Source organism: Molossus molossus, unplaced genomic scaffold (assembly GCF_014108415.1).
Source record: "Molossus molossus isolate mMolMol1 unplaced genomic scaffold, mMolMol1.p scaffold_m16_p_22, whole genome shotgun sequence".
Lineage (NCBI taxonomy): Eukaryota > Metazoa > Chordata > Mammalia > Chiroptera > Molossidae > Molossus > Molossus molossus.
In genome coordinates this window covers 17,449,867-17,960,018 of record NW_023425358.1, presented here as the reverse complement: position 1 = coordinate 17,960,018, position 510,152 = coordinate 17,449,867, and the positions used below count along the sequence as shown (strand labels likewise).

Below are 510,152 nucleotides of genomic sequence, written 5' to 3'. Positions count from 1 at the left end.
CAGACTTTCAGGGAAGGGCCTGGGACTGTGGGACATGTGAACAAAGGCCTGGATTGTTGTAGGTTAGACGGACTTTCCAGAGTCTGCTTAGAACAGCCTTGGTGGGTCTTTAGCCAGCCTGGGGCTCAGGGCACCCTGCAGGCCATGAAACTGAGTGGAATGGAAGGATCTAGACTAAGGGTCATGGAATGACAGGGTAGGAGGTCAAGCTGAGCTCTTGAGTCTCTCAGGACTAACATCCTCTCACAAGGATACTCTCAATCTCTGCTATGAAAACTCTAATGATAGGACCAATTTGGGCGGTGCCATTAAATGTACTGTGAGAGTGATCAAGGACAGACAGACTTCTGTTTGAGCAACATTATCATACCTTCTTAGAGAAGGTGCAGGAGACATAGATTTGGGGGAAAAACTGACCCTTTAGTAAACAATCTGTAAATCCCCAGGAAAAAAATATCAGGCCATAATGGATATCAGATGGACCCAAAAAAAGTTCAGCAATATGAGGTCATCTTCTGTGGGACAAACAGAGAGACACACAAAGACAATCCTGCTCAGAACACCTGAAAAAGGCAAAGCCAAAAGGGTGACAGTCAGATATCTGTGTGGATGAGGGGGTCCAATGGAAGATGATGACAGGTGTCCAGTCCCAGGCTTTCTCAGGAAAATGGAGAGTTGCTTTAGGATAATCACAATTGCCCTACATGGCATGAACTCTTCGACCCAGAGTGGTTTCTATCAGAGGGATCCTTACAGATTCATGACACTGTTCTAACATCAAGACCGAGGTCTGCAGCCTTCATGAGGCATACAGGTCCTCTGACCTCTTGTCCCTCTGCACCCCACAGGTCAGCCCAAGTCCGCACCCTCGGTCACTCTGTTCCCGCCATCCTCTGAGGAGCTGAGCAACAACAAGGCCACACTGGTGTGTCTCATCAGTGACTTCTACCCCGGCAGCGTGACGGTGGCCTGGAAGGCCAATGGCAACACCGTCACCCAGGGCGTGGAGACCACCAAGCCCTCGAAACAGACCAACAACAAGTACGCGGCCAGCAGCTACCTGAGCCTGACGCGTGATCAGTGGAGCTCCACCAGCAGATACAGCTGCCAGGTCACGCACGAGGGGAGCACCGTGGAGAAGACAGTGGTTCCTGCAGAGTGTTCTTAGGACCTGAGCCCCCACTTCTGGGACTCTCCTCAGTCAGACACTTCATTCCCCAGCTCCAAACTGTACCCCTAAGACTCCGGCCCTGGTCTGCTCAGACTGGGCAGGTCTTGCACCCTCCCCATTTCTACTTCCCTTTAATAAATTCCTAATCATTTATCATCTGACATTTCTCATGTGTGTTCTGTGTTCTGAATGGGTATCTAGGTTAAAAGGTCAGTAATACGTGGAAGGGCAGTAAAGACATCAAATGGATCTACCTATGGTCCATTCAAACCAAACTATCAGGGACCTGCATCAGCTCTGCCAGTGGGAGCCCTGACCCAGAGCAGGGACTTGTCCGGGGCGCAGTCCTTTCCAACAGGAAGGGACAAGGGCAGATTGAAAGATGTCCGGGTGTTCTGAGGAGTGATTGGGAAAATGAATGGATCCCAGGAGGTCAGCAGTGGGCATCAGATGAAAATGTTAGGAAAGAATTTTATTGAGCCAAGGCTGTGATCTTTAGCACCAAACATGGAAGTTCCCCGTTCCACCCAGGACTGCAAAGGGGAGAGCGAGTACCAGGTGTGTGTTGTGTGGATGGCCAAGCACCACCGAGGCATGGAAATTTTTGACAGTGCATTCCACAGTACATTTCTCGATCTTTAATAATGCACGTCAGCTAAGTAAAGACACTGACAAGTCCTGCAGGAGAGAAACACTTAATATCACACAGCCTAACCATTCCCCAATCAAGTTCACACTCCTTATCAACTCATTAACCTGGATCTCGGTTGAAGACATAGTGACTGGGAGTGGGGACATGAGGTTAGGTTGAGGCACAAGGAAGTTCAGTATATGTTCTGATGGCCCTGGGTCACCATCAGGCTCAAGGTGACCATAGCAGGGGCCTGGGACCTCCTCCATCATGAAGAGTCTCAAAACCTGCAGTTGGATCAAGGTCAAATTTTTGTGGAAGTTTATGGATAGAGCAGGTGATGTCAGTCCTCAGGGTCTGGAGGACAAAGGAGTTGAGCTTCATGAATAAGAAAGGATGCCATCCTCAGCACAGAATGGAAATCCAATGATATCCAAGGGAGGACATATCAACTGGAATTCAGGAGTCAAGTAAGGGCCGGTGAGACTAACTCACAGAAGGCTGAGAGTGGCCTCTGGATTTCAGCAAGGTCAGGCCTCCCAGCTGACACAGCACCCACACCACTCTACCCAGGTGAGGAATGGCAGGGGATACTCCCAACATCACACTAAAGGACAAGCTAGCATTTCCTACAGGAGCACGCTGACATCACCCAGTACAGTTCCATAGAGGCTGACACTAAGGAAGATAAGGAAGGTAAGCCTGAGCCTCTGATTTGATGGATTGGGACATAGGAAGCTACCAGTAGACTCTATACACAGGCCAACCAGCCTTTCCCTGAAAGGGGAGGGTGGGGGGGTAGGGAATACATCCTGCTCTCCCTCAAGCTCTCACCAAGGAACGAGGGTTGTTTGAACGTATGAGAGACGTGCATCCATGCCCATGGAACCTCACTCACAGTGACACCAATGCCTTCCACCCTCATCCAAATCCCTGGCAACAATAGGAGAAACAGCTAATCAGAAACCAAATTATTCTGGGTAAATTGCTTCCACCAGCCCTGTTGCTGTGCAACGCTCTGAGTCATCTCTCCTGCTATGTGCTGGGGTGGTGGGGGGACAGCATGTGCCCCTTGCAGAGCAGACACCAGCCTGGGGCAGTGGCCTGGCTTCCTCCACCACAGCTGCAGGAGGGGGGCTCAGGGGTGGGGCAGGCCCTCCCAGAGAGGTTTTTGTATGAGCCTGTGTCACTGTGTTGTGTTCGGCGGAGGGACCCAGCTGACCGTCCTAGGTGAGTCTCTCCTTCCCCCTCCTTCCTTGCTCTTCCATACTCTTTGAAAATTTTCCTGTTGTTTTTGCATTTTTGTGGGTCTTGTCTCCATTAGTGGCCCAGCTTTCACCCCGATCCCAGCCTTTGGGACACTCAGCTCTTCCTGTCCTGTTCTTACTGTCCTATTTGTCTTCATTTCTCACCACTAGCCATTCACCTCTGACTCCAGAGCCTGAGAAAAGGACAGGATGAGCTGTAGACTATTCTGTTCGCCTGCTGGGGTCAAGCTGGATTCTGGACAGACTCTGTTCTGTCTTCCCCGTATGGGCTCTTCTGGGACTAGATTTATTTCAGGGCTTCACTAGCAGCCCCTTTCCCAAGGGAAGACAGCATAAGAAGTACTTAGGGTCTAACTGGGGGAAAATTGTAGAGTGATCCAGAATCCTCTGGGCCAAAGCTACAAACACACAAGTCAGACTTTCAGGGAAGGTCCTCGGGCCTGTGGGACGTTTGAACAAAGGCTGGGACTGTTGTAGGTTGGAGAGACTCTGCAGAGTCTGCATAGAACAGCCTTGCTGGGTCCTGAGCCAGCCTGGGACCCAGGGAACCCTGCAGGGCAAGAGAACGGGGTGGAGGAGAAGGTTCTAGAGGAAGGGTCATGGAATGACAGGGTAGGAGGTCAACCTGAGCTCCTGAGTCTCTCAGGACAAACATCCTCTCACAAGGATACGCTCAATCTGTGCTATGAAAGCTCTAATGACAGGACCCATTTGGGCGGTGCCATTAAATGTATAGTGAGAGAGATCAAGGAGAGACAGACTTCTTTGTGAGCAACATTATCGTACCCTCTTTGGGAAGGTGCAGGAGACATAGATTTGGGGAAACAACTGACCCTTTAGTTCAAGAACCCTAAAGTCCACAGGAAAAAAGGATCGGGTCAGAATGGATCACAGATTGACCCAACAAGGTGTCAGAGAACTGAGGTTATCTTTTGTGGGGACACACAGACAAAGACATTCCTGGTCAGAATACCAGGAAAAGGCAGAGCCAAGAGGGTGACAGTCAGATGTCTGTGTGGCAGGAGGAGTTCCAATGGAAAGCTGATGACTTGTGTCCGGTCTCAAGGTTTCTCATGAAATTGGGAAGTTGCTTCAGGAACATCCCAATCTACCCTAAATGATATGGTTCCTCAGACCCAGAGTGGTCTGTGTCATAGGGGTCCTTACAGGTTCATGAAACTGTTCTCAACTCAAGACTGAGGTCAGGGCTCCCGGGATTTATGTTGAGCTTCTGACCTCCTGTCCCTCTGCACCCCACAGGTCAGCCCAAGTCCGCACCCTCGGTCACTCTGTTCCCGCCATCCTCTGAGGAGCTGAGCAGCAACAAGGCCACACTGGTGTGTCTCATCAGTGACTTCTACCCCGGCAGCATGACGGTGGCCTGGAAGGCCAATGGCAACACCGTCACCCAGGGCGTGGAGACCACCAAGCCCTCGAAACAGAGCAACAACAAGTACGCAGCCAGCAGCTACCTGAGCCTGACGCGTGATCAGTGGAGCTCCACCAGCAGATACAGCTGCCAGGTCACACACGAGGGGAGCACCGTGGAGAAGACAGTGGTCCCCGCAGAGTGTTCCTAGGACTCTGAGTCCTCTCACTCTCAGGGGCTAGAGCCTCAGGATCCCCAAGAAGATCTCCTTACCCCATCTTTCTTCTCCCTGCACCTAATCAACTCTCAATAAAATGTTCTTATTGTCAATCAGATGTCATACTGTCTGCTCACTTTTGTTAATGTATTTTGGTCTGAACTCAACTATCCCCTAAGTTGAATCTAATCCTTTGATTCTGGGAAAAGACCCAGTGAAAGAATTTTTATGTTTCCCTGGAGAGGTTTCGCTCTCATTCAGAATTGCCCAGAGAATGTTCCAGAACAGGGGAAAGGGCAGAACAGCTCAGGAGAGTGCACTTCCCACACCTTCCCTAATATTGCTTTTCTCTGTGGACCATGTCCACCCCCAAGGCCCACCCGCTTCATCCCCATGGACCCCAGGGTAGTGTCTGAGCCCCCTTCCACAAAATCCTGTCTTCCCACCCACATGGCTCCCTACCCCACCTGGAAGTTTCCATCCTCTCAGCCTAGAGCATTCCTCCTTCTTTAGAACCCCTTCCCCCTGCTCCTGCCTCATCACAAACACTACCATGTGCCCCGTCCCTGGACCCTAGCTGTTATACTCACCACAGAACCCTGTCTCTGGACCCAGGACACTCACCTCCACAATTTCCTCAGGACCACCTCTCCCACCTGTGTCACGGGGCTCCCATATGTAGTCAAGGCCCACGGGAGTTAGTGGCCAGCTCTGCTCTCTTTCAAACCCTGGGAGGCCAGCCCACCATGGACCCTACCACAAACACTAATGTCAGAGTAGCCATGGATGTTGGATGGGGCCACGAGTTTAAAGTCAAGAATATGATTCTGGGAATAAGCCATATACTTGTCTGTGAACTAACTCATCTTCTTGGCAACATTAAATGGGACCTGAGAACCCAGGAGATTAATTATTGTCCTAGAAACTGGCACAGGACGGGGATCTGAGAGATCATATGGACAGAACTGCACATGCATGTGCACATACCTAACATACACACATTCTCACTAACTGACCTCACATGCACACAACTGACACACACACGTTCTCGCTAACTGACCTCATATGCACACAACTGACATACACACACTCTTGCTAACTGACTTCACATGAACACAACTGACACACACACGTTCTTGCTAACTGACCTCACATGCACACAACTGACACACACACATTCTCACTAATTGACCTCACATACACACCTAGCACACACACACACATTCTCACCAATTGACCTCATATTAATACACTTAACACACACACATGTTCTAACTAACTGACTTCACATGCACACACCTAACACACACATGTTCTCACTAGCTGTCCTCACATGCACAGCTAACACACACACATTCTCACTAAATGACCTTACATGCACACCTAACAGACACACATGTTCTCACCAACTGACCTCATATGAACAGCACACTCACACAGTTGCCACTGCAAACAGGGTTTCATAGATCATGTGTCCAGACATGTGTGGCATCCAGAACCCTCCCGTGGGCTTCACGGCCTCCATCGTCTCTGGGTTGTAAACTGGACTTCTCACTTCTTCCACCTGACATTCCCCAAGGAGCCAGAGACACAGCTCCTTCCAGGACTGTGGGATATAACAGGCCCCTGGGATATAACAGGATGGATGGGAGGAAGGTCACCCGCCAAGGAAGTGAAGTTGCAGGTGGGGAGGGGTATGCCCTTCCTCACCCTCCCATCGGCCAGATCGGCCCCCTTGACAAGGAGGCTGGATTTTGGGCCTCGCGTGCAGCTGCAGGTGGGCCTGGGCAGGGGTGGTGGGGGTGGCAGGGGTTTGTGTTCAAGGCTGTGTCACTGTGTGCTGTGTTCAGCAGAGGAACCTATCTGACCACCTTAGGTGAGTCTCTTCCTTTCCCTCCTCCTTGGAATCAAGCAAAATTTGGGTCCGTTTTTCTCTTCTTTCCATCCAATGTGGGCCTGGGCTCTGACTCACTCTGGCATTCTGTATTCTTCACCTTCTTTGTCTGCCCATCTCAGCCCCTTGTACCCTGTTTGGCTCCTGGTGAGGACAAGACAAAAGGATGCCAGGGACCCCTTCCTGCCCCTGCTTACTGTGACTCCAAGCTTTTTCTCCATGGGACCCTCTTTTCTGGACTGTAGGTTTGAAGAAGTCTTCATTTTTCCTTGAGAGGGAGTTTATTCTCACCCAGAACTACCCAGAGAATAATGCAGAACAGAAGAGGACCCAGGATAGTTGTCCTGAGCCCCTTCTCTCTGATTACTATTCCTTTGTTTTATTCTTTTCTTTCGATTTTATTTTGTATTGGTTTTAAGCGTACAGCTTAGTGGTTAGACAATCATATGCTCTACCTTGTGTTCACTCACTATTTCCAGTACCCCAGCTGGCATCATACACAGTTATCACAATATTATTGACTATATTCTCTATGCTGTACTTTACATCCCATGACTATTCTGTGACTACCAATTTGTACTTCTTAATCCCTTCACCTCTTTCATCCAGTCTCCTAAACCCCTCCCCTCTGGCAACCACCAGTTGGCTTTCTGTGTCTATGAGTCTATTTCAATTTTGTTTCTTTGTTTCTTTAGATTCCTCATATAAGTGAATTCATATGGTTTTTGTCTTTCTCTGACTTATTTCACTGAGCATAACACCCTCTAGTTTTATCCATGCTGTTGCAAATGGTAAAATCTTATTCTTTTTTATGGCCAAGTAATATTCCATTGTATATATATGTACCACTGCTTTTTTATCCACTCATCTATTGATGGGACTTGGTTGTTTTCATATCTTGGCTATTGTAAATAACACTGCAATGAACATAGGGGTGCATCTATTCTTTTGAATTCGTGTTTTGGGTTTCTTCAGGTAAATCCCAGAAGTGGAATCTCTGGGTCATAAGGCAAATTCTTTTTTAATTTTTTGAGGACCCTCCATACTGTTTTTCATAATGGCTACACCAATCTGCATTCTCACCAACAGTGCACAAGAGTTCCCTTTTTCCACATCTTCACCAACACTTGTCATTTATGCGTTTATTGATGATAGCCATTCTGATAGGTGTGAGGTGATATCTCATTGTGGTTTTAATTTGCATTTCTCTGACGACTAATGATGTTGAGCATCTATTTGTATGTCTATTGGCTATCTGTATGTCCTCTTTGGAGAATTATCCATTCAGGTCCTTTGCCCATTTTAATTGGATTATTTGTTTTTTTTGGTGTTGAGTAGCATAAGTTCTTTATAAATTTTGAATGTTAAACCCCTTATCAGATGTGTCATTGTTAAATATGTTCTCCTATTTAGTAGGTTATCTCTTCATTGTGTTGATGGTTTCCTTTTCTGTGCAAAAACTTCTTATTCCCATTTCTTTATTATTTTGTTTCCCTTGCCCAAGGAGATATAGCAGAAAAAATATTGCTAAGATAAATGTCAGAGAGTTTACTGTCTACGTTTTCTTCTAGTATTTTAGTTGTTTTGAGTCTTACATTTAAGTCTTTAACCCATTTTGAGTTTATTCTTGCATAGGATGTAAGAAGATGGTTTGCTTTTATTTTTGTTTTTGTTTTTTTGCAAGTATCTGTCCAATTTTTCTAGCACCATTTATTAAATAGACCATCTTTACCTCATTGTATGTTCTTGCCTTCTTTGTCAAATATTAATTGACCATAAAGGCATGGATTGATTTCTGGGCTTTATGTTCTGTTCCATTGATCTATATGTCTATTTTTATGCCAGTACTAGGCTGTTTTGATTACTATGGCCTTGTAGTATAGTTTGATATCAGGTAGTATGATACCTCCAACCATGTTCTTCTTTCTCAATATTGTTAAGTTTATTTAGGGTTTTTTGTGGTTCCATATAAGTTTTTGGATTATTTGTTCTAGTTCTGCAAATTGTACCATTGGTACTTTGATAGAAATTGCATTGAATCTATAGATTGCTTTGCGTAGTATGGACATTTTAATGATGTTGATTTTTCTATCCATAAACACAGTACATTATTCCATTTATTTATATCTTCTTTGATGTCTTTCTTCAATGCCTTCTAATTTCCTGAATACCGGTCTTTTACCTCCTTGGTTAAATTTATCCCTAGGTATTTTTTAATGCAACTGTAAATTGGATTGTTTTCTTAGTTTCCCTATCTGATAGTTCATTATTGGTATATAAAAATGCAGCCAAGCCCTGACTGGGTGGCTCAGCTGGTTGGAGTCTCATCCCATACACCAAAAGGTTGCGGGTTGATTCTGGTAGGATCACATACTTCGGTTGTGTACGGGAGGCAACCAATCAATGTTCTCTCTCACGTTGATGTTTCTCTCTCTCTTTTCCTCTCTCTCTAAAATCAATAAACATATCCTTGAGTGAAGATAAAATTAATAAATAAATAAATAAATAAAAATGTAACTGTTTTCTGAATATTAATTTTGTATACTGCTACTTTACTAAATTCATTTATCAATTCCAGTAGTTGTTTTTGGTGGAGTCTTTAGGGTTCTCTATATACAGTATCATGCCATCTGTAAATAATGACAGTTTTACTTCTTCCTTTCCAATCTGGATGCCTTTTATTTCTTTTTCTTGTCTGATTGCTCTGGCTAGGACTTCTAGTATTATGTTGAATAAGAGTGGTGAAAGTGGACATCCCTGTCTTGTTCCTGATCTTAAAAAAAAACAATTTTAGTTTTTCCCCATTGAGTATAATCTTAGCTGTGAGTTTATCATATTTGGCCTTTATTATGTTGAGGTATGTTCTCTTTATTCCCACTTTGCTGAGAGTTTTTATCATAAATAGGTGCTTGATTTTGTCAAATATTTTCTCTGCATCTATTGATATGATCATGTGATTCTTTTTTATTGCTTTCCTTTTTTGGCCCATGTGCAAATCCCACTGCCTCCCAATGGCCTCCAGGTTAATGTTTGAGCTCCCTTCTCTGGAATCCTGGGGCCTCACTCTCTGGGACAATGGGCAAGACAGCTCCCCTCCTAATCCCCAGAAACTATTCCCTTATGTAGCAACAGGGATATTACAGATGTGATGGGGTGAAGGTCCTTGAGATAGACAGATCATTCTGGATTATCTGGGTGGCCCCATGTAGGATCTTTGTAAGGGAAAGAAGGAGGCAGGAGGGTGTGAGTGAGAGAAAGTGGTGTGGCCATGGATGCAGAGGTCAGTCAGAGAGAAAGGGAGAGAGGTGTGAAGGTGCTAGGAATGAGAGGCTTTGCCATTGGAGGGAGGGGCCATTGGCCAAGGGCTGTAGAAGAGTGGAGGTGGGGGAAGGGAGGACTCTAGAGGCAAGGGACCAATTCTCTCCTGGAGCCTCCAGAAGGAGTGTGTCCCTGCTGACACCCTGATTTTAGGCTGTAGGACTCATTTCAGACTTCCAATTTCCAGACCTGTAGGAGAGAAAATAAATGCGTGTTGTTTGAGCCACTTAGTTTTTGCCATAATTTTGTAATATCAGCCGCAGGAAACTAACACAGGAGCCAAGGGAGAGGCTTACCCAGGACTCAGCATGGTCTCTCCACGGTCACCTACCCATAGTGACACACACATGACCTGCTGCCACTGCCCCCGCCCCTTCTCAAAGTGTGGAGGAAAAGCCAGAGTCCAGAGACCCAGCCTGGAGGGCTGGGGTGACACCCTTCATTTTCAGAGGGACACCAGGAGCCTCAGAGCCTCACATCTCCTTACAGGACCTGGTTTTCTCCCTGACATCCAGGATCAGAAGGACATTGTTCCCAACAGTTAATGCCACCCACCCCACCCCCAGGAAATGGCAGGTGCCTTTCCAGGCCATACACCTGAGCGGATCCCACCTCACTTTGCTTCCATGGGGCAGAGCTGGGAGTGAGTGGGGGAGCAGCTCAGGGTCCTGGGACACCCAAGAGGGCATCAGGCAGTGGTGGGATGGCCTTGAGCATGTGGTGGGTGTGTGTTGTGATTTTGTGCCAAGGGACAGGAGCTTGCCACATTGTCCCACTCTGCCCAGCATGGGATTGCTTCCAGCCCTACTCAAGTGTTTCCTCACTTGCCTTGAGGACAGTGACCACAGCCAGTTGATCCTCGAAGGAAGTTCTGCATTGGTATGACATGCTTCATCTCCTGTGATCCCCAGACCACCCAAGAGCTAGGTGCTAACACCATTACAGGTGAGAACACTGTTTCCGGGACCTGAAGCAGCCTGCCCATGTCCCACAGCTGTACAGGGCCATACCTATGGTGACTACCCAGGCTTCCTATCCCAAGGCCACCCCATCTTTCCCAATGCCAAACTAAGGAGGCTGTGCCAATTAGGTCTTGCAAGTGCTCAGACCACACAGATGGTGGGCAACCAGGTTCCCCGACTGTGGTCATCCCCACTCCTGAGAAGGCCGTGCCTGTAACTGGACCAGGAGAATATGTTGAGTACATGGAAATCAGAGGCATCCTTAAGGTTGGGAGTGTTGGAGGGAACCTAGGTTCCTTGCTTTCTATGGACTTACTGAGGTCAGAGGCAGGCAGGAGAGGAGCCATAGACCCTCTGAATCCACAAAGCAGAGCAGGGTTAAGTATTGTATCCCCATTTCACAGATGAGACCACTGGGGTTATGACGGGGTAGGGGGGTTGCCCTGGATCACAAGGTGAGTTGGTGGCTGACCTCCTCAGCTTTGTGACATGTCATTCACTCAGTCACTCATTTGTTCATTCAACAAACCCTCAGTGAGCACTGCTGTGGGCCAGAGCTAGGTACAAAGAGATGGGGACAACCTGCCCTGAAGGAGCTCAGACCTAAAGACCATGGCTGACTCCCACCCCTGTCCTCAGGCCCCTGGGGTCAGCTCCCAGCCCAGGGAGCATCTGATGCAGCACAAGCTTCTCCCTGAACTTCTCCCTGCGCACGTAGAGCAAGGTCTCATCCATAAAAATGTCTGTGGGATGCCCTCCCAGCCCTATGTGGCAGATGCCCCCAGCTGCCATCACTGGGCACCTCTCCAAGCATGTCACAGTCTCTCATGGACCTTCACAGTCCCTGTTAGGACTGTCATTGCCCATTTCACAGGGGGGACACTGACATTCCCTGCTGAGTTCGAGCCTGGGCAGCCCATGGAAATGATGGCCCAAGGCACCAGGCAGGTCCATGCTGGGCAAGCCCCTCGTTGAACAGAGAAGAGTGGTAGGCTGGGGATGAGGGACTTGGCCTGGGCCCACCCTGCTTCTCTGTGCAACCTGGGCAGCCCCTCTCCCCTGGACCTCCCTGCTGGCCAGGACTGGGGAGGCATTGAGTCGAATGGGGGAGGGAATGTGGCTTCCTCCAAAGCCAGCTGAAAAACCAGAGCCTAGAGTAGTCTCTAGCAGAGGGACCGTGAGTGGGGGTTGGGAAGGTAGGAAGGAGAGGTGACAGCTCAGGGCCCTGGGGGAGGGTAGAAGGAGAGGTGACAGCTCAGGGCCCTGGGGGAAGGGAGGAGAGGAGACAGCTCAGGGCCCTGGGGAGGGGGAGGGAGGAGAGATGACAGCTCAGGGCCCTGGGGGAGGGGGAGGGAGGAGAGATGACAGCTCAGGGCCCTGGGGGAGGGGGAGGGAGGAGAGATGACTGTCGCTCAGGGCCCTGGGGGAAGGGGAGGGAGGAGAGATGACTGTCGCTCAGGGCCCTGGGGGAGGGGGAGGGAGGAGAGATGACAGCTCAGGGCCCTGGGGGAGGGGGAGGGAGGAGAGATGACAGCTCAGGGCCCTGGGGGAGGGGGAGGGAGGAGAGATGACAGCTCAGGGCCCTGGGGGAGGGGGAGGGAGGAGAGATGACAGCTCAGGGCCCTGGGGGAGGAGGAGGGAGGAGAGGTGACAGCTCAGGGCCCTAGGGAGGGGGAGGGAGGAGAGGTGACAGCTCAGGGCCCTGGAGAATGGGAGGGAAAGATCGGCTGGGGCCCTGGAGGAAGCCTGGGAGCTCCTACAGAGCAGAGCTGGGTGACTCTTCTGTCTACCAAGACCCCTGTGAGACCTCAAAGGCACCAAGAGAGTATTCACTGAGCCCAGCAGTGATGGGAAAGGGGTTCTGCCCTTTGTCTGTGTCTCCCAGAGACATACACTCACCAGAAAACAGACACACCAAACCCAAATGCCCCAAAACAAGGTAAGGCCCACTTCCCAACTCAAAGGTCTAAAACCCGGTTCCCAGCCACCTTGTAAATACGGCCTCCAGGGGTGTCCATGAAACAATCAACCATCCACTGCAGTCCTCGTTGGTTTAGTGACACATCACAGCACAAGGACAGTGACAGGTCTCAGAGTGGGCTCCCTTCCTCCCGACATGTCAACCTCTTGTGGGGGTCTTTGCCACCCCTGGCCAGGTTTGCCCCTCCCAGCACATCCGAGGTCAGATCACACATCCCCCTCCCAGCAGGAAGTGCGGGAAGAACAGGGCCGTGCACACAGGAGCATCTCAAACCAGCATCCACAGAGCCAGGGCGCTGGTTCTCCCCCAAAATACTGCTGCACAGGAGCCTCTGTGAGGACTGGCTTCCTCTGGAGATCTGGGATCACCTCTGTCCTGTGTGATCAGCTTGCAGATTGCAGACAGGCCTTCAGTAGTGGGATCGGGCAGGGCCAGTCTGGATCAGCTTTTCTGAAAAGCTCGTTGGTCACTTGGGGTCACATTCCCTGGAACACCAGGCCCAGGGCCAGCTCTGGGGGTGACCTGGTCCTGAATTTCCCTGGACATTCCCAGTTCATACCTGCATCCTGGTGCAATTTTTATTATTATTATTGACTTGAGAGAGAGAGAGGAAGGGAGAGGAAGAGAGAGAAACATCGATGGGAGAACATCGATTGGCTGCTTCCAGCATGTCCCCCACTGGGGATCCGGCCCACAACCTGGACATGTGCCCTGACCAGAAATTGAACTGGCAACCTCTTGGAGCATGGGTTGACGCTCCACCACTGAGCCACACTGGCCGGGCGTGATGTAATTATTAATAATGCCCCTTCTGCTCCTGGAAATGTCCAGTTTGAACGATACATTTTGGTTGTCCAAGCCAGAGTAGCTGATTGTTGAATGACTAAATAATGCAACTTGTAATGAGTTCAAATGGAGGGGGAGCCAAGGCCAGCCACTCAGGCCTGCAGTCGGAGCGCCAGGCACTGTCCAGCCTTGACAGAGGCACGAGGGGCGCCAGTGGCCTCACCGGGGCCACACTCGGGCAGTCACCATGGGCTCCTGGTCTCTGCAGGCCCTGCCTGTGTTCCTTGAGCTCACACCACCCCAGCCCACGAGAAACCCAAGTGTGACCCTGACGCCATTTCTCACCCAGTGACCGCACATTGGGGGGGGGGGGTTCCCAGCACAGAACTGGTCTTCTGGGCCGTCCTTGTCCCTGGGGAAATGGGCAGAAATCAGGGGAAATGTCTCAGGGCAACCAGGACAGTGGCCAGGGGAGGGCTGTGTAATTCTGTGGCCAGCATCACAGAGCTGGGGTCATCAGAGGAGCTGATGGGCACCATGACCCACCGGGTACCTGCCATGGGTCTGTTTCCACACAAGTTGCCCCTTTGTGGTGATACTCTCTTCCTGTGGCCACATCACAGCCCAGGTGCCTCCTGTTCCTCAGCATCTGACCTAGGGACACCTCGGGTCAGGGGTGATGTCCACAGAGCAGTCACTGTGCCCAGGGCTGTGCTGGGGACCGGAGCCCAGACCACCCACAGGTCCGCACTAGGATGGGCAGTCCATGCCCACTCAGGGCCCAGCTTCATGGGGAGATAGCGGGTCTCCTGACTGTCTTGGGACGAGAGAGGAACTGCAGCTAAACCCAGCCTGGCTCCCAAAAAGGACAGAAAGGCTTCAAGGGCTGGGTGGCCGAGAACAGTTCCCTGAGGGAAGGGGGCTGGCAGAACAGGCTGGAAAAAGTGGGACCCTCGAACAGCCAGGTGAGCCCCATTCTTGAGTGTCCCGTCAGAAACGGACTTCAGCTCAGTTCCAATGTAGACCAAGGCCCAACCAGCATGAATAAGGCCCAGTGTGGACACTATTCAGAGCAGAGTTACCCACTGGGCGCCTGCTCTGAGGGGTCACGGCCGGGGGTAGCACAGCTCCCCGAGCAGTCACGTTTGGGGAGCATGGGAACCAGCCCAATAGGTAAGTGAATGGTGTTCTGCAAAGACAGTCATGCAATGGAGAAAATAAAGTCGGGGGAGGGGTGACAGGGCCAGGGAGCCTCCAGTCGGGGTCTCACCAGGGCGATGTCTGAGCCACCAGAAGCAGCCCAGGGCCAGGAGAAGCCCTGACTCAGGGCCAGGTCCCTGCAGCTGGAGGTGGTGGCTTACGGCCTCAGTTTCCCCTCAGTGCAGCTGGGTTGCAAATAATGGAACCTCACTCCCTAGAGGGAAGGACAATCTCTGTGGTTGACTGTTGTTGTTATCGTTGGACTGTTCCAGTCCAACTGGCCTCAAGCCAGCACCCCCGGGCTCCCTCGGCCTGGCACCCTCACCCCAGTGCAGCTGGCCTGGCGAAACCAAGAGTCTCTGAGGCCCGAAATAGCTGGGAAACCCCGACTGGTCCCGGCCCTGGCTGCAGGTGCCCCCAACTTGCCGGGGGGGGGGGGCTCCAGCTCTGGAAGTTTCCACCAGCCCAGCTGGAAAAGAGGCCCACATCCCAGCACCAAGGCCTCCAAACACCCATGTCCAGGCCTGAGCAAGGCAAGGTCTCAAGATCATGGTCAATTCACAGTTAGGAGAATCATCTTCTGTTCCAGAGTCCTGTGTCTGTGCAGGTCATGCTGAGTCCTCCAGAACTTTTCTAAATGCCAGTCACTGGGCTGCAGCGACCGTGGGACACAGTCGGGCACTTGGAGTTCAGGGGGGCCCTGGGTGGACAGGGCTGGATGGGGGAACTGTGGGTCACACTGTACTGCTGCCCTGGGCTGGGGCCTCTTCAGGAGCGAGAGAGAAATACGGACCCTCACAATCACTACACTGGAAACCCACAGTCTGGGTTAATGATAAAGAACCCAGAAGCTCAGCTGTCTCCGACAAGGCCTCATAGGGTCCTCCCCCAGTGGACAGGATCTCAGATTGGTCAGCCACTTACTTCTCTGTCCATACATGTGTCTGTCCACCTGTCGATCCACCCACCCATCTACCCATCATCCACACTTCCACCCATCCATCCATCCACCAAGCCTCCCTGGGGCTGGGCACCTGGCCTGTGTGGAGCTCTCTGCTGCCATGTCCCCAGTCAAGGCCAAAGTGAGGTCCGGAATGTGCTTGCTTCCCCCTGGGAGGAGGGAGCACCAGACACTGCCCCAGGCTAGGTCTAGACACTGAAGGCAAAGCCAGGGTGGTGAGAGGTGTGATAAACGGGTCAGTGTGGTAAGGCCTGATGCCCCCTGCCCAGGAGGTAACCAGATTCCCCAATCACCCCAACTATAGGCTTCCCTGATCCAACCTTTAAGCTGACCCCTTCTCTCCTCTTCTCTGTGTTTTCCTCCAATCAGAGAGTTCCCAAGACATTCCGGAATTCCAAGGTCCTAATGGGAGTGGAGATGGGGGACCAAGTACCCAGCCACAGTTTCCTGGGTTCACCCCTAAAGATGACAAATCCCTTCCACCAGTGAGACCTCACCAGTTTGTTCATGGGGGACACTGCCAATAACTCCCCCAGCCCAGGGAAGCCAGGGCTGCTGGCCAGGGCCATAACCCCATGTTACCTAACACATGAGACGTGCATGTCCGGTGGGCAAGAGCCCCCACCCGCAAGCCTGGGGGAGTGTGCCCCCTCGGCCATAATCAACTGGCTCAGCACTGCTGTTCACTCCCACCACCTCTCTACTCCCCTACAACAGGCACACACATGCCCACCCAGGTCAGGTCTGGGGGTGAAGCCAGGTCAGGGAGACCCATCCCTGCTCAGCCCAGAGCTCAGGGTGCAGACAAGACCCTCCCCACCACAAACATCAGTGGAGAAGACAGCAGTGGGTTCACCGGGATCCTGGACAGTAAGCAAAGATGGTCTGGTGGCAGTAGCAACTTGAGCCACTTCAAAACAGGGCCTGGAAGTCAGACCTCCAGGGCTGAGGGACAGAGCCAGGAAGGGCATCCTGGGGGCTCATCATGAGCAAAGGCACACAGGGGACTCAGCACCCCTCAGCTGGTACACACGGGCCCTCAGTGAAGCCCCCTTACCCTCCCACCTCAATGACCCCAGACTCCTGTCTCCCATGCCACCTGACTCACCATCCTGCTCATCACCCAGAAAGCCCTTGTATCCCGTGGCCAGGCCCTGTCCTGGAGAAGAAGGAAAACTGGACATAGACAGCAATGCCAGGCAGAGAGGGGACATGCAGACCCAGGGTGAGACCCCAGGGGGTGCACAGGAGTTCTCTTGGGTGGACGAGTGAGGTGCAGGGACAGGACTCAGAGGAGGCAGGCCAAGGTTGGAGGCCCTGGAGGCCTCAGGATTGACCAGATCTGTGATTCCAAAACTTGCTGCAACCTGAGACACTATTGACTGACCTACTGACCCTGAACCATTTATAAAACAGGAATTGAGTTATCCAGCTGAGCCACTCATATATTCTGTGAGCTGACAGCCAGGATCATCATCCCATTTCACAAGTAGAAAAACTGAGACTCAAAATGATTAACATCCCAAAGAACAAGACAGAATCAGCTCCTGAGTGTCTCAATGCCCCATTTGGGTTCTCCCATCTGATAGATGGGGAAACTGAGGCCAACAGAGGCTGAGACCTGCCTGGGCTCACATAAGGGTGGCCCATGTGGAGTACTGGCCTCTGCCAGATGCCAGATGTGCTCACCTGGGGTGACCTTCCCACATCATTCCCCAGCCGTTGCCCCATTTTAGGGGTGCAGAAAAGGGGCTCAAGAGTGGACTGGGTAACCACCCCTTCACCAAACGACAGGGAGAAATGAAGGCTGGCAGGCAAAGTGCCTGAGGGAGACTCAGGAGTGGGAGCCCAGACCTCAGAGCAGACGGGGAGGGGGTCCCCACCCACACACAACCCTTCTCAGCCCTTGACCTTGGGCGATTTGCTTCCCCTCTGTGGGCCTCAGTTTCCTCCCCCACAGGATGGGTTTGAAGATTAAAGAAGATGCCTGTGACATGCCTGGCCCATGGTGACTCTCACCAATCCCCAGCCATTGCTGTCACCTCCTGGGTTCTTGCTGGGGCCTGACTCTGTCATGCTTTGTGACCCTGGGTAAGTACCTTCCCCTCTCTGGGGCCCCAGCCTTCCCCTCTGCTCAGGGAGGAGCTGGGTGAGGGGTCCTGAGGGCCAGAAACAATAGGAAAACTGTCGATTCCTGGGTGAAGGGGTCAGCAGGAAGGCCCCTGGGCCTGGAGGGTCAGTAAGGCCTGAGGTGGGAGCAGGTTGAGGGACGGTGGGGGCTAGGAGGGAGGTGGGGTGCTGGCCCAACCTGCAGCTGGCCACCTCTGGGAATCCCCAAGCTAAAGTTAACCCTGCGTTGGTTGAAACCAGAACTCAGGGTGACAAAAGGGGAGAAGTAAGGGGAAGAGAAACTGAGCCCATGGTCAGCAGGGCGTGGGACCAGCGACAAACAGGGCCAGCTGCGACCCGGATCGGATAGGGCAGTTTCAGAGCGGCAGCCGGATGTTTGTGCCACTTGCAGGTGGAGTAGCAGAGCGCTCCCCCCACACCCAGCCCCTCCCGGCCTGGCCTGGGCCTGGTGCTGCCCCCTGGCTGCCTCCCCGGTCCTCCCCCAGGTCCATCTGGGTCCTGGAATCGCGGAGGGCCCCATCTCTAAGGATATCCAAACCACCAGAGGTGGCCCTCATTGTCGGCAGGGTTCCAGGGAGGGGATGACCAGGGTCGCAGAGCGAGTGGACACAAGAGGGAGGGGCCCGGCTCTGGAGCCCCAGCCCCAGGCCCTTCCTGCAGCAGATGAGCCGCGGGTGAGCACAGGCTCCTGACCACCCAAGACCCTGTGATTCTAGGGGCCTCAGGGAGACACAGTCCAGCCTTTCAGGAGGGAATCTGTCCCCTGTGTCCACGGCCTGGGAAGGTGCTCCCCTTTGACCCCAGCAGTCTTGCTGGTAGAAATTCATCATGAAGACATCACGGGGCCAGTACATGAGGATGCCAAGGTGCCCTCTAAAGTGCCTGTCTTACCGATGGCCCAGTGCCCACAGCTCCAAACAGCTTTGGAGACGTGCCATGGGCAGATTCCAGAGTGGGGAGCAGTGGATTCAGGCAGGTAACAAGAGAGGGTCTCTCTGAACCCATCTTAGTGAAGAAGACACGAGTGGAAGGATCCAAGTCAACACCCTGACAGGGGTCCTCTCCAGCAGTGAAAGCTGACAGGCTGGGGAGATGCCTGTTTTATTTCTTTGCTTTATTTTATTCTTTATACTCTTCCCTGTCTGCTGATTGCTCAAAGAATATGTATTACTTTTGTAATCAGAAAAAAAAAATGAACTGATTTAAAATCAATGGTTTACAAAAATGATGTATTCAACTAGAATGACATCTGAAAGTCTTGATCATGTTATCCCAAAGAAGTCACAGGTGTGACAGGTGAGGTGTCTTTATACCCCTGTCCTTATCTCTATTCACATCCGTGTCCGCCACCTGGGGCTCCCAGTGGAACTAAAGGTAATGTTGATTTTTATTTTGCACAAGTGACTTTTATGATTTTTGCACAATGATTATGCATTTAATGTGTAATTATGAAAAGTAAGTAAGCATACTTATTCCAATTCACTTAACATCCAACAAATATTTATTGCATGCCTGCTACACTCATGACAGGCCGGGTACAGGGTCTGGGGTTGTGCTGACAACAAAGCCGGGGAACCGTCTCTCTTGGAACATGAAGGAAATGCATATGGAGAGAGAGCATTCAAGTACCAACATGGATTCTTACTCCTTAGCATTATCCTGTCCAAATGCGTGAGATTCTCTCACAGCTCCGGCTCCACAGAGGCAGGAAAGCAGAAGAAAAGTTTCTGGGCCCTTGAAACGAGCGAAGGTGTCTGGGGTAGTGAATACGCGACAGCAGGCATTTAGCAAAGAGGACTGGAGAAAAGCAACCCCGTTTAAATACATTAAATACAGTTCAAAACAGAAGAGTGAGCAACTGCAAACCAAGGTTTAGACAATTTCCGCAAACGGTAGGACAGACCCTCGTACAAATGAAGCAGGGACGAGTTTAGCCCAGGGCCGGCAGGAGTTGTGAAGGGAGAAGCACCATCTAATGCAGACCAGGGTAGTCTTCAAGGGTTTCACCAGTTCCCCCGACAGGGAGCATTGTGTGCAGGTCAGAGCATGGTGTGTGGAGACCTGGGCTGACAAACTTCTGCCACATAGGTGACAATTTACCTTGACGGCCTCTCTCCTCATGTTCCAATCCAGTGGATGATATAGTTGCTACATTGCATGTCCGTTATGGGGAGCATGAGAGAATGCACATAAATCCCTTAATACCTGGTTTAATGAATGATAGAAACAGTTAGGGACTATTACTGGAATCTTGCTCTACATTACCTAGTTTGTTCATTCTAATTACATTTATGTTGGCTATCTAGTCATTTGTATATGTGTTATTTCTTTTCCTATATTCATAAAATTGCTGTTTAAAGAAACTCTCCACTTAGGGTCATTGCCAGCATTCTGTTCTGTGTGACATGTGGACAGACCCATACCTCAGTGGTTCATTTCTCATATTCTCCCCAGAAAAAGACAGTTTTTAACACAGTTTAGGGAGTCTAGTGCTGTGCCCTAGAGCCCAGACTGGCAGGAACGTGGTCATCTCTCCAGTTTGTCTGCTTCCTGCCTCAGGTACCCCTTCCAGAACTCTCATTGACCAGGGAAAACCTATTGGCCCCAAGAGATGCAGCTCCTTCCCAGGTCTGCAGACTCTTCATCTCATCCCCAGCCCAGCACTTGGTAACTTCGAGGCTCTTAATAAACAGTTTGAATGAGGGAGAGAAGGAAGGAAGGAAGGAAGGAAGGAAGGAAGGAAGGAAGGAAGGAAGGAAGGAAGGAAGGAAGGAAGGAAGGAAGGAAGGAAGGAAAGGGAGGAAAAGATGGGTGGATGAATGGATGTGTGCATGGGCAAATAACTGATGGATGGATGAATGGATGAGTGGTCGGATAGATGGAAGAGTGAGTGGATTCGTGGGTGAATGGGTGGGTGGGTAGTTGTATGGGTGAATGGATAGATGAATAGTTGGGTGGGTAAAGGAATGGATGGGGAGATAAGTGTATTATTGATGGATGGGTAGGTGTGTGGACAGATGGATGGATGGATGACAAATAGATAGACGGTGAGTGGGTGGATTGGTGGGTACAAGAGTGTATGAGTAGTTGGGTAGCAAATGAATGGACAGATGTTTGGGTGGGTGGGTAGATCCTAATCATGAGAAACATAGAACTTTGGTGCCTGGCAGCTCTGTGGAGAGGTACTGAACCTAACACTTGGGTTCCAATCCCATATCTGATGCTGTCTTGAGTATGACCTTGGACCATTTCCTTAATGTCTCTAAACCTTGTCCTCTCATAGACAAAGAGGATGTTGGTCGCTGCCCTGCCCTCCTCACAAGCTGCTGGGAAGGATACTGAAGGACACACATCCATGAAGATGCTTTAGAAACTCTAGAGGGCTTGTCAGGCGCACTCTCGGTGTTGGAAGGACCTTGCAGATCATCACGCGGACGCCCCCCAGGGCTGGGTCACAGCCCGTGGTAAGACTCTGAGCTTGGGACCCAAACAGACATGAATTCTAGGCCTGGCCCCATCACTTTCCAAGTGTCCGACCTTGGTCTGGTGGCTGTCTTCTCGGTGTCCTCCTGGGTAATGTAGAGGCAATGATAGTGGCAACCATCCTTCAGGACTGTGTGAGAACACAAGGGGACAGTTCCAGAAAGCACTCAGTACCGCGCCAGGCAGGGGTGCAATGACGGATCTTTGGTCTGCCTTCTGGGGTCACAAAGAAGAAACCTGACCCCCTCTACCTGCAATAGAGTGCCCTGGAGGCCAGGAGGTGTTCTAGGACATCTAACGCAAGGGGTTGCAAAACTGAAATGTGTCTATATAAATGTGCATGGTGGAGAGAGCTCCAGGGCTTTGTGCAGAAAGAGGTCATGACCCAGAGAGGGTTAACCATCCTCATGTAATCCAAGACCCTCATTTAGGAGACTAAGACCTGAGGCCCACCCAAGAACACTCAGTAGGTCAGGAGACAGCAAAGCATGGGCACGCGTCCCAGTGGCAGACCCTCCCTGCCCAGGGACAGGGACTGCCTTGGAACACCTGGCAAAGATAGGATCACCACCACCTGGGAGAAGCATGCCCCAAGCAGAGCCTGCAAGTGTTGAGGGTCAGTAGGGGCCACCATATGGATCAAGCAGTAGGATGGTGGGGAGCATTTCAACTTTCTTTTCAAAATTGTCTTTCAAGTTTGTTACAAGAGGACTTTAACAATAAATTAAAGTTGAAGGAGAAAGAGGTAGTGACTGGTGGCAAAAATTCTCGACCTACACCCTCAAGGGACCTTCAGTTCTCTACTTCATCATCTTGTGCTAATAAAAATCACCCAAAGGCAAGGCCAAAACAAGGGCAAATCGAGTTTCTCAAACATGGAGTGGGCTGAAGGACCTGGAGCAGATAGTGCAGGAAGGACATAGCCAAGCCTAGAAGAGATTTCTCTCGTGTTTCAGGGCCCATCTGGTCAGAGAGGTTCAGGTGCCTCAGGGCCCTGAACTCCAGGCCCAGGTGCAAGCAACAGGGTGTAAATGACCTACAAGGACACAGGTGTCAGCTCAGAGTAAGGGAAATCACCTTGTTTGTTTTCTGAGTTCTTCTTAAAATAGAGTATTGGTCTTGGTCTTTAGTTTAAAAACAATAACTACTTACTGTAAACAACATGAAGAGTACAGAAAAACAAACAGGAGCAAAGAAATTCACCTCCATGCTTCACCCAGAAGAGCCACTGCTAATATTTTGAAGGATCTCCTATTTTCATTGTAAACTGTAATGAGCACAAGATAAATATTATTAAAAAGTAATAAACTGTAATGAGCACAAGATAAATATTATTAAAAAGTAATAATAATAGTGGTGATAGTTGCACAATGTTGTGAATGCACTAGGTGACCAAACTATTCATTTTAAAATGGTGACTTCTATGAGACGTGAACGTCCCATCAATTAGCATCCCAGACCCAGAATGTGGTCAGAATTCTATGTGATGTAAACTTCCCATCAGTTAGCACCCCAGATCCAGACCATGGTCAGAATTAGCACCCCAGACCCAGAATGTGGTCAGAATTCTATGTGATGTGAACTTCCCATCAGTTAGCACCCCAGACTCAGAACTGAGTCAGAATTATATGGGATGTGAATTTCCCATCAGTTAGCAGCCCAGACCCAGAACGTGGTCAGAATTCTTTGTGATGTGAATTTTCCATCAATTAGCACCCCACACCCAGAACATGGTCAGAACCTCAGGAGACCCCAAGTTCCTCACTTTTCCTTATACTTTTGCCTCCTCAGTGTGTGCCCTTAAACCAACTGTTTCTCAGCTTCACTGTTTTGAACATCACATAGGTTGTTAGCCTGCATGTGTTTTCTTCCTTTCCACTCTGCATCTCTGACACCCATTCATGCTGATGGAAGAACCACACCCTGTGGCCACACACTGGGCAGCTTCACCTGGGAGCGGGGTCCACCATCACCACCTGGAACTTGGAGGGAGGGTCTCTCCAAGGCCCTGTAGTTGTGCAATGCTTTGTTTCCCTTTGCTTTGCTTTTAAAAATGGAGACAGCTTAATTTTGTTTCTGGAGCATAGAAGCAGAAAAAAAAAGTGTAAAGAAGTTTCCAGCACAGCCTGGAGATCGTGTTGGTTATATCTGGTATGTGTCTTTCCAGACTTGACCTTGAACTGCACATAGACGAAGGTTAGATAGACAGACAGACAGATGACAGATAGACAGGAGAGGTTTTCCTCTGCGCTGAGCAGCACAGGCGTGGGGAACCTGGGCTTGCATCACGCTGTGAACATGCGGCTCTAACGACACTCAGGCTGCCTGTCCCCCGTCCTGCTGGACGACACTGCTCCACACAGGACACAGACAACGCCCTGCCTCCGTCCCTGGGTCCACCGCTGACTTCAGGCGAACCCTCCCAAACCCTCCCCACAGGAATCAAAGGTCGCCTGTCCAAGGCTTTGAAAGCATGATGCCCACGAACTTCCAGACCTTCCAGAAAGACAAGCATGTACCACCCCCCACACACCCCTCAGAGCCTGGGAAGACCCCCTGGGTCCTGAGGAAGGGACAGCACAGGCATGAACAGAGAGGAACCTGGGGACACTGCCCCCCACCTACCCCAACCACAGCTCTGCTCTGAGGCAGGGCCAGAGAGGGGCCCTGGGGCCTCTCCCCAGCTCCTCAGAGTCCCCCTCACCAGTGACCTGAACCAGGCCAGAACCCCCTTCCTCACGGAGGCCTCGGACCCCTCCCCACACCCAGTTGCTGTGTCTCCCTGGCAGCACCGACCCCCAGTGGGGGCAGAGGGCTGTGCGCGTGGCCTCGGGCTGCTCAGGGGGTGCCGCGAGGCTGTGAGTTCTGAGAGTGGAGGTCAGCAGGCTGTGGGCTGGGGTCTGTGGGGTCTGCCGTGTGGGCTGTGGGAGGGCCCTGCTGGTGGTTCCCACAGTGCGAGCCCAGGGAGGAGACTTGTCCCCCTGCTCCAGATAGCACATGTCCCCTCAGTTTCTGAGGCCAGAGACCCCAGTCTGGCCTTCGCAGCACAGCTGCCCTGGATGTGGGGGAAAGGGGGCCCCAGCACCTCCCGCAGCAAAGCCTAGTACCCCCATGCCCAGCCCAATCTCAGAGCCTGGGTGTCAGGCCCATCAAGGGTTCTGGTACCCAACCAGCTGCCCCAGAGGCCTGAGGAAAGCTGGGGGGATCACTGGGGAATCTGGAAGGGGCAGTAGAGAGGGGGTGCTACCCTCTAAGCTTACACAGGAGAAACAGGCCCCCGGGCGCAAAGGACGAAGGACTCGGGCCCATTGCTCTCCCCTACGTGGCCCCACACGCCCATGGCCCTGGGGGAGTCCCCTCTTGGCTGTGCTCTAGCCCCATGACCTGCACCCTAAGACTCAGCATTGGCCACTGTGAACTGAGGAGCCCTCAGGGTCCGTAGACCCCCTCCAGGCCTCCCGGCCCCAGCCCGCTTGGCTCGTGCAGGACCGGCACCTCCCTTCCCTGGGCCTTACACCCCTCTCAGCTTCCCACCCTGCACCCCAACCAAGGAGACCCAGGTTCAAGGGCAGCACCCGGCTGGAACAGGGAGCCCTGTGTGGCCTCCCTGTAAGTGGGTCTCAGTCCCACCCTGAGCAGAGGAGCACGAGAGGACACCAGAATGTCTTAATCGCTATGCATGTGATGTTTAAAGTCTGAGAGCAGAAGCTGTCTCCCCCTGCCACCCCTCCTGCCAGGCCTCAGGGAGCACAGTGACCCCACTGCCCCATACTCCACAATCACCCCACAGACCCAGGCCCCTTCTGGCGGGCCGGGCCCCACCCTGAGCTCTCCCCAAGCCCAAGGGGCTCAAGTCCACACCTGGGGAGAGGAGCTCGGGCCTGTCAGGAGCTGACCCAGGAGCAGGATTTCCAAATGATCAGGACCCAGCCAGGCAGTCAGCACATACCTCGCAGAAATGACACCCACAGAGGGATGTCACCACCCTCACCTGACTGTCCACAGAGGTGTCCCAGGTGTATTCCTGGTCAACACATCCCAAGTGTCCCTGTACAGTGCCCCTTACACACTCACATATACACTCACACACTCACATTCACACATGCACACACAGTTCACACTCTCAGGCACACGTGCACAGGTGCACGCCTGAACTGACAGTGCCCTCTGGTGGCCGCTGTTGTCATTTTTCTAATAGGTCTCAATCATCTAATACTTAATAATCCAAACGGTACTGTTCATCAGAGATCCCATTGCACAAGTTCATCAGAGATCCCATTCACAGAAAGGGATGTGACATGGCCAAGGTCACACAGGAGGTAGGTGGTGGAGTCCCGTCCCCGACTCCTACGCTAGTGCTCTCGCCCCCTCCCACTCCACTTGGCCTGGGTGCTCAGATTCCAGCTCCCAAGGCCCTGCCAGAGCCCAGAGGCTGACCTCTCCCAGGGGAGGGGCTGTGGCAGAGGAGCTTGGGGGGGAGGGCCTTGTACCCCCAACTTCCACATACACAGGGTGCACAGCCCCCTAGGAGGAAAGAAGGTACCTCAGGGGAGAGGAATTTTCAAACCAGAGAGTCCCTGAGATGGGGCTCCTCCATGCTGGATGGGAGGGTGTCAGCTGGGGACCGGGGTGGGCTTCCCGGAAACAAAAATGCCACAAACACTGACGCAGAGGTAACACACTGCACATGGAAGCAACGAATGCTGACATGGGGCCAAGTGCACAGACGCCTTTACAAAGAGAAGATCAACATCTGGTCATGCTGGACTCCCGTTGTCCCCTGCTCCCACCCCAGTTCCATGAGCTCCCTCCTCCCCCAGACAAAACAAGGGCCTTTCATTCCACATGTAGCTACTGAGCAGTGCCAGAGGATGCAGCAGTGGCCTCTACAACCAAGTCCTGGAGCAAAGTTCCAGTGGGTGACGGGCCAGAACAAAAACACATTATGGTATAATAGAGGGGAGAGAGTGGCCACTATTGGTTTAGATGGTGGTCAGGAGAGACTATTCCTAAACAAAGCCAGGGAAGTAGCCAGAGAGGTGCCTGGGAAGGAGTGCTCCTGGCAGCAGGAACAGCAAGTGCAAAGGCCCTGGGGTGGAACGGGCCTGACAAGTTGCAGGAGCGACAAGGAGGCCAGTGTGGCCAGATCCAAGAAAGGTGGGAAGGCAGGAAAGGGAGCCAGCAGGTCCCTGGGATCTTCAAGATCATGCTGAGCACCTTGCTTTTTTTTTTTTTTTCCAAGTTTTCAAATGTACCTGAAGGACATCATGCTGACAACTGTGCTTCTTCTTTCTACAAATACATCTCTGCGACTAGGGTCCAATCATGTCAAACAGAGAGAGCTAGATGGCTATGTGGGAATAGACAGCATGGTACTGGCCAGTCCCCAGTGGGTGGACTTGGGCAGTTTGGGTTCCTCTTTCACACTCAGGGCCCACGGACCCCCCTGCGCATCCCCCATGCACACACCAGCGGTTCTTGAGCCCACACAACAGACCAGGAACTTGGGGACACCAGGCATCTATGTTAGGGTTTCGTATGAGCTGCAGCCTGCTCCCCGGAGCAGCGAGATTAATTTACAGCCCAGGACAGGCCGCCTTCCCGTTCCCCAAGGCAGCCCTTCTCTGGGCTGTTGACGCTCAGACCTTGCGGTCCCCAACAGTGCGCATCCCGTGGCTTTAAGTGCGAACCCTGGTAAAGCCCACGGGTACAGCTCGGCATCCTGGTCCCCAGTCTGTCCCTGTCTCATGTTACCCTGGGCTCTGAGATTCAATGTCCCATGGCGGCCCTCAGAGGTCCCTGAGCGTCCTGCCTTCCTGATCCCCACTCCTCTGATCTGCGGGCGCTGTAGCACCTCCCTGCGCTTCTGGCGAGGGGACAGAGACCCCTAGCGGCCAGGGTTGTTGAGGCGGCCCCAGATCACCGGCCGTGATTGCCCGCGGTTAGAGGGGGACGGGGCGGGGCGCCCCCCGGAGAGTATGGGGATCCCCGCAGGCCCTCCCCGGCGCCCACACTCTGGGAAGAAGTTGGTCCACAGGTGTGACAATAGCAGGGACAGCTTCAGGTCGCCTCTCAGTTGGGGACAGGACAACCTGGCTTCTGGGTCCTCAAAGGACAGAGAGAGAGAAGTCTGAGTGGGTGACCTAGGGAAATAGGACCTTCTGGTCATTACCTTGAAGCTGGACAGATGACCAGGAAGGAGGAGAGTGCTCTTCTCCGTCAAGAGGACCTGACCTTCTTTAATTAGAATCAGCTCCTCGACTTCTACCCCCCTAAAACAAGGTACAGAAATTTTGCACCTTGAATCAGTTCTCAGGGGAATTTACCAATGTGGGAATAATTGACATCTTTACCACATTGAATCTTTCAATCTATGCCTATCCTCTCTCCCATTAGTAGGTTTTAGTGACTCTCAATGGAATTGTATGTAGAGTCCTCCCCATAAACAAATGGCTTAGACAGCTCTTTAGATTAATTTCCAGTCAACTGACATTTTTAGTGCAACTGTTCATTGTACCCTTCTTACATGTCATTTTCTACTCATTTGCTGATATATAGACATGTAGCAAATTTCTCTACTGGTAATTTGCCATATATTTAAATAGATTCTATTAATTTATCTGTACATTCTGTGGGACTTGCTACACACTTAAGTGTGCCATCTGTGAATAATGACAATTGGGTTGTGATCTTCTCGATGCCTATGCATTTCATTTCTTTTCCTTGCTTTGATCCCTGTGCTGGTGCTCTGGTGCCAGGTGCAGCACAGGGAGCATGACAGGCATTCTTGTCTTGTCACCAGGGGACGTTTTTCTCCTTTTCATTTTGAAACATGACCAGCCTGCTACAGTTTCCTTTAAAGATTCTCTTACTAGATTAAGGAAGTTCTCATATACTCCTTGTATGATAAGTGGGTTTTAAAATCATTTTTTGGATTTTATTCACTGCTTTTTCTGCATCTTTTGGTGTGATTTTTCTCTTTTAATGTTGCAAGTCGTGTAGTTTCCTAATGCTGAACCAAGCTTCCATTATTGGAATGCATGAGCCAGACTTGTCCATTATGTGTTAATCCTGCACTATAGCCGAATTCGGTGTCCTAATATTTTGTTCAGAATGTTGGTGTCTCTTCCTGAGTGAGATGGAGCTATAATTCTTCTTCCATTGCCCTTTTCAGATTTCTTAATCAAGGTTGTACTCACTTGATACAATAAGACAGTGTTTATTCTCTAAAAGAATCATTTCATTCTCTGGAGGAATTTGTGTAAGGTTGGAATTGCTTACCAGTGAAGCTCTCTGCTCCAGTTTTCTTTATGGAAAGATTTTTGACTACTGATTCAATGCCTTTAGAAGAATCAAGATTTTCAAGTTCTTCTTAAGTCAAATATATGTGTTTGATTAGGTTTTTCTAGCAAAGTCCTCATTTCATCTTCAATTATTGGCATGATGCTATTATAGTAGACTCTGATTATCCATTTTATATATTCCATGTTTGTAAAATGTCTCCCTTTTTATTCCTAATATGGGTAATTTTTGCCTTCTTTCTTTTGTTCTTGATAAATTCACTAAATCATTTCCATTTCAGATGTATCATAAAGGAACCAATTCTCTGTTTTTTTGTTTTGATGTCTCTGTTATTTGTTATCTAAATTTTTAGTATTTGTTCTTCCAGTTCTTATTTCCTTTATTCTATTTTTTTTTTTTTGAGATTGTGTTGTTTTCTAGCTCTCTGACATATATACTTACCTCACTACTTTTTCAGCTTTTTATTTTTTATACAATTTCTTAATACATTTTAAGGTTATCAATTTTCCTCTATGTACTACATTAGCTGCACCCCACAGGATTTTATGTAGTGATTTTATTATGTTCAGTTCAAAATGTTGTCAAATTTCCAAAATGTTATTTACTTCCCTAAATAATTAGGAGCATATTTCTTTATTTCCAAATATGTGAAGATGTCTAGTATCTCTATTATTGATTTCTAGTTTGTCATTGATGTCTAGTATTTTGCTTACAGAATATATGCTGGATGGTTTCAGTCATTTGAAAGTTGTTTAGGTTTGCCTTATGACTCAGTATATGGTCAGTTTTTGTCAATATTATTTTTCTACTTGGAAGGAATATACATACTGTATCTCTGGGTGTGTGTTCTAGATATAAATCCATTAGGTCAAGTCAATTAAGTCTTCCAATCTACTATTATCCTCTTGAAGTTATTTCAGGTAATGCTTCTTGGCCATAAGTTTTTTAATCTGATATCAATATAACCAAACCAGCTTTCTTTGGGGTAAGAATTTGATGGTATCTTTGTCTATCCATTTACTTTCAATGTGGCCCACTATTCCTAGAAAGGGAGCTGTTCTCCACATGACTTTCTTCATGCATCATTCATTTGTTAAATGTGTACCAAGCATTTACATTGTGCAAAGTCATGTCAGGGCCTCTTACATTTTCAATAGTTTGGTTGCCTTGGTAGGATGGAAATTCATCACACTAGCCTTTGAGGTTGGGGGCAAAATACCAGGCACCTCTCCATTCTTCCAGAGCATGTGTGCAGAACTACACTTAGTGTCTGTCAGTGATCCTGTGGGGCACACTAAAAAATTGCCTCGAACAAAGAAGAAATTATTGACCCATGTAATTAGGCCTCTAGACTTGGGGCACCCAGGGCCCCCTGAAACCCAGAGACCATGGCCCTGTTTCGCTATGATTATCCCTGCCGTGCTCCGATCACCACATTGGCTGGCTTTCCTTATGGAGGCAAAATGGCTCTGCACACGACCTAGGGGAGGAGGCATTGAGCCTGCTTTCCCGATGGGCCTGCATGACATGCTGCTACCTCCTGCAAGTGGCCAGCTGCAGCACTACAGCCCCACTCAGGACAGCAGCGAAGGACAGCTCTCCCAGGGACAAAAGACTGAAGGACATTGTAGATCTGCTTGACCTGGATTGAGCAATGACAAGAAATATGGATCTACAGTGATTCATAGGAGTTGCCAGTGGTTTGGATAGATAGTCCATGATATGGGCTAAATGTTTGTGCCCCCCCCCCCCAATTTATATGTTGAAGCCCTTATCACCAATATAATGGTATTTGAAGATGGGATCTTTGGGAGGTAATTAGGTTCAGATGAGGTCAGGAGGGGGCCCTTGTGATGGGATTAATGGCCTTATAAGAAGAAGAAGAGAAACAAATCAATTAACATCTCTATCTTTATCTAAGTCCATGCACAGAGGAAAGGCCAGGCAAGCACAGAATGAGAAGGTAGCCCTCTGCAAGCCAGGAAGCTGGCCCTCATCAGGAACCAATCTGCCAACACCTTGATCTAGAACATCCCAGCTTCCAGAGCTACCCACCTAGTATATGTTGTTTTTTTATTTTGGTTGCCCAAGCTGTCTAAAACAGTCAGGGACACAGAAGGATCAATAATCCGGTTTTGAAAATATACGACCCAGACGAGTGGAAAGAAGTATAGGATGGGCCTCTTGGAATGGACACTATGTAAGGATATTCATGTCCCATATCACTAAATGGCTTACGAACACTCTGCAAAGGAGGTCTCAGTAATCAGGTAGACAAAATGACACACTGCACGATGTCAGTCGACCTCACTCCCAGCCATGCCAGTGTTTGTCCAATGGGCTCTTGAACTAAGGGGCCATCGTGGCAGGCATTGGGGCTGGGCATGAGCTTATGGACATTGTCTCTCTCTTACCGAGGCCGATCTGGATGCTGCTGCCACCTAGTGGCTAATCGGCCAAGAGTGGAGAACAACAGGGAGCCCATAGTATAACACCATTCCCTAGGGGACCAGTTGGCCACCTGGTGGCAGGTTGATTCCATTGCACCGCTCCCAACGCCGAAGAAGTACACATTCTGGATATGGATTTGCTTTCCCTGACTGTAATGTTTCTTCCAGCACCACTATCCTTGGACTCTTGAGATGTCTTAGCCACCATTATGGCATTCCCCACAGCATTGCGTCAAATCAAGGAACTTATTCCACAACAAAGGAAGTACAACATGGAATTAACCGGTCGTAGCATATATACCCCATTGCCCAGGAGCAACTGACCCAATTAAAAGTGAAGTGGCTTACTGAAGACTCTGTTATGGCGCAAGTTGAGAGGTAACACCCTGAAATATATACTTCTGTCTTACAGAATACAATTTATGCTTTGCATCAAAGACCATTATATGATGCAGTCTCTCCAAGAGCCAAAAAAAACTTGAGTCTGAGAATCAAGAGATAGAAGTAGGAATGGCTTCTTTCACAATCCTAATAATTCACTCAAAGAATGTTTGCTTTCCTCCTGACAGGTATGAGATCTGCTGCTTTGGTGATCTTAGTTCCAAGAACTGCCTCCACCAGGGGGCACTACAATGGTTCCATTGAGTTGAAACCAACAGTCAGAAACCGGGGCTACTCTCCTGGTTGGACTAATTGATCCTGAATACTAAGGAGAAATCAGGTTGCTGCTGCACAAGGGGGCAGGAGGACTTTTTCCAGAACTCAGGGAACTAGGCGTCTTAGGACTTCTTAGTACTCAAAGCCCTAAAGAATGAAGGTTTAGATTCGCCACCACCACCAGGTAAAGATCCATGACCAGCTGAGGTTCTAGCTGAGAGCAAGAGAAATATTGAATCAGATGTCATAGATATTAACTATGACCTCATGACTAGGGTTGCCAGATTTAGCAAATAGAAATGCAGATGCCGTCTGGCCAATGTGGCTCAGTGGTTGAGTGTCGACCCATGCACCAAGAGGTCGCCAGTTGGATTCCCAGTCAGGGCACAAGCCCAGGTTGTGGGCTCCATCCCCAGTGGGGAGCATGCAGAAGGCGGACAATCAATGTTCTCTCTCATCCATGTTTCTCTCTCTCCCTCTCCCTTCCTCTCTAAGTCAATAAAGAAAAAATATTTTTTTAAAAAGAAATGCAGATGCCCAGTTAGACAAGAATTTCAGATAAACAATGAATGATCTTTGTAGTATAAGTATGTCACATGAAATATTTGGGACATACTTATACTAAAAAAAAGTATTTATTGCTTGAGTGTTCTGCATTTTATCTCACAGCTCTATTCATGACCGAGGCACAAAGGCAAACTGCAGTCACTTTGCACCTTTTTTCTTTGCTTGTTATATGTATGTACATATTTGTATTTATTAACCACTTTGTTATTTCCTCTCAGTGTTACTATATTTATATACAAGTTGTTGGAGATTAGCAGAATATTCAGCGGAACTGTGACTGAATTTGAGGAGAAATTAATATAGTTAGCTCTTCATACAATGACTCTTGAGAGCATGTGTCTCCTCATTTGACAGAGAGGGAGAGATTTTTGTAAAAAGGAGAGCTGCTACTTAGATGGACTGTTTTTTTGGCCAGCTGATGCAGTGCTAGGCTTTGCCAATAGAGGGTGCTAGAGGGACAATGCAAAGCCATAGAGGCAAGAAAGCCTCTTCTCTCACTCATTTTCCAGCTTTCTTTCCTTTTTATTGAGCACAAGAGCCAGTGGTTGGTGTGTGGATGGCCCAGTCTCACTTCAGCACCCTTGACTGACCAGTTCCAGCACTGCACTCAGACCCATTCCGTCCACCTGGCAGCCACTTCTGCAGCAAGTCCAGCCTCAGTCCACGCGGAAGGCCAGCTCCACCTCCCACACCTTCTGGCGTGGTTGGCCACTTCTGTGCACCAGCCCTGGCCCACCCTCTCTCGCAAGGGGCCAGATGACCTGCCAGCCAGATACAGACTCATGTTGCCTGAGGTCACATAATGTTACACAGCCTCCCCTCTCGGACCACATCTTTTCCTTTCTGCACCATTCATTCATTCATTCACTCATTCAGTCATCCAAGTATTCATCGATCACTTACTACATGCCAGGCGCTGTTCTAATAAACATCTGTGTACAAGTTTTTGTATAGACATGTGTTTTTTTCCTCTTGGGTGTACACCTAGGAGTGGCATGACTAGATCGCATGGTAGACAAAGTTAGCTGCCTAACTTTTTAAGCAACCAACAAACTGTTTTTCCAAAGTGGACGTACAATTCTCCTTTCCCGTGAACAGAGTAGGAACAGAAGTGGACACAAAAGGAAACACAACCAAGTTCTTGCCCTAAGTTTAAGAGAGGGAGAGAGACTATAAACAGACTTACGGACATCAAAGGTAACAACAGGCTGCATTAAACTGGGATGAGAATTTGAATTTGTTTCCAAGTTTTGAATTTGTACATATTATTTGGCTACATTTTGTCACTCAGCATTATGTTCTTGAGATCTGGTTGTGATCATATATAGAGATCTAGTTTGTTTATCCTGATTGCTGAAGAGTCCATCCCACATATGTACCACTATACATATCTATCTATACCTTCTATGTGTATGTATATATAGTTTACACATGTATGTACCTTTGTGAGGGCTTAAATAATGTCTTTATTATCATACCAGAGCAACATGAGGCAAGTGGTTCTCCAGTTTGGGTGACTTAGAGGTGGTAAAAATCTGTCACAGTATCACCCAAAACATATATATATATATATATATATATATATATATATATATATATGCTTTTGTGTATATACACACACACCACTATATGTGTGTGTGTATGAGTATCCCTAGGTATATATGCTATACTAGTATATGGAATATACTATATATGTGTGTAACGTATATACTAGACATTTAGTTTTCCAACTTTTTGCTACTACAAATAATGCAACTGTTAGCAAATAATAATATTCCTAATAACACCCAGAGGTGGGCCGCTCAGTCCGAAGGCACATGTCCCTGCTGTGGCTGTGGTAGTTTCCACCCCACCAGCCGTGTGGGGGTCCTAGTTCTGTAAGTCTCGCCAACACTTGATATCATCAGGTTTTTCCATTTTCACCCCCAGGCTCTTACTACAACCTCGCTTGTAGCTCTCGAATGATGCAGGCAAATCCCATGCATGTGTCAGATGCCAGGGGAGCCTCCGCGGCAATGAGCCAATGACATGTGGAGTCTCCATCTTCAGACTGGGCAGAGGAGAAGGGCCCCCTCACGTTGGTTTTCCCCACACCCAACACACAGTAGGGTTCTTTTCCAGTTCTGCCACAAATTCAATACACTCCCCAAGCCTCAGTTTCCCAGTTGGTGTCACTGAATGTCGCTATGCCCGATGGTTTGCTGGTAAATGTTGAACAACCAATCTGGAGGCTGGTGGCGGAGCCTTAATTTGTAGCATTTGCCAATTTCATTTCTGTGGTGTCAATACTCCCACCATGGCCAATTTCAAGCTGCTAAGGTGCACCACTGAACAAAGAGTCGGGAAGAGATGCGTTCAAGTCCAGTTCTCACGTGAGCTGGTGCAGCAGGCTCTGAACACCACCCACTAACGCCTTGCAGCTGCCCTGTTCCTTAATTCTCCTGTTTGGGCACAAGTCACCTCCTTGTGCTTCTGCACGAGTAGACAGCGACACCTGGTGGCAAAGCCAAGCAATTCTCAGTCCAAGTAGAGAAGGGCCTAGAACTGGGGAAAGAAGTAGGAAATCCCCACCCCCAATACCCCCACCTCCCCGAGGGTTTCTCTCCTCTCTCTTGTTCAATCCCAGGGTCCACCATCTCCAGGAAAGACTTAAAGCCTGAGGGGCACCCATAAGGGGGCCCCTTGCAGGTCACCCTCCAAGTTGGGGATGGGTTGGGGTAACTTTGCAAAGCAGTAAATCGCCACACCCTGTCAGTAGGTCACCCCTGCAGACCTCCAGCCTACCCCCTGACAGAGAATTACCAGAATAGCACCTCAACCCGAAGCAGTCACCCCGCACCCCTAGACAAGAGTCACTCAGCGAGCATACCCAGAATCATCTGTTCATGACGAGTCTTTTCTCCTGGGATCTGGAATCTGGCCCCCGTACCCCAGGGATTTTCTTTGGTCCCAGACTTCCCTCTGATTTTATGTGTAGCCCTTGCCTCCCAGACCTCAGAGCCCTACACCCCCACCTGCGGTAGGGTGGGTGAGGAGAAGAACATAGTCCCTTAACAGCAAAACCACGACACTTAGCTCTTGGGAAACCAATTTCCCTTCATCTTTGCCTCTCCCAAAGGTTTCAGATGGGGAGAGTGAGATTGTACCCACAGCCCTCTCTATTCAAAATTTTTTCTGTCTCCAAGTTTCATGGATGGGGAAGTCACCCTGTCACCTTTACACACCCTTAATGACATCTTAGAGTACAGAACTTCTGACTTTAGGGACAGCCTTAGACAGGATGGCCCCCACTGTCATGTTTTTTCAAAAGAAAGCATCCCTCAATCTGTGATAGGGCTTTTCATATGGGAAATCACATGGACGGTGGGAAGGTGGTGGAGGTTTGACCTGCAAGAATTAAAACCAACATTCCAAAACAAACTACCACCCAGGAGGTTGGATTTTGTTTTTTCCTAAATGATCCTTCACACGTAAGCTAAGGAACTAGAGCCCCTGGACTGCAGCCAATCAAATGGAGCACAGGCTGCATCTTAGAAGCACACAATCATAGCTTCTGACCGATCACATGGACAATAGCCCTCTCAACCTTGGAGTCACAAACTCAGGCATTTTCCTTGACAACCAATAGCAGGCTGAGTGGTGGGACGTTTGCAATGAGATCAATCCCAACTCACACCCTCTGTGCTGGAAGTAAATTGTCTGGTGGGAATAATTGGCACTAAATTATTAAAGTGAGATGAGGGGGAAAGGACCTGAGATAGGAAGAACCCTTAACAAAGAAGGAAGAAGTATACTTTATGTCCTTTGAAGGTCTGGGTATAAAAAAGTTCCGAACCAGCCTCTCTCCTCAACCTTTTCACTGCTGGCCAGCGAATCTGGAGGAGGACTGTACTGCCTCCATTATGTCCTTCCTAATTACCACAAATATCTGCTGAGGTAGGTGCACGCGTCCAAACCCGTGAAGACAACTCTGGACCCTGACCTGGGAGGAATAAAGACACGGGGAAGCACATGCCTTGAATGTCCTCCCGGTGAGCCCAAACCTGACCCATGCCAGGTGAAATGCCAGTCAACTGCCTGTGGACATAGATTTAGGTGGATTGCTCTGGCCCCTCAGCTAACAAGCCCCCAAATCTGCTGCCTTGTAAAAGGCGAACGTATTCACTGGGTCAAACATCACTTCATCACAAAGGTAATAAGATCCAACAATCGCAAAATGCCCGGCTGAGATGTTTCACCGCTGGAGGGTGCCAGAGACAACTAAATTTAATCCAGGCTCTAGGTGTCCTACATAAACGTTGCCACCAGATGGCGCGATCGCTAGGAGAGGACCGGCACGAACAACACTGCCCTGCGATGGGGTGGAGAGGATGAATCCAATCCTGGGCTAGCTAGGATATGAGTGCTCGGCCCTCAAAGGGCTCAGAAAATTAAAGTTCAAGGTAACAAGAGTTTTATTCCACAAATTAGTGTTCGGCCAGCAAAAATTTTTTTGTAATTAAAAGGGTAGATAGGGAGTTTGAATCACTGGGGCATCTATCCTCAAGCCTTCCTGTAGTGAGAGTTAATGTAAGCAACCAGCTGGGCATCCACACCCGGTTTCAAAGACCAACTGGGAGGTGGAGAATTCCACTTCCGGGAAGGCAATGCGAGAGCTCCACCCACTCCCAAAGAAACTGGTGGAATTATTTTTTAATATGTGTATTTATATACTTATAACTATACATTTTTATAGTCACATATAAACATATTTTGTTTATTTATTGTTAATCCTCACCCAAGGATGTTTCAATAATTATACATTTTTATAATCATATGTAATATATATTTGTTTATTTATTGTTAATCCTCACCCGAGGATGTTTCAATTAATTTTTTATTTTTTAGGGAGAGAGAGAGATATCAATTTGTTGTTCCACTTATTTATGCATTCATTGGTTGATTTTTGTATGTGCCCTGACCGATTCTAACTGAGCTACCCAGCCAGGGATAAATACACTTTAAATGTAAAAATTTCACAGCCACTATGGAAAACAAATGAAGATACCTCAAAAAATTAAAAACAGAGCTGCCGAGCAACCCAGAAATTCCACGTCTGGGTATTTGTTCAAAGAAAACAAAAACACTAATTCAAAAAATATATGTACCTCTACTTTCATTGCAGCATTACTCACAATAGTCAAGATATGGAAGCAACCTAAGTGTCCATCGATAGACCATTAGATAAGGAAGATGTGGTACATATGTACAGTGGAACGTTACTCAGCCATAAAGAATGAAATCTTGCCATTTGTGTCAACATGTTGGACCCAGAGGGTATTATAAGTGAAATGAGACAAAGAACGACCAATACCATATCATTTTACTTATATGTGGACTCTTTAAAAAAATAACAAACAACAACACAGAAACAGACCCATAGATATATAGAGAAAGCTGATCTTTGTCAAAGGGGAGGGGTGCGGGAAGATGGGTGAAATTAAACAGAGAAAAAGAGAAGGAGGGGAAGAAGGAAGGAAGAAAAGAAGGAAGGGATGGAGGGAAGGAAGAATAATAGATTTAAGAGCAAAGAACATTGCTAGGTACAAAAGCGGTCATTTCATAACAACAAAAGAATCTGTCCAGCTGGTGTGGCTCAGTGATGAGCGTTGACCCATGCACCAAGAGGTCACTGGTTCAATTCCCGGTCAGGGCACATGCCCAGGTTGTGGGCCTGATCCCTAGTGGGGGACATGCAGGAGACAGCCAATCAATGTTCTTCTCATTGATGTTTCTCTCTCTCTCTCTCCCTCTCCCTTTCTCTCTCTCTCTAAAGTCAATAAAAGGAAAAAAATAATTTTAAAAGAGAATCACTTCATCTAAAGAACAATGTCTATGTATAATGCTATGGTAGAACTATTTGTTGTGTATATAAAACAATTAAAGATAATTAACTGAACAATATTAAGAGAATTTTTCAACAACTATAGAGTGAGTTTGATTTCTTAAAAGTTGCTCTCAGTGGTAAAAAAAAAATTTCAAAATCAGTTGCGTGAAATCAGAAATAAATGTCAAAAAATTATAGTGATTTTTAACAGAATTTGAGTTTGTACTTTGGCCAGCTCTAAAACAGCTTGGATTCTTGCACACACACACATACAAAAAAAAAAAAAAATTTAGATGGAAAGATGACAAAAAGAATCAGCTACGGAAATTTGTTAGAAATTATGAGGAAATGCTACAAAAAGATATTTTACAAAAAGTGAAAGATATTTCTATTAAATCTCAAAACAATTGCCCACAGAATGCAAGGCCTTTCCAACAACATCAAAAACAGACTCAAAATTTGAAAATTGGCAAGTACCTTTCTTTAGCTTTAGTTGAGTCATGTGATATAAGACATTGCCCAAATGATATTTTGAATACATTTTGTCTCAAAGAACACCTAAATCTATGAGTATACATATTTAACCTTTTGCATTTATCAAAGAAGATTTTCAGCTTAACATGAAAAAAAAATTGTTTTTATCATGACAGTGTTCCAACTATGTTAGGTCAAAATTATATATATATAAGATGTTATATATTAATAAGTTCAGTTATAAGATGAATAAGTTCTAGAGACCTCATATACAACATGCTGACTGGAGTTAATATATTATATACCTAATATTTGCTAAGAGAGTAGATCTCACGTGTTCTCACCAAACACACACACACATTGGTAACTGCAGTCATCAATACGTTAATTAGCTTGATTACGGTAATTTTTCACAATATACACATATATCAAAACCATGTTGCACACCTTAAATATATAGAATTTTTATTGGTCAATTATATCTCAATAAAGCTGGAAAAAATCAAATAACATGTGATTCACATTTTATTTCTTCTGGACAGCACTGAACTAAACTAGGACTATAGAATTCTTCTGTTGAAGAGGCTGGGACCATAGACTGCTAACTGGCTGCAAGGACAAGCCTCCTTGCCCTTGTGGTCATAGACTCAGACTAATTGGTCATTGCGAGAATCAAATGGGTTAATCTATGCAAAGTGCATAGAAAGAGGTCTGGCACCTACCAAGAGCTATAAAAGTACTAGCTATTAAAGTTATTAGTATTATTGGCTAAGATTTCTAGAAACACAAGTTAGCAGAGAAACACACCAACGAGAGTAATTGCGTGGCCTAGACTGAAAATTCACACATCATCAATAAAAACCAAACTGCCAAAAGCTAAGACCCTCTGCGAGCAGCTGGCCCAGTGGGGCTATGACTGGGGTAGGAGAGTGAGGCACTGTCCTTGGGGCAAAATTCAAGGAGGCACCGAAAAACTCGAGACTCAAGACAGACAAGATTTTAATGTAATATTTTCATAAACTAAATTAATACCAAAAACCCACAATGAACAAAATATCAAACTTGGCAATAAAGACAGGAGCAGCATTCCTGTTTTCTCCTTTGGTCCCAAGGTCCCAAGGTCCCCTAATGCCTGGAAACAGTTACTGATCCTCCCGCTAGCCCCGGCCTGGCCCGCTGGGAGCCCAGGATAAAGCCACTGTGACCAACAGGGAGGGTGCTGTGCCTGGACTGGCCGTGAAGTGCTTTCGTCTTCTCGCTGCACGGAGCAACCCCTAAGCAGGAGCTATTCGCTGTTGGGCCAGGCCTGGGCCACGCAGGCCCTGAGCCGCCGGAGCTCCCAGGCTGCCCCGCGGCCGATCCCAGGCTGCCCCGCGGCCGCGGAGCCGAAGTCAGAGCCGTTGCTGCCCGCGAACAGCCAGCCCTGGCCCAGAAGCACGGCATGGACTACTCGCGGTACAGCATCTCCAATAACTGGAGCGCTGTGGAGTTCGCCGTCAACAATCCAGTGGACATCGTGGTGATGGTTTTTTACTTCCTGTTGGTCCTGAGCATCGGGCTGTGGGTACGTGGGGGCCCAGCGGGCAGGGCCGGGCCTGGACACCAGGCTGGGTTTGACCCCTCCCTGCCAGTCACCTGGTCCCCGCTCACCTCCCGCCCCACCTGCACCAGGAGCATCCCCGCCTGTGCGCCGAGTCACCCTCCGCCCTCCAGCCAAGAGTAAGCCCGAGTCCTCAGCAGCGCAGCTGTACTTGGCCACACCCGCCTCCCCTCCCCACCCCAAGCACACGCACGGGCCAGATTCCTCTGGTAGGCTGCCTGGAACCTAAGCAGTATTTAGTAAAAAGTCGTGAGCACCATGGTGATGGGGGTGATGACAGCCACTGGTGAGTAGGTCGTCAGTGTCACATCTTCACAACTGGAATGTGAACAACACACTATTTCCTCCCATTTCACAGGTGAGGAAACGGGTTCAAAGAGGGGAAGTAACGACCAGGAAATACGGAGTTCGGATTCGAACCTAAAGCTGCCTGATCTGACTCCGGAGCATAACCATTTTTGCCTTGCTCGCAAAACCTTAAAGGTCACACACATATCTAACTTAGGAATCCTACCCATTCTTTTCTCTTCTAGTACCAAGTTATCTTAATAAGGTAGAAACCGTGTCTCTTTTGATGTATTTACTCACTAAAGCTTAGCATGTAAGCATTCAAAAAGGTGTCCTTAAACATGCTACCCGGGGCCAGACCAAGGGGGAGCTGGCCCTTGTTTCCGTGAAAGGTCAGATTGGTGTGAAAGCTGGAGCTGATGTCATGGTGTGGTCCCACCGATATGCCGTTAACCATGAGGCCTCTGCCTATCCTGCTTCACCAAGCAAAAGCATCTGGTCACAATGCCACCATTCACTAACTAGTGGGAGAGCTGTCACTCGGGATGGTCCCTACCCAGCTGAAGCTTTCATGCACAAGTGACCTTTAACTTGGGCACTTCAACAGGTCACAAGCAGGACCTTGCTGTGCAGAATCCGGTGCTTCAAAGTACCATCATTAGACACTCTTTTGAGGGATTAGAATGAGTCATCATGCTGCTAGTGGGAAGATAGAGTAATGGAGACATGGTTTCCATCCTAGTAAGATAATTTTGTACCAGAAGAGAAAATACAGGCTCTTTATTCCAAATGCAAAAAAGATATGAGGTGTTTCTACGGATCATTTAAACAATTTTTTAAAACTAGCTTCAGTTATGAGAAACATCCTTCTAGGTGGCCTAGGCAGGGTCTCTGAGCAGTACTTGTTTGGGGAACTTCTCCCCAGGTTCTGTTACTGAATTAAGAAGCCCCAGGTTTCTTCTTGGTCCATCTCTCACCTAGGTCTGGCCAAGGTCAGAGTACTAGTAAGCCATCTGGTCACTTCCAAAGGAAACCTTCTGTTCTTTCTGTTCTTATTGGAGCCATAAAATATGCATGGTTATCCAGAATGCTTTGATCTTTTTTCTTCCTTATATTATTATCTTTCCTTTGGTTCTTTTTATAAATCCTATATTGTTTTTTGTTGTTGTTTTCCAAATCCTCACCTAAGGATATTTTTTCATTTATTTTCAGACAAAGTGGGAGGGAAAGAGAGAGGGTGAGAAACACATTGTTGCAAAAGAGACACATCAACTTGTTGCCTCCCACACAACCCTGACCAGGGCGGGGGACAGAACCACAACCGAGGTACATGCTCTTAACCAGAATCAAACCCAAGACTTTTCAGTCCATGGGCCGATGCTCTAACCGCTGAGCTAAACCCTCCAGGGTTAATATTTTATAGTTTTTTTATATTTAAATCTCTAAAACATCTGGGATTTATTTTTATACTTGAAGTGATGGAGAGAAGTCTAACTTTATTTACTTCCAGTAATTAAACCAACCACCCTTTTGTCAGTGAACAGAATTGCCCACATCGGCACATAAGGGACTCTTTCTGAAAGCATTCATCAGCTTCTGTCGGCTGAGTACCCACAGGAAACTGAGAAATCAGTCTTTGTTGTAGATGACTTGGCTGCTGGTACCTTGGCTCTTACATGATGTTAAAGGGTAAAAAACTTGTTTTTTCTTTTTCAATTACAGTTGACATTCAGTATCATTTTATATTAGTTTCAGGTGTACCACCGTAGTGGTTAGACATTTATCTAATTCACGAAGTGATGCCTTTGATAAGTCTGGACCCACCTTACATAATTATTACAATTTGTACTACCAAGTTGCACTTCTTAACCCCTTCACCTTCTTCACCCAGCCCTCCAACCCCCTCCCACCTGGCAACCATCAGTTTTTTCTCCATATGTGAGCCTGTTTCTGTTTTGTTTGTTTACTTTGTTCTTTAAATTCCACATGTAAATAATATGGTATTTGTCTGACTTATATCACTTAGCATAATACCCTCTAGGTCCATCCTTGTTGCAGATGGTAAGATTCTATTCTTTTTCATGGCTGAGTAACATTCCACTGTATATATGTACCACATCTTTCTCTAACGGCCTATCAGTATACACTTAAGTTACGTCTGTATCTTGGCTATTGTAATTAGTGTTCCAATAAACATAGGGATGCATATATCTTTTTAATTAGTGTTTTGGATTTCTTCAGATAATACCAAGAAGTAGAATAGCAGGGTCTTAAGGTAGTTTAGTTTTACATCAGGTAGTGTGATACTTCCAACTTTGTTCTTTCTCAAGATTGCTGTGCCAATTTGGGATCTTTTGGGTTCCATATATATTTTAGAATTATTTATTCCAGTTCTGTAAAAAATGCCATTGGTGCCCTGGGTGGTTTGGCTCAGCAGGTAGAGCATCAGCCCACTGACCAGAGAGTCCCAGGTTTGGTTCCCACTAAGGGCACGTACCTCGGTTGCAGTTTGTCCCCGGTCCCAGTTGGGGTCGTGTGGTTGGCAGCCACTTGATGTGTCTCTACTACATCGATGTTTCTCTCTCTCGCTTCCTCCCTCTCTCCCTCCTCGCTCTATCTGAAGACAAATGCAGGAATGTCCTCAGGTGAGGATAAAAAATATATATATATCATTGGTATTTTTACAGCAATTACATTAAATCTATAGATTGCTTTGGGTAGTGTGGACATTTTAATGTTAATTCTTGCTATCCATGAGCATGGTAAATTCTTCCATTTATATTATCTTCTTCAAATGCTTTTCATTTCCTGAGTAGAGGTCTTTTACCTCCTTAGTTACATTTATTTCTAGATATTTTCTTTTTTGATGCAATTTAAATGGGATGTTTTCTTCATTTCCCTTTGTAATAGTTTGTTATTGATGTATAAAAATGTTATTAATGAATATTAATTTTGTATCTTGCTACTTTACTGAATTCATTTATCAGTTCAATAGGTTTTTGGTGCAATCTGTAGGGTTCTCTATATAAAGTATTATGTCATCTACAGATAATGAGTTTTACTTCATCCTTTCCATTTTGGGTGTATTTTATTTCTTTTTCTTGTCTGATTGCTGTGGCTAGGACTTGCAATACCATGTTGAATAAAAGTGGTGTGAATGGACATACTTGTCTTGCTCCTGGTCTTAAGGAAAACACTATTAGCTTCTCTCTGTTGAATATGATTTAGCTGTGTGTTTGTCTATATGGACTTTATTATGCTGAGGTATGTTTCCTCTGTTCCCACTTTGCTGAGAGTTTTTATCATAAACGGGTGCTGGGTTTTGTGAAATGTTTTTTCTGTGTCTGTTTATATTATCACATGATTTTTTTATCCTTTATTTTGTTTGTGTGGTATATCATGTTAATTGATTTGCAAATATTGAATCAACCTTGCATCCCAGGAATAAATCCCATTTGATCATTATGTATAATCTTTTTCTGAATCAGTTTGCTAATATTTTGTTAAAGATTTTTGCATCTATGTTCAGCAGGATATTGGTCTATAATTTTTTTTTTTTTTTTTTTTTTGTAATATCTTTGTCCTGTTTTGGAATCAAGGTAATGCTAGCTTCATAAAGTGAGCTTGGGAGGCTTCCCTCCTCTTAAATTTTTTGGAATAGTTTGAGTAGGATAGGTGTTAATTCTTCTTTGAATGTTTGGTAAAATATTTCAGCTATAAAACCATCCAGTCCAGGACTGTTTTTGTTAGGAGTTGTTTTTTTTTGTTGTTTTTTTTAATTACTAATTCTATTTCATTAATAGTAATCAGTCTGTTCAGGTTTTCTGTCTCTTCTTGCTTCAGTCTTGGAAGAGTTTATGTTTTTAGGAATTCCTCCATTTCTTCCAGATTGTCCAGTTTATTGGCATATAATTGTTTGTGGTACATTCTTATAATCCTTTGTATTTCTGTGGTATCAGTTGTTACTTCTCCTCTTTCATTTCTGATTTTATTAATTTGGGTCCTCTTTTTTCATGATGAGACTAGGTAAAGGTTTAACAATTTTATTTATCTTTTCCAAGAACCAACTCTTGGTTTTATTGATCTTTTGTATTGTTTTCTTAGTGTCTATTTCATTTATTTCCACTCTTATCTTTATTATTTTCTTTCTTCTACTCACTTTGGGCTTTGTTATTCTTTTTCTAGTTCCTTTAGTTAGTTGTAAGATTAGATTTTTTTTTCTTTATTGATTTTAGAGAGAGAGGAAGTGAGAGGGAGAGAGAGATAGAAACATCAATGAGAGAGAACATTGATTGGCCTCCTCCTGCATGCCCCCCACTGGTGATTGGTCCCATAACCTGGGCATGTGTCCTGACCGGGAATCAAACTGGTGACCTCTTGGTGCATGGGTCAATGCTCAACCACTAAGCCATACTGGCCGGACAGGTTAGATTATTTATTTGAGATTTTTCTTGTTTCTTGAAGTAGACCTGTAATGCTATGAATTTCCCTCTTAGGATACTTTCACTGTGTCCCATAAATTTTGGGTTGTTATATTCCCATTTTTATTTGTCTCAAAGTATCTTTTGATTTTTTCCTTGATCTCATTGTTAACCCATTTATTGTTTAGTAGCATGTTATTTAGCCTCCATGTGTTCGTGTGTTTTTCAGGGTTTTTTGGTTTGTTTGTTTGTTTTTAGTTTTCAGAAATTTAAAGTTTTATTTGCAAAGCATCAGCCCACTCTGTACAGGTGCTCGGTATATCACGAAGTATTGAATACATTATTGCTTACTTCCTCTACCCTGCTTCTGTCTCCATCTCACTTAACCTCCTCTCTCTTCCCTTCTCCCCAATAAACCCCTTTCCCTACTCTGAGAAAATTAACAACCATCCTTGCACACCTTCTCACTGCTCTCTTAACTAGGTAAATATGTATGGATTTCCTCCTCATTGTTTTACCAAATAAAAGGAGGGTTATAAAATTCTCTGCATTTCCTTTCTTTTTAAAAAAAAAATTTATTAATTTATTTTTGTTACAGATGTTTCTCCTTTCATCCCCATTGATACCCTCCTCCTGACTCCCCACCTCCAACCCCCGCCCCATCCCCAGCATTGTTGTCTATGTCCATTGATTATGCATACATGCATATAAGGTCTATGGTTTATCTCCCCCAACCCCCCACTCCCTCTTCTGAGGTTTGTCAGTCTGTACCCTACTTCTATGTCTCTGGGTCTATTTTGTTCATCAGTTTGTTTTGTTCATTATATTCCACAAATAAGTGAGATCATGTGATATTTGTCTTTTTCTGATTGGCTTGTTTCACTTAGGATAATATTCTCCAGGTCCCTCCATGTCATCTCAAAGGTTTTTTGTTTGTTTTTTTCTTGTAATTGATTTCTAGTTTTATACAATTGTAGTTGGAGAATGTGCTTCATATGATTTTAATCTTTTTTAATTTATTAAGATTTGTTTTGTGGCTTAAAGTGGTATGTGCTGGAAAATGTTTTATGTGCAATTGAAAATAATGTATATTTTGCTGGGGTCAAATTCTCTAAAAATATCAATCAAATCCATCTGGTCTATCATGTAAGGCCACTGTTTCCTTGTTGATTTTCTTCTGGTAGGTCTATCTATTAATGACAATGGGGTATTAAACCTCCTACTATGACTGTATTACTGCCAGTCTCTCCCTTTATGTTCATCACTATTTGTTTTATGTACTTAGGTGCTCCTATGTTGGGTGCATAAATGTATATAAAGATTATATACTCTTGTTGGATTGATTCATTTATCATTATGAAATATCCTTCTTTATCTCTTATTATAGCCTTTGTTTTAAAGACTATTATGTCTGATATATGTATCACTACCCCAGCTTTTTGTTTGTTTCCATTTGCATGAAATAACTTTATCCATCCCTTTACTTTGAGTCGGTGTGTGTCTATAAATCTGAAATGGATCTCTTGTAGATGGCATATGTACACATCTTGTTTTCTTCCATTCAGCTACTATGTGTCTTTTGATTGGAGCATTTAAATCCATTTACAGTAAAAGTGATTATTGATAGGTAGTTATTGCCATTTTATTTATATTTTTGTTATTTTTTTCTTTCATCTTCTTAAAGAAGTCCCTTTATCTTTTCTTATAATATTGTTTTGGTGGGAATGAACTACTTTCACTTTTTCTTATCTGGGAAGCTCTTTATCTCTCCTTTAATTCTAAATGATAGCCTATCTGGGTAAAGTAGTTTTGATTGTAGGTCCTTGCTTTTCATCATTTTGAATATTTTGTGCCAGTCTCTTCTGGCCTGCAAAGTTTCTGTTGAAAAAATCAGCTGACAGTCTTATTGGAGCTCCCTTGTAGTTAATTAACTGCCTTTCTCTTGCTGCTTTTAACATTCTCTCTCTGTCTTTAACCTTTGCCATTTTAATTATGATGTGTCTTGGTGTGGGCCTGTTAGGGTTCATCTTGTTTGGGACTCTGTGCTTCCTGAATTTGTATATCAATTTCCTTCACCAGGTTACCAGGTTAGGGACATTTTCTGCCATTTAGGTTCTCAATCCCTTGCTCATTCTCCTCTCCTTTTGGTAGCTGTATGATACAAATGTTGTTATGCTTGATGTTGTCCCAGAGATCCTTTAAACTATCCTCATTTTTTTTTTTTTTTTTTGGTTGTTCCAATTGACTATTTTTCTGCTGCGTTGTCTTCCAAATCACTGATTCAATCCACTGCTTCTTCTAATCTGCTGTTTATTCATTCTACTGTATTCTTCATTTCAGTTATTGTTTTCTTCATTTCTGACTGGTTCTTTTTATGATTTCTGTCTCCTTTTTTAAGCTCACTATCTCTTTGTCAAAGTTCTCAGTAAGTTCCTTGAGCATCCTTATAACCTATATTTTGAACTCTATCTGGTAGATGACTTGCCTTCATTTCGCTTAGTTCTCCTTCTCGCATTTTCTCCTGTTCTTTCATTTAGAACATGTTTCTTTGTCTTCTCATTTTGGCTACCTCTCTCTGTCTGGCCTACCTCTCTCTGTTTGGCTTTATGTATTAGGTAGATCTGCTATGTCTCCCAGTCTTGACAGGGTGGGCTTAATGTATGTAATAGGTGTCCTGTAGGGCCCAGTGGTGCAGTCTCCCTGATCACCTGAGCCAGGCATTCCAGGAGTGTTCCTTGTGTAGGTTGTGTGTGCCCTCCTGTTGAGGCTTAACCTTGATTGCTGTTGGCACATCAGTGGGTTGAGTTGACCCTCAGGCTGACTGGCTGTGAGTATTGACCACAAACACAATGTATGAACTGCTATTTGGGGGGCTGACCAACCCCACAGAGCAGAATTCACCCCAATGAGCTCTTGGGCCTGCCAAGACCATCCTTTGGATGTGCCACTTATAGAGCTAATTGGGTGGTGCTTTGTTGTGGTCTGCGGTGGCCACAAGGTGTGCTGGTTCTGGGCCCCCCTCGGGAGGGGCCCCAGTGCAGATGAAGGTCAGCTGCTGCCTGTGACCAGCCTGGCACTACCTGTTAGAACCTACAAAGCAGTCAGTGGTTGGTACTACCTGTGCTGGTCCTGGAAGCACATGGGAGAGGTCATGCTGTGAACATAGGCTGGGTGCCACCAGTACCAGGTCTGGGGCCTCTCGGCAAAGACATAGGGCATCCTGAGGTCTATAGCCACTGCCTACCAGCTGCTCATAAGGCTCAGCCACTGATATATCCTTAGACAGTACCCGAGTTTGGTGAGGCAGGTTCTCAGAGTCACCAGGGTGGGGCGTGTGGTTTTCACCTGTTAATGCAGATTCAGATTTGGCCATAAGAGGAGAGGGCTCAACACAGGGACAGTGGCAGCTGTCCCTCCAGCCCTTGCCCTAAAGCCACACAACTCAGTTTCTCCCTGTTTGTTTCTGGTGCCCCCAAGCCACTGTTCCTTTGCCAGAGCCCAGGGTGAGTGCCTGCAAGTAAGCGAGTCCGTGTCTGGCCCTTTACAAGGACCCTGGGCTTCCAACAGCCTTTTATCTCACCCGGATAAACAGAACCCTTGCTGATTTCCACAGCCAGATGTTCTGGCACTGGTGCTCTGGGCTGAGGAGCCCCATCTGGGGCAGGGACTCCTAGCTCCTCGGGAGTTACCTCCGCAGCTGAGATATATCCCTCAATTCTCAACTGCCACAGATGGGTGTGGGGCCAGCCTGTTTCACATTTCTGTCCCTTCCATCAGTTTCAGCGTGGCTTTTTCTTAATATCCTTAGTTCTAGGACTTCTGTTCAGCTAGGCTTCAGATGGTTCTCCAGGTCGAATGTTCTATAATTTAGTTGTAATTTTGATGTGGTCATGGGAAGAGGTGAGCACAGCGTTTACCTTCTCTGCCATCTTGACCAGAACTCTAAAGGGGAATAACTTATACATTTGATTGTTTGTTTTCTTTTTTTATCAGTCTCTGCCTAGAGATTTGAGAAGGCGTTGGATGCATCTTCCACCCCACTAACCGGGCTGCCGTGTTTGTATTATTCCAGAAAGAGCAGGGAAGAGAAGAGGCAGAGACATGTGCTTAAGCCACCTTCTTCCCAGGATCTCCTCTTCTTTGTCTGGCTCTTCCTTTAATGGAAAGAGGAGATGATTTTATTCATCTTATAACATTTTGTAAATTCCTTTGAAAAGTTTTAATGTACTCCACCTACATACCACTGATACCTTCCTTAGGAATTTCGGTCAGTTCTGCACATAGTAGGTCCTTGATACATATTTAGTAAATGGTAGAAATGAGACTGACTTAATGTGTCTGATATAGAGTTGTTTCTTTGGTTTAAGGCTTTATGTTGTGAGGGACCCCATTTTAATGCAGGTACCTCAGATGATGATAATAAATTCATTCTTCCCACAGAAATACATTTCTGCCAGTCAGCTGTCATCCGTAGGTCGTGCTAGTCCTCAGCAATCCAGGAAATCCCCACCCAGTGTTGTCTTTTGACTGCACCAGGGTCTGAGAATCAGAGCTGGGGACCTTGAGTAGAGAGGACACCATAGTGATGGTGGCATGACTGCTCCCCTGGAAGAAGCCAGGCACATGTTCAGATTTGCCATTCCTGCTTGGTCCATACATTCACTAAACCACTTATCTCCGATACTGCCATAACTTTGGCACTAGTTAACTAGTTGGGAAAAAAATAAAGCAATATTATTTTCACAAGAGTGTAAAGAAATGGACATTCCCATGCAATATCAGAGCTTGGAAGAGACTATAGTCTGCAACTAGGCAGCCATGAGCCTTCTGCTAACTCAGGGGGTATGGGCTTCTATTCCTAAAAAGAAAGGAGTGAATTTGGGATCTCGCTAAAGTGATTTACCCCATAAGAGACTTGTGTCTTTGAAGCAGTTTTATTTCTTGTATTTCATTGTTTTCTGTTTGTTTGTTCTGTTTCTTAAGGCGATACTGTCAAGCAGCCGCGGGACTGTAGAAGACTTCTTCCTGGCTGGCCGAAATCTAGCATGGTGGCTGGTGAGTGTGGCAATGCACTTTGGGGGCTACATGTTAACTTGTTTATTACTTTAATTTAGATGTCTTATATTCAAAATAAATTGAAGCTTTTAAATCAGGAAAGCCATGTCATTGGTAGTTCCTTTAACTCTTGAGTAGTTTGTTACCTAACTATTTCCATTAACCCAGTTTTAGTTCAGTAACCATGTATTAGGTTACTGAAACATGTTTGGGACTCCCTACACTTACTTGTGTGTCTGTTTTCTTCACCAGGTTAGGGAAGTTCTCATGTCCCAATAAAACTAATATGTACAAGGAAATAGCCCTGCCCTCTGGAAGCACACAACCTAGAATGGGAATTAGACACGCATCCAATGAATTACACTGCATTGCAGTACAGTAGGTCTAATAGGAGGTGCACGGGCAGCTATGGATGAAAGGTAAACGCGGGCTTCCTGGGCAGAGGTAGTGCATGGCGCCAGACTGGGAGGGTCTGACAGAGCTGGGGTTGTTTGAGCAGGATTTGAAGGTGGAGTAGGTAATTCAGAGGTACAATGCTCTGAATAATTTCTGAATCTTCTTTTTTTCTGTAAACCTGATTTAGAAAGAAATTAAATATGGCAAAGGAAGTTTTGCAGTGGGCCTCCTACCTTAGTTTATTTTTCAGCAGAGGATTCTAGCAACACAATCTCTTTCTGAGCTGTGAGGTCCCCGGTCTTTTCCCTGAGTCACTCTTAGGCCTTGAAGTCCTATATTCTATACCCAGAAAAATGGCCGTCTGCTGCCGGTGTTATCTTGTATAACTGTGGCACTTGCAATGGTTTTCAAACAACATTAGCATGCTTTGGCCTCCCACTGTTTATACATAAGTTATGATTTATTAATTTTTTTACTTCTTTTTTCATTATTAGGATTATTGCTTAACAAAATATATTGTGGTATTATTAAAGGAAATTAAAATGAAAGAATAATTTTCCCATTCCAAATTTCTTTTATATTTTTATTCAATAATCAGATATTTGATAGATACCATTGCTCTTGTCAGGGTCCTCCACAGGGCTTATTTTTTTCTATTCCTCCCTTCCTGTCTTACCTCTTTCCTTCCTTTTATAATTGTACATGGCTTGCCTAGCTGGTGTGGCTCAGTGGTTGAGCATCGACCCATGCACCAAGAGGTCGCCAGTTCAATTCCCAGTCAGGGCACATGCCCAGGTTGTGGGCCAAATCCCCAGTGGGGGGCATGCAGGTGGAGGCCAGTTCATGTTCTCTCTTATCAATGTTTCTATCTCTCTCTTCCTTCCTCTATCTAAAATCAATAAAGAAAAAAAATTTTTAATTGTACACGGCTTGTTCTTACAGTCAGTTCCCAGTCCTCCTTTTACCTGGCCTGGCAGTGCTGAAACTCTGGAACTCTTCAGTCCTGCTTCCCACCGCGGCTCTGCTCCTTTCCTGCTGCTCCACCAGCCATCGTTCTGCCCCTTGTCTGCTTCTCTCCCATCTCCTTGGCTTCTTTTTTTTTTTTTTCCTTTATTTTACAGAGAGAGAAAGTGAGAGGGAGAGAAAGATAGAAGCATCGATAAGAGAGAACATCAACTGGCCGCCTCCTGCATGCCCCCCACAGGGATCAGGCCCACAACCTGGGCATGTGTCCCAACTGGGAATTGAACCCGCAACCTCCTTGTACATGTGTCAACGCTCAACCACTGAGCCACACCAGCCGGACCTCCTTGGCTTCTTAATGTTGGAGTTCTCCAGCGCCTGATCTCTCCTCTCCAGTTACACTCACACATGTGGCAACCTCCTCCAGTCTTATGGCATTAAATACCAATTACATGCTAACACATCCCAGATGTCTCCCTTGAACTTCAGACTTGTGTGTCCAGCTGCCTGTGTGATACCTGCACCTGGGAGGTCTGTCAGGTATCTCAAACTGAACAAGTCCAAAAGGAACTCTGGACTTTTCTCTACAAATCTGCTTCTCCGACCATGTTTCCTGTCTCCTGAAGAGCAACCCCATCCCTCTAGGGCATAGGTTGACAACATGGAGTCATATTAGACTTTATTCTCTCTCACACTCAACATCCAATCCATCAGGAAAAAATACATATTTGAAATCTGCCCACTTCTCATCAGCTCTGCCTCCAGGTCCATGCTGCCATTGTCTCTTCCCTGGGTTCATTGTAACAGCCTCTTTTCTGGGCTCCCACCTTAGCTCTTCTATAGCCAGTCTCAACAAAGCAGGGAGCCAGTTAAAACTTGCGTCAGACCATGTCGCTTTTATGCTTAAAATCCTCTGGGGGCTCCCCTGACACCCGGCATGAAAGCCCAGCTGTTTAGAATAGCTCGAATACCTCGAGTTAGGCCACAGATGATCTGCACTTCCTTACCTCTCCTACCTTGCCTCTCAGGACCCCTGTTACCAGTTCCAGCCAGGGCTCCTGCCTTTGCCCCTTTGCTGCTTCCTCCTGGCTTCTCCCCATATAGCTCATGGCTTCTCCCTCACCTCTTCTGGTGTCCCTCAGATCTCCTCCCACAGTCTACCCCGACCGCCCAATTGCTTGTTGCCATGCTAGAAAATAACCCCCTAATTTATTTTGTTTATTCTCTTCTTCCCAAAAGAATGTTATCTTCATGAGGTCAAGAATTTTTTTCTATTTTACTAATTAATTTATTCCTAGAACAGTGCCTGGCACATAGATGGCAAGGGACATTTATAATAGTTACTGAATTAATGAATGGTGACTTTTTAACCCACCTTTAATTTAATAATGTATTAATATCTTCCTGGGTCTAACTAAACATACATAGGTAGATACAGATACTTTAGATAGGATAAGGCAAAAGTAAGTTTACAGTTGTGAGTATGTGAAACACAGAATTTATTCTTGTATTATTATTTATTAATTATTGTATTATTTTTCATATGAACAACTGTAAAACTGCTTTTGCCCTACCTTGTATTTATATGCATTTGCATAGTATTATATCATATGAACATTCCACCTTTTATTTATCATATTATTGGGCAATTTAGGCTGTATATAATTTTGTAGTATTATAATAACTGTAGTGAACATTTCTAATAGTAAAAATAACTACCATTACTTGAGTACTTATTACGTGCCTCTTTTAAGATTATTTTGCTTTATATTAGTTGTTGCTAAAATGTTTGGTTCCTGTACCTTCTCAATTATGTCTTATTAGTGCATTTCATTTTTCATAGTTATAACAACAAACCTCTTTGTCTTGTTTAATGCTTTTTGTATTATATGCTATTTTATCTTATGTTAATGTTGTCGGTGCTGTTTTTATTTGTTTGCTTTTACTAAAAGGCTTTGTTATTTAAAGCCTCTCTTGATAATTTAGTTTTAAATGTGTCTCATGTCAACAGCATAATAGTTGGATTTTTGTTTTAATGGAGTGACTATCTGCACTCAGTTAAAAAGCTGTTATTGGGCGGGGGGGCAGGAGGGGGAAGTTGACCAAAGAACTTATATGCATAACCAATGGACACAGACAAATAGTTCAATGAATGCACCTGGTGGGGGGTAGGAGCAATGTAGAAGGGGTCAATGGGGGAAGTTGGGGGGGGACACCAGTAATATTCTCAAAAGTAAAGGTAATTTTAAAAAATGAAATAAAATAAAATATGCCTTGGCCAGTTTGGCTGAGCGGTAAGAGCCTCAGTCCATGGACCAAAGAGTCACGCATTCAATTCAGATCAAGGGCACAAACCTCGGTTGCGATTTGACCCCTGGCCCTGTGTGGGGTCCGGTGGGAGGCAACCAATCCATGTATCTCTCTCACACTGATGTCTCTCTCTCTCTCTCTCCCTCCCTCCCTCCCTCCCTCCCTCCCACTCTCTCTGAAAATCAATGGAAAAATATTCTCGGGTGAGGATTAAAAAACTAAAATAAAAGCTATTATTGGTTTAGAAGGGATTTTGTTGATTTTAAATGGGATTTTTTATTTTGAAAGTAACAGATGTTGGTTGCAAAAAAATTTTTTTAAGTTATAGTTTTTTCTCCCCATGCCATCTCTACATCCATAATTCCAGTCCTCAGAAGTATGTATATATATGCAAATCTCTCCCATGCATATATAAACATGTATGTGCACAAGTGTCATATACACACATAAAATTTTAATGAGATTATATTATAAATATTGTTTAGCTTAATTCTGTGACTTAATAGAGTTCCTGTATTCTTATTTTTCATGTATTTTAAATAGTCCCTTATAGATAATCAATTAAATTGTTAATATTTCAAAATCATTTTTAAATACTGATAGAATCACACTCCTGCTAATATGGTTGATTGGTGAGTTGCATGTAAGTCAGTGGAGCATGGGGAGGCTAGCAACATAAGAATGGCTGTTCTACCTTTCTCATGTCTCCCTCTGCACTTGGCTTCTAATTCATGATTAGGGTTTGTATAGATGACACACAAATGAGAATTATGCCCAGGAAATTATTCCTTTTTAAAAATGTAAAATTCGCCATGGCTGGTTTTGCTCAGTGGTTAGAGCGTCTGCCTGTGGACTAAAGAGTCCTGGGTTGGATTCCAGCCAAGGGCATGTACCTCGGTTGTGGTTTGTCCCCAGCCCCGGTTGGGGTCGTGCAGGTGGCAGCCAATCAATATGTCTCTCTCTCATCAATGTTTCTCTCTCTCTCTCCCTCCCTCCCACTCTGTCTGAAGATAAATGTAAAAATATCCTCAGGTGAGGATTAAAAAAAAAAAAGAAAAATGTAAAATTCAGTTTGAGTTTACATTTGTGAAATTAATTTTTGGACTTGGACTAACAGTGTTGATATGGAATTGTCTTTTGATTATCAGATAGGTACTTCTCTTTTTTCCTCAAGTACTGGCACTGCCAACTTCATGAACCTGGCTGGAACAGGAGCAGCGTCAGGGATTGCTATTGGGGCCTTCGAGTGGAATGTAAGTAATATGCTTTATAGCAACTAACCTGCATCTCTATTATTGTCCAAATAAAACTCATAAACATAAACCTTGTTTCTATCCTTGCGTAAATATTAAATACTTCTCGAGAAGTCATGGAAGAAGGGAACCAGGTCTTTAGTTCCTCCAAAAAAAACTGCATCGCCCTGGCCAGTTTGGCTCAGCGGTTACAGAGTGCCGGCCCACAGACCAGAGAGTCCCAGGTTCGGTTCCCGCTAAGGGCACATACTTTGGTTGCAGTTTGTTCCCAGCCCCGGTTGGGGTCATGTGAGTGGCAACCACTCCATGTGTCTCTGTCACATAGATGTTTCTCTTTCTCTTTTCCTCTCTCTCCCTCCCTCTCTATCTGAAGATAAATGCAAAAATGTCCTCGGGTGAGGATAAAAAAAAAAAACTGTGCTAATTTTTTCTTCTTGGTAAATTAATGAAGAGACAGAGAATATTTATATTCCAGAGGCCATAGGAATACAGTAAACAAAGAACTGTTTTAGAAGACTGGTCATAGAGAGAAAAGATTATATTAGCATTTGTCTCTATGTATATATGTATGTGTACATATATTTGTATGTATATATTTTCAGTATATATTGAGAATGGGCTCAACTGAATTCATTGAGATATTCAACTAGTTACTATAAAATTTCTAATTGATCTACTAAGAATATCAGGTTTTAACTATAAAACTTATAAACTGGATTATTTATTTTATCTGTTGTATATATTTATTGTAGGACATAGAATTGTTCAACTATAGGTGAACTTATAAGTCTGTGTTAATTAACTATCTTTATATAAATCATCTGACCTTTCTTTTGATAAATCAGAAGGCTCCCTACTTTTTGAGTCTCATCTTTCTTCACATAGAGAACAAAATTGAAGACTACTTCTAGCAGAGTCAATTCCATCCTAGAAATAAACCCTGCACTTTACAAGCATTTCCTCTCAAAATTTACTAGCATCTCCTTCCTATATTCAGTTTACTTTACCTCCTCTTCGTAATGAAAACCACACCCAGTTTTTTACTTAATTTCAATAACTTGTGTGAAATTTTGGTTTAGTTTCGCTCCCATTTCTCTGAATGGTTTCTTATTTTGCTTGCTTTCTTTCTTTTCTTTTTTAACCTTTTTTTTTTTTGGTACGTGCCCCTAGCGGAACCCAGCCTGGGACTCTCTGATCCTCAGGCCAATGCTCCAACCGCTGAGCCAAATCAGCCAGGGCTTTTTTATTTTTCTTTTTTAACTGACTTTTATATTTAATTATAAGTCACCTTCATTTCTATCTGGAAGTAGGCAAGCAATGAATAATAATAAATACCTTGAAAATTGGCTCAGTGAGCCCCCCACAATTAAGAATGCTCCCTTTTATAGGCAAAGATCAAGTGCCTATAAGTTAAGTCCGTTGGCCTGGGAAGTGTACGCTTGGGCTGTTGTTTGTCAGGTCCCCGGCGGTAATACCTTAGTAAGGCTCCAAACAGATAGTAAGTGAGCTTGCATCTCACTTAAGAGCTTGACCCATATGGGACCCTGATGTTTTTCTTTTTGGTTTCAGGCTCCATTTCTGCTCTGTGTTCTTGGTTGGATATTTTCTCCTATTTTCATTAAGGCTGAGGTGAGTGTCCATTATCAGTTACTCTATTTTCTACAATATTTTTTCTTACAAATATTGCATTTGTACATAAAAACATCCTGGAAGATAAGTTCACCTTCTCAGCCTTTTGATCCCTGTTCTGACTTCCCTAAATCCTGAGAAATGCCTTCAATAGCATCATTCTGCCCTTGAGTAAACCAGCACCAGTAACGGCCTGCTATTCCACTCTGGACCTTACTCAGAGTTACCTCTTAAGGATTTTATAGAAAACATTTTAAAACTTTATTAAAAAATAAGACCCAAATAAATGAAGAGAAAAATTATGTTAATGATTAGAATACAACATCCTAAAAATGTTGGTTCTCCCCAGATTGGTCTGCGCATGGCATGCAATTCCAAACAAAATCCAAACAGGATTTCTTAGGAACTGATGTGCTAATTCTAAGGGGACAAAGATATGCCTGCCTGAGAGAGGAGAACAAAGAGACCATCTAGGCTGTACATCCACAGGGACATGTTGATCTCATCAACATGGCAAAATAAGAGCTTTCTACCATCTTCCCCCAAAGAATACCAATTTAAATGGTCATCCAGAGACACGAGTGCCTTTATCGAAGTACATGAGTCCAGTGGAGAATTTGCAGCATACTGCTGGAGCAAAAAAAACAACTTTGGACACATTAAAGAGGGTAAGAGGAGCAGTTTCACTTTACCCTTGTCACCCCTCCCCCAAGGTGGCACAGCTTAGTGCTAAGAGAGAAATTCTCAGCCTGAGACGTTGTTCCCTCGGGGAAAGTGGGAGCATGTAAGTGCCTGGCTGCTCCAGCTGCTTTTTCATCTCACGCACTGAGGTGTGCTGCATGACTAGGGGTCAGGAAGTGGCTGATATCATCGCAGCCAGGGATCTCAGATGGCATCAAAGGAACATGGATTCTACTAATCGCTCTGTAGACCGTCAGGAAGCCTGCCAGTGACCTGCTGGTGACCCCAACATTCTCACATCTCACCTACATGTACTTCCACCCTGTGGCCAGGTCCCATTGAGTCCCCCTGACAGTGGCAAGGGGGAGCCTGTGCGTGAAGCTAGTGAGAACGTACAGAAAGCGGCCTGACTCCGGGACTGGAAGAAAGCACACAAACACAAGCACTCGGCACCTTGCGAGGGAAAGCAAGCAAACGAGAGGCTGGCAGCGCTCAGCCTGCTTTGCAGGACCAAGAGAAGACACCATTTTTGGAATTCCCGCGTATGAGGGATCAAGACGTGCAGAGCAGGTTTGTCCATAGAGAAGGTCTCAGAAAGCCTCAGAATCTCCAGCAGGGCTAACGGGAAATATTTCTCTCCAAAAGCCACTCAGTAAAGACTGGGGAAGGTGATTGTTTCCTCAGATGCAAAGACAGCAATGCAAGATTTTGAGGAAAGTGAAAAATCAAGGAAACATGACACCACAAGAGGAATTCTTCAAGCTTAAATGAAAGTACACTAATTAGTAATATGAAAACATACAACACACTGGTATAAGTAAGTATATAGTCAAATTCAGAGTACTCAAATACTATAGCATGGTGGTATGTTAATCACTTAACTCTAGTATAAAGGTTAAATGATAAACTATTAAAATAACTATATCTACATAATGTATACATAATATAAAAAAGGTAAATTATGATATCAAAAGCAAAATGTTGAATGAAGTGAGAGTAGTTTTGTATCAATCAAAGTTAACAACTTAAAAAGACTATTATATCTATGAAATTAAAAAAATTTTTTTTTAAATCCTCACCCAAGTATATTTTTTCTAATTATCTTCAGATAGAGTGAGAGGGAGGAAGGGAAGGAAGAAAGGAGGGGGAAGAGAGAGAGAAACATCAATATGTCGACATATCGGCCAGTTGCCTCCCCTGCGACCCCAACCAGTGCTGGGGACCGAACTGCAACCGAGGTACGTGCCCTTGACCAGAATCGAACCCGCAACTCTTTGGTCCATGGGCTGATGCTCTAACCGCTGAGCAAAACTGTCCAGGGCAAGAGATGTTAAGTAAGCCTCATGGTAATCACAATAGCAAAAGCCTCTAGTAGATACACAAAAGACAAAAAGGAGGTAATGAAAGCATAGCACTATAGAAAATCCTCAGTTCACAGAGGAAGACACAAGAGAGGAAGAAAAGTAACTTTTGAACTACAGTATAGCCATAAAACGACTAATAAGATGGCATTAGTTAAGTCCTTACCTATCAGTAATTACTTTAAATGTAAGTGAATTAAATTCTCCCATCAAAAGGTATGGATGGTTGAATGGATTTTTTAAAATAGCATGGTGACTAGAGTTAACAGTATTGTATAATATTCTTAAAAGTTGCTTACTGAGTAGACCTTAAATGTTCTCACCACAAAAGAAATGGTAATTATGTCAGGTGATGGAGATGTTAACTAATTTTACTGTGGTAATCATTTCTTAATATATACATGTATCAAATCTCATTGTACACCATAAACTTACATGATGTTATATGTCATATCTCAATAAAGCTGGAAAAATAAATAAAATGTATGTAGATGAGCAAAATTATATAAATAACAAAAATACTCCTATCGAAGAAAAATAAGAAGGACTTGCCCTACTGAACATAGCTTACTGGAGAGCTGTAGTACTTGAAACAGTGTGGTATTGACCCAAGGATAAACACATTGACAAGTGAAGGAGAGAGAAAGCCCAGACACATTCGTATATGGGCACTTTATGACATTGATGGCATAACAGGAAAGGAGGGTCAGTTGATTATCATATGAAAAAATAAAATTGGATCTCTATTCTACACGAAAATAGTTTTAGATTGATTAAAGACTTAAATAGGAAAGGCAAAATTTTTCAATTTTTACAAGAAGGTATAGAATATCTTTACGGCCTTGAGATAGATTGGAAAATAAGATACAAGAATCCCAGATTCCTGGCTGACCACCAAAGTGCACATGCATGTGTGAGATCCCAGGAAGCCCAGCCAAAACAAAAGAAACACAGAAACTAGAGGGATGTCTGTCCTACAAAGACTGAACTGCACCTGGTGAGATGTGTGTGTTTACTGTGCCTATGACTGAGTGTATTTCCCAGCCCACACAGTGTAGGCAGTGGGAGGCAGAAGTGTTTGCGGTGTCAGAGGGCAGAGCTGAGGGCTGACAAAGCAACAGGAAAACTAGGTAGGGAGCTCCAAAGCAAGGAAACCAATGAGAGAGAGAACCCCCCAAACTGAGTATAAATTCTGCCCAAATCCTTGACGGACTGTCAGACTACTCAGGTGCAGGGAAACCCTGCAGAGTTCCTGGCTAAATTAGCAATGCCTAGAAACAGGGGAAAAAAAAAAACACCACCACCACCACCAAAGGCATCAGCTTCTGAGACAATTAACTTACCTGGATTCAGACTGTAACACCTTTCATGCCACACTGCAGAGTGGGGATGGGGGCGGGGAGAGACATGAAATATGTTACAGTTTGAGTCCAGGTTAAGTCAGTTGCCTACTAAAACAAAAAAAAGCAATCCCCAGAAGAACAAAACAGATACTGGAGTGCTACATCATATCATCTATGATGGCCAGTCTTCAACCCAGAATAATTAGATATGAAAAGAAATGAGAAAATAAATATGACCCACAGTCAGGGAGAAAAAATAATAAATTAGAAACTGACTCTGAGCAGGCCCAGATGTTGATGTAACAAAGACTTTAAAACTGCTATTATAAATATGTTCTAGTAAAAGAAAACAAAATGTTCTAGTAAAAGAAAACAATATAGGGCCTCTCAACAGAGAAAATGAAACTATAGAAAAGAACCAAATGGAAATTCTAGAGTTTAGAAGCACAGTAGCTGAAGTGAAAAATTCACAAGAAGGGTTCAACAGCTCAGTTAAGATGAGAATCAGTGAATCAGTGAACTTGAAGATAAGAATTACCCGGGATAAAGAACAGAGGGAAAACTGAAGAAAAAGGAACAAAACCTCAGAGACCTGTGATACAATATCAAGCAGTCCAACATACATGTAATCGGTGTCCCGGATAGAGGAGGGAAAGAAAAAGGCAGAAACATTTTCAATTAGCTGGATTTCTTTCTGCTTTCTGAAGATTGCACCGGAAGCTAGATTCCAAGCTTCTTGAAGACAGCAGTGTTGCCTGTCCTTGGTCCTCTCATCTTCACAGTACCGGGGAGTACAAGGCCAGAGTCGGTGACCCTGTGTCTTGTCTTCCTGGACCACTCCCACCATCGGCTGCATCTCAGTGACAACCAGCAGGTTGTGAGCAAGGCCGTCCTTGTGGGCCTGCCTCTTCTGGCACTCTGTCTGACAGTGGCTTCTCTTGTTGCTCATGCAGGTGGTGACAATGCCAGAATATTTGAGGAAGAGGTTTGGTGGCTACCGGATCCAGTTCCTCCTTGCTATTCTGTACTTACTCCTATACATCTTCTATAATATTTCAGTAAGTTGTGCAAAAGCCAGCCCAAGAATGAAAATGAACAAAAATCAGTAGATGGGACTGTGCTCCATCTCTCCCAGCAGTTCCTCCGGGCCCCATAAGTTACTTATCGGCCTCTGCTGTTAGAGCTGGAGCAGAGAAAGAACCGCTTAATAGTAGTTCACAAAAATAAAAGGCAGAGGCATCTTTGCCTCCCAAGCCCAGCGTACAGGTTCCTTTTCTCTATTCCCAGAGAACCTTGGGCTTGCCTGGGTCATATCATTAGGTAATGTCACTCCCCTGTTTAAAACAATCCAGGCGGCCCTGGCCAGTTTGGCTCAGTGGTTGGAGCGTCGGCCCGTGGACCAGAGTCCTGGGTTCGGTTCCTGCTAGGGGCACGTACCAAAAAACAAACAAACAAATAATCCAGGCATTTCTACCGCCTTTGCCAGAAAACCTAAACCCCTTGTTATGACTGGTGACTGTTCTAGCCCCTGCCTCTCGGGCCTCTCCCCTCTCCTGGAGTCACTGGGCTGTAGCCACACTGTCTGCCTTACTGTTTCTCAAATCCAGAAAGTATATTCCCACTTGAAGCCCTTGACACCTGCTCTGTACTGTGTCCAGAATGTTCTTCCTCCATATTTTCCAACTATGTCCTTGGAAAGGCCTTCCATGGAAATGTTGGTCAGTCTCTACTCCATTACTCTGTCTTTATTTTCTGTGTAATACTTGTCACCGTACGAGAGGAATTTGTTTCCTTGCTTATTATCTACCTTCTTCTCCACTTCAGCGCAAACTTCTTGAGGCTCAGGGCCTTGCCTGGCTTGCCCACTGCATACCCCTGTGCTGAGAACATGTTTAGCACATAAAACACTCAAATTTTTTTTAACGATTGAGTGAGTGCCACTTATCACAGTACATGGAAATTGCCTATTTAGTGGTCTGTCTCCATCATTAAGTGTAAGCTACTTGAAGACAGTGACTGACTGTTGGTAACCCTGTGTCTCCAGAACCCTGCTAAATATCTGCTGCATGAATGGTGTTCTGTACACATTTGGTAAATAAATGGATAGATGAATGTTAGGAAAATCTCTGCCCATTGTATCCCTGGCTTTGGAGACCAGAATAATAAGCAAGAAGTTAGCTGGTTAAATGATGTGCAGATGCTTCAGAATCACTGTCATCTACGACAAAGATCAACAAATCCAGCCCATAGGCCAGTCCTCATAGTAGTCAACTTTGTACAGTCCTTAAGCTAAGAATGGTTTTTACAGTGCTAAGCATTGTAAAAAAGAAAAAAGAAAAAAAACAGTATTTACCATCTGGTCCTGTACAGAAAAAGTTTGCCAGTTCCTAACAAGCTGGTCCCTTTGCCTTTCCCAATGCAAAACTGCAGGAAAAGCTCACTCTGAGCACACTCCCCATCCTGAGGCCCCAGGGAGGAAGGGGATAAGTGTATGACATGGATTAACTGAGTTAACCTAAGCTCTCAAGGTGCTGACCTTGGCTGAACTCGTGGGGCACAATCCTTGTTGCCCAGCAGAACTTGGGGAGCCCTCACTCAGTGCCCACTAGTGATGTAGTGCTTGTCTAACTGCAGATGGCTTCTGAGGTCAGTGTCTCTGCGGGACTGCTGTCGATTGAGCCGAAGGAAAGTGCAGCCTGTTGTCTTGGATCATTGCAGGTGGAGATCTGCACTGGTGCCATGTTCGCGAGGCTGTTTTTGGGGTTGGATGTTTACCTGGCCACCATAGTCTTGCTGACAGTGACTGGCATTTATATTATCACAGGTGAGGTTGCTCTAACCACACAGGTATTTATATTAACACAAAAGCTCTACCTCTTAGTGGAGTCTTGGTAGACACTGAAGCAGGGGTCTGCAGCTTTTGCATTTTCCTAAGGCTGGAGAGCACATGGCTGAGGTCTGGGGGGAGGGGAGAACAGTGAAAATATTCGAGTTGGCAGTGATCCTGTTTTAGGTGGGGATGGGCCTGAGTGAGCAGGTTGCCAGGTAAAGAAATGGGACCACAGAAAGGGAAGGAGGGGGAGGCCGCCACTTCAGGCCATCCTGCTCACCTGGTAACCTGGTCAGGCCATCAGACAGGAACTTTTACGTAGGCAGTTCTGTCCTAGACGTCTCTGCCTAGGCTTTGAGAGGGAGGGTATGCATCATGTGTCTTCAAGCCACAGAGCAAGTCTTGGATGCTGGGAAGTATGCCGGGCAGTTCACCATGTCGAGTAGAGAGGATGAAATGCACGAAATCAATGGTTCTCAATGTGAGGGAGTGGGGATCGGGCTCTTCTTCCCAGGGGACATTTGCTAATGTCTGAAGACGTGATTGGTTGTCACAGCTGGAGAGTGCTACTGGCATCTAGCAGATAGAGGCCAGGGGTGTGCTAACTGTTGCTTCCAAACATATTTTTAAAAAACTAACAGGTTTCTTTCTTTAGGAAAACTGCCAGATTTTGATTTATCCAAAAAATGGGAAGTAAAGGGAAATTGAGACATAGAAGGGCAAGATAAGAATCCAGCAAAAAATCATGAAGGATATTAGGGAGAAAATAAGGTGTACCGAGACCAAGCACAAGTAGCTGTAAGGCCCACTGAATAAATGGACAAAAGGTGTGAGTGTGGAGATCTGGAGGAAACAAGTTTGCAGAATAGGATGCCAAAGCAACTTTCGACATTCAGAGCAAATGTGGCCTTTGTTCCTCTTTCTCTTGCCTATTCAGGTGGCATTGTAGCTGTGGTTTATACTGCTACCTTACATGCTGGCGTTATTATTCTGGGATCAGTCTTGCTAATGGGCTTTGGTAAGTAAATCTTGAGACGATCCAGCACCATGGTGGAATCTTTAAATCTGATTGCTGCCTGGGGCCATTTCAGCGTCTTCATCTTGAAGATGAGGAGAGACCCTCAGAACCCAACAGCATTGTTTAAGGGCATGCTGAAAATTGGGGAGGAAACCTGAGAAGCTAGGTGTCCAGGAATCAGAGAGGCAATGAGAGCAGTCAAGAGTGGTCCACCACTCTTATCCCCACCTCTGTGCTTCTGTCCATGCTCTTCCTCCCCACTTAGAAGCCCCTCTCCTTTTCAGTCACTCAGCCCACCTGTCAATGTCCTTGGAAGATCCTCCCCAAAGGGGTGATTCTAGGATTATTCCACCTGTACATCTTTCTTCTCTGGACTTGCATCACTGCCACACATCTTAACACACATTATTCATACCTCGGTTGTTCCTTGATTGTGTCACGTGAGTAAATTGTACTCCCCAGGTTCAAGACTTTTTAAGAACCAGAACCAATGTATCCCTCATACAGTGCAGTCTGAGGCACGTGGTAGGTTATTCATTCATCAAAAAAAAAGGAAACTGGGACAAAGAAGGGCAATGTAAGAATCCAACAAAGTATTAAGTAATAATGATGAAAATAACAGCTGATATGAATTGAATATCAGGTACCTTGTAGGCATTTTTCTGTATTGCCTCTTTAATCGCAATCTCCATGAAGCATAACTACTATTGTTATCCCCATTTTACAGATGAGGAAAGTAAGTTTCTGTTAAGTAATTTGCTTGCAAGCTACATCAAGCGTAGAGCTCATAGCTGGGTCTCTAACACCAAAGCCCGATATGTGAATGTATATATATTACAATACCTGTAATGGCAAGTACACTTACCTTAAAATGGACATTTCCTTCCACTAGCTAGGATAGGAGTATGACCTTAGTGAAGTTGCTGTTACCCACTGCTCCATGGGTAGGAGATTGGTCTTGCAGATACCTAGAAGGAAAAGTTATTGAAGTGTATAGAAAAAACAGTAAAGTGATATGTGACTACAGTTGAAGGGTTATGGTTCCATAGATCACGTTGCTGCCATGCACTCCTCTGTCTTACTATTCGGTAAGCATTAGTGTGCCATGAAGTATACTCAATATGGTGTTGCTGGGACACAGAATACATGTCAGGCATGATCCAAGGAATTTTTTAATGAGCTAAGAAGCAATGACTAATTTGAGTGACAAAACTATAAACTAAAACACACTAAGCCACTGTGTGCTTATAGTAAACATAAACATTTTTTTCTCTATTGATTTTTAGAGAGAGAGGAAAGGAGCGAGAGATACATCGATGAGAGAGAACATCGATTGGCCACCTCCTGCATGCTCCCCACTAGGGATTTGGCCCATAACCTGGGCATGTGCCCTGACCGGGAATCAGACTGGTGACCTCTTGGTGCACAGGTTGACGTTCAACCATTGAGCCACACCAGCCGGGCAAACATCAACATTTTTTAAACCTGCCAAGGCCACCCCAGTAGTTGAAAATGATATCCAATTAAACTTCAGGCGCTGGTGAAATATTCCATTTATATTAGCAATTATATTTCTAAATAATTATATTTATTTTTACTGTTATAGACAATATCTGTGTCTCTCCAAAATGTATATGTTAAAATCCCAATCCCCAATGTGATGGAATTAAAAGGTCCCCACCTTTGGGAGGCTCTGCCCTCGTGGATAGCATTAGTGCCCTTGTAAAAGAAACCCCAGAGAGCGCCTTCTCCCCTTCCACCATGTGAGGACCCAGTGAGAAGATGGCTATCTAAGAACCAGGAAGTAGGCCCTCACCAGACACCAGTTGGCCAGCACCTTGGTCTCGGACTTCCTAGCCTCCAGAAATGTTGGAGTAAATATTTGTTGTTTATAAGCCACCTAGTGTATATTTTATTATAGCAGCCTGAACAAACTGAGACATTTAATGGGATTTTTATTGAGGTATTCTTGTTAGTTCTTTCAATAAGTAAACTCTTACAAAGTAATTGAATAACTGTTTTCATTTAAAAATGTACAAGAACTTGTACATCCAAATGAGAGTTGTCCTTCAAAGTAGTCACCATGGAAACCCATGCACATACAATTTTATTTTTAAATAATATATACACAAGCTAAACAAAACAAAAAAGTACACAGTGAAATACTCATTATCCACAATTTCTTAAATCAGCTCCCCAGACAACCAGTACTATAAAGTTGGTGTATATCCTTCCAGAAGTATTTCTCATATATACTAACATTTTTTTATCATTGAGATATATTTTCAATATAATCAAACAAAATTTTGTATCTGTTTTCTACCACTGGTACTATATCATAGGCAAATTTCTGTATCAACAAATAAAGTCTCTGCATCTTTTTTGTTTTTATATTTGTAATAAACTTTTTATTGAAAAGTACACAAGTCAAATGTGTAGCTAGATGAAATATCAAAAAGTGAACACACTCTGGCAACCAGCACCCAAGTCAAGAAGCTATCTTTTTTTTCCTTCCTTTTCAAACTTTATACCTTTTGTTTCTTTTTCTTGCCTTATTACACTGGCTGTGACTTTCAGTGCAGTGAATAGAAGTAAAGACAGCAGACATTCTTGTCTCATTCCCATTAGAAGAAAAGCTTTGAATATTTCCCCATTATATAAAATATTTGTTGTCAATTTTTTGTAGATACACCTTTTGATACTAATGAAGTTAATTTACTAAGATTGTTTATCATAAATGGGTTTTAATTATATCAAGTGTTTTTTCCCATCTACTGAGATGATTCTATTACTTTTATCCTTTATTTTGTTAACACAATAAATTATATCAACTTGGTTTTGAATGTTAACTTGGCCTTGCATTACTGGAATAAACACAGCTTTATCAAGAGATACCCCAAATTCCTCTCCAAACTGGCTATAGAGTAGTTCCCCCTTATCCATTATTTCACTTCCCATGGTTTCAAGTTACCTGCAGTTAACCACAGTCCACAAATATTAAATAGAAATTTCCGAAATAATAATTTATAAGTTTGAAATTACACATCATTCTTAGTAGTGTGATGAAATACCACTTTATTTCATATGGGACATAAAGCATCCCTTTATCCAGCAAATCCACACTGTATACCCTGTCCACCAGTTAGTTATTTAGTAGCCATCTCAGCTATCAGATCAGCTGTCATAGTATTGCAGTGCTTGTATTTGTTACCCTTATTTCATTAACAGTGTCCCCAAAACTCAAGAGTAGTGATGCTGGCAATTTGGATATGCCAAAGAGAAGCCATAAAGTGCTTCCTTAAGTGAAAAGGTGAGGATGGTACAATAAGGTATTTTGAGAGAGAGCCCAGCCAGTGTGGCTCAGTGGTTGAGCATCATCCCATGGACTGAGAGACCCTGGTTCGATTCCTGGTCAGGGCATATGCCCAGGTTGTGGGCTCGATCCCCAGAGGGGGGCATGCAGGAGGCAGCTGATCAGTGTGTCTCTCTTACATTAATGTTTCTATCTCTCTCTCCCTTCCTTTGCTCTAAAAAAAAAAATCAATAAAAATATATTTTTTTTATTTATTTATTTTTTTTAATCCTCACCCGAGGATATTTTTCCATTTTTTGTACAGATAGAGTGGGAGGGAGAGAGAGAGAGAAACATCGACGTGAAGGGACACATCGAGTGGCTGCCACCCGCACGACCGACCAGGGCCGGGGACAAACTGCAACCGAGGTACGTGCCCTTAGCGGGAACCGAACCCGGGTCTCTCCAGACCACAGGCCGGCGCTCTAACCGCTGAGCCAAACTGGCCAGGGCAAAAATATATATTTTTTAAACAGATATTTTGAGTCCAGCTGGTGTGGCTCAGTGGTTGAGCATCAACCCATGCACCAAGAGGTCACTGGTTTGATTCCCGGTCAGAACACATGCCCAGGTTGTGGGCCAAATCCCCAGTGAAGGGCATGCAGGAGGAGGCCAATTGATGTTCTCTCTCACTGATGTTTCTCTCTCTCTCCCTCTCTCTCTAAAATCATTAAAAGAAAAAAAAAAGATTTTTTAAAAAAGATATTTTGAAAGAGACCGTATTCACACAACTTTTATTATAGTATATTGTTACAATTGTTCTATTTTAATATTATTATTTGTTGTTAATCTCTTACTGTGCTTAATTTATAAAGAAAAAACTTTATCATAGGTATGTATGTATAGGAAAAAAACATAGTATATATAGGGTTTGGTACTAGCAGCAGTTTCTGGCATCCACTTGGTGGTCCTGCAACATATCCCCTATCGGTAAGGGGGGACTACTGTATTAATTTATATTCTCAGCAATGTATGAGAATATGTCTTATAATCTCCCAGCTAACACTTAATGTTTTAAGGCTTTTAAAATATATGCCTAATTGGTGAAGAAAAAATGTATCTCATTTTAATTTTAATTCTAAGTTTCCAGACATCGGTGAGGTTGAGCATCTTTTCATATACTTAGTAGCCATGTGAATTTCCTCTTTTTGTGAAATATCTGTTCATATTCTTATATTTCTTTCTAGTAATTTTCTTTGGCTATTGATGTATAGAAGTTCTTTATACATGATGCAAATCTCTTCTTTCAGTCAAACAAAATTTTAAATTAAAAAAATTTTTATTGAACTTATTGGGGTGACATTGGTTAATAAAATTATATAGATTTCAGGTGTACGATGCTATAATACAGTATCTGTATATTGTATTATATGTTCACCACCCTAAGTCTCCTTCCATCACCATTTATTCCCCCTTTACAAAATTTTAATTTTATTTCAGTCATGTAAATTTTTATTTTGAAGTCAATTTCATCAACCTTCCTTTTCCTTTTAGTATCATGTTTAAGAATATATTCCCTAACTCAAGTTCATAAATATATTCTTTTTTCTTACAATAACTTTGTAGTTTGTATTTCACATTTTTTAATACAGTGAAGTATAGTCACTCAGTGTCCTTTAATTGACCAGTCTTGACTCCAAATGACTCTGAATCCATTTCAGAAACTCAGGTCTATATTAAAGGAACATGGTTTCATATGCCAAAATAAGAGTATTTTTTAGTTAAGTGGATGGAATTATGGGTATTTTAGTGCCTTTTAGAAAATAGTTTTCTTTAATGTTAAGATTTGTTAAAATTGATTTTTAGAGAGGGGGAGGGAGAGAGAGACACACACACACAGACACATCCATGTAAGAGCAGAACATCAACTTGCACTTTTCCGGGGATCAAGGCTACAACCTAGGCATGTGCCCTGACCAGGAATCAAACTGGCGACCTTCCGGTGCACAGGACGACACCCAACCCACTGAGCTGCACTGGCCCGGGTTTTAATGTTAAGATTTCACATCATTTATTGAGGGAGAAATGCCACAGGCTCGGAAGAAAATTTTAAGTATAAAGTTTCATAAATGTCTTGCAGACATTGCAGGAAAACAAATATTAATTTCTGTCTTATTCAAGATTATTTTGGTTACTTGTGATAGTACTTTAGTTTAAAACTAGTATAAGCAAACAGTACTTTCTTGGCTCACATAACTAAAAATCTCAGGGTCACATTACCGTCAGGCATGGCTAGATCCAGGGCTCTGCATGAACCAGGTAGACAGAAGAGCTTCAAACTGCTATACTAGCTGAGAACCCCAAAGGAAGAAAGCAGGCCTGTTTGGTTCCTTACACAGAAGAATGAATCCTGAGACAAATTCTGATTAGCCGAGTTTGAGTCTCAAATCCATTCTATCAGTCATTGCCCAGGGGATAGGGAGCCGGATTGGAATGGTAGACAGTTCGACAAGGCCCACCTAAGCCACATAGGGTGGAATGCAGCTCAAAAGAGGGGTTCTGCTACCAGAAGCAGGGACAGGAGTTGCTGGGCACACAGCCACCAGTGTCCACTGTACTCTCCTTTTTCTTTGAGAAAGATGGTATATTTTCTTAGAGGCACATATAGTTTTGTTTTGTTTTTAATTCAGCTTTAAAAAAATGTTTTTAAAGGACTTTCTTGATTTTAGAGGAAGTGAGAGAAACTGATGTGAGAGAGAACCATCTGTTGGCTGCCTCCTACACACACCCTGACTGGAGATTAAACCTGCAACCTGGGTATATGCCCTGATGGGGAATTGAACCTGCCACCTTATGGTGTATGGGATGGCACTCCAAGCAACTGAGCCACACCGGCCAGGGCTAGGCACATACAGTCTTTTTTGTTTGTTTGTTTAATATATTTTTATTAATTTTTTTTTTTTAGAGAGGGAATGAAAGGAAGGGAGAGGGGGGAGAGAGAGAAATATCCATGTGAGAGCAAAACATGGATCAACTGGCTCCTGCATGTCCCCTGCTGGTGATCAGCCTGCAACCTGGGCATGTGCTCTGACTGGGAATCGAATCAGCAAACTTTCAGTGCACAGGATGACAACCCACTGAGCCACACTGGCCAGGGCTAGGCACATACTGTCTTGACTATTTGTCAGTCCATTTCACTTTATATATTAGATACAGTTAATCAAACTGGGTCTTACTTTGTAATCTTGGTTCTTTAGATGTGTTATTGAACAATTTAAGGTGCTGATAAATTTTATGTTGTTTTTAAGCCTTTAAGGAAGTGGGAGGATACCAGGAGCTACTACATAAATATTTAAATGCTAAGCCAAGCATAATCCATGAAGGAAACTGGACTGCCAAGCCAGAATGCTACCTCCCTCGCCGGGATGCTTTTCATATCTTCCGAGATCCCATCACCGGAGACCTCCCCTGGCCTGGAATCGTCTTTGGCATCTCCATCATCTCCTTGTACTACTGGTGCACTGATCAGGTAATTGGACACATTGCAGCTGAAGTGACTGCCTTGGGGGCTGTTGGTCCTCGGTGGAGTCCAGGTTCCACCATAGTGGGCCTGTCTGCACTCAGAGGTCAAGTTTCCCTTCCAATCTTTATTTATTGCCTAAATAACTTTATATGAAGTTCTGTTTAAAAGTAATTTCTCCCACAGTGCCATCTATAGCACATCAACTATTTGCATTATTCTTCCCTATCATTATATAAAACACAGTTTTTTGGATGTGAAAAATAAGTCAGTTCTCCTCAATTGAGTTTATAAATTAAATGCAACCAATCAGTATTTCAGTTGGATTTTTAAGGACTTAAACTTATTCTAAAAATTATATGGCTCCTCTCAATGGTAGATCATTAAATAAATTGTGAGATATTCTTACAGTGAAAAGGAGATATAGAAATAAAAAGGAAGCTACACTCTGAAGGCTAGGTACTGTGTGATTATATTTGCGTAATGTTTAACACAACCATTGCTGTGTTGTTCATATATACAAATTAAGTGGCAAAAAAATTATAAAGGAAAGCAAGGAAGAAATATAATAGTCATGAAAGCAATTATTTCTGGAGCAAGGGACAGAGTTGAGGTTTCAAAGAGGCACACGTTGTAGCATTATTCACAATTGCCAAAAGGTGAAAGCAACCCAAATACCCACCAACAAATGAATGAATAAACAAAATGCATGTCCGTGCATTGGACTATCATTCAGCCATAAAAAGGAATGAGGTACTGATACATGCGACAACCTAGATGAATCTTGATAACATTATGCTAAGTGAAAGAAGCTGGACACAAAAAATCACCTGTTATACGATTCTTTTTATATGAAATATCCAGAATAGATAAATCCATAGAGACAGGAATTTGATTCATGCTTGCCAGGGGCTGAGGGGAGGAGGAATGGACAGTGACTATTGAATGTACATGGGCATTCTTCTGGGGTGTTGAAAAAGTATTGGAACCAGAGAGAGGCGGTAGTTGCTCAACAATGAGATGTGCTGGATGCTCCTAGACTGTTCACTTCAAAATGCTGAATGATGTGGTACGTGAATTCTGTGTCATTTCTTTAAAGGGTCCCAGGGAGGGTTCTGCGGTGTATCATCTCTGGACCTGGATGGCGGTTACACAATAAGCTCTGTCACATGCTACAATATACTTCCGTGTGTTATATCACAATTTTTTAAAAAGTTCAAACATTTTGTGGAAGAAGAAAATGCCACAAATAGCTAACCTAAGTGTGACAATGAAGAACAAAGGGGAAGAACTTGCCTGACCAGATATTTGAACATCTACAGAGTATTCGTAATAAAAACAGTTTGAATTTTCCAAGAATAGACACATAGACTAGTGGGAAATAATAAAGACCTCAGAAACAGACAATGTACTGATAGGAATTTAAGATATATTCAAGGAGGCTCCACTCATCATTGGGGGAGATACATACTCTTTGCTATTGTTAGAAAAACCAGCTTATATTTGGAGTAACAAAACTTCATCCCTACCTAACACTTATATGAGGTGGACCTCAGATGGATTAAAGACTTAAATGTGAAGTGTAAAACTATACAATTAAGGGAAGGTAATGTTAGAGAACATTTTTGAGACAGAGAGGGAAATATAAATCATATCAATGTGATCACATTACATATAAGGACTTTTTAACAATGAATACCATGGACAAAGTTGACATATGATAGATTAGAGAAGATTATTAGAAATGTAATGAACAAGAGAATAATGGAAAATCCACAAGAAAACAGCTCCAGTAAAATTGTGGGCAAAAGATGACAGGCAATTTATAGAAAAGGAAATTCAAACAAATGTAAATGCTAACAAACATAACACCCAGCGATACTGGGGAAGTGCGACTCAAAACCACAATGAGACTGACAAGAATTAGAAAGCTTGACAGTGGCAAGTGTTGGAGAAGATGCGTGTGCGTTCAGGAGCCCTCGTGCGTTCTGGTGGGAGTAGAGACTGGCCCAGTCTGTTCCGAAGGGTAGTCTGGCAGTGTTTAATAAGATTAAATACACTGTACTCTATGACCTAGCAACAGCGTTCCTCAGAATCTAAATTAAAAATCCTCATGCAGATTCATAAGGACATTGATCACAGAGCTGACTGTGCCAGTTACTATGAAGTGGATAGATGAAGTGGGGCCAGGGTAATACTGTGGCATACTCTGCACCAGTTAGAAGAATGGACTAGATGTACACGTAGCAACACTGATGGCTCTTCAAACTGTACTGAGTGGAGGGCCAAGAAACAAGATGAGATCTGGAGCACAGTACGTGGGTCTTCTCCACAATGTAGCTATAATTTTTTAATTTGTATTTTTCCCTTCTGTTTATTATTCTGTGTTTTAGTTATGCTACTTAACCTAGAAGATAAGAAAAATATTTCTGTGTTTTTCTTTTCAATTTCTTCTGTAACCATAACTTTAAAAGTTGCCCCAGGCCCAGTCGGTGTGGCTCCGTGGTTGAGCATCAATCCATGCACTAAGAGGTCGCTGGTTCAATTTCCAGTCAGGGCACATGCCCAGGTGTGGGCCAAGTCCCCAGTGGGAGGCATGCAGGAGGCGGCCAATCGATGCTCTCTCATCAGTGTTTCTACCTCTCTTTCCCTCTCCCTTCCTCTCTCTCTAAAATCAATAAAGGAAAAAAAAATTTTTAAGTTGCCCCAGACTTCTCCTTCTCACAATAGGTCACCTAGATTTCCTGAACTATCTCCCAGTACAAAACTCCTGGGAATGCTGGGTAAATATAACAGACATCTTTTTATATTCATAGAGGAGCTTGTAAGAAAGGAAGAAAATCCCAGAGGCCAAAAGCAAAGAGAGAATTGAGACGAGAGCTAAGCTGACACAGCGGTGCCTGACAGCATGTACCAAGCGTGGTCTCCAGGGCGTAGGTGTAAATGCCCAGGGGAGAGCAGGAGAAAGTCCTTGGGTGGATGGACGGTAAAGAGGTAAGCCTCCACGGAGAACTTGGGTTCTCGAAAGGCTGTAACCTCCGTGAAAAGGTAGACTAGGAAAAGAATCTGCCCTCCAGCAAGGAGAAACAGCGACAAAAAAAAGAACAAGAGCCTCAACCTGAATTCCAAGAGGAGGAAAAAAGTCTCATCTGAGAATTCGTAACAGCAGGCTTGCTTTCCTTATATGTTTGGGTTTTTCATTGATCTTGTATAGTCAGAGAAACCCCATGGGAAGAAATGCTCATGAACTAATCCAGAGTTACACACTGGCCTAGCAGAAGTAACAGCAAATTTCTCTCTGAAGGGATGCACCCTGACCACGGTTTACAGGATTCCCATAAATAAATGCCGCACAACATAAGCCTCCAAACCAACATTAGAAAACATGGAAGAATCAAAGCACCTTAAGCAAGAAGCAGAAGAATTAGTACCCCCGACCTTCAGAAATTTAAGTGTTAGATAACCAAATGCAAAATAAGTGTTTAAAGAAATCAACGTGCAACTGAAAACATTAATACAGTTCTACTAAAAGAAGATCAGATTTGAAAACTCAAACTCCTAGAAATGAAAAATATACTTATTGAAATGTAAAATTCAGTCACTATTAAAATAGCGGATTAAACATAGCTGAAGGGGAAAATGTAGTAATCTGAAAGAGAAAACGGAAGAAATTGCCCAGAAAGCACAAAAATGGAAAACGTGAAAGAGAAACAGTGACGTGGGGGAGAGAATGGAGATTAAAAGACATCTCGTTAGAGTTCCAGAAGAAAAGGAAAGAGAAAGTGCTAATTTTTACAGTTGTTGAAATAGCAGGAACCATCAAAATCAGGAAGCACAGTGAATCTCAAGCAGAAATAATTCAGACATTGACACAGTCACATCATAATAAAAGTTCAGAACTTCAAAGACAAGAAGGTTTTGAAAGCCTCCTGGGAGTAAAGGTTACCTGTACTTATAAAAGAAGACGGTTATACTGACAACAGACTTCTCAGGACCAACAGTATAGCCCAAAGATAGAAGAGTAAAAATGTTTGAAGTTCTAAGTAAATATCAAAACCAAAGGCAAAATAAAGATGTTACTGTTCTTAAAGACCGAAAGATGAACACAGAGAAAAGGGAAGTACTGGAGAGCAAGAAGGCATAGTTAGTAGAGATATTGACAGGCACGTGAGCCAATCTAAAGCATTGGCTTTTTTGATTTGAGCAAATCAGCATTGGCTGATTAGTACATAATAATTATGAATATAAGGGGTAAAACAGGACAAAACTAAAATATTGGGGCACAGTTTGGAGTCGCGGGGTATATGCTGTTGTTGCATCCTGCGTCTTTTTTTTTTTTTTTTTATCCTCACCTGAGGACATTTTTTAATTTATCTTCAGATAGAGCAGGAGGGAGAGAGGGAGGAAGAGAGAGAGAGAAACATCAACGTGAGAGAGACACAATGACTGGTTGCCACCCACACGGCCCTAGTGGAGGACAAACCACAACCGAGGTTCGTGCCCTCAGCGGGAACCAAACCCGGATCTCTATGGTCCGCGGGCCAATACTCCAACCGCTGAGCCAAACCGGCCAGGGCTGCATCCTGCGCCTTTTAGTTACCATCACACTGTGAGCATTTTTCACATTATTTAAATGTTCTTCAAGAACATAATTTTATTAGGTTGGGGAAGACAGGAGGGTGGTAGGAGCAAGGAGGAGAGGGGTCAATGGGGGGAAAAAGAGGAGACATCTATAATACTTTCAACAATAAAAAAAAGAACATGATTTTAGTGCATGCATAATACTGAATTAGTTTGAGGTACTGGACTGTGTCTTTGTATTCTGAAGTGTTTCTTCGCCTGCCAGCTAATCTAATCTTTCGGCCTGAGTGCACACTTCTTCTTAACAGCAGGAGCACCATGAAATGGCTCGTGAAACATCTTCTGGAGATTTTTGCATTTTGAAGGTTTATACTAGTTCATTTAAATTTAGATGAATGAAGCTGGTCCCAGTTCTGAACACTCATTTGTTACCAGGAACCCACCTTTGCTTTAATTGATGTCCCAGGGCTCTCTTCCTTCTACCCAGCAAAGACAGTCTGTAGCCTCTAGGAGGGAGTCTTGTCCTTGCCATGGGACAGATTGTAAGCACTGTACAGCCATGATTGGTGTGCAGTGCTAGCAATGAGGCCAAGGTCATGCATGCCATCCCTGTCCCCTCTGGCGGCTGTGCACTGAGCAAAACGCCCTTACCAGTCACACGCATTTCCTCTGGCCCTGGATGCCCTGGAGATGCCTGGGTGCTTAGGGTGGGCTGCTTAGCAGAAACCCACCAGAGGACACATCTGGTTGCCACAGTAGGTCACAATTATTCTATCTGTGCCAAAGCAGCCTGGGCATTATATGCTCTGATAAAGCGACCACCTCCCTCACCCATCTGTGTTTCCTTGGCAGATTTTTGTCCAGAGGTGCCTGGCAGGGAGGAGCATGTCTCACGTGAAGGGTGGCTGTGTCCTTTGTGGGTACCTGAAACTGCTGCCCATGTTCAGTTTAGTGATGCCTGGAATGATCAGCCGCGTTCTATACCCAGGTAAATTCTAGATTCTGATGTGCTCACCCCAGTCAACTCCTGTCATAGAGACATAGATAGCATTTGGGGTTATCAGGTCTCCTACAGTGTGCTGGTGTCAAGGTGCCCTGGACGGCTGCCTTGGGAGCTAATGTGTGTGGATTAGGGATGCAGCTGAGCAAATGACAGAGACCATGGAGGTAGGTGGCCAGAGAGAAGTCCCAGAGAGAGGAGTTCAGGCAGGGAAGAGCCAACCAATGCTCCCTGCAGCCGGCATCCAGTCTTGGCCAAGGCGGGAAGGCTGAGCTCCTCCCATTGCATCTGAGGCAGCATCCTGGTGGGCCTGTGTGCCAGGCGCTGTGTGGGGCTCTGACCGATGCTAGCCCTGCTCTCGGCCCAGAGAGGGCTTGTGTAGCCTCATTGCACAGATGAGGTATGCAGGAGGGGGAGCTCCATGTAGCCCCCAAAGTAGATCTCATTCTGAGGCCCACATTCTTTCTATTAAATGCTATGAAAATATCCTTTTTCCCCTCAATGAGCTATCATAAGGGGAACTAGCTCATCCCCTAGTTTTACTAGCTACACTGCCCCTCAGGGTCCCAGGTTTGTTTATTCATTCAGCCTTTCTGGAGCATGTACTCTGATAGGTGCAGCCAGTGGGACAGACATGGCAGCATCCACAAGTGTCTTCTGCTGCAATGCTGTGGCCAGGCCCAACAGGGTGTAACCATTTCTCATTGCTCAGTGACATGTGCAGTAGACATCTCTAACCCCAAGTCATCTTTCAGTCTGCCCCGAGACATGTCTTTTTTTCATCCTAATTCCTTTCCAGTTTTAACAGAAAGGAAAGCGTGTTCTGTTTCAGTATTTCCACATTTGGTCTTTGGCTGTCAGGCAGCACTCTTGGGTCTCAGAGGTGATACCTCTTCATTCAGTGGGTAATATTGGCCTCTGTGCTCTCTACAACCCAAGAGTCCCCTGGACTTCATGGCCTGCCTCCCAACCCCCACTCCATACTACAGACTACTCACTCACCAAAGAACAAGATTGGGCAGAATTGCATGTATTTTGGACTCTAAAAGCTGCTAAGGCCTGGGCTGGGGGGGGGGGGGGAGGGGGGCATAGCTCTTCCCTCTGGCTGGAATGGGCCTCAGGAAGCCAGACTCTCTCCAGCTTTCTGACCAAGAGGTGAATAGAGTTGATGGAATGCACCAGGGAGAGCCCTAGGGGTGGAAAAAGGCCCAGAGCCACTTGTTCCTAGTCCTCAGAAATGGCCCCATTCACAGATCCATTTATACATGCCAAGTGTAGAAAGCCAGAAAGCCATTAATCATGAAAGCTTGGCACCTGCCCAGGTTCCTGGAAGAATATGCATTTCTAGTAACCTGGACTGATTCTGGGTCTCTCCCCTGGCCAGACCTGGGGGCCAAACACTGCCAAGATATTGTCCTCTAAATTGGGTTTTCTGGGTAGGCTTCTGTATTACTTGGGCTTTTGTTTGAAAATGATGTGTGTTTTGGCCTCTTTTCTTCTGAGCTGGTGTCATCCTCAGGCCATCTGGTGGCAAGATTGTCACCAGCTGCACTAGGCTTCTATCCCACCAGCTCAACAACCCCCACAGAAAGTGTTTCTTTTCCAGTAGTTCCTGCCGAAATCCCAGATGAGCCCTGGTGAACTCACTAGGGTGATAGGGACCAGTCCTTGTGTCCAAGGAGAAGGGATATTCAGAATGGCCAGGCCTGCTCCTGGGCCCCCCCAAACCACGCCAAGTCAGACTGAGGTTGTGTTACCCACCCAGGGATAAAGGAGAGTGAGCAGATGAACAGATGTTCACTGTAGCCACCCCCTTGGGTTTTTACATTCCTTCTCCAGATAGCTGTCCCCAATAAAATAGCTTTCTTTACCCATAAACTTAGGCAATATCCCGCCTCCTCCTAGTCTATATTGATTTATTATGGGTGGGGGTTTCTCACATGGTAACTTAATATCTATTTAAGCTCCTGAAGGGTATGTCTCTTTCACTCCCTTTACTTTCCTTTATCCAAAATTTCTTCCCAAATATTCTAAAATAACACCCTATCAGGGCTAAGGGAGTAAGATTATGAGTTGTTCACACACTAGTATGTAGATGAATGATCCGTTTGCTTTCCTAATAAGTAGCTAGGATAATTAAAAGATTTGTAGAGGTCACAGGACTTGCTTAGGTTCAAGCAGTGAATTAATAGGTAGAAGCATCAATTCACTTGATTCCTCAGTGCATAACTCCTAGCTTTTGCCTCTACCCAAAGCTCCTCAGAGTGTATAGGATCATGAATTGGAGGACTCACTAGTAGACCAAGAATATGTCAAGTCAGGAACCTATGATTCCTATTTGTATCCCTTTCCCCTGGGCTCAGATTTTAGAGCTCCAAAGCCAACATGTTGGTGTGACTGTATCTCTCTTTGCAGACAAAGTAGCATGTGTCACCCCTTCTGAATGTGAAAAGCATTGTGGCATCAGAACTTCCTGCACCCCCATCGCCTACTCAGTGCTGATAGTAGGGCTGCTGCCCAAAGGTAAGAAATGCCATCTAAGGCCATAGAAACCCCCAGGATCTGTGTCCCCATTGGAGCCTGTGCCATCAGGCTGAGAGCTTCTCCACCAGTCAGCCCGTCCTTCTGGGTGAAGTAGGCTGTGGAGTGAGAGAGTTAGTTGCACAGAGGGAATCTCGTGCCTTGGGGGAAGGAGCTGGACCTCCTGCCCCTTCATCCTGACACACTCACACTCGTAGTGCACATGCCGTCAGGGCACGACCTGTGCTCGAGGTCTGCTTGTTCCCTTCCTCAGCTTGGCTCGCGCCTTCGCTCCTTCACTCCACAGATGGGCTGCACGCTGCCCTAGACTTTGGTCTCATCTACGAGAATGCAGAGATGACAGAAACCTAGTCCTGCTCCCACAGAGCTCCAATCCAATGAGATGGGCAAGGAGACGGGCAGTTCACCCACAGTGCGAGATGACAGTCCACCGGCGCGGTCATCACGCCTGCTTCCCGAAACCCCGTGGAGACAGCCCGATGGGTAGCACAATTTAACAAAAAATTCCGCATTAGCTCTGGAGGTCAATAGCCTGGAAAAGTTGAGACTTTTCCGTAAAACACAATAGAGATGGAATCTGACTAAGGGAAATACTAACCATCCCACAGTTCAGGAGGGGAATGGTCCAGATTTTCCGGCTGAGCCGTCCTGGAACACCCAGGGCCCTGAGTGAGAGTGGGCTGCACGGCCCCTGGCCGAAGGCAAATCCAGGGACGCTAGGGTTTGCCTGTCCCGAGCAGCCCAGCAAATACCACGGGGGCCTGGCTGCAGAGGGTTCAGTTCAGGAACCAGTTACCCTCAGGCTCACCCAGCAGAGCCAGGTCCCTGCCACGCGGCGGCCTTTCCGGTAACACAACGAGGTCGTCATGTGAAAGCTGACATTTGTTGAGTGCTTGCTCTATATTGGGAATCGTGTTGACCCATCTACTTAATTTGTCTTAATCTTAACAACAGCCTGTGATGAGTACTTTTATGCCCAGTTCACAGATGAAGACACTGAGGCAAAAGGAATAGCATCACTTGACTACAGTCTGAACCTCCTCTGAACCTCTCTCTCCTCCTCTGTAAAGTGGGGGAGGTGGCAGTGGTGTCCATCGCACAGGGTGGGACAGAGCTCGGCTCCAGCAGGCTAATGCCTAAAGAAATGTTCTGGCACAGACTAACACTCAGAAGACATTAGCTCCCATTATTATGTAAGGATATAGCCAGAAACTAGTAAGTCTCCTCACAAAGCAAGGACAAATGTAATGTTAATCTATCTTAGATGGAATTTCACTCCAAATAAAATGTGCATATTTTGTAGGAGAAAATTTGCCATGTAGAAAAGTTTCTTAGGAGCCCTAAGGCATCTCCTGACATGGAATGCGAGAGCTGGAGGTCCAGGAAATGTCCCTTCTCTTCCAGGTGCCCGAGGCTTGATGCTGTCCGCACTATGGGCTTCTCTCTTGTCCACCCTGACTTCTATTCTCAACAGCGCCAGCACCCTCTTCACAGTGGACATCTACACCCAGATACGGCCTATGGCCACTGAAAAGGAACTCATGGTAACAGGAAGGTGAAGGAGTCCTCTAATCCATTAGCTACTGTTGTCAATGAAACAATGGCCACAATGTTATTATGTGAAAAATTTAGACTATAATATATGTATGGAATCATCCTGTTTATATACAGTATGAGTATATATATTTTTGTTGCCATTTTGCAATGAAGAAGTACTGCCTTTATAATCACATAGAAAATTATTTTTATTTGAGGGAAAAAATTAAGTAATTACAGTGATAAAAATGAGCATAGTTTACCATACCCACAAAATAGTCCTTGTGAGGAAATTTACATGCAGTATCTCATCATCTCATTTAGTCATCACATTAAAGGTAAGTTTATTGTTCTTATTTTCTTTGGGGAAATGGGGAGAGAGTAGCTGAGAGAAGGGAATTGCTCTATCTAAGGTCACACAGTAAGTAGGAGAATTTGTCTATCTTCGAGCCATGGTGTTACTTATGATGCCACACAGCACCATGCTAAGCCTGGAGTGGGGGATACAAACATGTAAAACATGGTCTCTGTTTTTATTCTATAGGGTTTCACATTGGCTGTTCTTAGACCACATCCGGCCTGTACACATTTAAATCCTCACCAGAGGACATGCTGAGAGAGAGAGAAACATAGATCCCTTGCCTTCCATATAGTCCCCTACTGGGTATTAAAGCCACAACCCAGGTATGTGCCCTGACCAGGAATCAAACCAGCAACCTTTCAGTGTACAGGCTGATGCTCAACCAGGTGAGCCACTCTGGCCAGGCAGCCTGCATGCATTTGATGTGGCCTACATTATGTCTGTATGCTTCCTTTATGTTGCATCAAGAAGCATGTTGCTCATCTATTTTCTCTCTCTAATCCCTGCTTTTGAAGTTGTCTTTACATTTTGAATCGCAATCTGTAGTTTAAAAGCATTTTTCTGAGAAATTTTAAACAGGTACTGCTTTTATTTAACTTGTTATAGAACATAAGAAAAAGGAAGACTTAAATTCTTTATATGAAACTCAAGATATTGATGCCAAAACCCAACAAACCTAGCACAGAAAAAGAAAATTAGAACTAAAGACTAATCTCACTTTTAAATACCAATGCAAAAGTTGTAAATAAAGTATTAGACACAAATTCAACAATATGTTAAAAGAATGTTAAAATAATATCTTATTACCAACTGTGATTTTCCTTCCAGAAATTTAAGAATTATTTACTATTAGGAAATGTAGTAATATAAAGTCAACATATTAATAGATCAAAAGAGAAAAATCATGTCTCTATTCATAGATGAAGAAAAGGTATTTGAGCCCCGGCCGGTTTGGTTCAGCGGTTAGAGTGTCAGCCCTTGGACCGAAGGGTCACACGTTCAATTCTCAGTCAAGGGCAGGTACCTGGGTTGCAGGTTCAATCCCCAGCCCTGGCTGGGGTTGTGCGGGAGGCAACCAATCAATGTGTCTCTCTCACATCAATGTTTTTCTCTCTATCTCTCCCCCTCCCTCCTACTCTATCTGAAAAAAAAAAAATCAATGGAAAAATATCCTTGGGTGAGGATTAACCAAAAAAAGAGAGAGAGAAGTTATTTGATAAAATGGGTACCTTTCAACATGCTAAAACATACTAGATCACTTAAAAGCCTATATTATACTTAATGAAGAAACTAGAAAGGAACAAGGCAAGAATACACCCCCTTACAACGATATTTATATTAATATATATGTTTAAAACTGTATTTACTTTTTTTAAAAAAACACTATATTTACATTTACTGAAAGTAGACCCACAGGTGAGATTAACAGATAATAACTGTAAAATAATCATGATTGATATGTACAAGAAGAGGAAAAGATATACAAAAATATGGGAAATTTTTGAGAATTTCACTGGAGAATTAGAGTTTATAAAAGGGTTGAAAAGATACTTAGAATTGAAAAGTTAATATCTGAAGTTAAGAACTCAGTGGATAGGTTCATAATCGATTGAATATAGCAGAAGATATGATTAATGTATTGGAAATGGAACAACTGACAGTATCCAAACTGAAAGACATAGAAAAAAGAAAAGATATACATGGAACACAATTGGAACCACAGAAAGAGAGGAGCAAATTGGGCAGAAGAAATTCTGAGAAGGTAATGTCCAAGAATTTTCCAAAACGGATGTACAACTATTCAGAGATTTGAGAAGTTCAACAAGTTGCAAGCAGGGTAAACATAAAAGAAACCATACCTAGACTACCTTGTAGTGAAATTGCTGAAAATTGAAAATAAAGAGAAAGCCTTTACACAGCCGGAGGAAAATAAATTACATTGCCTTTAAAAGAGCAACAAAGAGACTGACAGGAGAATTTTCCACAGAAACTATAAATGCCAGAAGACAACAAAACAACATCTTCAAGTGCTAGTAAAAAAAATAAAACTACCAACCTAGAATTCATTATCCATCAAAAATATTCTCCAAAAGGAAGATGAAATAAATATATTTTTAGATAAATGCAAGTTGAGAGAATTTATTATATGATAAGAAATACCAAAGGAAGTTCTTCATGCTGAAGGAGAACAATCCAGTAAGAAAAATAGAACTTCTGAGAAAAATGAAGGGCACCAGAAAGAGTAAATACATGGGAAATATAAATGAATATTGTCTTTTGAAAGATCAATAAAAAAAAATGCCTATGGGATTTATAACATGAAAGCAAAATATATGACAGAAATAGAGAAAATGAGAAGAGGCTAAATGGGACTTATTAGCTAGTTCTAAAATTATTTGGGATGTAGTAAAAATAAAACTTATACTTTGATATGACCAGGATGCATGTAATCTCTAGACTGTGATGTGTCCAGGATATGTGTAATCTCTAGACTAAGCAATAAAAGTTCAAGAATGTTTAACAAGTTAATAGAAGGAAAATATGGAATAACTAATAAAATAGCCCAAACCAACTTTTCTCTGGGATAAATATCTAGGAGTGGGCTTGATGATGGACTAAGGGAAGATGTATGCTTAACTTGATCAGAAACTGCCAAACTTTTCCAAAATGGTTGTACCAATTTATATTCCTGCAAGCTATGTGTGACAATTACCTGATGCTCCATATCCTCATCAAAATTTTGGCACCTTTGGCTAACATCAATTGACCACATATCTGTAGATCTATGTTCAGACTCTATTTTATTCTATTACTCTGTCTGGCATTGCTAACCTGTCTTAGTTTCTGTACTTTTATAGTAAGACTTGAACTAGATAGTATGAGCCCCCCAACTTTATTCTTAAAAATTGTATTAGCTATTCTAGATCTTTGCTTTTCTATATAATTTTTGGACTCAACTTGTCAATTTTAAAAAGTATTTTGAGATTTTGATTGGTATTGTATGAAATCTAGAATCAGTATGATGATATTGAACACCTTAATATTGAATCTTCTAATCTATAACCTTGGTACATCTCTTCACTTTAATCTTCTTAATTTCTCTGTTTTCTAGTTTTCAGTGTCAAGATCTCACATCTTTTGTTAAGTTTATTCCTAAGAATTCTGTATTTTTGATGGAATTGTTTTTACTATCAATTCCCAAATGTTTTCTGTAAGTTTAAAGAAATAGAGTTTATTTTTTAAATTAACATTGCTTACTGTGAACCTTACTTGCTTACTTATTGGTTCTAGTAGCCGTTTTGTAGACTCCTTGGGATATTTTTATATACACAATCATACTTTCATGAATAAAAATAGGCTCTTTCTTTCCAAACTGTAACTATTTTCTTTTTCTTGTCTTATTGCACTGGCTATGACCTTGACTTCTACCATGTTCAGTAGAAGTAGTGAAAGTAGACTTGCATTATTCCCAGTTTTAGAGCAGAAGTATTTAATCTTCCACCATTAAGTACCATTAGCTGTAGGGTGTTTTGTTTTGTTTTGTTTGTTTTTTTTATCAATGCCCTTTAGTGAGGTTGAGGAAATTCCCTTCTGTTCCTAAGACACTCCAGAGCAACAAGGACTAGATTAAAATTCCAGACAGGGACCACTACTAGGAGACAGAGAAACCTCTACAACCTTTGACAGTCTTGTGGAGCTCAAATTCCAAAGTGAGGGGCCTCAGATATGCACAGATATCTCCCACAAGACATTGATTGAATTCCAGAGCTGTGCATTTTGAAAGGCTAAAAGGCTAAGCTAAAATCTTCTGAAAGTGGACTGGAATATCCTAGTGTGTTAAATTGTTTCCAGTGTTTTTTTGCATCTATTAAAATGACCATATACTGTTTTTATTCTGTTAATGCAATGAGTTAAAATTATTGTTTTTTTTTTTTTAATGTTAAACCAACCTTATAAACCTGAGATAAACCCTGTTTTAGTCATGTTGTATTATTCTCTTTCATATGTTACTTGGATTGATTTGTTAATATTTTGTTAAGGATTTTTCCATCTGTATTTATGAGGTATATTGGTCTGTAATATTCTTTTCTTATAATGTATTTGTCAGAATTTGGTTTGAGAGTTATTCTGCCCTCATAGAATTATTGGGAACTGCTAACTCTTCTGTTTTCCAAAAGAGTTTGTATGAGATTATATTATTTCTTTATAAATGTTTGGTGGAATTCACCAGTGAAACTATGTGGATATGGAGTTTTCATCATTGAAATATTTTTATTATGAATTCAATTTTAATAGACGTATGGCTACTGGGGTTTTCTATATCCCGTGTTGAATTTTTCAAGGTATTTGTGTATTTCATCTGAGTTATTAGTTATTGCTAGTTCATCAATTTTTTTTCCTTATTTGAATAACAACTTTATTTTTTACATTTAAAGGCTGATGCAAACCAATTACTAATCCTATTAAAGAAAACCCAACATCTCATTTATAGAGTATGATAACTGTATTCACTCATTAAATACTACTAAAGTTTTCTAAAACGCAACCTGAAAACATCTGGCATGCATGTTTAATTTTAGTACAATGGACTTAAGACCAAGTATACATGTTATATACATCAAGGCTAAACTTCAAATTACCATAGCCGCCGCCTTCGTCGCCGTCGTCATCGTCGTCTTCTTTTTCTTCTTCTGCTTCTGCTTCTGCTGCTGCTGCTGCTTCTTTTTCTTCTTCTTCCTCTTCCTCTTCCTCTTCTCCTTCATCAATATCATCATCATCATCATCATCATGTTTTCTTTAGATTGTTCATTTGATCATTCGCTGGCAACATTTTGTGATAACACCATGTTAGTGGTAGTAAGAATGATTTTGGACCCAGTTAATGATGGATTGATCAGAACATTCTGAACTGCTGATATTGCATGACTTGATGTTTTTACAGCCAGGTATTATGAAGTGAGCATCAGTACTGTTAACCTTTGCCCTCTGGGGAACATTGGAGTCCCTACTTTAGTTGAAATAGACATGGTTTGTGGGGTTAGTGTGCCTAGTGTGGAAGTACTTGTTCTGGTAGTAACTGAACCAACCCTTAACCATGGAACTATTGTTCTTCCTGCAGAGTTGAGTACCTTTTTTTTTTTTTTTGTAAAGACTTAAGTCTATAGTTTGGAGCAGTTAAGCAGTATCTATCATGTGGCAACCTAGGACCTGGATATGACTTGATTGATAGCAAAGAGCCTTGCAATATCTAAATTTTAAAATCTCTTGGTTGAAGCAAGGTAAAAGAGCAGTCAGCATGATGCATTTTTGCCAGTCTTACACCATCTGCATCAACAGTAGCTTTGTTAACATGGCTTGAATAAATGTTCGTATCATCTAGAATTGTGATCACATATCAGAAGGCAAACTCTAACATCTCATTTATAACATTTGGTTCATATTCTGTAATCCCCATATCCTTCACAATTTGTGCTATCCTCTCTGCATCTTTTGATATGCTCTTAGGAGAAATCATCTTGTCAGCCTCCATGATATGTGGTGATCAGACTTCTTGAGCTAAATCACCCAGTTAATGTATTTCAGTCCTGATCCTGCTACAAGTTCTTTGACTAGTGTGGTTTTTCCAACCCCTGGTGGCTAGTGAGCATGATCTTCAAAAGCATCCTCACTGCAATGGCTCTGAGCACTTCTCATAATTTGACCTTATTATCCTTTAAATATCTGTAGGATCTCTAGTAATGATCCCCCTTTCATTCTTGATATTGGTTATTTATGGATTTTTTTCTTTTTCTCTTGATCAGACTTGCCCAGGGATTTGTCAATTTTATTTTATTTACTTTTTTTAATTTTTATTTTTGGTTAATCCTCACCCAAGGATATTTTTCCATTGGTTTTTTTTTGTTTTGTTTTGTTTTCTTTTAGGGAAAGTGGAAGGGAGAGAAGGAGGGAAGGAGGGAGAGAGAAAGAGAGAAACATCAGTATGAGAGAGACACATCAATTGATTGTCTCCTGCACACCCCCCAAACTGGGGCTGGGGATCAAACCTACATCCCAGGTATGTGCCCTTGACCGGGAATCAAACCTACAGACCCTTCAGTGCTTGGGCCAGTGCTCCAACCACAGAGCCACACCAGCCAGGGCAGAGTTTATCAATTAGAACAATCTTTCCAAAGAACCAACTTTTAGGTTTATTGATTCCTCTGTTTTTTGTTTGTTTTCCCCCTCATTCACTTCTGCTCTTTATTATTTCATTTTTTCTATTTACTTTGCTCCTCTTCTGCCTTCTTAAAGTGCAAAATCAGATCATTGTTTTAATACTTTCACTATTTTTTACTATTACCATTTAAAGCTATAAATTTTCCTCTGAGCCTTGCTAAATTTAGCTGCACCCCACAAAATTCGATATGTTTTTGTTTTGTTTTGTTTTGTTTTATCATCCTCACCTGAGGACATTTTTCCATTTTTTGTTCAGGTAGAGTGGGAGGGAGAGAGAGGAACAGAGAGAGAGAGAAACATCGACGTGAAAGGGACATATCGAGTGGTCGCCACCCGCACGACCAACCAGGGCCGGGGACAAACTGCAACCGAGGTACATGCCCTTAGCGGGAACTGAACCCGGGTCTCTCCGGACTGCAGGCCGATGCTCTAACCGCTGAGCCAAACCGGCCAGGGCAAAATTCGATATGTTTTGTCTTCATTTTCACTTAGTTCAAAATATTGTGTAGTTTTCTTGTAGATTTTTTTTTTTTATCATGGATTATTTAGAACTTGCTGTTGGATTTCCAAGAATTTGGCACTTTTCTGTTTTATTGTTACTGATTTATAATTTGCTTCCACTGTGATCCAAGAACATGCTCTATGATATTTTAATTTTTTGAAAAAATTTTAAAATATTTTTTATTGCTTTTTTTAGAGAGAGAGGAAGGGAGAGGGAGAGAAAGAGAGAAACATCGATGAGAGAAAACATCAACTGGCCATCTCCTGCATGCCCCCCACTGGGGATCAGGCCCACAACCTGGGCATGTGCCCTCACTGGGAATTGAACTGGCCACCTTTTGGTGCATGGGGTCAATGCTCAACCACTAAGCCACACTGGCCTGGCTAATTTTTTGAAATTTATTGATACTTTTATAGTCTTAATTTTTGTTTAATTCTCCTATTATATATGTTATATATTTAGTGTGTATATTATACACAACACATATATACACTGAGTGCATTCTATACTGAGAGAGGGGTATCCTCATAATCCTCAGTTATGATTGTATAATTGTGTATTTCTCCCTCACCGTACTTGTCACTTTTTTTGTTTGTTTATGTTTTGTTTTATAAATATTGAAATTCTGGTATTGGGTGCTTATACATTTATCATAACATGGATTCCTGAGGAATTAACCCTTTCATCATTATGAAACGCCCTTTTTTTACATCTCAAAATACTCCTTGTCTTGAGGTTTACATTGTTCACATAGCCCACACCAGCTTTTATATGCTTAGTATTTGTAATATCTTTTAGTTTTAACCTATAAATATATTTAAATTGAGTCCTTTATTGAGCACATATAGTTAGATCTTAATTTTTTATCTAATCTGATGATCTCTGCATTTTAATTTGAGTGTTCAGTTAATCTTCATGTAATGTAATAATATGATTGAAAATAGTTTTTCATACTTCATTTTAATTTCTTTTGGTGCCTTTAGACATTACAATAGGCGTTCTTAACCTACAACAGTCTACTTAGAGTTAATATTGTGCATTTTGTGTAAAATGTAAGTACATTGCAATGGTATATGGCATTTCCCCTCCTTCTTTTGTTATTGTTGTCATAAATTTTATATCTACATACATTATAAACCCTACAATACAATCGTAGGGATATATTTTTTGCTTTAAGCAGTTAATTACCTTTTAAGGAAATTAAAATAATAAAATAAATATATATACATAGTATTTTATATTAACCCATATATTTTACATTTGTATCCATTTTTATCAGAAAATGTTTTTATTCCACCTTTTTTTTTTTTTTTGAAGGATAATTTTGATGGATATAGAATTCTGGGTTGACAATATTTTTACCACTTTTAAGATGTTCTTCCACTGTCTTCTGTTCTCTTGCTTCTGATGAGAAGTCAGCCACATAATTCACAGTATGCTAGCTGTACTTAACGTATCTTTTTCCCTATGGCTTTCAAGATTTTCTCTTCGTTTTTTATTTTTAGCAGTTTTGTTATGATGTGCTTAAGAGTGTGTATGCATATGTGTGTGCTTATCCTTATTCTGCTAAACTTCTGAATCTGTAATTAATGGTTTTCATCAAATTGGGGATTTTTTTTTTTTATCCTCACTCGAGGACATTTTTCCATTTTTTTTGTTCAGATAGAGTGGGAGGGAGAGAGAGAGAGAAACATCGATGTGAAAGGGACACATCGAGTGGCTGCCTCCCACAAGACCCAACCAGGGGACAAACCACAACTGATACATGCGCCCTTAGCAGGAACCGAACCTGGGTCTCTCTGGACCGCAGGCCAACGCTCTAACCGTCAAACTGGCCAGGGCAAATTGGGGATATTTTTTACCATTATTTCTTTGCTTATTTTTCTGCTCCACCTCTCCTCTTTTGGGGGGACTCTCCACACATATTAGCCTTTTTTTATATTGTCCCACAGGTCATTGAAGCTCTATTTATTTTTTAAAAAAACTTTTCTCTGTGTTCTTCAGTTAAGATTTCTATCAGTCTGCCTTTAGGTTCATCGGCCATTTCTTCTATGGTTTCCAATCTGGTGAAGCCAGCCAGTGAAATTTTCATTTCATATATTGAACTGGAATTTAGTTCTGGAATTTCTACTTGGTTTCTTTTCTATCCCCCACTGACTTATAATTTTCTGTAGGCCCATTTATCTTTACTATTTGCTTTAAGGCCTCTAATGTAGATTTAGTAGCTGCTTTGAAGTCCTCATCTGCTAATTTTAATGCCTGAGCCATCGTGAGATCAGTTTCTATTGACTGCTTTCTTTCTTGACTATGGATCACATTTTCTTGTTTCTTCACATGCCTCATACATTTTATTATATACTGAACATTGTGGATAATATATTGTAAAGACTGTCATATTCCTCTGAAGATGATTAGTGTTTGTCTGAGCATGCAAGTAAACTAGCTGATAACAAACTTGTGGAGACCTGGTTTTACACCTTGTTAAGGTGGGTCTGTTTTAGTTCTGCGGTATGATGTCTAAAGCATGATCCTTTAGGGGTTTCAGTGAAAATCCTGAAGTGGTTAGTCACTCTAACTTGATGAGATTCAAACTCCAGTGTCTCCCCCACTATAGGCAGGAGATGAAATCTTTCTCTTCTTTTTCTGCCTTCCAACAGTTGCTTATTGGTGGACTGTTCGGAGATTTTCCCCCACATGCACAATTCAAGGGTCAGTCAAGAGTTTAAGGGAGATTATACACAGATGTGGACTCCCATGTTCTAGGCTTCCAACTTTCTGGAATTTTTCCCAAATATTTTCAACTTTTCTGCATCCTTAGCTTCTGTCTTCTGACTCCTCAACCCAGTAAGAGTGAGGCTTTCTGTTTAACTTCTAGCCACCCCACACCTTGCAGACTAGAGAGGAGTTCAGGGGAAATGCTGGATACATGTAGATGGCATCAAGTATGGTTCCATTCTTTTAAGGATTGACTCGCGCCCCCTCCCTTGATTCTGCCCACTTTTGGCTACTCCTCAGTGTTTTTGTTTTTATATTTGATCCACAATTTATCATTGTTATCTGTGGGAGGGTTAGTCCAATGCAAATTAGCCCATAGTTACTGAAACTGGAACTCATTTCTTTGACTATCAAGGTATTAGTCTTTTCTAACATCATTTGCTTTCTAACTCTCTCAAAATTATAATTTTTAAGCTTTTGTTGACACAGATCTAATAAAATTTACTCATCTTTGGGGTGATATTTGATCAGTGTAATTTTATATATGGATACGTATTTTTAAATATTTTACTTAGAGAAGGTAATGGCCTCGGCTGGGTGGCTCAGTTGGTTGAGTGGCATCCCATAAACCGGAAGGTTGCCTGTTCTACTCCCAATCAAGGCACATGCCTGGGTTGTAGCGCAGTCCCAGATAGAGGATGTGCAGAAAGCAGCCAGTCAGTGTTATGTTCTCACCTCTCTCTCTTTCCCCCCACTTCCTGTCTCTCTAAAAATCAATAAACTATTTTTTATAAGTAATAAACATTTGGAACCTCTGCTCAGTTTCTTAAAATTTTCAGCAAATTTTAAATAAAATAAGTTTTTGAACTTGTTGGAACCTTTAAAATCATGTGCCATACTAATCTGTCTGAGACGTTTAAAAGTGTATTATGGCCCTGGCCGGTTTGGCTCAGCGGTTAGAGCGTCGACCTGCGGTCCCGAGAGACCCGGGTTCGGTTCCCGCTAAGGGCACGTACCTCGGTTGCAGTTTGTCCCCGGCCCTGGTTGGGTTGTGTGGGTGGCAACCACTCGATGTGTCCCTTTCACATCGATGTTTCTCTCCTCTCTCCCCCTCCCACTCTATCTGAACAAAATATAAAAAAAAAAATGTCCCCGGGTGAGGATAAAAAATAAATAAATAAATAAAAGTGTATTACGACTCAAGAAATTAGTATTTTTCAGGTATTATATATTTTAAGCATGACTTCCTCAAACCCACCAACTAAATATGGTAAAAATCTATCTATCCATGATTCAGTAACAGGCAAACAGACACTTTTTTCTTGTTACTGTTTGTTCAGGAGTTGAAAGATTTTTGTCTGCACCATGTGGCCCTATTAGTATTTAGGAGTATGGCTGTCTTCTCTGCCCCACACTTATTAATGGACACCTGATTTTAACCTAAGGGATAAATGAGTTAATGATTGATGGTCTGTAGATATTCTCTTGGTGAGAGGGAAAACTCATCAAATTGCCATTGACTTGTGGTTTAATTTACAGGTTTTTTGTTATCATCTTACTTGTTGTCACCATCATCTGGGTCCCTGTTATTCAAATGGCATACATTGAACAACTGTTTGATTACATGCAGTCAGTTAAGAGTTACCTGGTGCCACCCATTGCTGCCATCTTCCTGCTTGCCATATTTTGCAAGAGAGTCACCGAGCAGGTAGGTGGATGTTGGCATGGCCACCACATGGCACTTCACATCGTAGTTATCTTTGCCAGAGTTTCCCTAGGAGGGTCTCAGTGCTTCAAGGGTTTGCAACATTGCACCATTTGCTTTCTGAGAGAAGATTTCCTCCTGGAAAGATTTGGTCCATGCTCCCTCTTATGCATGTGGGGTAAAGGCAAGCTCTGGTTTGTTTTCCTCCCTTTGCAATGTAATCTGCTTTCAACCATGCCACAGACGATGCAAAGTGTGCATGATCCTCCCTCACACATACCTGGCTGTAGGAAAACTTTCTTCTGTTGCCTCTGCATTTGGGTGTGTCATGATCAGATTTCATACTCAGAGTGGGATGTACAGTTATGGGCTCCTTCCACCTTCCCTGCAGTGAGACCATCTCTTCCAGCCATGCTTTAAATAAAGAGCCCAATGAATGATTCAATTGTGCTTTCATAAGACTTTGAAAGCACAATTTGTCAGAATATTGTTATTTATTATTTAAGTCATATTTTAACTCATTTCCCCTAACAGCACTGAGTGTCTGGGCCTTGCATAAGTGTGTGAGCACAGGGCCTGAAGTGCTCCATAATCTGGCCCCTTCCTACCTCTCGGCTCTGCCCTCTCCACGTACAGCCTCTAGGCCCCGCTGCCCCTGGTTTGCAGTGCTGGAAGCCTTGTCTGCGCCTTCTCTGGCCTCCCTTTATCTGCATGGACTGTTTGCTTTGCCGAGAGTGTCTTTTTGCTTCTCCACCTGGCTAATGCTTCCTCACAGGCTCATCTCAGGTGTTCAATCTTCTAGACCACCTGCTAGTGCTCCTTGCTCCATCCACCTCTCCAGGACTCAGCTTAGCACTAGTATATGTGTGGAGAGAGTGGCTGGGCTGCAGGGCTACCAGCGCCTCTTGTCTTTGCTCTCCTGGGAAGAGCATGGGCATAAGGGCTAGGCAGTCAGGAGAATCTGTCTCCCATCTATGACAGCAACCTCAACGTATCAGGGCCTATCACCAAGGAAAACTGGGGACCTGGACAACGGCTCTCCTGCTACCACTGATCCAAGGTTACAAGCGTTTTGTGGGTGCCGTCTTCAGCCTACAGAACTTCCCCAGGCCTTCTCTCCCACCCTGTTTCAGATGGCATGCTCATTTGGCTTCTGCAGCCTTTCCTTTTCTAGATCTTTCCTTTCTACACATCCTCAGTAAATGGTTCCTGTGGATCATCCACCTGGCTTTTGGCTTGAGCTCTTTTTCCAGGATGTTTGCCCACATACTGTAGCCTCTGTCTCCTCCAACATCTATCCCCTACTGAGTCAGGCTCCAGATCCAGCTCCAGAGCCAAGATGCAGTTCTCACTCGTAAAGAGTGGAGTCTAGTTGCAGGAGACAGACAAAACCCAGTGAACAGACAGATTTCTGATAGCAATGTAGTGCTGATTAAAAGATAAAAGAGGATCATGGTGGCCCTGGCCAAGTAGTTCAGTTGGTTAGAGCGTCATCCCGATACACCAAGGTTGAGGGTTCAACCCCCAGTCAGGGCACATACATGAATCAACCAATGAATGCATAAATAAGTGGAACAAAATTCAGTGTTTCCCCTCTCTCTCTCTCTCTGTTTCTTTCTCTTTCTCTCTTTCTTCTTCTCTCTAAAATTAGTAAATAAAAAATTTAGCCCTGGCCAGTTTGGCTCAGCAGTTAGAGCGTCAGCCATGAACCAAAGGGTTGCTGGTTTGATTCCTAGTCAGGGGCATGTACCTTGGTTGCAGGTTCAATCCTCAGCCCTAGTTGGGGTCATGCGGGAGGCAGCTGATCAATGTGTCTTTCTCGCATTGATGTTCCTCCCCCTCCCCCACTCTATCTAAAAAGCAATGAAAAAAAATATTCTCAGGTGAGGATTTAAAAAAAAAATTATAGCTCTGGCCGGTTTGGCTCAGTGGTTGGAGCATCGGCCTGTGGTCCAGAGAGACCCGGGTTTGGTTCCCGCTAAGAGCATGTACCTCGGTTGCAGCAAATTTGTCCCCAGCCCTGGTTGCGTCATGTGGGAGGCAGCCACTTGATGTGTCCCTTTCGCATCAATGTTTCTCTCTCTCTCTCTCTCTCTCTCTCTCTCTCTCTCTCCTCTCTCTCTCTCTCTCTCTCTCTCTCTCTCTCTCTCTCTCTCTCTTCCTTTCTCTCCCTCCCACTCTATCTGAACAAAAAATGAAGGAATGTCCTTGGGTGAGGATAAAAAAGAAAAGTATATAAAAGAAGGATCATGGAGAGTGGCAGGGCAGGTGCCAGGTGGAGCAATGGTCAAGGATATTAGCCAAGGTGGTGACAGACTTCTAAGAAAATGACCTCACCCTGGCCGGTTTGGCTCAGTGGGTAGAGCATCAGCCTGCGGTCCGGAGAGACCCAGGTTCAGTTCCTGCTAAGGGCATGTACCTTGGTTGCAGTTTCTCCCCGGTCCTGGTTGGGTCATGCAGGAGGCAGCCACTCGATGTGTCCCTTTCACATCGATGATTCTCTCTTTCTCTCCCTTCCTCTCTCTCCCTCCCACTCTATCTGAACAAAAAATGGAAAAAATGTCCTCAGGTGAGGAAAAAAAAAGAAAAGAAAATTACCTTGAATCTGAACTTTGAAAGATGAGCTAGGAATGTTAAGATCTAGGGAGGGGATCAAGCAGAGAGAAAAGCGAGTGCAAAGGCCTGAGCCAAGAGCAAAGTGGGCAGTGTTGATGTGGAGACAGTCACACGTGGCCAAAGGGAATGACCAAGGGGAGAGCGGCGGAGCCACGCAGGGTTAACCAAAGAGCAGAGTTACAGTGTGATTGTGATGGTGAGCCGTGGGAAGCTATTGCAGAGTTTAAGCAGAGGCATGGTCTTCAGTATATGCTTTGAAGAGAACACTCTGACTTTCGTGGGCACAGTGGGCAAGCAGAAGACCAAGGAGGAAAACAACTTGTGTGAGAAAAGATGGTGGTGTGGGATTTGGGTGCTGGCCATAGAGAAGATAGGAAGATAGGAAGTGGCCGGCTCCAGATACATTTTGGAGGTAGAGCCAGCAGAATTTGCTGATGGGTTGGTGGTAGGCAGGATGGAAAGAAAGAAGCAGGGATGGCACCTGGGGCTTCAACCTGAGCAACCAGGAGATGGAGGTGCCCTTACAGTGATGAGGAGGACTGGGGTCTTTTTTGGACACATTACATTTGAGATACCTATTTATGATCTAACTTAAAATGTTGCCAGTGTTTCTGAAGTTCTCAGATGAATCTAAGAGAGAGTGCAAGTATCTCAGGTCTTTGTTCAGCCCAAGAAGGTATCTCCACACTGGTGTCCACACAATGCTTCTGCAAGGTATTTGGGACCCTGACTGGGACAAGGTTGACTTTAGAACTCAACTGCTCAGGAAGGTGAGGCTGGAGATGGTTTGCCTCATCTCCCACCTTCCTCTCAGATGACTCTCGGGCTCCTCCTTCGGCAGGGTGCCTTCTGGGGGCTGACTGGCGGACTCCTGATTGGCATCGTTCGAATGGTGTCTGAGTTTGCCTACGGACCCCGGACCTGCTCAGAAAACAACAAGTGCCCTCCGATCATCTGTGGCGTGCACCACCTCTATTTTGCCATACTCCTCTTTGCAGTCAGTCTCTTCACCATCCTGGGGATCTCCTTATTCACAGACCCGATTCCCGATAAACACGTAAGTGCTGCATTCGGATGTTCAAGGGTCAGCCAACAGTCCCAGTGTCCCAGCCAGCAGGACCTTGGCTCTGCTACCTTTGGGCAGAAGTGGCTGAAACCCTGCATTCGTTTTGAAAGTGGGAGGGCTGGGGTCGGGCATAGGGGACACATCAGATATAGGCAAGTAACAGAAAGGGCCCTGCCTTAGAAAGCAAACTAAACTGGAAACCTTTCGGCAGTCCTCTGCCAATTAGGTGTTTACCTAGAATGAGAAATTTGGCTTTTAAAATACAAATTTTCCTTGGAAGTGTTAAGTTCCCTAACCTCAGTATGAATTAATGTAATCAGGTCAGCCCCAGCTGCCACCACCCAGAGGGAATTAAGCCAACAGGAAGGGGGAGGGGATAGCAATTCAGGCAGCTGCCCAGGGCCAGCTCGGGGTGGCCCTCTCAGCCTCTCCTGGCAGGGCTGTTTCACACTTCCCAGGAGGCAGGTGTCAGTCACCCCGGCTGGAAATTAAAAAGCCTGGGCTCAGAGCAGTTAAATCCTTTGTCCAAAGTACCAGATCTAGTAAATGGCACATCTGTCCCCCAGCCTGGATCCACCACATCACCACCTGCGGCACAGCCAGTAGGCTCTGCAGGACAGGGACCTGGCTGAGCCAGAAAGCAGCAGGAGGGTCCTGGATGTCCAAAGTTTCCGGAGGAGCTTAGAAGGGAGAAGTGTCTGCAATACTTAATGTCTGTCTTGCACCTTTGCCTGAGGTATAGGTAAAAGCCATGGACTTGGAAGACAGCTTCAGGGTCCTCAGCTCACCCCTGGGCTTCCTCTCCGGCCACCCTTGCTGTTAAGTCGTTTCCATTTGGTTGCCTCCCCTCCTGCACACTCAGCCCAGCTGGAAGAGGGATGAGCCAATGGGGAGGACGGCTGGGATGGCCGGGATGCAGGCCCACCACACACCACCCCTGCGTCAGTGACAGTGGGACACCTCCCTGCTCTGGCACCTTGAGAAGCTGAGGGTGATGGACTTATTTTCCTGTTGCTCAGGGGCTTAGTTGTTTGGATTGTGTTCTTTCCTACCCTCCTCTTACTCTCAACTTTTTGGTTTTTCCTGCTTCTCAGGCAACCAAGCACATGTTGAGTGTTTCCCACCTGCCTAGCAGTAGGCCAGGTGCTCTGGAGAATACAAAGTAGCTGCTGACAGAGGCAGGGAGATGAAGAGGAAAATTAGTGTTTATGGATCAGTGTCCATGTCCAGGCACTGGGCCAGGCCCTCTGCTCACCACCACCGGGCGGCAGGACAGCAGGTGAACCCTGGCTCTCCCAGTGCACCCAGTACCTCGGCCACAGGGGCTGACAGTGTAGAGGGGAAGGCAAGTGTGTGCATATGGCATCATCAAGAAGCAACTAAAGGCTAAACCCAGCCTTTGATTAACACAACAGAAGTTTAGTTCCAACACTTGAATCCAAGAGGTGGGGGTCAGACAAGTCTTGGAGTGGGCTGGCTGGGGAGGGGGCCAGCCCAACTCATTCCTATCCCTGCCCTTTGCTGGCAGGGGTGGAGGGTACTAGGTTCATATATACCAGGCTGGTATAGTAATAGATTGAAATACATTCCAGGACAGGCTTGGTAGAAATGTTCCCTTAGTTGTGCTTCTGCTGACCCCAACTCTTGAGGGCAAAAAAGAGGCAACGATTGGCTGGATTTTGTTACTTCCCAAAGTTTCCATATATGTTTTCAGGAAAAGAACAAAATCACAGACCAGAAGGGAAGGGATGCTTCCCTTCTGCATCTACAAATGCCTTGTTGAGCTTGAGCAACTGAGCTCATCCAGGTTAACCAAGTAAACAGGTAAAGCCTCTTTGGGGCAAGTTAGTTCTCATCTCTGACAGCCAGGAAGGACTCCGGAGGAAAGCAGCTCCGGCTGGCCTGTCGCTTTCGTCCAGCGAGAGGGCCTCCACCAGGAGTAGCCTGGGTGATGGTGACTCCTCTCACCCTGGAGGGTACAGGTTCCTGGTCCCTCAGAACCAGGAGCCCTGAGCAAGTTGCCTCCCAGCCCTTACTATACAGCGGAAGAACACTGATGCCTGGAAGGTCGAAGCACCCTCTGCCACGGCCACACAACCACACAGCAGAGCCAAACTGAAACCCAGGGTTGACAGGCACCACGCTTTCCCCGCCCCACATTCCTTCCGTCTCTGTTGGAGTCGAAGGACCAGATCCCTTTTTAGTCCATCACAACCCTGGTGCCCACGTGCCAGCCATGGCACCATAAGGCCTGTGTGACAGGGCCCTGAGTGGTGACAGGGCCCTGCTCTCCCCCAGCTCCACAGGCTCTGTTGGAGTTTACGAAATAGCCAAGAGGAAAGGGTAGATCTGGACGCAGACGTACAAGGGAAGAGAACTGCACTACGAGCAAAACCAGGTGAGAAGGAGGATCCGAAGCCCTAGGAGGGGGTCCTCTTCAGAGTTTTGTGGGGTACATTTGGCCTGTGCTGCTGCCCCAGCACCCCCTGCCCACCACCTCAACTTCCAGAAATACTGTTCCAGGCAGCAACGCTGCCTTTCATTTTTCTTAAGATGCCTTCAGGGGTTTGTGGGGCTGTTGAGGTTGAGTTGCCTCTTGGACATCTATGGGGAGTGGCCTGGCCTGGAGAGACCCATGTGGGAGACATCAGCAGAAGCACTGGGCCACCCCTGGAGGGCAGGTATGGGGGTGGGAAAGAGGGGTCTGGCACGAGGCACGGGGGCACTCCAGGCCATGTGGAAAAAGCCAGCCAAGGGTCAGAAGAACAGAAGCGTTTGGTGACCTAGAAGCATTTCAGGGGGGCGGGTGATCAATCCACTGATGGGTGAAGAAAGGTGCCTGAGAACTAGCTGCTAGATTCAGCCGCACACAGATCATGTATCTTGACAAGAGCAATGTGGTGGGGTGGAGGGGAGGGGAGAAAGGGAGGCTTACACGGGGATTCAAAATGAGAGGGTTTCTTGGAAGGGGGCAGGAAATGGTCTGCAAGGGAGGGGGCTACCCCACATAAGAGGGCACCAGGAGAAAACAGGTCTAAGGACAATTAGACTTCAGTCCAAATAAGAAGAGAGAATATTCCAGGCAGAGGCTTGGGCCCTGCGGGCCTGAGGGCCCAGAGGAAGGGTTTCAGCAAATGGGGTCAGAAAAGGAGTCTTCAGAGCCACAGGAAAGGATGGCCTGAGCGTCTCGAGTCTCTGACGCAAACAGGGATAAAGACATAATGAGATTAGCCCTGAGTCTGGGGCAGTGAGAAAGGTCAAGAGGGAGGGAACAGCCTGCCTGAGGAAAAGGCAGTGATTTAGGACCCCTCTCCACTCCTGCCGGGGACGTTCAGAGCCCAGAGAGGCCTGGGCTCCTTGGACTTCTGCCCAGCCAGCGTGGGGCGGAGGAGTGGCCTCTCTGAGCAAGGCTGCCCCACGCACCTGCAGGATACAGGGCTCCCTGGGAATGTATCTGCTCTAGTTGAGGGAAACTGGCTAGCTGGGTGCCCACAGTGCGTCAGGCGCTTGTTCTTGGTGTACCTCTCAATTCTCCCCATTCCATTGTCATGGGTGGGCAATGATAATGACAGTGGCTAACTTTTACCCTCCATTTGGGGTATGCCAGCCACTCTCAAAATTATCTCCATGCGTGAGAAGTACAATTATTATTCCCACTTTAGAGATGGGGAAACTGAGGCACTGAACAGTTAAATGACTTGCCTCGGGGTCCATACGTAACTAGGTAGTAGTGGAGCTGGGATTTGAACACAGGCAGTCTGACTCCAAAGTGTGTGCTCTTGGCCACTGGCCGATCCCCCCTTCCATCACACTGTTTTTAGGCTGTTGTCAAAAGATCAGTTGCCTTTCACATAAGCCGCCTCTTTGGGTTTGGCAGCTGCATGGTGCTGTATAACATGGGCATCTGAGAGAGCAGGGCCAGGGTGTGCTGCTCAGAACTTCTCAGCACCATTAAGCAGATATCGGGGTCCCTGGCTTGGGGGGTCTTCTGGCTGCAGCCACCCTCCCCCATAACAGAGAGGTTCCCATCGTTCCTGGTACCACTTCACCCTCAGGACGCAGCAGGTGTGGAGGCTGCCCAGGACAGAGCAGTTACCGCACACAGCGCTGGCGGTCTGCTCAGACTGGTGCGCTGGTCTCTCATCAAGGAGGGAGCGCTCCCGGCGCAGCTGGTCCAGAGGGATGCGCTGGCGCTGGCCGTGGTGCTGACCGCGCCTGAGCAGGCGCTGAGGACCGGCAGCAGGAGCTGGACTGACAAGAGCGAAGTTTTAAGCCCCAGAGTTAGGTGTTGACACAAATTTGGCCTAGAGAAATGAGTGGAAACTTTCCTATAATTTCTAGACTTTCCTCCTTTGCCTCCTGGGAAACACCAGTGATTCCCCTTCAAGGGCTTGAAGAGCCTTATTTTGGGCCCGGCTGTGAGACATACTTGCCTGGAGAAGACATTGCCTGAGATGTTGCAAAGCAGGGCAGTGTGTGCTTCAAAAAATAGGTAGATTTATTCCATCTCTGGAGAGTAGTGACTGGGAGGGGGATTCAGAGGGGCAGCCACCTGCCCTAGACCTATAGAGCTGTGTTTGGCTGTGTCCCCGAGACAGGAAAGGACGAACCAAACCGGGGTTGGCCTGCTCCTGTGATGGCAGAGGCTCCCTCACCACCACCACCACCCAGTTCAGGGGATCTGGGCCCAGCCAAAGGCTCTGCCAATAGAAGGCAAGCACGGCCCCAGGGAGCCCCACTCTGCCCCCACATGTTCCCCTCATCCCTGTTGCTCGTCCCACTTTCCTGGATCTCTAAGGATGGTGGTGGGTGTTCCGTAGCAGGGGCTGAAGACTGTTCTTCATATTAGAGCAAGGCTATCGATCTTCCTGCTGGACTCACTGCTGAGATGTGACCCCCTAGAAAGTTTTTTCTCCTGTGTCCTCCTGATCTTTGCCTATTCCCTCTATTCCAGGTGTATTGAAGGAGACCCAGGGCTGCTTCTGGAAGGCCTTGGATGTGTTCTGTGGCCTGGAGCCAAAGCCATGCTCCAAACTGACCCCAGAAGAGGAAACCACAGAGAAGATGAAGGAGCATGGTGCCACATCTGACAGGACAGACCACCGTGACAAGTTGGAGTCACCATTCTGGAGAAAAGTTGCCAATGTCAGTGGGTTCCTCTTGCTGCTGATCACAGTCCTGTGCCACATCCTCTACCACTAAAGCGGCTCGGCTCAGGGGCGTCTGGGAAGAGCAAGCAAAATGCTGCTTCTTCCAGACTCCCTCATCACTGTGAGGAGGAAGTGTTTCCTACTGGGAGACCCATGGACGTGGGACCAAGGATTACGCTAATGAAAATGCTCCCTCGGTGTCACTCATCAAGTGCCACCAGCTGCAGGGCATGTTTGCTGAGGGGACAGAGTGAAATCCATTCATGATTGCAGAGAATATGCAAATGAGAACATCTGTTCCTTTACAAAATGAGTCATTTTCTCCAAATGGCTCTACTGCATAAACACTGACTTTCACTTTAAATCTAATTTTGTCTTTTCATCTCTAGATGTATTTGGGGTTTTTACTTTACTGTCACCATGTTCTTCCTATACCCAACCTCCCTTTGCCTTGTTCTCTCTTCCTGTTTAAATGTGTGCCCCTGCTGGCAAAGATGCCATGTAGTGTAGGCACCCCCGATGCTGGGGTTCCTACCCACAGGAGTGTACCCACTGATGACCACACAGGCCAGCTGGAGCCAGATCTGCCTGTGGATGGAAACTTGGGCTCCTGCTGGACCAGTGGAGGGGCTGAGGCAGTCTCTGCCCTAGCGAGCAGGACCCCTACCACTCAGCACTGTCTGGCTGCTGCCATGCCATCCTTGCCAAGCCCTTCTCAGTCCCTCCCAGTCTGCAAGCCATTGGGATGTTATTGGGAGTTGGGTCCAGGTGTTAGATTCCCTTTAGCTGTCAAATATAGGCCACTCCTGGGTTGTGTTTCTGCAGGGGCTCCCTCCTAATTATTCTCAGACAAAAAATAAATGATTTGTGTCTTTAGAAAATATTTCAAGTGCCTTGAAGTAATTTGGGAAGACCCACCAGCATAGCAAAAATTATATTCTGAAGGTGCACCAACATGACCAGCTCCTCATCCCTAGGTTAATCCTTCAGCTGACACTTTTGAGTACTTATTATATGCGGGTGCTGCAAGGAAACCGCTGTGAACAGAGCCCAGGGCCTATGGAGGGGGGCGGGGGAAGACACAATGAAACACTAGTGGGACTTAGGGTCCCAAAGCATCTAAGGCCTGTACATCAGGCCCCTCCCCACCTAAATGATTGCTAGCACTTAGCGTGGCCTGCTGTTTTCCTGCCTGGGGTAAGAACATTATCACATTCAAGTCACAGAACCATCCTCGTGGAAAAACTAGAATTAACCACATTTCCCAGAGGAGGATACTGAGGCCCGGCAAGAAACCCTAATAAAAAGGGAGTGGGCATGAGGTCCGAAGCAGCCCTGCCCGACACCAAGGCCTACCCTGGCCCTCCACACTGTACACTGCAGGAGTGCCCAGCAGGGAGCCCCATCTAGCCTCAAGTTCAGGGAAGGCCTCTCATGACCAAAGTAGGTCAATTAGCTGCAAAACAGAAGGGACAGCCTGTGGGAAGACATGAGGCAAGAGTTCAAGGCATGTTTGAGGATGCTGAGATGTGACCTGTGTAGAGAAAAACAGTAGGAGATAAGAGGACAGGTGGCGAGGGGCCTGACCTGAAGGCCTTCTGTGCTTTGGGATCCTAAGTCCCTGGAGCTTCAGAGGGGAAGTTATATGATCAGATTTGCTGGCTGCTGCTGGAAAGATGAAGGGAGGCCAGAACACCCAGCAAGACACTGTTAGAGCAATCAGGCAACTTATTGAAAGAGAACTCAAGAGAAGGGGATGGTATCAAGAGAAGCCATCTATTAGAAGTAACAGGACTCTAGTGATTAGACTTCTGGAGGGAGGGGGCAGGGGTGACTTTCCAGCTTGAGCACATGAGCAAGGGATACACCACTTCTAAAGACAGGCCACACTGGAAAAAGGGCACGTGGGGTGGGGAGAGTTGAGCACTGTTTGGGACATGTTTAGTGTGAGTTGTATGAACATACTACACTAATTGCCATCTAGACAATATTAAGTTTTCTGATCCATGAACATGGGATGTCTTTCCATTCATTTGATTCCTCTTTAATTTCTTTCAACAATATTTTGTTTTCAGCACTCAAGTTTTGTGCTTTTTTCCCCCTAAATTTATTCATAGGTATTTTATTATTTTTCATGCTATTGTAAATGGAATTGTTTTCTTAATTGTACTTTTGGGTTTCTGTTGCTGGTGCATAAAAAAAGAAGACAATTTTTGTGTGTTGATCTGGTGTTCTGAAATTTTGCTGAACTCACTTACTAGTTCTAATAGTTTTTAAGTGCATTTGGGGGGTATTTTTCACATGCAAAATCACATGGTCTGCAAATAGAGATAGTTTACTTCTTTCAAATTTGGATGCCTTTTATTTCATTGTCTTGTCAAACGGAAGCAGTGAGAGCAGACATCATCTTGTTCCGACTTTGGTGGGAAAGCATCCATCCCTCCACCGTTGCGCATGGTGTTAGCTGTGAGTTTTTACAGATATTATCATATTAAAACGTTTCCCTCTATTCCTAGTTTTCTGAGAGGTTTCTTTTATACACACACATATATACATACATAACATATATATATGTATATATATATAAATGGGTATTGGATTTCATCAAATGCTTTTTCTGCATCTATTAAGATGAACGTGTGGTTTCTGTCCTTTTTTTCTATTTATATGTTACATTGATTCATTTCATATGCTAAACCACCTCACGTTCTTGGGATAAATCCCAGTTGGTCATGGTATATAATGTTTTTTTTTAATTTGGCTGGATTTGATTAGCTAATATTTGGTTGAGTTTTTGTGTCTATATTAATCAAAGGTATTGGCCTGTCGTTTTCTTATGATGTCCTTTTCTGGTGTGGATATCAGGGTAATATGAGCCTCACAGAATGAGGTGGGAAGTACCCCCTCCTCTTCTATTTTTGGGAACAGTTTATGAAGGATTGGAATTAATTCTTGCCTGGAGACATTTAAGGGTAGATGTTAAGTTGGATAGAAGGGTCCGGAACTCACGAGAGAGGCTGGGGCTAGAGACCAGATTTGAAGGAAAGAAGGCAGCAGGCAGGTCTAGCTGAGCAGGGAACCTAGTAGAGGAGGCCCCTGGCAGGCAGATGAGACTGCAGGAGAGTGGGAGGGGGAGAGGGCCTAGAACACAGCTGTGGGAAACCCTAAAACCCGGGTCGTGTAAAGAAAGAGGTTTCCCAAGGAAACCAAAAGGGCAGGGCCGGAGCCTCCAGGGGAGTCAGCTGCCGCAGAAGGAAACAGCCACACTGGGCCTCTGCATGTGTCAGTCACAGAAAGCACAGGGTCTTGGCAGCAAGGAGGCCAGAGCCCTTTGGTGAGACAATAGGGGTGGGGCCAGCCTGCTGTGGGCTCAGGTGAGACGGGGACATGAGGACCTGGAGCCCCTGGAGCACCTGTTTTCCTAAAGAAGGAAAGGTTTCCTTTTTATTGGACCTTTTTTGAGAATGAGTTTAACCTGACCCCAGCTGGGCCCAGCAGCCAATCCCTTTCAGAACAAATATGCCCTCTTGTACCTCTTGGGCTAATCCTCTAATTCCAGGGACACAGACTTCTCTGTGTTTCTTCGAGGAAAGTGAAGTCCCCTGTCACTGCAAGGACATCCAGAGGGTGCTCACTTGGGAATGCTGGTTCTGCCAATAATGTTTACTGCTGGAGGAGTGGGCATGCCATTAGCCAGGAAGGTTCTGTCCCACAGGAAATATGACTGCTGCTGGTGATATAATGAGGGAGACCTTGTTGGAGGCAGGGAACCTTCAAAACCCCATGGGGAGAGCTCTAGCTCATCCCAAATAAATGCTAAGCCCCCTCCCGTAGCTTCTCTAGCAGAGGTCAAAACTGGCTGAAGAACAGTCACCCTGCCAGACCAGGCACAGATTGGTGGGGAGATTGAGGGGTCCTCATGCATACCTGGCTTCTCCCCTCCCTCCAGCTCTCAGCCCCCGCAGCCAATTTCTCTTTGGGGGAAAGCAAGGCAGATGAAGGCACAGGTGGAGGCAAACTAGATCCGGGCCAGGCTAACAGCAGGGGGAGGGTTGGTGGGTGGGCAGTGCCATCAGGCCTGCCTGGAACATACTCCGGTGACTTCCTGCCTTTAGAGGAGAATGTGGCTGTTTGGGAGGAAAATCTAAAGGAGCATCCCTGATCTAAGCACTCATCTCTGGGAGGGCCTCTTACAACTCACCCTCCTCCAGCAAGAGCGTACATGGGGTGACACCTCTAACTACCCTTCCTACCCAGTGTGGGAAGGGAGCAGACCTGGCTGAGCAGGGCCATGTCCAGCCACACCCCAAGGGTCAAGTCACTCCAATGTCTGAAGCTTGGGTGATGCCTGGTCCTGCTGTGTTTCTTCCCCCCACTCAACTCTCTTTCCCCATCTCTTGTCCCTGGAAGGCTCTGCCCTGCCCTCTACCTTCCGAGGAGACTCTTGGCCCCAGCAGAGAGCAGAGCTGCCTCCCCCCAGTCGCTGGGCCCTGAGTTCAGCCTGTGCTGCCTCACCGGGCCACCTGTGACCTGGTCCTTCTGGGCTGGGTGTGTCTTCTTTGGCAGGAGAGAGAAAGATATGACCATGCTCCATGAACATTAAGTGACATTCAGACCCAAAAGAAAGAAATTCAGCCCATTTATTCAGGCATGGAACTTATCAGGTCTGGCCTCATAAGAGGCTCAGGGTTTCCACTCAATGACTTTGATGGCCACTTGGGCTGCCCGCTGCACAGCCTCACTGGCATCCATCTCAAGGTCACGGAAGGTGGGCACGCTGACCTGCAGGATCTTGCGGCCCTCGGGGGCCTCAGCCAGCATGGTGAGGGCCTTGATGGCGTTCAGGCGGGCCTTTCTCAACGGCGAGCTCAGCAGCTGCAGGAGCGGCTGGATGGCTTCTGCATCCAGGGCAGCATACTTCCCTGTGGGTCACCAACAGCAGGTGTTCCTGAGCGGGCCACTGCCCCACCTCCTCTCACCCTAGTCCGCCCCCAGCCTCGGCCTGCGCAGTCTCAGGGGAGGTGCCCTTGTACCCTCCTCTCCCTCCAGCCTAGTTCAGACCCCATCACCTCCTGCCCTCCAGCACCCTAACTGGCTTCTCCCCTTCCATCCTGGTGCCTGTTCCATAATCTGGTCCTCACAAGGTAACACAAGTGGTCTCTTAAAAACGAATATTCAGCCATTCATTTATGTGGCAAATATTTCTTGAGCACCTGCTCTACACCAGGCACAAAAAGACACACAGTGCTTGCCTTTATAGCACTTACAGTCTAGTGGGGGACACAGGCATTAATGTGTAAAGGAGACGCCCCTCCTTAACCCTTCACTGCCTTCCCCAACCCCCCACCCCACCTCACCTGCTAAAAGGTGTTACTGCCCCCTGTCCCCAACCTTCCTGCCCTGAGCACTCTTTCCTTCGCTGTTGGGACCTGTCTACCCCAGCCCCTTCACCCTGCCAGCTCCCATTGTCCTTGGGGTCAACACCAACCCTCCTCCAAGAGGAGACTCTGCCCCTGCCCTGTACCCACTGCATGTAGCACTTCCCCCCATGTCACTCATTACTCTGCCACTCCCACCACGTTGTAGACTCCGCGGCTGAGACGGCTGGGTCTCCACCACCCAGCACAGTGGAATGCCAGCTCCGGAAAAAGTGGCCTCACGTCCCTAGGCTCTGGCCATTGCCCAGACCCCCATGAGCCCTCTGGCCCTCCGAGAGCCCCCACAGGAACCCTGGGGGGAGACTGCATTGAGAATGTCCTCGAGATAAGCACACAGGGGAGCTCCTGCCCCTGACTGTTGGCCAGCATCCGGACTGCACCATCAAACTGGGGCTGCGGGCTCTGGGAAGGCCCCAGCCCCCCGCTCTGGTGTGCCTCAGATTCCACAAGGATCAGGTGGGCAGTGGCCGGGAGGCCCCCACTCAGGTCTTTGCAGCATGTTGACTGAGAATCAGAGGCCCAGACGGTCTTCCCAGGAATGCCAGGAAGCCCAGGGCATAGGCTGGTGCAGGAGAAGGTGAGCCATGGGGAGGGTCAGACAGCTTTCAGAGGTCACCACAGAGGGATGGCTTGCCTTAGTCCCTTCCATTAGCCCAGGGTTTGGTAACAGACTATAGAAGCCAGAGTGGTTGGAAGTCCCAGGGTTGGGGAGACAATCTTATACTCTGAGCTGTTCCCCCAATTGAGAAAAGTAATTTCAATCTCCACAGAACTGAGGGCTCCAGTGTTTGCTTACACCTCAGAATAACCGAATCAGGAATGGCAAACTAAACAATTCCAGAATCATGGCTCACAAGAAGCCTGGGACAGAGGCAGGAATCCCAGGCCCAGGGAGTAACCTGGAGGGAAGGGACAGTGATCCTAATGTGAGTGACTGGGATGGATACCACTATGGCTGGGAAGGAAAGGGCAGGCGGAGCCTGGGACCCAAACTTGAAAGGACTTCAACACCAGGTCAGGAGTATTTTGGCAGGGCAGGAAGGGGCAAGATGAGAAGTTTTGAAAAGCTGGCCGGGCCCTGGCCAGTTTGGTTCAGCGCTTAGAGCACTGGCCCGTGGACCAGAGAGTCCCAAGTTTGGTTCCCACTAAGGGCACGTACCTCGGTTGTAGTTTGTCCCCGGCCCCGGTTGAGGTTGTGTGAGTGGCAACCACTCACTGTGTCTCTCTCACATCAATGTTTCTCTCTCTCTCTTCCTCCCTCTCTCCCTCCCGCTCTATCTGAAGCTAAATGCAAAAAAAAAAAAAAAAATGTCCGAGGGAAAAATAAATAAATAAAAAATAAAAGCTGTCTGGGGTAGCCAACATGCTGGGAGGCTGCAGTGACCCCCACACACACACACCAGTTAGCCCCAACACCCACACGGGGGATACCCGCCCACCTGGGCACCCAGTTTGCAGGCTGCCTCACCTTCAGTGGTCACCGTGGCATACATGAGGGCCCCAGCAGCACTGGCCTGCACCTCGTCCACCGTGTCTTTCAGCAGGTGCACCAGGATGGGGATGACATCGTACTGACACACCTGCTTCTTGCCCTCCAGAGGGATGCTAGGCCAGAGAGGGCAGAGTTTGGTGGCTTTGCTTGGGTGGAGGAAAGGAGCAGGACCCAGGACCACCCCAGGGGGACACCAGAGAAAAGGACTTGCATTGAGACCATCGCTGGTGGTCCAGGCCTGGCTAGGGCTTGGGCCCAGGGGGCAGGAGAGCACTGATGTGAGGTTTGGGCCTCATTCCTGCACTCAGACAACCTGGGAGCACGGACTGGGGCCATTGAAGGTGAGACTACTCAGGAGCCAGGGGGTGATGGAGCTTTGCCCTAAGGTATCATGAGAAGAAACCAGACGAATCCCCGGCCCCAAAATGGAGAGAGGCAGGACCCAGGGTGAAAACCATAGGGAGACTCATTTTGTCTCCATAAGAGTCCCAGCTGCCCACCCGGCTACGCCATGCAAACAGCAGCCGCCCTCAGGCAAGATGACCCTTTGATCACTTTTAGTGCTGGCATTGGATGAAGTTGTGAAAGTGAAAGTTGTGGACTCCCTAAGAGCTTCCCAATGTGTGAGAGGGCCAACACTGTCCCCAAAGAGAAAGGTCCCTCGGGCCAGGAAACACTGCCCACAGGCCCCGCGGGCGCCACACTGCACGTTCCTCCAGCAGCAGAGGCCCTGAGTCACCTAGCGAATCGACCTCCCCCAAACATCGCTGCCCACAGAACTTTCATGTTAGCAAAACTCTGAACAGCATCTCAAAAGACGCCGGCGTTTTGTGTCCTAGTTTGGGAAGCAGGGAGCCACTGGCTCTGACATTGTGAGGCTGCTGAGCTGTAAGGAGAGAGGACCTCCACCCTCGGGAACGTGACCAAGGTGCAGGGTCCTGCAGGGGTCCTGCGGCCAGTGCTGCCGAGGCAGGAGCAGGGTTTCTCCCCGCAGCTCCACTGGACTCCGTGAGGGGCTGTCCCGTGCATTTTGAGATGTGAGCAGCATCCTGGTCTCTATCCACTCGACTCCCACGTTGCAACACCAGAACAGTCTCCAGACGGACGGTGCTGCATGTTTCCCCGGGGAAAGCTTCCCCTGTTGTGAACCCCAGGAGTGGCTGCGAGGCCAGGGGCAGCTCGGCTGTCGCCTTCTCTGCGCCTCAGCAGCAGGCCCAGGGCTGGCCACCTGCAGGCCAGGCCTCACCTGACGGCAATGAGCGTGCAGGCAGCTTTGCTGCGGATGCTGTCATTGCCACTGAGGAGCTTCTCCTTCAGGAAGGGCACCACGCGGCTATTCAGCGCCTCGGTGGCACCCTCCAGCAGGCAGGCCGCCAGCGTGTCCAGGAGGAGCTCCTGGATCTTCTCCTCCTCCCTCTGCAGCTTCCACACCAGTGAGTGGACCAGGCCGCTGCTGACGATGCCCAGGGCCCCTGCAGGAAAGGGAAGGACACCGAGGGTGGGCCACCACGCCCCCCACCCAGGCTGGGTGTCATACAGAGGCATGGAGAGTCCTGCAGGGTCCTGCAGGAGGCCAGGCAAGACAACTTGCAAATGCTCCCCTGTCGGGCAGGGGGGCTGGGCAGCCAGCAGGAGGCTGTGGGTGACGAGCAGGGTGGGGTCTGTGAAGCCCAAGAGGGCCCAGAAAGGTGCCAGCCTTTGGTCATTTATGACTTAGGGGCATCGATCTTAAATTGAGGTGTTGCCACCTCTTGGAGAGCACAGCAGCTCACCCCTGGGAGACCCAGGCACACAAAAAGCCCTCCTCCCTTCCCCACCTGCACCAAAGGGAAGCACTGAGTGGGGGACCAGCCACGCCCTCCTTCCCACCTGCAACATCTCTAAGCTACAGAGACCCCGGCCCAGCCTGCTGGCCCTTGGAGGCAGGAGGAAGAGCTTGTAGTGGAGTCCGAGGGGGAAGACAGTGTGAACAGGCTGGCTTCTCATCCACCAAAAAGCTGTGTCCCCAACCAAAAGTGACAGGAAAGCCATAGATTCTGACCAAGGGGTCTTAAAGAGACCTGGGGCCCCAAGGAAGGGGGCTCCACATGGCATGGCTGGGGGCTGGTGCTGGGAGAAACAATGCGGTGAGCCTCCCTAGTGAAGGGGCTCCCCTCGTTCTTCCCAGCCCTAGTCCCTCCTGGGGAATGTCTGCCAGAAGAAGCCAGAACAGCCAGTGGCACCCCCAGGGCCCAGCTCCCGGCGCCGGAGCAGCACTCATAGGGAAGTGAGCAGGATGCCGCCAGGGAGCGCAGCCCTTCCCCTGGCGCGAGGGCGCCTCACTACTGCCCTGCAGCCGCCCTCTCCCCGCCTCCTCGGCTCACATCCTGTGGCCCCACCAAAAAGCCATCTACAGCCCTCACAGAGGTGGCCACGGCAAACACCTTTCTCTCCCGCCCTCCCCAGCGAAACCCTCTAATTTACTCTAGAGACAATTAAACAGGTTAATTAGCCTAAAGGTCTCTGAGTGCCAATTAGCACCAGGATTTCCTCTTTGAAGACATCACCCCAGCCTTTCTCCCTCACTCTCAAAGGGCATCAAATGGCAGCCCCGGGGTGAGAGGGGTGGAGTGAGGGGGCAGAGAGGCAGGGCAGCAGGGCGGCAGGTCCAGCAGCTCCCAGTGCCCCCGCCAGCTTCTCCTCGGGGTGGTGGAGCAGCCATTTGTTCTCGGGCCACTCACCACAGGGAAAAGCAGTTTTCTGTTGTTCAAGAGTACCGGGCTTTTTAGGATTTAATACACACAGATTTCCAGGAAAAGCCTAGACTGGACTCCTAAATGTACCCAGCTAGGTGACCTTGGACAAGGTACTTAACTTCTCTGAGCCTCGTTTCTTCGTGAAATTGAGACTTCCTGGTGAGGGTGTGAGCAATGCCAATGGGGTAGTGGGTGGGAACATGCTCTGTGTAAGGGGTGGTCACTGTATGCCCCAAATTCCACCAACACAGAGTCCCAGACACAAGCAAGAGCCTGTGGGGTGGGGATGAGGATTGGAATACGGACAAAAGCTGTACAGTCCTTGCCCTGCGGGAGTGCCTATCGGTGGGCCCCGCAGGCCGCCTCTCCTGGGCGCCTGGGCCTCTCTCCCTGCCAGCCCTCCCTTCCAGACAGGCCACTGACAGATGCACCAGGGCCTCCTGCTCCTGCTCCACTTCCCACTCCCCAGGCAGGCACCAGCCCACAGGCTCCCCACCTGTCCAGGCAGGGGTCCCTCTCAGCCAGGACCTGGACGGGGCTGTCCCCAGCTCACAGTGGGGAGGTGACAATTTCACTTTCTAAGAAGGATTTTGCTGGCTGATGGAAGGAGCTTCCTGGCTGAGAATATCTGAGCAGAGGCCTGGGCATGAGGAACATGTGCATCATCCGATCAGGGTTTGACTGTGGCCTCACTTGCACCTGGGCCTGGCCTTCCAGGGACAACCACTGCCGCTGGAGCCACAGGCTGTTGTGGGAGGGAGAGGCAGCACACAAGTAGGGTGTGGAAGTCAGAAAGCCAAAGTGTTAGAGGTCATCGCTGCCACTGCTCCCAAGCTCGATGAGCAAACCAAGGCCCAGAGAAGCAACTCAAGTGCCCAAGGCCACATAGCAGCCAGGGCCAGGCCAGGGCCCTCAGCTCCCCAGGTTCCATTTCTCAGGCATTTGTCTTGGGTCTCTGCTTCTAGAAATGCTGAGCACCGGGACCCGGGTTCTTTCCAAGACAGGGAGAAAATCAAAAATAAAACGCGTGCAGGGTGTGCCTCTCTGCTCGTTCACTTTGCTTCTTTTCAGCTAAAAGGAGAGTCGCAGGCCTGGCTATTTATAACTAACCCAGATCTGCAATGGTTTATTCAAATGTAAGTGTGTGTGTGTGTGTGTGTGTGTGCGTGCGCGCGCGCACTCACACGCAGAGACCCCAAGGAAATAAACTGGAAAGACCTGGCCCTATCACCTGGCCCTGAGAATTGGCCAGCAAGGGTTGGAGAAACAGGACAGGTAAGGCACAGGGCCAAGTCAGCCAGGAGGGGACAATCGCCAGAGGTCCATAGACAGTAAGACACCAACACCCCCAAACTCAGGTGTGGGGAGACTAGTGGGAGAGTCAGCTGGGACCGGTCATTATAGCACAGGTTGACACACGTGCAAACGAGGAGTTCCAGGGTCCTAGGGACTCCTGCTGTGTAGTAAGGGAGGCCCAGGGGAGCTGGGCCTCATGGGGCAGAGGAGTAAAGGCATGAGCCACCTGTGTTTGGGAAGGGTCCTGATGGCTGGTGTGCCAGGATGGGCTCAGTGGCTAATGAGCCAGAAAGCTCCGCTGAGATTGAGGGTCACGATGTCCACAGCGTGGACACCCACTTTGGTTGTGGTTTGGTTATTTCCTGGGAGAGGGTTTGACACCACCTCCGGGGGCTGCTCCTCAGCCAGCCTTCCCTGCTGGGTTGGTGAGGTGCCGGGTGGGCTCAGTCACCAAGGCCCTCTTCCTCTCTCTACCACAGAGCCCCAGCTGTTGTCTCTGGTCCTGTTGTCCTGACCAGTAAGGACTCATGACAGAGTGCTGGCCCCAGCCCTGGGGACTACATCTTTACCCAGCACACTGGGCCCACCATGATTCATAGTGACTCACCTGTCTGGCTTTAGCCTCGTGTGGCCCCCATGCCCTGAACTCCTAGCACACCGAATCCCCACTTGTGCCTGCCCTTGCTTAGGCAATGCTTCTCTGTCCTCAGCTTTCTTGGCCTAACTCGCAATAGCACGTGACACGGCTATGTCTTCCTTCTCGAGACTTCCTTCCTTCCTTCCCATGGCTCTGGGACCCTCCACTCCCTGGTTTCCTGGCCACCTCTCCAACTGGTTAGCAAGTGCCATTCCCTCCACCAGTGTCTCATGTGGGGTCCCCTCTTTGATCCCCACCCCACCCCACCACCAGGGCCAGCTCGTTCTCTCTATGGCTGCAGCCACCACACCGCCATCTCCTGACACATGCTGTCTCCCAGTGGTCGATCCCATGGCCCTACACTGAACCCAACATCATGCACTGACTTCTCTGCTATATTTTCTTGGGACTGATTAGTTGTCGTTTTTTTTATTTGGTTCTGCACAGTAGGACAACTCCCATTGTGGGAACATGCCTACTGTAAATATGAAACAAAAATTTGTCTTCCTCCCACTCAGATTTAAAAAGCTAACCTTAAAACTCTCCAGTGGGTCTTGGGCCAATGGCCCCAGTTCTACACATGGGCCACCCACCTGGCATGACTGTTCCCAGCCCCGCTGCAGCCTTGTGTTTTCACGCCCTCACACGCTCACTGCTCACTGGCTCTAGCCACATTGGTCTTCTGTGGGTTCTTCCAGGCCTCACACTCCTTCACGCCTAGTGCCTTCTCCACCTCGGAGCATGCTCCTCTCCTGCCCCAAGTCACTGGCCACTTCCACTCCTGCTGTCCCAGTGCCCAGTGCTTCCCTGCCACATGCCCCCAGATCCCTGGTGGGTCTCTGCCATCAAGCCTCGAACAATTATAATGGTGGATTATGTTCTGCTGTCTGCCTCTGCCCTGCAGACAGGAGGGTCTAATAGGCAGGGCTAGTTCTGTCTAAACTCTAGAACTGTGCCTAGAGCGGAGGAGGCCATTGATAAGGATTGCTGTGTGAAGGATTACAATCATTAGTTGATACCATATGACCTCTCACTTCAAGGTGGCCACCAGGACCAGGTGAGGGAGGCAGCAGCCAGCCCCATTAGACCCCTCAATGGGTTAGCCTCTGATCTCACACCTGAACTGCTGTAGAGGGTCATCTCATGCTTGTATCTAGGTTTGCCCTTGCAAGTAGTTCAACTCTACCCCATGATCCTGCAATAGAATCTATTCTCACTCATCTCTGGACATGTGCCAATGTGCATTCTTCCTCAGGATCACTCTCTAGGGACAGTCTATGGTGCCCCCCCCCCTTTAATCCTCACCTGGGGACATTTTTGCATTTATCTTCAGATAGAGCAAGAGGGAGAGAAGTGTGGAGAGAGAGAGAGAGAGAGAGAGAGAGAGAGAGAAACATCGATGTGAGAGAGACACATCAACTGGCTGCCACCCACATGACCCCATCCGGGGCAGAGGACAAAGTGCAACTGAGGTATGTGCCCTTAGTGGGAACCAAACCCGGGACTCTCTGGTCTGCCGGCTGATGCTCTAACCGCTGATCAAAACCGGCCAGGGTTGGTGTCCCCTTTTGACAGAAGAGAAAACTGGGACTCAGCCAGATAAGTCACCCAAGGGTATACAGGAAATGGCAGCAGACCTGGGCCTGTGCTTCATTTTCAGTTCCCTCTCCCCTCTGTCCACCCCAAGGCAGGGCCTGTGTCACTGTCTTCCTGTTGTCACAGCTGTTGGCCTCTGTGTGGTCCTCCAGCAGAGGCCCAGCCTAACCCACCCTGGTGCTATGGAGGACATGCACACAGAGGAACCCTCAATTGCTAGCAACGTTCCTTTGGTTCTCATTGGCCACCTCCAGCTAGCACTGTGCCAGGTCTAGGTTCACCTCAGGATGCCCATCACCAACCTCTGTCCTGTCTCTGACAGTTTAGGCAGCCTCTTCACAGGTGGGCTACAACCCTGAGAGTAGGTAGTGCAATGGTGTCTCCATTTCACAGCAGAGGAATCATACCAGAGAGGTCATGGATGATGCTGAGATGCCACAGTGTCCAGCTGGCAGAGCCAGATACCTGCCCCTTGTCTTCTGACCACAGACCTGGGCTGAGGCCAACACCCCATCTACTTCTGTCAATGGTCAGCTCCAATGCTTCTGTGCCCACAAGTGGAAGCTCCAATGCTTCTGTGCCCACGAGTGGAATGCTCCTTGTAATATGACCATGATAGTGTAGAGTGATAAGGACAGTGTTGGGTGGAAACATCTGCATTTTACCAGGGATGCTCTAGGATGTACAAAGCTTCAGTTACAATGATGGAGAAGACAGAGAAGGCATTGATGCCTTTTAAGCACGGGAGTGAGGGGCTCCTGGCTCTGAGGCCCATAGATGGGCTCCCCCTGAAATTGAAACAAAATTTGACAGACAGCCCTGGGATGCATTTTGCTGAGCATCCCATGCCTTCAACGAGCTTCCTTCCCAAAGGCATTAATGGGACTCTGGCCTTAACTGGGCTGGTTCCCTCTCACCTCTCTGGTCTGGGGGACAGCTCTTGGGCCCTACTTCCTCCCCTCTCTTCCAAGGCAACCTTCCGTGGCCAGAATTGCCAGGGACCCTGAAGAGTTGGGCATGCCAGCAAAGGATGACTAACGCCCCTCCCATCGCTGCACAAACCTCACCCACCGGTGTAAAACGTTAGGGTTTGCACATCCCTTTCACACATTCTAGTGGATTGTCGCGACAATTTAGGGAAGCGGGTGCCACTAGCTCCACTTTGCAAAACAGGCCCAGATAGTTGCCCAAGGTCGCGAAGCTCAGAAAAGGCCAAGCTGGGTTTGATTTCGAGCCAGAGGAGGCGAGCTGGGGCAGGGGCCATCCACCGCTCTCAGGCTCGGCTCGGTCTCTAGAGCTGCCAAAAGCAGTTCCACTGGGAGGGAGCCCAGGCCTCGGGGTAACCAGGTCTGGGGTACGCCAGTGCCAGCAACGCGTGCCGGGTGCGGAGCGCACCGAGTTGCGGAGCTGCGGTCCCGCCCCTGCCTTTCACCATTGGGCTGCAAATGCGTCCGTCAGCCGCGCGTACCCAATGAACAGCGACTCGGCGCTCGTGGCGGGGCGGTGGCGCCCGGCGCGTGGTCACCGGCGGGCGCGCGGCACCCCCGCCCGCGGTTGGCTTGGCAACGCGCTGCGCTCGCGGCTCCGCCCCCTGCCGGCGGCGGCAGCGCGGGGCGGGCGGACCCGCGGGCGGCGGGCGGCGCGGGAGAGCGGGCGGAGGGAGCCAGGGCGGCCGGAGTGTGTGCGCCGCCCGCGGTCCGGTCACGTCCCCGCGCGGGCGCCGCCGCCCGCGTCGTGCGGAACGAGGGCGCCGCGGCCCGCGCTCGTCACCCTGCCCTCCCGCGCCGCCCGGAATAGCTCGGCGGATGCACGGTGCTGCGGCCCGGAGGTGAGTGAGTGGACCCGCGGCCAGGGCGTGCGGCTGAGCCTTTGGGGGCCCGGGGCGCGGCTGGGGCATGTACCCCACCCCCACCCGGGGCCCCGCCCGGGCCTTTGTGCCGGGGATCCGCCCGGGCTGGGGTGCCGGGCACAGCGACAGGGATGCCCGGCCGGTGATGCCCGCGAGGTGGGCAGGGGTGGCCGCGGGCCTGGCAGGTGCTGGGGACGGGGCACCGCCGGGCCGAGGAGCCGGCGGGAGGGGGCAGCGGCGGGCCCGGGATAGTGGACAGCGGCCGCTGGGGATGCCGCGCTACCCACCCACCCCTCCCCCCTCCAGCAGCTGCTGATGCGGAGCAGGGGCTGGGCCGGTAACCTGCGGGAGCGGCGCTGAGGCAGGGTCTCCCTCTGGGGGGAGCGGGGAGGTGGCGACCAGGACGGCGGGAGCGCCGACGCGTGGCCTTGGCTGAAACCGAGAAGAGGGCCCTGGAGGCCTGGGCCCGAGGACGCAAGGCTATGTTTTCGGTCACCGCTCTTGCAGTGAGCAGGTTGCTCCAAGGCATTTGGAGCAAGATGAGTATCGACCCACTGCGATTTTGATTTGTTCCTGGCTCAATATTTTTTTCCCTTAAAAGGCGGTGGGGGTGTTTGGGGGGAGGGGAAGGGCCTCGGGGCTGGGGCTCGGCATCCGAGGGGACTCTGTCTTCAGGATGTGCTGAGCCTCTGGGTGATGACAGGAATCCGCCTAGGCCGAGAACTGGGGTTCTCTGTTACAAGGATGGAAAGGCTGTGCGAGACCAGGGTTCCTTGGAGTCCTGTCTGAGGATGGAGGGACCTGCCTGATAGGCACGTTGGCGGGGCTTCAGGAGACAGCCCAGCCCCTGACCGGCTCTTTTTCTGCCCAAGTGATTTCCCTGCCCTGGGGACCGAGTCCCGCTGCCTTGGCTCTGTCTGGAGGTAGCTCCTTGGCCAAATTCGATTAAGCAAATATTTACTGAGCGTTTGCTCCCCCAGGGCCTCGTGCTAGGGTGGGAGTGGACTGGGCCTGCCCTCCAGGGACTGACTCACCAACCCACAAGGGAGCAATGTCTCTGCTTGGGTAACCCAACCCAGAGTGTGGGTGCAGGGGTCTCAGGAGGGTCCTCAAAGAGGTGACCCAGGCTAGGGTCAGACAGGCCTGTGGGCAAAGTGACATTTGAACTGGAGCTCGAAGGACACAGGCACAGTTGGGGTGGGCATTGCCAACAGAGGGGAGAAAATGGACCAAGGCTCAGAGAGAAAATGGACCAAGGCTCAAGCAGTTGGGTCTGGCAGGAGCAAAGGGAGAGCTTGGGAAACCATAGGAGGTATGGCAGGAAAGGGCTAACTGGAGCTGGGGGAAGAATGACCCCATTGCTTGTTAGCTGTGGCTCCTTCCGTGGAAGCTGAGGTTCCCTCATCTGTAAAGGGAAGCAGCTGTGTAGCCCAGGAGCTGGGGTGGGCCTGGGGATCTTAAAAGGCCTCAGAGGGCTCCTTACAGCCTAGGACTACCTTTCCAGGCACCTTATCCCTTGGGCAAGGCCAGGGAATTGGGTAACCCAACCACCTTGCCCCCTTCCTAGCTAGGATGAAGGATGATGTTTAGCTGTTGTCCCTTTGGAGTACAGTAATCATGTGGAGGCCTGGGAGTCTCCATGGAAGGGCTAATGGCATGGGAGGGCCTGGCCACACTGGTGCTCAGCTGAAGTGGTGTGCCTTCAGCAATGAGATACTGGCATTTGGTTTAAAACTCTTCTCATGTGTCTCTCTAACAGACCTTGGTTTTCTGAGATATGAGGTGAATAAGACATAGTCACTTCCCCTCGGAAGGCCGTGTCACCTTCTGCCATAGATCTGCTTTCTTGCTTGCTCCCAGGGATGTTTTGCTCTCCCTCCGAAGGGGCTGTTTGTTACTCATCTGTTTCTTGCCCTCCCAGCCCCACCCACAAACACACACCTACTTTTGGCTTTGGGTGAGGCCCAGGGTACTGCAGCAAGAGCAGGCAGCCTACCTGCCCTCACGGGAATGCTTCACTCTGCCTGTTGCCCGCCCTGTTCCGGGGGCCTGCCATGGGCTCTAAATTTGGGGCACAGGGATAAAGTCCTCCCTCTATCCAGCTGCTCAGCTCTTCTGTTTCCTGGAGTCCCAAGAGGAAAAGTGCCTTGGTCTGGAGCTCAGGAGTTTCTAGGGCAATTTCAGGAACTCTGGGTAACCAGGTAGACTTGGTAAGGCAGCCCAGGGCCCTGGAAAGAGAGGCTGGTGGATGGATGCTGAATAGCAGGGAAGGCTGGCCTCAGACTAAGGGTGTGGCCTCATCATGATTGTCCTATGTGTACGTGCAATGACAGTGTGCCAGGCCTTCTTCCCTGGACATGAAGACAAGGCAGCCCTGTACTGCCCCATGCTAGCCCTCAGATCTAAACCACTGTGTGGCTGTAGGGCATTCTCACTGCAGCTGACCATGGTGGGGCCCACAGGAACTCTGAAAGAGGCAGATTAAGCACACTGCTCTCCCGCAGCCCCCAGGAAGGAAACCTGGGGTAACTGAGTCCCCCGAGGCAGGCCTCTGAGCGCAATGGTTGGCAGGAAGGAGGGTGAAGGGAAACGGACAGGCATTGGGGCAGACGCTGTATCAGCCCCAGGCAGGAGCCTGAAGTGGTAGCCTGACACAGCTTGTGCAGACTGGGAGGACGTGGGAGGGCCCAGACTCCCCACAGGGTGGGGAGGGGAGAGGACAGAGCTTCAGGTGAGGCATCAGAAGACCTGGTTTAGGACCTGGCCCACCCCTGTTGTCTCTGAGCCACCTTGTCCTCATCCACAAATAGAGCCAAAAGTTCCTGCACAGGTCCCCGCCTCACATTTGGCCCCTGTGAACTCATAGGGACTAACTTACAGAGACTGTCTGACGGGTCCTGGAGCACATGGGAGGAGACATCAGTCCTCCGGATGGAGCCCAAGAAAAACAGAACCTCACACACTATTCATTCAGTTGTTTCTTTGGCTAATATTTACTAGCACCTGCCGAGTGCTAGGCACTATGCCAGGCACAGGGATACAGCAGGGAGCAGAACAGACACAGCGTCCACTTTTGTGGCACTCACATCCGATGGTGGGGGGGCTGACATGACACCTGTGTAACTGAATGCCAGGAAGGACAGGTGCCATGAGAGGGTGGGAAGAATCTCTGGTGGAGGGACCATGTTGGTGCAGTGCCATGGTAAGGCAAAGGGCAAATCAAGTGACACAGAGAAGAGCACCGGGAGGGGGGATGGCAGGTGTAAATGCACTGAGGCCGAACAGTGCAGCTGCTGGAGGCCCCAACAGAAGTCCAAGTGGCTAGCGCCCAGTAGAAGGTTGTGGTGGGGGTGGGAGCTGTGGAGCAGGTCAGGTTGGATCTGCAGGCCCCAGTGAAGCTGGAAACCCTGGGCAGGTTTGGAACAGAGGAGACACTTGAGCTCATTACACTTTTAAAAGACTTGTCTGGCTGATGGGCACAGGGGCCAGACCAGAAGGCTGTTAGGGGCTGCTGCGGCATTTGAGATGAGGAGGCTGCTGACCGACCCATGGGGTGGGAGCAGCAGAGGTGGTGAGAAGCAGTCAGATGGGGGTTATTAAAGAGGACCTGCTGCTGGAGAAGAGGTGAGAACAGCTGTGGAAGCTTGGAGTTGGCGTTGGCTAAGGAAGATGCAGACTCATTCGTGAGAGGCAGAACATTGGGAGTTGGTTTGGACCCCTGGCAGGTCATGGGTGCATGTGGCAGTCAGAGGGGAGAGTGAGTCTGGGACAGAAACCTGGAGTCTTAAGCACCAAGTGTGTGGGAAGCCAGGGGATCAAGGGTAGGTGGGACCAGGAGAGCTAGGCCAGGCCTCGGGTCTTCCACTGCTCAAGTGTGAGCTGAGAAGATTATCCAGAAAAGAGACTGAGGACTGACGAGCAAGTGAGGCAGGAGCACAGCCATGATGGCCACTCAGGGTGTACGAATTCCCAGGAGGGCGGGTCCCCTGCAGCAGACACTGTGGTGACGTGGGGCATGTGGGGACAGGCTACATAACTTGTAGGGTCCTTGTTTAAAATGATTAAGCATTTCAAGACAGTGACAGCAGAGCATTGCCCCAGGCATGGGGCCCTAGGCAACTGCTGCGCATGCCCATGAAGCCTGGTTGGTGGTGGCTGCGAAGACAGTGCCACTGGCCCATCACCCTCTTTCCCCTTCATTTGCCTCCCTTGGGCATGTAGGCTGTGTTAGGCACTCGGGGCCACTGGGGTTAGTCAGAGCCACCCTTCGAGCCTCACCCTGGCCTCCTGTAGTGTGGCTTCTTCCCACTCTGTCCCTTGACCCCCCAGCGGCCTCTGGCAGGAGACACAGCTCAAGAGTTGAGGGCCATCGAGTCCTGTTGTCAGGACCTGGGCAAGTGCAGTGGGCAGCATCACACAACAGTGGCTTCCTTGAGTTTGTCTCTTTTCAAAGGAACCAGCTACAGCACAGAGTTTTGAGTTATTTGCTTCTAAATTAAGGTATAACTCTCTTTTAGAGACATCCCTGGAGAATCTATCAAAAAGTGCTAAGAAGCGAGACTTAAAAACCACCGTGCGGGGAGTCCTTACAGAGCATGTCAGGCCCAGCACTCCTTGCAGGAGCCTGGAGCAGAAGTCCCCCCATCTCCCTGCGGGCTTGTCCTGGCCGTGCAGGTGGGCAGAGCAGGCCTTCAGGAAGACACCCTGCCCCACCGAACCCCTCCCCCAGCCCTGGGATGGAAGTGTGGGACAGTTCCCTGGGTGGGCTGGAGTGGAGGGCTGAGCCCTCACTGAGGCCTGCCCCTGTGAGTCAGGAGCCACGGCCATGGAGGAGAGAGGACTCGACGTGCACATTTCCCCAGAGCCCAGCGCAGACCCAGGCGTTCTCTGGGAGGGCAGTAGAACCCGCTCTAGATTATGGTGGGCAAGTGCCTGTTCGGGGGTGAGGGGGAACAGAAGCTCACTTTATCCTCCCACAACCAGCTCTGCCAAGAAGGGGCCTATTTTTACTTCAGTTTTCTCCTCACAGCTAACAAGACTGAGACCTGGGGAGACGGGCGGCTTTCCCGAGGGGGTGACTGCTGGGCCCCGGGGAAGGGTCCAGGACCCTGAGGGCTTGCTTTCCAGCGGCCCCAGGCGGCCTGCTCCACCGCCGGATGGCCGCCAGGACAGGTGGTCCACGAGGGCTGGCTGGGCCTGCTCTGCCGGAGGCAGCCTAGGGCTGGCCCAGCTCTTAGGGCCTGGCCCACTTTGGCAGGGCTGAGGGGCCGCAGCAAGCCCGGATTCTTTCCACTGGAGAGACCACCTGATCCTCGAAGCTGCTCGTCTCGCCGGCAGTTCTCAGACAGGGTCCACACACATCCTCAGGTGTCCAGGAGAAGGTCTCCAGACCTTCTGGCTCTGTTTTTCATTTTGAGGTCCATCTGGGCCTTCCATCTAGAACAGCACCCATGTCCCACCCATACATATCCTGTACCCCTTGCTGTCCCTGAACGTAAGCTCTGGGAGGTCAAGACGCTTGTTTGCTGTTCACCGCAGAGAATCTGGCCTCCAGACCCCGGCCGGCCCACAGTAGGGACTCAGGAAATGGCTGTTGAAGGGGGAATGAATACTGGCAAGCAGACAGGCCTAATGTGACCTGCTGAGCCACTGTCACTTGGTGGCTGTTGTCCTCACATTGGAGAACAGCTCCTTCACCTCAATGCTCTGCTCCTCAGAGGTTTGCCTTTGGGTCCCAAGAGGTATGTCTTTGGGTCTTACTTAGGTGGCCAGCGAACACAAACCACCCACGTTGAGCATCACTGGTTGGGTGTGGTCAGGGCTGACTGTGGTTCACTCCCGAGCCAGAAACAGGTAGGCTGGCCAGCTTCTCCCACTGTTACCACAGGCCCAGTCCTTGCCATCCGGAACTGGATGCCTCAGGCTGACACCTGGCCCCTCAGGGACATAGAATGACTTGGTCAGACTCAGGGGATCCATGTAGTCATGACATATAGAGACATGTCCACGGGAAACCATCTCAAGAGGGCAAGACAGATCCTGGTGGTAGGAAAGGAACACAGTGCCCACAGTGACCATGTGATGGTGAAATGGCCTTTGCAGACAGCCCCTGTGCCCAAGATGAGCTCAGTAGGGCAGCTCAGTGGAGGAGAAAGAGCACTGGACAGAAAGTAGGGAGACCTGGATTCTGGTCCCGGCCCTGCCTGTGATGCTGGTGCCCGTGAATCAGTCCTCTACACTCGCTGTACCTTGGTATCCGCCTCCTTAAATTGGTCTGGCTCAAGGGTACAGATAGTTTTTATTTTCTGTACCTACTCTGGAGTGGCTGCCCAAGGCACACAGGGTTGAGAAGGATGCTGTGGCTGTGTTGGGACAGAAGGAAAGCAGTCATGGCTGATGAGCGATGTCTGCAGTAGGTACAGGAGGCAGGATTTAGACGTGCTTTTCAGGGACTGGCCTGCCCCACCCACCACGCCCTCACTCCTGCCTGGCCGCTTCAGCTCATCCTTCATCTCTCTTTATGTGGCTCTTCTGTCTGGACACTCACCCTGACCCCAGATTAGGTAAAACTCACCTTCCTCTTCAGTGCTTCCCCAGGGGCATTGTGAGTCTAAACTGGCAACTGAGGTCACTGTTAAATGTCTTTTCCCATGGCAACCTCTCTCTGTACCCTGAATGAATGAATGAACCTCGTGCTGAGCTCTGCTCCAGCACAGAGAACCCTGCCTGGGATTGGGAGACCAGATGACCACAGAAACAAGCTAAACTACGTGCTTTCAACTCTATGTGTTGTAGGAGTGGGGACAGCATGGGAGGAGGGGTAAGTGACACCAAGAAAGCTGTGAGCGAGGTGGGGTTGTGGTGAGGCCTGGGGAGGGAGCAGTCTCCACATGAGGAGCCTTTCTCTGAGGCCATCCACCTCCATGCTGAATGAGGACCTGGCCTGTGTGTCTTGTCCCTCCCTTGCCCACCTCCTTGTGGCACATCCTCCAACCCCAGCTGCCCCAGTTGTATATGGCCTCTGGCCTGTCCGTCCTATCCCCTCTTGCTTCCTGTGGCCCCATGGAGTGACCACCATGACCCAGCTAGCCTGCCACCCATCCCTATCAGGAAATTGCAACGGTGGGCATGTGGTATCAGTAACCCTGGCCCTGAGCTGGGCTTTGCTCTAGCATGGTCGTCCCCCTCACCACCCAATCCTGCTTAAAGCTTCTGTTACTGCCGATATGCTGTGCAAACATATTTCTCGATAAAATGCTGGGAAGAAAAATAGAGTGTTGCCTCCATTATCCAATTTCTGATTAATCAAACTCTCTTTGTCCTCAGCCAAAATCTATTCATTTCCCTTAAACACTGGGCCAGTGCCAGGCATCGATTTCCTCTGTGATAACACCACGCATGCATGCATATCCCCAGCCCTGCCCTGCCCTGTAGCAGGGAGGAGGGCACAGGAGCACTGACGGGGCCGCCCTGATGCCCCCACGCCACCCACCTCCTCTAGGAAGCCCACAGCCACGCCTCGCCCACCATTTCTGCTCCAGCTCCTGGAGTTCCATGGCTGGTCTCAGCCTCCAGAGTGTGCCTTCTCTTGCTGGCTATTCTGGGGCTCTCCTGGGAAGGATGAGGGATGGAGAACCAGTGCAGAGAGGGTGTGAAAGGTGCAGCCTCTGCGGCTGCCGAGGACCGGAGCAGAGGGTAAGCTGCAGTTCCAGGCTCGGGTGGGCCAATGTCACTGGCTAGGAAGGCTGGAGCTGCGCAGGGAAGGTGAGGGCCAGGGCTTGTTAACAGGCCTCCGGGTTGGGTAGGGGCATGCTTTCAGTGGTAGCAACAGACGCCCAGCCCTAGCAGGTTTGCCAGACAAAGGGACATCCTGGGCTGGGGGCTCAGAGGCAGGGCAGTATCCAGGTTTGCCCAGGCCAGGTGGGAGGCAGTCACACATCCACCGTGTCCATCTGGGGGAAGGCTGAGGGCCTTTCTAGAAGACTTCCCAGGAGTCCCTAGCTGTCTTCTCCCCTGCACTGAGCTGGCCCCTCCCTCAGTAGTACAAAGGGCTGGGGTAGATTTATCAGCACCTGCTTCCTGCCAGGTACTTCTTGGCCCATGGGACACATCAGAGACAAACAGACCAACAGCCCCTGCCCTATGGAGCTAGCATTTTGTGAGCAAGATGGGGCGCGGTCAACATGGTAAGCAAGTCCTATAGCATGTTCGAAAGCAACAGTGCTGGAGGTGAGACGTGGGGAATTGTAAATAGGATGGGCAGGGGGCCTCCCGTGGAGGAGCCCTCTGAACCACTAAAGGGAAGGATGGAGTGGCTCTCTGGACAAAGAGGTTCCTCACGGGAACAGGCATGTACTGAAGGGACAGCAAGAGGACCAATGCAGCAGGATGGAGAGTAGAGGGAGCATGGAGGCGGGGGGCAGTCAGAGAGTCAGGGGCCTGTCACAGAGCCCTGGGCCCGGGAAGGACTGGGACTGTGGCTTCTAATGGATGGCAGGCTGTGAGAAGGTTTTGAGCACAAGAGGGATGCTCTGCCTTATATTTTTGTAAGGATCCCCTGGCTGCTGGGGGAACAGAGAGGACAGGAGCTGGGAGGGAGCAGGGAGGCTTTTGAGATCACTGTGGCAATCCAGATTGGGGGTTGGGGGCAGGGGGCAGGGTAAGTGGTTGGATTTGGACACAGGGCTGCCCTGACCTGAGACACTGGGCTCTGTTAGGAGGAAGAGGGGAGGGGGACAGAAGGATGGTGTGCTGGGCATGCAGTAGACGATACCAGTGCCCTCAGACACCCTTTCCTGCTGGCTCACAGTTCCCCTGCCACAGTCATTGTTGCCTGCCCACAGCTTTACCCGACAGAGTTGCCCTGGGCCCTCAGAGCCCCCTTTCCTGGAATGCCTGGGAGGCCCTGCCCTGCCCTCAAGGTGGGACATGTGGATTTCATTCATGCTCCAGAGCTCTCACAGGATCAGGCCAAGGGGACAGGGTGGCTGAGACTACAGCTTTGCATGGTTCCCTTCCTGGCCCCGCCCACTGTGTCTTTCTCCTGAACTTGTTCCCTCAAGTGCAGATGCCCAAGAATCCCGGGCTCAGGCTGTGCTTCTCAAGGACCTCTTTAAGACATGGTTCGAGGCTGCCATAGGCTGGGAGATTCCTGGGGATGGCCTGTCACAGATGGGAGGACGGTGCCAGCCACTGAGAGTGGCCTAGAGCAGCTTCCAATGCTGGGGCCCAAGGCCGCTGGCCTCAGGAGCCCTGCGACACCTGAGATGGCTGATAACGTGCACATCCCTGGGCCCTTCCTCAGACCTGGGGTGGCCCCAGGCATACGCACTTCTCCTTGAGCCGCGCTGGACTCAGATTCCTCAGCCCGCAGGCCTGTATGTTTAGGAAGCCTGGGGAACAGACTGTGGGGAGGTGCAAGGAAGAAAACGGGACCTGATGGGAGGTGGTGCTCACCTTTCGGGCGGGAAAGACAGAAAAGGAGCTGCTGGGAGGCAGGAGGGGCTCAGAGAAGGGCCCGGGCCCTGGCCTGGCCCCATAGAGCCCTCACCAACAAGGGTATGGCCAGGGGGACGGGGTCATGCTCAGAGGCAGAGGACAGGAAATTGCAAGGCAACAGAGACCCAGGATGGTTGAGTCAGAGTCCCCACCCAGTCCAGGAGCCTTTGCTCTGGAAACTAGGGAGCCAGGTTCTCCCCGAGGCAGGGCCCCCTCCACTTGGTTCTTAGTGAAGGCAACACCTCCTCCCTGTGCGGTGGTGCCTCCTTCCCCTCGTATGTGGAACCTTTCTGTTGTTACTTATTTACTCCTGGCCTGATTTCCTCCTGAGTCAGTGTTCCTCAGGCGATGCTATCACATCTTGTCTGGTCAGCCTTGGCGGCTGCAGACACAGAGTCGAGGACATCCAAAGCCACGGGACTGTCCGGGGCCACAGGGAGGGCCTCCCTGGTCCCCTTTAGCAGTACCCCAAGGCCAAGTGGCTGCCTCGCCGAGGCAGAGCCCTCCTTCTCTCATCTACTCTGACTCTGGCTCCAAAATAAGGAGGGGGCAAAGAAAGTGGGCTGCTTTTAAAGGGAGTCCTGCTGTAGGTTTGCTGGTACCTGGCCAGTCAGGTTGGGGGGCCTGGATAAGCTAATCCAGTGGCCATGGCACTGCTGGCTGTGGAACGGCTGCAGCGAACCCCCACACAGTGTCATATGTCCCAGGCCGCTTTCTGCTGGTGCACAGTCAGTAGCAACTTGCATATGTACATGCTACCATTTTTTCCAACGTTTGCAGAAACGGTCATGATAAATGAAATGCAAAGTCATTTAAAAGCCTTACAGAAATTTTGGTGCTCAGAATCCCTTTTACCCCTGTCCCCAGTGCTTGCTGGAAGAATGGACACTCCCCATTCTCATGGCAGAGCATGCTGGCTGTGACCACTGCAGGCTGGATGTTCCAGGACAGTAGGCAACCTGTGCCATGCACTTTGGTCAGTGGTGTTTGTCAGTTGCACTTGTCATTGTGATTATGCCCTTGAATATCCTATAGACTGATGACACGAATGTAGAAAGGGCTTCCATGGAATTCAGATGATGCTCTGAAAAGCCTCAGTGTAAGCTGTGGTTGGGTCGGTGTGGGCCAGACAACTGTGAGATTGGGGTCGGGGAGCCATGACAGCTAGGATTCAGGTCCCGGTTACTTTGCCACCTCACACCGTTTGGAAAATGTCAACCGTCCGCCGCACCTGGTGGGCTGTGGTTTAAGCCGAACAGGGACAACAGCTCCAATGAGTGAATCTGTGCTCTGAGAAAAGATCTTGGCCTGCTCTAAAAATTGGCACATGCATGCATGTTTATGTTTTAGGTTAAAATAAAATGTTTAAAGTACACATTATCATTTCTTATGGCTCTCTGCCTGAAGTCACTTCAATATACCAGCCAGCCCGTAGTCCCGACTTGATGTCAACTTTTGGTCATTAATGGATCATACAAATGTACATGTGATCATGGTAGAATCTGCAGGGTTTCGATTTTTTTATTTAACATTTGGACCGGGAGGGGCGGGCCTCTCTCTCTGAAGAGGCTGTGAAGCATGCTCCACCGCAGACAAGGGGCGGAGAAGGGGATGCTCACCCAGACAGGCTACCCGGGGAGCCCCTCCTCAGGGCCCCCAAAGGACAACTTGCAGGGAAGTGTGAGAGTGGGTTTCCTGGCACGAGGGTAGCTGGGGGCAGGCCTGAGGACCAAGGCATGCTGGTTTCCTGGGGGTGGGAGCTGCACAGTCCGTGCTGTGCCTCCCCACCCAGGATCCTGTCTTATCTTCAGCAGGATGTCAGGTGGTCGGGATAGTGTTTTGGGTGGGGCATGAGCTGGCTGGAAAGGGGAGGGGCAGGGAGGGCTGCCAGGGATGGTGGGAGGGGTGGGCAGGAAGACCCTTGCCACTTAGAACGAAAGATGGGAGGAGGAACTGTAGGCTGGGGGCAGGTGACACAAACACAATGTGGCACAGAGTTTGGGGCCCTTGAGGAGGAGGGTAAGATGTACTGGGGTGTTGGGGGGAGGGGGAGGCACAGGTAGAGGGGTCATAGAGTCCCAGGTGTGTCGAGGGCTTGGGAGTGGTCCGTGAGTCAGTGGAGGCCGCCAGGGCCTGGGAGGCCCGGTGTGGACCACAGTGGAACCTCAGCCACAGGCCCCTGGGCGAGGTCGTGTGAGGTAACGCACTCAAAAGGGAGTGCTAGGGACGCCTGGGGCCGTGCGCCATGGTGTTGGTGTTCGTCTGCTCTGCATATCTTTCACAGAGACTGGCTTAGAGGGAAGTCAGGCTGCAACCAGGGAGGGAGAGGGGAGGGCAAGGTAGGTGTTAAGCAAAAGGCCAGACCAGCCGAGGGCACGGCCAGGGTGGTCAGGGCAGGCGCCTACAGAGAAGCTGATCGCCATAGCCTAGCAAGGGTGGGTTCATGGGCATCCCCTCTGGACCTTCCCAAGGTGAAGTCCTGTCCCACTGTCTAGTCAGCGGCACAAGACACTCTGCTCAGGGTCACACAGGTCCAGGTGGCAAGTCTAGATGAGTCCCCAGGCTCCAGGGGGCTGCCTAGTGCTGCAGCGGCCAGGGGCTCTCACAGGGAGGGAGGCTCTCGCCTGGCCTAAAGGGGGACGTTTGCAGCCAGGTGAGCCGACAGGGCACTGTGGGCATGGGGAGTGGAAGACTCAGCCGGGGACATAGGGATGTGGGTTCTGTGGGGCTCCAGGAAGGAAAAAGAGGGATGTGGAGGCCAGCCTTCTCCAAAGGGCATCTCCTGGGAAGGTGGCCTGTCTCTGGCATCAAGGCAAGAAGGGTTTTTATCTCCTCAGGAAGATGTCTTTTTAGTGCAAAAGTATATGTCGTATCCCAAACCGTCAGAGTACTTGGGATGTGCCAAGCTGGATCCCGCCACATGTTATGTAGGCCAGGCCCACGGGCTCTAAGGTGTAAGGGCCATGTATTGCATTCAGCCTCACGCCCTGGCCTTTCCAGGCAACCACATGTCCAGCATCCACCCTGGGGAGGGGTAACAGATCCATGCTGCGTCCTGGGCGTGAGTTTATCCACCCCCTCACCAAGGGCACCTCCATGGGAGAAAGAGTCACAAGGGGGACAGTTTCTGCCATCCAGCCCCTGGGAGGTCCCCAGGGAGCCATGGGAGGGATACTGCCAGGTGTACCTGCTCTGAACCAGGCCCAGGCCAAGCAGGGTCTCCTACTGCCCTGCCCTTGCTTCTCCCCCACCCAACCCCTGAGTGTCTGGTGGCCACTTCCCTGGAACTACCCCTCAGCCTTGCAGTCACCTTCTGCCACAGGTCTCTCCCCTGTCCTCCAGGCACTGCTGTTTATGAGAGCCGGCCTCACTGACTGCTCAGCCAGAACGCCAGCTCCTTGCTGCACAGACACATTTGTTCTGTCCCATGTCCCCCAGCCCAGAGCAGGGACTGCAGACGGCTCAGTTCCCAGGGGCAGTGAGGAGCAGAGGACCAGTGGTGGATTGACTGATTGCCCATCGAATCTGAGGCTGGAGGGCCTCGGCCAGGGGCAGGTGCCTGTTGCATCCCCAAGCTGGGTGATTTAGTGCTGGGAGAAGCAGTGTGTGTGTGTGGGTGGGGTGGTTCCCTGATGAACAGGCCAATGGAACTGAGCGGGGCCACAGTAGATCGGGGACGGGGAACTGTCCTGAGAGAGGACAAGGGGTGTAGCGCTGCCACCACAGCTCAGAGGCCCTCATCCCAGCCTCACTGCCTCTGCCCCAGTGGTCCCAATGGAGAGGGCCTCTGGACCCAGGATCCCTGTGTACCCCTTTGCACCCCCAGGGGCTGGGCTGCCGCCACTGTGAGCAGCACCCTCCCGAGGAGAGGGGTAATCCCTTTTTCTCTCTCAGTCCTTGGAGGAGAAAATCCCAGTTCAGTGCACTGTACTCTCACTCCCTGGCAGGTGCTCAGCCCTGTGGGTGAGCAAACAGCCGCGGCCTCGGGGCTGGGGGTTAGAGACAGGGCTTCCTGGTGAGCGGCCACAGCGTTTCCTTTACACTCCCCGGGATTTTAGGTGACTTCTGTCTTTGCTGAGTGGCGTTGGCTTTCCATTTAACATGGGAATATCAAGTCCTTTTTAAAGTATATCTGTTTAAGTAAAAAAACGCAACTTAGAGAAAAACGTCAAGGAACTAATAGAGCAGGTAACCAGGTTACACTATTGTCATCAGCACTGGGGATACTTGGGGACCAGAGGAGACATGCCCCAGACTCGGAAAGTGCAACCAGGCCCTGTCGCTGTCCCCACTATGCCCGGCTTTCCTGGGACAGACCCTTTCCAAGTCCCAGCCTGTAGCTGTCCCTAATGGTCCAAGAATGTGGCTACGGCCCCACAAAGAGTCTGGCAGGGCCCTGGACTGTGACCAGGCCATTGGGGTGGTGTACAGTGTGGATGAGGCAGTGGCGTGCTGCCTTAGCGCACCAGCTGGCTAGGTACAGTGGCCCTTGAGCGCCAGTGGCACGCACCATCTTGGAGCTGTGGCACATGTTCAGGCTGGGTAGGGCACAGAGTTGAAAGGGGACAAAACTGCCGGAAGACCCAGGCCAGGCAAAGGACACCAGCTTATCAGAGACCACAGATGAGTCACTGCCACCACGCAGCCTTCTCCCAGCCCTGGGAGACCTACTGAGGGATGTGAACAGGGACCGCTGCGCACGACACTCAGACAGGAAAGGGTATGGACCCTGGGTTCCAGTGCACCAGTGTGCAAGGACCGTGGAAAGGTTTCCTCATCCAGAGGGGAGGAAAACCAGTAATCAGTGATGGCCGCGGATGGAGACTCTACCAGACCTCTGGTTTCTAAAATAGAGCCATGGGGAGAGCTGACGCAGGGACTGCAGTTCCGGTTCCGGAGGACAGAGACCGGGGCCTGCTCTTTAGAAAGAAGATGGAAACACTGTGACTGGGTTTGGGCCTGGGGGTCAGGGGAGACTCCTTCTGACCTGCAAGCCAGTGTGGCCCCGAGGCCAGGAGCAGAGGCATGTGGACCCCATTATGGCAGGGCCTCAACATGCATGCTCCTGCCAGTCCCTGCACACTCTAAGACGTGGTCCTCCTGGGACATGGGGCAGGGACTTCCCTGCTCTGCCTGAGGTCACAGATGCTCAGGCCAGGCCCCTTCTCCTCCCACTCCAGGTCACCACGAGCGACTGCTAGGTGCCAGGGTGGTTCTGGCAGGTGGAAGGGCTGCTGTGACCAGGGCAGAAGGTGTCAACAAGCAGGGCTGAGGAGCAGGGACATAGTAGTGCTGAGTCATAGCCCCTGAAGCGGGGGCGAGTCAACAGCTTCGGGTGGGGGGATAGGAAGGCCCGGGACCTCAGACACTGCCCGTCCCCACAATGGGCTGCACACTGTCCGCCAGCAGGGGCATCAGGCTGGGGTGCGTCGTATCTGCAAGAAGACTGGGACCCATCGGTGCCCCGTGTGTGGTCTCACTCTGCCTCACTGGCCCTGTGACCTGGGTTGCCCTCTGCCGCTGGGGTCCTAGCCCTGTCCACCTCATGGCTGGCCACCTGAGTGGCCTCTGCTTGGGTTTCAGACAAGCCTCTCCATCCATTTTGACGGAGCAGATCTCTCCTTAGTGGGAACAGACTCTTCCTGGGGGAGAATCGCCTCTCTCTAGCGCACCCCATCAGGGCTCAATGTTGAGCGGGCTTTTCTTAGAGTGAGAGGGAGTCTGGAGAATGAAGGGACTGGTCAGAAGGGAGCCCCTCCCTCCCCCCCCCCCCCCCCCCCCCCGCCAGGCCCAGGCTTTCTCCAGCCCAGTAAGCTGATAAGCCGTCTTTCCTTGGAGACCCCCTGGTGGTCTGGCTTGGGCAGTGACCCCTTGGGTGACCTTGGCCCCAGGCTCTCTTCCTTGTGGGGAAAGGCCCAGAAGGCTTTTCAGAGAGCAGTGGGGGCTGACGCTCCACAGCCTTGCTTTGCTTTGCCGTGGCCCCTATCTTGGCTGTGAGAGAGGGCGACAGTGGACACGGGTACATCATTGCTGGGCCATGGGAGGCATGCCTGAGGGGACTCATGGCCTGACATGGCAGGTCAGTGCAGAGCGCCAGAGGTGGCAGCACCATCCTCCACTACCGTGTCCCCACCCCTGGCTCAGGGCTGTCACTCGATGTCTGTGACATGGATAGAGATTTGAGAGAGATGTGTCTGGGGGAAGAGGGCACTGTCATATGAGGGCCGACCAGGCCATGAGCAGTGACCAGGGTTAGGGGCTAGGGCAGGAAGGGTCTTCAAGGGAATAGTTGTGGTGCAGGTGCTGAAGTATCTGGCCTGAGTCTGCAGGAAATAGAGCAGCTTTCAGCCGAGGGGTCCATGAGTGGGCTATGGGTTTCGGGGTCACACCCTGTCAGCCTTTAGGCATGCAGACAAGTAGGTAGGTGACTCGGGGGACTGTGAAGAGCCTAGATGGAGTCTTTCAAGAGCCAAAGTCAAAGGAGTCCCACAGCTGCCGAGGTGCCCCAGCTGGTCCACACATCTGTATTGAGCCCACCGTGGATGCACTGCCACTTCCTCCCAGTGTCCCCTCTCCAAGAATAGCCCCACTTGGGGTACCCTGAGCCCTGATGCACTCCATCAGCAGGTACTGTCCACTGTGCAGCCTGTGTGCCCATCTGCCCTAGCCCTGCCCACACCACTGCCCTCTTGCCTGGGCAGCTTTGTGTGGGAGCCTCTCCTGGTCTAGAAACGCTGTCCATACATGTGGCAGGTCACACACTTCTCGCTCCAACGCTGGCTCGCTCCCAGCGTGCTCAGAGAAAAAGCCAGAGCCCTTACAGTGACCTCCTGCTGTCAGCGCCTCACTCAGCCCCAGCACCCACCTTCCTGTCCCTCAGACTGGCCAGGCACATTCCCACCGCAAGGCCTTTGCCCTGGCAGTCCACTTCCCTGACCTGCTCCGGATCACCTCCGCCTGTCGCCTGTCGCGAGGCTAGCCCAGCTGTACAGACCTGCAGCCTTCACGCCCTGTCCCCGACCTTCCTCTGACCTCAGTACCTTCCCCATCACTGTTTATTTGCCGCCTTTGGTCTGACTCGGGTCCTCCTCACCTGCGGAAACGCAGGCAGGGTCTTTGTCTGCCTCGGTCTCCAGTGACCTCCAACCTGCCCCAAGTGCCGGCTCAGACTCCTGGCCCAGTAAGTCACTGGGACGACAGAAAGCCCCAACTCCTCCACTCGGCCTCTCCAGGAGCCCGTTCCTCCTCTCCACGTGCACCTCTGCTCCCGGCACACCACACGCAGCTGCACGCAGACACGCATGTGCACCTGTGTACTCACACACATGTATGTGGACCTGCATACACAGGCACATATCTAGACCAGTGCACACACATACCCAGTCCTGTGTACGAGACACATGCACAGATCTGCACGCATGCAACCACAGTCGCACATGTGAACACACACAAACCACATGGTCACAACACGATAGCAGATTCCTCCTGCTCAGCCCTGCCCCTCCTCTCACCCTGTGCCTCTGTCCTCTGTCCAGCCCCTCCGGCCTTCCTTCGGCTCCTTAGCCACACTGTGATTTGTCTCCCCTCACACACAGGGCCCCTGCGCAAGCTCCCCTTCTGCCTGGTACTCTTCCTCAGTGATTTCCAGCCAGACCTCTGGCGGGGCCCTGGGTGTGGGCCCTCGGGATCTGTGAGCATTTATGGGCCAGGGAGCAATATGGTCACCCAGCCCTTTGCCTCCGGGCTAACTCGGGGAGCTCTTGGAGGTCCAGCTAAACTCAGAGAGGTAAGATTGGCAGCCTTGTGTAAAAGCTAAGAAGCTGAGCCTCAGAGCAGGTGGGACTGTTCAGAGGTCCTTTTTGGAACTCGGTCCACCCAGACTCCCACACACAGACCTCCTTCCCCAAGCCCGAGTGCCGCCCCGTCCCCCCACTGCCCGTTCCCGGGCACCTGCTCTCATTCCGCCCGAATGCAGCTGAGCCCCGGAGAGCTGCAAGGAGAGCCTGTGTGGGGCCTTCTCATGTTGGTTCTGGTGGTCTGAAGGAAGAGGGTGCCCCAGCAGAGGAAGCCGCCTCAGATGTGACTAGTGGTGGCTGCCCCGTGTAGATGGCAGACAACTTGGCTGGATGCATACAGCCGCCACCTGGCCACAGCCTCCCCTTTACTCCTGCATTGCCCTGTGGCTACTGGTGTGCACTGGTCAAGACTTGATTCTCAGAAGCCCAGCCCTCAGCCATGATATCGTGACGCACATACTTCCCAAAGCACAAGTCACACCTCCTCGGACAGGGCGGCTTTGGACCCTAGGCTGGGTGGGCACGGCTCACCCCCATGAGATTTGGCACTGGGCTCTCTGCCGTATGGACAGTGTGGGCTCAGAACAGCCCTGCACTGGTGGTTGAAGCCAGGATTGGTCACTGGCCTGCCTCTCTTTTTGTCACACCACATGGCCTTCTGCAATTTTTTTTTTTTTTGGTAGGTCTCCAACAAAACTTTTTTTGGTGATAAAATACACATAGCATAAAATTTACCATTTTAACCGTTTTTAAGTGTACAGCTCTGTGGTATTAAATACGTTCATAATATTGTGCAACCATCACCACTGTCCATCTTTAGAACGTTTTCATGTTCCCAGACTGAAACTGTCCCCACTGAACAACAGCTCCCCATCCCCTCTCCCCTCGCACCTACCATCTACTTTGTCGTTATGAATTTTATGACTCTAGGGACCGCATATATGTGGAATCATATGGTACATATGTGTCCTTTTGTGACTGGCATACTTCACTTAGCATGATGTCCTCAAGGTCCACCCATGTGGTCATGGGCCAGAATTTCCTTCCTTTTTTAAGGCCTAGTATTATTTCTTTGTAAGGATGGACCACAGTTTGCTTATCCATTCGTCTGTCAGTCAACACTTGGGTTGCTTCTGCATCTCAGCTCCTGTGAATAATGCTGTATAAAATCTCTTCAAGACTCTGATTTCAGTTCCTTTGAGTAGCTACCCAGACATAGAATTGCTGGATCATATGCTAGTTCTATTTTTAATTTTTTGAGGACCCACCACAGTTTTCCATAGCAGCAGTACCATCTTATATTCCCACCGACAGTGCACAAGATTTCTCCACATCCTGCCAACGCATGGTATTCTCTGGTGTGTGTGTGTGTGTGTTTCATAGTGGCCATGGTATTGTTCGTGTGAGGTATCCCGTTGTGGTTTTGATTTGCACTGCCCTAAAGATTACTGATGAGCATCGTTTCATGCCCCATTTCTATATCTTCTTTGGAGAAATGTCTAAGTTATTTGCCCAGTTTTGAATTAGGTTTTTTGTTGTTGTTGAGTTTTAGTTTGCTATATATTCTAGATATTCATCCTTTATTAAATATATGATTTGCAAATATGTTGTCCCAATCTGTGGGTTGCCTTTTTACCCTGTTGATACTATCTTTTGATGCACACAATTCTTTAATTTTCATGAAGTCCAGTTTGTTGATATTTTTCTTCAGTTGCCTGTGTCTTTGGTGTCACATCTAAGAAGTCATTGCTGGATCCAGTGTCATGCACTTTTGCCTTATGCTTTCTTTTAAGTTTTATAGTTTTAGGTCTTACCGTTAAGTCTTTGATCCACTTTCAGTTAGTTTTTGTATGTGGTGTTAGGTAAAGGCCTCACCACTACTAAGGAAAGCCCAGTGCGGCGGGAGAGACCGGAGAAAGGGAGAACGTGGTGGAGAGGCGCAGGCAGCAGGGGCCAGGGGCCCACTGTCGGACCTGGCAGCGTGTGTGAGCTGATCTCTGAAGAACAGCAGGTCCCGGTACAGGCGCAGGACCAGAGGCACTGCTGGTGGGAGCAGCCAGGTGGCAGGTGGGCCCTCCAGAGAACAGCCGGTGCCAGGCTGCCCTGGCAGGCTCCTTGAGGCCTCAGCTGCAGGGGAAGGATTTGAGTTTGAGAAGGACCTGAAGCAGGATCCCCACTGAGGAAGCACCAACCTCTCTGTCCATTCCGGTGGACAAGACATGGAGGCAAGAGACTGTCCCACATGATCCCGGCCATGTAACTTGCTCGGGCTCCACCATGTGCCAAGAGTGAGGTCACTGCAGCGTGCCCCGAGGCATGCAGACCTAGCACCCGGGAGCCTGCTTGTCCAGGTGACAACAGACAGTGGGAGGAACCTGCTCTTTTGGATGTTCTTTGTCCCTGTTACTGACCAGCTGAGGGAGAATTGATCACTGAGGCCTGTGTGCACTTCACATTTTAAAACACAAAATTGAGAAAAACATTATGACAACATGGGGCCAGCACTGTCATTGAGAGGGAGGACACTGGACTTTCCTTGGGGGTGGCAGCGCCGGCAGGGAGGGCCCAGGGCCCTGGCAGTTCTGGCATGGAGCAGGACGTCCAAAGAGCTGGTTGGGGGCCTTGGACTCCTGTCCACACCCAAGGCGCTCTCAGCAGGGACCAGGGAGCAGCCCTGGGGCCTTGCCTGACCCACTCACAGTGCAGGGGGTGGGGGGGACGATCCCAGGAGCCACAAGGCCTTGACAATGCTGAGATACTCATTTATAAACTTTTCTCATGACGAACATCATTGAAGAAAACATAGGCAATATGGGAAAATGCAAAGAAGCAGCAAACGTCTTGTAGTTCAGTGCTGCTTGGGGAACAGCATCCCAGACCTCTGTTTGCACAGCACATGTGCACATGTGTGTGAGCGTGTGCACTGCATGTATCATGTACATGGCACCCTGCAGCACATACTCCACAAGCACCCCTTGCGCCCCAGGCTGGGGGCCATCGCGGAACTTTGATCCTAAGCAGTCCTGAGACTGCTGACCAACAGTCTGTCTAATCACCACTCCCTCAGCAGAGCTCTGTCCAGGGCACTTCCTGGTGTGTCCCTCATCCAGGGCTGCCTGGCAGGTGGGACTGCCATGAAGTGGTCAAGTTCCTCCACCTCCCTCAGTCTGAGTCCTTCCCTCCTTCCTCCCTCCCACCAACACTGAATGCGCACCTCCTATGTGCCCTGCACCGCGATGCTCCAGGCCCTGCCTCCCAGTCCCTGCCTCCCAGTCCCTGCCCCAGGACAGGCGGCTTCGGCACACAGCCCTGCTTGGTCCCAGGTTACCGAGCTCGCCACAGAAAGCAGGATGGATGGGATGGAAGCACTGGAGGAGGTAGAACAAGGGGGAAGGGGGGCTCACAGGTGACGGGGACAGTGGGGTGCTGGCTGGCACTTGCTGGGAACCAGGCTCTGTGCTGGATGCTTTACTTCTCACGGACACCTGTGACTGGTGAGGGCCAAGCTCTGAGTGGAGTTGTGTGCCCAGTTCGCCAGCTGGGATGAGACTCATCCTCCTATGAGCAGTGGGGGTACATGGAGCTTCAATCCAGGGAGAGGAGGTAGGAGAGGTGTTTAAAGCACCCTGGCTGCGGAGACAGGTGTGCCCAGAGAGCAGGGAGAGGTGGGAAACGGCGCTCGGGCCTGCTTCAGAGCAGCTTCACTGGGACTAGCAAGCGAGGAGGCAGCGGGAGTATGGCTGGGTGGGGAGACCTAGCTCTCAGGGTCTGGTGGCCTCAAGTCCTCCCTGCTGTCGGGGGAGTAGGGGTTAGAGGTGAGCGCTGGCCGTGGCAGAATGGGGAGGCTGTGGTAGGTGGCCCGGCAGGGAAGAGATTGGGGGAAAGAGGTGTGTGTGGGTGGGTGGATTGGGGTCGGATGCCACCCTGGGCTCCCAGTTGGGGCAGAACCTGAGCTTTGGGGCTGCTCTGATGGGAGGGCCCTGGCCTCACTGCCCACAGCTTGTTGGGGAAACCCCAGGAAGAGTTTACAGGCATCCTGAGTGACCATCAGAGAGCAGGTGGGTGCTGAGGCCCTGCCCCAGGTGTGAGCACAGCTGTTCCTTATTGACCAAGGCAGGGGTGGGGACCTGAAAGACTTGGCCTGGGACAGCGAGCCTCTGGGCCCCCGCCTTGCCCTGGACTCCGTGATTCCCCATGCTTTGGACTGCTTGGCCTGTCCCACCTTCCACACCTAGCTACCACCCTGCCCCTCCCAGCCTGAGCCTCCCTCCACCTCACCCACCAGAAGGGAAGCCACCCCGCCCGCCAGAGAGCCCCAGCCCCAGGCTGTTGTCCACCCTTAGTGCTCCCAGCTCCTCTGCTTCCTGCCTGTCTGCTCACTTGCAGGGCTAGTGGTCTCCTCCTGATGAGTGTCTTGCCCTGGGAGAGAGCAGGGGGGACCCAGGGGGAGGTAGTAAGAGTGGGGGGAACCCATTTATCTTGGCCTGGATCCCCACCATAAACTAGGGAGGTGCTGAGTCCTATCGATGCCACAGCACATGTGGGTGCAGCTGCAGGAGAGGGCACAGGGTGGCATCAGAGCGGGGCCACCATGTTGAATCTTAACCACCACCAGACGGAGGCCGAGGCTCAGGGAGGGTGAGGTTGCCAGATCCAGCAGGCAGGGAGGGGTGGCCAGGTGTGGACTCACTCCCCCTAATTTGAAGACCCTCTCATGGTATGTGGCTGGGCACACTTTCCTTGAGCACCCGGCTTCAGCACACTGGCTGCCGAGTGCAGTGGTCAATGTGTTTGTTTGCTGTGGTTTGGGCATCAACTCTCTGGAGCTCCACGGAGGGAGGGGGCTTAGTCATTGTTCCCAGGCAGCTTCCTGCTTTCCAGAAGGCTCCCTTTCCCACGGTGAAAGGAGGCTCATGCTCTTCTCTGTATTGGCAGGTGAAGGGCAGATGCCCGAGGCAGGGGGGCCGCAGGGAACACCCGTGGCAGCAGCACTGGCGGCAGGTCGTCCAGCTGCACTTAGCAGCATCGCCACAGCAACCAGGGACCAGACGGCCGCAGCCTAGGCAGAGGCGAGTGGACGGCGTCCCACCATCAGGAGGACAGGAAATGACTGCTGTGCATCAGGCCAGGTGGCAGCCCGGGGAGGGGGAGTGTCACTAGAGGGAGGGCTCGGCCACCTCCCGCAGCAGGAGCGCCATGCCGGCTGCAGAAGAGGTGCTGGGGCAGGGGCTGCAGCGGGGCTTGGCCTTGCCCCGCCACCCACACTGAGCGCTCAAGGGCAGCTGGGCCGCGTCTCCTGGGCACACCACCTGAGTCTGAGCATCCCCTTCCCTCGGGGCAGAGGGAGAGGCCCCAGTCCCGTGCTCCTGTCTGCCCGCTGCTGCCAGACCATGGGATGTCGGCAAAGCTCAGAGGAGAAAGAGGCGGCGCGTCGGTCCCGGCGAATCGACCGCCACCTGCGCTCCGAGAGCCAGCGGCAGCGCCGTGAGATCAAGCTGCTCCTGCTGGGCACCAGCAACTCGGGCAAGAGCACCATCGTGAAGCAGATGAAGATCATCCACAGCGGCGGCTTCAACCTGGAGGCCTGCAAGGAGTACAAGCCGCTCATCATCTACAACGCCATCGACTCGCTGACCCGCATCATCCGTGCCCTGGCTGCCCTCAAGATCGACTTCCACAACCCCGACCGCGCCTACGACGCTGTGCAGCTCTTCGCATTGACAGGCCCCGCCGAGAGCAAGGGAGAGATCACTCCGGAGCTGCTGGGCGTCATGCGGCGGCTGTGGGCCGACCCCGGGGCGCAGGCCTGCTTCGGGCGCTCTAGCGAGTACCACCTGGAGGACAACGCGGCCTACTACCTGAATGACCTGGAGCGCATTGCCGCCCCCGACTACATCCCCACCGTCGAGGACATCCTGCGCTCCCGGGACATGACCACGGGCATCGTGGAGAACAAGTTCACCTTCAAGGAGCTCACCTTCAAGATGGTGGATGTAGGTGGGCAGAGATCGGAGCGCAAAAAGTGGATCCACTGCTTCGAGGGTGTCACAGCCATCATCTTCTGCGTGGAGCTTAGTGGCTACGACCTGAAGCTCTATGAGGACAACCAGACGGTGAGTGGCCAGGCTTTTCCTCTGCTTGTTCCTGCCGCCCTGGCTCCTGGGGACTGGTGGGCGGGGCAGAGGCTGCGTCAGAAGGGGCAGGGCGGCCCCAGCAAGGTATATATCTGGGAGTAGAGCGTGGAGCACAGCGGGTTCCATGAGCACCACAGGACCTCGGGGTCACCCCTGTTGTCAGGACGCCTGCCACAGAGGGCAGCTTTTGGAGGGGCCCCACTCTGACCTCAGTGCCCTGACAGATCCCAGGTCTCCAACACCCTTCAAGTGACCACCACAACCCAGGACTCCACTGTGCAAGGTCGCCCCCTGGGTATGGCTGTCTCACCCAGCTTCAGACAGCCCCAGGTGCCCCGGTGACACTAACGAATACTCAGGGTGCGAAGGGCCCGCCCTCTGCTGACTGTCTGGGTCCCTGAACAGCAGCTATGGTCCCACAACCCCATGCATATCCTGAGAGTCTGGTATCAGTAGGGTTAAGAACTTTCTGAGATTTCATTTTCAGGGGTTAGGAGGTGTGGGGGTTTTCAAGCCCCAGCCCAAGCTGAGAACCACTGTGTGTGGAGGGCCCCAGAGTGGACGGCGTCCCACCATCAGAAGGACAGGAAATGACTGCTGTGCATCAGGCCAGGTGGCAGCCCAGGGAGGGGGAGTGTCACTAGCGGGAGGGCACAGAGGTGCACAGAGGTGCCAGGGTCCACCCAGGCCCATTGCTGAGCCAGTGGGGGTTTGAGGGGAGCTGCTGGGCATGGGAACAGCCAGGTTGCTGGTAAGGACAAGTGGGCAGCATGCCACAGCCCAACCGAGGCAGGAGGCCCAGAGCAGGAGGTGCCACAGCTCCCTGGCTCCCAGGAATGGTGGTGGTAGAGGCCACACAGCCAGACGAGGGATAGGTGTGGCCACGATCTCCCCGATCCTCCCTGCCACAGAGCTGCTGTGCCGGGCGGGAGCACTGAGCAAAGACTCGGAATCTGCCCTCGTGAGCCCTTTGATCGTGGGTGGGCATGGAGCAAACAGTCCATGAGGAGCTGTACGTGGTGCGGGGCGATGGGTTCCAGGGGCTTGGGAGTTTGTGGCTGGCAGAACCTAGGGGAAGGAGTGATGCTCACAGGAGAACCCCCCATGCTGGCCCACAGGGGTTTGCCTGCAGGGTCCAGGGAACCAGGGTGATGGCAAAGAAGGGGCTTGCTTCTCCACCTGATCCTTTTAAGGCAGGTGGTAGCTTTCTTTGTGGGGTTCATCTGGGAAGTCTTAATTGGGCCTGTAACCCCGAGGAGGTCTGTGGACAGCTGCAAGCTGAGACCGCTGTGCTGGGCACCTGGGTGTTTTTCTGGAGAGAGGCTCTGCATCGGGTTCGCAAGGAGACCCAGCCTCTTTGAGAAGGGGAAGCAGCTGCAGGCAGTCCGTGGAGGCAGGAGGCAGGGCTCTCCCCACTTCCCCTCTGTGCATCTGGGGTTCTCCCCGAAGCTGTGCCCAGGTGGTGATGGTGTCCCTGTGGGAGTGGCCTGAGCCGAGGACACTGTGTCCACAGGACAGGCCCGCCTTGCTCTCAGCACTATGTGGTCTTGAGGTTCCAGCCACCCTTACTCTTCTGCCTGCTTCTGCTTCGGTGCCGTGTGTGGTTCTAGGCAGAGGCGGCGTCCTAGCAGATGGGCAGGTCAGGCTCCTTGGTGGGGCGTTGCTGTAGGAAGAGGGCTCGGGGCCGACCAGGCTGTGAGGCTGTGAGGCAAAGCAAGGTGCCAGGGCAGGTCTTCCAGCCACAGATTCCAGGGGTTGGCTCTTTGGGTTTTGCCTTTTTCTGCTTGTCCTGCAGCTGGTGATATAGCCTGTGCTCTGAGGCCTTCCGGGGACCTGGATCTCAGGCTGTCTTGTCTGTCATCTCCAGAGCTGGTGTGGTGAATTCCCTGGGCACCGGGCTTATCTCCCAGACTGTCTGTTGGCAGGCTCTGCCCGCCAAGCCTGTGCCCATAGGGGTGACAGAACACAAGAGGTAGATGCCTGAGCCCTGAGTTGGTCCCGTGTTTCATGGAGGGATTCGGCTTTCATCTCTGCTCTCTGAAGCTGTCAACCAGGAGGTGGCCAAGTGTCCTCAAAAACAGGCCCAGGGCCAGGCCTTCTGCCTGTGGCCTTGCTGACTTCAACTAGTCCCTTCTTGCCTCCTCGCTGCCTCTCCCTCTCTCTGCCCTGGCCTGCATGGGCTTCATTCACCCCCATGCGCTCTGCTCACTCAGCCTAAGCACATGACCACCCCGCCCACCTGCCCCTGCCCTCCAGTTATCATCTCAGGTGTCACCTCCTTGAGAGGCCTTTCCTGACCTCAGCCCGAAGCCCGCATGCCCCTCCATTGCGGCCGCTCATTACAGGTCGGGCCCAGCCCATGTGCAAGTGGACAGGCAGCCCATGGGGGGCCTCGTATCACCAGCTTTGTCCCAGCCCTGACCCTGTGGGAAACCACAGTGGGAAACCTGGGTGAGGACAGTGGCTGCTGGCCTGGCTGTGGGGTTCTCTGTGAAGCTAAGCTTGCCTCCTGGAGGCAGCCAGGCGCTGGGGCCACTCAGGGCATTTTCTAAAGGGAGGGGTTGGCAGCCAGGCCTGTGCCCCGCCTCCCGCTACCACCCTGGTCTCGGCAGGCCTGGGGAGGTGGTTGTTCACCAGAAAAGGAAATTCTTGATGAGAAACTCAAGCAAGCGAGGCTGGAAATTCACTGGATTCCAAATGGTTCTGACCTTTCATGCTCTACCAGCAATATCTCAGGGTGGAAAACAAACAGGCTGCTGAGGAAAGACAATACCCTCCACGATTTCTCCCGCCGCCGGCTGTCCACGGAGGTGGGCTGGCTGCCCAGGGAGAGCAGGCCCGGCCGCGAGGAGAGCCCGCTTCTCCCAGTGCCTCCGGCAGCTCTTGTCACCGCCACGGGCACGCCTCTTCTGTGCCCCTGCCCCCCTGCCTGCTGCCACAGGCCTGGGGCAGGGCTGCCATCCCTGCCTGCTGCTCCTGGAGGGCCCCGATCTGTTCGCCCTGGGCCCCAGCAAAGGCGAGGCAGCCGAGAACAGGCCATGCTGACCTTTGCAGAAACCAAAGGAGGCTGGGGGCCCAGTGCCAGGCTCTGGACATGGAGCTCAAAGCTCTTCAACCCTGACTCGGCTCTAAGGCCTTGTCTTCCCCTGACAGAGGGCTGGCGGAGCCCCCTCCCCCACGCCTGGCAGAGGAGCCACAGCCCCCAACCCGCCCGCTGGCATTTGCGTCAGCATGTTGCCAAGGGTAACGTCAGGCTCTCTGGGCTCCTGGGCATGGAGGGCTGCAGCGACTGCAGGGCAGCACCTGGGCAGGGCAGGCAGATGCCGGAGCATTCACGGACCACGGCAGTGAGCCACGCCCAGACTCGACAGTGATTCCCAGCTCTCTTTCCAGAGGTTTTCAGGGGTCCTCATCCCCTGTATGGTCCTCACCGGCATCCAGGGGCTCCACAGTCAGCGGGCCTCCACTGTTCCTACATGGGGCTTCCCTAGACAGTGAGAGACCAGAGCATGGCCCAGAGATGAGGTGCCTGACTGACCCTGCAGGGCAGCCCCGTCTTGGGTGGGGAGACAGGTGGGGGCACCCAGGCCTAGGGCAGGTCTCGGGCCCAGGCCCCTGGCTCGTGGCAGCCGAGGGCCCCTCTGCACCACCTCTGCGGCCGGGGGAAGCCAGGCCACCTCCTGGCGGCGCAGCACTGCTTCTCTGCCTATCCCACGCCCTTCCAGGGGTGAAGGAAGACAAGGCTTTGAATTCGCAGGATCAGCCGTGATCCCACTCAGACGTAGAGACCACCCACCCCACAGGACAGCCCCAAAGGCCGAGTGCCTAGGGTCGGCCACAGGCCCCTCACTCAGCCTGCCAGCAGTCACAGGGGCTCTGCCCCCTCCTGTTTCGTACCCCGACAGGCTGAACCCCAGTACTCTGCTGAGAATCTCAGGAAAGCAGGAAAAGGGGGGTTGCTTGCTGCCCAGCCACAGCCCCTGCAGATCTGCTAATGGACTGTGCAGCCGCATAATAGTGGAGGGGACCTTCAGAAGAGACAGATTAAAAGGCCTGGCTGTAAGTGTCAAAGTGTTCCCATGTGAAGACCCACAGGGGCTTGCTCACTGCCCATTTCCTGGCAAAGGTGTTGGTGTTCCCAGCCCTGTGAGGCCTCGTGTGCCCACTGTGTACCTGCTGTTTTGGTGCAGGGCCCTTCCTGGTAGCCAGACACCAAAGTGAGCCTGACTATCCCAGAGGCACAAGTTGCTGGTGGCAGGGAGTGCTCACACCCAGCATAGTCACAGTGTCATTTCTACAAACCTTCGTGCTGCCTGGGGACCCCTGCCCCCTCCTTCAGGACCCAGCAGGTAGCAGTTCCCAGGGGTATCCCCACCTTGGCTTTCATGCCACAGATGGTCTGGGCCACAGCAAGGCTCACTGTGGGAGACTTGCTGTCCCCACCCTTACCCCACAGATAGCTGCTTGACGTGTCAAGGAGGGTCCCTTGGGGGACAGGTGGGACAGGGACACGGGACATACCCTTTAGGGGGTTAAGTTCTGCAAGTGGCAGTTACTACACAGCCACACTCCAAACTAGGGGGTCACCTCTCCCAGCCCTGGCCAATGGCCCCTCCTTTTCCGGGTCCCTAAGCCCCTCCGCACTCCTGCACAGGTTACAGCCCCCTTGTCCTCCCACCTTGTACGGTGTGTGCTGTGGGCACAGGCCTGGCACACAGTGGTGCTCCGAAGACTGTGGACTGGGCAGGAGGCAGGCAGGCTTGGGAAGAGCCAGAGTTCAGGGCCCTGGTGTCTGGGTGACAGTCACTGGGACACTCAGCCCTTCTGGGGAAGCCCCAGGTGCCAGTCCCTGATGGGAGAGGGTGTGTGCAGTGCACCCCTGAGGGAGCCGCTCGAGGCTATCCTGCAAACAGGGTACCTCTGTGCTTGCTCGTTCAGCCGAAACGGGAGCTTTTGTGCTTTAAAATTGGCGTGTCATGAGATGGCACGTTGAGGTGACACGTGGTGCAGCATTAAGACAGTCTTTTTACCTGTTGATAACAGAGCTGGTTCTGTTTGTCCAGAGGAGGTGATTACAACAGGGAAATGGCCAGATGTGATGATACCTTGGCTTAGATTTGGTGTCCTTAACCAGCCAGCTTTGCAGGTGAGGGAACAGGCCTGCAGAGCATCCGTCATGTCCCGGGGCTGAGTCAGGCTCAAAGGGAGGCCCGCTGCTCCCTGAGGACCCCAGGGGACTCTGGAATCCCCAGGCCCTGTGTATACAGGGTGCTCCAGGGAGGACCTTGGGATGTGGACTGGCTTCCAGATGGGCTGGGGGCCATCCACAGGGAATCAGTTTTGGGGAATGCCATGTGACCAGCCTTCCTGTGGACTGGTTGCAGGGCACTCAGCTGGGCTCAGGAGACTTGAATGGACATCAGGATTGGCACTGCCCACTGCCCACACCCTGTCAGTGTCAGGACCACAGGGAGCCTGAGCAGAGCACACCCCACTCTGTCTCCTGCTCCTGACCTAGATCCAGGACATAGATCCAGGAATACTGCCATGGGGACTTGGGACAGTGTCAGAGAGATGTGCCATTGACCTACCCAGAGGCCACCAGCCTTCCCCCACCAGGCCCTGGTTTCCCTGAGTGCTCCTTCCGATCTCTTGAAATGCCAGGACCACGTGTAGTTTGTCTGAGATCTCCACAAATCATGATGACCCCGGGATGCCAGTGACCTCCTGGGCCAGAGCCAGGAGGTGGGGCTCAGCCAGCAAGGGGCCGGGGTTCCCTTGGAGTGGACAGCCCCAGGTGCAGACCTGAGAGGCGCTGCAGAGACAAGGGCACGGAGTGTCAGGCTCGGCAGGGCAGGGCAGGAAGCACCTCCCTCGGGAGGCGCAGGGCTCAGCGGCCATGTGCTCTCCCTAGCCGGTATCCCCCTGGAAGCTCACTAGCTCCTGTCTCTGTGGCCATTACATCTCCCAAGCCTTGGAGAGGCTTACCAGCTGCTGGGGGGTGGGCATGCTCTCACAACTGGTTGGCTGGGGTGCTGCCAGCACTTACAGTTTCCCCACTTTTGTGCGGGCTCCCCAGGCCTTGGCCTCATCCAGGATCCTTTGCTCGGTTACCTGGTGTCTATCTTGGCCCTAAAGAGGCTAAAGTCAGACTCAGGACCCTGGGTCTGAGCCCATGGCCCCCCACTCAGTAAATGCTGGCAGTGATGGGTGTTGCTCCCCAGGGCCCTGGGCTTCACATAGTGTGAGTGGGGTGCTGATTCTAGCCCATGCTGGGCAGGGGCGAGGTGGAGGGGGGGTGGAAAAGGCAGCAGCCAGCAGCGGCCCCTCCCCTGCAGCACAGCCTGGCACCTATTTTCAGCCCTTAGCACTTGCCAACGACATTTCAGTTTCTTGGACTGAGACCTCCTTCCCTCTGCTCCCAGGGAGACATGTAACCACTGAGGCCTCTGTCAATAGCAGCTTCCTCCATCCTCTTTCCTGGCACACTGGGAGCTTCCAAGGACTCCATTTCCTGTCTGCCTCTGCGCTCTGCTCCTTGCCCTGAGTAGGGCCTCCGTCCGATGTCAGCCAAAGGAAAAGGATGAGGCAGGGCCCTTCTGCTCAGTACGTCCCACCCCTCTACTCCCACTCCCCACTGCGTGGCGGGACTTCGGGGTCCTGCCAGGGCCTTTTTGGTTAGCCCCATCCCCTTATCCTTGCGGACCCAGCTCTGCCATTGAGCATATCAGCCACCCTTTCATGATGGTCTGATGCCATCCCCATCACTGCAACTCTTCCTCCATGGCAGACTTTACCATGTGCCTTGGCAGAATCTGCTTGGGGATGTCCACTGTGCTCCTCAGATCTCTGACACTGGTGGTCCTCCCCAAACAGGCAGCCGACCTGCCTGGGCTGTGGGGTGTCTTGCCCTAGTGCTGACAAGCCTTTGTGGGTAGAGCAGGCCCCACTTGCAGAGGAAGGTGCTGAGACCGGGGTAGCAGGCCAGAGCTGCCCTCTCTGCGTGCCAGTCCACTGGAAGGTGGAGCTAGATGGTACCAGCCCACAGGTGCCAGTTGTTGACTTTTTAGGAATCTGTGGGCCATTTGACATCATGTTGGGAGCTTAAATCAGCCAGGTGAGAGTAATTGCAGCACGGAACTCGGCAGATGCTTTGAATCAGCCTCCTCCCGCCGGGTTATTAAACACTCACCAGCCTGCCACCTCTGGTGACTCCGAACCTGGCCCAGAGGGCCTGCCCAGTCGGGCTCAGTTACCGGTGAATGACAGGTTTTACTGTCCGCATCTTTCTTAAGAGCCGGGAGCGTCCCTGTTTTCCAGCCTCCTCTGGGACCTCTCAGTGATTCCCTACTCCAGCCCTGTGACTGCACGTGTTATTTCTGTTCACATTCATCTCGGTTGAGAGCGGTAATTTGCCAGAGTGGCTCCCTGCTCATCCATTCCCCACCCCACTTCCCGCTCTCCCCAGGCAGAGCTACAAGAACCCTGCGCAGAGGAGCAGACGAGCTGGTGCTCTGCTTCCTCTCCGGCAGCACGGGAGCAGAGCAGCATGAGACCATCTGCTCAAGCTGGGCTCGTCCTGTGTTCTTCTCCATATGGGAGAGAAAAGCCTGTACTACTCACTCAGGGAGCATTACACACCTAGTATGTGCCACGAATCACCGTCTAGGGACAGAGACGAGTGTCCCTTCCTCCACTCAGGTCAGATGGGGACAGCATCTAGCAGTCCCTGGAGGCTGGTGCAGCTTCCCCGGAACCCACTGCCACGCTTGCTGCGGCTGCGTCAAGGCCCCCTGTGAAGCAGCTGTCTGGTCCAGAAAGGCCAGGGAGCCCTCCTCTGCCCAGAGACCAACTCACAGGAGAGAGGGTGGCCCAGACATTAGGAACAGGGCCTGGGCAGATTGAGGTGACAGTGGGTGGTGATCTGGACTTGATCTGGACCTCACAGAATCCAGCAGGAGCCGTGAGGACTGTGGAGGCAGCCAGCAGAGAGAGGCAAGACCAAGGGGCTGTTTGGGGACCACGGAGAGCTCGGGCCCGTCACCCTGCAGAAGGGGCAAGGCTCCAGGCACCACATCCAGTCCCCAGCGAAGCCGGGATAGTGGAGCTGGGGTTCGCCGGAGCCTCCACAACCCACCTGTCTGTGTACTTCCCCCTCTGACTAGCAGAACGCCTCCATCCTGTGCTTACCAGGAGCTTCAGGACAGAGAACTTCCCAGCCCGTGGCCAGGCCAGCAGGGTAATTAATGTGCTGAGCACATTAGCTCTGTTCCTTTTGTACACATCAGAACAGCTCTGGGCTTTAAGACACAGATTATTATTGTTTGTGGTATTTTTATAATTTAAGACTGGAAACAACTTCTCCACTCCTCAAGAACAGACTCCAGGAAGGAGGCTAAGAGCACTGGAGGCCGAGCTGACTTGGGAGCCCTCAGCACAGATAGGGACAGGGGTGGGGTACCCAGGGCAGTCTCACAACTGGCCTTGAACAACACCAGGAAATGCTTCTGGTCTAGCAGGATGTGGGAGTCCTTTTCACCCATCTGTAGGGACCCCTGCGGCCCACTGGCTCTGACAGTCTAGACTCTAGTGTCAGGGAAGAGAGGAATAACAGTCAGCTAGGGGAAGGTGCCCTGGACATCTGAAGGGACACCCAGGATGAAGCAAAAGGTACCCCTTCTCCTGCATGAGTCCCGATGGCCCAGTTTCCTCAGAGCCAGGGAACAAGCTGAGGTGTACCTGGTCGGCTGGGCTGCAGCTGGCCCAGTCATGTCTTCAGCCCCCTGTTGCCATCCCCTCTGCTCATGCACTTTCTCTAATTTCATTAAGAAAACCTGCCAGCCAGAGGACCTCATATCCTGAGGTTTCAAACCACTAAGGCCAGCTCCAGGCCACAACCCTGCACACTTTTTCTGGCCTTTGGTGACCCTGGGACAACTGATGACATCCTGACTGAGGTGGCCTAGAGCCCCCAGGCGAGCGTGCCCAGCCAGAGGAGTGGCTGCAGGCAAGTCCTTCCTCCAGCAATGACGGGTGGGAGCTGGGACACCTGTGTCTCAGGCTCCAGGAAACCAGGTCTATAACGAACCGCCATCTACTGAGGACAGAGCACCCTCTGGAACAGCTGACCAAGGCGGCCTGGGGTTCTTGAGCAGTTTCCAACCCCCCGCCCCATGGGAAAGATGCTAAGGGGAGGTGTCTGTTCCATGGCCCTTTGTTCAGTGCCCGCTGGGCTCCCAGGCACACAATCCCTTCTGGCTCTTATTAGCCTCACCTGCCCAAGGACAGGACCTCTGTGGGTGAGAGGGAGCAGTTCCAGCCAGATGTGGCTTCTGGCCCTGGGCAGCCTCAGCCTGGATGAGCTGGTCCAGTCCTGGCTTCCTCATCTGTCAAGTGGGACAGACCCTCAGCTCAAGGACAGAAGGATGTAGTTTTGATGATACCCGCTATTACCTATGTCTGTGCATGGCGCCCATAGGGCCCAGAACTGTGCCGGGCACTAGAGCATAGACCCCTGGTGGCTTGGCAGGTCAGCAAACCTCTTCTGGCCCCTGTGGTCTCACCTGTGACCCTGACAGCCCTGGCTGATTCGGGTGACTGGAAAAGCTGTGTGAGAACAGGAGTGCCTTGTCATTTCCTGCTCACAAGAGACAGCCACAAGGCCCCCTGGTCAAGCAAATCGGCTAAGCACACACACAGCGTGAGGCACCCCCAAGGCCAAGGCCAGCCCACCGCAGAGCAGTCTGGGCCCATGTGTGGCCCACGCTGAGCCCAGTTCTCCAGTGTGGTCCATACGGGGCAGAGAGGAAGGCCCATACCCCCTCAGCCTGTCCCTACTGCTTCTGTCACTCTGCGAGGCCTCTGCAGAGCCCCCTGGCAGCTGTCCTGTCTCCCTGCCCCAATCCTGCCTAGGCTGCTGGGGCCAGGCGGCCCCTTAGGACACGGCATCACAGAGGCCAGAGACTGCTGGCCTGTCGTGCTCTCCTCTGATGCCCAGACCTAGTGGGCTCACCTTGTATAGCCCAGCTGACCAGGGGACCTGGCATCGGGGTCTCAGAGCAAAGATGCTGGGGCACTGCCAGGCCTGGCATACTGCATGTTTCTCCTGGACATCTCAGACCCCGGTTGCAGTGGTATGAGGCCCAGCAAGGGTAGGAGATCTCTTCTGGACAGCAAGGGACCCTTGGGGACTAGAAGCCTGACTGTCCCTCAGAGCTACAGGGGTCATGGATTGAGAACTGAGACACTGTACGTGATTCCAGCCGAGGCTCAGAGAGAGAGACCATGACCCACTGACTAGTCAAGCCTCAGACTTTGTCCCTGCTCCCAGCCAGTGCTCTTGTCCACAGCCACAGCTGCTGTGGCCCCTCTCCCAAGCCGCCTGTGCTGCAGCCACCCCAGACCACTCAGTGCCGGTCCTTAGCTCATCATGGCCCTGTTGCCAGAGTCCTGCCCGCCTGTGACTTGGCCTGAGGGTCACCCTGAACTGTCCCCATGCTCTCCCCCCACACTGCCTGTCTGGGAAGACATGCAGATGCCCTGGGCGTGATGCAGGTAGGATGCAGTAAGGTGTTTAGGGACACTCCCAGGAGTCACTGACACCTGAGCTACACAATCCAAAGGCCAAGACTACTCCTAGTGAAGACGAAGGCTCAGGACCCAGAAGTGGCCCGTCCAGCCTGTCTCACCTCACCGCCTCATCTGAGAGGTGGGGTAGGGCCAGCCAGGGTGAGCACTGGGAGAGCTGTCGCCTGCTGAGAACCTAGCGGGTATGGGTGTCGACGACAGAGCCACAGACTGCTTTCAGGTTTGGTTTCCACATTGCTGCTCACATCGCACTACATGGATTTTATCTAGAGCCCACCCAAAGGCTACAGTGAAAACATGGTCTTGAGTCTGATCCTTGATCACTGTCCAGAAAGTCCCATCTCACACAACCCTGCAAGCTGCCTCAGGCCCTGGGCCCTCTGGCTGATGGGGCTGGCGAGTGCTTAGGCCTCTTGGCTCTGTTTGTACATCTTGTGACCAGGTCATCGGCCAGGGATGGAAAAGTCATTTTCTTTCCTGGAGCAGCTGCTGAGAAACATCAGGAAGCCCTTGTCCTGGCGCTCTGATCTCATGAACTTCCGCCAGCTCTTCCAAAGGGCCTGTTAGCAGTCCTAGTGGCCTGCCGGGCACCTGTGGGCTACCACATCCTGGGCTGGATAAAGCCACCAGCCACAATGATGGGCACTGCGCTAGGAGCAGCCATTGCCAGGCTCGAGGCCCCTGTTGTGGCCCGGGAGCCACGGAGGCTCCCAGTTGTGTGGCTGCACCAGCACATGCGTGGGCATCCTTGCTGGGAGATTGGATTCTTGATGGGCCAAGACCCTGGAAGGCTGCACTTGCCCTGCACCCCACTTCCTGCAGAGGGAGAAGCCAGGGCTGGGGCAGTGATGACCCAAATACTTTTTTTAAGGATCAGCATTTCTGAAATCCATCTTGTTGGCCCCAGGCAGAGGGTCCCCACTGGGATATCTGCCCACATCTCCCAACTTCTGGTGTCCCTGCAGACTGGCCCCTGCCCACTGCCAGAAGTTTCACTAGCCTCTCCTCCCAGAAGTGTGGCCCAGGAGTGCAGGAGAGCACACCTTGCTGAATACTGTCAGACAAGGGCATTAGACTAATGGGCTCCACGGTCCCCTGGAGCTGAAATGGGAGGGGCTGCTTGCACTCTACTTTCCTCCCGGGGAGAGTGCTGGCCTTCAAGCCCCAGGCCAGGCTGAGTCTGTTGGCAGCTTCCAGTCTGCACGCACCTGCGTCCTGCTGTTTGCTAATTTCCCATCAGGGACTGACAGCAGGGGACTCGGATCAAGCCAGCAAGATTTAACATAAAACTAAATAGGAAACAGTTCTCATTTCAGTTGAAGCAAAAATGGACTGAAAACAGCATGCTTTCCTGCAGGTTGGGGGCGTGGGGTCAAGGTGAGAGCAGGCCACAGGCCTGCTGCCCTGCCTGGTGGCCAGGGGCCCTTCCCTCTCTGTGCCTGAACATGAAATGGGTGGGGGAGCAGGACATGGGAGCTCCAGGCCCTTTCAGAGCAAACGCTCCCAGTGGTTGGCCTGGGAATTTGCTGCCCCAGAAGTAGGAGTCTTTGAGCATACTCGAGTCACCCCATCAAGTTACAGGAGCCTGCCATCCATGTCACAGTTACCTCAGGGCTGTGGGCAACACTTGTGGGAGCAGGAATGTCCTCTCCAGCTCTAAGATGCTGCAAGTCATTGATTCTGAGGTTCAGTGAGAGCAGAAAGCAAAACTGATGTATATGTTTAGGGCGCTGGGCCTCTGCAGGGGAACAGCAGCTCTGACAGGCTTGGTGGCTGCCAGTGCCCTGGTGGGCTTGCTCAGAGTCCCCAGGGGCAGTGCAGTCAGATGAGCAAGTCCCCTGGCTGGGGAACAAGAAAGTGCTCTGGGTGCGGGGCCACCTCCAGCTCACTGGGGCCCTGGGTGGGGCATGGACATGGCTTTGGCCCCCTCATCCCTGCCCAGCTCTGAGGAGGTGGGGCAGTCCGTCTGCCAGGCCAGCGAAGGCTGAGCTCAGCACAGCCCTGTGCACTGTGGCTGGCCACAGAGTGAACGAAAGGGTGAGAGCTGAACTGACCACCCTGCTTCTCGGGCTTGTGCCGGTACCACGGGCGAGGTGGGGACACCCAGGCTGCAGTCCTTCCTCTCTAAGAGCAAATGTCCGGGTGGGGAAATGCGGGCAGGGCAGAGGAAGGGGCTGGACCCCGTGCGCTCTCACAGGGCCCTGCACACACAGCCGCAAAACCTTCGTCCCGCCGCTGTGGCCCCCACCACACAACTGAGGAGACGCAGGCCCAAGAACAAGTGGCCCTAGTGGCATAGTCTCTCTGTCACCAAGGAGGAACCCTGGCTGTCCCCCGTGCAGGGGGTGGGGGAGGTGGGAGGCCGCTACCCTTCCTATTACTTAGGGTCGCCCCAGCCCCCCCACACTGTACAGGTTGGCACCCGAGGTGGGGAGTGGCAGAGGCGAGGCGGCCCTGCCCGAGGCCGAAGTGCTTGGCGAGGCAGGAAGTAGCTCTGCTGGTCCTGGCAGGTTCAGACACCGGTTTCGGGCTATTAGGGCCCAGTTACAGCTTTACCGGCAGCCTGTTATCTTGTTTAAACAGCCCTTGCTGTTTGAAGTGGCAGGCTGGTCGTTGCTGTTACTACGAGGTTTGCAATTGTCACTGGATAGGAGAGTGGGGACAGGCAAGCGGTGACTGACTTCTGGACTCCTCGGAACACAGCCCGCCCCAGCGAAGCCCCATCTGTCGCTGGCCTGAGGCCCGCAGGGCTGCGCACTCCTGAGTCCCCTGGGGTGGGCAGGGGCAGGGGCTGGGAGAAGAGACCACAAGGGGCAAAGGAGGGTGGCGGCCTTTCTCCAAGCCCCTTTCCTATCCCTGGGGGAAGGTCAAGGTGCCATGAAAACCTGAGGCCCAGAGTGTCTGTGGCAGGAGGTGTGACCTTCCTAGTTGCTAATCTTTCTGTGACAGTTGCTAATCTCCCTTCTACCAAGTCCTGTGGCCTCAGGGCTGGCTGGGTGCAGGTGGCAGCTGGGGGCCAGGAAGCAGACGCTGGTAGAATGGCCTGTCCTCACCACAGGAACACACCAGTGGAGTCGGGGCCCCAGGCCTCTGAGCACAAAACCCGGGGGTTGGTCACAAGGAGCTAAAATAGGAAAACAACACCCAAGGCTCCGCCCACCGAGACATAGGATCTGTAGCTCCTGGTCATCTGAAGGCCGAAGAGCACTTGTCAGATGCCTTTTCGGTCAGTTTTGCCAGATTGATCCACTCAGTGACAGGGCTAAAGTGAGAAATGACGCAGGCCAACTGCCAACGGAAGGCCAGGACAGTACCCAGCCTGCTGTCCTCCACAGGCCCAGCCAAGCGATGGCCAAGCCATCTGGCCCAGACCTGCCCGGGGTAGGTGCACCTCCGCCGCCTCTCACCCAGCCCCGCACACGGCTGTCACGGCGCATCATACAGTGGGCACCGCTGCCCTGCCTGCCATAGCCCCACTCAGACCGCCGTGGCGGGGTGCGGCACAGAGCAGCCCTGCGACAGATAGCACCGCACTCACGGGCGGACCATGAGCCACACGGGCCAGTGGTGCCCAGAGCTGTGCAGCACATTAACAGAAAGGATTGTACTGATCATGACCCGGGTTATGGCACGTGGGCGGGGTCATGGAAGGCCTCTGGGAGCCAGTCCTCTCTGGGTTAGGGAGGAACAGCATGGCCCTGAGGCGGGAGGGGAGGGTGTGGGGATCACCCACTCACGACGGAAGGTACTAGAGAGCTTTGCCCAGGGGAGTGAAGTGATCTGGTCGGCTGTGGAGGTGGCAGTGGGGTCACAGAGCAGAAGCAGGGAAACGGGTTCCCGCAAGAGACGAAGGCGGCAGCAGGGGAAGGAGAGGCCTGGGCAGACTTGAAGGGGCCGCGGTCCCCCTCTCCCACCTCCATGCTGCCTGCCCTCGGGTTTGCATCGTGTCTGCTGCACGGTTGGCACGTGTGCCCCTCTTGGGTGACTCAGACCTAATAAGCCAGGCTGCTCCTTGCTCTTCTCTGTCCCTCAAGGCAGAGAAGTGTGCTGGGAGGACAGCCAGGGTGGCGGGGGCTGAGCTCGCACCTCCGCTGTGCACCCAGACCAGTGCTCCGCGGGCGGGGTCACAAGGCCGCCACCCCTTTACTACCTGTTGACCACATTTCTATTGTGGCTCATTTCATGAGAGCCCTAACTCACTCACTCTGGGGAGGGAGAGTTCAAGCAGCACCGCAGCCGGCAGCAGAGGAGGGCTCCTTGCTCAGGCCTCACTCCGGGGTTCCTCCTGTTGCCCACGGGCCATCCAGGGAGCCTCGGGCTGAAGTGAGCAAGGAGGAAAGGGGTTCAGAGGAAAATGGGTGGGTGCTGAGGTGAGTGGGTCTCTGACCAAGGGTCCTGAAGCAAGGTGTCTGGAGCAGGTGCGGGTGCCCAGCAGGGGAGGCCCCAGTGGCTGTACCTGGAGGAGGGGCGGGTGTGGGACTCAGCTGCTGTTCCTGCTCCTGTGTCTCGGTCTTGACCCCCAAGGACCCAGGCTTGGGGAGTGAGTTGGTTGAGCCGGGCCTGGGTGACTGGGGGCGGCGGGGCAGCAAGGCTGCAGGGCTGCGCCTGTGGCCCTCCTGGCTGGTCGGAGCACTGCCCCTCGTGCTGGCCTGCAGACTGGCTCCAGGAGGCAGCGGCTCGTTGATTCATTAGCCTCATTAATCCAATTTCTCCAGCCCAGCACAGCAGCATTTAAGTTTGTGGGGGGGGGAGTGGGGAGTGCTAACCAGATTGGTCTGGAAGTGACCCTGGTCATCTCCCTCTGTCCCCAGGCACCTCCCCGTTTCCTGAGGCCAGCTGCAGTGGGGGGAATGACAGGTCCCAGAGGTATCTGGCTGTCTGAGGCTCCCTTGGAGAAGGGCAGGCTGAGGGCCTAGGCAGGAGAGGTGAGCCCTCTGAGTCCCAGCATCCACATCTGTAAAATGGGAACTTGGGAGGAGCCCTGCCGCAGCTGGCGTGTCTGGGAGCCCCTTACAGCTACTTCAGATGAACTGAGCTGGACATCCGGGTACCCTGGTAGCCTCCACATAGGAGGAAGTGAGGCCCAGTGCTGTCAGGGTGGTTGTTGAGGCTAGTACTGCCCCAGGATGACATGGGTGAGACAGCACCTAGTGCTACTTCAGTAACAATGCATCTTCCTGCCTCCCGGTCCACCAGGAGGTCCACCCCAGCCAGGACCAGGTCACCAGAAGGGTCTTCCCACTGCCCTGTCCCTCAAGAAGAGCAGGGTCCCCCCCAACTCCCAGAAGCCCTCCCTTACTGCTGCCCCAACAAGAAGACTGTGATAGACAGCTGTGGAGGGACCCCTGGCCTGGCTCAAGACTCCGCTGCTTCTTCCTGCCGTCAGTCTGTGTTGGTGTGTTAGGCTCTGAGGGTGGAGGCTTCCTCCCAGTTGTCATGGAAACGGCAGCAAGTCTACTGAGTGTCTGGGTACTAAGCTCAGAAGAGGGAGGGGAGCAGCCGCCCTGGGTGGCAACTGCTGTCATAGACTGTCAGCAGCTCAGCAATGGGAAGGACCCGAGGGGCTGTCATGCTTCTGAGCCTGAGAGTGCAGAGGGCAGCCCAGAGCCCTCCTCATCCTGCCTCCCCGTATGGCTCACCATGAGCACATCTGCCCTCTTGCCCCCACAGGGTACAGCGATTCCATCCAGGTGCTGGGTGAGCCAAGCACACAGGCCCCGCCCTCCAGGAAACACTTCCAGTAAGGGCACACGACTGTGGGGCAGGTGGCAGGGGGAGAAACCGATTCTAGCAGGCAGCAGGAGCCTGCCTGGGGAGACCCAAGCCCCAAGTCCCCATCCCGACAGGCGTGAGCAGAGCGGACCTGGGCTCCTCCACCTGCTCCCTCGCAGGGCCTGTGCGGAGGAAGAGCAGCCACGCCACCTGGCTGTACGGTTTTTGTCTGCCCGTCTCTGTCTCTTCCCATTGGCCCCAGATGCATTATGAACTCCTTGAGGACAGGGGAGGGTGTATAATGGCCTCCCCCCTCGGACTTAAGAGCAGAGTGGCAGCCACACTCTCCAGGCCCCGATGAGGCAAGAGAGGCTAGCACACAGCCCAGCAGCCTAGGGAGACCCAAGAAATGTCAGGCTTGAGGCAAGACCCAGCTGCTGCCCCAACGTGTGTGGGGTGGTGGGGCCCAGAGGATGGGAGGAGGCTGTCAGGAGAGGCTTCTTAGAATGCCTGCAAACCCAGTGCTCAGGACAATGTGACATGCTGGCAGTGCCAGCCACATGTACACAACAAACTGCTCCAGGTCCCCTGGGAATAGTGGTTCAGGAGAGGACGTGACAGACCTAGGGTTACATTGCAGTTTGGTGGTACAATGAGGTCTGGTGCCCTGGCCAGCAGTGTGCTTCTGCACAAACACAAGGTATCTCTACCCCACCCTCACCATGGTCCTGATTCCTCACAGTCCCACAGCTCCGGGTGGGCTGTCTGAAGCCCAGCTCACATCCTCAGGCGGGTTTAGTCTTACCTATAAGACAATGGGACCCCTGCCCCAGGCACCTGAGAAATGATTGGCATTGGTGCAGAGCACTGGGCTGGCCAAGACACTGGTGCCCAAGGCTCCCCCTCTACCCTATGCCCCCGGGGCTCACTTTTCCCTACACTAGGGGGTCCCTGGCTCTGCGGGGAGGAGGCCATAGGCTCGAAGCCTATGAAGGAGGATACCCAGCCACATTTCTGGTTTCCAAGGAGCCCCTCTCCAGCTCCCCCACATGCCACAGTCCCAGGCCCTGCCTAGGAGTCCCTCAGCTTCCTTGCTCCCACATGCACCAGGCTCTGGTGCTCGTCGGGTCGTTTGCCCTTTGACCCATCAGTCAGTGGCAAACTGAGACACTGGAAGGTTCAGGGCCCCAGTCAGTCAAAACGCCTCCATGGGGTATGTGGTCAGCTGTGCAGGGAACGTGGTGCGTGGCCAGAAGGACCGATGACCGACCACAACCAGCAACACGACGGCACTGGGACAGTAAATCTGGGGTCAGGGAAGGAGTTGCCGGCTATTGGAAGAAAAGATGGCCAGTCAGCAGTACAGTTGTCCTAGAGTCTGGGTGGGGCACTCCAGGCCGGGCCCCAAGGAGGAAGCACAGGGCAAACAACAAATATGGGGGCCGGGGGGACTTGGTGCCGCTGGAACCTGTGCAACATCAGCAGAGTGGGTGCCTGGTTGGGGGAGTTCAGAAAGGTCTGCCAGGGCCAAATGCGGAGCAGAGGGAAGACCCATGTGGGGATGGGACCCTGACCTCAGCAAGGAGGAACTGGGTGGGGACTGAAGACCTAAGAGATGGGGTCAGCTTGCCAGAAGCAGAGGGGCTGTGGCTGGGGTCCCTGGAGCTCTGGCTGGAAGCGTCCGCTCCACAGACACTCTGCTCCGTGGAACATTTGAGCAAGGAGAGGAAAGAACACCCCACAGGAGTGAATCTAACACCTCGCTTGCGGATCTGCTCTGGCGGTGCTCCTGCACCGGATCCACCCCGAGCAGGAAGCCATGCCAGGCAGCTGGTGGCCACAGTGCCTCGCTGAGCCTGTGACTGCCGGAAGGAGAGCAGAGCGTCCTAACGTTGACTGAAGGGCAGACTCCCCTGCCCTCCCTCGGGGACAGCCCCTTGGCCCTTCACCCTCCGCCTGAGGAACACACAGGCCAGGATCTCGCTCCTCTGAGGTCCCCTGGGTCAGTCTGGGAGCCCAAAAGGGAAATGAGCGCCGGAAGGCTGAGGACCCTCAGTGGACTATCCGGCTGGGGAAGCACAGGGCTTCTAGCCTATGGCCTCCTCCCCCCAGAGCCAGGGAACCCCTAGTGCAGCCTCCACCTGTTTCCCATGGCCCCCAGCAGGGCCACCTGAGCACACCCAGGCCTTCCTGTGCTTCTCTGCAGTTTCACAGTGAGGAGAACCACACTCCTGGACGACTCGTCCCCCACTTCTTTAGGGACAAAGCATAAACTCTTTTCCTTGGTGACCAACGCCATCTTTGAAATGGTCTTACTCTGGCGGCACAAACCGGTCATGAGGTTCTATAGCTGCAGGCACATCTAATAGCCCCCCCCACCAGGCACCTGCCAGGCCTTAGGGCATGGGTCTGACTGACAGTAGGGTGCACTTGCTCTCTCCCTGCTAGAGGATGACCTCCCTCAGCAGGGTTCAGGGAGGTCATGAGGCTCCTCCTGTCCACGAGGTCCACACGTAGGGCTCCAGCCTCACCTGCCCCTGCCAGCAATCGAGAGGGGGAGGGGCAGTCAGCACCACACTGAGGATGGACACCAGGCCATTGACGAGGGCTTGCCACTCAGTGCCCTGATGCCCCTTGAGCCACACCCTGCTGGCTGATAGGCAGCCCCCACCCTAGTCCCCCAAGCTTCCACCACAAAGGGAGCCCAGAGGGGCCAGAGGCTTATCTGTCACTGTGAAGGGTGCCAGTTTGATATCCAGCCTTGTATGAACCCTCCCCCTTAGCCTATCCAGCAGGGGTACTGTCAGGCAGCCCCAATGCCCAGGTCCCACCCTCGGCGCCCTTGGAGCCTGGCACCCTGTTGCCCAGACAGGCCTGGCGGCTCAGCTGCAGGATGGGCAGCCACGGGGCTGGCTTCACCCTTGGAGAATGGAGCTCATTCATGTCCACAGCCCAGCCTCCCAGCTCTACTTCTACTGTGAAAAGCTGAATTCATGGTTCCCATGAGCAAACACTCCAGGCTTATCTACAATGGGCAGACTTGGGCTCTCCGGTCTGTAACAGAACTGAGAACCCATCCTAGAGATGAGGACACTGAGTCCCAGGCCGGACAGAGCCTCCCCCAGCCTGTGCTATGCCTCCTCCACCTCCCAGCTCCAGGCCTCTGAGCCTTTGCTGATCATCGTCCCAACACCTTCCTCTTCCCCTTCCTTTCCCCTTCCTCTTCAAGCCCTACCCGCCCCCCACCCCCCAGGCCGGCTGAAATGCCCCCTACTGCAGGAAGCCTCCCTTCCGTATCAGAGTCATATCCATGACGGCTGCCAGGTGTGGGGACTAAGCTCTCCATTCATGTCTCACTTTAACCCTCGGCCACCTCATGAGGGAGGTACGCTTAAGGACTCCATTTTACAAGTGGGAAACTGAGGCTCAGAACAGCTAAGAACTGGTGGCTAGCTGGCCCTTTCAGCCTCTTGAGGCCGCCACACCAGCTCCTTCATTTCATCCTGCCTCGGACAGGTTCGTCGAGGGCGGGCCGTCAGCCCCCCGCTCTGCCTCCCTGTGCCTCGAACAGCATCTGTGGAGAGGGCACCTGAGAGCACCTGCCCAGGGAGACGGGGAAGCGGTGAGGGGTGCGAGGCCTCGGTGTCGAGGTGCTGCAGGTTGGGGCTTCCAAGTCACCTGGGCCCCGGGGTTCAGGCTGGTTCTGGGAAGAGCTGAAACCTTGACCCCACTTGCATTCTGTCTGAGGCTTGAGATACCGTAAACCCCTGGTTGGGCCCATTGGCCTTGCCCTGTGTTCTGACTGCAGTGGACCTGTACTGGGTCCTGTGGGGTGGGGACCTGCTAGGGAGTGAGTGGACAGGATGGGTCAGTACAGGGCCTTCCCCAGCCACACACTATGACACACGCCGCCACCTCCTCCCTGGCATATTCTCCACTGAGTGAGAATTACCCATCAGTACAGGACAGGCCCCCCCGGCCGCCTCCATGTGACAAGGATTTAGTGGCTGGCACACTTAGCATGAGTCAGCATTTTCATATGGCTTCCCCAAACCAGTGTGACCCTGAAGGATAGGGAGGTGCTGGTCTCTGCCCCTCTCCTTCAGACAGGCCAGTGAGCTCTTAAACCAGTAGGGGGCGGGTATGCTGGAAAGGCCACACAGGAATGTTTGGGCTGACCCATTTGCCAGTTGGGGGACCTAGGCTCGTTTGTCAAGTACAGGGATTGGACTCAGGTGCCCAGGGTCAGGTCCAACACTGGGCCTCTGGGAACCAGCCAGGAGGCAGGAAACCAAAGGCAGCTCTCCTGTGATGCAGCTCAGGCCTGACCTGTGAAATCAGGGAGATGATAACGGATACTCAGGCTGGCACTCGGGGCTACCCTGTGCCCCACAAACAGCGAGGAGAACCTGCGGGCCATACAGCAATCAGGAGAGGGTTCGGAGCCAGAAAGTGTGACATGGCGGGTTACAGGGTCCAGGTGGGCATCGGCTCTCCAGGCTGTGAGCAGTCAGGAGCCTCCCAGAGGGACCAGGTGGACTGGGACCCATGACCAGCACGTAGGTGTCACTGGCCTCGGAGCTCAGCCCCTGCTGGCTGAACTGCAGTCAGCAGGGTCCAGCCCTTGCCTCCATGCCACAGAGCCACGCTGCCGCTGGGCGGCCATATCCCACAGTGGCTTTGTGCTGGGGGTGTGGGAGGCATGTCGTCCCGTGAGAGGCGAGAGGTGATGACAGATGCCCCAGTGCCGAGGCGAGGGACTGGGTGGCACGGGAGAGCGCTCACTGGGACGGCAGTGGTAACCAAGACAAGGCCCAGCAGGCCCAGCTTCTTACATCTGCACCAGCTTGGCCCTCGTGGCAGTCCCGACAGCGAGAGCCACGCCACCCCAGTCCCTGCGGAGGAAACTGCAGCCCAGAGAGAGCAGGTGTCCAAGGCGCACGGCAAGCGCCCGTGGGAGAGCCTCCGTGGAGAGTGAGGGCGAGGGGCAAGGCCCCCCACTGACCTTTGTGCCTCGGCTCACCCGAGGCCCTGTCCTCCCCAGAATGTCGTTCCAGCAGCCAGTCTGGACAGGGCCACCACAGGTGCATGGCATCCATGTGTGGCGTGAAGGCCTTGGCACTGAGCGAAGGCTCAACTCAGACCAGCTTAGGGACAGGTTTTGAGGAACAGCCGTGGCCCAAGCCAGTGACATCCACGTGCCACCCTGGTGGACATCTATTCAGTGGTGTTGAATATATTTGGAGCTGTCCAAGAGGAAGCTATCTTTTTTGCAGATGGCCAAGAAATGACTTCTGTACCACCCTGGGGACTGTGCCAGGCCGCCCAACTGCCTGCTAGTATCTAACATGCTTCATTACAAATCTCCGGTTTCTTACCGCCAAGCAGAGTCCCACCATTGCACAGGCTCCTGATAGGAATCGTGTTATCTATACACACGAATGCAGACAAACCCCAGACTCCTAGGAGGTGCCACCTCCCTGGAGAGAGCTGGGTGGGCATCAGAGCCCTGGCTGGGGCACAGGCAACTGCAGCAGGTGCCTCCCCCTAGAAGCTCCATGGCCTCTGCTGCATTGGCAGCTGGAGGGGTCAGTGCCAGGAGGGCTTCTGGCTGGCAGGGAAGGTGCAGGGGGAGTTGGCCGTCCGGCCTCCACCTGTCGCCCTGTGTGTGAAGTGGGTCCCCTTTGTAGCATGGCCCCGGGTGGCAGAGGCAGCTCCTCTGACTCCTGGTCGGAGGAGAGGATGCTTGTGTCAGGCTGATGGAAGGGGTGGCAGGGAGAGGGGTGACACACTACAGTGACCCCAGCGCTGCTCCTGGCTTCTCTTGCCAAAGGTGCCCAGTGGGACTGCACGAGGATGACGCCTGACTGTCTCCTTCAGAGCCCTCGGCAGCAGGTGACCCATGACACCAAGTGGGCAGAGTCAAAGGAGTACTGGGTGGCAGGTTCAAAGGGAGGCCCCAAAAGCCACACTGAGAGGCTGGCACTGTGTCCTGGTGCAGGTGGCACCGCCAGATGTGTGCCACAGGAGGTTGAGCAGAGGTGCAGGGCAGGAGGAGAAGTCAGGGGGACTTCCAGGAAGAAGCAGCCTGAGTGAGGCCGTGGAAGGTGAGCAGGAATGGCGAGGGGGGAGGAGAAGGGAAGCTGACGGCTGCATGCTGCTGCCTGGGGGAGACCTGGAGCCCGTGGGCTCTCACTCCTCCCGTACGCACTCTTGTGTGTGCCTCACCCGTTTCCAGAGTTACAGCCCAAAATAGCATGCTCATTTTTCAATGATTTGTGATTGGAGGTGTCAGGATGCTGCGCAGCCCGCCTGGCAGCACTTGAGGTGCAGGGGCACACACTGCAGAGACGGTGACACCAGGGGCACAGTGTCAAAGGAACAGGGCTCTGATGAGACTGCACAGCCAGGGTGAGCCTTTAAGCAAGGGGGAGGGGCAGCCGAGGGCACAGTTGCCTCAGGGGACACAGGACTGAGTCCCAGGGTTTCCCCAGCCAGGAAGGCGAGGCTCAGAGAGATGTCCAGGTTCCAGAGAGTCTGCCGAGGGTTAGGGGTTCACACTGGGCTGAAGGGCTCTCCGTGCATCAGGACTTGGGGCTGGTCATCAGGATCTGAAGTCAGGGGCCTGGGGTATGTGCTGAGCAGGAGGACACGTTGGCTGTGCACACAGCTGAACTGCAGTCATACACCCTGCAGAAGGTCGGCCAGCCGAGCCCCCTGCACGGCGGGTGGCCTGCACACATGCACCCTCCCAAGTGTGAAGGAGGCCCTCCCATCTTCCCAAACTCCATGGCCTATCTTCCCAAGCTGGGCTGGGCAGGGCTGGGCACGGCATGGCACAAGATCCATCTGGCTGTCACATCAGGTGAACCAGTAGGGCTCAGGGAGGTAGGCCCTGGCCCCCAACCAGATGCCTGTGCTAAGACCCTGACCATGTGCTGTCCCTCTCTGCCTGGCCCCCATTGTGGGCTTGCCCACCTGCCCTTGAACCCCAGCTCCATCCCAGGCCACTGGCCTGCTGGATCCCATCTGCTGGTGGCCAGCCCATCCCCCTCTCAGCCTTGAGGGAAAGCCCCCTGCCTGGTTTCTGGGGCTCTGTCACCTGTCACTGACCCTCAAGTTGTGCTCAAGCATTTGCTCAATGAATTCATGAGTATGTGCTAATGGCTACATCTGTTACTTATCTGATGTAAACGGGGTCAGAGCATAGCCCCTGACTGTGACATCACTCCTGTGAGGAATGACAGCTGTCAGTCTTGACGACAGGGCTTCCAGGAACCCATTAGAGCTCATTACTCCCGGCAGAACGGCAGAACGTGACAATTCTAGTCCACCACTTAACGCTGGAATTTGGGAACGGGCGGCTGCTGCGGGCACTGCTGGGAACGGGGCTCCTGCACCCTTTCTACCTCTGCTGAAAGTCCTCCCCGCATGACCCGAGCCCCCTCACTGCAGAGCTGCTGTCCCCCAGCTGGCTCTACCCAGGCGAGAACCGTGCCGGCCAGGTGCATCTCTCTGTGGTTGGGGGTAATGACCATGCCTCTGGGCACCTCCCAGCCTGGTTCCTTCTCAGCACTGATGCTGTCAGACTTGTACCTTAGACAGCTCGGGCTCTGTGGGGAGCAGGGTTCATGTGGCATCCTCCCGGGCCCTCCACCCTGGGATGACCTCTCTTGGGCCCGGCAGCACCACTCATCCACCCTTAAGGTGCAGTGAGCCTGGAGCTCTGGGCCATGGGACATGGAGCACATTTCCTGCCTCCGTAAGCCTCAGTTTCTTCATCTGTACAATGGGAACAGGAAGGTGAGGGTCAGACCATAGGTGCCCTGTGGCCACACTGCCAGTACCAGCTATAGTTTCAGTTACCACATTGGTGGTATAATCTGGTCAGAAGAGTTCTTAAATCTGAAGCCTCAAATCTAAACTAAACTGGTTCTAGACTTTAGATACTGTGTAGTCCTCTCGTCCGGAGACAAGGGGCAGCTTCCACCAGCAGTACTGCGCCAGGAGTAGAAACTGAAATTCCTCACAGCAGTTAGAACTGCCAGTTCTGTGTGGAAACAGTGGGTTTGGAAGTCAGACCCACGGGCTTATGTTCTTTTAAAAAACCGCAGTTGCTACAGCACATTTAAAGTCCCCAGAAGGAGGGGTGGTGAAGAAGGACCGGGTATCACGCTCTGTGGTCACCACCTGAGCCACCATCCCATGTCACACCAGGCGGTGGGGCCTTGGGATCTGCCCTGGGCCATGTGTGACCTCAGGTGAGCCCGAGGCCCAGCAGGGACAGAGGAGCCCCAGCCTTTGGTTCCAGAAGTGCAGGCTGGACCCCAGCAGGCGGAGCCGACGGCCAGGCAGAAGGCTGGCCACGCTCCATTGAGGGAGACATGATGATAGTGTCTCCCATGGGAGACTTGAGCTTGAGGTGCAGGTGGGGCAGGCTGGGCCCTCAGGGTGCGAGGTTAGAAAAGCCACGTTGTCACCACTGGGGCCCAGAAGAACCTCTTACAAACACACGCCAGGCTCTCGGGACTTGGAGGGAGGTGCCAGCCATTTCAGGGGCTTCAGAGCCTGCGGGAGACGGGTGAAGACAGTTGGCCTGGCAGAGGAAGGACTTCCCAACAGAAGGGTGCTTTCCTGGAGGCTGGCCCCAGGCTGGGAGGCTCTGCCGGGTGGGGGGGAGGGGTGCTTCCTCCCAGGGGCCGCGGGTCTGGGCTCTTTCTGTGCTGCACGCCCAGACTGACGCCAGCATGTTCCTCCCCTCAGAGTCGAATGGCAGAGAGCCTGCGCCTGTTTGACTCCATCTGCAACAACAACTGGTTCATCAACACCTCACTCATCCTCTTCCTGAACAAGAAGGACCTGCTGGCGGAGAAGATCCGGCGCATCCCGCTGGCCGTGTGCTTCCCTGAGTACAAGGGCCAGAACACCTACGAGGAGGCCGCCGTCTACATCCAGCGGCAGTTCGAGGACCTGAACCGCAACAAGGAGACCAAGGAGATTTACTCCCACTTCACCTGCGCCACTGACACTAGTAATATCCAGTTTGTCTTTGACGCAGTGACAGACGTCATCATACAGAACAATCTCAAGTACATAGGCCTTTGCTGAGGGGCCAGGCCAGCCCACTGCCTGTGATGAAACCCCTGAGGTGTCACACCCCAACACCATGTGCTAGGGAGACCCAGCCCAGGGGCAGAAAATGGGGCCTGGAGAATGCCCCCCCCGCCCCTCTGCCTCCTTGGCCCCCACATTTCCACAAACATAAATATATATGGATAGATTGCTAGGTAGGTAAACACATACCCACACACAGTCTGGAGACGGCAAAGTTCCCCAAAGTGTTGAGGTTTCCTGAAGGTCTGAGGAGCTGTCACCAAGTTCCCTACAGGCCCTTCTCCCTTCCCGCGTTGGCACACTCTGAATGGGGCCCCCCTGGGACTGCGGGGAGAGGCGGTGGGGCCACCTGGAGGAGGCCAGCTCTGCCCCAGAGCAGGGACCTTGCTGCTGACCAGAAGAGGACCAGAGAGGGTCCCGCTCCCTCCCTGCTGGACATGCCACCTCTGGGCCACTTGGTACCACGTTCGTTCTGGAACTGGGTGCGAGGCCAGGGCCAGATGCCAGCACTGACCAGACCTCCAGCCACTCTGCTCTTCAAACAGCTTCAAAATATGCAGCAGAAGCCCACACAACAATGTGAGTGGCACGATTCATCCCAGCCGGCCAGCTGGGTTCTAGCTTCTCTCCTCCCGTCGGATGTTTTATAAAGCAAACCTGGTTTTTCTTCTCTGACATCATTTTTTCTTGTTGTTTGTTTGTTTTTGGCCAAACCTCGTGGTGGTTTGCAGAAAAACAATTTCAAATGCAGTTGAGTATTCTTTTTTAAAATGCAGATTTTCAAAACCTATTTTTGTCCAGGTGGTCCTTTTCGTGTCTGGCTTGCTGAGTGTCACAGTTGTTCTCTGGACAATTCTGTCCTTGCTCCCGAGCCGCGGGGGCGACGGCCGCCCTGTGGCAGCCTCGCAGGGCAGCGTTGTACATACGCCTGTGCAGCGTCCTGTTACTGGTGCGGTTTCTGCTTCATTTTTATTTCAGAAAATAAATGTGATGTATTTAAAGAAGGTTCTTCACCTAGGAGCGAATGAACAATAGCGAAGTGTCTTGGGATTGGAAGAGGAAGTTATCTGTGGCTGTGCCGGGAGGCGAGAGCGGCTGGGACTCCTGTGAAGGCTCAGCCCGCCCTGCAGCCTGAGGGAGGCCCTGCTGGACCGCACTCTGCGTTCTGCCCCAGGGCCCGCGGCACCTGCCCCCTGAAAGGACCTTGGCGAGGAGTGTGTGTAAATACGAGTCCCGCTGCCGCCCCGAAGGAAGGCAGCGCCAGAGACCTTGCAAATCTCTCTTCGCCTTCTCGGTGCCCCTGTGTCCAAGGTCAGGGCGCAGAATCACAGCCAAGGACTTGAAGAGATGTACAGAGGGAAGAGGAGCTGGTATGGTATGAAAGTCAAAGATTGTCTACTTTAAGAAAATAAAATATCCTGAATGAGCCGAGCCTCGGCCAGCGTGCTGTGTGTGCAGGGCTGAGAGGGCGGCCGGGGCACCTTCCATCCCGGGGTTCCTTTTTCTCTGCCCCCCCCCCATTTAGGTCAAATCACCTTGAAATGAACATCAAGAACAAACAACCTCAAGAGAGGAAAGAACCTGCAAAACTGGGGAACCCTGCCAGGCCCATGTGTCTCAAGGGGCTGAGGTTTGGGGGTGATGATGGCTCCTGCCCTTCCCATTTTCTCCAAGACCCTGCCCAGCTCCTCACACCCTAAAGACACCTCTGCTAGGGTCAGAGTTGTCCCCACAGAGCAGAAGACGTTTCCAGAGAGTATGAAGGGTGCTGACAACCCCCAGCAGTGTCGGGTGGGTCTGCAGGGTGTGGGAAGGAGGTGCCCCTGCAGGCCCACCATCGGCTGCCTCTGGTTCCAGGCATCTCCCCGGGGTGCGAAGCACTAGCCAGAAGCCAGGGAAGTGTGTTCACCCTGCACCAGCCTCCTACAAATGACTGTAACACTCAGTACTGAGGCAGGCTGTCTGCAGGGACCCACTGTGTAGTGAAAGGGCCCAAAGTCAAGGTCAGGGAGTGGTGGACACGTCCTTCCCAGGAGGAGCAGGGGCGGGGGGTGCCTCCTGAGGACTGGGTTCTCACTTCGCTTTGCCCTTGATCATTCTGTGCCTGGACAGAAGGGGCAGGAACCCAGGCGGAGCACAGAACCATCCTTCATCACATCCTCAAATCCAGGACCCACACACAGCCCTGGGTGGCAGACACACACACACACACACACACACACACACACACACACACGGTGTATACAGATATACCAACCGCTCTCTCCCCATCCCACCCCCGCCACGCTGAGCCCACGTGGGGATTCCCTTCATACCTTCCCACAGCAAACAGCAAAAGCCCAAGGGGACTGTTGTATAAGAAGAAATAACATGTGACTTATAATCATTGAGACTTACTTTACGCTTTTAATGCCAACTGTGAAAAGATCAGTAACCTCACTGTGAGCATCTTTAAACTAAAAATACACCACTAGAGGCAAATGGGAGGGTTCTGCCTTCTCTTCCGAGGCACTCAAGGATGGGGGCAGGCTGCCCTGGGCCAGCGCCCCTCCCGGCTCCCCCCTCCACTCGTCTTTGTCTGCACCCATCTTCTTCTCAGGACATTCCCCGTCCTCAGTCTGAGATCCCTCTGTCCCTCAGGGCTCGGTTCCCTGGGCATTGGAAGCCCCCTCTCCCGCACCCCACCTCCTGGTGCACCCACGCCAGGGCGAGGTGGGAAGGGGTGTCCGTACTGTCCAACCCACCTTCTTCCTCGACTGTGCCTGAACAGTGTCCAGCATGGGGAAGCATGAGCTGAGCTGAAGGTCCAGGAGGAAAACGAGGTCAGGGATGAGCAGAGGGGATGGTGACAGGGGGCTAGAGTTGGTGGAGGGCCACCTGAAAGACAGAGGCCCCGCCCTGTGCAGGAGGAGCTGTTCTAACCCACCTTCTCCGAGTGAAATTCCTCCCAGGTCCGACCACAGGGCCCCACACCCTCTCCCTGGACACGCTGTGGAGGGTGGCTCCAAGGACATTGTTACCCTCCCCGGTCGCGCAGGCATCCTGAGATGACGTGATGGGGAATGACAGTGTCACAGTAACCCCAGCTCCCCTCTGCTGGCTCCCCACATACCAGGCCCCTCCCATCCCTGGGAAGCCGAGAGCATTGATTCCGTCCTGCAGAAGGGAAAGCAGAGACCCTGCGAGGGATGACTTCCTAACATCACATGCGTAGGGTGTAACAAGGGGCCCGCCTGGGCCTGGGTCCCAGGGGCTGTGCTCTGTGTGTCCACGCTCCTTGGGGCCTGTACAAGGACAGACAGGCCTGGGTGTGGGTCCAGCAAGTGCTGGGGAGGGCTGGCTGCACCATGAGGACAAGGGGGCTGCCCCAGGAGGGATGACACGGGGGGACTGGCCCCACTGAGAGATGCGCAGGGTGAGCAGCTTTGGTGTGGAGTAGGTCCTAGGCCAGGGCAGCTGGTTATGCCCAGCGCATGTCCAGGGAGGACTTGATCGTTTTGGTAATTCCATGTGCAATGGGCTGTCCCAAACCACCTGGGAATGTTGTGAAAACCTGTGGAGACGGCTGAGAACAGCCACCTGAGCCAAGATTGCGCATGGGGACAGACGCTGGGACCGGGGCCAGGCTTGACTGGGTCAGACAGGAGAATGGCTCTCCCAGCTGGAGGGGGCGGGTGGATTGGGGTGGGAGGGTGAGGGGAAAGGAGGTGTCTAGCAGGTGCACAGGCTGGGACTCCAGTGGGCTGTGTCACCTTGCTAAGTCCAGGAAGGGAGCAGCTGCCCATCAAAGGCTGACGTGGGCCCTGGCGCCCCTGCCCCTACCCTGAAGCCAATGAGAAAGGAAAGGCCCGTCCCTCTGGGGCAGCCATCAAGGTGCCTCCACCCCAGGGGACAGGGCCAGGAGGGTGGGAAGAGTGGGGACTGCTCTGGGCCACCTCACCAGGCAGAACGCCCTGGGCGGGGACACTCGCTTCGCTTCTCCAGCAACCTCTCCACTTAGACGTCCACCTCTCATGCCTTCTGCTCCCTTTGGACACAGCGCCCTGATTTCTCTCTCCAGCCCTGATGGTATATGACTCCAGGGATGTACCCCAGCGCCTCCAAACTACCAGGATCAAACCTGTGCCAGACATTTCCCCACTGTGTCCTGTCCCTCCCTGGCCTGGCCCTGCCCCTTTCTAAGGCCCGTCTCCACAGGAAAGGTCTGAGAACATCCTCACCACCTCCACCCCCACAGTACCCCCAAGCCCAGGCTGCACACAGGGTCAGGACAGAGCGGTGCTTACAACATACTGTGGTTAAGGCTGGGCCGCCAGCACCAAGCCAGCACACGAGCGGATGATGGGGAGGAGCCAGGCCCGACTCCTGGGTGGGCCGGTGAGGGCCCGAGGTCACCGTCAGAGAGAGGGCCCAAGGGGTCTGGGCATGGCCAGTGAGTCTGGTAGGAGGACACTTCCTGGGACTCAGGCTGTTCAGCTGCACCTCAAAGTCCAGTTACAGAATAGTCCTCAGTTTCAGCATTGGAGCTAAACACCTGGCTACAGGAGACAAGTTTCCTCCAGAATCACAGGCCGGCATGCAGGAGCCTGGACCTGCAGCCTCTGCGTGGCATTTGCCTCTGCAATCCTGGTTTCTCCTCGCCTGAAATGGCACCACCCTGAGGCCCACTGGGGCTGTCATTGGTCCTGTGGGGCCCCCTGCTGGTTACTCTGAGGAACCACACAGTAAAGCCAACCACTCAGTGCAAGGACTCAGAGGAAAGACCTCCATTCCCCACCAGATATCCCAACACATTTGTCAAACAGACAAATGGGTGAGTGACTGAATTGCAGCAAGAAAACAACTAACAAATGAGCTTTTGAAATATGGCACAAAACCCGCTAAACATGGTTGCTGAGTGCCAGCCACATGCCGAGCACTGCACTGGGAGCAGAAGGTGCCTTCCAGTGTGGCCACGGATAGAAGACCATGGTTCTGACCACCAGGACGAGAGCTGGCGGCGCCTGGGCTGTCCCGGCAGACCACGCGGGCACCCAGGTACCTGTTGTTGCTCATGCTCGGTGATGAAACGGCTCCAGCAGGCTTTGCTGCTGCCCAAAGTCACCACTAGTGAGAGTGGAGCCACTGACACAAGGCCCTCGGTCCACCCAGACCCAGTGAGAACACCCCAAGGCCACTGGCCGACCCAGAAGCCACAGCTCTCAGAGCCTCCCTCAACCAGATGGACCTCCGGGGGTGCCCACCTCGCTGCGCGTCTCCCTCCCCACCTCTAGCTATTCCCCCTTCATCCCCCCACTGCCACATGTCCCTCACCAGAGAGCCCCTGGCCTCCCTTCTGAATACATCAGACAATGAGCAGCACCCAGGAAATCCTGCAACGGGCAGAGGCTCACCACTCGGGCCCCCATGAGGCTTGTCAGAACCATGGTGCCCCTCCTCCTCATGGTGCACCCAGAGTGTGTAGCTTCCAGAAGAGTTTGCAGGGAAGAGATGCAGGAGGGTGGGACCTGTCCACTAGAACCCAGATGACCACGCAGCTTTTGTAATTAAGACAGTGTTGGTCTGGCAAGGGTTAGACAAGACCTCAAAACAGAAATAAAAATCCGTTCCAGGGACCTTCACAGGCTAAATGTAAAAAGCAAAACTCTTATACTTTAGAAGAAAATATGGCAGAACATCTTCCTGAGTTCTTAAACAGTGCCCCCCTCCCCATTAAAAATCCACACAAAAAAAAAATTGATGAAACTGGCTACATTCAAAGGAAAAACTGCTGGGCCAATGAGTAAACAAACAAACAGTGAAAAGCCACACATCCAGCCTGGGAAATGGTGTTTCCAATGTGTAACCCACAAGGGTTGGAACCCGGAATAAATGAAACACTCCCTCAAATCAATAAGAAATGGAAAAAAACAGTTCAACAAATGGGCTCAGGCTCCCAGGAGGCACTGGGCAGGAGAGGAGACCGAGGCGGCGCCAGACAGAGGGGAGAGGCCCCCTCCCCTGGTCACAGGAGACAGCGAAGCCACACGCAGTGACTCTGCACAGCACGCCGGCCCTCAGCACTGTCCTCCAGCTGAGCTCCCCACCGCTCAGGAGCAGAAACAACGGCATGCCTGGCGGCCGGGCAGGGGTGAGTCTACTGCATGAAAGTACACGTCTGAGCACCAGAAGGGCATGCCTCGTTCTCATAATGAAACACAGCCCATGACACAGCATGCATAATTCTCAAAATTATAACATTACGTTTTCTAAGTAGCGAAGAGATACCGACAGCAAGATCCCTTTACATAGTTTGAAAACACGCAAGGAAAGATCTACACTGAATCACGTCTGTGGTAAAATATAAAGATGTGCATTGGGGACATAGTCCCCAAATTATTGGTGGCTCTGGGGAGGGCAGGAGAAAGGGTAATGAGTGGAGGTTCACAGGAGGCTTGGACTGTATTTTTTTTAACAAGAATCTCAAGCACATATGAAATATGGTAGAATGTTAAGATTTAGCAAAGCTGAGTGATGGTACCTGATGTTCACTGTCATTGTCTCTCTAACTTTCAAGGTTCCTGCATAGTGAGCACAGGGCTCAGCCCCAAGACACACCCCAATATCCCAGTGCCTCTCAACCATGGCCAGACAGGAGAATCGGCTAAAGTCCATTTAAGGACAGTGTGTGCAGGTCCCCATCCCCAGAGCCCTGCAGACGATTCTGCCAGCAAGGGATAGGGGTGGTCTTTGTATAAGACAGCCGGGGACCCTGGCTGGTGTGGCTCAGTGGTTAGAGTGTCAGCCCACGGACCAAAGGGTTGTGGGTTTGATTCCTGGTCAAGGGCACGTACCTGGGTTGCAGGTTCCATCCCCGGCCACAGTTAGGGTCTTGCAGTATTAACAAAAATAAATAAATAAAAATTTAAAAGACCGCCAGGGGCTTCTGCTGTCTAGCCCCCCACACCCAGCACCCTCTCCCCTCAGGCCTGCCTCGCTGCACCTGACCCCATCACCAGCGCTCACACCTGGCCCTGAAGGTGTACAGCAAACTTCATGGAGGGCACTGTGCTACGGGCCTGGTGAGCCTCTTCTCACTCGACCCTTGCTTCAGCCTCATTTTAGGGACGAGGAAATAGGCTGTCCGGGGACACTCAGAGAACCAGGGGCAGGGTGAAGAGGGAACCCAGGTCTGTTTGACTCCTGGGCCACCACATCTGTCTGTCCGCCTCAGGGCGTCCCCTTTAAGGCCTGATGACAGGCCTCTTTGATGAGCTCCTCATTTTTTTTTTTTTAATCCTCATCCGAGGACATTTTTCCATTTTTTGTACAGACAGAGTGGGAGGGAGAGAGAGGAAGAGAGAGAGAGGGAAACATTGATGTGAAAGGGACACATCGAGTGGCTGCCACCCGCACGACCAACCAGGGCCGGGGACAAACTGCAACCGAGGTACATGCCCTTAGCGGGAACCGAACCCGGGCCTCTCCGGACCGCAGGCGGACGCTGTAACCGCTGAGCCAAACCGGCCAGGGCGATGAGCTCCTCATTTGAAATGCTCATTGCATCATGTGATGGGGCAAATGTCAACCTGACACAAATTTCAATCCTCAGGTGGCCACTACCCTGGACTCTGCATCTCACTGGGGAAGGGGGGGGGTGTGACTTCAAGCCAGGAGGCAGAGTGGGCTTTGAGGCAGGACTTTTTAATCCTTTAATGTACTTTGGCACTTTATAAAAGAGAACATTTACAGAGTTGCAATCACCAGGGAAATACAAATTAAAACCAAAATGAGACACTACCACACGCTCACCAAAATAGCTAAAGTAAAAAGACAGGATTGCTCAAGTGTGGGTGAGACCAGGGAGCACCCGGAACTCCACCCACTACCGGCGGAAGTGTAAACTGGAATAACTATTTCAAAAATCATTTGTAGTATCTTATAAAGCTGGACATGGTGTATTTCCTCCTAGGTGTATCTCCAAAGGAATGCATACGATGTCCACTGCAAGACTTTTGTAAGAATGTTTATGGCCTCTCTATTCCTGGTAGCCATACACCAGAAACAATTCAAGGTACATTGGCAACAGTGGATCATGAACTATAGTACTTAGTGGATAAATAAACTGTAGTATCCTCACACAATGTGAATACCACACTCCAAGCAAACCAGCCAAAATCGGTACCACGCAACATGTGGATCTCAGAGACAAAATGTCGGGCAAAAAAAAGTTAGAAACAATAGTACTGGCTATATGTTGCCACTTACATAAAGTTTTTAAAGAGGCATAAACTCATTTATGATCTTATAAGTCGAAGATACTGTTCGCCTTTGGGTGAGGGTCGTGACTGGTAGGGGGTACATGGGAAGTTCCTGGACAGCTGGGGGTACTCCATACACGTCTTCATCTGGGTAGTGGTTCTGCGCATGTTTGCTTTAGTACAATTTAATCAAATGTTCACGTATGATTGGTGCCTTTTTAATATGTATGTTGTACCTTAATTAAAGCATAACTTCTAAAACAATGTGCTCTAGACTGACCTGCAGCACGGTGCAGCCCGACCGGGGCGGCTGAGGGGCTGCGAGCACCCACTGTGAGCCTACCTGAAGGCAGCTGGGCCAGGTGCTTGAATGCCAAGTGCAGGTTCTCCCGGCAGGCTGTCTGGGGGTCGTTCAGCAGGCCGGACAGGGCAGCGATGATGTCATGCTTCAAAAAGCCTTCTCTGGGGAAGAGAAGGTGGATTTAGACACAACTAAGAGCAAGCCCGGAGAGGACCCAGGGAGAACCACCCTCACCCGCACTGGATTCTGAACCTGTGCTGGCTGCTGCAGGCACATCCCTCTGGCTTCCTGAGAGAAGACAAGGGCCAGAGGTGGACAGCATGTGGGGGGTTCCCTCCGGGCAATGACAGCAGGGGCTTGTGTGGTGGAAAGGGCCACAGCTCTGCCCTGTCCTAGCTAGGACTCCGACTGCTCTGAGCCTCAGTCCTCCCCACGAAATGTGGAAGAGGCTCAGAATCTCCGGTGCCAGTCGGGTGCCTACTGCTAGCCACCCGCCCAGCACTGGTGCCCCCTGGGCAGCCAACCACTGGCTGCCCCTCCCTCTTCTCCCAGCTGCTCGCCTCCAAACCTATGTATGCCTGTTATCCTCATTGTTGTAATTATATGCGTTAATTAAACATTGGGTAAACCAATTAGATAAGAGTTTTTTTCAATTTCCTTATGAAAACCAAGTTGAACGTTTTGGGAAGACTCAGCAGTGAGTCTCTAAAAAGAAAATGAGATGATTGTAAAACATTCTAGAAGATTTTTGCATACAGATTACTTCTTTTTTTTTTTTTTACTTATCTTGTTGAATGTATTACAGATGTCCCCCCTTTTATCCCCATTGGCCCCTCCTTCCCAACCCCACCCCTCTCCTGCCTTCCCCACACTATTGTTGGTGTCCATTGGTTATGCATATACACATAGAAGTTCTTTGGTTTATCTCATCCAACCCTCCCTCCCTGCTTCCCTTTGAGGTTCATCAGTCTAACAACCAATTTGTACTTCTTAATTCCTTCTTCTTTTTCACCCATTCCCCACCCCCCTCCCATCTGACAAGCAACAGAAAGTTCTCTGTATCTAAGAGCAGATTACTTCTTAATGTCTGAGTTCTTGCTCTACTTTAAACAAACCAAACCTGCTGTGGCTGGTTTGGCTCAGAGGTTAGAGCATCGGCCCATGGACCATAGAGTCTCAGGTTCAATTCCAGTCAAAGGCATGTCCCTCGGTTGCGGTTCAGTCCCCGGCCCTGGTCGGTGTTGTGCAGGAGGCAGCCAACTGATGTGTCCCTTCTCACGTTGATGTTTCTCTCCCCCACCCCCCACCATTGTATCTGAAGATAAGCGGAAAAATACCCTAGAGTGAGGATTATTTAAAAAATTAAATAAATAAATAAATAAATAAATACATAAATAAATAAATAAATAAATAAATAAAATTTAAAAACCAAACCAGCAAATTAGATGAAGTTACAGGTGTGGTTTAAGCCCAGAAGATGAAGGGAAACACCAGCCAGTGGGCCCATGTCAAAGCAAAGGCCTGGCTGGCACAGGGATTGATGAATGCTCAATCATTTGCGCTTGGGTTAAAGTGAACTGTTCAAAGGGAATGTACAATTTCTCTGATTCCTGGCTTTTTAACCATTTCTTTTGATTAACCAACTAACCACTAGACCCAATCTCCTCTGTCGAGAGGATTTCTGAGGTCAGGAATCAGTGAGAACTGACGAAGTGAGGCCCTGGCCCAGTGCCCAGCCACACAAAGTGCTCATCCAATCTGTGCTCCTGCCGAGCTGGCCGGGACTCCACCACCTGGGGAGTTCTGAGTTGGTCCTGGAGGAGAAATGAGACTGGGACACCCCAGTTGCAGGGTCTTCCCTGACTAGCTGGCGTGAGGTGTCTGAGCCTCTTCAGTCAGCACCCAGTTGCCCACCCGTGTGTTTGTCATTGGGCAGGGGAGCCAGGCCACTCGGGAGGCTCTACTGTGTAGGGACCATCATACAAACGAACGGAACTCCTCAGTGCCAAGATGCTAAGCCCCAGGCTTCCACCCTGACCTCCTGCCACCCCTACTTGTGTGGGTCCAAGAAGCCAGAAGTGTTGCAACACAGGCCGTTCCTTAGCGCTTGACGGGCTCTGAGAGCTGCTGGCTTCAGTTACAAGGTCACCACTAAACCCCGAGCGAACTTCCGAAGTTGGTCCCAGTTAGTGTGGGCCCTTTGCAGTCTTAGTCCAGGGCTCGGGGCTGCTGGGCCTGCCCGCCGAGGTGCCTCGCTCAGGTGAGTACGAGGAAGGGCGGGGAACACCGAAGAGCAAAGAGTGTGCAGCCAGGACGCAGCAGGCCGGGGTGGTTTCTCCACCAACCCCCACCCCACAACATGGCTACAGCTGGGAAACTTCCGGTGCTCAGACCACCCAGTGCCGGTAAACAAACCTACCATCACCTTGACCAAGCTGATGGTTTCCTTACACTTGTCCAAGTCCAAGCATCTCTCCTCTCAGCGGCCATCACCCCTCACTGGGGGTTACTACCTAAAGTCCATGTCAGGTCCATAAAGAGAAAAGGATGTGAGATGCTTCGCTTCTCTGTGTCCCTGAGGTATTAAAGCATTGCCCGGGTCTGTCACAGGTCAGCTTGGTCAGATTCTACCAAAAGTCTTGCCAGGACACAGAGCAGGAAAGGGTGGGGGCCCTGACGCCCCAGGCCAGAGCTCCTGCCCTCACCCCACCCACTGCTCTGTCCCCTGCACCAGTCTGCCCTCTGTGTGTGTGTGAATTTGCAGCTTTGGTTTCTTTAAAGTAGAGCAAGAACTCAAAGACATTAATGAAGGATCTTCATGCTAAAACCTTCCAGAATATTTTACAGTCATTAAACGTTTTTAAAGAGACTCACATTTCGGCCTCGCTGTGCACGCCCTCCCCAGTGCACCCCGTTCATAGTGACTGCACACAGGATTGGGCTAGCCACATCTCCTTCCAGGGACTGGGACAGATCCCAGAGAGGAGTCGGGGAGGAGGAGATCAAGGGGACGGAGAAACTGAGGTGGCCGTATGGAGATGGCGTTGAGCAACTGTGGGATAGGGAGGCAGCAGTCCCCGGAGAAAGGAGCGGCCACCAGTCAACACGGGGCGGACATTTCCAAGGTGTCCCCAGGTGAGCACTCCATGTGCATGAACTCACTTAACTCTCTGCCCACAGCAGGTGCAGGCGAGGACGCCGGGGCACTGAAGGTCTGGGGAGAGACAGGACTGAAAGAACTTCAGATCTGTGAGACCCGCTGACCCCCTGAAAGGATTTGAAGCTTCTTTGAAGGGGTGTCTGTTGTGTGCAACACACACGCCCACAACTGTGAGCACCCTGTCCCTCTGTCATCACTATTAGCATCCCTTTTCCCACTTCCCTGCTGATTTTGTGACAGTGGGTAGCAGTCCCCAGTAGGGCTTGGGGGCTCTTTGTGATTTGGGGATCTGTTCTGAAAACAAAGTAAAGCTAGTGATCCCAGGTCAAGAGGGTAAACTGAGCTGTTGTGGGAACGCACCTCCAATGGCCCCCTCACAAACTGACTCCAACCCAAAATGCTGGATGAACCATTTTTAAGTGTAACATTCGACGCTGTGCTTACACAGGAAAGGGGCATTTCCAGGTGCCAGACACCTAGAATATCCTCAGTGGCATGAGCAGGGGTGGAGGCCACTAGCCCCGACCAGGTGTGCACTTTGAGGCTGGACATGGGGACGGGGCCAAAGCCATAGTCCCTGTTGGGGTCTGAAAGAGGAAACTTGGATGCCCATATATAGAGCTAAGAAAAGGCTAAATTTTGTGGGTATGGAGCCTGAACTTCCCACCTTCAAAGGGGAAGGCTCAGAGCTAGAAACTAACATAAGAAGGGGTCTGGAACAGAGGGCTCCATCAGGCCCCAGAGAGGATGCCAAAACCACCCCACTGAAACCTGTTTCGGCCAAATAGAATCCCCGCTGAAGAACTGTGCTACATACATAAATTCAGAGCACTCAAGGTCATTCAAAAGCATGCCACCCAGCTCCTGACATTGGTTTCCACAAGCAGCAGCCCACCTGCCCACATTATGGGTCGCCATGATGCACAGCACCTCGGTGGTCTTGATCCGCACCATGTGGTTGCTGTCCTTCAGCAAAGCTTTCAGACTCTCCAGGCAGCCTGCAAGGCAGAAAAACCTTTGAACATTTATCAGTCTCAAAATTCAACTAGCCCAGAAGTCAACAGGTCAACCCAACATCAGGCAACAGAGGTTACCACAAGTTCTGCTGCTTTGGAGCATGGGGGAGTCAATTAGGAAGTATTTCAGAGTCACTGCAGGGGGCTCTGTGTGCTCACACCTGGGGACCGGTTCATCTAACCCCCTCATGAATCTCCCTGCACCCTTTCTGTCAGTGCCTTCTTCTCTCACAGTCTGCCATGAGATTAAGAAAATAGACTTTGCATTTGGAGAGACCAGGATCTAATTCCAACTCTGTCCCCAACTAGTCATGTATCCTTGAATAGGTTATACCTAGGGATGCCAGACTGAGCAAATAAAAATCCTGCTTTATTTATTTGTCAGCCCACTCTAGCCTCACACTCCTTCTCTGCACCTCTATTTTCTTACCTGTTGGTTGAGAATGCTCCTTCCCTCCCGGGGCGGGTACAGTGAGGACTAAGACAACAGGAGCACTGAATGTGGGGTGGTGCTGGCCCAGAGTCAGACTCATTCAATAGCAACCCTGATTACTGAAGCTGCACCTGGTGTTCAAGGCTGTGCTAGGACCACCACCTCGGAAATTAAACCAGCCCTTCAGCTGATCCGGAAAAGGTGTGGCCTCAACTGTTATTTTGGTAATTAGGAGAGTGGAAAACAAGAGACAGAGGTCCCAGATACTATGTAGTTTCAGTAGGGCATGTGCCTATCTTTTGTGACAGCCTTGTGGATGAGACAGATAAACAGGGCTGTTTGGTGGATTTGTGGTCAAGCCAGAGCAGAGAGGGCTGGTGTGTGGCTCTGGGTCAGCTGCTGACCTGCAAGGACCGACTGACCGGCTGGGAGGGATGCTGTGAAGGGACCAAGTCACCTCAGCTCCTCCCACCTCAGCTATTCTATGTCTGTCCATTCAGACCCCAGTCATGGTCACCTGGGCTCTGCAACATGCTCACCTATGTTGATGGCCACATAGACATGCTCAGGGTCGTGCATGAGATCACACAGAGCCATGAGGGCTTTCTGCCTTGTCAACAAGTCCTCCGACTGCAGCTCCTCATTCAGCTTGGGCAGGGCCCGACAGCCATAGGCAATGGCAGCCTGGGTGGGGTTGACATCGGGGGGCAGGTACATAGAGATCTGGGTGTGGGCCATCTTTCCACACCTGCAGAAGGTGACTTTCTAGCTTTCAAAATGAAGCTCTGCCGAAACCACTGATTAAAAGAACCCAAAAAGTTGTCATTATTACTACTGTGATTTAGAAGCTACTTCTTATTTGATCCTCAAAACTGTCAACACAGCTGGCTGAATATTTTTATAACCATTTTACAGATGAGCCAACTGAGGCTGAGAGCAATGAAGGGATCTGCTCAAGGTCATAGTGAGAGTAAGTAGCAGCCCCAACCGCAAACTCCAGAGTTCTCCCATGCTTAAGAACAGAAGAAACCACCCACACTTTACTAACATGCTCACTAATTTAGTGCTTATCTTGTGCCAGTAATACCTAGTATCTAAATCAACTACCCCCAAAGAAGAGGGCTTGCATTATCCTCATTTTACAAAGGAGGAAGTTGAGGTTTAGGGATAGGGAACCTGCTGGAGGAAACAGAACTGGTAAGGCTAGGAGCCAACGTTCAAATCAGGGTCCAGCTCATTAACCCATCAGGGGCTGTATTCAGATGCTTCTGACACATTCATAAAAGAGGAACTCAGAGGAAATTAAGTTTTAAAAGGTTAAAAAGTGGATTATTTTTATCACACACACACACACACACACAATGAGCAACTATGGACAATGTGGCTTAGTATTAAGAACGGGCTCCACTGGCCAGTTTGGCTCAGCGGTTAGAGCATCGGCCTGTGGTCCAGAGAGACGCGGGTTCAGTTCCCACTAAGGGCACGTACCTCAGTTGCAGTTTGTTCCGGGCCCTGGTTGGGTTGTGTGGGTGGCAACCACTCGATGTGTCCCTTTCACATCGATGTTTCTCTCTCTCTCTCTCCTTATCTGAACAAAAAATGGAAAAAAAATGTCCTCGGGTGAGGATAAAAAAAAAAAGAACAGGCTCCAGAACTGGGCCATGTGTGGCCCTTGACAATTTCTTCCTCTAGCTGTGTCTTTCTGCAGCTGCAAAAGGACTTGATAATAGCACCTCCTTCCCTCACTCCTAGAATTGGCATATTGACTGATACTCATGAGCCTGGCACAACAGGGATCCAGATATGTTGGCTGTGGTTGGCATTATGGTAGTGGTGGTTGTTGCCAGCGTTTAGTGGCAGTGACCAGCCCCAGCCCTGTAAGATTCTACTCCAATTAAAGAAGTAAGCCGAACTCTGATCTTGGGCACCAGGAGACAAGGAGAGGCAGACGGCCGGTCTGGAAGGGACGCGGCCATTTTCCATTTGGGCTCCCTTTGCAGGGAACTGTGGGCCCTGGGGACAGAGTCCTGAGCTCCTCTAAGGGGCATGGGCTGCGGGGGTCCGGCCGCGGATGAAAGAGCCTTGGGTTGTGAGGGCGCGGGACCCATGTGAGCTGGACTAGATGGGTCTAGGGGCCCCCTGTCTTGGGCCCCTGTCGGGTGCAGCTGGCTCACCTGCCTCAGCTTGCGCGGTCCCCGTAGTGCACGCCCGTTGCCAGGCGACCCAGTTGCCAGGCGACCTCAACAGCGTCTACAGCGCCGCACTCTGCGCGCTTGGCGACCACCACGCAGGCGCGAACAGCTCCGGGCTGGGGTCGGCTGTAAAGAGGGGACAATGATACTTTACCGGGTTACTGCGGGGAACAAAGACAGCTCAGCATAGCACAGAAGGGAAGGGAAGTGAATGTATATGCCTTTCTCTGTACTGAACATTTTGCATGCCTTTAATCCTCAAAGTAACCCGGTGAAATGATAACATCATCCGGTTTACAGATAGGAACTTCAGAGGTTTTTTTAGTAGCTTGCGAAAACCACACTGGCTAGACCCAAGACTGCCTAACCCTGGCCCATGCTCCTTGCTTTGCAGGCTGATTGCCTGGTAATGACACAGATCGGCCCCTGCAGGTGGACCCAACACCCTGGAGCAATTGTGCTAGAAAGCAAGCCAGACCCAGCCATCACCTGCCTAAAACCCTCTATGGCTCTCAGAGGCCTCAGGACAGAGTTTAAAATTCTAGCCTGTAATTCAAGACCCTGGGTGATGGCCTCCTCCAGCCATGCTGGACTCTCTTAATCTCCCAAATGGCCAACTCTTTCCTGCAGCCTGGGCTGCTTGTAACATTAACCACCTTTGTCCTTCAGAACACAGCTTGGTGGACACTACCTTCATGAAGCCTATCACCTCCCCAACTCCAAGTCAGTAAATGATCCTATAGCTAAATTAATTGCCTCATGGCACACTTCCCTCCACTAATGCTCTATTTACTTCTCTGTTTCCCCCAGTAGACTCCAATTTCCCAGAGGATGAAAAATATGTCAGTCCTGTTTACTTGCCTCTCCAATGCCAGGAATATACTAGGAGGCTTTCAGTAAGTGTAGAATAAATGAATGGGTAATGGACTTGAATCAAGCTTTAAAAAAATTTTTTTTTCCTTTATTGATTTGAGAGAGAGAGGAAGTGGGGAGAAAGAGAAACATCGATGAAGGAGAAAGAACATCAACTGGCTGCCTCCTTCATGCTCCCCACTGGGGATTTGGCCCACAACCTGGGCATGTGTCCTGACCAGATATCAAACCGGCGACCCCTTGGTGCATGGGTCAATGCTCAACCACTGAGCCACACAAGCTGGACTTGAATACTAATCTACAAAGCATTTTCACCATCCTGTGTGATCCTCACAACAAACACTTAAAGTAAATAGTCAAGTCCATCTCATAACTGAGTAAACTGAGGCATAGGAGGGGGTAGAGCAACTCACATAAATCTACGCCCTAGGCCTGGGCCCATAGCAGTGAAACTCACTAACAAAGGCACCAAGCATCAGCCTCCAGCACATTTAGCTTTGAAATTGAGATAATTGACTTAGATCTGTGTGTCAAGGATCCCATGTTGTGATGTAGAGATCTGCCCCCTACTGCTGTCCTTCAAAGAACAAAGTCATGAAGGGTGTCTAACCCTGAGCATCCTAGCTTTTCTAGGAAGGTGGTATGAAAAGCACAGGGCTGGGAGTCAGGAAATCTGGTTTCTGATTCTAGTTCTAACTCACTAGGCAAATCTTTTAAATTATGTGAGCCTTAGTTTCCTTGTCTGTGAAATGGGAAGCTGAATGAAATAGTTTCTCAAAGCTGGGAACCCTGGGCCTCTCAGAATCTGGGTATATGATCTTTTTTTTTTTTTATCCTCACCCTAGGACATTTTTCTATTTTTGTTCAGATAGAGTGGGAGGGAGGGAGGGAGAGAGAGAGAGAGAGAAACATCGACGTGACAGGGACACATCGAGTGGCTGCCTCCCGCACAACCTCAACCAGGGTACGTGCCCTTAGCAGGAACTGAACCCAAGACTCTCTGGTCCGTGGGCCAACACTCTAACTGCTGAGCCAAACCGGCTAGGGTGGGGTATACAATCTTTTAAAACAAATGCTCTTCAATTTTATCATTTTTCAGTCTCCTTTTTATCTTTTTAAATATACATATAACATTGTATGTAGCATATTTGTTAATTTGTGAAAGATAAAAATATAATGACCACCTGTGAATTCACCACCAGAACATTATCAATGCCTGTGTCCTCTTCCTTTTTTCTTTTTTTTTTTACTTATCCTCACCCAAGGACATTTTTTAATATTTTGTTCAGATAGAGTGGGAGGGAGAGAGAGAGAGAAAGAAACATTGACGTGGAAGGGACACATTGAGTGGTTGCCACCCGCACGACCCAACCAGGGCCAGGGACAAACTGCAACTGAGGTACATGCCCTTAGCGGGAACCGAACCCGGGTCTCTTGGACCTCAGGCCTACGCTCTAACCGCTGAGCCAAACAGGCCAGGGCCTCTTCCCTTTTTCCATGGCCATCCCATCCTCCTCTCCTAACTACTATCTCATTTTTGTGATTACACAACCTTTACAAGCACCTCTGGAGGCTATCTAGCCCCTCGTGTCTCACTCTCTAAACAGAAACTAGCTCACAGGAGCTCAGTGAATTGGGCCAGCTTTCAAACAGCCATTAATTACAGGAATTAATTTGGTTGCATGATCTCTAGTAGCCAGGCTTATGGTATTCAGGCACCATCAGATTGAGAACAATGCAGATTAAGGTCCCTAAGTGGTAGACATGTCCATCACTTGCCACTGCAGGGTGCTAGACTCCAATCAAATGCCAATACTACAGCAAGAGCTCTTATGCCATGATTACAGAGGAGGAGGTGTCTGCAGGAAAGAGTCGAAGGCGGGAAGCACACCAAAGTACATCAGAGCTGACGTGGAAGGGCCAGTAAAGTGGGACGTGATGGTATTCTGAGTTCCAAAGTATTTATTTTCATTTGAGTTATTTCTTCAATAGGCAATATATACACATAGAGAAAAATCAAAAAGTATGAAAGAAAAACGTGTCCCTTAGTCCCCAAACAACAGGTTGTCCACACCTGTGGCAACCACTGGTATCTTTCCAGATGTAAGCTAAACTTATCCAAATAAATATGATTTATTTACTTTTTAATGTTGCTGCAGCATACTTCAAATACTGTTGTCCATCTTTTTTTTTATTTTTAATTAATTTATTTTTTTTTATCCTTACCTGAGGACACTTTTTGCATTTATCTTCAGATAGAGTGGGAGGAAGAAAGAGAGAGAAACATAAATGCGAGAGAGACACATCGACTGGCTGTCACCCACAAGACCCCAACCAGGGCCAAGGACAAACCACAACTGAGGTACGTGCCCTTAGCAGAAACCGAACCCAGGACCCTCTGGTCCACAGGCCCACGCTCCAACCGCTGAGCCAAACTGGCCAGGGCTCTTTTTTTATTTTTAATCCTCGCCCGAAAACATGCTAACTGATTTTAGATGCAGGGGAGACAGAAACATTGATCAGTTGCCTTCCCATAGGCAACTCGACCGGGGATCAAAACCTCAGCCTTGCCCTGGCCGGTTCTGCTCAGTGGTTAGAGCTCGGCCTGCGGTCCAGAGAGACTTGGGTTCAGTTCCCACTAAGGGCGTGTACCTGTACCTCGGTTGCAGTTTGTCCCCAGCCTTGGTTGGTCGTGCGGGTGGCAGCCACTCAATGTGTCCCTTTCACGTCGATGTTTCTCTCTCTCTCTTCCTCTCTCTCCCTCCTACTCTGTCTGAACAAAAAATGAAAACATGTCCTTAGGTGAGGAAAAAAAAACCTCAGCCTTTTGGGGTATGGGAGGACACTCCAACCAACTGAGCCACACTGGCCAGGGCTCCACCTTCTTTTTTTTAATTTAATATTTGTTCACTCACTTAACATTCACTAAGTGTCTGCTATGTGAGGCACTGTTCAGCCAATGTGATACATCAGTGAGCTAAACAAAAACCCCTGTTGCTGTCATTGGAGGGAAATACACAATCACCATAAACAATAAGTTTATAATATGTTAGAAAATAGTAAGTGCCTGGAGAAACAGAGCAGAATAAGGGGTTGGGAGGATGCTGCAGTTGTAAGTAGGGTGCTAGGGGAAGCCTCATCTAGAGGTTACATCTGAGCAAACTTGAAAAAGGTGAGGAAAGGGAGCAATGTGAATAACTGGGGAAAGAGTATTCCAGGCCCAGGGAACAGCCAGTGCTAACATCTGTATGCCTGACCTGTTAGAGAAACAGCAGCAAAGAGGCCACTGGAACATGGGGGATGGGATGGAAGAGGGTGGTAAGCATTAAGAGATGTAGTAAGGGAGGAAATGGGGCCAGGGCAAATCACACAGGGCCTCTTGGGCCATTATAAAGACTTCATTAATCTGAGAGCCAGGAGGAGACATTAAAGGACGGACATGATCTGATCTGTGTTTCAACAGGATATCCTGCTGAACAGGAAAAGGAATAGGTGCAAGGATGGAATCAGAAAGACCAGTTAAGAGGAGAGAAGATGATGGTTTGGACCAGGGTGATACCAGTGGAGGTGAGAGAAAGATAGAGAATACTGAACAGATTTTTAGGGTAGAACATATAGAATTAACTGATAGATGAGATATGGGATGTGAAAGGAGTCAAGGGATCTTGAAGATCCCTCCATACCAATATATAACGAAAAATATGAAATATTTACATAACCAGAAAAAAATCGTATTTAATATATTACAAAAATAAATACTTAAACGCTTCACATAATCCCTACCAGTTTGAGCCCCCACCCGTCCCGGTTATGTGACCCGGTGCACCGGTCTCTCCATCGTCAGCCCCGCCCAGACCTCGCCTTTGGAGCCCAGGCCCCACCCCGGCGCCCTGGCCCCGCCCATGGCCCCATATCCGGCCCCGCCCTCGTTATCATGGTGATCGCCGGAGCTCGGGCTGCGTCCAGGCAGCAGCCTCGTCCAGTACCCGCCGCTACCGCGCGGTTCTGGTTGCTATGGTGACGGCTCGTGCAGGCTGCCGTGGGACCTTTCCGCTGCGAGCCCCGCCCAGCCCCAGCCCCGGACGTCCAGGATTCGTCAGACGCCCTCCGGTCCCGCGTGGCCGTCGTTGCCATGGTAATTGCGGCAGCGAACCCAGCCAGATCCGGCCGCGCTGAATCCGGATCCTCCGCAGCCGCTGCGGGTGAGTCCGCCGCGCCCCTCTGTCCCACCCTCGGCCCACCCGGGTGAGGGCGCGTCTCGGAGGCTGGGGTCGGGAGGAAGCAGCGGCCCCCGCCCACCTCCCACCGCTATAATCTGAACGCGGCCTGAGGCCCCGGGACCTCAGCATTTCCCGAACCCCCACCCTGGGCCAGGCCGGTTCTGGTCCTGGAGGAGAGCTAGGTCAGAGCGAGGACCACAGGCCTCTGTCAAGGCCATCCTAGAGGGGAAAGGGGTGCGGACAGGAGGAGAGGTAGGGCTGTTGAATAGGCGTCAGGGGCCAGTCCTGATTGGAGTGACAGGCCCATGGGCTGAAACCTAAGGCCCTGAGCCCACCCAGAGCCTTCAACCCTTAGAGACTAGGATCAGGGACTCCACCCCCACCCCCATTCCACTTCCTGCACCTGGCCTTCCAGGCCTGCGATGTTTGTCCATGCCTCACTCACAACCTGTCATAGCTCAGAGAGGGGCCACTCCTGGTTGGACACCGACAAGAGGTGGGAGAGCCAGGTATTCTGGACTTTCAGGCAGGGTGGGGCAGGCCTGCTCCCCACCAACCACCGCCACCATACTGGCTGCAGATTGAAAGAGATGACCTCTGGCCCATACTCCTGACAGGAGGAGTCTTGGATCTGTTTTTTTATTTATTTCTATTTTTTCTTTATTGATTAGAGGGAGAGAGATAGAGACATTGATGAGAGAGAACATCAATTGGCCCCCGCCTGCATGACCCCCACTGGGGTTTTGGCCTACAACCTGGGCATGTGCCCTGACAGGGAATCGAACCAGCAACCTCTTGGTGCATGGGTCAAGGCTCAACCACTGAGCCACGCCGGCCAGTCTGGAACTGAAGAGTTAGGCATAAACTTGCAGGTGAGTCCCTGGCACAGCTCCCTAACTCTCTTTCCCCTGGTTGGGTCTACAGAACGCTCTGGAAGGATGAGGTCCTCCCTGCTGCCTTTGGGGCCCCCTGTGAGCCGGGACCGCATCATCTCCAGCTTCCCTAAGGTAGAGAGTCATTAGGCCAGACCTTTATGTATGCACTGCTCTCCTGACACCACCTGCGCTTCCACACAGATCAGGTGAATCGGGGGGGGGGCGGGGGGGGGGTCAGTCCCTTGCTGACAGACTCCAAGAACTTACCAGACTTCTTGAGAAGCTGGGAGACATGGCGTTGACTGGACCAAGGTGGGCCAGGAGACAGTGTGGCATGGAGGTTAAGGGCACGGACTTTGCAATCAGACAGTCTTGGGTGTGAATCCTAAATCTGTCGTTAAGCTGTGTGACTGTGGGCAAGTTACTCAACCTCTCAGAGCCACTGTTACACGAGATAATTCCTCTCACATTGGGTGCCTGGCTCATAGTAAATGGGAGCTCCCTTGCCTGAGTGGTGGTCACCGTTTTTCTCATTATTATTATTATGATTATCAAAACAGCACTCCAGTTTCCTGACACCAAATTCAGGGTTCATTCCCCCCCCACCTCTATCATTCTGCTTTCAGTTCCTCCTGAAAACTCAACTCTCTTCCATCTATATTAAAATCTAACATTAACTTAAGCAGGAATGCAAATTAGTACAACCTCTATAGGGTGACAATATTTCTCAACATTGCAATGCCCCACCCTCTGATCCAGCCATTCAAGGCCAGGCATTGCAACAGTTTATAAAGCTAAAGGTCAAACGCAATATAAATATCCTTGGAGAGGGGGTTGCTTAATTAACAAAATGCTGCTTCCTATCACAGAGGAGTAATGAGGTACCTCTCCAGGTGCTAATGTGCAGTGACAGCCAAGGTGAAAATGCCAGGAATGGAGCAGTGTGTGTAGCACGCTCCCATGTGTGACAAAAAAGAAGGGAAAAAAAGAAATGTATGTGTTTGTTTATACATGCAGAAAATATCTCTGGAAGGATGCATAAGATCCAGCTATCAGTGGTTGTCTCCATGTGACTTGGGATGGGGCAGAGGGAGACATGTTCTCTATGAACTGGGCTTCTTACCTTTGGAATTCTTTGTCCAGGCTGGCAGGGAAAAAGGAGTTGACTGTAGTCTCTGGATACTTGGGGCCTGCAGTCATTCCTCCTCCCCCATTTCTGCTTTCCCCCAGAATTCTTTCTCCACACACCCACAAAGAAAGCCTTGATGTCTCAGACCCATGGACAGTTCCCCCAGGATTTTCCATCTCATCAGAGGCAGGGAATTACTTCCCAGGGATGACAGAGACTGGCATTTAGTGATCCAAAAGGAAGGGAAGTGTGATTGGCACAAAACAGGCCAGATCTCAGGGGACAAAGGACTCCATTTACAGAGTGGGACAGTGAGGCTCAGAGAGGTGGGGAGGGCCGCCTAAAGTCTCACAAGTGGGTGTGGAGGAGCCAGGACTTGACCCCGCTGTGGCTGTCTCCAGAGCTCTGACTTTCCCCACCTGTTTCCATGGAAGGTGAGATTCTCCCCCACTGCCTGTGGCAGTCAGGGATCACAGACCACAGCTGGCCTAGTTCATCCTGCCCCCCAGGATCACACCATTTCAGACCTGAGAAATGTGTGGTCAGGTGAGGCAAGTCCTTCCCTTTGCTCTGTGTGCCTCAGTGTTCCTGTCTCTAAACTTGGCTCACACACACACACACACAATTCTTTCACGCTTCATGCTTAGCCTTCCTTATTACACTTCTCCAGTTCATCCAAGGTCATGGGATTCCTCTAATGACCACTGTGCCCAGGCCAGGCCCCAATTTGAAGCTGACATGCAAGTCGACAGGAGAAAGCAGCCAACTTTCTCATGAGGTAGCTGACACTCCTGCATGAATGTGAGCTGCTTGGCTAAGTATCACCCGTTTCATCCTCCAACAACCAGACGAAGAGGTGCTGTTAGGAGTGTCCCCCTTTACAGATGAGGAAACAGGCTCATTGAGGTTTCATAACCTGCCTTTTTGCAAAGTTCTCTCCATTGTCCCTGCTGTCTTAGTCACACCTGGAGCTGAGAGGGCACATGGGCCAGAGCAGAGCCCCTTCCAATGCCTGAAAGCTCAGAAGAAACACTAGGGCTAGGAGATGTGGCCAAGCCCCTGCCACAGGCAACCATGGGTCCAATCAGTGCCCTGAGGGACAGAGCAGGTGGCCCAGGCCACCTCTGCTGTGTCATAGCAGAGAACACCAGCAGTCTCAATGATGCCATTCTGTCCATGTCCTTGCTACGCTCTATGCTTAGCCTTGGCCAATCTGAAAACAAAACATAATGGTCATCTTAATTTTGTTTTTTCTAATTTTAAAACAAATGTACATTCAGCATGTGTCATGGCATCTTAATAGCCATGACATTAAGCAATTAGTATATGCCAGGCTGGCTCTGTGCTTTACAAACATAATCTCATTTTATGGTCCCTTGCCTCTGAGGCTTTACAGATGGGGAAATTAAAGTTCAGAGGCATTAGGCAACTACCCAGGGTCACACAGCAGCTAAGAGTGGACACAGGTTTTCTTGACCCTGAGGCTATGCTCTTAAACCACTGCCCAGTTCTGCCTTCCAAAAATTGTGGCAGACCATAAGTGCCTTCCAGGATGTTTTCCATGCACATATATGCATACTTTAAAAACAAAAATAGCATAGAGATCTGTAGAAGCTATGGGAGGGTCTTGGAGCTAAACAGACCCTTACAGCCCACCCCTCATCTCACCCCAAGAGGGCCAGAGGGGACAGAGACCTGCCACGTGCTCACAGTATGGGCACAGCTGCCCCAGGTGAGACCCAGCTCAGAACTCGTAAGATCCTGGAGTCTCAGTGCTGTTGACAAGGTGGAGGAGGGATGTGACAGAGGGACCGGGGAAGGCGAATGAGGCTGCCAACCACAAGGCTTACGGAGCAGATGCTAGAAAACAAGTCACCACCTCGCTGCCCTGCTTGGTGATGGAGACGCAGCTTCGCAGGGTGATGTGCCCATCTGTCTGTCTGTCTGTCTGTCTGACTCTTTCCAGTGGTACACGCCTGATGCCTGCCTGCAGCTCAAGGAGCACTTCCATGGGCAGGTCAATGCCGCCTGCCAGCGCAGGAACACGGGGACTGTCGGGTGAGCGCCTCCTCCGCGCACGCAGGGGCGTGGGATGTGGGGGAGCCGGCAGGACGGAATGAGTGCCTGAGTGAACATGTGAATGCACACGTGAAGCACGCACCCAGACTGCACCAGTGCAACCCAGCATAGGCCTGAGCAGGACGGGAGTTTTTTTCTGTTTTTATTGGACACACTTCTGCCACATGGAACAGCTTTCCCATTTCTCAGCGTCAGGCACGTGATTTTCAGCCTGAGGTCTCAGCATTTGTCTTTTTCCTTTGTCTGTAATGTTCTTCCTACTCTTCAGGCCTCAGTATAGTGTCAGGTCCTCCGGGGCCCTTCTCTGAGCCCCCCACTACTCCTGCCCCCGCCTAGGCTGAGCTGGGCGGGGCACCCCTCCTGTGTGCTCCTGTGTCCCACACACTTACCTCCCGAGGCTGCGAGTTTGCTGTCTGGATTCCTCCCAGGAGGCTGAGGGCTGCTTCTGCCCTGCTCCTGCCTTGGCAGCACCTGCCTTGCTGGCTCAGGGATCTTGCAACTCACTCCTTCTCACAAACAGGCACAAGGGCCTGCTTCTGCCCCTCGACCTGAGGCGCTCACAGTCTGCTCAGGGAGTTGGCTGAGCTCACGGTGTCACACGGGTGCCGCATGGGTGTGGGAGCTTGCAGTGCAGGCCCAACTCGGAGCTTCCCAATGTGACTCAAAGTGATGCAGGGCTCGGGTCAGAATGGCCAGAGCAGCTGTGGGCATGAGGTGAGAGTAACGCTGCCGACTCATACCAGGTGCCTCATGCAGACGATCCCTGACCCTTCACAAGAGCACTGGGAGGTGGGGAGACTGAGGTAAAACGGGTACCCCCACAGCACCTCAGCAGTACCTTTACTCCTTTATCTGAGAAACAGAGTAAGGGGCACCCTGTCCCAAAACTAGAGGCCGCCTGAGAGCAGACAGTCTCTGCCCTCACAGACATGGCCAGTGAGGGCACCAGGTCACTGGGTGACGTAGAGGTGCCCTCTTGCTGTCTGCAGGTACAGGAAGTGCCTGGTCAGATGTCACCTGTTGAGCTTTGGCATGAGCTGCAGAAACCCAGAGTATCACCCACAGCCTCAGGAGTGCTGCTGCAGGGAATGCAGGACACACAGAGGGGGTGGCAGCTACTCTTGCTGAGCAGGGTCCCCACAGAGCCTGAGAAACTCAGAGCCTATTCACCTCAAGCTGCAGTTCTGTCCGTGACAGGCTCTTGGCCTGGCTGGCCCTAGGAGACACCTCCAAGGGAGTGGGTGTGTCCCACTCGGGGAGTGACTGCTCGGAGCAGGAGGGAGCCCATCAGGCCTGTAGCCCCAAGGGCTCTGGCCCCCACCCCCCTGCTGTGTTCCCTGCACATGGGCCTCTGTCTACACCCCCAGTGTGTACCGGAGTCCTGGCTGTGCCCTCAGCTTGGATGCAGCCCCATGTAGGGCTCTTCCCTCTGCTGCCTCAGCCTCTCATTTTGCCCAATTCTAATCCTCATGTCAGGGTTACAGCTCCGGGGACAGCAGAGTCCCAGAACAAATGCAGACTCTCCTGCCTCCTCTCACAGCCATCCCAGAGTGTCCCACCAACTGTCCCATCACCTGTGCAGGACGGAGGGGTGGCTCACAGGTGGGGAGCACAGGGAAGGAAGGGCCTGTGTGTGGGGAGATGCTCTTGGGACCATGCTCGAGAGCAACATGGCCACATCTTCTCAGGCTCAGCCTCTCCAAGGTGGTTGTCGTCGGTGACCTCTACGTGGGCAAGACCAGCCTCATCCACAGGTAAGCACGTCGGCCACACACCCCAGTACCAGGTTGTCAGGGCTTTGCTGGGAGACCTAGACGACGTTGTTATAGTGGAAGCAGTGTGGATGCGGGGACCCACACCTCGCGAAAGAGATGCAGGAAATCAGGGAGATGGTGGGGTCAGCGAAGAGTGTGGTGTCCCAAAACCCTGGCATCGGTCACACTGTCCCCCTGGGGCCATGGGCTCACCCCTCACGCCTTCCCTGAGAAAGGGTGCCCAGTTTCTCTTTCTCTGCCCGACTTGCAGGGTTCTCTGCAGCCTTTCCCGGCACATAGCTCGTGTCGGCTGTCTGTCCGTGGTCTCTCTCTGTGGACCTCTTAGTGATTCCCAGTGGGTGGGCGTTTTGTTGCCTCCAGACTTTCACTGTCATGAGTGAAGCTTCCATGCAGCCTCTCTGATGACTTCCTCCCACAGGTTTTGCAAGAATGTTTTTGACCATGACTACAAGGCCACCATCGGGGTGGACTTTGAAATCGAGCGCTTTGAGATTGCTGGGATCCCTTACAGCCTCCAGATGTAAGTCTGTGTCGTGTGGCTCGTGGGCGGCTCTGGGGAGACCCCTGGTGAGCTCTTTCCCAGCTGTCCAGTGGAACTCAGCAAGGACCTGTCTGAACCAGCGGGGCTCCAGTCCCCGCCCCTCCTGCACCCGGCCATCCGGGATCCCACTCGCCAGGCCAGCAAGGTGGTCTCTGGCAAGTCACTTCCGGCCTCTGAGCCTCAGTTCCCATCTGGAAAAAAGGGCCAAAGCTGGGCCCTGTGTGCCGGGCTCTGGTGGAGGCCACTTGATCCACAGGCCTTCCTCAGTCCTGATGCGCCCTCTCCACCCATCGCCCTCGCTCTGCTCTCCCTCCGCCTGCCTGTCTTCACTTCTTTGCCTTGCCTCTGCCTCTCGGGCGACTGGCTTCCTCCCTCCCCTCAGCTTCCCTCAGAACAGCCCAGAGTCTCTCCCCCGGCTGCCCCCTTTCCTACCAGAGCTCTGGACCTGTCTTCCCTCTCCTCTGGCACATGGACAAGACTGCAGGCCTGCCCACACCTCCTCCCCGCCCTCCTGCGTGGCCCCTCCCCATCCCAGGCTTTCCCACCCCAGGTTCTTCTGTGAGGCCCCCTCCCCATCCCAGGTTCTCCTGCGAGGCCCCCTCCCCATCCCAGGTTCTTCTGCGAGGCCCCTCCCCATCCCAGGCTCTCCAATCCCAGGTTCTTCTGCGAGGCCCCTCCCCATCCCAGGCTCTCCCATCCCAGGTTCTTCTGCGTGGCCCCCTCCCCATCCCAGGCTCTCCTTCATGCATCCCCCTTGCCCCCACATTATGGCTGCCCCAGCCCACCCTCCCCTTGCCTGCTGGCATTCACCAGGCCTCTGTCCTGGTCCCTTCTCCTTTCTCTCCCCAGGGTTCACACCTGCTTCTCTGGTTTCATTCCTCAGTCCTTGTGCCCTGCCTGGGATGGGGTTGGGGATCATGGTAATGAAGATGGAGCCCCGCCTCTCCCGTGGACGTCAGCTCCTGACACTGTCCACACGGCCCCGTCTCTGAGGCCTTCTCTAGCCCCAGTGCGGTCCTAGAGCCAGGGGAACCACTGAAGCTTTCCCTAGGGATAGCACAGGGTCCCACCAGAGCAGAAGAGGCTGTGAAAATGCAGGGCTGCAGGACCAAGGGGATCTGGAAGCAGGTGAGCTGAGAAGAGCAAAGAGCTGATAGGGGCAGCTGAGGTGGAGCCATACAGAAAGTGGCCTGTGGCTCGGCTCACTGCTGCGACCACAGGCTGTGTCTAATCAGAGGACCCAGGACAAAATAGGGACATGTCCTGGCTTAGCCTCTCATTGTCCTACATTAAGGCCATTTCCAGCCACCCGACTGGTCTCCCCTCCAGGCCACACTTCCAGCTCCCTACCTAGACTCATCTTCAGAAGTGAAAGAAAACGTGAATGAATTCATGAAGGAATAGAGCCCCAAATTCTGCATATGGATCTGGATCACTTGAAAAAAATTGAGACCACTGATGTCTTGTTTCTGGCTTGTCTTCTTGTCAGTTGACGGAGAAAATTTCAGTCTGTTGATTTTACTTTTTTTTTTTTTACCTTTTATTGATTTTAGCGAGAGAAGTGAGGAAGAGAGAGAGATAGAAACATTGATGAGAGAGAACATCAGTTGGCCGCCTCCTGCATACCCCTCACTGGGGATCAGGCCCACAACCTGGGCATGTGCCCAGACCGGGAATCGAACCAACCACCTCTTGGTGCATGGGTCAACGCTCAACCACTGAGCCACACTGGCTGGACCAATCTGTTGGTTTTATAAAGGAATGGATTTCCAGACTTGGCCCTGCATACTGACTTCCTGCCTGGTTCTAGACCAGGACAAGTAGATTGCAGCATTTGCCTCCATCTCTCTGGTAGTGTGCCCGTGGCAGACATCATTAATCGAGTGTTGCATTCTTTTCCATCGAGCCTGGGCTCAGCTTCTCCAGAGAGCTAGAACTAACAGATCAGAGTCACCCAAAAGATACAAACCATGTCTCTGTTAGACACCCTCACCCCCACCTGGGGAGCTAAGCATCCCCTCTGCTGCAGTGCAGAAGGTGAAGCCATGGCCCAGTCACACATGAGCAAATGGCAGAGCCAGAGCTGGTGGTCCAGCCTGGAACCCTGGCCTGCTCAGGGCCTCCTCTACAGAGCATCTTCAGCATCCTCAGAGCGAGCACAGTGGGAGCATATTCTCCTTTTTTTTTTTTCTTTTTTAAATCCTCACCTGAGGATATGTTTTTATTGATTTTAGAGAAACAGGAAGGGAGAAGGAAAGAGAGAGGAACATTGATGTGAGAGAGAAACATCAATTGGCTGCCTCCTGGACGTACCCTGATAAGGGATCAACCCCAGAGTATGTGCCCTGACCAGGAATCGAACCTAAACCCTTCGGTGCACAGCTCAACACTCCAACAACTGAGCCACACCGGCCCAAGCCAGATTCTCTTTCTTAATGGCATAGTCAGAAAGGACTGAGCCATGACTCCACTCATCTGGGCCGTGGAACTACTAAGGCTGTGCCCTTCTCCCACGGGTACAGTGCATCCAGCCAGGCAGTTCCCCAGGGGCACCCTGAAAGAGATCCTCAGGAACTGGGAGGTGGACACAGCTGGCTTGGGCCCTCAGGTCTGCACCCGTCACCCCACTAGCCTGCTGAGCTCTGACCACTGCAGTCATTTATCTGCCACCTCTCTCTTTCCCCTTCTCTCTCTGCCACCGCACAGCTGGGACACAGCAGGGCAAGAGAAGTTCAAGTGCATCGCATCTGCCTACTACCGGGGTGCCCAGGGTGAGCAGCTGGGCGATGGCAATGGTGGGACCCTCAGTGTCATGCAGCAGAGGGCTCCCTGCCAGGCTCAACAGTGAGAAGCCCAGGCTCCAAATCTGTCCCCAGGAAGCACTGAGAAACCCTCTGGCCGGTCCTCAGGGCCTGGACTGTCACACCCTTTGGGGACACTGTGGTGATGGGTGCTCCCTGTGAGTCTCAGCGCCAGAGTCAGTGCAGAAAGATGCTCAGAGGGAGAAGTACGTGTCCAGAGACCCCAGAAAGGAGCAGAGTTGACTCCAGGAGGAAGTGGGGGGAGGAGGCCGCTGAGGAGAGGAGCCGAGGGCGCAGGCTGCATCTTCCTGTTTTCTGCGCTCCCTGCTCCCCAGAAAGTGTTCCCCTAAAGCTGGTTGTTGCTAATTGCACTCACAGCATAGCTGCCATTGGTCAGACGTCTGCCTCTTATGAGGCCCTGAACCAAGAGCTTTTCAGATAGCTGCTATGGCTTAAACCTCCCAGCAACGCTGAGAGCTGAAGGTGGTGGTGCCCATCTCACAGATGGGAGCAGGCTCTCAGCAGTGGAGGCCCTCGTCCCAGCTCCCCTAGCCATGCATGGCAGAGGGGGTTTGAACTCAGGAGCCCCAGGCTCACCTTGCCTCTCTGCATCCCCTGCTGTGGCTGCACTGCAGGGTGTGGGTCTGGGAGGGTGTGGGAGGTGGTCACAAGGGGCAGCCTCTGGGCAGGTCATTGTGGGAGCCAGAGCTGAGTGCCTGGGGGCCCACCCTGGCAGTTCCTGGGGAGCAAGGAGCTCACCAGCTCTTGGCTTTGCCCCCCACATGTGCAGTGATCATCACAGCCTTTGACCTCACTGATGTGCAGACTCTGGAGCATACCAGGCAAGTCTGGGACTCTGCAGCCTCGGTGGGCCCCCTGGGCTCAGAAAACCACCTGGAAAGGCTCCCCAAATCTGGGCCCATGAGTCGGGCCCCCAGTGGCAGGTGCAGGTGACCAGCTCACAGGCTACTTACTGTTCAGTTGCCTTATTATCTCTCAAGATTTGCACCCATACGCTGAAGTCAGGGCTGGCTTGGAGTGCGTAGCCAGCATGGTCGCACCGGGGCCTATGCTTGGAGGGCCTATGCTCTATGCTCTGCTGTTGCTGTCTTGATCCTTATGTTGGACGAAGGGCCTCATATTTTCATTTTTCCCTGGGCCCTGCATATTATATAGCCGGCCCTGTCTGAAGGGCCATGATTCGGTGCTTGCTGTCTTGGGCAGAGATCTGGTCAAGAGAGCTGGCATCATGACCAATTCTGGGAGCCCATCCTGCTTCTGCTGGGAATCATCCAGCCAGTGGACCAAAGTCCCCTTCACCTCGCTTTTGTTTGGACATTCACATCTGGCATCTCAAGCCCTGTGAGGGAGGCCAGGGTTATTGTTCCAGTTGATGACACTGCAGGACTCACCCAAGTTGACAAAGGGCAGAGCCACAGCCAAAGCTGGGTCTCACCTTCCCTGGCTGGTGCTCTTGAGACCCGATTCCCCCGTGGTCCAGCCGAGGCCCTTCGGGGCTCAGGCCCAGCGCCCTCTCGGCCAGCGTGGGTCAAGGTACCCTCCCAGCACCTCCCAGCGCAGTGCTCCTAGCCCTGGGGAGGAGCCGGTTCGCACCCACCCCCTGGTCTTTCTCAGGCCTCTCTGGGTGGGGAGGGCTGTCTTTCAGCCAGTCCTCCCCACCCCACCCCAAACAACCTGCTGTGCGTTCAGGCAGTGGCTGGACGACGCACTGAGAGAGAATGAGCCGGGTTCCTGCTTTGTGTTTCTCGTGGGAACCAAGAAGGACCTTCTGGTGAGCTGGGTGGCCCTTAGGAGAATGTATCTGCTTTCAGCCCCAGCTTGGGAAGCGGGGGTGGCCCTGACATGGCGAGATGAGGATTTGAATCTGCAGGCCTGGGACCTGAAAGTTCGGGGCGCTCATCTCAGGGAGGCACAGCCGGCACTCAGACTGGCCCGGGGCTACTGGGGTCTCTCCCCCGGGCAGGCATCCCCTTCCCTGAACTGGGGCTGCGCAGCCCAGCGCGAGATAGGGAGCAAGGAGGCTCAGTGGGAGATGGGCAGCCACCTCCCAGGCGCCCCTTGAAGAAGGGCTGCTCCCCCAGTCAAGGGCGGCGTGCGAGCAGACGGAAGTGGAGGCCGTGCACCTGGCCAACAGCATGCAGGCCGAGTACTGGTCGGTGTCGGCTAAGACGGGTGAGTGGGCCTGGGGCGGTTGCCCTGGGGGACTCGGGCCAGCTGTGGGAGGCTCACGCATTTCCTCCTGTGGCCTGTCGGGTGCCCACAGCACCGCCAGCTTTGCTGGTGACCGCGCAGGACCTTCCGTGCCTGAGCAGAGTGTCCTCATCTCTGGGGGGAGATTTGGAGCCCTGCTCCATGGGCCACAGGAACAGCGACACCTGACCCTCTGGGCAGGTCAGCTTTGTCCCTGTGAAGTCACTTCCAGGGTCCCAAGTCAGCAGTGCCAGGTCTAGGATTGGAACTCAGCCCTCACCTGTAACCACTGCAGCATCCTGCCCGCAGCCGGTGGGTGCCAGGTGGGAGGCACCACCTGGCGCACAGAAGGGCCCAGTAGATGTGGGCTCCCATCCCTTCCCTGGGTGTCATCATGGAAGATGCTGCTCACGGCCTCCAGACCTCATTCAGGTCACACTTGATCTGTCCCCCGGCCCCTGAGCCGCCTTCCCCCGGGGGCCATTCTCACCATGGCCCCTGAGAGATGCCCGGCATCTCTGAGCCTCAGTATTCTCGTCTGGGAAGCGGATGATGCTGTCCATCTTATTTTATTTTTAATGTAAAAGTATGTTTGAAATGACAAAAGCCATATGTTGTCACCAAGAAGAATTAGACAATGCAGAGAAGCAAAGCACCGACTTTGAAAACACCGGTTGTTGGGGCGTGAAATGAACTAACGCGCAGTGAGAGCCTGGCACACAGAGGCTCTGGGACTCGGGAATTACACCCGCTCCGAAGCCCTTGCCCTGGGGAGGGCCAGAGCAGACCCTGGCCAGGGGCTGGGTGAGGCAGTGGCGGGTGGGCAGGCCGGAAGGCTGAGGATAGTCCTACGGGTAGAAGCATCACTTCCAGCCCAATGCAAACAAAAGTGTGGCCACACGCGGGCCTGGTTCCTTCTACTCCTTCCTGATGGCATCCTATGCCCTGTGGGACCCCCTCCCATCAGAGTACTGCATGTTCTCTGAGAGCTCCCCATAGGCCAAGCAGAGTCTCCCTGTGCAGTGTACAGGTAGTTAGGTGCACAAGGGCTGTGTGCTTGTGGGGGACTGGAACCCCCCATGCCCAGCTGGGCATTCCCTTCCACCTGGAGGAGGATTCACAAAGGCTCCATGTGGTGGTGGGCACAGTTAACCCTCACAGCTGCCCACTGGACAGGTGCTTGGGTTACAGGAGGACAGGCACCTACTGATCGCCACACGTCCCCATGCTGGCCCTCAGGAGGTGCTCAGTACCGAATGATTGCCAGGATAGATCCTGGGAAGCCAAGGCACAGAGATTTGAGGGAGCTGCTGGGGCAGGTAGCCAGAGTGGGGAGGGGGCTGGAGCCAGGTGCAAGCTAGGCCAGCTGGCCAGTTCCCTGTGTGCACTGTCCCAGACAGCTCTAGAGGTGGACTGCCCTGACCCTCATACCCACTGCAGGTTGAAGGCAGAGGGGCACAGGGCACAACTGTTTTGTGGGCTCACAGGGGAGAACGTGAATGCTTTCTTCAGCCGCGTGGCCGCCCTGGCGTTCGAGCAGGCGGTGCTGCAAAGCCTGGAGAGGAGGAGCAGCTCCCAGCCCCAGGTCGGCGATGGAGACCTCATCCGTGCGTACAGGCAGCTGCGTTGGGGCTGGAAGCGGGCCTATTGCCTAAAAATCATGTCCACCATCCTCCCATCCCTCTGTCTGGGCTGTTCTTTCTCCCAGCACTCTGACCTCAGGCCTGCAGCCTCCCTGACCCCACCTACCAGCTCAGACCCCCTCCCTGGCTCCCCTTGTCTGCCTGGCAGTATCCTCATGGGCCAGGCTGGGCATTCCAGGCTCCACGGGTGCGTCCTGGCTTTGGCTCTCCTACTTCCCACCTTTGCCCACTCTGTTCCATCACCTGGAATGTGTCCCTGTCCAGGCCTTGAATGAGAGGCGTTGAGGTTCAAGTTCATAGCTCTGCCCAGCAGTCACCAGAGGGTATCAGCACGGGGGGGGCCTGTGCAGTGTCCCTGCAGGTGCCTGGTTATGCCAACTGACTTCTCCCCTCCCCACAGGAATGGAGGGAAGTCCATCCGACACCCAGGAGACCAAGAGGCCCTCCAGCCTGGGTTGCTGTTAGCCAAGGACTGTGCCAGAGGCCTCCACTCCCGACGCACACATGGGCAGTGCCTTCTGTGACTGCAGAGGGGTGACACGGAGCCTGAACTCTGTGACGTCTGTCCACCCTCTGCGACTTCTCTTTAGCAGGCCGGGGGCCAGGAAAGGCCCTCACTGACTGCCCGGGGCCCACACTGCCCAAGAGTGGGGCCTGCGGTGTTACCTGGAAGGCTGGTGTCCCCTGGCCTTGAGAGGCCTCAGGCTGCACACGGGACACCTGTGCCCCACGGCCCACATCCCTTGCCCTCAGCACACGTCAGCAGTCACCCGGGTGCTCTTTCTGAGCTTTCCTGAGGGGGCCTCCGGATCCTTCTGATCTCAGCAGTCCAGGTAGGCAGGACTGGTCACCCCTGCCTGGGACTTCCATGTTTGCAACAGGACTCGCAGTTCTGGGTCTCCCTGTCCATGTTCCTCTGCCAGCCTTGCAGGGTCCCTGGGTAGCCTGCCTCCAGAGGAGGATGGATGAGAAGGCCTCTCTAATCACTTCTGGCTGAGGGGCCATCTCTGGCTCCTCCTCGATCCCCAGGGTCCTGCCCTCTGGTTAGTGGGCAGGGACCAGCAGAACAGGCCACTCATCCCCCTCTGGCCCACCTGGGCAATCAATGTCTCCATCTGAGCTGCAGGAAAAAGACTGCCCAGCTGCCCTTGGGGTAACTCACTGCTGCACCCCTTGAGCATGGCACTGCCCTGCTCTGCCACCAGCAGCAGTCACCTGGGCTCTGCTGGGCTAGTGCCCACTGTTGCCCCCACTATCCCTCTCTGCCACCAGCCTGCACAGGAAGGACCTGGGAATGAGAAAGTGCTGAGCCCTTGCCTCTTAGGATCTTTGTAATGGCATCCTCGTGTCTGGAGGACATTGAAGGCCCTCCAGGGTCTAATGTGGTCCTGTCTCCACCCCTCCTGCACAGCCAGCCAGACAGGAACAGCCCGGATGCCCATCCCTAGCTCCTGTCCAGAGGGCCCTCCCCCATGCCCTCATGTTGCTCCTTCATGTAGGCTGTTGACTGCCCCCACCCACCTCATACTCCCACAGCCCTAGATATATGCCCATCATCCCTGCCCACCTTGTGCCATAGGCGGACAGGCACGTCTGGACACATCTTACCTGCTTCTCGCAGATGCTCAGCATTTTGCAGGCAGCCATTCTGGCTGGCGCCGCCGCCCAGCACCCTGGACCGTGCCCAGCACTACAGGCGCTCACAGCAACTGCCAAACATCTTGTTGGGGAAAAACACTGGCATCTTTTTCTGTTTATTTTTCCTTTGCCACATTTTTAGCTCTCTCCTTTTTTTTTTTTTTTAAATAGGTATAAAATACTTCTTTGTAAAAGTCGCTCTTAAAGGAATTGCGTGCTTATTGCTTCTTGTAAAACAAAATGAGAGTAAAGCCCTGTACGCAAAGGGGAGGTCCCCTCCGGTCGGCACTCTGGGAAGTGAGCGCTGTTCTCAGCTGGTAGGAGTCCTTCCAGACTGGTCCTGCGTGTGCACCACCGTGACATTTGTTGGCCTCTTTGTTGTTTAAGCAGAACGACCTCTCTCCATGTACACTATCTGGTAGTTCATGTTCTTTTATTTTTTATTGATTTTTAGAGAGAGAAGAAGGGAGAGGGAGAGAGAGAGAAACATCTATGCAAGACTGAAACATCAATTGGCTGCCTCCTGCACGCCTCCTACCAGGGATGGAGCCTGCAACCGGGCATGTACCCTGACCACCAGGAATCAAACCGAGACCTGGTTCACAGGACAGTGCTCAACCAAGTGAGCCACCCGGCCAGGGCACAGCTCTGGTTCTTGACCACCGGGGGGAGCCCTGTCCACACATGGAAGCCTCAGGCTCCTTAACGTAGCAGCTGCCAGCTCTTCATGGATAGACCGGAGTCCATTATCCCGCCCAAACATGGGACACTCGGTTTGTGTCAGTCAGCTTTCTGCTTTACAGGAGATGCTGCAGTGGCCATCCTTGTAGTCACAGCTTTGCACACTCAGGACTCCCCGAGGCCTTGCTGGACAGTGACCCCAGCGATCCACTAGACACAGTCTTGGGGACAGGCCGCATTGGGGGTGGATTAGGATGGGGTTTGCAGCACACCGCAGAAAGCATCTCAGGACAGGAGAGCCTGGCACAGGGATGGGTGCTCTCTACAGCTCCCTCTCTTTGCCCCTTCAGGTCCCGGAACTGGGGGCAATGATGGCATCCTGTTATTACCAGCTCCTGAGCGAGGCCCCCACTGTCTCGTATGACTACCTCTGTCAATGGCCCTTATTAAACTCTCCTCGTGTTGCCCGCTGTGTGTGCTAAGTTCTTTCCCGGAAGCTGGTTGATACGGTGTCTCTGTCACAATCACAGCAGTGTGGTTCCCCTGATATGACAAGTCACTGAAGGAATTCTCTTCAAATGCCTCCACCTTTGGCTGTAAATTTTTGCAGCAGAGACCCAGGACCGCATGTAAGTGCTTCAGAAATATCACTCTGCCTCATTCCCCCGGCCCCTTCCCTGCTTCCTCCTCTCTCTGAGCCCACACTCTCACCTGAGGCCCCTCACTGGCCACCTGGCCCACCCCTGCAGGCCCCTGTGCTCCAGCCTCCACCCCTGGCCGCTTCATCCCGGTCACAGTGCAGTCTCTGCGGGTGCCTGGCCCTCATCCCTGCCCAACAGCTCAGTGCCTCAGCTCCAGGAAGACTTCATGGACTTCCTGTGACTCTTACAGCACTGTGACCTCTGGCTGTGGTTGCCTGTGTCTGGACTTTCTCTCCCACCCTCTTGTGGGACCCCAAGAGCCAGGACAGTGACGTAGGACCTCATCTCTCCAGCCTCTCCTGGAGGGAAGGCCCCACAGTGAGGGGCTTCTGAGGGGAAGCCTGCTTTGGTGCCCCCAGTGAGCCAGAACACCTTCCTTCCCAGTCTCCTTGGACGCATCACTGAAGTTCCAGTTCCCCACGGACTGTCCCGGGGCCTCAGCAGCCGGCCTTCTCCGCCTCTGCTTCCCCAGCCCACCCAGTATCTGAACGAAGGAGTGACTCAGCCACGTGGCGAAGCCTCACTTGATGTTGCCTACATGTGAAATTTTTCACTTGGGCACCCAGGAGGGCGAGGCCAGAGCTGGGGTCACCCCTGATCCCAGGAGGCTCCACCATCGGCTCCAACCCACTTGTGGTGGAAATTCTGGCCGAGCATTCCCAAAGCAGGGGTCGCCAGGAGCGGGGCTGCTGGCCTCTCGGGGGAGTAGTGAGAACCCCCGTCTGCTGGGCGCCGACTGGGTGCCAGGCCTGTATGCAGCGAAGTGCACGAGGAGAAGCCATGTAATCACAGCAACCCTGGGGCTGGTGTCATGACCCTCTTGTCCCCAACAGGTGGGGAGAGCAGGGGCAGATAGCAGAAGTGATGGGCACATCTGAGCGCCTGCTCTCCTGAGCGTTCTCTCCTCTGCCTCCTCCCCCCACCACATGTTGGGTCTGAGCCCCATGGAATCCACTCTGGGCAGTCTGGCCCTTGGGCAGTGTTTTCCTTACCTGTGTGTCCTCGGGTCAGGCAGACCCAGCCCAGGGCTGGAAGCGTGAAAAGGGGTTTATCTGCATGGCCCCAGCCATGCCCAGCTCCTCAGTCTCCAGCAGAGCCAGGAACCTCAATCCCTCCCTCATTCCCCTGCCCCCGTGTTTTAGTCAGTCCCCCAGCTCCACAGCCACGTGACAAGGACTCTTAGCAGGACATCAGCCTCCTTAGTCACGTGTCCTGGGTGCCTGCGTGGGGCCTCTGGAAGGGAAGGAAGGCCATAGATCCATTCAACTCCCCTCTCGGTCTGGGGGAGGGGAGGGGAGCCACTCCCAGAGGAACCTCGCGCTCCAGAGGGACCCAGGGTGTCTTAAGGTCACCTAAGAGCTGGAACGTAGAGAAGGACAGAAGATCAGCTGCACTCACATGTTCACTCCTTCACACGAGCGAGAATTAGTGAACCAAGGGGAGGCCCTGGGAGAGAGGAGTTCCAGGCCACGGGGGCGCAGGACCTGACTGAGGAGGCCCAGGGAGGGGCCTCCTCTTCCTGGGGAGCTGGCTCCTGGAGATGGGGTGGGGGCTGGGCACAGCCCTGAGACAAGACACTCTCCCACCAGCTCCAGGGCTACTCTGCCATCTGCTATGGCCTCCCAATGTCACTTCCCATATGTCGGGCCTTCCCCTGAGGGAAGCTGATCGGCAGACTGGAACTGTGGCTGTCACGCCGCCTCCTTCCAGGCAGAGCAGATCCTTCCCGGACTCCACCCCCCATCCAGATGCCTCCCCAGCATTCAAGGCCACCGGCCACCTGTCTGAGCCTGCGTCCCAGGCGACTATGAGAGCTGTCAGTCTGGTGCACGGGCCCTTTGATCAGCTTGCTTCCCACTCAGTCCTCCAGGACGCAGAGCAGCCCCAGGGCTCCCTCGTCCCCCACGGGTGGGTGGCACCCCTGGCCTGAGGGTGTTCTGAGACTCTGACCACCGGAATCCACAGCCTGGACCATCTCGCTGGCCATGCCTTCAAGAACAAGCTCATCTTGTCCCTGCCCCTCTGCTCTCATGGAGGTTGGAAGGCAGCCAGAGTACCCCTGGGACTCCTCCATTGTAGGAGCCTCAATAATTGATTCTGCAGAAGGCAGGCGGAGTTACAGCTGAGGGGCCTGGGAGGAAAGGCCCACACCCTCACTGCTTTGGAGCCCTTGGCCAAGGGGGCCCCCTAGACCTCTGCTCCCACTTTGGCCGGGGGCTGAGAGCCTGGAGGAGGTGCTCAGCCAGGCACCGTGCAGCACAAGGCAAGCAAGCAGGACAAAGAACAGCTGTATTGATCGCCCAGTTCTCAGATCTTGCCAGCAGCTCCCTGGGGCTGGCAGATGATGGATGCGTGATGGCAGATGACAGAAGGGGGTCATGTGGACCTCCTCTTTGAAGGGAGCCCTCCCGTGGCCTCTGACCCCCAAACGAGTGGGGATGAGGGTACAGACAGGGCAGGGAAGGAACAAGAAAAAGCCCAGGCTTTCCAATGGGCCTCAGGTAGGTCTTCAGGCAGAAAGTCCTACCATCTTTATAATGCCACACCTGACAATCCTGCCTGATGAAACAGCACTTTAGGACTCAGGCTGGCTGGGCTCAAGTCTGAACCCCTTTCTCTGTCTCTTGCCCAGATGGTGGTTGGGAAGGTGAAAGGAAGTCACATCTGTGGAGCCCCTGGCCCCAGGCTGGGCAGCTGGCAAGAGCTGGGTGGATGAGAGCCCTGCAGATGGTGACTCTAAGTGCCTCTGTGCCCACCCACACTGTGCCTTCGCATGGATTAGAAAAGGCATCCTTGCAGTTCCCTGAAACGTTAGACACAGAATTGCTGTATGGCCCAGAACTGCCATTCCTCGGCATATCCCCAAAGACTTAAAAACAGGGACTCAAACAAGTACATGTACACACATGTTCAGTGCAGTGTTATTCACACCAACCAAACATCCATCAACAGATGAACAGATTGACAGAATGTGCTCTGTCCATATAATGGAATATTATACAGCCTTAAAAAGGAATGAAGTACTGAGGCATGCCACAGCATGATGAACCTTGAAAACAGTATGCTAAGGGAAAGAATCCAGTCAACAAGACCACATATTGTAGATTCCATGAACTATTCAGAATGGGTAAATTCACAGAGACAGAAAGGTTGGTGGTTGCCAAGGACTGGAGGGAGGGGCTAGGAAGCAACTGCTTGATGGGTATGGGTTTCCTTCGGGGGCAATGAAAAGATTTTTGAACTAGATACAGATTATGATTTCACAATGTTGTGAATTTCCAAAATGCCTCTGATTGTTCACTTTAAAATGATTAATTTTATGTTATGTAAATTTCACCTCAATTTTTAAAAAGCACTGGTTGCTCAAGGCATTTGATGTCCATCTGTTAGAAAACTGTTATAAACCGATTTTGTAAGAGCAAGACACCTTTCTGCAGTTGCCGTCACCACCAGGATTCATGTCTACCAGCTCTAAGCTGGGATGGTGTCCCCTTTGATAACAGCGTTATTGAGATATTATTCACATACCATACAGGTCACCCATTTCAAGTATACAGCTGAGTGGTTTTTAGTATATTTGCAAGGTTATGTAACCACTACTTCTCTCTAGTTCTAGAACATTTCCAAAAAGAAGCTCAGTGACCATGAGCAGTCAGTCCCCATTCCTCCCATCCCCCTATTCCCAGGTGACCGCCAACATGTTTTCTATTTCTATAGATTTGTCTATTATGGACATTTCATGTAAATGGAAACATACAATACATGGCCTTTCATAGCTGTCTTCTCTCACTTAGCATAATTTTTTCTTTTCTTTTTTTATCCTCACCAGAGGACATTTTTCCAATTTTTTGTTCAGATAGCGTGGGAGGGAGAGAGAGAGAAAGAGAAACATGGATGTGAAAGGGACACACTGAGTGGCTGCCACCCGCACAACCCAACCAGGACCGGGGACAAACTGCAACCGAGGTACATGCCCTTAGCGGGAACCAAACTCGGGTCTCTCGGGACCGCAGGCCGACACGCTAACTGCTGAGCCAAACTGGCCAGGGGTAGCATAAATTTTTCAAGGTTCATCCATGTTGTAGCATATATCTATACTGCATTCCTTTTTCTTAACATTATTTTTAAATACCTGCCCGAGGATATGTTTTTTAAATTGATTTGAGAGAGAGAGAGAGAAACATCGATGTGAGAGAGAAACATCGGTTGCCTCCCATACATGCTCTAACCAGGGATTGAACCTGCAGTGTAGGTAAATGCCTATGTGACTTGACTGGGAATTGAACCGAAAAACTTTTTGGTATATGGGACAATGCTCCAACCAAATGAGCCAGCCAGTCAGGGTGTACTGTATTTTTCTTTATGGCCAAATACTATTCCATTGTATGGACGTACCACTTTTGTTTATCCATTCACCTATTGTTGTATGCTTGAGTTGTTTCCATCCTCAGAGTTTTGAGGCATTGGAAGTTCTGCATTCTGACCAGCAGAGGGCACTGCTGGGCCCCACCCTCTCCTTGAGCAAAGGGAAAGGGCTGAGTTGGTGAGAGGTTTGCTAGAATCCTTGGTCTGGGCTCATGGACCACTAGGGCTGCTGGTGAGTGAAGCGGGGGTGGTGGTGGTGTGTGTGTGGCTGCTGGGTGTCTCTCTCTCTCTCGCTCTCGCTCTCTCTCGCTCTCTCCCTCTCTCTCTCTCTCTCTCTCGCTCTCGCTCTCTCTCTCTCTCTCTCTCTCTCTCGCCAGTTTGGCTCAGCAGTTAGAGCGTCAGCCTGCGGTCCATAGAGACCCAGGTTCGGTTCCCGCTAAGGGCGTGTACCTCGGTTGCAGTTTGTCCCTGGCCCTGGTTGGGTCGTGCGGGTGGCAGCCTCCTGCTCTATCTGAACAAAAAATGGAAAAATGTCCTCAGGTGAGAATAAAAAAATTAATTAAATTAAATAAATTATAGAGCCATGTGACTACATCCAGAACATGAAGGAAATTGAGGGGAGACATCACCAATAATCCCATTTCTCTGACCCATATAAGTTTATAGATGAAAAAAAACATCTATTGGTTGTGATGGGAATGCTTGTTATCTGTTATGATGGTTTCATAGGTGTGTACAGATGTCAAAATTCATCAAATCACACACTTCAAATTACAGTTTATTGCATGTCAATTATGCCTCAGTAAAAGAAAAAAACAAAAGGTAGCATCTATTTTTTAATTACAAAAATAGACGTTTTCATTATGAAGAATTCAGAAAAGCATAATGATGAAGAAAATGTCACTTGGTGCTCAGAGATATCCATGGAGTCCCTTGTTAAGTCCCCTCCACCTGTTGAACTCCTTGGAATTCTCCCCTGGGGCCAGCTCTCATGACCCATCAGCCTCCAGCTTGCTCAGCCAGGTTCCAGTACCCACCTTGGTTCTGCTGGCTTCATGGGTCCAGACCCAGCGACCTTCCACCAGAGGTCCCAGCAGCCGTTGCACAGGGACCCTGTCCTCCTCACTGGGTCTGCACCTCTCTGTCACCTCCCTGGGTTCCTGTCTCTTCCCTGGCCAGTGCCAGTCTCTCTGCCTCTACTTCCCTCCTAGTCCAGCGTCTGCCCTTCCACAAACACTAACTGTTCACTAACAACACTTCATTTCCGTCTGAGGTCTTGACCGCTCCTCAGCACCCTAGACCCACCCTCCCTGTGCCTGACTTCTCCCTGTAGATGGGTTATGGGCACCTGAACCCTCATGTGGGCACCCTGCTTTCCCGTCACAGTCAACAATCCACTGTCCATCCTGTTGCTGGTACTTTTTCTCCTACATCCAATCCAGCTACAAGTCCAGAACAGACCTGCAGTCCGACCCCTTCTCTCCATCGCCTTGCTTCTACCCTAGTCTGGGTCACCTGGACCCAGTGCCATAGCCCCAACCGCTTGCCCTGCTCCCATCCCCCACCTGCCCACACAACAAGTCTGAGCAAGTCACTCTGCTGCTTACCGTAGCTACTGTGGCTATTTGAATTTAAATCCATTAAGGTTAAATCAAAGTAAAAATTCAGTTCAGTTGCAGCAGCCACATTTTAGATGCTCAGGAGTCACATGGGGAAGCTAAGGGCTGCTGAAACGTTCAGCACAAAGTATAGAATGTGTCCATCATGCTGGAAAGTTCCATTGGAAGGTGCAGGCTCAGAACTTTCCAGGGGCTTTTCCTTGATTTTAGAATAAAACTCTGAACTTCTTACATGCCCGGAAGACCCTGCCTCGCCTATAATGTCACCTCCTGCCACCCACAACAGCCTCGTCTCCTAACCTAGACCTTCCTTAAACACATCTGGAACTTTGGAGTCCTGTCTTTGCCTTTCTGTTCCTCGTGCTTAGGACCAGCTCAGATGTCACGGCTCCAGGCAAGCCTTCCTAAGATCCCTGCCTCCTCCTGACTTCCCGCATGGCACACACACCTCTGCTATGGCCTGGCTCTGCCTGCCATATCAATTCCTTCTCACACACGTGCACCTCTATCCCTAGGCTGTGTGCTCCTTGGGGCCACACATGTCAGATTCCTTATTTACCGGCACTGGCTAAGCACTTACTATGTATTGAGCACGGGGGTCATGGGTAACAAGACAGACAGATTGCTGCACTCTGGCGTTGGATCTAGCTGGGGACAGACAGCCAATGGGGAATTGCAGTGTTATACATCTGGACCTCACTTCCCTCTTTCTTCCCTTCCTTGGGAGGGATGGATGATAAGGAAGTTTGCAGGAAAGGACTAGGGACCCAGGATGGGAGTGCTTTCAGAGAAAGGGCCGAGGATGGGAGAAGTGTCCTTGGGGTCAGAATAAGCTGTCCCATGGAGAGATAGCCACTATCTTGTTGAGTCCTTGTACTAAAAAACAAGCCTTTTGGCAAGAGAAGAGCCAGCAAACCCACATTACGGAGCTTCAGGGTTTGTGAACTAAGTTTGCTTATGTCTACAATATTTAAGGAGGGGCTAAGTTGGAGCCTGCAAAGCAGAGAAAGGAACACCTCACTGATAGATGAAATCCCCCACCAGCCTCAAATAGCCTTTTGTTTCACAGGTGGTAATTATAATGTCCCTGATGAGCCTATAATTCCTCCTGGAAACTGAGGGGCCCGTCAGCAAGGGAAAAAGCAGTTTGTAGTTTGGGGATCCTCTCTGCTGATGGCCAGGGGACGGGGTTCTAAGCCTGCCCAACCAACTTGCCGGAAGACCTGAGCAAGTCCTCCAATGAAGGCAGCTAATATCGATCAGGAACCCTGGTGTGCCACACCCTGTGAGGTTAGGATTTATTATACCCATTTTATTTTATTTTAATTAATTGGATTTATTGGATGACATTGGTTTGCAAAACCATATAGGTTTAAAGTGTACAACTCAATAAAACATCATCTGCACACTGCATTGTGCAACCATTACCCCAAGCAAAGCCTCTTTCCTTCCCTTTGCCCACATCCCACCACCCACTTTCCCTCTGCCTATCACCATACTGTTGTCTGTGTCTATGTGTTATGTATATGTGTTTTTAGGTTTGTTTGTATGTTTTTTAAATATATTTTTATTGATTTTTTTTTTTAGAGAGAGAGAATAAGGAAGAGGGAGAGAGAGAAACATCATTGTGAGAGAGAAGCATCGATAGCTGCCTCTCAAATGCACCCTCACTGGGGATTGAACCCACAATCTGGGCATGTGCTCTGACTGGGAATTGAACCAGCAATCTTTTGGTACACAGGATGGTGGTGCTCAACCAGATGAGCCACACCGGCCAGGTTGTGTATATATTTTTTTGCTAATCCCTTCACCTTGTTTCATCCAGTCCTGCCATCTTCCTACCCTCTGACAGCTGTCAGTCTGTTCCAATTATACCCATTTTAAAGAATAGGTCACTGAGGATGTGAGCACAGCTGGGATTTCAGCCTCGCTTTGTTCAGCGGTACAGGCAGGGAGGCATAAGGGCCTGCAGAGGGCAGCAGTGAGCTGTGCCTGGAAGTAAGTATATGGAAGTCAAGCCCCAAGGGTTTTCCAGTGACTCTCCCAGGGCAACATTAAAGAGCAAGGGAAGGAACGCCACATGCTGTTTACCGAAGTGTGTTTTATGTTTGTCCCATCCGAGTGCTTAACGTACAGTGCACACAGCATTTTACATATGAAGACAAAATAGGCTCAGAGTAGAGAAGGGAAGGGAACTGCCCAGGTCAGAAATCCTGTTCTGGGGGTGACCTGAACCCTAGTCAGGCAGCCAGGTCCCTGGTCCTGGGTTCTGTTCCTCTGAATTAGACATCGGGGCATCTCACCTGCAAGACACTGGAACTGGGGCGAGGGCAAGATAGCCCCTCACATCCACACAGGGACAACAGCCTCTGGAGGCAGGTATTCTTGTTCTCACTTCAATGCCCTGGCAAACCAGGCACAGAGAGGCAGAGACGGTCAGGGCTCAGGCCTAGTTCTCTGGTTGACAAATCCTGTTTCCGTTTTCCCTCACCCAGCAGGCTGGTTTGGGTGTGTTCATTTTGCCCCATCAGACTCCCTACAATACTCCCTACTGTGTGTCTAAGATCTCTGGGTGTCCCTGGGACAGGAGAAAAGATTCTGCTTCACGGCTCACCTGGGCTGGGCTGGAAACAGCCCGGTACTCTAAACAGGTGAGTTCTGAGTCAGGCAAATCGGAAAAAAACTACACTGGCCTCTAGAGTTCAGGAGAGACCAGGGGACAAACACCGGGAACAAGACCAAAGGAAGGGAGATGTGGGTGTTGAGTGACCAGGGGGGAGAAATTGCTGTTGACTATCTCTGTGACAATCCCCTGTAGCAGTTGTTGCTTCATCACCCACCCCAGGTCCACAGCTCTGGGGCCCACTGGCACACAGGGGCTGCTGGCACTCACAGTCCAGCCTGGCCCTTCTTGCCTCGCTGGGTGGCCTGTCCCTCCCTCCCCCCAGCTCCACCCTGACATTGAAGAGTGGCCCAGAACCCGTAGAAATGAGGATCCAGGTGTTCTTGTCCTAGGGGGGGCCTCTGTGTGGGACTGCAGGGTTCACCGCCTAGGCCTCAGTTTCCAACCAAGAGCGGGGACAAGGGAGGGCAGTGGCTCAGTGGGGGAGAGGCCTCCCGGGGGCCCCTAGCCCTCTCCCGCCCCTCTCCGGGCTCCTCCGCACGGCCCCTTTAAGAGGCCCTCCTGGCTCCGTCAGCCGCGGCTGCCACCGCCCCCCGGCCCTCCCCTTCCTGCGGCGCCGAATGCGGGCTGGGCGGGAGTGTGGCCAGAGCGGGCCGGGCCGAGCGCAGCGCCCCGGGAGGCGGTAGCAGCCCGGACGCGGGGGGCGCGGCAGCCAGAGGAGAAGAGCGCGCAGGAGGCAGCCATGGACTAGCGGCGCCGGGCCGAGCCGAGGGCAGCTCCGATCCCGCCCCGCGCTGAGCAGCCCCACACACAATAGCAAAGCGCGCAGCCCGCACCCCCACCCCCACCACCGCGCGCGCCGCCCCCCAAGCGCGTCCCGCCCCGCGCCCGCGCCTCCCGGGGAGCTGAGCCACCGCCTCACCTGCCGCCGGGGTGGGGGCGGGCATTGTTCGCCCGCCGCCGCCACCGCCGCGCAGGGCCATGGGGGCCGCCGGGCGCCCCGGGCCGGGCCTGGCGAGGTCGCCGCGCCGCCGCTGAGGCGGGCCCCTTGCGCAGCCGGGCGGCGCAGGTGAGACCGGCCGCGCCATGGTGGACCCGGTGGGCTTCGCCGAGGCGTGGAAGGCGCAGTTCCCGGACTCGGAGCCGCCGCGCATGGAGCTGCGCTCGGTGGGCGACATCGAGCAGGAGCTGGAGCGCTGCAAGGCCTCCATTCGGCGCCTGGAGCAGGAGGTGAACCAGGAGCGCTTCCGCATGATCTACCTGCAGACGCTGCTGGCCAAGGAGAAGAAAAGCTACGACCGGCAGCGCTGGGGCTTCCGGCGCTCGCAGCCCCCCGACGGCGCCGCCGAGCCCCGTGCGCCCGCGCCGCGCCCGCCGCCCGCCGACAGCGCCGACCCTCCGCCCGCTGAGGAGCCCGAGGCCCGGCCCGACGGGGAGGGGTCCCCGAGCAAGGCCAGGCCTGCGGCCCCCCGCCGGCCCGGGGCCGCCGCGCCCGCCGAGCGGGACGACCGGGGGCCCCCCACCAGCGTGGCAGCGCTTAGGTCCAACTTCGAGAGGATCCGCAAGGGCCAAGGCCAGCCCGGCGCGGCCGACACCGAGAAACCCTTCTACGTGAACGTCGAGTTTCACCACGAGCGCGGCCTGGTGAAGGTCAACGACAAAGAGGTGTCAGACCGGATCAGCTCCCTGGGCAGCCAGGCCATGCAGATGGAGCGCAAGAAGTCCCAGCACGGCGCGGGTCCGGGCCTGGGAGATGCGCCCAGGCCCTCGTACCGGGGGCGCTCCTCGGAGAGCAGTGGCGGCCTCGACGGCGACTACGAGGACGCCGAGCTGAACCCCCGCTTCCTGAAGGACAACCTGATCAACACCAATGGCGGCAGTCGGCCCCCCTGGCCTCCCCTGGAGTACCAGCCGTACCAGAGCATCTACGTGGGGGGCATGATGGTGGAAGGGGAGGGCAAAGGCCCGCTCCTGCGCAGCCAGAGCACCTCGGAGCAGGAGAAGCGCCTTACCTGGCCCCGCAGGTCCTACTCCCCTCGGAGCTTTGAGGATAGTGGAGGCGGCTACACCCCGGACTGCAGCTCCAACGAGAACCTCACCTCCAGCGAGGAGGACTTCTCCTCGGGCCAGTCCAGCCGGGTGTCCCCGAGCCCCACCACCTACCGCATGTTCCGGGACAAGAGCCGCTCACCCTCACAGAACTCACAGCAATCCTTCGACAGCAGCAGCCCCCCGACGCCGCAGTGCCAGAAACGGCACCGGCAGTGCCAGGTCGTGGTGTCAGAGGCTACCATCGTAGGAGTCCGAAAGACCGGTCAGATCTGGCCCAGTGATGGGGACAGTTTGTCGAGCAGGCTGCCTCAGGACGGCACCTTCCACGGAGACACAGGTGGGTACCTCTACCAGCTTAGATGGGTACTCCTGCACCCTGGCGAGACATGTTGAGCATGCAGGAGGGAATAGAAAAGGGAAGTCCGAGGGGGAGGAATAGGGAGATACTTTTTGGAGTGAATTTTTTCGATACTGTTGTGGACAGGAAGGATTCATGCTAATCCAGCACCTGGACAAACTCCTTCCCTGCCTTCCTCCTGAATGCAGGTTCCCAGTGTTTGGAACGGGATTGGGTTAGGAGGGGTGGTGTGTGGGATGGTAGATGGCTTGTTCTTTTGGTTCAAAGTGTGTGCTGGATCGGTACCAGGGTGCTCTAAGCAGTCATCTCCTTGTTCTGTGATCCCTCCACCCTGGGTGGTGGGGATAGTATAAAGAGGGGTCTCTCTGCCATCTAGATCAGATGCTTTTTATCAAGGATTGATTTGTCTTGGGCGTTCCCCACCGTTCCTGGCCTGGAAGAGTTACATGACACGTTTGGGGAACTCAAGATGTGCTAGCTGCTTCTAGGCCATAGAAGTGTCAGGTTCACTTGATAGCCAGCAGCCCAACTGCAAGTCACAGCAGGTGAAAATACAAATTAGAAGGAAGTGAGGTGACAGGTAGTTCCGACTGTGGGTCACTGAAAATCAGTGGGGTGGTGGTGCAGATTTTATCCAGGGCTGAAGCAGAGCCACACCCTTTCTGATCTGCCTGGCTTTGGTGGGAGACTTCACCCATCATTACCCACCCGCAGGCTCCTCTGTGCATCTCACCCCAGCTCCATTTTCTGATCCCTTATTGGGCTCCTGCCTCTTCATCGTCCTAAGGACTAGTGCCCACTAGTGCTTATTTTAGGCTCCCAATCCATAGTCTGGCCCTGACCTTAAGGTTAAACCTGTGGGGTTGTGTATATAACTTCTGGACTGTGTACAAATACAGTTAGCATTGGGGTGATGGGACTGGGTTTTGAAGTCCTGGCCCAGTTTGTAATTGGAGTAAGGAGAGGGTGGGTAGGCGGGTGTGGAATTTGGGTGGGATAGGGTGGGGTGTGAGGCTGTTAGGAATCTCCTGGAGTTCTGGCCCCTGTTGGGTTAAACCGGTTTTCCACTTCATTGATTTTCCTTTTGCTGCTGATGGAGTTTCTGTGTTTCATTGGCCAGAATCCTCTTGAAACAAGTGAGGCTATTTTTGGCCCTGAGCGGCCTTTTTGTGATCAGCACTCTATCCTGTTTGTCTTAGGTACATCCAGCTGATGGTTTTCCATTTGCAGCTGGGTGTAGCTGCAGCATGCTGCTTCCAACCTGTGTCCCCTAAGTCCTTCGTGGGGGGTGGAAGGCTGTAATATTTAGAAACCTGCTTTGTTGGCACATCAGCTTGTCTGGGGTCTGGAGGGTTGCCCTGTGGTCAGTCACTGGGTACCAGCCTTGTCTGGCCAGCTGTCAGCCGAGGGAACCAGCTTGATCGGGGCCTGAGTACTGGGGCTCCGGAGAACGTTATTAACAAAGAAGAGGATTTCAGACCTGCCATCTGAAAGCGTTTTCCCTTGCTGGTGGGGAAGTCTGCATTTCCAGAAAGTGGGGTGTTTCAGTGGGCCGGCCTCCCCATGAACCCTCTCTGCACTCTTGTCAGCTGTTCTGCCTGCCTCTGAGACCCTGGTTCTGTGTGTCGCCCAGGGTAGGTTCTCAGTAAATGGCTGAGGAGTTAATTTTACAACTTGGACTTCACTTTTAGGACTTTCTGGAGCCTTCTCTGAATGTCCTCAAGGTCCCACCTTCTCTCTCCTGTTAGATTCTAAACTCCTGGTTGTTTGGGCTCTGGGAGCCTTTAAACTAGGCACCCAGCACCCTCTGAGGATTGCAGCTGGCCTGGCAAGGAGGGATCCTGTGCTGGCTCAGCCATCTGTCTCTGTCCCAACTGTTTACTCATATTCTTTAGATGACTGTGGCGCTTGCTGGCCAGGGCTGCACCTCTGAAAAAGGACAGTGAGGAAAATGAGTGTGAGGTGGGAGTGGAAGTCACCCTAATTCTTCGCAGCAGCAGACACAGGGGCCTGGATCCAGTAGTTTCACAATTCCTTTGCATGAGTGGGTCCTCATATTTCTGAGCTGAGGCCCGAGTGTTTGAGAGGAGCTGAAGTGATCGCTGTGTGCCAGGCGTGGTGACAGTGTACTCCATGCAGGGTCCCCCTTGAGCTCTTACATCACCCCGTGCCCATCTGCAGGTAAGGATGCATCCAGAAAATGACAGAGCTGGGATTTTGGGCCCCTGTGGAAATTCAGAGCTGTTCCTTCTAGAATGCAATGGCCTTAGGGTGTTCTTCCCACTGCCCTACCCTACTCCTGAAAAGCATGACCGGGTTGGTCTAGGCTAGGGAGTGGATCAGTAACAGCTGTGAGCCCTGGTGTGTGCAAGCCCCTCCGTTTGTACTGTGTGGTCTACATGGAAGGAGAGAGTGTGGTCCTGGCCATCTGGTAGCTCACAAGTTAGTGGGAGAGAGGAACACCCATCATTTATGTGTTCAAAGGGAGTGAGATCAGGGAAGTTTCCGCAAGCAGCAGCACTGGAGAGGGGCCTTGCCCATCAGAATAAGTCTAGCAGCAGAGGGGGAGGGAGCTGTCTCCTCCGAACAGCAGTGGGAACAACAGCTTGGGGTACCCATTTCTGTCCTCTGTGACTCTGGACTGTGTGCCTTTTTGTGGTAAAATATTCATAACGTAAAATTTACCGTCTGAATGCATTTTAGCCATTTTGATTTACACAGTTCGGTGGGATTAAGTACATTCACGTTGTGCCACCATCACCACTGCCCGTCTCCAGAACTCTCTTTATCTTGCAGAACTGAAGTTCTGTACCCATTGAACAACAGCTCCCCACTTCCCCACCTTCAGCCCCTGGCAACAACCACTCTACTTTCTGCTTCTGTGATTTGACTATTCTTGGTACCTCGTATAATTGGAATCACACAGTATTTGTGCCTCACTGTCTGGCATAATGTCCCCAAGTTTCATCCAGGTGGTAGTACAGACTGCATTTTGAAGGCAGGGACCCCAGGCTTCTGGTCTCCTGTGGAGCCTTAGAGCCAAACAGCACATGCTGGATGATTCCTTCTTCCTTTTCACAGCTTTGAGGTCGGCCCTGGGAAGTTGGGAAGGTGAGCTGGTCTTTGGGAAGCATCTTATCAGCTGCACCTGTCTCTTCCTAACTTCGTTCCTGTCCTTTGACTTTCCCTCTGGAGGGATGGCGAGCCCTGTCATGAGAGAGTATGCCAGCGGATCCAAAGACCTCTCCTTTTTTAGTCCTTTTACAGTCTGAAGAATTCCTTTTTTAAAAATGTATTTATTGATTTGAGAGAGAAGGAGAAACATCGATTCGTTGTTCCACGTATTCATGTGTCATTGGTTGATTCTTATATGTGCCCTGACCCAGGATCAAACTCGTAACCTTGGTGTATGGGGAAGACGCTCTAACCAACTGAGCCACCTGGCCAGGGCAGCCTGAGGGATTCTTAGTTTGAACACGCAGCCCTGTGTGCTCCTCCGCCCTTTTCCAAGTGTCGGTTGTGAGATGTGACCCTTAGATCTCACGTTTCTTTGTGGGCTGCCCTGTGTTTTCACATTTATTAAGCAGCTTAATGTGCCCTTTGGGTTCTGGTGGTGTGTTGTCACCAGGATGATGGCTGCTTTGTTTTTCCCTTGGATGATTGAATGGACCAGTGACCAGTTAGAGTGAGTAGCTGTGGGACAGTGAAAGGTCACCCAGGCCTCGTGCCAGTTCCATTAACATCTCTTTAGACCAGAGCCTGTGGTCACCTCCAAATTGAGTACAGGCTCCACTCTGTGAATAGAGGCAGAATGGACCGAACCGGGCGGAGCCTTGAGAGCACTTAAGTCATCTACAGGGTGGCAACCAAGTCTAGATCAAATTTTACAAGGGTGTCCTGGCTTGGGAAGGATGACTTTCTTGTTTTGGGAACAGAATGAAGCAATCCAGAACCTTTCACTAAAGAAGGAGCTGGGAGAGCTGTTGATTTTCGTGGGTCTGGGGGAACGTGCCTTTCCCATTTCTCCCTTTTGCCTCATTGGTTGCTCAGTAGCCACCCCACCCCTGACTGGGAATCCTGTGGCCCAGAGGACCCGTGTATGTGACTGCCGCCCTCACCAGGGACAAGACTCCAGGTGAGCCACACCCTGGGGCCCACCCAGGAAAGGACACAGCATTGCCTGGGGCTGGCTACAGCTCACCCCTGTGGGCCGAGAGAGCTCCATGTTCACAGTTCATGGATGGGCAAGTCAGTGTTCTCGGGTTACGAAACAATAGGCCTGAGTTTTGACTGAGGCTACCTTTTAGGTCAAGGCTGGTGGGGAGTGGGAGGGGGGGTGCTAGTGTGGATTAAATTAACTAGGAACCTCATAGTTCTTGACCCTGACTGGACTATAATTCCTGTGGTTCATGTAGGGTCTTTTCCCTTTGAAAAAATGTAATAATTTTAATTAAACTGTTATTTATGAAATGTGATGGGGTTTTTTGTTGTTGGGTTTTTAATCCTCACCCAAGGACATTTTTACATTAATCTTCAGATACAGCTGGAGGGCGAGAGGGAGGAAGAGAGAGAGACACATCAACTGGTTGCCACCCGCACAACCCCAACTGGGGCTGGGGACGAAGTGCAACCAAGGTACGTGCCCTTGGCCGAAATCGAACCTGGGACTCTTTGGTCCACAGGTGACACTCTTACTGCTGAGCTACACTCACCAGGGTTTGATGGGTTTTTTATTACGGTAAAGTAAACATCATAAAATACGCCATTTTAAGCTATTTTAAAAATTGATTTTAGATAGAGAGAGAGAGCAAAACATCAATTATTGTTCCACTTATTTATGCATTGATTGGTTGATTCTTGTATGTGCCCTGACCAGGGATCAAACCTGCAACCTTGGCACATTGGGATGACACTAACCAACCGAGCTACCCAGCCAGGACCCATTTTAAGCTTTTTTTTTTTATATCCTCACCTGAGGACACTTTCGCATTTATCCTTAGATAGAGCAGGAGGGAGAGAGGGAAGAAGAGAGAGAGAGAGAAACATTGATGTGAGAGAGATACATCGAGTGGTCACCACCCACATGATCCTAACTGGGTCTAGGGACAAACTGCAACCGAGGTACATGCTCCTAGTGGGAACCGAACCGGGGACTCTCTCGTCCACAGGCTGACGCTCTAACTGCTGAGCAAAACTTGCCAGGGCCATTTTAAGTGTTTTTAAGTGTACAGTTCAGTGGTACTAAGTACATTCACGTTGTGCAACCATAACCACCATCCATCTCCAGAACATCTTCATCCCTCCAGAAACTGTCCCCATTAAGCAAGAACTCATCTTCCTTCTCATCCCCAGCCCTTGGCCACCGCCACTGTACTTTCTGTCTTCGTGAATTTGCTTTTCCTAGGTACCTCACATAAGTGGGATCGTGTATGTCCTGTGTCTGATGTATTTCACTCGCATGGGGTTTTTGAAGTTAGGAGCGGCATTCTCATCCTTAACTCCTCGTCTCTGGTCCTTACTAGATATGTTCTCTTCAGGGAAACACCTGTTAGTGATGGCGATATTTCCTTGGCTTTCACACCCACGTTTTGAAGTGGCTCAGTGTTACTAGTTTGCTAACAAAGTACCACAGACCGGGTCACTTAAACACCAGAAATGTATTTTCCCACAGGTCTGGAGGCTGGAAGTGTAAGATCAGGGCGCCGTCCTCTTGCGTCTTCACGTGGCTGTCCCTTGTGTGTCTGTTTCCTTTTTCTTATAAGCTCACCAGACAGATTGAAGTAGGGCCTGACACCTCATTTTAACATGCTCGCCTCTGTAAAGACCCTGTTTCCAAACACAGTCTTACCCTAAGGTACTGGGGGTTAGGACTTCAGCATGTGAATTTGGGGAAACGCAGTTCAGCCTACAGCACTCTGAGTGCCTGATTGGGCGGCAGAGAGAGATGGTGCTGGCTCTGGCCTGCTCAGCTGTGTTGTGGAAGAATTTGAGTAGAGCGTGGTGCGGTGGGGTCTAGACCACGCTGCAGGGCGTCAGGACAACTGTGCCCTCATGTTTCACGTGCTGCCATCACGCTCCTCATCTGAAAAGGTAGGGGTTGGACCCCTTCATTGCTAAGATCCTTTCTTTCAATCCTTTTTTTTTTTTTATCCTCACCCAAGGACATTTTTTTGCATTTATCTTCAGATAGAGCGGGAGGGAGAGAGGGAGGAAGAGAGGGAGAGAATCATCAACGTGAGAGAAAGACAGCGAGTGGCTGCCACCCACACGACCGGTTGGGGCCAGGGACAAACTGCAAGCGAGGTATGTGCCCTTAGCAGGAACCAAACCCGGACTCTCTGGTCCGCGGGCCGACGCTCTAACCATGGAGCAATACCAGCCAGGGCTCACTCCTTTTTTTTTTTAATCCTTACCCGAGGATGTTTTCCACTGATTTTTAGATAGAGTGGGAGGAAGGGAGAGAGAGAGAGAGAGACGTCAATGTGAGAGAGACACACTGATTGGTTGCCTCCCTCACCACCCGAACCAGGGCTGGGGATCAAACTACAGCCAAGGTATGTGCCCTTGACTGGAATTGAACCTTTGGTCCGCGGGCCAACACTCTAACCTCTGAGCCAAACCGGCCAGGGTTCAATTCTTTAATTAAAAAAAGTTAAAATTATTATTACGATAACTTTTTCATATTTTTTATATCCTGGTTTATTCTTACCTTTCCTTTACCAAAGCAACCACCTCTCCCCCATTCAATCAGTCAAAGGTATTTATTGAGCATCTACTATGCACTATCTTTGTGGAAATTCTTACTTGCCTTTGTTTTTAGTCATGGATTTGTGGAAAGTTTAATCTCCAAAGGCCTTATCCTTTAAAAACCAACACAAAACAAAACCTTTGTCATGTTTTAGCATCATCCCTAACTGTATATCTAACTATATTTGCAGCTATTTGTCATTAATCCTGCGTCTGTCTGACTTCCTTCTTCTGGGTGGTGAGATCCTGAAGATTAGGACAGAGTCTGTCCTGCCTCAGTGTCCCACAGGACAAGCTTCACTTTAGCCTCTTAACAGTGTTTGTTTGTTTTTTCTTTTTAATCCTCTTCCAAGGACATTTTTGCATTTATCTTCAGATAGAGTGGGAGGGAGAGAGAGAAATATAGATGTGAGAGAGACACATTGACCACACAACCCCAACCGGGCCAGGGACAAACCACAACTGAGGTACGTGCCCTTAGCGGAAACCGAACCCGGGTCTCTCTGGTCCCCAGGCCGATGCTCTAACCGCTGAGCCATACCGGCCAGGGCTGTGCCTCACTTTAGCCCCTTAATAGTGTGTGATGTGATGGTGGTGCTCTGAGGCCACGTGGGTCTGTCCGTGTCTTCGGTGCTCTGATTGTGAGTCAGAGGTGGAATGAGACCCCATCTCTGAGGCTTCTGTTTACTCAGACCCTTCCCTGTTCTGGCCCAACCCCTCATAACCTTATCTAATAAGTGGTAGTAGATTTTCAGGGGCCTAATGATGCAGGTGCTTCGGCAAGGAAGCTTGTTGGCTTTGGAGATTATCTGGAGATTATTTTTCCTTCTTTGCTGGGGCTTGGGCTTCCCTGCTAAGCTTGAGAGAGCGTCTCGATACTTCAGGCTGGGACCTGCTAATTAGTGTCTTGGATTTGAACACTCACCTCTGCAACCTTGCAAAATGACTGTGGACAGGAGTTCTGGCTGGGGCCCAAGCAGACGCGACTGGCGGGTTCATAGACGCACCCGCCGAGGGCTGGGGCCAGGAGACTGCAACGCCCCACCTGTGTAGTGGGGACGCTGTTTCATGTGCCCTCGAAACATTCTTGTGAAGTGGCTGGAGCAAGATTATTATCATAATTATATGCCATCGGCTGGTTGGGTCCGAGGGTGTGTGAGACAAACACACAGTCCTAAAAGAACCCGCCCCAGGTCAGGTGGCCATCAGAGGGGCTGGGGCTGGCCTCTCTCTCTCTGCAAACTGCAGGGTGAGGCTAATCTCATGAGAGTGGGTACAGAGCAACCCCCCAGAAGTGTAGGGGTCCTCGGTCAGTTGTTTTGCAAACATGTCGGGGGCCTGCTGTGTCAGATAGGATTGGTGCTGTGTATCATGAGACAGGCCTCCTAGCAGGTCATTTTCAGTCTGGTAGGGAGACAGCCACGTAAACCTAAGTGCTATGATAGGAATCTCCTGGTCCTGGCCTTTGGGCAGGTCCACGGAAGTGTCAGCCATCCAGACAAGTTGTTGCTCTCATATTTTGCAAATCTGCCAGAAAAGGGATTTTCTAACTTTCCACACATCCTCCTGGGGCACTCTGCTAAGACTCCTGCAGCGAGTTGTACGGTGAGGAACCCAAGAGGACAGGCGTGTTGGAAGGACACTGCCCTCCAGCCGCCTGTCCCATCTAACAGGGCCTGGGGGAGGGGTCAGTGCGTGCTGCCCCTGCTGTCTGTGAGCAGGTTCTGGGAGATGCAGAGGGCCAGTGCCTGGCTGGGAAGATGTGACAGAGGTAGGTGGCCTGTTGCACAGAGTGTCAGGCTCATGGTCCAGGGAGCCAGGTTGGTGACCAGAGAGTGCTAGGAAGGAACCATCTCCAGCTGGCCAGGAGACGGCCAAGGGGGACACTGGAGGAAGAGAGCAAGGCCTGTGGGGCCAGCCCAGCAGAGCCAGGACAGATGGCCCAAGGGCATCCTCTGCTCAAGTGCCTCACTGTTGGCTCAGAAGAGCCTTTGAAGATTCACTTCACTTGAATGCCTGACTGCTCCCTTCTAGAAATGCTGCTGGGATCAGCTGGTGGAACAGGAAGAGATTTTCTTCATAGAACATATACACAGATAACCTTGCATGTAACAAGATGAACATTCTAGAAGTCACTGCCTAGAAGCAACATATATCCACCTGGTCTGGGAAAAGACTTTGAAGGTAAAGATCTGGACTTGCTCAGGAGCCAGCTCATTCTGTCAGCTGCAGGGGACACCTGCCTTGGGAGGCCTTGAGGGAGTCAGTGTGAGTACAGAGTGGGTGGGTTGGGGAGGTCTGGTCTGTCAGAGTAGCCCCCTTGGGCATCTAATGTCAGTTGATTGACTACCACTTAGCAAGAGATTTTAAAGAATAAATGCATAATTCAATAGATTCACCCACTCCGCTTAGCGAGAGTGTCCAGTATGAACTCCAGGGGGGATGAGGAGTCTGCTGTGGCCTTCATATCTCTTCGTTCCTCTCCTACTGTGTCCTCATCTTAGCTACGGTGTGTGTTTCTCGGCATTGTAGCCCCAAATGAAAGCCAGCTGCTTCATCTGGTGTGATGTTCCATCTGCCAAGGGTATCTGAGGCCACACCCCTACCAGGTAGCTTGGGGTCCTCTCTCAGTATTCCTGGACTGCTTGGCCTGATGGCTTTTGGGGGCCTTGGGAGCTAGGAGCTGGGGGGGAAGGCGGCACTCTTGATTTTTCTCCTAGAGCCACTCCTGGCCCCAAGTTTGTAGAGGGAAGACTTAGGACCACTGTGTTCTCATTTTTAGTGATTGTGAGGCCTTACGAGAGGAAGTAAAAACCACAGACTTTCTTACTTTGATAGGAAACAAAGGAGGACGGGAAGCTCTGAAAATTACTAATGCTTTGGCACCTCCAGGCTCTTGTGCAGATTTCCAGGGACTTTGCAGACCGGAGGGTGTTGCCCTGTGTACATTTTTGGGAAGATACTGGAGAGGTGGACTTGGCCCTGGCAGTGACCCTGGGGTGCTGGGGAAGGGTACTCCGGTGGGCGAGGACCCAGCCCCTCTGTGAGTTGCAGTTTGAGGAAGAGCCGTGCAGTGTTTCCCACGGAGCCTCAGGGCACGTGGGGTGACCCAGCGGCTGTGAGGGCCACGGGGCTTTCGACTCCCAGCCCATAGTGACCGTTGTTATCTGCTGTCCCCCAGCCATGCCCAACCTCCACTTCCTGAGGGGCTGGGACAGCTGGACCTGCCACAAACCTGGGGGGTTCGGCTTTGTCTCCTTTTTCTCCCCACCCTCTTTTTGAGAGCTCCAGAAAGCCTTTGCTTGGAGACCTAGAGGCAGGTGCAGGGCCCGTGCTGTCTGGTGCCTGAGATGCTCATGGACAGGTGATTCTCTGCTGTCCCTGACTTACAGCTATGTTCCTGAGTGCTGGTAGTGTTCTTCTAAGTTTTACCGAGATATAATTCACACTGTAGGGTTCACTCACTCAAAGTGTACAATTCGGTGCTTTTTAGTATATTCAGTTAGGCAGCCGTTCCTCCTGTCTAATTTTAGAGCATTTTCACCCCCTCAAAAGGAAACTGCTTCCTTCAGCCATGACCCCCTCTCTGCCCCGCCTTTGGCACCTCCTGCTCTCCTGTCTGCAGCTGTAGATTTGCCTTCTCCGGACACTTCACACGAATGGAGCCGTGTGGCTTGTGTCTGGCTTCCTTCGCCTGGAGCACGGCTTTCAGTGTCCATCGTGCTGTGGCTCACGCGGGGCTTCGGTCCTTTTGCAGCTGAATGTCATTGCAGAAGGTCGAATACAGATGTTCAGGCCCTGGTGCTTCTTGGGGGCTCTGTGCTGGCTCATGGGGGTCCTCATCAGACTGTCTTTGGGGCCCTGAGGCCTAAGAGGGCCATGTGTGGGGACTGGTGGAGCCTCCTCTTCGTCACGGAGGGACCCTGGGCGACGGGATGCTGGAAGGCAAATGGCAGCGGAGAGTTTGAGGGGCTCACTAGGGAGGAGACTGGGGAGATTGAGCTTATTTCGGCCTCCAGCCTGGTGGCTCCACCGCTCGGGCCTGTGCATCAGAACCCGCTAGTTCAGACAGGCCTTTCCATCTGGAGACCTCTCGGGCTGTGGTCTTCCCAGCCGTCCCCCTTTTTATGTGGTGAAATACACATGACATAAAACGGACCATTTTAAACCTTTTGAAGGTTCAGTGGCTTCAGGCACATTCACTTCGCCACCATCCATCTCCACAACTTTGTCATCTTCCCAAACTGAAACTCTGTCCCCATTAAGCAATAATTCCTCACTCCCCTTCCCCCAGCCCCCGGCACCCACCATTCTCCTTTCTCACTGTGACGTGGGCTACTCTTCCGTGCCTCGTGGACTTGTCTTTTTACGTCTGGCTTGTTTCACTTAGCAGGGTGTCTTCAAGTTTCTTCCCCAGGTGTTTTATTGCCGGGCCTGGGTGGTGGCCGGACCGCAGCCATGAAGAGGCTGAGCTGAGTGAGGCCTCCGCTCCAGGGGCAAGGACTGTTAACACTTCGAGTAGCATGCCACCTTTTCCAGAGTGCCTTCCCTCACAGGGGACCCCGTGGAGGAGAGCGGGAACCCCCCAGAGCTGAGTTGTCCAAGGTTAAAGCCCCGAGGCCATCCACAGGGCTTGTTGGTACCTCTTCCTAGTTGAATAGCTGGGGGTCTTGTCCTGTGGCCCTCCCTGCTGTCATGAAGTGACTGTGATGTGAGCTGGGGCGTGCACAGGTTGGGCCAGCGATGCCGTGTCCACTTCTGTCCTCTTCGAGGCCCTGGGGTTGCTGTGCTGGGCTCTGAGCTGTGTCCATCGGCTGGATGTCTTGGTGACCTGGCCTGTGAGTGATCTCAGGCGATGCTCAGCATGGCGTGTTCACTCTGGTGTGTGCATGAGAAGCAGTATTCATCTTTGCCCACATTTCAGACCTTCTGTCAGGAAGCGTAACTCAGGATTGTCGACTTCTGAAAGCGTTCCACCTTCTCCGTCAGGGACGTGGGTGACTGTCTCTGCCTTTGTGTCTACAGGCAGGATACTGTTGCCTGAAACCGACTTGACAGGAGCCTTCTTCATCGACAGAGTTGCCATTTTCAGATTTCCGTGGATGCGGAAAGATGACAGTGAGCGCCCTGCTCACAGCCGCTTTCCGGCGCCAGGGTCCGGCTCAGCCGCCTCACTCTCCTTCATTTTCAGTGTTTGCTTTTTTTAATTGTGGGGAAAAGTGCACACCACATACAATTTACCGTGTTAACCATTTTTGTTGTTGTTGTTAATCCTCATCTGAGGATATTTTCCCACTGATTTTTAGATAGAGTGGAAGGAAGGGAGGGAGGGAGAGAGAGAGAAACATCAATGTGAGAGACACATCAGTCAGTTCCCTCCTGCACATGCCCCGACTGGGACCAGGGATCAAACCTGCAACCCAGGTGTGTGCTCTTGACCAGGAATCAAACCCGTGACTCCTCAGTCTGCTGGCTGATGCTCTAACCACTGGCCAGGGCCCATGCTAGCCATTTTTAAGTGTAGAAGTTAACTATTCAGTGTTGCTCAAGAGGTGGAGTTGATGGGAAAACACAGATCTGTTCTTTAGGACAGGTTGTCCCTCCTGTGACCTAGGAAATAGAGAGATGGTTCAGACTCAGCCTGTAACTGGGGCGGAGGAGCCTGCGGACCAGGGTGGGAGCAGGGGCGAGAAGGCACCTGAGATGGCGTAACGTGGAGCAGACCTCAAGGCTCTGCAGAGCCATGGAGTGTGCGGGAAGGGAAGCCTCCTGTGTGTCCTATGGCTTAGGGGGAGGGGGTGGGCAAGAGCTCAGAGGCTGGAAAGTTTCAGCATGCTCAAGAAACAGCAGAACCCGTTTGGGGAATTGGTATAAAACGTGGGCAATGGGGAGGTGAAGGTGGCTAGGAGGGTTAGGGTCATACTGTGTAGGACCCAGAAGCCAGACTGAGGAAGAGTTGTGTTTCCTTGGACAGTGGCAGGGAGCCACTGAAGGATGTTGAGCAGGGGAGAGTTTGCCTTTGGAGCTCAGTCTCAGGAAGGTGTACTTGGTAGTAGTGAAGTGGCCTAGTGGGAGTTGGGGCACCTGGAGTTGGTGTCTTGAGTGAAGTGGGGATGGGGGGGGGGATGGAGAGGACACTAGAGCGCTGACTGGTAGGGGTGACTGAAGAGAAAGGAGGCAAGCCTGGGGGTGGTGAGGGCGGTGCTGGAGAGCCTCAGGGTAGGCCGCAGGATGTGGCCTTTGGGAGAAAGGGCCAGGCTGGGAAGGTCCGAGAGGGGACAGGGTGCCACGTGGCTAGCACAGAGGGAGGTGGCGGGCAAGGGCGTTGAAAGGGTGGCCGCATGCCCTGGCCAGTTTGGCTCAGCGGTTAGAGCGTTGGCCTGCGGTCTGGAGAGACCCGGGTTCAGTTCCCGCTAAGGGCACGTACCTCGGTTGCAGTTTGTCCCCGGCCCTGGTTGGTCGTGCGGGTGGCAGCCACTCGATGTGTCCCTTTCACATCGATGTTTCCCTCTCTCTCTCTCTCTCTTCCTCTCTCTCCCTCCCACTCTATCTGTACAAAGAATGGAAAAAATGTCCTCGGGTGAGGATTTAAAAAAAAAAAAAAAAAAAAAAAAGGGTGGCCGCAGGAGACAGGAGAGGTGGAAAGGAATGCAGTGATGAGCCCTGTGCTGATGGGTGTCAGGTGCGGAGCTTGGCTTTGGGGCCTGTGGAGTTGGGGTAATGGTCTGAGATGTGAGGCTGCCGTGCACTTGGGTGGGCTCGTGGGTGCCAGCTAGGGAGTCCTTGTGCCTGGCATCTTGTCATGGAGCAGTCGAAGGGTCTGTCATCCCCCGAAGCAGCTGCTGAGCCACTGTTAGAAATTAGCCCTAAACAATCTGGGTTGTGATTATTAACATAAGTCTGGTTTCCTCTCCTGTGGTGTTCCTTTTGCAGCCAGATGGTGTGAGTCCCTGCAGCAGACTCTTCTCTGCGGAAGGCGAGCAAGGCCCCAGAACGGGCTGTCCGAGGCTCTAGAAGGTGGTGTGTGGGGCTCCAGATAGGGGTGTGTGAGGAAGGGTGGGAGACTTGGTCCCAGCATGACTTTGTCATCTCCGGGTTTCCCAGCCCTGTGAGCCTTGTCTAGCTTGTGTATCCCTGCAAAGCCTGCAGTGTCAGATTTCAGAAACTCTGCAGGGAAGTCCAGGAAGGTTAATGGGCTGAGACCTTGCCCGCCGGCTGTCTGGGAGAAGCACTTTGTTCTAACTGCTCAGGAAGTGTGAGGCTTTCTTTTGGGAGTGTCCACTGTGTTGGGCCGGGCAGCCAGGTCCCCAAAAAGCCAGCAAGAGGCCTGCTCTTTAATTTGCAGGTGCAAGCTGTCAGTCAGCTGTTGGGGTGCAGTTGACAGGGACATGACTGCCAGAACCAGAGTGCCCTGCCTATTCACCCCATGAGTGTAGGGGATACTTTTGGGAGAAGGATGGAAAATGGATGTTTTCTTTTTCTCTCCTTTCTGCCTGGCCCTCACAGCACTGAGCTCCCTTAAGAATGTGAATTAGCCCTGGCCGGTTTGGCTCAACAGTTAGAGCATTGGCCTGCGGTCCAAAGAATGTGAATTAATCAGAGTCATTCTTAAGGGAGGAGGATCACTTTATGTTTCTGGAACTTTAAGACGGGACATGACAGGGCATGGCTGTTAATAAGGCCTTGGACTCAAAGGCCAAAGTGTGTCTTTCTCTTGGGGACATCCTTGGACCTGCAGACTTCACCGGTGTGACCTCAGGCACCCACGCTGGTCCACGCTCAGGCTCTGGGGTACATAGACCAGCAGGAACAGTGGAACAGGACCCATGGACTGTTTGGCTGTTCCCTTTATTTCGTTTTGAATCTTCGAGGGGACCTTTTTTTTTAAATCCTCACCCGAGGGTATTTTTTCCTTTTATCTTCAGATAGAGTGTGAGGGGGGGAGAGAGAGAGAGAAACATAGATGTGAAGAGAGACACATTGATTGGTTGCCTCCCGCATGACCCCAACTGGGGCTGGGGACCAAATCACAACTGAGGTACGTGCCCTTGACTGGAATCAAACCCATGACTCTTTGATCCATGGGTTGACGCTTTAACTGCTGAGCCAAACCAGCCAGGACACGGGGGGACTTTTAAAATGCTGGTCTGATTTGTGGTTCACTTGGGAAAGGTCTGGGGGTTTTCATCTGACTGGGACTTTCTGTGGGTGCAGGACAGCACATGACATTAGGAGCCCAGGTCTTGCCTGGTATCCATGGAAGTGTCTAGTCTCTGGGAGACCATAGCTTTTCTCTGCTCAGGACCACTAAGCCTGAAGATTGTCAGCAGAGTGGTTATGGGAAATGGGGGTACTTGGCCTGGCAGAGGTTGAAGGCAGTAGGTCTTCACCCTGGCTGCCCATGTAGACTATAGCCTCTGCTGTAGTTAAAAAAAAAAAAAAATCACACACACATTTGGCTGGTCACTCCTGGGAAATCTGATTGATGAGGCTTTTACTGTTTATGTTTTTAAATTTCCCAATTTCTGTGGATCAGCCTGGGCATGGCACAGTTGGGCCCTCTGCCTAGGGTCTGCCAAGGCTGCAATCAAAGTGTCAGCCAGGCCTGCGTTCCCATCTGGAGCCCCACATCCCTTGTAAGCTCTTTCAGGTTAGCAGAATCCAGTTCCTGGTGGTCGTAGGGCTGAGGTCCCTGTTTTCTTGCTGGCTGTCAGCCGCTTCCAGCTCCACAGCTGCCCCTTTTCTTGGGCATTTCACATGTGGCTGTTTGATTTCTGCCTCTGAGAGATTCTAGGTTTTTGAAAGAGCTCCTTGGATGATTTCCTCTGCAGCCAGGGTTGGGCACCTTCACCTCCGGAAATCCATGTGCTGTTATTAAGAATAGAAGCTTCAGGGAGACAGGTTTCTGCTCAGTGTTAGGGAAGATTTTCTTTTTCTTCTGACTTTATATAACATATCTGTAATTATTTTATGGAGCAGAGATCTTGCTGTTGGAGCTAAAAAAGAGATTAATAATCTTCCTCCTACCTTCTAAATTGTTCTGGCTACGGATCAAATTAACAGACACAGATTCACAGGAGAAAATCAAATTTTAATACGTGTGCATGGGGAATTCACATAGGCATGAACATTCCAAAGACAGGGAGGCAGCATGGTATATAAGACATTTTGGACAAAGGAGAAAGGAGAGGGGACAGGGTACTAGATTTCAGAAGTGAGATGGGCGATGTACAGATAGTTGGGGAAGAGCAGAGCATAGATGGCAGATAATTCTTGCTAGGTGACTCAGAAACAGTGGGACACACCAGGTGTCTAGCTAACAGGCTTGGAGTCCTCCTGCTAGGGTGAAGATACTTTTTTTTAATCCTTACCCAAGGATATGTTTTATTGAATTTTTTAGGGAGAGAGGAAGGAAGAGAGAGAGAAACATTGATCAGTTGCTTCCTGTACATGCCCCTACTGGGGATTGAACCCACACCCTTTTGGTGTATGGGATGACGCTCCAACCAACTGAGCCATCCAGCCAGGGCTGAAGATTCTTAAGGTGATTAAGCCATGCCTCTCTTCTCAAGCCATGTTTCTCTGTTGAATCTCTTGGGCACAAAAGGAAGGAGAATCAGAAGTTCCTTCAGAGACTTATTTCTTAAAAAACAGCTTAAGCCCGGCCGGTGTGGCTCAGTGGTTGAGCATGGACCCATGCACCAAGAGGTCACCAGTTCGATTCCCAGTCAGGGCACTTGCCCAGGTTGTGGGCATGATCCCCAGTGGGGGTCGTGCAGGAGGCGGCCAATCTATGTTCTCTCTCATTGATGTTTCTGTCGCTCTCTCCCTCTCCCTTCCTCTCTCTAAAAATAAAATAAAATCAATAAAGAAAAAAACATTTTTTAAGCAGCTTAAAATAAATTCAGAAGGGCAGGTTTAGTATGGCAGGATTTTGGTTCCCTTCACTGTGTACTTGGGTGTCCTGCTTTTGTCAGTTTATGGGAGTATTTTCTTGTTTTACTAAACATTTTGTAAACATTTTTAATGGCCACATTATTATTTTGTAAAAGAGTTACAGTTTAATTGATCTAATTTTAATAATTTTGTTGGACATTTAAAGTGTTTACTGGTCCTGGCCGGTTTGGCTCAGCAGTTAGTGCATCGGCTCATGGACCATAGGGTCTTGGGTGTGATCCCTGGTCAAGGGCATGTATCTGAGTTGCAGGTTCGTTGCTGGCCCTGGTCAGAGTCATGCAGAAGGCAACCAATCAATGTGTCTCTCTCACATCAGTGTTTCTCTCTCTCTCCCTCCCTTCTACTCTATCTAAAAATCAATGGAAAAATATACGTGGGTGAGGAGTAACAAAAAAATAAAGTTTTTACAGTACATAGCTGGTTACTATGTTTCAGTGCATTTATTTATTTTTTTTAAAAAGCTTTATTGAAATATAATTCACATACCCTATAGTTCACCCATTTAAAGTGTACAAGTCAGTAGGTTTTGATGTATTGCATTAATTTTTAAAAATTGTGATAATGTATATAACATAAAGTTACTTTTTAAAACCATTTTTATTGCACAGTTCAGTGGTATTAAATACATCCACATTATTGTGCAACCATCATCACTATCCATCACCAGAACAACTCTCTTCATCTTGCACAACTGAAACTCTGTACTTATTAAGTAATAACTCTCCATTCCTCCCTCCCCCCAGCCCTTGGCTACCACCATTCTGCTTTCTGTCTCCATGAATTTGTCCATTCTACTCATATAGAAGTGAAATCATATGGTATTACCGCCTTATTTCATTTTGCATAATGTTCTCAAGATTCACCAATGGTATAGCATGTATCAGAATTTCCTTCCTTTTTAAGACTAATATTCCATTGTTTATATTTACCACATTTAGTTTTAAGTGTGCAGTTCAATACATTTATTACATTCCATGAACATCTTTTTATATGGGTTTCTGTTTGCATTCCTGCCTCCTTCCACCAGGGTGGACATCTGTCTGTGGATTTACCCAGAGATGTGGGTGATTTTAGGACCCTTGAAATCTACTGCCAAATAACCTTCCAGAAACACTGTTCCAGTTTACTCTTGGTTTCACAATTAATCTTCTGCTCTCCTTTGACTTCTTTCTTGCCTTTTTCTTTAAGTATGTTTTTATTGATTTTTTTTTAGAGAGAAAAGAAGGGAGAGAGAGATAGAAACAACAATCGGCTGCCTCTTGCACACCCCTTATGGGGGATCAAGCCTGAAACCCAGGCATGTGCCCTGACCGGGAATCGAACTGGGACCTCTCAGTCCATGGGAAGCTGCTCAGTCCACTGAGACACAGGCTGGGCTGATTGCTCTTGTTCTTTTGTAAGACTTTACCTAAGTGGTTCCTTTGGGTGATAAAAAGACTGAGCTGGGTGGAACCTTGCCTCCCCCAAATCGTGAGTCGGGGTTTTGTCTAGACAAGCAGGAGCTGAGGTTAAGGTTTGCTTTAGGAGGCAGCTGCCTCAACTTGGGTCCCACTATAACTTCCAATTCTTTGATGCTCCCAGAAACAAGGGAAGCCCTGAGCTGGGGCCACACGGGTCCTGTCTTTAATCTGGAAAGATCCCTGAGGCTACAAAACCGTTCATTGTCAGTTTGGTGGTGCTTGGTGGGGAAAGAACTCCCTGTCCCTTGTTTATCATAAAACTTGCTAGTTTATTGCTGCTCTGGACTGCTTGTAGCTGACTCGGAAAAGCATTTTGGCCTCTTTTCCGTGCATCCTGGCCGTGGATTCGGTTTGCTAGATAGCATTGTCCAGTTAATTGTGTCCCATGGATTCCTGCCTGGCTTCAAGAGGAGCTCCAAGGAAACAGAATGTTGGTGGAAAAGAGATTTTACAGAAGGGGGAGAAGGCAGTACCAGGCTGCACTCAGCTTGCAGAAGCTGGCAGAAGCTGGGCCAGGCCTGAGGACTTGCAGCGTGTAGGTTGTGTGGTTGTTTAGGTTGGAGGTGAGAGCAGATACAGCCAGGCTGCATTTGGAGGGAGGGCAGTGTGGTGTAATGGGCTTGGGGAAGAAAAGAGAGGAATGGATATTTCTCTGACACTGACCATTTGGCTCACACTGCAGTGGGCATCCATCTATTGTTTTAGTGCTCATGGCAGCTGACAGCCAGCGGTCCAGGAGTCTTAGCTGTCCCTGGATTGGGGATTTCTAAAGCCGGGGCTCATGCCTTTTCCTTTTCCTGCTTGGTGTTGCCCGTCTTAGCTGTGTGGTTGGCTGCCACTCTGACGCTAGGTAAATTAGTTAACCTCCCTGGGCCTCTGAATGCCTACCCGTAAATGAGAAAGCCACACAGTAGCGTCTTTTATGGCCCTTTAGTTTGGTGATTCCAAATTAAATTATGTCATCCTCAGTTCTCAGAAAATTACTCGGAAAACCTATTGGGAAGTGTCCCGAAGCAGTCTTTATGTAAGCCCCCACTTGGGCCTGGCTGCCTGCAGTGACTGGGGCCCAGGGAGCTGTGGTGGGCCAGGGAGTGGATTTGGCTGATGGGAACCAGGATGCTTCTTGGCTGGTTGACTTGTCATCTTCCTTCACTGCCCCACCAGCCAGAGACAGGGGTCAGCAAACCCCTTGGACCCTCGGATCAGCCCCTGGGCTAGCACAGATGCTCAAAAGCTGTGCCAGTGTCATCTGGGCAGGTGCTAAAGTGCAGAGCATGGGCAGCAGGAAGGCATCTGCCAGGGCAGAGGTGATGTTGTCCAGGCAGGTGGTTGGCAGGGGTAGGCCTGGGAGTGCCAGCTGGTGTCTGGCCAATCAGAGCAGCCCTGCGTGGTCAGGAACTCTGTGCTGAAGCTGCTGCTGACACGCGGGGCTCACGTGCGGGGTGTGGCCTGCCTGCCTCTCTATGCCATGGTATTGGGGGGATATTGGTACCTTGGGGCCGTCATTTACCTTCATCACAGATGACCAGTCCTCCAGCAGCCTACTGCCTTGTGAAGGCCCTACCTGGGATCAGAGTCCAAGGCTCACGTCCCGCAGTGGAAGCTGTCTGGGCATTCCCAGTGCCAGCGGAGCAGGAACCGACTGCCATGTTGCTGAGCTGGCCAGTCCCGGGGATGGGTTGGTCTGGAGGGCACAAGAACAGGAAGGAGACTGTGCTGATGATGTGCCCTCCTGCGAGGGTGAGGATGCCTCAGTGCAGGTCCGCACTTTCCTTCAGAACTTCTGTCTGGCAGACTTGACTTGCTGTGCACTTTGACTCCTAGGGCTCCCCAGAATGTTCCGGGGTTCCTTCTCGTGATCTTGCGGGATAGAGACACACACAGCCCCTTTACTGGAACTTTGTGCACTTGGGTTTGGCTTTATGCTTTGTAACGGGATCCCATGCGCCTCCCAGGATCTGAGCCCCACTGTACCCTGCGGGGAGCTAGTGGTGGCTGCCACGCTGATGCTTAGACAGCAGGAGCTTAGAAGGGTAAGAAGCTTCTGTGGCAGACTCTGGCTTTAAACCAAAGGTGGTTATTTGAGCCTCTGCTCTTTGTTCTACAATATTGGCTTGGCGGACCTTTTCTTAAAGGGCCAGATAGTAGCTAATTTAGGTTTTGTGGCTGAGAGATGAAATCAAGGCTGTTGGATAGGTACTTATAAAACCATTTCCAATGTGGTCATTTAAAACCATTCTCGGATCCCTGGCCACACAAAAACAGGTAGTGATGGGCTGGGTTTGGCCCGTAGGCCCTGATAACCCCTGTGTTACAGAGAGCTGCCTCCTAATTCCTGGCGATTATGAAATGAGGTGGCGGAGCCGTGCGTGGGTGTCTTACATCCGTGTTCAAGAGCTCACATGATTCCTCATGAAACCTGTGAGGCAGGTAGGGTCGGTCTTCCTGATCCCCCGAGGGCTCTTTCCTCCAGGGACTCGCCCAGGTGGTAGGGCTAGGGTAGGAGATGACTTCCTGGTTAACAGCTCCCTGTTCTCTCCCATGCACCCTGCTGCTCCCAGTGCTGACTATTGATCCCCTGAAATAAGGCTGGCCGCAGATTAACAATGGTTGGATGGGTGACCGGATGTGGGTACTCATGCTACTGTGTTGTCTATTTTTGTTAATGTTTAAAATGTTCCATAATGAAGAGTTTTTAAGAAGTCATTAATTGATGAAAGTGCTGAAGAAGAAAAAAACAACCCACCCTTCGCCTTGAGAGAACAGGGTGTTGGGCCTTCAGTTTGTGAGTAAACTGCTCACCTGTTTCTTCGCAGCAGATGTACCTGAGCCACTCCATCCACCTGCCACCCATTCACCCTGCCATCTATCACCTGTCTGTCCATCTGGCATCCATCCATTCAACCATCTGCTATATAGTTTATTTGGGCTGCAATACCAGAATACCACAGATGAGGTGGCTTATAAACAACAGAATTTTATTTCGCACTGTTTTGAAGGCTAGAAGGCCCTGATCAAGGTGCTGACAGATTTGGTGAGGACCCGCTTCCTGGTTCATAGATGGCCCGTTTTCTTACTATTACCTCACATGCAGAGGAGCAAGGGAGGGAGCTTTCTGGGATCTCTTTTGTAAGGGCACCAATCCCGTTCATAAGGGCTCAACACCTGTGACCTAATCACCTCCTAATGCCATCACGTGGGGGATTAAGTTTCACAAACATTCAGTCCAATAGCATCATCCATCATCCACCCATTTAAACATCCATCCATTTATCCTTCACTCATCATCTATCCATCATTCATCTTTCTGTCATCCAACCATCCATCCATTCATCTGTCTGTTCATCTGAAGTTTATGTGGTAGCTGTTGGGGTCCAAGCCCTATGCTTAGGCTCTGACACAGTCCTTGACCTCAGGGAACCCGCAGACACATAATGGCTGACAAGCGGGTGCTGTGACAGAGGTGAACACCAAGTGGGCACCGGGAAGGGACTGATTCTTCTGTGTTGGCTTAAGGAAGGCAGCCGTTAGCTAGGTGTTGAGTGGACCCAGTGAGAAGGAGTATGTTAGGCCATTGTGTGGCAGGGGAATGGGGAGGAAGCATTCCAGGCAGAGGCAGGCCTGTGCATAGAGGCATGGAGGAGTGGGGTGGCTTGGCTTGCTGCAGGGCTCTGTGGGGCTTGGGGCAGCTGGAGCATGGTATTGGGTTGAGGGACTGGCTGGTGATGAGGTGGGATGGTCTGGTGTATCCTGTGGGTCAGAGAAGGCTTCTGATAGTGCCTGCATGGAGGATGAGATGAGTGTGGGGTGTGAGAGCCCACCCTACCAGCCCTGTGCCCTACCCCGCAGTGTGCCCGGGCCACTGTGGGCTCCTGGACTCTTTCTGGACAGAGCTCCTCCCCCAGCTGACAGCCTTGCTCTGGCCAAGGTACATGTACCTACCTGTGCTCACTTCGTTTTGGCTCCTGGGCTCACAGTCTCCTGTTGGCAGGCACCAGTCCAGACAGAGAGATATTTTGTGTCTGTATGTAAAACAGACAGGCAGGAGCCTCAGTGTAGGAGGGACTTGAAGCTTCAGCTGACTCCTCATAAGGCTGGTGAGGGCTAGCAGTCCAGAAACCTCGGTCAGGCCCTCTCGGTGGTTGTGAGAAGCTTGGGCTGGAACCCACTGGTTGGAAAGGCAAAGAAGCAGCTGTTGCTCCTCCAGTGCCATCCTCCCATGCCTGAGCACGTGTCGGCGTGACATTGAGGGTCTATGGCTGGTTGAATGCCGTAGCCGGGCTGCGATGTCAGGGCTTCGCCAGGCCCAGAGCATACACCGTCCCTTACGACTGTGGGAAGAGTTACTGGGGTTTGTGGGTTTGTTTGTTGTTTTGTGGAGTTTTGTTTGTTTCTTTCTTTTTAATCCTCACCCGAGGACATTTTTGCATTTATCTTCAGATAGAGTGGGAGGGAAAAAGGGAGGAAGAGAGAGAGAGAAATATTGATGTGAGAGAGACACATCAAATGGTGGCCACCCCCACAACCCTAACCAGGGCCAGGGACAAACTGCAACCGAGGCACGAACCCTTAGCGAGAACCGAACATGGGTCTCTCTGGTCTGTGGGCCGATGCTCTAACCAATGAGCCAAACCAGTCAGGGCTGTTTGTTGTTTTTTGAATTGTGGTAAAATATAGATGACATAAAATTTACTATCTTAACCATTTTTAAGCGCACAGTTCAGTAGTATGAAGTGCCCTCACACTGTTGTGCAACAATCACTACATCCATCTTCCGAATGTGTTCATCATCCCAAACAGAAACTCTGTTCCCATTAAACAACCCCCACTCCCTCCCCCAGGCCCTGACAACCACTGCTTTTTGTCTGTAGGAATTTTATGACTCTAGGTACCTTACATATGTAGAATCGGGCAGTATTTGTCCTTTTGTGACGTATTATTTCACCCAGCATAATATCTTCACAGTTTATATTGTTGAATTTGTCAGAATGTCCTTCCTTTTTAAGTGTGAACAGTATTCCCTTGTGTGGATACACTACATTTGTTTCTCCATTCCCCTGCTGATGGACATTTGGGTGGCCTCCACCTCTGACTGCTCTGAATATGAGTCTACAAATTCATTGGTCTTTTTTTAACATTAAATTTTTGTATTTATTTTTCTCCCTGTCAGCTCTTTGGTTTATATATTCATTCATTTTTAACTGAGATATAATTGACATAGAACATTATATTAATTTTAAGTAGATAAAAATGATTTGATACATTTATATGTTACAAAATGATGACCACAGTAAGTTCAGTTAACATGAATCCCCACACATAGTTACAAAGTTTTCTTTTCAGCTATTAGTTTTTCAACCAATTCCTTTTCCTCTGTTAACAAATGTCCCATTACAGGAATTTTTATCCATTAGGAAAATGAAATTTTAGATTGAGGGTAAAAAATTAACATGTCTTGTAAGTTATTCTCTTCTTTTAAAAAATACCAAGCCCTCGCCAGCTGGCTCAGTTGGTTGAAGTGTTGTGCCCTGAAACCAAAAGGTTGCGGGTTGATTTCCAGTCAGGGCACACACCTAGGTTGCAGGTTTAATCCCCAGTTGGGTGCATACAAGAGGCGACTGATCAATGTTTTTCTCTCATATCAATGTTTCTCTCTCTTCCTCTCCCTCTCCCTCTCTCTAAGCATGTCTTTGGGTGAGGAAATAAATGAATGAATGAATGAATGAATGAAAAATTTTAAATACCAAAGATTCAAAAGATGCTAGGATGTCATTAGAGGTGTGTGTGGTATGTGCATCGAAATGTAATTTACAGACTGTATAAGTTGTTCTTTTTGGTGTACTGTTCTGTGAATTATGACAGAATTGTGTAACCACCACCACAATCAAGATACACAACAGGTACATTACCCCAAAAGCTACATTACCCCAAAAGCTTCATCACCCCAGAGAGTTACATCACCCCCAGAAAGTTGTCACCTGTGCCTCTTATAGACATCCTTCCCACTTGCAGCCCCTGGCAACCACTGATGTGCTTTCTCTTTCTGTGGTTTTGCCTTTTCCTGGATGTCGAATATTGAATGAATGAAATCCCACAGTGTGTAGCCTTTCTGGTCTGGCTTCTTTCACTTAGAGAGTGCACTTGAGATTCATCCAAGTTGTTGTGTGGATTGATAGCTTGTTCCTTTTCATTCCTGAGGAGTATTTTATCACATGGGTGGGTTGACACAATCCCTGTTCTTTCTGTTCTAACAGCTTTATTGAGATATAACTTACCATTTAGCTCATCCACCTGAAGTGTGCCATGCAGCGGTTTTCAGTACAGTCACAGAACTGAGTGACGCAAGCACCATCACTGTCTCGTTCCAGCGCATTTTTATCACACCCCAAGGAAGCCCCATACGTGATAGCAGCCTGTGCCTTCTCTCAGCCCTGGCCACCACTAACCTGCTTTCTTTCTCTGTGGCTTTTCCTTTTCTGGACATTTCATATAAATGAGGCCATACAATACATGGCTTTCAACAGACACTGTCCGTTTCTTTTAATTTTATTTTGGAAAATCTAGGCCACACCACATTCTGGGGGGAGGTTGAGGAGTGGAACTCCCCCCTCACTCAGTATGTCCCAGCTCCTTTGTGAGTCCAGCCTTCCTCTCTGGGTTTGGGGCTGCTCCCCTCAGGATACCAGGGAACAACCCCCCCCCTTCTCTTTTCCATAACCAGAGTTCTGCCTGTCCCACTCTTGGCCTCCCACAAAAAGCTGGATCTCAGAGGTGGCAGGTGGATGGGAGGTCGGACACTTTGACCTCTGAGCAGGCCTGCAGCTTTCCCGTGTGCCTCTCCTCTTCTCCGTGAGCCAGCTGCTGAGTTCCCCTGTGTTATGCTTGCTGCCGGATTGGCCAGGGCCCAGGAAGGGGACTGCAGGCAGGAGGAGAGCTGCTGTGGCGTATGGCCATGCCTGTCGCCTGCAGCCTGGAATCCCAGCTGTGGATGGAAGGAAGACTGACTGCGGTTAGGATTGGTGGATGCGCTGGTGCTGCAGGACCAAGAACCTGCAGGGTGGGCTGTGCTCACAGTTGAATCCCTTTGCTGCCTGTGGTCCTTGGACCTGTGCCTGCTGACATGTGTCCCTGGGAACTGTGATGGAATTTGGAGTGTACAGGGACCCCCATTGCCCAGGACCGCGGGGCCTCAGCAGGAGGTACAGTAGAAAGCTTGTTGGAGTGGTTGCTGTGTAGGTGCTTGAGACCCACCAGGCTGCCAGGGCCTGGAATGAACCCCTTCGGGCTCTCTGGGGCCTGGGTTGTCAGCTTCTCCAGAGGGAGCACAGTTCTTGTTCTGGGAGTGCAAGGGGCTTCTGCAACCGGGAGTATTACAGACTGGCATCGATGGGTGGCTCTCACACATGAGCATTGCTATGCATTTCCCAACACATATGATAGCCTCCATGGGGCACCAAAGAATGCATTAGTCGTAACTCAGTGTCTCATCTGCAGAGGACTTGGAGATGTAGGGGATGGTAGACTTTCCTCTCCATCGCTGGGGACCACAAAAGGGGCAAGACTAGCAGTGCAATGAGCACTCTGTTTTGGGGGGGCTTTCAGGTTTCCCCACAGAACAGCACTCTTGGGGTGGTGATGTGAGAACCACTTTTATTGGATTTTGTTCTGACCTGTGGGTTCATCTGCCCAGCTGTCCCCTTGCTTGTCTGGGTCAGGGCTGGCCATCTTGGGGCAGCCATCCTGGAGAAGATGTGGCTGACTCCTGCAGCCAGCCCTGGGGACACCCATGACCCTGATGGGAGTGTGCAGGGCTGGGCCTGCCAGGTGGACACTGACCAGGCTGTGGGATAGCATTGTTGCTGACCTGTGTTCCCAAGCTCTGGAGTTCCTGAGTGAGGCAGGGCTGGGCTGAGAGGTGTGGTGAGCCCCCTTGAGGGATGGTTGGGCTCAAACTCCTGAGGGGACACAGAGCCCAGTCCCAGGCTGGGTCCTGGTGTGCATGGGCAGTTCATTCACTCTGACGTTCTCTTGATGGTGAGTGTACCATCAGCTAATGGGCCATAAGAAAGAAGGCAACACTGCCACTTAAAACCTCACTTCATTTTTGTTGAACTTTGTGGAAAATGCATTCCTGAGAATTGATGAAGGACGGTGTTTCCTTATCCATAGGATAGAAGTCATCTGTAGAAGTCATCCGCCCAAGGACTTGCTGCGAGGAGTCAGTGAGGTGATAATGTGCGGAAGCAGCGCTCCTAGCATGCCTGGCCTGCCTCATTGCACTCGTCATTCTCCTTTTGTTGTTATCGTCGCAGTTACGACAGATAGCTGGAGCGGACGTTGGCTCCTTCGTAGCTGGCTGGAGGTTTGGGTGTCTATTTTGTGTGTGCGTTTTTTAAGTGGCAGAGTGGAAGATGAGAAGCTGCCTTTTCCATTAGAGTTGGAAAAGCCCAGAGCGTCAGTTTCTAAGCAGTGCTTTTTCAAATGGTTTTGTTTTGTTTTAGGAACAGAGCCCTTCTGTTTAAATGACATGTTGGATGACACCTCAGTACATGAAACAGATGAGAAAGGAACCCCAGTAGCTGAGCCTGGTCCTGCTCAGCCTCCCTCCCTCCCTACGCCTGGCTGCTCGCAGCCTCCACATGGCTCTGAGGTCCCACATTTATTTTCTTCTGGCCAATTCTCATTGTGTGTGTGTTCTCTTGGGGGTGGCGGCTGGGGAATCTGTAGGGAGATCCTGCCGGGGGATTGGTGCCTGTGTCTTCTCTCAGGTGGAGTGGGCCAGCAGGGAGCAGGAAGCGAGCTGTGGTGGGTGTGGGGTGACGAGAAGGGCTCTGCACTAGGAGCTGTGTGCTCTCCCAACCTGCCCTGGGAAGGATTGAAAAGCGAGGCTTTGGCCTGTCACAGAACTTTGCTTTTGTTCTTTTTCTTTTTTTATCCTCACCCGAGGACATTTTTCCATTTTTTGTTCAGGTAGAGTGGGAGGGAGAGAGAGGAACAGAGGGAGAGAGAGAAACATCGACGTGAAAGGAACACATCGAGTGGCTGCCACCCGCACGACCGACCAGGGCCGGGGACAAACCGCAACCGAGGTACGCGCCCTTAGCGGGAACCGAACCTGGGTCTCTCTGGACCGCAGGCCGACGCTCTAACCGCTGAACCAAACCGGCCAGGGCAGCTTTTGTTCTTTTTCTTTTCAAATCGTGAAAGAATCTGTGAGTGTACAGTTCGGTAGCACTAAGTACATTCACGTGTTGTGCCACCATCACCACCATCCGTCTCCGAACATCTTCATCTTCCCAAACTGAAGCTCTGCCCCATTGAACCGCTCCCCACTCTCCCCTCCCCTCCCCTCCCCCAGCCCTGGCAGCCACGTTCTCCTTCTGTCTGTGAATCAGCTGCTCCAGGTGCCGCGTGCAGGTGAACTCCTGCGGTATTTGTCCTCTTGTGTGTGGCTTCTTTCATTTAGTATAACGTCTTCAAGGTTCACCCATGTGCTAACATGTGTCAGAATTTCCTTCCTTTTTAAAGCTGAATGATACTCCATTGTATGAATATACCACCTTTTTCTTTTTTTTACCCATTCATCTATTCATGGACAGTTGAGCTGTTTCCACCTTTTGGCTCTTGTGAATGATGCTGCTGTGAGCGGGGGTGTCATGCTTTTCCTCTTGACTGCTTGCAAGTAGGCCCGTCCTGCATGAGCGCCCAGTGCACCACTCAGCCCCGCTGACGGGAGATGAGAGAGGACAGAGGCAGCCCTTCTCTTGTAATAATACTGTGAGCGCAGCCCCTTGGACTGAAGCAGGCTGCTGGTACTGAGGGCTGGAGTCTCTGGCTGTGAGCCCCACCTCTGTTTTCAGCCACCTTCTGGGGGTGGGGGTTTGAATCAGTCACTCCTAGGACTTGGTTCTGGGGAGACAGGGGAGTGTTTCTCTGTGATTCCAGCTGCCCCTGGGCAAGTTGGTGATGAAATCAGAGTCAAGGAAGGACAAGTACAAGCTTGGTTTGGACACTTTGCTTCCCGAGCGGAATAGGGTGGGTGGGTTGGGCCCTCCTCCAGACTATACTGAAAAGTGTTGGGCTGGCCCTGGGATGGGACTGTGGTTCTGCACCCCCTTCAGCAGTTCAGAACCAGGTTGGAGCCTGCCTTCAGGAGATGGGGACATGCAAGAGGGATCTGGGATCAGTGACTCAGGGGGTCAGATGGTGACTGAGACTCTAGGCATTGCACCTTTCCTGGAAACCTGGGTCATTTTCTAGAATAACTAAATTCCCTTTCACTTTGCCACATTCAGGAAATCTGGCTGAGCTGGTAATTACGAAATCTAACTGAGAAGTGTCTCGGATGCAACCTCTCCTTCCCTTGAGTGTTTGGGAGGAAGCTGTGGGTACATTTTATGGACAGGTGCTCCAGGCTCTTTCCTCTTTGGTTGAAGCAGGGGGCCATGATAAGTGTTGGCAGCCCCAGTGTCGGTTTGTGTGGGGCTTGGCTTCAGAACACCGACGCCTGTGCTTCTGCGAAGCCTAGTTTACTCCTAACCCCTTTTTCATCATGGTTCAAGGCTTCTTTCTCTTTGAATTCTCAGTGTCTACGTTGTTTAAGAGTCATTAGTATGTTTATAAGCTCAGACCCAGTAATCCCACCCTTGGGTATTTTCCTAAGGAAATAGGACTTTTTTCCCTTTTGGTATTATTATATGAGGCTATTCATTCTATTCATAACAATGGAAAACTGGAAACAAACTAAGCATCCCGCAGTAGAGAAGGGGTTGCATTTGCTGGGTGGACTTATGTAATTACCAAATGGTAACATTGAAAATTATGTAACAAAGTGGAAGTTGCGGGTAGGTGGGAAAAGTGACATATAGAGATGTATGTGTCAGGGTTTGTATCTGTCATCTCCCAGTGTAACAAACCTTCCCCAAGGTTAGTGGCTTAAAACAATACAATATCATCTTTTGTGACTCTGTGGGTTGGTGACTGGACCTTCTGTGGCTGTCACCTGTTGGGGACCTCAATTTCCTTGTGATATGTTATTCCATAGTCTAGCCTGAGCGTGTCCACAAGACGCTGGGTTCCAAGTGCAGAGGTAGAAGCTGCAAGGCCTCTGAGGTCTGGGCTGTGGAACTTGTACCTTGTCACTTTCGCTGTGTTAGGACAGTCCCAGGGCTGTCCTAGGTCCAGGGGGCTGCTGAACCAAAACCAGACTCTGCCTCTTTTTTTTTTTTTTTTTTTATCATCCTCACCCGAGGACATTTTTCCATTTTTTGTTCAGGTAGAGTGGGAGGGAGGGAGAGGAACAGAGAGAGAGAGAGAAACATCGATGCGAAAGGGACACATCGAGTGCTTGCCACCCGCACAACCAACCAGGGCTGGGGACAAACTGCAACCGAGGTACATGCCCCTAGCGGGAACCGAACCCGGGTCTCTCCGGACTGCAGGCCGATGCTCTAACCGCTGAGCCAAACCGGCCAGGGCCAGACTCTGCCTCTTGATGGGAGGAGCAGCAGCAGCTCATTGCCATGGGGCGCGGACACAGAGAGGTGTGATGTGATTCCTGGGGTCCTGGTTATGCTGCCTACCTTGGGGTTCCAGTTATATAGCCATAGGACAGGGACTGAAAGGGATTGTAGGAAAATGAACCTAGAGGATTGGTCAAGGAGGTGAGGTTATGGGTGATATTTTTTTCTCCTTTAGATTTTGGCTATTGCCATTTTTTTTTGTTTGTTTTGTTTTTGTTCAGGTAGAGTGGGAGGGAGAGGAACAGAGAGAGAGAAACATTGATGTGAAAGAAACACATCGAGTGGCTGCTACCCGCACAACTGACCAGGGCCGGGGACAAACTGCAACCGAAGTACGCGCCCTTAGCGGGAACCGAACCCGGGTCTCTCAGGACCGCAGGCCGACGCTCTAACCGCTGAGCCAAACCGGCCAGGGCTATTTTTTTTTTATCCTCACCCGAGGACATTTTTCGATATTTTGTTCAGATAGAGTGGGAGGGAGGGAGAGAGAGAGAAACATCGACGTGAAAGGGGCACATTGAGTGCTTGCCACCCACACGACCCAACCAGGGCCAGGGACAAACTGCAACCGAGGTACATGCCCTTAGCGGGAACCGAACCCGGGTCTCTCTGGACCGCAGGCCGATGCTCCAACCGCTGAACCAAACTGGCCAGGGCAGCTACTGCCATGTTTATGTAATAGGTTTAAAATAATTTTCTACACACTGTCCATTGGGCACCTAGCTCGAGGACGATGGGGTGAGAGGCACCAACTCAGGTGCTGTAGACTTGCAGGCTTGGCTAGTGCAGGACTTCTGCAGCCTTTGAGTTCCTTGGTGCTCTCTCTACCTTGTCGCCTGTGCAGAGGATGTACAGACCTTGGCTGAGCATGGATGGACCCAGGCCATTGGGGTGTTCATCAGCCATCTCCAAGAGGCAGGCATGGGCCCAGCCAGTGAGAGATGACGATACATAGGATGAGGGGGCATGATGGGGACCCTCGTGTCTAAGGACAGTGCTGTCCTGTCTGGTTGATTTAGCCGGGAGCCTAAGGTCTAATTTGTCTGTTTCCCCAGGTTCCTTTTTTAGGTCATTGCTGTTCTCCTAAACAGATGGTTCTTTGTACTCTTCTTCCAAGTTTTCTGTGAGTTTGAAAGTGTTTCAAAATAACAAGTTAAATAAATAAATACACGGAAACCGTGCTCTGCCTACGCATGGGATGGTTGTGAGGACTGGAGGAAGGGCGTTCCCCCACAGGCTGGGGCTCTGGGAGGGCGAGTGGGCAGTGGGCTTGAGCTACAGCCACCCGCTCTCAGCCGTGAGCAGGGGCTGTCAGCTGGGACAGGGGACGCCTCGATGCCTAGATCCTGCTGAAGGAAGAGCCAAGGCCCAGTTTCCTGAGTCTGCCTGGTGGAGATATGTCGGGTCTTGTACACCTGTGGCCCAGAGAGAGGGAGAGGGGTTTGCACCTGCCCCGAGTAGATGGGCCTTGCTCTGCGGGAAACAGGGCCATGGAATAAGCCGCCTCTTACCAGAAAAACGCCTCCTCCGTTCCATGGGGACCTGCCCCCCTCAGCATTCCTGCTCTCACCCTCTCTTCCCCTTGGACTCCCAGGCCCTCAGAACCCTTTGGCATGGAGTTTGTGCTCTGACCTGGCCTCAGGCCGCTGGTGCCCTGATTGCAGGTGGGCTGGGGGCAGTGGGGAGCATTCGGACCTGGGTGAGTGTCTAGATAAACTCTTTAATATGTATTTTTTATTATTTTATTTATTTTTTATTTTTTTTATTATCCTCACCCGAGGACATTTTTTCCATTTTTTTGTTCAGGTAGAGTGGGAGGGAGGGAGGGAGAGAGAGAGAGAAACATCGATGTGAAAGGAACACATCGAGTGGCTGCCACCCGCACGACCAACCAGGGCCGGGGACAAACTGCAACCAAGGTACATGCCCTTAGCGGGAACCGAACCTGGGTCTCTTGGGACCGCAGGCCGACGTTCTAACCGCTGAGCCAAACCGGCCAGGGCTATTTTTTATTTTTTTAAACTTCTTTTTTTTCCTTCTAATTTTTCCTTTGTATTGAATTTATTGGAGTGACACTGGTTAACAAAATTATAAAGGTCGCCCTGGCCAGTTTGGCTCAGCGGTTAGAGCATCGGCCTGAGGTCCAGAGAGATCCGGGTTCGGTTCCCGCTAAGGGCACATACTTCGGTTGCAGTTTGTCCCCAGCCCTGGTTGGGTCATGTGGGTGGCAACCACTCGATGTGTCCCTTTCACGTCGATGTTTTTCTCTCTTCCGCTCTCTCCCTCCCACTCTATCTGAACAAAAAACAAAAAAATGTCCTTGGGTAAGGATTAAAATAAAAGAATCAACCAATGAATACATTAATGAGTGGAACAACAAATCGATGTTTCTCTCTCTCTCTCTCTCTCTCTCTCTCTCTTTCTAATCAATAAAAACTTTAAAAGAAATTATATATAAAGGTCAACTCTTGCTGCTGGTCAACCTCAGAGCTTCTGTCCGCTTGCCCTCTCTTGCCACCCCCTGAGGCCATGTAATGATTCTGAGTGGTGACCTGGGGTGGTACCTGGTGCACAGGGTGCCCAGAAACTGAGCTCCCTCCCTCCCCTGACCCTCTGGGTTGCAGCTTTTTCCTTGACAGCTGCAAAACTCTTACTTAGGCAGTATTTGTGAAACCCCCAGTATATAAGGCAGAAGAAGCTGGTTGACACTCCCCCTGCCCTATGTTGTCCCTCCTCGGGGCCGCTGTGGGGTCTGAAAGCTGGGAAAGCGTGGTCTCAGGCCCTGTTCTGTGGGCTGACAACGAGAGGGCTCTGGTGTCTCAGTGGCATGGTGCATGGTTGGGACTTGGTGACAGGTCCTCAGCTCTGCTACTTGTCAGCCTGAGCAGTGATGGCTGGGAGCCAACGTGATAGCATGCTGACCACTCAAGCCACAAGTAACTGGGCAGGCATGGTGGACCTTTATCCTCATAGCTCAGGGCCCCCAGCCCTGGCAGCTGGCTATTGTCCAGGCCTCACTGCTGGGGCAGAGCAGGGGAGGGGAGGCCAGGGCAGGCCAGGCGAGGCACCTGCTGTGAAGGGCTGTTTTTTCTGTCCTGGAATGAGCCTGCTCTGAGGGTAGGTGACTGTCAGCAGCTAGGATGAATCGCCTATTTACTTGCTTCATTAAGAGGTCCCTTGCCCGTGGGAGAGGTCACAGCCTGGCCCTGCATGGGAGGAAGTGGTGTTTACTGAGCAGCCAGCTGGTGCAGGGTGCAGAGGTGGGTGATCCCTCGATGCTGAGCCCCGACGGCCTGCAGCGTGCCAGCCTGTGCCTGCCCTGCCACTGCCTTAATGGCCGTGATGACAGACGGATGGACAGAGGGCCGGCCAGCCAGACAGCGAAAACAGGAAACCTAATCTTTTAAAAATAATGCAGAGGGAGGAGAGAAAGTGAAGAAGCAAAGAGTATAAATCAACAGATGGCCCTCGTGGGGAAGCGGCTTCCAGCATGGCTGTGCTTAGAGCTGGGAATTCCAGCGAGTTGCGAAAAGTTGGCGGTGTTCGCTGCAGACCTTGAGTGGGTGGTGGGTATCTTCCAGGTTTGTCTCTGACATGAGATATTTTAGCAAGGAGCCTCCTGCCCCCAGCCTCTTCTCACCAGGCTTCCAAAACTATCCCCATGTGGAGCCCAGAGCCCAGCAGGCAGACTGACCCCTGCACCTCGACTGTAATGCCACCCTGCCTTTGGGCTTGGCTCGGCTCCTTCCCAGATTGGCCAGTGTTTGTGTCAGATTCAGTTTCACAGCCCCCCACCCCAATAGTTACTCCTTCTCAGCACCCCTAGCTTCCCTTGGCCTGGGGCCCAAAGCTGCGCTGCCCAGGCAGGCCTGCAGGCCCATCCACACCTCCTGTCCCACCCTCTCAGGCTTTCCCCTGGCGGCAGAACAAATCCCTCCTCCCCACTGTTTCTTGCGCCCATCTCTTCACCTGGAATGCCCCCCATGTGGCCTCCAGGGTCCAGCTCCAATGCTACTTTCTTCATGAGCCTCCTCTGTGTCCCCCACCCCGAATTCCCTCCCTCTCCCTTGACTTATCTCCCTTCTCTGACCTCTCCTAGCCCCTCGTTTGTACCTCCTTTGCACTGTCCAAACTCCCTCTGGCACCGTTATCACCACCTCTCCTGAGGACACGGCCCTGGTGGGGGCGGCTGGCTGCTGCTCGTGTGGCTGCTGGAGGGCAGGAGTGGGGGCTCTCCTGCCACCTGATCTTTGAGGCCATCTGGCCCAGGCTCCTCAGTGAGCTCCAGGACTAACAGAGCACACAGAGGGCCTGCTCTGCCCACCCTTATAGGTCCAAGAAGCACTTCCATCCCTTGCGTGGACACCAAGGGAACCCACCTCCTTCTTCTGAAGGGAGGACAGTTACATTGAGGTTTTTCCCTACCGTGCGGTGATAGCGGCATGTCAGGTTCCAGGTGGACTTTTCCAGGTGGGGGGCACAGCCTCCTTGGAGAAGTGAGGTGTGGGTAATACCAGGTGGTTAGGGAATGGCAACCCAGGCTGCTGTTCCACCCGGGTCACCTTGGCTTAGCGGCTCTGGCTGTCTTTGGAATAGCATTTGCTTCCAGGCCGAGTTCAGGTGTGAAGTGCTGAAAACTTGGGGATCCCCAGGCCTGGGGCCCCGAGGCTGCCTGTGGGGCCTGAGACATGCTGAGGAATGTGTTTCCTTCCCTGCTCATTAGAAAGCTCAGCTCACTGTCTGTCACTCTCCTTGGTGCTTTATTCATGCCCTTTGCAGTAAGCTTCTGAGATGTCGTGAAAATCAGAGGAGAGGAGCCAGCATGCACTGTGGGCTGCTAACAAGATATATTTCCTTTTCTGGCTCTGCATGGTTCTGGATAAGGGGTTGAATCTGCTCTCTGTATCATACCGTCCCTGGGGACACGCAGGGAGTCTTCCTCATGTGGCAGCCTCTTGGCATCTTTGAAGCCTGTCTCCTAGAACGTCTGTTGACGGCAGGGCAGGATTGCACAGACAGTGGCTTCCGTGGGTTCAGCTCCTCACTCTAATGGGCTCACAGTATCTTATAATTATCTCCTGGTTGCAGCCTCCTTGACACTGAACTAGAATTGCTTCAAGTGCCATACTTCACTCTTCCAAGTGCACAAGGAATTTGTATCCATAATTTGCTCCCGTTCTTACAAATCAGAGAACTGAAACACAGATGAAAAATGACTAGTTCAGCCCGGCCGGTGCGGCTCAGTGGTTGAACATTGACCCATGCACCAAGAGGTCACCGGTTCAATTCCTGGTCAGGGTACAGGCCCAGGTTATGGGCCTGATCCCTAGTGGGGGGCATGCAGGAGGCAGCCAGTCGATGTTCTCTCTCATCCCTCTCTCCTTCTCCCATACTTTCTCTCTAAAATTAATAAAGGAAGAAAAAAAAATGACCAGTTCATACTCTAGATGGAATCTTTGACTTCTGCTGCTCACATCCAGAATGACCCTCTCCAGGGAGAACAGGCATCTTAGCTTCCCAGGGGATCCATGGGGGCCCGTTTCCTGGTCCTCCCCCACTGCTTCTCTCCCCTCCCCCCTGCCCCCTGGTTTCCCTCTGGCAGCTTCAGGCATGGTGGTTCTCCTTTTTCTGTACCGCCTCCCCCAGGACCAGGACAGATGGGTGATATCTTCGTGGGAGAGGTTCCAGGTGACGGGTTTGGAGCAAGGACTGGGGATTCTGTAGAGCCTCGAGGGGAGGGGAGCAGGGAACCCCTTTTGCCCACCTCTCTGCTGAATGCAGACGTCAGGTAAGGGCACCTACATTACCCAGTGCTTCTCACAGGAAGTTCACAACTCCAGTTGGATCTTTAAGGGGTCTCACTTCCAGGGGGAAGGAAACTATTTCTCAGGACTCAGGTCAGAGCCTCAATTGGGGATGAATGTAGTTTTTCTTTTCCTGGTTGGGTTCATTGGATTTTCTGCCTACCCCTCCCCCACCATTTCTTCAACAGACAACTTTGGGGGGAGTCATCTTTGTTATGAAAAGTGACACACATCAAGTGTTCCTGCACCTGTCCCTAACCTGTTGGTCTCCCTCCCGCCCAAGCTCCCTGAGGCCTGTGGTCGCTGTGCACTGTGTTCACACCTGCATCCCCACCACTTAGACCAGTGCTGGCGCGTAGCAGGTGCTCGGTTCACGTTTGCCAGGGGGACAGGATGACACCTGCCTGTTTCGTCTTAGGTCCCCACCTAAGCACAATAAGGTCTTAGAAGTTTGATACTGGCAGTTTCCAGCCTACATGGGATGGTGGAACACAAATACGTGAGGATTAAAATAAGTAAAGTGATAGTTCACAGTATGCTGGTGAGAAAGGTTGCTATGATTGTCCAATAAATTGCACAGTGCAAGGGGCCATGAAAGTTCAGAGCAGAGGGAATTGTTTCAGGGTGTAGGTGTGGGTGCAAATTTTGTGGAGAAGACTAAGGGAGGGTGGGATTTGCTAAGGGCAAAGTGTACAGAAAGACGTGGCCTAGAGGCCCAGCTGGCTCAGGAGCCCTGGTTAGGGTGTGCCCCGAACAGATCAGAAAGGCCAAAGCCAGGTCGTTGGTACCTGGGACACCAAGTTCAAGAGCCTGATTCTTCCCCATGGACAGTTGGGACCCCGAGGTGGGTACCTGGGCAGAATTCCTGTCCCCACTTTGATCCATCTGGGTCTCTGGGCACCATCTCTTTGTGGCCAAGGGCTCAACCGAGGAAGTTAGTGTGAGTGTGTGAGCATGTGTGTACTTGTGCATTCGTGCATACACCTGCACATCCTGCTGGGAGAGGAACAGTGGCTCCAGGGCTGGGCTGTGCACTCTCTGCACATTCTTTAGCATCTCTGAGCCGTGTCTCTCAGATGAAGGTGCTGACGTTGTCCTCGTGTGCCTTGAGGTGAAATGAGGGCACATGCAAAGTCCTGCACATGGTAGTGTGTGTGTAGCGACAGGTCCTAGATGCGTGTGCCTGCCGATGCAGTCTTGCCCTTCAGAGCATCAGCACTCCTGACTTGCTGGGCCCTCACATGGGGCTGGGATGAGGGCTCAAGGAGATGCCAGGTGGACGGGCTCTGTGAACCCCTAGATTCTAGCAGGAGCCAGCCACGTCTCCACCCTCCCAGCACACAGTGGGGTTGTGGCACCAGCCTTGAGATTTCGGGTTTCATGGCCAGACCCCAATTACACCTCCCACACAGAGTTGACCAAGGGCTCTGATCCTCCTCCATGCAAGTGCTTCCCTGACCCCCTCCTACCTTCTCCCCTAGCAAACCCTGACTCGGGCTCTGCCTTCCCAGGGAGCCACCTCTTCCTGCCTTTCCCAAAGGCAGAGGCCCTGGTGCCTGGGATGCCACTCAAGGGGAGTGACAGGAGGTCTCTTATCTTGGCCACCGGCCTAGAGGGCCAGTTTATCTCTCCTTTCCACACGCTCTAAAGGAAGCTGGTGCTGAAACGGCAGATGCAGGGACTGACTCCACAACAGGAAGACGGGCGTGGGCGCCGGTTCCTGGGCATCTGCTGTGGCTGCCACATAGCAGTCACTCCTGATGTCCTGGGGCCACCTCTCTGGACCCGAGGGCTGTCCTCGGAGCTGGTCTTTTAGACTGGCACTATATTTTTGATGTTGTAAATTGTGCAAGGGGATATTGGGGGTGACCTGCCCGTGTCACTGGTCAAGGTGGTAGTGGCTGCTGCCCTCTCCCTGGCAGTCTGGGTAGGACACAGGGTAGACACCGCTTCTTCTAAAGCTCAGCTTCCACGTGTACCTCTGGGTGGGTCAGAAGTCCTCTTTGAGTGACCTTGTGAGTGAGTAAGGCACATTCTCCCAGGGGAGGACAGAGGCTGGAAGGAGAGCCCATCCCCCACCCAACTACCCACTGTGATGCCTCAGTCTGCCTGGAGATGTCCCCTTATCAGAGGAAGGGGACTGCCTCCCAAACCTGAGCAGAACTGCCCTGGGTGAGCCTGGAGCTAGTGGGGGCTGGAGTCAAGTGTGCTCACTGATGTCTCTAGTCCTTTCAGCCACAAGGCATGGGGGCAGCCTGGAAGACCTCGCAGGCAGGCCTGGCATTGGGGGCAGTGAACTGGGCTGCTGCAGGGAGGGTGTGTTCCAGCAGGAGGTGGCCGAGCCTGCCCTGAGCCATGCTGAGATCCACCCCCATGTGTTCATCCTGGTTAATGGAACAGTTTGATGGTGTGTTTTTCCTGTGCTTGGCTCCCCTCTTGCATTTAAATAGAGAGAACACCCGACCCTGAGGAGCCTGGACTTAAGACGTCACCCAAGTCCAGAGTGGTGCACATTGTGGTTATTTTGGGACTTCCTCTATGTGTACCTCTGGGCCCACTCACTTGGTGGACCCCACCCTGCTTCTTAGATCCCTCCGGCAGGGGGCTAGTCGGGCCAGGTGGAGGGTGTGGGCTTGGCCAAAGCCAAGACTGCCTGCCAGAGACCAGAGACCAGACGGACTGCAGGGCCTGTACCCTAGGCTCTCCTGCTGGGGACTCTGAGGGCATGGCCTGAGCTTCCTCCTGCCTCGCCCGTGCTGGCAGCTGTCCAGGACTTTGATGTTGGGGAAATCCCTGTGGGTCTGGAGGAGGCCGAGATGCCCCAGACCATGTTTTTTACCCCTGACCTTTAGTTGGCACCCCATTCTCACCATTGTGTGTTTTCAGCTCATTCCAGCAAGTTGGGGGATGGGTTGAATCACAGACCTAAGGAGTCCGCAGTGAGGAACTCCAGGCCCTCATGTCCTGCACCCCAGTTCTCCCATCCAACAGCAGCACTTACCCAAGACTCATCCCCTCTTCTGGCCTTTGCCATCAGGAAGTGTGGAGGCCAAATTCAGTGTTCAGTTGGCATGGTTAATGCAACCCACAGACCTAAAACATTCTTTGGTTCTGCATTTTTGTTTTCTCCCCAATGGTCTTATTTTTACACCGTTCATTTTCTTCAGGCTGCCGCAGATCCTTTTGGAAATAGGCGGGTAGAAACCTACACAAACATACTCCCCACCCAGCCTGGCACACTTTCTTGCCCACATCCTGCTCTCTGTCCTGGGGACCTGGAGGCCCTGTTGGTCCCTGTTGGATGAAGGGAAGAACCCTCCTTGGGGCGGGGCAGGGTGGGGCAGGCATTGGCTTAGAATCCATGCAAACCTCCTCCTTGGACTCCATCAGTGATTCACTTCCTCCTAGAGTCCTGTGCTGTTTTCCAGCAGAATTTTTGTTAAGTATGAATCAAGATCCTAGCTCATATTTTCTGCCATGGCTGATGTGAGCATTCTGTTTAGAAATATTCTTCCCACCAGACCCAAAGTCATTCTTTTATGTTTGTTAGTACTAAGAGTGTGTGTGTGTTTGTGTGTGTTGTTATTGGGTGCCACACATGAAGGGAGCTAGGGAAGACATTCCTTTGTCTCATGGCGTGGTGCCTGGGAGGCTCTTGGCAACATCTAAATGCCTGGGCAGAGATGAATAGAGAGGTTCCTAAGCTGCATTTAACAAATTTCTAGGTCTATGGTGATGGTAAGAAACAGCCAAGTTCTGAAACGGAGGAGAGGATGGTGGTTGGGGCCTCTCCGTGCCATTTAGGCCAGAGGTCAGCAAACTGTGGCTCAGTCTGGCCCACCACTTGCTTTTGTAAATAAAGTTTTATTGGAACACAGCACACTCATGGCCCATTGGTCTGTGCCTGATGTATGGCTGCTTTCACACTATAATGGCAAGGTGGAGTAGTTATGACAGATACCACATGGCTTGCAAAGCTGAAAATATTTACTAGCTGGCTCTGCAGAAAAAGCTTGGGGACCCGTGGTTTAGTTTAAAACACAGAGGTGGAGAAGCCCTAGAATAGCAGTCCTACCTACATAGAAAGAGTCTCCTCCTCTCCAGCAGTTTTATCTTTTAAATTAGGTTTAATATGGAATCTCAAGTCCTCTCGATTCCACCTAAAAGGGGCCAGAAGGACTTGTGTTTGGGGGGAGACTGAAGTTAGACGTGGCTTGGAGACCAGGCCCAGGTTGAGCCGATGGTCTGGAGACAGCTGCGTGTGTGCGTCTGCACACAGTGTAAATATATGGGACCCTTTTGAGCTGGCGAGCTGCCTGCTGTTAATGCAGTTCACCTTGAGCTTAAAAAAACTCCCTCTGTGTGGAATCTAAAAAAGTCAAGCCTTTGAAAAACAGAGTAAAATGGTAGTTACCAGAGGATGTGGTGGGGGGATAAGATTGATGGTGTTTAAGGTACAAACTTATAACAAGTAGTAAATAAGCTGCAGAGTTCTAATGCACAGTATAATGGATATAGACAATAGTGTTGTACTGGAGTGATATAATGTGATAAATATTGCTTCAGTGGCAATCATATTATAATATATAAACATATCAAAGTAACACACTGTATAGCTCAGATTTACAAAATGTTACATGTCAAATTTATCAAATAAAAAATTATATTTCTTTTAAAAATTACCTCAAAGCTAGAAACCATGCAAACACTGAGCTGCCTGAACAAGCCGAGTGATTAAAGGGTAGAAAATAGGGCCTTTCAGAAAATATTTGGAAGATGTGGATTTTTACAGCCTGGAGACACAGGCTAACAGTGCCACTTGTTATTGGTAGCCACCACTCTCTGGACCTACTATGCGCAGCAGTAGGTCTGTCATCATGTTCAGTCTCAAAACAGCCCTGCCGAATCACTCCCACTATCCTCAGTTGCCAGCGGAGGTTCCTAGGGTATGTCTCTTGCATATCACCCAGCTCAGAATCAGGTTGGGAGTCGTCAGGATCAGGCCGCCCTGTGGGACAGAAGGAGGAACATCTTGACTGTAAGCATGGCTAAACACAGGGACAAGCTGTCGAGGAATGTGAGAAATTCCTATCTGGGGAGAGCTTTGGAAAGGATAAACTGTTTTCAGTGCTTGGATGTTCAGCTGCTTGGTGACAGGGCACTGGTCTCAACGGTCCCTGAAGAATACCTTTTGACCTTTCTGATTTAGCAGTTCTTTCTCCCTACCCCACAAGCAAAATCTTTGCTGATCATATCATGACAGTATTGAGCCCCTGTAGAACTTTCAAGGTCCTGAGTTATTTATTGGTGATTTGGTTTCTGGGCAGTTCTCATACCTAAGAAATTTGGAAAGCTGAACTATCTCATGAGGTCCTTATGCCTGTGTACTGAGCCTCTGTCTGCTTCAGTTACTGTTAGCCCCAGGGCTCCTTTTCCTGCAACCTGTTTGGATGGGTGGTCCCCAGCAAGTTCCAGTGAAAGGAAACCAGACTCAGAACTCTCAGAAAGTTTCCAGGAGAGAGTGATGGGGTTTGGGCTTCCCTCTCTACCTGGGCAGATACTATTTCCTATCCTGGTGAATAGGAAAACATCTACCTGGGTTTCTCTGAGGCACGTCCTGGAGGAACAGGCTTAGTACCTGGTGGGGATGGTGGTAAGGTGGAGTTTGCTTTGGCAAGGGAAGACTTCACCAGTTTCCTGGTGTCAGCAGCCAAGAGCCCTCTCTTTGTATTGTATGTGGAGGCCTGAGTGGGTCCACCAACCACACACTTTGCAAGGGAGTTGACTCTCTGCCTGAATTCAAATCAGTCTTGGAAAGAGTCTCCTTGAGAAATAAGCAAACAGCTCATTACACATCATCTGTATTTCTTGTCTTCAGCCTTGACCAAACAAGGAACTGCTGGAAATAGCAGCAGTTACCAGTACTGACCTCGTGGGCACCTGCAGGGTCAGATGCTTTTACTGCATCTATTGATGTGCTCATGTGGTTTTTCTCGTTAAGTCTGTTAATATGGGGAATTTCATGTGACTTTTGAGTGTTGAACCAGCCTTGCATTCCAAAGGATACACTAGATTGTGATGTAGTGTGTGTTTGCTTTGCTTCATGTTTTGCTACAGTTTATTTGCTACTATTTTTTAAATGAGGGAGAGAGAGAGAGAGAGAGAGAGAGAGAGAGAGAGAGAGAGAGAGAAAGAAGTTCAAACGATTTTCTAATTTTCCTTGAGACTTTTTTTTTTACCTAAAGATCAGATACACAGTGTCTTGTTTAATTTTCAAATATTGGATATTTTTCCAGATGTCATTCTGTTATTGATTTTCAGTTCATTCCATTTTAGTAAAAAACTGTGAATTAGTTTCCTATTTCTGCTGTAATAAATCACCCAAAACTTAGTGGCTTAAACAACACAAATTTATTATCTTATAGTTCTGGAGGTCAGAAGTTCAAAATGGATCTTAAAAAGTTCAGTCTTCATTTTCCTTGATCTGAGATGGTGTTTTATTTTGCCTTCCTTCCTGAAGAATGTTTTCCCTGGATGTAGCTTTCTGGGTTGACAGTTCTTTTTTTTTTTAGTACTTTAAAATGTTTTACCCCTTTTTGGCCTCCATAGTTTCTGATGAGCCATCTACCGTCCTTAAGGATTCCAATGATGGTAGATTTCTCTGGCTTCTTTAAAGATTTTTTTTTTAATTTACCTTTGGTTTTAACTCTTTGATTATGATGTGTCTGGCTGTGGTTTTCTTGTTTTTCCTGTTTGGGGTTCACTGCATTTCTTGACTCTGTAAATGGGTGTCCTTCACCAGATTTGGGAAGTACTCAACTATTATTTGCTCTTTCTTCTCTCTCTGGGACTCCTGCAACATGAATGTTAGAACTTTTGTTGTTGACCCCCAGATCCTTGAGGTTCTGTTCCAGTTTTGCCCATTCTTTTTTCTCTCTGTCGTTCAGATCGGATCATTTCTACTGATCTGTCTTTAGTTCACTTACTCTACTGTCCTCACCATTCTGCTAGTGAACCCCTCCTGGGACCTTTTTATATTTGTTATTTTTTTTGTTCAAAAATTTCAGTTTGGTTCTTTCTTATAGCTTCCATTTCTTTGCTGAGAACTCCTGCTGTTCCATTTGCTTCAAGAGAGTTTTCCCTTAATTCTTGGAGCATGGTTGTAATCGCTGCTTTCAAGTCTTATTCTGATTATTTCAACATTTTGGGTTATCTGGCAGTTAATGTTTGTTGATTGTTTTTTCCCTTGACAGTTGTTTAGGTTTCCTGGTTCTTTGTCAAGTTATTTTGGGTTGTATCCTGGACATTTTGAATATTATGTTATGAGACTCTGGTTTCTGTTGAAATATACTGGAGATATTTATTAAGTTGTTTAAAAAGCAGTCAACCCAGTGAGATTCAGACCACATTTGCTGGCCCACTTTCTGTGGCCTGTGATTCCACCACCCACCCTGCTGTGCACCACCAGGGGTCAGTCTGAAAGGTAGGACTGGTCTTAGTTCTCACTGATGTGGTTCAGTTCCCAATCCTGTGCTGATTCCAAGTGGTGTCACACATGTGCAGCGTGGGGGTGAGCTCAGGGCTTCACACACAGCTCCCTCCTCTCCATGATCATCTCCACTCTGCTTCCCCAGGTTCTGACTGGAAGGCTGAGGCTCCAGCCTCCCTTTGCTGTCACCCAAGTTCCACCACAGGACTCTGCCACCACTGTGTTGGTGAAGGCGGGGGCTCTGCTTCTTTGCTGGTGCTCTCCTAGTGTGCATTGGAGATGCCACAGGGCTCCGTGCCATGGGGCCCACTGCTGGTACATCTGTGGGGAGGGGAACAGGTGCCTCATTTTTCTGGTGTCCACCTGGAGCGAGGTCAGTAAGATCAACAGAGTTTAGCTTTGGCCAGTGTGACTTAGTTGGTTGGAGCATCATCTCATACACTGAAAAGTCTTGGGTTCAATCCCCAGTTGGGGTACATATGGGAGGCAAGTCATCGATGTTTCGCTCTCATATTCCTCCCTCCCTCCCTCCCTCCCTCCCTCCCTCCTCCCTCCCTCCCTCCCTCCTTCCTCCCTCCCTCCTTCCTCCCTCCCTCTCCTTTCTTCTCTTTCTCTAAAATCAATAGGAAAACATATCCTGGGGTGAGGAGTAAAAAAAGATCAACAGAGTTTAATCCCTCCTTCCTGGTTCTTTGGCTTAGAGGGAACAGGCTTTTTGTTTTATTTTGTTTCTCTTTCTGTCTGTGCCTGTTGGTGGTTTGGGCTGTTCTTGTTCCCCAGCTGGATGGGAGGCAAAAACCCCTACTGCTCAGTATGACAGTGATGGTGGACACGTGTCTTTAGACACTTGTCAGAGCCCACAGAAGGCACACCACCCAGAGTGAGCCCTGATGCAAAGTGTGCACTCTGGGCGATGATGATGTGTCACATCTGATTGCAACGACTGTCCCTCTGGTGCAGGATGTCGATCACAGCGGGGCTGTGGCAGGGGAAGGAGTGTATGGGAAATCTCTGTACCTTCTGCTTAATATTGCTCTGAACCTAAATCTGCTCTAAAAAGAAAAAAGTTTGAAAAACAAAAACAAAATACTAGACAACTCATTGCCAGGGTGTCCCTCAAGCTCTGAGATCCCTACCCAGTCCTGCCCTTCCCGCCTTTCAGTGTCCCGAGAGAGCTGTTTCATGTGTTCTGTCTAGAATTTGTAATTATGACGGGAAGGAAGGAGTGTGCTCCCTCTGCCTCTCCTGCAACTGGAAGTTAAAGCTTCTACCTTCTTTCTGTGTGGTGACGCTCCCAGATTGACCACTGCCCTTACACATCACTCTGAGGGTTGTGGCCTGCACTGGGCACCTCAGCCTTCCCCGGTAACTTCCCTGCGGCCCCTCCCAAAACCCCGAGCCTGGCCCAGCCCACACGCTAGGGCCCTCCAGGCCTGTCTCCCGCAAGCCAGAGCACCTTCAGTTTGTGGGAGGCAGAAGCACCTCTTTGCCTCCCACTGGCTACTCAGCGGCACATCTGGGTTTGCCCAGTCCCCGCTCTGCTCCAGGCCCCTCTGTTGATTCCGTGGTCTGTCTGACACAGAGGTCCTTGCAGGTAGCTACAGCTGTCTGCAAATTAACCAAAGTTCCTGCCCATGTTACCAGGGAGAGGAAAGCTTTAGGCCACAAATGCATGGAGACCTTTGGCAACATCAGGGATTCCTGGCCAGAGGACCCCAGAAATTGCCCCCACCCCCACCTCTCCTACATGCCAGGCCTGCCTCCCCAGCAGCCCAGGCCCCAGCCCTGCATCCAGCTGTCATTCCCTAGAGCACCACCCACTCCCTGCAGTTGGTATGGACACATAGTGTTCCTTCGTGGAATGTGCCCCACTGTGGTATGGGGTTCCTGCTTCTCGGGGGGGGGGGGGCTCCCTGGTAGAGTGGTGAGCACAGCATCCAGAACCATCTGATGGAGCGGATGGTGTCAGGTCAGTTATTCCTCTCTGTATCTGTTTTCACACTTGTCAAATGGGAGTGATTCTAGGAATTTATAGGGCTGTGCTGGGATTAGCAGTAAGGTCCAAACAGCCTGGCTCCTTGTAGGTACTCGGGAAGGGGGAAGGAGGGATTTTGTTTGAGATGATTTCCCTGCTGTACTTTTGCACAGGGGACAGCAGCACGTACTGGATGGACCAGTGGTGCTGAGGCCCCATGAACTCAGGCTGCCTTGTGAGGAGGCTGTGCTGTCCCTGCCCCCTGCCTGCTGCTGCGCACATCGGGCGTGGAATCCAGCAGGAATGCACAGTACGTTCTTCCCTGGATACTCGGGCCACCTGCACCATCTGGCCAGGCTCATGAAGCACATGGGCCCGTGAGTTATGTCCCCACCCACACCCGCTCCCACATTTATGCCCCATTTTCAGAGGGAGAATCTGATCCCAGGCTAGAGCTGCAGGTGGGGGAGGGAAATCCCAAAAGAGTGAGTCAGTCTTTGGGATCTTACCCTCTTTCTCAGCCCTCCCTGGCTCCCCTGTGCCTGCCTTGCCTTCCTGCTCCCTAACACACCCTCAGTCTGTCCAGAGGCCGCTCACCCTTCAGCTACTGAGCTGTCTTGTCCTCTCAAACCTCCTCTTCCCAGGACTCGCTGTCAACTTACTAACTCAGACCTTAGCATTATTCTCTGATTTCATGCTGCTTTCTTGGCTCCCAGTCTTGAGGCCCAGAGCTCAGTCAAGGACAGGGCCTACTGATATCCAAGCTCCTGGCCCCTGTGTGGGCGCCATCCTGGGTGCTGCACCAAGCATGGTGCCTGGTACCTTCTTCTCAGAGGCTGGCTGACCAGCTGAAACCTTTTATTATTGATAAGACGTGTAGGGCCCAGAGAAGTATAACTTACAAGGTCACCTACCTGGGCAGAGGTGAGGCTGCATTTGAGCCATTGTCTCTATTGTCCAGTATGTGAGTTCGACCCTGAACTAGCAGCTTAGGTGCAGCCAGCCTGGGGGTGACTGTGGGCCTGCCAGAGGGGTTGCCTGGCTTGGTCACCTGGAGAGGCAGGAGCCTGGAACAGAGGGGGGCCTAACGGGGATCAAGGTCTAGCCCAGCTCAACCTCTTTCTCGCCTGCTCTGTGTCCCAGTGGCTGGTCAGGAGCCCACCTGATGCACGTCAGTGTATGCAAAGTCCCTTCCTGCTCCAGCCTCGAGTACTGGAGGTGCTGCTGTGTCACACAGATGTAGGGAGCCTATTGACAAGGTCTGGTGCAGTGGGGCCAGGTCACGGAGCCTCTGTCTGTGTCAGTTTGGCAAGGACGAGTGGGAGCTGCCAGCCTGAGCAACTGGGCTAGGCTCCCTTCGGCAGGTGCACAAGCACACACATGTGCACATGCCTTCATGCACATGTGCCTCATGCATACACACATGCCTTCATACACGTGCCACATTGCCACACACGCGCAACAGCACACATCCACAGGCACATTTGCACACGTGCCACACACAGGGAGACACTTGTGCTAAGAAGAAAATGTCGAGGGACAAAAACCACTCGTGGTTTCAGCCTGTGTTTGGGCTCAAAGCCTCAGAAAGAAGAATCTTTTTAGACTGTTGGGATCTGGTGGAAAATTTCCCCTCTGGGATTCCTTCACCTGCTGTGGTCTCCTGAGAACCCTGAGAGCTCCAGGCAGAGCAGGGGGTGGCCACTCTGGAGCCTGCCTGTGGCCCGTCTCCCCACACGGATGCTCAGTTCTTGAAACATGCTTCCCAGCAGCTGTGCCGCTGCAGGCTCTGGCAGCTTACCCTACCTGCCCTTCTCCTGGTGGAGGCAGCCTGGGGCAGGTTTCCACCCGGAGTGACAGGCTGTTCTTTTTTTTTCATCCTCCCCCCAGGACATTTTTCCATTTTTTTGTTCAGATAGAATGGGAGGGAGGGAGGGAGAGAGAGAGAGAGAGAGAGAGAGAGAGAGAGAGAGAGGGAGACATCGACGTGAAAGGGACACATCGAGTGGCTACCACCTGCACGACCCAACCAGAGCTGGGGACAAACTGCAACTGAGGTACATGCCCTAAGCGGGAAACGAACCCAGGTCTCTCGGTACCCCAGGCCGACGCTCTAACCGCTGAGCAAAACTGGTCAGGGTGACAGGCTGTTCTTGTTTAGAAACAGAAAAGACACCATTGCTACCTTCTCTCCCTCCTTTCCCAAAGCACGAAGCTCAGGTTCAGTGTGTGTGTGAATACCTGGGCTCTCAGCGTCCGGCTCCCTTCTCTGTCCACATCTCCCCCCTGGTTCTCCGCAGTATTGTGACCTCACCTGCTGCAGGAGGTGCACAGCCAGAGGCCTGTGGAGTAGCAGTCACTTGGCCATGGACACGTGGGGTCAGTGGGCAGATGGAGGCTCTTTGGCTGTCACTGACCCAAAAATTCACTTTTGGTTTTTGTGACTCAGAAATGAGTTGAACCCACATACCCCTCAGATGTTCTGAAACCCGGACTGAGTTCTCCAGATGGGTGTCAGCTGTGGGGTGTCTGTGTGAGCATTTTCACGGAGCCCAGCACAAAGTTGGGCTCTCTGGAGATAGTGAATGGAAATTTTACTGTGTCATCAGTTTTAAAAAAGGGGGGGGGTCACCTTTAATCTCCTGTTTGCTGGTACTTCTGTGTGTTGGTGGGTATGTGCATGGTGGGTGGTGGTTTAGTTTGATCCCGGCCCTGGGATGGCACCATGCGTTACGTGGGGAGGGTGTTGGTCCATCCACAAGTGGTCCATGGGTCCTAGGTGGCCAGAGGCCTGAGGAGGGATGGGACTCAGGGCCATCCTGAGAAGCTGATGAGTAGTCAGAGGGTTCTGGCATCAGGACACGGGTTGTAAAGTGGGTGGAGGTTGAAGAGGCTCTTAGACACATGGTGAGTGGGAGAAAGAACCTGGGAAGGTGTCCCCCTGGCGAGTTGAGTTACACTGGGGAAGGGGTGGTTGGAGTGGCAGGCTGTGAAGAATTAGTAGAACTCAGAGGCCCAGGGAAGCCATCTGGATGGAGAGAGAGTGATTCAAGGCCCAGAATGGAGCATGTTGTGGGGGCAGTCTGGTTGGGTCCCAGGGCAGCGGAGGGGGACTGCGGGAGCTAAACCTGTAAAGGGAGGAGGTGGCCAGGGTGGTGGGCGCGAGCCCTGCTGGGGCCTGTGTGAGCCAGCGCTGTGGGACCAGTGCTGGATGGCCAGGCACCCAGGGCGGCCCAAAGCCTGTGGCAGTGTGTGTGTGTGTGTGGGGGGGGAGGGTGCAGGGAGAGATGGGTGTGTGGACATGACTCCGCTCAAGGGGCTGGTTGGCGAAGGTCAGTGCCACCTTTCCTGACTCAACAGTCCCTCATACCTGATACTCTGGATCTCTGAGCCACAGTGAAGGTGAAAACCACAGGCCTGAGAATAGACTCAGTTCCCACTTCCCTTCAACAGCCTTGGGCTCTGAATTCCCTGGAAGCAGCAGCGCCGTGCCCTGCCCTCTGGGATGCGGCGTCGGGTGTGAACCCAGGTCAGGGCTTCTCCTTTTAAGGGAACCTCACAGAGCACATGGACGTCAGTGTCCAGGCCTGTGAGTTCTAAGGCACAACAGGGGCTGCGGAAAGGAAGGGACGTGTCATGTCACTGTGAGTCATGGGTCTTTCTGGAAACTTGGAATAGGTGGGTTTGTGCGTGTGTCAGATTTTCAGGGAGGGACATCTCAGAGTGCCGCCCTTCAAGGCCAGGCGCCTGTGCCGAGGCGGAGGTGGGAGGGCTGAGTCCCTGGGGTTGGTGGGGATGGTGGCTGGAGGCCCAGCTTGTCACCCAGCTCGGAGGCCTTTCATAGGCCGCCCAAGTGCCCTCCAGGTTCTCACATTTCCTACAGAAAAGCTGGTATCTCCAGACAGGTCCTTTGAGCCCTGCTATCTGGTTCCATATGGCTCTGAGCATGACCGTCTCTTCCCCCTCCTCTCCACCCTGCAGTGCCAGGGTGCACCGTGGCTGAGCAGCGCAGGGAGCTAGGGGATGTTTGTCTCCATGGCTGCTACGTTGCTGACTCACGCAGCCTCTTCGGAAGGGGTGGGAGAGAGCTGGCGGCTCTGAGGTGGTGGGGACAGCTAGATTGACTCAGCTTCCCTGATGACATCCCTCCAGGCGCAGAGCATGCTTCAGTGAGAACAGGGAGACACACCTGCGCAGCCAGGAGTGATTTCAGGAAGAGAGAAAACATTTATTATGGGAAGGATCTACGTGGGCAGAGCAAAGAGCCCTAGGTTCCCTTCACAAGGACCAAGAGGGGACTGACACCTATTAGATGCCCTCTGCGTGCCAGACACTGCCATGGGTGTGTGATCTGGCTGGGGGGACGGCTGTGCCCACTCCGGAGGTAAAAGGACACCAGGACAGTGACCTCAGACAGTGGGCAGCGGTCCAGGTCGTGAGGTTCAGGGATTAGCTTCATTCTCTCCAGGCCTGTTCAGAAAGTCAGCTCAAATTCTGTACCTTTAACGGTACCCGAGTGAAGTTCCAGCCTCACAGCGTGAGCTGGGCAGGGTGACCAGTTGAACCAAGCTGTTATTCTACCATGTGGGGTATTTCTGGGACAAGCACCAGCTCAGAGCTGATGTTGGATACCTCTGGGAGCCTTTCCAGATGCCCTGTCTTCCGCAGGACCACGTGGTTTTTGAGGAGAGGGCCTCTTCCTTGTGTGTCTACACCTGGTGGGCCAGGGCGTTCTGCAGTGTGGCAGTCTGCGCTGCCCTGACCGTGGGTTGAGACTGTCTCTGGGGGACTCACTTTTCCCCAAAGGTGCTTTCAGAAACAGGCATGCCCCAGACCCTTGTAAGGACCTGCTGTCCTGACTGGGCAGGTGGCAGAGATGGAGCCCTGAGTGAGCGTCTGTCAGCTGAGCCGGGGGAGAAGAATGGGAGCCTGGCCAGCCGGGGAGCGAGCGAGGGGCCGGGTCCAGGCTGTCACACCATGATGACAGCTGGGATTATCGCCGTAGGTGGTAATTCCCACATGGCAGTTTCAAGTTGCAGGTCAAGAGCAGAGGCGGGTCCTCTGTCTCCTCTTGCATCTGGACCGAGATCCTTGGCGGCTTGTTCTCTGGCTGGCTCCGAGGCTGCGGGCTCCGAGGCCCAGGGAGGCAGGGAGAGCCTGCTGCCGATGCTTGCTGTGGGAGAGAACTGCGGAAGCACCTCGCGTCAGGGGGGACCCAGGGCCTGGCCTTCGGGGGACTGGCTCTGGGCCCGTGAGGTGGGCGGAGTCGGCCCTGGTGGCCTTTGGGGTGGGCCAGACGGATGGGATCACCATGCCAGGGTCGCCTTCTGACCCCCCGTGGCCCGACAGGTGGCTTCTAGTCCCAAGAAGGATCGTTTCCCCAGGTGGAGTGTGGTGTGGAAGTAGAGAGCAGGGCCACACTGGAGGAAGTCGGGCAGGAGGAAATCGTGCGATTTTCTGGAAAGGAGTGACATGTGCTTGTACCTATCGCAGGCTGGGCTATGTGGCTAGCCGAGGCTCCCAGTAATTATGATAAATGATACTTGTGCTTCTAGAAGCTTCCTTCCTCTGGTTTGCTTGTCACCCACTCAGGGCGTGTGGGTGGAGCGTCATTATCCCCATTTCACTGGTGGGAACATCAAGATGAAACAAGCCAGGGCCTAGGAAATCCAGGTGTTTGTTGTCTCTTTCGGGGATGATAGAAAAAGGCCCTGAAGGTTGGGGAGGTGGGGAGAGGCTGGGAACAGAGGAATTCTATTTCCTTTTTCACATATGTAAGTCAAGGATGGGAGAGTTCCCGGCCACTTGATTTATGAGCACAGAAGATTTTCCAGGAGAAAATCCATTTTAGCCTAGACTTGGAAACCCTACCACCTTCTGGTCTGTTCCTTGGTTTTTAACGTCTGCTCACATTTGGTACATCTCAAAATTCTAGTCCAAAATGCAAAGTATCACCCCCCTGCCTCAGCTCACACCCAGGACATCTGAAGTTGGGGCTCCAGCTCAACATGTGGAAACCCCTGAGGCTCCAGGAGGTGGCCTTGGCCTGCAGACCTGCATGGATCCCCACTGTGCAACTCAGTTTGTGGCTGTGGGCTCAGGGCATGTCGCTTCACCTCCTCATCTGTGAAAGGAGATGCCAGTGTCTCTCTTACACCTGGCCGTACCTGTGCTACTGCTGGGTGTTGCCCACGGTGGGGTCTCAGAGCCCCCAGTTTAGGCTGACATCATGGGTGCATCTAGAAGTCAGTGAACCTTCCAGGAGCATTGTAGATTGGGGTGACCCAGAACTAGGGTGGGTGTAAGATGAGCAGACTAGCCAGAGGTATGGCACCCCAGAGCAGGAATATTGATGAGCAAGTGGCCCCCTCTCCCAGTGGGGAGACTCCAACTCACTGCTGGCCCATTTCCTCATTCATTCCTCCAACAAAAGGGACCCAGGCCTTGGAATCAACCAAGGACGGGGTGGGCCTGCTATAACCAACACCATAGTCTGGGGGCTTCAACAGGCATTTGCTTCTGCGGTTTGGAGGCTGGGAGCTGAGACAAGGGCCAGCCTTGTTGGTTCCTGGTGAGGATCCTTCTCCTGGCTTGCAGACATCTGCCTTCTGTCTGTGTCCACGTCGTGAGAGAAGGACAGCACACTGGTGTCTCTTCTTGTGGGACACTGAGCCCATCATGGGGGCCCCACTCTCAGGACCTCATCTACTGATTACCTCCCAAAGTCTCCCCCTCCAAGTGCCATCACTCTAGAGGTTGGGGCTTCAACACATCATTTGGATCGGGGAGGCACAGTTCAATCCATAACACTGCATGTCTTTTCTTTCTTTCTTTCTTTTTCAAGTTTAATTTCTGAACCTGGCAGATCATTAGGATTTTTCTTAATTGTAGTAAAATACATACAACATAAAATGTATCATCTTAACCATTTCTAAGCATACAGTTCAGTGGCATTAAGTACATCTCTATTGTTATACAACCATCACCACAACCATCTCCAGAACTTTTTCATCTTCCCAAACTGGAGCTCTGCCCTATTAAACAGTAACTCCGCAGCCCCTCCCCCAGCCTCTGGCAACTACTGTTCTGATTTCTGTCTGTAAATTTGCCTATCCTAGATCCCTCGTATGTCATGGACTGAATGTTTGCTTCCCCCCACCCCCGAATTCATATGTCGAAGCCTCGATACCAATATGATGGTTGTAGATGGACCTTTGGGAGATTATTAGGTTTATATGAGATCTGAGGGTGGGGCCTCATGGTGGGAATAGTGCCCTCATAGGAAGAGACACCAGAGAGCTTGCTGTCTCTCTTTCCACAAATACACACCAAAGCAAGACCATGTGAGCGCACAGCAAAACAAATGAACAAGCAAAACAGAGACACACATAGATACAAAGAACAAACTGATAGTTGATAGAGGGGAGAGGGGTGGGGGGCCAGGTGAAAAGGGTGAAGGGGAGGTAGAGGTACAAACCCCCCGTGTCCCCTTTGTTCCCCATGTTGGCTCCTCCTCACCCTTCAGGTCTCAGCTCCCTTGACCTCCCAATCTGAACAAAGGCCACCTTGGTTATTCTTTCTCATGGTACACTGATTTTTTTCTTCATAGCGCTTATAACAATTTGTAGTTTTATATTTATTTCATATCCATTTCCCCTCTAGACTAGAGGTTCAAAAGGAGAGGTCGAGGCTAGGCACAAATGGCTGGCACCTGGTGGAGGGAAGGCTCTGCAGACTTGGGAAAGGCCTTGGAATAAGTGTGAGCAAGAATGAGGTGCCTGCCAGGCCGGTGTGGCTCAGTGGTTGAGCGTTGACCCATGCACCAGGAAGTCGCTGGTTCGATTCCCTGCCAGGGCACATGCCCAGGTTGTGGGCCTGATACCCGGTGGGCATGCAGGAGGCGGCCAGTCGATATTCTCTCTCATCAGTGTTTCTATCTCTCTCTCCCTCTGTCTTCCTCTCTCTCTAAAATCAATAAAGAAACAAAAATTTTTAAAACAACAAATACGTATTTTCTCACAGTTCTGGAGGCTGAAGTCCAAAATCAAGGCTTGGACAGGGCCTTACTCTCCCTGGAGGCTCTAGGGGAGGGTGTTTCCTTACAGGTCCACCTCCTGGTGGCCCCATGCATTCCTTGGCTTGTGGCCGCATCATTCCAATCTCTGCCTCCATCGCCACACATCCTTCTCTTCTGTCGCTTATAAGGACACTTATCATTGGATTTAGGGTCCATTGGGTAATCCGGGGTGACCTCCTCTTAAGGTCCTTAATTTAATTACATCTGCAAAGACCTTTTTTCCAAATCAAGTCTCACTCACAGGTTCAGGAGTTAGGATGTGGACATATCCTTTTGAGGCCACCATTCAACCAACTGCAGTGACCTTCCCATTTTTGTGGTCCAAGGGAGCCATCGTCTGCCTCTCTCTCCTCCGTTAGGTCTTGGCTCTGTGGTCCCGTCCCTGGGGAGATGGCCTCTGCTGCCCTGCCTGGAGGTCCAGCTGCCCTCATCAGTGGACTTGCTGGGATGCTGCTGGCTCCCGGGGCAGGGGCTGGGTCTGTAGTCCTCATTCGTGTACCCGGCAAGCACAGTACTCAGCGTAAAGTAGGTGTAGTAAGTCTTGACTCAATGTCAGGTGCTCAGTAAATACATTAGTTTCCTTGTCTGAGGCCAAATGCCTCCAAGAAATCTTTCTGAGCTGTGTTGTTGCAGAGTCAAGGTGGTGCTAAAAAATAATAATTACATCATCCCGAGGCAGGTCTTTCCAGCTGGTGTTCCAGCCTCTGCCTGCTCTGCCCTGGCACCGGCTGGTTCCAGACCCAGACCCAGAGCCTTAGATCATCTTTCCCTCTTTCTGAGGATCTAGGATCTCTAGGCACAGCGGGGTCCTTGGAGACCGTAGAAGGTCCTTTCATGACATCTGGATGCTGATTGGGGGTCCTTGGCTACCCGTGCTGAGGGCGCTCAGTCTTAGTGCTAAAAGTCACTGGCGGAGTTGACCTGGTGATTCAGTCCCCAACCAGCTGTAACCCAAACCCCAAGTGGGAAGAGCTGGGAGAGCTGTTGTTTGGGCCCGTGTTCTCCAGGGGAGCTCAGCCTTGTTCAGGGCTCGCGGGCTGCCTGGAGAGCTGAGGCACGGGCTGAGTGGAGGAGGCGCAGGCTCTTCCCGCTGGTGCTCTCTGTGGGGACTTGAACTTGACCAGCCTCGGGGCCTTCTGCGTGACACACTCTGGTCGGGACTGTGACTCCCCCTGCCCCGGCAGCTGGGGTTTTCCATGCTGACCTGGTGGTGTCATTGTTGGGGTGACAGCATGAAGGCTGAAAGGATCCTGGGGTGCTCTCTGTGCCCCTTCTTCTCCCGCAGAACCAAGGACTCTAAAGATGGGCCTCTCGCCACGGTGCACTGCCTAACTGGATGGAGGCTCACATTATGAAGGATTTTGACCCGCTTGGTGTGGCTGATGTGGGAGGAGAGAGCAGAAGAACCACCCAAAACAACCAGATAGCTCAGAAAGTACAGCAACCTGTCACGGCCCGTGGGTGGCCCAGGGTCATGGTGCCAGGCAGTTCTGACGTCTGTCCAGTTTGATGCTCCTGGTCTTCAGGAAACAGCTGGATTATGTGCTGGGCTCCCTGCTGAAGAGAGAAAAACAGATGTATGTTCATGGGGGCTTTTTAGGTGAAATTATACATAAAACTAAACATTTTAAAGTAAACAATTCAGGGGCATTTAGTATATTCACAGTGTTGTGTAACCACCACCTCTATTTAGTTTCAGAACACTTTCATCACCTCAAAAGAAAACCCTATGCTTAGTAAGTCTCTGCTTTCTGTTTCTGTGGATGTGCCTACTCTGGACATTTCATAGAAACGAAATCAGGTCCTTTGTGACTGGCTTCTTAGCATAGTTTTCCAGATCCATCTACGTGGTAGCTTGTGAGACAAGCTAGATTCCTTTGTAAGGCTGAATAAAATTTCATTATATAGATATGCCACAGTTTGTTTCATCCTTTTTTTTTTTATTCCTCACCCGAGGATATTTTTCTACTTATTATCAGATGGAGTGGGAGAGAGGGAGAGAGAGAGAGAGAGACAGAGAGAAACATCGATGTGATAGGGCCACATCGACTGGTTGCCAACCTCATGACCCCACCAGGGCTGGGGACGAACTGCAACCGAGGTATGTGCCCTTGACCGGAATCAAACCCGAGACTCATTGGTCCGAGGGCTGATGTTCTAACTGCTGAGCCAAACCGGCCAGGGCTGTTTCTTCCTTTTTTTTTTTTTTATAGAGAGAGAGGAAGGGAGAGAGAGAGAGAGAGAAACATGGATATGAGAGAGATACATCGATCGGCTGCCTCCTATATGCCCCCTACTGGGGATGGAGCCCGCAACTGGGGGGTGTGCCCTGACAAGGAATTGAACTGAGACCTCTCAGTCCATGGGACGACTCTCAATCCACGGGACGACTCTCAATCCACAGAGCCATACTGGCTGGGCTAGAAGTTCTTGCCCACTGATGGGGTGGGTGGATTCAATGACAGGTATGAGTGGTCAGCACTGTACCTAGCCCAGAGGACATACCCAGCAAAGGATATGATAGTAGGTATTTTGTCAAATATATGTCAAAGATTTGAGGCTTTTCCACTGTTTGCAGAACTTAACTTCCCTGAAGAATCACAGACATTCCTTGACTGTACTTGGGGTCCTGTTCATATTAAAGGAGCCAGCCCTTGGACACTGAGCCCCAGGACCCATAGACAGAATCTACTCTCAGCATACAGGTCAGTGGGAGGAAGACTCACGGCTGTGGATGAGCGTGAGTGGGGTCCAGAGCTGCCACAGACCTGTGGAATCTGTGGGCCAGTTGGTGAGACCCGGACCTCTCTGTCCCAGCTGTGGGTCAATATCTACCTGGCAAGACACCCCCCCCCCCAGGATGAGAAGTGCAGTCTGTAAAGTAACCACCACACCACTGCCACTGCGCTGCTTGCCTGTGGCCCAAGAGACGAGGTCAGGAGCCAGGGAAGGAGGGCTTCTGCAGATACCATGGCATGGGGGCTCCCCGTTCGCTTCTGCAGAGACCTCTCCATAGCAGCTGACCCAGCCACTGGAAGGAAGATGGTGTTTGATCCACTTTTACTTTTGTAAATAAATACAACCCAACCATATGCTGACAGTATAAACAGGGATGGGAGACCACCCTTCCCATGGTCTTTCTGCATGATTGAGTCACTGCCTCCCCCGCCAAAGTTCCGGGTGTTCCTCCTCCCTTTCTCTGGATCCCAGTGTGAGAAGCCCTCCCCTGGCTCTTCCCATCTATTGTGGGTGGGGAACAAAACCTGTTTTTCCCAAGGTTTTCACCCAAGGTTTTCTTGCTCTAGGCTCTCACCCTGGAGCACATTGGCCAGAGGATGGGCAGTAGCAGAGCATCTGAAAACAGGATCTGGGGACCCACTAGGCATGTTGGGTCTCGGAGAGCCTCCCTGCTTGGCTGCTCCAGGAGCCACCTGGCTGGCAGCCTGAGTTTAGTTCTGCACACATGTCCTGGGTGCCCCAGCAGGAGGGGCCCCAGCAGGGCCTGGCAGAGGCTTCGGGGGGAGGTGCATGTTTTCTTACTTGCAGCAGCGAAAACGGGGAGGGGAGTGTTGAAGTTATTGGAGCTGTTTGAACCAAGGCTTAAAGAAGAGACAGACAGACAAACTACTGGGGGGCCGAAGGGCCTGAGGCTAGTCTGAAGGCAGCTGGGGCTTTTAAGGTAGATGTGGTCTGGCTCTCTGAGGGCGTGGAGGATGGCGTCTGCAGCTGCAGCCACATGTCATGCAATTACTACTGGGGTCCTGACTGGGAATTGAACCAGCTACCTCTTGGTACATGGGTTGATGCTCAACCACTGAGCCACACTGGCCAGACTCCTTCCTTTTTAAAGGCCGAGTAGTACTCCATTGCATGTCCAAACTGCATTGTTTATTCATTCATTCATCAGTGGACACTTGAGTTGCTTTCATCTTGTGGCTATTGTAAACGATGCTGCTGTGAACGTGGGTTAGAAATATCTGTTCGAATCCCTGCTTTCAGTTCTTTTGAGTCTCTACCCACAAGTGGAATTGCTGAATCATATGGTGATTCTGTGTTTACATTTCTAAAGGATTTTTTTTTTTTTTTATCCTCATTCGAGGACATTTTTCCATTTTTTGTACAGACAGAGTGGGAGGGAGAGAGAGGAAGAGAGAGAGAGGGAAACATCGATGTGAAAGGGACACATCGAGTGGCTGCCACCCGCACGACCAACCAGGGCCGGGGACAAACTGCAACCAAGGTACATGCCCTTAGCGGGAACCGAACCCGGGTCTCTCCGGACCGCAGGTGGACGCTCCAACCGCTGAGCCAAACCGGCCAGGGCTCTAAAGGATTTTTTTAAAAAACCATTATTGTCCTTGAGGTGTCAGAAAGAGATGTGACCTGGCCACTGACTAGGGGGAACCACACCTCAACCCCTGCTCCGACTCACTCCTCCTGCCTTTCCTCTCTCTTGCGTCAGAGAATAGATTTGCAGAGTGCTGGCACTAGGACTGCTAAGCCAACTTCCCTGAAGAGGGAGAGGTTTCAGATTTCACTGTGTACATCCCTTTTCCACACTAAGCCAGCTGCTGTCTGCAGAGCTCGGCCCGCATCGGCCTCCCTCTCCTCCTTCCCGGCTGGTTCGCTGTTCAGTTGATCCTCCTTCATCTCCCTGAGCCTCCTGTAGCCACGGGGTCCCAGCCCCACACCCTCGGCTCTCCAGCGTTTGGTTTCAGCTTTGGGTAGAGCTTTGCAGGAAGTGCTCAGCTGCTTCGACCACCAGGTCTCCAGTGCTCCCCGAGGTATCGAGGTGTCGAGGCCCAGAGAGCGTTTCCCCACTGGGCATTCCTGGTGAAGAAGGGGAGAATAAGCCTCTTTCTTGCTTTGCTCTGGTTCTTGGGAGACAGCGGTCTGAGTTAGCTGGGACAGTGGCCTGAAGCCCTCAGATGGACTGCAGCAGAGATGACTGGCCGTCAGTTACTCAGACATGGTTTGGGGAGGTGCACACACATTGGAGCAACACCTGGGACCCTAGCTAACCAGACCCTCATAATTCTCCAGCGAAGTTTGGCTGTAAAACCTGGTCCCTCAGTCTCACCTGGTGAAGGTGGAGTGTCCATATTTGTCAGTTGATGGCCCACACGACACTGACCAGCAAACCCTTGCGGGACACTTGGTTCTCATACCAGGTTTTCACCAGGACATCACTAAGCCACCACATTGTTTCACAAACATAAAATGTTGCAGGTCCTCTAGAGTAAGCAAGCCCTGGGGCCCCAAGTTAAGTTCTCACTGGGGAGTTACTCAGTGTTGATTTGACTTTGGATGTGAGCTCTGTGTAGTCACCAGCCTGGAAATCAGGTAAAGACAATGAAGAATATGTTGACTTTTGTTTGTTGTTGTTAATCCTCAACTGAGGATATTTCTCCATTAATGTTTAGAGGGAATAGAAGGGAGGGAAGGGGGAGAGAGAAAGAAAAACGTAGATGTGAGAGAGACACATCAGTTGGTTGCCTTCTGCACACCAAGGCACGTACCCTTGCTCTAATCATCACTGAGCCAACCTGGCCAGGACAATGTGTTGACTTTTTAAAATTTGTTATTTAATCTGTAACAAAAATAAATTAATTAAGTTTAAAAAAAAAAAAAAAAGTAAAATTTGTTATTTAAAAAAGTAAAAATAACCTGGCCGATGTGGCTCAGTGGTTCAGCATTGACCCCTGCACCAGGAGGTCGCTGGTTCGATTCCTAGTCAGGGCACATGCCCAAGTTGTGGACTCAATCCCTGGTGGAGGGCGTGCAGGAGGCAGCCAATGGATGTTTCTCTCTCACATAGATGTTTCTATGTCTCTCTCCCGTCCTCTCTCTCTAAAAAATCAATAAAAACATATTTAAAAAAGAAAAAGTTCATAGGTTCTTAGAAAGAGTGGACGCTGATAATTCTGAGCTAATGTTACAGCTGACCCAGAGGAAGCATGAGGAGCAGAATGAGAGAGCCGTGAGGAGGGGATTCAGGAGGTAGGGTGAGCATGACTGACAACACTGAAGGGTGACAATAGTCCTGGCTGGGTAGCTCAGTTGGTTGGAACACCGTCCCAATATGCCAAGGTTGTAGGGTTGATCCCCGGTCAGGACACGTGCAAAAATCAAGCGATGAATGCATAAATAAGTGGAACAACAAATTGCTGTTTATCTCTCTCTCCCTCTCTCTAAAATCAAATTTGTAAGCCCCAGCCGGTTTTGCTCAGCGGTTAGAGCATTGGCCCGCGGACCAGAGAGTCCCAGGTTCAGTTCCCGCTAGGAGCACGTACCTCATTTGCAGTTTGTCCCCGGCCCCGGTTGGGTTCGCGTGGGTGACAGCCTGTCGATGTGTCTCTCTCACGTCGATGTTTCTCTCTTTCTCTTCTTCTCTCTCTCCCTCCCGCTCTATCTGAAGATAAATGCAAAAATGTCCTCAGGTGAAGATTTTAAAAAACTTTTTTTTTTAAGAGTGGCAATGACATTTTAGAGCTGAGTGGTCCGCTAGCAATCACCTAGTTCATTTTAAAGTCAGGACAACTGAGACGTGGATGGCTTGAGTGACTTGTACGAACTCTCCCAGGTGAGACCAGAGCTTCCCTTCTGAGAAAGTCCCACCTGAGCTCTTGGAGCCGGCCCACCTGCCCCACCTGGAGGCCAGTAGAGCAGAGACCCTGTGGCCCAGGGAGACCTGGGGCTGTGGGGACTGCCCGTCCAACAGCTGAGGCCTCCTGCCTGGCCCGGGCTGCATTTGGAAGCAGCGCCTGTGGTGGGCTTGTTCCCAGTGGGGGCTTCTGCGACATGGGGTTCATGTCCTGGATGTTAAGTGCATAAGAAGGCCTCTGTGTTCGTTTTATTTATTTTTTTAATCTCTGATTCCCCAAAAGGAAGTGGAAGCTGAAGTCAGATCCGTTTTTCAGGGTGGGGCACAGGGTGAGGGTTCTGTCTTAACTGGGTTTTGTGTTTTTTAATATTTGGCCCCTCCCCGGCTGTTCTCAGGGATGTTGGGTGAGAGCTAACTTTTGAGAGGAGGAGGCAGAACTTGACTGTGGCCTCTGACTGTCTTGCAAGGACAAGACAATACCCACAGGCCAGTGGGCTGAGCGTTGATTCCAACATGGTGGTTGTGGTACCTTTGATGACCTTTCGATGGCCCGTAGATTAAGGAGACCGGGGTACCTCTGCACAGCTTGTTAAGGGACTCGGCAGGAGGCCACCCTGCTCTTTGGGTCCCCCATCCCCATCTGCTACTGTCAACCTACAGGAGGGCCCCAGCAGAGGCAGAACCTAGCCTGGCCTTGCAGTCGGTGCCTGTGTGCAGATGTGGGACCTGGGTGGGTCTGTGTGGCGCCCAGCGCCGTGCCAGACGCCAGATTGGAGTGGTGCAGTGGGTCTCAGCTCTGGCTGCCTCCTAGAAACCCCAGGGGAAGCCTTCATAGCCATGGGGCTCAGGCTGATCCAAGGACTGTTTCAGTTGGTCTGTGTTGGACCTGGCTACGTCGTTTTTGAAGCTCCCTAGGTAATGCTAACGTATAGCCAGGGGTTAGGACATCTGTTAGGCGGCATCTGACCTGCTAGGAGGAAGAGAACCTGAGAGTGGCAGAGGCATGGGAGGAAGCTGAGACTTTGGCCATCTGGGGGAACCTGACGCTTGGCAGACCCTAGCACACTGGTAGCCATTCTTAGCTTGCAGTGACCACCAGGTCACTCCAGCCACAGCTTCTCCCAGCTGTGCATGTGGAACACTGAAAGTGGACCCCTCTGGTATTGCTGGGTCAGCTCCGAAGTCTGTGGGTGGCCCCTGACCACCTGGCCTGGGTGGTCCGGGCACCGCCAGCACCCGGAGCCTGAGTCCCAGAGTGGGTGTGTCTGGTGGTGGAAGTTGTAAGCTGGTGAGTGAACACTGCAGAGGCTGCCTGTGGCGATGACCTTTAGGTGGGGCTGCTTGCAGGTGAGTCAGGGTGAAAGTGATGTCATCTGGTTGACATCCCCCAATCAGCGTGACCTCTTGGAAATCCTGTTGTAGACTGTGACAGTGCCCTTTGGAAGGAGTCCAGGAGTGGCCCTCGTGTGAGACTTGGAGCAGGCTGGGCCTGTGGGTTGATGTCCTGGTGAGGGGGCTGGGAACAGCTACAGAAAGACCAGAGGGTGTGGCTTTATGATTTAGCCAGGGAAGAAGGGAGTTTCTGTCTTCAGATGGGAGGTGGGCATTACTCTCTGTAACTAGATAGTTCCAATAGCAGGGGGCATGTTGTAGGATAAGCCATTCTTTGTCCTCATAGGCACACTCTGATTGGGATAAAGGTGGTCTGGGATTTTGCCAGACCATTTGGAAGGTGGGCTGTGAGTCAACCGAGGGTCAGGCTGCAGCATTCCTTCCATGGCTGAGCTGGGCAGATGTGGGCACTGCTTGTGGTGACCATGGCTTGCACCCGGGCCGCTGTGCTGGCCTGTGCACTTCACCCCATCACATCCCCACGGACAGGTGTATAATTACTCTTCCTGATAGCAAGACACTCGAATTTGGGGTCTACCTTTCTGTGATGGCTCAGGCCCCCCTCCTGGAATAAGGACAGATGTGTCCCAGACAGCATGAGAAAGCCCTGTCTCATATAGTCTGGGGAGCAAGCTGCTATTCCGTCCCCTCCTCCCCTGGGGTCTTTGGCCAGTCAGTTGTGAAGATGAGGTCAGTGTACCTAAGGTCGCTGTTTGATGCCTGCAAGTGGCAGATGGTGGCACTGCTGGGACAGGTGGGGTGTAGACAGCCCCAGGCAGATAACTCTTTAGCCCCCTCCCTGTCTCTAACACAGCTGCTTCTCTGCACCCGCAGATACATCCTTTGGAACACCACCTGGGTACGGCTGTGCCGCAGACCGGGCGGAGGAGCAGCGCCGACACCAGGACGGACTGCCCTACATCGATGACTCCCCCTCCTCCTCACCCCACCTCAGCAGCAAGGGCAGGGGCAGCCGGGATGCACTGGCCTCCGGAGTCCTGGAGTCCACCAAAGCGGTGAGTCCCAGGGCAGCAGGCCAGGTGTGAGATGGGGCTTGGGCTCAGCTCCAGGCCAGCTGTCCTTGTCCCCAAGACTCCCTGAAGGGCAGCCACTCTGCTCGGGGGCAAGTCGCAGGTTAAGTGATGGAGCAGCCAAGGTTGGATGTTGAGTCCCTAAAGCTCCTTTCTCATTTCTTCATCTGGGGCACAGGGACCACCTGCTGGGTGCATGGAGCTGTCAGCTGAGCGTGGAGGAAGCAGGCAGCTCCAGCTGAGGGCCTGCGGGCGTGGCCCAGCAGTGGTGCCCAGCAGGGGTGATGTCCAGACTCCTGTCCCTGCACTCCACAAAATACACTTGCTCTCTTTTACTAAAGGGGATGCTAATGATGACCCAGTCCATCTGACCATGGTCCTTCCCTGAGGTCTCATGGTCATTAACGGTCCTGCTGCCACTTCCACTTTGCTGGTGTGGCGCCGAGGCCCCGAGGTCCCATGGCGAGTGCGAAGTGGCACATTCAGCAGATGCCCTGCTGTGTGCTTGTAGAAGCCCGTGGGCTGGCCCTTCTCTGGTGGGCACCTAGCCCCGGGTTGTCCCAGAGCTGGTGTGCTGGCCCAGCCTGGCAGAGTCCTCTGCTCTCTGCGGTTTTGTGGCTCACGAGAGCACCTTCTTGGTGTATTAGGGCCCAGACGTGTACCCCTGGCTTTGAGGCCAAAGCACCCCTTTGACCTCTCAGGTTCCTTTCTTCTAAAGAAGATCCCTGCCTCTGGGGCAGATAGCACTTCTGTCTTTCTGGTCCTTTTGCTCCTGAATACAGGTACCTTCCCCTTTCTGCTTAGCTTGTTTCTGTGTGATTTCCACCCCAGGTTTAAAACGAGAGGCATCTGCTTTTCCTGCCGCTGCAAGGAAGAGCTAGAAGTGTTGTGTCTTTCCTCTGCTGTTGCTCCTCTGGGCTGGCGCCTCAGCCGCAAGACTGTTTTTGAGATTTCTAAAGCCCTCGGTTCTGGGCAGGCTTCTCATTCTGTAACATGAAGACGGGTGGGGAGACCAGCGTGTAACACACACCTGCCCCATGTGGCTTCTTGTCTAACATCCAGTTTCACAATTTTACAGGGTCAAAGAGGTGAAGCCAAGGGTCAAAGAGGTGAAGCTACTTGCTCAAGGCCACACAGCTATCAGATTCTGATGGTTTCCCTCAGCTTCCTTGCGTTCTTGGTATACTCCCTTTCTTCCTGCTTTGGAAGTGTGGTTTGATACAGACCTTAGGACCCTTCGGATCCTTAGGGTCCTGAATAAGTAGGTGGAGTCCTAAACCTGGGACAGGTCCCCCCTGTCTGTCCACTGTCTCTGAGGGCTGTTTTAATTTGGCAGGACCTCGCTCTACCTCCAGGCCCCTTGAGGAGACTGCGCTGTGCTCCCTAGGTCCCCGGCCCTGTGTGACTTGGTCACCCATTCCCGGCCTTCTGCCCTCTTACCCTCATCCACACTGACTTGGAGACACTGGGAAGAGCAGGCTTTTTGCAGGCCATTTCTATGACCACTGCCCATCTCCCTGGGGGGACAAAGCTGGCACCACTGTCGCACATGAAGCAAAGCAGTGTTATGGGCTCTCCTGGGAGTCTGGGGCCAGAGCTGCCACCTAGCTAGTGACCTTTCTTCAGCAGGGAAAAGGATTAGGGTCTGGGCATCACCCCAGCTACTAAGTCAGCATGGTCAGTCCTTCCTGGGGTCCGCAAGTGTTGTGGCAGCATCTCATCCACTCATAGGGTGGACATCGAGGCATAGAGAGAGGAGCTGACATTGTTGAGCAGCCCCTGCTCACCAGGCTCCTTGTGACACGATGTGTGACTTTGCTCCTCACAGTGACCTCCTGGGCCCTGTCCTTGGGGTACCAGCAGGGGGCAGGTCCAGAGACAGCAGATTTAGCTAGGAGAGGCAGACGCGACCCCAGCCCATATTCTCTCAGGTTCAGGGGCCCTTCAGTGAGTGGCGGAGCTGGATGGGCCTCGAGAGCATGTTGCTTGAGTAAGTCCTGCAGAAGTGGCTGGGCCTGTGCGCTACCTCGGCAGGTGGCTGGCAGGGGTTTTTGTTGTTTTTCTTGGTTTGTTTTTTTTTATTTTTTTATTGAGGAAGCCACAGTAAATGCATATATTCAATTGATCACCCTACTCAGAAGTCGGTTTTACATTTTTACAAGGGAACTAAAAGCTGGCTCAGGGATGTTTGAAGACTAACACCTGCTTTATAATTTTGCTCCTGGCCATCCCCACACTCTGTATCTGTATCTGGTCAACGATGGTGTCTGGAACAGAAATTATAACTCTAACTTGTGCTTTCATCTGAGCAACCACAAGTTTGTTCACAGTTATGGTTCACTTGTCATGGACGCCTTGTTCGGGTTCCCCAGTGAGGCTCTGCGCCAGGCGCAACAGGACACGTCACCATGTCCCTGAGGCTCGGCTCAGCCACGTTATCCAGCTCTGAGACCCCAATTTAAATAGGGATAGTGGTTGCCTTCACCTGTCTTCTCTGCGAAGTCGGGGAAATCAGGTAGTCGGTGCCAGCCCAGCCTGTTCCCTTCTCTCCGCAGAGCTGCTGAGTTGGTTTATTAGAGGGTGGGCACAGGAATCATGCCTCCTGCCCTGCTGCTCCGGCCTCTATTTGGAGGACTGGGGCTGCCCCACCAGCATATGGCCCTGTGCAGAGGCTGACTCCTGCCCCCTGCTGGCTGGGCTCCAGGCCAGTGTCCAGCCATAGCTCCTGCCCACAATTTTGTCCAGCAGCTATGTGCCGGGGGCAACTGCCCCTCATGGCTGGGCTTGTGTGCCCTGATCACCCGGCTACCCCAGGTTGGGGGTGAAGGGTGCTCCTCCATCTTTCGCTGCTGCTCACATTCCTGCGGGTGTGTTTCAGCTCGGCCCTCAGCTCTCCTTGTGGGCCTGGCAGCTGGCTCATAGGTGGTGGTTCTGGTCACCTGGGTCCCTCGGTCCACTTTTCCCGCCTGTTATCAAGCCCAGTTCATTTGTATCTGCTCTTCTAGCCTCCAGTTTGAGTGGCTTGTTCCCTGCCCTGTCCCAGCCCCCTGCCTCCTCCGGGCAGCAGTAGGAAGCCTTCCTTCCCAGCTGCCCTTTCCCTCAGATTCCTCCCACTGCAGTGTGCCCGCCGTCAGGGCCCTGCCTGACTCACGTGCCCTTTCCAGAGCTGGCACGTGTGCGGGTGGGGCTCCACATCGCCCCGGTCCTGGCACTGTCCCTGCGCTCCTCTTCTGCGTCTCCCTCCCGCCCTCTCTTCTGCGAGGGGAAGTTGGCCGGTGTCCCAGCGGTGCCTGTCTGATGCCACCAGCGCTGTTCGGAAACTCAGGAGAAGACTCTCAGTCTGAGTATCGGTGCCTGTGCAGCCCAGCACAGTCCCCGGGCCAGATGTCCCCTTGGGCTGGCTGTGGCCTTCAGGAGAGGGAGGGCTAGCCTCGACGCCGTCCTGCCTGCCCCCTTTCCTCCCGGTTTCCCAAACCCAGTGGGCGGGAACGAGGCACATCACACTCACCCCCTCACTCCTGCTCCCTGCACTCACAGTGGCAGGATTGTTTCTCAGAATATGTGGCGGGGTGGGTGGCTGCCTCTGCCCTGCACCTTCACCTCTTCCCTTGCTTGGGCAGAGGGCACCCAGACATGGTGGGAGGCACGTGCCGGGTTAGCTGAGAGCTGCTTCCCCCAGGCACTGGTGGCCTTGGTGAGCTGACTTGAGAGAAGGTGTCAGGGTCCCCCAGCCTGCTGGTCTGTGCTCCTTTGCTCCGGACCTTCTGTGTCCCGGTAGCACCCCGGGCCCCGGAGCAGGCTGCACTGACAGTCCTGGATCCCAGGACCTGCTTGTCTCACAGATGAGGGTCCAGAAGGAAGCCTCAGCTTTGTAAGGACGGGGCCCAGACTGGGCCCAGCATGGCCTTCTGGATCCATTCATTGATTTGCTGGCTCATGAATCTTCATCGAGCACTTGCCTTTCCCAGACACTGTACTGGCACAGGGAGCTTCCAGATCAGGCACAGAGTGTCCCGGAGGCTCCCGCCTGTGAGCCACCGCCCAGTGTGCTCAAGGAGGTGGCTGTGCGGTATGAGACCTGGGTGTCGTTCCCTGGAGTGGCTCTCGGCCAAGACTGTAACGGCTGATTCCTATACCAGTGCACGCACACACACACATGCACCTAGCTCACACACCCAGGAGACTCCCAAAGCAAGCTGGTGGTCCAGGAAGGCTCTTTGAATGTTCCCAGTGGGCAGCAAGGGTGTGGTACAAGCCCCAGGGACACAGAAAGCAGAAGTGGATGGGACACAGGGACTGGGCCCCCTTCCCCAGTTTACACCCAGGCAGCCGAGGCTCGGGGCATAGGGAGCTCACCTGGTAGGCCTAGCCTGTACCTGACTCCTGGCCCTAGGTGCTTCCTGCTGGGCCTGCTATCTTTACCACAAAGTGCCTGCGTCCCACCAGGCTAGGAAAGTTGAAAGGGACATTAGGGCTGGGGGCACAGAGGAGCCACACTGCTGGTCCTGATTCCAGACTCTCTGGTGACACTGTGAGGCCCTAGCTGGCCTCAGTCAGGTTTTTCCTTGAAACCAGCATCTCTCACCTGGCGTTGAATTGGGCCCCAGGGGACGTGTGGCAACATCTGCAGACATTTACAGCTGTGTTCTGCCGGCATGTGGTGGGCAGAGGCCAGAAATGCTACTCCACACCCAGCAAGGCACAGGAGGGCCCCCTCTTCCCAAGAGACTCCTCCAGCCCCAGATGCCAGGGGTGCTGAGGGCCAGGAGCCTGCCCCCAGTCAGGGTTGTCCCTGAGAGGTTTGGGGGAGTGAGTGACTGAAGGGGCCGTGTTCCAGTTTCACGCACAAGGGCTGCCATGGCGGGGGTTGTCTCACGCCGCTCTATGGGCTGGGAAACCTGATGGCGGAATAGGTGGGCTAATATGTCACCTTCTGTAAATGTAGGGCCCCTCCCCACTTGGGGTCTCTGGGACCACAGTGGGGACTGGCCAACTCTAACACCAAGGTTTTCCCCACCCCCCTGGGGTCAGGGAGCAAGGTCGGTAGTGGGCAGGCAGTCACATAGCAGTTTTCATCGCCTTTAGCATCATCGCCTGCATGAGTTTCCTGGGGTGGCATAGCAAAGTACCGCAGAGCAGGAGAGCTTAAACAACAGAGATTTGGTTCTCATGTTTCTGGAGTCTGGAAGTCCAAGCTCAGGGTGTTCACGTCAGGGTTTTTCTCCTGAGGCCTCTCTCCCTGGCTTAGAAATGGCTGTCTTCTCCCTCTGTGTACGTCTGCACCTTACTCTCTTATTTTATATGTTGAGATACTGACATATTATATTAGTTGCAGGTGTGCACCATGATCTGAGCTATGTGTGTATTTTGAAGTGATCACGATAATAAGTCTAGTGAGCCCTGGCTGGTTTGGCTCAGCGGTTGGAGCATCAGCCTGCGGTCCGGAGAGACCCGGGTTCGGTTCCCGCTAAGGGCACGTACCTCAGTTGCAGTTTGTCCCCGGCCCTGGTTGGGTCATGTGGGTGGCAGCCACTCGATGTGTCCCTTTCACATCGATGTTTCTCGCTCTCTCTCTCTCTCTCCCTCCCACTCTATCTGAACAAAATATCGATGAAATGTCCTCAGGTGAGGATAAAAAACAAATAAATAAGTCTAGTGATCCCATCACCTCACATAGTTCCAGATTTCTTTTTTGATACAAACCTTTAAAATCGACTTTCAACTATACAGTCCAGTATTATTAACTGTAGTCACCACGCTGCACGTTACATCCCCAGGACAATTTTTTTTGTAAGTGGAAGTTTATACCTTTTGACCACCTAATCCCTTTTTTTTTTTTTTTTTTTAAATCCTCACCAGAGGACATTTTTCCATTTTTTACTCAGATAGAGTGGGAAGGAGAGAGGAAGAGAGAGAAACATCGATGTGAAAGGGACACATCGAGTGGCTGCCACCCACACGACCCAACCAGGGCGTGGGACAAACTGCAGCCAAGGTACATGCCCTTAGCGGAAACCGAACCCGGGTCTCTGTGGACCGCAGGCTGATGCTCTAACCGCTGAGCCAAACCGGCCAGGGCCCTAATCCCTTTTTATTTATTTATTTATTTATTTATTTTTTTCTTATCCTCACCCGAGGACATTTTCCATTTTTTGTACAGATAGAGTGGGAGGGAGAGAGAGGAAGAGACAGAGAGGAGAGAAACATCGATGTGAAAGGGACACATCGAGTGGCTGCCACCGCACGACCAACCAGGGCCGGGCACAAACTGCAACCGAAGTACGTGCCCTTAGCGGGAACCGAACCCGGGTCTCTCCGGACCGCAGGCCGATGCTCTAACCGCTGAGCCAAACCGGCCAGGGCCCTAATCCCTTTTTAAAGGACCCCAGTCATCTTAGATCAGGGCTCACCATAAAGATCTCATTCTAACTTAGCTACTTCTTTTAAGTCCGTAACTCCAAATGCAGTCCTATTCTGAGGGGCCGGCGGACACATTGCAGTGCGTGGTAGTATCACGTCTGGGTTTGCAGTAAGTCTTCCAGCTGTGGGCTCTGTGTACCCCTACATCAGCATCCCGCGACAGGCAGCTCTGTCTTAGGGCAAAGGCAGTAGAGCTGTATTGACAGGAGGGGGACCTTTCTGTAGCCCACCCACTAGAGGGTCCCTGCCAACAGAATCAGAACAGTAGGCTTGAGAGACAAAGGTGCTGAGCCCAGGGAACAGGGTTCCCCTCAGGCAGGTGGCAGCAGCCTCTAGCTCCGCCCCTGAGGCCAGGAGGCAGGAGGCAGTGCTGCCTGGCTCTTTGGTCCAAGGGTCAGGTGATAGTGGCAGAGATCCTGGGCAAGGAGTGACAAGCAGCAGAGGGAATGGGGTGGCTGTGTGGTGAGTTCCGATGCCCCCTTGGCACAGCCTCTCCGGAGCCACCACTCCTCAGTTACAGGCAGAAGGTGTGGAGGGAGGCCTTGCCCGGTTGCTCAGCTCCAAACTTCCCACTGTCAAGACCAGCGATAGCTCTCAGCTTTCCTGGATGACCCTTCAGAATTTACAGTGACTACGAGCGAGTGGCTGATGGGCCAGGGTTGCCATGACTCCCTTTGAGTCCACCTGGAGCGTTCTCGGAGGCTCGACCGCAGGTTGACCAGCCAGCCTCCCCCTCTAGGACAGGCCACCTCAGGCATCGTCTCCCAGGTCTGACTTTTATCTCTTTCTCCTACAGAGTGAGCTGGACTTGGAAAAGGGCTTGGAGATGAGAAAATGGGTCCTTTCTGGAATCCTGGCCAGTGAGGAGACTTACCTGAGCCACCTAGAAGCGCTGCTGCTGGTAAGGAGGGTCCAGGGGGCTGTGTGGGGCGGGGCAGGGCACCGGGAGCTCTCTGCTCACACAGCCCGGGCCGAAGGTCAGCTGGCAGAGCTGGGGGCACCCACTGCTTGGAGTCATTGAGACACCTGTGGGAGGGTCAGAACACCCCACCTGTGTAGACGCTAGAGCTCCCCAAGGGGCAGTGGGTAGCAGCATGAGACAGGTGCCAGAGCAGGCTGACTGTAAACGTGTATGCTTTATGGAATTTAAAAATAGCCCTGGCCGGTTTGGCTCAGCGGTTAGAGCGTCGGCCTGCGGTCCCGAGAGACCCGGGTTCGGTTCCCGCTAAGGGCACGTACCTCGGTTGCAGTTTGTCCCCGGCCCTGGTTGGGTCGTGCGGGTGGCAGCCGCTCGATGTGTCCCTTTCACGTCGATGTTTCTCTCTCTCTCTCTCTCCCTCTCACTCTATTTGAACAAAAATATCAAAAAAATAAAAAATAAAAGCACATGTCACATAAACCAAGATTTTCTGTGGCTGTACCCTGCACCTGACAGATGACACCACCTCACCTGTCACCCCTCACCTGTGCCCTCCCCCAGCCCATGAAGCCTCTGAAGGCTGCCGCCACCACCTCTCAGCCAGTGCTGACCAGCCAGCAGATCGAGACCATCTTCTTCAAAGTGCCTGAGCTCTACGAGATCCACAAGGAGTTCTACGACGGGCTGTGCCCCCGCGTGCAGCAGTGGAGTCACCAGCAGCGAGTGGGCGACCTCTTCCAGAAGCTGGTGAGTGACGCGGAGCAGGTGCACAGCAGCCTGCCGGGAGCTTGGGGCTGCGGAGGTGGCTGGGTGGGGGCCCGGCCTCTTGGAGACCTGCAGGTGTATGCTGCTGAGGGTTCTTGAGACACTAGGGTGACGGTGTCAAGTAAGAGTGTGGGGTGTGCCTCACTACTTCAGATGACAAAGGTCAGGTCTCAGGTGGGGCTCTGCCACAGCATCTGGACCCTAGCACGAGGCCCACCCCTGGTTTCATCAGTCTGGGTCCTTCTGGGTTCTGCTTGGTATTACTCCAGGTTCCTGGTCTCCACGCTGGTCCAGCTGCCCACTAAGAGCCCCTTTGGGCCTAAAAGATGCTGCTGACCAGGAGAGCAGGACACATGGATACAGGCAGGGGTGGGGCGGAGCCTGGAGGGGCAAGCACAGGTGGGAACAGAGCGGGGGGTTATTGTACTTTATTTGATTTTTGCAGTTATCTGAATTAAAGGCCCTTGAATCACTTGACTTGGTCAATGACAATCAAGGTGGTGAGAAAGAAAAGTACCCTTGATCCTGAAGGAGGGCCCTGGCAAAGAAAAGTGGTAAAAGATAAAATAAAGACCATCCGAGAGCTCCCCGGGGCGGCCTGTCAGAACCTGGAAGCATGTTGAATGCTGGAGACTGTCAGTGATACCCTGTTCCCTGCTGGAGTCAGGACTCGTCCTTGTGGACAGGCCGGAGAAAAGCAGGAGGGGCTGCTCTGTACACGGGGAGTGTGGACCGACGGACAGCCTCCGCTCTGAGTCAGTCTGGTTCCTGAGTAGTGGGCCTCGGCTCTGATCAGGGGTACGAGGGGAGCCCATGGGGGCCCCATCTCACCTGAGCTGAGGCAGCCCTGGCAGGCAGCTCCCGCATTCACCGTCATGCAGACAAGGAGACAGGAAGGGTCTCCTGCCTGGACTGGAACCCTGGTTGTCTGTCTCCGAGAAGAGAGTGATCCCCCCGCCTTCAGGAGCCATAGAACTGGGTGGGGGGGGGGGGTGACAGAATGACAGAATAAGGACTTCTGAAAGGCTCGGTGGGCCACAACTGGCCACAGATCCCTTTGGCAGAGGTGTCCACGGTGAGTCACAGGATGGGGGAGGCCCCCGTGAAGGCAGGTCAGGGGCCTCTCTGACCTTCACTGACCACAGGGCCTGACAGAAGCCAACGATGCGGCTTTTAAAGTCAGTGGGTATGCCCTGGCCGGTTTGGCTCGGAAGTTAGAGCGTTGGTCCGTGGACCAGAAAGACCCGGGTTTGGTTTCCGCTAAGGGCACATACCTTGATTGTAGTTTGTCCCTGGCCCTGGTTGGGGATGTTTCTCTCTCTCTCTTCCTTTCTCTCTCCCTCCTGCTCTGTCTGAAGATAACTGCAAAAATGTCCCCTGGTGAGGATTAAAAAAAATAAAATAAAAAAATTAAGTCAGCGGGCAAAATCTGGCGACCAGAGGGAAGGGCTTGTGGGCCCCTTGGTGCTGGCCAGGCCACACCTGGGGCAGGGGTTGTGTGCGGATGCACGCTGAAGTGAGGTGTGGACAAATGGAATCTGTCCAGAAGGAAGAAGCAGTTAAGGGATGCAGGGACGAAGGAGAAAACTTAGACAGGAGCCGCCAGATCGACGTTTGTCTTCAACATGTGAAGTTCGTGTGTGAAAAGGAGTTACCCCCTTTTTGCTCTCCCTCTTTGCAGTTCAGAAGAGGGGAACTAGTCTTTCTCTTTAGGTGGGGGAGGGGTGGTGGTCTGAATATTAGAGCCTAGCAACTGCCCAGCAAAGAGGCCTCCTGCCCACACCAGGAGCCCCCGTCCTGGGAGAGGCCAGGCCCGTGTGATGGGGATTCCACCACTGAGGACCCCAATCTTGATTCCAGGGTTACCTGGGCCACCTGAGCATGTGTACTTTCCCTGGAGCATTCTGCCTCCCAAGGGAAACCACTCCTCCAGGGGTAGAGGGGCCCAAGGCCCCTGGGTTCCCTCTAAGTGCACAGAGCGAGGCAGGTACTGAAGAGCAGGGGCCTCAGACACACAGCTGGCCACTCTGGCCTCACCTTGGCTCGGGCTCGGGCTCCGCTCCAGCGTTCCCCTCTGAGGCACGGTTTTCCTGTGGGCAGGCTCCACCTCTTCACCGCCCTGGGGCAGAGGTGCAAGGGACACACACGCCGTGATTTTGTTGAGGTTTCTGCCACCTGGAACCCCTTCCCTGGGGCCAGAGAGCCAGAGGCTGTATTTTGACGCAGGTGCCCCCTCCATCTTTGAAGCACCCCCATTTCTCTTCGTGTGAAGTGCCAGAGGGCGTGAACCCCGTGGATGTGACTCAGCCAGCAGCCCTCCTAAGACACAGAATCGTGTTGTTGGAAAGAAACCCACAACCCCCTCTTCCCCAAATAACATTCTGAAATTGCTGGGAGACTTTTTTTTCAAATTTTAATAGTCTGATGACACCAAAATTTGGAAAGTTTTTCTGGTTTCCTGGTGTCCTGGAGCTACCTCTGTGCATCAGAGGCTGCAGCAGGAGGACTGGGGAGATGGGCTGCAGGGGAAGTCGTGCCCCAGTACTCACATGCTGAGTGTTCGCGTGTGTGCTGCCCTTGCTTGGTGCCAGGGTCTCCCCAAGGACAGACAGACACGGTCTCTGCCCCGTCCCTTTCAGACCAGCACAGCACAGCGGTTGGCCCAGCATCGTTCCATCAGGTTGTCCCGCTGAGAGAGTCTGAGGACCAAAGGGGCCGAGCCTTGACTCCCTTCCTGTGAAATGCAGGGTTACCTGCCACCACCCAGGGTTTTGTTTCTGGCTGAAATTTTACTGGCTCCATTTTTTTGTTTTTCTGCTCCTTTCAAACTTCCAGAAGAGTTGCAAGACTAGTGCAAAGAACTCCCATGTGCCAGACACACCAGTTGTAACATTTCCCTCGTGTGCTTCATCTTTTTCTCTATTGTGCATGCCTAAGCGCGCACACACTGAACAGTATGAGAATAAACTGTAGATTCTGCCCTTTGACTCCTAAATACCTAAGAACAGGACATGCTCTCCCATAACCCACAGAGCAGCCACCAAGTACAGGGAGTCTCACACTGATGTGATGCTGTCTTTTCAGGTGCCATCCCTACGCAGGTTTCTCCCAAGTTAGCCACCGTGTTTGTTTGTTTTTAATCCTCACTCGAGGATATTTTTCTATTTATCTTCAGATAGAGTGGGAGAGAGGGAGAGAGAGAAACATCGATGTGAGAGAGACACATTGACTGGATGCCTCCCGCACGACCCCTACCAGGGCTGGGGACACATCACGACCGAGGTACATGCCCTCGACTGGAATTGAACCCGCGACTCTTTGCTTTGCCAGCCGACACTCTAACCGCTGAGCCAAACTGGCCAGGACAGCCATCGTGTTCTTTATCGCCATTTTTGTTCTCTGATTTAGGATCCAGTCCAGGTCACAAGATGTGCTTGGTCACATCTCCTTAGTTTCCTTCCATCTATACCAGTTCCTTGGCCTTTACTTATCTCCCATGACACTGACATGCTTTTGAAGGGTACAAGCCAGTGTGGGTCTGTCTGGTGTTTCCTCGGGAACAGATTCAGGTTCTGCCTTAATGGCAAAACAAACAAACAAACAAAAAAAAACCCACAGCAGTGATGCTGTGTCCTTGCCAGTGTGTCATATCTGGAGGCATGTGATCTCCATTTGTCCTGTTATTGGTACAACTTGGTTTTTGATTAGCTAAAAATATGCAAATGAATTCCTGAAACTTCTCAAAAGCCACATGGAAACCTGGCCGGTGTGGCTCAGTGGACTGAGCATCGTCCCATGGACTAAGAGGTCCTGGTTTGATTCCTGGTCAGGGCACATGCCCAGGTTGCAGGCTCGATCCCCAGTAGGGGGTGTTCAGGAGGCAGCCGATGGATGTTTCTCACATTGATGTTTCTGCCTCTCTCTAAAAAATCAATTTAAAAATATATATATATATTTTAAAAGCCACGTGGGAGATGTGAGCTCCTTGGGAAAGGGCGGGAGAAGTACTGGAAGGGCTTCTCCTCCCATAGACCCTATCAGTTGGCCAGTGCTGCTGCCACGTGGGTGGCTTAGACAACAGCACTCCATTTCCTCACAGTTCCCTTGGCTGGAAGTCCAAGATGAAGGTGTCAGCAGGTCTGGTCTCTCCTTGGCTTATGGTCTCCCTGTGTCCTCACGTGGTCGCCCCTCTGTGCCTGTCTGTGTCCTAATCTCTTAAGGATACCAGTCCTATTGGGTTAGAGCTCACGTTCTCCGCCTCATTTTACCTAATCACCTCTTTAGGCCTTGTCTCTAAAAACAGCTCCACTCTGGGGTGCTGGATGTCAGGGCTTCAGCGCATGAAGTTTTAAAAGGACGAAATTCACTTGGGACATTTCCTCAGGACTTGGCTGAATGGTCACCTGTTCAGAGAGGCTGTCATGGCCACATTACTTCAAGCAGCCCATCACCCTCAACCCCTCCCCTCCTTTCAGCCATTTGCTATCTTAATGTGTTTGTTCACTTATTTATTTATCGTGTCTCCTGCGAGCTGGTCGCACTGTGAGTGATTCACGGCCGTGGTGGCCGTGCCTGAAGCAGGGCCCCGTTTGGGTGGGAGGCGCTCATGGACCAGCGGAGGAGGGAGAAGGCAGGGCTCTGGGACTGTGATGCTGACGAGGAAGAACCTGGCCTTAGGGACGCAGCAACTTGGCCGGGTGATCAGCGTGGTGGGGCCAGGCAGGCAACCCCCCCAGGCTTGGGGAGGGCAAGGGCTGACCCCAGTGACCCTCCCACTGCAGCTGAACAGGGTCCCCTCCAGCTGCTGCTTTTCCTTGGTGCCCAGGCCCTCTGTGCAGCCCTGATTGGGAGCAGGGCCAGGAGACCGAGCAGTGCCAAGGGTGCCTGGCTTACCCAGCGTCTGGGATTGTCATCTGAAGAAACATGAAATTCAATATAAATGCAAATGTGTATAGAAACAAAATTCAGGTTCTGCACAGAACAAACACGATGATCCATGAAAGCCTTAGGCTTCTAGTTCCTGGCCGGCTGCAGTGGGAGGGTCACTGGGGTCTGCCCGTCCCTCCCCAGGCCTGGGTTTGCTGGTGCGATATGAGAGCTGGTTCCCCTAGCTGCCTCTAAAGACGACCTGGGGCTCAGAGATGGCCATGGCAGCACACACGCAGGGACGTTGTTACTCAGTTCAGTGTCTGAGCTGCAGATTATGTGGGGAGAACCTCTATTTATGTCTTTGGTTTGACAAAGGCCAAACAAAATACCTCTCGCCTTGCAGCCGGCAGCCAGCAGGTCTCCCACCTGTCAAGTGTACAGTGTGACGTCTGGGCCGGACTCATATTTGAGCACTGGGAGCCCCTCCAAGGGTAGCTAGATTACATGTTCCTTATGTGTCTAAAGGGATCAGATGTGAATGGAGCATCGTACCCACCATAGGCGTGGGGGGCTGACCTCCTTGTCCACTGTGGTCTACAGCCAGAATAAGATGGTGCCACTCCATCCCACCTACATTGAGACCTTTGTCTGCATTCACTGACAGCCTTGAACTTTAGCTGTTGCCAGTGGTACCCTTTAAGTGAGTCAGGTGGGAGGAATAAGCAGCTGTGGAAGGAACCGTTACCTGCTCGGGGCGTGAGTCATTCTCATGTCGCTGTGGGAGAGGGAAGCAGGCTGGGTGTGTGGGGAGGGGAGGCAAGTGGGAGGCAGCGGCACGGAGATGCCGAGGTGCCCGCAGCTCTGCGCTGCCTGTTTGCACCTGGTTTCTCCAGAGCTGTGCACAGAAGCTCGTTTCTCAGAAAGGTGGGGAGCAATGGCACCTGTCTCACACCTGTCCCACACTCTCTCCCACCCGCAGGCCAGCCAGCTGGGTGTGTACCGGGCCTTTGTGGACAACTACGGAGTTGCCATGGAAATGGCTGAGAAGTGCTGTCAGGCCAATGCGCAGTTTGCAGAAATCTCTGAGGTACGCATGACGCTGTTTAGACAAGTGCACCTCCACCTCCTACAGGCGGGCCATGGGCTGGTCGTTGGTGCCCTATTACCCAGGAGAATAAGATGAACAAAACTCACCAAACCAAGGTTGGTCATAAGTTTCAGCCGTTTCCAGATGCCTCTGGGTTGGCACTGTCAGCCCTGTGTAGGGACACTGTTGTAAGCAGACAAGGAGCAGCTCAGATTCCTGCCTTCCCCAGGGACAGGGCCCAGTTCTGGGGCTCAAGCGGGTCCCCTGCACAGGTGCTCTGTTGTACTGTGTGTAGTGAGGGGTGTCCACAGTTCTGCCCTGTTAACAGAGATCTGGACACGAAAGTCATGAGGCCAACTTGGTGCCTTGTCACTGGAGAGCAGGCAGGGAGGCGTCGTGCTGTTCGCTAGCCTGCCAGTGCCCTTGAGAGCTGAGGAAGCAGCTTCTAGCACAGGCAGCGGGCTGGGCTCGCGCCTCTGTAGACCCACGTGGGAGGAAAGCTCCAGGCCCCTGGAGGACGCAGCCTCACACCCTGGGTGCTGGCACAGAGGCCTCGAAAGAGCCCCTCAGATACAAAGAGAACGAGCCGGCTTTCAGGATCTGGCGGCCGCACCAGGACCTGAACCCACAGCCGCTCGCCCCGCCCTTCCCCATCCTGTTTCTGCCACCGTGGCAACTGGGTGACATTTTCTTTCTTCTGGGCCTGTACTCACCCTTGCTTTTTTTTTTTTTTATCCTCACCGGAGGACATTTTTCCATTTTTTGTTCAGGTAGAGCAGGAGGGAGAGAGAGGAACAGAGAGAGAGAGAGAAACATCGATGCGAAAGGAACACATTGAGTGACTGCCACCCGCACAACCGACCAGGGCCGGGGACAAACTGCAACCGAGGTACATGCCCTTAGCGGGAACCGAACCCGGGTCTCTCAGGACCGCAGGCCGACGCTCTAACTGCTGAGCCAAACCGACCAGGGCCTATACTCACCCTTGCTTTTTGATGTGTCCACTCCTCAAAGCTCTGGCTTGCCTTCCCCACCAAATAAGGGTTCTGGGTGGAAAGACCTTCATGTGAGAGGGGCAGCCGTGGAGAGAAATGGAAACGAGAACGTCGGGGCTCTTGGGAGATAATCGCACCCCAACTGCCATACTTGGCTTTGTGCCAAAGGCTTTGTGCCGTTTTATAATTTATCACGTGGAGTGAAGTATCGTGGGTCCTGGCACTTACCGTCTCCTGTGGTGATAACATGTGCCACGTGTTCCTCTGGAGCCCGTGGGGTGCCCCAGTCCCTGCCTGGTGCCGCTGGTAACAGGCTGCACGCACCCAGGGCTCCAGGCTGGCTCCAGCCTTCCCTCCCCAGCTGCCCTGGTTTCACCTGGCGCATTCAGTTCATTCTTTTCCTTAGCTCGTTCAGTTACAAACCCCACACCCCTAGCCAACCGCTGGAATGCTCGCGCGGAATCCAGAGTGACCTTGACAAACGAGGCCTAATTCTCTGAGGGCAGGCTGCCGTTAATTGGGGCCAAGTTTAAGTCAACCAAGACAGGTCTCTACAGAGGAGGGAGGAAGCAGCGGTGCAACGCCTCCCAGGGTCGGTGTAGGATGGCATCGGGCCAGCCAGCCGCCAGCCCTCCATAAGGCTTGTGCCACTGGGCGGCATTCACGTGTCAGAAAAACTGGAGAAACTGGAGCCACCCAGAGAGGGAAATGAAGCCAGAAGCAGTGGAAACGGAGGCCTTGTGGAGGTGTTGGGGGTACGTTCAGGGGTTGGAGTGTGGGGACTGGATGATCGCCTCCGAGGACAAGGCTGGGTGGGGCAGTGGTCCTTGTGTCCTCCCAGGGCTGGTCCTCGGAAATGGGGTGCTGCAGTGTTCGGTTAGACCAGGGTCGCCCCAGCTGGGTTGCGTGGAACGCTAGCTCCCCAGACAGTAGATAGAGTGATGTGGAAAGGGCTTCTGCATCAAGCGAGTTTGGGAAATGGGAGGTTAAAGCAGATTTGAAAGGACTTCCCAGTACTCACGTGTGCTGGGCTGTCTGGGGGCACGTGGTGCGCGGGCTGCTTTCCAGGCGCACTGAGCGCAGACCTGGCTTTTGCAGAGCCTCAGGTTCAGCTCATGCCCTCGCCCTTTGGCAGCTGAGGGAGACGAGTGGAGGAATAATCGCTGTGAGAGGTGGTAGACTGTCACGAAAGGTACCAAGGTGCCTTGTGGAGTCTGGCCCCAGTGAGCCTAGACACCGTCCTTGTCGTCTTGAGAGGTTTCCAGTCAAGAAGTGTGGGAAGCGATCTCTGAGCCCCTTCTCATCCCTGGGCTGATTTCTTTGTTCAGAAGCCTAGAGCTGGAATTAACCACAGCGGCTTTACAGAGATGATTGCAGGCACCCAGGGATCTTTCATCCTCATTTCTCTGGGCACCTTGGACCAGATCAGTGATGTCGCCAACACTGATATCAGACATGACCCACCCACTAAAAAGTGCTGTTCTCCTCCAGGAATCTCAGCACCACATTTGTTAGCAAGTACGTTTGCTAAGTCAGGAAGGACTGGGGTGGCGGTTGAACAGATGTGAGTCTCAGGGGAGCCCCCGCCATCTCCAAAGGTGTGTTCTTCCAACCCAGCAGCCCCTGCGCACTGCTTAACTCCAGGAAAGCAGTTCCGTGCGTTTAAGGCCACTGCAGTTTGCCTTGGTCTGTAGGATTCTCAGTGTTTGAGCTTCTCCACCAGGGATGATTTTGTCCCCAAGAGACACTTAGCAATGGCTGGGGATATTTTTGATTATCACAACAGGAGGAGGGCAGTGCTATTGCACCCACAGGTAGAGGTCAAGGTTGCTGCTAACCCAAAGTTTTATTGGTCCTGGGATTGAGAAACTGTTGTAGGTACCCCGGCCGGTGTGGCTCAGTGGTTGAGCATCGACCCATGCACCAAAAGGTCGCTGGTTCGATTCCCGGTCAGGGCACATGCCCAGTTGTAGGACAAATCCCCAGGGGGTAGCATGCTGGAAGCAGCCAATCAGTGTTCTCTCTCATTGATGTTTCTATCTCTCTCTCCCTCTCCCTTCCTCTCTCTCTAAAATCAATAAAGAAAAAAAAATTTTTTTTAAAAGGAAACAGTCCTAGGTCAACCACAGCATCCAGAACACATCGTGTGCTTAGCATGCCCTGTGTTTCTGTCCTGTGGCCCAGGACACACCCCCGTGGCGTGCCGCATTTGCGGTTCTTTGTGGTGAGAGAAGGTTGAGATTTCTGCTGACAGTTTGACTGTGGGACTCCCTGCCACATCAAAGCTGCTTGAGTTGTCCCCTGTGAAAGTGTGCATTTTTTTCTTTTCAGAACCTGAAAGCCAGAAGCAACAAGGATGCCAAGGACCAGACGACCAAGAACTCCTTGGAAAGTGAGTTCTCTGAGCCGAGCCTCTTTGTGTCCCTATGGGGGTGGCCGCTGCAAGCAGACGGAGCATTTGTGGAAAAGCAGACATGGTGCCCGCGGGGTCATCCTCTGGCACCTTTGCTGCTCCAGACTTGCAGTGGTGATGTTGGGGACAAGGAAGGAGCAGCTGGGCATGGCAGGGTGGGGAGGATGAGGTCAGGACAGCTGGCCACCAATAGTCACAAACAGGAAAAGTGGTAAGTATTAGCAGATATCCACAAACCAGGCACTGCCAGGCATTAAAAATAGCATTGTGTTGCCCCAATAGCCCGTAAGGATTTTATTTTTCTTTCTTTTGGATGACAAAACAGGTTTAGAACAGATGTAACCCACGGAGAATGCAGGTCCCTGGTGGCTGGACAGAGGGTGAAGCCAGAGCTCCCAGGCCTGTGTACTCAGCCTTCTCTCTGGGGGGAAGAGGTGTCAGGAACGATAGGTCACTTCTCACTTCCAGTTGTTAGGATAGCGGAAAGTGACACTCACAGAGAACTGCAGACGTGCCTCTGGTGCCCAGAGCGTCGCCATGCTATGCCTCTGTTTTCCTGTCTGTAAAATGGGGATAGTAGTGTACTCTGTACACACGTCATGGGGTCACGTGAGGATCAGCACATCTCAGCATCTGTGCCCTCAGTGGGCCATCCTGACCACGGAGAAGTGGGGACAACCGATGCTGTCCCGGGCTCCTGTGCTGCTGGAGTCCAGGTGTGTCCACCTGTAACGACGGGAGCTGTGCCAGCATCTGAGTTGGTCCCTGTTTGTCTCCCGCGGGACCCTCAGCTGGAGAGGTCTCCCGCTGGGGTTGAGAGCCTCGCTGGCCCATCCTCACCAGGGTGCTGCAGGCTCCCCAACCCAAGAGGAGGGTCATTGACAATAAGCATTTCAGCATTTGCTACTGAGTCAGCCACGTAGGCTCGGGTTCTGACCAGCCACTCTGCCTCCACATTAATGGCACAGACTGAAGGCTCACAGCCGTGGAGCCCAGCCTTCTGGTACTCGGGGTTTGCCCTTGTTACCGAGCAGAGGGGTCCCTGGGTTTGCCCTCATCATCGGGGAGATGGGGCTGCTCCCTCTAGCTGAGCCCTTGCAGCGAGGATAATCAGGCGGGGGGTCTGGGTCTGCTTTCTCCACGTGTGGCCATCTCTCCGCAGCCCTGCTCTACAAGCCTGTGGACCGGGTGACGAGAAGCACGCTGGTTCTGCATGTGAGTCCCTGCGCCCGGGGCCTTCTCACCCTGGGGTTCTTGGCTTCTGCTGTCCTTCAGCTGACACTGATGTTTATCAGTTGCCCACCTACTCCTCTTTTTCTGCTACTTTCCTTCATTGAAGATGCAGAAATGAGGTGTCCCTGCCATCCTGGGGCTCACAGGGAGATGATGGGGGAACAGAGCAGGCTCTCTAGGTACCCTGGGTGCTGTCATGGGAGCGGGTGCAGGGCGGGGTTGTCCTGTCTCATGGGAAGGGCCTTGCTGTCACAGTGTGTGAGCTGGGCCTCCAGGTTGGTCAGGGTGGGGCGCAGGTGGCAGGTGCATTCCGGGGCCTCGGGGGTGACCACCGCCGCCTCTCAGCCTAGGGCTAGGGAAGGGGTACATGGGGAGGCCCGGTCCTGGTGGGGCTGTTCCTGAAGGCAGTGGATAGTCCTGAAGGAGTTGTCTTAATACAGAGAAAAAAACCTGAAAACAGAAATAGCCCCTAATCCTGCTGTCCGGGTGATTCTCTTCACATAGTTGGAGCAGGTTGTTCATGCGTTATTTTTCCTGATTTACAACCAGGTTGCAGAAATCTTTCCCACTTCCTCCCTGCAGGGGAGCCGCCACCACGAGATGGGTGCGCACGCCAGCACTCCTGTGGACATGCTTTTAATTACACAAAAGGTGTCGTGTGGACAATTGTCATTCCACACTCTGCTTTCTCTCCCTTAATATCATGTCATGGGGATTGTCCAGCTTCGGCTTGAACAGCTCCGCCTCATTCTCTTTTAAACCGCATGGACGTTTCATACTTTCTTACCATCCTCCAGTTAAGAGGTTTTGAGAGAGAGATGAAATGGGTTTCTAGTTCGGAAGGATGTGGTGGGTGGCTCGTCAGAGTCTCGGAGACCCTGCATGGTGTCCCCTCACCAAGATTAGCCCAGGCCTGCAGAGCTGAGTGTCCCAACAGGGAAAAGCTGGAGCTGCCCGGGAGCGGTGTGGGGCTGGCCTTCCTCCATGCCTCTTCCGTCTCCTCTGTGCAAAGATTTGGGAGCTAGGGGATTTTGTTTCTCTGAACCAGGGAGGTGTTGACCTTGAGGACAAATCACATGCATTCCTAGTGGAGAAGGAGTCAATACTCCCGTCTCGATTCTTAGGCTCTTATCTAGAAGAGGAGGAGCTGGGGAGGCTGAGGGTTTTTTCCTGACCTTGCACTGCCCAGCGGTTCTGGACCAGGACCAATTCTGCCCCCTAGGGGACATGCTATGATGTCTGGAGACATGTTTGGTTGTCACAGCTACAGATGAGGAGGTGCTGCTGGCATCTAGTAGGTAGAGGCTGGGATGGTGCTAACTGTGCACGGGGCAACCCTCTACCACAAAGAATCATTCGGCCCAGAATGTCTCCAATGCCAAGGTGGAGAAAGCCCGCCCTGGACCCTGAGTGTGGAGCCTGTCTTGGCAGCGTGCAAACAGCCTGGGCTGTGGGAATGCTGTTTGGGGCCTGCGTCCCAGGTGCTTGCACAGCGCCGCCACGTAGCTCAGGCCCGAGTGAGAGGTGGCAGCGATGCCTGGAGAGCCGGTGCCCTGAATCACACCCAGTGTGTATCTGCGGTTTGCACACAGGTGGGTGCCCATGCCTCATACTCTCTAACTCGAGTCCTCTCGCCCCGATGCAGGACTTGCTGAAACACACTCCCCCCAGCCACCCCGACCACCCTCTGCTGCAGGACGCCCTTCGCATCTCACAGAACTTCCTGTCCAGCATCAACGAGGAGATCACGCCCCGGCGGCAGTCCATGACCGTGAAGAAAGGCGAGGTAAGTGCAGCCGGGGTGGTCGGGATCGGCCCAGCGCGCCTGAGCTGAGGACGCGGGGTCCTCTCTGGTCCTCAGCAACTGTCCCTGGACAGTTCAGCCGAACACAGGAAATGCATCGCCTCTTGGGATCCCTGACCCCGGAAGGGTAAAACCCAGTGCTGTGGGTAGGGCATCAACGTGGGGGTTCACAGCGCATGCCTCACTCGGCCGCCTCTCTTTTTCTATCATGGTGGGTTATACCCTTTCTTTTCCCCATACTTTGCCAGCTCAGGGTCCCTGTTAAGGAGACGGGTGAGAAGGGGGATGGCATGCAGTCTGCCTGGAACCACCTAGTTTCTCCTGAGTGTTCTTTTATTAAAGAACAGTTCTTGCTGGGTTTAAGGCTTTAAATGGGAAAGAAAGGGAGGCATGTGCGGTTTGGATTTGTGACATCAAGAACATGGGCATGTCGTCTCCACCAAGCACATTCTCCTTCGCCTTCCTCTTCCCTCACTAGCAGCAAGCCCTGGTCTTCATCTCCCTGCACGTCATTGACAAGAGGGTGTAGAACAGAGGGGCTCGGAATGTACTGGCCCGGCCTGCCCAGTGGTCTCTGCCCCTTCCTGGGAGCAGCCCAGCGTCGTGCCAGGCAGGTGCCATCCCTGGTGGGCGGCGTGTGTGAGACAGCAGAGGTGTGCCGGGCAGGGAGCCGGCCTCCGTCGTGAGCATCCTGTCAGCAGCACTAGGGCGAGGGTTCCTGGCCCAGGCAGCACGCGGGCTGGCAGTGAACCTGCTGGAGCTGCGCTGAGAACCACTTCCTCCTCTTTCTTGTGGTTCGTGTGCCAGGCGCTGGGTGTGGGGCTGGTGGGCAGGTCGCTCTCCATCCCATTCTCCCCATACCTCTCCAGGAAGTGGCTCCCTGCATGCTGATCGGAAAGCTCCCAGGTACCCAGAGTCTTACCAGGCCTGACGGTGAGCGAATGGCTTGGCCACATGTTTCCAGGAAGAGCCGTGGAGGAGGGAGATGTCCCCTCTACTCTCCTCGCTGGCCCTGAATGCAGGCTGTTGTGGGGATCCAATCCCAGCATCACCCCCGTCCCACCCACTGGGCGGCCTGGAGGCTGTGTCACCCCTAACCTGTTTCTCGTCTTCACACCAGAACAGGAACATGGCCCCACCATGCTGGGTGCCTGGGTACCTGAGGGGGCACAGGTTATGGAGAGAGCCCCACCAGCCAGCACTTGGTGGCAGTCCTGGCTGTTTTGTGTTAGCTCTTTGGCAGTCTCCAAGCCTGTGGAAGGCAGAATGGGTCCCCAGCACCTCCCAGGTTCCACACCCAATGGCAGGAACCTGAAGGGTGAGGTTCAGATCTCATTCCTAGAGCAAGAGTGGGGCCCTGGTTCACCCCCAGGCTCAGGGACATCAAAGTGGAGCAAAGCTTTGGCCTCCCCTGTCGGCGCTTCACCCAGATCTGACCGAACGTGGGATCTGCCCCTGTCAGGACTCCTTACGCCAGTTGGATTGGTACCTGGCTCACCCTTCCCTCCTGGGGTGCCCGCTCTTTCTCTTTTGCTGACTGTTTTTCCCAGAGTGCTGACCTTCTGGGAAGCAAAAGTGCGAGTCCTTTTTCTCCCTCTGGCTTTTCTTAGTGCTGTGTGCCCCACCCCGCCTCACTCCACCCCTCCCTATCTCTGACGGCCTGAGAGAAATGCCTCCTTGGATCCTTGGAGGAAGCTGCCTTAGGGAACTGACGGGAATCAGATATTGCCTGGCAGCTCGCCCTTGTCCGTACTTTATCACGGGCCTCCTTCCCTGCTGACCCACAGCTGGGGCCTCAGGGACACTGAGCAGAAAGCGTGTAGAGGCCAGGTGCTTCCTGGGTCAGGAGCTTTTTTCTGCACCCACCCCCGCCACTACCCCAGCAACGCCTGGCCTTGTTGGCCTCAGTGATGTTTGCTCAACAAGGGTATCACTTGGGTACCTGAGCTTTTCGCCCATCTGGTGCACAGTCAGGGAGGTGCTGGCTGCACCAGGATGGCAGGCAGATGCGCACGCGCATTCATGCTCCGCCCCCACTCCAAGGGCAGACCTCACTCATTGACCGGCTTGCAGCCCGAGCATCCTCCTCGGTGTACCCTTCCGGGTGATCCAAGCCAGTTCACAGCCCCACTGCGTAGAGAGGATGCCAGACAGGTGATCCCCGGCCCAGGTTCGGTCCTGCCACCACGTACCAGCTGTATTGATTTGGGAACACCCTTTTTCTTTGCTGAGTGTCCATACTGAGAGCAGTGACTGCTGCCCACAGCCCCTCCGCAGGGCTCACGCCTGGAGAGGACTGTGTGAAAGCGGGGTGACGGGAGACTGCCCTCACCTCCCCAGCGAGGAGAGACTGCAGGTCCCTGGGACGAGTGAGAGCTACCGGCTGCTTCCTTTCCGGATTTGCAGCTGGGGAGGGCCTGAGCTTTGGAAACACCTGTTTATTCCCATGTGCTCCTGTCTAAGTTTGGCGAGTGACGCTGTGTATCAGGCTTCCAGAGGGAGAAGGGAGCTGCTTCTGTGTTACCATGACACTGTGAGAGCTCGGCGGTGGTCTCCGTCTTACAGGTGAGGAAACAGGCGCCCATAGTTACACAGCCACTAAGCGGCTCAGGCAGGATGTGAAGCCACATGTCCTCTGGTCCCTGCATAAAGAGCTACCTGACGGTAGGTGGCCACAAGGAGGAGGATGTGCCTCTGGCCTGGTGTACCACCCGAGCCTCAGGCACTGAGCGGTACCCTGCCCCCTGCTCTTGCATGTCGACAGGGTTTGGGGGGCTCTGTTCTAGCTGCTCTGGTCGTTTTCTGTGGTGAGGAAAGGTGCTTCCATCAGCCTGGGCATTTGGAGTCACCATCTCCACCTTCTCAGCCTGGGTAAATCAGAGAGGAGGCCCAGCTGATGGCCGAAGGTCCCACAGCCTCTCCAGACACCGCACCCAGAAGGGCAGAGTGGTCCTGAAGGTCTCGCGCACACTTGCTGTTGGATCTCTGTTCGCTGCCTTTTTCTGAGCCGGGAAGGGGGTACCTGTCAGGGGTCAAGGCCCCAGATTGTAGGTCGGGGTGGGACCACCAGCCGTGAGAGTCTGTGCCTTAGGCCTGGGAAGTTCTCACCCCTTGGGACTGCCCCAGGCCCTGAGATAGAGACAGTGTGACACCCAGCCCTCTACGAGGGTCCAGACTCCCTTCGTGAATTTGCCAGTGTCGCAGCTGGGGCCCTGTTTTCCCAGGGCTGGGAGACCCCTCCTGCCCAGTTGCAGGACATTTTCTCTTCTGGCTGCAGGATCTCCGAGGTGGGCTGGGGCTCAGCAGTGAGGCCCAGCTCCTCCTTGGAAGGAGGGCAACTATGACATGGGACCAGGGAAGCTGTGGCGGGCTAATGAGTGACATGCACTGACTCATGGGGCCCCTCGCACAGCCCTCGGAGATGGGGTGCAGCACAAAGTGGGGCTCGGGCCAGGATGCCGCAGGGGCAGTGGGGCTGGCTGGACGTGTCGGGCACCCGTGGACTTGAGGTTTCTCTTAGGAAGATAAGGGTTTGTACAGGGATGTGTGAGGAGGGGCCAGGTGACTGAGTCCATCTGTCAGAGCCCAGAGGGGCCCAGGTGCTCCTCACAGTCAGCCCCCATCCTCTCAGCAGACAGGCAGGTGTGCTGGCTTCCGCGAGTGCCAGGAGACTGGTGGCCTCATGGAGAATGAAGGTGGTGCCTGAGGTGGGACTTCAGATGAACGTGGGAGCCGCAGGACCTGGCAGGGAGAGTCGGTGGGCCATCTGGGAGGTTGAGGGTGGTCAGTGCAGGGACAGTCTGGGTGTTTGACTTGCCAGCAGAGGGGACCCTGCTGAGTCCACTTCTGAGCTGGGCATAGGGCGCCCTCTGCTGATGGTGGCCAGAAGCTCAGCTCTTTTGTATGGAGACAAGGACTGCAGTCCCCACCCCCATGGCTCACCATCCCTCACAGAATTCCTTTGGTCCCGCCTCCTAGGCTGGAAGATCCTCTCCTCTGTACCAGCCCAGGAGGCATCTGTCTGTTCAGTACTTGGGGACCTACCTCAGTATCCCAGAACCCTTCCCAGACCTGCCCCTCCTCCCAAGCAGACCCAGCAGTCCGGTCAGCCCGGGGTCTCCAGCGCTACATGGACGTTTCTCCATGTGCACACACTTTCTTGCTTCCCATGGGTGCCAATGCCAGACGTTCTGTCTGCCCATGGCAGGCGGGGTGAGTGTGGGTGATGATGAGTCATGGCCTTGGCACACCAGCAGCCTTCCTGCCCTTCTACTCATGGTCTCGTAGGCACCGGCACCTCCCAGTTAAATCATCAGCTCTCCTGAGCCAGGGGCCATTGTGAGCCGATTCTGTGTGACAGTGATGTGCAGCCTTTGCACCCCAGAGTATTGGGGGACCCAGCTCAGGCCGTTCTTTCTTCTGGAGGTCACTGCTGCGTAAGCCCCAGAGCCAGGGGCATGGACCTGCCAGGGCACTGGGGGGATGGGAACAAGCGCCTCCTGCTGGGGAAATGTAGGTCTTCGCCTACGGGGGCTGTGGGCCCTTCCCCAGCCATCACAGCAAGGGGCGGGAGTTGCCCTCTCTGGGGGCACTCACTGTGCTGCCTGGGACGGGCTGAGGAGGTCCCTGAGGCTCAGGTTTCTCATCTGCAAAACGAGCACGAGGTCCTGCCCAGGGGTGTGGTGGGGATCCTACAGATGATCAGGCCATGAGCTCGCACAGCACACCTGGAGTGTGCGTGGGGAGTGCAGCCATATCAGCCTCTCCTCCTGCCTCCTTGTCTTCTCCCTGGCACAGTGCTGACCCAAATGAGGTGCCAGGCACTATTTGTCATGTGAATTACCGATTTGCCCTCATGTGTTCAGTCAGCAACCCTTGGGGCTGTGTGAGCCAGGGGACCGTCCCTTGTCTTTCCGATGAAGTGCAGAGTTGCTGAGGCACATGTTGGAGGCTGATGTCTCTAGTCCCCCTGCTCATTCAAGGTCCCGTGGCCCCAGGGAAGGCCACCTGGGGGACAGCCAGGCAGCCTGAACTGCCCACCTCAGGCTACAGGTGTCCAGGCAGGCATCGAGATGTAACCCCTATGTGGGCCCCCACACATCAGTGGGTACTAACGTCTGGAGGCCTGGAATGTGGGTCCCAGCGGTGGGGCCCCACCTGGCCTCCTGCTGCCCTCAGATCCAGGCCCGGCCCTTAGGTGACCACCTTGGCTGCCCCCTCTCAGTGCATCCAGCCTGCCTCCTGCCTACTCACCAGGCTGCCCTATCTTTGTCCAAGTGCCAGGCTCTTCTCACTGTGGGGCATGCTGTCACGGTCCTTCTGCAGGAATGTCACCTCCTTCACAGGGCTGGCCTCTTGCCCATTCTGGGTTTCAGAGTCATAGGTTACTCTGCTTAGAGGGTTCTTCTGCCATCATTTCACAGCAGACTGTTGACTTGGCCGTAACATGCCCTCCCCGGCCTCCCGACCAATAGCCATCACCCATCCACTTGTCCTCTTTGTTGAGCAAAGAAGAACTAACGTGGCATGTGTGTTCTCGGGCCGACGAGATGGTGGGAACACTCTGGAAAGTGGGTCTGAGGGTTGGAGAGGAGGGAGTGAAGGCTGCTGCCCTAACTTGAGCCCCTGACCCACCCACCCTGCAGCACAGGCAGCTGCTGAAGGACAGCTTCATGGTGGAGCTGGTGGAGGGAGCCCGCAAGCTGCGCCATGTCTTCCTGTTCACTGACCTGCTCCTCTGCACCAAGCTCAAGAAGCAGAGCGGAGGGTGAGTGACCGCAGCCCTTGGCCCCCCAGGAGGGGGAGTCTCTGGGGGGCACAGAGTTGGTTCCACATATAGAGGAAACCTAGTTTTATTTTTTTCTTTCAATGTGACCCTTAAGAGGTCAATCACTATGTGGCCAGGTGTTCTCTTTAAGCTACTTTCTGTTTCCAGCTGGATGCGATGCCAGGCTTAGGGTCAGAGGTCATCATTGACACTCTGGGGACATTCTGGGTCAGTCAGTGATGAGGCTATTGACTCCTTCAGTGAAGGGAACTGGACTATGACTTCAGGTCCTATTGGAGGACTGTTGTGTCGTGACCGGGAAGTGTGAGTGACAGATCAGGGGCTGCAGGGTGTGGTGCAGGCTGGCCGGTGGTGGGGCGGGGGGTGAGGGGGATTGCCCCTCCCTGCCCTTGACAGGCTTCACGAGATGATGGCTGCACTTTGTCTCCACAAACCTGGTGATAGTTTCTAAGTTATTTTCAACATAGACCTGAAGACCCCCCACAACCTCCTCAGGGATCAGACCACCCAGCTGGTACAGGCTGGAATGGAGGAAGGAAGGTCACGCTGGGAAAGACCAGACCTGGGCTCTTTCCCACATTCTGCCATTGCTGCGCTGGGTGGATTTAATCCTTCAACTCAGAAAAGAGCCTCAGTTTTCCCAGATGTCAAGGCCAGGGATTACCCTGGGTGTCTCTGCCACCCCACAAACTATGGCTCTGGGGGCATCTGCAGGTCCTGCCCAGATGGTCGTCGGGTGGCCTTAGTGTGCTCCCACATTGCAGAGTCTAAACTGCCACCATCAGGGTGGATACGGTGAGTCAGGGCTTCTCAGAGCCCTTGGGGCCTGTCACACATGCCCATTTCCAGGAGTCTCCGAGTCTGGGTCATTAGTGTCTGCCGTTGGCCTTATGCCAGCCTGTCACATAGACCACAGGCTGGGTTTCAGGTTGGGTAAACTGTGCACGACCATAAACTTAGGGTTCTCCAGCTTTTGAAAGCAGCGATGTGAGCAAAGGAAGATGGTCAGCGTGTTAACATGCTCCTTCCCTCACCCAGCAAAACCCAGCAGTATGACTGCAAGTGGTACATCCCACTCACGGATCTCAGCTTCCAGACAGTGGACGAGTCTGAGGCCGCGCCCAACATCCCCCTGGTGCTGGATGAGGAGCTGGATGCCATGAAGATCAAGATCTCCCAGATCAAGAGTGATATCCAGAGGGAGAAGGTGAGGAGGGAGGAGGCCGGGTTCTGCAGCTGGAGTGGGCAGCAGACCCTTGCACAGGGGCCGCTGGGCAAGCTCTGCTGGGCATCTGACCCCGCTTCTGGTTTCTGGGGCATGTAGGACATCCCTGTCCGGCTTAGAGCCTTCCCGGATATGGAGTGCAAGAGACACCCAGCTGCCATTGTAGGGAGATAGTCCCAGGTGGGGGGGTGGCCCCTCCACGTGTCCTGGACGGTCCCAGGCAGACCCCTGGTTGTTTCTGGAGAGGGTTAGAAGACTTCAGGAACAGTGAGGATGAGCCCCTCACATGTAGGTTCAGCCCAGGCCAGAGCAGGTGCCATGCAGTGGCCACAAATGAGATGGGTCCAGGGACACTCGGCTGAGGTGGGCACAGCAGGACAGGTGTCCTCACTCCTCACCCACCTGCCAGCCTGCTGCACCAGAAACCCGGCAGGTTGAGGAAAGCGTGGGGAGATGGTGAGAACACAGAGGACCTGCGGCCTCCAGGGCAGTGCCCTGAGGCAGAGGGGAAGCCGGGGCCATGTCCTCAGAGCTGTCACGCCCTGTGCGCTGCCACCACTGCACTCGTCTGCATTGTGACCTTCTAGTGTCAGGCATGGTCTCCCCGGGGTGGAGGGGCTTCAGGAGGGAGGCACAGGGCAGGCAGGGTGTTCCCAACCGGTCCTGGGGATGCATCTGGCCCCCCATTAGGAAGGACCCTCACAAACACTCCCAGGGGGCCTGATGCTGAAACATGGGCAGATCCAGGAGTGGGGAGGGGCCCTCGGGGTCACAGTAGCCATTGTCCAGGTTTGAAGGAATGAAAAGAAGGGAGGTTTGTGACAGTCTCTCCTCTGCCCTCATGAGGGGGAAGGGCTTACTTCCTTTAAGAAAGGTTGGCGAGCACATCCAGCAGCCTTGCCGGCCTTGGCCCTGGAGCCGGCAGCCACTGACCGGCTGTGCTGTGCCGAGCTGCAGGTGGCATTCCCGGCGAGCCTTGGGAGGGGGCGACTAGCTGAGCGGGAACAGGTGTTACTGGCACCCAGGATGGAAGTGTGACTGCAGCTCTCCCAACAGAGAGCGAACAAGGGCAGCAAGGTCATCGAGAGGCTGAAGAAGAAGCTGTCAGAGCAGGAATCGCTGCTCCTGCTCATGTCTCCCAGCATGGCCTTCAGGGTTCACAATCGCAACGGCAAGGTCAGTCCCCACTGCGGTCTCGCTCTGCTGGCCAGGCCCCCTCCGCTTCTCAGGCAAACCCTCCTGGTCCTGGGCTCCCTCCCCTCCATCGGGGCTATCTCACAGTGCTATGCCAGGATCCACCCACCCAGCATGTGGCAACCGTGGTCCCTGGCTCCCGTGTGGCCTTTGCAGTGGCAGCCCTTTGCCCCTGGGGAGCCTTCCCAAGCTAGGAGAGGCTTGTCCTGCCTGGCACACACAGGCGCACACATCCCTCTGACCAATGCTTTAGGCCGTAGCCCCCAGGCTGGCTGGCAGCTGGTTCAGCCCCTACAGCCTGGAGGTGAGGGAGTCTAAATGGGGCATGGGGCTTGCACACTTGGGCAGACCTAGTCCTTGGTAGGGAGATGCTATCTGGAAACTTTAGGCCAAAGGGGCACCTTCTCCCCGGAGCCTGGCTCCTGGTGCCGTCTGCAGCCTAGGCCTCTCCCACCATGTGATGGGCATCACACGAACCTGTCAGCATGCAGCGGGGCTCTACAGGAGCCCTTTCTCTGGGTCACAGCACAGGGCTTGAGGGTTAGATGCAGATGTTCGGGACATCGTCACCTCTGCAGATTCTCACCTGGTAACCTCCTGCGTGGCCCTAAGTTAGGCCACGTCATACCCTGACCCAGCTAGTTCTGGCAGGAAGCCGGTGCCAGAGGCAGTCCTGAACAGAGCACGGGGACTGTGGCACACAGCGTGGCTGCCATGAAGGGCAGAGGGTGCCAGAAGCCTCAGGCTGAGCTGTGAGCACACTGCCCACCAGGCCCCAGCCAGCCAGAGGCACAGGTGCTCACGCCTTGGAGGAGTGAGCAGGAGGACAGTGACAGGGACTGCGCTCTGGGCGTGCTGGGTGGCCACTGGGCTGGGGCAGAAATAACTGGGCTGTTCTCCTCGCCCCCAGAGTTACACATTCCTGATTTCATCCGACTATGAGCGCGCCGAGTGGAGAGAGAACATCCGGGAACAGCAGAAGAAGTGTAAGTGGCCTCTGCCAGAGGACTTGTGTTTGGGAACATCACGACTGGATGGTCTCTTGTCCTGTGGTTTCAGACAGGTTTTCCCCGAGTTGGGGAACTCCTCTCTGAGTGGGATGTTCAGTGGAGTTCTAGCTTAGCTCAACTGGAGAGAAACTGTCCTGACAGGGCCCCCTGCGCTCTTTGCTCCCCCTCAGTGGGCTGCCCCCAAATCCCCTGTGCATTGCCCTCACCTGTTCTCTTAGCTTTCCTGGAATCCCCCTCCTGCCTCCAGAACATCCCGACCCTGATCCCTGCCTGTCCCTGTGCCCCCTGTACTCCTGCTGCCTTCCCTCGGGCCTGCCCCCCACTTAGCCCACCCACCTTCCCTGCCCCCAGGCCTTCCCCACACTCCACCACCACCTCACCTCCTTGGCCTCCCTGCTGCTCCCCCCTGGCCTTCCTCTCAGGACTTCCCCATACCCTGGCCACTGATGCCAAAGGGGCCCACTGGGCTGGCTGCACTCCCCTTTCCAAGTGGCCAGCACTTGACCATTCTCAGGATAGGACGTGCACTCCCCTCTGGGACGGCCCCTCCTCTGGGTGCTTCCCTCTGTTTGTAGGCCTTTTCTCCTGAGCTCCGAGCTGCCCCTGCCTGGCGGTCTTCAGGGTGGGAAGGCAGACCCCACCCCAAGTCCTGGGGATGCAGCTTCAGGGGTGTCCTCCTCCACCCCCAGGCATATGATTTGGGATTCCTGAGCCATCCTTGCTAAGAGCTTCTCCAATCTCCCTGTGTGCCATTGTCCCAGAGGGGCCCGATGAGCCATGTCCCAGGTGGCCAGGGACTCCCACAGCCGCAGCCGTCTGGTTCACCCGCTGCAGAGTGCACAGTCTGGAGCTCATCCACTCCTGCCCCGAGCTCCCGCCCCCAGGCTTGTCTGTGCGCCTGTGCTGAGTCCCTGCTTCCAGGGAGGGGTACTCCTGGCAGCTCTGGTGGCCGGTGCCTGTGGCCCTGCCCTGCTCATATCCCAGGGTTTCCTGTTAGAACCAGGGACCATTTGCACATGGCAGCATGTTCCCTGCTCAGCACTGTGAAGAGATCGGGACCTGCATTACCGAAGCAGGGGACAGAGCTGTGCCAGGTGCCCATCTGGGGAGACCCACACAGGAAGCTGCTCCGGGTCCCCATCTCAAATGCCTGTGGCGCCCTGGCTGGGTAGCTCAGTTGGTGTACAGCATCCTCCTGATTAGCCAAGGTTGTGGTTGTGATCCCTGGTCAGGGCACGTACAAGAAGCAACCAATGAATGCGTAAATAAGTATAACAACAAATAGATGTTTCTCTCTCCTCCCCCCTCCTTCTTCTGTCTCACTCTCTGCGAGAGTCAATAATTTTTTAAAAATTTGCCCCAGCGGGTGGCTCAGTTGGTTGGAGTGTTTTTGTCCCATACACCATAAAGGTTGTGGGTACGATTCCCAGTCAGGGCATAATACCTAGGTGGCAGGTTCAATCCCCAGTCGGGGTGTATGGGAGGCAACCAGTTGTTTTATCTCTCTCCCCCTCTCCCTTTCTCTCTCTCTCAAATCAGTAAACGTATCCTCAGGTGAGGATTTAAATAAATAAATAAAATTTAAAAAGAAAGAAAGGGCTGGGGCTGTGCAGCGTTGGCAGCTGACTCCTGTCCGGAAGGGTTATACTAAAATTTCTCCTGCCCTCTGCACCCAGCCTGGGCCCTTGGAGACTATGCCTCGCTCTGTCACTTACCAGTTCCTTTCCTGGGAACAGATTACCCCCTCTTGTCCTGTCCCCTCACCAGGGTGTGCTGAGAGTTCAGTTGGGGGTGGGGGTGGGGTGGCATCAGAAGGTGTCCTTGTCCCTGAGTGTCCTGAAACGTCCGAGAACCTATGCCTACTGTCTTCCACCCTCTCAGGTTTCAAAAGCTTCTCCCTGACGTCTGTGGAGCTGCAGATGCTGACCAACTCGTGTGTCAAACTTCAGACAGTCCACAGCATCCCACTGACCATCAACAAAGAAGGTGGGCCATCCTGCCGAGGGTCGCCGTCCCTTTTGTTAGTCTGTCCCTGGGACCATGAATTTCCATTCCGAAGGAATGTGTGTGCTGCTCAGGGCCGCTGGCCTCTCCCAGGAGTGGGTGGGGCAGGTCAGGAGCTGTTTCTGCCCAGGCAGCCACTGCTAGGTGACTGAGGAGCCCGATAACCTCCCTCATCCTGAGACTCTCCTCAGACTCCTTATGCTCTAGGGCTGGTCCCCACCCCCGGCCCCCCCAGCCCTCCCAGCCAGCAGTGTCCTGTTACACCTTTGATTGTGCTGTGTTTTGCATTGACTGGTTATGTGCTTGTGCACATGTGTGTACACACTCATCCATGTCACACACACCTGTGACCCCTCTCCTGTCCTTATTACATTTTATCTGGTCTGCCTATGTTGTGAAAACAACCAGATCCTATGGTTCCCAAGACAGAGGCGATGGTGGACTGGCTATAGTATCACCTTGCCCCATGCTGGGCAAATGGCTGCTACACGGTGCCCCCTTGAGGGCTGAGTGTAAAGCAAAGCCTGTCACCTGCCTCCCTTTCTTGGGAGGACAGATGTTTACCCTTCTGGTCTCTTGCACAGATGATGAATCTCCTGGGCTCTATGGGTTCCTGAATGTCATTGTCCACTCTGCCACCGGCTTTAAGCAGAGTTCAAGTAAGTACCTGGATTGGGGAGGAAGGCAGCAGGGCACTGAGCCAGAGGATGTGGGGAGCCAGGGAAGTAGCTCAAATTGCCATCAGGCGTCTTTGACTCCTGACCTCTGGAGGTGCTGGTGCCGTTGGTGCGGAGTGTGGGTTGTTTTCCTGGAGTGGACTCCGCCCTTTCCCATACTTGTCTCCAGTCCTCTGAGCTGGTGAGCTGACCCCTGCAGGTGGCTCTTGTAATTGCAGGGGTTGTAGTTTGCCATAGACAGAAAATGCAATGAGGTTTCAGACCAGGATGGTGATGGTCAGCGGCACGTTGGTCCTGATCAGCAGAGTAGCTTTGACTGCTCTGACGAGCTGGATCCTCTCCAACTTCCTCTCCAGGGGGCCTCTCCCAGCTACTCGGGTTGTTGGAGCAGTAAGGTCCAGTCATGGGTCTGCACGGGTATAGCACACACTGCACCTCCCAGTGTGGTACCTCCACCCAGGCTCTCAGAGTCCCTCGTAGGAGGACACCGGGCAGGCACTGTTCTGCTGACCTTTCCCACTGTTGTGACAAAACAAGTAACTCTCAACAAGCCACAGAATAGACGAAGGTATTGAAAACCGTATTTATGAGCTAAGGGACTTGTATCCAGAATACATAAAGAACTCTTACAAGTCAGTACTAAAGAGACAACCCAGTCTAAAAAATGAGCAAAAGATTTAGGTAGAGCTGAGGCTGGGTGGCTCGGTTGGAGCGTTGTCCTGCACACCAAAAGGTTGTGGGTTCGAGGCCCAGTCAGGGCACATACGAGAGGCAACCATTTGACGTTTCTCTCTCTCTCCCTCTCTCTCTTTCTAAAATCAATAAAAACATCCTCAGGTAAAGATTAAAAAAAAAGATTTAGGTAGACACTTCACCCCCCAAAAAACAAGTAGCTGATAGGCACCTGCAAAGATGCTGCTTGTCTTAAGGGGAATGTAAACTGAAACCACAGAGAGCTAACACTTCATACCCACTGGGACAGTGATAATCAACAAGATAAACCGAGTTGGCAGGGAGGTGGAGAAATTGGAACCCTCAGGCGCTGCTGGGGGGCTGTAACATGGTTCAGCCACCTTTGAAAACAGTTTCACAGCTTCTTAAAAAGTTCACCATGACCCAGCAGCCCACTTTAGAGAAGTGAAAACATATGTCCACAGAAAAACTTGGACATGAATGCTAAACATGGTTCATCCATGCCATGGAACACTGCTTGGCAATAAAAAGGAACAAATTGCTGACTCGGGCAACAGAATGCACGAACCTAAAAAAAATTAGGCTAAATGAAAGACGCCAGATGTGAAAGACTGTATATTATATTGTTGTGTGTGCATGAAGTTTCTAGAGAAGGGCAGATATGGAAACAGAAAGCCTGTCGGTGGTTGTCTGGGACTCAGGGTGGGAGGAAGGGTTGACTGCACTTTTGGGTAAGGGCACTCTCCTGAAATGGTGGTGCAGTTGGCACAAGTGTTTAAATTTACTAAAAACTCTCCAGCTACACTTACGATGGATGGATTGTATGGTATGCAAATTATACCTCTGCAGAGCTGCAGCACACATAATTGTTTCCCTGGGCACCTCTTGGGCTGTCCCGTAAATGCTGGTGTGTCCCAGGGTCCCATCAGGCCTGTCTCCCGCATTGCATGCCCTCCCTTCTTCCTGTTCCCGGGGCCTGCCTTCAACAAGGTGATTGACTCCCGGCACTGCCTCCCATACTCACTTCTCTCCTCTGACCTCCCTCGGTCACCTTTCCACCTGTCTCCTCAGTGTCCCATACTGTAAACTCCACAGCCCCAAACTGGACTATTACTTGTCATTGCTAAGTCCTGCCCCAGTGAGAGGCACCACCCTTCACCATGTGATCAGGCCAGAAACCACCATCCTGTTCACTGGTCCCATCCATCAGTGCAGGTTCTTTATCATCTCCAGCCACCTGCCATGCCTTTCATCCAGCCCTCAGCCGGGGCCTCCTCCCTGGTCCTCACCATCAGGCCTTACACCCCATCTCTCCCTCTGCACCCCATGACTCTCCCAGCACATGCCACTTTTAGTGCCCTTTGCCCGATTTACCTGGTAAAACCCCCAGTTCTGTGTCCCCCTGGTAGTGATGGCATAGTCACCTCTGCCCAGCCCTTCAGCCTGGGGCCCTGCTTACCTAGGGGCTTTAGCCAGGGTCTGCTGAGTGACCAAGTGATTGAATGTTCTGAGAGGTGTTGGTTTCCAGCTGCATCTGAGGGGCAGGGTTATCGAGTGAGGGGCTAGTCTGGTTTGGTGTTTTATTTAAAAAAGAAAAAAAAAATCAAGTCTGGCCAGTATGACTCAATGGATTGAACCATCATCCCATGGACTGAGAGGTCTCGTTTCGAGTCCCGGTCAGGGCACATGCCCAGGTTGCGGGCTTGATCCCCAGTAGGGGGCGTGCAGGAAGCAGCGGATTGATGTTTCTCTCCCAGATCGATGTTTCTATCTCTCTCTCCCTTCCTCTCTCTCTAAAAAATCAATTAAAAAAAAAACATATTAGGCCAGCTGGTGTGGCTCAGTGATTGAGCATCAACTCATGCATCAGGAGGTCACCAGTTCAATTCCTGGTCAGGGCACATGCCCAGTTTGTGGGCCTAATCCCCAGTGGGGGGCCATGCAGAAGGCAGCCAATCAGTGTTCTCTCTCATCATTGACTCACTCTCTCTCCCTCTTCCTTCCTCTCTCTCTAAAATCAAGAAAGAAAAAAATTTTAAAAACATTAAAAAAGGAAACGACCATTTTTTCTGATTGCAGCAGTCACGCCTCCTCTTACAGAAAATTGGCTAGTGCGGAACAGTTGGTCACCCTCTTGTGTTGCCCTCCACAGATCTGTACTGCACCCTGGAGGTGGACTCCTTTGGGTATTTTGTGAATAAAGCCAAGACACGAGTTTACAGGGACACGGCTGAGCCCAACTGGAATGAGGTGAGATGCCCCTTCCGCAGTTCTTGGATGCTGACAAAGTCCTTAGAGAGAATCAAAACCCCCAGAGGCTCCCGAGGGCTTCCCCTGAAGGCAACACTGCCAGCATTCCGGGAATCTCCGGGGGTGGGGGGTGGCTTAGCCTAGAGATTTTATCTCCACCTTCCTGAGAATTTCACCCTCCCTCCCCCATTACAAAGAAATGGCCTATTTTACTGGAGAAGTGTTTGGAAAAGAACTTAAAAGGGCCTATTGTGCTGCCTGTGTTATTGCTTAGTGTTTACTTGGTAAGTTTCCATGCATTTTTCCTCTTAAATTGGAATAGGACTTCTGTGACCCTCTTGGATTCCGGAAGCTTGGGTCTCCGCTGTGGGGGCTGGGGTGGAGACCTGGGAGAAAGAGTCTGTGCTTGTCCCAGGTATTGGGTGTGTGGGTTGCTACTCTGTTTTCCTCTACCTGGACAGCTGTTGTGCAACCCACTTACCCAGCTGGCTTGCCTTGAGCCCTTGGGAGGAAAGGATGATGGTAGAGTGGCCAGTCTTGATGAAGTCCCCAGATCCTTGGTAGATACCATTTCCGGGCTTCTGGAGCAGCTGTGGCCCTGAGGGCCTCATGCTTGAGGATGTAGTGGAGGCAGCCGGGCTGCATGGACCTGCCACCCACCTGCTCCCCTGAAGAGGAGGAACCTAAAACCCACCAGGCTGCCTGGTCCCCAACGGGTCCTGTGACTAGTGAGGTGGTGGGATCAGAACCAGGTCTCATTTCTCAGCATCCACTACTCTGATCGTCAGACCTACTGCCTCATTAGGGCAGGGCACAAGAAGCTGATAGAATTCCTGGTCGAATAGCTCTGGGCATCGCTGTAGAAAGGGCTGTGGCTGCTGTGAGGAGGGGGAGGTCCAAGCCAGGCAGATCCATCGCAGAAAGCTTTGCAGAGAGCAAGAAGGTCGTGATCTGACAGGCACCGAGGTGGAGGGTTCTAGACATTGTGCAGAGAGTGCAGGTGCAAGCCAGTGGGGGCATGAGAGACCGAGGCACACGGGTTCCACAGCAGCAGGTCCCCTGGCGACTGCCCTGGCTGTCTGTGCCTTCGGCTTCTCCAGGGGTCTTACCTGTTCCTGGCACACACACCCTCCCCTCCCCATTCCGGCTCAGAAATATCTGCTTTTCTTCCCCCCTCACTTTTCTCCATTTCCCCACCAAGAACCCATGCCCACGAAAGCACTGGTGTGAAATGCAGCATTGACTGAAGGTCTGTGGGATGAGGGAGGAGAAAGTTAACACCACACACCTCCCAGCTGACGACTCAAGCCTTCAGCAGCAGGTCTTTCCTCTTAAGTCCCTCTCTCCCCTCTATCACCTCTTGGATCGATTGTTCTTTCCCTTTCAAATATAGAAAGAGCAGTTTTAGGTCCGCAACAAAATTGAGCATAAAGGACTGAGATTTCTGATCATACCCTCTGCCCCCCAACACGTGCACAGCTTCCCCCACCTTCAACGCACCAGAGTGAAACATTTGTTACAATCAGGGAACACCCGTTGATATATCATTGTCTCCCAAAGTGCGCACATAGAATTTTGGCATTTGTGACCAGCCCCCCAAGCTGATGCAGGCCGTGCGGGAACCCACTGCCCTTTGAGATGCTGGCTTAAGGAGTTCGGATTTGGTTTGAGAATCATTCGGACCTTCCAGAAGCATCTAGACAAGGTCACAAGGTGATGCTCACAGGGATGTAGCGTCTGGAGGTCTTCCTGCCAGGACGGAAGTGAGGACAGTCTCGAGGTCCAGGCCCTGGGGCAGCAAGGAAGCTGTTTGGTGAGGAGCCGCCCTTCCGAGGGCCCCTTCGGCCTGTAGCACTGACCGCACACCCTCGGACCTGCCTGTTAACATGGTACTCTCCTTTCTTGGAGCTGCAGGAGTTTGAGATTGAGCTGGAAGGCTCCCAGACCCTGAGGATTCTGTGCTACGAGAAGTGTTACAACAAAACCAAGATCACTAAGGAGGATGGCGAAAGCACGGACAGGATCATGGGGAAGGGCCAGGTCCAGGTGAGGCTGCCACCCACCTCTGCGTCTGTCTGTCTGTCTGTCTGTGCGAGTGTCTGTGAGGCCTCATCTTGTCCTCTAAGGAATTTCAGTTCAACGTGTCTTTCCAGCTGGGCCTCGGCTCCTCAAGGCAAACGTGTAGGTGGTGCCCTGGGCTGCGGCTGGCAGTTACGAGGCCAGCACTTCTGGGAAAAGCACAAGATCATCAGTTCACCCTAATTGGCGCCCCCTTTCTGGCTTGTAGACCTAGGCTCCAGGGGCTGCAGTGCAGGCACAGGTTCCCCCAAGAGTTGGTATAGAAGCCCCCTGGTTGCCAAGAGTAGCTTCCATAAGTGACCAGCGAGGGGTCCCGAGTCCTCAGGGAAAGTCATCCGGCCCTCAGTCCCTCAGAAGGGACCCACCACAGCTTTCCCACTTCTTGTGGCCACCCCCAGCTAAGCAGCTCCTCCCAGCCCTGCCCTGGAGGCGGGCACTAACTGCTCCCCGCTCCCCTTGGTCCCCGGGGACCCTGAGGAGAGGCCTCCGGGGGAGAGGATTGGGGCGTTCTGGGTGCTGGTGGGAAGACAGGGCTCTCCAGGAAGCGCCACCCCCCTTCCAAAAGGGCAGGAAGTGGGGTGAAATGCCGAACAGCAGGAGTAGTGGAGAGAGCGGGACTCCCCGGAGTGATTCGTCGTCTGGTTGGGCCCACAGGCTCCTCAATCGGACCAGTGTGGCCTCAGTTTGCAATGGTCCAGACCCTGCTCTGCTTCGCCAGGCTCTTGGGAGGTGAATCTGTCTGTTTCCCGCCTGGGAAGCTCATTAGGGATCTCTGGCCTCTGGGGTTCCCGTACCTTGAGACCAAATCGGAAAGCAGAAATGCCCCTCTAACCACCCTGCTCTTGCCCTCATCACCTGCCAACCAGCTCCTGGGAGAGCAGGCTCTTGGCCTCGGCTGTCCCCACAGACAGGACCTGGGGCGGGGCTCTCCTGAGGTCGGGCGAGCCCAGGCTGGTAGGGAAGAGCCGCCTGTGGTGATGTTCCATTGAATGCACTAGGGTCTGAGTCCACGCCGGGGAGCAGAGCCGCAGCCTTGCCCAGCACAGGGAAGGCGGGACCCTTGGCCCCTCTCAGGTGAGGATGGTCCACCAAAGCCAGCTCCTGCTCCACGGCCACGTAGTAGATGTCCTGGACCTGACACCTGCGTTACTCCGATCTTGGGTGAGAGGGGGGCAGTTCCTTCTTGCTCTCCATCAGCCCTAAGTTTCATTGGGCTATTCGCAGGGTCTTGGTAGAGCAGGGCTTCCAAGTGAAGGAAGCAGAAATACAAGGCAGTGTTTTTGTCAGTCTTCCCTCTTCTGGGGTCCTGACCAGAGTTCTCCGTGGCAGCTTGGTGTGCGTCCTGCCTTGACAGATGGGGCATTCATTGTGTGGGGGTGGCTCACACCCGCTGACTCCCCACCTGTCTTGGGATCCAGCCCTGTTCCCACGTAGCTCTTGTTCACCTTCTTGGCTCCACGGGGAATCCCATGAAGTGAGTCAACCACATGGGTGGGCTGATTTGCTCTTGAACTGAGGCAGTTCCCAGATTTCGTTATTCCATGAGCACCCTGGTGCTGGGCTCCTTAGAGAACCGTCATGTTTTTGTACCTGCTAGGTGATGGTGACAGCCATAGCTTGGTCCTCTCAGTTCTTCACCCTCTACCCTACTGCTCGATGACTACTGCTCTCCTCCTCCCTCCTTCCTCTCCATGTTTGTTTGCATCTGCCTGCAGCCTGGGACCCCTCACCCACACCCAGAGCCCCACAGTGAGCCAAGGATGCTGACAGGCTGGGTGCCTGGCTCTTTTTTTCAGCTCAGACTCCAACAACCTTCGGCTTGAATTCTTCACCACTGGGGTCCTGGGGATGTTGGGATTTGAACCAGGGCCTCAGAGTACTGTCCCTGGGTAATGGAGATCTCCGTGGGAAAAGAAAAGAACTCATACTCTTTTTCCTCCTTTGTTGAAATCACGCCCTCTTGGGAAACCCTTTGCCGTGACACTACTGGATATAAGCAAAGTATTTCTTTATGTACAACCTGTGCTCTCCAGTGGTTGGGGTGCTGGGTGCATCGCAGGGCAAAAGAAAGCAGGGAGGTTTTGGGGGCCAGCAGGGGGCGTCTCCCCGAGTGCCTGGTGGTTCTTTGCTCCTTCATGCTGTCATCCCAGCCTGTTTCCCCAGCTGTTGTGCTCTGGGGGATGCTGTCCTGCTGTTCCTTCTAGGAGGACCCAGAAGACCTGTGGGAGAGGGGAAGGGAGCGGAGGACATACACAATTTCTTTTTAAAAGTATTGAAGCCCTGGCCGGTTTGGCTCAGCGGTTGGAGCATCGGCCTGCAGTACAGAGAGACCCGGGTTCGGTTTCCGCTAAGGGCATGTACCTCGGTTGCAGTTTGTCCCAGGCCCTGGTTGGTCGTGCAGGTGGCAACCACTCGATGTGTCCCTTTCACGTCGATGTTTCTGTCTCTCTTTCTCTTCCTCTCTCTCCCTCCCACTCTATTTGAACAAAAAATGGAAAAATGTCCTCGGATGAGGATAAAAAAAAAAAGAAAAAAGCTAAAAAGTATTGAGCAAGGCAGGCTTTTTTCAAAAAATAGACTTTTTATCACCAGTCGTCCAGTTGTAGAATATTTCTATCACTCCAAAACGATTTCTTCATTCCCACTGACAGTCACTTCCTGCCCTTCCCCACCCCCCAGACCCAGGGACTGTCGAGATGGGTGTAGGGAGCCCTGCAGTGGGGTTTTGCCACCAGGAGAAGAGATGGGGCTCGACTCTGAATCCAATAAGGGGATGGGGGGTTTCTAGCCAAGGAGCGGGCTGAGGGGTGTCAGTGGATGGAAGTCAGACAAAGCATCAGGGTGGGTGTGATTCTGGCTGAACGGACCTAATGGGATTCTTGTCAAAGGCAGTCCAGGGGTGATCAGACATCACCTAGGGTGGTAGGATAAAAACGGTAGTCAGTTGTCAAGAGTGATCTGATATCAGGGATGGGGGCGTCCTGGCTAAACTGACTTAGCAGGATTCTTGCTAAAATCAAGCTCACGAGGATGTGCCCAAGGATGAGGTCTAGCTGGAAAACAGCTCGGAGTAGCCCAGCTGGAGTTCAGTAAAGGGGAGACTGTCAACTCCTGTGCCATACCTCCCACCTCCTGTGACCTTGTGCGAGTCATCGTTCCACCGCCCAGACGTGTCCTCACCTGTAAACTGGGGCGGTGGACCTTCGCTGCCAGCAGCAGCTGCTGTCACTATTTGTAGTCATCGCTAGTAGAGAAGGCGCGATTGGCTCTGCTTCAGTGGGAGGGACCAGTGGGACGTCTGGCCCCTGAGCCCTCGTTAGCCAGGAAGGAATCCCAGCGCACTGCAGCGGATGTCTGACTCATGCCACAGGAGGCTGGCTTGGCTCCTGGAGACCTGGGCTCCCAGCGGCTTATTAGTTAACCGGGATCCCCAGGAGGAAGAAGGAAGGAAGGAGGGGGAGGAGAGGTGATGGCGCCCTGCCACCCCAGCCAGTCCTCTTTCTCTCCCAACCCTGTGGATGCTGTTTTGGGATGGGGTGTGCCTGGGGAAGGCCATCATGACTCCTGGGACCCGGCCCTCCTGAGACCAGGCTTTTCCCAGTCATTTCAGGCACCTTCCTGGAGTGCCGTGTGGGCAGGGCCTTCGGTCCTGCACAATTTCCTGCTGCCTGCGGTGTGGTGAGGATGGCATGCCCTACGTCCCCCCAGGTGCTCCCTGTCCCCCGTATGCACTTTGACTCCTAAATTGAGTGGAGAGCTCCGAGAGGGGCAGGGAGAGGTCCAGAGCTGTCCAGGGCGGGAGGAGGCTGGGAGGCCCTGAGGGCGCCTCCAAGGGGCCATGGGATGGAGTCACATCTCTAGCAAAGCTGCTCACACACCTGTCTGGGCAGGAGGTGTCACAATCATCTGGGGAGCTAGTCCCAACTCCCAGGGTTGGGGTGCTGGATCCATCTGGTTTTACACCCCTACATGGTGCTGAGTCACCCCTACCGCCAGCCTGAGTCTCGGGTTTCAGCTCATGTTTCTCAAGTGACTGTCCTGAGTGAGTTGCCAGGTCCCCACTTCCCCTCCTGAAAGATATAGGCTCCATCAGAGGAGTGTGGAGGGCTCCCCGTCCAGAGCCCAGGATAGGTGCCCCGGACCAGAAAGGCAGAAAGGACAAGTGTACAGCAAGAGCACAGCGCTGGGTGCCAACTATCCATTAAAGAGTCACAGACACACAAATCCAAGCCCTTGAGTGTGGACAGGTGAGAGGGCCGGGCAAGGTCCTCTCCGAGCCAGTGCTCAGCCACAGTGAGCCTGCTGGACTGTCAAGGTTATCCCAGTTCATCATCAAGAGTCTATGGTGCCACTCCAGTGATCAAGGGGGCCAGGCCCCAGGGACCTCAAGAACAGGAAGACATCTGCCCCACAGCCCACAGCAGAGAGGTTTGGGAAGGAAAGATACTGCAGGTGTGCTGAGAGCCAAAGCGGGACCTGCCCAGGGTGGCCAGGTGACCTGGATGGTACAGTTCTTTGGGGAGAGTTAGGACAGAGAAGTCTTCACAGTTGGGATCACTGAGTCTGGGCTTCAGGGGGATTTCCCTAGATGGAGCTGTCAGCCTGAACTCCAAGACCAACAAAGGCAAGGACCCATGGTAATGCAGGGGTCTTGGTGTAGCTGGAGGCTGTGTGAGGAGTCCGGTTAGTAACCTGACCAGGTGCTGCCAGGGCAGGATGGGGGCTTAAAGGCGCTGCACAAGTGCCCCAACACATCCTGGGCCAGGGTTGGGGCCAGAATCCGGGAGTAATCTCCAGGGCTGGCAAAGCCTGGGATAGTTGGAGCCTTGCAGCTGGTATGAATTTCTTCCTTCTGTCTTTTCTTTCTCTCGTCTCTGAATTTCCTGTTATAAAATTCCCTCCACCCTGTTTCTTCTACTTACAGAGTAACTTTATATCAAGTCCTAGAATTTTGTCTTCTCCCATTTCTCCTGATCTTTTGTGTTTCTGTCTGGGCTCACAACTGACATTCCATTGGGGGCATCAGGATTGATTTATTTTTTAATGTTTTATAGGGGTCTCGGGTAAGATTGGGGCCTGGGGTCTCGTTTGACCCTTGCTTCATTCGAAGCTGGTACTCAGGCCGAATGCAGTTTCCCAAACTTCTCTGCCAGCCTGGGTTGCTTGCCTCATATATGAAACCTGGATGGATACAGGCCAGCAGATTCAACTGATCCCCTTCTAGGGGTCCCCTGGCACCCACACTCCATCCCTCACCAAGCTGTGAGGTCCGCCTACTCATGGGCAGTCTCCCCGTTTGACTGCCAATTCTGTGGCACTTGTACCCTGTGAATGTGGAGGTGCCACCAAGACGGACATGCACATTCGCAACAGCACTGACTGTGACAGACTCAAACTGGAAAGACTCCAAGTGTCTGTCAGCTGGTGAGGAGATAAAGAAAATGTAGTGAATCCATACAGTGGAATATTACGCAGCTATAAAAAGGAAAGAAAATTCTGATACATGCCACAACGTGGATAACTGTAAGGGCATTATACTAAGTGAAATAAGCAAGATACAAAAGATAAGTAGTATATGATTCCATTGATACAAAGCTTCTCATGTAGCAAATTCCTAGAGACAAAGTGGAGTAGAGGCTACCAGGGGCTGGAGGAGGGTGGGAGAAGGGAGTTACTGCTTACTGGGTAGAGGATGTCTGTTTGGTGAAAAAGTTTTGGAGATAGATGGTGGTGATGGTTGCACGACATTGTGGATGTATTTAATGCCACTGAATTATGTACTTAAAAATGGCCAAAATGGCCCTGGCCAGTTTGGCTCAGCAGTTAGAGCCGTTGGCCCGCGGTCCAGAGAGACCCAGGTTCGGTTCCTGCTAAGGGCATGTACCTCGGTTACAGTTTGTCCCTGGCCCTGGTTGAAGTCATGTGGGTGGCAACCACTTGGTGTGTCTCTCTCACATCTCTCTCACATGTTTCTCTCTCTCTCTTCCCTCCCCTCTCTTCCTCCCACTCTATCTGAAGATAAATGCAAAAATGTCCTCGGGTGAGGATTAAAAAAAAAGGCCAAAATGGTAAATTTTATGTTATGTCTATTTTACCATTATTTTATGTATATATATATATATTTTTTTTTAATTGATTTTTAGAGAGAGAGGAAGGGAGGAGGAGAAAGAGAAACATTGAAGTGAGAGAGAACTATTGATCAGCTGCCTCCTATACACCCTTCACTGGGGATCAAGCTGGTAACCTGGGCATGTGCCCTGACCGGGAATCGAACCAGTGTCCTCTTGTTGCATGGGTCAGTGCTCAACCACTGAGCCACTCCTCTGGGCTTACCATCTTTTTCTTTTTTTTTTCATGTTTTTTATTCTTTTTTTTTTTTTTTTTTTAATTCTCATCCGAGGACATTTTTCCATTTTTTGTACAGACAGAGTGGGAGGGAGAGAGAGGAAGAGAGAGAGAGGGAAACATCGATGTGAAAGGGACACATCGAGTGGCTGCCTCCCGCACAACCAACCAGGGCCGGGGACAAATTGCAACCGGGGACAAACTGCAACCGAGGTACGTGCCCTTAGCGGGAACCGAACCCGGGTCTCTCCGGACCGCAGGCGGACGCTCTAACCGCTGAGCCAAACCGGCCAGGGCTTTTTCTTCTTTTTTTTTTTTTTTTTTTTACGAACTTCAATGTGCAGGGATGGACAAATCACCAGGCTTGGCAAATCACCCTCTCTAAGGCAGCCCCGACCACCAGAGGGCGCAGTCAGCTCCTGCTTGGTATTGGTGGTAGAAAAGCTTTCAATTCGGGCTCCCCTCGCAGGGCCACCTATAAGAGAAGTGCCTGGTTCTCAGCAGCCCCTGTGCATGTAGTAAATACTGTGTGCCAATATGCATTTTACTGTATATACATTAAATATGTTTATATTACATAACCTATATATGTGTGTCTGGGCACCAAGATACCACAGTAAGTAAAACAGACAAAAACCTTGTCCCCAGGGAGCTTACATTCTAGCTGGAGAGGCAAACATCAACCAAAATAAAAATAAGAGCTCTGGAGACACGCCGGGCAGGAAGGAGATGGGGCGAGGGGAGGCCTGGTTTTCAGTAGGGTGCTCGGGGACGGCGGGTACTGTTCTAAAGGCACTGGGAGTCCTACCTGCCGTCACAGAGGATTGTCACAGGGCCATGCACCTTCTTTCCACACAGCCTGGGAATAGGGGTGCCTTCCTAGGTGCTTTGGAGGGGCTCAGATGGGTGAGACGTGGCCTCTCTCTGAAGGACGTGAGCAGGAAAGAAACTAATGTCACCTCTTTTTTTTTCCTTAGTCTCACTTGAGTACATTTTTTCCATTTTTGTTCAGACAGAGTGGGAGGGAGGGAGAGGAAGAGAGAGAGAGAAACATTGGTGTGAAAGGGACACATTGAGTAGCTGCCTCCCACACGACCCCAACCAAGGCCAGAGACAAATTGCAACTGAGGTATATGCCCTTGGCCAGAATCGAACCCGTGACTCATTGGTCCGTGGTCTGATGCTCTAACCGCTGAACCAAACTAGCCAGGGCACTTTTTTTTTTTTTAATTGATTTTAGAGAAAGAGAAAGGGAGAGGGAGAGGGAGATAGAAACATCAATGAGAGAGAACATGGATTGGCTGCCTCCTGCATGCCCCCCATTGGGGATCAGGCCCACAACCTGGGCATGTGCCCTGACCGAGAATCGAACTAGCGACCTCTTGGTGCACAGGTTGATGCTCAACCACTGAGCCACATCGGCTGGGCTAATGTCACTTCTTAAACACCAACTTGGATGGGGCTGGGGTTTCTTGCACCAGGAACATGAAATGGGTAATGATTTTTTTTTTTTGGTACGTGCCCCTAGTGGGAACCAAACCTGGGACTCTGGTCCACAGGCCGATGCTCCAACTGCTGAGCTAAACCGGCCAGGGCATAATGATTGTTTTTAACAAACATTCGGAGAACATTTTAGGCTATAAAAGTTGTGAACATATAAAACCACATGAGCAAATCCTTCTTATACAGATTCCCCAGGATTTTCCCTGAAGAAGTGTACCGCTGCCACCGTGGAGAGAACATGGCAGTGGTGACCTGGACCCTCCTTGCTCTGTTTTGGTCCAATTTGGGCCCCTCGGTCGTTTCTTCTTTAACTGTCATACCAGACGTTGCATCCGATTTTAAGTGTATACGTTTTTAGTAATTTACAGAGTTGTACACCTATCACCAGCTGTCCAGATTTATAATATTTCCATCACCCCAAAATGATTACCTTGTTCCTAGTCACTCCCTGTTCCCACCCCAGACCCAGGCTGCTCTGCTTTTTGTCTATAGGTTTGCCCATTCTGTATGTTTTATATAAATGGAATCATACTATATTGTGGTCTTTTGTGGCTTGCTTCTTCCATTTAGCATAATGTGTTTGAGGGTCCTCCACGTTATAGCAAGTATCAGTACTTTGTTCCTTTTTATGGCCGAATCATAGTACGTGGTATGATGCATACACCACATTTTGTTTGTCTCTTCGCCAGTTGATGGACACTTAGGTTGTTTCCAGCCCAGGGCTATTACTTACGGTTAGTGCTACTGTGAACATGTGTACACAAGTCCTTTTGTGGATGGATGTTTTCCTACTTCCTGTGTGGATACCTGGGCGTGGAATTGCTGGTTGGGCAGCCAAGTTTAACTTTGGGAGGAACTGCCCTGCTTTTCCAGAGTGGCTGCAGCATTTTCCAGCCCCAGTGGCAGTGTGTGAGGTGCCTGTTTCTTCACATCTTCACTCACCAACACTGGTGACAGTCCCTTTTTTTTTCTTTACTGATTTTTTTTAGACAGAGAGGAAGGGAGAAGAAGAGAGAAATAGAAACACTGATGAGAAAGAACATCAATTGGCCGCCTCCTGAGTGCCCCCCACAACCTCGGTATGTGCCCTGACCAGGAATTGAACCAGTGACCTCTTGGTGCGTGGGTCGACACTCAACCACTCAGCTACATTGGCCATGCAGTCTCTTTTTTTTAGATAAAGGGAGGGAGGGAGAGAGAGAGAGAGAGAGAGAAACACCGATGTGAGAGAGACACATCTATTTGTTGCATCCCACGCAACCCAGACCAGGGCCAGGGAGCGAACCTGCTGCCCAGGTATGTGCCCTTGACTGGGATTTGAACCTGCGACTCTTTGATCCTTGGGTCGAGGCTCTAACTGCTGAGTCAAACTGGCCAGGGCTATAGTGTCTCTCTCTCTCTCTCTCTCTCTTGAAATATTTTTATTGATTTTTTATTTTTAGAGAGAGATGGAAACATCAGTGTGAGAAACATTGATCAGCTGCCCCCTGCACACCCCCCACCGACGATCGAGCCCACAACCTGGGCATGTGGCCCTCTCGGGAATTGAACTGGGACCTCTCAATCCGTGGGACGACGCTCACTCCACTGAGCCACACCAGCTGGGCTTCAGTCTCTTTTTGATCATAGCCATCCTAGGGGAAGTTGCTTTATCTTTTTAAGTGATGCTAGAGCCTGGTTGGGATCAGAAGAGGGCAGGAAGTTAAAGATGTGGGTGAACAGACTGTGGTAATAATAGAAGACTACCAGATTTCTGTTCCGGGGAGTAGGTTGTGGTACGTGCTGGGGAAGCCCTGCTGGTCCGCTCTGGGCGATGACGGCACAGAGGAGACCATGGTCTCCAAGGAGCGAGCGAGGGGGGAGTGACATCTCCTCCTGTGGCAGCTCAGTCCTGCCCCCACCCCACAGCTGGGGTGAGTGAGAGGATGCCCTGTGCATGTCCATCTGGACTTGCCTCCTCTGGAGCAGGCAGGCCAGCGTCTGGCCCTCAGCCATGCTGCTTCTGGGCAGCGCTCAGGGCCTGCCCTGCCTGGACAGCCCCTCCCACCTGCCGCCCCCCTGGAATGGATGAAAGGGTAGTTTTCTAGGCAGACTTCAAGAGAGCAGGCCACCAGGCCCACCACCCACACTTGTTTCTCTGAGATCCCCATCTTGCCCAACCCTAGGGAGACAAGCAGGATCCAGACCATTTCTCCTGAGAATACTGGGTGTATTCACCTACCACCCGGTCCCCATCCCCCAATTGTCACTGCCACCTCGAGACCCTGAGGGGGCATCCGGAGCACTCTCCCATCTTCCGAGACATCCATTTCCTGGTCCTCGCTACGCAGTCATCTGTTTTTCCAAACCCCCACTTGTTTACTTCTCTGGTGCTTTAAATAGTCACTTGAGAGAGCTCGCCAGCCAGAATGTTGTTTGGGGCTGGACTGAGCGACTCTCAGCCTCATCGGCATGTTATTCTTCATGCTGCTTCCGCTCTGCTTAGCACACTCTGTTTTTTGGAACCAAGCCAGCCTGGGGTTGGCCTTTCCCATTAGAGTTGCCATCCAGGGCCACTGCAGGGGATGGAGCCCGGCGAGAAGCCGCCTGCAGCCTTGTGGCCCAGGTCTCACTCTGTGGACCAGCTTGTGCCCTAACCTCAGGCCAGGTGGTGGTGGGTCTGGACCTCAGTGCTGAGGGTGGGTGATGGCACCAAATCCCATTATCACTGGGCCAGCTATTCTAAGGGGAAGGGGCATGGGGTGTCCTCTGCTCTGAGTCTGTCCGAGGCAGGGCATGCCATTATTGGGGATACTGGTTGGGGGGTGTCCCTAGGGCACCTCCTGCCATGAGATGGACTGGCCAGACAGCTGTGTTACTCAGTGTTTCCAAATGCATCCACAGGAAACCAGCTACTTGAGAAGGAAACTTAGTTTTTCTGGGCTTTAGAGAAAACCAGGACACGACAGAGTTCCCGTAACCGATAGGCTGCTGGCGGGGGTGTTTTTTCCACACAGAGACAAAAAGGAAAACTCAAGGGTAATAGGAAGCTTTGACCTTAGCCAGCCCGGCTGCGGGGGTGGGGCTTCCCATGAAGCCTGGTCAAAAGGCTGCGCAGGCCGAGGGGCTCCCCATGCTCTGCCCAGCTGTGCTGACCTCTCAGACCGGCAGGACCGAGGATGCGAGAGACGCCGTCCGCACCCGCCACCGTGCAGAGCCTCCTGCGGTACTTCCACCGGACCAGGGCGGCCTGTGCCAACAAGCACCTGTGTGCTCAAGGCACCACCCTGTGGACCCACATTCGCAACCTCATGTGCAAGGGCAAGGTGGGCTGGTGGGTTCTCGCGGGGCTGTGTCGGGACAGGGCCTGTTGCCAGATGTCTTAGTCATCGCCTGTCCCTGTCCCTTTGCTTGCTGGCTGAGTTGGCCAGTTCTCGATTCTGGAGGGGAAAGGGTTTCAGTGATGACCGTTCTTTGGAAGGAAAGGAAAGGTTTCTCCTGCTGAACCGGCTTGTTTCCCTTTGTTAAAAGTCCTACTGGTGGTGGCGAACGCTCCCTCCGTAGAGCCGAGGGGACAGCGCCTGCCCCTTCCTGGGTGGCCAGGACACGGGTTAAGGGTGATGGAGCAGCAGTGCACTCCCCTCGTTCTGTTCTGCTACACCGCATTTGGTCACGAGCCAAGAGCTCTGCTGGCCTCAGCATGTGGAGGGCCCTGGTGTCGCCCTCTCCTGCCCCCAGGGGGGCCATTACCTGGGATTCACTCTAATGGGGAAGTGCCTTTGGGAAGTTTCCTTTTCTGAGTGGATTGTGACTTCCTGGTCCCTTCTGAGAGACCCTGCCCCTCAGCGTGGTGTCCCTGTGGCCCAGGAGCATGGCCCCTAAGGACCACCTGAGACAGATGCCAGATGAGAACCTGTGACCACCCTTGGTTTTCCTGGGTCATCCTCTCTGTACTTTAGATCTCTAGGAATGTTGACTAATGAGACTTGGGGGGGCAGTGAGGAGGTTCACCCCCAGGGGTGCCTGGAATGAGCCTTGTGCAGAGCAGGTGCACGGGACAGGCCCAGGTGCACAGACCTGGGAGGCAGAGGCAGCTGGGCCTTGTCTTCCAGCTGCCTCACCTGCACAAGGCCCAGAGAGTCGTGGCCTCTTGGGTCCCTTACAGTGGATAAACATGTGATACCTGTCCTGAGGCCCCCCCTCCACACCTGGCATTAGGCTCAGGAACATCGTGTGTCTGTATGTGTGTACATGTTTGTATTTGCATGTGTGTGCAGAAGTCATGAGGCATGGTCTCTGCTCTTCAGCACTTGCCTAGTAGTAGAAATGGACCATCATAGAAAGCAAGGGATGACATCACAAGGAGTGGGGGCAGGTTATATGGTATCCTCGGTCCTGACCTGGTTTCACACCAGAATCTGGGGAGGTTTCTAGTTAGGTGACTTTAAACAGCATGGTTCTGCTCGGGGGGGGGGGGGGGGGGGGGGGTAGATGTTCAGAGGAGCTTCCTGAAGCCCCTGCACTAGCTTGGTGATTTGGAACTGGGCGCTGGCTCCTTCTGGGCCAGACTCTACGCCGCAAGACAGACTTAGGCTGGAGGCTCCACTGCACAAGGTCCTACAGCCAGACTAGTGCATACTGTGGGAGGGACACTCGCCCAAACTTTTGGATGGCATTGTTCCCAGGAAGCTGCCACTGAAATGGGACTTCCAGAAATGTCACTTAAACCGACTACTCAGCCCGGGCTGAGCTGTAGGTAGCACCTGTGATGGTTGGTGAGAAGGAGCAGCATGGCCCCCGCTCCTGGACTTCAACTCCCATCTGGACGGGACAGAGGGAGGGCAGGGCGCAGGCCCCACTGTCACCACCTCTCACACAGGGTGAACCTGAGCCCCAGACGGCAAAGGTCTGGGAGTAGGAGGGCTCTAGCTTCCCAGGTTTCCAGCAGATCTTCTCCCCTTTATTGATCCCACTTGGCCTCTGGGTAGAGATGCTGGCTGAGGTCCAGCTCTGAGTCCGACTTAGGTGTGGAGAAGTAGCAGGCTTGGGCTGCTGCCCGTCAGCGCCTCTGCACAGACCGCGGGGCCCCTGATAATCATGACTCCTTGCTTTCAGCTGGACCCCCAGGCCCTACAGGACAGAGACTGGCAGCGGACTGTCATCGCCATGAATGGGGTATGTACCCATGGGGTTCTGTTGGCACCCGCTTAACTCAGCTGGTCAGCATCGCCCTGGCTAGAGGGGGGTGTGGCTGGAGGAGGGAGAGGCCCCGAAGAACAGAATCGTGCACAAGAAGGAATCTGTGTGGTGTTTGGAGTGCAGTCACTGGGCAGGCCCTGAACATCCCTCCGGAACATGCTCCCATGGTACCACCCTCGGCCCTGGGTCTGCCCATGGAAGCTGATGCCCCTAGTCAGTCCTCAGTGCCATTCATTGATTTATTTATTATTTATTCTATCTGTCTATCTATCTTTATTTTATTTTATTGCAGGGAGGATAAAAAGGTCAGGCCTGTGGACAAACCCAGGCTAACAGAATTGCCTCAGTGCCCTTTAAAAAAACATTGTCACACACCAAAAGAGGTCTGGGCATATATGACAAAACGTTAACATTTGGTAGATAATTAATGGTTTTTATTAATTATTCTCTGGACTTTTTCTCTAGTTATTTGTTTTTTATTCCTCACCTGAGGATATTTTTCTACTTATTTTCAGATAGAGTGGGAGGGATGGAGAGAGAGAGACAGAGAGAAACATCGATGTGATAGAGCCACATGGACTGGTTGCCTCCTGCACGACCCCACCAGGGCTGGGGACGAACTGCAACCGAGATACGTGTCCTTAGTGGGAGCCAAACCGACCAGGGCTCTAGTTATTTCTTTATGATTAAGAAAGGTACAGAGGGCTGACGCCATTTTGGACTCAGCTTATCTGCTTTACAGATGTCCTGAATAAAATTCTGTTCCTGCCAAACAAAGAAGAAAAGAGCCCTGGTCAGTTTGGCTCAGCCGTTAGAGCGTCAGCCCGTGGACCAGAGAGTCCCAGGTTCAATTCCTGCTAAGGGCACGTACCTTGGCTGCAGTTTGTCCCCGGCCCTGGTTGGGGTCGTGTGGGTGGCAGCCAGTCAATGTGTCTCTCTCACGTGAATGTTTCTCTCTCTCTCCCTCCCACTCTGTCTGAAGATACATGCAAAAAGTGTCCTCGGGTGAGGATAAAAAAAGAAAGAAAGGTCCAGAGAACCAATTGTTGGTTACTAGAGGTGGGGGTGGGGGTGAACTGGGTGAAGGAAGTCAAGATGTACAAACCTCTAGGTGTACGGTAAATAGGTCGTAGGGAGGTAAGGGCCAGCACGGCAGCTGCAATGTTGTATGTTTGAAAATTGCTAAGAAAGTACTATGTGAGGTGTGGATGTCAACTAGACTTACTGTAGTGATCATTTCCCAGTATATAAAAATATCCAGTTATTATGTTGTATACCTGGAACTAAATATTACGTGTCAATTATATCTCAATTTTTAAAAGGAGAGAAGCAGTGGGGATTGTGTGGGAGGTGCTGCAGAAGCCGGTCCTTAGACCACTCGAACCCTCCTGGCTCTTGCTGATTCGGACTGGGGCTTCCCCTAAGGGTGGTCCTGCCTAGCACTGGGCTTCTGGCTGCTTGCCCCGGGGATGGGAAGATTTGCCCCGGGAACTTGGGCTGTGAGGCCCAGAAGGGTGAGAGGGCCGTTCCCCTTCTCCTCCCACAGATTGAAGTGAAACTCTCGGTCAAGTTCACCAGCCGGGAGTTCAGCTTGAAGAGAATGCCCTCCCGAAAGCAGACGGGGGTCTTCGGAGTCAAGATTGCCGTGGTCACCAAGTGAGTGTCGAGGGACTTGGACTCTTGGCTTCTTGTCCTCCCACCCCCAAGGTGTTTCTAGAGGAAAGAGCGGGTGTGGGTCTCCCCTCTGTGCACGGCATAGTCACTGCATAAGTTGCCTCCCAGGCCCGGAGGGACACTGTGCTTAGCTGCCCCCACGTTTACTGCAAAACATCCCTGTAAGCTGTACCCTCGTCCCTTTCCTGTGGGGGTGGGTTGGCCCCCACTCGACTCCCGGAACTGTGCAAGGATGGGATTTTCTTCCCGTACTCAGAATGTGTCATGATCTGGGTTCCTGTTGAATGATGGCAGCCCCTGCCCCTTCGTCATGGGTCAGTCTCCAGGAGAAGCCTGTGTGTTGGTTTGAGGGCAGTTCTTAGGGACACAGGCCACTTCCTCCCAGAACTCATTCACTTACTCTGTTGGAATCTGGCTGGGCCCCTGACCTTGCTGTTCATCCAGGCCAAGGCCTGCGTCAGGCATTTCCCAGACACCTAATTATGTCAAAACACTGCTCCCCACCCCCAGCCGCACCCCAGCCGTTCCCACAGACCTCTGGGATGGTTAGGATATGAGCAGAGAGGACTCCATCAGCAACTAGCCCGAGTAGGCACCATTAATGAGGGTGACTCTCGGAAGAGCCCTGCTGGGCCCCTGAATCCAGTTGCTAAACTAGACTAAAGCCAGTCCTCCAAACAGCACCAGCTCCTATTTTTGAAGCATTTTTACTCCAGGATCCTACATGGAGGAATTGTCCACTGTTAGGACTTGTAAGAGAAAAGAGGTTAAAAGGACAGGTTTCTGAGCACAGGTGTTAGGCGGCCCTGTGGAGTCATTCACAAGGCGGACGCTGGTTGAGTGCCTCCTGTGTGCAGGGCTCAGCTCTTACCAGGCCCGGAGGGGCCAGGGATTTGCCTCTGGCACAGCAAGTGGCTGGTAGGGCCAGGGCTGGGTCCCGTCTCCCAACCGAGAGACCAGACTGCTTTCCACAACGCTGCACTGCTGCTACCTGTTAACCCAAGGCCTGGGATCTTTTAACTGGACTCCCTGCCATCAAGTCCACTTAGAAAGGCCTCCTGACCTCCTCCTCAAGATCGTATGTAACTCCCAGGTCGTCTGGCTACCGGAGCTCATGCAAAGGCCCTGATAAGATATAAGCAATGATAGTCATGAGCTCACGGAGTGGACAAGGTTCTGTGTGCAGCTCGCACCTGGCGCCTTTGTCACCTGACTCCAGGTGTCCAGACAGGCAATGATGGCACCTCACTGTGGCTCACACCAGGGCTGCTGGGCACTAAAGGTGTTTCTCCTTCCCCACAGGAGGGAGAGGTCCAAGGTGCCCTACATTGTGCGCCAGTGCGTGGAAGAGATCGAGCGCCGGGGCATGGAGGAAGTGGGTATCTACCGCGTGTCCGGAGTGGCCACAGACATCCAGGCACTGAAGGCGGCCTTTGATGTCAGTGAGTGTCGGCCCTGGGCACTGTGGGATGGGGATGTGGGCGTAGTTCTGTGCTGACTCTCAGGGTACCCTCTGTGGCCTGTGCTTATTATATCACGCTCTGTACATTCTCTTCACTAAAAATGAGAAGGAAACAGTTGTGGGAGGCTTTTTTTTTCCATCCTTACCCGAGGACATTCTTCCATTTTTGTTCAGATGGGGGGGCGGGGAGAGGAACATTGACGTGGAAGGGACACATGGAGTAGCTGCCTCCTGCACGACCCCAACCAGGGCTGGGGACGAACTGCATCCGAGGGAGGTACCACTTCTTAACCCCTGTCACCGTGCGTGGCTCTTGCTGAGTTGGACCAGGGGCCTCCCCTTGGGGCCTTTTTGCTGGGGCCGGGGCTCAGCCTGCTTTCCCTGGGGTTGGCACAGGTGCCGAGCGAAGCCTGGGGCCAGTGGTCTGACCAGTGGGAAAGCCGTGAGAGAGCTCGAGAGGAGCAGGTCCAGCCGTGTGCAGCGTCTCTGTCTCCCTCACCTTCACGCACCAACCAGTTGGTGGGACAGCCCCAGCTGCAGACACCGAGACCCCAGAGGGCCCTCAGCGTGGAAGGTGGCAGAGCCAGGACACAGTGCCGGCACACTTCACCCTCCCTGGCCTGGAGCCCTGGAGGGTCACCACCCTCCCCCGGCCCCCGGTGACCAGAGTGGGCCTGGACTGTGGCGCAGAGGGCCAGTGGCCTCCTGAGCCCGAAGCAAAGGCGCTGGCTTAGACACTGAAACCGTGAAGCAGAATCTATGACCCATTGTCTTCCTGTTAGAAGATGCCGGAGCTGGGCGGTGGTTACAGGGTAGAGCCACACGGCCCAGGCTCTGTGTCTGTCCTCCTTCGCCAGGCTGCCCCTTGCCCAGCAGGGAGTGTGGGGAGGACATATGGGAGGGTGTTTGGAAGGAGTAAGATGAACTGCTAAAAGGAGAGGAGCCCAAAAAGCAGTCAGCCAGGCAAGGGGAGCAGAACCCGGTTCGGGATCCGGGAGTAACCGCATTGTTCCGTTTCTGTGCACTGTCCAGATAACAAAGATGTGTCTGTGATGATGAGCGAGATGGACGTCAATGCCATCGCCGGGACCCTGAAGCTCTACTTCCGCGAGCTGCCCGAGCCCCTCTTCACCGACGAGTTCTACCCCAACTTCGCCGAGGGCATCGGTGAGCACGGGTGGCTTCTCCCACGCCCCTCTCATCTGCTGTGTCCCCCTGCCATGGTCTGTGTTTCAGCCCCAACTCTGCATGTGCCGGGGGAACCCAGAACCAAACCAGTCCTAGAAGGCCTCTGTCTGTCCTCTAGCCACCTGCTGTCCTGTCCCTGAGTAGCTTGAGAGGGTATATGCCTGGGGGCCAGGTCATGGAGGCTGCCAACCTCCTCACTGGAACACCTGTCCTGCTTCCTAACACCAGGTCCTCGCACATCAGTGTGTCTACCTTCAAACCTGGGCTTGACCCTAAGTCAACCTGGAGGGTAGTGTCCAGGCAGGGGGCCCTGGTGTACAGGGCAGCTGCAGCCTCAGCACCCTGCCTCTGGCTGTTCAGTAAGGGGCCTGGTTCCCCATGTGCACAGGGTGATAAAGGAGTCCCCAGGGCCTTGCAGCTCTCCTGCCCTCAGCCTGCCTGTTTCATTCCCAGCCTGGCTTCCCTTGCCTGGGGCTCTTCTGAGCAGGAGATGGGAATGGCTAAGTCCATGTTTCATGTGGTGCTTTGACACCTTTCAGGTAGAGAAAAGGTGTTCAAAGGGGCTCGTTCCCATACAGGCTCCTATCACAGGGTCCTGGGAATAGTGCTGCATGAGCCAGGGTGATGACAGCCCTGGACTGTCCTATGCCCAGTGACCCCAAGTAGTAATAGCTTCCCCCCCTGCAGCTCTTTCAGACCCTGTTGCAAAAGAGAGCTGCATGCTTAACTTGCTGCTGTCGCTCCCGGAAGCCAACCTGCTGACCTTCCTCTTCCTCCTGGACCACCTGAAAAGGTAACCGCAGCTGTTCCTCGGGACTGGACTCCTCTGTGCCCCACTGGCTCCTGTCAGACCCCTTGGCAGCAGGGGCCTTCTCTCCCCACCCGTCTGGAGCTACTCGCCCACTCTGGGCACCGCCACCTTCTTCCCGCCCCTCCCCCTGCATCATGGCCTTAAGAGTGAGGTGCTTTGGCCACAGCCAGCATTGTGCTTAGACCCCACCCCCCCAACCCAGGTCATGGCCCAGCCACCTGTTGGCCTCAAGTGCTCTTCATTCTGGCCCCTGAGACCCAGGAGAACCAGGGTGGGTTATCTGTGCTGTGGAGCCAGCCCAAAGCAGAAAAGGGTGGCACCTATCACCACTTTCCCTGAGGACTCCAGGGTGGCCTGGCCCCTCTGCCTCACCGCCGTCCTGAAGGCAGTGTCCCAACAGCACCCTCTGCTTTGTCCTTCCTCAGGGTGGCAGAAAAGGAGACAGTAAACAAGATGTCCCTGCACAACCTTGCCACGGTCTTTGGCCCCACGCTGCTCCGGCCCTCGGAGAAGGAGAGCAAGCTCCCTGCCAACCCTAGCCAGCCCATCTCCATGACTGACAGCTGGTCCCTGGAGGTCATGTCCCAGGTACGAGAAGGGCTGCAGCCACGGCACCCAGCATCACAGAGGTGACCTCTGCCTGCCCCACCCTGAGTCCTGCCAGTCGCTACTCAAATTGTACAGGGGAGGTAGCCAGAGAGGGACTTGCCTGGGGAGGGCTCTTCCCTTTGTACCTTACTGGGCTTCTCAGGGTGGTCCTTTAGGGCACCCAGACCTCCTGCTGTGAGGGGCTCATGCACCCTGAGCTGGCTCTATGGACGGTTGGCAGGCCGTGTTTTCACCCTCCTGCTCTGCTCCGGCAGGTCCAGGTGCTGCTCTACTTCCTGCAGCTGGAGGCCATCCCTGCTCCGGACAGCAAGAGACAGAGCATCCTATTCTCCACTGAAGTCTAAAGGCCCAACTCCATCTCCAAGAGGCCAGCAGAACAGCCTGGAAAACTCCTGGCGAAACAGGCCATCCATACAGCAGGAACCGAATCTTCTTGAGGAGTAATTGGGCCACCCCTGAGAGCCAGGCCATCTGCCAAGAGACAGCTAGCTACCCAAGGCAAAAGGCCCAGTGGCCTGGGCAGTCTGGGCCCCCATCCTGTGGGCCTTTGAGCTCCCGGCTGGCCTCAGACTCTGGTTTTCCATACTGCCACCAGAGGGCGCCCCAAAGCCAGCACAGCTCAGAGTGCGGGCCTGGCCAGAGACCAGGCGAAGGGAGTGGTTTTTATGAACTTTTCAGAGTTTAAAAGATTTCTACTGGATCACTTGTCAAGATGCACCCTCTCCAGGGAGAAGGGAACACGGCTAGATTCCCTCACTATCGTGTCTTGAATAAACACTGCTGCTGCATCATACCATGGGGGCCACAGCCCCGTCCCTCTGTGGATTGGGGCACTTAGATTTTCCTGACTTAAAAATTTCTGTCCTTTGAAACACTGTGTAGCATTTGACCCCTTTCACTTCCTTTCTTCATTTTCTTTCTAGAAGGATCTGTGCAGAAATGGGTCTTCTTCCTCTTCCGTCCTGTTGCATTGTTTTTGCAGATCACGTGCCCCTCTGAAGGCAGCCCCCCACGTAACGTCCAGGACTGGACACCAAGGGGCAGGAGGCCCAGGCGGCGCACTTTACGGCTTGTTCTCCGGGGAGAGTGACCCCTGCCCACCATCCCACCCCCCGCTGGGCACATGCTGTCCTCTTCAGCTTAAGAAGGCCTTGATCTCTACCTTACCCCAGCCTGTCACCCCTTCTGCCCCCTCTCTCCCTTCCCCAAGTCGTCCCCCCTTATAGATTGCTTCAGTTCCTCGCTCTCTGCTGAACAAACTCAGTAAATTTTTGTAAAAGTTTCCTCTTGGCGGCATCTTGCTGACAGCTTGTTTTAAACTTTGATCCGAATAGCCTTTTGATACTTGAATATTTTTAAGTTTTATACATAGTTTCTAATTTTTTTCCTAACAGATTCAGTTACCTAATAAGATATTAGAATGTACTCTGGGGACAGCCCGCGTCCCAGCGGCATTTTGTCTTCCTCTAAGCGCCAGCTCTCTTCATCAGGAGCCGTTTCCGAAGCCTCCAGAGCACCGAGTGGGCGTGGGCTGCTCCACAGGTCAGGGCGGGGGCGGCGGCTCCCGTGCCAGAGCCAGAGCAGGCCGAAGGACAGACCTGCCACCATCCCCGCCCCGCCACCCGACATTCCTGGGACCCTCCTGACTTAGAGGGAAGAGAACTGGGAAGCCACTAAGTATTTTGAAGAAACAAGTCTATGGACATTGTGTCACTCTTTTAAAAAAGGGGTTGGGGTGAAGGAGGAAAAAACTGTGAGAGACAGAGTTTCCACGCTGGTCTTGCAGGAAGAGAGGATGTAACTAACCGGAGGAGGGAAGCCATGGTGTGACTCAGGAAAAGGTGTTAAGTTGTAATGTGATTACACCAGTAACCAGTGGCACTGTTCCATGGTCCCTCCCACGTCCCTGGAGAGGTTGAGGGCTCACTCAGTGTCGGAGTGCAGCTCTCTCCTCTGACTGTGGACCTGCCGAGCCGGGGGCAGAAAACAGTCACTTGAAGGTCTTACGTCTGCATACTGTATTTATTTAGTTGTACTTTTTTCTTTCAAGGAGAGCAGACCCCCCCATTTGAAAGCAGTGCCGCTCTCCTGGGGGATAAGGGCAGGGAGCAGGGTCCTCCAGCCTCCGCACATTTCTGGACTCAGTGGTTTCCTGGGGTTCCTCCGGCCTGGCTTCCCATCCCCATCTCAGCAAACCTCCGGCCCTGCAACAGGAACACACTTTGCTTGAAGAAGCCAAGCCCAGCCCTTGTCTCTCTCCCCTGGTGTCTCATGGTTTGCCTCTGTCGCATTGAAACTGGAGAGCAATATATTGATGTCTGTGCCAATCTCCGTCCCCTCTCCCACCTCCTTCCCTTTTTACTTTTATTTATATAGAATATGTGCCGATTAATGATGGAATGACCACTTCTGTAGCTGTAAAGGCGCTCCTTTGCTGGCCACAGTGGCAGTGGTCACTTGGGATTCCCCGCTGCCCCTGTTCCGTCTAACATGCGGGCCTGTGGGTCGGCCAAGCCAGCTGGGGCAGGGGAAGGCCTGGAGCCCAGATGCCACCTTCCACACGGTTTGGCTGTCAGATACTACAACAAGAAGTGATGCTTCCTAGCCCTAGGCCCTGGGTCTGGAGCCGTGAGCTCGACTCCCTCAGAGCGGCTGGCCTTCCCTGCAGGGCTGGCTGGTCTCTCAGCAGCTACATTTCTGCTTTCGAGCTCCACCATCTATATACCACTGTCGGGGGAGGGGCTGCTGACACTTTCATTAAAGTTACCTGAGACTATTTGGCATTAGTGGTGATTGTTGCATGAGAAAAAAAACAACTGTGACCAGTGCCTCTGGGATGGGTTGGGGTGAGCAGTGGAGCTGGGAAAAGCGAAGGGCCAGGTGCCCTGTAGGCCTCCAGGACGGTAGTGCACAAGCCGCTGTGGAGAAGCCAGGCCTGGTGGTGCCGCTGGACAGCGTTAGGACACGGAGCAGAGCAGTCACTCCCAGCATCAGGAGCTTAGGGCCATCGGGTGTGAGATAGGGCCGGGGGCACCAGCTGTGCTGGGCCCAGGGGCAGGGAGGCCTCCAGCCACACCCAGCCTGGCCCTGCCGAGCCCCTCGGTCTCCGTGGTGCTGCCAGGTCTGGACTCCCCTGCAGGCACAGGCCGCTCTTAGCCGCTACCTGCTTTGCATTCAGTATCTGGCCCGGAAAAGGTTTTAGTTTCTCTATCCCTACCTTCCCAGTCCTGTTTGGAGACCTTTAACAAGTCCTACTGTGTGTCTTTTGCTAGGAGTGGGTTTTCGGGCAAGAGCTGACTGTCCCCATGTTTCTGAGAGCAGGGACTGCGTCTAGCCCAGACCAGTGGCATGGCCCACAAAGCAGGACCATTCGCTGCTGCCCAGAATCTGAGATCCTCACACTTCAACCACAACAGGCCTCTTAGTCCAATGCTTTCACTGGATAGATGGGTAAACTGAGGCACACAAAGCCCCCCCACACACACTCAGCATCCCAGAGCTGGCTGATGAGCAGAAGCTGGGGTCTCAGTGTCTTGATTGCCCCCCGAACTCACTCCCTTTCTGCTCGTCCAGACACTGCACTGGTCTGGACGTGGCTGTGTTCACGAAGGCACATGGGCCGAGGCCTGGTGTTGCGCGCACACCCTGGGGACATAAGAGGGCAGGATTTGGTATAAAAATCTCAGAAGAGCCCTGGCCGATGTGGCTCGGTTGGTTGGAGCGTTGTCCTGTACACCAAAAAGTCGCAGTTTAATTCCTGGTCAGGGTATATATGAGACAACAAATCAGTGTTTCTCTCCCTCTCTAAAAAAAATAATTTTTTTTTAAATCTCAGGATTTTTATACCCACCCCACGTCACCCCCAAAGAATGCCCCAAATGCCTTAAAAGGAAGTGTTTCCACAGGCTAACGATGGGCTGTCAAAAAATAGCTCTGGAAAGATAAACAGAAAAACTGAGGGGGTGACAGGCACACCCAACTCTTGAAGAAGCCAAAAAGGCCTCCCAGAGCTGCTGCCATGGGTCACCCCTGGGTGAGGGGGGAACGGCCGGACGTTGGTGGGGGGAGTGTGACGAGTGGGAGAGCGATGGGTCAGCTGCCAGGCAGAGCCCTGCGTCACCCAAGTTCTCCCAGCACAGAAAGGCCAGCCAGGGCCAGGATGAGGAACTGGCACCCACATAAGTGTTCTAGAAGACGTGTCCAGATTGGAAAGGAAACCAGGGGCTTCGGGAGACCAAGGCCACTTGTCTGAGAGCTCCCAGAAGGGATGAGCCGAGTGTCCTGAGCCAGCCAGACGACTGGACACCGCACGGCTATGTCCCGAGACTGGCCTCCGGGCTTCTCTGTTCGGCTAGAACAGCGAGGGCTCAGTCCACACACCAACTACTTTTCTGTTCCCCTCGTGTGGATGGACCTGGGCAGGCCTGACCACAAACTCTCCTTAGGGTTTTCCATCACTGTGTGGAAACTGGCACCTGGGGACGTGTGGACCAAAAGGGCTTCTGGCCACAGAGGCCTGAGGAGTGGGGCCTAAGCAGGCTCAGTCCAGATAGCTGCAGGCTGAGCTGACATCAGCAGAGTGGCCGCCCCAGACACGGGACTCCCCAGGGGCTCCAGAGCTTGAGTGAACACAGACAAACAGACCTTTCGAACCTATGGCATGGCCAGCATGGGTAATTCAGACCCATCCAGGGGGAAGCAGATGCTGCAGTGCTCATTTAAATACAGCTACCTTTTGCCTGGCCAGTGTGGCTCAGTGGTTGAGCATCGACCCATGCACCAAGAGGTCGCCAGTTCAATTCCCAGTCAGGGCACATGCCCAGGTTGTGGGCCCAGTCCCCAATGGGGAGCATGCAGGAGGTGGCCAGTCGATGTTGTCTCTCATCGATGCTTCTCTTTCCCTCTCCCGCTCGCTCTAAAAATCAATAAAAGAAAAAAAAATTTTTTTTTAATAAATACAGCTACCTTTTAAATCACGTGATGACTGCTGCCTTGCCAGGGTGGCAGTGACGGGCCCCTTGGGTTTGCTGGCTTGTCTCCTGTGTGCGGCCGCCCAGTGCTCCAATGAACCCCACCTCCCCTGCCCCACCCCGGGCTCCAGGGGGAAATGGGGTCAGGAGGAGAGAAAACAATGGGGACAGGGGAAGGCCTGCTATTTCTTCTGTTTTCTGAAAATATTTACAGTGTTGGTGGTGGTCAGAAGTTATTTGGAACAAGACACAGCGTCTGGGAACTTGGTGTTCTCTAGACAGTCACTCCTGAACGGCATTCCTAAGTGGCCCGTCATCTGGTGACAGCCAGGAGAAGCCACCTGGGGCTCCAGACCAGTGAGTGGCTGCCGTGAGGGCCCTATCCTCCCAGGCCGGCTGGCCGTGGGCCTCTGTTTGAGCCTCCCCTACCTTCTGCTAAACCCACCTCCTGGTGATGCCACCCTGAGTGCGAGTTCAGTGGCGGGCATTACCCTTCCTGGCTGCCCTGGAGTTTGTAGGACTCCCACCACTTCATGGTTGTTACGAACTGAATTGTGTCTCCATCCCAAATTCTATGTTGAAGCCCCAACCCCCAATGTGACTGTATTGAGAGAGAAAGCCTTTAGGAGGTGATTAAGGTTGAATGGAGGTCCTGATCTGATAGGACTAGTGTCCTCATAAGAAAAGGAAGAGCCCTGGCTGGTTTGGCTCAGCAGACCGCCACTCTAACCGTTAGAGCGTCAGCCCTCAAACCAATGAGTCACGGGTTCGATTCCAGTCAAGGGCACGTACCTCGGTTGTGGTTCGTCCCTGGCCCTATTTGGGGTCGTGCAGGAGGCAGCCAGTTGATGTGTCTCTCTCACATCAGTGTTTCTCTCTCCCTCCCTCCCTCCCATATCCTCAGGTGAGGGAAAAAGAAAGAAAGGGAAGAAACACCGGGGTCTCTGCATGCACACAGAGGAAAGGTTGCGTGAGGACACAGTGAGAAGGTGGCCATCTGCGAGCCAGCAAGAGAGGCCTCGGGAGGAACCAGTCCTGGTGGCACGTTGACCTTGGACTTCCAGCCTCCAGAACTGTGAGAAAATAAACACCTGTTGTTTCAGGCCCCTGCTCTGTGGTACTTTGTCATGGCAGCCTGAGCTGACGGAGACAATGGCCTTTGGCCCTCCCAACCCCTGAACGTGGAACTGAGCTGGAAACCCGAGTGCTCCCTGTGCTCCTCCATGTCCATGACCCTCTTAGAGAGGGTCCAGGGTACTGTCTGACCACGCAGAGGACAGAGGGCTGTCACCTCTCCCATCCAGGACACATCAGTGAGCCTCAGGCAAACACATTCCACGTGGCCGCCGCCTCTGTCAACTTGAAACTCTACCGATTCACGGTTACCCCGTGGGTCCTCCAGGTGACCTAACAATGGCCACTGTTCAGGTGTGGCATGGACAGGGGCATCCTATGCCTCAGCCCAGAGACTTGCTTGTTTTGTTGTAGAGGTTCCCCCTGCAATGCCCAAAGCCCCCGAGCAGCCTCTCCTCACCCCTTCAGCTACCCAGTCGGTCTCAAGGCCCCCTCCCCCCGAGTTCTGAGATCACATCTCAGGGTCTTGGCCTGTGTGTCCTGGGCTAAGAGGATGAGGAGCAGCAATCCCGAGATTGGGCAACAATGATCCCCAAACGAGGTGAGGCAGCAAGGCCTCGGGGCACTGAGGATTTCTCAACCCACAGTGGAGCAATTTCTAACTAGGAAAGAAGGCTGGCTGCCAGGATTGGCAGTCTTGCCAGGAGGCACATGCTGCGGCCTTTGGCCCTGGTGTTGCGTGGCCACCGGCTCTCACGATGTTTAGAACTGAAGCCACATGCCTGTTGCAGCTGGACCATGTGGTTCCTAAAGCTGGCTCATCCTTCCCTCTGCCTCTCCCCGTGACAGCATCCCAACGTTCAGACAATTTACGGCATTTGAAAAGGGAAATGGTCTTCCATGTTCCCCGTCATGGGTAAATTGTGCCCCCCACAAAGATATGTCCACTTGGAACCTCATAATGTGACACTGTTTGGGAAAAGGGACTTTGCAGTCCTGGCTGGTATGGCTCTGTTGGTTGGTCATCGTCCCGGGCCCTGAGGGGTTGCTGTTCAATTCTCTGTCAGGGCACATGTCTGAGATGTGGGCTCAGTCCCAGGTGGGGGGTGTACAGGAGGCAGCTGATTGATGTTGGGCTTTCACATCAATGTTTCTCTCTTCTCCCTTCCTCTCTCTCTCAAAATCAATAAACTATTCTTAAAAAATAATAATAAATTAAAATTTTTATATAGGGTCTTCTCAGAAATCATTAAGGTAAGGATCTTGAGATGAGATAGTCCTGGATTAGGGTGGGCCCTAAAGCCAATAATGGAGTATCCCTATAAGAGACAGAAAATGAGCCCTGGCCGGTTTGGCTCAGCGGTTAGAGCGTCGGCCTACAGTCCAGAGAGACCGGGTTCAGTTCCCGCTAAGGGCATGTACCTCGGTTGCAGTTTGTCCCCAGCCCTGGTTGGTCATGCAGGTGGCAGCCACTCGATGTGTCCCTTTCACGTCGATGTTTCTCTCTCTCTCTCTCTCTCTCTCTCTCTCTCTCTCTCTCTCTCTCTCTCCCCCCCCCCACTCTATCTGAACAAAAAGTGGAAAAATGTCCTCGGGTAAGGATAAAAAAAAAAAAAGAGAGAGACAGAAAATGAGCCCTGGCCAGTTTGGCTCAGCAGTTGGAGCATCGGCCTATGGACCAGAGAGTCCCGAGTTTGGTTCCCACTAGGGGCACGTACCAAAAAAAAAGAGACAGAAAAACGAGAAAACACAGAGAAACACAGAAGGCCACATGAAGATTAAGGCTGAGACTGGGGTCAGGTGTCTGCCAGCCAATGATCACCAAGGGTCGCTAGCACCCTCCAGAAGCCAGGAGGGAGGCATGGGACAGATTCTCCCTCAGAACCCCTGGAAAGAACCAAACCTGAGGACACCTGGATTTTGGAATCTAGTTCCAGAACTGCAAGAGAACCCACTTCTGTCTTTTTAAAGAAATTTTAAATTTTATTGATTTTAGAGAAAGAGAAATGACAGTTTGTTCCACTTATTTACACATTCATTGCTTGATTTTTGTATGTGCCCTGACTGGGAATCGGACCTGCAACCTTGGCATATTGGGATGATGCTCTAACCAACAGAGCTACCTGGCCAGGGCCCCATTTCTGTTTTTTTTAAGCCACCCAAGTTTGTGGTCACTTATGGCAGCCTTAGGAGCTAAAACAGTCCACTCAGCTGGTGGCCAGATCCTGGCTCTCCAGCTCCCACTGGCAGCACTCCTGCTGCAAACAGACACAGATCAGTCTCTCCCGTGTCCAGGGCCAGAGGCTGAAGGGCTGGGGTGGGGACAGGGAGACAGACACAGGGATCATCTCCACCCAGCACACGTGACCCAGCCTGGGGGCGCTGGCCGCCAGTCCTCCAGCCCCACTCCCACCACCAGCCTTGCCCACAAAAGGCCGAGAAAGCAGAGAGCATCTTCCCCAACTGTCCCCTCACCCCTTTGGCCTTTGCCTTTGTCCCACCTAACATAACCCTCCTGTGCTGGAAATCCCATTACCTCTGGCCCATAAATATACTCAGCTCAATTCTAGCTCCCAGAAAGCAGGAGAGAGAAAAGAAACGCTTTTCTCAACCCCTCCAGACCCGCTAGCTATAGCCCTTCGTTCTCCATCGAGCCTGTCCTCGAGTCTCACGCTCTCAGCCCATCTCCTTCATGTCCAGGGCAGCCTGGCTCTGGCAGGAAGCCCAGGGCCCCACGCGGCCAAGCCGATGGCCACTCCCTGACTGCCTCTGACACAGCTACCTGTCCCTTCTGCTGATCCCCTCTCCTCCCCCCGTGGCTGCAACAGGCATGGCCTGCTGACCAGCTTTAAATTATTTCCCCAGGGTGGTTTTATGTTTGTTCAACAGGCTTGTCTCCAGATCTTGGAAGAACCTCTCTGAACTGCCTTCAGGTTTTCCTGCAAAAGCGGCCTTATTAACTTAGAGCCCTGCTTTAAGCTCAGAACAGGATAATAATGTACTGTTGTCCCCCTCCCCTTTTACCCATTTGCTTAAAATTTCCCCACAGTGAAATCTACCCTCAAAGGGGAAATTTTTCCAAGAGGACTGCAAGTCTTGAAGATGATTCTTGCCCTGGCTGATGTAGCTCAGTGGTTAGAGCGTTGGCCCGAGCACTGACGGGTCGAGGGTTTGATTCTCAGTCAAAGGGCATGTACTTGGGTTGCAGGTTTGATCCCCGCACCGATCGATCTGGGCACATACAGGAGGCAACCAATCAATGTGTCTCTCTCACATTAATGTTTCTCTCTCTGTGTCTGTCTCCCACTCCCTCCCTCCCTTCTACTCTCTCTGAAAAGCAATGGAAAGGATTGCTAAGGATTAACAACAACAACAACAACAACAAAAGATGATTGTTGAAGAGGAGATGCAGGCATGTTTGAGGCCTTGGGATGTGTGTAGAATTCCCAGGATGCTCCTTTGCAAAGGAGTCAACACCAGCTGGGGGCGTGGCCCAGGATTTAGAGGCCAAGGCTTGAATAACTAAGTTTTCTGAGCCTCACTTTCCTCACCTGTAAAACATGGACTCAATGCGACACTTTGAGTGGGAAGTGCCTAACAAGGGCCGACAAATACTACTTAAGCCTCAGGCATGTTGCATTGGATTCCCTTTATCTGGCTAAGTCCCTGCTCTCCCATGTCCCTACCATGATGTGTAGTTCCCCGTCCCCCCACCCAGGTCCCCAGTACTGGGTGGAATCCAATCAGGAAGCTGGACAAGGATTGTTGCTTTCTGGGGATGGGGATTTGGACACTGGGAGATAAGAGAAACCATCTCCTGAGCCCTTACCATGTGCCAGGTCCTGCCTTCAGTACATTTACAGCCTCCAGGTGGCTAAATGATAATAACGCATCATTACTGTTTATTAGCTGTTTGGTTCCAAGGGTTTGGAAGAGACGAGTTGTGTGTTGGGGGGACCTATTACTTAGTCCCTCAACACCCTTGACTGGTATGGGAGTACTGCCATTGTTCACAGAAAAACGGGAGGACAGAGAAGTTGAGGAACTATGCTTGAGGTCACACAGCTGGGGGTTTTCTGAGCCAGGGTTTGAGTTCAAGCCTGGGGACCCACAGAGCCAGCACAAGGTAAGCACTGGCTCACTACTCTTCTCGTTGGCCTCAGTTTCCCTAAAGAGGACATATGAGGGGCTGATGGTGCCTGATCTCTGCAGACATGAGGGAAGGTGAACAACTTGTCCAGAGTTGTCTTCTGGGCTGCCTGCTGGCCAGCTGGGCAGCATCCCAAGGAGCTGCTGGGGCTTCAGCTGTGGTCGCCAGGCACATGGGACCCTCCTAATGTGAGCACTGTGGTTGTGAAAGGCAAACAGCTCATCTCTGCTTGCAGACACGTCATCAATTGTCTGACAGCTGCGCATTTCCTGGGACCCAGTGCTCCCCTGGCTCCGAGGGAGGCATGTCAAGAATCCCAGGTCGATGTTCTGGCAAGCTGATGGCTTGCTAACTGTTGGGAACAGTTTTCTGATTAAAACTTGGCCTGCAGCCCCCGTCTGTTCGGCTCCTCCAGCTGTGGTGTGAACAGAGCAGCTGGGCCCAGGTGGGTTAGTCAGTGACTGGGTTGGGTATTCGGGTGAGCTGAGCAGATCTGTGGCAAACCAGAGGTGCTGAGCTCAAGGGGGTCTAGGGCTGTGGGGCCTGGCCCATCTCAGTGGTGAGGAGACCCCAGCAGAGCAGGGCCAGCATGAATGGAGTTAATGGAGGTGGAGGCTGGGCCCTGAGAGGAGCACACATTCTGAGAGATGGCCTCCAGGCCAATAGTTACTCCAATTGCCTGTTTGTTTTTTTATGAGGTTTTTTTTTTTTTTTAATGGTATGTGCCCCTAGCAGGAACTGAACCGGGGACTCTGGTCCGCAGGCCAACGCTCCAACCGCTGAGCCAAACTAGCCGGAGCTTTTTACGAGTTTTTAAAATTGATTTTTAGAATGAGGAAGGGAGATGGAGAGAGAAACATTGATGTGACAATGATAGGCTGCCTCCGGCATAAGTTGCAACCCAGGCATGTGCCCCAACTGGGAATCAAATCAGCACCCTTTCATTTATTTTTGTTAATCCTCACCCAAGGATATTTTTCCATTGATTTTTTTTTTTTAGAGAGAGTGCAAGGGAGGGAGAGAGAGAAACATCAATGTGAGAGAGACACATCAGTTGGTTGCCTCCTGCATGACCCTGACCAGGGCCAGGTATTTAACCTGCAACCCAGATACAAACCCTTGACCAAGAATCAAACCTGAGATCCTTTGGTCCACAGGCTGACACTCTAACCACCCAGCAAAACTGGTCAGGGCTAACTGGCACCCTTTTGGTGTATGGGACAACGCTCCAACCGAGTCACCTGGCAATACATGTTTATGTTACACAAGTATAACGTTCACTTAATTCCTTAATTAAATGAGAGAACTGGTAAGATGTTACCATCAGCTCAAAGGAGAATTCAAAAGTCAGATACATTTATAATAAAAAAAATTGAAATAAACTTGCAAATGGAGGCAAAACTGGCTTTTCCACTGTGGGGAGAAAAGAATTATTTGCCTATCCCTGGACAAGAATCATTTACAGTGACATCAGTTTTCTATAATCTACAGGGTTGTAAAAGAGCTCAAAGACAAGGAAAGGCCCAGAGGCTCCACAGAATCAGAATCAGATAACCCAGTAGGATGTTTTCCAAGGAGACACCAGGAATCTGTTTTGCTTAATCCAATTTTCCTTCCACTAATAGCTTTTAAACTGGAGACAACTGAAATGTCCATCAACAGGAGAATGAATAAACCGTGATATGGTGAATTCATACAATGAAATACTACACAACCAAAATAATATTCATGTTGTATGCCACAGACACATGCAACAAGATGAGATTTCACAGACTGAATGTTTGAAAGAAGGCAGTCAGAAAACAATACATGCCCTGGCTGGTTTAGCTCAGCGGTTACAGCGTCAGACTGTGGATGAGTCCCACATTCAGTTCCTGCTAAGGGCATGTACTTCTGTTGCAGTTTGTCCCCGGCCTCAGTTGGGGTCGTGTGGGTGGCAACCAGTCGATGTGTCTCTCTCACACCAATGTCTCTCTCTCTTCCCCCCTCTTTCCCTCCCACTCTATCTGAAGATAAATGCAAAAATGTCCTCGGGTGAGGATTAAAAAAAGAAAATACACTCGTGGTAGGCTGAATAATGATTCCCAAAGGTATCAGGAAAAAAGGGTCTTTGTAGATTTGATAAATTAAGGATCCTGTGATGGGAGATTATCCTGGATTATCCAGACAGACCCTAAATGCCATCACAAGTGTCCTTATGATAAAGACCCAGGGAGATTACATGGGAGCACGCGCACGCGCGCACACACACACACACACACACACACACACACGAGAAGCAATAAATGGAGGGAGAGATTGGACTGACGCAGCCACAAGTGAAGGAACACCAAGAATTGCAGGCAGCTGGCAGAAGGTGGAAAGGGCAGTGAATGGATCCTTCTAGAGCCTTTGGAGGAAGCTCAGAGCTGCCAACACCTTGATATCCAACTTCCAGTCTCCAGAACTGTGAGAGAATACATTTCTGTTGTTTTAAGCCACCAAGGTTGTGGTAATTTGTTACAACCGCCCTAGGAAATTAGTACAATATGATTCCACTTATTTTAAGTTCCAAATCAGACCATAGTAATCCTCAGTTAGATGTTAGAATGGTGGTTACCTGAGAGGGGAATGGGGAAACTGCTAATGTTCTTTTTCTTGACTTTAACTTTTTTTTTTTTAATCATCACCAGAGTTTATTTTTACATATATCATCAGATAAAGTGGGAGGGAGAGAAAGGGAGAGAAACATCGATGTGAGAGAAACATGGACTGGTTGCCTCCTGCACCACCCAACCAGGGCCTGGACGAACCACAATCAAGGTACGTGTCCTTGATCAGAATCGAACCCACGACTCATTGTGGTCTTTTGGCCTGATGCTCTAACCGCTCAGCCAAACCGGCCAGGGTGAAAATTCTGATCTTATACAATCTTCCGGATAAAGAAAACATAAGTTTCCTCAACTCACTGTGCATTTATTATAAGCTTAATCCTAAAGCATACATGGACAGCACAAGAAAGCAAAAGTATAACATAATCTTACTTATGGACAAATATGCAAAAATGCTAAATATTAGCAAAAGTATGAAAAATATTTCAAGACTAAGCAAGTTGTCTTTGTCCTAGGAAACCAAGATGATGTAATAAAAATCACCTAAAATAGATCCTTTCGTAGTTCATAAGCATGATGATTTTGTCTTCATACTTTTGTATGAGATGTGCCTCCCACTATACCTTGTTACGACTGTGGCACATTACCTGTCTGATGCGAAAAAATAAATCAACCAATGTAGTTCAAACCATCAAAGGAATAAAACCCTGTAACTTGATAAACGATATTTAGCTTCATTTTTTTTTTTTTTTTTTTTGGTGGCTCACTTTTTATTGTCTGTGTTCCCTGCTGCACGGGGAGCGCCAGGAGGGCGGGGCTTGTGTTTATTTCACCACTATCGCTTCTAGCTCACGCCTAGCACGGTCCTTGCACACTAAATGCAAGATGGTGGAGCTCTGAGCTGAGCTAAGGCTTTGGGACGAGGCAGCTCTACACTCACCTGCCGCGCCCAGCGAAGCCTCCCAGACTACCCGCAAGCTGGAGCGCCAGGGCGAGACCTAACGCGCGCGCACACCGGCTGCCCGAGCCCTCTTCGTGGCCTGCCGGGTGCAAGGGCGCCTGCGCGACTGAGCATTAGGAGAAACGCGAGTGGAGTGGGAGGGGCTGCAGGCGCCTGCGCGGCAGCAGAATATGGGCGGGGCCTGTGCGGCGTCTGCTCAGTCGGCGCCGGTCGTGTAGGGCGGGCAAGGGGCGGGCCGAGGGCGGGGGCTGCGAGGGAGGCAGGGCGGGCCGGGCGAACGGCGCCGCGGGGTTGGCTGCTACCCTGAGGCCGGACTCAACGGAATCGGGCCGCGCCACCGGGCGACCTCGCCCCCGGCCCGAGCCCGGAGCCAGCGAGCGAGCGAGGCGGCGCCGCGCGGTAAGAGCTAGGGCCCGGTCCCCTCCGAGTGTGCCGGCAGGCCAGTCCATCTCCTCAGCGCCCCCCGCGCGACCAGGCCCAGGCGGCCCAGCAGACCCCGTCGGGCCCGCGCCTGCGCCTGCGCCGTCCCCCTGCCAGGCCCCCCAGCCCGTCCCGCGCCTGCGCCGTCCCCCTCCCGTGCTCCCGGGCTGACCCACAGCCTGTGCCGCGGACCCTGGGTCAGCGGACCACCACTGGCGGGTGTTGGGACCTGGTACTGGTCCCCCAGACCGCCGGTATCCTCTCCTTCTGGGCTGAGGCGCCAAGCGCGACCTTTGCATTTTGCGTTCTCGGTGCCCCAGGAGAGGCCAAGGCCGCCGCTTCACCGCCCTGGTCTCTTGGTCCCCTGGTCCCATACCCCTGCGGGGAGGCGCTGCCCGCAGGCTCCGAGGACGCGGCGCCGGGAGCCGGGCAGCGGGCGGCGGACCCCGGGCCTCCTGCAGGGTCAGCTTCCGCCGGGGCCCGCGCCCCCACCCTCGGCCCGCTCTGCCGGGAGGTCAGCCGAAGCAGGCGGAATGTCCTTTTTTCTTGAGAACTGGTTATTGCATCAGGTTAGATATTATTATCCGGTGTTTTGCGTTTCCCGCAATCAGGTAATTGTGTGGCTTAAGGGCTTATGTTTAAGACACGATAGTTCATTCTTGGGCAGCTCCCCTGCGATGTCTGGAAAAGAAATCAGTTCCCACGTAGTTCCAGCCTATTGACTAGACCAAGTAAGAATTCTGTGATCATTCAAATGCAGAGAATCTTGGTTTGTTGAGCCCAGGAAACATTCCCATAAATTTGCTGCCCTATTTTGATGACAGGGATAATAAATGTGTTGTAAAAAGAGTATCTCAAGCCATTGATAATGTTTTTCTGAGTTTGCAATAAATTCGAAACAATAAGAAATGTTGCAGAGCCAAACTGCGTTTGCTGTTACCCAGGAGGATGCATCTTGAGATGAAATCAGAGCTGTGCTTTTAGACATCAGCAGACATCAGCATAATACATATAAATTATAAAGTAGCCAAACCAATACAGAAAGGTATATGGTGTAAGAAGTTGAGTATTGATCTGAATAAAATTATTTCTATAAAGGAATAGCTGATTCAAGATTTTTTTCTCTATAAAATAATCTCTCTTCCCCCTCCGGTGTAGTGTGCACCAAGCAGAGTCTTTAAGACTCAGCAACTTTGGTAGCTGGATAACGCTGCTTAATTGCAGTTACACGGGAATTTTCTTGACATTTTCAGTTAAGAAAGTGAATATTTTGTGCCGTAGGAAAGCTTTATCTCTGTGCCTTGTTAATAGTACAAATATCTGAGTGTCAATCAAATGCAGTATCATAGTGGGTGGATAGTAATTATAGCAGTTGTGGTTAAGGTGAAGTTTGTATCAAAATTTCTACTTGAGCTTGAACTTTTAGGGTGAGTCTGCAGTGCAGTATTTCATCTTGAGATGGGATTTCTGTAAGGCAGAGGTTCTCTTTATAACTGACTTGACACAGTACACTTTATATTTCAGATGACTCAGTGATACTATTGCTTCTGTTCAGAATTGCCATGTAAGAGTTGCCACAGAGCCATATACATATCTAAATCAGATGGCTAACTTGTACGTGTTGTTACGCAAACTGTCCAGCTCAGTAGAGGAAGGGTGACGGTGTCAGTAAACTAGAGAAATTATCTTGGCTTTATGGCTTTGGGCAAGTCTGTATTCCTTTCTGGACCTTCATTTCTCTGTCTGTAAAGTATGGAAGTTGAGAGAGGAGACGGAAAGGAGCTTGCGTCGCCAGTTTTAACATTTAATGGATCCTTACAGAGTCCTCTTCAGCTAGAGGGAGTTCTCTAGATAGGGGGAGAATTGGGTCTTCTCACCAATTTTGACATTATTTGTGATCCCTCCTCAAAGATGGGGAGAGGGAGCATGGTAAGTTGGTGAAAACAAATTTTGGAGTCTCTTGGTCAGGCCCCTGAAATGGAATGCTGAATGGGCCTTAGTGTATTGAGAAAAACAAGAAAATTATGTGGTTTTTCATAAAACTAAATTTTGTCAATTAAAGGACTGCTCTTTCTAAAAAAAAAAAAAGTCATTTTCTGGTGTTAAAATTAAGTTTCTTCTGTGAAACCATGGTGATAGTAAATGGTGGAATATGGTGATTGTAAGTAGCAACTACAAGGTTGGTTATTTTATCAGAACAAGATATTTTAATCTTTAAAAATGTTTTTATTGATTTTTTTTTTAAAGAGAGAAGAAGGCAGAGAGAGATAGAAACATCGATCGGCTGCCTCCTGTAACCCAGGCATGTGCTCTGTCTGGGAATTGAACCGGGACCTCTCAGTCCATAGGATGATGCTCAATCCACTGAGCCACACCAGCTGGCCAGAATAAGATATTTTAAAAAATAAAGCTCTAACCACTATGCTGTACACCTGAAACTAATACAGAATAATATTGAATGTAAACTGTAATTTTTAAAAATTTTTATTTTAATTTTTTTTCCAATCCTCACTGGAAGATATTTTTCCATTGAATTTCAGACAGAGTAGGAGGGAAGGAGAGAGAGAGAAACACTGATATGAGAGAGACACACTGATTGGTTGCCTCTCACATGACCAGGGCTGGGACTGAACCACAACCAAGGTACGTGCCCTTGACCGGAATCGAACCCACCACTCTGGCCCATGGGCCAACACTCTAACTGCCAAGCCAAACCAACCAGGGCTGAAAAAAATTTTTTTCACTCTAAAATATTTAAAAATTTAAATGAATGAGAGCCTAAATCTATTGTTTTGTTGTTGTTAAGGAGTTTAGGGAAAAGTTCCTGAGATTTGTGCTGCTAAAAAGATTTAAGATACAGATTATTTTTGCCTGACTGGAGTGGCTCAGTTGGTCATTTGTTACAATTCCATCGCCACCAAGAAAGCTTAAATTCACTTGGTATGCAAGATGTTCCTATTCTGATCATTTTTTTTTCTACTGAATATAAACTGTCAGGATTTTTAAAAAATGTGTACTTGTGCCAAAAAAGCCTAAGCCTAGGAATTCCTCCTGGTGTTTGGGATTGTTAGTGCTGAACAGACGAGCTGTGAAGTTGAAGAACCTCTATGGGGATTGATTCTCTGTCAGCTCAGAAATCTGGTAATGTCATGGCCTCAGTCTTTTGCTATGAAACAACATGACCATCAAGAAATTAGGCTTACAGATTGTATTTCAGATGTGCTGAGTGGGGAAAGTGGCTATGGTCTGTTCCAAAGTGAATGTAACAGATGATCTTTTTGTCTGTGAAGTCTTTACAGTTCATCCTGGTCTGCTGTTAATAGTAGATAAGATTTAAAATTATAACTCACTTTTTATTTATACTCACAAAACTACAATATATCAAAATGTGTCAAATGTACATTTTAAAAGTGTCTTGAGTTAAAATTAATAATGCAGTCTCTAATTCCTGATAATACTCATTTCTACATTCACAGGACTGACTACTTTCAGTCACCTCTGAGTTCTCCATTTTCAAAGGATAATTCGGTAATCCCATGAAGGGAATCTGTCCATGAGAGAAGAAAGTGCAGATGTGTTAACAGTGTTTTTCCTGACCTTTCCCCACATCTTCATTGTAGTTCTTTTCTTTATTCTTTAGTTAAATCCAGATGTTTGCTCCTGCCTCTGTCTTTACAAAATAATAGTCTGTTCATAATCACCCCCACAATTTAAAATCCTTCAGTGTCTCCCACTGTTTTCATACTCAGGTCTTCTAATACCTAGGTTGGTATCTAGGACACTTCATCACTGGGCTCTGGCGTTCACTCCCATCCTTCCCCCACTTCTTTAGGTGTTTCATTGAGCTTTGCTGAACCACTGTTTCGTCCCTTAAATTCTCATTAGTCTCCTTGTCTTCCTCTGCTGGAATGTTCTTCTCTCACTTCATCTGATTATCACCTTCAAAACTCAGCTCAGATACTACCTGGCCTGGAAGACATTTCTTATCCTGTCTCCTACAGACTTGTCCAGCACCCTGTTTAGTTAGGATTTGGCACCTGTGTCTTTTTCCTGCTCCTTCCACTAGCAGGTGACACCATAGTGTGCAGCAGAGTGTCTGGCTTGAGGTAAAGTGGTTGCACACACTGGGTACGGTATGTGCTGTGCATATCAGTGCTGCAGAGAATGTGGACCCTTTGGTCCCTGCCCTTGAACTTTTCACTCCAGGTACGCTTGACTTTACTAGCCTTGAGACACCTCCGAACTTGCAAAGTCCACTTAATGTATCTTGGTGTCTAATTCAAATCTTATTTCTTAGAAGACTCTGTCTCTAATGTCTTTTGTGTCATCCAGAACCAGGTGGGCACGTCCTTGACCCCAGCTCTAGAAGCAATATGCATTTTGCTTTCGTTTTTCTTGCATACCTTCTACCTTAAATTTTTTGTTTGTGTTTGTTTTCTTAATTTGATGTGTTTGGACAGTAAATGCTTGAGATTAAGATAATATGCGCTAGCCAGTTTGGCTCAGTGTTTAGAGTGTCAGCCTGTGGACCAAAGAGTCGCGGGTTCGATTCTAGTCAAGGGCACATACCTCGGTTGCAGTTCGTCCCCGGCCCTGGTCAGGGTTGTGCAGGAGACAACCAGTCGATGTGTCTCTCTCACATTGATGTTTCGCTCTGTCTCTCTCTCTCCCTCCCACTCTATCTGAAGAGAAAAAAAGTCAGATTAAGATAATAGATCTCAAGTTTGTCTATTGTGCATATAGCCTAGGGAAGACAAAATTAAAGGGGAAAAATACTTTGTCTCCTTAAAAAATGCCTCATAGCCCTGGCTGGTTTGGCTCGGTGGGTTGGAGCATCGGCCTGCGGACCAGAGAGTCCCGGGTTCGGTTCCCGCTAGGGGCACGTACCAAAAAAAAAAAAAAAACGCCTCATATCACACTTCTAAGAACTGACCTTACACAAAAGAAAATAAAGAATACCCTGTTTAAGATCAGGTAAGAGGCATGCAAAGAAACTGGCAGCAGTGTTAAGATTTGTTAAGCAGTACCTGTTCAAAATTGAACTTGTCCTTTTTTCCTTCTCATGTTCTAGGGAAAAATCCCAACTCAGCCATTATCCAGTGGCATCTGTTCCACCGGGAGTTCTCAGGCAGTCTTTTGGGGCTGATTGTTTACAAAACAATGACAGTTGGACACTTTCTCCCAAGGGATGCCCCTTTTCTCCCACTAAGGAGATACCAATGTCCTGCTTCCCATTCCCTTCTTTCACTGGAAGTTTCCCCTTGTCATGTTTTGGTTCTACCCCACCAGGCCCAAGAATTCTTGAGCAGGAGCTATTGAATTTTCTGATTGCATACTTTTTTTTTTTTAACCTTTGGTGAGTTTGGGTCTGTCTTAAATCTTCTAGCCCATATTCTTGTTATTCTTTTCTGGCAACCTGTTATTTTCTTGCAAACTCTATCGAATCATTACAGTTCCTCAGATTGGCTTTCTTTTTCCTGTTGCAAATTATCTGCTGGGTTTTTCAACCCTTGTTTCCTCATTTTTATTCTTTTCTAAAAAATATATTTAAAAAATTTTTATTGATAGATAGATAGTAGAGAAATAGAGGAAGGGAGAGAGAGAGAAACATCGACTTGTTCCACTTATTTATGCATTCACTAGTTGATTCATGTATGTGCCCTGACTGGAGATCATACCCACAACCTTGGCATATCAGACAACGCACTAATCAATAGAGCTACCCAACCAGGGCCCTTTATTTTTATTCTTTTATTTTTTATCCTCACCTGAGGATATTTTTCTGTTTATCTTCAGGTAGAGAGAGAAACATTAACGTGAGAGGGACACATTGACTGATTGCCTCCCACATGACCCCGACCAGAACCACAACCTAGGGACATGCCCTTGGCTGGAATCGAACCTGGACTCATTGGTCCACAGGCCGACGCTCTACCCCTGAGCCAAACCAGCCAGGGCTCATTTTTATTCTTTACACTCACCTATTGCACATTTATATAGCCCAGTCCTCCAGCCTTGGGGGGGGGTGTGTGTGTGTATTTTTATAGTCTTTTTTAAAAATTTTTTTATCCTCACCCGAGGACATTTTTTGATATTTTGTGCAGATAGAGTGGGAGGGAGAGAGAGAGAAACATCGACATGAAAGGGACACATAGAGTGGTTGCCACCCACAAAACCCAACCAGGGCTGGGGATAGACTGCAACTGAGGTACGTGCCCTTAGCGGGAACTGAACCCAGGTCTCTCCAGACTGCAGGCTGACACTCCAACCGCTGAGCCAAACTGTCCAGGGCTTATAGTCTTTTTTTGATTATCTCATTGCCTCAACACTTGTCTCCCTCCCTATCCCATACTTCATCACCAGGATCATCAACCTTTTACACCATTCTTCATCATTCATGTATTCATTTATGTATGCATTTACAAGCTGTATGTTTTAAAATAACAGCTTTATTTAGATATAATTCATAAACCATAAAGTTCACCCTCTTTGAAATATACATTTGAATAGTTTTTAGTATATTCACAGTGACCACTACTCTCTAATTCCAGAATATTTTTACCACCGCAGAAAGAAACTGTATTAATAGTCATTCCTCATTCATCACTCCCTATAGCCTCTCGTACTCACTAATCTACCTTCTGTCTCTATGAATTTGCCTACTCTGGATATTTCATATAAGTAGAATCATACAGCTTGTAGTCTTTTGTCTGGCTTCTTTCATTTAGCATAATATTTTTTCTAGGTGTATCTATGTTGTAGCATATATTAGTACTTCATTCCTTTGTGAACAAATAATAATTCATATTCATCAGTTGATGGACATTTGTTGTTTTTCAAAATAGCCGCTTTTTTGGCTATTATGGATAATGCTGCTATGAATATTCCTATACAACTTTTTTTTTTGGTACCTGACCCTATCAGGAACCGAACCCAGGACTCTGGTCCACAGGCTGACGCTCCAACCGCTGAGCCAAACCAGCCAGGGCTCCTGTACAACTTTTTGTGTGAACATATGTTTTCAGTTTTCTAAGTATATATTTGGGAGTGGAATAATTGGGTCATATGGTAGCTATGTTAAACTTTTTGAGGAAATCACCAAACTGTTCTCTCAACCTGCAGCATTTTACATTCCTACAGCAATGTATGGGAGTTTCAATAGGATCATTTTTTTTTTTTTTGGTACGTGCCCCTAGTGGGAACCGAACCTAGGACTCTCTGGTCCGCAAGCCAATGCTCCAACTGCTGAGTCAAATCGGCCATGGCTCAATAGGATCATATTTTTGACATTTCTACTTCTTTTTCTTTACTTAATACTGCTGAAAGTTATATTAACACAACTGTAATCACTCTAACTCATTGTGATTAATAGTTTCATAGTACTATTCCATAGTATAAATGAACCATTCATTCATTCAATTCAGCATATATTTATAAGTGGCTGTTATGTACCAAGTACTGTTCTAGGCTCTGGGGCAACAGTATTGAGCAAATCAAACAAAACCCACTATACTCTTAGAGTTTGTGTGTGTGTGTGTGTGTATGTATTTAAGTAAGTTAGGAAATGAGTAATATAGTATAAGGTTTTACCTGTGCAGTTTGTGTATGGCAGTTTTCTCAGTAGTGTATATGAAATACCAAAAGAAGTTACTATAGCAGTGTTAGTATTAATCACTTTGCAGGCAAAAGTGGAAACATTTTCATAGAATAAAAAATAGATGCCCTGGCCAGTTTGGCTCAGCGGTTAGATCGTTGGCCTGTGGACCAAAGAGTCTCGGGTTGTATTCCAGTCAAGGGCACGTACCTCAGTTGCAGTTTGTCCCCAGAGGTCGTGCAGGTGGTAACCAATTGATGTGTCTCTTTCATCGATGTTTCTGTCTCTTTCTTTCTCTCCTCCCACTCTGTCTGAAGATAAATGTAAAAATATCCTCAGGTGAGGATTAAAAAAAAACAATTAGTTAATGTGGATAACTCTGGGAGATAAACTGGTTAGCCTAAAAGATTAGTATATATTTCCTTGGTAGCAAAGTTTGCACGTTTAGAAATTGTACCCACATGCTCTTACTCTGGTGATAAGTAATAGATACCCTTCACCAAAAGATATATTTTGTAAATTTCTGATGAATGCAGCTGAGAGTACTTTGGCGGGGCATGGCAAAACTTCAGACCCATTCAAGAGTCTTGTTTTCTTCCTGAACCTATATGTATGTATTATCTTGCCCAATGAATTATTGAGATTGTACCCTGCAGTACAGCCTACTTTAAATTATGTTGATGTTTAGGGAAAATAATCTGGGTTGAGAAAAAAAACTAAGTCTTCTCTCAAAGGACAGATTATATTGATACGCAGCCCAATGGGGCCTACACTAACACCTCTTTGCCCTAGAAGTAAACTAAGCAGTTTAGATAAATGTTTCTGTTCTGACTTTAAATCTTTTTAAATTATTTATTTTTTAAAATATGTTTTTATTGATTTTATATAGGAAGAGAGAGAAACATGGATTGGTTGCCTCCCACACACACCCTTGACTAGGAAATTGAACCCGGGACCCTTCGGTCCATGTGCCCATGCCCTAACCTCTGAGCCACACCAGCCAGGGCTTTTAAAATTTATTTTATTATTTTTTAATCTTTACTTGAGAATATTTTTTTAAATTTATTTGAGAGAGGGAGAGAGAAACATTGATGTGAGAGAGGAATATCAATTGGTTGCCTCCCATATACACCCCAACCAGGGAAAGAATCTGCAACCTGGGTATGTGCCCTGACTGTGAATGGAATCCGTAACCTTTCTGTGCATAGGATGACACTCCAGCCAACGGAGACACACTGGCCAGGACTGATTTTTTTAAAGAATTTGATTTTGAAATGAGGTTAGAAATGCACACTTGAGACACTGATGTAGTCATCTTCCTCCCCCCCCCCCCCCCACCCAGGTCAATGGCTTGCTTAGCCAGACCCTCCAGCTTGGGACAGAGGTTGATCATGATGGAATGCAAATCATTTATTAATCAGAATTGCGCTGTGATGAATAAAATGTTATTTTGCAAAATAAAATTTTGTCATTTTAGTTACTAATGTTCCTTGTTTTTAGATTTAAAAATTGTAACCTGCAAGTTTATGTTAAACTAGTATTTCTGAAGGTCTAGTGTAGTATAGAAATGTGTCAACATAAGATACATTCAAACCTGTAAGAGTTTTTATGAGTTTATTTGAGCCAAACTGACAACAATTGCCAAGAAGTGAAATCTCAAAGGATTGAGAAAATTATCCAGAAAATGCAGTTTTACCACTTATTTTGTACATCAGAATCAAAAAGGAAGACATGAAGGGGTTGTATGAAATTCATTGGTGATAGATTGGGGGGAGTCTCTGGGATTGAATAAAAAGTAAAAGGAGCCCAGCCGGTGTGGTGTGACTCAGTGGTTGAGTGTTGGCTGTGCACCAAGAAGTGGCCAGTTCAATTCCTGCTCAGGGAGCATGCTCAGGTTGTGGGCCAAAGCCCCTGTGTGGGCCATGCAGGAGGCGCCAAGCAACGTTCTCTCTCATCGATGTTTCTATCTCCATCTCTCTTCCTCTTTCTCTAAAATCAATAAAGAAAAAATATATATTTAAAAAAAAAAAAAAAAGTAGCCCTGGCCGGTTTGGCTCACCGGTTGTTAGAGCGTCGGCCTGTGGTCCAGAGAGACCCGGGTTCAGTTTCCGCTAAGGGCATGTACCTCGGTTGCAGTTTGTCCCTGGCCCTGGTTGGGTCGTGTGGGTGGCAACCATTCGATGTGTCCCTTTCACGTCGATGTTTCTCTCTCTCTCTCTCTCTCTCTCCCACTCTATCTGAACAAAATATCAAAAAATGTCCTCGGGTGAGGATAAAAAAACAAACAAACAAACAAACAACTTTATAAAACTAATTTAATTCACAAGGTTTATGACGTTTATGTTAATAGTACTATAGACTCTAAGGAGCACCTATAGTTGAAAAAGCCTATGTTTCATGTGTACCTTTCATTAAATGTGGTTCCCTCAACACATCTTAAGGCAGTTTAGGACAACTGGTTACTTTCCTTAATTTTGTAAATGAGGAAATGAGATTAAGAATACAGAGCTAACCAAAGGCCAAGCTTGGATGAGAGCCCACATTTCTCACTAAAAGTCCTATGTTCCTTTAACGGTAATATGCTGCCTTTTAGCTAGAACGCATTTGTTGTATTGTTGTCGGGGTAATTGAGGTATCCTCTTTCCCACTGGGTGCTGAGGGTGGGGTCCTTACGGTGTCTCGAGAAAAATAATTTTCTGACACTCACACAGGAGGATGAGTGATTTTTATTTGCGTGAAATTACATCTCTGTGTTTCTCAAGTCCCATTCCAGTCATAGAAGTGTAGCTGGGGTTTCAGTAAAGCTAAAATCAGAACCAGTGTCCAGAGTTTCTCTTCCATTTTGCAGCTGGGTCCAGTTCAGTATCTGGCTAGTTGAAGTCCATTAGTCCATTGTGTGTGGGGCCATGTGGGTAAATGCCAGGAAACAGGATCGAGAGAGAGCCCCTCAAGCCAGGAGTCAAGTGCAACATGCCAAGAGCAACCAAGAGATTGAACTCCTTTGTTTAGGGAATTAAATATCCCAAATTTTGTGCCCTTGCACAAGTGGCCACGCCCATTCTGGCCAATGACCAGTTCCCAGGTGTGACTGACAGGTAAATACTTTTCCAGTGTCACCCCAACTTTACTGGGCATGTGTCTATTCTCTTCCCTGTCCAGTCCCTTTCCTCAGCAATCTGTGGGCTCCCTGGGAGTATAAAGCTTTAGCTTCCTTGTGAAGCTGCCCAAATGACACACCTGTAATATTTGGCCTTCCCTTTGCTCCTTTCCTGTTATTAATAACTAGGTTAATTACAATGGTATTATAATTAAAGGATCTACAGTGCCAGGAAAATAGAAAGCCTAGGTATGGCATTGTCTCTTTTGTAATTGAAATATTTGAAGAGCTTTCACGTGGAAGAGGGATGGATCTATTTTGTGTTGCTTTGACAAATACCCTGGTAAGGTAGTCACAGTAGTCACAGTTGCACTGACATTTGGTTCCAAATATGGAAAACTGCCCAAGAATGGAAGGGGTTGCCCTTTAAATTACCACCTAGTAACAGGCTGTTGGGAGTGTAGTATGACATTAGGGAAGGGAATTATCTTACCAATGTCCACTCCCCTCTTTGACTCTCTTCTTTGCTTCCTCCCTCTAAACATTTTTTTTCTTTCTTCCTCCATCTCTCTCTTTCTCTTCCTTTCTTTCTCTCTCTCTCTCCCTCACTCGAGAATATTTTTCCATTTATATTCAGATAGAGTGAGAGAGAAGGAGAGGGGGGGGGGGAGAGAGAGAAACATCAAGTGGTTGCCTCCCACATGACCCCGCCCAGGGCCAGGGACAAACCGCAACTGAGGTGCATGCCCTTGACGGAACCAAACCTGCTACTCCTCAGTCCCTGGGCCAATGCTCTAACTGCTGAGCAAAACTGGCCAGAGCTAAACCCTCTTTACTGAGCTCTTGGCTGGGCCTGTTTTCTTTTCTAATGTCATACCTCTCCTCCCTGAAGCCACTCAGAAGCAAATTTTTAATACTGTATGGTCTTAATAATATTTTCTTTTTTTAAAAAAAAGTTTTTGTTGATTTTTAGAGAGAGAGAGTGACATTGATATGGGAGTGAAACATCAGTTGTCTGCCTCCAGCATGTCCCCTACCAGGGATCAAGCCCACAACCCAGACATGTGCCCTAACTGGGAATCAAACGGGTAACCCCTTCGGTGCCTGAGACAATGCCCAACAGGCCAGGGCTTGATAATATTTAATGATAGTTTTGTTTGGTTCATTTTTGTCACATTTGGAATAAAGGAATGTATCCTTATTCTTTCCATATTATTTTAAATAAAATGACAATAAAGTGTGAATTTGAAATTTATCATTTTTTCCAATACTATTCCTAGGGATTTTATATATATATATATAAGTTTTTTGTTTTATTATTTTATTTATTATTATATTTTTATTCTCACCCAAGGACATTTTTGCATTCATCTTCAGATAAGCTAGAGGGAGAGAGGAAGGAAGAGAGAGAGAGAAACATCGATGTGAGAGAGGCACATTGACTGGCGGCCACCCACACGACCCCAACAGGGGCCAGGGACAAACTGCAACCGAGGTATGTGCCCCTAGTGGGAACTGAACCCGGGTTTCTCTGGACCACAGGCCAACGCTCTAACCGCTGAGCAAAACTGGCCAGGGCCTTAGGGATTTTTTAAAAACTGGAAATAAAATTGAAGAGTATATACCATGAGGAGAGGATTCACTGAAGAAGTCTAAGATTCTCTGTTGATAGGCTAATGCATTATTTACTTTCTCACTCAAGGCTTATCCTCAGAGATAACCACCCAAGGTTATTTTGTTCCTAGTTTAATGTGATTGTGCAAAATATAGAAAGCTGCATAGGTGTTGTGTTTGTGTGGCCAACGGAACTATATACTGCAAGCGGGGGGAGAGGGTGTTTAGCAGTACAAGTTCTGCATTGACGTCAGAGAGTGACTTCAGAAAAAGAATTAAAAAATATTGTCAGAACCTAGAGTTTATACATTTACTCAGTGAGGAAGTCTCTCTGTGCCATGCTGTGTCAGAAGTGAGGTTGGGAGATTTGAAATGATGGGGGTAGCTGAACTGAAAAACAAACAGGTTGCCTCTAGGTAAGAGAAATCGACAAATGAGAAAGTAAGCTAGAAGAATTCTCCCTGTGTAAGTACAATATGATGCTCTTAAAAACAATTGAAGTTATACCACAGTTATTTGGAGCCATTAGAGATGAACCATTGTGAATATCTGATAAGCCAAATAAGGTCAGTGCAAGAACTTCACATTGCAGCGTCTGTCTGATGATGCAGCAGTCATTCCAACCCCCCCCTAGAATGCTTGGCGTGAGGAGAGAGGGCACAACTTCACTTGAAGGCAGCTCATTTGATGTATGGGCATCTCTGATTATTAGCTGCCCTGGAATATGTCTCTTGATAATATTCACTTACTAGCCTTATTCCTGACTCTTGGATCTTCTCAAATTCGAAAATAGCTATTTTCATTTGTTGAGTTTGAAAGTCTCTCTTCTTTGAGTTGTTTCTAACTAGAGCCCTGGTCTGGAGATAGGCTGGTTATTAGATTCTCTCCTTATGCTGTTGTTCTGGAACTAACTGCATACAGTACTAGAACATTTTAAAGGAAAGATATTTTGTGTGTATAGGTGCTGGAAAGCATCTCAATTTTTGTTAAAAGAAAACAAAATACTTTTTCACTGTGGAAAATTTCAAACATACAAAATAGAGAAAATGATAAAATGAAAACACCAGTGGTGATTTCATCACCCAGCTTCAATGGTTATTACCAATTCTAGGCCCTTTGCATTTCTACAAAGAAAGCCTGAATTTTTTCTTTGTAAGTTACTTTAGTTTTTTTTTTTTTTTTTTTGAGGGAAGGGGGGTGGGGAGAGATTCACACCTCCCACATGACCCCAACCTGGGCCCGGGATTGAACCTGCAAAGGGCTTCCAGCCTGTGTGCCAACCGCTGAGCCAAACCTGTCAGGACTACTCTATTCTTCTTCTTCTTTTTTTAAAATTGACTTTTAGAGAGAGAGGAGGAGAGAAGGAAAGAGATAGAAACATCAATGAGAGAGAACATTGATTGGCTGTCTCCTGCATGCCCTCCCACTGAGGATTTGGCCTACAACCTGGGCACGTGTCCTGACTGGAAATCAAACCAGTGACCTCTTGGTGCATGGGTCGACGCTCAGCCACTGAGCTACACTGGCTGAGCTACTCTATTCTTAACCTGCTACTAGTGGTAATCTTTTACTGAAATTCAGTTTGTTAACATCATGTAATATTGTTCTAAAATTTTACTTTTTTTTAAATTATTTTTTATCCTCACCCGAGGACACTTTTGCATTTATCTTCTGATAGAGCAGGAGGGAGAGAGGGAGGAAGAGGGAGAGAGAGAGAGAAGCATTGATGTGACAGAGACATATCAAGTGATTACCACCCACACGACCCCAACCGGGGCAAGGACAAACTGCAACCGGGGTATGTGCCTTTAGCGGGAACCGAACCCGGGACTCTTTGGTCTGCGGTCCAACGCTCTAATCTCTGAGCCAAACCAGCCAGGGCTGAAATTTTACTTTTTTAAAGAAAGTTTGCTTTATTAAAATTAGAATAAAGCATAAGAAAGAAACATTTATTTTACATCTTCTTTAACACCTGATTGGCTTTGTTATATTGAAATTCTGACATGAAATCGAGCTTTATTGCTTGAACTTGTAATACTTTACTCATGCAGTAAAGACGAATAGTCTGATCTTAAATTGATAATAGCAGAATCAGTGTAATTTAGTTACATGGTGTGTCTCAACATTATAATAAGGAAGTGTGGACCATGACATTTTGAACTCGGAAGGAAGTGCTTTTCACAGTTTTCCTCTTTTTCCCTATTACATCCTCATCCTACCAGTAATGGTGAATAGAAATTCTCCACTCCAGTACAGGATGTCTTTAACAGTTAGGCTGTGAACTGTTTAACAGGTTATTAACTCACCTGTCTAGAAAGAGCTTACTAGGATTTCCTTCTGACACGCATGTCCTTTTTAGCAGCGTTTTGGGCTATTCATATAATGATTTTGTCTGTTTTTCTAGCTTTGGTTCCATTCTCTATATAATTATTGAATGATACATTTAAGGTGCTGGCCCTGCCTTGCCTCATATATACAGCATTTGTATTCTAAGTGAGGCCTGTGGGAGAAGTCTATACATACTGCCCTCTGAGGGTGTACTGATAAGTGCTAGAAGAGTTACAGTCCAAGTGCTGAGGGCTTCATGAGTTAGGGAGACAAGGTGTGAATATGGGTGTTGGGAGATGTAGTGCCTCTGAGCTGGGCTTCAAGGTGACTTGAGCTGTACCTGTCCTTTGAAATTGCCTTTGAAGGAGGAGAGAGCTTTCAGTTAATGGACATTGGAGTTGGAGTAACACGCCAGGTGAAATGAGCTGTATGAACCAGGTAGAGTGACTGGCACAGGGTGGCTAGTTTCATGAAAGTGAAACAGACTTGCTATTCTAAACTTAGGCTGTTGGGAGCAGAGGGAGTCCCAGAGGGTGGTTTAGGAATTTTAGGTCAGGCTATTTTGTGGAGGATCGACTGTCAAGCAGGGGGATTCAGGCTTAATATTCTTGTTGGGTATGGCACAAGACTTCTTCCCATCTTTTTTTTTTTTGTCATGGTTCACTTTGTATATTATTCTTTGTGTTCTTTTACTGCCTTTCCTTTTCTCCCTGTTTGAGGATCTGTGTGCCAGGGCTGGGATTGTCAGATAAAATATAGGACACCCACTTACTTTGAATTTCATATAAATAGTGAATACTGTTTTAAGCGATTATGCCCCAAATGTTGCCTGGATAAACTGCAGTGAGATGAGGAGGGGCTGACTTCATCTAGAATAGTCAGGGACTAAGGAGATAGCATTTGAGCTGAATCTTGATGTGACATGTTGTCAGCCAAGAAGATGGTAATGGGCTTTCAGGGATAGGGTCCCATAGGAGCAGAAGTATGGGTATTCGAAAGAGCATGGCTCTGTTTGTGAATAAAACAGGAAACTAGGTGGGGAAAGTGGGTGGGAACCCGGTCTGGAGGACTGCTTGTTGGTCACTGAGTCATTTGGTCTGAGGTAGGCACAGGCATTACCTAACAGGGTAGTGGCAGCGTGGGCTTTGTGCTTCAGAGTGTGGAGAAGCTGTGGAGGTGCAGGAGGATTGAAGGCAGGGACAACATCAGGAGGCTCTGGTACTTATCCAGCAGGGCTGGCAGGGGTGGTGGGGACAGAGAGGCGGCGGGACTGCTGTAAGCCAAGACACATCGCCATGATTTTTAAATGTCTCTGAAGACAGAGCACCCCAAAAGCCCTCTGTAGTCTCAATATACAGGCCATCCCTTGAGTTAAAGAAAGTTACCCCAAGGAGTTAGTGAGCTGTGGTGGAATGGCATGGGATTTGGAGCTACACCTCTTCAGACCCCTGCTGTAGCTGGGTCTGTGAAGGCTCTGGTTATCCTTTTTACCGTGGACCTGATGATCATACCTACCTCCTCACATAAATGAGGACTGAATGTTTGGTTTAGCAAGACGTTCTTTGTGCCATTGGCCAAAAAAAACTCATGAGCTCAGAGGAGCTCATCTTAAAATTTTAAGGTTATTACTTTTAAAGGGTTTTTAGTGATACCCTTCAATGACTAAAAAAAAAATTATTTTGTATTTCAGATCAGAGTTTGTTATAAATATACAAATATATCAAATTGATGTTTTAAATTAAAATATGGCCAACAGTTAATTTTATGAATACAGTATTGTGCAAGTTTATAACTGGCTGCCAAAAATCTGAGCATAAAGCCATGGTTTGCAAGGATCCTGAATAAACATTTTGTTTTTATAAATATTCAGAAACCTTGGCTGAGGAGGGAGTGGCCAGAGGAGACTCAAATTTTCTTGCATTCTGGGATTTTGAACTTTGAGAACCAATTTGTTTTGGACTAAATCTGGAATAATTATTTGTGTATTGTAGCCAGAAATTCTTTCAGGCTGTCCTTTTCCAGCCTTGTCACTTGTCTGGAATGTTAAGTATTGTTAGTAGTTTAACAGCCTTTTAGCAGCTTGTATTACAAAGAGATCTCCAGAAATGGATCTGAAGAGATCTTGGTATGAGATTAGGGGTTTTTTTTTATTCTTTGGAAGGTGGTAAGAAGGGAGAAGATTTATGGTTCTAAGTTTGAAAAATCCAGGGAGCTTCTAGTTGTTTATAAATATTTCCTAGGGTTAAATCTTGTGGAGTAATAGAGAAAAATAATAATTTAGTATTAGTGAGCTTTTCTGTGGCCTGAACCAGTGGAAATGGAGTTGTGCTTTTGAATTTTTGTTGCTTGATAATTAACTCCTTTTTTCTAGCATCCTGTTATCAGTAGTTGAAGTTTATAAGAAAGGGCTCAGATTTTGGGCAAGCTGCTAGCCTCAGTTTCTTCTTCCTTCCCAGCCACGTAGGGTGATTATGAAAATCAAATGTGCTGGTGCAGCGCGGGCCTTCCCCACTGGCCAGCTGGCAGTCTCCAGGCTGCTTGCTCTGGTATTTAAACAACAGCAACTTTGGCAGTGTCTCAGTCTCTTCATTACTCTCTGACTCGCTTTCACAAAGCCAAATTTTATTTATTTATATTAATTTTTTTAAAATTTTTATTTTAGAGAGAGAGGAAGGAGAGGGAGAAAGATATAGAAACATCTATGAGAAACATCAACATCGATTGATCAGCTGCCTCCTGCACGCCCCCTGCTGGGGCTCGAGCCTTGCAACCAGGGCATGTGCCCTGATAGGGAATGGAACAGTCAGTGATCTCTTGGAGCATGGCACTATGTTCAACCATTGAGTCATACCTGCTAGGCTGTTTATTTATTTTGTTAATCCTCACTTGAGGATATTTTTCCATTGATTTTAGATAGAGTGGAAAGGAGGGAGGGAGAGAGAGATTGGTTGCCTACCTTATGCGCCCAACCTCGGGCTGGGATCAAACCTACGACCCTGCAACTGAAGCTCTAATCAACTGAGCCACACTGGCCAGGGCTTACAAAGCCAAATTTTTGAAAAGTTCTTTCTCTTTCATTTCCTACTCAACTTTTCATCCCATTCTAGTGCAGCCTGACTTTACCTCTGTGCTTCCACTTGGAGCTGTCTTTGCCTGGCTCACCATCACTTCCTTATAGCTAACTTTAGTGTCCACTTGGGCATGGTTGAACAGCATGGCCTTTCTTGTGTTAACTCACTTGCAGGCCCCCTTACAGAATGTGGCCAGGCATGAAAGGAGTAGTTGTAAGAGAAAGAGGGTGGAAATCATGGAGGAGCTTCTTTTTTCCCTCTCTCTCTTTTTTTTATGGCATATTTCTTTAGTATTAAAAGCAGATCAGCAAAGATGGGCATAAAAGATACTATAGGCCTACAGAAAGACAATGAGATGAGGAGCTTCTTTTTTCTCCTTCTGTGACCATAAAGGTGGTTAGGGGAGTGCACCCCTAGAATAAGGAGAGGACATGGGTGAAGACCTTTCTTCACAGGGCTGGAGGTTGAAATGGAGGAGAGGTGGATCTAAATGCCATTTTTCCTCAGTAAGTCATTTGCATTATTGATTTCTGGAAACAGGTACAACTATTAAATGTGCATATCAGCCTTGGCCTGTGTTGCTCAGTGGTTAGAATGTCCACCTATGCACTGAAGGGTCACAGGTTCCATTCCAGGTCAAAAGTACATACCTGGATTGCAGGTTTGGTCCCCAGCCCCATTCGGGGCATGTGCAGGAGGAAACCAATCACTCTGTCTCTTTCACATCAGTGTTTCTCTCTCCCCCTCCCTCCCTCCCTTCCCCTCTCTCAAAAAAAAAATGGAAAAAATATCCTCAGGTGAGGATTTCATGCCTAATTTTGGCATGAAATTAAATCCGTCTTTAAAAAATGAGAAAATATCGCCCAGATGGTGTGGCTAAGTGGTTGAGCGTCGACCCATGCACCAAGAGGTCACTGGTTCGATTCCTGGTCAGGGCACATGCCCGGGTTGTGGGCCCGATCCCCAGTGAGGGGGCATGCAGAAGGCGGTCAGTTGATGTTCTCTCTCATTGATGTTTCTATCTCTCTCTCCCTCTCCCTTCCTTTCTCTAAAATAAATAAAGGAAAAAAAATTTTAACAAATTTTTATATACATACACACACATATACATATATATATATATATGTTTTTTCCTATTTATCTTCAGATAGAGTGGGAGGGGGAGAGAGAGAAACATCATTGTAAGAGAGACACATCGACTGGTCGCCTCCTGCATGACCGGACCAGGGCTGGGACAAACAGAAACCAAGGTACATGCCCTTGACTGGAATTGAACCTGAGACTCAGTGGTCCTCGGGGCCGATGCTCTACCGCTGAGCCCAACCAGCCAGGGCTTAATTGGTTTTTTAGAGAGAGAGGAAGGTAGAGAGAGAGAGAAACATCGATATGAGAGAGAAACATCAATCGGCTGCCTCCTGCATGCCTGACACTGGGGATTGAGCCGACAACCCGGGCATGTGCCCTGATCAGGAATCGAACTGGGACCTCTCAGTCCATGGGACGACCCTCAATCCACTGAACCACACCAGCTGGGCTAAATGCATTTTTCTGATTGTGTGTTATAATTCACAATGATAAGGTTAAAAACATGTATATGTTGAGGAATTCAGTATAGGATCAGTCTCATGCATTATGATTTATTTAATTAAGCACTTTTTATCTAATCCTTTTAATGTTTTGCTTGTTTTTTGTGTACACATTCTTTTATCAGATTGGGTATTGGTTTTGATTCATTTAGCAACATTTATTTACTGACTCTAATGCAGCTAATTTGCTAAATTTCGGTTTTCCCTTGACTATGTGAGTCCTTCTCGGTGTTTTAAGTCTGTTCTTAGTTTACAATTTTAACATTATCCCTACATCTTAACTATGGAGTTTGTGAAATAAGAACGATAAATGTATTTGGATTGCTTGGGTCAGAATGCTTTTGGGAGTTTTAATAGGATATGGATAGGCATAAAAACTCATAATAAACCATTTCCTTTTTTAAAAATTCCTGGTTCTGAGAGCACAAATTGTAAAATAAAATACTTGAATTTCTGAAAGAAAGATCCTAACACATCTTCCTTGCCTTATAAATGAGGCTCAGAGTTAGCATGACTTGATCATGCAGACGTCAGGCCTGTGACCATAATCCAGGTCTCTTGATTGTTGTTCTAGTGAACTCCCTACTGTATATTTTCAGTATTTCCTGATATATAATTTTCATTGGGAAAGAACCAGAAGCAAGTGTTGTTTGTTGACATCTGTGCACCGCAGTATATAATTTAATGTAAGGAGTAAGTAAAAACAATCTTTAGTCATTTCTTATTATAAAGAGTTTCTCTTACAAAGTGTCTTTTGAGTTGCTGCTTTTATTTTAATAGGCATTAGTCATACTTGGGGCATGTAGTGTGTGTTCTATAAATTATGATAGCTTACATTTATTCCGTCTTTACTGTGGGCTGCCTCCCTACTAAGGATTTCAGGTTCATTATTTTTTTAAATCCTCTCAGCATTCTTTTAAGATAAGTGGTATGATTTCCAGCCCATTTTACTTATGAGGAAACTGAGATTTCAGAGAGTTTACTAACTTGTACTGTGATGCAGATTTGATCAGATGTGGTGGGGCAGTCTCCCAGATACTGGTTCTTTAAATAAGCACAATGAGCCCTGCTGGTGTGGGTCAGTGGATTGAGCATCATCCTATGGACTGACAGATGCTGGTTTGATTCCTGGTCAGGGCACATGCCCCAGGTGTGGGCTCAAGCCCCAGTAGGGGGGCGTGTAGGAGGCAGCCAATCAAATGTGTCTCTCTCCCATAAATGTTTCTCTCTCTCTCCCTTCCTCCCTTCCAGTCTATCTGAAAATCAGTGGAAAAATATCCGCAGGTGAGGATTAACAAAATAAATAAGCACGGTGGATTTAAAAATATCAAATAACAATTACATTGAAATAGTTTTAATAGTAATACATTTTATATAACTGAGGGAAAAAATAGTTCTAACTGGAGGTGAATAGAAGGAGTTCAAAAGAAGAAGTAGTGATAGTATTCAGATCCTGGTTTGACTACATGAGGGAAAATTGGGGACCACCCCTGTAGTGCCACAAGGGTTCCTGTCCCAGACCCTGTCAGGGCTGAAGGTGCTTCTCTGAGAAGGATGGCTTCAGAGCTTCCATGTGGTTTCTAGAGCAAACTATGTTCTCCATTCGGTGGATCCTTCTCGATGCAATATCAGACAGTTAAGATAAATTCTTAAGGTCTTTTTGGCATTATTTCTGAAGCTCAATTGGTATGTTTTCATGGATGGATGGTTTGGGAGGGTGGAGTTTCTTAATCACTGAAATAAATTGCCATCCCTGATCTTGGATTGTTGTACTATTTTTCTGACATTTGAGCTCTGGTGTAATAACTTCTGGAATGAGTATGTCAGGATTCTTGTTCTTTTTCTTGGTTTACATATATTATTTTGTATAAGAATTCTGTAAATTCGGTTTTATCAACTCTTCATAGGAGAAGAAACAAAGTTCCAAAGAGATGAAGTGATTTGAGTGGTTTGCCCATCACACAGCTTGTATGTCAAAGCAGGAGCTTGAACCTAGCTCTCCTGACTGTAAGTTCAACACTGTGCTACTACTGCTCTGATACCTGGAGGGAGGTTCTGGTGGTACATCACAGAGCCTTAGTGCTTTGTCCTGTATATGTAATATACTAGAAGGTACATGAATTATATTAAGTTAGAAGGTTTTTGGAGTTCAAAAGTACTTTTGAGAATCCTTAGAATCCAACCTCCTTTTATTGTAGATGAGGATCCTGAGTGGACAAGTGACTTAGACTGAAGACAGTGCTAGTTAGAGGGAGAACTAATGGATATCAAGTCAAAGTCAGAATTTAAAAATATCCCAAAGGCTGGGACCTTGAGTTGAATCTGACCAAATGAAAATTTTAACAGATACAGGTATACTTTTTTTTCAGAATATAAATTACAGAACGATGGAAAAGAGAAAAGTGGGGGTGTTTACTGTATACATTCGTCAATTCTGTATGTTTGAAATTTTTCGTAATACAATGTTTAGTTTAGCAGCAGTTTGTTTGAAAAAGACTTGCAAGTATTAGGTAGCTTCTAGAAAAGCAAGGGTCTTTCTTTCTTTCTTTTTTTTTTTTTATCCTCACCCGAGGACATTTTTGCATTTTTTGTTCAGACAGAGTGGGAGGGAGAGAGAGGAAGAGAGAGAGAGAGAGAAACATCGACGTGAAAGCGACACATCTAGTGGCTGCCACCCACACGACCCAACGAGGGCTGGGGACAAACTGCAACCGAGGTACATGCCCTTAGCGGGAACCGAACCCGGGTCTCTCTGTACCGCAGGCCGACGCTCTAACCGCTGAGCCAAACCGGTCAGAGCCAAGGGTCTTTCTTACATTAAGTTAAGAGAAGCTCGGTGTCTAGATAGAGAGAGGTAATAGTCATGCTGAACTTTGTGCTTGCCAGACCAGATCTATCTGGTATCTGGTATCTCACATGCCATGAAGCCAGTGGACACATCGTGTGGAATCTGGAAGGGTGGCTGGGGATTCATGGGTCTGACAAGGGAGGAAGATAGACTTAGAGAAGCACTGTAGTGGTCTTCAGATGTGGGAGAGTTGTGGGATGAAGAGTTGTGGTACTTTTGTTCTGAGCGTAGAGTTTAGATTCAGGTTAGAAGAAAGGAGTTACAGGGAAGGAGATGCCATTGCAGTGTCTTCGTACCTGAGCCCCCGCCCCATTCTTTGCCCTTTCAGTCCATCCTCAACAGCACCAGGTTCATCTTTAGGAACTACAAATTTGATTTATGGCCACATTGCCTTTAATTCGTCTTTGATTTGCTTTCCTGTGTCAGACAAAAGCCAGGGCTTGCCCATCTTGCTCAGGCCCTTCCTCACCAGTCCTCCCTTTGACATTTCTGTATTCTAGCCAGACCCAAGTCCATAGAGTTCCTCAGGTTAGCCCATGCTTTCCCACACCTCTGTGAGTAGGTGTACCTCCCACCCTGTTCCCCAAAAGCAGAACTGGGACTAGATCTTTCTTCTCCCATTGTGCTTGAACACACACATAGTTAACCCTTGAACAACATGGGTTTGAACTGTACTGGTCCACTTATACACAGAATTTTTTCAATTTTTATTTAATTTATTAACACGAAATTCAAACCTCTTTTGTTCAAGGGTCAACTTTCCATCTGAGTGGTAATCCACAGATGTGGAGGATTGACTGTAATTATACTCAGTTTGTTATTGCATGTGGGGTTGGTGCCCCTAACCCTTGTGTTCTTCAATGGTCAACTGTACTTGCCTCATTTTTTCATTAGAATTTATTCATTTATGTATCTGATTTTTCCACTAGACTATAAGCTCCTTGAAAGTAGGTATTTTTTCTTAATCATCTTTATATATCCATGTATTTATTTATTTATGCCTTGTTTGTCTGATTAGCTTCTCAGATAATTGGTATTTGGCTTGCCCTGGCACAAAATAAGTGTCCAGTGAATGTTGAGTAAATGATTTGCTTCATAGCTTTTTAGTAATCATTATCCTCCCAACAGCAGATGCTTGCTTATAACTAGGTTTTTTTTTTTGTCAGTGATGTTGCATGTGGGGTTTCCTGTAAATAACTTCCAAGATATTTTCCATTTTTAAGTGTCTGTGGTTTGATTTTTTAAATACTATTTTATGTACCATATGTGGAAGGTAAGACATGGATCTTTGTTTTCCTCAGTGGGCTTTAATTATATGATATCCTCAATAATGTAAAGGAAACTCAAGCTTCCTGTGTGGCTTTGGATGTGTAATTAGCTATAGGGGGGGCGCTTCTGGAGCAGTAAATTCTGTCTTGAGGAGCCTTGAGTACTGGAACATCCTGCTGAGAGTTCTGGCCACCCAGACTGCAGCCTTCTAAAAGTTGGGTTATTCCTATAAATGAGAGCAATGTGTCTCTGCCTGTGTCTGATAAATAATTGTTTATTATTTATTTGGGGGGTGTCTTTTTTAAATGTTTTATTGCTATTTTTTAGAGAAAGAGGGAGTGGGGGGAGAGAGAGAGAGAGAGAGAAAGAGAAGCATCCATATAAGAGAGAAACGTCCATCAGCTGCCTCCTGCACGCCCCCTATTGGGGATCGAGCCCATAACCCACGTATGTGTCCTGACCTGGAATTGGACCTGGACCTCTCAGTCCATGGGACAGTGCTCAATCCACTGAGACAAACCAGCTGGGCAACAAATAATTATTTAAAATGAAAAAGTAGGAGATATCTACAAATTAATGTGGTTTAGCTAAGAATTTTACTTTTGCTGCTGTAACTTAGTACATACTGATTTAGACCTGGTGATACATTTACTATTCTTTTTTATTTTTGTTGTTGTTCAGGTAGGGTGGGAGGGAGAGAGGAATAGAGAGAGAGAGAGAGAAACATCGATGTGAAAGGGACACATCGAGTGGCCGCCACCCACACGACCAACCAGGGCCGGGGACAAACTGCAACCACGGTACATGCCCTTAGCGGGAACCGAACCCGGGTCTCTCTGGACCGCAGGCCGACACTCTAACCGCTGAGCCAAACTGGCCAGGGCTACATTTACTATTCTAAAAAAAAAAGACAGATTTTGCCCTGGTGGGTTTGGCCCAGTGGTTAGAGTGTCGGCCCGTAGACCAAAGAGTCTCAGGAAGAGACTCGGGTTCGATTCCGGGAAAGGGCACATACCTCTGTTGCGGTTTGGTCCCTGGCCCTGGTCAGGGTTGTGTGGGAGGCAACTAATTGGTCGATGTGTCTCTCTCACGTCAATGTTTCTCTCTCTCTCCCTCCCACTCTATCTGAAGATAAATGGAAAAAAAAAATCCTTGGGTGAGGATTAAAAAAAAAAGACAGATTTTTATATTAAATAGCATGGTAATTAGTACTTTCAAAATGACAAAATTTTGGTCAGGGATACCAGAAGGGGCAAATTGAGCAGTGCAGTTTTAGTGTTGTTACATTTTATTCATATATTGTGAAATATTCATTGAAATAAAAATAGCACATTTCTGAGGAAGCTTTGTATATGGTTGCATTGGAAGTTATATGGTGTGGTGGGCAAGGTGTGGGGTTTGGATTCAGACTACTGTCACTTAAGAATGGTTGAACCAACCCTGGCCAGTTTGGCTCAGCGGTTAGAGCATTGGCCTGCGGACCAGAGAGTCCTGGGTTCAGTTCCCGCTAAGGGCCCTTACCTCGGTTGCAGTTTGTCCCCAGCCCTGGTTGGGTAGTTCGGGTGGCAGCCACTTTGATGTGTCCCTTTCAGGTCGATGTTTCTCTTTCTTCCTCTCTCTCCCTCCCGCTCTATCTGAAGATAAATGCAAAAAAATGTCCTCAGGTGAGGATAAGAAAAAAAAAAAAAAGGTTGAAACAGGAGGGTTACTTCTACTCTCTGAGCCTCAGTTTCTTCATTGATCATTGCCAATGTAAACTGTGCTTCGTGTGGCACACCTGGGACATGGTGCCAGCCCCATGGGAGGGGCTCAAGGCCTTTAGTGCCTTTCCCTACTTTGGGAGCAGTCCATAGTTTGATGTTTTTAAGAAATATTATTTGAAAAATACATGTGACATACTTGATGGATTATAGTTTGAAATTATTCTTAGCGTAGAGAGATAGGATCCATACTGTTACTGTGAGGAGAGCTACTTTTCATTCCCCCTCAAACCTTAACTTCACTGAACTAGAGACCATGGTGGGTGCTGACATGGCACATTGGAGCAGGGTGGGAAAGGGATAGTTGTAAATTTCGCCACACCTCTTTTTTCATCGTTTAGGCACTTGAAATGCTGTGAACTGTGCTGGTTTTTCCCTTCACTCTGTAATCTCTCCCATGCTAAGGGCACTTTAGGAGGTTTCTAGGGAGGGCCTAGGCCAGCAGTTTCTCCTTAACCTGGCAGTGAGACGGGGGAGGGGAGCAAGATCTATTGGCAAATTATAGGATTATAGTTTTTGAGGATTTTTTCCCTTAAAAGGGATTGTTTTTAGAAAATTGTGGAAGCTTTTTTGGTTGTCTCAGTAGTTGGAAGATGCTGTTGGCATTTAACAGGTCAGGGCAGTGGAACTGTAGACACAACGAAGTGACAGTTCCGCAAAGTGAGAACTTTTCCTGTAATCTGCACAACTTTGTAATATCTTGCTGAGTAATTAATGTAGACTGAAAAAACTGTTTATGACTTAGCCTAGAAACGAATTCTATTTTACATAAAGAAATCATTTTTTAAAACATATTTTTGGTATATATGGAATTTTCCAGAAATGCAATCACCGTGGACTTTCACGAAGAATGAGAATTGTTTTGTTCTCAGCTTTACCAGGTGTATGAGTTGGGGTTCTCCAGAGAAACAGAACGAATTATATATATGTATATATGTAAATGTATACACACACACACATATCCATAGATACACACACACACATAGATATAGATACAGATATAGATATAGATATAGATATAGATATAGATATAGATATAGATATAGATAGATGTATCTCGGAGCTATTTCAGTTCTGTTCCAGACCATTGCAATAAAATGAATGGTAATCTTTTTGCTGGCGGAGGGCTTTGCCTTCAGTTTGTAAAAATGAAACATCTGTGAAGTTGAATCAAGTGAAGTGCAAGAAAATGAGCTGTGCCTGCACACACGCACAAAGATATTTAATATAAGGAGTTAGCTCACATGACTATGGAGTCTGAGAGTCCAGTATCTGTAGTTGGCAAACTGGAGACCCAGGAGAGTTGATGGTGTAAGTTCCAGTCTGAAAGTTGGCAGGCTTCAGACCCAAGGAGCCAATTTTTCAGTTAGAATCCAAAGATAAGAAAAGAACAATATTCTAACTCAAGTAGTCAATCAAAGAGGAGTTCCATTTTGCTCAGCCTTTTTATTTTTCTTTCTGTTCAGGTCTTCAATTAATTAGAGGCCCACCCCTTTGGGGAGAACAGTCTGCTTTACTCAGCATATTAATTCAAATGTTAATCTTATTCAGAAACATCCTCATACCCAGAATAATGTTTGACCAACTGTCTGGGCACCCTGTGACTCAGTCAAGTTGATATATAAAATTAACCATCACACCAATTGTGATTCACCTGTCTAGGAAATTACATTATTGATAGCATGCATGATAGTATGTTATGAGTTGCCCATGCCACAGGCCCAAGTCAAGACTCTCTGTAGCTGTCAAATTCACAGTCTAACTTAGAGGTGTGGATTTGTGATTGTTTCTATTTTTTTTTATTTATTTATTTTTAATTCTATAGGCACCTTTTATTTTTATAAAATATTTTCTTCTTTATTGATTTTAGAGAGAGAGGGAGGGGGAGAGAGTGAGAAACATCGATGAGAGAGAACATCAATTGGCCGCCTCCTGCATGCCCCCTACTGGGGATGGGGCCCACAACCGGGGCATGTGCACTGACCAGGAATCGAACCAGCTACCTCTTGGTGCATGGTTTGATGCTCAACCACCGAGCCACACCAGCTGATTTGTGACTGTATTTTTTTCTTTCTTGATTTTAGAGAGAGAGGTGGAAACATCGATGAGAGAGAACATAGATTGGCTGCCTCCTGCATGCCCCCCACTGGGGATTTGGCCCACAATCTGGTCATGTGCCCTGTCTAGAAATTGAATCCATGACTCTCTGGTGGTGGACCGATGCTCTAACCATTGCACCACACTTTTATTTATTTTTTATTAAAGTTGCCAATACTTTCTTTTTTTTAAGAGAGAGAGATAGGGAAACATCAATTTGTTGTCCCATTTATTTACACATTCATTGGTTGATTCCTGTATATGCCCTGACAGGGATCAAACCTGCAACCATGGCATAATGGGTTGATGCTCTAACCAACAGAGCTACCTGGCCAGGGCTAGTTACCAGTACTTTTTTTTTTTTATCACCTGAGGACATTTTTCCATTTTTTTGTTCAGATAGAGTGGGAAGGAGAGAGAGGAAGAGAGAGAGAGAAACATCGACATGAAGGGACACATCGAGCGGTTGCCACCTGCACAACCCTACCAGGGCTGGGGACAAACTGCAACTGAGGTTCATGCCCTTTACAGGAACCGGGAACCAAACCCCGGTCTCGTGGGACCACAGGCCAATGCTTAACCACTGAGCCAAACCGGCCAGGGCTAGTGACCAATACTTTAAAGAAAGTAATTTTTTTTTCCTTTACTGATTTTAGAGAGAGAGGAAGTGAGAGGGAGAGAGCGATAGAAACATCGATGAGAGAGAACATCGACTGGCCACCTTCTGCATGCTCCTCACTAGATATTGAGCCTACAACCTGGGCATGTGTCCTGACCAGGAATTGAACCTGCGACCTCTTGGTGCATGGGTCGATACTCAACCACGGAGCCACATCGGCCAGAAGAAAGTATTTATATAATAAATAGGTTATTTTTGGGTTTCATGTCAGTAGTAAAAGTATATTTTCAAATTTGTTAGGAAAGGGGGTTTGGGGTCCAACGTGGGTGAGAACCACTGGTCTAAAAGATCTCTGAAGATCTCAAGCTGCCAGTCTCTTGGACCAGTCTGCATCTCAGCAATCTTTAATTTTTTGGCTGTGCTGCTTTTCCTTTTAGATCTCTCAAAACTATAGTCCTCTTTATCTTACTGGGTATTTTACAGTGTTGGGATCTACTTTCCAGAAATCCTTTTGATGTTTTTCATTGAGTTTATTTTTTTATTTTTTTATTTTTTTTTTCCTTTATTGATTTTAGAGAAAGGAAGTGAGGGAGAAAGAGACAGAAACATTGATGAGAGAGAACATTGATTGGCTGCCTCCTGCATGCCCCTCACTGGGGATCGGGCCCACAACCTGGGCATGTGCCCTGACTGGGAATCGAACCAGCGATCTCTTGGTGCATGGATCGACACTCAACCGCTGAGCCACACCAGCCGGACAAGTTTATTTTTTAAGTAACAGTTTTATTAATTCATATGAAAAATTAATTCACCCATTTTAAGTGTAAATTCAGCCCTGCCAGTGTGGCTCAGTTGGTTGAACATCATCCTATGCTCCAAGAGGTCACCAGTTCAATTGCCGGTCAGGGCACATGCCTGGGTTGTGGGTTCAACCTCCAGTAGGGGGTGTGCAGGAGGCAGCCTGATCTGTGTTTGTCTCTCATTGATGTTTTTATCTCCCTCTCCCTCTCTTCCTCTCTCTCTGAAAATAATCAATGAAAACATATTTTTAGCCTAGTCGGTGTGGCTCAGTGGTTGAATTTATTTAAATTTAGTTACATATAGCTACCATGTAACTAAATTTAAATAAATTAAGATTAAATAGCCTGGTCGGTGTGGCTCAGTGGTTGCCAGTTCAATTCCTGGGGGCACATACCCAGGTTGTGGGCCCAATCCCCAGTGGGGGGACATGCAGGAGGCAGTCAATCCATGTTCTGTCTCATCGATGTTTCTTTCTCTCTCTCTCTCTTTCTAAAAGTCAATAAAGAAAAATATAAATAAATAAAAAAGATTAAATAAATATTTAAAATTAGTTCCTCAGTCACACTAGCCACAATTCAAGTGTTCAGTAGCTACAAATGGCTATTGGCTATTGTATTGGATAGCACAGCTACATATAGAACGTTTTCATCATTGCAGTAAATTCTGTTGAATAGTGCTGGTGTAGAAAAGGTTAACCTGACAGTGGGTGGAGGAATAGACAGAGAATGGTAAAGGGTCTGAGTGGTGGTGTAGAAATGAATGCAGGTTTGGAATTTGGACAAGAGAAGAATGAAACTTGGGGGAGCCATTACAAGATATGAGATTTAGAAAAGAGAAAGTAAATAAAATGGGGAAGTGAGCCCTGGCCAGTGTGGCTCAGTGGATAGAGCATCAGCCTGTGCACTGAAGGGTCACAGGTTCAATTCCTGGTCAAGGGCATGTACCTGGATTGCAGGTTTGATCCCCAACCCTGGCCAAGGTATGTGTGGGAGGCAGCCAATCAATGTGTCTCTCTCACATTGATGTTTCTCTCTGACTGTTTCTCTCTCCCCCTTTCTCCCTTCCACTCTATAAAATTCAATGGAAAAAATATCCTCGGGTGAGAATTAACCAAAACAAAAAATTTAAAAAATTAAAAAAAAAAAGGGAAAGTGAGAAGTTGAAGGAAGAGTTCTTAGGAATTTGATTTTTCTACAGTAACTTGAGTTAGTGATGGATCCAGTCTAATTCCTTCGTTTTATAGGTGAGAAAAGCATAGAATTGCTGTCTGTCAGGGTACAGTATAACTGTACATTGTACCTGTTGTGGGAAGCTACTTAAATCTGTCTTGGTCATTTTTAGTATTCTCTGGGAAAGTGTAGGAAATAGATGATAGAGCTGAATGAGAGGGAACACTTATATTAGTAGGCAGGTTACCCATATGGAATAGGAAGGTAGAAAGCAAAAGGGTTAAGAGTGGATAGGTAATTTGATTGTTACTATATACAGCATTTTCTATAAGGAATAACCAGGAAGTTGGAGGAAGGCTAGAGAAGAGAGTCTCTGAGGTTTTGCTATTTTAGTTGATGTTAATAACAACATTCTTTTAGCTCCAAGGCCTTACACTTTCAGGGCAGAGTAGAGCCCCCTTTGCTCTGTTTCATTGTTCTGCACCAAACCAGTTCGTACAGTTTGTATTGTGTCAAGCAAGATAAATCTGGAATGTTAGAGCACAGTCTAGATAAAATACTTATTAAGGCTATTGGAATGAGCCTCTTTTTCTTTTTTTATTCGAAAAGAAGTTTCTCTTCATTTGTATTAGTGTGTATAAATCTTCATAAAAATAGACCAAACCATTTCTGTTTCTCAGAATCATCATACATAAACCTCCTTACATTCAAAATAGGCTTTCATTTTTGTTAAATGTGTTACTCTACCCATAACAGTCCATGGCGTCTTTCTAAACATATTAGTGTATACTGCTTATCTAGCTCAGTTAATAAAGGTATTTTTAAGGGTTTACGTGGCTGCAGCTTTGTGTACTGCCACTGTTATTCCAAGTCCTCTTAGCTGTGCAATCAAGTACAGTAAGTCCTCATTTGATGTTGTCAGTAGGTTCTTGGAACTGCGGTGAAATGATGTATAACAAAACCAGTTTTACCATAGGCTAATTTATATAACAAGAGTTAAGTTTCTATTAATGTTATAATGGAATGACGTTATTTGAGGACCTGCTGTACTATGTACCACTTGTTGTAAGATTTGTTGTCATATTCCTTACATGTGTATAGAATTCTTTTGTTTTCTGAACCAAAAATTGAGGCAAATGTTCTGATAAAGAATTTTGATTCTGCCTTGGCCGGTTAGAGTGTCGGCCTGTGGTCCAGAGAGAACCAGGTTCGGTTCCCGCTAAGGGCATGTACCTCGGTTGCAGTTTGTCCCCGGCCCTGGTTGGGTCGTGCGGGTGGCAGCCACTCTATGTGTACCTTTCATGTTGATGTTTCTCTCTCTCTCTCTCTCTCTCTCTCTCCCTCCCTCCCTCCCTCCCTCCCTCCCTCCCTCCCTCCCTCTCTCCTCTCCCGCTCTATCTGAACAAAAAATGAAAAAATGTCCTCGGGTGAGGATTTAAAAAAAAAAAAAAAAGAATTTTGATTCTGCTTCTTGGGAAAAAAAAAGACACTCTAGGAAATGTATTTGGATCCTGAATGTTGGAATTTTTGAGGACATTCTGCTGGCTTGTGTGGAGATATTACAACAAATATTTGTAATTCGGACTCTGCTGGATAATTTAGAAAGTATGATCACCCCTAGATACCTGCAAAATGGCCGATTCTCAAGTGCAAGGGCAATTATTGCTTCATTAAATGCTAAAGATAATGTACACTGTTATATTCAGCTAGTTCCATTAGTGATCAAGGATATTATTTTTACTGACTGAATTAGAATGCACAAAATAATTTCAAATTAGTAATATTAAAAGAAGCCTTGCAAATAGGGTGCATTAACAAGACTAAGAATTGTTCACTTTTTATTTTCTGTAGCTGTATCTGGCTTCGAACATTTCTATTTATTACATTTCATATTTATTACATAGAAATATGTTCAAAAACATATTTCTAAGGCGTTTTCTTTCAGTTTTGTTCTCAGTATACCATTTTTTTCCACAGATTTGCTTGTAAATGTATCACGAAGAGGCAGCTCAGAATGAAGAAAGCAAGCAGGAGTGTTGGCTCAGTGCCTAAAGTGTCTGGGATAAGCAAAACACAAACAGTAGAAAAAACTAAACCTGAAAACAGTTCTTCAGCATCTGCAGGAGGCAAACTTGTAAAACCAGGAACAGCAGCATCATTGTCAAAGGTATTAACGTGGCAATGTTTGAATGTGTGATGGATTTTTAGGAGGTGAGGATCTTAATATAATGTTTGATTTATTCAAGAAGCATTACGTAGGGTTCGCCCTCTACTGGCGCTGGGAACACAGCCTTTGAAGAGAATTCAGTCTTGTGGACTCAACTGGTGTGTATAGACTGTCTTTATGAATGAAACCAAATAGTAGGTTTATTCGTGAAACAAACCCTTGAGTGCCTACCTTGTGCAAGACTCTGTGTGGGCTGGAGGTAGAATCTGCTTTCAAGGAGTTTGTGGAATAATGGATGGAGGTGAGTCACATACAGAATAACCAAAATATGTGTAAAAAAAGTCAGATGCTTAGGAGATCAGGAAAACAGTGTAAGCAGTTTCAAGTAGGAAAATATTGTTTCTAGCCAGAAGGTTAATGCTGGGTCTTAAAGGATGACCAGCAATAACATTCCTGAAACCCTAGATGGGTTTTTATTCTCACACCACCCCCTAACACACCATAACTGTGACTCTTTTTCTGACAGCTGATCCAGTATTAATTCTAGTTAAAATTGGGTGATACTAATTTTCTTTGCACTCCTTCATAGGCTGACCTAGTTCTCGTTAGTGTAGGACTCATTAAATTGGCGATTTTCAACTGGTGTGTCCCCAAAAATTTTAAAACATGCAGTACCTAACTATTTAGTTAGGAGCACTGACCTCTTTTCCCTTAGATTGTCAAATAAACAAATAACAACAGCCAATACAACAATAACCATCTGATATGAATGAATCAAAATTATACCTATTTTTTGGTCAGATCAGCAAAAAATATATTTTTTGGTGTGTGGCAGAATTTTAGTAATTAGTTTATGTGTGCTGTGAGATGAAAAAGGTTGAAAATGGCTGCATTAGATCATGGGCTGCAGGAGCAGACAGACATGCGTTTATTTTTTAAGATATTTTTTCTTTATTGATTTTAGAGAGAGAGGAAGGGAGAGAGAGACAGAAACATCGATGAGAGAGAATATTGACTGGCCGCCCCCTACACCGCCCCCACTGGGAACTGGGCCCACAACCTGGGCACATGCCCTGACTGGGAACCGAACTGGCAACCTCTCAGTGCATGTGTTGACGCTCAACCAGAGCCACACTGGCTGGGCTTTATTTTTATTAAAAAAATTTTTTGTCTTTATTGATTTTTAGAGGGAGAGAGAGGAAACATCAATGAGAGAGAACGTCGATTGGCTGCCTCCTGCATGCCCCCCACTGGGTATACATGTGCCCTGACCAGGAATCAAATCGGCGACCTCTTGGTGCATGGGTCGATGCTCAACCACTGAACCACACCGGCCAGGCAGACATGTGTTTAGTATGTGTTTTATAGGGCCGTGGTCAGGATGAAATGAGGGGAATATGTGAAAATGGTCAGTACAGGGTCCATTACACAGCAAGTGCTTAGTAAAATTAGCATTTTATTGGTTCGGTCTAGAAACTCTTTTCTAGCCTAGGATTGATTCCTGAAAGTGAGTCTTCCCTGGGTGTTCTCAGTGTCTGTGTTAGTTTGGACTATCCAAGGGACAGGATGGCTCTAGGTCAAGTCTTATGTCATTGCACAGAGATTCACACAGTCTTCTTCTTCTAGCCTTTCCCAGCCCAGACTTCATTTCTTTGTTCTTTGCTTGTTTAGGGATGTGGCGTTTTGGATTTTGATTCCATGGAGAAAACCTGGAGAGTGTTTCTGCTAGTGTGATAGGGAGGAACAAAGCCCTACCTGAAACATGATCCATTTAAAAGCCTTTTGTCCATGCAGGCCTTTAATTGAGGTTTAATTATTTTTAGAAGTACCTCCAGGAAAAGCTGGTGAGGGACTTCCTTATATGTGTTGAAAGATCTAGCAGGAAATGCTGGTTTTTCTATAGCTGAGTTTTCAAAACTGAACCCAGACTTACTCCATAGGCTTGGAGATGCCCTGAAATGTTCTCCTTGCTACTGCCCTGATGAGCTGCTGGTATCATTCTGTGGCCTAAGGGATGGTACCAGGAGTAGACTTCTGCCCTACTTCCATTAGTCTGAATCAATACCATGAATTATTTCTGTGGTGGCAGTGCTACCACTCTTTTGTGTAAGATAGCCGACATTTTCTGACCTAACTGGTTATTCCATTTCTGGGGCTGTCTTTGAGTGGAGTGCCTGTGTGACCTGTTATTTACATGACTGGAAGAACAGGTTGAAACATTGGCTTTGGATTTGCACTACCTCCTTCCTTCTGTTGCCTCCTTATCAGTGGCAGGCAGTGTCTTTGAAGGCTTACAAGGGGGTGTGCACTGTGCAGGCGTGTCAGATCTTCTGAGGCTTGGATCCAGAGTTGCGAGTAGTTTGATCTTGAACAGTGAGTACTTTTTCATTGTAAAGCAGAACTGTGTACCTGCTGTGTGCCAGCACATGCCAACTGTCCATAGCTTTGGCTCTACTGTGTTGTCTGGTTTGTTTAAATTCTGTGTGTGTAGTGGGGAGGGTCATAGAAGAGATGAAGCTGTTTGGGAACACTTTACCTGGAATGGAGCAATTGCTTTTACTTAAGAGAGGAGAAAAAAGTCTTGAATAGAAATTGAAGTAAGAAGACATAGAAGGAAAGAAGAAAATTGACATCAGCAGAAAAATTGAAAAAACTAAAAAGATTTGGAGACCCACAAACTTAAGTGTTATTTTTCTGTTTTCATATTTCACTGTGGTTCTCTAGCATATAGATGCCTCCCCACAACTTGAACTCCTGTAACTGTGATGTAATCATCTGATGATTAACCAGATGAATGAAGCGTTTGGCTTTTAATTATTTAAACACATACTCATCATGTGGACACCCACATTATTATGCCTGTCACTGCAGTATTCTCAGGACACTTTTCTTATAGTGACAGGGTACTGGGATGTGTCTTTCTTGACCTCTCATTTCAAATATTTGAAATCTACCAGGTATGGTTCAATATTTACACTTTTGTTTTTAGATTGAGAGTTTGGGGATTTATGGTCAGTGTACTGTGTTCCAAAAGATATTTGGATTGCCCTTCCCCCTTGGTGATTATGTCATTTATTTGAAATGCAGTTGGGTCCATTTGCTCGCACTGTGTTCTGTCTTAGGATTCCCCCACCCTTATTTATTTTATTTTATTCTTTTGAGCATGTGAAGTAGTACCATGGTTCTGCATGTCAAAACTATATGATGCCCTGGCCAGTTTGGCTCAGCGATTGGAGCATTGGCCTGCGAACCAGAGAGTCCCAGGTTCGGTTCCCCCTAGGGGCGCCTACCAAAAAAAAACTATATGAGAAGATGTATTCAAAGAAGTGCCCCTCTTCTCCACTCCCCTATTCCTTCTTACTCTTTACACCTACCCCTTAGAGCTAAATAGTCTAATTTGTTTTTGTTTATCCTTCCTCTATTTCTTTTTGCATAAATGAACAGATAAATGTATATTTTTTAATTTCCCCTTTTTTACATAAAAGTTTACATAATAAACTCTGGCTGGTGTGATTCAGTGGTTAGAGCGTTGGCCTGTGCATTGGGTCTCGGGTTCGATTCCTGGTCAAGGACATGCACCTCAGTTGCAAGTTCTATCCCAGCCCTGGTCCGGGCATGTATGGGAAGCAACCAGTCGATGTGTCTCACATTGATGTTTCTATCTCTCTGGCCCCCTCCTCCTCTCTCACCCTCCCTCTCCCTCTCCCTTCCACTCTCTCTAAAAATCAATGGAAAAAATATTCTCCAGTGAGGATAACAACAACAACAACAAAAAAAGTTGACATAATTAGACATACTTTTTTGTACTTTGCTTTTTTGCACTTACTGCATTCTAGAAGTCTCTCCGTACCAATTTATAGCATTTTTTATATGGCTGCTTAATGCTGGATTGTATGGATATACTATAGTTAATTCAGCTATTTGCATATGCATAGGCATTTAGGGTGTGTCCAGTATTTTGCAACTAAAAACAATGCTGTAATGAATAATATTATACATAGGTATTTTTGTATTACTGGAGGTCTGTCTTCAAGTTACATTCCTAGAAGTGGGATTGTTAGGTAAAAGGTAAATGCAATGTAGCTCTGTTAGATATTGCTAGATATTAAGTCTTATTAATATCAAGTTGCATTCATACAAGTAACTACTGAGTGTACCTGTTTCCATGTATTCTCAAAGGATATGTGATATCCTTTTTCATTTTTGTCAATCTGATAGGTCAGAAGTGGTATCTTAATGTTTAATTTGCATTTCTCCTATTGTTAGTTGGACTGATCCTCCTTTGTGTGCGTGTGAATTGATCATATAAGATTATTTATTTTGCTTACTTTTCTGCGTGGGTTTCAGTCTTTTTTCCCCTTGATTTTTAAGAGTTCTTTGTGTATTACAGATATTAGCCCTTTATCTGTAAGATATTGTACATACACTCTCCCAGTTTTATCTATCTCTGTCTCTTTCTTATGATGATTTTTTTGGCCCTGCAAAAGTTTAAAATTTTTTTTTTTAGATTTTAATTTTTATGTAGTCAAATTTATCAGTCTTTGTATTATGATTGAAGCTTTGGGGTGAAATAGGGTTCATTAATTTTTTTTTTCTTTGTGACTATTCAGCTGACTTAGCACTATTTAGTGGAAAACCTATTTTTTTTTCTGTACTGCTTCTTTGGTCATAAATCAAGTGTCTATATATGCAGTTTCTTTCTAGATTCTGTTCCATTCCACTGGTTTATTAATATTCCAATCCTCTGGTAGTTATTGATATTTGCCAGAGTTTTGATTTGGTGCTCTGATGTATGTTTAACTTTGCCATTACCCAAAGACTGATTGTAACCACAGAAATATGACAATTAAGCCACTTTTCACATGCTTCTTTCTGTAGGGTGGTTTTCAGATGTAATTATTATGAAAGTAAAGAATATTTAACTTTGGCCCTGGCTGATATGACTCAGTTTGTGGGAGCGTTGGTCAGGGCACATACCCAGGTTTCAGGTTCGATCTCTCATCCAGCGTGTGCAGCAGGCAACTATTGGTGTTGCTCTCTCACGTTAGTGTTTCTCTGTCTCTCTCCTTTCCTTCCTGTCTCTGAGATCATTACAGATATCTTTTTTGCTGTTGTTGTTAATCTTCACCTGAGGATATTTTTCCACTGATTTTCAGAGAGAGTGGAAGGGAGGGAGGGAGAGAGAGTGAGAGAGAAACATCAATGTGAGAGAGACACATCGATTGGTTGCCTCCTATATGACCCTAACAGGAGCTGGGGATAGAACCTACAAGCCAGTTTTGTGCCCTTGACTGGGAATCGAACCCAAGACATTGTAGTCCGGGGGTGACGCTCTAACAACTGAGTCAAACTGGCCAGGACCAAATATCTTTTTTTTTAAGTAGAATATTTAACTTTGGAGGAATAAAAATTGGTTCAGTCATTTTAACTTTTATTAACAGAATATAAAAGATGATTTGGTTCTGGCTGGTGTGACTCAGTTGGTTGGACATCATCTGGTACACTGAAGGGTTGCCAGTTTGATTCTGTATGGCGGGGAATGTGCCCAGGTTCAGGGCTTGATCCCCTGTGGGAGGCTTTTGGGAGGCAACCAGTCAATGTTTCTCTCTCACATAGATGTTTCTCACTTTTTCTCTCCCTTCCTCTCTCTCTAAAAATCAATAAAAACATTAAAAATAAATAAATAAAAGATTATTTGAAATTATAAGAGTATGGTGAGTTTATTTACTAACAGATGAGGGATAAATTGACAGGAAGGAGGTATAACTTTTGATTTACATTTTTTGGTGTTACAGTTGACCAATTTTTATTTTATTTTACCTTTTTATTGAATTTATTGGGATGGCACTTGTTAACAAAATTATTCAAGTTTCAGGTGCATAATTCTGTGATATATTATCTGTATACTGTATGTTCACCACCCCAAGTCAATGACCAATTTTATTAACAGAAATTAGTCTTAAAGAATATGAACAGCCTAGCCAGTGTGGCTCAGTGGTTGAACATCCCTTGGGCTGAGAGGTCCCGATTCGATTCCTGGTCAGGGCACATCAGGCTTGATCCCCAGTAGGGGGCATATATAAGTCCTCACCTGAGGATATTTTTTTTATTTATCTTCAGATAGAGTGGGAAGGAGAGAAAAGGAGAGAGAGAAAACCATCAGCGTGAGAGGGACACATCAACTGGTTGCCTCCTGCGTGACCCCGACCAGGGCCAGGGATGAACCGCAACCAAGGTACGGGCCTTGCCTGGAATTGAACCTGAGACTCGTTGGTCTGAGGGCTGATGCTCTACTGCTGAGCCAAACTGGCCAGGGCTCTGCCTTTTTAGTAAGATAGATTGACCTACCTAATGGTACTACTATGTTATAATTTTCATAATCGAATGATAATAGAATCTACCCCATATGGAGTCACTGACACTTATAATTGGAAGTGACTTGGGAAATTGTTTTCTTTATGAACCATTTTAATTTGTAGAAATTAATTAATTATTATTATGTAAGGGTAAGCATGGTTCCAGATAGAAAACAATATAAATCAGTTGACTAACTTGTGGCATGATGCTTTTTTTTAATTGAACAGTGGTAGTTCTTTTTTCCCAAAGATCTATAACTGTCTGTATTCTTTTTCATTTCTGGGAGAAGTAAAAACAGAGTGCTTGTTTTCTTTTTGAAAAGCTCATACTTTTTCAATCATCATTTAAAAAAATTTTTTTCTTTATTTACTTTTTAGAGAGAGGGGAAGGAAGAGGGAGAGAGAGATAGAAACATTGATGAGAGAGAACATTGATTGGCTGCCTCTTGCATGTCCTCCACTAGGGATTTGGCCCATAACCTGGACATGAACCCTGACTGGGAATCGAACTGGCGACCTCTTGGTGCATGGATTGATGCTCAACCACTGAGCCACCTTGGCTGGGATCAGTCATCTTTATAAAATACAAATAAATGTTACAAATGGTCTAGTTTTTATTTATATAATTACCTAGCCTCTAAAAAAATATCCTTTCAATTTTGGCTTAAATTAGGCTACCAAAAAATTAGATTAGTTAAGAAAAATTTCAGGATAATTTTTTAGGTATCGGCTTCATTATTGAATCATTTTAGAGCAATGCAGATTATTTCTGATTCTCACTGATACTTCTCTCTAGAAATGCATGATGGCATTTCCTGTGGCATTATAGAACTTTCCTGAGATAGCCCATGTGTTATCGCTCAAATGATCTCTGTTCCTAAGTCATGTCCTAGATGAAAGAGTAACAAGGAGGATGTCTTCACTTTTTCTCATCCCTTGGTGATTCTGGCACATGTACGCACATAGTGGACTTTCATAAATAATTTTTCTTTATTGATTTTAGAGAGAGAGAAAGGGAGAAGGAGAGAGAGAGAAACATCAGTGAGAGAGAACATCGATTGGCCGCCTCCTGCATGCCCCCACTGGTGATCAGGCCCACAACCTAGGCATGTGTCCTGACCAGGAATCGAACTGGTGACCTCTCAGTGCATGGGTCGATGCTCAACCACCGAGCCACACCAGCTGGGCTAAAATTTGTGATTACATATATGATTTCTGTATTTTAAAAAGAAGTATGATGTTTATAAACCAGTTGAGAAATTGTTTCTGTAGCACAGTATGATACACCTCTTGCTAACTGCTAGAAAGTCTTTGTGGAATTCTTGAACTCAATATAAGTCGGGAGCTTTGTTTAGTCTCAAAATATTATTTAATCTTGCTTTATCTGGTCAATTTATTTTGATTTTATGTTGCTTCCAGACCAAGAGCAGTGATGACCTTTTAGCTGGAATGGCTGGAGGGGTGACCGTGACTAATGGTGTTAAAGGAAAGAAAAGTACCTACCCTTCCGCAGCATCTTCAGCATCTGCCCCTGCCATGACCACCGTGGAGAACAAATCCAAAATTAGTACAGGTATGCGTGGTGTTCAGTCTAAGAATTAAACCGCCTCTGTGTTTGACTAGGCAGGGGCGGTATTAGGGAATTCCATCTAATTATAGAAAATTTCAAACATGTACAAAAATAAACTGATTGTTGTTTCAACCCATGTACTACTTAACTGCTGGCCAGTCTTAACTCACTGACTCCCACCTTTTCTCCCTTACTATTTTTAAGTTCATTCCAGATGTCCTATAATTTTATTCACAAATATTTCATTATCTTTGAAATATAAGGATTTTAAAAAGAATATAATCACACCACCATCATCAGTCCTTAAAATAATCATTCCTTAAATCGTAAATTATTCAATAAGTATTTATATTTCCAACTGTCTAATAAACATTATGGGTACATACTTTTACTGTTTAGTTGTTTGAATCAGGATTCATTTAAGATTAGTATGTAATAATTGGTAATGTGCCTCTCTTCAGTCTTTTGTTTTAAATGTATGTTTTTTTTCTTGCAATTTAATTTTTATAGAAACTGATTGTTTGGCCTGTAAAGTTTTCTATGATCTAGATTTTTTTATATCCCCAGGATGTCCTTGACTATGTTCCCTTGTTCTCTCTGTTTACTTTAAATGTCATTGGATCTAGGTCCTTGATGGCACAGATTCAGGTTCCTTTTTTACCCCAGGACTCCTTCATAGGTGGTAGTTGTCCATTTGCAGGAGGCACGTCATCTCTGATTGTCTTTCTTTCCATGATGTTAGCAGCTTTTGATGATCAATGCCTAGATCCATTCATTCCAGTTCACCATTCATTCTTTGTTCATTGGTAGCAGTTTGATTTTAGATTTGATGGAGTCCATATATTATTTCTATAGTCCAAGGAGTAATGCTATCATATTTTACTTTTACACTTACAGAAAGAAACTTTAAAACTTCTAACAAACATAAGGTTATGTGTTTGTAATAAAGCTTCGAAAGAAAATTGCCAAATATTATAGCAGATCTTTTATCATCATTATTTAGCCCTTCTTGTGTGTATCAGACTTTTTTCTAGCCCAGGTTTACCTATTGTCCTTTTTTCTGCCTTAACCTTCTGTGGATTCTTCCTTCCTTTCCAGATTGTGTCCCACTGTTAATTATAACAGCAGTGTGGTATGATTACCAGGAGGAAACCTGTAAGTCTTTACTTTGCGCTTTTCAGGCATTATTCTATTTTATCCTCACTATAGCCTTATGAGGTAGAGGCTGTTATTATCCTGATTTTTAGAGATGAGGAAGTTCTGCATAGAAAGCTCAAGTATCTTGCCCCAGACTGTGCATTCCTTTGCTCAGTATGTTGGATGCCCATTATTTTGTACCAGTCCACAAAGCTGGTGGTGGAGCAAGAGCTAAACCTTAGGTCTTTTTCTCTCAAGTCGGGGACCATCACCACCACACTGTTGTGTGGTTAAAAAGAAATTAAATACTCTAATCTCATCTATATCTCTTTCTATTTCTAGCCTTTAGTATTTATTGGGAGAGACCCCATGTATTTGCACTTGTGGTTTCCCACTGACCAGTACCACCTGGCCTCACAAGGCTGAACTCAGTTATCACCTCCCTGAATCAGTATTAGTTTGCTATGGCTGCCATAACTAAATACCACAGACTGGATTGCTTAAACAACAAATTTAGCTTCTCACTGTTCTGAAGGCTGGAAGTCTGAGATGAAGGCATCAGCAGGTTTGGTTTCTTCTGAAGCCTTTCTTCTTGGTTTGCAGATGGCAGCCTTCTCATTGTGTCCTTACATGGTCATGTGTCTATCTGTGTCTGTGTCCTAATGTCATCTTGTAAGGACACCAGTCATATTGTATATGGCCCACTCTAAAAACCCTGTGTTAATTAACTTAATTACTTCTTTAAGTTAATTACTCTAGCTCCAAGTACAGTCACATTGTGAAGTACTGGGGTTATGGCTTCAGCATGTGAATTTGAGGGACACAGTTCAGCTCATAAAAACATCCTAAATTCTTCAGTTCATCTGCTCTACCTTTACTTACTCCTGATGACTTGTCTGTACCTGAGATTATTCCATCTATTCATCATAATAATTCCAGAAAGGGAGCTTTTTTCCTTCCATGTTATGTTTCTGCCTTTTTTCTTGTTTCTTTACCATTCCTTTCCTTTTGGGACATTTGCATTTCTTTTGCTCATTACTGGCTCCTTCCTTTTTGTCTCTCATTTATGCACAGATCTTTTTTTTTTAGCCTGGTTTTGGTTTAGTTAAGAAAGATGATGCTTTGAGTTATAGAAATGGGGAAGAGAATTAATATTAAGGGAAAATCTTTTTTTTTTTTAATCCTCGCCCGAGGACATTTTTTTTTTTGTTCAAATAGAGTAGGAGAGAGAGAGAGAGAGAGAAACATCGATGTGAAAGGGACACATCGAATGGCTGCCACCCGCACGACCAACTAGGGCTGGGGACAAACTGTAACCGAGGTACGTGCCCTTAGCAGGAACTGAACCCGGGTCTCTCCGGACTGCAGGCCGACGTTCTAATCGCTGAGCCAAACTGGACAGGGCAAGGGAAAATCTTACCAGTCCTTGTCCTCTTTGGTGTCTTTTGCAGTTGTTTCTCCCAGTCCTGTTACTTGTCCCTTTGAAATCTGTTACTGATTTATTATCCCTTCTCTGTTTTTACAGAGATCTAGATCTTACTCCCTGAATGTAGGACTTTCTCTGTTTTCACTGCACTACCTGCTCAAGTTTCTCCTTCACTATTCTTCCTCCTTATATGTTCCACTTAGCATCATCTAGATTCATTTCCATAAAAAGTCTCTTTATTTATGTTTCCTCCCTGCTCAGGAATATTTGTTGACCTCTGTGACTCACTGAATTCTCCGTGACATTCAGGTCTCTATAGACATCTTCCCCTGCTGCTTTTGTTAACTGTGTGGCCTTACTTTACCTTTTTATGTGCCATGCTCATCTACTCATTTGTCTTGTGGCCAGACATAATTCCCTTCCCTCCACTACACCTGAGACCTGGCAAAATTACTGTCTTCCTCCATCATGTAGATCTTTTGTTCCTTGTTACCTTTGTGGCCTGGTGCGAGCTACATAAAGAATCAGTAGATTCTTTAAAAATACTCTTTGATTAGGTCTAGGTATTATTTTTCAAAGTAAAAAATATTCTAATTCTTTCTTTCTTTTTAAATAATATTAAATACCTTTATTTAAGATTTCAGGAAAATGAGGTAGTTGCAGACATTGATGGGCAACAAGAAGAACTCCTAGCACATACTGGGCTGTGTTCATCTTGCTCTAGTCACATTTCTTCCCATATGAAAAATTTCCCATTACCTCCTCAACTTTCCTATTCTGTTATTCTATTTAGCACCGTTGTGTCCATTATCTCCCTTCTTACATTATGCTATGTGCATTAAAAAAAAAAACAACAACAACATGCTGACATGTGCTCCCTTTGTGCCAAATATTAGAGAACTGTAGATTCAATATAAATACTGTGAAGAGCTTGTATTCTTTTTTTTAATCCTCACCCAGGGATACTTTTCTGTTTATCATCAGATAGAGTGGGAGTAAGGGGAAGAGAAAGAGACAGAGACATCGACATGAGAGAGACACGTTGACCTGTTGCCTCCCACATTACCCGACCAGGGCTGGGAACTGAACCAAGGTGTGTGTCCTTGACCGGAATCGAACCCGGGACTCTTTGGTCCATGGGCTAGTGTTCTAACCGCTGAGCCAAACTGGCCAGGGTGAAAGCTTATGTTCTTAATAGGTCTACAGTGGTGTCCCCCTACCTGTCACTGGCCTAATCTGTTTCAGTATTTGCTACACCAGGACACTAAGTCTGAGGAGAGATAAATGACTTTCCAGAGGTCACATAAGCCCAAAAGTTGCATATAAGATTTCTTGTTCAGGTCTGTACATATGTGATAAGATCTTGAGCCACAACCTAAACTTGGCTTGTGCCGAGAACCAGCTGGTTCTGAAGCTGCGGGCTAAGTGTCTGCTTCAGGAACTGTTGACTGCAGGGCTGCCCAGAGAGAGACGGTCAGGAGGCAGTGTTGGTCCACCCCTGTCAGGACCTCAGGGCAGACCTCACCCCAGCTGCTCATATCTAGTTTCCTACCTAACATTTCCCCCTTAAGTTATGGGAACCCAATTTTTTTTTTTTTTATCCTTACCCGAGGATATTTTTCCATTTTTTGTACAGATAGAGTGGGAGGGAGAGAGAGGAAGGGAGAGAGAGAGAGAGAGAAACATCGACGTGAAGGGACACATCGAGTGGCTGTCACCCGCACGACCAACCAGGGCCAGGGACAAACTGCAACCGAAGTACGTGCCCTTAGCGGGAACCGAACCCAGGTTTCTCCGGACCGCAGGCCGATGCTCTAACCACTGAGCCAAACTGACCAGGGCTGGGAACCCAATTCTTTGGTGTCTTTTGGGAGAAGACTGCTCTGGCTGCTTCACGCTGATCAGGGTCATCGTGGGGCTTTGGGTTCCCATAATTGTTGTCAGCTGAAGGAGGTGGCTGCTAATGTTCATCCAGGGACCCAAAATAAGGAGTCTGTTCTGTGAGAGTGAGGACTTGGTATCCTTTAGACAGTACCATTTGGGACTCTATGGCTGCTGCACCGGCCAGGGCTGTTGTTATTTATATGGCATTCTGTGACATGAAATTTTTTGCATTTATTTTGGTCATATTTTTTGTATTTGTTGTAGGTAGCTTAGATTTTTGGTTTGTCCAGAGGCTACCTTTCCCTTTTTTTATGTGATTTTTCTTTACCACCTGTTTCTATAGTTAATTTACCACTTGACTGACTAATCCTAGAGTTACCTTCATCTAGCTTGCTCTAGAATATTATGTTTCTGGCCACTTGTTTAAAGCCATGGTTTAGGATTCAAGTTAATGTGTATAACATTTTTTTTTTAATATAACAGCTATATTGAGATATACTTCAATGTATAACTTCTTTTTCATTGAAAGTTAAAAGATGAATGATCTTCTGGTTTTGAGGAAACTGAATTTTAAGGTAACCAGACTCTAAGGCAAGATTAATATAGGTCAAAATCAATGTGTAGATCCCTACATTTGTATCATTAGACCTGGGGCATAAACTGTGTGCTTTTTTATTACTAATATTTTTTCCTTAAATTCTTTGTTTTAAACATGTAGGCACAAGTTCTTCAACCAAGCGGAGCACTTCCACAGGTAATAAAGAATCCAGTTCTGCTAGAGAAAGATTACGGGAACGCACCAGGCTAACCCAGAGCAAAAAACTACCTTCTGCAGGTCAGGGAGCTAATGAAGTGGCACTGGCTAAACGTTCCCGCAGTCGCACTGCTACGGAATGTGATGTTCGCATGAGCAAGTCTAAATCGGACAATCAGATCAGTGACAAAGCTGCTCTGGAAGCCAAAGTGAAAGATCTTCTCACACTGGCAAAAACCAAAGACGTGGAAATTTTGCATTTGAGAAATGAATTACGAGACATGCGTGCTCAATTGGGCATTAATGAAGAACATTCTGAGAGTGATGAAAAATCTGAGGAGAAGGAAGCCATTATTGTTCACCAGCCAACTGATGTTGAGTCCACTTTATTGCAGTTACAGGAACAGAACACTGCCATCCGTGAAGAACTCAACCAACTGAAAAATGAAAACAGAATGTTAAAGGACAGGTTGAATGCTTTGGGCTTTTCCCTAGAGCAGAGGTTAGACAATTCTGAAAAATTGTTTGGCTATCAGTCCCTGAGCCCAGAAATCGCCCCTGGTAACCAGAGCGATGGAGGAGGGACTCTGACTTCTTCAGTGGAAGGTTCTGCCCCTGGGTCAGTGGAGGATCTTTTGAGTCAGGATGAAAACACCCTCATGGACCATCAGCACAGTAACTCTATGGACAATCTCGACAGCGAGTGCAGTGAGGTCTACCAGCCCCTCACGTCAAGCGATGACGCCCTGGATGCACCATCGTCCTCAGAGTCAGAAGGCATTCCCAGCACAGAGCGCTCTCGGAAGGGAAGCAGTGGGAATGCTAGTGAAGTGTCAGTTGCTTGCTTGACAGAACGGATACACCAGATGGAAGAGAACCAACACAGTACGAGTGAGGAACTTCAGGCAACTCTGCAAGAGCTAGCTGATTTACAACAGATTACCCAAGAACTGAATAGTGAAAACGAAAGGCTCGGAGAGGAGAAGGTTATTCTGATGGAGTCTTTATGTCAGCAAAGTGATAAGTTGGAGCACTTTAGCCGACAAATTGAATATTTCCGCTCCCTTCTAGATGAACATCACATTTCTTATGTCATAGATGAAGATGTAAAAAGTGGACGCTATATGGAATTGGAACAACGTTATATGGATCTAGCTGAGAATGCCCGTTTTGAACGAGAGCAGCTCCTTGGTGTCCAGCAGCATTTAAGTAATACTTTGAAGATGGCAGAACAGGACAATAAAGAAGCTCAAGAAATGATAGGGGCACTCAAAGAACGTAATCACCATATGGAGCGAATTATTGAGTCTGAGCAGAAGGGTAAAGCGGCCTTGGCAGCCACATTAGAGGAGTACAAAGCCACAGTGGCCACTGACCAGATCGAGATGAACCGCCTAAAGGCCCAGCTGGAGAATGAAAAACAGAAAGTGGCGGAGCTGTATTCCATCCATAACTCGGGAGACAAATCTGATATTCAGGATCTCCTGGAGAGTGTCAGGCTGGACAAAGAAAAAGCAGAGACTTTGGCTAGTAGCCTACAGGAAGATCTGGCTCATACTCGAAATGATGCCAATCGATTGCAGGACACCATTGCAAAGGTACTGTTTAGGTAGATAAAATGTTCTGGATCAGCACCATACAGCTTTGGTACACAGCATGCTTACTGAGCGCCAGCATCACTTGTATGGGGTGTCATTAGCTTTGTTGTTGTTGTTGTTGTTGTTATATATATACTCATCCGCGGATATTTTTTCCATTTATCTTCAGATAGAGTGGGAGGGAGAGAGAGAAAGAGAAAGAAAGAAACATCGATGTAAGAGAGACACATCGATTGGTTGTCTCTCACACAACCCCGACCAGGGCTGGGGACTGAACTGCAATCGAGGTATGTGTCCTTGACTGGAATTGAGCCTGCGACTCTCTAGTCCAAGAGCTGACGCTCTAACCACTGAGCCAAACCAGCCAGGGCTAGCTAGCTTGTTTAATCTAATTTTTTTTTTTTTTTTTTATCCTCACCCGAGGACATTTTTCGATATTTTGTTCAGATAGAGTGAGAGGGAGAGAGAGAGAGAAACATCGACGTGAAAGCGACACATTGAGTGGCTGCCACCCACACAACCCAACCAGGGCTGGGGACAAACTGCAACCAAGGTACGTGCCCCTAGTGGAAACCGAACCCGGGTCTCTCCAGACCGCAGGCCGACGCTCTAACCGCTGAGCCAAACCGGCCAGGGCTAATCTAATACTTTTGAAGCTTGAGGATGGTTTTCTCTTACTGAGATAGAGTGAAAAGTATTTTTTTATTAAAAAAAATTTTTTTTCTTGCTTTGGCCGGTTTGGCTCAGCGGTTAGAGTGTCAGCCTACAGTCCAGAAAGACCCAGGTTTGGTTCCCGCTAAGGGCACGTGCCTCAGTTGCAGTTTGTCCCCGGCCCTGGTTGGGTCGTGCTGGTGGTGGCCACTCGATGTGTCCCTTTCACGTCGATGTTTTTCTCTTTCTCTCTTTCTCCTTCCCACTCTATCTGAACAAAAAATGGAAAAATGTCCTCGGGTAAGGATTAAAAAAAATTTTTTTTTCTTTTTATTGCTTTTAGAGAGAGGAAGAGAGAGGGAGAGATAGAAGCATGAGCAAGAACATTGATTGGCTGCCTCCTGCATGCCCCACACTGAGGATTGGGCCCACAACCTGGGCATGTGTCCTGACTGGGAATTGAACCAGCAACCTCTTGTTGCATGGGTCAATGCTCAACAACTGAGCCACACTGGCCAGGCAGAGTGAAAAGTATTCTTCTAATAATCTCACTTTCACTTGTTTGCACTTTGTTCCTGTTTTCCTGCCTGTAATAGAATAGGGCTAGAGTTGTAACTAACAACAGAATTTGTCCCTGGTTCTGGGTACACCCAGAGGAGCATGTCATGCAATTTTACATCCTCATTTCTGATGTATTTTGGCATAAGAAAGATGGAGAGCCAGTATTCCAGGTGGTATGTGCCACTTCTTATCCTGTTGTGGTTGTAGATTTTCAAACAGAGTTCTGTTGTGAGTAAAAAAAAATATTTTTGGAGTGTGGAGACTCCTTTTTCTTAGAGACCTGCTGTGTTTTGTTGCTGGTGGGGACCTTTGAGATCTTTAGTCCAGTTCCCTGTTTTACATGCAGTATGTTTGTGAGGACTCAGAACTGCACCCCAGGGTTGCTAGCACCTTGGCCAAGGCTCTGTGCCCCACCTGATTGCTGATGCAGTGTTTATTTGCATGAATTATATAATTAGTCTTATCTCACATTTTGTTTTCTATTTTAGTGCAATGATTTTTAAAGTAAGAAATACTAGTATGTCTTTGGCTAAATTTTGAATAATTTAGACTTAATTTTTATATATATATGTTGGGGGCATTATGAACTAATACTTTTGCAATGATAATATTTGAGATTGTTTTGTTTCCATTATTAATTTGATACTGCAACTGTCACAAATGGGGAAAGAGAGACACATCAATATGAGAGATACATACCGACTGGTTGTCTCCTGCACCAGCCCTACTAGGGCCTGGGATAGAATTGCAACTGAGTATACATGCCCTTGACTAGAATGGAACCTGCGACTCCTTGGTTCGTGAGTTGACACTCTAACCGCTGAGCCAAATGGGCCAGGGCTGTAGAGTGCTTTGTCATACTTTCAACCAGTTATACAGGTCATTTTAGTTCATGCAGAGCAACTCATACATAGCGTCCATTCAAAACGGTATACCTCAGTTCTAGAATTTATCTTAAAACAACTCTAACTTTTCTAATCTATACCATCAATTCCATATAGGTAGAAGATGAATACAGAGCCTTCCAAGAAGAAGCTAAAAAACAAATAGAAGATTTGAACATGACATTAGAAAAATTAAGATCAGAGCTGGAAGAAAAAGAGACAGAAAGGAGTGACATGAAAGAAACCATTTTTGAACTTGAAGATGAAGTAGAACAACATCGAGCCGTGAAACTTCATGACAACCTCATTATTTCTGATTTAGAAAGTAAGTGATGTGGGAACATTTTATTCCTTTTTGTCCTTCCTATTAACATGTCAGAGTAGTATACACTCAGTAACAAAATAAAAATAAGTAATTCTGACTGCAGTAGCGGTAACACAGTGGCTAGCAGAAATATACATTTGATAAAGAATAATCCAAATGTTAGTTGACAGTCTTTGGACTGATGTGTTTTGTTCCTGAAGAACTCTAAGTGGAAGCATTACTTTAAAACTGTGCTTAATTTTGGAAAATTATTTAAGTGAAAAACTAATGAGGTTATTTTCTAGATCTTAGGAAAAAACATTTATTATCTACTTCTAGTGATTGTAAGTGTACTGAGAAAAAAAAAATATTGATCCTTCATAATCTTGTGCCTAAAACACAGGTTTTTATTTATTTGTCTGATTTTCCTCCCTACCATGGAGATTTTATAATCTGGTAGAACTGAGACTCAGATTTTAAGTTACTTTGTTTGCTTTTTAAAATAAAAGTTTTTTAAAACTATGTTGTGGTTATTTCAGATTTATAAAAATGTTGCTAAAATAGTACAGAGCACTTTTTTGAGAAGATTTGATGAGGAACAGAAATTTGCATGATATTAAAATGACTTCCCACAGACTGTTTATTATGTTGCAAGTGAAAAAAAGAAACAACAGAAATTATACAATGGAAAATTTGGGCTACCTTTTAACAGGGTGATCATGTTAAGTGACAGAGGCACATAGATATTGGATGCATTAGCTAGGCTGTATTCTGGCTGAGACATAACTTCAGTTAATCTTAGAGAAACATTAAACAGACAAAAAAATGAGGCATGTTTTTTACTAAAAATGCAGGAGTGGGTAGTGCTATATTCCTTAAAAAAAAAAAAAAAATGCAAGTATCCTAAAAGATGAAGGCTATGCAAATGTTCTGAATTAAAGGAGGCTACGGAGACATGGCAGTTTTTGGTTTTCTTTTTAATTCTTTTTTTTTTTCTTTATTGATTTTTTAGAGAAGTTACAGGGAGAGAGAAATAGAAACATCGATGGAGAGAACATTGATTGGCTGCCTCCTGCATGCCCCCCACAGGGGATTGGGCCCACAACCTGGGCATGTGCCCTGACCGGGAATGGAACCAGTGACCTCTTGGTACATGGGTCGATGCTCAGTCACTGAGCCACACCAGCCGGACCTGACAGTTAAATGCAATACTTGTGCCTAGACTGAGTCCAGTACTGCAGGGGGGAGTGCTATAGTGTATATTATGACAAAATTGGAATGTGAATGGTAGATTAGATAAACACATATCAGTATAAATTTATGAAGTTGATTACTGTGTTTATGTGAAAGAATGTCCCCATGAACCTTTATATCCTTAAAGGGTTCAGAGAAAAATTAGGGATAGACAGAGAGGCAGTCAGACAGCAATAGAAGACAGCAAATTATAAAACCAATGGGTAAGCTTAACAATAGACAAATCTGAGTAAAAGGGTATGTGGATGTTCTTTGTAATATTTTTTGCATGATTTTTTAAAGTTTGAAGTTATTTCCAAATAATACACTTAAAAATGCTATGATTCCCCAAATGTTAACAAATTTAAGTTGTAATACACTTTAATGATGTCCAGGTGAGGACAAGGAGAATGGGAGTAACCTTTTAGGGATGCATTGGTAAACTCATTAACCTTGCCTGAGGGTTGATAGGCAGTATAGCATTGAGCCAGATCTCAAGTGCTATGGATGCAAAGGTGGGGAGGTGGGGAGGTTTGAACTATTTCCAGGAGAGAGTGGGTCATTTGCAAGAACCCCAAACATGTCTTGTGGTGGTTCTGAGTTCTAGCTAGTTGACTCCACATCTGGAGATTGACCCCAAAGTTATTCAGAACATTCTGAAATATCTGGACACTAAATTAGGTGACTGTGGCACTATATTTCTTGGAGATAGTGATAGTCATAGAGATAAACTTTCTCTAAAGTTTTTTTTTTTAATTAAAAAATATGTTTTTATTGATTTTGGAGAGAGAAGAAGGCAGAGGGGGAGAGAGAGAAACATCCATCATTTGCCTTTTATACACAGTACACACACCAGCCAGCTTCCATACCCAGAACCTGGTCATGTGCCCTGACTAGGAATCGAACTGATGACCTTTTAGTGCACAGAACGATGTTCAGCCAGCTGAACCACACCAGCAAAGGCTGAAGTTTTTAAAAACTTTTATTTTGCTTGGTGTGGCTCAGTGGTTGAGCATTGACTCCTGAACCAGGAGGTTGCCGGTTCAGTTCCCGGTTAGGGCACATGCCCAGATTGTGGGCCCGATCCCCAGTGCGGGGCATGCAGGAGGCAGCCAGTCAATGTTCTCTCTCTCTCTCCCTCTCCCTCTCTCTTCCTCTCTCTCTAAAAGTTAATAAAGAAAAATAAAATAAAAACCATTTTAACATTTATATCTAGTTTTTATTTTGTTATCTCTCAACTGAGAGGACTTATCTAATTTTACTTACTAAATGTAAGAGGTTCTAAAGTTTTCAGATTACTTGGAAGCTCAATGCATTTTTCCATTTAGTACTGATAATAGCCTTTTCCCTCATAAAACTTTTTTAAATTCTCATCTGAGGATTTTTTTCCATTGATCTTTTGGATAGAGTGGAAGGGAGGGAGGGAGAGAGAGAGACAGAGAAAGAGTAAGAAAGAGAGAAAGAGAAACATTGATGTGAGAGAGACATATAGATTGATTGCCTCCTACAGGACTGGGGCCAGGCATCAGTCCTTCAACCCTTAGGTGTGTGGGCCAATGCTCTAACCGCTGAACCAACACTAACAGCTGAGCCAAAACTGCCAGGGCTCCCTCATAAAACTTTTTATTTGAATGTGGAAAGAGTGACACCTTGTGGTAATTGCTAGAGAAATGTTTGCTAATAAGGATTCTCAGGAAAAGTTTTATAAATCATTGCCAAAATAAAATTACATTAACACTATGTGGATTTTGATTTTATATAAAATGGCTGAAAGCTCTGAATAAATTATATTGCTTCTCAATTTTTTGAAATACAAAGTTCAAATATGCAGAAATACTGCAAGAATGGTATAATTAGCACCCACTGCCGAGATTTGACAATTGTTAACATTCTGCAGTATTTTGTATGTATGTGTGTTTAACTGAGCCAGTTGACAGTAAGTTGTAGACCTCATGACACTTAACTCCTAAATATTTCAACATGCAACTCCTACTAAACCAGTGGTTCTCAACCTTCCTAATGCTGTGACCCTTTAATACAGTTCCTTATGTTGTGGTGACCCCCAACCGTAATATCATTTTTGTTGCTACTTCATAACTATAATTTTGTTACTGTTATGAATCGCCATCGGAAATATGTATTTTCCAATGGTCTTAGGCGACCCCTGTGAAAGGATCATTCGACCCCCAAAGGGGTTGCAACCCATAGGTTGAGAACTGCTGTACTAAACAGTCTCCTCCTAACCACAATACTGTTATCACATTTAGTAAAATTAGTTATAATTCCCTAGTATATTCAAATTTTAAATATCTTTTATAAGAACCAACATCCTAACAAGTTGCATACATTACAATTAGTTGTTATATCTCCATAGTCTGAGTTAATTTTTTTACCTAGAGAATTTTAGCATTTGGGATTGATGGTAAGTCAGCACTTGGTATAGGGGACTTGATGACAAGGACTGCTGTTTTTGAGAAATTGAGATATTCTGTGAAATCTTTTAACAACCATTACTGTAGTAAATTTTAGAACTTTTTCATCACCCCTAAAAGAAACCCTGTCTGTTAGTAGTCACTCCTCATTTATTTCAAAATGATTCTGACTTTGGAATTAATGGATGGCTATTGTAACTGTATTCAAGACATAGAGGAAAATACACTGGTACTGAATGAACAGATCTCAGCACAGAAGTAAAAACTGTAAAAAAGAACCTAGTAGGTATTTTAGAACTGAAAATTTTAACAGCTAATATAAAAGTTTGTCAAATCATGCCCTGGCCGGTTTGGCTCAGCGGTTGGAGCGTCAGCCTGTGGTCCTGAGAGACCTGGGTTCGGTTCCCGCTAAGGGCACGTACCTCGGTTGCAGTTTGTCCCCGCCCTAGTAGGTCGTGCGGGTGGCAGCCACTTGGTGTGTTCCTTTCACTTCGATGTTTCTCTCTCTTTATCTGTTCCTCTCTCTCCCTCCCACTCTACCTGAACAAAAAATGGAAAAATGTCCTCGGGTGAGGATAAAAAACAAACAAACAAACCAATAAAAAGTTTGTCAAATCATATAAATAGCAAATTAGAGATATAGCAGAGCCAGTGAACTTGAAGATCAATTAGACATTTTTCAGGCTGAAGGACAGAGACAAAAAAGATTTAATAATAAAAACCGAGTAGGGCATCAGTGCTCTGTGGAACAGAATTATAAGGCATACTATACAGTTGGGTCCCAGATTGCCTCCCAGATGATAGCAGTGCCATACTGCTGAGACCTGGTCTGCAGTACTTTTCAGAAAGTGGTGCTTGGATTTAGCATCTATGCTAGAAAGATCCAATGTAAAAACTTAGCAAATACTGTAAATACTGTTCAAGTTGATGGCCTGAGGTTATGTATATATTTCTACATGCTCCTAAAGTCCTAGTGATATGGCAAGAGAAGTGTAAAAATTATAATGAACCTAAAGCAAAGATTGAAAACGGGAAAGTTCCCATCAGTAGATCAACAATTTTAAGTACTGGACTATATAAAGCAGATGGAATTGGGAGTATGGAAAAATCAAACTACAGAAAAACCTACAGTCCAGGAGAACACAAGCTCTGAGTAAATATGTTTCCAGCAAGACTTTGGGAATGGGGGGCACTAAAACCCCCACCTCAGGATTGTAGGAACTAGAACCAGCCACAGTTTTAGGCCATGGTGTAAAGGATTACCAGAAGCCTTGTACCACTCTTCTCTGTAGGGTGCCTGCTCTGGTGTTTGCCCCTAGGCTGCTGCTGGGCTTGAACTCTTTTTCTAAATAAGGAGGAGAATATGGTGCCCGTGGCTCCTAGCATGACTTCAATATCAGTAATTTTAAAATGAGGTCATAGTAGTACTTCCGTTCTTTGATAGAGTTAAATGTTGCTTTTGATTTGGACAGTAGATGGCAGTGTCCCTCACGCTAGAAAAACTTTGAAGAAGGAAAACTGCGTTTAGAATCTCCAGAGTTGAAGACACGTGCTTTTTGTGTGACCATTAATTGGGCTAAGCTAGTTTTCAAGGCAAGAACTTAAGCATAGACTCCTTTGTTTCTAAGGAGGAAAAGCCTGTTGACTTTTTAAATTCTTTATGTTGCAAAGTAAAAATACAATCATAATTTGTAAAGTTTAAATCAAATTCCCTAGAGACACTTAGTGTACTTTATTTTTCCTAAATATATCCACTGGCTGCCAGCTTCTCTTCTATTTAAAAGGAATAATAAGCCTGGCTGGTGTGGCTCAGTAGTTGAGCATCATCATCCCATGCACGAAGAGGTTACCAGTTTGATTCTTGGTGCCTGTGTTGTGGGCTCGATCCCTTGGGGGTGGGAAAGGAGGGGGGTGCAGGAGGCAGCCGATGGATGTTTCTCTATCATTGATGTTTCTGTCTATCTCTCCCTTCCTCCCTCTCTAAAAATCAATAAAAGCATATTAAATAAGAATAAAAGGAGTAATAAGGTATGACAATAATAAATATGCTGTGTTGGGTATAGAAGAATGTTCTTTTAAGATTAGTGATTGTGTGAATTCTGTGGCCATTAATGTAGAGATTGTTAAGTAGAAAAGGATAAGAACAAAAGAAATGAATGAAATTTGGAATTTTATGATCAGTCTAAGATTACCATGTGGCTTAAAATGTCATCTGCGAATCAAGACACAGATGTGAAAAGGGAGCTGAGGAAGATTTGCAGTCATTTGTTTTGTGTGGATTATGTAAACATAGGTAGATGTATCTATCCTTTGAGACTAGAAGAGAAGGAAAACTATTTTCAACAGAGGAGAAATTATACTTTTTTGTTTTCTTACCTGTTTTAATTATAAAATTCTTGCATAAATGGATAGTGTAAGGCGTAATCCCTTGTGTTTTCAACACTAGAAATATCTCAGTTCTGTCCTTACTCTTTAATCTATGTCTGATAATATCACCAAGATCCTGAATCCGTCCTCAAACAGCCAAGTTACCATGCTGGTTTCCGAGTGTAATCCTTGTATTGGACTCACCCATTCACCTTGGTGTTCACTTTGCCCTTAACCAAATCAGGTGACCTATTGATCCTTAGTTTCCAGGTTAAATTAGGTCTGAGGTAGCTTGTATAGAGACAGACTTTTAAATGAATGAAATTTTCATATGAAAACATCCATCTGTGCTAGGTGGACACAAGCCTGGTCTTTCCATCTCTAAGACAGTAGGGATTGTATCTTTTTTTCCTTTCCTTATATTTTAAGCCCCTAGAAAAAGCCTTTGTACCAGCTTCCCCGGTACAAAGTAGATACTTATGAGACTTTTGTTGAATTAAGGGGTAAATTTTGTAGGCCTTAAATTTATTGAACAGTTTTTGGGGTACTGAGTGGGAGGAAGTTAACTGCCAGTTGCCAAAATTGGCTGGCCCCACACCCCTTATTTTATCTCATTTTTAAAATCCAGATTATTTTTTAAAAAATGTATCATTATTATATATTTATAATAATAGTTACATGTGTAACTTATAAATATTCTGGGCTTTCTGTTGTTACTGAAATGAATTCATGCCATTTAAAAATATCACAGCACAAATGACCAACATTGAATTAAAGGTATAATGTCACAGAGGTTTCAGCAAGAATAGGTTCCTGATGGAGCTGAGAGGAGGAAGACAATGAGTAATGTAGGAAAAAAATATCAGCATACTCATACGTTAGGGTCTTGATTAAAAGCTAACCATTTGTTAGCTTAAAGGAGACTTTTTTGATTACATGTGTCATTGCATGCAGGTGTTCACTATGCCTGGTTCTAAGCATAAGGAATGGAAGGGAAGTTTACTCAGAAACACGATGTCTATAGTTTTGATATCTATGATAATAAATAGTTAAGTTCTGTCAGTGGAATATTTTGAAAAACAATCCTAGGTAATGATTTTACCTAGGTAAAGTGTCACTTTCTCTTGCTACTTTCATTACCTTGCTTTATACATTTATTCCATTTACAGTCTTACCATGTGCTGGGTGCTGGGGCTGTGAAGTTACCACACGGCTCCTGCCTTTGAAGTGTTTTCAGTCTCCTGGTAGAGACAGATGTATAAAGAAATGTAATAGTGTTGGCAGCACCAGTTACAAGGTTATATAAGGCAGAGTTGGAACACAGAAAGGGATCCATTGGGGTGGGGAATGGTTGATAAAGTCAGAGTATTTGTCACCAGATGTGTTTTCTGGTACTTCACTAAAGAGAAAGTCACTGGTTCCTGTCCAAACCAGCTGTGACAGATTTATTGAGTGGTAGTCACTAGCATGGCCCCCTCCTAAGGCATTGCCACTTAAGCATGGATTTTAGAGCAGACCCACTAAATAGAATGTGACTTCATATATTTCTGCTTCCAAGGGCAGAGGCCTTGCCTGCGCCTTCATCTTTGTATCCCCACTCTATCTAGTATGGCACTTTCACATTAATGCTCATTCATTGTTTGCAGAGAATGAAGTTGTTTGAAGAAAATTAATTTTATGCAAGAAATAATGAGTATTGCTTTACTTTGTAAATACATTTTCATTTTGTTAAAAGACTTCCCCTAGAATTAATGTAAATAGCAGCCCCCGATGTTATATAATTAAGTTTGTAAAAATTTTATTAATTCAGCCCTGGCCTATGTGGCTCAGCGGTTAGAGCGTCAGCCCTATGAGACCCGGGTTTGATTCCAGCCAAGGACATGTACCTCGGTTGCTGTTCATCCCCAGTCCTAGTCAGGGTCGCACGGGACACAACTAATCAATGTGTCTCTCTCATATCGATGTTTCTCTCTCTCTCTGTCTCTTTCTTTCTCTCTTTCTCCCTCCCTCCTAATCTGTCTAAAGATTAATGGGAAAAAAATGTCCTTGGGTGAGGATAAAAAAAAATTATTAATTCACCACTTTTCTCCAATATTCCAGTATATAAAGTAAGTTATACTTGCATAAATACTTTAATAACCCCTGTGATTAAAAGTTTACATTGTAATAGCAGTCAGTGTTTTTTGGATTGTTTGTGAGGCAACAATATATATGTTTCTAACAACTGACTTAACTTTTTGTTTCAGAATTACGACACTAAGGAAGGAAGTAATCCAGAAATTGTGATTTAAACTTGATATTTTCTTAAGAAAGTAATGTTGATTAATACTTGGAGTGTACATTTCTTTTTTTTTAGTTATTTTTGCCTTTATTGATTTTTAGAGAGAGAGGAAGGGAGAGGAGGAAAGAGTTAGAAAGAAACATTGATGAGACAGAACATCAACTGGCTGCCTCCCACAGCCCCCCACTGGGGACTGGGCCTACAACCTGGGCCTGTGCCCTGACTGGGAATATAACCGATGACCTCTGGGTGCATGGGTCAATGCTCAACCACTGAGCCACATTGGCCGGGCATTTTTTTTTTTAAGTTTTGTATTAAAAATAAAAAGGCTTTCAACAAGGTGACTTTTTTGAATGTTATATTTAATTACCTCCTCCCTTTATATTTATTATTCCTTTTGAATACAGCTCTAAGAATAAAAACTTCTGTGATCTTTTTAGATACGGTTAAAAAACTCCAGGACCAAAAACATGACATGGAAAGAGAAATCAAAACACTGCACAGGAGACTTCGGGTAGGATAAATCTTCATGTATTATCTCATTGGAAAACATAGTTTTCTGAAAGTTAAGCATAAGGCAGTCATTGATCATGTTAACGTTCATGTTAAGCTTCAAATATTGTTATAATATTGACTCCACTAGGTTTTGAGCAGAAAGCAAATGTTATTATTTCAAATTGGGATCGGTACTAGATTCTGGATAGAAGAATGTACTAGTAATTCATGAGTGGTAATTGTAGAAAGATAGATTTAAGAAGCAAGTGTTATATTTTGGAAAGAAAGTTTATTAGCTCTTGATTATAAAGTATCCCAAACCAAGCTGTTTTCAGTCTTCTGCAGATTTGATCAGCTTGCCAATAGTAGTGCTACTCTGATGCAGAGGGTGGAGGAAGCTAATTTCATAGTCTGGGTCATGCCACAGTTGCTCAGGCTGCCTTCATGGTGTCAGAACATTTGGGGTGGTGGCTTCGGTAGAGGTGACACCCTGGGGAGGTTTCCCCACCCAGCCACACCCGGATCTTTCATGGCTATAGGAAGCAGTGGCCTGTACAGTTAGTTACTTAGCTTCTCTCTTTGTCTATGATTTCGTCCGCCTAGATTAAGTTTAGTGTTTTTCTTCTGGCTTCCTCTTCCTTTTCCTTTCTTTTTGATTTTTTTTTTCCTGTTAGTTTTTGATGTCAGGATATTTATAGGGTCTCACTATAAGATCTTTCAGTGTGGTTTACACACCATTTGCCTACTTTCTTGAGCTTTTCAGAGGTGAAGAACTACAAATTTTGGATGGTATGTTTATTCTCATAAGACTTATTTTGAAACTTGAATGAGGAAGGGAGGCTTGACATTACCATCACTAATATTTATTGAGTACTTTCTGAAGGCTTGATGCCTCAGTAGACAGCTAAAAAAAGTCTTTTGCTCATTAAGAACAAGTTCAATCATAATTATTGCATTATCTTTTAGCTATAGGTAATAGCGATTCTCTGGGATTTAAAAGAAATTTTTCATCATTTGGGACAGTACATTACAGCAACCTAATCATGAACACATTTTATTGTTTTTAAATAAGTTTTTATTGCTCTTTTTTGGAAATAAAATTTTAGTTTTTTAATATAGGAAGAATCTGCAGAATGGCGGCAGTTTCAAGCTGATCTTCAGACTGCAGTGGTCATTGCAAACGACATTAAATCTGAAGCCCAAGAGGAGATTGGTGATCTGAAGCGCCGGTTACATGAGGCTCAGGAAAAAAATGAGAAACTCACAAAAGAATTGGAAGAAATAAAGTCACGCAAGTATGTTTTGAGAAACCAGCAGTGTACATATGTTTCAACAGAACACTAAAATTCCGATTTTGTCATGTGGTATTATGGAAAGAACTTGGGGTTTGACACTGGTATGACTGAGTTTGGATCTAGTGGAAGTTATTCAACTTTACTGGCCTCGTTTTATGACACCTGTGAAATAGCAGAGTCTATATGGATCTTTCATAGTTGTCAGTGTCCATCATCATAAAATCTCTGGAGGAGCCCAGAATGGTCCCTGGTGTAGGATACATCATGGTTTTCTTCTTTCAGTCCCCACATTCTAGCCCTGTGACTTTTCTTTAGATTATAGCCTTGTGATTAAGGTTGTGGACTCTGGAGACAGACAGACTTGTCTCCTGTCCAGCTTACTAGCTGTATGATCTTGGTTAGGGCCCTCAGTTTTTTTATCTTTAAAATGAAGACAATAGCCCTGGCCAGGTAGCTCAGTTGGTTTGTGCCATCCCAAAATACCAAGGTTGCGGGTTCAAGCCCCTGTTAGGGCACATACAAGAATTGACCAATAAATGCATAAATAAGTGGAATAACAAATCAATGTCTCTCTCTCTCTCTCTAAAAATCAATAAAATCAATTAAAAAATAAAATAAAAACAATACTATTTGCTTTACAGTATTATTGTAGGCTTAGATGAGATATGTCTGCAGGGCTATAACGAATATACCTTAGCTAGTACTATTAGAGACCCAAAAAAAGAATGCAAAATGAATTTCTCCCCTTCACTCACTTGAGGAGTTTTCACTTGTTTTATGCTTATAACCACATGAATCTCCATGGTAATATTTTACTCATCTCACATAGAGATCATTGGAAACCCATAAAAAGTTTTAAATGAGATAACATTTTGATGTGCCCAGAGTTTCTCAATGAGACTCTTATCTGCTAGTGGGAGAGATTAGTTTTTGTATTTGAGGTTATTAAGAATTTGATTATTCATTACTTTGAGTAATTCTTAAGTAGGCATAGGAAAAAAATTTAGAAAAATATTTAACAGAATATTTTTGAAAAGTTGTATTTATTGTTGCTTACCTCTAGTGTATGGCCCAGTAGGCAGTATTGCTCGACCATTTTTCTTTGGCCTCCTTAGGCAGAACATGGAATGAGGCAGAAGATTATTGGTTTTCCGATGGTATAAATCTTGTATTACATTTTTAAATCTGTATATTATTGCACTGGCCGGTTTGGCTCAGCGGTTAGAGCGTCGGCCTGCGGTCCTGAGAGACCCGGGTTCGGATGCCGCTAAGGGCGCGTACGTTGGTTGCAGTATGTCCCCGGCCATGGTCGGTCGTGCGGGTGGCAGCCACTCGATGTGTTCCTTTCACGTCGATGTTTCTGTCTCTCTCTCTGTTCCTCTCTCTCCCTCCCACTCTACCTGAACAAAAAATGGAAAAATGTCCTTGGTTGAGGATTTAAAAAAATAATAATAATAAATCTGTATATTATTAAATGAATTGTGTATCAGAAACACTCCATTCTGACGTTAACCTGAGTGACTGAAATTGTACTCTTTTTAAAAATTTTTTAAAAATCTTTACCCAAGGATATTTTTCTATTTATCTCCGATAGAGTAGGAGGGAGGGAGGGAGGGAGGGAGACAGGGAGAGACAGGGAGAGAGAGAGAGAAAGAAAGAGAAAGAGAAACATCGATGTGTCAGTCTTTGAGACATATATTTAAAGGAAGTGCATCCTGAAAGAAGTAGCATCTTATAGAGCAGCAGTTCTTAAAGTGAGATCTGCGAGGTCAGACGTTTTCATAGTAATACTGATATGTTGTTTGCCCTATTTATTATGTTGACTTTTGCATTGATAGTGAAAAGCAAATGTAAATTGTTGATGAATCAAGGCCTTGGCACCAAATTATACTCAGTCGTTGTACTCTTCACCATCATGCACTTGCATTTTAAAAAATGCAGGTTTCCCTTAAGGATGTTCATAATGAAGCAGTAAATTATTGATATTATTGAATCTCAGCCCTTGAGTGTTTTTTTTTTTTTTTATCCTTACCTGAGGACATTTTTGCATTTATCTTCAGATAGAGTGGGAGGGAGAGAGGGAGGAAGAGACAGAGAAACATCGATGTGAGAGAGACGTATCGACTGATTGTCACCCACATGACCCCAACCGGGGCCGGGGATAAACTGTAACCAAGGTAGGTGCCCTTGGTGGGAACTGAACCCGGGATTCTCTGGTCAGTGAGCCAACGCTCTAACTGCTGAGCCAAACCGACCAGGGCAAGTGTATTGTTTTTTACCGTGCTGTGTGACAAAATGGGAAGTACACATAAAGTACTTCTGCCTATACTCAAGTATGAGGTTTTGTGGAGGAAAGTACAGTGTGATTGTTTTGGTTTGAGCTGTTTTCTGTTTGCATTATAATTATTTGAGACTGACTGACAGACTAACTGTGGATATTCAGACTTTGGTATTTGGTGGCTATTTCATGAAAGTGATTAAGAGAACCTGTCACTTCAAGGAAAACAACTGACAATATTTGGTGCTAGTGATAAAATGTGGGCTTTCAAGTGAATGTTAGGATTTTGGAAAACTTATATGTGCTGTTGTGAGCTTGGCAGCTTTCCTGATGAGATCAGTGGTGATATTAACAAATGTGCCTTTAAAAAAATACAGGCATCAACATTTGGAAAATTTGTGTAACTCGGTGAACCAGTATTTTCCAAATGACCAATGCATGGTATAACACAATTATGTATGGGTAAAAGATTCATTCAGCGCTGGCCGGTTTGGCTCAGCAGTTAGAGCGTCGGCCCGTGGTCAAGAGAGACCCTGCTAGGGGCACGTACCTTGGTTGCAGTTTGTCCCCGGTCCTGTTTGGGGTCATTGGATGGCAAGCAGTCGATGTGTTTCTCACATCGAAATTTCTCTCTCTCTTCCTCCCTCTCTCACTCTCGCTCTATCTGAAGATGAATGCAAAAAAAGTGTTGTTGGGTGAGGATAAAGAAAAAGATTCATGCAAAATATAAGATAGACTAGGGGATTTTAATGGACAGAGTAGAAAAGTTTTTTTATATGGTTTCAGACTCTTACAACTAACTTTTAAGTAACAACCACTTGTTGCTTGTGTTTTGGTGTAGTATCAGGAAGAATAGCCACAGTTATCTAAAAAAAACTATAATTATTTTAATATCATTAGAATTTTCTTTGCTTTTCTCAACTAACTACATATCTGTGCAAAGCCTGCTTTTTTCCTCCACCACATTGCAATAGATTGAATGTACAAGAAATGAGAACCTAGCAGTATTAAGCCAGACATTAAAGAGATATGCAAAAGTATAAAACACTACTGTTCTTACTAGTATTTTGGGGTTTTTTGAAAATATAGTCATTTTTCATAAAGTCCTAAGTTTATTTTTATTTTTAGATTAATTAAATATTTTAAATATTTCTTTAAAAAATTTGTTTTTCTTTATTGAATTTAGAGAGAGAGAAGAGGTGAGAGGGGGAGAGAGATATAAACATCGATGAGAGAGAACATCAACTGGCCGCCTCCTGCATGCCCCTCACTTGGGATCGGGCCCACAACCTGGGCATGTCCTCTGACTAGGAATCAAATTGGCAACCTCTTGGTACATGGGTCGACGCTCAACCACTGAGCCACACTGGCCGGACTATTTTAAATATTTCTTAAGGTTTAATTTCTAATATGCTAAATGTCAATAGATATAACCTACATCAAGAAAATCTCTTGGTCCTGTCTGGCTTAAACAAAGCAGTGGTTAGAGCATCAGCCCATACACCAAAGGGTCGTGGGTTTGATTCCCAGTCAAGGGTTTGTACCTGGATTGCAGGTTTGATCCCCAGTTCCTCTTGGGACTTGTGCAGACGACAACCAATTGATGTGTCTGTCTCTTTCATCAATGTTTCTCTGTCACCGCCCCCCACCTTCCGTCCCTTCCACTCTCTCTAAAAGTCAATGGTAAAAAATACCCTCCAGTGAGGATTAACAGGGGGAGAGGGTGGGGAAAACTGTTGGAGGTCCTCAATATTTAAGAGTGAAAGGGGCTCTAAGACCAAAAAATTTGATCATCACTCTGGTACATTGTTTATTAAAACTTCCGATTATATATCTTGAGGCAAAAAAAAACAAAACAACTAAGAAGAGCCAAGTGACAAATTTTCCTAAGAACTAGCTTAATTTTTGTTCACCTACAAACTTACTTGATAGTTACGTGACATGTACAAACTCTACAACTGAAATTTCACTCCAGATGAAAACTTTTGTATTAGCTCAGTGAATTAGAGCTGGCCAGAAGTGAAGTGCAATTGATTTTTTTAGATGACTCATGATCTGTCGCACTGGGCATCTAGGAGACTCATGTTACTAATATGGGCTGTCTTTTTTTTTTTCTTTGTAGAAATTCTGTTTGGAGACAGCAGCAGGTTTTTTTTGTGTTTTTTTTTTAAAGTATGGGTTTTGATTTCATTTCTTTGTATTTCCATGTCTACACATGGCATATTAGATAGAGCTAGTATAGATTATCTATATGTACTGGTGAGTTCCTAGACTCCTAGGAGGGCCTGGCCTTCTCAGCAAGCAGCCCAGAACCTTGAGATCCCCAGTTCTGAGTCAGAATCTAGGCCAGTCGCCTCCCTTTTTTTTTTTTTTTTATCCTCACCCGAGGACATTTTTTTTGTTCAGATAGAGAGGGAGGGAGAGAGAGGAAGAGAGAGAGAGAAACATCGACGTGAAGGGACACATCGAGTGGCCGCCACCCGCACGACCAACCAGGGCCGGGGACAAACTGCAACCGAGGCACGTGCCCTTAGCGGGAACCGAACCCGGGTCTCTCGGGACTGCAGGCCGACGCTCTAACCGCTGAGCCAAACCGGCCAGGGCCAGTCGCCTCCCTTTTTATTGCTAATTGATTACTGATGTCCTCACCTTACACTTACTCAGACGAAAATGGAAACTGATGGTTAAACGTACTTAGGATAACCTGATATAAAAATTTTAATATCATTTCTTGGATTTTACCAAGCAAATGAGAATATTAGACCAAGTAATTTACTTAGCTCAACTGATAGTATTTTTTATTTTAAACTGCTACTTCTTAATACTTTTCAGTTGGGCAGGGGAAATGTGTATTATCTGGTATATATGTAAAAGATTTCCTGATTTCAATATTGTTTTTAGGCAAGAGGAGGAGCGAGGCCGGGTGTATAACTACATGAATGCTGTTGAGAGAGATTTGGCAGCCTTAAGGCAAGGAATGGGACTGAGTAGAAGATCCTCGACTTCCTCTGAGCCAACCCCCACGGTAAAAACCCTGATCAAGTCCTTCGACAGTGCATCTCAAGGTAATTTCGTATACATTGTGCCAAGAGCAGGCAGTCATATTCACTTACCATGTTTTCTGGTCTAGTTTGGTCTTTTTTTACTGTCTTATTCTGAGTCTCACCAAATTTCATATAGAATTAATGAGTTAGTATTATTAAAAGGTGTTTTTTTTAGCAGGAGATTTGGGAAATTTTCAGCTTCAGAGATCTTGGTCTCAGACTTGTGTCTTACTGCATGCAGAGATATGTTTTCACACATGCCTGTGACTTTGAGAACCTTTTCTGTACCTAAGTACTTCTAGATGTATGACTTCAGCTCTTTCCCTTCCTCTGAACTTTTTTAGGTCTGTAAACTCAAATGCCTATTTGACATTGACATTGAGGTGTTTCCTAGACGTCTTATTATGTCCAAAACCAAATCTTATTCCTCGGCTTCAGTCTTTTTTCTATGTTAATGGCAGCACCATTCCACCCAGTTACTTAAACCAGAAATCTAGTAATCTTCCTTCTTCCTTAAATCCTCCTTTCTCACCTCTGCATCTAATCCATTAGCGAGTCGTCTTGATCTAGCCTTCTACATGCATACCTTTGCTTTATCTACTCCCCTCCATCTTTAGTGGCACAGTCAAATATTAGTTCAAGCTACCATCACCTATTAATTTTAGTAACCTACTAATTAGTTTCCTCATTTTATTTCATGATAAAATTCTTTACTTTATAATGGTTTGAATGAAATTTGGATCCCCAGATTCCCATACAGTTTGACCCTGCCTTCATCTTCCCTCACCTGAGCCACTTCTCCTCTGCCCTTTGCATTCCAGCTGCACTGCAGGTCCTGAAACAAACCAGGCTCTGTATCACATGAGCTTTTTTCTGCCTGGAAGCACACTCTTCCCACCACCTTCAAGTGACTGGCTCCTTTTATCTCTCTAACCTGCTCAGCTCTGGGAAAGGGAAAGGGATGTCGTTGTTTAAAACTACTAATTGTAATACATCCTAAAGCTTAAACTTTCATCTAGAAAGTCTTTAAACTTTATGATAAGCTTTATTCTAATTCATTGTAATAGTAGAATTTCTAGAATCTATATTCTGTGATTATACACAAACCAGTTTTCTTTGACTTAAAATCAGAGCAAAAGTCTCTTGTGTACACTCACATACACTTTTCACTTTTTTTTTAATCCTCACCTGAGGCCTTTTTTTTTTTTTTTTTTTTTTTGCATTTATCTTCAGATAGAGAGGGAAGGAAGAGAGAGAGAGAAACATCGATGTGAGAGAGACACATTGACCGCTGCCACCCACATGACCCCAATCAGGGCCAGGGACAAACCGCAACCGAGGCACGTGCCCCCAGGGGGAACCGAACCCGGGACTCTCTGGTCTCGGGCTGATACTCTAACCACTAAGCCAAACTGGCCAGGGCTCACATACACTTTTGATACAGACCTTTTGGGGTATAGTTAGGCAGTATCTTCTAATTTAAAATGCCATATTCACAGACCCCGAAAGTTCTATATATGATACTGGCACAAGTATAAAGATAGATAAATACAAAGTTTTCAATATAGTGTTTGAAAAAAGGAAAAAACCTGGACATAGCTTAACTGCCCATTGTAATGGTCATCAGTTATAATCCATTAATGCAGTAGAATACTATGCATCCTTTAATAAGGTTGTGGTAGATCTCAAAGCACTGATGTTAAAATGTGTCTGCAATCCTTTATAGCAAGTTTTAAAAACCAGTATTATGTAGTATGGTCTCATTTTGTTTTTTAAAGTACGTAGATGTGTTCATTGAAAGTGTAAAAAATGCACTCAATACTGTTCTTAGGGCTACCTGTCTGTAATATGATAGGAGGACATTGAAAATGTATATTCTAAAATAAAATGAGCCCTGGCCGGTTTGGTTCAGCAGTTAGTGTCGGCCTGTGGACCAGAGAGGCCCAGGTTTGGTTCCGCTAGGGGCACGTACTTCGGTTGCAGTTTGTCCTTGGCCCGGGTTGGGGTTGTATGGGTGGCAACCAGTAGATGTGTCTCACATCTATGTTTCTCTCTCTCTCCCCCCTCTCTAGCTCTTGCTCTATCTGAAAATAAATGCAAAAATGTCCTCGGGTGAGGATAAAAAAAAAAAAAGAAAAAGAAATAAAATGATAAAGGAATGTCTACACTAAATTAAAATCGTGCAGTTATTGAAAATATTAATAAAATGAGCTTTAATGCAAAGAGATAATCTGCTTCTATACTGACCTTTTTAAAAAAAAAACAAGCCCGGCTGGTGTGGCTCAGTGGATTGAGTGTCATTCCGTGGACTGAAAGATCCCGGTTTGATTACCAGTCAGGGCACATGCCCAGGTTGCAGGCTTGGTCCTCAGTGGGGGGTGTGCAGGAGGCAGCCGATTGATGTTTCTCTCTCACATCAATGTTTCTATCTCTCTCCCTTCTCTCTAAAAAATCAATAAAAACATATTTAAAAGAAAAAAACCCACAAAACAAAACAGTATTTTATAATAAAATACATTTAAATGACCCAGCAAGTCCACTCCTAGTTATATACTCAAAAGAAGTGAGCATGAGTATTCAAATACTTGTACATGAATGTTCATAATAGCATTACTTACAATAGCCAAATGTGGAAACAATTCAAGTATCCATCAGCTGATGAATGGATAAACAGAATGTGGTATAGCCATATGATGAAATATTCAATAGTAAGAAGGAATGAAATACTGATATACACTACCGTGTGGATAAATCTGAAAACATATCAAACAAAAGGAGTCAGGCACAAAAGGCCACATGTTGTAAGATTCCATCTATATAAAATGTGTAGAACAGGTAAATACATAGAGACAGAGCAGTTTAATGGTTGCCTGGAACTTGGGGGAGAAGTAGATGGGGAGTGACTGCTTAATAGGTACTGGGATTCCTTTTGGGGTAATGAAGTGTTTAAAAAATAGGTAGAGGTAATTATAGTTGCTAAATATTGTGAATGTCCTAAATGCCATTGAACTGTACCTTCAAAAATTATTAACTTTATATTATGTGAATTTTATCTTAGTAAAAAATACATCTAAAAATACAGTTCTAAATATAATGCTTAGCTACATGAAAAGGTCTACAGTGATCTACTTTATCTTGCCCTGTGTGATGTGCCTGATGTCATTTGTGTGTTCCATTTTGATTTTAATTTAGCTTCAATGAAGAACTGTTTTTATGTGCCCTTACTAGAATCTATGTCAAACCCAGGTATCTAGAAATGAATCAATTACGGCTCCTACTTTTGAACAGTTCAGACTAGAGGGGGAGACTGATACATGAGCATATAATTGCACGTTAGTGCATTAAATGCGCACCAAATAATACATGTGAAGTGAAGTGATGAACTCCACTGGGGGAGGTGAGCAAAGATGAGCAGGAGCCCAGCTTTCCTTCATTTGATACAGTTAGTGAATAGCCTCTATATTTCAGGCTTCTCACCTGATATAGTTAAAGAAATACTTTTTTCGGTTTTTTGGTACTTGGATTTTATTGATTTATAGAGCACTTTAACCTTAAATTAACTAATTAGCAAAATGAAATGGCTGGCAAAACCAGGGTTGGAAATAAACACAACTGCCCTAGGGAACAAAAAATCTACGTGGTGACGGGAGAAACCCAGGCTGCTGGGCAGGCATGGCTGTGAGTGTTCAGCAGAGGTTAGTAAAAGGTGAAAGATTTATGCGATCTGAAGAAAAACCAGAGTATGTTCAGCAGAGGTTAGAATCAGTCTGGATAGTTTCCAGGGGAGCTAAGAGCATTGGTTAATTTGGTGAACCTATAAGGGGAGACCAGTTACAAAAGCTTCCACTGTACCATGATGCATTCATTATGTACTTGTTTGTTTTTTTGTTTTTCTAGTACCGAACCCTGCTGCAGCTACAATTCCTCGAACACCTCTGAGTCCAAGTCCTATGAAAACTCCCCCTGCAGCAGCTGTCTCCCCTATGCAGGTAAGTGCCTGTGACTGTAGAGGCTCTGGAGTCTCAGCATCTGAAAGGTAGTCCTCTTTAAAATCCTTTACACTTATGTCAGATGGTGGGGCAAACAAATGACTACCACGTGAGCGATATAGTTGGAACTTTCTCCCCTAAAATACTGTAAATTGAAATAAATTATGTAAATGTCAGTTGTGTTGTTTTAAAAATCTGTAGTAGTAATAGCTAACAACTACTGAACACTTAGTATATGTTCTACACTGTTCCAGATGCTTCATAGTGTTAACTCACTTAATCCTCACCACAACTCTGTTGGGTATTAGGTACTGTTCTCATCCCTAGGTTTCACATGTGGAAACTGAGGCCTAGAAGGGTAAGCAACTTACTGAGGGTCATACAATTAAGAAATGGTAGAGCTGGGGTTTGAACCTGGGCAGTTTGGCTTCAGAGATCATGCTTTTAACCACTATACTAAGTTACTTCTCTAGGTTGAATATGTAGTTAGCATGTCTAAGTCTCTACTGCATAACAGATTATTTCAAAACTTAGTGGCTTAAAACAGCAATTTTATTATTTTTCACATTTCTCTGGGTTGACTAAGCAGTACTTTGTATGTTTTTCCTGGGCTCACTCCAGAAACTGCACTTAGCTCTAGAAGGTGGGCTGGGCCTGGGCTCAGCAGAGATGGTTGAACTACTCTCTCTCCATGTGGTCTTTTCTCTCAGGCTCCTTCACAGCATGGTGTTTCAAGCTCCAAGACAGTGAAAGTGAAAGTTAGCAAAGCTTCTGAAGACCTAGGCTTGGAATTTGGACCGTGTCACTCTATCTCATTCATTTGGTCTAAACAAATCATAAGGCCCTCCCAGATTCGGGGTGGGAGGGTCTGCATGAATTCAGAGAAGTGTGATTCATAGTGGGCTGTTTTGTAGCAGTCCAGTACAAGGGCATTGCTGATCCATTACAAACAAGTTTAGAAGGTGCTCTTTCTTGCCACTCTGGAAATGCAAACCAGAGTCAGGGCAGATGGTTGTTATTCTGTAGTGCTCAAGTGGCCGTCTCTCATTATGCCCCTGCTAGTAAACCACTTTTGGAAAGAATGGCTGAGGTAGAGTTTTTCCACATAGGTGAGAGTAGCCAAAGGAAAAATGGCCTAAAATCTATTACCCTGATACAGCATAGCCTTGGCTGCACCTCTTCCCTAATAAATAGGTTTTGGGAGCATTTTCTTTGAGTGGAGCCTTTTGTGGTTGTTTAACTACTGGCCATGTATTTTGTGAGTGAACATTTAAACATTTTCTTTGTATAATTTAAAGTGTGCTTTCTCTGCATTTATAATGTTGCAAGTGGCTTTGCATTTACATTTATATGGAAGATTTTATACTCAAAATTTATTAATTTTTTGTTAATCCTCACCTGAGGATATTTTTCTATTGATTTTTAGAGAGAGTGGAGAGGAGGGAGGGAGAGAGAGAGAGAAACATCAATGTGAGAGAGACATATTGATTGGCTGCCTCCCGCATGACCCCACACCAGGGTGGGGATCGAACCTGCAACCCAGGTACCTGCCCTTGCCAAGGAATCTAACCTGAGACCCTTCGGTTTGTGGACTGACACTCTAACCACTGAGCCAAAATAGCCAGGGCTATACTCAAAATTTAAAAGGAAGGCTCATTAATCTATAATGAGCTTTTTTTTTTTTTTATCCTCACCTGAGAACATTTTTTCGTTTTTTGTTCAGATAGAGTGGGAGGGAAAGAGAGGAAGAGAGAGAGAGAGAGAGAGAAACATCAATGTGAAAGGGACACATCACGTGGTTGCCACCCACATGACCCAACCAGGGCCAGGGACAAACTGCAACCGAGATACTTGCCCTTAGTGGGAACCAAACCCGAGTCTCTCCGGACCGCAGGCCTACGCTCTAACCGCTGAGCCAAACCGGCCACGGCTGTAATGAACTTTTTATATGCTCTATTAATTAAACTTCTAAAGATCTGAAGATATAAATGAAAGCAAAATAAAGCTGCATAATATGATAAACTGAGTGTTGAAGTTTAATGGACAAGGCATCACTTTGTAAATCTTCGTACAAGTAGGAGGTGAAAAGCTCATTTCTCTAACTTGAATAAACTAATAATTATAAGCTATATTCAGTAGATATTTAGTATCTGATTAGTTAGCACAGTTCTTCTCAAACCTAAATGTGCATAAAAATTACATAGGTTTGTTTGTTTGTTTTTAATCCTCACCCGAGGATATTTTTCTATTAATTTTCAGATAGAGTGGGAGGGAGGGAGAGAGAGAGACATCAGTGTGAGAGAGACACATTGATTGGTTGCCTCCTGCATGACCCCACCAGGGCCAGGAATTGAACCCACAACCAAGGTGCTTGCCCTTGACCAGAATCAAACCTGCGACACTTTGGTCTAAGGGCTGACACTCTAACTACTGATCAAAACTGCCCAGGGCACATAGAGAGTTTTTAAACATGTAGATTCCCAGGCCTTATCCCAATAAATGAAAATCTCTGGGGAATAGGGCGTGAGATTGGGATTGTTCCTTTTTCAAAACTCCCGGGGTACAAACTTCACTTCTGGCTATGAGGGAGTAATGGTCGTGGTTACTGTGCCACCACAAACAACTAGAAAGCTGGACAGAAGAATAGGAAGAAGTTATATTCAGACATTGCACAACAGGCAGTACAAGAATGATCCATAAATAAAAGTTAAAAGATAAATTAAATCCTGCTGTGGCCCACACTTTTCCTTTTGGCAATTTCCAGATGGTGGTAGAGGTAAGATGAGCCCAGATGGAGCAGGGAAGGGGAAACCAGTTGGATCTGAGGAGACACACAGATCGGTGTTGAGGAGAATGAGAATGCCAGAATTTATGGGCAGGGTACCTGGGAAGAGGGAGCTATGCAGAAAAGGTGTTCTAGAACTGTGCAGAGGTATCCCCTTGAGTACCCCTAAAAGGCTGGAAAAGAACAAATCCCCAGGAAAGAACAGTTACCAGGGAGCTGTCAGATAAACGTTTCTCATCATTCACATGGGGCAGGTTTTTAATTGGAGTTCCCACTGGTCACTGTGGAAAATCCACTTTGAATACTTGGAGCATTTATTAGAAACCACCAAGGGCCATACTATAAAGTGGAACTAAATAGTTCTAGTGTAAACACTGTTCTACACCTGCCCTTAATAACCTTAAAAATAAGCCTCAAAAGAACCATGGAGATCCGTAAGTAACTGAGCATCCTCTGAAATGCTTCCCTGTAATCTGTACCTCCTGGTAGTCATGCTCTATGCAGTCTGGAGTATTGGCTGGACTCCATGACTTGCTCCTGATTAATAGAATATGGCAGAAGGGATTGGTTGTCATTTACAAGGTAAGGTTAAATTAGCTTCTTTCTTGAGTACTCCTTTTGCTGTCTCTTAGATCTAGTCATGCCAGTGAGCAATTGGAAATAGAAATACTTAGCAGTAAATTTAATAAAATATTGTATAAGACCTGTACAATGCAAACTATAAAATATTGCTGAGAGAAATTAATGAAGTAATAAATGGAAAGATACGTTATATTAATGGATTAGAAGACTCAATATTGTTTATATCTTACAGTTCTCCCTCACGTTGATCTGTAAATTCATCTCAATCCCAGTATGCTATTTGTGGAATCTGACCATATAATTTTTAATTTATATGGGAATTCAAACAACCCTGAATATTTAACACATCTGGAGGAAAAGAAAAACAAATTTGGAGGACTTCAGCTACCTGATTTTAGCACTTAAGTAATTAAGACAGTGTGGTGCTAACATAAGTTTAAATGTAGACATTAGATAAGTAGAAAAGATAGAAATCCAGAAATACAACACTTAATTTTCAGCAAAGATGCCGAGGTAATTCAATGGGAGAGGGGTAGCCTTTCCAACAGAGGATTCTGGAACAACTAGATATCCATATGGGAAAAAATAACCACAACCCTTACCTCATGGCATTTATGAAAATTGAAATTAACTATAGGCCTAAATGTAATAGCTAAAACTACAAAATTTCTAGACGAAAACGTTAGAGAAAATCTTTATAACCTTCAAGAAAGCAACGATTTCTTATTTAGGATACAAAAAAGAACGAACCATACAAAAATTGGTAAGCTGGGCATCAAAATGTAAAACTTTTCTGAAAGACATTGAGAAAAAGAAAAGACAAGTTACAGATTGGGGAGAATATATTCATAATACAACTATCTATTAAGACTTCTATTTAAAGAAGACTTTTTTGTCTTCTTGGTTGAAGACAACCTAGTAAATAATAAACAAAAGATTTGAAAAGTCCCTTCCCAAAAGAAGATATAAAAATGGTGAAGAAACATAAAATGCTCAACGTCATGAGTCAATGAGAAAGTAAAAATTAAATCCACAGCAAGGTCCTACTACACACCCTATATAGGATGTCTAAAATGTCAAGGCAATATTAAACATTGGCAAGGATGTGGAGAAGCTGAACTTCTTGTACATTTCTACTGGGAATATGAAATGTGTAGTTAGAAGTTAGATAGATATAAAAAGGCTGGGGAAAAGCTGAGGAAATAAGCCTGAGAAAAAACACAAGATGGTAAACAGCATGATCTGTGTGGAAATAAGCAGTTTGGTGATGTTTGAGCATTATTTAGAGGAGGAGAACTGAGAGGTTTTAAGTATTGGTGCTTCCTTCTGGCTGCATGCAGGGGATGTATGCATAAGAATGAATTGAGGAAGCTGGTGACAAAGCCTAGGAAGGCTTGTATTGGGGCAGTTGAATTAGGAGAGTTAGTAGTTGACAGAATTGAGATCTATTTGGAACTAGGGCATGAATTGAATGACCAATAAAAGAACAATAGGAGCACATCTATTTCTCTCTAATTGGTATGTGATATATAAGAATTATCTTTAGCCCTGGCCGGTTTTGCTCAGTGGTTAGAGCATTGGCCTGTGGTCCAGAGAGACCCTGGTTCGGTTCCCGCTAAGGGTACGTGCCTCCGTTGCAGTTTGTCCCTGGCCCTGGTTGGGTCCTGCGGGTGGTAGCTACTTGCTGTGTACCTTTCGCGTGATGATTCTCTCTCTCTCTCCCTCCCACTCTATCTGAACAAAAAATGGAAAAATGTCCTCGGGTGAGGATAAAAAAAATAAAAAGAATTATCTTTAAACAAGATAATGAGATTGTACGCAGAATACCAGTGGTTGCCAGGTGTCAGTGATGTGGGGTCAGGAAGGAAGAAGGAGAAGGTATAATTGTAAAAGGGCCATAGGAGGGATTCTTGTGGTGATGGAAGCATTCTGTCTGTATATACCAATGTCAGTATCTTGGTTGTGATATTATACTGTAGATTTATAAGATGTTATCTTTGACGAAAACTGGGCATATGAGATCTTTTTGTTTTAAAATGGTGTATTGGTCATGTTATATGCCAGAGAGAAAGAGAGTTTCAGCCTTACAACAATTTGGAAGGGATTATGCAAATTTATAACTAAATATTTATTATCTGCAACTTTCTTTGTGAGTCCCAGCTCTAGATTTAACCTGACTTTGATAATGTTTATCTTATGATTTCAGAGACATTCCATAAGTGGACCAATTTCTACATCTAAACCCCTGACAGCCCTGTCAGATAAGAGACCAAACTATGGGGAAATCCCTGTTCAAGGTACATCTCATATGTTGCAGTATTTCACTTTTTGTTATTAACTTTTTAATTCTGACCTTTTTTGATTAACTAAATTGTTATTTTCTTTATCCTTGACATTATTTAAGCCATTCTGGTATACATGTTTATGAGAAGTTTACTAATAATATGTCTTAATTACAAAAGGAGAGGTCAATTATTAAATAAGTACATCGTAGAAGACAACTCCCTCATAGCATCATGATAAGTAATAGAGAGTTGCTTTTGCAAGGCACTGTGTTTTCTTAGTTTTTTTTTTGGTGTACAGATTGTTATCCCCATTTTATAGGTACTAAAGTGAGGCTTCACAAAGTATCTTAATGCAGGTTAACATAGTTATTGAACAGTAGACCTGGGCAGTCTGACTCCAAAGCCTACTTTAAAAATCTCTTACTGTCTGTTGTTCATAAGAAGGAACTGAGACTCTGCAAGACGAGATCCAGCAGTTCTTTTCTGCACTTGTGAAGGGACTTGTCTACTTTCACACAGTGCTTTATGGGAGAGCCAGCACCAGAACCCAAGTTTCCTCCCTTTTGAGGTCAGGGCTCCTTTTCTTACCCACACTGCATTTTTATGTGTGGTGCTGAAATGCATTGGAAAAATGGTTTGTGGCATTGTCATGGTGCTGTGAAAAGCAGCACTTCATTTGGGATACGTGTGGAGATGCTCAGCAGGTGCGCATGTCACTCAGGAGCCTAGGTCTCCTCTTAGCTAATGCAGGCCAGTCACTTCCATGTGTTCTTTTGTGCACGCTCTTCGTCGTAGACGTTAGGTGTTAGGCTCAGGTAAGACTACAAGGTTTTGACAAGTGCAGGGAAGAAATAAGCAGATATATGAGAGTAATTCCATTAAAGAACCTAAAGGACTGGCTCCGTGGACTCCATGTACCACCATAGGGTTCAGTTTGGCAGTGGAACTGAACTGCTCCTATACCTACCAGTCCTGAGTGTTCAAATAAGCTGGTTGTGCAAACATTAGGTGACAGTGGAAGATGTTACTGCTGCTGCTTTCCCTGCACAAAGACTTGCCTGCTCCTTTTCCAGGATATTCTTTTTGGTTTTCATGACATCACACTCTTGCATCTTTTCTTTCCTCCTTGGCTGCTCCTCTGCCTCCTCTGCTCGTTCCTTCTCCCCAACCAGTGGTGGTGGTGTGCCGCAGAGCTCTGTCCTCAGGCCTGTCTTCTTTCTGTCAGTACTCACTCTGCCGTTGTATCCTGTCTGTATTTTTAACTTCTATTTTTATTCTGAGAACTGCCAAATTTTATATCTCCAGCCTGTTTCTGTCCTGTGGACTCTAGATTCATATATCCAGTTATTTGTTTGACATCACCATTTTGGTGTTGAATGCTATTAGACTGAGGTTGTCCAGGATGAGATTCCTGTGTGCAGTCTGCCTTCTCTACCTCAGTTAATGGCAATTTTATTTTTTCAGAAACTTGGGAATCATTCTTAATTCCCTTTGGAGTCATGTCTTAGGCCCCATATATGAGACCTGTTCGGTTCTTAGGAAACCCCATTGGCTCTACTTTCAAAATGCATCCAGGACTGGAGCATTGCCCCGCCACCACCTTGGTCGGAGCCGTCACCATCTCTCACCTGGATTCTGGCAAAAGATTTCCTAATCCCTTTCCCAGTCTATTCTTAACCCTATAGCCACTGTAATCTTGGAAAATATAAATTGGAACATGTCATTTTACTCAGAACCCTTCCATTTCTTTCAGAAAAATTAAAGTTCTTTTAGTGGCCTCCAGATCCTCCTAGCCTGGGCTCAGTTGCCCCTGTGGCCATATCACCTCTCTCTGTTGGTTACTCTGCCCAGCCACCTGGGCTTCCTTGCTATCCTGGGACACTCAGGCACAGTCTTGACTTAGTGACCTTATACTGGCTCTTCCTCTGCTAGAACCACTTGTCCAGAAGGAGGACTTACTCTCCGTTTCTCTCAGATTTCACCTAGGTGAAGTCCTGAGCGCTGTATTAATCATTGTAATTCACTCTTTTCTCCATACACCTCTTTCTCTGATCTCTCTCTCAACCTTAGCACACATCCCTTCTAATGTACTATGTAGTTTACTGATCTATAACTGTTTGTGAACTTTTTCTTAGTAGCACACGTGGCTGAGAATAATGGCTCTTAATTGTCCACGAGTAAAATATTTTCGTTCATTGCAAGGCAGCCGAGGTCTGCAGGGTTTTGCTTATCTGCCAGCAGTGGCTGTGGAAAGCATCAGTACAGTTATGTTTTGTGCTTCTTAAAAGAGCTGTATGCATCGAGAGCAAAGATGGGAGCCAAGGGTCCAGTAACTCCCAGTGCCCTGTTTCTGTTAATAAAGTCACCCTTTGACCTGCAGTCATAGTCAACCACAGTTGGAGCCAGGAGCCAGAACGACACAGCCTTTGCAAATGTATATAATCCGGGCCTGTGACAACCCTGTGGGAGAAGCCCCTATCTGGAGAGCATTGAAGTGATCCTCAGACACCAAAGAATACTTGAGTCACAGGCCCCAGTGACCCAGAGGAGGGCAGGGGTACTCCGTGAGAAACGACTCAGGGCTGTTCTAAACTTCCTGAAGCCAGGCTGAAGCCAACCCTTGGGGCCTTCTCCCTTTTGCCTACTACCCTCCAGACTCATCATCTTAATTGGCTCACATCAGGGCAAGATTTGACCAGGGAAATTCAGCATCAGCAGTGTTTTTTTGTTTTGTTTTGTTTTTAATTTTTTTCTTTATTGATTTTAGAGAAAGAGGAAGGGAGAGGGAGAGAGAGAAACATCCATGAGGGAGAACGTCGATAGGCTGCCCCATGCATGCCCCCCACTGGGGATTTGGCCCACAACCTGGGCATATGCCCTGACTGGGAATCGAACTGGTGACCTCTTAGTGCACGGGTCGACGCTCAACCACTGAGCCACACTGGCCATGCAGCACCAGCACTATTTCTTGAACTTACCTATTGATGAGACTTACCTAAGTCACCTGATAATATATGGAATCCTTGCCATGGACTCTTCAGGAAAGGGAGTTTGGAAACTTCATTTTCAAAAGCACCCCAACTGATTTTTAGGAAAGGACAAATTTGGGAAATTAGGCAAAGATTATTGTTTCATTTTTCCTTATGCCTTGCATTTTGTGGGTGGGGAATGGGTTGTGGAAGGTCTGTAAGCCAAGGTTATCGAAGACACAAACTAAATGTGTTAAGTGTCTTTGGAGCCAGCTCAATCAGATATTTTTCTGGCTTTCCTCATTTTATTATCAGGTAATGTATCATATGATAATGCCATTGGGCATGAAGTGTGTGCAGTCTGTCTGTGTTAATGCCGGTCTAGTTCTCCACTTCATTCTGTTATAATGCCTTAATGGGGCTTAGTGGAAACAGTGCAAATACAGGAGACAGAGGAAAACACACTTAGATGGATTTTTATCTGAGAATTTGTTGACAGTGTGATCTTATCTTACATAGTGACTAGAGAAAGAAACCACTTACAAATCTGAGAACAACCAAATGATTCTTGGTTATAAAAAGCCACCATGGTTATCCAAACTGGGATAAAAGAGTAGGATTTCCGAGCTCGTTCTTGAACTGTTTTTCTTCCTTGATTGTCTCTCTTATCATGGCATAAATAAAAACATAGTCTATAATAAAATAAAGAAAATTGGAAAAAAGTATAATTTTCATTTTGAAAGTTTTAGTGGCTTTATTACTGAAATTTAAAAAGGTGCTGCCTCTCCCTGGCTGGTTTGGCTCAGCAGTTAGAGAGTTGCCTGCAGACCAAAGGGTGGCAGGTTCGATTCCCAGTCAAGGACAGGTACCTGGGTTGCAGGTTTGACCCCCGGCCCCAGTGAAGGTCGTGCAGGAAGCAGCAATCAATATGTCTTTTTCACATTGATGTCTCTCTCTCTCTCTCTCCCTCTCTTCCTTTCACTCTGTCTACAAAGCAATGGGAAAATATCCCCAGGTGAGGATTTAAAAAAAAAAGGTGCTACCTCACTTTGGTCAGTTTGGCTAAGTGATTAGAGCATCAACCCGTGGACCAAAGGGTCTCAGGATTGATTCCTGGTCAAGGGCACATACCTGGGTTTTAGGTTCAGTCCCTGGCCCTGGTCAGGGTTGTGCGGAAGGCAACCAATCTATGTGTCTCTCTCGCATCGATGTTTCTCTCTCTCTCTCTCTCTCTTTCTCTCTCTTTCTTTCTCTTTCTCTCTCTCTCTCTCCCTCCCTCCCTCCCTCCCTCCTTCTTTTCCATTCTATCTAAAATATATCAATGGAGCCCTGGCTGGTTTGGCTCAGCGGTTAGAGCATCGGCTTGCCGTCTGGAGAGACCCGGGTTCGGTTCCCGCTAAGGGCATGTACCTCGGTTGCAGTTTGTCCCTGGCCCCGGTTGGGTTGTGTGGGTAGCGACCACTCGATGTGTCCCTTTCACATCGATGTTTCTCTCTCTCTCCCCTACTCTATCTGAACAGAATATCAAAAAAATGTCCTCGGGTGAGGATAAAAAAAAAAAAAACAAATAAAAAATATCAATGGAAAAATATCCTCAGGTGAGGATTAACAAAAAATAAAATAAAAAGGTGCTACCTCTTGTTCTACTACATTTAAATTAGAGAATTTGTGGGTTTGTGTTTAAGACCCAATATTCTGTGTGTGTGTGTGTGTGTGCGTGCATGCGCGCGCACACTTGTTTGTTTTCTGTTTCTGTTTTTGTTTTTTTTAGGGAGAGAGAGATAAAAACATCAATGTGAGAGAGAAACATCCATCGGCGCCTCCTGCATGCTCCCTACTGGGGATTGAGCCCGCCACCTGGGCCTGTGCCCTGACTGGGAATCGAACTGGCACCTCTAAGTCCATGGAATGATGTTCAATCCACTGAGGAACACTGGGTGGGCTGTGGGGTTTTTTTTCTAGTTATGTATTTTATAATAGATGTGTGGGTTTTTTTGTTGTTTTGTTCTGTTTTAGCATCATTGCTTGTATGTCAGTTGCAGGAGAATGTATCAGACCAGTGAAATCTTGTTATAAATGGACTAATCAAATGCTCTTGTTATTATTGTCAGCAGTTGAGTTAAATGGCTAGGGTCATGACTGGTGCTGCCTCAGTGAGTCTTTACTAGGCAGGATGTGAATTCGTATTTGTGGCCAAAGCAGGAAAGGATAGACCAACTACCAGGTACATGGTACAGGTAGTTGAAATGGTCTTTACTGTTCCCATTTGTATAGTGATCTTACAAGGTCCAGAGTGTTAAGAGAAGACTTCAGCTGATAGTTCAGTTGGTTGGAGAGTTGGGTTGCCCAGTATCAAATATTGTGAATGCAATGTCTGTGCTACTTGCTCAGACATATAGATGTCTGAGAAAGTTGATTAGTCTAAGTGGAGTCATGTTCTGTAAAGACATTCGTACTGTTATCTTTCCAAATTATATTACATGAGGTTTAGAGATATACATATTTTTATTATTTATTTATTTATTTAATCCTCACCTGAGGACATTTTTCCATTCTTTGTTCAGATAGAGTGGGAGGGAGAGAGAGGAAGAGAGAGAGAGAGAAACATCGACGTGAAAGGGACACATCGAGTGGCTGCCTCCTGCATGACCCAACCAGGGCTGGGGACAAACTGCAACCGTGGTATGTGCCCTTAGCGGGAACTGAACCTGGGTCTCTCTGGACCGCAGGCCGACGCTCTAACCGCTGAGCCAAACCGGCCAGGGTGAGATATAAATATTTTTAAATAAAATTTTCTAAATCCTCACCCAAGGAAATTCATATGTGTTTTTTTATCCTTACCCGAGGACATTTTGCATTTATCTTCAGACAGGGAGGAAGAGAGAGAGAGAAACATCGATGTGAGAGAGACACATCAAGTGGTTGCCACCCACGTGACCCCAACCAGGGCTAGGGATAAACTGCAACTGAGGTATGTGCCCTTAGCGAGGCCTGAACCAGTCTGTGGGCCGACACTCTTAACCACTGAGCCAAACTGGCCAGGGCCCAAGAAAATATTTTTTAAATTGATTTTAGAGAGAGAGGAATGGAGACAGAGACAGAAAAATATTGATGTAAGAGAGAAACATCTATTGGTTGCCCCCCATACGCTCCCAGACCAGGGGTCGAACCCACGACCTAGGTATGTGTCTTGACAGGGGAATCAAACCCACAACCATTTGGTGTATGGGACGATGCTCCAACCAACTGAGTCACCCGGCCAGGGCTTTAAATATTCAGTATTTTTTAAAAATTGATTTATGGTAAGGGTACATGTAATGTGACACAAAGTTAGGATATTTTACTAGAAAGTCACCTTTATTAAAAGTTGTTGTATCTTTTTTTGTTTTTATCCTCACCCGAGGACAGTTTTGCACTTATCTTCAGGTAGAGCAGGAGGGAGAGAGGGAGGAAGAGAGAGAGAAACATCGACATGAGAGAGAAACATTGATTGGTGGCCACCCACACAACCCCAGCCAGGGCTAGGGACAAACTGCAACCAAGGTACGTGCCCTTAGAGGGAACTCTCTGGTCTGCGGGCCAACGCTCTAACTTCTGTGCCAAACTGGCCAGGGCTCTTTACTTTTTTTGTTTGTTAATCCTCACATGACTATATTTTCCATTGATTTTTAGAGAGAGTGGAAGTGAGGGAAAGAGAGGGAGGGAGAGAGAAACATTGATGTGAGAGAGACTCATGGATTGCTTGCCTCCCACACATGCCCAGACCTGGGCCGTGGATCAAAGCCGCAACCCTAGTTGCATGCCCTTGACTGGGAATTGAACTCTTGACCCTTCAGTGCGCAGGCCAACGATCTAGCCACTGAGCTACACTGGTCAGTGCTTTATCTTTCCCTTTTTTTTCCATTTTATAATAAGACTAAATTTATTCAATAACCTAGTAAAAGTTTTGATTATAAGTATCCTACAGTATAAAAATTACAAAACAGATTTGTGGATTTCTAATGTATTAATACAAAGTGCATGACTATACACAGTACATCTACAGGCCGAGGGATATAAGGGGAAAAGAAGATTGTGGTTGAGGTCTAGTAATAAATACAGAAGTAGAGATGATCCATATTATAGTATATTCTCCTGCCAATACTGCAGCCAAAATGTACCAAAAAAATAAAAAATAACTATTTCAAAATAACAGGAGGAAGGTGATAATGGCTGAGACTCTCGCAATACACCTTAAGGGCTATGAGAGAGCCCCTCCAACCCACCGTGTAGTCTGTACATATGGTGGCTTGTAGTTTCTCCCAAAAGAATATAAAATTTTAAGTTTAGATTAAGAATTATAAAACTACATGGTACCCATAAAAAGTGCCTCACTCCTTATTGTTAATTTGTACTTTCCAATTTTTAAAATCTGGCTTTAAAAATAAGCACTGAATCATTTTATTATAAGGTAGGCATATGATCCTCCCTCGTTATGAAAAGTATGAACTGGTAATGTTTTTCCTGAACTTGTAGAAAAGACGCAATGAGAGTACTTTGGTTTGGGTTCAAGTAACGGGCTTTTTATAAAGATTTTAGAACTGAAGGGCCCTGCATTCAGGATTTATCATCTAACATCTCAGTGTTCAGAAAGCCTGACTACCAGAAGCCAAACCAAAACCAACCCATTCATGATTAACACACCTCTTTTCTTTTATTAGAATTTTACTTTAATATAGTAAAAAGCAAAAACAAAAACAAAAAAAACCCAAACCCTGAAAGGTTAAAACAAGTTGGAGAGCCACTCTATACAGATAAAACATTCACAAAGATCAACTGAAGTAATCCAGAGCTACAACTGAATTGTACAGATTTTCAGTGAAGTTACCAGTCATGGAACACAAAGTCAATTATTTGCACACTTGGCAAGCCCTCTGAGAAATGTGCCCTTTGTTTTTTTATGCCATCCTGAAGGCTTGCACATTTTATTTTTCAGATAATTTAATTTTTAAAAAATATGTTTTTATTGATTTTTTATTTTTACAGAGAGGAAGAGGGAGAGAGATAGAAACACTGATGTGAGAGAGAAACATTGGTCCGTTGCCTCCTGCACACCCCCTATTGGGGTTCAAGCCAGAAACCCGGCATGTGCCCTGATCAGGAATCCAACCCAGACCTCTCAGTTCATGGGATGATGCTCAATCCACTGAGCCTCACTGGCCAGGCTAATTTAATATTTTTAATAGAGTGTGTTCTCTACCATGTGGTAAAGCTTTGGTACTATTCATAGAAAACTGCATATCCTAATGACTTGACATTTCCCCAAGAGGAGCTTTGATTCTGCTTTAGAAGTTTCATATAAATTAAAATCTTCATCAAATATCAATATGAGGGAGGTGACACAAGATACAACATATACAGTCTAGTTACCTCTTTGTATATTTACAAATAACTCCTTCAAGATATTTACATGTGAGATCTTATTCTGTCCTGCTTGGTATTCAGCAGTACAGGTTTGAATCATCAGAACCTTGGCAAGACCTTAATATTTAAAAATTATTAACAACTACCTCTAGGGGCAAGTCCAGGTAACTGGTTTATGACAAATTTATATCATGAAGGAAAACAAGTACCTTTTAAAAATGCCCCAGCCACTGCTTCTTAATAAAGAAAGACTAAAACTACGTGCGTTTGTCATACACAAAATCCTATCTCTGTCCCTTGAAATTTCCTTAGTTTCATTCATTAGAAGGGGATTTAAAAGAAAAAGACTTAAAAAGCACTTGAGAGCAGCATTCAGCTTTCTCATGAAATACTCAGCATTTTAAATATTATGTACATGACTTTTTTTCTTTTGTGAGCTAGACATTGTCTTCAGAGTTTGTGGACCTTGTGAAAGTAGAGGAAAAAGAACCAGTTCAGGACTATTCTAGAAATTGTCTTTTGGCAGAACAACAGGGAGCCAAGTTAAAAACAGGAGGGTCATTTTGTTGCTGTGTTTTTTTTATTTTTCTGAAGTTTTAATCGTTTTTTGTTCTCCTTCTGCATAAACCTCAGTCATCACTCCTGAGTGGAGATGGGCAGAAGCTCTGGCTCCTGCTCCTCTGGCTTTTCAGCAGCTGCTTTCTCATTGCTGCAGCCGGTTTGAATAGCTGTGTCAAAGAGGACTTCCCCAAAATACTGTTATAGTTAATCCCACAACATACTTTCTGTCTTTTCCAGTATGTGAGATCTATAAAGGAAAAAAACGGCGTTCTGTTAGAGCCCGAAGCCATCTCTGTATCTGAGCCATCATCTGACTGGTTACTGGAGATTGAACGGGGCCGGGCACTTGAGGTGGTACTATGAGCATCAGAATTGTGACACTTAATCCCTTCTGCAGTTTGCTGATGTGATTGCTTTTCATCCTTTTTCCAGACAGAGTTTTCACTTTCTTTGGTTTCAGTGTAGTCTTCAGACTGGGTCCTGCCCATGCATCTACCATGTGGTTGCAGTTTTGTTTTGTTTTTTAATACTGCTGACAGTTTCTTCCATCTTTTCACAAGCAGGACACGGGCATTACGGTTGTCTCCTGAATGAGCCTCATGCAACCCAAAACAGCTCTGGAAATCCTTTTTATAGTGTTTACTGTCAGTGAGTTGAGAACTGGAGGACCTAACTCTGCTAAATACAGCAGCCTTCTATATTTTGGTACATCTTTGGCTTGTGAGAACCAACCATCTTTTCTTCTGGGCAATAGTGTTCCAAAAACAGCCATTTCACACACAATAATGTTCCTGATGTGTAGAGTGCACCACAGGCCAACCCTCCCCCCTACAATCGCTCTCTCCTCAATTGCCTAGTTTAGAAAGATTGTTTCCTGCATTGTATTTACTTTTAAGTTAAAGTAAAGAAAAGAAAAAGAACCTTTGCCCTGGCCGGTTTGGCTCAGCGGTTAGAGCGTCGGCCTGCGGTCCGGAGAGACTCGGGTTCGGTTCCCGCTGAGGGCACGTGCTTCAGTTGCAGTTTGTCCCCGGCCCTGGTTGGTCTCTCTCTCCTTCCCTCCCTCCCTCCCACTCTATCTGAAGATAAATGGGAAAATATCCTTGGGTAAGGATTTTTTAAAAAAAAATATGGAAGGATTAGGGGAATTAATAAATATGTGATAAAGAGAATATAGAAGTACTCCTGAAACCTATACAATTTTAATAATCAATGTTATACCAATAAATTCAATTAAAAATGTTTAAGAAGAGAGAACATATATAGGAGGGCAGGATTTCTATCTCAATTTCTCCTGGCCATTTTCCAACTAGGGTTGGATCTAGGGCTGAGCCAGAAACTGATTCAGATCTACACTTTGGAACATGAATATTGCTGTGAAACTTTTTAAATAGAAGGTTCTTTTTCTTTTTTCTTTTTTTTTTTTTATCCTCACCCGAGGACATTTTTCCATTTTTTGTACAGATAGAGTGGGAGGGAGAGAGAGAGAGAGAGAAACATTGATGTAAAGGGACACATCGAGTGGCTGCCACCCGCACGACCAACCAGGGCCGGGGACAAACTGCAACTGTGGTACTTGCCCTTAGCGGGAACCAAACCCTAGTCTCCCTGTACCGCAGGCCGACGCTCCAACCTCTGAACCAAACCGGCCAGGGCTAAAGTCTTTCTTTTGAGATAAGTTTAGACTTTCAGAAGAATTGCAAAAATATCAGTTTTCTTATATTCTTCACCCAGTTTCCCTTATATGAACATTCTGCATAACCATAGAATAATTATCAAAAGTAAGAAATCAATATTATTGAAATGCTATCAAGGTAAACTACAGACTGTATTTGGATTTCACCATTTTTTTTTTTAATCCTCACCCGAGGACATTTTTCCATTTTTTGTTCAGGTAGAGTGGGAGGGAGAGAGAGGAACAGAGAGAGAGAGAGAGAAACATCGATGTGAAAGGAACACATCGAGTGGCTGCCACCCGCACAACCAACCAGGGCCAGGGACAAACTGCAACCGAGGTACGTGCCCTTAGCGGGAACCGAACCTGGGTCTCTCAGGACCGCAGGCCGACGCTCTAACCACTGAGCCACACCGGCCAGGGCTCACCATTTTTTTTTTCACTGATGATCATTTTCTACTCCAGGATCAAACCCAGAATCCCACTTTGCATTTTGTTGTTTTATCTCCTTAAGTCTCTACCAGTCTGCCAACAGTTCATCAGTCTTTTCCTGTCTTTTGTGACTTTGACACTTTTGAAGAATACTGCTCAGTTATTTTTTTAGAATATCTTTCAGTATGGGTTTGTCTGATTTTGTTTGTTTCTTCTGATTAGGTTGAGGTTATATATTATTGGGAAGGATACCACAGAGGTAATACCCAAGTGTATTATATTAGGGGGCACATGATGTCGATATGTCTTACTATTGACCTTGATCACTTGGTTAAGGTGGTTGTCTGCTAGTAATTAATAAATATTCTATTCCTGCCCTGGCCAGTTTGGTTCAGCGGTTAGAGCATCGGCCTGCGGTCCTGAGAGACCCGGGTTCGGTTTCCGCTAAGGGCGCGTACCTCGGTTGCAGTTTGTCCCCGGCCCTGGTCGGTTGTGTGGGTGGCAGCCACTCGATGTGTTCCTTTCACATCGATGTTTCTCTCTCTCTCTGTGTTCCTCTCTCTCCCTCCCACTCTACCTGAACAAAAAAATGGGAAAATGTCCTTGGGTGAGGATAAAAAAAAAAATGTTTGCTGTAGGGACATTCTTGGTCATTGAGACTAATAGTCTTCATTCAGTAAAAGAGGTGGTGTTTTCCCTCATCCTAGTCACACATCCCAAATACACCCCACCAGGCAGAACACACCTTGTCCTAGTCTGCCCTTGTGCTTGTTGGCCTGGCCTGACGGCAGCCTTGTCAGGCTTGTAACCCTAAGTACAGAAGGTGCTGGTCTGTGTTGGGGGCTCCCACTGTGGGGCAGCAGGTCGTGAGAAGGCAGTGTTGAACCTCGACCTGCAGGATGATAAAGGTAGCCAAGCTAAGGAAGGAATGGAGGAGTACAGGAGACATGGAAACAGCTTGTGCCAGTGTTCAAGGGACTTCAGAAACTCCTTAGACAGCTTGTGTTTAGAAAGCAAGGGAGGAGTAGAACAAGGTGAGGCTGCAAACACAGATGGTGGGGCTATATCTGATTGTGTGCTTCCCTGAATATTCAAAAATGCCTGATGATTCCTTTTTGCCCTCAGACTAAAGTCCACATTATCAGGTAATGAAGACTATTGTCAGTCAGCCTCATCCTCCCTTTAAAGCCCCTTTTCTGCTGCCTTCTCTGTTTTCCCTGTGCCCCATGTTTTAGCTGTGCTACGATTTTATTCTTCTTCAAATTGAACGTCCTTGGTCCTTGAACCTTTGCCGTCTGTATTGTCTGGCTGAAATACTGTTTCCTACTCCTCTTCTCTACCAGTAAAGCCCAGCTAATGTCATCACAGTATGCTATTGAAGCCTTTCCTGCTCCCTGAAGTCAAAGTGAATGGCTTCTCCCTTTGTGATTTGAGAGCATTTTCTCATTCTAGTAGTCTAATTAATTCCATTCTGACTTGGCTGTTATATATATGTATGGCTTCTTCACTAACTGTATGTAGGTACAATAAGGGATCTTTGAATTTTGGTTGAATTGCATCAAAAAGGTAAGTGACCGTGATTTAGAAGGATTTTCATCTGGCCCTGACCAGTTTGGCTCAGTGGTTAGAACATTGGCCCTTGGACCAGAGAGTCCCGGGTTTGGTTCCTGCTAAGGGCATGAGCCTCAGTTGCAGTTTGTCCCCGGCCCTAAGTGGGTGCCAACCACTCGATGTGTCTCTCTCACATCTATGTTTCTCTCTCTTCTTCCCTTTCTCCCTCTGGCTCTATCTGAAGATAAATGCAAAAATGTCCTCAGGTGAGGATTAAAAAAAAAAAAGGTATTCTCATCTGTGTCAAATGTCTCATCTGTAGAAATAAAACTGAATGAAATGTTTTCCCATGTTCCTCGTCTATAGAGGTTGTTTTGTATAAGTAGACTGGAGAATTGTTGAAGTGCTATGGATTGGGAAAGAAGGGTGAGAGGAATAAAACTTACCTTCTTGCTACCTTGTTACTTCAATGTACAGAATCAGATTTCTTTATTGTGACCCTTTCCACTTTATGCAGAGCATCTATTAAGAACATCTTCAACCAGCCGACCTGCTTCTCTGCCAAGAGTACCTGCCATGGAAAGTGCCAAGACCATCTCAGGTAATGACTTTTATTTGAAATTTCCTTTTAAAAGACTCTTCAGAAGTTTTAGTTATGGTGCTGAATACTTTCTTTTTAGACCTAGTTACATTTAGCTCTGAGTTGATTATTTTTCACTCTAAATTTTTCCTATTGTAGCTTTCAGATTCTATAGAAATCATATGGCCCTGTTATAAAAAAACAAAAACTGAAAAGTTCCATTCATTTAAAAAGTATTTATCAGATACCTAGAGTAGGTTAGATGATATGCTGAAAATACAGCTTCATACAAAGTGGATATGGTTGTGAAAGATTAGAATAGTTATCCCAAGGTGCGTCATGACTACTTCTGAAGAGTTATTTTAGAGCATATCAAAAATTCTCTGGAAGCCAGATTTTTTCCAGTGTGATAAGACCATTCTATTATGATAAATTTTATAGACTTACTTTGTCTCCTGGAATTAACTCTTCAGTTTATCAGTTGTTCCTATTATTTTCTCTTCATGGCCTTTTCTTATTCTTAACTCAACTACAAATTGGACCAGGAAAGGAGAAATTCCTATAGTTCTGCCTCCTATAATTAACATACCACTTGTACAAGGATTTACGCTAGGCAGTTTTTATACATCATAGCTGGCTCTTTAAATCAGTGGAGTATCCGGCCAGAATTACCACCCCAGAGCTTGGTCTCAAAGCTTTTTCCTGTAATAGAGTTAGTTCTTCTTATCCTTTCTCAGCCAGTTTTCTCTATTTTGTATGGAATGATGAAAGGTGTTCTCTTTCAATTTTCTAGCATACCACTAAAAAATACTGCTGATTTGCGACATAGAGACATCTGACATTGAAAGAAAAAAACAGTAGTAATTATAAAATATGTCAGAATATGTAAATGCATTATTATTCTAATAAGATTCTGTAATAGAAGAAAGCATCTGTCTCCTCTGGATTGTTAAAGATTACTTTTCTAAGGCAGTGTTATATTCTGCTTGTGGTTATTCTAAAATTATCAAGAACATTTTAACCAATAAAAGGAAAGCAGATTCACTAATGAGGGGAGGGAATTATTGATGTGTGACATTGATTGCATTACATCCAGCCCAGAGGTGATACAGTTAATGGACCCCTCATATCCAGCGTCGTCTGAGGTAAGAGAGATTTGTCTGAGGTCAGGAACTTTGTCTCCTATCTCACTTCTCACTGCTCAGCCCAGCATTGTCAGCACCTGCTTGTACTCAGCACATCCCTGCTAGAAAGCTGCTTTTTTTGTGGCTCTGTCATCAACAGCCGAAGTGGCTACCTCCAACAGTTCTCAGAGCTCCCTATAATTCTAACAAGATACAGTGTCTTACTATGCAGACTTTCAAAGCAGGATTTTTCTGATTATTTTTATTTCTCAGTAGCTGATGACACCTTTTGGTTTTCTGTCTTATTGATTTATATTTTTAAAAACATGGCCCATCCCAGAATTAAGTGTATCTCTTTTCTGTCCCTTTAACAATGTTTTTGGCTAATTTCAGAAGGGTCATGTTGATTTTAGTGGAGAATGAGTAATTGTCGAGTACTGCTTTAATTAGTCTTTGGTTTTTAGTTGTATTTGTGATTAAACGGACATTCTCAGAGTACTTGCTGCGTGCTAGGTAGGAACTGTGAGTATTATAGGGGAGGGTAAGACACTGCTCACTGTCAGATGATGTGAGGTTTAATGAATATTTCAACTCCTATACCTTTTTATAGTTTTTTAAATGAAACAAAAATAATTCTTCAACTTAATAGTAAGATAAAGAAAATTTTAGTTTTTCCTCCTGTAGGGCAATTTCTGCTCTTTTTGGAACCTACTGAAGAAAATGTCTCAAGAACTCAATTAAAAATGTTTTTGCTATAAAATGCTTAATGACTATTTTTTAGTGTCTCGACGAAGTAGTGAAGAGATGAAGCGAGACATCTCTGCACCTGAGGGAGCGTCACCTGCCTCTCTTATGGCTATGGGCACCACGTCACCACAGCTTTCCCTGTCCTCCTCTCCCACAGCATCTGTGACCCCCACCACTCGAAGCCGGATAAGGTAGAGAATAGTTAATATTGATGCATTTCGTGTGTACCTGTTCTGACCTTTTGAGAGTAAATGATCAAGTTATAAAGTAATGCATTCAGGTACAGATTTTTTTTCTTTCTTTCTTTGAGTGTTATTCAGTATCTCTTCTTCTATGCCCAGAACTGGGTAAGATGGTATAGAAGTAAAAAGTAAACCAGCTCTGGCCAGTTTGGTTCAGCGGTTAGAGCACCAGCCCTCAGACTGAAGGGTTGTGGGTTTGATTCTGGTTGGGGGCATGTGCCTGCGTTGCAGGTTTCCACAGCCCTGATTGGGGCTATGTGAGAGGCAGCCAGTAGATGTGTCTCTCTCAACATTGATGTTTCTCTCTGTCTGCTCCCCCTTCCACTCTCTCTAAAAAAAAAAAAAAATTCAATGGGAAAAAAAAGTGAAACAAAGTTAAAAAGATAGTTTATTTTCCCAAAGAGATAGTTTTCCCAAGCAGTTGGTGTTTTTTTTTTTTTTAAATTAGTGAATGGTTGAATACAAAAGTAAGTATTGTGGAATTCAAATACTGGGGATGTGGGTGGAATGTTAGGGAAGGCTAGAAAAGTAGAATTTGAGTGGAGCCTTGAGGGCGGTGGATGGGAAGGAAGGCAGGCAGGCATTATTGTCAAGGCCAGTGACTTGAGTGAATGTACAAAAAAGATTAATAATTGAGGGTGTGGTACTGCACACATAGAGAGGATGCGTACAGAAAACCAGAAGAAGGTGTGTACCTACATATCCGGGGGCAGTGTGTAAGATTGACTAGGTAATATGTGGCTGAGCGATGGAATCTCTTTAAAGTCAAATTGAGTCACTTTGATGGGGTAGCAGCTATAAAGTGGGGTAAATAAATTAGTGTGAGAAAATGCAAGGATTATTCTACCCTAAACCAAAGTTGAAGAAAGCAGCCAGAGGATATTATACTGTTTTTGAGACAAAGTTATCAAGTCTGGACCAGGTGACAGTAGTGGAAATGGTGAAGGGAGGGTTGGGATCAGGAGGTTTTGCAAAGGTAAAGATAATAAATTTTGGCAATTTTTAGAAAAGGAATGAAAGAAGGAGAGCTACCAAAGATGGCTGAGAACATGAGGCTACATTATTGATTAAGAAACAATACATGAAAATGTAGTAGTATATTTTATTCCTATTTGTCTTATGTCAGAAGCCCATTTGGGACTAAGAAGTATTTATAATTTAGAAGACAAAAATAGATACCAAAAATTTAGCATACATTGTTTATAGAAATGAAGAAAAACTCTTTTTTTTTTTTATCCTCACCCGAGGACATTTTTCCATTTTTTGCACAGATAGAGTGGGAGGGAGAGAGAGGAAGAGAGAGAGAGAGAGAGAGAGAGAGAAACATCAATGTGAAAGGGACACATCGAGTGGCTGCCACCCGCACGACCAACCAGGGCCGGGGACAAACTGCAACCGAGGTACGTGCCCTTAGCGGGAACCAAACCCGGGTCTCTCCAGACCGCAGGCGGATGCTCTAACCACAGAGCCAAACCGGCCAGGGCAAATGAAGAAAAACTCTTTAAGAAGTATTGGGAGGAATTAAGCATAAAGAGGAATTATGAAGAATAGCCCTGGCCGGTTTGGCACAGTGGTTAGAACATCGACCTGTGGTCCAGAGAGACCCGGATTCGGTTCCCGCTAAGGGCACGTACCTTGGTTGCAGTTTGTCCCCGGCCGTGGTTGGGTTGTGTGGGTGGCAGCCACTCGATGTGTCCCTTTCACGTCGATGTTTCTCTCTTCCTCCTACTCTATCTGAACAAAAAATGGAAAAATGTCCTCGGGTGAGGATAATAAAAAGAAGAAGAAAGACATATTAAGAGTTGAAAGTGGGATAGGGGTGGGTTTCAGAAATTTAGCCATATATTGACTTACAGGTTTGAAGATAAAATAGAATATTTGGCATCTCAGACTCAAATTATATACTTAACTTTTTTTTTCCTTTATTGATTTTTAGAGAGGAGAGAGAGGGATAGAAATATCAATGACAGAGAACATCGATTGGCCGCCTCCTGCATGCCCCCCACTGGGGATTTGGCCCACAACCTGGGCCTGTGCCCTGACCAGGAGCCAAACCTCTTGGTGCATGGGTCAACACTCAACCACTGAGCCACACCATCCAAACAGTACTTAACTTTTAAAGTAAAGCCCTGCCTCTAGGGGACCAACCTCTTAGAATTGTGGTCCCATTAGCAGTGCACCATTGGAGCAAGTAGCGATGCAGATGGTGATAACGTACCCTCAGCTCTGACTGATACATAGGAGAGCACTGCTCGTATTTGTCTTTGTACCTTTGGGAAGGGCACCCACTATTTCTGGCTGCACCACTTAGGAGCTGTGATCTTCAGCAAGGCTTCTCCTGGCCTTAGTTTCTTATCTTACAATGAAGAAATTATAAGAGGCAACCCTCTAGCTCTAGGAGACTTTCTGCAGCTTCTTATTCTGTTCATATAGTTTACTCTTTTTTTTTTTTTTTTATGCTTTTGATGTGATTTCTATACTAAAACCTATAATAAGACCTAATGTGAGCCAGAGTGAACCTTTCACATTGATTGTAGCTTTTATTTTTGCATTATGGGGGTTTGAGGAAGAGGCGGGAGCTTGCCTTTTTGCATTCATTCACTTAAATTGTTATTATTATTATTATTGTTATTATTATTTTTAGTCCTCACACGAGGATATTTTTCTATGTATCTTCAGATAGAGTGGGAGGGAGGGAGAGAGAGAGAGAGAAAGAGAAACATTGATGTGAGAGAGACACATTGACAGGTTGCCCCCTGTACTACCCCAACCAGGGCTGGGGACAAACTGCAAATGAGGTATGTGCCCTTGGCCGGAATCAAACCCACAACTCATTGGTCCACAAGTTGATGCTCTAACTGCTGAGCCAAACTGGCCAGGGCTCATTCACTTCAGTTTATCTTCATACTCTTTTTCTATGTTCAGTGATGTTACAACAAACTTCTTTGAACCCTTTAAACCAAAGCTGAAATTTGGCAGGTTGGTACAATATGAAAGTATATTTCTTCAAGGTAGCAGTCTTAACTGCATGTTGAAATATTTTTGTATTTCACTTTGGTTCTAAGATAAGTAAAAATTGGTGCTATTGCAATATACCTCTCAAGTGGAAAAGCTTCTGTTCTAAATGTGTATTCTTTGATTTCCTAACATATTCTGAAGGGTAAATACAGACTCAGTGTGCTGAAGAATACTAAGCCACTTGTAATCATCTCTAGGGCACTTATTAGGCTAAGTTTATGGTCTTGGGACTACAATCTCTGCTTTATAAAATAAGCACTATCCCAGCTGGTGTGGCTTAGTTGTTGAGCATCGACCCATGCTCCAAGAGGTCACTGGTTTGATTCCCAGTCAAGGCACATGCCCAGGTTGTGGGTGCAATCCCCAGTGGGTGGCATGCAGGAGGTGGCCAATCGATGTTGTCTTTCATTGATGTCTCTCTCTCTCTCCCCACCTTATCTCTTTCTAAAATCAATTTAAAAAAATTATAAATAAATAAGCACTAAAAAGTAGACCAAGCTTTTAAGAGTATGCTATTTGTCAAGGAGCAGGTTATTTTATAAAGTACTCTTTCTCTCCAAGAATTCTTTAATATTCTGTTCTACATCTAAAGTGGCTATTGGAAGGAAGGATTTGATTGTCCTCCTCCTGCATGTCCCCCACTAGGGATTTGGCTCACAACCTGGGCGTGTGCCCTGACCAGGAACCGGCGACCTCCTGGTGCATGGGTTGATGCTCAACCACTGAGCCACACTGGCCTGGATAAGTCATGTTTTTAAAAGATGAAATGAGCCCTGGTTGGTTTTGCTCAGTGGTTAGAGTAGAGCATTGTCATGCAGACCAAAGAGTCGTGGGTTGTATTCCAGTCAAAGGCATGTACCTCGGTTACAATTTGTCCTCAGTCCTGGTCGAGGTCATGTGGAGGCAGCCAGTCAATGTGTCGCTCTCACATCAATGTTTTTCTCTCTCTCCTCCCTCCATCCTTCCCACTCTATCTGAGATACATAGAAATATATCCTCAGGTGAGGATTTAAAATAATAATAATAATAATAAAATAAATAAAGGTGAAATGAGCCCTGGCTAGTTTGGCTCAGCTGTTAGAGCATCAGTCCACAGACCAAAGAGTTATGGATTTGATTCTGAACAAGGGCACATACTTTGGTTGCGGTTCATTCCCTGGCCCTGGTCGGGGGTCGTGTAGGAGGCAACCAATCAATGTGTCTCTCTCACATCAATGTTTTTCTCTCTCTTTCTTTCAACCCCCCTAACCCCACCCTCCCACCCCAACTCTATCTGAAGATAAATGGAAAAGTATCCTCGGGTGAGGATTTTTAAAAAAAAAGAAAGGTGAAAGGATTATAGACATCTTTGGAAACAAAAATGAGTAAAAAAAAACAAAGCATAAAGATTATGAAAGGGTAAGATATTGATGAAAGGCAGCTATGACAATTTTCAGATGCTGCCAATATCGGGTTGTTTTTTCTCCTTCTGAGCATCCTGGAATTCATCCCATTAATTGTGAATGCATGTTGTACTGATGCCAGTTTTCATGTGGGTAATGAAAACTGAGTACCTCCCTTCAGGTAGCAGAAAGTCCTGACAGTGGTGGGTCTGTGGAGACCCTGTAAAAATTGATAGGTAAAATCAAATGAATGAAAAGATGCATCTTGCCTTTGGATGCCTTAGTGCGTGCATTTACCCTGTTCAAAAATGCAAACCAACACTGGTCTTTTCTGTTTGTTGGATTTCTGGTTTATAATGGTACTCAAATAAAAAATATTTCAACTTTGGGTTTCTTATTTTCACTTAATCAGGGAAGAAAGGAAGGATCCTCTCTCAGCATTGGCAAGAGAATATGGAGGATCAAAGAGGAATGCCTTGCTGAAGTGGTGTCAGAAGAAAACAGAAGGCTATCAGGTAAACCATATGGTTTTTTCGTCCCACATGAGCAATTGCCAAATCAAGTGCTGGAGTGTCATAGCTTGCTACATATCTCACGTTAGAAATGATGAGTCCTATGCTGAATTTCAATAGTGCATTCCACACATTGAAAGTCTATCCCAAATTTGGTGGCGTGTCAGATAAGTAAGTTTCTTCCCTTTCTAGAGTAGTTAATCTTTGCTTAGTCAGCTATTATAGCACTTTCTTAAGTCCTTGTTAAATGTTTTTGTTGTCTCATCTGGACTCAGTGAAAATGGTTTCATTTTACTTTAAATTAGTATTTTAATTATTATGTTTGAAATCTTCTTTTGGCTAAGTTGTTTTTCATAGAATTTTCTCCTTCCTGCTATGCTGTCTGTGCCCTAATCACTTCACATCTGGACTAGTTTAATAACCTTCCCTTTCTTCCCTTGTTTGTGTCTGTCTGTCTCTTTTCCCCCTTTCAATATTTTGTTTTAAGTAGTGTTAAATGTGGTATTTGGAGAGAAAATCCTTGTTCTACACACAATGGAAACTTTAAAAATATATCCATTAGACTACTAAAAACTAGTTTAGATTTACAGTGTCTTCACATATGATTTTAGTTACAGAGACTTCCCAGCCTGCAGCCAGTGTTTTCAGTTGCTGTTTTATATTTTGGTGCAACCACACAGAAATACAACACGAGAAGGGAATTAAAGTTCTGTATTCTTGGACTCATCACATCAACTCTCATCTCACCAAAATGACATAAAAGAACTAGCTATAACATTTTCTGACAATTTTTGCGTAAAAGAGGTGATGGAGTAGTGGAGAAGCATATTAAGATCTGCCATAAGTAAATCCCTTTTGGACAAATTTGTACATGACTTCAGACAATGATCTTCAGTTCATTTATGATTGAAGAGCCAAGTACATTGCAATCAACTTTCAATTCTCAGAAAGCCATAAAAGTCAGTGAGGATTTGATAAGTGTTTAAATGTCTCCAGCTTCCATTAGATAAAAAAGGGACTAGTCGTGTTGGCAAGGATGTGGAGAAATTAGAACCCTTGTACACTGCAGTGTCTGTAGAAAAAAGTATGGTGGTTACTCAAAAAATTAAACATAGAATTACTGTATAATCCAGCAGTTCCACTTCTAATGTGTATATACCTACCCAAAATAACTGAAAACAACGGACTGGATGAGGTATTTACACACCCATGTCCATAGCAGCACTGTTCACAATAGGCAAAATGTGGAAGCAATCCAAGTGTCCAATAGATGGATAAATAAAATGCAGTGTACCTACAGTGGAATATTATTCAGCCTTAAAAAGGAGAAAACTTCTAACACATACTACAAACGTGGATGAACCTTAGACATTATACTAAATGAAATAAGCCATGTACAAGAGGACAAATATTTATGTAGTAGTAGTCAGATTTGAGTAGTCAGATTCATAGAGACAGAAAGGAGAATGGTGGTGCCAGGGACTGGGAACAGGGGCCAATGAGGAGTTATTGTTAGAAGAGTACAGAGTTTCAGTTTGTGCAGCATGAAAAAAGTTCTGAGGATGGGTGGTGGTGACGGTTGCACAACAATGTAAGTGTATTAATGCCACTGAGCTGTACACTTAAATATGGTTAAAGTGATAAATTTTATGTTATGTATATTTTACCACAATAAAAAATTACTTAGAATACAGTAGACCCAGACACATGAAAGTAGGGCACAGACTGACATCCCTCAGAAGAGGGGATGGGGGGTTGGGGGGGGTGGGAAGAGATAAACCACAGAACTTATATGCATGTATGCATGACCAACGGACATGGACAACTAAGCCAGGGACGGGGCGGAGGTGGGGTGGGGTGGGGGGTGCCAATGGGGTAAAAAGGTAAAATATCTGTAACAAAAAAATAAATAAAAATTTATATATAAAAAAAAAAATTACTTAGCAAAAAAAAAAAGTTAATGATTGGAATATAACTAAATAGAAAATCAGCAAGGACATAAGACTTGAACTATGTCTTGAATACATGAACTATATACTTAACTAGACCTCTAAAACATTTATGGAGAGTAAACATTCTTCTCAGGTACACAAAGAATATTCCGGTATAGGCTATGTATTGAGTTATAAAACCAGTCTCAATACATTAAAAATATTGAAATTATACAAAGTGTCTTTTCTGATTGCAGTGGATTGGAAGTAAAAATTAATAACAGGAAAATTCACAATATACTAAAACTTTTGAGAGGTGTCAAAAGCGGTTCTCAAACATAAATTTATAACTGTAAACACCTTAAAAAGAAGAAAAACCTCAAATTAATAACCTAACCTTCCACCTTAAGAAAGTAGGAAAAAAAGAGCAAACTAAATCTTTAGCAAGCAGAAGGAAATGATAGAGATTAGAGCAGAAGTAAAGGAAGTAGAAAATCAGAAGATAAAATGAAACCAAAAGTTGGTTCTTTGATGATAGCAAATCAACAAACATTTAGGCAGATTGACAAAGAAAAGATGAAAATTACTAAATTTTAGTAAGGAATAAAAGAGGAGACATGGCTAATAATTTTACAGGAGAAATATAAAAACAGAATATTATGAACAATTGTATGCTGGAAAATTAGATAACCTAGATGAAATGGACAAATTCCTAGAAATACACAAACTATCAACATTGACTCAAGAAGAAGGAAAATAATGAATAGGCCTGTAATGACTAAAGAGATTGAATTAGTATTAAAAAAAAAACTTCCAGCCCTGGCCGGTTTGGCTCAGTGGTTAGAGCGTCCACCTGTGGTCCGGAGAGACCCGGGTTCGGTTCCCGCTAAGGGCACGTACCTCGGTTGCAGTTTGTCCCCGGCCCTGGTTGGGCGCGGGTGGCAGCCATTCGATGTGTCCTTTTCACATCGATGTTTCCCTCTCTCTCTCTTCCTCTCTCTCCCTCCCACTCTATCTGTACAAAAAATGGAAAAATGTCCTCAGGTGAGGATAAAAAAAAAAACTTCCAGCAGCTCTGGCTGGTTTGTCTCAGTAGAGCACCGTGGGTAGAGCATCAGCCCACGGACCAATGAGTCACGGGTTCAATTCTGACCGGGCACATACCTCGGTTGCAGTTCGTCCCTGGCCCTAGTCCAGGTTGTGTGGGAGGCAACCAGTCGATGTGTCCCTCTCATGTTGATGTTTTTCTCTCTCCCTTACTCTCCCTCTCTCTCCCTCCCACTCTACCTAAAGATAAATAGAAAAATACCCTCAAGTAAGGATTTAAAAAACAACAACAATAAAGAAAAGCCCAGGACTACACAACTTCACTGGTGAATTCTACCAAGCGTTTAAAAAAATTAACATTAGTCATTCTCAGTGTCTTCCAAATATAGAAGAGAGAGCACTTCCTAACTTATTCTGAGACCAGTATTACCTTGTTAACAAAGTCAGAAAAAGATAATTACAAGTAAAGAAGACTACAGCACAGAAATCCTCAACAAAATGCTGACAAATAGAATCCAGCATTAAATATAAAGAATTAGCCCTGGGCAGTTTGGCTCAGCAGTTAGAGTATCGGCCCATGGACCAATGAGTCGCGGGTTCGATTCTTGTCAAGGGCACATACCTTGTTTGTGATTCATCCCTGGCCCTGCTCAGGTCATGTGGGAGATAGCCAGTCTATGTATCTCTCTCGCATCAATGTTTCTCTTTCTCCCTCTCTCTCCCTGTCTTCCTCCCTCCCTCTCCCTCTCACTGTATTTGAAGATAGATGGAAAAATATCCTTGGGTGAGTATAAAAAAAATAAAATGAAAAAGAATTATACACAATGACCAAGTGGAGTTTATCCCAGGAATGCAAAGTTGGTTTGATGTGAAATTTATTGTAATATGTCATATCAAAAAATAAAGGGGATGCCCTGGCCAGTTTGGCTCAGCAGTTAGAGCATCGGCCTGCGGTCCAGAGAGACCCGGGTTCGGTTCCCGCTAAGGGCACATACAGTACCTTGGTTGCAGTTTGTCCCCGGCCCTGGTCAGTCGTGCGGGTGGCAGCCACTCGATGTGTTCCTTTCACATCGATGTTTCTCTCTCTCTCTCTCTCTCTCTCTCTCTCTCTCTCTCTCTCTTCCTCTCTCTCCCTCCCACTCTACCTGAACAAAAAATGGAAAAATGTCCTCGGGTGAGGATAAAAATAAATAAATAAATAAAGGGGAAAAAAACAAAATAATCTTAGTAGATGCAGAAAAGGTATTTGACAAAATTCAAAACCCATTCATGATTTTAAAACAAACAAACATTTAAACTAGGAATAGAAGGGAACTTTTTCAATTTGTTAGGGGGCATCTATGAAAAACCCACAACTAATATTATACTTAATAGTGAAAGACTGGATGCTTTCCACCTAAGATCAGGAACAGGAAAGGATATCTACTTTTACCACTTCTGTTCAACATTATCCTGAACATGCTAGCTAGGACAGTTAGGCAAGGGAAAGACATTGAAAAGGAAGAATAAAACTATTTCTGTTTACAGATGACATGATTGATACCTAGAAAACCTTAGAGTTCACATAAAAACTGTTAGAGCTAATAAATTCAGCAAAGTTGCAGGATATAAGGTCAATGTAAAACTCATTTATTTCTATATACTAGCAATGAAAACTCTGAAAATGAAATTAAGACAGCATTTCCATTTTTAAAAGCATCAAAAAGAATAAAATTCTTATAAATAAATTAAGGGATCATAAGGTTTGTATATTGAGAACTACAAAAGGTTGCTGAAAGAAATTAGAGAAAATTTAAGTAAATGGAAGGACGTCCCTTGTTTGTGGATTGGAAGTTTTGATACTGCTCCAACATGGATGAAAATATTATGCTAAGTGAAAGGAGCCAGACATAAAACTCCAACCTAAAAGACTTTGATACTCCAGACCTGAAAATAGGTATAAAACTGATTCTCTGAGCTTTGCTTAGTGGCAAGAACCTTAATTCTAGTGGCTGATCTAGTTTGATCTAGGACTGAAACATCAAGCATAAATCAGTATTGTACAACCACTTAATTATTTTTCTTTATAGCCTTTTTTATTGACATATACTTAATATAAGAGTTAGTTTACTGATTTACAGTGTACATTTGATTGGTTTTTAATGTATTCACAGAGTTATACAACCATCACCATGATCAATTTTAGAATATTTTTATTAATCCAAAAAGAAATTTCTTATCTATTAGTGGTCACTCCCCATTTGATGTAAGCAACCATTAATTTACTTTCTATCTCTACAGATTTGCCTATTCTGGATACTTTAGATAAATGGAATCACATAAGATGTGGTCCTTTGTGACTGGCTTCTTTCATTTAGCATATAGCATATGTTATAGCATGTTATCAGTATTCTATTATTTTTTATGGCTGAATAATATTCCATTGTATGGATATACCATACTTTCTTATTTATCTATTAATGGACTTTTGGGTTGTTTTTGCTACAATTCTGCAATGAACATTGTGTATACAGTGTTTTGTTTTGTTTTGTTTTGTTTTGTTTTTGTTAATCCTTACCCAATGATATTTTTCTACTGATTTTTAGAGTAGAAGGGAGGCAGGGAGAGAGAGGGACACATTAATGTGAGAGAGACACATCAGTTGGTTGCCTCCTGCATGACCCCGACTGAGACTGGGGTTTAGACCTGCAACCCAGGTATGTGCCCTTGACCAGGAATTGAACCCAAGACACTTTGGTCTGAGGGCCAGTGCTCTAACCGCTGAGCCAAACCAGCCAGGTTGTACATATTTCTTACATGGACTTACGTAATGTTCTCATCCTCCTATCTGTCTTCTAATCTGCTGCCAGAATGGTTTAGAATTGTGATCTTATTTCTCTTCAAGATCATTTGGTTCAAATCCAAGATCCTTGGCATGGAGAATAAGACCCTTTATAATTGATCTGGCCCCTGTGCAGGCTTATTGACTCCTCATTCTTGTGAAATCCCCAGTTTCACCTTGGCCCTGAATACCCTTCATCCTCTCACTCTACTCCTTCCATCTGGAGAGCATCTGCTCCATCAGTTTAGAAGTTAGCATCTATGCAGATTGTTTTTGCCCCACTCCTCTGCAAGCATTCATCTCTTACACGTGCCCCTCCCCTACTCCCTCACAGAGCCCATGGAGCCAGGTTCTTCCTTGATTTGAACCTGATCCAGAACAGAGCGTTTTCTATATTTCAGGGTATATTCTTTGGTGGATTTTTGCATATATAACTCATTTTCCTTGTGTTCCCAAATCCCACAGGGTATATATCACAGTGATATTGGAGTTGTCAGTTTGCATGTCTGTTTTCTTTTCTAGACTGTGAGATTTTGTCCACTTATACTAGTTGATAAGAAGGGCCTGTCTTGGCCTCCTTTGAGCATCTAGAATATAAGGCTCAGCACATGGCAGAGCTGAGTAACTGTGTGAACCTATATATTGAATGTAATGGGAATCATTGGATGTTCGTTTTTGGAATGGTGGTTCTCAGACTTGTATGTTGAAATCTGTGAAGATTGTGAAAAAGGTACAGTTTCTTGAGAACCCACCTAAAGAGGTGTAATTCAAGAGGTATATAAAATGAGACCCTGAAATCTGCATTTTCACAAGCACTGCAGGTGATTCATAGACCAGTGATAATCACACATAGAGTAGTGATTAAGACCTTGGATTTAAATGTCAAATAAGCTTTGAATGTCAGCTCAGCCCCGTCCGTACTGTGTGACCTTATGCAAACTACTTAGTTTCTTTGAGCCTCAGTTTCCTCCTCTATAAAATGGAGGAGTAACTGAGGCAGTCACCTACATTTGCCAGCATATACTATGTGTTTCATAGATTTTTTTTACTCCTCACCCAAGGATATTTTTCTCTTTATTTTTTTTTTATTTTTTTATTTTTTGTACAGATGGAGTGGGAGGGAGAGAGAGGAAGGGAGAGAGAAAAAGAGAAACATCGACGTGAAGGGACACATCGAGTGGCTGCCACCCGCACGACCAACCAGGGCCGGGGACAAACTGCAACCGAAGTACGTGCCCTTAGCGGGAACCGAACCCGGGTCTCTCCGGACCGCAGGCCGACACTCTAACCGCTGAGCCAAACTGGCCAGGGCTATTTTTCTCTTTATCTTCAGACAGAGTGGGAGGGTGAGAGAGGGAAAGAAATGGAGAGAGAGGAAAACATCAACATGAGAGGGACACATCAACTGGGTTGCCTTCCGCACAACCCCAACCAGGGCCAGGGATGAACCACAACCGAGGTACGTGCCGTTGGCCAGAATTGAACCTGCAACTCATTGTTCCAGGGGCTAATGCTCTACCACTGAGCCAAACTGGCCAGGGCCGTGTTTAATAGATTTTTAAATTAGTTTATTTGGTGTTATTGAGTGTTATGATGTAAGCTTTAAATTTTCCTAGACTACTACTTAAATTGAGTACCTCCCCTTTGATTATGAACCCTGCCAACCATCAGGATGATTAAATAATTAAATAATTGGGTTGACTGAGATAATTTAAGCATTAAATCAGTGATTTAACTAATGTCTCTTGGTTCCTTCCCACTTGGATTCTCTGATTCTCTGATTTTAAGGTAAATTGTGTTAGGTTAAAAAAATACACACAAATCAATTACTAAGAATGTCAATAAATAAGTTATAGTTTTTTCACTTACTGGGTACATACTATGCAGGAGGAAATATAATATAAAACAATAACATACGAAAATGAACATTTTTGTACACTGGACAGTCTTATGCTACAAACCTAGCCCCCACCCCCTCCTTGCTTCCTATGATCACTTCTTTGGTAACACACACACACACACAGTAAAAAAATCTATGAAACACATAGTATATGCTGGCAAATGTAGGTGACTGCCTCAGTTACCTCAGTTTTGTTTGTCTGGCTTTTGTTTCCTCTGAGTCAGATATTTGTTTTTGCTATTTAAAAGTAGTTAGGAGCTGGTTCTTTCATTTAAAGGTCTGTGAGTTAAAATTGGATATTCTAAATGCAAAACCTTTTTAAACTGAAAGGTATATCTGATAGAGCTCTTAATTTGTCAAGTGCTATATAAGAAGTGCCAGAGCCCTTTTCTTATCTAGCTTTAAATATGGATGAGTATACCCATTCTTTGGAGCTTGCAGTTTGGGACCAGTCCTTTGGTCTCTGACTTCTCACAGTCTGTAGGAAGGGCAGGTTGTGATACTTAGAGCAGAAGCTGTTACGTGACAATTAGCACGTACTGTTCTCTCAGGCCCCAAATGCATCATTAATGCTTGGACCACGCATGGCTTATGTCTAGGAGCTGTCTAATCGACGGAGATAAATTCCCTAATACCCGTATCGTCTTCCTTTAACTCTCTTAAGAGTCATCCTAAAATAATTGTACTAATCACTGTAATCTCATTAACTATCCATTTACAAAACAAGCCCTTGTGAGTTGGCCTTTTATCTAACAAATACACTTTTCTCTTAAATTGTGCCCTGCCACTTATTGTTCACTGATGTTTTAGAATACTAAAATATTACTGTCGAGAGGGCCTTGGCGTTCTAATTTACTGTCAGATTTATAAATGTGGGACTGAAATCCCCACAAGGATAAATTACTTCCTCAAGGCTATATTGTAAATTCACAGCATTATATAAACAACCTTCAGAACTATTGCTTTAAGGATTAAGCCTTTCCTTTATTTTAAAATCAGTACCTCAGTTTGTACACATTTATGTTTTAAAATTTAAATTTAAATGTGCAATTAACTCTGATAATTGTACTTTTAGAGAGGAGTGATAATCCACTTGCCTATTTCATCACTTTTGTAATTTCTGCTTCCCAGAGGCAGCTATTTTCAGTTCTTTTAGCTGGTTTTTTAGGGATTGACAATACGAGATTGATAATACAAGAGTAACCAGGTAGTTCCTCCGGTGTGGCTCAGTGGTTGAGTGTTGACCCATGCATCAAGAGGTCACTGGTTTGATCCCCGGTCGGAACACATGCCCAGGTTGTGGGCCCAGTCCCCAGTGGGGGGCATGCAGGAGGCAGCCAATCGATATTCTCTCTCATTGATGTTTCTGTCTGTCTCTCTCTCTCACTTCCTCTCTCTCTAAAATCAATAAAGGAAAAAATATTTTTATTTTAAAAAAGAGTAACTAGGTAATAGAATAAATAATATATGCTTTCAGTAAACTTTTTTTGTTATAAATTTCATATTTAACAACTTTTCTTGTAACCTCTAAAGGTTAATTTAAAAGAGAGCTTGACTTTTAGATGAACATATCATTATTTTTTGATAAAATGTCAGACCTTGAAATGGATTAGTTAATACAAAGAATAATGAAATCACTTAATCTAATACAAAGTAGTTTTAATAAATGAACAAAAGCTTTTAGTACTGCCTGAGGTAATTTGATCTCAAATAGGCATTAAAAATGTACAGTTTTATTGAGAAATTTACTCATTAGTGCGTGGGCTGAGGAAGAAAATGTGTATTTCTTAGAGGAGATTAATGGAATCAGAAGAATTGATGGGTGTGAATGATGTAGAGATGCTATGATTTACTTGCATTCTACCAGTTTTTCCTAATATAAAAATTAACTTATCAAATATATATTAAGCTCTGTGCCAGATAATGTGCTGGTTGTTGAAACAAAAATCAGGATATAAAAAGGTAGTTACTAGTCCCAGGAAGCCTTGCACTAGTGAGTAAAATATACATCAATAATTAAAAGTCCGTATGGACTTCTATTTATGATTATAATAGAATGTCACAACAAATCTGCTGACTACTATAAAAGCTTTTTAAAATAATAATTTAAAACATACCTTTGAAGAAATAAATTAATTAATTAAGTTAAAAAAAAATACCTTTGAAGGCATTAGGAATTAACTAGGGCATCCAGGACAAATTTAGCAAGAGCCAAACTTGCAGTGAGAAAGAAAACACATTGAGTTGAACCCTGTATTTACCCCTGCTTTTTTAAACTCTTAGAATATTTGACAACTCCTGGCATGGGGCATAGGCCAAATAGAAAGCAGTTGTCCAGAGCTTGTTTAAGAATGACTGAGTAGGAGGACTAAAATTTGAATTCAGAGCTGTGAAGGCAGCTAAGATTTTGAGGGTCCAGAATCCCAGGGAAAAGATAATCTCAGAGTTGTGGGCTCAGTATTTTGCCCTAAAGGTATTTGTTATATCTATCCTAAGAAGTGTGGAGATAGGCTTAGAGAAATTCAGCAGAGCCCTGGCTAGTTTGGCTCAGCGGTTAGAGCATCGGCCTGCAGTCTGGAGAAATTCAGCAGAAAACTGCTGTCATGAGGATAAAAACTTAAGCATGGCTTTTGTTCGCATAGTATTAGGGAGACAAAATGAGAGCTCAAGGCCAGCGAAAGAGAAATGACCCTGGCAAACACCCTGGGATTTCAGTAGAGACCTCAAAAGAACTATGCTTTATATAGATAAGTTGGCTGGAAGAGGTCAACTTGAAATTCAGCTTCAAAACTTTCCCTGATTAGATCAAGATGATTAGACTAGCTCTTACTCTATTTGCCTACCAGAAGAAACTTGAAAGCTCTGTGAAGGGAGGTGACATCATCCAGCTCCTTAAACTCCAATACACAATATCTCACATTCCATTAAAAATACCAGGTATGGCCCGGCCAGTGTTGCTCAGTGGTTAAGCATTGACCCATGCACCAAGAGGTCTCCACTTTGATTCCCAGTCAGGGCACATGCCCAGGCTGTGGGCCCAATCCCCAGTGGGGGGCATGCAGGAGGCGGCCAATCGATATTTTCTCTCATCAATGTTTCTATCTCTCCTTCTCTCTTTCAAAATCAATAAAGAAAAAAAAAATACCAGGTATGCCAGAAAACACAATCAAATGACAGAAAATCAAAAGAAAAAATGAGTAGGAAAGAACTTCAGGTGATCCAGATATTGGAACTCTTAGGCTTTTAAAATGACTGATTAATGTATTCAAGAAAATAGATGAAAGCCCTGGCCAGGTAGGTCAACTGGTTAGAGCATTGTCCCAATACACCAAGGTTATAGGTTCTATCCCCAGACAGGACACATACAAGAAGCAAGCAGTGAGTGCATAAATAAGCAGAACAACAAATCAATATCTCTCTCTCACTCACTCTGCCTCCCTCTCCCCCCTTCCTCTTTCTCTTTAAAAACCAATTTAAAGCCCTGGCTAGCGTTGCCCAGTGGTTAGAGTGTTGGCCTGTACACCAAAGGGTCACAGGTTCACTTCCCCATCAGGACACGTACCTGGGTTGCAGGTTTGGTTCCCAGCCCTGGTTGGGGAGAGTAACAGAGGCAACCAATCAATATGTCTCTCTCACATCAATGTTTCTCTCTCTCTCCTTCCTCTCCCTTTCACTATTTAAAAATCAATGGGAAAAAAAATCCTCCAGTGAGGCTTAACAAAAATTAAATAAATAAAAATCAATTAAAAAAAAAAGAAAATAGATGAAGAGATAGAGAATTTTATCAGATAACTAGAATCTATAAAATAGAAATTTTATTTTATTTATTTTTATCCTCACCTGGGGACATTTTTGCATTTATCTTTAGATAGAGTGGGAGGGAGAGAGGGAGGAAGAGAGAGAGAGAAACATCGATATGAGAGAGATACATCGACTGACTGCCACCCATACAACCGCAACCTGGGCCAGGGACAAACTGCAACCAAGGTACGTGCCCTTAGTAAGAACCAAACCTGGGCCTCTTTGGTCTGCAGGCCGACACTCTAACCGTTGAGCCAAACTGGCCAGGGCTAAAATAGAAATTTTAGAACTTAAAAAATAAAAGAGCTATAATTAATGCAATTATTAACTTTAATGCATGCATTTAACACATACTAGACATAATATTTGTGTATTGGGGGATTAATCAGTTAAAAATATCTACCACGGGATGTGAGGGCGATCTGGCTGCGACATCTGTCACCCCATTGATCGCCAGGGTTGATTCGGCTGATCTGGCTGGCTAGGCGGGTGTCCCCCTCCTCCCTCAACCGATCCATGTTCGTCCCTCCCGAAGCTGCGCGCTCGGTCGAAGAGGACGACCTTCCCCCCAGAGGAGCGGACCAGTCTTCGGTCAAGGGTATACGAGTAGCTGCGCTCCCCTGCTAGAACCTCCAAAAATATCTACAACGCATTGCACTGACAGATGAAAAGATATAAAATACATGAGAGTGTAAAAGACATATGCAACATAATAGAAGGCTTAACATATGTATTTATGGAGTCCTAAGAGGAGAGGGAAAGCTACGAGTGTCATAGAAAAACCACTAAAAATCAGTCTCAATGAAAAAAATCATAAAATACAGAAAACATATATTAGCTTTAGAGGAATAATAAGATTGCCTATTGACTTCTCAATAGATCAACAAAAACATTTTACCACCAGTAGACACACTCTGAAAGAATAAAAGGAAATTGTTTCAGCAGAAAGAAAATAATCCCATAAGAAAACAATTGCAGGAAGGAATAGAGAGCATTGGAAGGGGTAAGTATATGGGTAAATAAAATGAATATTGGCTAAAGTGTAATAAAAATGGCTTGTTTAAAGATACATTTAATTTTTTTTTTCTGTTAATCCTCACCCAAGGATATTTTTCCATTGATTTTTAGAGTGGGAGGGAGGAAGGGAGAAAAAGAGATAGAGATAGAAAGAGAGAGAGAGAGAGAAACATGGATGTGAGAGAGACATCCATTGGTTTTGGGATCAGACTTGGAACTGAGATACAGGTCCTTGACCGGAAATCAAACTTGAGACCCTTTGGTCTTCGGGCCTATGTTATTTTTTGTTTTTTTGTTTTTATCCTCACCCGAGGACATTTTTCCATTTTTTGTTCAGATAGAGCGGGAGTTCGGGCCTATGTTTTAACCACTGAGCCAAACCTGCCAGGGCTAAAGATATATTCAGGTTTATAATATAAGACAAAATGACTCAACAGGTTGGTTGGACAGTAAATGTAATTAACATGCTGTAAGGTTCTTACATTGTCCAGAAAGTTATAAAATTCTTAATATATGGTAGATACTAATAAATTAAGAGTTACATGCTATAAATCCCTAGTGCTGTACTATTTAATACAGTGGCCATGGGCCACATATAATTTACTGAACACTTAAAATGTGACTTATCTAAATTGAGATGTACTTTAATCATAAAATACACACCAGATTTTGAAGAATTGGTATGGAAAAAAGAATGTAAAATATCCCATTTAAAAGTTATTAATACCTGTAGAAATGATATTTTAATATGATAAGTTAATGAAGATTACATTTTTTTACTTTTTTATTTTTTATTTTTTTCAATTTTTGTTAACAGATGTTTCTCCTTTTTCCCCCAGACACCCTCCTGCCCATCCCCCACTCCCCACCCCCCCAGCCATTATCGTCTATGTCCATTGGTTATGCTTACATGCATATAAGTTCTTTGGTTTATTTTATCCATCCCCCTTTCTCCCCCTCCTCTGAGGTCTATCACTCTGAACTCCTTTCTATGTCTCTGGGTATATATTGATCATCAGCTTATTTTGTTCATTATATTCCACAAATAAGTGAGATCATAGATATTTGTCTCTTCTTACTTTTTTATTGTGGCCTGTAGAAAATTTAAAATTATATGTTGCTAACAACTAACTAATCAAAACAATGGAAAATTAAGGTTCTAATTAAAGGGGTGGAAATAGAATAATGGTGAGTACTTGATTCATCCAAAGAAGGCAGGAAAGGAAAGAAAAGGAACAAAGCACTAAAGGTACAGTAGTAAATTTTAACCAACTATATTGCTGTTGCAATATATATAAATGGACTGAATATTTTATTTAAAGATTTTCATATTATAAACAACAAACTCGACCATATTTTGCATACAAGAGACACACTTTTTAAATGGAAAGACCGAAGAATGGGAAAAGATATGCAAACACTAACCAAAAGCTGGGAGAAGTATACTAATTTTAGACAAAGTACATGACACAAAACGGAATATTAGTAAAGATAAAGGGAGCATTTCATTATGATGAAAGGATCAAAATAACAACAGGAACAACTACAATAGTTAAGGCACTCTTGGGAAACAAAGTTGGAAGATTTCCACTCCCCAATAAGAATACTTCAGAGGCACTTACAGTACATTGTAAATTCATATGCATCTAATAACATAGCCCCAAAGAACACAAAGCAAAAACTGACAGAACTGAAAGAAGAAATAGAACCTAAGTCATATTTGGGGGTTTTACTGTATCTGTCTCAGTGACTAATAGAAACAAACAAATATAGTAGAGCTATAGAAGATTTGACTAATACTATTAACCAGTTGGTCCTGACAGCTATAAAATGCTGCACTAGACAACTACAGATTACACATTCTTTCCATTTAGCCACAGAATAGGCTGGCCATATGCAGTTGGGCATTGCCCTGTGCACCAAAGGTTGCTGATTTGATTTTCAGTCAGTACACATGCCCAGCTTGTGGGCTCAATTCCCAGTGAGGGTCCTGCAGGAGGCGGCTGATTGATGTTTCGCTCTCACATTGATGTCTCTCTAAAAATCAATTTTAAAAAATGTTGGCTATAGCCAAGTCTCAAGAAATTTTAAAGAATTAAAATCTTTTAGAATAAGTTTTCAAAATGAAAGGAAAAATATGATCTAATCTCAATAGAAGCAGAAAATGCATTTGATAAAATTTTATGACTTTTATTTTTTGTAAAGGAAAAGAATTTTAACAAACTAAAAATAAAAAGGAACTTTCTTTACTCTGATAAAGGATACCTAGAAAAAAGTATAGTAGACAACATGTTTAATGGTGACACTGAAGCTTTCTTTCAGACATGAGGAAAGCAAAAAGAACATTAACTCTCACCACTTCTCTTCAACAATATATTGAAAGTATTAGCCAGAGCAATAAGGCAAAAAGAGAAATAAAAAGTGTAATGATTGGAAATAAATAAATAAAACTTCTTATTCACAGGCATAATTATGATGTAGAAAATCCTTACAAAGCTGCAGATAAAATATTAGAATTAATACCAAATAATTGAAACAATTTAAAAGATCTAATTTTCATTGGAATTTAAAAGTGAAGAAATAAAATGGCCTGATATGCCAAGTTCATTGTTTAGAAGAGCAGATGATCTGTAAAGTAAATGTAATCTAAATCAGAATATCAACAGGGTGTTTTTTTTTGTTTTGTTTTTTTTTTACTTTTCAATGGAAATTGACAAACTGATTAAAACACATATATGAAAATCCACATGGCCTGGGCAGTCTTGGAAAACAAAGTTGGAGGACTTATATTACCCAATAAGAAGACTTCACAGGCACATCATAAAAAAAGAATAGCCAATAAAGAACTGAAAAGTGCTCAACATCATTAATCATCAGGGAAATACAAATTAAAACCCCAAAGGGGGTAACACTATAGCAGATTAGACACAGAATGCCTAATTTAAAAAGCTGGTAATACCTAGTATTGGGAAGGAAGTAGAACAGGAACACTTAGACATTGCTGATGGAGTTGTAAAATGTTCCAGCCACTTTGGAAAACCGTTTGGAAGTATCTGCTGAAGATGAGTATTTACATATCACACGAGCAAGCAGTTTTACTTCTAAGTACGTACCCAACAGAAATGCATAAATGTGTTCACTAAAAGACATGCATGAGGTCGTTCACAGTCTTGATAAGAGTCAAAAACTAGAAAATAACCCAAATATTTATCAAGAGATGAATGGATAAGTAAAATATGGTACAGGGTTCTATACAGAAGCAAAAAAGAACAAACAATTGGAGCATGGATGAATCTCACACACACAATACTGAGGAGAAGCAGATATATGCATGCAGACTGTGTGCTTCAATTAATAGAAGCCCCAAAACAGTAGGATCAATCTATTATGATATGTCAGAATAGTGGTTACTTTTAGTGGGGTCTAGGAAGGCTTTCTGGGTTCAAAGTACTGCCCTGGCCTGTTTGTCTCAGTGGTTAGTGCATCAGCCTGCAGACCAATGAGTCACGGGTTCAATTCCTATCAAGGACATGTGCAGCCCTGGCCGGTTTGGCTCAGCGGTTAGAGCGTTCGCCTGCGGTCCCAAGAGACCCGGGTTCAGTTCCCGCTAAGGGCACGTACCTCTGTTGCAGTTTGTCCCCGGCCCTGGTTGGTCGTGCGGGTGGCAGCCACTCGATGTGTCCCTTTCACATTGATGTTTCCCTCTCTCTCTCTCTCTTCCTCTCTCTCCCTCCCACTCTGTCTATACAAAAAATGGAAAAATGTCCTCGGATGAGGATAAAAAAAAAAGGACATGTGCAGGGTTGTGGTTCGCCCCCAGCCCCAGTCCAGTTATGTGGGTGCAACCAGTCAGAGTGGCTCTATCACATCGATGTTTCTCTCTGTCTTTCCCTCCCTTCCTACCTCCCTCCCACTCTATCTGATGATAAATAGAAAAGTATCCTCGGGTAAGGAATTTTTTAAAAAGTACTAGGTACCTAGTACTTAAGAAAAATGGAAAAAATACATTGCATCATATTTTCTTCATAATAATTTTGCCACTTATGAGTAAAGACAGTTTTAATTCTTCCTTTGCAATCTAGATGCCTTTTATTCTTTTCTTTGTTGAGTAAAAGTGATGGGAGCAGATGTCCTTGACTGATCATCTTTTGATAGGGGTCAGAAGATTTTTACTTAAGAGACCAAACAGAAAATATTTTAGGTTTTGTGGGTCATAGGTCTCTGTTACAACTGTTTAACTCAAAATTTGCCAGAGATAATATATAAATGAATAGGTATAGCTATGTTTCAGTCAAAGTGGTCAGGAGGACTATAGTCTGCTGACCCCTGTCTTAGGAAGGAAGCGCTCAGTCTTTTACTTTTATTAAAGCATAATATTAGCTCTAGGTTTTGTCGATTCAAAGTTCCCTTCTATTCATAGATTGCTGAGAGTTTTTATCCAATAGAAGTTGAATTTTGTCAGATGCTTTTTCTGTATCTGTTGAGATGATCATATGCTTTTTCTTTTAGTTTGTTAATATGGAGATTTACATTAATTTATTTTGAAAAAACTTAAGTGTACAGTGCTGTAGTATCTCATTGTAGTTTTTTTTTTTTTTTAAGTTTTTTTTCTTGATTGATTTTAGAGAGGAAGGGAGAGGGTGAGAGATAGAAACATTGATGAGAGAGAACATTGATTGGCCACCTCCTGCATGCCCCTCTCTGGGGATTTAGCCTACAACTTGGGTATGTGCCCTGACCAGGAATCAAACCGGTGACTTCTTGGTACATGGGTTGACACTCAGCCACTGAACCACACCAGCCAGGCTCATTGTAGTTTTTTAAAAATATGTTTTTATTGATTTTTTTAGAGAGAGAGAGAAACATCAGTGAGCGGGAAACATTGATCAGCCTCCTGCTGATCCTACTGGGGATTGAACCTGCAACCTGGGCATGTACCTTGTTGGGGAATCGAACCAGTGACCTCTCGGTGCTTGGGATGACTCTCAACCAACTGAACCACACCTGCCAGCCAGGGGTCATTGTAGTTTTGATTTGCGTTTCCCTAATGATTAGTGATGTTGGGCATCTCTTCATGTGCTAGTAGCCTTTTATGTATCTTCATTGGAGAAATGTCAGTTCTAGCCCATTGCCCATTTTTGAATCAGGTTGTTTATTTTTTATTGTTGAGTTGTAGGAGTTCTCCCTATATTCTGGATATGAATTCCTTATCAGATATATGATTTGCAGTAATTTTCTCCCATTCTCTAGGTTGCCTTTTTACTCTGTTGGTAGTACCTTTTTATAAAATTTTTAATTTTTGTAAAGTCCATTTTGTCTATGTTTTTCTTTTGTTGTCTGTGCCTTTGGTGTCATCTAAGAAATCATTGCCAGATCGAATTTTCTGCAACTTTTACTCTATATTTTCTTCTAGTAATGTTAAAGTTGTAGGTCCTTGATCCATGAGTTAATTTTTATATGTGATGTAAGGTAAGGGTTCATCTTCATTGTTTAGAATTTGAGTATCTGTTTTTCCCAGTACCATTTTATTGAAATGACAATCTTGGCACCATTATTGAAAACCATTTATATATATACATACTTACATACATTTGTTTGTGTGCTCGTTTGTTTATAACCTCATGGTTTATTTCTGGTCTTTATTCTATCCCATTGATTTATATGTCTTGTCTTTATACCAATACCACATTGTTTTGATTACTCTAGCTATGAAGTAAGTTTTTAAATCATGAAGTGTGAGTCCTCCAGCTTTGTTATTTTTCAAGATTGATTTGACTATTTGAGGTTTCTTGAGATTCCATTTGAATTTAAAATGAGCTTTTCTGTTTCTACCAGAAATGTCATTGGGATTTTGATAGGGGTTGCCTTGAATCTGTAGATTACTTTGGGTATTATTAACAATATTGTCTTTTAATCCAGGAACATGGGATGTCATCCACTTATTTATGTCTTCTTTAATTTATTTCAGCAGTGTATCATAGCTTTTATTGTACAAGATTTCACCTCCTAGATTAAGTTGAATCCTAAGTATCATTTTTTTTTATGCTATGTTTTTGTAATTTTCTTTTCAAATTACTCATTGTTAGTGTATAGAAATGCAAGTTATTTTTGTGTGTTGACTTTGTATCCTGCTACTTTGCTGAATTCTAATAGGTTTTTTTTGGTGAATTTTAATGGTTTTCTACATATAAGATCATTCAGAGATAATTTTATTTCTTCCTTTCCAATTTGGATGCCTTTTATTTTTTTTTCTTGTTTAATTGCTCTGGCTGGAACTTCCAGTACTGTGTTGAATAGAAGTGGCTAAGGTAGACATCCTTAGCTTTGGTCCTGATCTTAGAGAAAAAGCTTCCAGTCTTTCACCATTGAGTATGATGCTCGTTGTGGGTTTTTCTTGTATGGCTTTTATATTGAGGTAGTTTTCCTAGTTTGTTGGAATTTTTTTTTTTTTTTATCATGAAAAGGTGTTGAATTTTGTCAAATGGTTTTTCTATATCAATTGAGATGATCATGTGGGTTTTTTTCTCCAGTCTGTTAGTGTAGTGTATTCTTTGATTTTCGTATATTGCGTTCACACTTGGTCATGCTATACGATCATTTTAATAGCTGCTGAATTTGGTTTGCTAGTATTTTGTTGAGAATTTTTGCACCAATGTTCATAAGAGATATTGGTCTGTAGTTTGGTTTTCTTGTGATGTCTTTGACTGCCTTTGGTATCAGGATAATGTTGGCCTCATAGAATGAGTTAGGAGGTGTACCCTCCTCTTTAGTATTTGGAAAAAGTTTGAGAAGGATTGGTATTATTTCTTCTTTATATATTTAGTAGGATTCACCAGTGAAGCCATTAGGTCTAGGACTTTTCTTTGTTGGGAGGTTTTTGATTACCGATTCAATTTCCTTACTAGATAAAGAATTATTTAGATTTTCTAATTTTTCATAATTCAGTCTTGGTAGGTCTTATTTTTCTAGGAGTGTGTTCATTTCATCTAAGTTATCCAATTGTTCAAGTATTCTCTTATAATCTTTTTCACTTCTGTAGAATTAGTAGTAATATGCCCACTTTCAGTTCTGATTTTAGTGATTTGAATCCTCTTCCTTTTTCTATATCTATCTAGCTAAGGCCTGTCAATTTTTTTGATGTTTTTTTAAAAAAAAAAACACAAGTTTTGCCCTGGTTGGTTTTGCTCAGCGGTTAGAGCGTCGGCCTGCGGTCCAGAGAGATCCGGCTTCCGTTCCCACTAAAGGCATGTACCTCGGTTGCAGTTTGTCCCCAGCCCTGGTTGGTCGTGTGGGTGGCAGCCACTCAATGTATCCCTTTCACATCGATGTTTCTCTCTCTCTCTCTCTCTCTCTCTCTCTCTCTCTCTGTTCCTCTCTCTCCCTCCCACTCTACCTGAACAAAGAATGGAAAAATGTCCTTGGGTGAGAATAAAAAAAAAACAAGTTTTGGTTTTATTGCTTTTTCTCTATTGTTTTTTTTGTTCTCTGTTTTATTGTTTCTGTTCTAATCTTTATTCTTTACCTTATTATAACTTTGGGTTTGACTTGTTCTTTTTCTAGTTCCTTAATATGTACTTTGTTTGAGTCCTTTCTTATTTCTTAATGTGTTTATAGCTATAAATTTCTCCTTAACATTTATTTTGTTGTGCTCTATAAGTTTTGGTATGTTGTTTTTTTTTTATTTTTATTTATTATTATTTTCTAATTTTCCTTGTGATTTCTTCTTTGATCTTTTGGTTAAGATGATATATTTTTTAATGTTAAAACCAACCTTGCTTTCCTGAAACAGACTTCACTTGGTTATAATGTATTATCCTTTTCCATATTGTTGAATTCAATTTGCTAAAATTTTGTTTAAATTTTTGCATCTGTTGCCCTGGCCGGTTTGGCTCAGCGGTTAGAGCGTCGGCCTGCGGTCCGGAGAGACCCGGGTTCGTTTCCCGCTAAGGGCACGTACTTTGGTTGCAGTTTGTCCCCGGCCCTGGTTGGTCGTGCGGGTGGCAGCCACTCGATGTGTCCCTTCACGTCGATGTTTCTCACTCTCTCTCCCTTCCTCTCTCTCCCTCCCTTAAAAAAAAATAAATAAATAAATTTTTGCATCTGTGTTTATGAGGAATCTTGGTGTGCAGTTTCCTTTGTTTATAATGTCTTTATCAGTATTTGGTATCAGGATAATGTTGACCTCATAGAATGAGTTAGGAAGAATTCCCTCTTTAGTTTTCTGAAAAAGTATGTGTATAATTGGTATTATTTCATCTTTAAATATTGGGTAGAATTTCCCAGTGAAGTTATGTAGACCTGGAGTTTTCTTTGTGGAAAAGTTTTTAAGCACAAATTTAATTTCTTTACTAGATATAGCACTATTCAGATTATCTATTTCTTCTTGAGTAGTCTTTGTTTGTTTGGATCTTTCAAGAAGCATGTCCATTTCTTCTGAGTTGAATTTATTGGCATAAAGTTGTTCATAATATTTTTTATCATATTTTAGATATTTGTAAAATCTGAAATATTATCTCTGTTCCTGATGTTGCAGTTTGTGTATTCTCTCTTGCTCTCCCTTTTTTTTGTCCTGATTAATCTGGTTAAAGATTTATCAAATTTATCTATTAATGAACCATTTTTTATTTTATTTTAGTTATTGTTTTTGCTTTGCTATTTCATTGGTCTGTACTCTGGTGTTTATTATTATTATTATTTTTTATTCTGCTTACTTTGAGTTTTATTTGCTTTCTTTTTTTTAGTTTCTTAAGATAGAAGTTGTCTTGATTTGAAACTTTTCTCCTTTTCCACTAATGATGAATATTGCTAGAAATTTTTCCTAAGTACTACTTTAGTGCCATCCCACAAATTTTGATGCATTATATATTCCTTTTGTTTTCTTCTTTAACCCATGGATTATTTAGAAGTATGTTATTTAGTTTTCAAATACTTGAGGATTTTCCAGAGATATTTCTGTTATTGATTTCTAACTTAAATTCATTGTGGTCAGAGAACATACTTTCTATGACTTAATCCTTTTTAAATTTATTGAGGCTCATTTGTTGGCTTAGAATATGGTATATCGTTTTCTTTTAAAAGGCTGTTCTGCTATTAGTGGAGAAATGTTCCATCGATGTCAATTAGATCCCGCTGATTGAGAGTGTTGTTCACATCTGTATCTTTAACTATTTTCTGTTTGTTTATTCTGCCAGTTGTTGAGAGAGGCATATTGAAATCTCTTGATAGTGTGGAATTCGCTGTTTCTCTTTGTAGTTCAAATGGTTTTTGCTTTGTGTTTTTTGAAACCCTTATTAGATACATAAATGTTAAGGATTATGTCCTCTTGAGAAATTACCTCTCATCATAAAATGAACTTCATCCCTGATAATATTCTTTGCTCTAAAATGTATTTTGTCTGATATTAAAACATCTACTCTAGCTTTCTTTTGATTACAATTAGCATGCTGTGTATTTTTCTAGTGCATTCTTTATAGGTAGTATATAGTTGAGTATTACCATATTGCATCTTATCACAGTTTATTTAAGGTTTTTTTGACTTAATTTGGTAAAATATAGCAACTTTGCTCCAGTGTAGGAATGTTTTCTTTCTCTTCTTTTATGTTATTTTTATCTATATTAATTTGTGTTATAAGCCCAATAGTGTTATAATTATTGCTTTATATAATGTTATGTTGTTTTTTTTTTTAATTAAAAGAAAAGTGATGAGAGCAGCTTCAGCACGAGGGCCACAGATTCCCACTATTCTTACCTGAAGTTTTAATTCCTTTTCGTTAATAATGCTTCTCAGTTTATTTGCTTCTGATTGATTTCCAGAGTCCCAAAATGAGTGTTTTGGACAGTTTTGTGCGGTTTTATATTTGATATTTAGAGAGAGGATTTGTTGACCTGTGCTCCATCACAGGGTTCATTTTTTTAAAAAAAAAATTCTGACCCTTTTTCTCTAAGCAACAACAAAGGATCACTTATCCTTTAGTGTCCCAGAGTTGTGTGTCCCTGTGGATTGAAGAGAGTCAGTAGAGTAAGAAGTAATGGACAGATAAAAATAGCTCAGTCCTTCACAGCTTCCTTTGAAACATTAGCCTGTCTGTAGACAAATAGGAGAAAAGGAAGTTCTCTTAATAAATTGTATGAACTGTTCATATGATACTTGCTAGTGTCTACCTGGATAACCCAGGCTCTTGCTGTTAGCCACACTCCCTTGGGCTAAGGACTCATTCCCAGCATTTCAAAGCTTTTAAAGTGACTAAATAAATGGAGCTTTCCTCACATGAGGGGACTGGCCTTAAAAGCTCAGGTTGCTTGTGACTCTTCGTGGTCACTGCATGCGGAGAGGGGCCAGGGAATAGAGAAGCATCTTCTGCACACATGGCTCCTCTTCCCCTTGTCTGGGCAGCATTGAGGGTGGGATTCTTTTTCTGTTGATACCTATCTTCCCCTCTTTTATTAATTTTTTATTTTTTAATCTTCACCAAAGGACATTTTTCAATTGTTTTCCAGATAGAGTGGGGGGGAGGGGACATTGATCTAAGAGAGACACATAGATTGGTTGCCTCCCGCACAACCCCAACCAGGGCTGGGGACCAAACCACAACCAAGGTACATGCCCTTAACAAGAATTGAACCTGTGACTCTTTGGTCCGTGGGCTGATGCTCTAACCACTGAGCAAAACCAGTCAGGGCTCTCTTCCCCTCTTTTAAAGAAGTCTTCAGTCTCCCTTGGGACAGTGTTGTAGCGTGCCAATTCCCCAAATCCTTCCTTCTTTTTCTCCCCTATCCTAGCCTCCTCTCTTTGAACTGGGATAGGGAAGAGTGAAATGGGAAAAGTTAGGAAAGTTGGGAGTTCTACAGATAGACAAAAGGCAGTTAAAATAATGCATTCGGAATTCCTGATAGTGAAAGGAAAGCTTAGTTGGTTTAATTTTCTCTACTATAACTGGAATCATGGGTCACAGGAATGGCTTCCCAAAGTTTAAAAAATATTTTATTTATTATTTAAATATGTTTTTATCAATTTTTTAGAGAGAGAAGAAGGGAGAGAGAGATAGAAACATCGATGTAAGAGAGAAACATCGATCAGCTGCCTCCTGCATGCCCTGTACCAGGGATGGAGCCCACAACCTGGGCATGTGCCCTGACTGGGAATTGAACCTGGACCTCTCCGTCCATGGGACAATGCTCAATCCACTGAGCCACACTGCCCAGGCTAAAAGAGATATTTTAAAGGTTCAAGCAGTAGATAAGGGTTTTGATCTGAATCAGATCTAGGGTTGAAAGTCTAATTTTTAAAAATTTTACATTGTCGCTAAGTTCCATACAGAAAGATCTTATTGTTTGTAAATATCACTGTGTTCCAGAACTTAAAAATAGTTGAACAAAGGGAAAAAGAATGGAAAGATTTTTAGTCCCACCCATTCTTTATGTGGACTTATATATATACTCACAAGTTCTCTACAATGATGTTATCAAAACTACTATGGTCTAATCAGTCTCTGTCCTGATAACATGATATCTTCATCCAGAAAGCTTACAGCCACTGAGCAAGAAGTTCACATGTCTACGAAGAGCCACCAGGGAATAGAAAAAGCTCACAAAAAGGGCTGTTCCTGGGTCTGTGTCCTCTGTTGTGCAGAGTGGAGACAATCGCCTCACGGTCACAGTGGAGTGAAAGAACTGTTTCCTGTTTTTAGGGGATTCCTTTTAAAGCCAAACATAGCAGCTGGGAAATAAAGTTTTCCCAGAATCACAATGTACTTCTTACATTCTGTTTAAACATGATTTGACAGCAACTATTAACATCTATTTCCAGAATGTCAGGGCTGTAATTTTTTAAATGAGAGTTGACCCAAACAATGAAGGTTTGGATTGTGCTTGTCCACTTACACATGGATTTCTTTTTTTAATTTGAACCACGCAGTTCAAACCTGTGTTGTTCGAGGGTCGTCTGGTGGTTGGGAGTCCGAGTTATGTGGAGGATCAGCTTAGGTTATACGTGGATTTCAGCTGTGCAGGCTGTCGGCACCAACTCTCACATTGTTCACAGGTCAACTGTAATTATTTAGTGCCATTACTATTAATCAATTTGTTCAGGGTCTCAGTGTGTGGTAGGAGACACTACTCAATCAAGCCCCCCCCCCCCCACCAGCTGACACCAATTAGAGCTTCCTATAACAGGTGAAAGAGTGGAGGAATTACATAGAACACCAGTTCTAAAATGCTGGTTTTCACTTTTCTCATGGTGATCATCTTTCACCGCTGCATTCAGGGCCCCAAAATTTGGAAAGATATTCAGAAATGGTGACCTCCTTGCTACCTGGCAGAGGTATGGACAGGACACAGCAATAGTAGTCTCTCAGATGTACCTGTTGTGGCTTCCTCAATAGAATGGGTCTGTGGAAGTGCTAGAGGTGGGAGGGACCTGAGGAGTTTAACAGAGGCTTGTTGTTCTCCTTAACTCAAGGTTCTGTTCCTCTTCCCTTCATTCTTGCCCCATTTAGACCCCACTTATGACATAGGGAACACCTGCTGAATGAGGTAAAATGGTTTGATTGCCAGTGCTCTTTAGTATGAAGATAATTATCTCATGCTCTGGTGAGTATGGGTCAGTGGTTAGAGCATCAGCCCATGCACAGAAGGGTCACAGGTTCTATTTCTGCCCCATGTGTGCAAGAGGCAACCAAGTGATGTCTCTCTCTCTCTCTCCCTCACCCTTCCACCTTCTACTCTCTCTCAAAATCAATGGAAAACTATCCTGAGGACAAGGATTAACAACAAAAAAAGATAATCGTTTCAGGAATTCGTTTGCCTAGTTAAAATTTGAAGTACTTCACCTGAATCAGCAACCAAAATTCTATTCTCAGAAGTTGGGAAAAGCCACACTTGAGATGATTCCAAGAACCATAAAGAACCTGGGCTTTCATTGCACTGTGACGAAACTGCAGATCAGAAAGGTGTGATGAAGACATGGAACAACTATGCAGCTAATGAGAATATGAAATGGTACAACCATTTTGGAAAACAGCTTGGCAGTTTCTTATAAAGTTAAGTACTCACCTACTACATGACCCAGCAGTTCCAGACCTAGCTTTATCTATTCTAGCCAAAAAATGGAAACACTCCAGTCCCCTCATTATTAACAATAGAATCCTATTCAGCAATGAAAAAGAACAAACTATGGATACACAAGTAACATGAATGTATCCCAAAATCATTCAGAGTGAAAGATGCCAGAATACATATTATATGTTTCCATTTATATATGTTAGAAAATACAAACTCATTCATAGTGACAAACAGAATAATAGTTCCTTGAGGGGCAAAGCATGGTAGGGCAACTTTTGGGATTGATAGAAATGTTATGTATCTTAATTGTAGCCATAATTTCATGGGTGTATACATCTCTCAAAATGCATTGAGTTGTATACTTTACAGAGGCGTAGTTGTATGTATAAATTATACCTCAATAAAATTGTTATTTAAAAAAAGAAAAAGTGGCATGCTTACCTGAGATCATACAAGTGGGTCTCCAAACACCTAACTCCAGGTTCCTTTTACTAAGCTATCCTGCCTCCTTAGCAATGTTACAGACTCCAGGAAGTTTCCAGGAGGTAGGTATTTTTTTATTATGAGTAATGCTGAGAAACAGATTAGATAAGGAGCATTTTTAAGTTCCACTTAATTATTTTGCTAAAAGTAGATCATCACGTTATCTTTGTCAAATAATCTTTATATGTATATTATCCCAAATAGCATGTAGTCCTTTATTCCTTACTTCATGAAAAATCTTATTTTTTTCCTTGTGCTTCATCCACTGTGGGTGGGATACCAATATAATGTGAAGTCTACAGAGGAGTTGAAATTTGATAGGCTAATTTCATTTTATACATGATACTCTGGCTTTTCACAAATGAATTTAGCCTGAGGTCATTCAGGAAATTTAGGGTGACCTCTCTGCAGGTTATTTGTAAAGATGTTCTATTGCTGTCTCGATATGTAATTATGTAAAGGGTAATTAACCGTTAAATAATGTAGGGAAGAGGAAAGAGTAACTACACTTAACCCTTGAACAACATGGATTTGAACTGTGTGGGTCCATTTATATGCAGAATTGTTTCAATAAATGCAGAGGAGTGACTATATGCATTTATATACGCCACTTTTATATTTATTTATTTTTTTAATCCTTACCCAAAGACATTTTTCATTTGATTCTTTTAGATAGAATGGAAGGGAGGGGAGGGAGGAGGAGAGAGAGAGAGGAAAAAAAACCATCAATGTAAGAGAGACACATCAGTTGGTTGCCTAGGACCCTGACTGGGGCTGGGGATTGAACCTGCAACTGAGGTACGTGCCCTTGACCAGGAATTGAACCCAAGACTCTTTGGTCCACAGGCCAATGCTCTAACTGCTGAGCCAAACCAGCCAGGGCAATATATGCCATTTTTATATAGGGGACTTGGGCATCCATGGATTTTAGTATCCTCAGGGGAATTCTGGAACCAATCCCCTACGGATACCAAGGGTTGTTAAATTTTTGAGGATCAAAGTTGCCATAGATTTTCTACTGCTCACAAGCATGAGCAGTAGAAAATGGGGTTGCCCCCCCTGGGGAGGAGGAGTTGTTCAAGACTCTTTTCCATTTATTTTTATTGTTTTATTTTTTTTTTTATCCTCATCCGAGAACATTTTTCGATATTTTGTTCAGATAGAGTGAGAGGGAGAGAGAGAGAGAGAGACATCGACGTGAAAGCGACACATCGAGTGGTTGCCACCCACACGACCCAACCAGGGCTGGGGACAAACTGCAACCAAGGTACATGCCCTTAGCGGGAACCGAACCCGGGTCTCTCTGGACCGCAGTCCGACGCTCTAACCGCTGAGCCAAACCGGCCAGGGCTCAAGACTCTTTTCCAAATGGGCTCTTTAGATTTAGGAGTTAGAAAGCTGGTCTGGATGTCTCCTGCTATGTAACAAACACCACCTCAAATGATAGTGCCTTAAAATAATGATGTTGCTTATTTAACTCATAAATCTATGATTTTAGTGGGGACAGCTCATCTCTACTCCATTTAGTTCATATGAGGCATTGGAGGGCGAGAACCATCTTGGGCTCCTGCCCTTACATGTATGGTGGTTGATGGTGGCTTTTGACTGAGATTTCACTAGGCTGTGACCAGAAACCCACATGCAGCCTCTCCATATGGCCTACACTTCCTCACAGGGTGCTGGCTACATTCCAGGGCAAATGTCCCGAGAGAGAGACAGGCAAAATCCCTTCACCTTTATGACCTAGTCGTGGAAGTCGCACATTTCTTCTGCCACATTCTATTTGTCAAGGCAGTCACAGGGCCTGCTCATTGATAAGGGGAAGGGAGGTAGCCATCTCTTGATGGGAACAGCAAGCTTCTATTGGTGGCATTGTTTAAAAACCCAATCTGCCACAGAAACTCTTGTCTCTTGTTTAAGTAAGTAGAGAAGCTAATAATGTGACACTAACTTGGCAGAACCTTATGGTGATTTTTAAAAAACATTGCCTCACAGATGAGGAGGAGCCTGGGTAGATTAGTGACCATCTGGTAAAGAAGTCTACCTTATGTAAGTAAGCTGGATGTGTTTGCCTCAGCAGGTCTGTTGTAGCAAATCACCCAGGGTTAGCTTGTGTCCTGAAACACTCAAGAACACAACCCTCTGCCTTTTAGCCCACTCAGGGTGTCTTTCACTAGGCAGGACCTTCCCATCAGAGTCACTTTGACTGTACCTGGCCTGCATCTCTTCTGCCATGATTTCACCGTATATTACATTCAGTTGCAAACTCAGAAACATCGGGAATAAATAAAAGCTTAAAAGCTGAGGGAGCCTGTATGGTACCTAAATGTAGCTGTGGCCCTGGGATTTCTTTCTTGTTTCTTTGTTTTAAATAGATAGTGAGGTAGAATTGACATATAGTAAACTGCAGTCAAGTTTACAGTTTGATGACTTTTGACATGTATACACCTCTGAATCTAACCCTACATGTGATGAACAAACTTACCTCCACAGAAGTTTGGCCAAGCCCCTTATGCTCCCTTTGTCCTACCTCCTCTCCCCTCCTCACCCACCATCACCATCCCTAGGCAACCACTGATCTGCAGTTGCTTTTTGTTGTGGTTGTTAATCCCTACCCAAGGATATTTTTTTCCATTGATTTTTTTTTAAGAGAGGGTGGAAGGGAGGGATGGAGAAGAGAGAAACATCGATGTGAGAGACAGGTCGATTATCAGTTGGCTGCCTCCCGCAGGTGCCCCAACCAGAGTCAGGATCAAACCTGCAACCCAGGTACATGCCCTTGACTGGGAATCAAACCCCCAACACTTTGGTGCACAGGCTGCTTATATTTAGTCCAAAGAAAAGTGTTTTACCATTTCCTTTTTTTTGTTGCGCTACAGGAAAGGTAAGTTAACCACTGAGTTTGGGGCTCTGGAGAGAAGTACAAGAGGGTGGGTGGTACCACAGGTGTGTTACCTTTTTTAGATGCTTTGTCATTTTCCCTTTTCCAAAATGGTACCTTGTAGGTGTAGAAATGAATACACCGACATATTTAAAATAACACTTCAGTTCCTGCTGTAAGCAATAAAATAAGTTCATTATAAGCATGGTATATCGAGCACCTCTTTCCTGAGATCATTTCCTTTTCAAGCTATTGCATGACTGTGGGCCACCTCTTGTCCAGGCTGCCTTGCACTTTGTTGTCCTGAGTCAGACCAAATATGTTACTTACGATTTCAGAAACGGGAAGTGCTGTGCTGGGGAAGACCAATAGTCCTTCCAGGCTCACATTCTGTCTCAGCATACACCAGAAAGTGTTCTGAGGGCAGGGTGGGCAGGCGATCTTCCTCTGAAATGTGAATATGAGAGAATAATGATGAGTCTAAATAGGCATCTTCCCTTCTCAGGGTTTACCACCAGTGCTGTGGTCTTAATCTTTCTTCTGTATTGAATTAGTAGTATGCTATAGTCTCTGTGTAGTAGTATCCTTTTTTGCATAAATTATATTTTTAAAATTTAAAGGTATTTGAACGAGTTCAGAGATGCTCTGTCTGTCCTTTATGCTTTATAAAGTGTTGTCTTCGAGCAGCCCTCATTTTTAGAAGCTGGGGCTTTTTTCTTTTTTTCATTTGTTTAAGCCTCTCTCTGTACTGAAGCTGTCATGCCCTCGGGATTTTCTCTGCCTTCCCTCAGAGTTTCCTTAAACTGCACGTTATTCAGCAGACCTTTGCCGAATGCCTGAAGAGTGCCAGGTTTTCTGTTCAGTACTTGGTGAAGAGCTAGCCTAAGCGAGAGAAACAGAGTAGTGTAAGTGCTGTTTGTTGTAGCAGACGCATCGGAGACCACAGCAGAAGTCTTTGTGACAGCTCACGGAACCATCAAACCTTTATCTCTAGCTCAAATGGCAGGTGTCCTGAAGTTCTCTGGGTATTGACTAGAGGAGAGGGACTTTGAACCAGTGTGGCTGTCTTCTGGTACTCCAGGTTCCCTACTGGGCATGGGACAGTCCCGTTTCACACTGTGTTTTAGAACATGGCATCAACACTGTCTTGGGATATGGGAGAAGGGAATTTGTGAATCTCAAACAAGCTCTAGCCAGAGATTCTGTTTCATGGACCTTACAAACATTATCTTTTTTTAAAAAATATGTTTTTATTGATTTTTTTTTGTTTGTTTTTAGAGAGAGGAAGGGAGAGATAGATACATTCATATGAGAGAGATACATTGATCGGCTGCCTCCTGTATGCCCCCTATTGGGGATCTAGCCCACAACCTGGGCTTGTGCCCTGACTAGGAATCGAACCCAGACCTCTCAGTCCATGGGACAACGCTCAATTCACTGAGCCACGCCAGCTGGGCCAGACACTCTTATTAAATTCTCATAATTAGGTATATTTTCTATTTTGCATATGAGAAAGTTGGGACTCCTCCAAATTAAACTGTATGTCCAGTCCTGTAGTTAGTAAGAGGTGGGCCTACATTCAAAGCCCAGGTCCATGGGAGTCTCAAACCCACACACAATTCCTCTGCCATACCCTCTACTTTTCAAACAGTGAACTACAGAGAGGTGGTTTTCAAATGGGTATGAAGAATTTCCTAAACTTAAAGTGGAGGAGAAGTCAGCTGTCTGAGGTAAAGAGCTTCCTTCCTCTCACCAGAAGTTCTAGCATAGACTGAAGAGCCTTTTCTTAGAGAAGGCATTTGAGCCAGGTTTCCATGTGAGTCATGGCTGCTTGCCTTGGATGGCCACAAGACCCACACCACACAGGTTGTACTGCATCTGTCTGCTTCAGAGTCTATGTACAGAATTGGGAATTTTTGTCTTTTGGATGTTTTGGAATGCTCAAGTTTCTTCCCCTCAAACACACCTGTTCTCAGGAAGCTTTTGGAGGTTAGGATGAGGAGATAACTTCTCTCTTCTTCCTTTGCCCAAGCCCTTTCCCAGAGCATGCGCAGGGTCAGTGTTGCTTGAGGATTACTGTGTCTCCTTTAGTTGGAATTGCATTTTAGTGAGTGATAACCCTGCCAAAACTAAACTAAATCTAGAAGAGGCAGAACTAATTTCTAAGCTGCTAATAAAACTGCTCACAAAATGCCCAAGGTTCATGAATCAACTAGCAGCGTTCACCTACCATCTCTTCCTGGTGACAGTTTCCTGAATTTTCAAAAAGCAGACATCGTGGTTCCTGTGTGCTCTTCCACCCAAAATCTTCTTTGAGAGGGGTTTATGGGAAATGTGGGACATTAAGCCTATCTCTTAGGATGATATTTACTGACTTATTCTGAACTTCCCCTCAAAATAGGTTTATTTGACTAAAAACAATTATAGCACATTAAACCCTTGTATTATTATAACTTAGATTTTGATTTTGTAATAGAGTTGGAGCTGTATCCTAGAAGTGTTCTCCTACTTTGAGCATATTGGGCAACAACATTGTGGTTAAATGTGGCCGCTTCTCGCCCTGGCCAGGTGGCTTAGTTGGTAGGTAGGTATCACTCCCTATTCCCCACCCCTAGTCCCTGACAACCACTAGTCTGCTTTCTGTCTCTAGATTTTGCTATTTGGATATTTTATATAAATGGAATCACATAATATGTGGCCTTTGTAAATAGCTTTCACTGAGCATAATGTTTCATCCACGTTGTAGTATGGAATCAGTACGTTATTCCTTTTTTGGCTCAGAAACATTCCATTGTATGGATATACCACATTTTATTTACCCATTTCTCCACTGGTAGATGTTGGGTTGTTTCCATCTTCTGCTATTAGGGCTCTGAACATTCCTGTGCAGGTATTTATTTCAACACTCATTTTCAGTTCTTTTAAGTGTATATCTAGGAGTGGAATTGCTAGCTCATATGGTAATTCCGTGTTTAACTACTGATGAACTGCTAGACTTTTCCACAGTGGCTACATCATTTTACATTCTCACTAGCAATTCGCATTGTGCGAGGGCTCTAATTTCTCCACACCCTCACCAGCACTTATTTTTTCATTTTTTAAAATAGGTATCCTAATGGGTGTGACATGGTAACTCATAGTTTTGATTTGCATTTCCATAATATAACTAATAGAATTGAGCATCTTCTCATGTGCTATTTGTCTATTTCTTTGGAGAAATGTTTATTTAGGTCCATTTTTACATTTGGCAATTGGGTTGTCTTTCCGTTGTTGATGTGTAGGTTTTGTTTGTTTTTCATGTAAATTTTCAAATATACATAAAAGTAAGAGAATAGTAAAATGACCCTCCTGCACACATCACCCAGCCACAACTCATCAACACATGATCCTCTTATGCACCCCACCCCCATGATTCCAAAACAAATAAATCCCATCCATTAATGTCCTCACATACTTAGAGCTCAAACTCCCCGATTAAATCATAGTTTTACAGTTGGTTTGCTTGAATTAATACACAAGTAAGGTTCACAGATTACATTTGGATAATGTGCCTTTTTTCTTTTTCTTTTTTGTAAATATGTTTTTAGTGATATTTTAAAGAGGAAGGGAGATAGAAACATCGATGTGAGAGAGAAACATCTATCAGCTGCCTCCTGCACGCCCCCTACTGGGAATCGAGCCTGCAACCTGGGCATGAGCCCTGACCAGGAATCAAACCAGAACCTCTCAGTCCATGGTACAACGCTCAATCCACTGAGCCACACTGGCCGAGGCTAATATGCCTCTTTTAAATCTGTTGTCATTTTAAATCTCCTTCCCACTTTTTTTCCCTTTCAATTTGTTTGTTTGAAGGAACTGGGTTATGTGTCCTGTAGCGTTTCTACATACTAGGTTTGCCGACTACATCCCTGTGGGCTGTCCCTGGTATAAACTGTAGGTAGAGCTAGAAGTTAGATCTGATTCCAGTTCAGATTTGTGGCAGAAATACCTGAACTGTGGAATTGTGTCTCTCCAGGGAGAGGAGAGTAGGACCTGTTCTTTCTTCTGTGATGTCACTGCCACTGGAATCATTATTGCCAAATTATGCCATTCTGATTCTGTCAGGCACTTCTTCATTCATTAGAATTCCTCTTTGCAGAGACTCTGCTGCTTGAGTGCCTTGATGTCCAGTTTGGTCAGAAAGTTCCATCCAGTGCTTGATTCTCTCCCTTGATTCGCCAGCACTCGGGATCATGAGTGATTTCTAGGCTGGACTGGTGCACTTCTGGGGCATCATCATGAACTCAGGGACTTAACTTTTTTAGATGTCCCCACCTTTAGTTTTTTAGATCAGAGGTCCTGCCTCTTAACTGCACACTCAGGTCATCTGGGGAACTTTAAAGAAAACGATGCCCATATCAGTTGGATCAGCTTCCCTAGAATAGAGCCAAGCATATGTCACCTTGTAAAGGTTTTGCAGGGAATTCTGAGCTTCAGACTCTCTCTGGACACGTGTCACCTCCCCTTCCCTAACCTGGAACAGAACTTGGCTAAACTTTATTTTTTAGTACATGCCCCTAGACACTAGGGTCTAGCAGGAACCGAACCCGGGACTCTGGTCCACAGGCCGACGCTCCAACCGCTGAGCCAAACCAGCCAGGGCAGAGTTTGGCTAAACTTTAAAAGGAGACAACACTGAAGTCCCTAGGGAGACACCCTTAGATCTTCAACCAGAGTGGATCTGCCAATGTAGACCACGGCAACCCTGGCACCAAGCAGCCTTCTGCTTGTTAACTTCCCGGGCCTTCCGGGCCTTCCGCATTTAATAATCTCTACTGAGAATGGTGAAAACCATCTTGATGAGTTTTTTCCTCTTTTAGACATTATATTCACCATGCCACACAGAAAAAAGCACACCCTACCTGCCTCACTCTGATTCACAAACACCCTCCAAACCCTGCCCCACAGTCGGGTGCTGAGGCACTGTGAATAGTGGTTTGTTTGTAATTCACTCCTACCTCCTGAAGGCTAGGCTGTGGCCCCCAGTACATGCATTTCCAGTAATCACTCATGGGAAGGACCCTGCCTCTGCCTGTGTTTGGACCTGTGGACAAGCAATAAGGAAATTGGTGCGTGCATGTGTTAGCAGAGATGAATCATGGCTTTTGGCTTCTTGCCCTATGCCCATAAAAGTGGCATTTCCTTAAATAGATCAGAACTTTAATAACTATTTAAAGAACATGTTGTATTTGGGGGTGGGGAGTGTATCGTATGCCCCTTAACTTCAGACAAATTAAGACATTTTAAGATGTTTTGTGACTTTTAGTTTCTGTCATACCCCGTGCCTCAACTCTTAATGCATATAGAGGCACATTGAAGTGAGGCCACCTGAAGATCACAGACAGGAGGACTGCGTCGTATCTGAAGTCACAGGAGCAGGAGAAAACGCCCAGCTAGTTCCGCAGAGGGTATGAGGGTGTCCGGCAATTTCACAAGTCTAAGTTTTTATGAGAGTGAAAAGGACAGCAGATGGCCCTGTGAAAGGCCACTTTCGTCTGCCGTCAGATCACTCAGTCGACATTTCCTGGATGGAAAGATGTGCTCCTGTAGAGAGAGTGGGGCATAGTGCCTCGTCGGAGTCTGTACTCAACGCCTTTCTGAACTTTTGTTCTGGCACATATTATAACCCTCTTGTTGTTCGCCCTGATCCAGACGTCGATTTATCTTGTGCAGCAGGAAAGCCCTGCAGTGACCTGAAAACTAAATGCAAGATCCTAATTCATTAATTAGGAGCTTTCATCATCATTACTGTGTGTCTCTCTCTAGTTTAAAAAGAAAATTGTGCCCTGCCGGTGTGACTCAGTGGTTAAGCGTCAACCCGTGCACTAAGAGGTCGCTGGTTCGATTCCCAGTCAGGGCACATGCCCAGGTTGTGGGCCTGATCCCCAGTGGGGGGCATGCAGGAGGCAGCCAATTGATGTTCTCTCTCTCATCAATGTTTCTATCTCTTTTTCCCTTTCTCTCTCTTTCTAATCAATAAAGAAAAAACATTTTTTTTTTAAAGAACATTGTTTCCTTAGAGAACTTGGTACCATTGCCTAGGAATAGTGAACATAGTAAACAGTCCTTCCGTTAGTGGGCATGTTCCCCTCAAAACAGCAAGTTTTTGGCTTTTGGCTTTAAGAATAGTTTATTTTAAAGGGATCAGCTGGCCCTGCTCCAGAAGCTGTCAGTACAGGAGTCAGAATACTTGCAGGGCGGAAGACCCTGGACCCTGCAGCCCAGCCCCTTGGTTAATCTGCGGAGCATAAACTGGCCCTTCTGCCAGAAGAGAGATGTATTGGAAGATGTTTTACACTCAGTGCTTTTCCTCATGCCTTGAAAATGCCATTTTTGAAAATTGAAATTCCAACCTTATTTGTTATTGTTAATCCTCACCTGAGGATATTTCTCTTGATTTTTAGATAGAGTGGAAGGGAAGGGGGGAGGGAGGGAGAGAGAAACTTCAATGTGAAAGAGACACATTGATTGGTTGCCTCCCACATGACCCCTACTGGGGCCAGGGATTGAACCTGAGACCCTTTGGTCTGTGGGCTGATACTCTGACCACTGAACCACACCAGCCAGGGTGAAATTAACTTTGAGTAATAAACATACTGTGAAAAAAGAGTCTGTCTATGAAAGTTGTAAAACTATTACAGATCATTTAACTTCATGATATGGTGGCTTTTAAAAAAATTTGTGAGTGCTCTTCCTATAATAATTTGCCATCGCTCACCATGATTAATGGCAACCCAAATGTTAACTAAATTTAGGACATTTTTTAAGTCGTCTTGTCCTCTCAGAGACGCTAATGCTATTGACCATTTTAATTGTGTCTACCTTTGGCTTCTGGCTTTTCTCCTGCCTGTCTGGCCACCCACTGTGTCCCGTTGAAGGCTTGTCCTCATATCCAATCTGTCACCAAGTCAAATCTGCTTTAGCTCTGAAGTATCTCTGTAGCCTTCACTTTATTTCCCCACCATCGCCTGAGACCTTCCCCAGCAGCTCCTAAGACCTCCTGCCTTCAGTTCAACCACACTCTCCCTTGAAGCCTACTCTGAGTCCAGGTCCATTTTGGGTACACCTGTCAGACTGTCCTATAAGACTGCCCCTTTAGGAAAGCTGAGGCCTGATCCAGAGCTGGTACCAGGTGAGGACTCATTGAACAGGCGAATGAACCCTCCAATGATTAGTCCATCCCCAGTTCCTCCACCCCCAATCTCTGCTCCTTCTCTCCAGGAGAAGGTCTCCTTTACCACCAGTAGAAGAGCTGTAGGCACATTACTCTGTTTTTTTGTAGGCCTATGGAAGATGGAGCCACACTGGGAGGGCCCCACCTCTCCTGCCAGAAAGGCACACTCTGCCTCGTGACATTTGAGTCACTTTGAAACAAGTGACTGATTATAGAGCAAGTTTCCTACCTGTGTGTTTTGAATGAATACTTAGCAGTTGGGATTTTTGAGGTAGCTTGTTATCTGAGTTCCTCATTCAAACCTTACTCAGAGAGAAAGAAGGATACATACCATACCCCAAACATCATGTGGGTGCTCCGTGTTTTTATGTGAAAGCCCCAGTGAGTGGTGGAGGTTCACCAGTCACCTAAGCACAGCAAGGGCCAGGAGAATTGTAGCCATGCAGCCAAGAGCAGGGCCATCAGTGAGGAAAGAGCAGCCGGGGACATTCTCAGTGATTCTTTTGCCTCTTGGTGTCCCAGATGGGATTGGTGCTATCCGTTACAAAGTGTCGTTCTTTCTCTACAAGTGAACAAAACCATAAAAATCCCTCAAGTTTAGACAACCTTACAGTTTCATAGTGTTAGCAACTTGTCATCTTATATGGGCTGGGTTTGTATGTCCACTTTATGGGTGAGAAGCTTCTCCCTGCGGAGTGAGCGCCAGCAAAGTTCAGGGTCAGCACTGCTGACTTGGCCCTCGAGGGCAGGTAAAGCAGTCATGATTTACAGGGACCATGAAGCGACTGGCAGATTGAACTACCTGTACCTGTTGCCACCTTGCACAGAAAGCAGCAAAGGAAAAGTGTAGTCCCAGACCTTCTGTGGGGTCCAGGTGTGGAGCAGAGGAGTGAAGAGGGGAGATGGCGAGAAGCTGGTTCTGGTGGCATTCTGTGAATATGTCTGCCCCCCTCTGATCTCCATCACTATGTCTGCCCCTCTCTGATCTCCATCACTAAGGAAACCCAGTAAGGGCCCCAGGATCCCTGCTCTGCCCTGAAGCCCGCTTATGGTCTTGGGCTGCAGCTCCACAGGTGCATGGCAGTGCCTGGAGGACAGATGTGCAGGCAGGGGCCTGACTGGGCACTGGGCACTGGGCACAGCTTTGGGATGAGTGGTCTTCACTGAGCGGGAAGGGAGCTGGCTCCTGTTGTAACAGCCATTTCTCTGGCTATTTAATACAATTTTGTATTTTTTGTACATACATTTATTTCTGTTAATCCCATCGTATTAATGGGCTGTGATAGCTATGAAATTAAGAGCTCCAGAGAGAGCCAGGGGGACTTTTCTGTCTTCACTGTGCTTTTCAGTCTCATAGAGCCAGCTTTGTTGTTTGTACACCTCTATATCCTGTCTACGTAATTGTATAGTAGTTTGATTTTTCAGCCTTAAACATTAAAAACAAATAGTGGGATGAGGAGCAGAGGGTGCAGGCCTGCTCCTTAGACCGAGGCTTTTCCCCACTTCCTTTGAAGTACCTCAATTTCACAGCCTGGGTGATTCCCCCAGGGTCTCTCTGGACCGGGTGAGGGACTGCTCAGAGGTCTCACTTGGGCTTGGTGCTTGTTGACCTCGTTGTCTGCTGGGTAGGATTCCTGGTCTGGCTTCTCTCCAGCCTCCCTGAGGTAAGGCAGGTGGTCACCCTGGCCAGCCTGCCTGGGTTTGGGCTTGAGTTGTTTTGCTTTGGAAGTCTGGTTGTCAGGCTCTTAAAAGTGAACGCCCCCTACCCTGGAACTCAGGAGCTATTGTTTCCTCTTTCTTAAGTCGCTTAGGCACGTTTTGTAAATGAAATTGCTGCTCTGACTGAAGATTCCAGGTTTGGGGTTGGGTTTGTCTTGAGGAAGCTGGGGAAGGCCGGGGTTTCCACAGCTGGAGAGCTGGCGCACAGCGGTTTCCTCTCGTGCAGGAGCTTTGCCGTGAGGCAGGGTGAGGCCAGGCACGTAGGCGACTCTGCCAGAGACGCCTGCCTTTCAGGGAGCTGGAGAAGGGGCCGCAGGGGCAGGAAGTGGAGATTTGTTTTCCTCCAGAAGTGAATGTGACCTCTGGGGGCAAGGGCTGGGAGTCCTCAGCCACATATACTGCCACTGGCCTTGCACAGAGCTGGGACACATCATTAGGAGCTTCTTGCCCTGCAGTTCACGTGATGATGCCCAATATCCTTGGCTCTTTTATTAGGGGCCTTGGTCATGGGGATTAGGAAAGCATAGCCGGGCTTGGGACTTAGACCTGAATTTGAATAATCACCCAGATCAGCTACGTGACCTGGGCCCCTCTGAGCATCGGCCTCCTTCAAGAATTAAATGACATACTGCCTGGTAGGATGCTTGGGACAAGGGTTCCCATCCCTGTCCTCCCTGCTGCCAGCCCAGCACCTTGGACAGGTCACTTCCCTTCCCTGGTCCTAGTCTCCCAGGTGGAGCTGATGTCCCTGGCTGGCTGCTTCCTGAGATACAGCTGGGATGAAAGAGGCCAGCTTGCTGCGGCATTTATCAGCAGTAGCTGTCAAGCACTGGCTGTTGCACCTTCATAGGAGGCAGTTAATGTTCTTGTCCTCAGAGCAGAGGCCTCTTGGAGGGTGGCCTGGGGCCGTTGGGAGTGTAGCAGGGCTGTCTTCAAGACCAGGAGCATGAGCACTGCAGCACCGAGGTGGGCGACCTTCCTGGGCCCCATCACCTGGGTCACTGGACAGCTGGCAGGTGTGCTCTTAGGCGGCACATTTACTGCAAGCTCATTGCGACCTTTCCCTGTGGCTCTGGGCAGGTTTGCATCCTCCGTGCTGGAACCTGGTAACTTTCCTCATGGCAGTTTATGAACAGTGCCTCCCAGCATATCTGTGAGCTGGTGGCAGCAGAAAATCAGATTACTGGGGGGAAGGGACTTCTGGGATGATTGTCCATAGAGCTGTTGCCCTTCAGAAGGCTTGTATTTGAGTGTCCCCAGAGGGCACTATTTTGGGCACCTGTGATCAGGGGAGAGACATAACTTATTAAAAGTCTCCACCAAAGGGCCAGTCACCTGGCCTGGTTCCCATCCTCTCCACCTGCCCTTTGTCCATGAACCACAAGGTGCCCTGCTTGGTGTCAGGACCTAACAGTCTGTAAAAATGGGGCCCAGGGTCGCAAACTTGGTAAAAATCTATACAGATATGAATAGCATTATTAGTATTGTTCTGTGATCACTTGTTCCTGGGAGGAGCAAGAACCAGCACCCAGGAACTGGAGGTTTACCTTCAGTAATAAAATGTGGGTTTTCTCAGTCACCTAGGAAGCCAACTCTTGATGCAGTTGAAAGTGGCATGAAATCAACAGTGAGATATAAACAAGAAATGTTTGGGAAGTGCGCTCTTTTATTTTGTGGTATTTATATAAAGTGTGTGAATTTCCAAAATTTAATTGTGGAGTTTTATCTTCAAAAGGATTCTTACAAATAAGGATGAAGGATAAAGGCTGTCTACTAGCCGAATTTTATTATCATATAATCAAATGTTCTGAAGGTATGTTACTCTTTTAGTTGCAAATAATTTAATTTGAATATGGAGTAAGGTGCTTCTTAAAAGTCGAGGTGGTTCTTGGAGAAGCGCACGCAGTATTAATTGGCTTCTAGTGTCTTCTAATGCAAGATGGCTGCTGTAGTCTTTAGAATAGAGTCCCTAATCTTTGTAAACATTTGCCTAGAGTCCCTAATAGGGGAAGTCAGGCTGAATCGAAACTTAACTTGGTTAGACCTTTATTTCCTAGTGTCCTGCAATGCTGCAGAGCTGTGGGACATGTGCCCCAGGTTCCTCCAGGTGAGGGTAGGGTGGCTCAAATTTTTGTCACTGTGGTGGCAGCAATCTGCACATGGTGAATGGGAAGGTGTGGGGGAGTAGGTGAAAGGGCCAGGTCTTCGGACATGGCCTCCAGCCCACTGTGCTTGCTCCAGAGGCTCGCCCTGCCCAGGTTGAAGGCCATGTGGCATCTCAGACCTCCTGCACCCTCCTCAGCGTTTCCCTGAGAAGATCACAGTGTGTGTTGCTTATGTGTTTTTCTTCTTTTCCTTCAGAATATTGACATTACTAACTTCAGCAGCAGCTGGAATGACGGGCTGGCCTTCTGTGCTCTCCTGCATACGTACCTTCCAGCCCATATCCCGTATCAGGAACTGAACAGCCAAGATAAGGTAAGGCAGGCTACAAAACAGCCAGCCTCTGGCAGCCTCATCACAGGGGAGGCAGGGGTGAAAAATAGAGGCAGAGCCTTCCGTCGATGTGGACCATGCAGTTAGCATTCTGCATGCTGTCTCATGATGGCTCTGTTCGGCTTGATCTTATTCAGGGCCTAGAGTATATGCTGAGCCAGCTAGTCCCTGCCCCACCTTGTGTGGGAGGTTCGCCCAGTCCTGAATTCCTCAGGTATTGACATTCCCAGTGGGAGTGTCAGTCCTTCCTGGTGACAACATTTAAGATCAAGAGCTTCACCAGGGAGAGCTGCTCAAGGCATGGGCGGCATGGCAACACCAACCATTCCAGGCCAGGCTCCTGCCACCTCCAGGCCCAGGACTGGCTAAAAGCACAGTTCCATGCAGACCAGGCTGTGGTTTGAGGTGTTCCATTCAGGAAGCTGCTTTGGGACAGTTAGGGGGACAGCTCCTGCCCAGATGGGCACTGGGAGAGGACCCAGGCTCAAGCTCTCCTCTGGGCCCCTGCGCACCCCAACATCAGCCCCCTTGTGCCCTTTAGATAATTCTTGAAGGTTTCCACTGAGACGAAGCTCTCTTGACAGGCATTTTTTATTTTTATTAGCTTTTGGGGTTCAGATGGCTGAGGGCTAATGTGTTGGAAATGGCCCTTTTCTGTAGTGAAGAAGGAACAAGTGTTTGGGGATCATTCCACAGTGGCTATAAGTGTATCGGGCGGGGCCCTGTGAAGGGGCAGCAGGAGCACTGCTAGACCCTCGGTGTCCGTCGGGAGTTCTGAGGACTCTCCTGTAGTTTGCTTTGGTACCAAGTGCAGATGTGCCTCCGTCTTTCCCCAGCATCATGTATAGTCCAGGTCGCCTTTCTCCTGGCCTTGCTTGTCTGCTCCAGTCACACAGTTTCTTTTACAGCGAAGGAACTTCACCCTGGCCTTCCAGGCAGCTGAGAGTGTCGGCATTAAATCCACACTGGTAAGCCCTCGTCTGCCCTGCAGAAGCCCTGCCGGGCCCTCCTTTCTGTTAGGAAGCGTTCGCTTCGTATTGAGGTAGATGCCCTAGTGGTGTGGCAGCTTTATAACGAGGGCAGCGCAGGCCCTGTGCCTGCCGAGTCAGTGTCCTGTTGGGTGAGGATGCAGACAGGATTTCACCCCTGCCCCTTGGACACTTTATGCCTCACAGGAAGTGTCCCAAGGAGGTGCCCCGAGTTGGGTGGGGATGGAGGGGTGGTCTTGATTGCAGTCCCAGCCACATTGAGCCAGATTCTCCCTTAGAGTTGCTGTCTTCCTTAACTGAATGCTCGGGGTCAGAAGAAAAATGCTGGCAAATTTCTAAGTGTTGCTGTCAAAGGCGTGTTCTACAGTCTGGTGAACTTGCCAAACTAGAGGAGGAGGGCAGGTGCTGCTAAGTCTTGGAAGTGGCGTTCGGGGCTGGATAGTGGATCCCGCACTTCATGAGGGTCATGGGACTACCCCTCACAGTGCGAGGAATGAGTTAGAGAAAATCTGTGCGTTTCAGAGCCATGCTTAGGCCTCTGCCCAGCACCTGTAGCCGCTCAAGACGAATGTACTTCTGCCAGATTTTTGCCTCATCACCAGTTCTGACTCACTGGGAGTAAAGACTGCATCCACATGCAAAGCCAGTCCTTCCACACCTGGCACACTGTCATTCAATAAACTGTGTACGGAGGTGTTTATAGGGTCCGCTGTGCACAGCTTGGGGATTTCCACAGAGGGAAGAACCCACGGGGCCAGGTCAGGGATCTCAAACTCTCCCTTGGGTACTACCTCCCTACCCCAAGGGTACCCATCACCCTGACTTGTAAAAACAGAATAGCTTTGAATTAGTAGTCACACTGCAAGTGCTCATATACATTTCCATAAAGATACCTTCTGGATTCATAGAGACACTTGCTTTAGGGTAGCTTCTATTCATTTGTATAGAGAAAAAGAAAAGTGTTTGTTATTGAATATTTTTCATTATCTGGGCATTTTACACCGCATGTAAAGTTCTAATATACAGAAAGTGGGCGGGCCTTGGCTGGTTTGGCTCAGCGGTTAGAGCGTCGACCTGTGGTCCAGAGAGACCCGGGTCCAGTTCCTGCTAAGGGCATGTACCTCGGTTGCAGTTTTTGCCCGGCCCTGGTTGGTCGTGTGGGTGGCAACCACTCGATGTGTCCCTTTCACGTCGATGTTTCTCTCTGTCTCTTCCTCTCTCTCCCTCCCTCCCACCCTATCTGAACAAAAAATGGAAAAATGTCCTCGAGTGAGGATAAAAAAAAAAAGTGGGTGGTTCCCTACCCTAAAAATTGTTGGCAAGATTCTTATATTGAACAAACATGTTATCTTCTTTCTGTGCCACGTGACCAGTTGGCGGTCTGTCCGCCCTCACCCAGGGAGCCGCTCAGAGCAGGCACGGGAGGTGAGGCGGCAGCAAGCTCTCGGCCTGGGGCATAACACCAGGGTTTCCCACGCTCCTCCTCCTGCAGTTAGCACCTTGCAGATTACTGGGCTCTGCAGAATGCCCTCAGAGAACAGTGCCTTCGATGACTGGCGGGGATTACCATCTGAAGGGCGTTAGCATGTTAGGTTCCGGAGCCCTCCCAGGACTGACTGGCGTGAGACAGGCTCTCAGAAGTGATTGCAGGGAGGGTTTAGGATTTAAGTAGAGAGCAGGCGGGGAAGGAGGTCCCAGGGGAAGATGAAATCCTCTAGCTTTGGGGAGCTTTGGGCAGGGGTGGGCAGCTTGGGGACAACTCTGATGCCCAGGGAGTAGGTCCTTTTTGGGGCACTTGGTAGAAATGGAGCAGGCGTCTTGGCCAGGCCTTTGACATGTGTGATCGGGCCTAGACCAAAAGTCCTTCGCTCACTGCTCAGCTGCGAGAGCCCGTTTTGCTGTGGCAGGAGGCTGTTGAGACGGGCCAGGAGGTGACAGGAATTCTAACCAGGCCTCTTCCTTTTCTGCCAGGACATTAATGAAATGGTGCGAACTGAACGGCCTGATTGGCAAAACGTGATGCTGTATGTGACGGCAATCTACAAGTACTTCGAAACCTGAGCGTACCTGAAGGACCCTCCCCCGTTACCAAGTGACACCGACACCATTTGCTCTGCGCCCCGTAAAGCTTTCAGTAACTCTCTAGGCTGCTCCGAAGCGTGTGAGCCTTCAGCCCAGGGCCTCCGACTTGGGAGAACTCAGCCTCTGTGTTCCAGCAGGCTCCGACCAGGCTCCTCCCACATGACCTGTCTAGTCCGAGGTCAGTGTGGGCTCAGCACACATCACGCACACTGATTGCTGCTGGAGTTTTCCTTCTGAAGAGAATATTGAACTATGTTAGTGCTGCGGGGTATTTAAAATAAGGTTTATGAACAGCTAAACTTGGGAAAGGGGATTAAATTGTGTGGGCAGCTGACGGGTGAGTGACAGCTTCAGCCACAGCACTCCTGCCAGCTTGCCACGCGGGTCCTGTCACCGTGAGAACTGATCAGTGCCCAACAGGTTCCTGCGTCCCAGCATCAGGCTGGTGGACCTCCACCTTTTACGTGGGCTTGGTTTCAAAGCGTGTGTCACCCCAGCAGTGCACAGCAGGGCTGTCCCAGCCAACACGATACACGTGTTTTCAGACTGAGCTAACAGGATGAAGACTCACGTTCCCTGTCTGCTGCCACCGAGCAGTTCCTGCGGCTGGGCCTCTATTGATGGGAAGGACCCTGCGCTGCTCCGCCGGCCTGTCCTCCAGCCTAGAAGGGGCTTGGAAACCCATTCTGACTTAGGTTTCTGGACAAGAGAATTGATCATAAGGAATTCTCTAATTTAAAAACATTTTTTTTCTCATGAGCAATATTGAGGGAAAGTAGCTCCCGTTGTAGTAGCATCAAAGTTAAATTGTTTTAGTAAGCATAGAGATACAACACAAAATCTGGACATTAATATGGTGACAGCCGGAATGACTTGGAAGTAGCAAGAGAAAAAAAATAAACAACTTGAGGGAGCCCAGACAGTATAATTTAAAACCACTCTGAGTTGCCTACATGTAATCCTCCTGGATGGGAATTTAAGGAAGTGCCTTAACTCTCCTTGCAAAGGTGGCCACAACACAGAGGGTCTGGGAGGCCAGCTCAGCCCAGTGGTGCAGTTGGTCCCCTGCTGTGTAGCCCTCTCCATGTCCCAGGCAACAGGCAGCCCGCCACAACCCCTTCTGCACAGTTTGAACCAAAGCCTTACTCTACAAGGTGTTCTGTTGACGTGACTCTCAGACTGGGACTCGGCCCTTCTTGGGTATAGGGAGCCCGATCTCATGTGACCATGACGCAGAGCTGTTGGCTTGAATACAGCTGTGTTTAGCACCTGGAAAGGAGCATGAGGAGGAGCTGCCACCAGTGGAAGCAGGACCGCTGCCTCAGCCACAGATGCAAGGAGGGGACTCACAGAAGGCCGCCAGCCAGTGTGGGCCAAGGGTTCTGCATTCAAGCATGATGTTCTAGACTAGGAGTTTGACATGTCTGTAGCCTAGAAAACAATGGTTATTATGAAACAGGCTGTGTGTGTATGTGTGCAGCCTGCTGGCTGTGGTCACCAGGTGGCTGGTGAATGCCCTTCCACCCTGTCCAGACCTCCCAACTTGGCTGCTCTGGCTGCTGCCTCAATGGGAGGCTTTTTGTGAAATGCCCACTTCTGGCTAAGAAAAGAGAAGATGGTGAGCAGAGCCCCAGCCCCCAAGCACACGGGCAGACTTTGGTCGACACCTACCGATCCCTGTCCTGCTGGCCCAGGTTCTGTTGTTGGTTGCTCTGTTGACAGGTGCTGTCCGCTGAGGGGCAGTTCCAGTGAGAATGACCGTCCTGGCGTCTCCCCTCACTTGGTTCTTTGAGCCTCCCTTTTGCTCCCATTCGCCCTCCCAGAGGCACCTGTCTGGACCTGGTGTCTCTGATGTGCAGCCATGGTTTGTGTTTATTTATTTGTCAGGGGGGCTGTCTTGTCCTATGAAAAAGACTTTCTTGGGTCTGCAGTTCACACCTTTGCCCCTCCCTAGCCACATGTGCCACCCCTGGCAGGTAGTGCTGTCTAGGGCCTGCAGTGTCTTGGAGGAGAATAGCCACTGCCGACGGGCTTTGCCCTCATGGCTGGCATTGCCCAGATTGTGCCCTGGGGCTGGTGACAGGGCAGAGGGTGGCCAAGGGGAGGGATTGGTCCCAGGCACAGTCTGGGGACCCACCTGTCTCCCTGACAACAGAACGTGTGGGGGTACCTGGCCAGGCTGCCCACATTTGCATGTGGGTCCACAGGTGAGAAGATTCCAGAAGCGTGACTTTTTGCTTTTTCTAATAGGATCCTTGTAACACTTGGCTTCGTGGGATGATTCTGGATTGTCGCGCACACCTGAAGTGATACTCTGAGGTGCTCTGATTCAGTGGCACTTGATGCAGAGCTTCCAGAAGTCATTTTGCCTTGTTTCCTTTCGAGCATAAGCTTTACTGCAAAAGGGCCAGTGACGTTTCTGTTTCTCTCACCCATGGCCTTCTGCGGGTGATCGCTTTTTTATTTTGTTCTATTAAATATTATTGAATGTATTAAAATTGCTGAAACATATGTGGCTTGGGCTTTCCTAGTTCACAACCTCCTGCTGCCCTCTGACCTCACATGGATGGGACCCTGGTGCCTCCTGGGACGGGCTGTGACGAGGAGGCACTCAAAACCCCCTCTGTCCTTTCTGGCTCATGGGGAAGGACCTGCAGGGAGTCAGGACAGGTCTCACAGAGCGCACAGCTACGGCCTTGGCCAGATGCCTGGGTCTGAGGTGGGGTCTGGCCCAGGTGAGCTCGCCCAGCGGCTCTGTGACAGTTGCTGAGACCCCAGAAGCACTGAGCTGTCGTACAAGGAGGGAAGGCTGGTGTTTCCCAACTGCAGCCCAAACACGTGCTGTTCTGGGGAGGGGCAGTGCCTTAAGGGTTTAGGTTATTTTAGAAATGTATCTTCTTGGAGATAATTTTCAGAGTATATAAAATTATAGAGAACTCTAAAAAAGTCGATAATTATACCACTCAGCGGCAACCAGCCAGTCACGCCGTTTTCTCCTATGCGTCTTGTGTGGAATGATGATGAGTCCACGGGCGCAGCACATGTCACATGCAGAGGAGCCTAGGGCTGCCTCCTACTCTGACCTGGGGTGCCCTTCCTGGGCCTGCAACCCCCTCCTCAGGGTCAGGGGTCCATCCAGTAATTGACTCACTCCTGGAGGTCCAGAGCCACCACCTGATTTAAGGTGTGTCAACCGTGAGTGCTATCGAGTCACCCCCCAAATAGCGTTGACGGCTGTGGGCATCCTCTGTGGTCTGGCTTCCAGAGCACAGTGCTGAACCCTCCGCTTGCAGGACTGGGAGCGGAAAGGACGGCCTGCCTGTGGCTCCTGCTGCCCCACTCACCAGCCCGGGGCCTGGGACTGTCACCCAGACACTGAGCTGCTGTCCGCCCCTGCAGTGTCTGAAGGTCGTTCTGCCGTGTCAGCGAGAGGCTGCTGTGTGGCCCTGCATGGAGTGGACATTGATCGCCGTGGTAGAATGGTGACCACCTGGACCCCTGGGCGGGAGGGGCAGCACTGGCTGTCTTAGCTGATGCCCCTCAGGTAAGGGGGGTGCCCTCCCCAAAACATCCCTCCTGCCTGTCATGCCAGCTGCCTCCAGAGCAGACTGTGAGGGGTTCCTTTTGTAGTGTGACGTGACCCCTTAAACCTTGACTTAGGGAAGGTTCTAGAACATTTTGGGACCATGGCTTTGATGGGTAAAAGCAGGAAAACATCCCTAGGGGAGAAGAGAGCTCCAGAAAGGATCCATGTCCTCTGTCCGTAGCGTCTCAGGACTGGGGTCCCGCCTGTGTCGGAAGCACATGGTAACCAGCTCTGAGTCCATCCTCATAGGGCTGCACTTCCCACAGCCTCGGGTTGGGCTGGGTCTGTCTGAGGCTGTCCCTGAAGTGGAGGACGGACAGACATCGGGTCTTGTGCTTGCAGGCACTGTGCTCTGCGTTGGATAGAGGGGTGGATTCTATTTGGGGCCCCAGTATACTGGAATGCTCTGGCCTGATTCTGATCCCAGCTGTTCAGGACTGGCTGGGCGGAAGCTGTGCAGGGGGCAGGGTGGGGGTCAGGAGGGCAGAGCCCTGCTCCTAGTGAGCACTTGGGGGAGCAGGCTGGATGTGGGGGAAGGGCCTGGCGCTGACGGGCTGGGGGGCGGATCAGAGGGCTGGAGAGAGATGGCACAACCTGAAGTCTGCCACCCAATCTGTGCCAGGCGTCCCTGGGCAAGGGAAGGCAGCAGGAGCCCTTGGAGGATGTCTCCAGAGTCGAGAGAGTGTGTGTGTGTGTGTGTGAGAGAGAGAGAGAGAGAGAGAGAGAGAGAGAGAGTGAGTGTCTGGGTTCTGAGGCCGGTGTGCAGTCCCAGGAGGAAATGGCATGGGAAGGGCAGGCCAGGGAAGAGCTCAGGACAGGCACATCACATCACCAGCACCCATCCGGCAGGAAACAGGTTGCTCTGAGCAGGAAGCCGGGACACCCAAGTTGTCATCTCCCCCCACCCCAGGTCTGCCACCAACACTTGTGACAGGTTGGGGCTGTTCCCACCTCTGTTGCATGGTGATCCCAAGAAGGGGGTCCCCTCCTGGACTCTGCTACCAGGCACCTGTTCTCTGTGAGCGGGGTAGGGGTGCAGGGAGGGTGAGGAGGGGCGGGCTGCTGAGAGCAGTGTCTGGGCTCCTGGCTTAGGGCCATTCTTCGGGTGTTGAGTGACAAGCCCTAGTATGCACAGGGCTGCTTCTGCCCACCATGTCGCCCAGGACTAGCCCATGCCTCCCTGGGCCTCAGTTTCCACATCTACACAGATGCACCCAGATCAGCTCAGAGGCACGGAGTTCCTAGGGGGGGTGGTTTGACCCCCACAGAAGCCAATATGGACTAAAGCATGCTCCTTGGGACTGGGCTGGAGGATGGGGTTGCTCCTGGGGCTGCGAGCAGCTGGGGAGCTTCCTCGGGATGATTCTGCCTTCTTGGGGCTGCCTTAGTCTGGACGTAACCTGGAGCCCTTGTGAGGTCCCCCCGACAGACACTTGACTCAATTCCGGAGCCCCAGGAAGTGTTCAGTGCCCCTCCCCTTTGGAGAAGAGGTGAGTGAGGACGTCAGGGTGGCCTGCTTGGTTCCCAGGGAATTGGCCCCAGCACCTACTGGTGCTTTGTCCTGGGTCTGGCATTTCTTTCTCCCTGATGTGGCCCAGCTGGCCCCACAGCAAACAATCAGGGGCCAGAGGCCACCCAGGTGCATCCTGAACAGAAACAAAGAGCCCGCAGGGTGGGGAGGGGATGGGGAGTCTGAGAACGGAATTCTGGAGCAAGAGAGCCCAGCTGGCCCAAGGAGCCTGGGCCTGGACGAAAGGAAGGGCGGGTGCCCACAGCCCTCAGAGCCTGGCCTGGGGCTGGGCAGGGAAACCAAGGCCCAGAGGTAGAAGACGGGTCCTGGCAGGACATCCCTGAGCCCTCTGAGGAGCAGCAGTCCTGTGCCCCCCACCTTTAGAGCTCCCTTGAGCCTGGAAGGCTGGCCCAGGTGAAGACCCCTGCACAGGGGCCTCCTCAGACTCTCATGACCGGGGGGTGGAGGGGCACAGGCCTGGCGAGAGCACAGCAAGGCCAAGACCAAGGAAGCGGCAAGGCTCCTGGTGCCAGGGTGCAGGCCTCCCGAGCTGTGGGGAGCACAGCAGCAGAGGGCCCGTGGCCTGCAGTGGTCAGCAGTCATCCCAGTGTCCGCTTCCTGTCATCGCTGAGCTGGAGTCCCGGCATGTGCTGTCTCTGGGCAGTGGCACACTGGAGACCTGGACAAAGGCACATGACATGACGCAGGACCCTGGGGCAGCTCCCTTCTCTGACTGGCTCTGCCACGGGGAGATGGACCTGACTCTCCCTCCAGGGTGGGCGGGTTCTAGGGGCCTGGGGACCTGGCTCTGGGGCTGGAGGTGGCCCTGCCTGACCACCCCTGGCTTGAGGACACAGCTACCCCAGGCCCGGGGTACCCACACAGATGTGAGGAGCTGCCCACTGAGCCCCAAGGGTGAACTCCGAGGGCTTTGGCACTCTGGCCCTGAGGACCAGCTGCAGAAATGGACCCTTCAGCCCCTGAGGGTGGGGAACAGCCAGGGTAGGGCAAGTGTGGCCTGATCAAACGTGTGGTGGTCTGGGTGGGAGGGATGCTGGGCCCGAATGAAAATGGCAGGGGAGAGAATCAATGGGGCCCACGCTGGAGGGTAGGGGACAAGAGTGACCCCCGGTGCAGGCTGAATGTTGGTCTCTGCCCCATGATCCCCTGTCGTCCCTTCCAGGCCCCAAGCAAGCTGTGCCTTGCATTTTTTTTTTTTTTTATCCTCACCCAAGGACATTTTTCCGCTTTTTCTTCAGATAGAGTGGGAGGGAGAGAGAGGAAGAGAGAGGGAGAGAGAGAAACATCGATGTGAAAGGGACACATCGAGTGGCTGCCTCCCACACGACCCAGCCAGGGCCAGGGACAAACCACAACCGAGGTACGTGCCCTTAGCGGGAACTGAACCCGGGTCTCTCTGGACCGCAGGCCGACGCTCTAACGCTGAGCCAAACCGGCCAGGGCTGCCTTGCATATTTATTAAGAACTTGAAGGAACATGGGCCCAACAGGTGGGAGCAGGAGGGTTCTGTCCCCCCTGTTAGAAGTCCCAGAAGCAATGGTAGAGAACAGAGGACTGTGGGGAGGGTCCTCTGGCTGGATAGTGCCCCCAGCGGGTACCTCATGGTCTGACTCTGGCTCAGCTCAGGAGGCGGCAGGGCAGCAACAAGACAGTCCCATTTCACAGGAAAGCCATAGCCCAGGACCGCCCAGCCAGCTCCCCTCCTGGTGCGGAGCGCCTTCGCTAGGGTAAACAAGGGCCTGGGTAGATAGGGGCAGGTTCCTTCAGTCCCCCCTTCCCCCTCCATGGAGGTAAGTGGGGGACGGGGGAGCATGGCATATCCATTTGAGTCCTGGACTGGAGAGGAGGGGGGCGATGTTGGAACAGGCCAGGTTGAGGTGGGGAATGCATCCAGGACAGGCATGCCTCGCCCTATGAGGTCTTGAGTTTCCTCCAGTTGTGTCTGAGTCCTGACATCTCCCAGTTTGCCTACTCTTCACCCCCCTCACCTGCCTCAGATGGCCCCACTGGACGTGAATGGAGAAGGGGACCAGGGAAGCCAAGCTGGCTGAATAACCCAGATAGCCTGGGAATAACCCAGGGAGGCTGCCCAGCAATCCAGGCTGAGTCATGAGTTAGGGCAAGTGATGGGCACAGTTGAGGGTTCTGGCTCCTCAGACGTGCTGGCCAAGGGCCTGCACCCCCACTTCCCACCGGCTGGCCCCTCCAGGCCCAGCTGTGCAGGAGGCATGCCCTGGTCTCAGCCCCGGTGTTCAGCCTGGCCTGGGCCTCTCACTGAAACCCCACCGTCCCTAGGACCGGCAAGAATGCAAAGATTCCTGCAAGCCTTTGTTCACCAGCGCCCTGGCTGTCTGATGCAGGTCATTCTGTGCACAGAATCCGTTACTCTAAGTCTGTCCAGATGTGAGTGTCAAAGGCTGGTCCCCTCGTATGGTTGAGTTGGGGCCGGATATGAGGTCATTCCCTATTTGAAGTCTTCAGAACATGGGCCTGGGATTGGGGGGATGACGACTCCTGGCCCAAGGGTCTGAGATTCCAGGTTAGTCTGTGTGTCAGAAAGTAACCCCCTCTCTTTGCTCAGAGAAGTTGGGGAGGAGGCGTAGGGCCTGGCCTGGCTATAAGAACAGGAGGGGCATTGGCCCAGAACCTGGGCTGGAAGAGGCAGAGGGGTCATTTGAAATTGGGGCCAGCTTCTTAGAGGCATCTTTGAGCTGAGGGGCCAACCTCCCTGCCCGGCCCCCACCTCCAACCACCACCAGCTCAAAGCAAGATTCAGGGAGCAGAGGACAAGGCTGGGGACCAGGCGGGACATGTCCCTGAGGGCCCTGAGTTGTGGGAAGGAGGCTGGGCTTTATTCTTCAGGTACTGGAGAGCCACGGAAGGATTGTCGCAGGGGTAGGCACAGGGCACTTCCAGAGTCACAGCTGGACGTCGGGGAGGGGATGACGCAGGGGCACCGACCAGACCCAGCCCCGCTGCCACGATCAGGGACCGCAAAACTTCGGGAGGACCAGCGCGGCAGGGACGGCCCTGGGGGCTCCCTGGAGGGAGGCAGGGCGACCCGGCCCAGCAGGCTTCACCAGGCAGGGAGGGCACTTCTGGGACCCGAGACGTAGGGGAGGGGTGCGGCGCTGGAGGAGGTGGAGGCCCGACGGAGCCCGGGAGAGCGCGCTGCGGCGCGGCCCCGGTCCTACCACCGGCCTCGCCAGGCTCTCGGGCCGGCCACACCGGTCGCCCGCGGCCTCCCCGGCGCACCCGGGGCTTCGGGTTCCTCGCGCGGCGGGGCGGGGCGGGGACAGCGTGGGCCCTGCGGCCGCCTGCAGGGGGCGCCCGTGAGCGACCCGGCTGGAGCCGGAGCCCGAGCGGCAGCCGAGACAGCGGGAGCCGGCGCGCGAGCAGCAGGTCAGCCGGGGTCCCGGGTCCGGGGTCCGGGGCCCAAGGGTCGCGGGCGGGCGGCGTGGGGCCGTCGGGGCTGCCAGGCCGGGGTAGGGGCCGGACGGCTCCGGTCCCCTCCCCGTTCGGGACCCGCCGCCCCGACCTCTGTGCCGGCCGCCTGCGGGAGTTCGCAGGGCCGGGGTCCGAGCCCTGCCCGGCGACGGCGGCTGGAATGGCCGGCGCAGGGCGGCTCAGGCGAGCTCGCACATCGTAAGCCTGGTCCAGGCAGCGTGCGGACCCTCGAGGCCGCCCCGACTGGCCGGAAGGAGCGCCGGGGGGGCGGGGAGGGCCAGGGGCGCGAGAGCGCGGCGGCCGGCGGCGGGGTCGGGGACCGGGTCCGAGCCGCAGGTGACGGGCCGGGATGGCCGTCGGTCCGTCTGGGCGCCACAGACCGCCCCGGGCGCTCGGGGACCCTTCCGGGCGCCAGGCCTGGGCTGGGCTGGGCGGGGGGCGCAGAGGCGCGGCCTGCGGCGGCGGGGGCCTCGGGACGAGGGGGCTTCCGTGGGCGGCCGGCCCGGGCGGGGCGGTGTCGGGGAGGCGCGGTGCGCACACGCTCGACATCGCGCTCGCCCGGGGCGCGGCGAGAAAGGGGGTCGGGCGACCGGCCGAGCGCGGGCACATCCCACACACGGTGGTGGCGGGAACCCGATTTCGGGGACCAGGAGGCCAGAGGCCGGGCGCGGGTGGCTGCCCTGAGCGGAGGTGGGAATGGCGGGAACGGTGGCAGCTCTGGGGGTGGCGCAGGGCAGCCCGAGGGATGGAGGGGGGCGCCTCTCCAGGGCCGTGGAGCAGACATCTCGTTCTGGCCCCGCCACCCCTCTCTAGGCTTTCATTTCCCTGACCGTACAATGGGGGGTCGAGGGTTCTGGGGGGCGGGGCTGAGGGGGAGAAGCAAGACGCCCGAAGGCGAGGCTCCCCAGCCCGTTCCCCAGGACTGGAGTCGTGGCTGGTGCCTGGGGTAGGGTTAGGCTGCCGGCCCCTATCGCCAGCTCTCGTCCCGTCGCAGGCAGCACCCAGGCCGGGTTCCACCCACAGGATCTTGTGCTCCCCTCCGACCTGGGTTCAGGCTGCCCTCCCTTCAGCCTCTGCTGCCCCGCTGCTGTGGACTCCCAGCCACGGCACCTCCAGAACACCTGATGTCCCTCCAGCCCAGCCCAGCCGTCCCTGGGTTTCCCGGCTCTGGGGGCCATGCTAGGGAGTTCTGGGGAGCGCTGTGGTCCAGAGAGGGTGCTGCGGGTCAGGGGCTGAGGTGGCTAGTCCTGGAATCCTGGGTCGGCTGGGTAGGCTCAGCCCCCTGGGACAGCCCTTCACCCCAGGTCTTGGCAGGGTCATGGCAGGAGCTCCCCACTGAGGCTTGTCCACTGGTAGTGGTGTCAACACCTCCTTGCTCTGCCCTTGCCTTTTAAGGTCTCCCTGGCTCTCCCAGGTCTCAGTATCCCTCAGGCCACTGCCCCTCCATTCTCATCCCCTCATGCAGACCAGGTTCTGGGCTAAGCTGGCTTTCCTGTTCAGACCCCAGGAGGCTGAGAGCGCCCAGGTAGCTAGCAGGAGATGGGCTCTGGGCCAGGCTAGCCCTGGGTGGCCTTGGGGGGCTTGCATGGTGCCTCCTTCATGTTGGCCTGTGAAGTGTAGGTTCCGACCACACCCTGGCCCTGCAGCCTAGGAGCCCACAGCCTAAGAGGGCAATGGCTGGCTCCATGGACAGCCCGACGGACTGGAGATTTTGCTGCTCAAACGTGGGTTTTGGTCTTGACTCACTTGCTGGGTGGCCTTGGGCAAGCTACTCCCCTTGGAAGCCATCTTCTGGTGAGCAGTGCTTACTGTGGAGAGTTGTGGTGGAGAGTGAGTGAGAAACGGGCATCGGCTGGGGGGGGCGGGGGACAGGGCAGACCAGAGGCCAGGGTCTGAGCCTGAGCGAGGGAAACGTGGACGGGGCTGTTAGCTTTGTGGGGTTGGGGGACACCACAAGGTCACTGTTTGTTAGCCGAGGGATATGTGGACCGCAGATGGATTGGGAGAAAGCACTTGGCTTCAGGGCGTTCATTACACCTTGCAAAATTCAGGGCCTCTGGGTGGCCCTGGGCAGGGCCTGCTGTGTAGGACCACAGTTCCTTGGTGGCGCTGCACAGTGACTGAAAGTCCCACAGTAGTTCTTACTACCATCTAACTTGCCCAATTCCTGAGCCCCTCACCCAGATGCGCTGGAAATGCCATCCAACCATCTTATGGCCTGTGTCTTATCAGCCGCATTTCAGACTAGGTGATGAAAGACGTGTGCACAGTGGGAGCCGAGGGAAGGAGGGCCAGACCGACAGCACAGGCATGAGGATGGTGGAGAAGGGTTTGGTGTGTGTGTCAGGGGTGCTGAGCGGGCAAAAAGGAAGAGTCCTAGCCCCCGGGAAAGGGTCTGGGCCCAGGGAATCGCTGGTGGCCACAAGGGAGGAGTTGATGGGGCAGTGGGATGCGGCACCTGAGAGTGGGTCCCTGGAGGTCTGCTGGGCCCAGGTGGTGGAAGGGAAGTGGAGAATGGGCAGGAACTTAGAGCTGATGCAAAAAGGAGACCCCAGGAGAGTGGTCTCCTGGGCAGGGCCTGCGAGCTCTGGGTGGGGAGAAGGGGCATTTCAGAGGCAAAAGTCCCCCAGCCCAGCCTACAGAATCATGGGAGGGGCCCCTGTGGCTTGGAAGTCATGGGATCCTGCTGGGGACAGGGGGTTCTGGTTGGAGGGGAAGAGCAGCTATCCCTCACTCCAGCCCAGGGAAGGGGGTACACCCAGGGAAGGAAGGGTTCTCCCGCTTTAGACAACCCCTCAGGCCTTCTCTGATATGCCTCTGAGCCTCACCCAGGCTGTCATCTTTGCCTGGGATCGCTCCCTCTCTCCTCTCCCCTCCCTATCCTCCCAAGCCCAGCCCAAACCGCCCCTCCTCAGAAGACTTCCAGATTCCCTGGGGCCCACACCTGCTGCCGCAGGTCAGGCCTGTTTTAGAAACCGCTGGGCAGTGGCTCCCACCTCCGCCCGTTGAGGTCGGCCAGCCGCCACCTGGGAAGGCTGAGTCCTGCTCCGCACAGAGGGCAGCAGCGCTGGCGCCCCCCTCGGTGTCGGGGACGGAGGCGCCCAGGTGGGTATCTTTCTGCCCATCTGTCACAGGGCATTCACCTCTGGCCTCTAAGTGGCCTCCGCAAACTATGAGTGGGGTTTGAGGGTCCACTAAGGGGACCAAGGAGCAGTGGTGGGGCCGAGTGGCACCAGGCCCAGCCCCAGGCCGTGCTCCAGTCGGTCTGGTTACCCTCCTGCCCTCTCCCTTCAGCCTCCTGGGGCCCATCACCCACCTCCAGGGTCCCTGGGAAGGTCTGCCTCCCTCCTGTCCTCAGTGTAGCTGCCCTCTGGCGAGCCCCTGCAGCCCTGCACCTGGCATTGCCCCTTCAACAGGCCAGCCCCTGTCGGGGTCCCACCCCAGGCCCACCAGGTCTGTGTTCTCATGGCCATCCAGAGCACCCCATGTGCCCCCTTCAGGCATCACCGTGCCTGTTACCTGCCATCGGAGGGTTCACTCGAGGGAGGTCTGGGTGCAGAGCGCTCCCCGTGGCCTGCTGTAAGCATACAAGGAGCCTCCACACAGAGGGGAAGCCCTGAGCTGGTCTCAGGGAGTGTTGGACGGAGCAGGGGTGGGGTCCCATCTGGGTTCCTTCCACCACTGGTGGGCACTCAGCGCCTAGTGTTGAGGAGTGGTCCCTGGAGGGGGTGTCAGGTAAGGTGGCCAGTGAGGGGGTGAGTGGCCACCTCGGGCTGGGACAAGGGGGGACTACAGCCTCTGGGGCATCTGGACATGTGGAGATGGGAGGGGACTGTGGGCGCCCAGTGGGGAGAAGGGAGCGAGGGCCAGCCCTGCACCCATGGGCGCAGGTGATGTGGAGTCTACTCTGGGGGCCAGGCTCAGTGCAGGGAGCTGGATCTCCACCCTGTTCCTGCCCACATCCTGCCCCCAGGGGCTGAGAGCAGCAGCCACACACCCAAGGGGCAGTGGGGGAGGGGGCACCACCTGGGGACCGGAGTTCCTGAAGGTGGCAGTTGGAGCTCGGGCAACCCTGCGGGAGGAGGGAGGGAAGCAGCAGCAGTACTTACTTCTTACGTGGTGGCTGCTCGCTTCTAGGCAGTGCCAGAGGGCACCTACCAAGACAGGAGGGGCTTGGGGGGTCCCCGGCCGGAGGAGGCTCTGCCCAGGCCTGGGCCACACCAAAGGCCAGTCAGGGCAGAGCCGGCAGGCTGCGGTTGGGAACAGGAGCTGAACTGCCTGTCCGGCTATTTCTTCTCTGCTTGTTGCCCTCTTTACACTCCCACTGAGCTCCCTGAAGACAGAGGTTGGTGCTTCTTAACCTGCCTTCCTTGTCGCTCAACTGTCTCCTTACAGACATTGTCACTTTGTAAAGTCACGGTGAGAATTTCTCAGTGGTGGTCAAATCCCCAGCTGCACTCCCGAAGTACGTCAGCTTGATTGGGTTCTTTGCCTCAGTCCCTCTGCTTCATTTCTGATGTTATTTCTTGATTTGAGATTATGACTTGGTGGTGTTTCTTGTCCATATATGCCTGTTGTTTCATTTCTGCCCACTGATTCGTAAGTTCTCATTCTTGTTTATGAATGCTATTCTTTTATCTCTTTGAAGATCCTAAATGTCTTTGAAAGTCACCAGGGTAGCAGCTGGCTCTCAGGACAGTCTCTTGGGACAAATCCTTCTTCAAGGCACCCTGCTGTGGGTTCAGGGCCCTGCTAGGACCAGGCTCAGCAGCAGGTGGCACAGAGCACCCTGCGGTCCAGCAGCTGCCTGGCACTAAGTAGGCATTTGGGAAACACTTATGAGAAAGCAGTGGAGTGTTCTAAGGCTGGGATTCTGGAGCCCAGGAATGGGCCCAGTGTGGCTACAGCAGGTCTGCGGCACTCGCTGGACTCGGTATTTTGCCCTTAGCCACACCCAAGAGCAGAAATGTAGGGTCCTGCCTGGAAGCTGGCGGGCACCTCCATCCAGCAGGCTCTGGGGGGTACAGCCACCATCTGGGCATGTGTACAGAAAGCCTCGCTAGTCTGACACAAGGAGCCAGAATTGGGCCAGGAAATATGTAGGTTTGATTAAATGGAGTTTTAATTAAAACGGCCAGGCCGGTGAGGGTGAGGAGGAAGGTGAGAAGTGGCGGTTGGAGTCCGACTGCTGGGAATCCCACGGGGTTGTCCTTCCAAGGCTTATCATGCACGGCCCCCAGCATGTGTCTCTAGTTTATGTGGGACAGCTTCCGACCTCTGCTCTGTCCCCAGCATGGGACAATCACAGGCAAATAATACATGATTAATATTTAATTTCCCCTCCTGGCTAGCAACAGAAGACTCGAGGATTAATGAGATGGACAAAGCCACAGAGAGGATTCGGAAATTGCCAGATCCTGGCCCCACCCCCACCCCACCCCACCCCCATGGGCTCCCTCCCACCTTCCTGCAGCTGGGAGGCCTCAGAAGGGAGCCGAGCAGAGAGGGGCCAGGAGGCCCCAGGAAATCTTCCGCGTGTTTTCCATGGGCATTTCCCCAGCGGATGCTCATGTAAGGCTGGGAGAGGTCCTTAACCTCCTTGGGGCTTAACTTTGTCATCTGTAAAATGGGGTTCATGGGAACAGTGAGAACACACCCCTGTGAGGATGCACAGGCCATTTGAGAGGGTCTGGGGTGCAGGCCTTTCACCCAGGCAGGTAGCCCCTGGGAGAGCACAGGGTTTGGTGGCTCCGTGGTGGCTGGAGACACGTCTGAAACTGTGCAGTGATTCCTAATTCCTGTCAGTGACATTAGGAACTTGAAATTGGCCACACCGGGAGAGTTTACACCACAAAGTCAGGCAAAAGCCGCAAGCCATGGTGGCCCCGCCCCAGGCCGATTTGCTGGCCCATGGCTGGGAAGTTCCTATCTTCCCACAAAACCCTGGTCTCCTCCCTGCCCGCCCCGCGGTGCCTCAGGCTCCACTGATGTGCTGGCTCCTGACTGGGAGATCCTCTCTGGCAGATGCCCAGGTTGCCTGCGGGGCCAGGCCAGCCTCACCTCCGGACGTTCTGGCAGCGTCTGGAAGTCTGCAGGAGCGCCGTCAGAGGCTGCACGGGGAGGCAGACGTGCACAGGGCAGCCTTGTAGGACCCAGCTGGCCGGGGCGTTAGGTGTGAGTTCAGCTTTTGCAGGGTTGACCTGGGCAAGAGGATCTGTTGCATCCAGTGAGACTGGGGGCAGGCAGGGCGGGCATCCCAGGCCTGGTGGACAGCAGGAAGGCAGTCAGGAAGGACACTGGTACCAGGTGCTGTTCGGCCTGGAAGCCCAGAGTGCAGAAGGCAGTGGGAGACCCCGAGGGCTGGGGGTCCGCAGGCATCATGGGGCTGCTGGGAAAGCTTTGCTGAGCAGAGGCCTGGCTTAGGCCCATCCAAAACCCTTCCACACTGGGCATCCTGGCTCACATGGAGTCCACTTGGCATCCAGGGCAGGTGCTGATGGTTTGACTGGCTTCAGCTCCAAAAAAATGTGGTGCGTGTTGTGGTCAGGTGGATCGTTGACGGTCTCACCGCATCTGCTCCTTGGCAGGGCCCTCTGAATCTGGAAGGTGATCTGGGGCTGAGCCAGGCTTCTAGCCTAGGCTGGTCGAATTGACAGAGGTGACACCTCTCTGTGCAGATTCTCCTGGAGAGGCTGGTGCTGGAGTCAGAAGGACACAGACAGCTGTGAGGAGCTAGGAGGGTGGGCAGCTCCCTGGTGGCGGGAGGCTCCCTGGGGCTCGCTGGGCCTGATTAGACAGCGGCCTGCTGCTGCTACCGCTGGGCCAGGGAGGCCTCCGGTGGGAGGCAGGCCTGGGCCCGTCTCTTCCCTTCTGCAAAACAAGGATGAGACCCTGGACACACAGCCTCTACAGCCGGGGGGCCCCTGGTGAATGCTGCTCAGGGCTACAGGCTGGAGGGCACTGAGGGACATTCTGTGTGGCCGATATGGCCCACGCTGGCATGTGACTCACTTTGTGAGCAGCTGGCTAGCAAGTGCCCTGTGCATAGCAGGAGCTCAGTGGGACTCGTTCATGTGCCTTGGTGCCAGGCCAAGGAGAAGCCCAAGGTGTGGGAACCCCTTGGATTTTCAGGGACCTGCCCTCCTCTTCTCTCCTCCTGCTGCCTGGTGTTCGGTGCCCTGCTCCCAGCCTCCTAGTGGGCACGAGGAATGCCCCTCGGCTGTAGCCACCAAGGCACATTGGAGTTAGAAGGAAACTTGGGGCTCATCTGTTGCAGCCCTCTGTCACCTGCCAGACAGGGTCGGGGTAGCCTGGCCCTTTGAACATGGCAAGGGACCTTCTCCCAAGGTCGGCAGTCCCACTGGACCCCTCGACTCCTGGAGGGCAGAGGGAGGACGCAGCTCCCAGAGCCCACGTGCGGGTGGCTGAAAGGCTCCGGGTCTCGTCTGGGGCGGGTGGCAGCCGCAGCCATGCACACCTGCAGTCCCACAAGAGCCCAGGCCTGGAGAGGGGTGGGTTTGGCATAGGGTCCACCGTGAGCACACGTGAGCGTGACTGGTTGGGACAGAGGCAATGGGTAGAGGCCCCGGGGCTGGCGGGGGAAGCCTTTTCAAAACGGTTTATTTCCTTCTCATAGAATCATAGGTGAGTGCTGAAATGGCCCCCAGAGGCTAATGTGGGGAAACTGAGGCCCGGAAAGGAAAAACTTTCTTGTCCGCAGTCTCCCAGCAAGTCGTGGGTGAGAGCCCCGCTTTCTGGCACCAACCTGAGTTCAGTCTGTCCCGGAGTCAGCCAGCAGAGGAACAGGCTGGGGAGTGGGCGTGGGAGGAGGGAGGGGAGGTTGCTGCCCCGCCCAGATGCGCAGTCAGCTGGCGGGGGCTGCGAGGGGCGGGCTGCCTTTGTCCTGCTCCACCACCCTGTGCGGCACCCCTGGGAAGGCAGGAGAGCTGAGCTGCTGGAGACAGGACCAGACAGCCCCACGGATCCGTCCAGATGGGAGCTCCAGGGGTCCGAGCCTGCTCCTGACCTGGGCCAGGTAGGGAGGGGCTGGTAGTTCCCAGGGAGATCTCTCAGGGATGGAGCCGGCTGAGGCTGAGGCTGAGGCTGAGGCTGGCGGATAGAGAAGGTAGGTGGGCCTGGGAAAGCCCCAGGGGTGAGGGGGCCTTTCTGGGAAGGTCGCAGGGGTGGCAGTGGGCTCAGGGACCAGAAGACTAAGAGGGCTGCCGCAGAAAGCTTCAGAAGCTGAGCATGGGGGACTAATATGGGTGATTGAACTTTGAAAGCTTCCCGGCTCCCCTAGAAAAACGCAGAGCCTGGGGCTCGGGCCTCTCCCCGGAATCTCCAGCTGTGCCACTCTGCAGGGGTCCTCACGAGCTCTCTTCTTTGGCAGGTGCCTCAGGAACTCTGAAGCTGAGCTGAGCCAAGATGCCGCCAGAACCACTGGAGGGGCCTGCTTTCTGAGACTGAGCCAGCTGTGCCAAAGCACTTAGAGAGCCCACCTCCACCAGCAGGGACGCGCTTGGCTCCTGTGAGGAAGGGGCTCAGGGGCCTGGCCGGGCCAGCTGCACTGCAGCTATGGACCGTGAGCGGGCCCGGCCCGCGTCCTCGCCGACTCCGTCCGCCTGCGGCTGTGCCTGCCATGGGCTCCTCGGTGTACATCGTGGTGGAGCTGGCCATCGCCGTGCTGGCCGTCCTGGGCAACGTGCTGGTGTGCTGGGCTGTGTGGCAGAACAGCAACCTGCAGAACGTCACCAACTACTTCGTGGTGTCACTGGCAGCAGCCGACATCGCAGTGGGCGTCCTTGCCATCCCCTTCGCCATCACCATCAGCATAGGGTTCTGTGCCGCCTGCCACAGCTGCCTCTTCTTTGCCTGCTTCGTCCTGGTCCTCACGCAGAGCTCCATCTTCAGCCTCCTGGCCATCGCCATTGACCGCTACATCGCCATCCGCATCCCACTCCGGTGAGCTCGGTGCTGGGCCGGGCTGCCCTGCACTCTCCCCAGCGCACCTTGCGCTGGGCTCACGTCTGCTCAGGCTGCCTGTCCCAGGGCCCGGTCTGTGCCCGTGGTCGGCGTAAACCCACGGTCGGGCTTTCGTCTGTGGTGTCAGGTTGAAATGCCACGACCATGGGGCTCGGTCTAGGGCTGCCCAGGGCTGGGCACATCGCCAGCAATCAAACCAGTCTAGCTGATCCCTGTGGGCACAGGGCACCCTGGCCCTCCCTGGACACCCCAGGCACCCTGACCCTTCCCAGACTCCCCCGGTGGAGGCTGCCATGTTGTGGCTGTTACAGCTGTGCATGGACCGGGCCTGGGCAGCGTGTCTGGGCTGCTCTGCACATGGCATGACACTGGGGCAGGGGCGGGGCAGGGGAAACCACAGTCTCAGCTAGAAGCCTGCCTTGGCCTCCAGCTCCCGGGGCAGTCTTGAAGTTTGCACATGAGGAGAATGACCCAGAGAGGGGAAGTGACTTGGCCGAACGCCACAGTGAGTCATTCGAACCTATATGCAAATTCCGTGCTCCTTAGGTCACTGGCTTGGAGGCAGCCTGTGCCGCGGGCTGGCAGAGGGGTTTTTATGGTGAATCTGTGCAGTGACTTCAGCCCCTTCTTGTGTAAGTGAAGACTTTCCCTGAGGCTAAGTTTACTTAGTGTGACCTCCACCTACCCAGCCCTGGATGAGGCTTCCCAACGGGCGCCCAGGCCTCCCTGCCCTTCCATCCTGATGGCCTGGGTGGCTATACGCTCTCAGGGAGGTCTCCAAGGACAGGGGTACCCCATCCCCCCATGAATTCTCCCAGATAGGTGGGGCGCCTACCCATGGAGCAGGAGCCCCAGCCTGCGGAGGAGCGGGATCAGTGAGCGAGTGGAAATTCAGTGTCAAACCCAAGGGCCCTTAGAGGTCATTTCCTCTTCTTTTCTGGATGGAAAATGAGGCCCAGAGAAGAGGGCCGGCCCTCAGGGCCACACAGTGAGTTGGTAGCACAGCTGGGACTGAGCCTAAGCAGAACCGTGGCCACCCACTGTGACTTCTGTCTTTGGGAAGCTGGGTCGCACAGTGGCCCTGGTCTCCCAGAACCTGCACCAGGTGACCGTTCGTGTCACCAGGCTCTAAGAGGCAAGCAGGCACCCTCGTCATGCTGCTCAGTCGAGGAGACGAGCTGAGCCCCTATAGGACACTGCGTCTCAGGAGAGCCTAGGACCTGGTCAAACAGAGGGCCAGGCTAAGTGGCAGCGAGAACCGAGTCCAAGCTTGTCGAGGGACAGCTCAGAATATGAAGGTGTGTCCACGGGCTCCGGTGGCCCGCCGCGCAGAGGCTTGGTGTCCACGACAGGGCAGGTGGGGCGTGGGCTGGGGCAGGCCGGCCCTGGCGGCAGAGGCCTCGCTGTCGCTTCTCCCCCACGTACAGAGCAGCAGCATTCTAGGGAGAGGGGCTCAGCTTCGTGTCCTTGTTTCTGTTTTCTGAGAGTCAGAAGAATGGCTTCCTGGCCTGGAGGACGGGGCGTGCAGTGTGCCTGGAAAGGCAGCTGTCCTCTGGGCCGTTTCCTCGTCGTGAGGGGACCGGCCTCTCTGAGCTCAGAGGTGCGTGAGGGTCCAGGTGGTTGGTGGGGTGGGCGAGTGGAGACTCGGCTCTTTCTTGAGCTGCTGGAGGTTCAGAGCCAGGCCCTGGATGGAGCATGAACCTGCCCACCCCCTCCTTACTCCCATGACCTTCTGGAACAGGACCTAGTCCCACCCAGACCTTGGCCATTTGAGCTCCGATCCCTTGATAAAGATCTGGACGGCCTCGCCTGGGGCTCCTGGATCTGGGCACTGACAGAGACGAGGATGCTGCCAGCCTTCCCCTCGGAGTGTCTCCTGAAGCGGCGGACTCCAGGCCCTACACGCTGTTCCAAGCTCCCTTGGGTCCCTCCACCTTCCTATTCCTCAAGAGTCCGGGGCTGGTAGGGGCCAGGAAGGTGAGGTGCATGAAGGTGTCTTTGTGGGGGCTCCTGAGGGCCAGCTGGGCCAGGGGGACTTGAGGGAGGCCCAGGAGAATCTGGAGCGCCTGCCTGGCTGGGCTGCGCTCCTGCCCTCCCCCGTCCCCTTCCAGGAAGCCCCGTGCCCTCTGGAGCCATTTCCACTCCACTTAGTAGGCTCTTCGGCTGCTCTGAGGTCTGGCCTCTGACCGTGCTCTGGATGCCTCGCCCCAGGCCTGTGCCACTCACCATTACTTTCCTTTTTAAGAATTCGGTTTCAGAGAAACCTGTGTGCTCCTTCCCGAGGCAGGGACCCTGGTGGGCGAGGCAGCGTCTAGTCAGGAAGTCAGTGAGCACGAAGCCTGGTCAGAGGCACAGCTGGGAGCCCAGAGGGTTGAGGCCAGGGCGACACACCGGCTTTCTTTGCCCAGGGAACTTTCTCAGCTGCTGTCACCTGTCACAGCCCCTGGTGGGCAGTCTCTCTCCCTGGGATACAGGCTGAGTACGGGGCATCGGGGCATCGGTGCGAAGGCCTGACGCCGCGCGTGGTGACTCACCCCATGGGGACAGAGCCTGAATGCCCCGATAAGGAGGCAGGACAGGAGCGAGGGCTCCCTGAGGAGGTGAGCTTAGGTCTTGCAGGATGTGGGGGGCAGTTGCCACAGGAGGTCCACAGGAGGGTAGAGGCCCAGGAAGGAACAGGCCTGGGACTCTGGGCCGAGGAGAGGTGGTGGAGACAGAGCAGGCAGGAAGTGTGAGGCCAGCCCAGGCCTGCCGGTGCCCAGGATGGCATGTGGGCCAGTGGCTCTGCATCCTTGGCTATCTGGCCCCTTTGGACAACTTAGGGAAACTTCCCTTCTCCCCAGTCAGGGCAAATGCACATGAATGAAGCCCCACCTGGAGTTGTGGGGGGTATTTTCAGATCATGGGGTGCGCCCTCAATGTGGGTAACAGGGAACCCCCAGGAGGGGCGGCTTATGAGTGAAGACACAGGGAGGCCGAGGTACCTCCAATGTGGGCAGTGGCTCTGGCACCCACTTCCTGTCGTGTCTCCGGGCTCCCTGGGACATGCTGGATGGCCACGTCACCCCTTCCACCGGACGGGCTGTTTCTAGGGCCCAGACGCTGCCCTGGGGATGCTGCGGGGTCAGGCTGTGGTTTGGTCATTGTACCATTTGGGCCCCAGTGCTGTTCCAGCTCCTCGGGGACCTGGGTCCAGGGCCTTAATCTAAGGGCTTTCCTTTCAATTACAAAATAAATCTGTTTGGTGTTTTTTAAAAAAATAAATAATACCTATGAGTACTAAAACATCAAAAAAGAACAAGAGGAGCCCTGGCCGGTTTGGCTCAGCGATTAGAGCGTCGGCCTGCGGTCTGGAGAGACCCGGGTTCGGTTCCCGCTAAGGGCATGTACCTCGGTTGCAGTTTGTCCCCGGCCCTGGTTGGTCGTGCAGGTGGCAGCCACTCGATGTGTCCCTTCACGTCGATGTTTCTCTCTCTCTCTCTCCCTCCTGCTCTGTCTGAACAAAAAATGAAAAAGTGTCCTCGGGTGAGGATAAAAAAAAAAAAAAAAAAGAACAAGAGGGTAGATGGTGACAAATTGCCCCCTTGGCCCCTGCCCACCCCCAGCCTTGGGAACCCTTCCAAAGACCTTTGCACACAGAGGGAAGTGCCATTGGTGTGCTTGTTTCTGTCCCCACGGGGGGCTTTCCTTGCGGACACAGTGGCAGGCTTTCCCTGCACAACTGGACGGATCAGAGGTTTTCAGACCCTGTCCCCAGAAGCCTCAGGCTGCCCTGGCGTCCCCACCATGCCCTCCTTCGGTGACTAAGCCCCTCTTTTCCCACAGCTCCTCTGCTGTAACCCTCAGAGTGCGGCGAGAAGGTCTGGGGCTGAAGAACAACGTGAAAATCCCCAAAGCAGGTGGCCTCTAGGGTCCTCTACACCATGCCTAGAACTGTTTATTTCTGCTTGATTGCCTCAAATGTCAGGAAGCTCACGACTGCCCAAGCAGCCCATTTCTCCTGTGAATGGCTCAGCTGAGAGGCTCTTACCTGAGTCTGGCTGTAATCTGCCTGCCTGTAATTTCCACCCATGGATTCTACGTTCTGCCCTATGGGCCAGTGTCACAGGCTCCGGGTTCTTAGTCCTATTTTACAAGTGAGGAAACTGAGGCTCAGAGAGGCAGAATGACAGGAACACACTAGCTCTAGAACCCAGAGAAGGATATACTTTCCTCAGGAAAATGTTAACATTAAAAGAGCCTCTGTTCGATGAGATTGCATAAATCAGTGTCTGTGGAGTACAAAACCCGTGCCTGGCTCCAAGCAAGTGCTGCGTACGAAATGCGGAAAGAAACGGAAAAGCCCGCGGCTTTGCATCTGAGGCCCCAGAGTACTAGAAATGGGCAAGTCCATGGCCCTCTTTCTGCACAACCCTAACGTGGGCACCAAGCGCCCCCACCGCCTGTGGGCTGTGGCGCTCTGGGAGTGGCCCTGCCCAGTTACTGTGTGCATTCAGAATTGGCATAGTTTCAGAACCGACAGACTGACCTTGGTTTGAGTTGCCTCTGGGTTCCCGGAATGTCCACAGCAAGTCCATTCCTCTCCTTGGGCCTCAGTTTCCCCACCTATAAAATGAGGGCTAGATAAGAGCTCTGAGACCACTAAGTTTTTGTTCTTGTTTTCTTATTTTGAATTAGTTGACAAAATTTAAACCATGGGAGATTTTACGCAGAAAACCAGCTGCCCAGCTGCCCCTGGTCCAGCAGTTCTGGGCACACATTTTGCGTGGCAGCGAGGGGCCGAGCAGCACCAGCCACCTCCTGCACACAGAGCACACAGCCCCCAGCACGCTGCACAGCTGTTACCCGTAGGCCTGCGTGTGTGCTGCCACGGACCAGGCTGTTTCTGTGGGTGCTTCTGTTCTGGGACTAAGTAAAGCACACTCTCCTTGGCACCTGCTGCATCCGTCTCCACGATGGTGATGCAGAGATGGGTGAAGGGAAGCCCCACCCCCCAGCCCCAGCCTTGGGGGCCCAGAGGGGGTAGAGATGAGTTGCACTTCAGCAGCAAGCCTCTGCGAGAAGGTACCCAGCAGGATGGGGAGGGTTTGCCAGACGAGGGGAGGACAGTCTGGTGTAGCCAGAGTCAGAACTGTTAAACAGGTCCTCTCTCAGTGATCACTGAGTCGCCTCCCTCAACTAGGGAGAGGGATTTTTGGTTCTTTTAATAAAATCTATACCACCATTACTGTGGGCCTGGGGTCATCTCCTGGCCAGCAGATCAGGCCACTCCCCAAGTCTAGGACTGAGTCTGGCTCCCTAGGGCAGTGATTTTCAACCAGTGTGCTCGGAACACTGGCGTGCTGCAGGAATTTCTGTTTTACTTATTTATTTATAGAATATGTTTTTATTGATTTTAGAGCAAAAGGGAGAGAGAACGAGAGAAAAACATTGATTGGCTGCCTCCTGCACGCCCCCTACTGGGGATCAAGCCCACAACCCAGGCACATGCCCTGACCCAGTGACTTCTTGGTGCATGAGACGATGCTCAACCAACTGAGCCACACTGGCAGGGCTGCCAGAATTTTTAAAACCTGCAATACCTGACTAGTCAGTGGTACTGACCTCTTTTCCTTTAGATTGTCAAATTGAAAATGACAACAGCCCACACAACAATAGCTGTCTGGTGCAAATGAATCAAAAGTATACCTATTTTTTTCCTTTGGTCAGATTGGCAAAAAATATAATGTATTTTTTGGTGTGCTGCAGAATTTCGGGAATTAGGTCATGTGTGCCATGAGATGAAAAGGTTGAAAAGCGTGGCTCTAGAGTGCTGAGCGTGCAGGCAGAGTAGTTGTCCTCTCTGGACCTCAGTCCCTCGTGCAACTCTGTCCTTGGGAATGTTAACACTGCTACCTAAACGCTAAAACACACATATCTCATCTCTCCAGAGGGTTGTGGGTGAATTTGGAGAGGAGAGAAGGTCTCATTTGGCCTGGGACCTCTACCCCTTCTTTATCCCCTGTGCCACCTCTTCCTGGGGGCTTCTGGAGACCCTAAGTCAGGATGGGGAAGGAGGAGCATCGAGAAAAGAGATGGGAATCACAGACAGGTCTGATTGGGCTGGTTCTGCCCTTGGCCAGTGAGCCCCCTCCTGCCCCGTCCCCACTCTAAGGGAAACCTGTTCTAGCATCAGCTGAGATCAATAAGGAGGTGATAACTTCCCCACCCCCAGTCATCACTACTGATTTCCTCAGACCAAACTAATTAAGTCCCAGGACTACTTGTAATACTGTTCAATAATCATCTGACCGTCTGTGCCGTGGTTTCCTTCCCAGGTGCCTGCTCTCCCGTTGCCTCCTGTGAGGCCCGCCACTGAACAGAGGATGCTGAGCTAGGAGGCAGGGAGTGGTGTGTGGGTTTCTGACATTTGGCTCTGCCCAGCCCTGGTTTCTCAGGCCTCTGACTCTGGTCTCTTCTCCCCTAGGTACAATGGCTTGGTGACCGGTGCGAGGGCCAAGGGCATCATTGCCGTCTGCTGGGTGTTGTCCTTTGCCATCGGCCTGACACCCATGCTAGGCTGGAACAACTGCAGTCATCAGCCAAAGGATGGCAGGAACCACTCGAAGCACTGCGGGGAGGGCCAGGTGGCCTGTCTCTTTGAGTACGTGGTCCCCATGAACTACATGGTGTACTACAACTTCTTTGCCTGTGTCCTGGTGCCCCTGCTGCTCATGTTGGGCATCTACTTGCGTATCTTCCTGGCAGCCCGGCGGCAGCTGAAGCAGATGGAGAGCCAGCCTCTGCCCGGGGAGCGGGCTCGGTCCACACTGCAGAAGGAGGTCCACGCGGCCAAGTCGCTGGCCATCATCGTGGGGCTCTTTGCCCTCTGCTGGCTGCCCCTGCACATCATCAACTGCTTCACCTTCTTCTGCCCTGAGTGCAAACATGCCCCTCCCTGGCTCATGTACCTGGCCATCATCCTCTCCCACTCCAACTCCGTGGTGAACCCCTTCATCTATGCCTACCGCATCCGCGAGTTCCGCCAGACCTTCCGCAAGATCATTCGCAGCCACATCCTGAGGCAGCGGGAGCCCTTCAAGGCAGGTGGCACCAGTGCCCGGACCTTGGCGGCTCATGGCAGTGAGGGAGAGCAGATCAGCCTCCGCCTCAATGGCCACCCTCCTGGGGTGTTGGCCAACGGGAGCGCCCCTACCCCGGAGCGGCGGCCCAATGGCTATGCCCTGGGACTAGTGAGTGGAGGAGGTGCCTGCGAGTTCCATGGGGACATGGGCCTCCCAGACGTGGAGCTCCTCAGCCATGAGCTCAGGGGATCATGCCCAGAGTCCCCTGGCCTCGAGGGCCCCCTGGCCCAGGATGGAGCAGGAGTGTCCTGATGAGCCGCTGAGTTTGCCTCTTCCTAAGGGAAGAAAATCTTTCTCTTTCTGGTCGTCGGAACCAGTCATGTTGGGAGAAGAGAGAATGTGCTGGGAGACCCCTCTCGTGGCTGGTTCCCACTGTGGACTGAGGAGGGAGCCCTGGCTGGCACAGCATGAGGCCCAGCAAGAAGGGTTTGGAGTCCGAGGAAGCGGACGTTTCATGCTAGAAGACGCTGCACCAGGCCAGGGCCACAGTACCAGAGCATCTTGGCTGGGCAGGGCCCGGTCCCCACTCCGGAAGCATCTAGAAGGGCCACCTTGTCTCTGCAGAGCAGCCGTGGTAGAGTAGGCTGGCTGGCCCTGAGCTGGGAGAGGCTCTTGCCACACACACCACCCTCCCCAGATTTCCGAGGGCTTGGGAGCTGCTGTGCCTGGAAGTGGCATTTGACTATATTTTCCAGGAGAAAATGTAAGCGTGAGGATATCCTTTTTATTTTATTACTGTCCCTCCCTGGCTGCGAGGTCTGCTGTCGGCCCCGCTGCTAACCTGGCACCAGGCGTCGGCCCAGGGAGTCCCAGGCAGCCCTCTCCCACTGCTGTAAGCTGCCGCGTACTTCTTACCCCGCCAGTCCCAGGGCCATCTCTTGGGGCGACCAAGCTGGGCTTGAGGACAGGGCGTTGTAGTGGAGTGGTGCCAGAAAGCCGGCTCAGGGGAGGAGGCCTGGGCTGGCGGCCATGGGGGCGCCGGGCTAGCTCAGAGCTGCCCAGGTAGAGGCCCTAACGGCCTTTCCTTCTGAAGGGAATGTTTTTTTCTGAGATAAAATAAAAATTGAGCCACATTGTGTTTTAAGCTTGTCCAATGAGAACGGTGTCTGAGTTCCTTTCCTACTCCACGGCCAGGCCTGGCACACAGATAGGTGTGCACTGCATGTGTGAGTGTGTGCACGTGTGTAGACAGACACCCTGCCTGCCCAGGGGGCCTCCCCACGCTGTCCTCCTCAGAGTGGACATACTGCCTGGTTGCACAGAATCCAAATAGCCGTGTGTAACCCCAACAGCTGCATCCCTGTGAGGGGCTGTGGAAGGGAGGGTTTTACCCCGGCTGCTCTCCCTCCAGACACAGCTGAGCCCTGGGCAGTGGGGTGGGCTCGCCCTCATTCCCTTGCGAATGTCCTTCATGGAAGACCTCTGTGTAAGTTATTCTCAGAGCCATGCCCACCCCCGCCCTGCTCCACTCAGTGGAGAGGCAGCAGAGGGATCTGGAGAAGAGACCCAGGCTGGAGCTCAACCTCCTTCCCCTGAGTCCCCCTCCTCCTCCCTACAAAGAAACCTGTAAGGAACAGGCAGTCCCAGCTCTCACGCTTGCCTCAGGTGCCGTGCCTCAGGACGTGATGCCATCCCTCGGTGATGGAGACGTTTGAGGCCCAGGGGAAATTAGCAGCCTGCTCCAGGCTGAGGACCAGGCACACACAGGCAGGGTCAGGGAAGGAGTGTTAGACCTTAAGTAACCCTCATGCAGCTGTATTTAATAGATGGTTAAACCACAGAGCGAAATAGCCTCTCTCAAACAGAGGTCACGTACTCGCCCCAGGTCATACAGCTAGTAAGAGGCAGAAGAGAACGTAAAACCCAGGTCCATCTGACTGCAAACATCATGCTTTTTCCCCTCTTTAACTTATTTGAACCAAATTGTAAAGTATAAAATAATACCATGTCCCCACCACTCTGCTTAAAAAGTGAAGCATTGTAACTACGGTGAAAGCGTCTCACCTCCCGTATTATCACCCTGGCTCCAGCACCTGGAAACAACCACTTTCCTGGATTTCATTTCATCCCATTGCACATCTTCATGCTTTTACTACACGGATGCTTATGTAAGTATCCCCAACCAGCACGATTGGTTTTAGCTCTGATTTACTGTTACATCAATAAGAATTCTTCTAGACTGGCTGCACAGAAGAGACACTTAATACGCTTTGCAAAGACCAAAGCCTGAGCCCTTCCCGAGATGCGGGGTGGACCCAGGCAGCAGCAATTTCCCAGGAGTTCTTGTGGACGGCCAGGCTGTGAGCCACCGAAGTCCGCACAGGCCCACCCTGTCCAAGCTGGCTCCCTCCTCCCTCCTGCACACGGTCTGTGCTGACTGTGGGCTGAGGGCAGAGCAGTGGCCTGGGCTGTGCCTGAGGAGGCCAAGAGCAGGGATGCTGCTGGCGGAGAGAGGCCAGAAGGAGAGTCACAGAGGTAGAGAAGGAAGAATCAGTTTCTCCAACCTTTTCTGAGGTTTCTTGGAAACTGAGCTTTGGGTGCTGGGCTACAGGGGTGCAGTCTTTGGAGTTAGGGAAGGAACAGGCCAGGGGTTCAGAAAAGGTGTCCAAGTACAACTGAGCCCCAAGCCCTCGTGGGGCCAGCCCCTAGCTCGGCTCTGGAGCCCAGGCCCATGTGGCCATGCCTCCAGAGTCCCCAGGGGGCCCAGGGCCCCATCTCCACACCTACCCTGTGCTGGCTCCCACTGTGAGTGGAAGCACAGGTGTACAGAACGAACAGATGCATGCGTCACTCCCTGACCATAAGAGAATACAGGTGTGTGCAATTGGATGCATATGTGGGCAGTGCAGGAGCAGGAGCCCACAGCAGCAGGCAGACATGAAGCCTAGCCCACCCTGTGGGGTGCAGACGCGTGTCTGCTCCGGGCCAGGCTGCCTGGGGCACTCCCGGAGCTTCTCCGAGCCATACATCTCTGGCCAAGGGCCCTCTGCCCTCTCCCTACTCTTTCCAAAGGGCTGGGCAGACAGCATGCTTCATTCAGGCCTCTCCTAAGCACAGGTGTCGGTCACAGAACCCCGTCCTGGTGGTGGCCCCGGCCCCCTCCACAGCAAGGACGGTCAGGGCTCCCCGGGAGGCTTGTGAATGGAGGCCTAGCTCAAGCCTGGTCCTAGCTTA

General features: G+C 49.1%; 7 protein-coding genes, 1 non-coding gene, 2 pseudogenes and 2 gene segments (V, D, J or C); 9 read left to right on the top strand and 3 right to left on the bottom strand.

Annotated features, from left to right (window-relative positions):
• Window positions 1–841: 841 nt before the first annotated feature.
• On the top strand, window positions 842–1,289 carry LOC118639862 (the record flags this gene model as incomplete). The annotated part of the segment is given in 1 exon segment: window positions 842–1,289. A coding segment is annotated over 1 exon segment (327 nt), but the record flags the coding sequence as incomplete, so codon positions are not given.
• A 1,661-nt stretch (window positions 1,290–2,950) lies between these two features.
• On the top strand, window positions 2,951–4,769 carry LOC118639899. The segment is given in 2 exon segments: window positions 2,951–3,032; window positions 4,331–4,769. Coding segments are annotated over 2 exon segments (375 nt in total).
• Window positions 4,770–40,128: 35,359 nt separating this feature from the next.
• LOC118639977 (sodium/glucose cotransporter 1-like) lies at window positions 40,129–100,688 on the top strand. The gene is made up of 15 exons (XM_036276707.1): window positions 40,129–40,251; window positions 49,980–50,051; window positions 54,869–54,973; window positions 56,543–56,602; window positions 60,941–61,045; window positions 62,706–62,811; window positions 63,755–63,835; window positions 70,436–70,656; window positions 76,081–76,216; window positions 78,644–78,751; window positions 80,174–80,324; window positions 91,639–91,807; window positions 95,262–95,477; window positions 97,785–97,884; window positions 100,441–100,688. Exons 1-15 carry the CDS (start codon window positions 40,129–40,131, stop codon window positions 100,686–100,688), a joined length of 2,001 nt encoding a protein of 666 aa, XP_036132600.1.
• LOC118639978 lies at window positions 85,431–86,196 on the bottom strand (annotated as a pseudogene).
• A 4,610-nt stretch (window positions 100,689–105,298) lies between the features above and the next one.
• On the bottom strand, window positions 105,299–178,414 carry RSPH14 (radial spoke head 14 homolog). Its single transcript, XM_036276831.1, has 6 exons — window positions 178,210–178,414; window positions 177,117–177,219; window positions 173,104–173,222; window positions 108,813–109,038; window positions 107,543–107,679; window positions 105,299–105,558 (listed from the first exon to the last, which is right to left on the bottom strand). Exons 1-6 carry the CDS (start codon window positions 178,406–178,408, stop codon window positions 105,320–105,322), a joined length of 1,023 nt encoding a protein of 340 aa, XP_036132724.1. The 5' UTR covers window positions 178,409–178,414; the 3' UTR covers window positions 105,299–105,319.
• On the top strand, window positions 115,590–165,945 carry GNAZ (G protein subunit alpha z). The gene is made up of 3 exons (XM_036276830.1): window positions 115,590–115,658; window positions 137,909–139,086; window positions 164,170–165,945. Exons 2-3 carry the CDS (start codon window positions 138,364–138,366, stop codon window positions 164,512–164,514), a joined length of 1,068 nt encoding a protein of 355 aa, XP_036132723.1. The 5' UTR covers window positions 115,590–115,658; window positions 137,909–138,363; the 3' UTR covers window positions 164,515–165,945.
• Window positions 178,415–184,849: 6,435 nt separating the features above from the next.
• RAB36 (RAB36, member RAS oncogene family) lies at window positions 184,850–198,474 on the top strand. The gene is made up of 11 exons (XM_036277015.1): window positions 184,850–184,937; window positions 185,880–185,962; window positions 188,926–189,017; window positions 190,727–190,792; window positions 191,232–191,333; window positions 194,061–194,125; window positions 194,946–195,001; window positions 195,870–195,947; window positions 196,258–196,348; window positions 197,854–197,973; window positions 198,410–198,474. Exons 1-11 carry the CDS (start codon window positions 184,868–184,870, stop codon window positions 198,472–198,474), a joined length of 888 nt encoding a protein of 295 aa, XP_036132908.1. The 5' UTR covers window positions 184,850–184,867.
• A 12,209-nt stretch (window positions 198,475–210,683) lies between these two features.
• BCR (BCR activator of RhoGEF and GTPase) lies at window positions 210,684–331,084 on the top strand. 2 transcript variants are annotated; one of them, XM_036276812.1, is made up of 23 exons: window positions 210,684–212,025; window positions 273,908–274,089; window positions 281,321–281,425; window positions 282,005–282,190; window positions 288,057–288,164; window positions 291,491–291,551; window positions 292,735–292,787; window positions 294,451–294,591; window positions 300,255–300,376; window positions 301,436–301,604; window positions 302,679–302,798; window positions 303,727–303,802; window positions 305,708–305,812; window positions 306,415–306,489; window positions 309,353–309,450; window positions 311,365–311,496; window positions 324,472–324,531; window positions 326,102–326,211; window positions 327,532–327,671; window positions 328,724–328,858; window positions 329,567–329,672; window positions 330,116–330,278; window positions 330,554–331,084. In XM_036276812.1, the coding sequence occupies exons 1-23, from the start codon at window positions 210,723–210,725 to the stop codon at window positions 330,641–330,643; spliced, it is 3,840 nt and encodes a 1,279-aa protein (XP_036132705.1). In that variant the 5' UTR covers window positions 210,684–210,722; the 3' UTR covers window positions 330,644–331,084. The 2 variants fall into 2 exon arrangements, with proteins under 2 accessions (XP_036132705.1, XP_036132704.1); XM_036276811.1 differs by having other exon boundaries at window positions 210,686–212,025; window positions 311,359–311,496.
• A 12,552-nt stretch (window positions 331,085–343,636) lies between these two features.
• On the top strand, window positions 343,637–343,741 carry LOC118640427. Its single transcript, XR_004961354.1, has one exon. It is a non-coding gene; the product is annotated as a small nucleolar RNA U13 (small nucleolar RNA).
• Window positions 343,742–344,289: 548 nt separating this feature from the next.
• On the top strand, window positions 344,290–484,757 carry SPECC1L (sperm antigen with calponin homology and coiled-coil domains 1 like). 6 transcript variants are annotated; one of them, XM_036276383.1, is made up of 17 exons: window positions 344,427–344,444; window positions 365,663–365,762; window positions 376,296–376,485; window positions 384,261–384,414; window positions 389,577–391,210; window positions 393,424–393,631; window positions 402,364–402,437; window positions 403,538–403,713; window positions 408,893–409,056; window positions 412,933–413,024; window positions 418,598–418,688; window positions 431,782–431,865; window positions 433,750–433,906; window positions 438,770–438,872; window positions 479,103–479,219; window positions 480,146–480,205; window positions 482,198–484,757. In XM_036276383.1, the coding sequence occupies exons 3-17, from the start codon at window positions 376,333–376,335 to the stop codon at window positions 482,285–482,287; spliced, it is 3,357 nt and encodes a 1,118-aa protein (XP_036132276.1). In that variant the 5' UTR covers window positions 344,427–344,444; window positions 365,663–365,762; window positions 376,296–376,332; the 3' UTR covers window positions 482,288–484,757. The 6 variants fall into 6 exon arrangements, with proteins under 6 accessions (XP_036132278.1, XP_036132276.1, XP_036132279.1 ...); XM_036276386.1 differs by lacking the exon at window positions 344,427–344,444 and having other exon boundaries at window positions 365,500–365,762; window positions 389,577–389,612; window positions 389,694–391,210; XM_036276385.1 differs by lacking the exon at window positions 365,663–365,762 and having other exon boundaries at window positions 344,290–344,444.
• On the bottom strand, window positions 427,685–428,356 carry LOC118639834 (annotated as a pseudogene).
• A 6,044-nt stretch (window positions 484,758–490,801) lies between the features above and the next one.
• Window positions 490,802–508,044, top strand: ADORA2A (adenosine A2a receptor). Its single transcript, XM_036276740.1, has 3 exons — window positions 490,802–490,827; window positions 499,262–499,833; window positions 506,321–508,044. Exons 2-3 carry the CDS (start codon window positions 499,511–499,513, stop codon window positions 507,228–507,230), a joined length of 1,233 nt encoding a protein of 410 aa, XP_036132633.1. The 5' UTR covers window positions 490,802–490,827; window positions 499,262–499,510; the 3' UTR covers window positions 507,231–508,044.
• Window positions 508,045–510,152: the final 2,108 nt, after the last annotated feature.

Bases quoted from the DNA above. Each gene is read 5' to 3' on its own strand.
- ADORA2A (XM_036276740.1), top strand. From the start codon at position 499,511: ATGGGCTCCTCGGTGTACATCGTGGTGGAGCTGGCCATCGCCGTGCTG. The intron at 499,834-506,320 runs GTGAGCTCGGTG...CTTCTCCCCTAG, and splicing joins GCCATCCGCATCCCACTCCG to GTACAATGGCTTGGTGACCG.
- GNAZ (XM_036276830.1), top strand. From the start codon at position 138,364: ATGGGATGTCGGCAAAGCTCAGAGGAGAAAGAGGCGGCGCGTCGGTCC. The intron at 139,087-164,169 runs GTGAGTGGCCAG...TCCTCCCCTCAG, and splicing joins TCTATGAGGACAACCAGACG to AGTCGAATGGCAGAGAGCCT.
- RAB36 (XM_036277015.1), top strand. From the start codon at position 184,868: ATGGTAATTGCGGCAGCGAACCCAGCCAGATCCGGCCGCGCTGAATCC. The intron at 184,938-185,879 runs GTGAGTCCGCCG...TTGGGTCTACAG, and splicing joins ATCCTCCGCAGCCGCTGCGG to AACGCTCTGGAAGGATGAGG. The intron at 196,349-197,853 runs GTGAGTGGGCCT...GTGGGCTCACAG, and splicing joins GTCGGTGTCGGCTAAGACGG to GGGAGAACGTGAATGCTTTC.
- RSPH14 (XM_036276831.1), bottom strand. From the start codon at position 178,408: ATGGCCCACACCCAGATCTCTATGTACCTGCCCCCCGATGTCAACCCC. The intron at 177,220-178,209 runs GTGAGCATGTTG...TCTGCCTTGCAG, and splicing joins CTATGTGGCCATCAACATAG to GCTGCCTGGAGAGTCTGAAA. The intron at 107,680-108,812 runs GTGAGGCCTGGC...TCTCTGGCCTAG, and splicing joins TGCACGCTCATTGCCGTCAG to CATCCCTCTGGAGGGCAAGA.
- SPECC1L (XM_036276385.1), top strand. From the start codon at position 376,333: ATGAAGAAAGCAAGCAGGAGTGTTGGCTCAGTGCCTAAAGTGTCTGGG. The intron at 376,486-384,260 runs GTATTAACGTGG...TGTTGCTTCCAG, and splicing joins CAGCAGCATCATTGTCAAAG to ACCAAGAGCAGTGATGACCT. The intron at 403,714-408,892 runs GTATGTTTTGAG...TATTGTTTTTAG, and splicing joins GAAGAAATAAAGTCACGCAA to GCAAGAGGAGGAGCGAGGCC.
- LOC118639977 (XM_036276707.1), top strand. From the start codon at position 40,129: ATGGACTACTCGCGGTACAGCATCTCCAATAACTGGAGCGCTGTGGAG. The intron at 54,974-56,542 runs GTAAGTAATATG...TTTTGGTTTCAG, and splicing joins TTGGGGCCTTCGAGTGGAAT to GCTCCATTTCTGCTCTGTGT. The intron at 95,478-97,784 runs GTAAGTGCTGCA...GCTCTCCCCCAG, and splicing joins ACCCGATTCCCGATAAACAC to CTCCACAGGCTCTGTTGGAG.
- BCR (XM_036276811.1), top strand. From the start codon at position 210,723: ATGGTGGACCCGGTGGGCTTCGCCGAGGCGTGGAAGGCGCAGTTCCCG. The intron at 294,592-300,254 runs GTAAGTGCAGCC...CCCACCCTGCAG, and splicing joins TGACCGTGAAGAAAGGCGAG to CACAGGCAGCTGCTGAAGGA. The intron at 302,799-303,726 runs GTCAGTCCCCAC...CCTCGCCCCCAG, and splicing joins TTCACAATCGCAACGGCAAG to AGTTACACATTCCTGATTTC.